Here is a 576,716-nt window from a genome sequence, read left to right as displayed (position 1 = left end):
TGGATACAAAGGAGTCAGAGAACTGGTCTGATATAGATATGAAATATACCTGAAAAAATAAGTAGCATGAGCCATGGTCCTTGCTTATGCAATTTTGTGTGTGTGTGTGTGTGTGTGTGTGTGTGTGACTCAGCTGAAAAGGACACTGAGAGGTTTTGAGTAGTAAGGTATAGGTTTTTCTTACCACCGTGAGATAAGCTAGCTGACCTGGGGGTAGAAATGAGTGCAGCCATTTGAAACTCCACTTCACTCAGTTATGTAATGCATGGGCTTCTTAAGAATCCAAACATTTAAAATACTAGAAAATTGATTTAAGCATTGTAGAGAGAGAAAACGTTTGTTCTTCTTCTTCCTTCCTCATCACATACCCAGGAAAAAAACAACCATTGTGAATCAATTACCATAAAGAACCGAGTTATCACCAGCCTGTTCACTGATTCAGCAAATAAAAATTCGCAAGCTTGCTGTTTAGCCTTGTCCCAAGCATGTTTCTCTAAATAAAGCGGACATTTAATAATCAAGTGCATCTTTCACTTCTAGTGGAGTATTGAATTTTGTGGATGCAGATGATAGCTCATCTTGAAAACCTCTGGTTCTTATATTGCTTTTCAATTACAGAAACAAAGACTCCCCTAGGCTATTTGGCCTGAGCCAGCAAAGTTAAGTTTTCAATGTGACTTACTAGGCTGTAGTGACCAAAGGAGGTTAAATAGATTAAATAGAAGACAAAGGCATTAAAGCTGTCCACAGTGGCCCTATTGTCCTGACCTCCTCTTTGTTACCAAAGAAGACCTACTCTGTTCTGCATGATAAGTGTATTCTCCATCATTCCCTTAACTTCAGGAGTTATCTATTCCCATCTTCCCACAAATTCTCTTCCCAGGACTGAGAAGCCCCATTGCTGCCTGCCTTGGGGCCTGTCTCCTCCATGCACCCAAAAATCCCACTGTCCTCCATAAACCTCTCCTCAGGCATTCTAACAACCATAGCTATTTTGACAAATAAATGAAATACGTTTATATCTATATTGAATTATGAAATATTTATATCCATATAAGCTGTTGCATGCTCAGTTGCTCAGTGGTGTCCGACTCAGTGCAACCCCACACACTGTAGCCCACCAGGCTCCTCTGTCCATGGGATTTTGCAGGCAAGAATACTGGAGTGGGTTGCAATTTCCCCCTCCAGGGGATCTTTCCAACCCAGGAATTGAACCCAAGTCTCCCGTGTCTCCTGTGTTGCAGGCAGATTCTTTAACACTGTGCCACCTGGAAAGCCCTAGGTCACAGATATGTTAAAGAGTAAAATGGGGGTTTGGTAAAATGGTTCATGGCAGCATTCATGTTCTTAATAATTAACCAATACTACCTCAGATAGGAGAGAGACCAGCTGCATAAAACTGTCGGGAAGACTTTGCAGTAAGCACAAAGGCAAGAGACAAAAATAAGCGTGCCTTATTATGCCAATACACACGCTCCTTTGAAAGAGTTTTACCCTTTCATTCCTAAGTAACTTCACAGTCATCCTGTGATAAGCATATGACAGGCAACCCACCACTGTCTTTGCCTTTACCCTCTGATTTCCTTTGCCTTGGGACCAACCTAATTTATCCTTTCATTTTCTAGGTTTGGCCTAGGCAATTGTTCTTTTTTTATTAATTTATTTATTTTAGTTGGAGGCTAATTACTTTACAATATTGTAGTGGCTTTTGCCATACATTGATATGAATCAGCCATGGGTTTACATGTGTTCCCCATCCTGAACCCTCCTCCCACCTCCCTCCCCATCCCATCCCTCTGGGTCATCCCATTGCCCCAGCCCTGAGCACTTGTCTCATGCATCGAACCTGGACTGGCGTTCTGTTTCCCATATGATAATATACATGTTTCAAACCCCAGGTCTCTGTTAGGTCCCAGCCTAGATAGACTATCTGACTTATAACAGAATACAATCCTCTTTTTCTCCAACAATATTCTAAGAACTTACCTTCCCTAGGAAACAGTAACAGCAGAGCTAGGAACAGTGTTCATTTGAAAGCAAAGCTTTAAGCCCCTCTGCCAGTCCCAAAAGCCCCATAACAAGGAACCTTATGGGAAGAGCTAGCCCTATTTGTCTTAGCCTTAGCCAAGATGACAGGCCAAAGTCCAGTCCTAACATTTCCTAAAAAAGCCTAGGCGATCTCTCTGTAATGCAGGTTGCAGAATTAATAGAGGTGGCTTGCTTTGATTGATATGGCAGTAGCTGCTGTAATCATTGAAAAGTAGTGAACACAAGACAAGAGGTAGGAGCAAGATAGTAAGGGAATGATTGATTCGGGCTTGATTCTCTAATGACCATGTCAGTGGAGACTGGAGGATGAATAGCCAGGTTACTTGGCGTATTGAAGGCTGCAAATATTGGTAGTCTAATAGTTCAGGGTATTCTATAATGAATTATATGGCTTAGGAACTTCAAGAGAATACCATCAACTATTTTTTTTTGTTTTTATTGGAGTATGATTGATTTATAATGCTGTGTTTCTGCTGTACAGCAAAGTGAATCAGCAATACATACATATATCACATCAGCTTTTCAAGATATTTTCCTTAGGATATTTTCTCCCATAGGGTATTTTACCAGTTAGGATTCGGTTTAAAAAAAGGGCAAAATATCTCTAGCTGTTCTAAGAATGAAGAGATCTTAGTTCAGAGGACTAAGTGCTCTTGTGCTCCAAAGTTGACTCCCAGAACATCCCAGAATTGGCCCAACAGGGAAATCGCTCTCTTCACGATTGTCAGAGAAGGGCAAAATTTTTAAGTCATTGTGCCAACAGCTGGTTCTAACATTACACCACTGAGATCACAACCTGGATGTCTAGAAGCTGCTGCCAGAACTGCTGACTCTCATGCTAGAACAATGACAGAAAAATAGATCTCTGTCTACCATTGCATCTCTCCCCACTTAGCTCAGTTCTGAATTCACAGTTTCACGTGTGCATCTTATTGATAGAAATTAAATCTTATTCAAAACCTTAGCCACAATGACATCTGAGGAATGATGGTTTTAGCCCTTCAACATGTGTACTCTGGAAGGGAATACTAGATGACCTTTGTGCCTATCTCAAGAATTTTCCTTAAGTCTAAAAGTTTTACTAGGACATGTCTCAGAGGTGACATTTATGGGCAGATTTCCAGGTACATAGTAGGCCCTTCCATCAAATAAATGTAAGTGTAGTTTTAAATTTCCACAATTTTTTTTACTGAATTAGAGTTTTAAATGTTCTGTTACTTTATTTGTACTTCCTTGGAGACCACAGTCACTTGTATGTTGGACTCTCTTTGCCTGTCTTCTACATCTAATCTTTTCTCATTTATTTACTTTTCTTATTTGGTTTTCCTACACTTGGCTATGACCATGCCTCACCGTCATATTTTCAGTCTAACCATTCTCCTTTGAGTAGGCTATAATTTTGTCTTTGTCTCTGAAATGATTATTAAAAATATTTTTCTCACCATTTTCCCCTGAGGTTATTTGATCAACTTTTGTCTCACATCTTCCTTTTTTTCTTTTCTTCTCCTTTTATGCTGTTGTTCTTCTCCATTCTAGGTTTTTGAATTTCTGATTCAAAGTGTTCTTTCACATGTAAAAAAACTTGTTTAATGGTATTTAATGAATGTTGAAATGTGTTTCAGTTGTCCTCTACTTCCTAGTTGTTTTTCTAGTGGTGTGGGAGGTAAGAAATGTTTTTACAGTGTGAAAAACTTTGATCTTTCACTTCTAATTTCCCTCTTAAATTAGCTTTGGGTAGGTGTTGCCTGTCATTTTCTGTTCAGTTTAAAATGTTTTGGACTTTCCTGAACCATAAATAACAGGTGTTTCTCCACGGGAAGAGATTAAAGTGAAGGTTTTAGGTGGATTGATGGCTTCTTAGTTTTTAGTTGATATTGAAAAATTGAGCTTTCTCAATAGATGTACCTTTGGTGGATGTTTCATACTTAGTAATATTCTTATTTAAGTAATGTTTATATTATCTTGCTTGTTCCTTTAATTTCCTTCACCAATCAGCCTTCAAAGAAAACTTCTTCCTTCCAAACTGCCTCCAATTCCCCAGAATAGATGCCTTCTCAAGTTGGTCACCTCTGGTCACATAAACTTTCAAGCCTCTTCCTTTCGATTCCCCAGTAACTGGTACCCTCCTACACTAGGATTCACATCGATTTTCAGCATTCACACTGAGAGTGGGATCCTTTGTTCAGAGTGATTTGATCTGTGCTTAACTCCTGCCAACACCTGCTTCCCCTCCTGTTTCTACATATCCTCTACTTGACTCTGTCCTCGATTGGGATCTAGAGGTGACTCTGATGGTTTTAAATATTTATTTTCCCAGTTACAAGTTCAACTCAGTTTGTAGATTTCTCTTTCTCCTAATTATGCCGTAGGTGTGAATTAAGAGTGCATTTTTTCTTTCTGTTTTTAACCTTGAATATTTTTAGAAGATAAGAGAGAAGTTAAGATTTAGGTAGTTAAATACCATAATCTTACAGGAATCTGGAATTCCCATTTGGTATTTTTAAAGCTACTTAAATGGCATCATTCTCTAACTATAATTACTAATGTATAGAAAAGTCATTATTTTTATCCATTAATTAGTATTCAGGAAACTTGCTAAACTATTACTGAAATAATATATTATCATGTCATCTATGAATAATGACAATTTTGTATCTTCCTTTCCAATCTTTTTTATCTTTTGTATCTTTTCCTCTGCTGCCTAATGCTTTCAATAAACTTCTGAAGAAAAGTTTTGATTAACGGCATCTTTTCTTACATGTAGCAACAAAAAGAAAACTCTCAATGTGTCACTATCAAGTAGGATGCCTGTCCTTCATGTTTTTATCTAGTGTATTTTTAATGTGATAAGATAATGTGTAATTCTTAGTGAAATATATCCTATTTTCCCAGAGTCAATCATTAAAACTCACAGCCAAGGATGAAAGATTCCAAATAGCACCAGTTGTTGGGGTTAACTACTGAAACTGAGCAATATCAATTCGTGTGGTATAAATATAAAACAACTTTAATTTTGCCAGTAATTGTAACCAACATGCTGTCTTGAGTTCCCCTTTTCTCTGGGCAATGAGTTTCATTATGACATACTAATCTGACTCTTTTTCAAAATTTTTAACATGCACTTTTTAAAGCAGTTCCATTTTCATTGTTAACACTCTATTCTGCTCATTTAAAATATTTAATCTCACAATTAGGAAAAATTAGGGAAAATTCTTTAAACACAGTAGGTGAGAATATTTTAAACCAGAACTACCCTAGTGTTCAGTCCCTGACCCTTTCAATGAGATTATCATTGAACTATCATAGGAAAAAGGGAGAAAGAAAGGTATTTTGCTAGGTGCTGCCTATGGCAAGGCTATTCCTCTTCTTGTTTTGTGTTTGGTTTAAGCAGTAGTCTTTTGGCACATGAGGTTTTGCTCCTAACTATAGCAGACCCCAGAAAACTTATAAGCCAAGGCCCATATACCACCATAACCCACAACTCAGAAGCCTAAAGATATCATAGATAAGTCCATTCTCCCTAACTCTGGGGACTGAGAACTTAAGGCACCACACCAGGATGCCAAGCATCTCAGAGCTCTGTGCCTGATTTCAGCAATATCAGGGCAAATCAACAAGCTTAGCTGCCTGGCAGAGATTCTACTGGACACTCGAGGTCATTTACCAGTCTAGTAAACTTGCCCAAACTCTGTGATTCCCTTCCCTTGCCTTGAGAGACAGCAACCAGTTAGATACCTTTCAGCTCCCACAGAAAGGAGAATGAAAACAATATCTTCTCCGGGACTTCTCTGGTGGTCCAGTGGTTAGGACTCAGCACTTTCACTGCTGAGGGCCTGGGTTCAATCCCTGGTTGCTGAAATAAGATCCCATAAGCCACACTGCATGGCCAGAAAAAAAAAAAAAAATAATGGCAGTATCACTCTCTGCAAAAGGTATAACCAGCTCACTTCCAGCCTTTGTTTTACATGAACTCATAAACTCAAACAGGCAGAGCCAGGCTAAAAGGGCCTACCTCTGATGAAGAGGCATTTCTTAGCCATCCTTGTAGGAAAGTGGATAGCCTGACAGCTGATGGGTATCCCAAAATTTAAATGTGGAGTAGAGAAACTTTGTTCCAGCTATAGGCTTTAGTTCTCAGTTTCTGAAAGCCATATATCCTCCTACTGGGTGCCTCCTAACTTCGCCATCTTAAGTGAGTTTTTTCATCTTTAACATCATGGACTCTGTCTCTGTCCCAGGCCTACTTCAGACCATGAAAATGACAGATGCCACTGAACTGACTTTTTTCATACCCACTTGACCATCTGACCAAAATCTGCAGCACCAAAAAACCATGTGTCAAATATCTGATAATGTTGAAGAAAGGCAAAGAAAAACTAGAGTTGTCACCATGAGGGCACATTTATAAATGTGTAAGATGTAAAATGTGAATGTGTGCAAATGTAAGATGAAACAGCTAAGCTGAAGCCATCACTCAGCTATCTCTGGGTTGGCATACACAATTTTGAGAAAGTGAGAGTTGCTAGACCATCTACTTGAAGTAACCTATAATATTTATATTTACAATAGTATGACTTCTTTCTAACTTAGTATTTTATTAATACAACCTAAGAGTGATGAGAAAATTTATGAGAAGATATATTCCCTGAGGACAGGAGCCAAGGAACTAATTCTATTCCTCCTTCTTTCCATCTTTTCTACCTTCATCCCCCATCCTCTTTTTCTTCTGGCCACACCATGAGGCCTGAGGGAGTTCCCCGACCAGGCATTGAACCCAGGCCACAGCGGTGAAGACACTGAATCCTAGCCACTAGACCACCAGGGGCCTCCCCGTTGTTCCCTTTCTGATTTATCGTTTCTTCCTTTGTTTCTTTCTTCTATCCTAAGTATATGGCATAGGCCTAGCCCATCATAGGTGTTCAGTACATGTTTGTCAAATTAAACAAAAATGCAATGTACTATTTTATTTACCAGAAATAAATATGATAGAATAGGCCCCATGAACACCGAATTGTCCTCAGCTTCCTAATGACAGTCTGGGCAGTTGCACCAAAACCTACAGAGGCCTTGCTGATTGATCAGTTCTGCCACCACAATCTCTTATCAGTTCTATAGGCATATTGGAGAGGACATAAATCTGCCCCACACAATATCATATTTCTCCCTTTCCTTCCTTTTAATCTTTCCTCTCTCACAGCCACAGAATGAGGCCTCTAAAGTCGTCTCAGCCCCTATAGTCCTCCAATTCTGTTACTTTCCCAGATGTAATTTTCATAATCGCATAACCCATTATCACACCTCTGTCCAGGGCTTCCTGCAATTCTCTCTCTCTAGTTTCCATGTACACATTATGAATTACTTACTGCTACCACAGTTGAACCTACAGCACTCCATCCATTGAGTTATTTTGTGGATTTTAGGGCTCTGTGGATTTGCAAGGAAGTAGTGCTCAAGGCACGAATTGGTCCAGAAGCAGAAACCTTGTAAAAACAAGATCAATCATGCTTCTAAAAATTCTACATAAAGAATGACTTACTGGTCCTTGAGGTTGAATAAGAAACTGAGATTCAATTCTGCAGAAATCAGGAGAGAAAGTGACAAACAACAGATGCATTCAATACCAGAGACAAAGCAAAAGAAGAGAAAGGATTAATTGGAACAGAAACCCAGGGACAAAAATAATTTTTTTTTCTCTATGTCTGCGTCTCTATTACTGCCCTGAAAATAGGTTCATCAGTACCATCTTTGTAGATTCTATATATATATATAGATGCACTAATGTATGATATTTTTTTCTTTCTGACTTACATCACTCCGTATAATAGGCTCTAGATTCATCCACCTCATAGACTTATAGACACGGGATAGGGGGAGAGGAAGGAGAGGCTGGGACAAATGGAGAGAGTAGCATGGAAACAAATACACTGGCATATGTAAAATCAATAATAACCAATGGGAATTTGCTATATGACTCAGGGAACTCAAACCAAGTCTCTGTAACCACCTAGAGGAGTGGGAAGGGGTGGGAGGGGGAGGGAGGTTCAAGAGGGAGGGGACATATGTGTACCTATGACTGATTCATGTTGATGCATGGCAGCAACCAATGGAATATTATAATTATCCTTCATTTAAAAAGACATTTTGTAAAGAAAATAAGAAGTGATTGAAATTGTTAAGATTCTTGGCCAACTGGGGTGTGGAATAGGACTGAACGAGAAAGTACGGAACATGAACAAGAGGATGAGGCAGGATGAGGCTTGGGAATTGAGACATGACACCTACCTCAGTGTTCTCAGGTGAGTCATAATACACCTGCTGCTGCTGAGCTCTGCCATCTCAGCCTGACTCCCTAACACCCCACATCAATTCTCCTATTCCACATGGAAACCTTCGGTTGCCACTCTGTCCTGCTCTGATCTTTCCTGTGGCCTTAGGAAACATCTTTGTAATGGCAGACTGGGATAATAGCTGTATTTTGTCCTCATGAGATTGATTGATCTCACCAGTATTTAATCAAATATGTGTACTCTGCTAAATGTATCCTGGACCACTCACAGGACGTAAGAAAATCAAAACCAAAAAAATAAAAATAAAGTTGTATACTCAAAAGTAAAGCTCAATTTAAAAAAATAAATAAAATTGGTGCTTTGAAAAGCTGAAAAGTGTTTGTACTTTGGTATTGATGTTTTGTGCACCAAGCCTTATTATTTTTTTTCATGGAAATGAATGATATAATTATAAATAACTGTCACTTGTCATTATGACAAATAGCTGCCATTGATGGTTACTTGCAATTGTGTTTCCTTAGTTGTAATGCTTTGGGGAAAAAAAGGAAATGGTTAGAACTCATAAAAGTAACATTTGGTTTTAAAGTTATAAAATTGTTGAGTCAAGATATTTTTAGTAAAATTAGCTCCATAACACCATAGGTGTAAACCCAAATTCTGGCACATAAGCAGATGTGTGTGGCTATGTTCCAAATAATTGGAGAAAAAATTTTTTCATACCTAAATAGCCAAGCTACTCATAACTCCCTACTTCTCTTTATTTTCATCTTGACTGAAGTTGAGGTCTGCATTTCAACTCTTGCTTACCATTTCATTTTTCTTATGGATTCCAAACAAGAAGTGATTTATTATAAAAATGACTAATTCTAAAATTTGATGAAATTGACTTGAGAATGTAGGTTTCTTTCTTAGTATCAATAGGGTTCTTGTACTTATTTTTTAAGATGCCATGAAAAAACAGAAACCATTTACTGAGTTTACAAATCAGAAACATAATGCATGATTTTTATCTTCAGAGAGCTTTAATCCAGTAGAAAATATCAGACAAGTACATGTGATAAAGTTATATTGTTAGACAATGACTTGCAGGTGGAGTGTGTGTACATTTTACATATTCACAAAAAAAGATAGTTAAGGTTTGTAGCAATGTTGGAAGCATTCATGTAGATATAGAACTTAAACTAGACCTCATAAGTTGTAGAATTTGTCCTGCATACATGTGGCTAGGTTTATCTTGTGTTTTACCAGAAAGGAAAAAAAAGAAAAAAAAAATGGTTCCCTTGATGAGAGAAAGAAACAATATAAAGACAATTTGTGTCATTATTAAACAAATCTAGGAGCCATGACAATTGGAATACATCGGGATACTATTTTCTTGCCTCTGTTTACAGTGACTTAGTTACAAAGGCTCTGTGAAATGATCTGCACAGCCTCACTCTCCGCTAGTCGAGAGATAACTGGTTGGAAAGGAAGATTATCCATAAAGCCCTTAAAGAAAAGAGATCATCACCCCGATATGATCAAATGCAGGGATACTGTGCCAGTCAAAAAATTTCAGAAAGCTCAAACAACAGAGTTCTAATTCCCAAGAAGTTACCTTCATTTCCTCTGCAAATCTAGTTCTTAAATTTTCTGTATACCTTGATGTATAGTCATTCCAAAGAAATCTGCCTAATTTGGCCCAATTCGGAAAGAAAGCCCCCATAACTTCAGCCAGGTGGAAAACCAAAATGATTATAAGATTAATTCAGTTGCAACTGTAAAGTGGTAAGTCACTTCAGGCAAGTCTGGGCAGTAACGAAAAAGAACTAGGCAGAAGTGTTCACTCTTTCCAAAGGAGATAATCAAGTTGTTAGAACATAATAAATTGCTTTTAGTATACATTAGGGCCTTATTATCTTTTAATTTCATGCAGAGGGTATTTTTATTCTGTACTTGATCCTATTATAAGTGCCTACACCAGAGCTCCCAATCAAATCTTTATTCTCATATGCACAGGAAGGAAGAGAAGAAGAAAACACAATCTGTCTTAGTTCCTAATCAATGTAAGGATGGTCTGTGTGCTGTGCTGTGTTTAGTTGCTCAGTTGTGTCCAACTCTTTGTGACCCCATGGACTATAGATCACCAGGCTCCTCTGTTCATGCAATTCTCCAGGCAAGAATACTGGAGTGAGTTGCCATGCCCTCCTCCAGGGGATCTTTGCAACCCAGGGATCGAACCCAGGTCTCCCACATTGTAGGTGGATTCTTAACAGCTGAGCCACCAGGGAAACCCAAGAATACTGGAGTAGGTAGCCTATCCCTTCTCCAGGGGATCTTTCTGACCTAGGAATGGAACTGGGCTCTCCTGCATTGCAGGAGGATTCTTTACCAGCTGAGCTACCAGAGAAGCCCAAGGATGGTCTAACCAAGAACAAAACCATTGGGAAACCTTTTTAAAAAGCAGCCTCAACACTTCTAAGAATTTCACATTAAGGCAATTCTTTGCAATTCTTTAGACAAATTTGAACTACCCAAAAGGGTGAAGATGGAGAGACAGACAAGTAAGAGAAGTTTAGGATAAAAGGTGTTAAGGAAAGGAAAGGAGACCTTCTGTCTAATCAAAAACACCTATGCCCCTTCCTCATCCTACTCACCTCCTCCGGCTGCATCCCATCAAATTCCTACTCTCCCTCCCTTTCACTGGCCCTTTCCAATCAACATAAAAATGGTAGCAAATAACTCTAAGCATTCATCTGCTTAATAAAGTTGTTCACTGAAACAGGATATAGAGAAAAGTGCACAAATCATAAAAGGAATTTTCAGAGTGAGTACACTTGTGTAAACACCATCAAGATCAATAAATAGAAGGTTACCGACACCCTAGAAACCTCCATTTTTGCCCCACTAGGGACTCCCTCTCCCAAAGATAACCACTGTGCTGACCCCTAACACAACTGATTAATTTTGCCTGTTTTACAATTCTCTCTCAATTGAATTAATCCATATATTCTCTCTTGTGTCTGGCTTCTTGGACCAATATTGTGCTTATGAAAAATACCCATGTTGCATGCATGTAGCTTTGCCCATTAATTCTCATTGCTGTATAGTATCCTCAGTTCAGTTCAGTTCAGTTGTTCAGTCATGTCCGACTCTGCAACCCCATGGACTGCAGCACGCCAGGCCTCCCTGTCCATCGCCAACTCCCAGAGCTTACTCAAACTCATGTCCATTGAGTCGGTGATGCCATCCAACCATCTCATCCTCTGTCATCCCCTTCTCCTCCTGCCTTCAATCTTTCCCAGCATCAGGGTCTTTTCAAATGAGTCAGTTTTTTCAAATGAGTCAGTATAGTATCCTACTATATGAATAATCTACAATGTATTCCATTAGTGACAGAGATTTATTTCTAGCAGGAATTGTAAAATAGGGCTACCAGGAACATTCTTAGCTGACATATATATCCATTTTGGGGGGATATATACCTGAGAGTAGCATTTCTGTATAATAGTGTGCACACATTCAGTTTTAGTGGATACTGTCAGTTTTCCAAAGTAAATGGATCTAGTTACTCTCCCATTAGCTATATACGAGAGATTCAGTTGTTCCATGTCCTCTCCAAAACTTGGTATTTTCAACTTTGTTTGGAATGGTGGTTATTCTGGCACAGGTGTAGAGATATCTAATTACGGTTTTAATTTACATTTACCTGACAAGTAATGAGATTGACCAACTTTTCCCAGGCTAATTGATCATTTAGATATGAAGGCTCTGTTCAAATATTTTGCCCATGTTTCTCTCTGGGATGCCTGCTTCCTATTTCTCTTTACATATTGTAGATATATTTCTCCCAATGTCCCTCTCTCTCCATCCCTTTCATATATATACACATATATGCATATATATAACAATTATATTTTATATATAAATTCTTATATAATTTATAATACATAATATATACATACATAGTATATATTATTATATTTAGTTCAGTTCAGTCACTCAGTCCTGACTGACTCTTTGCAACCCCATGGACTGCAGCACGCCAGGCCTCCCTGTCCATCACCAACTCCCAGAGCCTGCTCAAACTCATGTCCATTGAGTCAGTGATGCCATCCAACCATCTCATCCTCTGTCATCCCTTTTTCCTTCCACCTTCAATCTTTCCCCAAATCAGGGTCTTTTCAATTGAGTCAGTTCTTCACATCAGATGACCAAAGTGTTCTCGTTTCAGCTTCAGCATCAGTCCTTCCAATGAATATTCAGGACTGGTTTCCTTTAGGATGCACCGGTTGGATCTCCTTGCTGTCCAAGGTACTCTCAAGAGTCTTCTCCAACACCACAGTTCAAAAGCATGAATTCTTTGGTGCTCAGCTTTCTTTATAGTCCAACTCTCACATCCATACATGATTACTGGAAAAACCATAGCTTTGACTAGATGGACATTTGTTGGCAAAGTAATATCTCTGCTTTTTAATATGCTGTCTAGGTCAGTCATAACTTTTCTTCCAAGGAGCAAGCATCTTTTAATTTCATGGCTACAGTCACCATCTGCAGTGATTTTGTAGCCAAAAAATAAAGTCTGTCACTGTTTCCATTGTTTCCCCATCTATTTGCCATGAGGTGATGGGACCAGATGCCATGATCTTAGTTTTCCGAATTATATTATACCTATATAAAAGATCCGGAGAAGGCAATGGCACCCCACTCCAGTACTCTTGCCTGGAAAATCCCATGGGCAGAGGAGCCTGGTAGGCTACAGTCCATGGGGTCGCTGAGAGTCGGACACGACTGAGCGACTTCACTTTCACTTTTCCCTTTCATGCACTGGAGAAGGAAATGGCAACCCACTCCAGTATTCTTGCCTGGGGAATCCCAGGGATGGCGGAGCTTGGTGGGCTGCCGTCTATGGGGTCGCACAGAGTCGGACATAACTGAAGCGACTTAGCAGCAGCAGCAGTAGCATATAAAAGATCTTCTATACTGTAACTTTTCTTTAAATACTCTAAATAGTGTCCTTTGAGAAAGAGAAGTGTTTCATTTTAATGGAGTCCAAGTTATAATTTTCCTTCATGTTTAGTGATTTTATGTTCTATTTAAGACCTTTTTTACCTACTGTAGTGTCAAGAAAATATTGCCCTGTTTTATTCTAGAAACGTTGGTTTCATTTAAGTGGCTTAAATCTCCCTCTGGCTGTAACTCCTACTCCTTCCCTTCACAGTAAACTTCACAAAATACTTGTCTATATTTCCCACCTTCTTGTCTTTAAAAATAAGCTGACTCTTGATTGTCCCTCCCCACCCCACTACCCCAATAAAAGTATTCTTTCCAGACTAATCCATATCTCCCTAGTTTCCAAACAGGAATTTTTCCATTAAACTTTCTCCTTAAAAATTTCAGAATTCCATTTCATCCATATTCTACAACTTACTTCATTTCATTCCTTCTCAGTCTTCTTCATGGGCTCCTTCTCCTCTAATGTTTTAAACATACAAATTCAACAGGCACAAAGCTGTACTATATACTAGACACCATACTTCAAATATGGTGGTGAGCAAAAACACACAGTCCCTGATTTCATGGAGATTAGTATCTGGAGGTAGACACAAACATTAATCAAATAATTACCATGATGAATATTTAATTGCAATCCAGGATCAGAGCTGTGAAAACAATATAAGGGCTCATGAAACTGTGGCTTGTGGGCTAAATACGGCCACTGACGGTATTTGTAAATAAAATTTTATTGAAATACAGTTATGTCTCTTCATTTACATATTGTGTATGGTTGCTTTCAAACCACAGGAACAGAGCTGAGTAGTTGTGACAGTGACCACATGGCCTATAAAGCTTAAAATACTTATTATCTAGTCTTTTACAGAAAAGCAGACTTCCCCAATGGCTCAGCGGGTAAAGAATCTGCCTGCGATGCAGGAGCTGCAGAAGATGTGGATTCAATCCCTGGATTGGGAAGATCCTCTGGACAAGGAAATGGCAAACCACTCCAGTATTCCTGCCTAAAAAATCCCATGGACAGAGAAGGATGGTAGGTTACATTCCAAAGGGTTGCAAAGAGTTGGACACAGCTGAACACAAGCACCTACCTTACAGAAAAACATTTACCACTCCTGGTCTAAAATAAGAAAAGTGAAAGAGTTAGTCGCTCAGTCATGTCTGACTCTTTGCAACCCCATGGACTGTAACCTGCCAGGCTCCTCAAGAATACTGGAGTGAGTAGTCATTTCCTTCTCCAGGGGATTTTCCCAACCCAGGGATCAAACCCAAGTCTCCTGCATTGCAGGAAGATTCTTTACCATTTGAGCTACCAGAGAAGCCTGCAAATACTAAAAAAACCATAACCCCAACTGAACATATGCTGGTCAGGAGAGGCCTTCTTTCCTGGGGCACTGGCTCTCGGGTCTCTGGAATCGAGGGTACTTACTAGGCAAAAAGAGAACGATAAAGCTGTAAACAGAGAAACAGCATATGGAAAGGAACATGGCACATTACAAGGACATGAGAGAAAAATGAGACAGCTGGGGACAAGATGATGCAGCATCTTCTAACTCTCATTAACAATGTTTTCGATTTTTTCTAATGGAACTTAAGTACTTTTTAAGTACAGCAGGGTAGGGAGGTTTTTGTAATGACTATTCTTCTCCATCTCTAGCCTCCTCTGGATTCTTTGGTGTTGGTTTTATTTTCAGGCTATTCAACGTAGCCCCCAACAGCTCCTAGTTAACATCTTCCAGATTAAGTTCAGAAGAAAAGAGAAATTTCATCCCCCTACCAGATTAAATAGGGCTTCCCTAATGGCTCAGCAGTAAAGAATCTGCCTGTAATGTAGGAGACCCGGGTTCAATCCCTGGGTCAGGAAGATCCCCTGGAGAAAGGCAAGCAACAATTTTCCAGTATTCTTGCCTGGAGAATGCCATAGACAGAGGAGCCTAGCGGGCTACAGTCCACAGGGCCGCAAAGAGTCAGATACAACTGAAGTGACTGAGCACGCACGCACACAACAGCTCGAATACGTCCTGTTTCTTACTGTTAATAGCCTATTTTCAGTCACATGCCCACCAATGAACCAATTATTGAGGTCAGAAGAATGGAATATGCCAACTGACTGATGCCTACTTACACAGCGACCCACAGCCGATCACACTATCAGTGTCAATCAATAAAAGCTAGATAGAGGTAGCAACCCAAAGGAAACATGGGGTATTCTTTGAAAGGGTAAGATGAATGAATGCTGGATGGCAAAACCGAAATACTTCCAACACAAGAAAAATAGGGGATCATTTCCCTTCTCCCTGTGTGTGCTAAGAATATCATATTCATACCTCTGCTTTCAACTACTATCTTTATAATCATCCATTTGTCTGTTTGTACCCTAAATGCTTTCCTGGTCTCCAAATCCTTTAATCCAACTACTTATTTTACAATTCCACTTGGATATGCTACAGCTTTAGTTTAATGAGAAAAACCAATTAATTACCTACCTGTCAGACCTGCTCTTCCTTCTGTATTCTTTGTCTTGCTCAGATCAGAATCTAAAGGATTATTCTACACTCCTTCTTGAATCTTATCAAATTGTCCAATCAATCACCAATCACCACTCTCTATTTAAAATTCTTCAAATGATGTTTGCCACCTTCAGAATAAAATTCAACTATCCTATGAAGATATTCAAGATGCTTCCCAAGGTCCCTGCTACCCCTGAAGAAATATGTACCCTTGTCTTCAAAAGTCTTTCTTTCCTCTGTCCTTCTGTCCATACTTTTCCCTCTTTCTAAGCTGCCAGTTCTTCCCTCTTCACATGGTCAACTCTTGTTGCTTATTCAAGAATAAGCTTAAGTCTCATTTTCCTCGGGAAACATAACCAGAATCATTGTTAAGTCTAGGCCTCTTCCTCTGTGCCCTCATAACACCCACATGACACCCCTCTGTCTCAAAATCCCTCCTACTGCCATAGTTTATTCTTCAGGCTATTCAAGGTAGACCCCAACAGCTCCTAATTAACATCCTTCAGATTCAAATCCAGAGTAAAGAGAAATTTCCTCCCCACAACAGCTCTCAGAGTCTGCCATCTCTCTGAAGGGTAAGGATGTATCTTATCTTACTATCAGCATGACCTAATAAGTACCTGGCACATAATAAACACTCATTGAAGAATTCTACTCTGGTCAACTAGGGAAAGAAATTACACTTTTTGAAGAAAATTTCATTGATGGACATAAAAAATTCAACATGAAACTATATGGGACTGAAAGGGCAAGTAAATCAAAGTAAATAGTTCATTAGCATTTTTAAAAATCTTTTTTGACCTTCTCTGCTCACTTCTTTTCTAGCATATGGCATCCATTCCCAGAGAAGATGTTTAATAAAAGATTTCAACCATAAAATGAATCACAGAGAAACAACTTTATGCTAAAGGAGTGTCTACTCTTGTCTCCATAAAATGCCTCATCTAGGCAGGACACCCCAAATGGTCCCATTATTTAGTAATTAGTGATCAAAATCTTCAGGCAGATATAAGATGATAAAACTTATGGTAAGCACACTAACACTTACTGTTGCTAGTAATGTAAGTAAATAACAGAAAGCAGCTTATAGAACTATCTCCAGGTTTAAGAAAATTTCAGTGGAGGTGGTTCATGGAATTCCTTTTTGGGTCTCAGGACTTTTAGAAGCTAATTTCTGCCCATGACGAACACTCTTTCCTTGGGTTTTTTCTTACACAATTTGAATACAATTTCCTTTAACATATCATCTTACTTTGTTCAAGTATTATATTCCCTTATACAGTTATATTTCTAATATGTACTAGACATCCTTCCCCCTGCAGACACAATGGAGAACAAAATCAACACAAGTTCTGCTCTTATAATGCTTATAGTCTAAGCAGAAAACAAAGTCATTAAACAAATAATCACACACACACACACACATACAGAGAGATTGAAAAAGAGAATACTGTAACATGTTTTGAAAAAATTACAGATATTTATAGCAAGCATTTGAGTTACTAAGGGATATAAGTAAAGGCTTCCTTGAAGAAAAGATACTGGGCTTGGGACCTGAAAATGAAGGCATTTAATTAGCTAAAGGGAAATAAAGCTGGGAGAAAGCAGAGAACTTTTCAAGCGGGAAAATATCATGTGCAAAGGCTTTGAGACAACAAGGAGTAGGGTATATTCAAAGGATGAAATAAAAACAAAATTAATCCTAAATTCCCAATAAGTACAATTTTTCAAAGATGGAAAGCAACAGGATTTAGAGGAGATACTGAATTGGAAATATATAAATATGAACTGAATCCTAGTCCTTCCTTTCAATTTATTGTATGACTCTTAAAAAGAACAATCTTTATGTACTTGCCTTTCCAAATGTGTAAAGTGGACTAAACTACGTTTTTCACCATAACCCTGAGAGTATATTGTAATTCAGATTTAGTGGGAAACCACCCTGGGCCAATGTCAAGTATTATTATTGATGATATTTTGTTCTATTTGATTTTTAACTAAAAGTAGCTTTCCAGAATGTTAGCTTTCATATAACTTTCCTCATACCAACAATAAAGATTCATAAATCAATGTGAAAGATCTAAGGGATCTTTTTACAGACAGTAAATGTTTTCTTAATTTTATTTTAAACGGCCAGTTGCTAACCAGGTGACATGAATAATCAACTGTAGAACATAAGCATGAGTCATGAAAAACTTAATCTGTTTGTTAATGATCGAATCGTAATATGCTGAGAAGCAAGGCTGAACAGTGGGTAATACTGAATTAAGATTTTTCAGATTTTGTCATGCATAGAAACAGAAAATCAATTTATTTAAGTGAAATATAAACATAGAAACTAAGCTCTGGGAGGGGAAATACAGTGAGTCTACTTTAAGGCAAGTTTAACTGGAAATCAATGGAGATCCAAATAGAGTTTTCCAGTATAAAGTTAGAGAAGTAGCACGGGAACTGCTTGAGAGGCCTGGAATAAAGTTAAGAGGTGGGAATCATCAGTTCTTAGACAGAAGTTATAATTTCGGGAGTGAAGATTTGTCCATTCACTCATTTCAGATGAAGTACCCAAGAAAGTTCTAATGGCTCATATGCCACTCTGAGTTATAGTTTATGCAGGTGGAAAAATACGATTAAATTGCACTTCAAAAGTGAATACATAAAGAAAACTTTTAAAAGAGCCAAAGGAATAAATGTTAGAATGGATAAAATATCTTTGAACAAACCAGAACATTTCCAGTTTAAGTGAAACTGTTTTGTGTAAGTAAATGTCGTGTTGGTGGCAGCTGTCACTCTACAGTATATGGGATGGGGGCTGTTGTAGCAAAAGGAGTGTAAGTTCTGTCGTTCACTGTGACTGCAGTAATGTCTACAGTGTACAATCCTCACAACATTTCTGGGAAAGGAGATGAGAAAAAGTGGTCTCAACAGCAAATATGAGCCACAAGCACTTAAAAAACTTTGGCATTAGGGAAGCCACTACCCTAGACTTACTTATTTCAGGCTTTCTGAATAATAACTGAATCTGCAGACTCTGATACAGCTTCTCATTCTATGTAGTCTCTTCTGAATACAAGTTTTACTTGCTTAAACATAGCACATTACAGAATCATCCACAGACTGGCAAAACCAGGTTGCGTGTGCTAATTTCACTAGTATTTCCTGAATTCATCTTATCCTGATGCTGGGAAAGATTGAAGGCAGGAGGAGAAGAGGGTGACATAGGATGAGGTGCTTGTATAGCATCACCAGATCAACAGACACGAGCAAATTCCGGGAGATGGTGAAGGACTGGGAAGCCTGGTGTGCTGCAATCTGTAAGGTCGCAGAGTTTGCGACTGACAACTTAGCGACTGAACAACAACAATGAATTATTCTAGGTATTGGGAACCAGAGCTAATTTCATGGTAGCAGAGGTCTCTGCCTCCACGCAGCATATATTCTATGGAATTAGTTTTGCTTGTGAGTAAATTGAGTTTTAATATTCTGTATCTGAGGAGCATTTATCTCAAACTTCACCAGAGATGTTTAAAAGTACAATTAAAAAAAAAAATTAAGCATGTATTGATAATGGTTATGTAAAACAACAAATATTAAAATACTTTGCTCTTTAAGAGCTCTAGGGGGAAAAGCTATCCATTAATTTGATTTGGGGAAAGAGAGGAAATCTGAAATATTCTTAGGATGAGTAAGACTTAATAAAATGAAGTTTTCAGTCTTGACAACTACTCCTATTCCAAGAAACAACGTTACAACACTTTTTCTCTTAAGCTATAGCTCTACAACAGAGTTTTAAAGAGGCTGTTGTGTAGAATTACACTTACATTTCTTCCAGATAGTTATCTACTAAAGCTGACCCAAAATGCCTTGGGAGAATTTACACTTGAAGTTTGATCTATTAATGAAAACAAAACACTACAGTTATTTATTTTTTTCGTTTCTCCTTCATCATTCTACATTTTCCTCCCTGACAAGACATTAAATTAAAATTCATATAAAATCAATAATTTCTTATCTGGTTCCAAAAATCAAGGAAATATATTTTAAGATTCCTTGGTAATTTAAATGAACATATCTCAGCTACCCAGTTTATTTATCACAAAATTATATTGTGTATTGTCCTAAATGAAGATTTCTCAATCATGGCTCTGTTTACACCTCAGACTGAATAATGTTTTAGTGTGTTGTTGTTTGTATGTCTGTGTGTTGGGGTGAGAGAGGACTGGCTTGCGCGTTGGAGGATATTTAGCAGTAACTCTGGCATCCACTCACTAGATGCCAGTAGCATCTCCCAGTTACAACAACCAAAATGGTCTCTAGACATTGCCATTTACTCCCTGGGGAAGGGGGCCAAATTACCTCTGATTGAGAATGATTATCCTACATTAGAAGTCTCTATATTGTTGATAAAGGTGTAGTTTACAAAATCTGCCAGTGACTGAAGACTTAAGATTTTAGGCACATACAGAAAGTTTTGCCCCAATTTTAAAGCAGTTTGAGTATTAAAACTTATTTACTATTCTACTCATTTAAATTTATGTTGCATATTAATTATAGACAATAACATTGCAGAATAAGCTTGAAAAACTAATTCTAATTTATGGGAATTAATGTTCTATATGGTATTAGGCTGTGGAAATTGTACACAGACATGTGGAAGGCAGGTGTTTTTATAGCTTCTAACAAAGAAACATCAGAATGAAGATCTAAATATGAACAGCATGATTGGAGAATTAACATTAGGTGCATTTGCTAACTAGTTGATTCAATTTTAATGTGTTTTATTGTGAGTGGGAAGTAATATTGTATGAATATTAATAAAAACCATTTGTGTTCCTTCTTGCTTAAGAGCTTTCCTCTTGTTAAATGTATAAAACACAATGTGTAACTTTAGAAATCTGCCATTTCCATTATTGGAATTTTTCTCATAAAGAGCAAAACTGATTAAACTTTTATTCTCTGTAAAAATTTCTGAAAGCCTAGCAAAGAAACTAGCCTTCATAAAATTTGTTTTGCCAGCAAAGAGCAGATTTAAAGTAATAGGAAATTGGGGAAAAAGAGTGAGTTAGGCACATCATGTTGGAAATCTGAAATATCTATGTAAATATTTATTTAAATGTTGCTGATCCAAGGAGTCTCAGTGCACTGTCCCAATGCTGAGATTGCCAGCTCACACGACAGACGGTGGTGGCTAAAATCAAATGTTAGGGACTACGGCAGAGCTGTCACCAAAAAAAATTTAGCCAAACCCAGGCTCAGAACCTAAACCCAAACTTAACAAAGCCCAGGAGTCTGTTTCAATTGGAAATACAGCCCAAACTGAAACTGGAACATGTGATCCATAGAATACAAGGCCTCTCTTGCAGCATCCAAACCAACACCTTACTGGTTCTCTTAAAATTCTAAATTCATTTTTAATACTTAATTCCTCTATGTATACATTTGACTACAGCAAGGTTAACAATAGGCTTCCCAGGTGGCACTAGGCGGTCAAGAACCAACCTGCCATTGCAGGAGACATAAGAGATTCAGGTTAGACACCTGGGTCTGGAAGATCCCCTGGAGGAGGAAAAGGCTACTTACTCCAGTATTCTTGCCTGGAGAATCCCACGGACCGAGGAGCCTGGCAGGCTACAGTCCACAGGGTTGCAAAGAGTCGGACACGACTAAAGTGACAGCACACACACACAATGTTAACAATACTGAATAAAAACAATAATAATGATGTAATGTCAGAAGTAGAATTCATGCAGTAAATGTATGCGTGTATGTGTTTACCTTAATCCATTATAATGAAAAAAAAAACACTACAAATCAACAGCAAAACTATTTTCAAGCTGGCTAAACCCTATTTTGCTCAACAGGAACAAGAAAACATTTCGATGAAGTAAATTGGTGAGATTCCAGGCCTGGGGGCTGTGTGTGAGCTCTCTGTGTATGGAAAGATTATTTAATAATCCCCCAAAGTCAAGTGAGACCATTTTTATTTGACACCAAGACTGTGAGGCATTTGTGTAGACTGTGTAGTAGAACACAGGGGGAAAAGCAGAAATCTAAAACTGTCAGTTTGCTTGTAAATTCCCTGACACACTAGACAAAAACAGAGAGCCTGAACCACTTGCCCCACAATATTGTGGACATGACCTCATCCTAGGGCCAATTCTCTTATTTATTGCATTAAGCTTTTTGCCAAGTAATTAATTCTCCCATTATCTTGTTCCTTTTATGCATTAAATAACATGACATTTGTTTTGGAATTATGGAATGACCCATGCTCCTTTATTCTCCTCAAAAATGACTACAATTGCCATAAAAAAAGAAAAAAAAAATGCCATTTGAAGCAGCATGAACGGATCTAAAGATTGTCATACTGGGAAGTAAGACAAATCTCAGATGATATCACTTATATGTGCAGTCTAAAAAAAATGGTACAAATGAACTTATTTACAAAGCAGAAATAGGGTCATACGAGTAGAAAACACACTTATGGATGCCCAGAGGAAAGCAGGGATGGGGAGGTGGGATAAATTAGGAGACTGAGACTGACATATATACATTACTATATATAAAATAGATAACTAATAAGGTCCTACCGTATAACACAGGGAACCCAATATTCTGTAATGGCATATAATGGGAAAAGAATCTAAAAAAAGAGTAGATACATATATATGTGTAACTGATACACATTGCTGTACAGTAGAAATTAATACCACATTGTAAATCAACTATATTCCAATAAAATTTTTCTAAATAACTACATGTGGCTATTTCCCCTCTATCCATAAAAGAAAATGAAAGCCCTAAAGCATTTTTAAGTAATAAAAGGAGAGAGTCAGCAATTTCTTGCCATTAAAAGATCCAAAGTATTTTCATTAAAGGAGACATGCTGTTTTGGGTGTTTCGCCCTTTGAACTATTTTACTACTTTGCTATAGTTTGCCTAAGGAGTAAATAGTTTAAAAGTTTTGGTGATGAAGCAGAGACTTCCCCCTGTAATTCATTGGAGAAGCTCTTTATTAAGAATGCTAGAAGTGTCATGTTGTACTACCTACTTCAGTACCAAGAAGTAAAACAACTTCCTCGGGACATCAAGCTTTCCCCCTGCCCAGGTTAGTGTGATCTCCAAGATTCACACTGCAAATCAAAGCCACTCAAGTATTTTGCAAGTGCCCCTGAGAAATGTCTTTTTGCTGCCATCTTCAAAGGGAACAAGAAAGGATTTGTCCTAAATTATTGCATCAGTGGCTCCTTGGCGATACAAAGCACAATACTACTTTCTTCTCTCTTAAGAGAGATCTCAAATCACTGGATTCTCTGTTTCTTAGCAGTTCTATTGCAAAGTTTATCAATGTAGCAAAGTGAAATGAATGGTTATCTGTGGAAACAAACACTCTGGTCTCTTTCCCTTATACCTCAGATAGATGAAGGATCATCTCTAAGTGTTTTGTCAGTTAAGAGAACACCAAAGAATGTTCTTATTAAAACTTCATTGAGGTGTTCGCCGATGTTTCCAGAACGACATTTTTTAAATCTTATTTCAACAGAATTATTTTTTTAAAGCCACTTTATAGCTTTCAATATAATCTGGAAATATTTTCACCCAATATTTGGAAAATGAAGTCTTTGGGGAGAGGAGGAGAGTGCAAAATGTCCAATAATATTTTATATGATATCAGCATAGTATAGACCCACAGATGGGATTCAACTGAACCCAGAACAAGGGGCCCCAGAATAGAAGTGGGATGGAGAGATAAGAGTTTTTTTTTCAAGATCACATTTAAAGCATGACTCCAGGAAAACAGATTGCCAGTCCTTCCCCCTGGCCACCTAATTTCCCCAGGAGTACTTGGCAGGCTGCACACGGAGCCAGGAATGGGATAGTTGGGCCTTTGTATTTACCCTTTGATATTGTTTAGAGGGTGATAATTAAAGAAAGGTTGGTTTACATTTCTGAAGCAATCCAAGGGATGGGAATTTTTCAAGCCCTGGAAATACATACTTAAATATTCTGAACTTAATCACACTGGGATTAATGTTGGCAGCAGATAACATCAGTCCATACCACTTTCCTTGGATGGAATGAAAACATTGGCATTGCTAGTCAAACTAATATATCTTTGGTCCTGAGTCACTGATTTACTTGAAGTCTGGAATATTTACATTGGGTGTATGAACAATATAAATGAAAAAGCAGTTGCACATAGGGGCTAACAAACATCAATAATTTAGTTATTTTCCTCCACAGCAGATAGACAGAAATAACTTAAGGGGCCAGTGGGAACATTAAAGTAAGCTTTTCTCTCTTGGCTAATAAATCTGATGAAAATACCTCACCTTTGCCAGGGCAGTATTCCTAGAAAAGCTTTCCTAAGCCCAAGTAAGTTTAACACTCCTTCAAATTTCATGGTATAATCATGTGTAAAGACTTCTCTATAAATCCGTAATTCTCCAGTGAGGGACAGGGAAAAATACTTGCCTTTGGTCTGTAAAGAATGGAGGTTTAACCTAATATAGGGGTCAGTCCTAAAGGGTAATCTCCCAGCTCTTCCACTTAGCTTTTGTACACCACTCTACAAAGATTCTAATATCATCTCTGTCCTTGGGAACAGCTAAATGACTTTCCAAAGACCATAAATACCAGTTGGGGAAATTTGTATTCAGAGGAGTTAAAAAAAATGGAAATGGATTTGAGAGGCATAATAACATCTGCTAGGTTTGGAAAATATGATTTTCCTCAAGTCATTTTGTGTAATTCACATCCAAGCTTAGAATAATGTTCCAATTTAATAGGCTGTGTTGTGGTTCCAGCTATATTTTATTTTTAAACTGTAACTGGTTTTACATATAATTTTACTAATCTGTACAGAACTTTCTATCTATTTTAATAAAAATTAAATAAATTTACTTTGGCACTTTTTGATGGGAAAAAATTATGAATAATTTCTACTTGTAAAAGAGCAGAGAGTTATTAGCTAGCACACAGTTGAAATATGACTGAGGATCTCATGTAAGTTTGGAGCTAAATACTGGAGATCAGGTCTTGAGTTTCCCACCCAAAAATACTCAAGAATCTTAGACCATCACCAAAATATATACCACATACACATACGGTATAAATGGTTAATGTACAGTCTGGTCACAGGGTTTCTGCCTTCCCTAAGTGATTACATGCAGATAATGGAATATATTTTGCTTTCAATCTGTTCTGGGACCATGGAAAGAGGACATGGTGTCCACATTGCCGGGTTCCAGTTCTAGCTCACCCATCTAAGCAACCTGGACAAGTGCTGGTCTCTCTGAGCCCTTTAGTTTCCTCATCTGTGACATGGGAGTGGTGATAACTGACTTGTTTTTGGGAGAAGCAAGTATATAAGCTATTACTAAGCTGTAGTCCATCAAAACCAGTAAGTCAGGTCACCCATTCACTATTCAAGTAGATATTCAGAGTCAAGAAATAAGCATGAATCCAAAATACTAACAGATGTACAAGAACATTTCAGAACAGAAGAAGCCATACATAGTAGAAAATCAATTATTGCTCCTTCCCTTCTTTCTGTGCCTTTAGATATTTTTGCCTAATCCGCTGTCTACCAATGTAAGAGCTTTCCAAAATATAAAGAATTCTCAGAACTCATCATAAAGGAAACAATCTACCCAATTTAAAATGGGTAAAAAGCTGAACAGACACTTCAGCGAAAAAGATATACAGAAGGATGGCAAACACACAAAAAATTATGTTCAATATCATCAGTGATTAGAGAAATACAACTAAAAATCAGAATGAGATATCACTATACATCTATAAGAACAGCTAATTTTTCTATTGAAATATCAAGTTTGGGGAGAAGTCAGAGCAACTAGAACTCTGATACACCACTGGTAAGAATGCAAAACAGAAAGATATTCTGGAAAAAGCTTAGGCAGTTTCTTATAATTTTTTATAAATTATAAGACACTTTTTACAGACACGAGAAATCCCATTCCTTGATTTACCCTAGAGAAATTAAAATTTATGTTCACACAAAAATCTGTACACAAGAATGTGTATTGTAGCTCTATGTATAATCACCAAAACTGAAAATGCCAAATATTCTTCCATAGATGATGGATTACTAAACAGTGATATATCCATACAGTAGAATACTATTCAGCAATAATAAGAAACAAACTATTGATACACACAACAAAGGCATTATGTGGAGTGAAAGCAGCTAGACCCTACAAGTTACATGGTCTATGATTGCATTTATATGACAGTCTCAAAAAGAAAAACAAACTATAGTTGCCAGGGGTTAGGTATGGGTAACATTGTGACTCTAAGAGGAGTTTTAGGAGTGATGGGACAGTTCTGTAGCCTAATTATTGTAATAGTTACTTTAATCTATACATGTATTAAGATGAATAGAACTGTACACAAGAAAAATCCAATTAAGCTGTAGGAAATATTTAATAAAATGCTAAATGTATATTGTATAGCATTCTACTATTCAATTTAAAACTCTTCATTTTATACAAAATAAAATTCAAACTTCATCTTTTATCACCTTCTCTCAGCATATCATCATCAGCAGGAAGTTAATAAATATTTGTGGGATTTAAGTCTCTGATTTTACGTTTACATATAATGAAATATATCTAACATGAAAATTCAAATAAATGTCTTATCTATACAATTCCAAATACTAAAACATTTGCAAACATCTGAATGGGCATTTTTTCTTTTTTCTCTACATAAAGGTGGAACTTTACCAACATTGAGATCTTTGTATATTTCCAATTCCTAAAGGAAAAATAGTTTTTCATGTCAAATGAATAATTGTATTTATGCCTCTTAGGTGTCAACAAAGTTAGTCAATATTTTCAGTTCAATTTTCATGAATCACTTATTGTATTTGAACGTTCAACTCCAGAAAAGTCACACTATTAACTCATTTATATTGATAACATTGCCTCTCAATTTTGCTCTCCATCATCTTCCTTCCTTCTCTCCCACTCCCTCCCCCTTCCCCATGCCCCAGACACACCCTAAGCTTGAACTAAAATCCTATTTAGGCTAACATTTGGAGGGGTGTCTAACCTGGTCCTCCTCTTCCATGTGAACTGTCACTTCCACCCATAGGTTTCAATTCTAGCAGTTAACCATCTTATATCCTGTGATTTTTCAAGGGTCTCTTAAAAAGTTATAACTAAGACACAATGTATATATTGGACTCATGAGTGACTACCAAAGAATCTTGACCAGAAAAACTCACAACTGTTACTCTATAAATTCAATATATCAATAACACATTCACAATAATCTTGCTAAGAACAGAACTATATTTTTAAATTATATTGATTGGTTCAGTGATCAACAAGCAGTTAAGGAGAAATCTTGAAGTATACTAATAGGATCCAGCAGAGATATAAACGGTATGAGGAAGGAGGAAATTTTCCCATTTGAAATCACCCTCACCCACACAGGTTGCCATTTCCTTCTCCAAGGGATCTTCCCAACCCAGGGTTTGAACCTGTGTCTCTTGCATCTCCTGCATTGGCAGATGAGTTCTTTATCAGCTGAACCACCAGGGAAGCCTAACTAGGAAGATAGCCCTAAAATGTCCATCCCATCAACCTTCCAAAGCTTAAAATTCTACCAATTACTGGTCACTTTTAGTCTCAAGAAAATAACTACATAGAAAAGGCATGGACTTTGACTGTGATGTCTAAGTTAGGAAATGAAAACAATCAAAAGTTTTCAACAATTCATTAGCAGTAGCAAATTAGAGAGAAAAGTGGAAGAGTATTAAAGGGCTTTTTGGAGGAACTAGAACTTAGACTGAGCCCTAGTAACTACCACACAAAAAAGAAAAGAGTTCGTTCTAAGTTGGAAATATAGACTGAAGGAAAGATGCTGACAAGCCTGAGAGGAGAACTGTGAAGTGAAGCATGGAACCCAGAAAAAGAGCCAGGACACTGTTTGAAATAAATGACTAAATTATCCTTGTTTTCTTTATCTGAAGTACTAGAATATGATGTTAAATACAAAAGTACATTACCAATGAAGCATAAACAGCTGTCTCACATGAATTTTTTAATTTATTTTTTATTGAAGGATAATAGCTTTACAGAATTTTGTTGTTTTCTGTCAAACCTCAACATAAATCAGCCATAGTTATACATATATCCCCTCCCATCCCACCCCTCTAGGTTGATACAGAGCCCCGGTTTGAGTTTCCTGAGACATACAGCAAATTCCCATTGGCTATCTATTTTATATATGGTAATGTAAGTTTCCATGTTACTCTTTCCATACATCTCACCCTCTCCTCCCCTCTCCCCATGTCCATAAGTCTATTCTCTATGTCTGTTTCTCCATTGCTGCCCTGTAAATAAATTCTTTAGTACCATTTTTCTAGATTCCATATATATGCCTTAGAATACAATATTTATCTTTCTCTTTCTGACTTACCTCACTCTGTATAATAGGTTCTAGATTCATCCACCTCATCAGAACTGACTCAAAGGCATTCCTTTTTATAGCTGAGAAATATTCCATTGTGTGTACGTACCACAACTTCTTTATCCTTTCATCTGTCGATGGACATCTAGGTTGCTTCCATGTTCTAGCTATTGTAAATAGTGCTGCAATGAACACTGGGATACATGTGTCTTTTTCAATTTTGGTTTCCTCAGGGTATATGCCTAGTGGGCATTGCTGAGCCATGTGATGGTTTCATTCCTAGTTTTTTAAGGAATCTCCATACTATCTTCCATAGTGGCTGTATCAATTTACGTTCCACCAACAGTGCAAGAGCATTCCCATTTCTCTACATCCTCTCCAGCATTTATTGTTTGTAGACTTTTTGTTGATGGCCATTCTGACTGGTGTGAGGTGATATCTCGTTGTCGTTTTGATTTGCATTTCTCTAATAATGAGCGATGTTGAGCATCTTTTCATGTGTTTGCTAGTCATCTGTATGTCTTCTTTCTTGAAATGTCTGTTTAGGTCTTTTTCCCACTTTTTGATTGGGTTGTTTGTTTTTCTGGCATTGAGTTGTATGAGCTGCTTGTATATTTTGGAAATTAATTCTTTGTCAGTTGTTTCATTTGCTATTATTTTCTTCCATTCTGAGGGTTGTCTTTTCACCTTGCGTATAGTTTCCTTTGCTGTGCAAAAGCTTTTAAGTTTAATCAGGTCCCACTTGTTTACTTTTGTTTTTATTTCCATTACTCTAGGAGGTAGGTCATAGGGGATCTTGCTTTATGTCATCAAGTGTTCTGCCTATGTTTTCCTCTAAGAGTTTTATAGTTTCTGGTCTTACATTTAGGTCTTTAATCCATTTTGAGCTTATCTTTGTGTATGGTGTTAGGAAGTGTTCTAATTTCATTCTTTTACATGTAGCTGTCCAGTTTTCCTAGCACCATTTATTGAAGAAGCTGTCTTTGCCCCCATTGTATATTCTTGCCTCCTTTGTCAAAAATAAGGTAGCCATAGGTGCATGGGTTTATTTCTTGGCTTTCTATCTTGTTCCATTGGTCTATGTTTCTGTTTTTGTGCCATCACCATACTGTCTTGATGACTGTAGCTTTGTAGTATAATCTGAAGTCAGGAACATTGATTCCTCCAGCTCCATTCTTCTTTCTTCTCAAGACTGCTTTGTCTATTCAGGGCCTTTTGTGTTTCCATATGAATTGTGAAATTTTTTGTTCTAGTTCTGTGAAAAATGTCATTGGTAATTTGATAGGGATCACACTGAATCTGTAGATTGCATTTGGTAGTATAGTCATTTTCACAATATTGATTCTTCCTACCCAGGAACATGGAATATCTCTCCATCTGTTTATGTCATCTTTGATTTCTTTCATTAGTGTCTTATAATTTTCTGTGTACAGTTCTGCTGTCTCCTTAGGTAAGTTTATTCCTAGATATTTAATTCTTTTTGTTGCAATGATGAATGGGATTGACTCCTTAATTTCTCTTTCTGATTTTTCATTGTTAGTATGTAGAAATACAAGTGATTTCTGTGTATTGATTTTGTATCCTGCAACTTTACTAAATTCACTGATTAGCTCTAGTAATTTTCTGATACTATCTTTAGGGTTTTCTATGTACAGTATCATGTCATCTGCAAACAGTGAGAACTTTACTTCTTCTCTTCCGATATGGATTCCTTGTATTTCTTTTTCTGCTCTGATTGCTATAGCTAGGACTTCCAGAACTATGTTAAATAATAGTGGTGAAAGTGGACACCCTTGTCTTGTTCCTGATCTTAGGGTGAATGCTTTCAGTTTTTCACCATTGAGAATAATGTTTGCTGTAGGCTTATCATATATGGCCTTTACTATGTTGAGGTAGGTTCCTTCTATGCCCATTTTTTGATGAGTTTTAATCATAAATAGGTGCTGAGTTTTGTCAAAGGCTTTTTCTGCATCTATTGAGATTATCATATGGATCAAGGGACCATTCCAAGAGGAAGTCACATGAGTTATAAAACTGAAACTAAAGGGTTGCTTTCAGAAATACAGTATGAATCCCCTTGAATGGACAAGAAGACAGTTTTCCCTCAAGGGCTAGGATGTAAGGAGGATTGCTATGCTATCTTATGTACATATTACTGAATAAAACACACACAGAGAATAAAAGGAAAAGGAAAGACAGAACACTTATTTTTAAAAAAGAGAAGAAAAATATGTTGCCTGCCTGTTCTAAGCAATAGCAATTTAAAATATATATTCATGATATATGGAGCAAGAGAAATTTTCAGAACTGGAAAAATTCTCAAGAGACTCAATCTGCCAGGTTTTTTTTCAAGGACTATATTTCAGACACTTCAAGGAGAAAGGTCAGGTATGTGTATTTGGTTAGGGAAAGGGAAAATCTGCTTTCCTTCTCATCTTGCTCCTTTCTTGAACAGCATTAGAAAAAAGGGACTGAAAGTATTTCTTTAAAAAATTTTAATTAAAACTCTATATTATAATGGGCTATACTCAAAGCAGATATTGGGTTAAAGCCTGGTATTCCTAGTGAATCTATTGACCTTGAAAGAAAAATAGAGCTTCCAGTCAAACTTTTATCTAGCAACATATTAATACTTAGACTTGCCATCAAAAAACTCAGAAGTAAAATCACCTGACACCTTGTCTGGTCAGAAAGATAATTAAGATATTTGCCAGAAAAGGTAAGTGAGAAGAATAAACTTCAAATTTCCAAAAGAAATTTAAAAAAAAACTAAAAATAAGCTTTATTAAACCATATGTTATAGGATAATTGACAATTGCTGCTAAGTGCTGCTAAGTCGCTTCAGTCGTGTCCGACTCTGTGCGACCCCATAGATGGCAGCCCACCAGGCTCCGCCGCCCCTGGGATTCTCCAGGCAAGAACACTGGAGTGGGTTGCCATTTCCTTCACCAGTGCATGAAAGGGAAAAGTGAAAGTGAAGTCGCTCAGTCATGTACGACTCTTAGCGACCCCATGGACTGTAGCCTACCAGGCTCCTCCGTCCATGGGATTTTCCAGGCAAGAGTACTGGAGTGGGGTGCCATTGCCTTCTCCAAATTGATAATTAGATGAGTACAAATGAAATGCTTATATCTGTAGCTACTCCTTGCAATATCAATAAAGAAAATACAAAGAGAATTAGCAGTATGTAATAGTTACCTACTGCTGTGTAACAAATATCCCCAATATTTAATGGCTTAAAATGACACTTATTAAATCACAGGATAATAAATGAGTCAGAAATCCTAGTGCCACATAAGTATGTCATTTGTTTCAGAGTTACAGGCTGCAATCAAGATTTTGCTCAGAGCTTGACTGGGGAAAGATTCATTTCCTAGCTCACTTACATGGTTCTTGGTAGGAATTACTCCCTATAGCTGTTGGCCAGAGGCTGCCCTCAGCCCCTTGATATGTGGGCCTTTCTATAATGTAGCTCACATATGGCAGCTTGCTTCATTAATGCAAGTGAGTGAGAAGATTCAGAGAAAGAGTGCAAATAAGATGGAAGTGCCAGGATTTTATAATCTAATTTCCAGAGTCATATCACATCACCTTTGCCAGATGCTATGCACCTAGGAACAAAACTACCATGTGACCCAGCAATCCTACTACTGGGCATATACCCTAAGGAAATCATCATTGAAAAGACACATGTACCCCAATATTCACTGCAGCACTATTTACAATAGCTAGGACATGGAAACAACCTAGATGTCCATCAATAGATGAATGGATAAAGAAGCTGTAGTACATGCCATGGAATATTACTCAGTCATAAAAAGGGATGTGTTTGAGTCAGTTCTAATGAACTGAATGAACCTAGAGCCTATTATACAGAGTGAAGTAAGTCAGAACGGGAAAAACAAATATCATATATTAGTGCATATATATGGAATCTAGAAAGATAGTACTCTTGAACCTATTTGTAGGGTAGCAATGGAGACACAGACATGGAGAACAAACTTGTGGACACAGTGGGGGAAGGAGAGGGTGAGATGAATTGAGAGATTAGCATTGAAACATATACATTACCTCACATTAAATAGCCATTGGGAATTTTCTATATGACTCGGGGAGCTCAAATCAGTCCTCTGTGAAAACCTAGAGGGGTAGGAATGGGTGGGAGGTGATGGGGAGGTTCAAGAGGAAGGGGACATATGTATACTTATGGCTGATTCATGTTGATGTATGGTAGACATCAACATGATACTGTAAAGCAATATCCCTCCAATTAAAAATAAATTTTTAAAAAGAAGTGAGTTCCTAGATTCAGTTCACACACAAAGAGAAAGTACCTCAAAAGGAAACACATGAATAGCAGGAAGAATTGACTATTGCCAGCCATTTTGGAAACTGTCTATAATACAAAATATGGTAGGAAATTTGGCCTAAACCTGAGGACTAAGAGGCACTAAACGTATATGCCCACATACAAGGAGAACCACTAAAGGTTAGAGTCAGAAAGTTTCCATAGAATCACAAGGAGGCCACAGAAATGTTTTTCTTGCCACAAGCATCTATTCCTACCCACCTCCCCAGCCTCTAAGACTAAGGATGGATGGGGAACACGAGGAAGAGGCTACTCTTCCTACCTCCTATCCCCATCCACAGACAACTCCATGAACCAAGTAGGAGGGAAGATGCCAAGGGAATCACTGTAGAGATTGGGGATTCCTGTAAGAAAGTGTGATTACTATTTCATTCAGTAGTGGAATTGTGCTCAAGAAAGGGGAATTGCTGATCTTCCCCTGTGCCTTTGGAGGAGAAAAGGCAGCTGGAGAGAGATGACAGGCAGAGGGTCCGGGATGCTCTGCAGGTAGCAATCTCCACTTCTATCTGGGGTGCTCAAGGTAGGCAAGTTTCCCATAGGTTAAATGGACATCATGGATGGTAACTGGGCTATAGTCATTTGGCTAGTACAACCATAAAAAATGTCAATGGTGGAAGAAAACACACCACACACACATACATGCATGTGTATGCACGTATACATATATCAGTTCAGTTCCGTCGCTCAGTCGTGTCCGACTCTTTGCAACCCCATGAGCCGCAGCAAGCCAGGTCTCCCTGTCCATCACCAATTCCCAGAGAACCCCCAAACCCTTGTCCATTGAGTCGATGATGCCATCCAACCATCTATATATACACAGGTGCAAAAGACTGTGGGGTACATATCAGTGGCAGCAATTTAAGGCAAAAAATTGGGTAGAAGTGATGAATTTGACATTATAGCTGCCAAGGTAGGAATCTGTGCAGTGAGAAGACCCCATAGCTCCTCCAAGCCTCTGACCCGCTGTACATATATATATACATAAGACAGCCAACATGTGGGCACCAGCCATGCAGAGGATATAGATAACTAATACTTGTTAACCAGAGCAGCAGCAGCAAATCAAAGGAAGGAGACTAGCATAGTGATCTTTTGTGTAAAGAAACTTTCTCCTTTCTTCCCATCCTAACACTCTGGGGCCTGGTATATGGAAAAAGGAGAGACAGAACTTTGAATGAGATTTAAAATGGATAAAACCTCTAAATACTGAATGCCACTAGGAAACAACACAATCTGATCAAGTTCTGTTGAGGAACAGGAAAGGGAAAGTCAGGAGATCTAGTAGAAAATGATAGAAAAAAGCAGTAAGAAGAATAAAAATAAGAATGGCTTCATGTTTGTAATGGCAAAGAGTTGATACTATTCAATGAATCGATTCTAGTTTTTTAAGTGAACACTTTTTACCACAAATAATAACCCAGAGCATAATAATTAAAATACCATGCAAAAGACTCTATTTTTTAGTTCCTACTATATTTTTATTTAGGATTACTCTACAATTTTTTCTTAGTATCTTAACAATCAGAATGAAGAATCAGATGGGTGAAACGGTAAATTTACACTCTTAAAGGACCACAACCTTCGTGTTTCCTATTTACATAATCCTATGCCTAAAGATAAATTCTTTTTATTTCAAAATATTTAAAACCATGCAAAATATAATTATTCATCAACACCTACTATGTGCCTAGTACTGTGTTAGACACTATGAGTATAGAAAAAACAAAAGTAAACATACAAAATAGAGAAAAAAACAAAAATAATGTAATTCAATGATAAGAATAAGAAAAGAAAGTTTATTGGGGGTCATGCATTTAGGCATGCTTCACAGAGAAAATTGACTTGCTAGGTAGTTACTATTATCTTTAACTTTATTAAGTACATATACCTTTACCAATCATTTAAAAAGCTAACCTTAGTATATTATATAGGTCTGCTGTTTCTATTTTCCTAGACCTCAGCATCCCTGTAAATAATTAAAAATGCAATAGAATGGAGACTTAGCTTATACAACTGGGTGAGAATTTTATGGGGAAATTTCTACTGAAGTAAATCAGTTGGAATTCCAAGTCAGGGCATTTAATTACTTTATTACCAGCTAAACCCAACCAAGGAAAGCATTTTATTACACAGTGTATTTCATATCTATAAGGCTCTAGGTTTATATACCAAAAAAGATATGTAACTGATAAAACAAGAGTAGTTGTAGCTCTAGTACTAAAAGTATTCTTATTAAGTATATGAAGACAGATTACTATTGACTAATAATTGAGAACATTAAGATGTCCTTGAATGGATATGTCAGTTCAGTATATCTTGACTTGCTGCAAGTTGTTGATTGCTTATAAACATAAATCCTCATGAATGGGTTATTTCTTTTCTATTTATTATGCAGAAAGAGTCTTCCTATTTCTTTAATCAAACAATACATAGTATTGTTCTATGTACTTTTAAAATTTACATAGCTGTAAATGAACTGTAAGTATCTTTTGGCACTTTTTTTTACTCCACATCAGTTTATGATACACACCAGCTTCTGGGGAAGAAGAGGGACAAAGAAGGGAGAGGGATGGTGCTTTGGGTATATTTGTAATTTGTATTTCTTTGAGATGGAGGTGGGGACAGAAAGAAGAGGAGGAGGAGGCGCAAGTGGGGAGAGAGGATAGAGGGAGACAGAGGGCAGAGATTTGAAGCAAACATGGTAAAATATTTCTTCAAAGTGAGAGAGGGGTACTCAGATATCTGGGGAAAGAAATGGCCCCCGGCTCCAGTATTCTTGCCTGGAAAATCCCATGGACAGAGGAGCCTGGCAGGCTACAATCCATGGAGATGCAAAGAGTCGGACACGACTGAATGACTAACACTTTCACTTTCTTTTTCACATAGAAATAAAATCCATGAAATAACATACTAAGCTGAAAGATAGGTTTTTTAAAGTGAAATGCACCTCAAGCTGAAGCTTTGAGATGTTTCCTAAGACTTCTCACAAGGATGATAGCCAGTATTACTTGGTTGGCCAAAAAGTTCTTTTGGGTTCTCCATGCCATCTTAAGGAGAAACCCAAACGAATGTTTCTGTTACTAGTGAACAGATTATACATGTTGGTATATTTAAATGGATTAACAGACAAAAATTAGATCACTGCAATGGGAACCAAGGAAAGTATGGCTGCCCATTGCTCCAATCGCTGAGCACAGAAGTACCAATAACACTGAAGGGCCAGGTTCATTCTTCCTATTGACTCAAGAGCTGCCAGAGCTTCTGAAGCCCACAAACCAACAACAGGAAAAATAACATCTACTCCACACCCTTCCTTCAGATACCATGCATTGCATTCTTTATTCTTAAAAACATGTACACCCTCAGTCTGTTGACAGACTGTGGTTTTTAGTTCATTGTTGTTCTATAAATATTCCCTTGCCTTTCCTGTGACAGTCATAGGCCCCTCTGAATATCTCATGTCAGTTTGCAGTCTAACTTCGGGACAGCGGGCATAGGAAGAAATTACAGTATTCTGTCATCTGCTGTAAAAGGTAATATTCCAGAGGCGGCAGAAGAAACTCTGATATGGAGGCAGGGTCTACTTTCCTAACTTCCTTCTCTCTATGTTATCTTTACCACCACCGCATAGAGATGGATCAGAATTTTTATGAAGTTTAGAAATAACACCATAAGGTCAAACTGAACTTCATATGTTAACTGTGACTTTTCTCATAGTTTGTCACCTCATGGGAAGGTAGAGGGAAAGATCCAAGGAATTAAACCTCCTCAGGGAATTGCTTTAGGATGAGCTCTTTCTTCCCAGTCCTCCCTTTAAACTGTCTCAATTTTCCAGCCTTCCTCAGGAGAATTTCTATCCTCCTTTTAAGAATTCTGCTCCGTATCCAAAGACATTGATTTCACTTCAAGATCCATGCTTCTTTCCTCCAACAGCACAATTCCTTAGTGGAACGAGGTGTTTAGCTGGCCATCAGCAGTGTCTGTTAACACATTCCCAGGATATGGGGACAGTACACCTCTAAGATTACACACACACACACATAACTGACAAGCATTTATTCTGAACATCAATACTGTCTAAATTCATAAAGAAGACAAAAGATATTTCTATAGCTATCTCATCAGTTGTTATATTCCTTTCCCTCAAAATAGCCAGTATTCTGCTGCTGTTTCCTCATCATTCAAACTGTACCTGAGAAAGGAAGGCACTTTCACAAGTCACATGCCTACTAACAACTGCTCCCTTAAGGACGCAAAGAGAAACTTGAGAAGTATTCAGAAATGTTTTGTGAAATGTACTGCTACTTGTAAGTTGCACTAACTAGCTGTGGTCATTTATACACCATGAGGGCAGTAGACGCTTGCAGACAGGGGTGAGCTCTATGCAAAGCTGAGCATGAAGGAATTACAATTTATCTTCTGGGCTATCATTTCCTGCCCATGCTCCTCTACATCCAAATACATGAGCATATATTCTTCAGACATACCCTCCATGTATTGAATTCCAGCTGCTTCCCCCCAGTTCTGTGCCTCCTCCCTCACTGACTTTCATCCTAAGTTACCTGTATGGAATTGCTCTCTTCCTATCACTTCCCGAAAAAAGACAAATGTGTTTTCATATAAGGGTTATAACTATTTGAAGCTTAATTCTGTTATCCCTCTCCAAGAGTATTAGCTCAAAGCCATGCAATATTAACGATAGAATTTCATGTACCAGTGATATGCTGATGGGAAAGAAATGTGGATATCTCAAATCTCACTAAATAGAGGACACCTGCTAATTCCCAGTAGGTAGTAATAAATAATCCTGTCTGGTTCTCTAGGGTGGCAAATTATTTTCATAAGACATGAATAGAAGTTACCATCTGAAAATTTATGAAACTACTCTTGAAGATGTTTGTACAGTAACTGTCTATATATTCTCAATTGTCATTTACTTTTTTAATTTTTTTTAATCAAATTTGTTTATTTTAGTTGGAGGCTAATTACTTTACAATATTGTAGTGGTTTTTGCCATACATTGACATGAATCAGCCATGGGTTTACATGTGTTCCCCATCCTGAACCCCCTTCCCACCTCCCTCCCCATCCCATTGCCCCAGCCCTGAGCACTTGTCTCATGCATCGAGCCTGGAATGGTGTTCTCTTTCACATATGATAATATACATGTTTCAATGCTATTCTCTCAGAACGTCCCACCCTCACCTTCTCTCTCAGTGCCCATAAGACTGTTCTATGCATCTGTGTCTCTTATTCTGTCTCGCATATAGGGTTATCATTACCATCTTTCAAATTCCATATATATGCATTAGTATACTGTATTGGTGTTTTTCTTTCTGGCTTACTTCACTCTGTATAATGGGCTCCAGTTTCATCCATCTCAATAGAACTGATTCATGTCATTTACTTTTTAATCTAGCGGAGTGTGGAGCTTTTACAATCACTACTCTACTGAAACTATTCTCACCAAAATTATCAACTTCTTCATTTTCTGACTTCAGATTAGCTTCTCTATAGCTCTTGACTCTTTAAAGCCCATTTCCTCTTTCTTCAAACTCTTCTTTGGTTTCTGTGGCTCTCATCATGTTCCCCCTACTTCTCTGTTCCATCCTTCTCAGTATCTTTGTGGAATCTTCTCCTGTACCCTTCCTTTAAATAGAGTTGCCCACAGTTCTCTCTTTAGCTCTCATTGTACTCTAAAACTTCTCCGAGTATGACCCTACCCACTTCAATTACTTTAATTACTTTATACCATATATATACATATATATGGTATATATGCATACACGTATGTATATGCATACACACACATATATATGAATGAATATGCCAATAATTCTTAAATATATATCTCTAATCCAGATTTCAATCTCCACACATTTCTAACACTCTACTAAATGTTTCCACTAGGATATTCCACAGAGATCTCAAACTTACCATGCACAGAATTCACCTTTTTTTTTTTTAACAACAAACCAGCCCACTTCTTCAGATCCCAATTGCAGTGAAAGGAATTTCTGCTCACCCAACTGCCAAAGCCAAAAACTTAAAAGTCTCATGGCATTTTCCTTTCCATTAGCCTCCTAATCTAATCAAGCATCAAGTCCTGTTGATTTTAGCTCACTAGTATCTTTCCAAGAATCCTCTCATTACCAGCCCCAATGCCACTTCTTTCACATTATTAACCTCTCTTCTGGATAACTTCTGTGAGGCAGATGCATATGAAAATGGTTGAAAGCCTGGATTCTGGAGCCAGACTGACTGCATTTAAAACCTAACTCTGCCTCTTACCAACTGTACAACCTTGGAAAACTCTTAAAATCTCTATTCCCTTGTAAAGCAAGAATCAGGGTGGGAGGGGTGGAAGGAAAGCAACTCACTTCATAATATTGCTGTGAGGATTAAATAAATATATGTAAAGTGTTTTTAAAAAGTGTGCCTGGCACATAGTGAGCACTCATTCAGCGTGAGCTATTATTAGCAAGACAACAGCCACCTGACTGGTTTCCATTTCTCTAACCTCATTTCTTTTCGATCTGTTCCCCTTTTGGCAGTCAGAGACAACTTTCTAAATGAAAATCCGATCATGTCATCCCTGGCATTAAATATTCAGTGTCTCAATCATTTATACACCATCCCTGAACACTCCAAGACTAATATTCCCCTATGAATTCCAACAACACCATATTATAGGACTTAGAAGACTAAATTTTATTTTCCTGCTCATTTATTTATCTGTCCTATAAAACTATAAGTAACTCAAGATTTTCTTTTAATTATCAAGTCTACTTATCTACATTGCCAAGTACACAATATGTACTCAATGCATACTCAATGTATGAATGAACTACCTGCTATGAACTCCAATTAGAAGAAAGAAAAATTTGTATTCTTCTGAGTATATTCAATCAACTGAAATCCAGAAACTATGGGAAGCATATTTTTCTGCATTATCTATTCTACCACATCAGCTTTTTTTCTCGATTCAGAGGATCTGTGTGGGTAATACTTGCAAAAGTTTCATTCTCTTTTATATATTGTCTCAGGAATTCAAAATTAGAACTTTTGTGGATTTTTTAAATCAAAGATATTGCTTTTTCCTAAACTGACTTGAGATTCTCTGTTCAATGTGGCGCTAAAGAGGGAGAATTTTTTTATTGGTAAAAATCACAATATAAAACCTACTATTTTAACCATACTTAACTGCACAGTTCAGTGGCACTAAGTACATTCACATTGTTGTGCAACTCTCACCATCATCCATCTCCTGAATTTTCACCTTCCTAAACTGAAGCTCTGTCCTCAATAAACACTAATTCCCCATCCCCCTCCCCACCCCTTTGATGTAGACTTTGGACCTTAGATATCCCTTTCTTTTCCTTCCAACAAAACATATACCCAAATAAATTTAAAATAAAAAATAATACGAATTATGATGGTGGGCAAGATGGTAGAGCTCTGACCCTGAGCTCAGCCCCCACTATGTCGTTGCTCAGTCACTCAGTTGTGTCTGACTGTGACTGTTGTGACCCCGTGAACTGCAGTGTGCTAGGCTTCCTTGTCCTTCACTATCTTCCGCAGTTAGCTCAAATTCATTTCCATTGAGTTGATGATGTCGTCCAATCATCTCATCCTCTGTCGACCCCTTCTCCTCCCACCCTCAATCTCTCCCAGCATCAGGGTCTTTTCCAATGAGTCAGCATTCACACCACATGACCAAAGTATTGGAGCTGCAGCTTCAGCACCAGTGAGTCTAATGAATATTCAAGGTTGATTTCCTTTAGGATTGGCTGGTTTGATCTCCCTTCTGTCTGAGGGAATCTCAAGAGTCTCCTCCAGCATCGCAGTATGAAAGCATCAAAACTTCGGTGCTCAGCCTTCTGTATGGTCCAGCTCTCACATCTATACATGACTATGGAAAAACCATAGATTTGACTAGATGGACCTTTGTCAGCAAAGAGATGTCTCTGCTTTTTAATACATCTAGTTGTATCATAGCTTTTCTTCCAACGAGCATGCGTCTTTTAATTTCACGGCTGCAGTCACCATCCACAGTGATTTTGGAGCCCAAGAAAATAAAGTCTCTCACTGTTTCCATTGTTTCCCCATCTGTTTGCCATGAAGTGATGGGACTGGATGCCATGATCTTAGCTTTTTTAATGTTGAATTTTAAGCCAGCTTTTTCACTCTCCTCTTTCACCTTCATCAAAAGGCTCTTTAGTTCCGCTTCACTTTCTGCCACTAGGGTGGTGTCATCTGCATATCTGAGGCTATTGAAATTTCTCCCAGCAATCTTGATTCCAGTTTGTGCTTCATCCAGCCTGGAATTTTGCATGATGTCCTCTGCATATAAGTTAAATAAGCAAGATGACAATATACAGCCTTGACGTACTCCTTTTCCTATTTGGAACCAGTCTGTTGTTCCATGTCCAGTTCTAACTGTTGCTTTTTGACCTGCATACAGGTTTCTCAGGAGGCAGGTAAGGTAGTCTGGTATTCCTATCTCTTTCAGAATTTTCCACAGTTTACTGTGATCCGCACAGTCAAAGGCTTTAGCATAGTCAATGAAGCAGATATTTTTCTGGAACTCCCTTGCTTTTTCAATGATGCAATGGATGTTGGCAATTTGATCTCTGGTTCCTCTGCCTTTTCTAAATCCAGCTTGTATATCTGGATCTCTTGGTTCACATATTGTTGAAGCCTAGCTTGAAGGATTTTGAGTATTACCTTGGTAGCATGTGAAATGAGTGCAACTGTGTGGTAGTCTGAATATTCTTTGGCATTGCCCTTCTTTGGGATTGGAATGAAAACTGACCTTTTCCTGTCCTGTGGCCACTGCTGAGTTTTCCACATTTGCTGGCATATTGAGTGCAGCTCTTTCACAGCATCATCTTTTAGGATTTGAAATAGCTCAATTGGAATTCCATCACCTAGACTAGCTTTGCTCATAGTAATGCTTCCTAAGGCCCACTTGACTTCACACTCCAGGATGTCTCGGTCTAACCATGACACCATCATGGTTATCTTGGACATTAGACCTTTTTAATGCAGTTCTTCTGTGTATTCTTGCCACCTCTTCTTAATATCTTTTGCTTCTGCACTAATAGGCACACCAAAATATAATTATTTATAGAGCAACTATACATAAGAACTACCTGAGGAATAGCAGAAAAGATTTTCCACAACTAAAGATATAAAGAAATAACCCCAGCAAGATGTATAGCAGGGGCAAAGACACAACATAGTCAAGACCCACACCCCTAGTAGGCAACCCACAAACAGAAAGACAATCACAACTGCAGAGGTTCTCCCCAAGTAGTGAAGGGTACAAGTTGAACATCCAGTTTCCCCAGCTGGGGGTGCTCCACTGGGAATATGAACATCTAGAATATCTGGCTTTGAAGTCCAGTGAGGCTTACAAACAGGAGAGGCAGAAGGATGTAGGAAACAGAGTTTGCTTTTAAAGGGCACAGGCAAAATCTCACATGCTCTGAGACCTAGTGCAGAGACAGTCATTAGAAAAAAAGCCTGGGCCAGACCCACTTGCTAACCTTACAAAGCCTCCAGGAGATGCAAGAGGCAACTGGGACTCTTCCTGGGGGCACAGACACTGGTAGTAGCCATCTAGGGGAGCTTGTTCTACCATAAGGACAAAGGCACCAGCAAGTTCAATTTTGGAATCTTCCCAATAGCCTATTGGGTTGGTGGTCTTACCCACCAACCACACAGTTGGCAACAGTTCCAAGACCACTTCAGGCTAAGCAGCCAGACACATATGAACCCAGCCCCACTACCAGAAGATGAAGATGAACCCCAAATATGAGTAGGAATCTCCCTGGTAAAGAGAAGGAAATGGATTCACACATGTGTGAGGACCTAGAAGAATTCTTATAAAGCTTCAGCAGAAAGAACAAGGTAAAATAACAGATGAGGCACAAGACAAAGTTGGCCTCAAAAAATTTGAGGATTATGGCAAAGGCAATGAAAAGTCATTGCAAAGTGATCTGCAAAGGATCTTCTAATAACTACAGCATGGAGACTAGATCAAAGCAAGAAAAGGTAGCTTTGTTAATATAATCATCTAACTGAGTGTACTAATGAAGCTACTTTTTAAAGGAAACGGACTTAGGGCAGGGAGAATATTCATTTTTCTTCCTCTGATCATCTATTACCCATCAGAATACGATTTTCTGGGATTTGAAACAGAGATTATAGATGTCTTTATAGTAACTTTTACTTACTATAATCTCAACAATTTTAAACCATTTTAAATATACTATTGAACTCACTGGTAAATGTTAAGAGTATATTCATCTTCAAAATAAAAATATCTTAAAGATTCTATAAAGGTAAAATAGAAGGAGAAAAACTGAAATCTATAATTTTGTATACACAATAAAATATATACCAATAAAATATATACCTGGTCTTATATACCTTTTTGATAGACAAAGTTACTATTTCAATGATTCTCATCTATGAGGTCTTTATTACCTATATTTTAGTGATCACTGTCTACTATAAAAATAAATTCATTACATATTAATTGATTTCTTTCACTATTCTTATTCATCAAGAGTCTTTGTGGCTGCCAATCAGGAGCACTGACGAGCATGAATAATCACCCTGAGTTAATGTAACTCCAAGCAAAAGCAAAGAACCTGCTTGGCATTTTAGTCAGCTTGTGCAAATTAATAAATCTTCAGTTTCCATTAGGCTTCCTATGATGCTAAAAGTAATGTACAAATCTCCATTACTAACTTTAGAAACCCCAACTGGGACAACCCTGTCATAAGGTTGGTACAGACGTAGTCCAAGTGTGTTGTTGTACCCTGACTGTAAGTGGTGGTGAACTTCCCTAGAAGAAAATGGAGAAAAGAGTTTCTCTGCAGCTTCCCCAAATGACATGACAGTCTACAAGGACCAGAGAGAAAATCTGCACTATAACACACTAGGGTATCACTAAGCAATATGAGTTAAAATTTTTTAATCAGTAGTTTGAATAGTCACCAGAGAGAAGAAAATAGCACTTTCTTGAGGAATCGATGGTACTGTTCCATTATTTCAACTCTCTAAAAGAAGACTTTAAATATATATATATACACACATATATATTCATTTGTAAACTATTATTTTCTTCAGTGACTGTTATTATCAATATGTTAGGGTGGAAGGTTTTAAAAATCCTGTTTGAAGTTTGTCTGACAAATAATGATCCTGATAATTCAGAAAAATAGAAGCAAAGTTAGATGAAATATTCAGAAGGCTGCCTGAGGTTGTCATTATACATTTTCCCCTTCAATCTGTAAATTAATTTGTTCTTTATCTGAGATAACTATATGGTATCATGATAAGTAATAAGGAACCAAAATACTTGTTTCAAGTCCCAGTTCTACTGTCAAGTAGCAGTGTCACCTTAAATAACATAAAGTTTGTTGGTCTTTCTTTTCCTCATTCAATAAATGTAAGATTAACTGATCTCTAAATTCCTTTCAATTATAAACTACTAACTATGCTTATTTTAATAGGAAAAGTATTTAGTTTTATCAATCAAGCATGTTTAAAAGCAAATCAAATAACTGAACGTCCACTGAGTAACTTAAGTAATATGTTTTCCCATCACTCACTGCTTTCTGACCAAGCCTATATTTCTAACTTAAGAATTACATTCCATGAAGGCAGACTCACTGGATGTGTTGCTGATTAAAAAAACAAAAGTAATGGCAAGTACTTCAGGTCTGAAATTCAGTTAAACAACTGCATTTCCACTTGGAATACACATATTCCACAACTTCAGAACACATTATAACTTGTACCCACTACACATTTATCAACTGCAACCTTTTGAAAAATAATTTTAAAAATTTACTGTTGAAAAAAATTGGAATTGAACCTAGATTTTTTGAAAAGCACTTAAAAAAATTATTCCTGAAAAAGTCTTGGTACTCAGCACTGGTCACAGGACTGGAAAAGGTCAGTTTTTATTCCAGTCCCAAAGAAGGGCAATGCCACAGAATGTTCAAACTGCCATGCAGTTGTGCTCATTTCCCATGCTAGTAAGGTTATGCTCAAAATCCTTCAAGCTATGGCACATCACTCCAGTACTCTTGCCTGGAAAACCCCATGGACGGAGGAGCCTGGTAGGCTGCAGTCCGTGGGGTCACTAAGAGTCGGACACAACTGAGCGACTTCACTTCCACTTTTCCCTTTCATGCACTGGAAAAGGAAATGGCAACCCACTCCAGTGTTCTTGCCTGGAGAATCCCAGGGACAGCGGAGCCTGGTGGGCTGCCGTCTATGGGGTTGCATAGAGTTGGACACGACTGAAGCGACTTAGCAGCAGCAGCAGCAGGCTTCCGCAGTATGTGAACCAAGAACTTCCAGATGTACAAAGTGAATTGTGAAGAGGCAGAGGAACCAGAGAACAAATTGCCAACATCTGTTGGATCATGGAGAAAGCAAGGGAGTTCTGGAAGAACATCTACTTCTGCTTCATTGACTACAATAAACCCTTCGACTGTGTGAATCACAACAAATTATGGAAAATTCTTTAAGAGGTAGGAATGAGACCATGTTACCTGTCTCCTGAGAAACCTGTGTGCAGGTCAAGAAGCAACAGTTAGAACCTAGAACTGGACATGGAACAACGAACTGCTTCAAAATTGGGAAAGGAGTACATCAAGGCTGTATATTCTTACCCTGCTCATCTAACTTATATGCAGAGTTCATCATGCAAAATGCCAGGCTGGATGAAGCACAAGCTGGAATAAAGATTGCCTGGAGAAAAATCAACAACCTCAGATATGAAGATGATAATGGCAGGAACGGAAGAGGAACTAAAGAGCCTCTTGATAAGGGTAAAAGAGGAGAGTAAAAAAGCTGGCTTGAAACTCAACATTCAAAAAACAAAGATCACGTCATCCAGTCCCAAAACTTCACAGCAAGAAGATAGGGAAAAAGTGAAAGCAATAACAGACTTTATTTTCTTGGGCTCCAAAATCACTGTGGATGTTGACTTCAGCTACGAAATTAAAAGACACTTGCTCCTTGGAAGGAAAGCCAAGACAAATCTAGACAGCATATTCAAAAGCAGAGACTTCATTTTGCCAACAAAGGTCCATCTAGTCAAAGCTATGGTTTTTCCAGCAGTTATGTATGGATGTGAGAGCTGGACCACAAAGAAGGCTGAGCACCAAAGAACTGATGCTTTTGAACTGTGGTGTTGGAGAAGACTCTTGAGATTCCCTTGCACGCAAGGAGATCAAACTAGTCAATCCTAAAGGAAATCAACCCTGAGTATTCATTGGGGGGACTGGTGCTGAAGCTGAAACTCCAATACTTCAGCCACTTGATGCGAAGAGTTAACTCATTGGACAAGACCCTGATGCTGGGAAAGATTAAAGGCAAAAGAAGTGGGTGGCAGAGGATGAGATGGTTAGATAGCATCACCGACTTGAGGGACATGAATTTGAGCAAACTTTGGGGAATAGTGGAGGATAGAGGAGCCTGGTGTGCTGTAGTCCATGGGGTCACAAAGAGTCGGACTTAGCAACTGAACAGCAACCACCTAGAAGAAAGGGAACCATAGTTTTAAAGTCAATGCCCTCTCTAGGCCTGTTCATATTATAATCACAGTCTCTCTTGTCTCTGTTTCTCTCTAAAGTGATAAAAAGCAATTATCTCAGATGACTAAAAAGGACTGTGTGTGCATTGTGCCTCTTATTCTGAAGTCCCAAGGTTATCTATTATGATCTTTCCTAGCAGGCCTGACTGTCTTTGCTGGCTAGCAAAGTCTGGAGATCAGCTGCTGCTGCTGCTGCTGCTAAGTCGCTTCAGTTGTGTCCAACTCTGAGATCACCAGCTACTTTCATTGGAGTCAGGTCCTGGATAACAAAAAGTCTGGATCCCTAGTGAGAGGCTACTTCTGTTAAAAAGGAAGTAGTAAAAGAAGCTACTTCCTTTTATTTAGAATTTTCCCTCATTGTGACCTCAGGTACCTAGATCTTACCTGAGTTTTAAATGCCTGGACCCAAGACTTATTTTATACCCCTACTTCTTAAATGAGTGTACTTAACCAATCTTGTGTGTGTATGTGTGTGTGTGTGAGTGGGTTGTCATTTCCTCCTCCAGGGGATCTTCCCAACCCAGGGGTCGAACCTGTGTCTCCTGTGCATTACAGGCAGATTCTTTACCCACTGAACCATCAGGGAATCTCTCAGCCTGTGTACAAGAGTTAAATCAAAGTAAGTATTTATAACCATAGGATAAATAATGATGCAAATTCCTAAAGAATGAATTCTTGTCCTGACAGCAAAATGGAAAAATATTTTTGTTTAAGCAAACATTGACATACTATGAAGTATGAATGTTCAGTCACTCGGTAGTGTCCAACTCTTTGCAACCCCACAGACTATAGCCCACCAGGCTCCTCTGTCCATAGAATTTTCCCAGCAAGAATATCGGAGTGGGTTGCTATTTCCTCCACCAGGGGATCTTCCTGACCCAGGGGTCAAACCTATGTCTCTTGAATTTGCAGGTGGATTCTTTACCACTGAGCCATCTGGGAAGCCCACTATGAAGCATAGCGTACTGCAAAATAGAAATGACTTTTAAAAATTAAACTTGAGGCTTCCAAGTATTTTATTTTTGTATTAAGAAATTTTCTCAAGTTGTGTTTATTGAGTCACCTCACTCACTGGGGATACTTGACTAGAATCTTTTTTTTTCTGGGGAGAAGAATGACTTACTATATTAGAAACTCCTTCTATGCTTTTACAATTCTTTGGGGACATTACTCACATTGCATTTTGAGTATCCGATTGCATGCTGGGCCCCTTCACTTTGCTGGCTCAAGTCAAAATCCCTGACAGTAAATTCCGCTAGTGACAAAACGAATTGCTGATGTTTACAAATTCTAAGCTAATGACACTATGTAGGATTACGAAATGTAATTTACATATATTTCACAAGATTGCAGTGTCATCTTTTTAATGATCTGGTCCTATCAGGCCATGTATTAAAATTTCTTTAAATAATGTGATCTTAAGCAGTGTTGAGAATAGAATTTATGGAATTTAAAGGTATTTTAAAATGGAAAATTATTTCAGAAAAGCAAACACAAATGTAAAAGTAAAAATTTTAGTCAAGCATATGTAGTTGATGATGATCATGGTGACATGTTTTCTAGCTTAAATGATCACTCTGGGAAGAAACATAGAAATTTTTTAGTAAGAGTCAATAAAAAGGAAAATACCGGTTTCCATGGTACCACTTGGAGAAAAAAAAAAAAGAAATTTCCATTCTCAAAGTGACACTTAAAGAATATGAACCAGAGCATACAAATCACAGCTTGTTTTCATAGTAGAAAAGTAGTTGTTGTTGAGTCACTAAGTCATGTCCACTCTTTGTTACCCCATGGACTGCAGCAAGCCAGGCTTTCCTGTCCTTTACTATCTCCTGGAGTTTGCTCAAACTCATGTTCACTGAGTAGGTTATGCTATCCAAACATCTGATCCCCTTTGGCCCTCTTCTTCTCCTGCCCTCAATCTTTCCCAGCATCAAGGTCTTTTCCAATGAGTCAGCTCTTTGCATCAGGTGGTCAAATTATTGAAAAGAAGAAGAAAGCCAGTATTTTACCTTTTCAGTTGACTCTTGCAAGTAGATATAATCAACCCCTTGGTTATAGAAAGGACTGTCCTATTAGAGGGTCTGATCTGCTGCTACTTCATTCTTTCTGCTTAGTGCGTAACTCTGGGAAATACAATTTGGTGTAACACAGAATTTTTGTGAGAAAAACAACTACTGGGTACTAAAGCATATAACTAAGTGGCTTCTCCTGAAACTAGGGTTTCAAGTCTGATCTGGAGAGAGATGGGCTAGGCTACGTGGGGCTCAAGTAGACCAAGAGATGTGATTTAGTAATGTTTCACTTTTAAATGTATTAGCATTTTCTTAAACTTACAGATATTCTCAGCCCACAAGAGTGGGAAACTGATCAAATGCTCACAAGTTGTTTCCATAGTATCTTTCTTATGACAATGATGCTTTGGGAAAAGGGACCAATGGGTGTTTGTTGTTCAAATATCATGGGTTGCACTCTGACTACTACTGAATTTTTACTTTCTTGTATTTGGATTTCTTCAAGGTCCAAAGTAACTATATTTAGCTCGTGGTGGGAAAACTAAAAATTGCTTATTTTTTAGCTGCTTTTGGGGACTCCAGGAATCTCATTTGATATTTGCTACTTCAAAAAGTGACTTTAATGATGCCAAATCTATTCTGTGCATGTGTCAAAGTAAAAGTTAACAACTAAATAAGCCAGATTATTCTTACTTGAGAAGCTGCAACAGGTATAAGACTAATTCTAAATGTCGCATTCAAAAGAAATGAATTAAGATTATCCAAACTCAGATACAAAAAAACTCTTAATGTACACAAAAAAATGCTCTTAATGACCAAATGATGGTGTGGTCACTCACCTAGAGCCAGACATCCTGTAGTGTGAAGTCAAGTGGGCCTTAGGAAGCAATACTATGAACAAAGCTAGTGGAGGTGATGGAATTTCAGCTGAGCTATTTCAAATTCTAAAATATGATGCTGTGAAAGTGCTGCATTCAATATGCCAGCAAATTTGGTAAACTCAGCAGTGGCCACAAGACTGGAAAAGATCAGTTTTTATTCCAATTCCGAAGAAAAGCAATGCCAAAGAATGTTCAAATTACTGTATAATTGCACTCACTTCACATGCTAGCAAGACTATGCTCAAAATACTTCAAGTTAGGTTTCAGCAGTATGTAAACTGAGAACTTCCAGATGTATAAATTGGATTTAGAATATGCAGAGGAACCAGAGATCAAATTGCCAATATCTGCTACATCACAGAAAAAGCAAGGGAATTCCAAAAAAAGCATCTACTTGTTTCATCGACTATCCTAAAGACTTTGACTATGTGGATCACAACAAACTGTGGAATATTCTTAATGAAATGGGAATTCCAAACCACATTACCTGCCTCCTGAGAAACCTGTATGCAGGACCAGAAGCAACAGTTCATACTGAACATGGAACAATGGACTGGTTCAAAATTGGGAAAGGATTACGGTCAAGGCTGTATATTGTCACCCTGTTTATTTAACTTATATACAGAGTACATCATATGAAATGCTGAGCTGGATGACTCACAAGCTGGAATCAAGATTAAAAAGAGAAATATTAACAATGTCAGATATGCAGATAATACCACTTTAATGGCATAAAGGGAAGAGGAGCTGATGAAGGTGAAAGAGGAGAGTGAAAAACCTGCCTTAAAACTCAACATTCAAAAAACTAAAATCATGGCATCCAGTCCCATCACTTTGTGGTGAATAGATGGGGAAACAGTGTCAGATTTCATTTTCTTGGGCTCCAAAATCAATGCAGATGGTGACTGCAGCCTCAAAATTAAAAGACACTTGCTCCTTGGAAGAATAGCTATGACAAACCTAGGCAGTGTATTAAAAAACAGAGATATCCCTTTGCCGACAAAGGTCCATGTAGTCAAAGCTATGGTTTCTCCATTATTAATGTACAGATGTGAGAGCTGGACCATAAAGAAGGTTAAGCACCAAAGAACTGATGCTTTTGAACTGTGGTGTTGGAGAAGACTCTTGAGAGTCCCTTGGATAGCAAGGAAATCAAACCAGTCAATCCTAAAGGAAATCAGCCCCGAATATTCATTGGAGGGACCAGTGCTGAAGCTGAAGCTCCAATACTTTGGCCACCTCTTGCAAAGAGCCAACTCATTGGAAAAGACCCTGATGCTAGGAAAAATTAAGGGTAGGAGGAAAAGGAGGCAACAGAGGATGAGATGGTTAGATGGCATCACTGACTCAACGGACGTGAGTTTGAGCAAACTCAGAGATAGTGAAGGACAGGGAAGCCTGGCATGCTGACGTTCGTAGAATCACAAAGATTCGGACATGACTTAGTGACTGAACAAACTCAGAATCTCCAAAAGGTAAAAACTTGTATCAACAGAATTCTTTCTGCACCTATACTGAAAAGGTACAACTGGTACATCAAGTTCACCACTTTGATATTATGCACTGGGAGCATTCATTTCCCCTAGAAAGAACACAATGCAAACCTGTCAACTTGTTCACTAGCTTAATCAGAACACAGGGAGGTGGAAGTGAAGTGAGAAGGGGATGTGCTAATGTTCTCATGGAACAAAGACAGAGAACATGCAATTCTTTTCACACAGAAGTTCCCAAGTGCTAAAATTTCCAGTTCCTTCTTTCTAGTGGGTCCTATTTAAAAAAGAAACCCAGTGGTAGTAAAGCAGAAAAAAAAAATGGAAGTCAAATTGGCACCTGGAGAAAGTTTTGAAAGTAAAATGCTAATAACATCAGGAATCATTACATATACAGGCATAAAATGCTAACAGCAATTGGCATAAAGTATACTGAGCTTGGAATACCTTTGTGTGAAATTTCAAACTAAAAATGTACTCTTTTTAAGTTTCCATAGATATACTGAATCACTTAATAAGATATTTCTCAGATAGTCTACAAGGAATATTCCATAAAAGAAAAAAAGTGTGGGTGTATCTCTTTTTTCAAGTGACTTCATTATTTGAAGTAAACTTTTAATGCTAGAGATATCCCACTGTTTCCCATCAGAAAACAGTGATGCTGAGAACAGTTTACATCACTTATGTTATGAAGTATTTTGCTTCATTTCACAATGCATGTTGTAAGTAAACTAATATTAGTTAAGGCAAAGTTAGTAAGAATAATTAGGATTTCTACAACCTACAAACCTGGCCATTTTGAATAATCATGTCTTCCAATCCAGTTGGTTTGTTAAAAATTTATTTTTCCCCTGGTCAGGTCTTTCATATTTTGGCAAGTGTCAGTTTTTTCCTTTCATTACGTAGGTGGTGGCCACAGTTTTTACAAGCAGTGTACAACTGCCTCATTCTTCTGTTCACTAATGCAAAAAGATCTGTGGACCAGATATCTCTGCCTGGATGCCAAAGTTGTATGCTGGTCTTCAGAACAAGCCTAGTAAAATTAAGTTTAAGCAATAGAATCACCCAACAGGATACTTCCCCAAGTCATGGCGGGCTTTACCAGTGTAAAACACAAGTTAAATGCTTTCACAGTGCTTATAATGGGGTGAATAAACGGTAGTAGATTAGCATAGAAAAAAAATAACTGCAAATAGAACTGAAAAGGATAAAAAAATATATATCAAAATGATAAATTATAGAAATATATACAGATGTAAGAAATGAATAACACTGTCTTTGTTCTTAACATAGAGATTCTTCTAGTAGGTACTCAGCCTTAGCACCTTAGCAAGATATCTTCCACACTTATGTATTCAGGTGTTGAGCGGTACCTGAGTTCATGATGCTCATTTCTTAATACAGAAGCCAAAACAGACATATACTTCATAAGCAAGTGGATTTATTTAACCATTGTATTTTTGCCAACTGAAGCCTTTAGAATTAAAACGAATATGATTTCCATAGGACAGCTGCAAATCCATCTAGCAACTGGAACAAGAGCAAGAAATAAAAGGGAAAGTGATGGGAGGAGGAAGAGAGGCAATCAATTATTATTTCTAAGCTGAGCCTTGAAAATCCACCACCTGACCAAAGAGAAGCAGGACAAGCTATATAATTTGTGAAACCCAGTATAAAATAAGAATGCTGAGGCCTTTATTCAAAAATTAAGACCAGAAAACAGAAAAAGCAGAGCATTTAAAGTAAGCATTAAAGCAAGCTCTGTTCCCTTCTTGGTGCAGAACCCTCTGTGATCACACATGCATGGGGCCCTCAGAGAGGGCATCCTGGGTGGAGAAATGGTATATGTAAAGCCTCAGAATGTGAAAAGAATGAAAGGCCAAAAAGAAGCCCAGTGTCAGGGAAGAACTCCAGTCTCATATATGGCAAGGAGTAAAAGGATGGCAAGGAATAACAGGATTCCAAGGGAGATGATGAAGCACACAGCAGGTTGGCTTGCATAACCCCAGAGTTATCAAAAAGAAGACAATGAGAGATTGGATCAGAGAAAGACAGTTTGAAATTCACACACAGCCGACAAGCTGCAGTATTGGCATGGTAGCACCATCTCACTTGTCCCCGCCTCCCACAGAGTGACAGGAAGTCCTAGATTGCAGGTACCTTGTGGGCTGCACCACACTAGAGGAACCTGGGGCTAAGGGCTCAGAAACTTTTATAGCAAGTAGTAAATAAGCTGTCCCCCTCCCACACAGAGAGAGGTCAGATAGTCATGGCTTTGGGATTGCCTTCACTGCTTGCTCAATCAGCTACAGAAATGACTCAGGATTAGAGTATATCAGACCTTGTATTTTAGATCATTCAGGGGCCCTTGATGGACTGCCTCTCCCAACAAACAACAAGAAAAATGTATGTGACCCTGAAGCAGTATCTCTGTTGCAGGTTGTGTTTGTCAAGAAGATATTCAGAAGTCCTAACCTTTGGTATCTGCGAACTTTATTGAAAATAGGGCTTTTTCAGATGTAGTCAACAAGATGAGGTCATAGTGAATTTGGAAGAACCCTAACCCAATGACGGATATCCTTGTCTAAACAGAGACAGAAATACATGACATGATGGTAAAGGCAGGGACTGGAGTGATGTATCTACAAACCAATACCACCAAATGATTCTCAGCAAATGCCAAAGCAAGGAGAAAAGCAAGAAACAGAATCTCCCTATATTAGTCTCCTTGGAATGCCATTAAAAAAAAAAAAAAAAAAACACCAGGGACTGGATGGTTTAAACGACAGAATTTTCTCTCACAGTTCTGGAAGGTTGGGAAATCTAAGATGTTTTACTCTCTTTCTCTTCTTATAAAGCCAACAGTTCTACAGGATTGGGGCTCTACCCTGATGACTTCCTTTAATCCAAATTAAAAGTCCTATAACCTTCTAAAAAATTCTACCTTTAAAAAATCCTATAAACAAATATAGTCACATTAGGGATCAGGCCTCAATATTTGAATTAGGGGGTGGGGTACACAATGCAGTCCATTGCACTCTCTCAGTGTCTCCAAAAAGAACCAACCCTGCTAACAGCCATATTTCAGACTTCTAGCAACTGGAACTGCAAAACAATACATTTCTGATGTTTTAAGCCACCCAACATGTGGCACTTAGTTACAGCAGCCCTAGGAAATAAATACCATTTCCTTTGGTATGCTCAGAAGATAGTAATTACACCTCTAGTATACTGAGGCAGAAAATCTGGTATCAAGCTTTATAATTACTTATTTCTTATAGACCTGAGTGTTTATCATAATTTTGTTTGCATGTTTACTTTGGGACACCCTGGCCTTAACTGGAAGTGTTCTTGTACCCTGCAGATTGTATGTTTCAAGAGAAATTTGGAGCTGTTGCCAAGATCTCCTAATATCAAAAAGACAGGAGGGTGAGAACAACTTGGCAATCTTGACCAGTTAGGCATACTGTTTAAGGCAAAGGAAACTCACCAGATGTAGGCCTCTCTTTGAAATAAAAAAAATTAACAAGGATCATAACACTAAACTATAGTTAGAGTACACACTTCAAGCAGCAGGCCTGTTTATTCTACATTTTTTTTTTTTGGCAAACTGCTGTTCCCATTGATAGCCTCAGTTACTACAGTTGAACCCTGACACCATATTTCTATCACATTCTACCAATCCTGACCACACTGGATGAAACTGAGTTTCAGATCTCTGGTCTATGGGCCAAGATGTATTCTCTCTTCTCAGGATTTCAAATTAAGACGTGTAAGCGGAAATTAAGACGTAACAGTTGGAAACAGCCTCTGGATCTAGATGTTCTCATAAACTTAGAAGCTGGAGAAACCATGCTCAGACCGAGTGTACCGAATACCAGCAAGACTGCATCTGTAGCAAAGGACAGACAAGACACCTATGTAAGTGGAGAGGGTAAGGGAGAAAAGTTTCTTGGTTTTTGCTGGCACTCCTGCTCTCAGGCCTGATTTTTCTTGGTGTTCAGTTGTATATCCTACCTTCGCTTCTCTGAAATATCCCTCTTTCTTCATAATGAAACATCCTTACACTGTTTTAATGGAATTTCAATTTCTTCTAATCAGTTACGTTATTTCCTTGATATAGGGCTATGCTGGACTTCCATGGTGGCTCAGACAGTAAAGAATCTGCCTGCAATGCTGGAGACCCAGGTTCAATCCCTGGAGAAGATGCCTTGGAGAAGGGCTGTGCTTCCCTAGTACAATTCAAAAGCATTTGGAAATATTTCTTTTTTAAGGAAATGGTTCCTCAGAAGGGGGGCTACTATAAATAACCTTCTAGTAGGTAGGCTGGAGAGTCACTCTGAGCTGGCCAAGAGTAGAGGGAACACAGCACCAGTTTAGGAGGCCCTGGGAGAGCCACTGCCAAAGTAAACAGACTCCACTTAACTGCCAAGCCCTATGAGAACTATAGCCAATGAGAGATGCTGAGAGCCATACTGTTCTATTACAGCCAAGAACTTATCAGTAGGTACTTCATATGATTTGCAACTTCTCCACTCCAGGGTGAGAAACTATTAGGGGAAAATGAAGACATCCTCTTTTTCAATGAAAGAGGAAGTTAAGAGATTATTGTTCTTTTGTTACCTTTCACATTGAGGAGGGAGATATAAAACTGGTCTTCCAGGGAAACTGATGCAGTTTAAGGATGAAAAAAATTTGAGTCAGAACTTAAGCCACTGACCAAGATGAAGTTTCTATATGCAACAGGCTATAGACTGAACTGAATTTATGAGGTCCTTGATTTCTCCTTAAGTGCAAATTAAGAACAAAAACATTAATTCTCACATGTGATTGCTCCATTACACACATGCAAGGTGACTGTGCTATTGAACAGGTATCAAGGGTACTGTGTTGAATAGGGTATTATCAGGACTGTAAGTCAGACATCAAGATTAAGGGAATGTTCTAGTATTAGAACTTGCAAGACAGAACAGGTTACAAAGTAGAAATCTGAGACTCAAAAATTCCTAATTATATTGTCTACTAAAGTGGGGATAATTTGAAATAATTTGTGCTTTATCAGGATTTTCACTTTCTAGCAAGAATCCATTCATTTCTTGATGCAGATACCACAAATTGATATTATCTGAGTCCTGAGTATGAAACCCGTCTGCTATGTCACTGTTTCATCAAGAAGCAATGCTTACTTAGTGGCCTTTTTTCCCTCCTAATCAAAGCCATCATACAAATAAACAAACTAAATAGTCCATTTTAAGAAGAAAAGGAGGTTTTTGGAGGAACCTATAAGAGTCACATTAAGTATTTATAAACTAAAAGATAAAAAGTTGGAATACAAAGAAAATTGATTCTTTTGGATAAAAAGATAAATTATACAGGTAGTAACAATAGAATATCTTGTGTTCTACTTTTTTCCTAATGCATCAAATTAATGCATTCTTCAATTTTTTTTACTATTGTTCTGAAAACATAAATCCTGCTGAAATGGAATAAGAGTAGGTTAGAAAATTTCAGTTGCTCAGTGGTGAAGAAAAATAGCAATAGAATACAAATTAACCTCAACAATCCTTAACTCTTAATGTAGGATAACATTTGAAGTTTAACAAAGCCCCAAATAGCTTTCCGAGTCACCAGACCTAAATATACTGGAATGACAGCAACCGATCTTAAGTTAAAAGGCATTACTAAAATTCTGATATTTTAAGAAGACAGAAAAAAAGACTTGCTGTTTATTTCACACAATGCACACAAAACTAACACATAGGTATGCAAAATTAAAACATCCCTGAGGAATTAATCATCCTTTGTATTTTAGTTTAGAGTTCAGTGATCTTGACATACTTATGTATTATATATTAGTCAAAAGCAAATGTTATCCTCCCTCAAATGCTCATTCCAGATTCTTCATCTATTTTAAGAAGCTAATTTTTGGAAAAAAATTCAGTTTCATTTTTGTTAAATTAAACCCTCTAAAAAGGAATGGCAAGTCTCTATACATCTTCCATCTTCTTTATTCTGTATGAAGCCTGTAGAATAAAGTTAATTCCATTTCCATAGTGAGTAAACATCAAATGAGATAGTCTATTGTTCTCTTTTAATAAAGAATTTTAATCTTTCCTGCAGACATTTATCATGAAAGTGACTTTGTTAGGTTATTTTTGCAGAGTCAGAAGTAAAGAGACAGGGTAAGAAGGCTGAGAACTTGCGGTCTATTGCAGTGATATTGGGTTGGCCCAAAAGTTCATTCTGGTTTTACCGTAACAGAAAAAACTTGAACTAACATTTTGGTCAACCCAATATTTCCACTGGGGACCCAGCAACTATCTTCCTCTTCCCTTCACTGTCACCTCTCAAGGCTTAGTGACAGCAATCTTGGGAACCAGGCTATTATTTCTTTCACCCATTTGCAAAATTAATCATCATGCCAGAAACTTTTGCCTAGTATAGCTATTTTGACTGAAGTAATCTATGCTTTACCAAGGGTATATTACTGCTTAAATCTAGGCAGCTCTGGTTCATGCAATAGATTTAGAGCCCACCTTCAAAAAATAGTTCTTGTTAATATAATTTGACAATTTACAAAATCATTAGGTCCCAATCATATTTAAAAAGAACTGTGAGTTTTTATAGTAATAAAATCTTTATTGGAGGTCTCTTATTCAAGTTCATTTGCCTGGGATTTTCTGGAGCAGGTCTAGACCAACACGGTATAAATACCAAAAGTAAGCTCTAAACTACTTAGCAAGCGCATGGAGACATACATAATCTCATTTTATATCATTGGCCAGTGTTCCTATTCAGAGAAAGGGAAAACAAACTTGCAATCTTTTGATGACACAATTTGTAGATTGTTCCCATTTGCAAACCATTAATAATTGAAAAAAATGATGCACTGCATATCTATGAATATAAAGGCGATCAGTTCAAACCTCATTTCTGTTTTCCATTTCTCTATTGCTTATTTCCACAACTTATTTATTTAAATATGTATTGAGTGCCTGACTGTGGGTCAGGCACCAGTGTAGGCCATGGAGATGCAACAGTAAACAACACACACAAATCCTCTACAATCATGAAACTTACATTCTGCAGGAGGGATGTTGATAATAAACAAGTTAAAGGCTAGGTGGTATAATTTCAGAAAGTGTTCAATGCTGTGAAGAAAATAAAACAGAGGATGTGCTAGAGATTTAAGAGGTGATTGTAGCTTAGCTCAGGGGGTCAGAAACAGCTCTCAAGGGAAATGACATTGAAATGAGACTGAATAATATGAAGTAAGTGCTCATGGATCAATGTTCTAGGCAGGGAGAACAGGAAGTGCCATACTAAAGTAGGAGGAATTTGGCACACTCTAGAAACAGAAAGAATCTCAGAATGACTAGACCCCATGGGAGAAGAGGGGAAATGGTTGGAGATGAAATCAGAAAAATAAACAGGAACTGATTAGGGAGGGTCTCAAAAGCCATTGTAAGGAGTTGGATATTATTCTGAATACAATGAAAAGCCACTGGAGGAATTTAATTAAGGGAATTAATGTGATGTGATTTAAATTTTTTAATTTCTTTCCAGCTTCTGGGACGGGAAAGGTTGTTCCCACAAAGTTTTCTATTCCAGTGGATTGAGAGGTCAGGTAAACTGTGACTTCTCTGGACTAAGGTGACCTAAGGCTTCCTCACTCTCAAAGTACCATATTGAGGACACCCCATTCATTATCTATACATCATGGCTGAGGCTAGCTACAGCCCACTCTCTAGGCAAGAGGAGAGACATCATGTCACTTTCTGTCAGTTTAAGCCATGTCATTTCATGAAATAAAGTACCAATAATACAAGGAAACCCACCCACTGGACAGGCAGTACCTGGACAACAATTGAAGTTATGCTGTCATAAATGCATATAAAATGTTGAAGCAGCCCAATCTGTAAAGAGCGGGAAGATAATATATGCTGGTTTGCAGCATTCAATGATTGCACCAAGAAGTTGCAAGTCTACTTGTACTGAATGTAAATGCAAAACATTATGGATCGTTTCCTAGCACAGGGGAAAAATGCTTAGTCACATACAATATTTCTGATTGTTGTTTGTTTAGAACATGAAGTGATTGATATTTCCGAATGCCTACTGTTTAAAAGGCACACTTTTATGGGCTGTAGTCCTGTAAATGATCATTCCTAATGGTTATGAATTCTCAACAAGCCGAAGCAAACAAGGAAAAACAAATCCCCAAGGTGAAATAAGCCTACAGAGGTCAACCTCAGAAGAGGAAAAAGAAACTAGGAATGATCACATGTCAGGCACTTCTTAAAGCTCAGTCATTTCACTCATATAAAACCCTATCCATGAAGGATATCTCATTATTAGAGATATAGAAACTAAGGCTAACAGATGTTACAGAATTTGATCATTATCATAAAATAAGTGGGCATCAGAGCTGCCTCTGTAGTCACAGCTAGACCTGAATACGGAGCCTGAGTTCCTTCCATAGCATGAAGCACAGTCAAAGCCAAAAATAAAGAAACTGGATGTTACATTCCAAGGGAGTGAAGCAGATGAATATCTAGAGAACCTACATACAAAATGGGTCCCTCCAAGTGACCTCTCATTTCCAACACTGCTGACCTTTGCTGCTGCCAAAGTCACAGAACAGAACTACTGTGAAGGAGCAATGTGCCTGGCCCTCAGCCCCCTTTTTGGATCTTTCTCCTACCCAGCAATGCTTTCATGTTTCCTTTATTTTCCTGTTTTCTTGGCCCATACAGTTAACAGCCTCTGCTCTCAAATTCTTTGTTCATGTTAGAATGGAAATAATTCATACCAAGCACACAAATCTAAAAGAGATATTTACTGTATGCTGATGAGAGGTTGATTAAAGTATTAAAATTATCTGTATTTTTTCAGTTATCTGTCAGTAGTTAGGGGTAACCTTCAGAGAACCAGGACCCGTCTTGGGTCCTGAAATCAATCTGTACAGATGGTACATTTAGAATGCCAAAGGTAGACCACCAGTCCAGAAATTGCCCCAACATAGCTTATCTCCTGCTTCTCCTGCCTATCTCCTGCTTCTCTCCCCTCCATCCAGCCCTTCCTAACATCAGTTGTTCTTTTCTATTCTGTAATTTGGCTACTGCCACACATCCCACCTGAAATTCTCTCCTTCCTCTTCTTTATCCAAACCCTCACATCCTCATCCTTGTTCAGGACCAGCAATTTTTTAACTAATAAATTTGACTAGAATTCAATACATGTTCACTGTCAAAACTTTTAGAATACAAAAACATATAAATAAAGAATGTTAAATCAATAAGATTCTATCCCTGAGGTAACCTTTTCTTATAAGTGTTACCTGCCCTTAAGCCTTTTCTGATCATTTCAGCTCTCTCTCAATCATCAATCTCTCCCTTCCCTTCTCTGCATTCCCCTCCCTCTCCCTCTCTCCCTCCCTCCTTTGAACTCTTTCAGCTTACTGACCATAACAAGGAGTCTCTCATGTATTTATTCAGTTACTCCTTTAACAAATGTTTATGAAGCCCACCTATTCTGTATCAGACATCATGCTAGATTCCAGGGCAGTAAACAGGACAGAGTCTCTGCCTGCATGAAAATTACAGTCTATCACCTATAATTATGACTTATATCTAACTTACTAATTTAACAATCTGTATATTTTGTACTTGAATTTCCCAAGTGAACTGAAACTCCTTAGAGTCAGAAAGCTCATGTCATTATGATCAAACATTTAGCCAGTAGTCTTTATTACCATGCCCACAGGATAAAAAAAAGGCGTAAAACTGGCCTTTTCTTCGTATCAGAAACAGCTTCAATTACATGAGACAAAAGCTCTACTAATGAATGCATTGCTGATTTATGAACATTAAGTTACATTCTATTTCATTCTATAGTATACTGTGCTGTCCTTAGTCGCTCAGTCATAACCAACACTTTGTGACCCCGTGGACTGTAGCCTGCCAGGCTCCTCTGTCCATGGGGATTGTCTAGGCAAGAATACTGGAGTGGGTTGCCATGCCCTCCTCCAGGGGATCTTCCCAACCCAGGGATTGAACCCAGGTCTCCCATGTTGCAGGCGGATTATTTACCAGCTGAGCTACCAGGGAAGCCCCTCATTCTGTATTAGGTTATATTAATTAAAAATACATAACAAAGGGAGATTTTAACTTGAGGCTTACAATTTATAAGCTGACCAGGCAGAAATAAAATCAACTCCATATTAACATGATTGCTGAACAGGATAAAATAAAGAACTATCATCTGATCAGACAATAAAAAGATAGAAAATTACAGTAAAATAGGTGGCATGTGTTTAGAGTATAATAATAACTGATTCTAACAGTATCTGGCACAAAATGGATGCTCTAAAATATGTGCTAGATGCATAGATGAAGGAGCACTGGACTGTGGGCTAGGTGACTGGGTTCAAATTCTGGTCTTGCCTCTTCAGATAAATCCCTTAACCTTCATGGGCCTTAATTCACATTCAGAGAGGGGCTTGGATTATTCACAGGCAATTCTTGAGTACTAAGGACACAGCAACCACCACAAGTAATATATTTGTTGTGACATACTGTGCTAACCTTCTCCTAACAAACTAACACAGATAAATATGTATTCTTTATGTAAAAACAAAACTCTTAATTGCAATGGCATATACAAATCAACTGGATGTATCGAATACAAATTATGAACAAAGTAGAGTGTCTTTTGGGGAAAACAAATACCTAATGGTACCATTTTCCATTCTCAAAACTATCCTGATTTCTCTAATACATTATATGTAGATCCTATTATAAAAGATCACATGATGATTTACCAATATGTATCACCACATTGGCCAATATGCCCCACCTGTTTGGTTACAATGATTAAATTACCAGTGATTTCAGAACTTTTATGTAGTGTCAACAGAATCTTAATTATATAATTATGCTAATTATTACGTACATTTTTCCAGTTCTAATAACTTATTTCTCAATATCCTGTAGACACATTTAATTTCTTTCCCAATATCCTATGAACACATTTAACTATCTTTTGATAGAATCCACTTTATTATGTTTATTGCAAATGGTTTCTTTGGCAATTTTCTGAAATGTAGATATAAACTAAAACAAACAATAATCTCTCAGTGGTTTAGACTTACAATTTGCAAAAAGATAAAATGTTGAAATTAGGATTATTTACCAGGAGATAGTGCCTTTCTTTGCTAAATAGCCTAAACCTAGAATTTTTTAATGCATAAACTCCACTGAGGCTTTGGAAATATTTAGATATTATTTCTTGTATTTTAAGTTCTATATCTAAAATCTTCATAAATGTTTCTAGACATATAGCAATTCATATCTACAGAATATGGGATGAAGTCTACCACCATCCTCACCAGGCTAAGCTGGTCTAATTTTGGTTTTGTCTGTTTTTGATATGAGCAATCAATTAGGACATCTGTACTATCAATCAGATCAAACCAATGATCAGGCAAATTATCTAGAAACAATAGATTATACAACATAAAAAGTGTAGACTCAACATGGATACTATAGTAATAAGTCAAAAACATCTACAAGATACATACTAGTAAAAATAACTTCAATGAAAACAATTTTTATTTTCCTGTTGGACTTTCAATAGGAATTTCTTCTATTCATTCTTTGTTGGAATTTCCAGAATTGCTCCATCATTTCCAACCCATTTTTTATTAGCGGCCCACTTTAGTTTTATTCACCAAATTGCGTTTGGTGCTCTTAACCATGGTTTGTCTGGCTGCTTAATGTGTTTGCAGAACTGCTATTCAGGGAAACCCCTAAAAAAATATCAACTGCTAGGGTATCACATGGGAAACCATGGCTAAGTTGTTATAAGGCTAAAGCTGCAACAGATGGATAGATGACAAAACAAATTATCTTGTCACTGAATAAGTAAACAATCTATTTATTTGACAAAAAAAAAATCAGTCACACTAATCTGTGGTTGCATGATAGAAAAAAATAAATTTAACCCTGTCCTTTACAGATGGTTCTGATGATTAGGAAGCTTCTGCAAGGGACTTAATTATCAGACTTCAGGAGAACTCATTTTCAAATACCACCTGGAAGATTAGAAGCCAATGTTTACAATTGATAGACTAGCCCTTCTAATTTTCAGTGGAAAAGTAATTCTTATTTTGCCATAACACACATGATAGGATCTTGTATGTAGTAGATGCTCAACTGGATATTAACTGAGGGCCAGAATTAGTCTGGATAGAAACTAAATAGTGCCTGCTATGACCATTTTCCTCCATCTTACAAAATATTAACTAACTATTGTGCTTACCTGAATTTTGCTATATTAATCTCTTTCTGGACAATAACAGCAAAAATAAAATATGCCAGACAAAAACTTCTTTTGTATCTGATAATCTTAGGCCTTTCTACAATATCACATTTCAACAAGACTATCAGGTCATGCACATCTGTTTGAGTCACAAAGTACTCTAGAGTCTCAAGTTTACACCAGCAAAGGAAAAAAACAGTATTATGTGAATGTTGTAGAATGCAGAATCCTATATAACCACAAACTCTGATTAACAAAATGTCATTTGTATTTATATTTCTACAGGTAAATGCATTTATATATGTATATACATATATATGCATTTTTACTTGAGTTTAACATTAAACATATTGAACATGGACAATTTTTCTTTGATTATAAAATGTATCAAAAATCTTCCAAAATCCTGAGATTATCATGTTGAAGGTCAAAATGATATATTTTATTAATTGTGAAAGATGAATAGAGTCACAGAAATGAAGGTAACAGGTAATGGGAAAGCTGAAGACAGCTTTTACTATAAGTGGTGCTATAGCAGCCATAACAGAGTAGTCTAATGAGTACAGGGTTTCTTGTTAGATTAATGAAAATGCTCCAGAGTTAGACTGTGGTGACAGTTTAACAATCTTGTGGATGTACTAAAAACCACCAACTGTATACTTCCAACAGATAGATTTTATTTTATGTGAATTACAGCTCAATAAATAATCATTCTTCTCCCTAATAACCTATTTAACATATTATATTAATACACACCTGCAATAAAATTAATTCAGTGTTCCGACTATATAAACAATCACATATAAGCTTAAAAACTTCCTTCAGGGTTAACAGCAAGGAAGCCAGTAACAGGTAGTTTAATCTTGTTTATAGAAGTGGGCAAGGGAAATAGGGCTCCTAACAAGTTCAGGGACTGACTTCTTGGAAGTGGGTACCAGTAGGATGCTTCAGCTGAAGAACATATCTAAGGTCAACATCACTTTACATTTATTAACGAATTTCACTATGAAACTTCAGCAACAGTACAGTAAGACTACAGGAAATTACTCACAAGCAGGCTTTAAGAACAAAAAACTGATAAAATGCTTTTTATTATGGTAGCTGCAGAAGTAAATTTTTTTTGCTAATTTCAAAAATCTGACAGTCTTTGTAAGGCAAATCCATTTAGAATGGTGGCCCCACTGGATTTCCTTGAAGATGGTTGACCCCATATATGATTATCTCTAAATTATTTAGGAATAGAGAAATAAATATTACTTTATATCAATTTATCTGCCAATATAACTGGATATTCTCTCCTCATCTTTGTAACAGTAGAACTTGGACCAATTAGACTGATTTTGTCTGGCTATTTATTCATTTAGTTTTGCTTACTTTACTTACAGTGGAGATAAAATTGAAAAATTATGAAATACCTATGTTCTCTAAAAATAAAAAGCATTTAAACTTTTTCCATAGCTTTCCATTTGCTCTATTTATCAGCATATATAATTCTCCCCAACTGAATGACACATATAATAACCACAATTATGCATAATGACCTAGGAAAATAGCTTCTTTATTAATTATGATTTCCCAGATAATTTAGAATATTTAAGTTCCCAAAGCCTACAGTAAACATCTCTTTTTCAAAATTTATTCCTGCACTTGCCTGCTTTAAGACAGAGTGGCCATAATTTAACAGTTTTCTCATAATTAGAGATAATTAAAAGTACATACTTAATTAGAAATTAAGGTGAATTAACCAGTCCATCCTAAGGGAGATCAGTCCTGGGTGTTCATTGGAAGGACTGATGCTGAAGCTGAAACTCCAATACTTTGGCCACCTCATGCGGAGTTGACTCATCGGAAAAGACCCTGATGCTGGGAAGGATTGAGGGCAGGAGGAGAAGGGGATGACAGAGGATGAAATGGCTGGATGGCATCATCAACTCGATGGACATGAGTTTGGGTAAACTCCGGGAGTTGGTGATGGACAGGGGGGCCTGGCGTGCTGTGATTCATGGGGTCGTAAAGAGTCGTACACGACTGAGCTGAACTGAATTGAACAGGGCCCTAGTCATTTTATATAGCTATTAAACTTAAAATACATGAGGATGCTAAGATTTGGGGGAGATAGAGAGGACTAACAGACCATAATCAGCAATATTAGAACTATAAAGATCTAAAATGTACTTTTGGTTGTCTAAGACTCAATTTTCTGGGGTGTTTTCCATGCTTATATGCTTTATCCTTGAATAAAAAGGGGGCCACTCACTGTTGCATTGTCTTCCACTTCGCACAGTGTGCAGTGTTCTGATCCATGACTTATTTAATGTCTATGTCTTACTCTATGTAATGCTGTGACAACACACAGCAGCTAAATTCTAGGTGTCGTGTTGTTTCAGTTTTGAAAATGCCACTTTCAATTCTAGGCAAGAGAATGTTTCAAACTGTGACTACTTAGAATAATGGTAAACTTCCTTTTTTGGTGACAGATAATTTCTTACCTGTCTGAGTTTATATATTCTTGATTTGTCTTTTAGGTGAGATAAATGCTTACCTTTTGCCTCCTGGATGGGAAATAACTAAGTTGGGTGGCTTTTTAAAAACCCTGTAAGAATATAGAAGTCCATGTCTTAAAAAACTCAAATGAGCCAATTTAAAGAAAGAAGTATCAGAATATGAGAACATTGCAGAAAGAATGAAGAGTCAATTACTGGTGACCTTGTACTCTCTAATCACCCTTTCTCACCCATCTTCTTCTTCTCTCATTTTTTTTTTTTGTTCTTCTCTCCTTTAATATGTTTGTTTTCCTGAAATGTCTACTCTCAAAACTCCTCTATTCACATTCTACAAACTCTCCTTTGAAGGTATTGACTCCTTTCCCCACTGATAAATTTTCAAAAATATGCATCTAATTATTCTTGGTCCTAAGCTCCTGATATGTAATCCAAATAACTTTTAGATATCTCTAACTAGATGTCAAACATGACATGACCAGATATAAACTTGTCATTTCATCCAAACAAAATTCCTTTCCCTCTAGCCCTCTCTCAGTAAACAGCAAGCTGTGTGTCCACACATAGCTTAAGGAAGGAATTTGGGCATCATCACACAGGGCTGCACCTCCTCACTAACCACCCTCCATCAATCAATATATCTTGGCAATAAATTCTCTCCTTAGTATCCCTAAAACCTGACTGCTTCTCCCATCCTTCTTACTGCTGTTATCATCACTTCTCTCCTAGATTGCATTAACTATTTTATTAGCTATTAAGAAAAAGATCTAGTCACATCAATTCCTACATAAAATCTCTCCCAGGCCAATGATATTTTTTAAACAAGTAAACAGAATATGGCACATAAATATCTATATGGTCTGGCTCTTATCTCTCTCCATGTCATAATCATCTCAAGCATTAATTGCCCTCTCAGGAAGTTTCACCTAATGCCCCAATCTGGATGAAAAACCCTGTTTGTGCTCCTAGAATATATTATGCTTATAGGGACAGAGCATTCAGAGCGTGAATTGATTTGTCAGTTCAGTTCAGTCACTCAGTCGTGTCTGACTCTTTGCGACCCCATGGATCGCAGCATGCCAGGCCTCCCTGTCCATCACCAACTCCTGGGGTTTACCCAAACTCATGTCCATTGAGTCGGTAATACCATCCAACCATCTCATCCTCTGTCGTCCCCTTCTCCTCCCGCCTTCAATCTTTCCCAGCATCAGGGTCTTTTCCAGTGAGTCAGTTCTTTGCATCAGGTGGTCAAAGTATTGGAGTTTCAGCTTCAACATCAGTCCTTCCAATGAATACTCAGGACTGGTCTCCTTTAGGATGGACTGGTTGTATCTCCTTGCAGTCCCAGGGACTCTCAAAAGTCTTCACCAACACCACAGTTCAAAAGCATCAATTATTTGGCACTCAGAATTGATTTGTACTGTGTAATTAATGGTTCTTTTGACTATCCTGCCTTATAAAAAGTGAGTCTCTTGAGGGCAGAGGCAGTATCCACATTACATTTTAAATTTCCAGAATTTAAAATAGTAACTGGCAAAGAGTAAGCAAGGCTCATTGGAAAAGACTCCGATGTTGAAAAAGATTGAGGGCAAGAGGAGAAGGGGGCGACAAGAGGATGAGATGGTTGGATGGCATCACTAACTCAACAGACATGAGTTTGAGCAAACTTCGGGAGCTAGGGAAGGACAGAGAAACCTGGCATGCTGTAGTTCATGGGGTCGCAAAGAGTCAGATGCGACTTAGTGAATAAACAACAACAACAACTATAGCAACACTGGCAACTAATAGGAAGCCTTTCTATGCATACTCTATTTCGCCCTTGCTCCTGAACCTCATATAGTTGATCACAGAACAGAGTTCTCTTTAGATTCTGAGCTGGTGGCAGAATGAATTGAAAGGAACATGAAATCTTTTTCACTCTCCTTCAACACTAAAGATTGTTTGCATTATGCTAAGAAAGACAAAGCCATTTTGTAGCTCAGCTCTTCATAAATACGTGCCTTAGAGACTTGCTGAATACAGCAAAAATAAAACATTCCTCTTGCCCCAGATTTCTCCAGGGAAGAAAGAAAGCAAAATTTCAAAAGAATTTTTAATAGTTGCAAAAAGCTTTGGCTTAAGAAAACAATGTATCAGAAAGTATGCATGAAATTAAATCTAGTCCAAAAGCCCAAGATTAAAAACTTGTCAGAGGTACCCTTTACATGGGCATGTAAGTGATCAACTATGACATCTATGAAGTTGGAGCCAAGAGACCTTGATGTCAAGTCTTTGCCTTGGGCAAGTCATTCAAAGTCTCCTCATCCCAGTCTCCACTTTATAAACAGGGCTATCTGCCCAGCCTGCCTCACAAAATTATTTTAAGAAATCAAACTCATGCATTTGAACATTTATTTTAACAAATATTTTTTGAATGTCACTATTCTAGGCATCAGTGATACAGCTGTTCAAAAGCCAAGTCCCAGGCCTCCTGGAGCTTACATCTATTGAGAAAGAAAAATCAAATAAATGGGTGGATGGATGCCTTCAAGAAGTGATGAGAGCTCACAAGCAAAGTAAACCAGGGTTAGGGGATAAAGAATGACAAAGTGGTCTGTATTTTGTGGGGAAAGGGAGGCAGGTTCTCATCTGAAGAACTGCTTTCTGAGAGGAGATCTGAGTGCAGCAAGAAGGTAAACTGTATTGGCATTCTGTAATAATATTCCAGGCAGAAGAACTGCAAGGAAAAAGCCCTAAGGTGGGCACATGCTTAGTACTTTCCAGGAATAGTAAGGAGCCAGGGCTTTTGGAGCCAAATTACTGGAAGCAAGAGAAGGAGGAAGTGAGGTTAGAAAAAGGATAGAGCCAGACATGGTGTATCTGTGAAAGTATTTCGGAAACTATTATTGACAGCAAAGTTTTAAGGCTGAGTCACCCCTAAATGGCGTGGGAGACTGGCATCACTCTTCATTAATTTTAAATAGTTTCTATTAATATTTATCACACGGGACCCTTGGTATCATTCATGGTACTGGTATGGATTATATCATCAGATGAGCTAATTTCACTCACATATGAGCACACATATGCACATATGCACACACACACATACAGAGTTTGTCTCCACTGTGTTTTATACTGAAGTCTTGGATATTTTTTTTATTTTCTGCAGACAGTAACAGTAAAGCAGTAAGAGCAAATAGCACCACAGAGACCCCCAAAGTCACAGCTTTTGTTGATTTTAAAGCAACAGCCAGGCTCCTGTTATAACTGGAGCCTCACCTAGCTTTTATCACTGAGAACATTGAAAACCCGGAGTCATAATAAAATGATAGACAGCGAACAGTTTAGATAGGAGACCAAAAGAAACAAATAAATGAGCTAGGACAGTCATGGAGGTGATAAAGATAAGCCACAAAGAAAAAGAAGGCATACCAATTTTTATGTGTTAAATGATAGCTAAGGTTGAAACACCCCAGAAGATGGTGATATGATCCGATCCCTAGAGAAGATTTGGTTTTTTAGGGATGGCCAGTGTCTCAAAAATATTCAGCTCACAAGGTGCTTAAAAAATAACAGGAACTTCAATATAGGAGAATCCACAGCTACAGTTTTAAAATTCCTTCTCCCTGTCCCTCTAGTAGACTCCTTTCCACCTCCAACTTGCTCCCTCTACAGTCCTCTGCTCTACATTCTCCCCACTGCAGAAACTGACCCCAAATGCCTGCTCTCTCTCCTCTGTTTAATGCCAACATGTTTTGTTAAGAGACATCTCCCCCTGTCTGCCTTTATGTGCTACTTTCTCAGTGTATCAATGAACAAGCCAGTTTTCTTCCTTCTCTCTTAAATCAGTTTTCCTTTATGACTCCACAATTTCTTTTCTGAGCACCAAAATTCTTGGCTACTCCACCTCGAATCCTCCAAGTTATCTTTAATGCCTTCTCTCTCACACCCTCCTAAGTTCAATCAATGATTAAGCCCCATTAGCTCCTTTTGTTTCCTTTCACTCTTGTCTGTTTACTCCTCTACATTTGCTTAGACAATTGTAGTAGCTTCTTGGCATACCTCTCCCTCTAGGCTCTCACCTTTCAAATACGTTTAATAAAATGCCACTAGGGGATCTTCCAAAGTAGACCTCTCCTCAGGCCGCGGCCCTCCTTAGAAATTCTTTGAAGGCTCTCCACAGCTCAAAAAATAAAAGCCACACTCCCATGCCAAGTATTCAAGGTTCTCCATGGTGGGATCCAAGACCATCTTTCCAGCCTTTTTAATCTCCTACTCCTTGCCCCCCACCACAGACTCACTGCAGCCTGAAAAGTGACCCACCATTCTCTGAACAGATCACAGTACTTCCCTGCTGCTCTTCACTTGTGCTGTACCCTACACCCAGATTTCCCTCCATAGCCACCTTTTAATATCTTATTTCTATTTTAGAGATAAGTTCAAAATACCACCTCAGGAATTAATTCCCCAAAACAGATATGATGTCTCTGGCCTCTGATCCCCAGTGGCACACTAACCATGCATACATCTGGTCACTCTTCCAGCAAGTGCTTAGTAAGCAGCTCCCATGTATTTCACTAACATCATAGTTTTGTTCCTCTCAGTCCCATCACTTCTCACCTTCTTCATGCCCTCTTAAATTGTAAGTTCACTGAAGACATATGTTTTCACTTTTATGTCATTTTAGACCCAATCACAATGGCAGGCATCTAAAAGACTAAATACATATCCATCTGAATAGAGAAATGCTTGATTTTTGTACCCTAAATGAGAGGAGTATCTTGGCTTTCTTAAGAGAGAAATGGAGGGCAGCTGTCTCATATTCCTCCCTCACCCAGCGTAGAATTCTTCTTCCTCAAAATCGTACAACCTATACAAAGACAGTGGTCTCCCTCACCTTTGTTCTGGCATCCACTGGAGTGTAGTTAGGCAAGGGGCAGGGGTCTATAGTGCTCTTGCATCCCATCTGCAGGTCTTCTCTTAGAACCAAACGAAGGGGAGGCAGAATACACTCCAGTCATCTAGTAGATTTAGAAGTGACAAGGCAAACAGAAAGAAAACCTTTGAGCTCATTAGCAGTGGACGTTATCCACTTTGAGGTCCATGAGGTCCCAGGAATCCCATGGCTGGGGACCCAAGTTCTGGCTCTGACTCTCTAACTCCTGACCTCAGATACATAAAACTTGTGAGAACAAAGGAAGAGTACTGAGAGAGAAAGGCAGTGAAAAAATAGAAATATGTTCCCAAACATGTTCATTAGGGGTTCAAGAAGTTGTATGATCATCTTGAGAAAATATCCAATTATTTCAGTGAGTCTAAAAACTAGTGTCCAAGAGTGCTAGAGCTACAAAAATATCAAAAGGGAAACATGTAAAGAAATTTGGACAGAATTAGACATCAGAACTTGTATTAGTTAGCAGAGTGATCATACATCATTGTAATACCTTATTGAATTCTGAAAAAAATTCAAATTTGAATCATTCCTGGTCTCCAGATTTATAAACATTTGATCTTGAATACAGAATTGCCTTATCTCTACAATTCAACAAACATGCTACTTTGACAGTTTCTGGTATAATGGAAGGTTATTTCTGTTTTTTGTGATGATTCCCTGCCTCTAGGTAAGAACTAAGAGTTAAATATAAAGGCGTATTCATTTAGAGTTTTATGTGCATTCTGATAATGTCAGTAGATTGGCATTAATTATACTGGAAAAGAATATCTGATGTATTTGAAAAAGTCAGTCATGTGGAATGGTACACAGCCACAAGCTTTAGGTACGAATTCTGAATCTTAATTCAGAAAGGCTGATACTCATATAGCCCTCACTGTGTACACTTTATGACCTTCAGATGAAACATCAGTAATGTTGTACATTTATTCCAAAAAGCACTAGGACGAGAGGCCAGTGCACACTTGCTTCCCTTAGGCCTTCATCATTCTCCAGTGTTTTATGGAAAATTTTGTTTCAATTTTTGAGCCTCAGAGTTGAAATGGTATGACCAAAAGCTATGGATCGTATTTTCTTTATATTAGAGAAGATCTGGATTGATCATCTTTTTGTGTACAGTATATATCAGAGTGGCAGGGAATGTTTTCCCTTATATAAAACTTCCCCCAATAAACACCACAAGCAGTATATTTTTTTTAACACCTAATCCAAAAGCAACTCACACAACTTCTTTCAGAGTCTAACAAGCCATAAACTTAAAAGTGCTCCAAGGCTTTTCAGAATTTTAGTCCAAAACTTTACACTTGAACATGCACACAGCTGCACACACACACACACACACCATTAAATACTCTTTCAGTCATCTCACCAACAGATATCATGGGTAAGTTCTGAAAACCAAGAGACATAAGTGGGACAGGATAAATTTGTTTTTGTTAAATGAGGAGCGAAGGATATTCAGAGAGAATAATCTAGAAGAGCAATGACATGGTAGCCAAAGAAGTTATCTAAAGAGGCTATCCAAGACAAAGGGAACCAAGTGAAAAACCAAAAAGAAAGATTTTTGCCTGGGGAGGTTAAATAAGTCTGCGAGGGTAAATAGAAAACTCAGGCTTGAGTTCCCTGAAGTAGCAGTGTACACAGCAGAAATACCATCTGCAGAAGTTTGGGCTTTTCTTGTTGGTAAGAAGGGCACTCTTACAACAGGAGGCCCATAAAAGATATTCACATACAAGATTTTTATTATCACAGACTAAATGTTCACTCTGAAGAAAATGGTTAAGGAAACTGTCACACACTCAGAGGACTATTTTGTAGTTACTAAGCATGATGGTAATAAAATCTTCTGAGGGAATTCCATGATGGCACAGTGGTTAGGACCTGGTGCTTTCACTGAGAGGGGCCCGGGACCAATTCCTGATCAGGGAACTAAGATCTCACAAGCCACATGGCATGACAAACAACAAAAGCAAAATGGAAAAAGAGCCCTGTTGATAGTCCAGTCCAACCCTCTCATAAAAGAAAAAAAGAGAAAGCTTCTGATTACATGGGACAAAGCATGTGCTTTAATAATAAATAGAAAAAGTCAGGACTGTACAGAATATAACTCTGCTAAAGACTCTGCATTAAAAGGAGGGCTGAAAAAAAAATAAAAATAAAAGGAGGGCTGATAGCACTATTTGCAATAGCCAAGACATGCAAGCAACCTAAATGCCCATCAACAGATGAATGATAAAGAAGTGGAAGATAGACAGACAGACAAAGATACAACAGAATATTACTCAGCCATACAAATGAATGAAATAGTGCCATTTGCAGCAACATAGATAGGCCAAGAGATTATCATACTAAGTGAAGTTAAGGCAGATAAAGACAAACATCATATAGTGTCATTTACATGCAGAACCTAAAAAAAAAAATATATACAAATTAACTTATTTACAAAGCATAGATAGACTCACAGACATAGAAAACAAACTTATGGCTACCAAAGGGCAAAGGGGTAGGGAAGGAGGAATAAATTAGGAGTTTGGGATTAGCAGATACACACTAGTAATATAAAATAGATAAACAAGGACCTACTGTAAAGCAATGGAACTATATTCAATATCTTATAATATCCTATAATGCAAAAGAATTGAACCCAAATTTTCTGCATTTCAGGAGGATTCTTTACCATCTAAGCCACTAGAGAAGCCAAAAAAAAATACATATGAATATCATATATTAACCACTTTGCTGTATCCTGAAATTAATACATTGTAAATAACAAAAAAAATAAAAAATTAAAAGTTGACAGATCATATTTAAATTTCCATTAAGATGTTATGATTATAAAGTTTTTCTTTTTGTGTTGTTTTTGTTTTATTGTTATTTCATTTTCTGCAACTATGTGTTTTCCTGATTTTTTCTCACTATATCTGATTTTAATAATAGAAAAAGTAAACCTTGTTTATTTTATAGGTCATAACACCCAGAATCGCGTTGTCACACAAAGAGGTCAGAAGTAGGAGTTGAAAGATGGAGCTTGAGTACAAAGCTGTAGCTGTCTAATGGTGTGAATTTAAGCAAGTCACCTTACCTCTGTAATACGACCATCGTCTACTGACATAATGAACATGTGCTCTAGATCAGTCTCTTTCCCAAGTGTTTGGCCCAGGTTATCTTATTGAATACTCCCATCAAAAAAGTAGATATGTCTTGTTCTGCCATTACATAGATGAGAAAACTGAGACAAAGAAATGAAGATTACAGAGCCAGCAAATGGTAGAAGTATAGGACTATAACCAGGACTACAACTCAGAACTAACTTTGTGTTTCCTGATCCTTTCACCTACAAAATAAAGTTTACTTTGCAAACTTTTCTAGTTATGTTCCCATCAAGGCAGGACTCTTCATTCCTTTTACTAACTGATATATCTCAAGCACTTAGCACCAGTGCTTAGCACACAGCAGGTATTCAGCAAATATGTGTTGAATAAAAGTACCAGCAGAGGAAATTGAACTCATGGCTTTGATAGTTCTTGAAATAGCTCTCAAAAGTCACCTTCTGCAAGCTGAAATATTTTTGGAGTCTCATATTTTAACTTAAAATGTGATGTGGACTTTGTATTCTACTTCATAGTATCATATATGTGATTTAATAATTATATCAATATGTGGTTTCACCTGAAAATCATTTTTCAAACTACTCAACTCAAGCAACTTGGTCCCCTTTCTCTCACCGGATAGGTGATACGGGTGCTCCTGGAAGGTCTGACATATTTATCCTTAGGTTTCTCGTATGCCCGGCATACGTTGCACACCACCACGGATGGGAACACACACTCAGGATCTAAGTGACCTCTAATGTTCTCACCAGTTCAGAAAAAGCTTTTGGAACAGTACAATCTACCAGGTAAAACTGAACTAGTGAGACACGCAGTGGAACCTCTTATGTTCTGGACATAAAGCTTTTATGTCTTTCATCTTAGACTGCATTAGTTTTTATTTGACAGCTAAAATAAATTAGCTCATTTTCAGCTTGCAATGAACTAAAAGCCCTAGATCTTTCTTATAGTCACTATTGTAAACCAGAATACATCTCATCTTATTTGGGCATATTTTAATTTTTTTGAACCTGTGTGGAAGATTTTACATTTCCTCCCTCATAAAAATCAATCATGAGGTTCAGGTCATCATTCTAGTCTGTTGAGAGCTTTTATTGAACCCATTTATGTCACCTTTCATAGGAGCTATCTGATGGAAATTTTTCAGATATGCCTTCCATGTCTTCATTCAAAGCATTTAAAAACAAACAAAAAAAAACCCAAACAACAGTGCAGGAAAAGCTTTAGGGCATGCCACCAGACACCTTCATCTAGGTCAAAGATATTCATGACTGAGAAGAAAAGCTTGCCTTAGTGAAAGGACACATCAAAATCCCTGTGGGCATGAGATATTTTTATATTTTTCAAAATAAAAGGAATTAGCTTTAAAGGACTAAACACACTGACCCAGGATGACAAAGAATAAGTCATTAACAGGCTAGGTATGGCGATCAATTACCTGTGAATTTGCCCATCTGCACTTTCATCCATTTTTGTCTATAGGATATGGGGGAAAAATGTTTGATTGCATGAGCTTCTAAATCAAGACATCAGATGAACCATTCTAATATATTTTTTTGATAAGGCTTACTTGGCATTGTTTAGTTTCAGTGCTTTTTCTCTGAGAGTTCAAAAACAATAGGCAAGGTTTTTTTGTTTTTGTTTTTCTGGAAATTAACATCCATTTCACTGGTATAAAGATTTTGGAGTTTTCCTTTTATCCATAGCAGTTTAAGATTACTTTTATCTTTCTGTAGCATATGTCAAGAGAACCCCACTCATTACCACTTCAGTCTTCTTTGAAGGTCACTGCATACTTCCTTCATATCTGCCGGAGGGACAGAGACAAAGAAGACTTCTAGACCCCAGAGCAGAGTAGAATATGCCAGAGGGTTAATGCTCCAGGACATCCTAATGAGGGATAAAGTTTGATGGATAAAAAACCCCAATGTATGGCAAAACAAATACAACATTGTCAAGTTAAAAAATAGATAAATAAACTAATATAAAAAAATAAAAAATAAAATGTGCATATTAGTAAAGTAAAACAAAGATACAAATTGTAAAAAATAAAAAAATAAAAACCCCAGATGAATCCCCTTGGTAAGACAACAGAGGCATGTCTGGCAGTCTCTCACAATATAAGATGAGATGAGCTTAATTTCCAGCAGGAATAATTCACTAATTAATGTACCTTTGTTGGCTTTCCTTCTCCCTTCAGCTCACTTTCCTACTCCCATTCTGTGCTTCCTGGGATTATGTCCCTAAAATCTTCTTGCACCCACATCCTCATCTCTGGAAGAGAATCCAAACTAAGAGAGTATTTCCAATCTCCCAGATGACTCCATCTCTGTGATATTCCTAAACGTGCTGAAGGCATTTGCCCAATCACATCAATCATCATTTCACTACCTATAGATGCGATGCATTTGTGTATACAGACTGGAAATCACTGAAAACCTATTCAGAGGACCTTTCTGACCACTGCTCCACATTGATTTCATGGCCCTTAGTCAGGTTTATTCTAGTTTACAGTATAAAATTCCTTCTTGCTGGATAATAGGAAGACAAATCAGAAGTTAACTGGTATTATCTTTGTTCTCTCTCAAGATACCTTGTCACACTGAAAGTCTTCAAAAGAAGAACTCAAGGTTAAAAACATATACATAGTGCTAAGACTAGAAACATCCAAATATTCCACCGAAAAATTAAATAAGCATTTATAAGATAGTTAACCTAACAGAAGCAGAAGGTATTAAGAAGAGGTGGCAAGAATACACAGAAGAAATATCCAAAATGATCTTTACGACCCAGATAATCACAATGGTGTGATCACTCACCTAGAGCCAGAAATCCTGGAATGTGCAGTCAAGTGGGCCTTAGGAAACATCACTATGAACAAAGCTAGTGGAAGTGATGGAATTCCAGTTGAGCTATTTCAAATCTTAAAGATGATTCTGTGAAAGTGCTGCACTCACTATGCCAGCAAATTTGGAAGACTCAGTAGTGGTCACAGGACTGGAAAAGGTCAGTTTTCTTTCCAATCCCAAAGAAAGGCAATGCCAAAGAATGTTCAAACTACCACACAGTTGCACTCATCTCACACACTAGTAAGGTAATGCTCAAAATTCTCCAAGCCAGGCTTCAACAATACGTGAACCATGAACTTCCAGATGTTCAAGCTGGATTTAGAAAAGGCAGAGGAACTAGAGATCAAATTGCCAACATCTGTTGGATCATCAAAATAGCAAGAGAATTCCAAAAAAAAATTTACTTCTGCTTTATTGACTATGCTAAAGCCTTTGACTGTGTGGATCACAATAAACTGTGGAAAATTCTGAAAGAGATGGGAATACCAGACCACCTGACCTGCCTCCTGAGAAATCTGTATGCAGGTCAAGAAGCAACAGTTAGAACTGGACATGGAACAACAGACTGGTTCCAAGTCAGGAAAGGAGTACGTCAAGGCAGTATTTTGTAACCCTGCTTATTTAACTTATATGCAGAGTACATCATGAGAAACGCTGGGCTGGATGAAGCACAAGCTGGGATCAAGATTGCCAGGAGAAATATCAATAACCTCATATGCAGATGACACCACCCTTATGGCAGAAAGCGAAGAACTAATGAGCTTCTTGATGAAAGTGAAGGAGGAGAGTGAAAAAGTTGGCTTAAAACTCAACATTCAGAAAACTAAGATCATGGCTTCTGGTCCCATCACTTCATGGGAAATAGATGGGGAAACTATGGAAACAGAGAGAGACTTTATGTTTTGGGGCTCCAAAATCACTGTAGATGGGGCCTGCAGCCAAGAAATTAAAAGACGCTTGCTCCTTGCAAAGAAAGTTATGACCAACGTAGACAGCCTATTAAAAAGAAGAGACATTACTTTGCCAACAAAAGTCCATCTAGTCAAAGCTATGGTGTTTCCAGTAGTCATGTATGGATGTCGGAGTTGGAGTATAAAGAAAGCTGAGCACCGAGGAATTGATGCTTTTGAACTGTGGTGTTGGAGAAGACTCTTGAGAGTGCCTTGGACAGCAGGAGATCCAACCAGTCTATCCTAAAGGAGATCAATCCTGAATATTCATTGGAAGGACTGATGCTGAACCTGAAACTCCTATAGTTTGGCCACCTGATACAAAGAACTGACTCACTGGAAAAGACCCTGATGCTGGGAAAGATTAAAGGCAGGAGAAAAAGGGGACCACAGAGGATGAGATGGTTGAATGTCATCACTGACTCAATGTATATGAATTTGAGTAAGCTCCAGGAGTTAGTGATGGACAGGGAAGCCTGGCGTGCTGCAGTTCATGGGGTCGCAAAGAGTTAGACATGACTAAGCAACTAAACTGAACTGAACTGAATGTTTATCTATAAGATACTAAGAGACTAAGCAGTTCTTAAGTGGAAACATTGTGTCTTTATCATTCAATGGTCTGAATTCTAAACTAGGGTTCTATTATTCTTTCAACAAACAGTTTTGAAGTCCCCAGTATGTGCCAGGCACTGTGTTTAAAAAAAAAATGGAGCACTACATCTGAGAATAAGATTTGCCCCCAATTCTAAGGAATTTATGGTTGAGTGGACAATTGGGGGGTGGGGGTGGTAAGTATGGGCAGGAGTGATCCTTCTGACCACTCCACATCATTCCTCTAGTGCCATGCAAGCAAAATCTTGAATTTCTATATGTGTCATATTCCACAGGAAGTAAATTATTCTCTTACTAAATTGATACTTAATCATATCCTAAAGCTCCTAAAGCTTCTGAGTCTTTTAAATAAACTGGCACATTCCTCCCCCTGCACTTTGTACCCTGATGAGAACACTGAATATCCCCTACAGCTCCCAGAATTCTTTGTGATGTTCTGCATGCATGCCTGTGTGCTAAGTCGCTTCAGTCCTGTCTGACTCTGCAACCCTATGGACTGTAGCCTGCCAGGCTCCTCTGTACATGGGATTCTCTAGGCAAGAATACTGGAGTGGGTTATCCTGCCTTTCTCCAGGGTGTGATGTTCTACTCCTGCTTAATTCTCTTCCAGTGGGATGTTTCATTTGGCTGAAGGAGAAAGGCACCTTGTTAAAGACTCACAGGAAGGTTACACTGTAGGTAGAAGCACTGAGGAGAAAATGCTGTCTGTGTAAAATGGTTGGTCCTCATGGGAAGCCTGCCAGGTTAGCACATGATGCCAAAAGGGAACACCTTGTGGTCAAGAACATTAGCCTGAGGGAACAGAACCCCAAGGGCTCCTTGTCTGAAACTGCTACAAAGCAAATCTATTCCAAATGTGCCTGGCACTAAAGCACATTAGACTCCTGCTAAGAAACCAAGTTTCCACAACAGAGTTTCACATGGCAGTTCTCAGAACAGATTTAGGAATATGTCACTTCAGATACTGCTTGTCTTTGCAAGCCTTTTTTAGCTAAACACAAAAAAGTCACCTACAGACATATTACACATGATTTTGTACTCTGTTGATAATGACCTTTCTCAGGAAATGCACTGTTTACATGACTCATTCTTTTTTTAGAATAACGTAGCAATCACTTTTAGAAAACTCAGCTATTAAAATACTTGAGTTTCAAAGAAGAAAACTCACTTCCTATTATGTTTCTGTCATTAAAGTGAGTCAGATGCATCATGGCTTTCGAAATAGAAATGGTTAACAGATTTGTTCTGGAGGAAAACCGTCTCCGGAAACAGTAAAAGGTTTCCGAGTTTTTGCTATGGAACAAAAAGAATCTCTCTTTCAAATGTCCCTTTTCCCTTCCTCCAACTAAATAAGGCTGTGATAGTCACTATCTGATGAGATAGAGACACTCTGGTTTTCTGCTCCCTTCCTAGGTTTGTGGCCATAAGAGCGTCACAATCTTTCTGAGGCTCAGGTGTTTTTTTTTCAAAATGAACTCATTTAGGATGTAAAGGGATGCTATATTTACAGTGCCTGGCATAGAGCTGGTACCCAGTAGAGTAAGTGGTGGTAACAAGGTAATAACTGCAATAGCAGGAGCTGTGCCCCGAGAGCACTGGCAACCCAGACCACTGCTCTGGTGCTCTTTCAGTTTGTACTCCCGGGTTCTGGGGGTCCACAGGTTTGGGAGATTTCCTACTAACTTTCCCTTGTAAATGTATCTTGAATGACTAAAGCTTTCACGCACATGCAGTGGCTGAGTGTCAACACAATACTAGCCAAATCCAGTTTGCAAGGTTTTCATCCCAATGTCTCTAAGCATGCCTACATGGAATTTACTCTTCAGAGATTTTTCTCCCTTCATCATATAGGGTAAAGGTAAGGGATCCTTGTCCATCCTAAAAAGGCCTCTTCGGCAGAGGAACTGGGCCTGCAAATTTTATGTACATCAACCCTTACTTATTAAATAACTTATTAATTAAATCACTTATTTCTCATTAAAGGGAGAGTTATTTTGAACATCAACTCATCTGATATGTGTGTTTCCTAACAATATTAAATGGTGAATAAAAGCCTATCCTGACATACAAAATATATGATATACAGGTTAATGTCAAGATACATGACACTTCTAGACTAAGCACTCAGTGTCAGGTTGTTTTACTTGTCAACCACACTACTGTACAGGAAAATGTATCTTTACAAAGCTGTTCTTTGAAAGAGCCTATCTTCTGTTGGTTTGTCTGCTTTTTGCTATAAGACTAATTAGCCATGACAATTAGCATAGGTGGAAGTTCTAAAAGAAATAGGATAAACTGAAATGAAACCATGCTACAGGCAAGTCATTGTAATAAAAATGAAGCATGAGATATTACACAGGCAAAATGCTGTACTTCCCCAGGCTCATGGCCACCAAATATATCCTTTTTGACACTTCTCAGAATGATAAATCTTTCACAGGCTGGTAGGTTTGTTTTTTGTTTGTTTTTTTTTTAAAGAAAGCTTGCACTTAATGGCACTTCGACACTGAAGACAATCCAAATTTATAAATTGTATACATTTCAAAGAAAAAATTCAGACAATATAAAATAACTCAGAGTCAAAAAAAGTCAGTATGTAAAACTAAAAATTTACAAGAAAATCAATATGGAATCCTGGTTTGGGATCATTTGGGCACTACTGTAGGACCTTTAAAGCAAATCAATACTCTTCATTGATAGTTCAAAAATGTAAACTATAAATATACAGCAGAAGCATTTCCATACACTGGTTTCCATAATCTAGTCTATGCAGAAATGCTACACTAAATACATAAAGTACTTGTGAAAGAAGTAACCATTTATATTTGGTGGTACCTTGGACCTCTGCCATTCTTTAAAGGGCTTTCATTGTTTAATTGTTATATGGTGTGGGCACTCCTTGGGACCCACAGGATTATGGATTTATTTTCTGATCAATGAATACACATGGGCTTTTAAAGGGAATAAACAGCAAAGATGAGGCTTCGCTTGCTGCAAAGGTCATGATCACCATTGTGAGAATAAGTTTATTCTTTTTAGTCAAGAATTGGAATGAGTCATGATGACCTGGGGAGAGAATGTCACATCTCAAAAATGGGATTAAGCCAGAGACAGATGTTAGTGCTGGAGGTAGGGCCATTTTTCCAATTTTTCACAACCCACCTTGGTATTTTACACTCATAATAATTGTTTTCCTTTCAGTTAAAGAAATCTATTACTCTGGGTTCTGTGGGGTTTTTATAAAAGCCACATAAAAATAAGGAATTTAGCTTTGCTATTTGCCCCTGAAGCAGGACAGATGTTTAACAGATTACAGTTAACTTCAATACATGCAAATCTTATTTTTCCTAAAAATAATTTTTCCTAAAGGGAAAAAAAAATTGCTAGTGATGTTCTTGCAACTACAAACTTGTCTTCACTTGAGAAGGCCATTTTAAGAAGAATTACTTGTTTTTCAAAGTGAATACATAATTGATGTATTTTCAAAGTGAATACATAATTAATGCAGAATAAATTGCTTCTTGGCCATATTACTCTAGTGATAGGTAAATCTGAGGAGATTTCCTGAGCAGCACTCATTCCAGGGATTCCAATGATCAGTTTTCCTGAGTCATCAATGCCCTAATCATTCAATATACACACTTGCTACCCCCATCCCCATTTCTATTGGGAATAATCAGTTACCAATTTGGTGAATGGTTTCATTATTTTAATATATCTTAAAAATAGGAACATTTATAGAAACCACTACATTTCAGAGAGACTTTGGTCTGTTTCCACAAGATAGTTTCGGGGGAAAAAAAAAAACAACAAACAACTACCAGGATTTAGAGAACAGGCATGAATTCAAGAACACCAGTACCTTGCTTTCATTATCTGCATGTTTAAAAAAATCTTAATAATACCCTGAAACACAGGGTGTTTTGTTTTTTTTGTTTGGATGGTTGGTTGAGATAGCCTGAGTCCATGAAGTGAAGATGACCATCAAATCATGGTCGTGGTGGGCAGGAGACAGGGAGTGTTGTCATTAACTGCATGGATGACCCACAGCAACATTTAATCCCTCAGGGTCTCAGTGTCTGACATGACAAAGTGACAAGGTTGAACTAAATGATTCCCAATGTCAGTCTTTGAATTTATAGCTGGTAAATATTAGGAGACCTCTTCAGAAACTTCCTAACATGAAACTAATTTTTCTATGAACGTTCTTCAAGATAATTAGGGTAAGAAGATAGCCATTTGAATGTATATGAAAAACAAGCTCAGAATGATTCAGAACAGTCCATGGAAAGAGGTGTGTTAGGTAAGGGAGCGGCATATCTTCTCTTTATATTCTCCTGAAATGTACAAATGTTTATAGCATGAACATGTAACGTTTGCAATTAAAATAACTTATACTAAATTAATATATAGGAAAACTGCAGTGCACATATTGAATTTAACACTTTTTTCAACAATCACTATTTTTGAATTTCAAATATACAATTATTCCACAGCTATACTGACATTGTATAATTTTTATTAGAAAAGATTTAGAGTTATCTTAATGTTGTCTCCCTTTGTTTGCTTATCCAGTTTCTGCTTAACTTCCCATGTCCTGCTCATATCACCTTCTCCTCCTCCCTGGGCTTTTCACATGCAGCTCCACCCCAGCACTTGCACAGTAACATAACCTGTTCACACGTCTCTCTCCCCGCTTAGGCCCAAAGAGAGACTTTGTCTTATTCTTCTGTGACGTGAAAGCCACTCAATCATGTCTGATTATTTGCGACCCTATGGACTATACAGACCATGGAATTCTCCAGGCCAGAATACTGGACTGGGGAGCCGTTGCCTTTTCCAGGGGACCTTCCCAAACCAGGAATCGAATTAGAAACATAGAATTCAAGTTCCCTTCTTATCACTCACTCTCTGTGCCAATTTGTACAAGTCACTTCAGTTCTATGAATTTAATTTCCTTATCTATAAAACAATGTTTATCATCTCTGCCTATAAGGTTATTAAAATAACTAGATGCCTTTAGTGTATATAAAAACAACCTATAAACTATTTATTGTATGATATAAAATACAACTGTTTTTCATAGAGATTTCTTCAATAATTCCTCTTTCCTGGCCTCCATGGATTGGAAGTGCCATGGTGGCGAAGGAATGCAAAAATGCATGGGAATCACAAGACCCACTTTCCAGGCTCCCACCATTTACAACTGGGTAGCTTACAGCAACACCCTAACCTCTCTGCTTCAATTTCCCACTGGGGAGAAAACAACAACAACAAAAAATAACATTATATCTTTGTCTAGAGATATTTAAAACAATAAAATGGGAAAATGGTTGTGACATGCTTTGCAAAGCAAAGAGTTTTCAACTAAGATAAGCATATTTGGTCTTGAAAAGCGAGCGACAGAAAGATAAAGTGCCTTATACCTACATGTCCAGCATATTATTATATACTGGAAGAAACTAGGCTAGAAATTAATTTCAAGCCCCTTCTACCTCACTACCTATTTAAGTAAATTATGTACACAAAATATTGGTCGAAGAATATAGAATACTATGCAACTATAAATTCTATTTTCTAATATAAAGGAAGAAAGAAAATATTTATATGCATAACTAGATTAAAATAATATTTATATATACAGACATTACTGCTCAATTACATTTACTGTGAAACAGAGCACATTTGCTCTATGTATGTGACAATGACTCACTGACTAGTTCATAGCAATTACTGATTTCTAGTTTCTCATCCATTTTCCATCAAAACCAAAAACCATTTACTTCCAAGCCTAACATTTGGGTATAGCTGTTGCTTGCCCTGTTTAGGCAACCAAGACTTTATTTAAGAATTAATCTCTCAGTCTTGACCAAAATGTTCTTGAGCATTAACCAACCAAGAAAACTAGTCTATCATCAGAAAGTCTACAAATAATAAATGCTGGAGAGTATGTGGAGAAAAGGGAAACCTCCTACACTGTTGGTGGGAATGGAGATTGGTGTAGCCACTATGGAGAACCGTATGAAGTTTCCTTTAAAAATTAAAAAAAAAAAAAAAAAACTATAAATAAAGCTACATATGATCCAGCAATCCCACTCCTGGGCATATATCCAGAAAAGATGAAAACTGTAATTTGAAAAGATACAAGCACCCCATGTTTGGAGCAGCACTATTCACGATAGCCAAGACATGGAAACAACCCAAGTCCCATGAGGTGATTGGTTTAAGAAGATATGGTGTACATACACAATGGAATATTACTCGACCACAAAAAAAATTAAGTATTGCCATTTGCAGCCATATGAATGGACCTAGAGAATATTATACTTAGTGAAGTCAGATAGAGAAATATGAATACTATATGACACTACTTACATAATCTTAAAAATAATACAAATGAATCTACATACAAAACAGAGACAGATATAAAAAACAAACTTATGGTTACCAAAGGGTAAAAGGGGAAAGGAGAGGAGGGATAAATTAGGAGCATGAGATTAACAGAAACACACTACTATACATAAAATAGATAAATAACAAGGATTTACTATAAATCACAGTAAACTTTATACAATATCTTATAATAACCTATAATGGAAAATAATCTGAAATATATATATATATATAAATATATATATATATATAAATCATTTTGCTATATACATAAAACTAACACAATATTGTAAATCAACTCAAGTCATGTCTGACTCTTTGTGGCCCCATGGACTATAGCCTGCCAGCCTCCTCTGCCCACGGAATTTTCAGCCAAGAATATTGGAGTGGAGTGCCATTTCCTATTCCAGGGTATATTCCCGACCCAGGGATCAAACCTGCATCTGTGTCTCCTGCGTTAGCAGGTGGATTCTACCACTAGTACCATCAGGAGATCACCATAAATCAACTATACTTCAATTTTAAAAAGAAAAAAAAGAAGCTTGAGATTTTTGCAAAGTTTCTAATGAATCTTACTTATTAAGGTATGGTTTTATTTAGGATTTTGATGTATTTTTTTTTAAAAAAATGAACTCACCAAAGAACACATTTCCTGATGTTTTATAAGTTACTGAGTTCAGATTAAAGAAAGGTTTCATTAAAAAATTTAATGCTGTGGGAGAATCAGAGAATTATTTCACATGTTGATTAACTGAACAATGTTATATTGTGTCTCTTTTAAATTCATTTTTCTCTCCAGGATTAATCTTTATGCATTATCCAAATTTACTATCATGACACAGAAAGATGGTTCCAAACAAGATTCAGTTCAGTTCAGTTCAGTCACTCAGTCATGTCCAGCTCTTTGAGACCCCATGGACTGCAGCACGCCAGGCTTCCCTGTCCATCACCAACTCCTGGAGTTTACTCAAACTCATGTCCACTGAGTCGGTGATGCCATCCAACCATCTCAGCCTCTGTTTTCCCCTTCTCCTCCTGCCTTCAATCTTTCCCAGCATCAGGGTCTTTTGCAATGAGTCAGTTCTTCCCATCAGGTGGTCAAAGTATTGGAGTTTCAGCTTCAGCATCAGTCTTTCCAATGAATATTCAGGACTGATTTCCTGTAGGATGGACTGGTAGGATCTCCTTGATGTCCAAGGGACTCTCAAGAGTCTTCTCCAACACCACAGTTCAAAACCATCAATGCTTTGGCACTCAGCTTACTTTATAGTCCAACTCTCACATCCGTACATGACTACTGGAAAAACCATAGCCTTGACTAGACGGACCTTTCTGGCAAAATAATGTGTGTTTTTTAATATGCTGTCTAGGTTGGTCATAACTTTCCTTACAAGGAACAAGCGTCTTTTAGTTTCATGGCTGCAGTCACCATCTGCAGTGATTTTGGAGCCCAGAAATATTAAAGTCTGTCACTATTTCCACTGTTTGCCCATCTATTTCCCATGAAGTGATGGGACCAGAAGCCATGATCTTAGATTTTTGAATGTTGGATTTTAAGCCAACTTTTTCACTCTCCTCTTTCACTTTCATCAAGAAGCTCTTTAGTTCTTCTTCATTCTCTGCCATAAGGGTGGTGTCATCTGCATATCTGAGGTTATTGATATTTCTCCTGACAATCTTGATTCCAGCTTGTGCTTCTTCCAGCCCAGCGTTTCTCATGATGTACTCTGCATATAAGTTAAATAGGCAGGGTGACAATATACAGCCCTGACGTACTCCTTTTCCTGTTTGGAACCAGTCTGTTGTTCCATGTCTAGTTCTAACTATTGCTTCCTGACCTGCATACAGATTTCTCAAGAGGCAGGTCAAGTAGTCTGGTATTCCCATCTCTTTAAGAATTTTCCATAGTTTATTGTGATCCACACACTCAAAGGCTTTGGCATAGTCAATAAAGCAGAAGTAGATGTTTTTTTGGAACTTTCTTTTTTTTTTGATGATCCAGCAGATGTTGGCAATTTGATCTCTGGTTCCTCTGCCTTTTCTAAAACCAGCTTGAACATCTGGAAGTTCACGGTTCACATATTGCTGAAGCCTGGCTTAGAGAATTTTGGGCATTACTTTACTAGTCTTGTGAGATGACTGCAGTTGTGCAGTACTTTGAGCATTCTTTGGCATTGCCTTTCTTTGGTGTTGGAATGAAAACTGACCTTTTCCAGTCCTGTGGCCGCTGCTGAGTTTTCCAAATTTGCTGGCACACTGAGTGCAGCACTTTCAGAGCATCATCTTTCAGGATTTGAAATAGCTCAACTGGAATTCCATCACCTACACTAGCTTTGTTCGTGGTGATGCTTCCTAAGGCCCACTTGACTTTGCATTCCAGGATGTCTGGCTCTAAGTGTGTGATCACACCATCGTGATTATCTGTGTCATGAAAATCTCTTTTGTACAGTTCTGTGTATTCTTGCCACCTCTTTCTATTATCTTCTGCTTCTGTTAGGTCCATGCCATTTTTGTCCTTTATTGTACCCATCTTTGCATGAAATGTTCACTTCGTATCTCTGATTTTCTTGAAGTGATGTCTAGTCTTTCCTATTCTATTGTTTTCCTCTATTTCTTTGCATTTATCACTGAGGAAGGCTTTCTTATCTCTCCTTGCTATTCTTCAGAACTCTGCATGCAAATGGGTATATCTTTCCTTTTTCCCTTTGCCTTTCACTTTTCTTTTCACAACTATTTGTAAGGCTTCCCCAGACAACCATTTTGCCTTTTGTATTTCGTTTTCTTGGGAATGGTCTTGATCACTGCTCCTGTACAATGTCACAAACTTCTGTCCATAGTTCTTCAGGCACTCTGTCTATCAGATCTAATCCCTTGAATCTATTTGTCACTTCCACTGTATAATTGTAAGGGATTTGATTTAGGTCATACCTGAATGGTTTAGTGGTTTTCCCTACTTTCTTCAACTTAAGTCTGAATTTGGCAATAAGGAGTTGATGATCTGAGCCACAGTCAGCTCCTGGTCTTGTTTAGAGATCATTCTGTCATTTTTGAGATTGCATCCAAGCACTGCATTTCAGACTCTTTTTTTGACTATGATGGCTACTCCATTTCTTCTAAGGGATTCTTGCCCACAGTAGTAGATATAATGGTCATCTGATTTAAATTCACCCATTACAGTCCATTTTAGTTCGCTGATTCCTAAAATGTCGACGTTCACTCTTGCTATCTCCGATTTGACCACGTCCAATTTGCCCAGATTCATGGACCTAACATTCCAGGTTCCTATGCAATATTGCTCTTTATCGCATCAGACTTTACATCCATCACCAGTCACATCCACAACTGGGTGCTGTTTTTGCTTTGGCTCTGTCTCCTCAATCTTTCTGGAGTTATTTCTCCACTCATCTCCAGTAGCATATTGGGCATCTACTGATCTAGGGAGTTCATCTTCAGTGTCCTTTTTCCCTTTTCATACTGTTCATGGGGTTCTCGAGGCAAGAATACTGAAGTGGTTTGCCATTCCCTTCTCCAGTGGACCATGTTTTCTCAGAACCTTCCACCATGACCCGTCCGTCTTGGGTGGCCCTACACAGCATGGCTCATAGTTTCATTGAATTAGACAAGGCTATGGTCCATGTGATCATATTGGTTAGTTTTCTGTGATTGTGGTTTCCAGTCTGTCTGCCCTCTGATGGAGAAGGATTAGAGGCTTATGGAAGCTTCCTGATAGGAGACTGACTGAGGGGGAAACTGAGTCTTGTTCTGATGGGCAGGGCCATTCTTAGTAAATCTTTAATCCAATTTTCTGTTGATGGGTGGGGCTCTGTTCCCTCCCTGTTATTTGACCTGAGGCCAAACTATGGTGGAGGTAATGAAGATAATGGTGACCTCCTTCAAAAGATCCCATGCATACACTGCTACACTCAGTTCCCCCAACTCTGCTTCTGGCCAGTGCCAACCCACACCTCCACCCGAGACTCCTGGACATTCACGGGCAAGTCTGGGTCAGTGTCTTGTGGGGTCACTGCTCCTTTCCCCTGGGTCCTGGTGCACTGAAGGTTCTGTCTGTGCCCTCCAAGAGTCTGTTTCCCCAGTCCTGTGTAAGTTCTGGTGGCTCTATGGTGGGGTTAATGGCGATCTCCTCCAAGAAGGCCTATGCCATACCCAGGTCTCTTGCACCCAGAGCCCCTGCCCCTGCAGCAGTTCACTGCTGACCCATACCTCCTCAGGAGACACCCAAACACAGTTCTGTCTCAGTCTCTATGGGTTCTGTGGGTCCTGGTGCACACAAGGTATGTTTGAGCCCTCTGAGCATCTCTGGCAGGTATGGGGTTTGATTCTAAATGCAATTTCACCCCTCCTACCATCTTGCTGGGGCTTTTCCTTTGCCCTTGGATGTGGTTATCTCCTCAAAGTCTTGCAGCCACCAAACAAGATTACTGATCCTTGTTTACACAAACGATTCAAAATATAAACCTTCATATTAGTACAGTTTGTGAAACATCATCCCATTGTCCTAAAATTCCAGTTTAAGCTCTGAAATAAATCACCAAATTATAAGATACTGCAAAAGTACCCTTTTAAAATAGCTTGCCTTCTACTATTTTTGAGACAGAAACTCTGCCATGTTACTTTTTGTAAGATACTATAATACTATCATCCTACCGTAATGTCGGTATTTGTTCATCCTTCTCCAACATCGGATCATAAACTCCTTACAATAGGGTCCATGGATAATCAATCTACCTTTATGATCCAAAGAGTTTGGCCCCAAAAGTGCAACAAAAGTATTTGAGGAACTAAGTTTACAGAAGTGATGTATGCTATAATTATATAACTTTATCCTCTGTATTATTAACCTCCTGTGGAGATTTAGGTACTCCAGAGAGCATGACCTTCGGCAGCCATTAACAACTGCACAGTCTGCCTCCTTCTGGAGACCAAGACACACCTGGTACCCCTCATCCTCACTTCAGCACAACCACATACAGGCATTCCATGAAGAGCTGACACATTCAAGGAGCCAATAGCTACTGTGAACACAGATCCCAGTTTTCCAGGGACAGACGCTATTAACAGACATTATCCTGGCATCCTTGTTTGACTCGAGAAGCCCTTTTACGCTTAAAAGTATTGCCTTTTGGATTTAAGTTATATGATCCTCTATTAATAAATGCGCTTCAGTTGTGTCCTTTCATTCTCTACTTGGAGATAGGGTAAGTTCTGAAAAAACACAATGATAGGCAAAATTGCACAGAAAGAAAAGATAGTATAACAGAAAGCTAAGTGGGATATTTTCTGTTGCTCCCGAATCAGCACCTAAGACCCAAAGCTGAAAATCAAGAGGCACAGACCATGCCACATTTTAAACAGGATGGCCAACATCAAGAGTCCAGAAACCAGTGTCAGAATACACTAGGAAGAAGACAAACCTCTCCTAATACTCTCAAGTCACCCATTCAGCCTCATCCCAATCCCCAAATCCACCTCTCCTTTTCACTTATAAATGGGACAAAGTAACTGTGGGATCCCTGAGTTATTGACCTAGAGAATGGTGCAGAAACCTACGTGGAATGTAGACATTCCCCAAGTGAAGAGGGAGGCTCCCAGGGTCTCATTCAGAGATTTGGGGGCAATTTAAAAAAAGAACAGGCTTCCCTTGTGGCTCAGCTGGTAAAGAACCTGCCTGCAATGTGGGTGACCTGGGTTCGATTCCTGGTTTGGGAAGATCCATTGGAGAAGGGAAAAGCTACCCACTCCAGTATTCTGGCCTGGAGAACTCCATGGACTGTATAGTCCATGGGGTCGCAAAGAGTTTGACATGACTGAGCAACTTTCACTTAAGAAAACATGATCTCTTTCCCCCAAGGATGTCTGCTTATATAGAGGCTGTAGAGATCTCCCCCATTCCATGCCTTTAGAACCAGGGGGTGGGAAACTAGCAAGAGAAAGCAGGATAAAGAGAGGAGGAAACCAGGAAGGGCCTGAACATCCTCCACTTGAAGTAGTAGAAAGTGTGTTTTTTCAGGGTCATGTAGTCAGAGAGAGAAGTTAGACTTAAGCTGTACCAGACCAATGAAGGCTAGCTTCCAGGGAAGGTCAAAGAGATTCAGTCTAAACCAGAGCCAGGTTTCCTTCAAGGGCACCAGTGTGATAAGAAGACACCACAGTCCCACACAAAGGGGCCCTGCCACAAAAGATCATCCCAAACACATGTGCATTTCCAGAGAGCCAGCCTATGGACACCTGTCACTTGGAGATGATCAGTGGCTAGGTAGTGTTGTCCAGACAGTAGTAATAATGAATAAACCACATAGGAGCACCTTTCTCCTCCTGGCTTACCAGTATTAATTAATAGGAATGTAAGAGGAACTACAAAGAGGTGGAGGACAATGACAAAGAGTATCAAAGGTAACACAATGCTTGCCACTCCAGGTGGTAAGAAATACAAAAACTGAAGTTATATAGGAGGTTAGAATTTTACCCTGTATGGATTTTTTTAAGCTAGAAATTACTGGGAGATTTCAGATCCTGCCCAAAACATTTAAAATGCTACTCACAAGAAAAGCTAAAATCAGAGTTGAGGGCAATGATTACAACAAAGTAAATTCATTTTAAATTTGAACCTTACTAAGTTGAGCCTATTTACCAGAACTAAAAATCAAGCTTTATTTTCTAAATTTGACCTTTAGAAGTTAATTAAGTGTTATGAAACAAGTGCTCAAATTCTCATGAGCCTAGAAAGGTACCTGGCAGAGTGTCCAGCGAAGACTGACTTCTAGCTTGTATCCTATGTTTATGTCCAATGATTCAGTAGCTACTCGGGGATTCATCAATTCATGTCAATGGTTGAATTTAATAATGTTAAACCATTGGTTGGAACCTGGCTGTAGACCTCAAACCCTGGCCTATTTGTTTTCATTTTCCTAACCTGTTTCCAAATCCATTCCTAAGGCTTGAAAGCAAGGAGGGGGACCCAACCAAGGGACAGGTAACCTAACGCCCAAATAACAATCCTTTCTATCTTCATCTTCTGCATCCACTTTCCACACTCTCTGGGGGCACAAGATTTGAGAAAAGGAAAACCTTCCTCATAAAAATGTTGAGGACTCTTCTCAGAAAAGCCAGTCTAAGGACCATATTTGGACAACTTCTTGCTAGCGCTCTTCTGTCTTTCCCATCATTTCACCACACCACATAGTCAGACTCTCAAGAGAGTTCTCAGGAAGCCTGTACATTTCTTAGAAAATCACAGCATACATTTGATGTAAAGGGAACCATGCCTACACGAAAACGGGTTTTTTTTAAAAAATTATTTTAATTGGAAGATAATTATTTTATAATACTATGGTACTTTTTGCCATACATTGACACGTATCAGCCACGGGTGCACAAGTCCCCCCACCCTATCCCTCTGGGTTGTCCCAGAGCATGGGCTTTGAGTGCCCTGCTTCATGCATCGAACTTGTACTGGTCATCTGTTTTACATATGGTAATATACATGTTTCAATGCTATTCTTTCATATCATCCCACCCTTGCCTTCTCCCACATAGTCCAGGTTGTTTTGATACCTCCAAAAAAGCACGAGTTTGTAGTGAAGGCAGACCTAGGGTTAGCTTCTGGCTCCAGCTATGAAAATTTAGGCTTCTTACCTCTTTAGACCTCAGTTATTTTAACACCAAGATGGGGAAAGTTGAACCCGTCTGAGTATTATATTGACTATAAGTAATAAATGTGGAAGAGCAACAGTTTTTTGATAACACTCTGCATACAAATTCATAGTTCTTAAGCTGAGAAGCTTCTGTATATTTTAATTATGTAATGCTTAATATCATTGAAATGTGTTATATAAGTGCTTTGGTTAAGTAGGTCTCTTAAGATGACTAAATGAAACATCAGTTCTGTCCCCTCTTCTGGTTAATTTTCAATTATTTTCCCTTTTGATTTTGGGTAGTAACTTATAGTTATTTATTCTTTAAAAATCACCTGAGGAAACCAGAGGATTTGTTTGTATTTAGTTCCTAACATAATTAATATTCAGATAATCTGCTAAGCTGGCAACCCCAAGAGAACATAAAGAAAGAAAGGTGATGAATAAGGCATCTTTTCCCTATTTGATCACATTTGCAGCAAAACAGCAAAATTCAGCACTGCTTAGCAGCTTACAATTTTTAAGTTTATAATTGTAATAGAAACAGAAAACTATTTCCAAAACCTCTGTTTTTCTCTGTGTTGAAACCAAGTCTGTAATTCTAACCAGTTACATGTAAATAACATTTAGGGAAGCAACAGTTAACAAGATATAAAATAAGTGATTAAATCATTATTGCAGTGAGAGGGGTATAAGAAAAATATTTTTCAAACATTATACTGGTCTTCTCCTTGAATTTTCCCTTCTGTTGATAAACCTCTTTTAGGTCAGTTATAAAAATACTAGACAGATACAAGCCTGGTTAAAACAAAAGCCTTCGAGGGATGGGTATTATCTGTTTTTACCACCTGAATAATAATCGCAATAGATTTGCTGAGTTAGAAAGAGTGACCTTTAACGACTGTCCAGCTACCTACTCACTCCATACAGAAATTTCTTCTGTAACAAACCCCAACCACTCCAGTGAGGGAAACATATTAGCCTCCTTCCAAGCAACCCATCCCATTCTGATATAGTTCTTAAGCTCAGGTCAAGCTCAGGAAAACTAGTCTCTGAAAATGTTACTATAACTAGAAAGCTACTTCACTTCACAGGCAGGGTCTGGATAAAGGCCTACCTGAGGACGTATGGGGAAAAAGCCGACTTCTGGAGCTCCACTGATTCCCAGCGAGCTGCCTGTTGGCAAGGCCTTAGGCAATTCTACCACAAGCAGATGGTGGTTCCTCTGAATGCTCATCCTCAGAAGATAGGATGTGAGGGTCAAGGAAAGTGAGGACTTTCATCAGCTCTAAAGGGTGCGTTAGCACAGTGTTTGAGTCAGACTTTCAAAGGGAAAGAGAGCTCCCTGCCCCCTCTCTGTTATCCTGCTTAGTTTAGTCAGTATCCAATCACCTAGTTGGCACCTGAAGCTTATGGAGCCCAATCCTAGACCAATAGCACATGTGAGACCTGAAACAAGGTAGCCCTCCCCCACCCCACCCCCACCCCCCGGCATCATCATTTTACCCTTCGTGGAGGAAAGACCCACTCAGGTGACTTCTGTTTGACCAACAGAGAACAAACTGGGAAAACTTGTGCAGTGAAACCAGCTTCATTGCCTGCTGGCTTAATAATTAAGATAACTGGGTGTTAACTATTATGATGATCCTTTTGCAGCATACACAAATTTCAAATCGCTATGCTGTACACCTGGAATTAATATAATGTTTTATGTCAACTATACCCTAACTTGCTCACGTGAATTCTCTAATGAAAATTTACCTCTGATGTCTGAACCAGCAAGAAAACTGTTTTATCAACCAAATACAGCACCCATGTCTTATTCATCTTTGTACCCTCAATGTCCAGAGAAGCTTCTAGCACATACTTGGCAAACACTGGCTGACCTAAGTGAAAGATTAAAATGTATTCAAGGACTAACCTTCAAATGCATTCCTTCATATCAGGCATTATCAGAAGCACAGGTTCTCTGCACATTTTTTCCACATCTGCAATAACGTTTCTGTACCCAGTGATTTTGCAGAAAGCAAGCCTGAAGAGATTCCCAACCTAAGGTGTTCAAAAATAGAAGAAAAATGAGACTTGAGGAAAATGAGGAAAAATGAGACTTATTATTTGGCATTCATTCACTTCATGTATGTGCAATAGAACTCTTTGAATTTATATAATATTTAGGAAGTTGCTCAAACAGGATCTAGTTAAAAGCACAATTTCACACTGAAACCCCACATGGATAGTTGTGGAACTGGGCTAGAATTTACCTCTCATTCTGACCTTTCCTGAAGCCAAGTTGCAACAGTATGGCTTAAAAATCCAAGGAGAGCTTTACACTGGTAACTTGAAAGGTATATAGAAATTATAGGCAACAATAGGTTCTCAGGGATCATTTAGCCTAAGTGGTTATATCAGAAACACGTTAGAAGGGAGTGTGCGTGTAAGAGCTCTGAGAAAAGAAAGAAAAAAGGAGTAAGAGAAAGAAACAGTCCTCAGAAGTTTAGGCTTATGAGAAAGTTCAAAAAGCAAAAGAGGAGATTAGCAACTTTGTTATTGTCTAGTGTACATTCAACATACATATATTAATAGCTACATCATTGATTGGGTGAGGGTAAGGGGTTGTTGGTGAAAATGAAGAAAGGAATTCCTAACGCCAACCTTATTGCTGTTAACTTGATAAACACTGTCTGAAGGAGCTCTATATAATTCTTTAAGTAGATTTTGTGGTTTCCCCTTATTGGTATCATATGGTTAGTTTCTTATGAGTCAGTTTCACACAAGTGGATTCCAGCTTGTTTGGGGAAAAACTCTACCTCACAGATCATACTGATCTAAACATGATCCATTTGCAATAACTGCCACATAGTAGTTGCTCAACAGAAACATTTAAGTAACAAATGTTGCTGAAATAACATTTCTCTTCTCTAGGCATAATCGGGAAAGTTATTCTCATTACTTCTCAATTGAACTATAATTTTCTATCTTGTACATTTCCATCATAATAAACTGCATTCACTTTAGTGTCTTTTGCACATCTGAAGGCTCCTGTCCTTCAGATCTTGTCATCTTGAATCATCATAAGGAATATATACCTTAGAAACAGGGACTATATCTCCTTTTTCTTTTTATGACCCATTAGTTTGGATAATGGAGAACACAATGGCAACCCACTCCAGTACTCTTGCCTGGAAAATCCCGTGGATGGAGGAGCCTGGTAGGCTGCAGTCCATGGGGTCGCTAAGAGTCGGACACAACTGAGCGACTTCACTTTCACTTTTCCCTTTCATGCACTGGAGAAGGAAATGGCAACCCACTCCAGTATTCTTGCCTGGAGAATCCCAGGGATGGCGGAGCCTGGTGGGCTGCCGTCTATGGGGTTGCACAGAGTCGGACACGACTGAAGCGACTTAGCAGCAGCAGCAGTTTGGATAAGGCCCTTCTCTTCAAAGATGATGAAGTTTGCAGAGCAGGCAACTGGCAAAAGCCCATTTCCTCATTCCAACCATGCAGAGCCTGAGGCTTTCATGCTCTTAAATAATTCCACCTGCCATGACTGTTCTAATAGTAAGTGCTGAGTTCCACCTGAGTTAATCAGAAACTTTCTCCTTAGAGTTTGAATTCTAAAAGTAGAGACATTTTTAATGTAAAATATGTAAGATGTGGACACACATGTTCCGTATGACCAAGTTTCCAGTCACAAGGATGACCTGGTCTGAAAGAATAAGGCAAGACACAAAGAGGCAGATAATGGAAATGCTAAGAAAGATAATCCTCAAGACATTCAAATCCTTGGCTGCCATCATGTCTATGGTTCAGGCAAAACCCTGACATTCCTGTGGTTGGTTTATTTCATTCATTCAATAAATATTCAGTGTGCACTGACTATATGCCAAGCAGTTTGCTAGGCACTGAAGATGAAACTGTGAGCAAAACAGAGATGGTCTCTGCCCTGACAGAGCTGCTGAGCCACTAAATCTACATCAGCCCCCACCCCCACACCATCATCACACTTTTAGTTTGAATAACATCCAAAAGAGTGCTAATTTCAACTGTTATGAATTAAACTTCGGTGGATTTGTCTGTGACATTAAACAATTTTATGCAAAATTCATTTTTCAAACTAGGTAACCAACAAATTTGTCTTTTGATTTATGCCTGAATTGCCTAAAATTTCCCTAAAAACTAGAAAATCCTCTTCTGACTTACTCAGCACCTAAGAAATCTCAAACTTTTAATTCTTAAAAAATAAAATTCTAGTTTAAGTATAACAAGAAGCAACAGTTCTGCTTCAAGCAATATTATTTCATTTCCCTACCAACTATTCAAGAAACTGATATAGAATTTTACCTCTTGTTCTCAACCTGGGTTCTTTCAAAATAAAAAAACTCTACGCCTGTAGGTAGTGTTAGATCATATCTCCCAGGCCTTCCTAATTCTAACATTTGAAAATAATAATGATAATGACATCTATTTTTGACCTTAGGTAAAGAAAACTAGTACATCTTCTACAATGTGATCTTTGCAAACTCAGATATGAAGTTACTCACCAGCATGGGGTCTGGCAAGAGGAATGCAGATGTTTAGTCACAAAATTGTGTCTGACTCTTTTGTGACCCCATGGACTGTAGCCTTCCAGGCTCCTCTGTCCATGGGGTCTCTCCAGGAAAGAATGCAGGTGTGTGTTGCCATCTCTTTCTCCAGGTGATTTCCTGACCCAAGGATCGAACCTGTGTCCCTTGCACTGGCAGGCAGATTCCTTACCACTGAGCCACCAGGGAAGCGTGAGAAATGCAGAGGATGTGAAAAAAACATCCCTTCATCAGGACAGTGTTCTGGGATCCCCGACTGCCTGCCTCTGCCTTTCAGGCTGATGCTTCATGACGCACAACTCAGTGTGGGAGACTCCCACACCAAGCTCACCCTGAGCCCACCCTGGGACACTCAGTCTCTCACAGCCACCAAGCAGGTACCTCCAGGACTTCAATTTCACGGTCGGGGGCTGACAACCCGCTTCCTATCCCCAGCTGAGCTCTGCCTCCCCACCACCACACACAAACAAAATTAAAAACAGGACTTCTTACCAGCTGAGATCTATCACACATGGATCCTAAGCAGTGAAGGATAACTATACACTTTCCCATATTCTTTACATTCATTGCATTTCTCTCCTGTGTAATTTCTCTTGGGTGTAATATGGTTAGAATTTCTTCTGGTGGCTTTTCCACATAGATTATATTCATGGAGTTTCTCTCCAGGTTGAGTTGGTGCCTGCTGATTAAGGGGTAAGTGATAATTAAAGACTTAGCACTACCATGGAATATCACTGTAACCTTGGTGAAACCATTTAATTTCCCCAAACTTCAGTTCCCTCACCTATAAAAAGGGAGGTACCTATCTTGGTACCTATCATAGGGTCTTCGGTGATGACTAATGCAATAATATACATATTTAACACACTGACTAACATTTGGCCATAGATATTAACTATCATCATTATCATCAAAATCATCATTGTTAACAACTTAATTATCATCCTGATAGCTTACGGTGAATGGTGTCGGATTCTTAATATCCGAAGAAGATTTAGCTTCAGGATCAGGGACCAGGCTTGATCACTCAAGAGCTTTTGTTTTATTAAAGTATGAAAAGACACAGAGGAAGCTTCTGAGATAGACATCAGAAGGGGGATGGAGAGTGCCCCTCACTGCTAGTTTTAACAAGCTGTTTTATATCTGTTAGAAAGTTATTAATCAGATAAGAGAGACATCTCAAGGCTGACGGAGTTTCACCAGGTCCCTCTCCCACAATATGCATTTTTGAGATAGGATGGCACGAAGTGTATCACTTCCCAGCCATAAAACAATTAATATGAATACTGGTTTGTTGAACTATTGTCAGCCAAAAGTTAGTCTTAGGTGGAACCATTTTGAAGAAAGGCAAATTCCAAAGCACAGTCCAAAGAAAGGCAAATTCCAATACCTAGTTTCATTAACATAGCTTAAGAAAAACATTTCCATAAGAAAAACCGCATCTGTTAGCTCAAGGTTTGAGAAAAGCTCAGTTCAGGTGGAACCAGGTGTCGTCATAGCAACACAGAATTTTCAGAGACACTTGCAGCCTATTTCCTCCATTTGGAGACAGGGGTCTTTCCTGCCTGTTACCTTCAATCCTCACCTAAGACAGTCTCTCATTTTACAAATGAATAAATTAAGTTTTAGAGCAGCTTTTCTAAGCATTGTTACTAATAAACTGCAATCACTTAGAACATGAGTATTTTTAATAGTGAGTATTAGATTGATATCTAACCATTTTTATGCACATATGTATACATTTTTATATGATTCAATTTAATACTACTGTTAAGATGATTTACTTTAAAATATAAATTAGGGTACACTGAGGATTAAGTCTGTAGTAATATTCATTTTTCATTCGTATATTTGTTATGCTTGTGGTTCTCTACCCAGTGGCCCAGGCAACAGTATTTGTAAAGCTCCCCAAGTGATTAAAAGGTCGAGACTTCTTACACTTCCTTATGTTTAAGAGAATCACTGCTTTCTGCTTTCGCACCTGGGAGAGAAATGAAGGCCATCAACAGCCCTCCAGGAAACTTCACTGGTTTAACCCAGTGATCCTCAACCTTGGGACTGATTAGAATTACCTGGGGAGGACTTAAAGAACAGACCCCAACCAAGACCACGTAAATCATATGGACTATAAGTTATTAAGTTTGTCAGCTACCTCACTTCTAAAACAAACAAGCTGCATTATTCCCAACAGCCATGATATGAAGCAACTTTTTTCTTTCTTTTTTGCCACAAAGAGTAAGGTGAAGTACTTACTATGCTGACTTTAAGTTTAAATCATGATTTCTGTACATCCAAAAAGAATTTTTAGCATATCTTTTGAATCTGCTGTGGACAAGTGGATGGAGCATATTCAAAATAGATGCAAGGGAGCCCTTATGCAACTGTTTAGGAAAAATCTTTTTTTTCTTCTATGTACAAATAGGGGTTCATTATTAAAGGACTTATCTCTTAAGTATCGGATGACAATGACCCTGTAAAAAAAAGCAGAGGAAATATAACCCTATCATATTGATATGACTGTTCATGTGGCTTAAACCTTTCAAAAAACTAAGATCATGGCATCCAGTCCCACCACTTCATGGCAAATAGATGGGGAAACAATGGAAATAGTGACAAACTTTATTTTCTTGGGCTCCAAAATCATTGCAGATGGTGACTGTAGCCATGAAATTAAAAGACAAGCACATGCTCCTTGGAAGAAAAGCTATGACAAACCTAGACAGCACATTGAAAAGTAAAGACATTATTTGCCAACAAATGTCCACCTAGCCAAAGCCATGCTTTTTCCAGTAGTCAAGTATGGATGTGAGAGTTGGGCTATAAAGAAGGCTGAGCGCCGAAGAATTGATGCTTTTGAATGGTGGTGTTGGAGAAGACTCTTGAGACTCCCTTGGACTGCAAGGATATCAAACCAGTCAATTCTACAGGAAATCAGTGCTGAATATTCATTGGAAAGACTGATGCTGAAGCTGAAACTCCAATACTTCGGCCACCTGATGTGAAGAGCCGACTCATTGGAAAAGACCCTGATGCTGGGAAAGATTGAAGGCAGGAGGAGAAGGGGACGACAGAGGATGAGATGGTTGGATGGCATCACCAACTTGATGGACATGAGTTCGAGCAAGCTCTGAGAGTTGGTGATGGATGGGGAAGCCTGGCATGCTGCAGTCCATGGGGTTGCAAGAGCTGGACACGACTGAGTGACAGAACTGAACTGTCTTTAAAGATTCTGTTTTATCCATAATTGATTTTAGCATCAAGTTAAAAACTAAATGATTACTTCTAAGTCCTGGATACAGTTCATCTTTTCACCATTACATAGCAGTTTCAAAATTTGGTGTTAGGGCTTCCCTGATATCTCAGTTGGTAAAGAATCCACATGCAATGCGGGAGATCTGGGTTCTATCCCTGGGTTGGGAAGATCCCCTGGAGAAGGGAAAGGTTTCCCTACCCAACCCAGTACTCTCGCCTGGAGAATTCCATGGATAGTCCATGGGGTCACAAAGAGTAGGACACAACTGAGTGACTTTCACTTTACCCTCCTTACAACAGTTTCAAAATTTTGTGTCCTTGTTTGTTTTTTTGTTGTTGTTTGTTGCTTGTTTAAATTGGGGTTCATTAAGGAAAATGTTTTTGCTTTGGCTCCATCCCATCATTCCTTCTGGAGTTATTTCTCCGCTGATCTCCATTAGCATATTGGGCACCTACTGACCTGGGGAGTTCATCTTTCAGTGTCCTATCCTTTTGCCTTTTCATACTGTTCATGGGGTTCTCAAGGCAAGAATACTGAAGTGGTTTGCCATGCCCATCTCCAGTGGACCACAATCTGTCAGACCTCTCCACCATGACCATCCGTCTTGGGTGGCCCCACACGGCATGGCTTAGTTTCTTTGAGATAGACAAGGCTGTGGTCCGTGTGATCAGATTAGCTAGTTTTCTGTAGTTTTAGTTTTAGTGTGTCTGCCCTCTGATGCCCTCTCGCAACACTTACCGTCTTACTTGGGTTTCTCTTACCTTGGGCCTTGGGTAATTCCTCTTGCCGCCGCCACCGCCGCCGCCGGCCCCAGCCCCCGGCCTGGCCTAGCCCCTCTCGGCTGCCGCCCCCGGCCCCCGGCCCGGCCTAGCCACTGTCGGCCGCAGCCCCCAGCTCCCGGGCCCCGGCCCGATGGACAGAGAGGCCTGGCGTGCTGCAATTCATGGGGTCGCAGAGAGTCAGACACAACTGAGCGACTGAACTGAACTGAACTGAACTGAACTGAAGGAAAATGTGCATATGAAATACTTTTTAAAGCTCTCCAGAGATCAACTTTATCAAAATCAATGTTGATACTCCTTTAGAGCTAACCAAGCCTTCATGAACTTTTTATAGGAGAGAGAACCTCTGATATTGACAAGAGTGTAAACCACCATGAAGATTAGGCTCTAACAACAGTTTTCTGCTTTCTTTCTGCAAGACAACACTTTGCTCCATTTTTTTTTTTTAATAGTACTAAATGTTTCCTAATGTAATACTGGGTGTCCCAGGTGGAACAGTGGTAAAGAATCCGCCTGCCAACGCTGGAGACCCAGGAGACGTGGGTTCGATCCTTGAGTCAGAAAGATCCCCTGAAGTAGGAAATGGCAACCCACTTCAGTATTCTTGCCTCGGAAACCGCATGCACAGAGAAGCCTGCCAGGCTACAGTCCATGGGGTTGCAGAGTCGGATACAACTGAGCGCGTGAACACACACACAATGTACTATCAGGGGATGCAGAAGAGTCAGGGGAGGGAAAAGGCAGTAGATTCTGGCCTACAACATTTTTAGACAGCAGCAATTTATTTTCTCCATAGTTCTCATCCCACACTCTGATAAAGTTAGAATATTGTTATTAGACTTGTTATTGATCCAACAGGCATTGAATGACTTTGGAATGAACAAAATAGACATAACATTTTTTATGTAAGCCTAAATGATACTTAGTAATTGCTTTACTGACACATATTTATTTTTATGAGTCTTTAAATTCTGTGATATAAGTCATTTCACCAAAAGTTCTTAGGCACTAGAGGTAATCTCTGACTTTTTTTCTTTTTTCTTTTTGGCAGGGAAAGGAATGTGACTAAAATAGTTCTCCCCATCTCTGAGTGCAACAAGTATGCATACTCTATTTCACTTACTCATTTTTAAAAGGTGATCTATTTATTATCTTTCCTTGACTTGAGAGTTAGGAATCAATAGGCAAGTGATTGGAAAAACATCAGTGATATAGGGACTTGAACTGAAATGAGTGCTGTGAAGCAATCTAAAAATAATCAAACTAATGTCGGTTTTCTAATTCAAATGCAACCTTTACTCACTGCTTTATGATTAAAATGTTCCTTTGAAACTAATTTTTTTCATCTTTGCAGGATGATTGATGGTTAGGCTTTTATTTGTAGTCTGCCTAAATTACAAGTTTACATATCACTGACGACCCTCTGCAATAGTGACACTTTTATTGATGAAACTCAATGTCGTATTAAGAAATAGGATATAGATGGGAAACAGTGGAAACAGTGTCAGACTTTATTTTTTTGGGCTCCAAAATCACTGCTGATGGTGATTGCAGCCATGAAATTAAAAGACGCTTACTCCTTGGAAAGAAGGTTATGGCCAACCTAGATAGCATATTGAAAAGCAGAGATATTACTCTGCCAACAAAGGTCCGTCTAGTCAAGGCTATGGTTTTTCCAGTGGTCATGTATGGGTGTGAGAGTTGGACAGTGAAGAAAGCTGAGTGCCGAAGAATTGATGCTGTTGAACTGTGGTGTTGGAGAAGACTCTTGAGAGTCCCTTGGACTGCAAGGAGATGCAACCAGTCCATCCTAAAGGAGATCAGTCCTGGGTGTTCATTGGAAGGACTGATGTTGAAGCTGAAACTCCAATACTTTGGCCACCTCATGCGAAGAGTTGACTCATTGGAAAAGATCCTGATGCTGGGAAGGATTGGGGGCAGGAGGAGAAGGGGACGACAGAGGATGAGATGGTTGGATGGCATTACCGACTTGATGGACATGGGTTTGGGTCAGCTCCGGGAGTTGGTGATGGACAGGGAGGCCTGGAGTGCTGCGATTCACGGGGTCGCAAAGAGTCGGACACGACTGAGCGACTGAACTGAACTGATTATGTGTATATAAATTGGTAAATGAAAGAAACAAGTGACTTTGATGGAATAATCTAAAACAAACAATTTTTTCAAAGATGAAGCAGAAAGAGCATCCCTTTGTGACTGCTAAGTTTAATGAAACAGGTTCACACCCTCCAAACAGTACAGGGAGTAAATAAAAGCATTTGCCTTGTTCCCCAAATGTGTCCCTGTTTTACTACTTACTTGAAGCTTTCCTAGCACCTCAGTTTCCCCACAGTCTCCACCCACATACACACTTACAGATCACCCCTTTATTGACTTCATACCTTAGGCCTAATTTTCCACTCAACTTTTCTTCAGCTATCCAGATGAGACTCATTGTTTGGACTCTTACAGGAACCAAGTTCCATCTGTTCTGAGGACCAGACTGTTGCCACAAACAAAAGAGTGTTTTCCTAACTTCAGGGGAAACATGGGCTGAATCGTCCCATCCCACTCACTCAGGTTACAGGGGATCACAGTTGATTATTTGAGTTTGTAAGGAACATAACTAGAAAGGTCAGGAAGACACAAGAAAGAAGAAACATGAGCTAAAGAAAGGAACAAATAAATTATGAACATATATTTAGGACTAGTAAACCCATCATGGCAGGTTTAATTTTTACTGCAAACAAAAAGGACATGAAAGAATTTGGAGAAGATACAAAGGCTCACGATATTTCACTGTTTTTTCTGAAAACATTTTCTGAATGTAATCTTTCCAATTACATTTGGAAAAAGAGAAATTATCTCATTACATATCTACTTTTTAAGTTCAATACCTTCCAGACCCTTCCCAAGCAAAACCAGCTAAGGATTCTGAGAGTCATACTTCCCTTATTCAGTCTTCTGTGTGTGTGTGTGTGTGAGCGCAGTCATGTCCAACTCATGGACCCCATGGACTGTAGCCCGCCAGGCTCCTCTGTCCATGGAATTCTCCAGGCAAGAATACTGGAGCAGGTTGCCATTTCCTTCTCCATTATTCAATATTATTTACATTATTTCATATCATGTTATCTATACTGATTATTGAATAAGTGCAAAGGAACATTTATAATATATGCAATAAATATATGAATCTCCAAGCTGCTACCTGTTCGGGGCTTAAAAGCTAAACTATGGCCAGTATCTTGAGGTCCTGTGTGCTCACATGTGAGCTCCCACCTGCTGTATGTCTCACAGACTTGCTACCACAAATTTTGTGTTTATTAGTTCCATATGTCTCTTTGTGGTTTTATCACATATGGTTGTATAATAGAATAACACAATATTTATTTTGTATTATTTACACTTTATTTAAATGCCATAATTCTTCTGAAGATCGTCTATTTACTTTAAAATGATGATTCATACAGGTTGACTTATGTCACTGAAATTCATTAGTTATCAGTTCTGCATTGTTCTACCATAGAATAAGCCAACTGTCAGCTCAGTTGAACTTTTGGGTTGCTTAAAATTTTTGCAATTACAAACACTGCAGATACAAACATTCTTGGCTCACATGTGCAAGAGTTTCTCTTAGGCATGTGCCTGGAAGGGAAAACTCTGGGCCATGGGATTAGCGCACATCTTTAAGTTTACAAGGTAATATCGAGTGGTTTTCCAAAGAGGTTTTATCAACATATTCAGTATGTCAATTACTGAAAGACATGGGTTAAAATATTCCACTGTGACAGAGAATTTAACAAATTCTACTTGTATTTTTGTCATATGTGTGTGTGTCTTTGTTAAGGTCATAAACATTTCAAACTCTTACAACTTGCTAGAGACTTGAAACTATTAAGTTATAATTTTTTATGTCTCTCACAGTGTATCATTTGAACTTTGTGTCTTAAAGTTTACTTGGTGTGCTATTAATATAGCTTCTTTATAATTTATTTGGTATTACCCTCCTATATCACTTTTCCAAAATTTTACTTCCAATATCATGCCTTAATACGTCAGGTTTGTATCTTAAAAACTGGATTTTATATATAATCTGGATTTTATATATAATCTGAAATATTTGATTTTTAACTGAAATTTTTAATCAATGTACAATTACTATCATTTCCTCCTTTCCAATCTTATTCCTTTAATTTATTTTTAAATATTTTATTTATTTCTGTCTTCCCTCCTTTTTATCTCTTGCTCAGTTTTGCCAAATGTTTTTATTTTTAATTCAATTCTTTGTTGATTATCTCTACTGTGTCTTTGTTTTCTAGTTCATCAATCTTTTTTTATGTCACCTCCATTATTTTCTTCCTCCAACTTTCTTTAGATTAATGTTGCTGTTCTTTTGTGAATATCTTAAGTTGTATATTTAGTTCACTAATTTTCAACTTTTATTTTTCTCTAATATAAGCACTTAAAACTAAAAGTTCTTCTCACAAGATTATTTGTGCTGCTTTCCTCAATTTTTATATCAAATATTTTTATTTTCTTTCAGTTCTTAGCATTTATCTTTAATATCCATTATAATTTTTCTTGGTTTATGATTTAGAAATTTATTTTAATTCCCAAATATTAAGAACATTTTTATTTATCCTTCATTTTTAAGCTCTGACTTAATTACATTGTGGTCTGAGGTTTTAGCCAGAACAACAACTACAAAATTTGATGAAAAATTGCTTCATTGCCCAGTACATAATGATTTTTTATAAATGCCCCATTTATAAAACCTTGAGAAGAATGTGTATTCTTTAATGTTAGATACAGAATATTCTTTAATGTTGGATACAGACTCTGTATACATCCATTTAGTCAGGTTTGTACCTATCTAACCTTATAAAATTTTGCTTATCTTTTTGTCTATAGTCCTATCAATAATGGGCGAAATTATGGAATCTCTCACTATGATGATTTTATTAGTTGCACACTGGTGGCTCAGCTGGTAAAGAATCTGCCTGCAATGCGGGAGACCAGGGTCCACTCCCTGGGTTAGGAAGATCCCCTGGAAAAGGGAACAGCTACCCACTCCAGTATTCTGGCCTGGAGAATTCCATGGACTATACAGTCCATGGAGTTGCTAAGAACCAGACACGACTGAGTGACTTTCACTTCAGTTCTATTTAGAATTGTTGTATTTTCTTAGTTAAACAAAACCTTTCTCATTGGTTTGTGACCTTCTTTATACATAAGCTTTTCTGCCTTAAAATTCTTTTTTTTTTTTTGGTATTAATATATCCACACCGGAGAAGGCAATGGCACCCCACTCTAGTACTCTTGCCTGGAAAATCCCATGGATGGAGGAGTCTGGTAGGCTGCAGTCCATGGGGTCGCGAAGAGTGGAACCTGACTGAGCAACTTCACTTTCACTTTTCATTTTCATGCATTGGAGAAGGAAACAGCAACCCACTCCAGTGTTCTTGCCTGGAGAATCCCAGAGACACGGGAGCCTGGTGGGCTGCCATCTCTGGGGTTGCATAGAGTTGGACACGACTGAAGCGACTTAGCAGCAGCAGCAGCACATCCACACCAGATTTCTTTCATTAGTAGTTGCCTGATAAAATTTTCTCCACCCTTTTACTTTCAAACCTTATGTGTCCTTATACTATAGATGTGTTTTTTAGAAATAACATTTATCTTAATGATTTATAGATTTGCAATCTGTCATTCTACTGATGAGTTGTCTATTTACATTTATTATAACTGCTGACATATTTGAACTTCCTACTCCATTTTTTACTTTTTATTCATCTCACTTGTCCCCTTCCTTTTTCCCATCTTCTTCTATTCTATTGAGTTTCTGGCTTCTTTTTTTTTCTTTAATGGACGTTTTTCTCATATATTGATTTGGAATTTATACACTCTTTCTATTCTTTTAGTGATTACCTAACAAGGTCTAACAGTAAACTACAGATAAAAGGATTTACAATAAATTACTACAATAAAAGGATTTAAAACACATTAGCACTGATCATATCCTTTCCAATTTATATACTAGTAGACACTATTGTAGTATTTTTATTCAAACAATGTCTGTTTGCATTGTTCAACATTTTTTTTTTCTTTTACTTCTATGATTGTTTTTGCTTTCTCTTAAAATGGCCTTAAGATTTTTGGAGGTTTTAAGAGAACAAATTTTCTGGCAGTATGCATCATCTTTTTTTAAACTTCAAATGTCTTTTTTAGAATATATTTTACACCATGTTTAATTTCTCTCAGCAGAAGTATTATTTCGAGTAGCTGGTCCTTAATCCCTGCCAGAAATAGAAAAGCAAGTCACAAAAATCTTTACGTATTGATAAAATAGGACCTAAAGAAATAAATTGGGAAAATAGAATTTTTATAGTAATAATTGTCAATCTTTCATATAAAAAAAGATGATCCACCATTAGTAGAATTTGTGTTTTGAATAGAATGATGTGTACAGCTCTAGCCCTATTTCATGCCCTGTTTCCCAGGTGGTGGCTGGCACACATTCTTGAGCTGGCAGAGGAAAATTGAGCCCATGACCTTGAAACAGAGCCCAGGTAATTGGCTCCATATGAACACTAAAGCTATGGCTTTGGCTTCCTTAGCTGCATGTACTGACCAACTGTGCCAACCCACTAAGTTGACCACGCTGATGAATTATTCACACTGAAGGTGGATTTTTATCCTTAACTTCAACCATAGTAAGGATGCATATGCAGAAATATAGCTGATAAGTGTAGATAGAAGGACTAACTCAGAAAAATACCATTTTTATAATCAATGTAATAAGAGACAAGGATCATCGTTAGAGGCCAAAACCACTGGGTGAAAGGTTTGGAGGTTAACAAGATATTCACACAACCTCCCATCTAATTCTACAGATTACATATTAAATACAAGATTACTAATCAGGGGGAAATATTTTTGAAGCTCAGAATGTAGAACATTCTACAAGAGAATAGGTATACGCTCTTCAGAAAAAGATAACATCATTAAAAACAAACAAGACATATAATGGAATATTACTCAGCCATGAAAAGGAATGAATTTGAGGCAGTGGCAGTGAGGTGGATGAAGCTAGAGTTTGTTATACAGAGTGAAGTAAGTCTGAAAGAGAAAAACAAATATTGTATATTAACACATATATATGGAATCTAGAAAAATGGTTCTGATGAACCTATTTGCAGGGAAGAAATAGAGATGCAGACATACAGAATGGACTTGTGGACACAGTGAGGGAAAGAGAGGGTGGGACAAATTGAGAAAGTGGCATCGACATATATACACTATCATGTGTAAAATACATAGCTAGTGGGAAGCTGCTATATAACACAGGAAGCTGAGCCACTGTGTGATGACCTTAGGGGTGGAATGGGAGGAAGGGGTGGGGGGATCTAGTGGGAGGGGATATATATAATTATGATTGATTAGCATTGTTGTATGGCAGAAACCAACACAACAGTGCAAAGCAGTCTTTCTCCAGTTAAAAAAAAATTTTAAAAGAAAGGTATCCTCTTAATATAAAGGGTGCTTCAGTAGAAAAAAGTTTTTTATTAATTATCTATTCAATGTCCTATTTTGTCATTAAGAGTTTTCATGAAACAATTGAGAAAAATAAACAAGAAAAAGGCAATCAGAGTGTTCTGGGTTAAGAGACTAACATGACATAACGACCAAATGTAATGTAAGAAATTGGAACAGTTCTTGAATTTTTAAAGGTAGCTTTAAAAGACATTCTCCCAGTTGAACATGAATGATACACTAGGGAATATTATTGAGTGCTAATTTTAGGAGTGAGATTGGTATTGTAGGAGAATGTTCTTTTTCTTATGATTTACAAGCAGAAGTAGTTAAGTGTGAAGTGTAGTGATAGCTGCAACTTAAGAGTGACACAGATAGAGATGGATAGATAGGTAGATGATAGACAGTGATTGATTGACACATGAGTGGATGGGGTGGGAGGGCAGGGGAAAGCAAATGCGGTAAATGTTTGCAATTAAATGAAAGATCTATGTGTCCATTTTCTTTGCTCTTAAAATTTGTCAAAATAAAAAGTTGGGGGAAATAATGTAGAAAATCACCCATTCTCTTTCTTTCCTTCACTGAAATGTAGCCTAAGAGATTTAGGTGGAATCCATTGCATAGTGAAAGCTGATAAACACTGAAACAAATGTTTGAACAAGTTGTGGCATCTCCTTGTGGGAGAATGATTAAAAACATAGCGTGCAATTATCTGGCATGACTTGATGTTATTGTAATCACTAAACTAAATTTTTAGCTGAAAGCTAACACCTAAATGGTGAAGGCCCCTAAATGGAGCTAACACCTAAATGGAGAAGGCAATGGCACCCCACTCCAGTACTCTTGCCTGGAAAATCCCATGGATGGAGGAGCCTGGTAGGCTACAGTCCATGGGGTCGCTAAGAGTCGGACACGACTGAGCGGCTTCACTTTCACTTTTCCCTTTCATGCACTGGAGAAGGAAATGGCAACCCACTCCAGTATTCTTGCCTGGAGAATCCCAGGGATGGCGGAGCCTGGTGGGCTGCCGTCTATGGGGTCGCACAGAGTCGGACACGACTGAAGCGACTTAGCAGCAACACCTAAATATCCTCTCTGGATTAGGAATTTCTGATCATTAATTTACTTCAGGAACACTTATTATCTTATAATTATCTGAGAATTCAAAAAAAATTACAGCAAAATAACATTATTGAGGGTCTGTGAAACTACATTCAGAATTCAAAATGTGATTCAGCACACACTGATGCAATAGACTCCTGATAGTTAAATTGTTTTAAGATTTAAAATCTCTCGGAGTATTTTAAGCTAGTAGTCAATTGTGCTACCAATGGATTAGGGAAGTAATATTTTCCCCAAATCAAAAATCAGTTTCTGGCCAATCTGTATTGTTGAATCATTTCATGCTAAAGGCATTGTTAGCTTAGAAAGTGTGTTTTAGTATACACTTTATGCTGTTTTATACAAACTTGAAAACTTTAAGGTTGACTGTAAGATTAATTTTTACTCTGCATATTGGTAGCATGTTAGGGATCATAAAAGCTATTAGGGGAAATAAATATTGTACAAACATACAATATTGTGACACAAGGAGGTGGTTATAAAGGAAATTATGACACATAATACAAATTTAAATGAATGTTGATTTATAATTTTGTAAATTCTTTCTCATCTGCATTAAATATAAACATGTCATTCCTATAACCACTAAAAAAAAAGCTGTAATGATTAAAACACCTGATGCTTTAAATAATCTACAAAATATTCAGGCTTCCCTGGTAGCTCAGCTGGTAAAGAATCCACCTGCAATGCAGGAGACTCCAGTTCAATTCCTGGGTCAGAAAGATCCGCTATGTACCATTCAGGTAGTATACAACTTGAAATTATAAAGTCTTAAACAAGCAATCTTGCCTAAATATTGAATTATTTACATAATAAAGAAAAAAAACAATTATTTCACCAAGTGATAATTTGTTTGTGACACATTTTAAATGGTCTATGGAGACCGTTACTCAAGGTTCAAAAGGAACACTTTATCCATCAAATGCCTACATCACCTAAGGAACTTCTGATTTTCTCAAATATTTATAAGGTTGAAGATCTTTCTTGTTAACTAACACTTTTATAATCAAGAGCTTCTTTCTTCTGTTTATACACATTATCCTTCATTATATTTAATACCATTTTTCTTGTTTAAACTGAGTAGGTCAAAATATATACTGATATAATATATTGTCCAGTCACTCAATCATATCCGACTATTTGTGACCCCATGGACTGCAGCACGCCAGGCTTCCCTATCCATCACCAACTCCTGGACCTTGCTCAAACTCATCCATCAAGTCAGTGATGCCATCCAACCATCTCGTCCTCTGTCGTCCCCTTCTTCTGCCTTCAATCTTTCCTAGCAGCAGGGTCTTTTCTAATGAGTTTGCTCTTCACATCAGGTGGCCAAAGTACTGGAGTTTCAGCTTCAGCATCAGTCTTTCCAATGAATATTCAGGACTGAATTTCCTTTAGGATTGACTGACTTGATCCCCTTGCAGTCCAAGGGACTCTCAAGAGTCTTCTCCAACACCACAGTTCAAAAGCATCAATTCTTTGGTGCTCAGCCTTCTTTATGGTTCAACTCTCACATCCATACGTGACTACAGGAAAAACCATAGCTTTGACTATATGGATCTTTGTTGTCAAAGTAATATCTCTGCTTTCTAATATGCTATCTAGGCTTGTCATAGATTTTCTTCCAAGGAGCAAGTGTCTTTTAATTTCACGCAGTCACCATCTGCAATGATTTTGGAGCCCAAGAAACTATATAGTATAGTCAAGTCTTACCAATAAACCAAGTTATTTTAACTTCCTCTAAAATGACTCATCTTACATACGGTTTATTGCTTCTCTCTGTCTTTCTTGTAGTGGAATGACTGGTTGAGCTGGGAACAACTCTTATATATATAGTTCAGTGGTTTTCAATATGAACTCTGTGAAGTCTTCATGATTTTCACTGACATATCTTCTCTGCCTCCCAATCATCAATCCAGGAAGCTTCCCAGAAGGCTAACATTTATAAAAACTTGAGGTCTTCATTTCAGGCCCATGTATTTGGTTATTTCCTTTTGTGTAGTTCTTAATCTTTTCATTATCTTTTTTCCCTGTGACCATTAATGCCATAGTTTCTGAAAAAGCCATCAGATTTACAGACTGTAAAATTGGTCATATTGATAGTCCCCCTAAATTTGTAGTTTTCAAATGACATACCGACATAAAAGTAATTACAGCAAAATTTATTATGTAATTTATGTCCCAGATGTTGCAGTTTGGTTATTTAGAATGGCTTGGGTGAAATAAACAAGAGTAAAAAGTACCAAAAAAGAAAATTATAGCTCTGTTGCTTATAAGAAAAGTTTCACAAGAGTAATAACTCATTTTTAAAACATAAAATTTTCTATTTGTTTTTTTATTTTAATTCATTTTTGAGCAAATAATATAGTCACAAAGTTCAAAACTCAAAAAAGTATGAAAATGCCCATAGTGACAGCCACTCCCCCACTCTGGCCCTCTGTCTGTGCAGCCCCTTCCACAACTTCAAACAGGATGATTGGCTATTATAAGTAACTGTGTGCGTGAGTCCGACCAAAAAATGTTTAAATACACAAAAACCAAATACTAATATGAATTTACCTATCCCCTTCCATTTTGTACACATGTAAATATTCTATACATGCTAGTTACAAACTTGCTTTTTTTTTTTTGCCTAATATACCTTGGAATATTTATTAAACTTGTCACCTGGTATGTGCTGGACCGGAGAAGGCAATGGCACCCCACTCCAGTACTCTTGCCTGGAAAATCCCATGGATGGAGGAGCCTGGTAGGCTACAGCCCACGGGGTCGCTAAGAGTCGGACACGACTGAGCAACTTCACTTTCACTTTTCCCTTTCATGCACTGGAGAAGGAAATGGCAACCCACTCCAGTATTCTTGCCTGGAGAATCCCAGGGATGGCGGAGCCTGGTGGGCTGCCTTCTATGGGGTTGCACAGAGTCGGACACGACTGAAGCGACTTAGCAGTAGCAGTAGCATGTGCTGGACACCCTTACAGGGAGCATTAAGTTGAACTACACAAATATCCTACTTTTAATTGTCATCAAGGCATTCTTCTAGAAATTGTCGTAAACTAAGTCATTGATTGGACCACATTTCTCCATATTAACAATACTGTAACTGGAGGATTGCATCTCTGACTAATGACCAACATCAAATAAATTATAGCTATGACCAAAATATATTATTAAGTCAAAGACAGAAAAGAAACTTTTAAATTAGTATTAAATAGTTGATATTTCCCCAAATCATAAATTATACACATATAGATACAAATTTCAAACGATTATATAAGCCTCAGTGCATGTAAACAGCAATATATATGCTTTTACCATAAACTTTACCTATCTAAAAATATGCTCATGACAAATACATTTGATATTTTTCTTGTCTTCTTAGAATTTTTAAGGGTGATATATTTGGGGGGCATGATTTTGATGCCCAAATCCTCCTTTTCATGTAGTCACATGGTACATTTTCCCTTGTTAAATATCTTGTAATACACAGAAGAATTCAAAATCATTTCTCTGATACCATTCTTTTCAAGAATAATCATTGACTACTTGCCACATTTGTCTCAACTGGCTCTTTTTTAAAAATAAGATATCTCTAGCTCAGTGCTTCAGTTCAGTTCAGTCGCTCAGTTGTGTCCGACTCTTTGAGACACCATGGACTGTAGCCCACCAGATTTCTCTGTCCATGGGGCTCTCCAGGCAAGAATAATGAAGTGGGGTGCCATGCCCCCCTCCAGAGAATCTTCCCTCCCCAGGGATCAAACCCAGATCTCCCACATTGTGGGCAGATTCTTTACCATCTGAGCCACCAGGGAAGCCCCCTTCCATAGTTCTTCCCCTTCCCCTCACTTTCTTCCTAAAGATAACTATTATCCTTAAGACGATATGAGGATAACCATGTTTTTGGAATTTTTACTACATGGGAATATACTGATAAACAATATAAACTATTATTATGTGCTTCACAACTTTCACATAAATATCAGCTGTTTTCAAAAAATAATAATAATCACTGAAGCATATACATATTTAAAGTCTTTTCAATAAGTTATTTAGTTTACGAGTTATTGGAAAACTCCATTAAACTGATCCTTTGTTCTTCTTTTCCTTTGTCTTTATCCCCTAAATAATAGCAATGAGAGCTTTAGAAGGAAAATGGAGTCCCACGTAAGTCTTCTCGACAGAGGATGTGAAGGGGATGGGGCCAGGCTCCTGATTACCTGCTTTGGCTGAGAGTAGAGGGAGGGGAAAAAGTGGCGAGCAAGCTTTGTGACTTCTACTATAGAAGATGTCTTTCTATTTTTTAAGACTGCCTGAATCACTGGATAGCATCTTGACCTTGGAAGAAACCTTCAAGTAAATGGACAAATATGCTTGAGTCATAAATAAAAATCTTAGGCAAAAATAGAATAAAACAGATAACTATTGATAACAAAAACCTACTGTATAACACAAGGAAGTCTACTCAGTATTCTGTAATGACCTATATGGGAAAAGAATCTGAACAAGAATAAATATTTGTATCTGTATAACTGATTCACTTTGTTGTACAGAAGAAACTAATACAACATTGTAAATCAACTATACTCCAGTACAAATTAATTTTAAATACATAAATAAATATAGAATCAATGAAGTCGTAAAAAACTATCAGGAATTGCCTATTTTAAATCTGACTCTTGGCCCGAAGTTTCTTACAGTTTTTAGTTATTTTTGTCATTTCTGTTTAAAAAAAGGCAGTCTCTTATCCAAAGCCATGGCAACACTACCTTTCACTCAAGAATACCCATTTTGATTTAATGACTTTAAATGTGGCATGAGGTGACTGTTGGTGCTGGGTAGATGTTCCCCCACAACAAGGGTCTTAAGACAATTTTCTCTTTTGTTGTACTCCCATCTCCTTTTCCTCATATCCTACCTATCCACTTGCAGAACCCACTTCACAAAAGTCTCAGTATCTTCTCACTGCTCTGGCCCTCTCCAGCTCTTTACCTAGCACCACCTTCCCCTTGATAGTTAAGAGCTCAAAAACAGCCAGCCTACTTTTCAATATCCAATTATAACCCCTCTGCTCCTGGGAAACCTCATGATTTGGGAATGATGAGTATTGACTGGAGAACTCAGAGCTGTCAAGAATGTAGAAGGCAGAGCAATTGAATGAGTCAAAAGAAAGAATGCCAATAGGGTTTACATTTGTCTTATTTATACAGTTACATGCTACCATTGATTGTCAAACACACCAGTGCATTTGGTTGCAAGTTGAGTTCCTGCCACAAAAGTTGAATGGGTGCTGACGGTGGTAATAGTTGCAGGAAATTTGAGACCCAGGTACTTTATTCACTTTGGGACGCTGGCACAAAGATACTCTTTCTTTGTACCAGTTCTGCAGATGAGTGCTGGATGTTGTTCCTAGACACATAGCCTTGTGTCTGATTCTCAGACCTGTCTAAGAAGCTCTTTAACACTGTCTCTGTGGTTTTGGTACATTATCCAAGATGAATTCCATGGTGTGCAACTAAAACCTCTAATAAACTCTACTTCACAGGGTGGTAAAAGCCAAATGAGATACTACAAATCATTAATTAATGTAGGTTGGTATTATGATCAACTTTTAAACCTCTGTTCAAAAGTAATGGTAATATTTAGACTTCTGAGATTTCAGTCTTTGCTGTGACTGAACCCTGGAAGCAAGGTGGCGGGCTCTGGTCCGGTAACAGCAGAAGCAGCAATGTTTCACTTCCTCAGAAAGCCTCTGGAATCTAGAAAGCCGTCAGAACCAGAAACAGAAGCAGATGGATTTGTCCTTTCAGAGATCAAGCCCTGTGCCTTTGAAGTGCGAGCACTGACTCCAAGGACTTAGACTACCAGAGAACTAACCCTGGGGAGTATCAAATAGTGAGAACTCACACTAAGGAAACCACTTGAACACAAGACCTGGCATCACCCAACCACCAGTCACACCCTGTGCAGGATGACTCATCTAAACAACGAGGAAAACAAAAATACAAACCCAATCATCAGCAGGCAGGATTACCACCGCGCTCAGCCTTGCCCATCAGGGGAAAAACAAACAAACAAAAAACCTGAGCACAAATCTCACCCTTACTTACACAAACCATTGGATCAACCTTAGGAGGGCAGAAACCAAAAGGAAGAAATAATTCAAACTTGAAGTGTGGGAAAAGGAGACCTCAAACACAAAAAGTTAAAATATATACATATATATATATATATATGTAATGAAAAGGCAGAGAAATACTACATAAATGAAGGAACAAATTAGAAACACACAAGTCCAAATAAATGAAGAGGAAATAGGCAAACTACCTGAAAAAGAATTCAGAATAATGATAGTAAAGATGATCAAAAACCTTGAAAACAAAATGGAGAAAATGCAAGAATCAATTAACAAAGACCTAGAAGAATTAAAGAATAAACATACAGAGACAAACAACACAATTTCTGAAATTAAAAACACTCTGGAAGAAATCAATAGCAGAATATCTGAAGCACAGAACGAATTAGTGAGCTGGAAGATAAAATGGTGGAAATTACTTCTGAAGAGCTGCTGCTGCTGCTGCTGCTGCTGCTAAGTTGCTTCAGCCGTGTCTGACTCTGTGCGACCCCATAGACAGCAGCCCACCAGCCTCCACCATCCCTGGGATTCTCCAGGCAAGAACACTGGAGTGGGTTTCTGAAGAGCAGAATAAAGTAAAAAGAATGAAAAGAACTGAGGACAGTCTCAGAGACCTCTGGGACAATATCAAACACACCAACCTTCAAATTATAGGGGCCCCAGAAGAAGAGAAAAAAGAAAGGGTATGAGAAAATTTTTGAAGAGATTATAGTTGAAAATTTCCCCAACATGGACAAGGAAATAGACAATCAAGTCCAAGAGGCAAAGAGTCCCATACAGGATAAACCCAAAGAGAAACACCAAGACACATACTAATCAAACTAACAAAGACAAACACAAACAAAGAATATTAAAAGCAGCAAGGGAAAAGCAACAAGTAACATATAAGGGAAACCCCATACATTTAACGGCTGATCTTTCAGCAGAAACTCTGCAGGCCAGAAGGGAATGGCACAATATATTTAAAGTACTGAAAGGGAAAAATCTACATCCAAGATTACTGTACCCAGCAAGGATCTCATTCAAAACTGATGGAGAAATAAAAAGCTTTTCAGACAAGAAAAAGTTAGGAGAATTCAGTACCACGAAACCAGCTTTACAACAAATGTTAAAGGGACTTATATAATCAAGGAATACAACAGAAGGAAAAAGAGTTACAAAATCAACCCCAAACAATTAAGAAAATGGCAATAGGAACATATGTATCAATAATTACTTTAAATGTAAATGGATTAAATACTCCAACTAAAAGACACAGTTGGCTGGATGGATACCAAGACCCATATATATGCTGTCTATAAGAAACCCACTTCAGACTTAAAGACACATATAAACTGAAAGTGAGAGGATGGAAAAATATATTCCAAGCAAATGGGAAGCAAAAGAAAGCTGGAGTAGCAATCCTCATATCAGACAAATTAGACGTTAAAATAAAGAAGATTACAAGAGATAAGGAAGGACACTACATAATGACCAAGGGATCAATCCAAGAAGAAGACATAACAATTGTAAGTATCTATGCACACAACATAGGATCACCTCAGTACACAAGACAAACACTAACAGACATAAAAGCAGAAATTGATAGTAATGCAATAACAGTAGGAGACTTTAACACAACACTCACACTACTGGATAGATCATCAAAACAGAAAATTAATAAGGAAACACAAGTCTTAAATAATACATTAGACGAGATGGATCTCATTGATATCTTCAGGACATTCCATCCAAATGCAGAAGAATACACCTTCTTCTCAAGTGCACATGGAACATTCTCCAGGATAGACCACATCTTGGTTCACAAATCAAGTCTCAGTAAATTTAAGAAAGTTGAAATCATATCAAGCATCTTCTCTGACCACAACGCTATGAGACTAGGTATCAATTACAGGGAAAAAAAAACTGTAAGAAACACAAACACATGGAGATTAAACAACACGTTTCTAAATAACCAACAGTTTACTGAAGAAATAAAAAGGAAAATCAAAATATTTCTAGAAGCAAATGACAATGAAAACGTGACAAATCAAAACCTGTGGGATGCAGCAAAAGCAGTTCTAAGAGGGAAGTTTATAGCAATACAACACTATCTCAAGAAACAAGAAAAACATCAAATAGACAACCTAACTTTACACCTAAAACAACTGGAAAAAGAAGAACAAAAAAACCCAAAATTAGTAGAAGGAAAGAAATCGTAAAGATCCAAGCAGAAATAAATGAAAAAAAAATGAAAGAAACAATAATAAAATTAATAAAACTAAAAGCTGATTCTTTGAGAAGATAAACAAAATTGACAAACCTTTAGCCAGACTCATCAAGAAAAAAAGAGAGAAGAATCAAATCAACAAAATTAGAAATGAAAAAGGAGAGGTTACAACAGACAATGCAGAAATACAAAGGATTATAAGAGTCTATCATGAACAACTATATGGCAATAAAATAGATAACCTGGAAGAAACAGATTCTTAAAAAATTCAATCTTCCGAAACTGAACCAGGTAGAAATAGAAATTATGAACAACCCAATTACAAGCACTGAAATTGAAGCTGTGATCAAAAATCTCCTGGAGAACAAAAGCCTATGACGAGATGGCTTCACAGGAGAATTCTATCAAACATTTAGAGAAGAGCTAATGCCTATCCTCCTAAAACTCTCAAAAAATTGTAGAAGGAGGAAAACTTCCAAACTCATTCTACAAGGCCACCATCACCCTGATACCAAAATCAGGCAAAAATAACACAAAAAAAGAAAACTAAAGGCCAATGTCACTGGTGAACATAGATGCAAAAATCCTCAACAAAATTTTAGCAAACAGAATTCAGCAACACATCAAAAAGCTCATACACCATGAGCAAGCTGGGTTTATTCCAGGGATGCAAGTATTCTTCAATATGTGCAAATCAATCAATGTGATATACCATATTAACAAGTAGAAAGATAAAAATCATATGATAATCTCAATAGATGCAGAAAAAGCCTTTGACAAAATTCAGCACCTACTTATGATTAAAACTCATCAAAAAATGGGCATAGAAGGAACCTACCTCAACATAGTAAAGACATATAGGATAAACCTACAGCAAACATTATTCTCAATGGTGAAAAACTGAAAGCATTCACCCTAAGATCAGGAAAAGGACAAGGGTGTCCACTTTCACCACTATTATTCAACATAGTTCTGGAAGTCCTAGCTATAACAATCAGAGAAGAAAAAGAAACAAAAGGAATCCAGATCAGAAGAGAAGTAAAGCTCTCACTGTTTGCAGATGACATGATACTGTACATAGAAAACCCTAAAGATAGTATCAGAAAATTACTAGAGCTAATCAGTGAATTTAGTAAAGTTGCAGGATACAAAATCAATACACAGAAATCACTTGCATTTCTATATACTAACAATCAAAAATCAGAAAGAGAAATTAAGGAATCAATCCCATTCACCATTGCAACAAAAAGAATTAAATATCTAGGAATAAACCTACCTAAGGAGACAACAGAACTGTACACAGAAAATTATAAGACACTAATGAAAGAAATCAAAGATGACATAAACAGATGGAGAGATATTCCATGTTCCTGGGTAGGAAGAATCAATATTGTGAAAATGACTATACTACCAAATGCCATCTACAGATTCAGTGTGATCCCTATCAAATTACCAATGACATTTTTCACAGAACTAGAACAAAAAATTTCACAATTCATATGGAAATACAAAAGACCCCAAATAGCCAAAGCAGTGTTGAGAAAGAAGAATGGAGCTGGAGGAATCAAGCTTCCTGACTTCAGATTATACTACAAAGCTATAGTCATCAAGACAGTATGGTGATGGCACAAAAACAGAAACACAGACCAATGGAACAAGATAGAAAGCCGAGAAATAAACCCATGCACCTATGAGTACCTTATTTTTGACAAAGGAGGCAAGAATATACAATGGGGCAAAGACAGCCTCTTCAATAAATGGTGCTAGGAAAACTGGACAGCTACGTGTAAAAGAATGAAATTAGAACATTTCCTAACACCATACACAAAGATAAACTCAAAATGGATTAAAGACCTAAATGTAAGACCAGAAACTATAAAACTCTTAGAGGAAAACATAGGCAGAACACTCAATGACATAAATCAAAGCAAGATCCTCTATGACCCACCTCCTAGAGTAATGGAAATAAAAACAAAAGTAAACAAGTGGGACCTGATTAAACTTAAAAGCTTTTGCACAGCAAAGGAAACTATAGGCAAGGTGAAAAGACAACCCTTGGAATGGGAGAAAATAATAGCAAATGAAACAACTGACAAAGAATTAATTTCCAAAATATACAAGCAGCTCATACAACTCAATGCCGGAAAAACAAACAACCAATCAAAAAGTGGAAAAAAGACCTATACAGACATTTCTCCAAAGAAGACATACAGATGACTAGCAAACATGTGAAAAGATGCTCAATATTGCTCATTATCAGAGAAATGTAAATCAAAACTACAATGAGGTATCACCTCACACCAGTCAGAATGGCCATCATCAAAAAGTCTACAAACAATAAATGTTGGAGAGGGTGTAGAGAAAACGGAATGCTCTTGCACTGTTGGTGGGAATGTAAATTGATACAGCCACTATGGAAGAAAATGTGGAGATTTTTTAAAAACTAAGAATAAAACCACCATGTGACCAAGCAATCCCACTTCTGGGCATATACCCTGAGGAAACCAGGGTTGAAAAAGACACATGTATCCCATTGTTCATTGGAGCACTATTTACAATAGCTAGCACATGGAAGCAATCTAGATGTCCATCAACAGATGAATGGATAAAGTTGTGATACATATACACAGTGGAATATTACTCATAAAAGGGAACACCTTTGAGTCAGCTCTAATGAGGTGGATGAACCTACAACCTATTATACAGAGTGAAGTAAGTCAGAAAGAGAAAGATAAATATCATATTCTAACTCATACATACAGAATCTAGAAAAATAGTACTGAAGAATTTACTTACAGGGCAGCAGTGGAGAAACAGATATAAAGAATAAACTTGTGGACATGGCGAGGTGGAGGAGAAGGTGAGAGGTATGGAAAGAGTAACATGGAAACTTACATTACCATATGTAAAATAGATAGCCAACGGGAATTTGCTGTATGGCTAAGAAACACAACAGGGGCTCTGTATCATCCTAGGGGGGTGGGATGGGGAGGGAGAAGGGAGGGAGGATCAAAAGGGAGGGAATATATATATATCTATGGCTGATTCAGGCTGAGATTTGACAGAAAACAACAAAATTCTGTAAAGCAATTATCCGTCAATAGAAAAATAAATTTTTTTTAAAAAGGGTAATATTTAGTTGTAATTAAGCACAGTTGACTCTGTAATTTATTTCACTTTTATTGGCTAGCTTCTCTGAACAGCACCTTATATATCATTTATGGCCATTTGAGAAGAGTGAACGGTAGCTAGATATAGATTACATTACTGATTTTTACTGATTCTGACCTAAAAGGTATTCAAAACCCTCACTAAAGCAAATTTCTAATCAAAGTAATTTTACTCCTGGATTTATTAGTGCTCAGCAGTCCTTACAGTCTAACCCAGCTGAGTCTCTGAGACACAAGATTCTGAGGACCTTTAGGGCAGATGCCATGTCTCATTAATTATTATATTTACCAGTACTTGGCCTGACGTAGAGTAGATATTCAACAAATGTTCACCCAAATAGCCTGAATGATAACCAGGAGGCCTGTAACCTAAACGTGCAGTTTCAGGCTCTTCTAGTAGAGGCAGTCCATGTATATGTGAAAAAGCTTCTATCAGTCAACTGGTGTTTCACTTTCCTTGTAGACATTTTTAAAATTTCAAATTAATGAGTATCCTCTTTAACTGTATGTAATATAAAGACCTTGAATACAATAGCTCTGTTATTGTACCAAAAAAAAAAAAATTCTTTGAAACCAAACAATTCATAAAGGTATTCCTCTCCCTCAGGGGTAATTAAGAGATAATTATCCATGTGTAAAATGTGTAGTAGTTAAAGAAAACAAAATCTTTATGTGTGGACAATTATTGTTACAATCTGACTAAACATACCATCAAGAAGGCAGAAATGTCCTTGCAATCATTACTGAGAAATGAAGTTTATTTTGCCTGTATGATTACCACATGACTCAAGTGACAAGGCTAACAAACTAAAGAGAAAGAGAAATTCTGACTCATATGTGACATGACCATCTCTTACATAATAATTCTTTTCCAAGGGATCCTCTATTTCAAATCCTAAAAGATTTGAATCCTGTTAAAGTGTTGCACTCAATATGTCAGCAAAATTGGAAAATGCAGCAGTGGCCACAGGACTGGAAAACATCAGTTTTCAGTTCAATCCTAAAGAAAGGCAATGCCAAAGAATGTTTAATCTACCACACAATTACACTCATCTCACACACTAGCAAAGTAATGCTCAAAATTCTCCAAGATAGGCTTCAACAGTATGTGAACTGAGAACTTCCAAATGTTCAAGCTGGATTTAGAAAAGGCAGGGGAACCAGAGATCAAATTGCCAACATTCGTCAGATCATAGACAAAGCAAGAGAATTCCAGAAAAACATCTATTCCTGCTTTATTGACTGTGCCAAAGCCTTTGACTATGTGGATCACAACAAACTGGAAAATTATTGAAGAGATGGGAATACCAGACCACCTTATCTGCCTCCTGAGAAACCTGTATGCAGGTCAGGAAGCAACAGTTAGAACTGGACATAGAAAAACAGACTGGTTCCAAATTGGGAAAGGAGTACGTCAGGGCTGTATATTGTCACCCCACTTAGTTAACTTATATGCAGAGTACATCATGTGAAATGCCAGGCTGGATGAAGCACAAGCTGGAATCAAGATTGCCAGGAGAAATATCAATAACCTCATACATGCAGATGACAACACCCTTATAGCAGAAAGCAAACAGGAGTTAAAGAGCCTCTTGATGAAAGTGAAAGAGAAGAGTGAAAAAGTTGGCTTAAAACTCAGCATTCAAAAAATGAATATTATGACATCTAATCCCATCACTTCATGGCAAATAGATGGGGAAGCAATGGAGAATGAGAGACTTTATTTTGGGGGGCTCCAAAATCACTGCAGATGGTGACTGCAGCCATGAAATTAAAAGACGCTTGCTCCTTGGAAGAAAAGCTATGACAAACCTAGACAGCATATTAAAAAGCAGAGATACTACTTTACCAACAAAGATCCATATAGTTAAAGCTATGGTTTTTCCAGTAGTCATGTATGGATGAGAGAGTTGGACCATAAAGAAGGCTGAGTGCCAAAAAATGGATGCTTCTGAACTGTGGTGTTGGAGAAGACTCTTGAGAGTCCCTTGGACTTCAAGGAGATCAAACCAGTCAATCTGAAAGGAAATCAGTCTTGAATAGTCATTGGAAAGACTGATGCTGAAGCTGAAGCTCTAAAACTTTGGCCACCTGATGCAAAGAACTGACTCACTGGGAAAGACCCTGATGCTGGGAAAGATTGAAGGCAGGAGAAGGGGATGACAAAGGATGAAATGGTTGGATGGCATCACTGACTTAATGGTCATGAGTTTGAGCAAGCTCTGGGAGTTGGTGATGGACGGGACACCTGGCGTGTTGCAGTCCTTGGGGTCACGAAGAGTCAGACACAATTGAGTGACTGAACAGAACTGAAGGGATCTTCTGTGCAAATTTACACAAGTACATTTGGATAAAATTCTGACTAGATGCTCCTTGCTGAACTCAACCATGAAACCAACAAGCCATTGAATTAGGAAATGTTATGATTCTCTCTTCCCCAGTGTTCCCAACTAGTCAGAGAAACCCAACCAAAAGTAAGGGCAATCTTACATAGATTTTGGTTAAGCAACTTATTTAAAGATCATTTGATCTGATCATGATGAAGAAAGCTTAACTTCATTGCAATTTTAATCTTTAGAACTTTTTTCCAAGGAAGTGCAGTTCTTAGCATGCATCTAGGATATATAAACAGTCACTGTCTTTAACATCTCAAATAACAGGAGGCTTCTGGTATTTACGTTCACTAGGCATCCAGCTGGGTGCAAAATATTTCAGACTAAACTCATCAGAGAATGGAATACTTCTATATATAAGAAAAAGATTTTTTTTTCCCTTGGAAAACTTTCTCCTTTTAGATAAAGTCTAAAAGGAGATGAGTTTTTTTGCAATAAAATCATATAAGTGAATATAGATCTGGTCTCCAAATGAGATAGTACCAACTGCTACAGACAATGCATCCTCTCAAAATTCCCATGTTGAAATCTAATCTTCAAAGTGATGGTATCTGGAAGTGAGGTCTTTGGGATGTGATTAAGTCATGAAGGCAGGGCCCTTAGGAATGGAATTAGTGTGCTCTTATGGAAGAGGCCCCAGAGAGTTCCCTCTCTCCTTCCTTCTGCTATGGAGGACACAGGGAGAAGATGGCCATTTATGAAGCAGAAAGCAGGCCCTTAGCAGACATCAAACTGCCAGCATCTTGAGGTTGAACTTCCAAGCTCCAGAATTAGTAGACATAAATTTTTATTGTTTATAATCTACCCTGTCTATATACTGTTCTATTATAGCAGTCCAAACTGAATAAGATACCATCCTTATAAACTCAAAGCTTTCTTTTGGACAAATAAAGGGATGCATAATTTAACATAGTTGAGAGATGAACTAAAGGCTTGGGTGGGAACTCCCTCCTGAAAATTGATTGGCATTGGCAGGTTTCTTTTACAAACTAGATCCAATCCCAGGGAAGGATCAAAACTATTCAATATTCACAGTACAGTGCACATTACTGTATTTTGTTTGCTCTAAAAATGCTAATTTTTTACATTTTGAACTTTTAAAATCAGGGCACATTTATAGTTTATATACACTTTAATAAGTAGTGTTTATTTCTCTCCAACATTGCTTCTTCATGTGCCTCCCTACTAGCTAAGTAGAATTGAACATAAACTCTTTCTTCCCATTGCTCATAACTGAAGCGTAGATCTGCCTGGTACATTTTACTGGTGTAAACCCAGGTATATACTAGGTACAAGGGAGGTGCTGAGGATTTTAGTTCTGACTTGTAGAATAGTAAGACTATCCTCATAACTTAGGGATTTTTCTAAATATAGAAAGACTAAACAAAAGATGATAGGCAAAGACAAATATGGCAATAAATAGTGATAAGGCAGGACTCATTGTACTCATTGTTCAAATTGTTCAGAGAGATTAGTTTATGTGAAAGTGAAGTGGAAGTGGAAGTCACTCAGTAGTTCCCGACTCTCTGTGACCCCATGGACTATACAGTCCATGGAATTATCCAGGCCAGAATACTAGAGTGGGTAGCCTTTCCCTTCTCCAGGGGATCTTCCCAGCCCAGGGATTGAACCCAGGTCTCCCATATTGCAGGTGTTTTCTTTACCAGCTGAGCCACAAGGGAAGCCTAAGAATATTGGAGTGGGTAGCCTATCCCTTCTCCAGGGGATCTTCCTCATCCAGGAATCAAACCAGGGTTTCCTGCATTGTAGGCAGATTCTTTACCAACTGAGCTATCAGGGAAGCTCTAGATTATATGAAGGAACTAAAATCACAATCAGGGTATGGCAGACTTCCCAGGATACTCCTTTTCTGATTGAATGTCAAAATATCCCAACTTCATACTTCTAAAGTAAATATCCACACTGCTGCTGCTAAGTCGCTTCAGTCATGTCCGACTCTGCATGACCCCATAGACGGCAGCCCAACAGGCTCCCCCGTCCCTGGGATTCTCCAGGCAAGAACACTGGAGTGGGTTGCCATTTCCTTCTCCAATGCTTGAAAGTGAAAGTGAAGTCGCTCAGTCGTCTCAGACTCCTAGCGACCCCATGGACTGCAGCCTACCAGGCTCCTCCATCCATGGGATTTTCCAGGCAAGAGTACTGGAGTGGGGTGCCATTGCCTTCTCCGAATATCCACACACTTGATGGCCAAATGTTAACACTTTGTGTCTGCTGTGTTCTCATTTGCTCAGTCATGTCTGCTTCTTTGCAACCCCATGGACTGTAACCCAACAGGCTCCTCTGTCCATGGGATTCTCCAGGCAAGAATATTGGAGTGGGTTGCCATTTCCTACTCCAGGGGAACTTCCTGACCCAGAGATCAAACTTGTATCTCTTGTGTCTCCTATATTGGTAGGCAGATTCTTTACCACTGCATCACCTGGGATGTACACAAGCATATCCAAAGGCAGAGAAAAATCTCAATATCTGAGGATGTCACCACAATTACGTGTGACACCACTGTAACATCTCAGCCTCTCTGAATCCTCTGAAACAGGGGTATAAGGGGTTGGATAAGGGAAGGATTTTGAACTTCAGTCCATTGGATGTTTCTGATAGCTTGTGGCACATTTGATAATTATGGACAATCAGAACCTCAGTATCAATGTGTATAGGAATTTCAGGTGCTCTACTTAAAATGTGAATTGCAAATGGGCGGGAATCCCATGTTTACACCAATCCAACAGGCATGGGCTATAACTCTTCCTTGGCAGAGAAGAAAAAAATAAAGCCTCTCTCAACTGTCACTTATGCTACTTTCCATCCCTTTTGTTCCGTGTCCCAGTTTGCAGGTCTGTTTCTGAAGAACCATTTTTAAAACTGACAACAACAACAGCAAAGCATGCCAATGACTGATATGCTGTGAGAGGATTTCCTCTCACTGCTTCAGGCTTTGTTGATGTCCTGACTCATACAGGACAGGCACCTTTTGTGCATGAGCATTGAATCATAAGATCTCAGAGGCAGAACAGCCCTCAAAACAATAGAACTCAGCTACATTTTGTCAGACAAGTAAGGCTGAGAAAATATGAAAGTAGATTTGAGGTCTCTTCTGTTCATCAAATGTGGTTAGCATGGTTCTTCAAATGACTTAAATGGCAAATGTATTTTTCTACCATACCTGGGGCCTGGAATATAAAACACAAATTTTTTTGTTAATCTCTAATAAATATTGCTAAAACTAGAAAAGTGTTACTTTGGGGCATGTTAAGGAGGCACAGTGACTTTAAAGGGTTTTGATGCTGAGATTGTAAACTCAGACATATGGGTATCTAAATTCAAAACTCACTGCATAACACAATGAAGAGGATTGGTCTGTATTAGGCTGAATTACTATTTCATTTATCTCTACTGGCTATGCCTCAGTGCAGTACAATTAAACTAGAGTCTAGAAACAGTTGTTTAGATAACTATTCATAACGATCAGTGTCAAATCTGCTGCAAATTTACTCCTTGTTGTAACAGCAGATGCATCTAAAAGTATAAAAATTGTGGCGTGAGCAAAAACTAAAGATCCTAAAAAAGAAACGCATTCAATTATCTGTGATTTAAGGGACTAAAGGTTACATGGATTTCCTTTCAAATGAATAGATTTTTTTAAAACACAAAACTAATAGAAATAAAAATGTTTAATATAAATTTTTAAAATAAACCGAGCCGCATTCAGGCATTAAATGTGGCCTCTTTATTCTGACTCCATGAAAAATAGCTCTAGATTAAACTGGAATATTAAAATTGCCACCAAGAAGTTATTGTTCTTAGATATTGTTCTATATTTTATCTTGAAAAGTCTATTTCCTTTGTGCCCTCCACTTCTATCATTTTTTAACTGTAACCTAGATTTTTTATTTCATTATAGTCACCCCACAATGAAGAATAACCGCGGCAATGATTTATTGAAAAATTTATGAAGTTAAAAAGTGAGGTAAAACAGTAGATAAGAAGGGAAAGGACTATCTCTATTCCACCTATAGGTAATTTGATTTAACTTCAGTTTTGGTTTTTGTTGTTGTTTTCCCAACAGAAGTGGTATTAGATGCCTGGGCACAGTCCATAAAATGTCTTTAAAATCTATGAGTAGAATCATCTACAATTCATGCAGTCTTTCCATGACACCTAAAATTTGAGGCAACACAAACTGATCTTTTCCTGTTACCACCTTCTTTAAATTCACTGGCAAAGGGGTGAATTGTAAATGTCTTGAGGTTAGGGAAGCCTTTTTATTATCATTATTTTTCTTTGGGGTTAAAAAAAAAACCAACCTTCACAAAGAACTCAAGATGGAGACTAGGGCTGGAGAAAAAACATAGACTATGTCCATTACCACCTGCTTATTAAAATGGAATAACAGTGAGAGCTCAGCCAAAGAAGTGAAGAATTCCCAACCACCATTGATTTTCTTTTTCCTACAGTGTTTCTACTGTATTATATTTTATTTTTGTGTCCTTATTTTACCTTTTTGGGCATTAAAAATATTGGGTTAACCCCACTGGTAAACCACAGTCTAGGCTTTGTGCCACTCAAAGATTTAACAGAAAGAAAATATCTAACTCATAGAAGAAAAGAAAATAGTCTTTACCCTTATGTATTCTACAGAAATGATGTTAATAAGTTGCAAAGACTTTACAACCAATGAAGAATAAATCATTGAGCTAGATGAAATTCGGATCATGAATAGTGAAAGAATATACAACCAAGGAGAAAACAATGGTTATCTCTTAGTAGAGAGGGTAGTATTTTTACTCTTTATTAGAAGAAACTTCTAATTTTTCAACAAAAGGTATTTATTGCTTATGTAAAAAGAAAAAACAATAAATGTAACATTTAATTTTAAAAATATAAGGCCAGTTCAGTTCAGTTCAGTCGCTCAGTTGTGTCCAACTCATTGCAATCCCATGAACCACAGCACAACAGGCCTCCCTATCCATCACTAACTCCCTGAGTCCACCCAAACCCATGTCCATCGAGTCAGTGATGCCATCCAGCCATCTCATCCTCTGTCGTCTCCTTCTCCTCCTGCCCTCAATCTTTCCCAGCATCAGGGTCTTTTCCAATGAGTCAGCTCTTCCCATCAGGTGGCCAAAGTATTGGAGTTTCAGCTTCAACATCAGTCCTTCCAGTGAACACCCAGGACTGATCTCCTTCAGGATGCACTGGTTGGAACTCCTTGCAGCCCAAGGGACTCTCAAAAGTCTTTTCCAAACCACAGTTCAAAAGCATCAATTCTTCGGCGCTCAGCTTTGTTTATAGTCCAACTCTCACATCCATACATAACCACTGGAAAAACCATAGCCTTGACTAGAAGGACCCTTGTTGGCAAAGTAATGTCTCTGCTTTTTAATATGCTATCTAGGTTGGTCATAACTTTCCTTCCAAGGAGTAAGTGTCTTTTAATTTCATGGCTGCAGTCACCATCTGCAGTGATTTTGGAGCCAGAAAAATAAAGTCAGCCACTGTTTCCACTGTTTCCACATCTATCTGCCATGAAGTCATGGGACCGGATGCCATGATCTTAGTTTTCTGAATGTTGAGCTTTAAGCTAACAAAAGTTGGCTCTTTCACTTTTATCAGGAGGCTCTCTAGTTCTTCTTCACTGTCTGCCATAAGAGTGGTGTCATCTGCATATCTGAGGTTATTGATATTTCTCCTGGCAATCTTGATTCCAGCTTGTGCTTCCTCCAGCCCAGCGTTTCTCATGATGTACTTTGCATATAAGTTAAATAAGCAGGGTGACAATATACAGCCTTGACATATACTCCTTTTCCTATTTGGAACTAGTCTGTTGTTCCATGTCCAGTTCTAACTGTTGCTTCCTGACCTGCATACAGGTTTCTCAAGAGGCAGGTCAGGTGGTCTGGTATTCCCATCTCTTCCAGAATTTTTCACAGTTTATTGGGATCCACACAGTCAAAAGCTTTCACATAGTCAATAAAGCAGAAATAGATGTTTTTCTGGAACTCTCTTGCTTTTTCAATGATCCAGCAAATGTTGGCAATTTGATCTCTGGTTCCTCTGCCTTTTCTAAAACCAGCTTGAACATCTGGAAGTTCACAGTTCGTGTATTCCTGAAGCATGGCTTGAAGAATTTTGAGCATTGCTTTACTAACATGTGCTGCTGCTGCTGCTAAGTCACTTCAGTCGTGTCCGACTCTGTGCGACCCCATAGATGGCAGCCCACCAGGCTCCCCCGATCCCCGGGATTCCCCAGGCAATAACACTGGAGTGGGTTGCCATTTCCTTCTCCAATACAAGACAGTGAAAAGTGAAAGTGAAGCCGCTCAGTCGTGTCCAGCTCGTAGTGACCCCATGGACTGCAGCCTACCAGACTCCTCTGTCCATGGGATTTTCCAGGCAAGAGTACTAGCATGTGAGATGAGTGCAATTATGCAATAGTTTGAGCATTCTTTGGCATTGCCTTTTTTGGGATTGGATGAAAACTGACCTTTTCCAGTCCCATGGCCACTGCTGAATTTTCCAAATTTGCTGGCATATTAAGTGCAGCATTTTCACAGCATCATCTTTTATGATTTGAAATAGCTCAACTGGAATTCCATCACCTCCCCTTGCTTTGTTAGTAGTGATGCTTCCTAAGGCCCACTTGACTTCACGTTCCAGGATGTCTGGCTCTAGGTGAGTGATCACACCATTGTGATTATCTGGGTCGTGAATATCTTTTTTGTATAGTTCTTCTGTGTATTCTTGCCACCTCTTCTTAGTATCTTCTCTTTCCATTAGATCCATACCATTTCTGTCGTTTATTGTGCCCATTTTTGCATGAAATGTTCCCTTGGTATCTCTAATTTTCTAGAAGAGATCTCTAATCTTTCCCATTCTATTGTTTTCCTCTGTTTCTTTGCATTGATCACTGAAGAAGGCTTTCTTATCTCTCCTTGCTATTCTTTGGAACTCTGCATTCAAATGGGTATATCTTTCCTATTCTTGTCTTTTGCTTCGCTTCTTTTCACAGCTATTTGTAAAGCCTCCTCAGACAACCATTTTGCCTTTCTGCATTTCTTTTTCTTGGGATAATCTTGATCCCTGCCTCCTGTACAATGTCATGAACTTCCGTCCATACTTCTTCAGGCACTCTATCAGATCTAATCCCTTAAATCTACTTGTCACTTCTACTGTATAATCAGAAGAGATTTGATTTAGGTTATACCTGAATGGTCTAGTGGTTTTTCCTACTTTTTTCAATTTAAGTCTGAATTCATGGCAAATAGATGGGAAACAGTGGCTGACTTTATTTTGGGGGGCTCCAAAATCACTGCAGATGCTGATTTCAGCCATGAAATTAAAAGATGCTTACTCCTTGGAAGGAAAGTTGTGACCAACCTAGACAGCATATTAAAAAGCAGAGACATTACTTTGTCAACAAAGCTACGTCTAGTCAAGGCTATGGTTTTTCCAGTATGTATGGATGTGAGAGTTCATAGAAGGCAATGGCACCCCACTCCAGTACTCTTGCCTGGAAAATCCCATGGATGGAGGAGCCTGTAGGCTACAGTCCATGGGGTCGCTAAGAGTCGGACACGACTGAGCGACTTCACTTTCACTTTTCCCTTTCATGCACTGGAGAAGGAAATGGCAACTCACTCCAGTATTCTTGCCTGGAGAATCCCAGGGACGGCGGAGCCTGGTGGGCTGCCGTCTATGGGGTCGCACAGAGTCGGACACGACTGAAGCGACTTAGCAGCAGCAGCAGCATACGAAGTAAGTCACCGTATTTTCCCATTTTATACTTGAGGGAACTGTGACACAGAGTGATGCAAAGTCCCAAGTTCATGCCACCATGTTGCCTGGTGTCTCTTAAGAGTATTTTATTTTTTGGTAGTAGATACTAATAATTTATATTTATTGATTTGTTCATAGAGATTGTTTTGGATAATGTGTATAATGTTTTAGAAGCTGAGAAGTTTAGACTTTTTTTTATTATAAACTTTATGTTAATTGAAACATACCTCAAAGACTATCAGTGACTACATGTAAGAAAAAGGGAAGTTAATTGCAAAGTCTGTAGTTGTGGTTGATTCCCTGGAGCATATGTTGGCTTTTCATGTGAGAGCATTTGAGGTTGGGGTTTGTCCTAATTAATGAAAATAAGCATGTCAGGAACTACTCTATGGCTTCTCCCAGTGGTATGGCAGGAGACTAGCATTGTTTTAGCCTTAGTCCCTTTAGCTATTTTTCTTTTCTGATTCCCAGAATGTTTTAACAGACTTACTAGCAGTCCCTCTTATAAAAGACATGGTGAGGAAGATGGATAATATGCCTTCCAGATAAAATCTGTTTTTCTTGAGGACAAATGACAATGTTTTATTTTCTTTAGAATTTTCATGTTCCCTTTACTAAGAATAAATAACCCATCACATAATGTTCTAAGTCATCATCCATGAGCTTTCTTCTCAAATTCGTATGAAATATTAAAGAAAACAATCCTACTATCACACCAAAAAAAAAAACAAAAAAACTTAAGTGAGACACTTTTTACTGTGAATACACAGAACTAGTTTATTTTTCTTGGGTTGTGTGGTGACTACTCTCATCCTTTATATCAAGTGGGTGCATTTATCTGCCACTTCTCCTTATGATACAGAGCCAAAGTTCACATTTTCTGGAAATGATATAATTTATTTACAAGGACCTCAAGACAAATTGTATCCACACCAGAGAGCAGTATAATCGTGATGATCATTTACCACAAGAGGTTCTTTTATGAGCTGCAAAACATTAAAGTTGTTTTCATTTACTCCTCTCTGTCTCTTGGAATCTAGATTGTAATTGAATTCACAAGCTATTCCACCCTCTGGGCAAGCTCCATGTTGATTTATAAGGTGCGGAACTTTTAGTCAGTTCTGTTTTTTAGGATGTTATTAATCAAAATCTAGAAGGAGATGCCTTATAAGGCCAGAACTCTCATTGTTAAATCTGCCACTATCAGGGTTACTAACCTTGGATGAATTTATATCTCTGGGGCTCAAGTTTTTCAACTGCAAAATAAAAAACAAACAGATGACTTTCCATGGACCATTTCCAGTTCCAAAATTCTATGTTTTGATTTTTTTTTTTTTTTTTTTATGGTTGCTGGGGCAGGGGGAGGAGAAGGATGGAAAGGGGAGTTTGGGATGGATAGGTACACACTGCTCTATTTAAAATGGATAACCAACAAGGACCTACTGTATAGCACAGGGAACTCTGCTCAGTGTTATGCAGAAGCCTGGATGGGAGAGAATTTGGGGGAGAATGGATGTAATAAAATTCGACATTTTTTAAGAGACATTTAGTTTTATGTCTTTTAGTCCATAAAATGAGATGATTGGAAAAGACTCTCAAGATTCTTCTCCAGCACCACAGTTCAAAAGCATCAATTCTTCCTTATGGTTCAACTCTCCTATCTGTATATGACTACTGGAAAAACCATAGCTTTGATGAGGTAGACTTTGTCAGCAAAGTGATATCTCTGCTCTTTAATACGCTCTCTAGGTTTGTCATAGCATTTCTTCCAAGGAGCAAGGGTCTTTTAATTTCATGGCTGCAGTCACTGTCTGCAGTGATTTTGGAGCCCAAGAAAATTAAATCTGTCACTGTTTCTGCTTTTGCCCCATCTATTTGCCATGAAGTTATGGGACCGGATGCCATGATTTTAGTTTTCTGAATGTTGAGTTTTAAGCCAGTTTTTTCACTCTCCTCTTTCACCCTCATCAAAAGGCTCTTTAGTTCCTCTTCACTTTCTACCATTAGAGTGGTATCATATGCATATCTGAGGTTATTGATATTTCTCCCAGCAATCTTGATTTCAGTTTGTGATTCATCCAGCCCGGCATTTCATATGATATACTCTGCATATAAGTTAAATAAACAGAGTGACAATATACAGCCTTGACATACCCCTTTCCCAATTTGGAACCAGTCCATTGTTCCATGTCTGCCTCTAACTGTTGCTTCTTGACCTGCATACCGACTTCTCAGGAGGCAGGTTAGGTGGTCTGGTATTCCCATCTCTTTAAGAACTGTCCACAGTTTGTTGTGATCCACACAGTCATAGGTTTTAGTGTAGTCAATGAAGCAGAGGTAGATGTTTTTCTGGAATTCTCTTGCTTTTTCTTTGATCCAACGTATGTTGGCAATTTGATCTCTGCTTCCTCTGCCCTTCTAAATCTAGACTGTATCTGGAAGTTCTCAGTTCATGTATTGTTGAAGCCTAGCTTGAAGGAGTTTGAGCATTACCTTGCTAGCAAGGTAAAGCGAGGTAATCCGCAAGTACTGTAAAACACAAGGAACTAGACTCAATATTTTTAATAAGCTATGTGTGAAAAGAATCCGAAAATGAATAGATATATATGTATAACTAAATCACTTTGCTATACACCTGAAACTAACACAATGCTGTGAATCAACTATACTCCAATATAAAGTAAAAAAAATAATAATAATAATAAATTAAAAAAACATAAAAATGAAATCAGCAAAGATTTAGAACTCAAGGATGATCAAAATGCTATTTTGCCTCAATCTGTCCTGCATCAGTATGATATAAACAAACAAATCTAATCCACAGTAGGGCTGAATAAGAGGCCCACTATCCTCTCCCACAGTTAGAGGAAAATACTCTTGGCATGCTATTTTTTCAACTGCCCACACTTCAAGATAGAATATAGGATTAAGTTTGAAAGAGAATTACAATTTGGAGAAATTATGTCACATCACAAAAGCAGCACACTAACTTTTAATTTGTGTTTCCAGGAGTTTGACATTAACTCTAAATTTTTTGTTTCTTTGCCTTTTTTTTTTTTTTTTTGTCTCAGAATCACAAGCTGCAAAAAACATAGTGGGAGGAATTTCTACCCAACAGGCAGAATTCAAGGTGTTTTTACATCCTAGATGAGGAAGATACCTACAACCAACCTCCTTGCTTGAGTCAATTAGGAAATGAGTCAGGAGGTGCTAGAATTTCTTGGCCTGAAGCAAACAAGGGCTGATTAATCTAAATGCTGGTGCAGGAATGGAAAATACACGCTTAAGCATTGATAAAGAAGTCTCTAGACTATGCATCCCTAACTTGTGATCTTTTGATTTGAGATTGTAAGTCTCAGTTTCTGGGACTCTTTGGAATCACTGAAATATTTGAAAAAGCTTTTGCATAGAGACAGACTCCATGGCATTTATCAGAGACTTCAAGAGGCTTAAGAATCAAAGTTAACAGGGGGAAATGGGCCATATGTCTGTTTCATTGGCGAGATCAAGGCATACAGATCAGTAGACAGGATTACTTGGATATTATTCTTAGAATACTCATCAGGCAGCCCTCTAATTTTTGTTTTAATTTCCCACATAGCGGTTTGGAAAGACATATATCTTAATATCAATAACTGCTTTGGCTAAAACTCAGTTTCACAGATCTGAAATAGGTCCTTTATGTCCCTTTTCTCAAAGCTTAAATTTCCCTGAGTAAGTTATTAATTGCATTTCCAGACCTACTGGATTAGAGGAGTGAACCCAGAAATAATAACAAAATAAACCCATGATGTCTTTGAGATCTTTTTGGACAACCAAACATAACCCCACTACCACATAGCCTCTCACTAACACAGGATGAACCTGGAGATTTAATATGTCAATACTGAATATCAAAGAAGCCCACATATTCTAGCATATTTTTCCTTATATGTTTAGTACTGTTTTCTCACCAGGGAACCACCAGTGAGTGATTTAGTAACTACAAAATAAGCTTTTTTCACCTGAAAAATAAAGGTCCTGGGGACAGACTAAAGAATGATATTTGTTTAGAGGGAACAAGATATTAATAACAACTTCTCCTTTCTATCCAGATCAGTAGATTTCATTTTTTGGGCTATGTGATAGGTTGTAACAATATATTTGGTCAGTTTTATTCCCAAAGAGTTACTGACGTGATTTTTACGAAGTTATATTTTTCTATTATTATGTTCACACAAAACAATGCTCTCTTCAAAGGAAATGTTCTAGAAAGAAATCCATTATGATGCTGTGATGAATCTTCATTACCCCCTACAGGAAAAAGAGTTAAGGTTGTAACTCTAATTCTTTTATTCATGCTGGAAAAAATTCTGTATTTTTGGTTCCCACCACAAGATACTCATGAGACTTGCCTTTTAGCACCACTAATACCCGAAAGGGGTACTCCTTCTTACAGTCCCCTCTATAGGCTTCAAGTTCCTTTCACACTCTCTCAAACTCATCACCTATGACTTCAAAGGCATTGGTCCCTTGTTGGTCTTTATCATCCTTGAGCTGCCTCTACCACTGAACACTCTTCACTCCCTTCTCCAAATTCTCTCTCCTTGGTCACTGTTCAACTACTGACATTACCCCATCGTCATACCTCTCTGCTCCTTCTCCCTCATCTCCATCACTGACTACTCAGTGCCTCAGCCTCCTCTTAAATGTTGTGTTCTCCAAGGTTCCACCCTGGATAATCTTCTCGCTATGAAATCTCACTCACCACTTCAATGTGGCAACATCCAGGTCAGTATGCCACTCAGCTGAATATCTAGATCCAGTGCTTCTAAATACCAGCAAATCAGTCTTATACAGTTACATCAGACTTACCTACTCAAAATGGAATTCATTATCCTCATCCTCTTTCTGTGAGTCAAACTTGTTCCTTCTTCTATAGTCCTTTTTTAATTTTATTTATTTTTTTGCTGTGCCATGCAGCATACAGAACTTCCCTGACCAGGGCTTGAACCTGGGCTCCCTGCATTGAAGCATGGATTCTTAGGCACTGGACTGCCAGGGAAGTCCTCTATAATCCTTTTTAAGCTTAACAGTGATACCACCCACACAAGTATTCAAGTCAGAAGTGACTAAACTCTCTCTGAGACCTTTACACAAGTAATAATATTTGAGCTTCATTCATGAACAAATAGAAATGTATCAGTTTCAAAAAAGTAAGTCATTGAGTTGAGTATTTTTCTTTATTTTTTTCTTTAAGTTCATTTAAAAATTAAAGGAAAGAGGTGGGGGGAAAGTCACTGAGTCATAAAACAGTGTGATGTGCTGTTTAGAGACTGATAAGAAAGTATGTTTGGCCAGATTATACAGAATACAGTAGAAATTGGCAGGAGATGAAATAAAAATAAATTGGGGTCAGATTGTAAAAGATCTTATGTATCAAGCTAAGGCTTTGTACCTTATTTTATAAGCAATAGGAGGTCTCCTCTGATCCTCAGGGAAATATCTTTTTTTTAGCAACACCTTGTAGCTTTCACTTTGCCTCTGGTGGCTTTCAAATTCTCATCAAAGTCTGCCCTGAGCCATTCGGGAAACTTAAAGCTTTCAGAGAATCATTCAGTGTTTCATACTCAAAGTTCATGGAAGTTACAATAGCATAGTACTACCCTTATAATTTTCTTAATAAGAACATTGTAGTGAACATTTATTGTGTTAGATAACCGTCACCCATTTCCCCATCTTTTGGGAATACTCAATTTTCCTTTGAGCATCATCTCTCTTCCACTCAAGCCTGTGCTTCAAGTGGAGGTGACTCTTTGTCCAGCCCCTGCACTCCTTCTGCCACCAATTGGGTTATTTCATCACTCTGGACACGATAACCCTTCAAGGATACACATGACTCAATTAAAACAAATGATAGTCCAGATATTTTGTTTGCACTGCTTAGGGAGATGGGGCTTCCCTGATGGCTCAGTGGTAAAGAACCCACCTGCTAATGCAGGAGACAAAGGTTCGATCTCTGGGTCAGGAAGATTCCCTGGAGAAAGAAATAGCAACCCAATTCAGTATTCTCGCCTGGGAATCCCCATGAAAGAGGAGCCTGGTGCGCTATAGTCCATGGGGTTGCGAAAGAGTCAGACACAACTTAGTGACTAAACAACAACTTAGGGAAATGCTATCTTTTCTATTGAGTTTGAACTTGGAAAGCTGTTAAGAGCAGAACCAACTGGAAACCAGCTTATCCCCACCAAGAACCTGAGGATAAAATCAACACAGAATAAAACAAAAGCAAGAGATTTTCATAGCTAAATGTTGGTGCAGCAGGAGATACAGCATAGCAAATGCATGACCCCTACCTTCAATAAGCTTAAGATATATCTGAGAAAACAATAATAAGTGTAAGAATAATACTCCAGTAAAAGAAGGAAATTGGAAAACTACTCTTTCCTATTTACACTACAAGGAATCAAGAAAGGAAGACCAGAGTATTTGCTTCTTTTCTACTGAGATAAGCAAGAGAGCCTGCCAAGCTGCCTAAATTTGAGAAAGAGAGTTTGAAGGAGTATAAATTACACATTCAGGCATCATTTGTCTCTCAATTTTTTCACTTATCTTTTGCCATCACATTCTTAAATATTAATGGGTAAGAATACTCTTACCCCTCACCTTGCCCTGACTTTACTGCAAACTGTCTTATAACCATGTTTTTTCTGTAGAAAAGGAGAAACGTTGGCATACTTATTTTAAAACAGATTGACAGGCAACTGAAAGTTAGACTGAGAAATGCTCACATGATTGGAGTGCAATCCAGGGAAAGTGATATAAGAAAGATGCTTAAGAAAACTGAAAAACCAGGAGGTAGGCAGACTCAGTGAGACTGAAGAATAGAGATAGACCTTAAGGGAACTGGAGCAGACCAGAGTGAAAAACACCAGTATGTAAAATTATCCAGGCATACAGAGAGCAGCTACAGGAGAAATATTATATATATATACACACATATATATATATGTGTGTGTGTATATATTTATAATGCTAAACGAGGGGAGAATATAAAATGGAAGTTCCAAAGAGAATTGTTTTGAACTGAACCTAACTGCAGACCGGAGACCAAAGCACGGAGCTGAAGATCAGAAAGCCATAACTGTCTCATCCTGTAAAAGCCCCGGCACTGTTTCTGTCTGGCTCAGGCTGGATCTAGTAATGAGGCCATCTGCTCATAATGCTTGCTCCATGTGCAGCTTATGCCCAGAAATCTACACGCCTTCCAGCAAAGTCATTTTTACACTGTACTTGACAGACAGAGCATGTGTTTGTGCTAAGAACACTGCAGGAAAGGGGTACTGGGAGGATTCAGAAAAGCCTTGACCTTGGAAAAAGACAGTCATGAACCCTAAGGAGATAGTATTAAAAAGCCAGGGGCAGTGGAAAGTGGAAGAACCTACTAGAAGCAATTCTTTAGACTCATATCATTCCACAGTAGGCAGAAACACCTGTTTGGAGTTGCTTTGGGGGAGACAAAGCACAATGGCTTGTTCTTTGCTTTTTAAATGACTTTACTTTCTTCAGTATTTAGCTAAAAGACATACAGTCAAAAATGACCCCTTTGCCAACTGGATAAAGCCCAAATTATTTAACAAGACCTTTTACAATCTGACCATAAATTACTTTGCACCAACCCTACCTCAGGCCATTTATTACCATATATACTCAAATTTTTAACAATCCACAAATATGGCATATCCTTTAATGCCTCTACACCACTGGAAGTGTAGTTTGCACTAATCTAATATTTTTTTCACTCTTTCCAAAATGAATCCAAGAAAAGTAAACTTGCCCAAGATTAGACAAATGTTGAGTATATGACATGAGAATAAGATACCAGATATGAAAAAATAAAAAATCATCAAAATGAATGGTCATAAAATTTAAATGGAGATGCTTAGGCAAGAGATCATATGCCATAGTTCCCCACAGAATTTCCCACAAAGAGAGAACTGAACTTTGGTGTAGAGATATCGGCCTATATGAAGGGATATTTTAAGCAATACCTCCAGTGGAATATGTCCTTTATCATGTTTAGTGTGAGCATCTTACAAAGGACACTGTTACATTAGTTAAGGTTCTACTGATAAGGATCCTTCACAGACAGATCCTTTTGGTTTTTAGCACCAGAAATAATTGTATTCGACCTTTATTTTGTTCTATAGAAACTGAGGTCCTCATGAGTGGAGAAAGTTGGATCTCTGCATTAGCAACTAGAAAGGTTAGAACCAAGTTTGGGACCCATCCTTCATGAGCAAATGGGACTCATGGCAGGAACCAGCAAATGTTTTATAAAGGGCCAGATGGTAAACATTTCCATCTCTAAAGGCCATACTGACTCTGTCACAGCTAGTCAATTCCCATTGTAATGTGAAATCAGCAAAGACAAGGAACAAAGGAATGTGCGTGACTGTGTTCCAATAAAACTTTATTTACAAAAACAGGCATTGAGCTGGGTTTAACCCCCTGGGTGTAGTTAGATGACCCAGCTCTATGGCATGCTTTTGTAATAACAAAGTCTTAATCATGATTCTGTTTAATTACTTTAACTTACTTTTCTCTTTGTTCTTTCTTACTCTCTTATATTTATGTTATATGGCTATGGCTTATGTAATTGTGCAGCCATTCTGGTATTTTCTGAATCCAAGTGAGTAATAAATATTTAAATAAACGTTTTTAAATTAACTGGTTATAGGCTTGCTTTGTGGTTACATTCAAGTAAGAAAGGACATTTGCCAAAGTTAATAAGGCAATGAAGCATGTCAGATGGAATAAATTATATTAAGAATAACTTAGAAAGTAAGGTTTTATTTTTAAGTTTTTCCTCTGGGTATACCTCTAAGGAAAAAAGGCAGACAGTCCAAGTAGAGAAGGAGGTCAAAAAAGAAGTTATGAATAGGTAAGAAAGTAGGGAGGCAATGGAGGTTGACAGTAACCATTTTTCTTCTGAGTCCTTAATTCTCAGGTAGTGATATTTATAGCTTTCTAACTTTTACCAGTGTATTTTTATATTCCATAAAAGCCACGTACAACATGCTGCGCTCTACATGTTTATTTCCACTGTGTTATTGTTCACACATCTCTGTCCTCAACCCCTTAAAATTCATTCATTTAATACTTATTAAATATTAATAAACTAATATTATTAGATGCCAGGTATGGTTCCAGAACCATGTGTATAACTCTGAAGGAAAGAGACAAGGTCCCTACCCTTATGGCATTTGTTTCCTAATAGAGAGAAACAATGAAGAAATAAACAAATAAGTCCGGTGGGAAAAGAAGGTATTGGGTGATACCAGAGCAAGAGGATAGAGTGATGGAAAACTGCTATTCTGTATTGGGGAAGATACCTGATGAAGTATCGGAGCAAATCAGGCAGGTACATGAGGAAAGAGAATCCTAAGAGAGGGAACTGAAGGTGCAAAGTTTAAAGGCTCTGAGGTGGAAGGAAACCAGTCCCCTGTTCCTTTTTCGTAGGGAACAGACTCCAGCCCCCAGGACTTCCGTGAACCCCAAAGGGCAGGCTCAAACAATTGCTAATCAGGGAAGGGAATGCAGAAATACTGGAAGAACAGCCAGGAAACAACAGTGCAACCTTGGGGGAGGATTCTGGTTCTGCCTCAAGGGATATATGTAACAGTATTTTTAAAGCTCTGTATAGAACTAAAACCTCCAGTGGAATGGAGATCAAAGGAAGCAGAGAAGCTCTTCAAGAAGATCACCTGAGGGCAGAGTAAAGGAACCACAGAAATTCATCAGATTACCTAAAACCAGATTAAAGGAGTATAGGCCCTGCACATACCCTAATCTTATCAGCAACCTCACCCTTGAACTATGGCTGTAAAACTCTTCATCAAACACTCCTGGGTTGGGACATACAGTGTTTTAGGGCAGGGATCCACTGTGTCCCCCTTCATCTGACAAGACAATAAAGCTATCTTTTTTCTACTTCACCCGAAATGGTCTCCAAAATTCAATTCGGCACCCATTCACAGAGGTTGAGCATTCGGCATTAGGAGCTCCGTGAATGCTATGTAGAGAGTATGCCGTAGGGCTAAAGGTGAAAACAGAAAGACTGATAAAGAGATTTGAAGTTATTCAGGCAAAAGAGAATGGTGCCTGAACCAGAGTGATAATAGAAGAGGTCATTTGTATTTATTTGAAAGAAGTGTTCTGACAGAGTTTGCTGACTCATTGGATGTGGGTGTATGCAAAAAAGAAAGGAGTAAAAAATGACCCTAAAGTTTTTGGTCAGGGAAAGTAGGGGAATGAATTTTCCACTTATCAAGAAGCAGAATACTAGGAACTAATAGGGTTATGATAGCTTACGATGTCAGATTCATGATCTCCAAAGAAGATTTAGCTTCTGGACCAGGGACCAGGCTTGATCACTCAAGAGCTTTTGTGTAGCAGAGTTTTATTAAAGTATGAAAAGGGTCAGAGCAAGCTTCTGACATAGACGTCAGAAGGGGGATGGAGAGTGCTCCCCTCGCTAGTGTTAGCAAGGGAGTTATATAATTTTTAATTGGTTATTACAATACATCACAAGAATGTCTCAAGGTTGTAAAAATTTTACCAGACCCACTCCCACAGTTTACATTTTAAGATAACAGGATTAGAACTTAACAATAGAAGATTTTACCAGACCCACTCCCATAATATGCATTCTAAAATATCAGGATTAGTCAGAGGTTTTCAGGAAGACAAAACTGTCCTCAAGCAGGATACATGGTTGTTATATAATCCTTAGTACAGAGTTTAAACTGAGTTGTTTGTTGTGTAATCATCAGTTCCAGGCTTAAAGAAAACAAACGTTTTATGTGACTAAGACTGGGGAATGTAGAGGAAAAAAAAAAGTTGTTTGTCCTTTTCTCCTCCTTGAGAATTCCAGACCCCTAACTCCTCCTTGAGAGCCCCAGACCCCTTTTTCCTCCTCGAGGACCTCAGACTTCTTATCAACCTGCCTAGGAATTGACTCTCTCAGTTGGGAAGAAAAATCATGTATCTATTTTAAACTTATTAAGTTTGAAGTGGCTAATCAGACATCCAAGTAGTGATGTTTGTTACATAGTTAGCTGTCTGAGTCCAGGGTTGAGAGGAAAGGTGCACAGTAGAAATATAAATTTAAGCATAATCAGCATATAGATGATATTTAAAGCCATAGATGGGGGAAATCATCATGGGAGTGAGTACAGTTAGACAGAACTAACAGGGCAGTTTGAAAACTAAATTCTGGGGTCCTCCAGTTTTAGGAGGTTTGAGATGAATATATGAGGAATTTAATAAGGGAAGATAAAAGACAGAAGCCAGTAAAATAGGAGGAAAATGAGGAAAGAGTCTATTTCTGGAGATCAAATCTAAAAAATGTTCCAAAAATGAAGACATAATCACCTGTGTCAAATGATGCTGATAAGTCAAGGGAGATATGAACTGAGAGGTGACCTTTGATTTTGGCAACATAAAGACCACTGATGTATTTCATTAGACTGGTGAGGGATAAAAGTCTGCTTGAAGTCAATTCAAGAGTGGTAAAAGATAAATGGCATGGAAAAATTTTCCATGTCCAGAGAAATGGACAGTAGCTGGAAGTGGACAAAATCCATAGAACTCAATATAAAGGACAAGTTATACACAGTAAATACAAAGATAGGTCATGTGGGAAAAAGTGTTTGCCATCCTGTGTGCTCAATCTCCCCTTGCTTCATTCTTTTCTCTCTTTCTCTCCATGATATGAATCCTACCCTCCTCCAAATCTGCCTGCACATCCAGGGTCCTGAACAGCCGTCGTATGCTCTGCTGCGTCAGAGCTGTCAGGACTAGAAAGATGAATCCATTCTACAAAGTGGCTAGTACGATTACATGGGTCTGCACTGGCAGATGCTTTGTATTTTTGACACTGATCAAAATCAATCATCCTCAACTAAAATAACAGATTCAAAATAGATGAGATCTAAACTCATCACAGCTCTGCCACCACCTCTAGCTTCCCCTTCAATCTCACTGTAAAATCCTATAGTACATGAATGAAATCACTAATTTGGAAGCTAGACAAAAAATGAAGAGGTACTTTACATCTCTGACATTCTTTTCTTATGCCATTGAACATGTTGGGTTTTATTCTGAAAAGTGCATCAAAATTTGAAGCAACCAAGTTGCCCTTCAGTGAATGGATGAATAAATGGTGGTATATCCACAAGTGGAGTATTAGACAGCTCTCAAAAGAAAGGCGCTTTTAAGCCATGCAAAGACATGGAGGAACTTGAAATGCATATTATTAAGTGAAACAAGTCAATCTGAAAAAGCCATATATGCATGAATCCAACAATGTCACATTCTGAAAAAGGTAAAAAGTAAAAAGATCAGTAGTTACCAGGAGCAGCTGAGGAAGAAGACGGTGAGGAAGAGATCAATAGGCAGAGCACAGAGGACCTTTAGGAAGTGAAAATACTCTGTTCATTATTATCATGAATATGTCATTATACATTTCTCCAAACCCATAGAATGTACACCACCAAAAGCGAACCCTAAGGTAAACCGTGTTCACTGTAGGTTTATCTTTGGTAAAAATGTACTACTCTGGAGTGAGTGATGCTGATAAAACAGGGGTGGAGGAGAATGCATGGGTGGGGGCAGGGGACATATGAGAAACCTCTGTACCCACCTCTCAATTTTGTTCTAAACTGAAAACTGTTTTTTTTTTTTAAGTCTTTAAAAAATAAAAGGACAGCAATAATCAGTGACCCAAGAAAAGTGATGGTGACTTTAACATTTAACTTCACATGTATTTATTTACTGAATCTTTCTGGCACCTTTGATATTCAGCCATTGTGCTAAGCCTTTTGGGGTCAATAGAAGAGAAAACAAAGAATGAATGAGACAAGGATATCTGAATTCAAAAGAGATTATTTACTCTCCTTTATCCATGATTATAGTTAAGTTTAGAACTTTAGATATTCCTAGATCATAATCATTTGCATCAACTGTCTTTAAGACAAGCCACTTTACTAATCATATGAATTTGGAAAAACACAGGGAAAGTCTCCAGAGTTACTTTTGTATTAGTATAGACATGGTAACAAAGACTAGGTCTTCAGAGGTAAAGTTGAAATAATTTCTAAATACTGCTATTCTACCTGATTTTTTGGTAATATTTGAACTTGTATAGTGGTGTTCAAACATCAAACCTAATAAAAACTAATAATACAGAGGAAATTGAAGTGGACTATGTCTCTGTAATAACTGTCAATTAACAACAGACAGGTTCTCCTAAGGTCATATTAGCAACTTAAAATGAAGTGAAATGCTGAAAGTATAAAACACTATACTAACATCAAAACAGGTCACTATTTATATTTTTAGGTAGCAAGCATTCTATAATACAAAAAAAGCCCATCAGAATCATTTGCAAAATTTTTAATATGAGCTATTATTACTTTCTGCTCCTGATTATGGTACTACATCTGTTGTATTTTTATTTTTGAAAATCAAGACAATTTATATGCCTGATTTGAATTAGGTAATGTCAGGTTCATTCAAGGCTATCTTCCCTAGTCAGAACTGGAATGCTCCAACAAAGATCAAAATGTAAGAAATAAATGGAAAATGAAAAACTCTTGATGAATGAAGAAAAATTTAATCACAATCATACAGCACAGGCCTACTTCAAAGAGGAGTGTATGTCTTAACTATTTTTAAAAATTAATAGGATATACGGGGAAAAAAAAAAAGCATTGGGTAAGCTCTCCTTAATTTTGTGTCTGTTTTGCCCTTTCAGAGAAAGACTGTAAACAAAAATGGGAATGTTCATACAATTTCATAAGAGACAAAATTATTTCTAAGTAGACAATTTAAGAACGGCCTGACTCTCCATCAGCCAGTATTTACTGAGTGATTAGGATCTCGGTCCTCCTAGTAGACCCCTGAGAGCATATGGAAGAACCCTGCCTTCAAGGAGCTACTAGTCTAATCCAGATGACAAGTTTCCTATCCCGTGTGCCACTTCCAAATAACAGACATTGTGAGGAAATGACATTCATTACATCACTTTTCTGCTCAGTATCTTTCAGTAGCTATTTTCTTTCAAACCAAATTCAGATGTATTTTCTTGTCCATGTAAGATCTAATTGTTCTCTCACATTCATCTCACAATCCTGATTAATTTTAGTGCTGCTTTCTTAATTAAGCAAACCTTTTTAGTTTGACACAGCCACACACACACAAGTTTGGCCCCGGACCCCCTGACTGTCTTGGGTGGAGAATGCTGAGTAGTGGGGACTGGAAGAAAGCTGTAGGCATGAGTGAACCTAAGAAACAAACACTCAGTGTAGCTGACAGAGAGCAAGAACCAGACCCCTAAGCAATGACCAGCAACAGAGAATGGGAAGACTTGAAGAGGTAGGCTTAGAAAGGATAAAGCCTGTTAAGGTGTCCACTACACGCTCATTGTTAGGGAAGGAGCCATGAAGGTTACCCTGTTTTCAAAGAGAAACACTGCCTCTCCCACTGCCATCCCTCTAGACTCCTAGTTCTCATTTTTCCCTGCCATTGCATGTGATGCCCATAACTCACCTCCAGGAAACTCCCCAACTCCACTCTGATGTTCCACTATGTCCTCTGCCCTTGTATCTATTTCAAAGTATACACGTCTACCTGACAATGAGACTGCAGACAATCAGAGGGCAATGCATTACCCTACATAAAATTTCCACATTTGCTCTGACATCTAGGAACAGATGGTGTTAAAAGAATGACTGTTGAATGTATGAATTACAGACATTTTAGCCCCCAACAGCCATATTATAATTGTTAGGAATATGAATTGCATGGATAATATGTACTTATCTCTTTTGCTGTTGAGATGTGTTTCATTTTCTTACATTATAACATCACTGATGTTTTAGTAAAGTTGAATGAAGTTCCTCCTTGTGCAGCCTCTGAATGCATATTATAGCGAAGAACATTAGTCACTTTCCCTGGCTGGTAGTATTATATATTAGAGTTGAACAATTCATACTCTATGAGTAACTGCTTCTTGGCTATTTATCCATTTTCATCATGGTAATGATAATTTATAATGTGAGAAAGTTCTTTATAAAGCTTTCTGAAAGGACAAAACTCTTTCCTGGTCTTATATATTGTATATGTCCTGATTTTACATGCACTGTAAGATATTAATAGCACATTCAAATATAGCTTTCAAGGAATTTTTCCTTAATGAAAATTTAATTTGTTAATTCCAAATCCACAAAAAGTGGGTGATTATATTGGTAATAAAAAGCATGGGTTGAATTGTGACTTTATTTGGAAATCTCAGTCTTCATAAATTACATTTGTCCTCAGAGTTCCTAAAACCACCCACACTGCCATGGATGTGTAAAATGCTATACAAACAGTCCCTTGACACTTTCAAAGCCAGTCACTGTGCTTTCCTCCAAGAGTAAAAAAAAAATTAAACTTAAGGTTGTTTTTTTGTTGTTTAGTCTTAAGTCATGTCCAACTCTTTTGCAACTCCGTGGACTGTAACCTGCCAGGCTCCTCTGTCCATGGAATTTCCCAGGCAAGAATACTGGAGTGGAATGTCATTTCTTTCTTCAGGGGATCTTCCCAACCCAAGGACTGAATCCAAATCTCCTGTATTGGCAGGCAGATTCTTCATCACTGAGCCACGAGGGAAGTCCTAGGTTAAGATACTTTATGCCATCTAAAAGCAAAAGAATGTCAATTTCAAAATATCCTACAGTGCAGATTTTTTTTAACTAGGTCAGGTGCATATTTTTACCTATAAATCATCCTAAAGTAATAAGTTTTCACTGCACAGTTAAATGTCATTTCAGTTTAAGGTTTTGTTTTCTGGGTTTTCTACTTTACTTTCAGTAGATGCATTATTTCCAGTGTCTTTTTCAAAATCCAGTTTTTCTAACAAAGTTGGAGTCTCTAAGTCCTTTAGAAATCTCCTAATTGTTTATACTTCAATACATTGTTTACATAGAAATAAGAAAACGTTAGTTCTTCTCCCATCTTTACCTTATGTAGCTAGAAATTAAGTGATGATGGCCATTTTGCTTTTGCTTTCTCTTTTCCATTTGAAACCCCAAAACAGATGAGTTTTAATTGTGTGTTTTCCCTAATCTGAACAGGTTCATAAAACATCATTTTTCCTCTATTGTGTTTATTATATGGTACTGCCATCTATGGATTCTACTCACAGAATAATTTTGATTTGGGGTTTTAAAAACATTAGGATTTGGAACCAAAAAGACCATCTAGTCCTCATCTTTCATTTACAGATAAGAAATTCAAGACTCTAGGTGGCTAAATAACTACATTATAGGAACAAGGTTAGTCACTAATAAAAGCTGAATTATCACCTATACTTAATACTTTATACCCATACAAGTGGTTTTTATATTGGTTTTGTCTCTTGTACAACTTGAACAAGCAAAAATACCTCAGATGGATTGTTTTCATAAAACAAGGTAAACACAAGTTATTTTAAATATATAAACATGTAACCACAAATGGCAACCCACTCCAGTATTCTTGCCTGGAGAATTCCATGGACGGAGGAAACTGGCAGGCTACAGTCCACAGGGTCACAAAGAGTCAGACACGACCGAGTCACTAACAACAACAACAAACCACCTACCATCCCTATTTTAATTAATTTGCATATTTGTTTTGAGGATTTTTAAAGAACAGGCAAAACCTCTGCATTTAAGAAAGTTTTAAAACTCACTATGTTAAGAAGACATTTGCATACAAAATTTAGGTGTTATTTAGAGATCTAAGGAATAAATTTCAATGTCATTTTAATTTTTTTTGTAGTAATTGCCAAATACAAGGGGACTGAAGGAATTAAAAACAAAAGTAAGACTTTTATTTTTGACAGTAACTGCAAAAATATTTTGAAAGTTTAATAGCAAGAAACTCCAGTGGGAAATTGACAAATTTCATATTTATTCCAAAAAAGTTCAAATTTAATAAAACACATAGGAGTATAATGATTTTTTAATACTTTTTTGGTGTTCAGTTTAACATGCCAACATTTTATTAACAATTTTTGCAACAATACACATAAATGAGAACGGTCTCTGTTTTTCTTTTTATTCTGGCTTGGAAGGTTTTGCAGTCAAGGTTATGCTAGCATAAAATGAATTGGGAAACTTTTATCTTTTTCTGTGCTGTACACAGTTTAAATTGGATGTGTACAAAATGTTATTCCAAAGCCTGTTCTCATTTTAGGGCATCATACTGATTTTTCCTTCACTCATTTCTCAGGATTTCTGGAAACGGTTACTATATCCTGAATATGTTTCAGATTCTATTAAAGATGTTTTTGTTTTATTTTGCTTTAAGACTTTATTGAGTTATAATTGATATACAAAAAGCTACATGTATTTAATATAAACAATTTAATGAGCCTGGACATATGCACATACTCATGATATCACCATTGTCAAGGTAATAAACATATTCATCACCTCTAAAATTTTAGCTACATCCCTTTAGGATTTTTATTTTGTTTTCATTTTTTTGTCTTTTTGTTTCTATGGTAAAAACACTTAGCGTGAGATCTACCATCTCAACAAATTTTTAAGTGCACATTCACTTCTTTTTCTGACATCAATAACATTATATTTCCCAACTGTGTTAATGTAGTGTGATGACTCTGAGATATTAACATTTCCAAAAATTATATCATTTGACTACTATTTATAACAAACACTAGAAGTTAATGTCTGTATCTTAAAAACTGAAATTAAGAGTAGGTCAGCCCACACTCTCCCTACTGACCTATTTTTGAATAACTAAGTTCACTGTGAAACAAGGCAGTTATATAGAAGGTAACTATTCAGAAAGAATAATAACTAACATAAGTTGAACTGTTGAGCAAGTCATAGTAAAAGTACATTATTTCTTTTTATATTTATCTTCTAAGGAGATTCACAGTTATTTTAATGATCTTTTGCAAGATGCAGAGACAATTTACATCAAGAAATTTCTTTACTGCATAGGCTAATTTTAAACACCCAAAACAGAAATTAACTTAGCGCAAAGAATGGATCTTACCCCCTACTCCCAACAAAAAGGATTATAATGAAAGTCCATTGTAAATAAGAAAATAAACCATTTCTCAATTATCCCTATGTTAAATGTGCTTGTTCTCATTTATAATCACTTTATAAACAAGGTAGGAAATAATATAAAACTTTTTCAAATGTAACCATATTCTGTGAGCACTTAATGAAGATTTAATAACAAAAATAATTATAATTAATTTTTATAGTGCCAGAGAGTCAGTCTGCCTCCTGAGTTCAAGTTCTCAAATTATTAATTTTATTAATTTATTAATATTATAAATTTACTATATACAAAGTTCTGAGCTAGATGCTATAGGAATTACAAGTAATATCTACTTGCTCCCCATCCACCCCCAAAACAGTAGTCTCAATAAAGGAATAACTTTATAAGTCACTGGAACACATAGCAAATCTATGCACTGCAGCTGCTGCTGCTAAGTTGCTTCAGTGGTGCCCGACTCTGCGCGACCCCATAAACGGCAGCCCGGCAGGCTCCGCCTTCCCTGGGATTCTCCAGGCAAGAACACTGGAGTGGGTTGCCGTTTCCTTCTCCAGTGCATGAAAGTGAAAAGTGAAAGTGAAGTTGCTCAGTCGTGTCCGACTCTTCGCGACCCCATGAACTACAGTCTACCAGGCTCCTCCATCCATGGGAGTTTCCAGGCAAGAGTACTGGAGTGGCGTGCCACTGCCTTCTCCAAATCTATGCACTAGACAGATGAAAACCAAGTACTACTGAAAAAAGTTCTTAGAAGGAATCTTTTGATTGAGACTGAACTTTAAGAGCACATGCAGCACTTGAACCAAAATTGAAGCCAGGAGTATACACCAAAAAGAGAGAAAAAAAAACAGCAGATAAAAGATAAGTAAGATAAGTTTTTCCACTTATCTGGAAAAACTGGATGTGTTCAAGTAATACCAAGTTGCTTGTTTTTGAAGGAGCTTCAGTGAACATTAACTTTTAGAAGGTAACCCCAAAAAGTTGAGATAGAAACACACTGTGAAAATTCTTGTATATCAGAGTAAATTTGTAACTGATGTAGACATTGAGGGTAACTAGAAAGTTCTATGAGCTCTGATCTGGAAAACTTGGTGACAAATAAGAAGATAAAGGAAGTAGAACAAAGGAGAGTAGACTTATTTTGAAGTGGTTGGGCTGGAATGAAGAATGATGGTGTTGGAAAAGTAAGTGGATGGTTATGGGAAACATGTGATGATGAAATAGTTCATGATTTAGCATTTATTGACTGGATGATAGAAGAAGGGAGGATTCAAATATGACTCATAGGTTTGAGTCAGAATGACCTAGAAAATGGTGCTGCCATTAGAAATAGGGAAATCCAGAAGGACACATATAGATGGAAAGACGACAAGTTTCTAATGACAATATTGAATTCAAAGTGTCAAAAGCCATTCAGATAGAGATCCCAGAAGGTAGGTAGAAGTACAAAGTCAGAACTAGAGAAAGTCATTTGAGTTATTTCCACATGAAAGAGATCATTGAAATCATAGGGGGTTTTGGTGTTGAAATTGGTTAGCAATAAGAAAGATCAAGTGGTAAAGTCTTATTTCTAGAACCACAGGAAGAAAGATAATTAATGAAGACATACAGAGATCTTCAGATAGATAAGAGGAAAACCAAGAAAAATACTATAGAATCAAAAAGAGGAAAATGTTTCAAGGAGGAGATTATCAAATGCTTCAGGCAAGGGAAGACAATAAGGGTTCAGAATAAATTGCATTAATAGATTATACTACAGGAAATTATCAATGAACTTTGACAGACTTTTATTAGAGAAATTTCCACAAAATGTTAATTTTTACCAACAGTACCTTTTATCAACAGTGTTAGATTGTATTATCCGTTCTTAAATTACTCATTTCCTCCCTACATTTGCCATTCTCTACCGTAGGATGGATGTACTTCCAACCCCACTGACTTTCGACTTGGTTTTGTGTCTTGCTCTTGACAACAGAATGTGAGCAGGCTTAAGCCACTTTCCATCAGAGATACAGATTATGTTTGCATGGCTATGCTCTCTCTCTCTTGTGTTCTGCCTTCTGCTGTGAGAATAGCATAACCTGGTTAGGGGCTGCTCCTTCAGCTCAGGTCCTAGAATGAGAAGATATATGGAGGTAATCATCCCAGTTGAGCCCAGCCAAGACATCTCAGCTGACTTGCAGCCCTCCTGCAATACAAGTTAAAAATAAACATTTGTTCTTATAAGCCATTTAACTCTTGGGGTTGTTTGGTACCACAACAACTGATAGATTGTTAAAAGTTTTAGACTCTTTGGAAATGTTGCTGTGTGAAGTTCCTTGAGACATATGTAAGTTAGAAATAATATACCTTACCCATTATCATAAACCTGATAGTTTGTAGATATCTGTGAATCTTTGTAGGTACCTCTAATAATGTAATATACAAGATAAAAAGCGTGCTTTCAAGTTGTCTCCATGGGCTCTTTAATAGCCATACCACTCTACTCTTTTAGTACTTGGATTTACCATGGAAAGTATTTTTCCTCCCTATTATTGTTGGCAAAAACTGCATCATTCTGGTCTGTTCAGAACTCAACAATCTGTACTGCCAAATGTGCTATTACAATGTCTCTTAAGATTTCCTTTGCCGTCCCTTTATTCTTGGTACCTCTTTTGTGATTTATGAGATGTTTTATGGCATTGTAATGTGGCTCTTGACATATAGTGTAACCCACTAAATTACCCTGATTTAAATAAATAACTTACCATGTGAATATATTCAGGTATTTCAAAATGCAGTATTTTTTCCCTTGATTTGGCCTGAAAAATCAATGGCATAAAAATTAAAGCAGAATGCTTTAGCTTACAATGTGCATAGTTTTCCTTTGCCACTCCTGTTTGTGATATTACTAAAAACAAAAATTGTGTGTTTTTGAAGAAAAGTTGTGCATTGCCTTAGAACATGAGGGCTTTTTTCACTTATCAAAATATTTTCAAAATCATATGGATGCTGAGTTAACTATATAGGAATATTGATCATCCAGTTTATAAGTATGTTCCATATCAAATAACAAAGATGTACAAGATATGTAAATAATGAACAACTGTTCAGCTTTCTTTTCAAATATTAGGGCCATGCTGTCAGGTCAGAAGTATGTAGCTATCAAATCTGTTATATCTGGAAAAGAATGAGATTAAAGACATGCCCCCAAATACACTATTATCTTGAATGCAGAAGATATCTGTTAACATTGTTGACTCAAGTCAACAATGGAGGCAGCAGATGGTACAATAAGATAGTTGTAAAGTCCAGGAAGATACAAAGAGGCTGGTATAAAAACCTTAGTGAAAAGATGAGAGGGATTTTAAAGAAGAAAACTCAACAGCTTCCAAGACAAGGCAAACTAAGGAGGGAAATCTCTTAATGGGAAATAAATTAAGAGATTTGCTTTGAGAACTATTTTTAATAAAGAGAAACTTGGATTCTTAGAAAAGAGTATCTATCCAAAGGCTCTTTTCCCTGTTTTTATTACTTAAAATTTTTGATCCTCATTATTCATTAAATAATAGCACTACCTGCCTAATTATGTTCTCAAGAGTATATTTAATTACAGTTTCTACGTTCAGTGATTTGGTCGTTAAATCAATATACTTGACATTATGTTTCTACTGGAGCACACTCAAAAAATATAATGTACTCAGCCTTTGGATATTGCCTTTTTCCCCTTCGAACATTTCCTTCAGATATAAATTGGAAAATAGAGCATTTCAGTTCCACTATAATTTCTTCCTTCAGTAGTAAAGAACCTGTAAGTTTGCCCTTAACTATAAGCCTACTCACTCTGTCTGAGACTTCACAGAGGCAGCCCTGAATCCCACATGATTAAGTGGGACCTGTGCTTTTTGAGTATCTACTACAGTTATTAGTTTCACTGTGGAAGCTGAGGACAACAGGAAATTTTGAGCTTAGAAGGTCACTTTCCAAAATATTTCCAAATATCAGTAAAGCCATTAAAGCTAATGCTGTATTTCTCACAATTTTTTTTAATCCAGTAAACATTATAGTTTAGATATCCTAAGAAATCAAAAATTAAATTTCTTATTAGAAACTATCAAACATAACAATGGAATTTATTTTCTGGTATGCTGTGCTTTGATATGCTCAGTTGCTCAGTCGTGTCCAACTCTTTGCAGCCCCATGGACTGTAACCTGCCAGGTTCCTCTGCCGATAGAATTTTCCAGGCAAGAATATTGGAGTGGGGTGCCATTTTCTACACCAGTCATCTTCCAAACCAGGGATTGAACCTGAGTCTCTTGAGTCTCCTGCATTGGTAGACAGATTCTTTACCACTAGTGCTACCTGGGAAGTCCCATCTTTCTGGTGTATTTCTCCTATAGAATTTTGGAAACCATTAACAATACCAAAAGTATTAATCTCATGAGATTCTCCAAGGACCTACTTCAGGAAGTAGTAGGGTAAATAAGAGATCAAGCAAAGATGCCAACTCATTTTATGAGGTTAGATAAAATTTCATTCATTAATTTCAACACATCATCCTCTGTGAAAATGTGTACTAAAAGACAAAATATACATTTCCAAGTGAATGTCTTGAGTCTTTGTTTTGTGGTCATTAAAATCTTTCCTTGAGGCTTAGTGGTAAAGAATCAGCCTGCCATTGCAGAAGACCTGGATTTGATCCCTGGGTTGGGAAGATCCCCTGGAGAAAGAAATGGAAACTCACTCTAGTATTCTTTCCAGGAAAATCCCATGGACAGAGGAGCCCAGTGAGCTACAGTCCATGGGGTCACAAAAGAGTTGGACACAACTTAGTAATTAAACAGGAACAACAAATAGATCTTATCATTTTCTCTCTCCCATTGATCATTAGAAAGGTCAAAGCCAAATCAGTGACTCATCTTTAGCCAATACAAAGACCTTCACAGCTTGAACTTCATGTGCAATATAATTCTTGCCTTCATTTTACTTAGTTAGATTTCATTTCCTTTTGAGACAGGAGATAGATGGGTCCCAGGCTGAGAAGCTGAAGTCTGCCCCCTGTGGACAGATACTCCAAGATAAAGATAATGGCAGGGGCAGAGAGGACGTGAGTCCTGCCCAAATAAAAGATAAAGAGACCACATATTTCTCATTCTTAAGGTCAAAAAGATCTTCCCGACTATTCATGCACAGAAAGGTTCCTTGGGGGCTAAAACGTGAGGGGTGCCACCCCATAATGGGTGGTGACAAACCTTCCACAGGTCTCTGTGCTGGAATCCATCTTGGCTAAGAGATGCACACACACAGGAGAGGACGCTGAATTATACCAAATATGGACGGAGAGCCAGGCAGAGCAAGATGACTGGCCAGGGGAAATCCAGAAGAAATGCCCTATATAAGTGATTTAAACTACCATGAAGGCATGACTCTGTCTTTCTGAGCATGCCTGTGTGTGTCTATTCACAAGTACTCTTTTTTTTTCCTCCTCCTAAACACTTTCCTTGTTTTACTGCTTTCCATCTCTTTGTTGAAATTCATTTCTACAAAGCAGACAAACCAGGGCCTTGTCACTAGCCACTAGCCCTCATAGTCCCGTGGCTAGGTTCAATACACTCATCGCCATGGCCACCTAAGATCACTATGCTTCATTTTTTTTTTAAAAGAGCTTTAATTTACTTAATCTTTCATTGTAAGTTCATTTAAAGACACTGGGAAAAGGTAGGATATAAATGATTAAAGACGTAAGCACTTTTAATGAATAAATGAAGAAAGCATATAGAATAATTTTTTGTTTTTCTCTTTGACTGCACTGTACAGCATGCAGGATCTTAGTTTTCAGACCACAGATGGAACCTGTGCCCCTTGCAGTGGAAGTATGGGATCTTATCCACTGGACTGCCTGGTAAGTCTCTGATTCTTTTAAATTTATCTTTCTCAACTGATTGTTTCAATGTTTTGTTTGTTTATTTCTTTATTTTATCTTTCTGAATCCCTGAGCCCAATGTCTAAGTTACCTACCTTTTCTAAACTTTCCCTGAGAAATTTTAGCTTAGAGGTACATTCACTATGGGTTTACCCTCTATAATAGTTCCCTTTAATATTTATACTTCTTTTCAGTTTAAACTTAATTTTATCAAATTATAGAAGATAGAGGAAGTCACTTGAGAGTCTATCAGTTGAACACATAAATTATTTTTATATCTGGTGTATTTCCCTTTAGTCATAGTGTTTCATCAATCTCTAGCACATTTCAGTTTTATTCAGCAAACGTTTTCTGAGTGTTGACTATGTGCTAAACACTGTGTTCACTGTGTATGCAAAGATAAAGACAGTGACAGCCCCCAGGTAGCATTCCGTCCAGAAAATGATATCCATGTGTAAAGCAATGCAACACAGAGTGTAAGTATGTAGCGATCTATAGACCTCCATGAGTAGGTAATCCATTAGCTAGGATCTGAAAGATAAAAGAGGAGTTCTGCTGATAAGCACTGAAAGAAAGGCATCCCACACTACCACACTGTAGTGGTGTGAGGGGGGCAATTATGGAAAAAGACACCATTAATGGTGGACAGAGATCAGCATGCTGAAGGGTATTACTTGCCATGAAAAGGAATTTGGACTTTCATTCCACAGACAATGCAAAACCAGAAAAGAGTTCTAAGTATAAAAACAACATGATCAGATTACATTTCAAAAACCATGCTGTTTTACAGCATTAAGAGGGACAGATTGAGAGAGAGGCAGCCATGTAAGGAGATAAACCATTTGAAAGGCCATGGCAATTTTCACAAAAGACAGAGTTTCTAACTCAGCCATGGCAGTAAAAATGAAGAGTCGAAGGACAAAAGTGAGATCTGTTTTAAAATATTCAATTTGATTCAGTGACTCTACAATAGTGACTAAACAACAGGAAGCCAGGTGGGAGGGTGAGCAGGTGCCAGGAAAAAAAAAAAAAAAAAGCTGAATCTAGAGTAATTTAAAAGTTTCTGGTTTAGGAAGCTGGAATGGCAAAGTTGCCATTAACAGATATTTCTGCTTTATTGACTATGCCAAAGCCTTTGACTGTGTGGATCACAATAAACTGTGGAAAATTCTTCAAGAGATGGGAATACCAGACCATCTGACCTGTCTCTTGAGAAACCTGTATGCAGGTCAGGAAGCAACAGTTAGAACTGGACATGGAACAACAGACTGGTTCCAAATAGGAAAAGGAGTATGTCAAGGCTGTATATTGTCACCCTGCTTATTTAACTTATATGCAGAGTACATCATGAGAAACGCTGGGCTGGAAGAAGCACAAGCTGGAATCAAGATTGTCAGGAGAAATATCAATAACCTCAGATATGCAGATGACACCACCCTTATGGCAGAAAGTGAAGAAGAACTAAAGAGCCTCTTGATGAAAGTGAAAGAGGAGAGTGAAAAAGTTGGCTTAAAGCTCAACATTCAGAAAACTAAGATCATGGCATCTGGTCCCATCACTTCATGGGAAATAGATGGGGAAACAGTGGAAACAGTGTCAGACTTTATTTTTTTGGGCTCCAAAATCACTGCTGATGGTGGTTGCAGCCATGAAATTAAAAGACACTCCTTGGAAGGAAGGTTATGACCAACCTAGATAGCCTATTTAAAAGCAGGGACATTACTCTGCCAACAAAGGTCCGTCTAGTCAAGGCTATGGTTTTTCCAGTGGTCATGTATGGATGTGAGAGTTGGACGGTGAAGAAAGCTGAACGCCGAAGAATTGATGCTTTTGAACTGTGGTGTTGGAGAAGACTCTTGAGAGTCCCTTGGACTGCAAGGAGATCCAACCAGTCCATCCTAAAGGAGATCCGTCCTGGGTGTTCATTGGAAGGACTGATGTTGAAGCTGAAACTCCACTACTTTGGCCACCTCATGCGAAGAGTTGACTCATTGGAAAAGACCCTAATGCTGGGTAAGATTGGGGGCAGGAGGAGAAGGGGACGACAGAGGATGAGATGGTTGGATGGCATCACCGACTCAATGGACATGGGTTTGGGTAAACTCCGGGAGTTGGTGATGGACAGGGAGGCCTGGCGTGCTGCGATTCATGGGGTCACAAAGAGTCGGACATGATTGAGCAACTGAACTGAACTGAGATAGAAAAACCTGTTAAAAAGAGTGGGAAAAGGATGGGAAGAAGGGGAAAGAGAGTGAAGATTAGTGAGGAGGTAATAGTTGGGTTTGGAACATTGCTTTGTTTGAGGTGTTGGTGGGGCTCAGAAAAATAGCCTTTGTTGCCTCTGAGTATACAGAGTTGGAAGAGACCTAGAGATAGAGATTTGGGATCATTTCCTAAACAGCTAGTAGTTAAAACCATGTGAGTAGACCTTTGTAAGGGCTGATTTAATATATGCTGGGGGAAAGGGAAGGAGGCAGTAAAAACCTGATGGAAGTGGATGGAAATGTTAACATAGGACAAGAAGACAGAGAACTAGAACAGACTAGAGCCAAGATTTAGCTGTAACCGTTAAGGTTCACAGAGCCATGGGACAGACTTCTTTACTTCAAGATGAGAGGCTCAAATATGTTTTTAGTCTCCAGAATACACTCTTACAAAGCAAGCAAAGAGGAGAGAAAGCAGAGAGGGATCAATCAATGACCTAAAGGCTTGAGGGAAAACAAAAGGATAGGATCAAGAGACGAATGTAGAAATCAACCTGGAACCAGGGGGAAATGCTTCTTCTAGGAGGTGAGGGAAGAAAGAGAAGATGGGCAGTGATAGAAAATATTACAGGTATGGAGATGTAAGAACCTTCATGTCTATTAACTTCTTGATGTTCAGGGGATGATTTCAACTGCTGGTCATGGACAAGGCAGGCCAGGCTCTCAGGAGAATCAGGGAATGTGAGTGGACCTGCCAGGAGGAAGAGAAGAAAGCATCCCTGTAATGGCAAGGGAAGGACTGCCCAGCACCGTCAAGGCTCCACTGTGGATTTACAACAGCAATGAACTAGCTTATGATTTGCTTCCAGCTGCACTTGGCCAACTGAGTAAAGATGGAGAGAATTCATATTTAAGGACTGAGCCAGAGTTGGGAACAATTATTTTTTAAATTTTTTGGAAGGAGAGGAGGCACTACACAACAACCTTTCATGAGAAAGGCTAGTTTGCAGAACGAACTGAAATTGAGGCAGTAGAAACAGTGTGAGCCCCACCCCTCCTTCACCTCAAGGAGGAGCAGAGCAGAATGTAAGCTCTCTGTAGGCAGGCAGAGCTCAGAAACAACTATGTGTCCTCCTTCTCTGCAAGCAGGCAAATCCCAAAGAGTTTCGAGAAGGAGCTGAACTAAGCATGCTTAGAGCCTCTTCAAAATTCACCAGGCAGGTAAGTCATTCCTCCTCTCCTGAAAGGAGCAATGCAGGAACAGAAGTCAGGAATTTAATTCCAGTAAAGTCTAACCACAGGAAGAAGTGGGGGAAGTGTCCCATCTGCCTTAACAGACAGAAGAAAAACAGAGGGGACAGATCCTTAATGCACGAGCATTAAGGAGAGAGTGACGCTAGCGACTGTCCAGGCTAGAAAGGGAAACAAGTGTGGACAGGAAAGGCTGAAGGACATAAAGAAAAGCACTGGCAAAGGTGACTATATCTAAGAACAGGTTGGATGGGAGTGTAGTAGGTTTGGTGGGAAAGAAGGAATGTGACTGTCATACTTTTATCAGAGTAAGAGAGAACAGAGTATAAAGCTTCAGAAAGCAAGCAGTTCCAGTGTGATCATTGAAACAGGAGGATGAAATAGGCTGCAGTTTACACTGCAATTGAAGACATTAAAAAACTCAGAGGCTAGGTGCTGCCTAGACTGACCACATAGACACTCAAATAACTCCCGAGGTTTGTCAAGACTAAGCATGGGGAGGAAACAATGAACCAAATGCCAGGGTCCTTATAAGATGTCAAGCACTAAGCTGGACGACGTGAGCAGATGATACAAGTTGCTAGAATGCCCCTAGAAACCAGGGGAAAGAGAAGTGAGGTTAATAAGTTAATGTTGGATAAATACTGGGGAAGATTTTTGTTTCTGAGTGGGAAAAAAAAAAATGCCTGAGTAGCAGCAAGAGAGAGTATAGAAAATGCATGTATTGCCTCCCTTTCCCAGTATCACTGGAACATAAAAGAATGAACAACCCTGACTCAGGGCCGAGGAATGTGAAACCTCTGCTCTTCTGCACTGCTGTCTTGAGTGTTCAGAATAAACAGAATGATGCTGAAGTGGTAAAGGACGCTGGAGATCCTCCCATGTCACATTCCCTCTGAGAAATACTCGATCCTCACAGAAGACAGCCTGAAATTCAGAAACTGAGTCACTTGCATGAACCAGAAGCTTCCTAATGATTGAACTAAAGGGTTTGCTAAGGTTATCAGTGAGTAAGGAATACAATTCTGGTCTTCTGAATGTGCATCCAGGATCTTTCCAAGCACCTCGCAGAGTTTTACATGTGTTCCCTGGAAGAGGCTGTTGATGAGATGCCTCAAAAGCCACCAGATGACAAAAAGGAGACTGGGCACATGGGGTTCCAGGCGTATCCCACTATTCCAATCAAAACAGCTTCGCTTTTATGTTTTATATACTGGTGTTCCATTTAGGTACTGAATTTTTTAATATTTGAAATAGTCTACTAGGCATATGTCAGAAGTTTAAAGATAGACAATGGTATTATGATATAACTAGTAGTGGGTGGGGGGATTTTGTTTGGATCAAAAGCTCTAATCATCTAAATAAATTATAGGCTCCTTGAAAGTCAGAACTTTATCTCAAACCTCTTTAAATATCTTGCCTCCTAGCAGGTGCCCTACAAAAAATAGACCAAAAAATTTGCGGATGACTGATATGACCCCTGGCCACTTTACTATTCAGTGTCTTTTCCCCAAATGTCTCTAAGAACAAAAGAAAAAGTAGGGGGAAATCTGTACTAACCAAGTGGCATCACTTCCTCCAAAGTGTCAGCACAGGCTGGGGCCCTTGAGAACAGAACAAGTCTTATTTATCATCCAACATGTCTGACACTTGAGCAAAAGAAGAAGCACGAGATGGGAACTATGGTTGAAAGTCAGAGCTCAATCCCTTCTACCACCTAGCAACTAGACCTAGTGAATGAAACAGAGACAGAGTAGGTCAGAGTGGCTGAGGAATTTCTATTATTTTTTATGAAAATAAGTATTACATGATGGAAGGATTACTTCTTGGGAATTAGACAGACATCGATATAAACCCTGGTCCATGATGTAATAGCTAGATGACTTTGGTTAAGTTGCTTAAAATCTCTAATTCTCAGTTTTCTCATCTGTAAAATGGGGAGAACACTGCATGCCTCTCAGAAATGTTGAAGATTAAATGAAGTAATGTGTTTAACATGCACTGCCTTGTGCCTTGCAGGTAGCAATCTCTCATAAGTAGTAACAGTCATTATGAAGTATACAGCACAGGGTGGAGTAAAAAACGTTGGGCTTTGGAGTCAGAAAAAAAATACAAATTTCATCTCTGTCTTTGACTAACACTGATGAGTCACTTAACATTTCTGGGTCCAGTTTTCTTTATATCTATAAAGATATTCAGTGGTACTCAATGGCTGCATCAAGTAGAAGCTCCTTGAGAAGGACTAGAGTTTCAAGATCTTTTCTTCCATTTTGTTTCATCTTCTCATAACAATGTGATGCTCATAAATCCACAACGTATATGATCTAGGTCACAAATGACATAGCACTTAACAAAGGAATTCCCCCAAACTAATTTAAACCTTCATTTTCATCTTCCAAAAGCATTTACCAAAATTATCCATCATCTCATATTTTCTGGCACTGTGCCACCCCTGGGAGTCTCATGTTCTCTTCCCTGTGATCATTTTCTGCCTCTGGATCATCAGGTCCCTATCATCTTATTCCCTTCATCACATCTCCCCCTGTCCTCTCAACCCAGCCCATCTTCTATTGCCCACAGTCCTCCATGTGGATGGTTATGTCCTTTGGGTCTCCTCAAAGCTGGGAAGGAAGAAACCAAGTAGTAATGTCTAAGTGCTCTCTGTTCTTGTCATGTGAAGTACAGAAAACACAATTTACCTCCACATGGTAATCATTTTTGTCCCATCATCAAGAGGTGATACTAACTTATCTTCCCTGTCCAGTGACTAGGAATTTGGTATCTGTGTGACTGTGTGAATGCAAAGCTCAATAACACTTGGCCAAAGAGCCCATACCCTGTCCCCCAACTATATGCCATGGGACAAACTGAGGAATAGACATCATATGACTAATTCCTCCACATAATGGGGGATGTTTCATAATTCTCCAAGGCACTGCTTGTGTTGATAGCTCTGGCATTACTGAAGAGTTCATTCTAGGGCAGTGGTTCTCAAACTCTGATTCACACTAAATCACCCAAGGACCATTAAAAACCTTGAACATTCAGACTGAACCATATGCCAATCAAATCAGAATCTCTGGATATGAGATTCAGGCATCAGTACTTACAAAGTGAAAACTTGCCATGTGATTACACTGTACACCCAAGTCTGAGTAACAGTGTTCTAGGACAGTGCTTCTCAAACTTGAACTACTTAAGGATCCCTTGAGGAAGTTTTTTAAAATTATGATTCCTTGATCCTGTGCTGACTTATTATATCATAATTTGTGGGGATTAGTTCCAAGAAATCAGTATCTTTAAAATCCTCTAGATGACTCTATATGGCCCATTTAAAAAGCAGTGTTTTGTCAAGAGAACAAGAAGACTGGGAGAAAACATTTACCAAAGACACACAGGACAGTTATCCAAAATATACAAAGAATTCTGCCAACTGAAAATTATTACTTGCCATCTGTTTTTACAAGAATGAAATCACTCACCACTGCAGTTGCTGACAATGAACACACCCTGAAAGGAGTTCAGGATGGAGATCAGGAATGAGGCACTCGGTGCTCTGGGAAAAACTGGCAGGCTAGGCCTCCAGATAGTTATTTTCAGGAGAAGATTTTTATGAGCCCAATTTCTTGCACCATCTCATATCCAGAAAAATGCTCTCAAATAATTAATGGAGACATCTGCCCCTCGTGATTAGCAGCAATCTTATGCCAATATGTGTGCTTGACTGCATGGATCCTCCTCCACCAAAATCACATGTATACTGACCTCCCCCACTGCCTCTTTGGAACAGTTCCTCAGAGCTGTCTGAGAGGCTGTCTCCTAGATGATAGTCCTCATTTTGCCCCAAATAAAACTTAACTCACAGTTCTCACTTGGTGCATTTTTTTTTTTCAATCCACAATCTTATAACTCAAAAATAAGAAACTGAACAACGCAATTAAAAAGTGGGCAAAAGATTTTTACACCTCACCAAGGAAGAAATACAATAAGCACATGAAAAGATGCACCACATCACATATCATTTAGGGAAGTCCTAATGAAAACAACAGTGAGATACCACTATACACCATCAAAATGGCGAAGATGTGAAACACTGACAACACTAAATGCTGGTGAGGATATGAAACAATAGGAATTCTCATTCATCACTGGAAGGAATACTAAATATTAATAGTACAACCACTTTGAAAGGTAGTTTTGCAGTTTCTTAAAAACTTAAACTTAGTCTCATCATATAATCCAGCAATCACACTTCTTGATAATGACCCAGATGAGTTGAAAACATATGTCCACACAAAACCTGCACATAAATGTTTGCAACAGCTTCATTCATAACTGTCAAAACTTGGAAGTAATCAAGATGTTCTTCTTTAGGTGACTGATTAAACCAATTGTGGTACATTTAGACAACGGAATACTATTCAGCATTAAAAAGAAATGAGCTATCAAGCCATGAAAAGACATGGAGGAAATTTAAATGCATATTACTAACCAAAAACAATCCAACCTAAAAAACTACATACTGTATGATTCCAGCTATATGACCCTGGAAAACATAAAACTAAATAAATAGGAAAAAAGATCAGTGGTTGTCATTAAGGGGGAAAAGAGGATGAATAGGTGGAACACAGAGGATTTTTTAGTGGTAACTACTCTGTATGTGGGCTTCCCATGCAGCTCAGCTAGTAAAGAATCTGCCTGCACTGCAGGAAACCCTGGTTCAATTCCTGAGTAAGGAAGTTTCCCTGCAGAAAGCACAGGCTACCCACTCCAGTATTCTTGGGCTTCCCTGGTGGCTCAGATGGTAAAGAATCTGCCTGAAATGTGGGAGACCTGGGTTCAATCCTTGGGTTGGGAAGATCCTCTGGAGGGGGACATGGCAACCTACTCTAGTATTCTTGCCTGGAGAATCCCCATGAACAGAGGAGCCTGGCGGGCTACAGTCCATGGTGTTGCAAAGAGTCAGACACAACTGAGTCACTAAGCACAGCACAGCACAACATGTTCTGTATGTAAAACTATTCTGTATGAAATTACAATGGTGTGTGTGTGTATATATATATATACACACACACATATATATATCATAACACATTCGTCAAAACACAAAGAACATACAACACCAAGAGTGAACCATAACGTAAATCATGGACCTTAGGTGATGATGGGTCAATATAGGTTCACCAAATGTAACAAATTTATCGCTCTGGTAGGGCATGTTAATAATAAGCTATGGGGTGGCAGTGGTATATGGGAAATCTCTGTACTTTCTGCTCAATTTTGCTGTTCAAAACCTGCTTTAAATATAAAGTCTACCAAAAACAAAGAAGAAGAAACACTGTTTTTGACCTTTATTCAATGTATGAATAGCCATTATAAGCATTACTTGGAACTCATTAGTGCAAGTTCATGGGTCCCATCTCAGACCTTCTCAGAATCTCTGGAATCTGTCTTAAAAAGCATTCCACTCAGCAAGGGATTCTAACGCTCACAAAATTTTGAGCTATCCTAATACTTCACAAACTTTAATGTGCAAGAACCACTAGGTATCTCATTAAAATGAAGATTCTGATTCAGTAAATCTAGAATGAGGCAGAGATTCTGCCCTTTGGGCAAGCTCCAAGGTGATGTCTAGATGCTGCTGGTATAAAGAGCATAGACTGAGTAGCAAGGCTAGAACAAAACAGTGGAAAGAAGCCTTCTCTTCCTGCTCCAATCTCTCTCCTCCGGCCCCCTACTCCCAAACACAGATACCCTATAATAATGTCTCAAATGTAATGTACCATAGGAAGAGGAAAGAAAGCTGTCCACACTTGATATAGGCAATAAGGGAGTATCTGCAAAGAATTTAAAAACATTCAGAAATTTGACTAAAATTGGTCCCCTTTAAAAAAAAAAAAAATCATCTTGTGTTGACAAGTCTAAACATTATCAGGGACAAAATATTCCTCCTCACCAGGAGTCTGTGTATCACCTATACTACTCAACATTCTTCTTGTTTTCTTTTCCTTCTATAATGGCCATAAAGATTTGGAGAAACAGAGCCACAGAATGTAGGAAAGCTTGATCAGGAATTAAAAACTCCTAATCCCAGAGAAGTCAGGTTTCTCTTTATACCAAGTAAATCCCTTACTTTTCCGTTCCCCATTTTCTCAATAACACTGCAAAGAAGCTTCAAGAAAATCATGAATATTGTGCATTTGCCTGGGGTAAATCAGGAAATCTCAGCTCTAACCAGAGCTCTGTCCAGCTCTGAAATCAGCAATTATTTAAAATGTATGGAGCTAGAGGAGAAGAAGGAGAAAGATGGAAATGCAGAAAACAAGGAAGGGAAAGCTCCCATAAAGACTTCAATTGAAGCATGGATGTACCACACAAAAGATCAAGTGACCAATCCCCTTTCTGAGAAAAGATGATCTAGAATTTCTCAAAGTATGGCTCTTCACACCTGTGTCACATGCAGATTCTTGGGCCTCACATAGACTTTCTGAATCACCAATAAACATGAGATAGAGAAATCTGCCTTGTTAACAAGCACCCAGAAGATTCACATGCCCAAAGTAGGTTTGCAAAACACTGATTTATTGGAAAGCTGAGTTCCAGAAGTTTTACCATGCCAAGTTATAGCTCTCTTCTCAACCACCTGGAAAAACATAGTTTGAGTCCCTAATGACTAAACGAGAAAGAAGTTCTAGCTGCCCTTCATGGGACTCAACACACCAGTATCCTTCCCAGGACTGAAGGAGTAGGCTTCATATCACTCACAGAGAATTCTTACTGAATGGCACCCAGCTAAGACCCAATCAGCTTGCATGAGAAACAGTCCTAGGAATTTGTTACTGTGTCTCCCACAGTGAAGGCTTTGAAGATGTTGCTAATTTAGAAAATGTGCCCTCTTCATAAGACTCAGGAAACATTTCTTTCTTGTGTTGTATATAGTGGTCCATCTTCTGAACAATTAGATCACTTTTATCTTTGGAATAACTGAATTGTTTCGCTCATCAGATTTCCTTGTCTACACTGACCAGGAGAGCACTTAGAGTTTAGTCTGAGACTTATACGTCACCAAATGATCAGGATTTAATAGTATGCATTTCTGAATCAGTTTCAGTTTGACTACTCTTTTTATGATCCTTCTCTTTTTTCCCACTTGCCTTTTTCACCTATATCCAATTTCTTATCTTTCTGTCTTTTATGTATCCTTGTAAACCACTTTAAAATACTTTCTGAAACAAAGCATATTATAAGCAGATAGATGGGTAGATAGAAAGATAAATCCTTATGGACTGCATTTTCCTTGGTTATAAAATGAGGAATTCAGAGTTGGTGATCACTAACATATCTTCTAAGTTTAAAGCCAAAAATTCTATCATAAGTTTTGGTACAACAGTAAACTCTCCTTTTAAATATAACATATTTCTGATGTGTTATTGCAACATTTTTCTAAGAGCTTAGTCATAAAAGGGAAGAAATATAAATTTCAAAAAACATTCTGTATTACAAAATGTAATTGCTTTTCACTCCACCTGATTTGGGGATAGTGTTTTAAGATTTTATGAAACCAATATAAGAAAATAAAAATTACAATGTCAGTAAAAATAAAACAAACACCTTCATCTAAAATTGTAATCAACTTTGTTTATTCCTCAATCTCACACCCAATTTTTTAATCTTGTTTTTCCATCCTTTCCTTCTACCAGTAGATAGGAACACAAAATTTTGATTTGAAAGCAATTAGTTCCAAAGTTTTAATTTTCAAAATGTAACAACATCAAACACTGTGAATGTATTCACAGTGAATTGTACACTTACCATGGTTGAAACAGTACATATTCTGTTGTATATATTTTTACCACAATTTTTTAAAGGACAAAAGTTAACAATATCAGTCATGAGAGGTTGCTACCTTTAATCCTGACCCTGTGCATTAATACTTTTGTAGTATCCTTTTCTTTTTTACATATATGGATATTGTGTATACTCCAATAACTGTAAAATGGCAGAGGTGATTTATAATTTCTATCTCCTCCTAATAATGCTGCTACTTAAAGAAATATAAACAGCAGCTCACAGAATGCAGCTGCCACTGAAATATCAGAGATATTGTTTTCTCTATAAAGAATTTATTTTTTATCATCAACTGATTTGGATAATGGTTTAGAGTGTTTTCTGGGTATCCTTTCACCCCAAAACTCTTTGTGATATTTTCAATAGAGTTGTGTGTGTGCGTGTATGTTCAGTGGCTATGTTGGTATCTGACTCTTTGAGACCCCGTGATAGCCCGCCAGGCTTCTCTGTCCATGGGATTTCCCAGGCAACAATACTGGAATGGGGGTTGCCATTTTCTTCTCCAGGGGATGTTCCCAACCCTGGGATCAAACCCAAGTCTCCTGCATTGCAGGTGTGTTCTTTACTACTGAGCCATCTAGGAATCCCCAACAAAGCATCATCCGTGCCTAAATAACATACTAGGTCTATTTTCAGCGCATCTAAATGTAGCATATAACCACATTCCTTAAACAAAGGTCTTTGTTTTACCCTAAAAAAAATTTTAAGTCTTACGTATGTAGAGCTAAAGATGTAGCTCGAGATAGACACAGATATAGAGAAAACTGTTATTGCCAGATTGAAAACTGGCATTTCATATGGACAAGAAAAATGAAAAAAACTCAAAAAAAGGAGAGAAAGTAGAAGAAATTTAAACCAACCTTTATCAAAAAATTTTTGTGTTCTGCAAGGTGTTTTGAAATGGAAGAACTCATTGAATTCTGATCCTCCAGCCTAAAAAAGAACACTAGCATTTGAGACACAGATTGGCACATCTCGATTCCACCCTCTTCCTATTTTAATATCATCACCCTAGCCCTAACCCCTGTCTCCATAATGTTACTTCAAAATAATGATGCTTGGACCTCCCCTATAACATAGGTAAAGAGAAACCAGCACAACACAGCCTCATCGTCTCCTTCCTGCTACATCCAAAATAGTGAATGCACCCTTAGGTCCACCCACGATGCATGTCTCTGAGACCAACTTATTTCTTCATGTGTGTATGTTAGCAGAAAGTGCCACCCTGGCCCAGACAACAATCTCCCCTAAAGGCAGCACTTTGCTGCACCCACAACAAACCCTAGGGTGATGGAGTATTTTGGAAAACCATAGAACCAGGAGTAGCAATCACTGGTCTGCTATTTATTATGATGGGGATCACAATAAATTCAAGAATTATGTGGCATTTGCAGCTTTGACCTTGGTCCGGCACAAACTGGGTGCATGTAGGGGGCATTAAGTGGACAGACAATCCTTCTAGGGGATCAGTCATACAAGAAACCCTCTAAACACATTACCTACTCTTCCCTTGGTCTTCTGTCTCGAGTGGTTGGATCCTCATGCATTACCATCGATCAAAGTCCCCACCCCTCATTTTATCCTTTTATCCTATCTCTCACTAGCCCAGATTTAAGATGTACTCACTTTTTCATAGTCTCAGTCTACACTTTGAATAAATGTAACTGGCTGTCAAAATTTACTTAATCAAATTTCACTGTTAGAGCATTGGCTTCCCACAGCTCATGATTATTAACAAGACCTTATATTAAAGAAAACATCCTAAACAGGAAAAAGAAAGTGCAATAATTAACAGATTTTAAGAATATAGAGTCTGTAAGAATAGCCTCTTTTTGAAGTCTCCTATTGAAATAACCTTTAATCAATATAGTTTAATTCATCAGCATTGTGGCAATAAACTGTTACAAATATTAACAGGAAAAACGGAACAAGTCACATTGTTACAAATATTTTTGTTGCCCTTTTAAAGATATGTGAAATACAAGGTTGAACAGAGTGATTTAACGCCTTTTAAACTGTCACCTAAATGTCATGTTCTTTTTAAAATTACAATCTCTTAGTCCTAATGAGTCATAAATTCATTACTGTTAAACTCATGACTCTAATTCCAGGTTAAAGAGCACTATATAGTTGGTTTACATTTTATTATATCCATTAAATTGCTTTTGCTATGTTCTTTCAGATATTTACTTACTATTTAGTAATTTTATAGTTAGAACTCTGAGGCAGTTTTTTAAAACTAAAACCATAAATTTTATTTCAGAATGTACAGACTTGATCTTATTCACTTTTATAAAACTGGTGACTACTCTAGTGTCTGCCATATTGCTGGCATCTAATAAATACTGATTAAATTAGGAAAAAATAATTTTTTAGACAATCAAGTCCACCACAAATCTAAGCTGAAATATTATAGTCAAGACACTATTCTCTCGTCCTCCCTACACAGGACTTGAAAGTTCTAAAAGATTGTTTTTGTTTGTTGGCATTCTTCTGGCTTCTTTGCGTCTTTGTATTTTTAAGATGACATATTTCTTCAATTTTAAGGTTCCACGGATTATAAAGGAAACAGTTTACAAATAGCTTTATAAGAGAAAAACAAGGAAAAACAGAAACTACCAAAGTGAATGTATACATCAATTTTATGATGTATCCCAGTCATATATGTGTTAAAATATAAAATTTTACTGTCTTAGAACCAAGCAGACAGAGTATAATGGTAGTGACTTATCTTGTTATTATGACCTGTCTTTGTTTTATTTTCTAGCCCATCAAATGCACTTAGGACAGGATATGTACTTTGAGGAAGTGTGGTGGATTTCTGTACTCCTTGGGGGAAGTCTATGGGCAGTATTAGTCAGGGGCTATGTGTTCCCAGGGCCTTTTTGCTCAGCATCTGTTGTACCATGGATTCCCAACAAAGTGGGAATAGCAAGCATCTCATGTCACAAGGAAAAGTGTAATAATTCTTACCGAGCACAGGTACCGAGAGTACCTCAAAAGAAAGAACTTTGGAATATGTACATATCGAAATGTATGGAATGGAAGTGTTTTCATTTAAGTAAACAGTTATGAGGGACTTATTTAAAGTTTAAATTGTTCAGGTTTCTCCTTTCCTATAACCTAGTCTGAATGACTCTATTTTGGAAACTTGAAGGGTTCAAGCAATTATCAGGTTCACAAAGGCAGGTAAAAATTGCCTGCAAGAACAGTAAGAAATGGAGAGAAGAAAAGAAGGGAGAATCAAAAGTGAAACATAGGCAAAAATGTTCTTGGGAACTCTAGGACATTCTAATCCAAATTACCAACTGTTACTCATCCAGTGGAAAAATACTTGATCTGAATTTATTTCTGGAGTTTTTAAAGCACTGAAATGAACATCTTACTTAGTAAGGCACATAAACAAAGCACAAAAATTCTGTCACTGAGTCTCCTAAATAAGATGCTTGATTATCCCCAGATGATTTTTAACTCAACTCTTAATGTTTCCCTGTTGTTTAGCATGGTTCTGAGGGACTTTTTGTTTTTTGTTTGTTTGTTTGTTTTTGCCTAAGAAGAGTTCTCATGTATCCAGCAAATGCAAGCCAACCTTAATTCTCTTCTAAGCAAATCAAGGAGGAAGATAAGCAGAATCCTGCAAGTAAAATAACTTACAGTATTCCATCTTAGTAATATAAGGCTGTTACTATTCTTATTTGTGAATGTGAGTAAGCAAAAGTTAATTAAACAGCAGTTGGGAAGAACAGACATATTTTTAATTCCTACTATTTATTTATTTAATGCCATTCTCTTTATTTCAAAGTAATCGATTAGAATAGTTTGCATTAAAAATAATTCTCAAATGTTAACCTTCTCTAAATAGAGAGTAACTAGATTTGAATAATGATCATAGTCTTATTAGGACAATTCCTAATTTTTTATTCCAATTAGTGATATTTCAATACAAAGGTGATGGTTTTTATAAACAGAGCTCTGATTTAGAAAAATAAGTACTCAGGGTACCAATGGAGAAATTATATATTCATGGAGAAATTATATATTCATGTTAGCATAAACTGTTAGCTGGAGATCTTTTAATCATTCCCCAGGTTTCCATGCAAATGATGTAAAACATTATAGTTAGGGCTATTCCTAAAATTACCCAGTGGAGAGTTTACTTTCTTGAACAATAATTAGTTCTACTTTCTAAAAATTCTAAAAATAATTCCTCCCCCTGGCTAACCTAAAATCCCTTCTGAAATGTTAGTCCTGTTTTCTCCCTATTGGCAAAACTCTTTGAAAATATATTTGTCTTCTTCCAATATGCACCAAGAAAGACTGTGATATAAGTGGGGAAGGTAGAATTTTTTCCTAGCTTCTAAGTCATCTATAATTGTGTAATTATATTTTCTCTAATCCCCATGATCCTGTGTGTATGCAGATGTGCACATTTGTATACAATGCTTACATTTTGATTTTTTTCATGGATTCTTTACTGAGGAAAATCCTTTTCTGAGAGCCTGGAGTGTAGTTGTTGGGTAAACTGGAAAACAACTATTAACATTACACTCAGCTTCTGTCCTTCAAAGAAGTCAAACACAAGTTGGGGAGATTTAGAATCATTCTCAGAATTTCTGCTCCACCAGAATTACTCCCAGAATTTTTTTTAATTACATCTATAATTGGAAAAAGTTTGATTATGAAGATTTTTTACCCCCCCAAATTAAAATATATCACAATTTCTTTGGAATCAGTAAGGCAGACAATCCCCTAAGGTGAAAGAAAACAAATACCCAGAACTGAGCACTGAAGGGAAAACCAACCTGGGTTTGAGGCCAACTTAAGGTTAGTGAAGTATAAAGGAGACAACTGAGTTTCTGATCTTTATAGTAGAAATAAAGGAGGAAAAAAATGCCAAATGTGAAATGAAAAGAAAAAACAAACCTATACATATCAGAAACTCAACGGGTTGCTTTAAAATGCTTTAAAGTTTGGGTATTTATAAAAAATCTACTTAAGTTTTAACATATTAAGAAAGTTGGCATAATATTTTTTATTGTGAGTCATTGGTGGTTAATTTTTATTTCCAATTTCCTCCAATGAGAATAAGTGAGTTAAATACCCTGCCACCACCATGACTGATATTAAACATGCATCACAGTAATAACCCCAACAAAGAGAATGTTAATCACTAAAATACAGAAACTACAAGATAACTTGTAGCTGAGAGATGGTCATTCAGAACTACAATACATCTTAGAATTCTTTTTTCCCCATGTAACCAAGCAGGACCCTATGGGGCCTTCCTGGGACACTTGGGAAAAACTTTCAGAGGGCAGATTTCATGTTAAGTGTTCCTACCACAACTAATTTCAGAAAGAACTGTAATAAAATTCATTCACTATAAACCTATATATTATAAGGAGATATGAGTCTATATATACAGAGAGATACATATATGTGTATATAAGTATATACATATATATCTTTCCATCTATGTGTATATATACATATTATATAGAGAGCTAGACTTCTAAATGTCTGTTTCTTTCATAATGTCCCTTAGAAATGATTGTTGATGAGTATTTTCTGCAAAATCACAAGTGTAAAGCACTGGCTTTAGACATATTATTGGTAGCCCTTTACAAACATTTCTAAGAGACATTATAAAAAAAACAGACCTTCAGAACTCTAGCTCTAGAGTTCTGAATTTGAACATAACAATGATCAAATTAAGCCCAAAGTAGAAGTACTCTGATAAAATATGAGGTTAATTCATTTGTTAATATCTTGTCAGCCTCTTCCTCAACATTTTAATACATTTGCAATTCATTTTCATAGTGCACTTTTCAATTTTGATCTCTCTATCTTTTATCTATTTCTTCTTTTTAGATGCCATTTCTGCTAAAATTCTGAAATGATTTATGAGTCACACAGACCTAACTCTGCTAACTCAGCCATGCAAGGAGCAGGAACACACTGCTTCCATACCAATTAGTTGTCCTGAGTTGAGGCCCTAAGCCCTACTCAATTAACATTCTTCTCCCAGGCAGAGGAACATTGAGATGTACTTCTGTAAAAGAAATATCATGAAAGGCTGGGACCTGATCAGAAAGCAGGAGGCTGGAGAAAGAAAGCATTTTGTTGGGAAATGCTCTGACAATTAAGATTGAGTATTATTAATGTTCCATAGAATATTTCTTGTCGTCAAAATGAGATCTCCAGAGTAAGCACAATGAAATCCACCAACCCCTATCTCTGGCCTCTCAAATATGCAATTGCTTGACGTTTTGTCCATAACATCCAGAGCTAGAAAATGAGCTTGGTTTATTAACTTGAGAAACTTCAGTTGTTGAAGTCTGAAAACTATAAAAATTTACCTTACTTTGGAGAGTTGGAACACAGGACATGCCTAACACCCTATCAAATTTTATTTCATGGTTAGTAGTCACTGTGAACCACTTCCAAGTTAGAAACCCTTTGACTGGTAAAAGCATCTGTACTAAGATTTGGCATCTAAGCACATCCATTTTTCCCACCCCAATGCTCAGCTATAGCATCTTCAAGACGCCATCCAGGTACCTCTCCATCTTCTCCACTTATCAGTCAACCAATGAAACAGACTAGGAGATATGTACTAACATGTACTGCGAGGAACCAGCTCACACAATTATGGGTGCTGTCTAGGCAAGTCTGAAACCCATAGGGCAGGCTGTCAAGAAAGGCCAGCTAAAACTCTCAGGAAAGATAAGTTGCACAGGCAGAATTTTCCCTTATTCAGAGAAGCCTCAGATCTGCTCCTAGGTCTTTCAACTGATTGAATTAGGCTCATACAAATTATCTAGATTAATCTCACTTACTTAAAGACTAGTGATTATCGACTTTGTGCTGTGCTGTGCTTAGTTGCTCAGTTGTGTCCGACTCTTTGCGACACCATGGACTGTAGCCCACCAGGCTCCTCTGTCCATGGGGATTCTCCAGGCAAGAATATTAGAGTGGGTTGCCATGCCCTCCTCCAGGGGATCTTGCCAACCCAGGGATTGAATCCAGGTCTCCTGCATTGCAGGCGGATTCTTTACCGTCTGAGCCACCAGGGAAGCCCAAGAATACTGGAGAGGGTGGCCGATCCCTTCTCCAGGGGAACTTCCTCACCCAGGAATCGAACTGGGGTTTCCAGCATTGCAGGTGGATTTGTTATCAGCTGAGCTAGCAGGGAAGCCCAATTACCAACTTTATTCACATCTATAACGTACCTTCACAGTAATACCTAGCTTAGTGTTTGAATAACTGGTAAAGACTAACACACTGCACCTTCACATACTCTTAGGCAATAATGTACAAGGCCTAAGAGTTCAATCCCCACTAACAAATATTGACTTAAGGGATATTTAGAAAGTATACAGCATAACACCATCCCCAGTGAAACCTATGACAAGAGAAGGAAAGCTCTCCGTGTCCTAAATAACACTTTTCTAAGCTGTTATCCCAGGAGAAAATAGGAAAGGGAAGCTAAGCTGTGGCCTGGCTTCAGTGGAGCAAACTGGTTTGACTTTTCCCCAGGCAAAGATCATAGTCAGGTGAAGCAGTGCCTGTCCACTTTCCTTCTCCTTTTTCATCTTTTGTCATTTATCACACCAAAACACACGCAACTGTACCAGCTGTCCCTGGGGATTTTGCTCTGTTCTCTCTGCAGCATCAAAGCTTTTTTAGCCAAAATTGTTGTATTCTGGGCAAGGAACCCAAAACAAAGATGATTTTACTACAACTGAAAATTTACCATGACAGTAGTTTAGTGGTTGAGTTAGCTTTCCAGGGTTGCAGGAACAGTAGAGGAGAGGCTTTTAAAAAACATTAATATAGGATGTAGGGGTAGTGAAGTTTATCTCAAAGATATGGGCTTGGGTCTAATTTCTCTTTTTTTAATTGGAAGATAATTGCTTTACAACGTTTTAATAGCTTCTGCTGTTCAGTTTACCTCAGTCGCTCAGTCGTGTCCCACTCTTTGCGACCCCATGGACTGCAGCATGCCAGGCTTCCCTGTCCATCAGCAACTCCTGGAGTTTACTCAAACTCATGTCCATTGAGTCGGTGATGCCATCCAACCATCTCATCCTCTGTCAACCCCTTCTCCTGCTTTCAGTCTTTCCCAGCCTCAGAGTCTTTTCCAATGAGTCTGTTCTTTGCATCAAATGGCCAAAGTATTGGAATCTCAGATTCAATATCAGTCCTTCCAACGAATATTCAGCACTGATTTCTTTTAGGATGGACTGGTTAGATCTTCTTGCAGTCCCAGGGACTCTCAAGAGTCTTCTCCAACACCACAGTTCAAAAACATCAACTCTTCGGCATTCAGCTTTCTTTATAATCCAACTCTCACATCCATTCACGACTATTGGAAAAACCATAGCATTGACTAGACGGATCTTTGTTGGTAAAGTAACGTCTCTGCTTTTTAATATGCTGTCTAGGTTGACCACAATTTTTCTTCCAAGGAGGAAGCATCTTTTAATTTCATGGCTGCAATCACCATATGCAGTGATTTTGGAGCCCAAAAAAATAAAGTCTCTCACTTTTTCCATTGTTTCCCTATCTATTTGCCATGAAGTGATGGGACCGGATGCCATGATCTTAGTTTTCTGAATGTTGAGCTTTAAGCCAACATTTTCACTCTCCTCTTTCACTTTCATCAAGAGGCTCTTTAGTTTTTCTTCACTTTCTGCCATAAGGGTGGTGCCATCTGCATGTCTGAGGTTATTTATATTTCTCCTGGCAATCTTGATTCCAGCTTGTCCTTCATCCAGCCCAGCGTTTCTCATGAAATACTCTGTGTATAAGTTAAATAAGAAGGGTGACAATATACAGCCTTGATATACTCTTTTCCCAATATGGAACCAGTCTGTTGTTCCATGTCCAGTTCTAACTGTTGCTTCTTGACCTGCATACAGGTTTCTCAAGAGGCAGGTCAGGTGGTCTGGTATTCCCATTTCTTTCAGAATTTTCCACAGTTTGTTGTGATCTACACAGTCAACGGCTTTGGCATAACTGATAAAGCAGAAATAGATGTTTTTCTGGAATTCTCTTGCTTTTTCGATGCTCCAATGGATGTTGGCAATTTGATCTCTGGTTCCTCTGCCTTTTCTAAAACCAGCTTGAACATCTAGTAGTTCATAGTTCACATATTATTGAAGCCTGGCTTGGAGAACTTTAAGCATTACTTTGCTCGCGTATGGGTTGAGTGCAATTGTGCAATAGTTTGAACATTCTTTGGCATTGCCTTTCTTTGGGATTGGAATGAAAACTGACCTTTTCCAGTCCTGTGGCCACTGCTGAGTTTTCCACATTTGCTGGCATATTGAATGCATCAATTTAACAGCATCATCTTTTAGGATTTGAAATAGCTCAACTGGAATTCCACCATTCTAGCTTTGTTTGTGGTGAGGCTTCCTACGACCCACTTGACTTTGCATTCCAGGATGTCTGGCTCTAGGTGAGACATCATGGTTATCTGGGTCATGAACATCTTTTTCATATAGTTCTTCTGTGTATTCCTGCCACCTCTTTTTAATATCTTCTGCTTCTGTTAGGTCCATGCCATTTCTGTCCTTAATTGTGCCCATCTTTGCATGAAATGTTCCCTTAGTATCTGTAATTTTCTTGAAGAGATCTCTAGTCTTTCCCATTCTATTGTTTTCTCTATTTCTTCCCATGGATCACTGAGGAAGGTTTTCTTATCTCTCCTTGCTATTCTTTGGAATTCTGCATTCAAATGGGTATATCTTTCCTTTTCTCCTTTGCCTTTAGCTTCTCTTTTTTTACTCAGCTATTTGTAAGGCCTCCTCATGAAAGGTTGTTGCTGAACCACAAAAGAAGCCAGGTTTCCTGGCCTCGGAGGAGAAGAATTCAATCCTGGGCCAGAGATGAGGCTTGATCGCTCAGAGCTTTTGTGTAATAGAGTTTTATTAAAGTATAAAGGAGATAGAGAAAGCTTCTAACATACACATCAGAAGGGGGCAGAAGGAGTACCCCCTCACTAGTGTTAGCAATGAAGTTATATACTTTTTAATTACTTATTACAGTGAATCAAAAGAATGTCTGGAGATTGTAAAGACCTCACTAGACTCACTCCCACAATCTACATTTCAAGATAACAGGATTAGCCAGAAGGCCCTCATGAAGGAGAAACTGTCCTGAAGCAGAATACATCCCTGAAATATAATTCTTAGTACACAGTCCAAACCTAGTTATTACTTGTGTAATCATCAGTTCCAGGCTTAAAGATAAAAATGTTTTGTGTGACCAAGAATAAGGAATGTAGATGGAAAAAAAGTTTGTCCTTTTCTCCTCCTTGAGAATTCCAGACCCCTCTCTCCTTCTCAAGAAGCCCAGACTCCTTTCTTCTAGGGGACACCTGGACTTCTTATTAACCTCCCTAGGAATTGACTCTCTCACTCAGACAGCCATTTTGCCTTTTTGCATGTCTTTTTCTTGGGAGTGGTCTTGATCAGTGCCTCCTGTACAATGACATGAATCTCTGTCCATAGTTCTTCAGGCACCCTATCAGATCTAATCCCTTGAATCTATTTGTCACTTCCACTGTATAATCATAAGGGATTTGATTTAGGTCATACCTGAATGTGGTTTTCTCTACTTTCTTCAATTTAAGTCTGAATTTGGCAATAAGGAGTTCATGATCTGAGCCACAGTCAGCGCCCAGTCTTGTTTTTGCTGACTGTATAGAGCTTCTCCATCTTTGGCTGCAAAGTATATAATCAATCTGATTTCGGTGTTTACCATCTGGTGATGTCCATGTGTAGAGTCTTCTCTTTTGTTGTTGTTTTCTATGACCAGTGCATTCTCTTGGCAAAATTCTGTTAGCCTTTGCCCTGCTTCATTTTGTACCCCAAGGCCTAATTTGCCTGTTATTCCAGGTATCTCTTGACTTCCTACTTTTGCATTCCAGTCCCCTCTGATGAAAAGGACACCTTTTTTGGGTGTTAGTTCTAGAAGGTGTTGTAGGTCTTCATAGAACCATTCAACTTCAACTTCTTCAGCATTCCTGATTGGGGCATAGACTTGGATTACTGTGATATTGAATGGTTTGCCTTGGAAACAGAGATCATTCTGTTGTTTTTGAGATTGCACCCAAGTACTGCATTTTGGACTCTTTTGTTGACTATGAGGGCTACTCCATTTCTTCTAAGGGATTCTTGGCCAGAATAGTAGATATAATGGTCATCTGCATTAAATTCGCCCATTCCAGTCCATCTTAATTCACTGATTCCTAAAATGTCGATGTTCACTCTTGCCATCTCCTGTTTGACCACTTCCAATTTGACCACTTCCAATTCATGGATCTAACCTTCCAGGTTTCTATGCAATATTGCTCTTTACAGCATCAGACTTTACTTCCATCACCAGTCACATCCACAACTGGGCATTGTTTTCATTTTGGCTCCATCTCTTCATACTTTCTGGAGTTATTTTTCCACTCTTCTCCAGTAGCATATTGGGCACCTGATGACCTGGGGAGTCAGTGTCCTACCTTTTTGCCTTTTCATACTGTTCATGAGGTTCTCAAGGCAAAAATACTGAAGTGGTTTGCCATTCCCTTCACAGTGGACCACACTTTTTCAGAATTCTCCACCATGACCCATCTGTCTTGGGTGGCCCTACATGGCATGGCTTATAGTTTCATTGAGATAGACAAGGCTGTGGTTCATGTGATTGGTTTTTTTACTTTTCTGTAATTGTGGTTTTCATTCTGCCTGCCCTCAGATGCAAATCAGCCTTAAGTATATATATACTTACAGTTGAATATATATATGGGCTTCCCTCATAGCTCAGTTGGTAAAGAATCTGCCTGCAATGCAGGAGACCCCAGTTCAATTCCTGAGTCAGGAAGATCGTGGGTCAGGAAGAAGAAGGAATAGGCTACCCACTCCAGTATTTTTGGGCTTCCCTTGTGGCTCAGCTGGTAAAGAATACTCTTATGAGTTATTTACATTGCATTTCAGTTCAGTTCAGTCCCTCAGTCGTGTCCAACTCTTTGCAACCCCATGAATTGCAGCACGCCAGGCCTCTCTGTCCATCGCCAACTCCCGGAGTCTACCCAAACCCATGTCCATCGAGTCAGTGATGCCATCCAACCATCTCATCCTCTGTCATCCCCTTCTCCTCAGGCCCCTAATCCTACCCAGCATTAGGGTCTTTTCCAATGAGTCAACCCTTCGCATGAGGTGGCCAAAGTATTGGAGTTTCAGCTTCAACATCAGTCCTTCCAATGAACACCCAGGATTGATCTCCTTTAGGATGGATTGATTGGATCTCCTTGCAGTCCAAGGGACTCTCAAGAGTCTTCTCCAATACCACAGTTCAAAAGCATCAATTCTTCGGCGCTCAGCTTTCTTCACCGTCCAACTCTCACATCCATACATGACTACTGGAAAAACCATAGCCTTGACTAGACGAACTTTTGTTGGCAAAGTAATGTCTCTGCTTTTAAATATGCTATCGAGGTTGGCCATAACCTTCCTTCCAAGGAGTAAGCATCTTTTAATTTCATGGCTGCAATCACCATCAGCAGTGATCTTGGAGCCCAAAAAAATAAAGTCTGACACTGTTTCCACTGTTTCCCCATCTATTTCCCATGAAGTGATGGGACCAGATGCCATGATCTTAGTTTTCTGAATGTTGAGCTTTAAGCCAACTTTTTCACTCTCTTTCACTTTCATCAAGAGTCTCTTTAGTTTTTCTTCGCTTTCTGCCATAAGTATTGTCTCATCTGCATATCTGAGGTTATTGATATTTCTCCCAGCAATCTTGATTCCAGCTTATGTTTCTTCCAGCCCAGCGTTTCTCATGATGTACTCTGCATAGAAGTTAAATAAGCAGGGTGACAATATACAGCCTTGACATACTCCTTTTCCTATTTGGAACCAGTCTGTTGTTCCATGTCCAGTTCTAACTATTGCTTCCTGACCTGCATACAGGTTTCTCAAGAGACAGGTCAGATGGTCTGGTATTCCCATCTCTTTCAGAATTTTCCACACTTTATTGTGATCCACACAGTCAAAGGCTTTGGCATAGTCAATAAAGCAGAAATAGATGTTTTTCTGGAACTCTCTTGCTTTTTCGATGATCCAGTGGATATTGGCAATTTGATCTCTGGTTCCTCTGCCTTTTCTAAAACCAGCTTGAACATCTGGAAGTTCATAGTTCACGTATTGCTGAAGCCTGGCTTGGAGAATTTTGAGCATTACTTTACTAGCATGTGAGATGAGTGCAATTGTGCGGTAGTTTGAGCGTTCTTTGGCATTGCCTTTCTTTGGGATTGGAATGAAAACTGACCTTTTCCAGTCCTGATATCCCTTCCTCTTGAGCCTCCGTCCCACCCACCTCCTCATCCCACCCTTCTAGGTCATCATAGAGCACCAGCCTGGGCTCCCTGTGTTATACAGCAACTTCCCATCAGCTATCTATTTTACACATGGCAATGTATATATTTCAGTGCTACTCATTGAATTCATCCCATACTCTCTTTCCCCTGCTGTGTCCACAAGATGGTCCTCTATGTCTGACTCTCTATTCCTGCCCTGCAAATAGGTTCATCAGTATCATTTTTCTAGATTCCATATATATGCATTAACATATGATATTTATTTGTCTCTTTCTGACTGAACTTCACTCTTTATAACAGTCTCTAGGTTCATCCACCTCATTTTAACTGACCCAAATTCATTCTTTTTATGGCTGAGTAATATATATATATCACAACTCTTTTACCCATTCACCTGTCTTTCATTTATTAATTGTATGATCTTTGACAAGTCTCAGCCTTCTTGTATTCAGCTTTTTTGCCTATAATCAAAGAGAAAGACTGAAAAAAATTCTTTTAAAGTTCTACTACTTTTTGATCCTATAAACATAAGGCAGCATAATATGGAGATGAGCTGGCCAGAAAAAGAAGGCTAGATGAGTAACTTAAAGAATAAAGTAGAATTAAATAGTCACTTGGTAAGAAATCATCTAATTCCAGAGCCCAGAGATTATTATAAACAGCAAGTAGATGAAATATATTTATGAATTATGGAACATGTTGATGCAATGTACTTACATATATTTTATATTACTTGCAGATATTATTTTCACATTGATTTGTTGTGCAAAAGTTCAGTTTTTAAGAAATTTTTCTAGATCTATGCATCATTTATTTTTATTTATTTCCACAAGTATTTTCCAGTGTGGAAAATTATTTTCCATCTTGGGGCTAGATGCCTGACCTGGGTGGTCCAGGCTCTGGCTCTGTAATCATTAACCTCTTGCCCCAGCTAACACCAATAAAAGTGTCATTCCACGAGAACAGGCTGTGTGTTTGGGTCTCTGCCACAAATCTCTGAGCCCAGGGGCTGCACCTGAGCAGGACCCAAGCATCCCTGCCGATGTGCTAGGAGGAAGGCTTGGGCCCTCCCCTTCTCACCTTCGGTGGGGCTCCCTCACTGGCCAAAGCCTTATGTGGGCCCCTTTGTGGCTGCCTCATGGACCAGCCACAGGTTTTTCTTCAGCAGTTGATAAGTTTTAATACAAACCAGTCTGTATTCATCCCCAAAAGGCTCATTTTCAGTAAAAAAAAAAAAAAAAAACAAAACACTAGTAAGGAAGGAATGAATGAAGAAGGAGGAAAATAATCCGGGATCTGAGAAGAAAAAAACAGTGTACAGAGGTAAAGCATAGGAACACACTGGTACATACAAGAGGAAATGGGAGGACTGTGGCAAACTGGAGAGTTCATGACTTTCTACAGAAGGTCGCTACTATTTATCTCTATCCAACTGCTGTCATGAGAAACACAGATCTAGTGTTGCCAGGTTTTGGAGTCTTTCAAGAAAAGTCAGAAGTCTGCATTCTTACATGATCTCTCCTAATTTTTAAATGTGGACAAACCATTTCAAATTTTAAAGATTGATATGCAGAACAAACACACTATTTCTCCAGGTAGAGCATTACTGAAGAGCATTACTGTAGGGCCAAGACTAGGGTGAAGTAGGTAAGAAATGTTTAAGGATGCACTTTGGTTTTTAAATTTCAGTAATCAAGATAAGTGATATTTTAATGCGATATTTTTAAAATAAAATTTATTGCAAAAAATGCATTAAGAACAAAACAACAGATTTTCAATAAAGATAAAATCTGACCCTGCATTTGCATAGTTAACATATCTTGCCTCCCCCTCATCCCAACACTGCATCCTTCATAACATCTGGGTAAAAGGCTCACCAACAGGCAGCATGGTAGTGCCATACATGCATATAGGAAATAGGAAGAAAACAGGCTTGGGAGTGAAGGTAATGAATTCCACAGCAGGCAACTGATCTGAGATACTGTGTGGGCATCTAGGTGAAAAAAGGCTCTAAGTATTTGAGAATGAGAAAATGCTATTAGTAAGGAGAAGAGAAATGAATACTTACTCATTGTCTATTATGTACCAGATGGTCTACATATATAATCACATCTACCAACAATTCTCAACATGACTCTTTAACTATGAAGTTTCATCTCCATTTAAAAAAAAAAAATTAATGGATATTAAAGTTACTGACCCCAAACACAGAGCCAGTGCTGAAACCGACACTGTCTGGATTCTAGTAAACTGTAACTCCAAATTCTATTCTTTCCAGTAAACTGCATAGCCTGGAGCAAGGCATATACACTTGTGTGTCATCCATAAGCCTTGAGATTGGATGAGATTCTCAGAGAGTTTAAGGGACCCTTCCTGTCCAGCAAGCCTGTGTCCTTATCCTGATGACTCCCTCAGGGATACAACCCTTTCTTCCTGCCACTCTCAAGTCTTTCTTTGGATTATAGCTTTTGCCGCCACTAACAAAATTCCCCTGTAGCCACCTGGTCTTCAAGCAGTACAGCTTCTGAATTCTGTACTCTACTTACTTGTAAAGATACCTGGCTTCCTTCCATATTTACTCTTACCATTGAAGTCTTGATAAAACAAGAGCCAGTTGTTTGGAGCCTGGACCCTGACCACCAAGCTACCCTAGGACATGTGTGTGTGTTCATAGCAGCCACCTTACTGCACTGACAGAGTTTATTTCAGGTCACAACTGCTTCCAAGTGCCGTGTTTCAGTAAACTGTTAATAGGGGGAAATCAAGCCATGTCTCAAAACACGACATCTCAAAGTTTTTGTTCGGTCTTATCAAGTACTGTTTTCATAGATGATTGACTAAAAAAATTAGATTACTTGTTTCTCAAATGAGCTTTCTGTCTTCCTCCTCCATACATTTCTTATAGTCATGTCCTTTTCTTAGACCACCATCCTCCCTTTACTCTACCAATATGAGTCCTATCATATCTCTAAGATTAGTTTACATTTCACCCCCTCCTTCAATGAAATGTTCTTTCACCAGCTCAGCCAAAATCAATCACTTTGTCTATGTACTATGATAGTGTTGATTCATTAAGCATTCATTTGCCACCTTTAATCAATAGCACATCAGTCTTATCTCCATAACTACATGATAAGTGCCTTGAGGATAGGTTTCAATGTCCTGTGCTTTGTTACTATTCCCCAAACTTCAAGCACAGTATAGGGACTCCAATAAATATTCCTGGTTGGTGTGTTTCTACAGCAGTGAAAACAGGGTATAAGCTTGTATCTCACCTCCCTTAATTTCTCTCACTGGCTGTTTACTTCAAAAATAGGCATAGCATTCCATGAAATTTTAAGGATATTTTGGAGAATGTAATGAGCATTTTTTAAAAATATCTATTGATATATTTTCCCTTTTGATTTCTTTCCTTGCAATCCTTAACCATTTTCTGTCCCACTAAAAACAGCAAATCCACAGAAGAAAGTAGAAGGGTTTAACTAAAGGAAGTCCCAGCAAGACAAGAGGAGTAAGAATAAAGCCCTTCTGGCCAAAAGAAAAGGATCGAGTAGAGGGAGAAAGGAACGAGAGGTTATTCATGAGTGTCCTCTAGTCTCCTGCTCTGTTCCCAAGGTACCTTCTGCACTGGGGCCAACTCTAAGGGAAAATGGTAGGAAGATCCCAGAGAGGCCAGAGAAACCAAAAGCAGAGGGTTCTGTGTCGTCATTCCCATTTGAGACTCTATAAGGAGACCATGTTGAAGAAGGCCTTACATTAACATAGAGCAAACAGAATCAGGATGCTGTGTTTTGGCCTATGCCAGGTATGTAGCCGGAGAAGGCAATAGCACCCCACTCCAGTACTCTTGCCTGGCAAATCCCATGGACGGAGGAGCCTGGTAGGCTGCAGTCCATGGGGTTGCGAAGAGTCAGACATGACTGAGCGACCTCACTTTCACTTTTCACTTTCATGCATCGGAGAAGGAAATGGCAACCCACTCCAGTGTTCTTGCCTGGAGAATCCCAGGGACGGCGGAGCCTGGTGGGCTGCCGTCTTTGGGGTTGCACAGAGTCAGACACGACTGAAGCGACTTAGCAGCAGCAGCAGCAGGTATGTAGCGGATGAAAACTCCCAGCAGGTCCCAGGAAGAATGGGAAAAATAGCTGAGTATTCTAGCTAGTGAGCTCTCTAATAAGATTATTGCAGAAAGAAGATGAGGAAGTCTGTAGCAGAATGTTCATAAGAGAGTCTGTCTAAGAAAATGAGTAAATTGGAACCTTAGCCAAAATCAGGGAAACCACTGCCAACAAGAGCTGAAGCTAGGTCACAGTCATCAGGGGAATGACAGAGTCACACAAGAGAAAAGCTATCAGTGCATTTTAACCACACAAACAAACAAAACAAGAATCACACCCATCATGGACCATCATCACAACAGATAAAAGATAGCAATGACATAGACTGCTACCCAGAAACTATCAAGATAAATACGTCAACGGAAGAAAAACCATTGTGCGTGGGCTGTCATTCAACATCATGCATGGATGGACCCTTCTCTATTTCCCAAGATGAGAACCGTCTTGCGAAGGCCAAAAAAGGAGGGAGAAAAAACTTTGAAGTATTTGTCAATCTCCTTACTGAAAAACTGGTTTAAACTGAAGGAAGATGGGATTACTTGTAATAGAAAAATTAAGCTTCGCTTTCCCTTTGTGAGCAGAAGGGTTGAGAACAAATGACATCAGCTACAAAATAAAGGAAGATAGATGGTTTTCTTCACACTTCTGAGATACAGTGTGCCAATTTCAATGCATATCTCCCCTCACAATAAATTTACAATGCATATTTTGTACATAACTTAAGAGAGCAACTTATGCTACAAAACTAAGGATGCTGTGTCACTGGATATGCTTTAATCACTTGTTTTCCTGACTGCTTTAAAGTAGGTTAAGAACAAAATATTCCCCAGGTAAGAAAAGGAGAGAAATCATTGTGACATGAGACATTAGTGAAATTCTGTCCTATTAGATTTTGCTAAGAAGAAGAAAGTGCCAGACAAGAGGATTTCAGGAATGAGTTATATTGCAAATCAGTGTAATGAAAATTACCAAGGCAGTACCATTAATTTAAATGAGTTGTGTATTTTTCTTAAGTTTTAATATGAAATAATTGTTCATTTCATCCAAGAAATAGTTAAGGTTGCTGATTCTTTTGCATAAATCAATATGTTCTGAACAATAAAGCTAATAGCCCAGTTAAAGTCTATAAAATATAGCTGTGTAGCTGTTTGTTTCCAGGGCTTTATTCCAGGAGCTAAATAGCAGTTTCTATTTCTAGTCGACTACTGTCTTTATCAAATTACTTCTTTGACTCAGTGACAGCTTTTTAAGACATTTTCTAAAGGAAAGTTCTAATTTCTCATCTTTTGTTCTTTGAGTTTAGGAGTGTAATTTCTAAAGTAATAGAATTGACCAGGATTATATTTTTGAGGATTTTTAGCAATATTGAAAACAATCATGTACTTGTAAAACTAGTTGTAAAAAACACCACTCACACTGACTTTGTTATTGGTCACAGAACAAGACCTGGGTCTTACCAACTTCTGTAAGATTATGTTATCATATTGTTGCTGTTTCTCAGTCACTAAGTCGTGTCCCACTCTTTGCCCCATCTCATGACCCCATGAACTGCAGCACACCAGGCTTGCCTATTGTTCACTGTCTTCCGGAGTTTGCTCAAACTCATATCCAATGAGTCAATGATGCCATTCAGCCATTTCATCCTCTGTTACCCCCTTCTCCTCCTGCCCTCAATCATTCCCAGCATTAGGGACTTTTCCAATGAGACAGCTCTTCCCATCAGGTGGCCAAAGTACTACAGCTTCAGCTTCAGCATTCATTGGAACCAATGAATATTCAGGGTTGATTTCCTTTAGGATTGAGTGTTTTGATCTCCTTGCTGTCCAAGGGACTCTCAAGAGTCTTCTCCAGCAACACAATTTGAAAGCATCAGTTCTTTGGCACTCAGCCTTCCTTTTGGTCCAACTCTCACATCTGTACATGACTACTGGAAAACCATAGCTTTGACTACATGGACCTTACTTCATAGTTATCGAAAGTGTCAAGTTTTAACATAGGCAAAGAAAGTATTTTAGCCTAATAACAAATGTTCTTTTTTTACCCTTATGCTCTTTTCAAAAAGAGATCCAAAGAAAAAAAAGTATAAGAAATTATAATTAAAAATTTTAAAAGCTTCTACTAGGGAAAGTAAAAGGCAGAGGAACCAGAGATAAAATTGCCAACATCTGTTGGATCATCAAAAAAGCAAGAGAATTCCAGAAAAACATCTACTTTTGCTTTTTGACTATGCCAAAGCCTTTGACTGTGTGGATAACAATAAACTATGGAAAATTCTGAAAGAGATGGGAATGCCAGACCACCTGACCTGCCTCCTGAGAAATGTGTATGCCGGTCAAGAAGCAACAGTTAGAACTGGACATGGAACAACAGACTGGTTCCAAATTGGGAAAGGAGTATGGCAAGGCAGCATATTGTCACCCTGCTTATTTAACTTATATGCAGAGTATATCATGTGAAATGCTGGGCTGGATGAAACACAGGCTGGAATCAAGAATGCCAGGAGAAATATCAATAACCTCAGATATGCAGATGACACCACCCTTATGGCAGAAAGCGAAGAAGAACTAAAGAGCCTCTTGATGAAAGTGAAAGAGGAGAGTGAAAAAGTTGGCTTAAAACTCAACATTCAGAAAACTAAGATCATGGCATCTGGTCCCATCACTTCATGGAAAATAGATGGGGAAACAATGGAGAATGAGAGACTTTATTTTGGGGGGCTCCAAAATCACTGCAGATGGTGACTGCAGCCATGAAATTAAAAGACGCTTGCTCCTTGGAAGAAAAGCTATGACCAACCTAGACAGCAAATTAAAAAGCAGAGATATTACTTTGCCAATAAAGGTCCACCTAGTCAAAGCTATTGTTTTTCCAGTAGTCATGTATGGATGTGAGAGTTGGACTATAAAGAAAGCTGAGTGCCGAAGAATTGATGCTTTTGAAATGTGGTGTTGGAGAAAACTCTTGAGAGTCCCTTGGACTGTAAGGAGATCCAACCAGTCCATCCTAAAGGAAATCAGTGCTGAATATTCACTGGAAGGACTGATAATGAAGCTAAAACTCCAATACTTTGGCCACCTGATGCAAAGAACTGACTCATTAGAAAAGACCCTGATGCTGGGAAAGATAGAAGTCGTGAGGAGAAGAGGACGACAGAGGATGAGATGGTTGGATGGCATTAGTGTCTCGATGGACATGAGTTTCAGTAAGCTCCGGGAATTGGTGATGAACAGAGAAGCCTGGCATGCTGCAGTTCATGGGGTCGCAAAGGGTTGGACATGACTGAACGAATGAACTGAACTGAACTGAACTAGGGATTGCAGAATAACAATCATAATTTTAGATTATTACGTTAAATTTATCTTAAATATGATGGTAATGATCATGGATGTTTACCCCTAGACTTCTGCTGTGTAGCAAAATTACAAAATGTGTTTTAAATGAATACAGCATACTGGTTATGTTTATCTGACATCTATTTGAAATTAAAATGGCTTAAAATATTATGTAGAAAGCTTTAACTCTAATAATCCAAGACACTCTAATGAGAAACTGCTTTATATCTAATTAAAGTACATTGTTGCTTATTTTTATTCTGACTTTTAAAAAAGAGAAAACTGTTCATTATGTGTTTTGATGCTACCATAATTGAATGTCTTATAAAACTGAAACCAGATTTGTTTTACTATTCTGAAATAAGGAAACTGAACTAAATGATTTCCATGATTTCCAAGATTATCTAATATTTCATGCTAGAATTTAGTCATAAGGCATACCATTTATCTTGAAAATTTCTTAAAATACAGAACAAAACTAGCAGACACAGAGCTTGTATGAGCTCAGACTAATCTAAGACCTTACCCGCTGCTCTGGCATCACGTTTTCTCCCACTGTGAATATGAACAGTGTGATCATCCCTTCAGTTTCTGAGAGGTTTGATTTCATTTCCATCCTCGGGTATAGCCTCAGTGCAGTCTTAGAGAGCATTAGTCTTAATTCAGACTTCAGGATGTTCTGACCCATCTCCCAATCTGTCTGAGAATCGTGAGATACCTATCGAGAACTCATCAAAGCCCAACTCTGAGGTGTATTTATAGGGAACCATTGACCAAAACTGCCAGCCCTGGCCAGGCACAAAAATAACTGTTTGCTTGAGTTATGCCACAACAGGAGGTCCCAGAATTGAGAAGCTACCACCAGCCCAAAGAATTAGGGAGGGGCCAATAGGAGGGAGGAGACGCCAGCCCGTAAGAGGTCCTGCCAACCTCCCAGAAACCCTCATGCTGGAATCTATCTTGACTAAGTTATGTGCACACCACCAGGAAGGATTCCAAGGCAGACCAAATATGGTCACAGGCAAGATGATTGCCCAGAGACAACCATTGAAAAGCTAAGCTCATTGCCATCAAGCGTGAGACTGTGAGTCACATGACAGCAGTTTTCCTGGGCTTCCTTACCTTCTGCTCTCCACTCAAGTGCCCCTTTTCAATGAAGTCTTTTGTTTTGTCAGTACATGGGTCTTCTCAGTCAGTTCATTTCCAAGTGTTAGACAAGAGCCCTGGAAGGGATCTCCCACTGGGAGGTCCTCCAGTTAACAGTACAACTAACAATTTTAAAGGTTTAAGAAGTAATATGTGTGTAACATATACACATATATACAACTTAAAGCAAGTTGTCTATGCTGAGCATTCAATTTTTAGCTGTAAAATGAAAGGAATGCACTAAATGATCTCTAAAGCCCCTGTCAGTTGAAAAATTCTACGATTCCTGAAGTTAGATACTTTTAGTCCCTCCTCCCTTCAACATGATAATGGATGAGAAATAATTTTTTTCAATAAAAAGAGTATATTTTCAACTTGGAGGAGAGGTTAAAAATCTGTATGCATATTATAAAGAAAACATTATTTATAATATTCATATTAGACATAAAATTTAAAGGATTTAATAACACTAGCTGCTAAAATGGAAAAACCAATGTGAACCCAAGGCCTTAAGTAGAAATATTTTCTTTTGCATTTCTGTTAATAGGAGTGTAGGAGAACAGAACATATTCTGTTATGCCACAGAACCCCAAAAGATGTCTCTTTGGCATAAGGCTTAAGCTGTTTATTTTCTAAGAAACCACAGACATGGGAGCAACTCTGAAAATCAAGGAGGAATTATACTTTTATAAGAAACATTTACATTTATAAGAGAAAACTACATTTGTAAGAGTGTCTCACTCCCTGTACCAGGAAGAGAAGGATGATGAAATCTCTAGAAATTCTTACCAGTGGAGAAGGCAATGACTTAAATATGTATAACAATCTTACCCTTGCTTACTGTGCTTTTCCTGGTCACCTCCCATAACTGAGTCTCCCCATTCTCAACATCCTCTTTTGTTTTTAGCTGAGGATAATATTTAAGGTAAAGGGCTTTAGCCATTTTGGCAAATTACTCAGTTCTCCTGAGTCTCTCCTTGTTCTTAAACATGTGTTTGATTGTCTCTTGCTAATCAGTCTCATATCAATTTAATTCTTAGACCAGCCAGAAGAACCTAGAAGGGTAAGAGAAAATTTCTCCTACCTTGACAGAAGTAACCCAACTCAAAATGTTTCCTCATCATCAATTTTCATGTACACCTTCTTGTATCAAAAAGAACAAGGAAATTTGGAAGGTAACTAATCCCATTGGTCTTAGCAATATTTTCTTTTGGATCTGTCACCTCAGGCAAGGGAAACAAAACCAAAAATAAACAAATAGGACTGTATCAAACTAAATCACTTTTGCACAGCAAAGGAACTACCAACAAAATGAAAAGGCAGCCTACTGAATGGGAAACATATCTAATAAGGAGTTAATATCCAAAATATATAATGAGCTCATGTAACTCAACATCCAAAAAAAAACAAAACCCCAAAACAACCACCAACCTAATTGGGCAGAGACCCTGAATAGAGATTTTTCCAAAAAAGACATACAGATGGCCAATCGGTACATGAAAAGATGGTCAGCATCACTAATCATCAGAGAACTCCAAATCAAATCCATTAGATACTATCCCATCACTAAATATTCTAAAAGACAGCAAAAAACAAGGGGCTGGTGAGGAGCATAGAAAAGGCAAAACTTGTACACTGTTGGTGGATTGTAAACTGGTATAGCAATTATAGAAAATACTATGGAGGCACCTCAAAAAATTAAAAATAGAACTGCCATAAGACCCAGCAATTTCATTTCTGGGTATTTTCCATACAAAACAAAAACACTATTTTGAAAGGTATCTGTATCCCAATGATTCTTGCCATCTGGGATAACATGGATGGATCCAGAGGATCTTATGCTAAGTGAAATGTCAGACAAAGAAAAATATCATGTTATCTCACCTATATGTGGAATCTAAAAAACAAAACCAATCAACAAACAGAACAAAAAAGACTCATAGATACAAAGAACAAACGGGTGGTTTCTAGAAGAGAGGAAGGTGGAGGAGTAAGCAAAATTGGTCAAAGAGATTAAGAGGTACAAATCTCCAGGTCTAAAATAAGCCACCTGGATGTAATATACAAGATAAGAAATGTAGTCAATAATATCGTAGTAACTTTGTATGGGGACAGAGGATTATTAGACCTATTTTCACGATCATTTCATAATTTATCAAAATGTCAAATCACTATGCAATCCACCTGAAACAAACATGATATTGTATATCAAATGTACAGTTGACCTTAGAACAACTCAGGGGTTAGGGGCACTGGCTGTCCGTGAAGTCAAAAATTCATGCATAACTTTACAGTTAACTCTCTGACTTCTACTTACAGTCAGCTCTCCTCTACTCCTATAGGTTCAACTATCCCCAGATCATGTGGTACTGTAGTATGTTAATGAAAACAAAAATTATGTATAAGTGGACTCACACAATTCAAACCTGTGTTGTTCAAGGGTCCACTATTATTTCATGTAAAAAATATTTTTGTAAACAATGTTTTTGTCCCTGTAAAATTTTAACCTGATAAATGTTCAGATTTTCATTTATCAGTTATATGCATAATGTCTAAAATTTTAGAGTCATGTTGTCTGATATGGTACCCACTAGCTACGTGTGCTATCTAAATTTAAATGAATTAAAATTAAATACAGTAAAATGCAGGACAACCAAAGCCAGTGCTCTGTGACAACCTGGAGAGATAGGGTGGGGAGGGAGGTGAGAGAGGGTTCAGGACGGAGGGGACACATGTACACCTATAGCCAATTCATACCGATGTATGGTGAAAACCATCTCAATATTGTAATTATCCTCCAATTAAAATAAATAAATTTAAATTAATTAATTAATTTAATACAATAAAAGATTCAGTTCCTTAATCTCACTAGCCATCACCCTGTGCTCAACAGTCACAGAGTGATGGTGAACATATCCAGTTGGAAAGATATAGAAGCTGTATTAGCCTGTTTTTCAGATGTATTAGGATATAGACTAAACGTCTATACTTATAAGAGACTCAAAAAAAAAATCAGTGGCTCAATTGATGCAGTCAAGAGAGAAGTCCTTTATTACCTCTCTACCAGCCTAGAATTGGTAGGTGGTCTCAGTGCCGCACTAGATAGAAAGGCAAGTGCAGCCCCACGAGGTCTCCAAGAGCCCAGGTCCTTCTTTCTTGTCTTGCTGTCCCTTGGAGTGCTACCCTATTGTGCATGTTGAGAACTAGCTCTGTTCTGCAACATCGTATCTGCCTGGTCCAGACTGTCAAAGGAGGAAGAAGAGAAAATGAAGGGCAAGACGTTTCCTTTACAGAGAATATGACCAGAAGGCTGCACATATCACTTGCATACACACTTGTGGCAGAATTGTGTCTACAGCCCACATCTGATTGTCAGGAAAGCTGGGAAAAGTGATCAAGTTTTATGGCCATGTGCCCTGTTACAACTTTGGCCGACAGATGTTATTTCTATAAAGAAGAGTGGGAGAATGATTACTGGAGATTAATTAGTCCTCTGTCAATAGGAATATTGTTTAATGTATTTATTTTTTAAAGTAGAGTTTGCTGCTGCTGCTAAGTCGCTTCAGTCGTGTCCAACTCTGTGCGACCCCATAGATGGCAGCCCACCAGGCTCCCCCGTCCCTGGGATTCTCCAGGCAAGAACACCGGAGTGGGTTGCCATTTCCTTTTTAGATAACATTTAAACAGGAAGTTTTCTTCACACTTAATAATTTTTAGAATGTAAAATTCCTAACAATGTCCCTTCCACTGGTTATAAAAATTCTGCTGTTAATATACTCTGTCCTGGCTGAAGTAGTATAAACCAGTACTAAAAAAAATTTATAGCTTCATTTAAAACTCATTAAAGGAAATTTTGCTTTATTGGCTATTTTAAAATAAATACTAGCATTCGTTTTTAATTCACTTAACTTCTTAATATGGAAAAAATTCTTCAAAGGATAGTGCTACCCAGAAAATCTGTAAAATATTATACACAACTCAACACTGCAAAATTATTAAGTCATGGTATAATCCAGCCAAAAACAATAGTTAAAGTATACAGTAAATGTAACAATACTACAGGCATGTTTTATAAATTAAACTTAGGTTACAAAGTAAATGTTTTATTTAATATTTAATTTGTGGGTGAGTAACTAAAAAGGAAATTATTAAAATATACTAAAATTCATTTTTCTTATATAAAAGATGATATGCTGTTGAGCTTCAAGTCTAATCATTTTTAACCTGAAGTAGAGTGGTATTATATAATAAAAGTTTATACACTTGCCTTCCACTTATGAAAAATTGTTTCTTAAACAATCATATATATTTATACATTAAATATTTAAATTATACAATTTAGGTAATAGAAATCAGTAAAAGACAATTAAAATAACAATATCAGAATTACCTTTTAGCAATTGCATCTAGATTCAAAAATGTGCTTCATAATTATTAAAAATAATCTCTACTTATATACTTTTGTTTAGATGAAAACATGAAGAACTTTACTGTTTAATGGATTTATTTTTAAAAGTGGAACTTAAACAGCATTTAAACAGCCAGAAACATTCTTTTTAAAATAAGAATAAATTTCAACTGCTAGCTAAGAACAATTAAAAAATCAAAATTGGTCATTTTGCATCAATAATAAAAGTTCTCCAAACCAATAATTCCTATGTATTATTAAACTGTATAGATTAGGGACCCACTGTGCTGGCAAATAATGTTCACGTGTTAGTCAACAGTATCTGTAAGACAATTGTACATATTTTATTTGTTAAATGAGTCTTAAATAATATATTAAACACTGTTTCCAAAGAAAATAAACTCTATTCTAATTGCTTCCATCTTTAAATTTAAGCAGGCAGTTTATAAAATCATCTTCAACAGCAATCAAAATATTTTCCTTTCCTAGTTCCTCTTATCAACATCTAAGATGAAATAAGTGCAGTATGAAGGTAGCACCCTCTCAGCCAAATTCCTTCACTGTTTATTATTAATTTTCAAGTATTTTCCCCTCTGGCCCATATGGTCCACCCACATGGACATTTCTAATCTTAACCCAAATAATTTCCCTCCTAGTCAAGAAATAACAAAAAGCAAGGGAGAGTGACATTTTATAATGACTATCTAGAATCTACCTTACAGCTTATTTAAGAAAAAAATACTTCATTATTTTTACACAAAATGAAACATCAGATCTCATTTAAAATCCTCATGGGACTGAATGTTTTAAAAAACTGGATTCCTTGGGTAGGGGGAAGCAGAAAGAAAGAATAGAAAAGAAACCTCTACAACTGCATAGAAGAACTGACAAGAAATTGAGAGCAATCCTCAGAGGCTGAGACAGCGACAAGAAGCAGAATCCAAGAGGGAACAAAATGCTGATGTCAGTATCTGTCATGGGAACATTTGCTGATTCCTAGAGGTCCATAGCTTCATGCTTACCAGGCTGTGTGACTAAAGAACAGGGATAAATGTAGGGACTACATCAAGTGGGAAGTTGGATCAGAGACTCTCACAAAAACTAAAATCCCCTAAAGCTAACACCTTAGTGAAAGAATAAACTGGAATTTTTTTAAAGATACCACACAAGGAGGAAATATTAATAAAGATATCTGCCTATTTCTTTTCCATTAGCTCACCCATTAGAAATGAGGAGGAATGATCACTTCTCCTGAAAATTGTTAACCAGAAGTTTACTCTCAATTGGATTGGAGCTGAAATCATATTACTTGATTCCATAGATCCACACTAGCCTTAATCAATAATTTAAAGTGATCATGAATTAATAGTACAGTTTGGCACCAAGCAGAGGTAACTCAAGTGTTCTGGGAAAATAAAGAAAAATTTTAAAAAACACCTTAAAACCAAAACCTGAAAGAACCTCCACAGATAAAGTCCCAAGGAACATGAATTCTCAATCAAGACAAACAAACAAAAGAGCAACCAAAAAACAAACAAAAAACACACATGATGAATCAACCCACTATGAGTAAAAAATCAGTAGAATAACAATATGATCAGATCCACTTAGACAGCAGATATCAGAATATTCAGATAGAAACACTTAAGAAAATGTTTCCTCTAGTTAAAGGTTTAAATGAGATGATATGGGGCATGCATTTAGAAGGCATTTAAGAAAAATTTTTTTTAAACTGCTGCAATAAAAAAGACAGATCTACAGCTAAAAATATAAAGAACCACAATGAGATAAGTAGGAGGGATGGAGACATGGTATAGTCAAGACCCGTACCCACCTGGTAGACAACAGACAAACAGGAGGATATTTACAATTGCAGAGGTTCTCTGCAAACAGAGAGGGGTCCAAGTTCCACATCAGTTGTCGGGAGCCGCAACAGGCATTACTGACAAAATGGAGGCACGGCCGCAATCCCCTCTCCTCATCCTGCAGGCACGGTCCTGGGATGAAGGAGTTAGGTTTTGTGATTCTGACTTGTCCTTTCCTTCCTCCGGTTGAGTTGGCTGGAAAGAATGTTATAATCCATAAAGTTAACTATTGACATTTGTTCAAAGATCTTGACAAAGAATGCTCCAGGATGAGCACATAGGCTGCAGCTTGAGACCATGGGAAACATTGTTGTCTGAAACCTGCCTGTAAGGGGAATGTTTATGGCAAAAGAAGTTTGCTGAGTTTAGGGGTTAGGAATAAGTAAGAATAGTTAGGAGCTAAAAGTTTAAGGTATGTTGTAGTGTTGGCATATTTTACTATAGCTTATGGAAACTAGGTATTTTAGAGATACTAATAGCTAAAAGCCTTTTTAGGAGATGATGAGCTTAAGTTACTAGGGGATAGCAGGATTTAGAGAGGTAAGAAATAAACTGAGGAATGTGATACACAGCCCAGAGACAAACTTGAGTTACAATGTTATCACAAGGACACTTAAGAGGGAACCCTGAAGGACAACAATGATTTATGGAGACAGTAAATATGGGTGAGGGGAAACTGAAGATGTCATACCTCTGACCTAATGCTTTTGTAAAAGTATAAAAGAAAACCTGATGCTTAAAATAAACATGCAGCCCAGTGCTTTGAGCGAGACACTGCATCATTTTCTCCGCCGACGCCGTCCATCCTGAGGGAACCCCTGGACCAGCTGGAGCAAGACTCTGGCAATCAGGCTCCCCAGATAGGAGTCCTGCACTGGGAAGATGAACCCCCGATTGTTTGACTTCCAAGACTAGCATGGCTTACTTTCAGAAGACCTGGGAGGACTGTGGAAAATAGACTCCACTCTTAGAGAGTGCACACAGAATCTTCACACACTTTGGGATCCAGGGCAGAGGCAAGAATTTGAAAGGAGCCTGGGTCAGATGCACCTCTGGAGAGCCACCCAGAGAGGGAGGAGGCAATGGAAGCTCATTCCAGGGACACAAACACTAGCAGCGGCTGGAGGGAGCTTATTTTACGATGAGGACAGTGGTGCTGGCAAGTGTCATTTTGGAATGCCATTTTCCAGAACTGGCCCCACCCATCAGGAAAAATCTCAGTGGTAAAGACAAATATACAATAAAGGTAGTAAGACAGCCATATACAAAGCTAGTAGGAAGGCTAAAAGACAAAAGTAGTAAAAATCAACTCTTTCTGCAATAAGTAGTTAAGGGATACACAAAACAGAACAATGTAAAATATGATATCAAAAATAGTAAAAATAGACAGTGGGTAAAAATGCAGGATTATTAAAATACACCCTGCTTATTTAATTTATATGCAGAGTATACCATGTGAAATGCCAGGCTAGATGAAGCACAAGCTGGAATGAAGATTTCCAGGAGAAATGTCAATAACCTCAGATATGTTGATGACACCACACTAATGAGAAACAAAGAGAAACTAAAGAGCTTCTTGGTGAAGGTCAAAGAGGAGAGTGAAAAAGCTGGCTTAAAACTCAACATTCAAAAAACAAAGATCATGGCATCCGGTCCCATTGCTTCATGGCAAATAGAAGGGGAAACAATGGAATCAGTGAGAGACTTTATTTTCTTGGGCTCCAAAATCACTGCAGATGGTGACCACAACCATGATATTAAAATTAAAAGACACTTGCTCCTTGGAAGAAAAGCTATGACAATCTAGACAGCATATTACCAAGCAGAAACATCAATTTGCCGACAAAGGTCTGTACAGTCAAAGCTATGGTTTTTCTAGTAGTCATGTACAGATGAGACAGTTGGACCAAAAAGAAGGACTGAAGAATTGATGCTTTCAAACTGTGGTACTGGAGAAGATTCTTGAAAGCCTCTAGGACAGCAAGGAGATCAAACTAGTCAATCCTAAAGGAAATCAGTCCTGAATATTCATTGGAAGGACTGATGCTGAAACTGAAGCTCCAATATTTTGGCCACCTGACGTGAAGAGCTGACTCATTGGAAAAGTCCCTGATGCCAGGAAAGATTGAGGGCAGGAGAAGGGGGCAACAGAGGATGAGGTGGTTGGAAGGCATCACTGACTCAATGAACACGAGTTTGAGCAAACTCCAGGAGATAGTGAAGGACAGGGAAGCCTGGAGTGCTGCAGTCCATGGGGTCGCAAAGAGTGGGACACAACTGAGCAACTGAACAACACCACCAAAAATGCAGGATTATTAAAATATATTTGAACTTAAGAGATCAGTAATTTAAAATAATCACATATACATATATATATATGGCTATATGTAGTGTGGGGAATATAATCAATAACTATATAATATCTTTGCATGGTGACAGACAGTAACTAGACTTATCATTGGTGCTCTTTTAAAAATGTATAAAAATATAGAATCACTATTTTGTGTTAACAGGAAGTAGCATGGTGCTGTCACTTAATTATTCTTCAAAAACAAATAAACTCATTGAAAAAGAGATTAGATTTGTGGTTACCAGAGGCAAGGGATGGGGGAAGGAGAACTGGATAAAAGTGGTCAGAAGGAACAAACTACCAGTTACAAGATAAATTATTACTAGGGATGTAATGTACAACATGATAAATATAATTAACACTACTGACTGTTACATGTTGAGAGTAAATTCTAAGTTAACATAAGAAATAACCTTTTTCTATTTCTTTAACTTTACATCTATATAAGGTAATGAACATTCATTAAATTTATTGTGCTAAACATTTTGTGATGTATAAAAGTCAAATCTGTATACTCGAAACATACTCCATGCTATATAGCATTATATATCAATAAAGCTGGAAAAAAAAAAAAAAGACAACACAAACGGTCAATGAACACGTCAAAAAGTGTTCCATCCTACTGGTACTTCAGTTCAGTTCAGTTCAGTTCAGTCGCTCAGTCGTGTCTGACTCTTTGTGATCCCATGAACTGCAGCACGCTAGGCCTCCCTGTCCATCACCAACTCCCAGAGTCCACCCAAACCCATGTCCATCAAGTCGATGATGCCATCCAACCATCTCATCCTCTGTCATCCCCTTCTGCTCCTGCCCTCAATCTTTCCCAGCATTAGGGTCTTTTCAAATGAGTCAGCTCTTCACATCAGGTGGCCAAAGTATTGGAGTTTCAGCTTCAACATCAGTCCTTCCAATGAACACCCAGGACTGATCTCCTTTAGGATGGACTGGTTGGATCTCCTTGCAGTCCAAAGGACTCTCAAGAGTCTTCTTCAACACCACAGTTCAAAAGCATCAATTCTTCGGTGCTCAGCTTTCTTTATAGTCCAACTCTCACATCCATACATGACTACTGGAAAAACCATAGCCGTGACTAGATGGACCTTTGTTGGCAAACTAACGTCTCTGCTTTTTTAATATGCTGGTACTTAGTGAAGTAAAAAAGCAAAATCAGAATAATACCCTATTACATACCAAAACACATTGGCAAATTTTCAAAACTCTGACAATGTCAGTTTTGGCAAACATGTAGAACAGAGGACACTCATATATTCACATACAATTGGTAAAAGAATAAATTAATACACACACTTTTCAAAGTTTACCATTACCTATTAGAATAGAAAATACCTCTTACCTACAATCTAACATTTCACTGATGTATAAATACTCAAGAGGAACTCATGCTCATATATACCAGTATGCTATACAAGAATTTGCCTGTTACTCCAGGGGTTTCTTGACTTCCTACTTTTGCATTCCAGTCACCTATAATGAAAAGGACATCTTTTTTGGGTGTTAATTCTAGGAGGTCTTGTAGGTTTTCATAGAACCGTTGAACTTCAGCTTCTTCAGAATTACTGGTCAGGGCATAGGCTTGGATTACCATCATATTGAATGGTTTGCCATGGAAACAAACAGAGATCATTCTGTCATTTTTGAGACTGTATCCAAGTACTGCATTTCAGACTCTTTTGTTGACTATGATGGCTAATCCATTTCTTCTAAGGGATTCCGGCCCACAGTAGGAGATATAATGGTCATCTGAGTTAAATTCACCAATCCCAGTCCATTTTAGTTCACTGATTCCTAAAATGTCGACGTTCACTCTTGCCATCTCCTGTTTGACCACTTCCAATTTGCCTTGATTCATGGACCTATGAATCATTCCAGGTTCCTATGCAACATTTCTCTTTACAGCATCAGACTTTGCTTCCATCACCAGTCACCTCCAAAAGTGGAGATTGTTTTTGCTTTGTCGCCATCTCTTCATTCTTTCTGGGCTTATTTCTCCACTGACCTCCAGTAGCATATTGGACACCTACCAACCTGGGGAGTTCATCTTTCAATGTCCTATCTTTTTGCCTTTTCATACTGTTCATGAGGTTCTCAAGGCAAGAATACTGAAGTGGTTTGCCATTCCCTTATCCAGTGGATGACATTTTGTCAGAACTCTCCACCATGACCTGTCCATCTTGGGTGCTTCTACATGGCATGGCTCAGAGTTTCACTGAGTTAGACAAAGCTGAAGTCCATGTGATTAGATTGGTTAGTTTTCTGTGATTGTGGTTTTCAGTCGGCCTGCCCTCTGATGGAGAAGGATAAGAGGCTTATGAAAGCTTCCTGATGGGATAACCTAACTGAGGGGGAAACTGGGTCTTGTTCTGATGGGCGGGGCCATGCTCAGTAAATCTTTAATCCATTTTTCTGTTGATGGGTGGAGCTATGTTCCCTTCCTGCTATTTACCAGGGGCCAAACTATGGTGGCAAGAAGAATCTTCTAAGGCAAGAATCCCTTAGAAAAAATGGAGTAGCCGCCATAGTCAAAAAAAGAGTCCAAAATACAGTACTTGGATGCAATCTCAAAAATGACAGAATGATCTCTGTTTGTTTCCAAGGCAAACTATTTAATATCACAGTAATTCCAGTCTATGCCATGACCAGTAATTCTGAAGAAGCTGAAGCTGAACAGTTCTATGAACACCTACAAGACCTTCTAGAACTGACACCCAAAAAAGATGTCCTTGTCATTACAGGAACTGGAATACAAAAGTAGGAAGTCAAGAAACACCTGGAGTAACAGGTAAATTTGGCCTTGGAGTACAAAATGAAGCAGGGCAAAGGCTAATAGAGTTATGCCAAGAGAGTGCACTGATCAGAGCAAACACCCTCTTCTAACAACACAAGAGAAGACTCTACACATGGATATCACCAGATGGTCAACACCGAAATCAGATTGATTATATTCTTTGTGGCCAAAGATGGAGAAGCTCTATACAGTCAGGAAAAACAAGACTGGGAGCTGACTGTGGCTCAGATCATGAATTCCTTATTGCCAAATTCAGACTTAAATTGAAGAGAGTGGAAAAAACCACTAGACCATTCAGGTATAACTTAAATCAAATCCCTAATGATTATACAGTGGAAGTGAGAAATAGATTTAAGGGACTAGATCTGACAGACAGAGTGCCTAATGAACTATGGACAGAGGTTCATGACATTGTACAGGAGACAGGGATCAAGACCATCCCCATGGAAAAGAAATGCAAAAAAACAAAATGGCTGTCTGAAGAGGCCTTACAAATAGCTGTTAAAGAAGAGAAGTGAGAAGCAAAGGAGAAAAGGAAAGATATTCCCATTTGAATGCAGAGTTCCAAAACATAACAAGGAGAGATAAGAAAGCCTTCCCCAGTGATTAGTGCAAAGAAATAGAGGAAAACAACAGAATGGGAAAGACTAGAGATCTCTTCAAGAAAATTAGAGATACCAAGGGAACATTTCATGCAAAGATGGGCTCAATAAAGGACACAAATGGTATGGACCCAACAGAAGCAGAAGATATTAAGAAGAGGTGACAAGAAAACACAGAAGAACTATACAAAAAACATCTTCACTACACAGATAATCATGATGGCATGATCACTCACCTAGAGCCTGACATCCTGGAATGTGAAGTCAAGTGGGCCTTAGGAAGCATCACTATGAACAAAGCTAGTGGAGGTGATGGAATTCCAGTTGAGCTATTTCAAATGCTCAGAGATGACACTGTAAAAGTGCTGCACTCAGTATGCCAGCAACTGTGGAAAACTCAGCAGTGGCCACAGGACTGGAAAAGGTCAGTTTTCATTCCAATCCCAAAGAAAGGCAATGCCAAAGAATGCTCAAACTACCACACAATTGCACTCATCTCACACACTAGCAAAGTAATGCTGAAAATTCTCCAAGCCAGGCTTCAACAATACGTGAACTATGAACTACAGATGTTCAAGCTGGTTTTAGAAAAGGCAGAGGAACCAGAGATCAAATTGCCAATATCCACTGGATCATCGAAAAAGCAAGAGAGTTCCAGAAAAACATCTATCTCTGCTTTATTGACTATGCCAAAGCCTTTGACTGTGTGGATCACCATACACTGTGGAAAATTCTGAAAGAGATGAGAATACCAGACCACCTGACCTGCCTCTTGAGAAATCTGTATGAAGGTAAAGAAGCAACAGTTAGAACTGGACATGGAACAACAGACTGGTTCCAAATAGGAAAAGGAGTATGCCAAGGCTATATATTGTCACCGTGCTTATTTAACTTATATGCAGAGTAAATCATGAGAAATGCTGGGCTGGATAAGGCACAAACTGAAGTCAAGATTGCCGGGAGAAATATAAATAACCTCAGACATGCAGATGACACCACCCTTATGGCAGAAAGTGAAGAAGAACTAAAGGGCCTCTTGATGAAAGTGAAAGAGAAGAGTGAAAAAGTTGGCTTAAAGCTCAACATTAAGAGAACAAAGATCACGGCATCTGGTCCCATCACTCCATGGCAAATGGATGGAGAAACAGTGAAAAGAGTGGCAGATTTTATTTTTGGGGGCTCCAGAATCACTGCAGATGGTGACTGCAGCCATGAAATTAAAAGACACTTGCTCCTTGGAAGAAAAGTTATGACCAACCTAGACAGCATATTAAAAAGCAGAGACATTACTTTGCCAACAAAGGTCCGTCTAGTCAGGCTATGGTTTTTCCAGTAATCATGTATGTATGTGAGAGTTGGACGGTGAAGAAAGCTAAGCACCGAAGAATTGATGCTTTTGAACTGTGGTGTTGGAGAAGACTCTTGAGAGTCCCATGGACTGCAAGGAGATCCAACCAGTCCATACTAAAGGAGATCAGTCCTGAATGTTGGAAGGACTGATGCTGCAGCTGAAACTCCAATACTTTGGCCACCTGATGGGAAGAGCCGACTCATTTGAAAAGTCCCTGATTCTGGGAAAGATTGAGGGCAGGAGCAGAAGGGGATGACAGAGGATGAGATGGTTGGATGGCATCACCGACTTAATGGACATGAGTTTGGGTAGGCTCTGGGAGTTGCTGATGGACAGGGAGCCTGGCGTGCTCTAGTCCACAGGGTCTCAAAGAATCAGACACGACTGAGTGACTGAACTGAACTGTACTGAGGAACCAGAGATCAAATTGCCAACATCCTCTGGATTATTAAAAAAGCAAGAGAGTTCCAGGAAAAACTCTTTCTGCTTTATTGACTATGCCAAAGCCTTTCACTGTGTGGATCACAATAAACTATGGAAAATTCTGAAAGAAATGGGAATACCAGACCATGTGACCTGCCTCTTCAGAAATCTGTATGTAGGTCAAGAAGTAACAGTTAGAACTGGACATGGAACAACAGACTGGTTCCAAATAGGAAAAGGAGTACATCAAGGCTGTATATTGTTACTGTGCTTATTTAACTTATATGCAGAGTACATCATGAGAAATGCTGGGCTGAATGAAGCACAAGCTGGAATCAAGATTGCCAGGAGAAATATCAACAACCTCAGATATGCAGATGACACCACCCTTATGGCAGAAAGCAAAGAAGAACTAAAGAGCCTCTGTATGAAAGTGAAAGAAGAGACTGAAAAGGTTGGCTTAAAGCTCAACTTTCAGAAAACTAATATCATGGCCTCCAGTCCCATTACTTCATGGCAAATAGATGGGAAAACAGTGGAAACAGGGGCAGACTATTTTGGGGGGCTCCAAAATCACTGCAGATGGTGACTGCAGCCATGAAATTAGAAGACGCTTACTCCTTGGAAGGAAAGTTATGACCAACCTAGACAGCATATTAAAAAGCAGAGACGTTACTTTGCCAACAAAGGTCCATGTTGTCAGGCTATGGTTTTTCCAGTAGTCATGTATGGATGTGAGAGTTGGACTATAAAGAAAGCTGAGCATGGAGGAATTGATGCTTTTGAACTATGGTGTTGGAGAAGACTCTTGAGAGTCCCTTGGACTGCAAGGAGATCCAATCAATCCATCCTAAAAGAGATCAGTCCTGGGTGTTCATTGGAAGGACTGATGCTGCAGCTGAAACTCCAATACTTTGGCCACCTCATGCGAAGAGTTGACTCATTGGAAAAGACCCTAATGCTGGGTAGGATTGGGGGCGGGAGGAGAAGGGGACGACACACGATGAGATGGTTGGATGGCATCACCAACCCGATGGACATGGGTTTGGGTAGACTCCGGGAGTTGGTGATGGACAGAGAGGCCTGGCATGCTGCAATTCATGGGGTCGCAAAGAGTCGGACACGACTGAGCAACTGAACTGAACTGAACCTATATTATTTAGAGAGGAATTTATAAGTGGAATACTATAAAGAATAGTAAGGAAACAGTTATCATCAAAGTCAGGAAAGTGGTTGCTTTTGGAGGTGAGATGATTATGATAAGGAGAAGTAAATGCTGTATTTTAGAGTGCTAATAATGTTTTTAACCTGGGTGGAGTTACACAGAGAAATTTTTTATAATAATTTACTGTTGTTTTTGTTGTTTTCAGTCACTAAGTTGTGTGCGACTCTTTTGCAGCCCAATGGACTGTAGCCCGCTAGGCTCCTCTGTCCATGGGACTTCCCAGGCAAGAATACTGGAGTGGTTGCCACTTCCTCCTCCAGGGGAACTTCCCAACCCCGGGATCAAATCCTTGTCTCCTGCACTGGCAGGCAGATTCTTTACCACTGAGCCACTAGAGAAGCCTAAACATTTATTTAGGCTGTACATAAAACTTTGTATTGCTAATACATTTATATGGCAATTCAAATCATTAAGTTAATATAGAAATTTAAAACAAACGTTTTGCAGAGGTCACTATTATTATTCCATATGTTCCTCTAAATTTTACACCCCCCTTTTGAAATTAGTTTGTGGCCAATGTGATTATTTCTGGCTAACAGGATGTTAGCAGAAGTTGTATGTGTCCCTTCTAGTCTGAAGCAGGAACAGGCATAAGTTCCCCATATTCTCTGTTTCCTGCTGTGGCAAGACTTGAATCCCTATGTTGAAATGGTAAAGCCACAAAATGTAAGCAAATTAGATTCCTGGATCCTGGTATGAAAGGGAGCTGTTCTACAGAACTGCTAGACTCAGAGTAACTTGCATGAATGAAAAATAAACTTGATGTTTCAAGTCATTAAGAGTTTAGGATTTATATGTCTCTGCAACATAGCCTAGCTTAATTGACTAATATGAGTGGGTCAAGAGCAAATTACATAAAAATAAACAGAACTAAAAGTATTAAACAGTATGTTATCCTCAGAATTTTTTAAGTGAAATGTGAAATAGAGGTAAAGTGGCAAGGAAATAAAATGAGAAGGGCTAGCATATGTCTAATTACAACTCCAGAATAAAATTCTCCACAGAAAATAGGCAAAAAGGAAAACTGCTATATAGCATATCTGAAAGTTGTTATAAGACTAAATTCTAAGGATTCTCATCACAAGGGAAAAAACCATTTTTTTCTTTCTCTTTTCTTTTGTATCTATATGAGATGATGGATGTCAACTAGACATTAATCTTTACACAGTATATGTAAGTCAGATTATGCTGTACATCTTAAATTTATACAGTGTTGTATTTCAATTATATAAAACTGAGAAAAAATTCAATCTTCAGTTCTCATTTCTCATCTATTATAAGTAATCCATGGTATTGATATTTATTTCTTTACCTGGCTCCCAGGACACCATAATCTACCCCTCTAATCATTCCTTCTAAATCTACTTTGCAAATTCCTCCTCCCATCATCAATCTCTTCATATTGGAGTGACCAGTGGCTTAGATCTTTGACTTTTACTCTTGTTCCTTTCCACGCACAATCTCAGGGCTTTAAATATCTATATTATGACACCACAAAGTTACACATTTGAAGTTTTCTCCATCAATATTGCTCCATCCATAGCCTTGTACATCCTAAATTGGATTCATCCTTGACCCCTTTTTTCCTCTCACAACCCATAGATCAATCATTTGGAAATTCATTTGGCTCTACCTTCAAAATATTTACAGAGTAACCACCACCCAACATCTTTACTGCTCCTACTCTCAAGCAAACCACTTCATTAATCATCTGAAATATAACAATGGCCTCTAAACATATCTCCTTGAGCTACTCTTGGCCCTCTAGAGACTGTTCTCACCCCAGCAGTCCCAGTGCTCCTTTTAAAATTTACAGCCAATCATGTCATTTCTTTTCACAAAACCAAAATGGCTCACATCTCACTCAGAGTAAAAGCCAAAATGCATCTAATGGCCTAAAACACTTTACATGAACTGATTACACTATCTTCTTATCTGCCTTTCCTACCAGGTTTCATGTTGTTCATCAAGCATATTGAGGTCCTTACTGTTCCTCAGATACATCAAGCATAATCTTCAGACACCACATGGCCAAATTTGTCACTTCCTTAGTCTTGGCTTAAATGCTACTGTCTCAATGAAGCCTACCCACACCACCCAATATAAAATTGAAGAAAAAAAACAAAAACAGTAACTCAAAATGACATCTGCACCCCATGTTCATTGCAGTGCCATTTACAATAGCCAAGATGTGGAAACAACCTATGTAGCCATCAATAGATGAAACAGTAAAGAAGCTGTGATATATATATATATAATGGAATATTATTCAGCCATAAAAAATAGTCAAATCTTGCCTTTAGTAACAGCATGGATGGACTTTGAAGGCGTTATGCTAAGTGAAATAAGTCAGAGAAAGACATATACTATTATGATATCATTTCAGTCAGTCGGTCAGTTCAGTCACTAGTCGTGTCTGACTAGCATGTGGTGCCAGGTGAGGAAGAAGGTCTAGGAAATGACCGCAAGACAGGGGTAAGTAAACAAATAAATAAAATTGCAAAACATCTCCTATCCAAAGAACTCCTTAACCTGCTCTACTGTTTTCATGTAATATTTATCATCTTGTAAAATACTGTGTAATTTTCTTAATTATCACATCTATTGTTTCTTGTCTTCCCCATCAGAATGTAACTTTCATGAATATTTGTTATAAGCAGAATCTGAAATAAAAAGATGAATGTAAGTAGTTCATTTGAATGGAAACATCAGGAAGCACAGTGCAGGCTTGGGAAATGAGGGAGGAAAGGGAAGAAAGCCAGTGATCCTGAGCAGGTTACCACTCGAGAAACAGACTCCCTCCCACAGTTAGGAAAGACTAAGTGAGGTGTGGCTCAGAATTATCCCATACCCCTGCGCACTAATTCTGCAGTATTTTTAGACTTCCCACATGGTCAACCTTACTTCTGTAGCTAGAGAACATCCTCAGGCTGAGAGAGGCAGGAAAACATTAACATCTATAGAAACTCTGCAAGCGACTACCACAAGAAAGCCAAAGATATATGGGCAGGTACCAATCATCTCACTTCAGTTCAGTTCAGTCAATCAGTCATGTCCAACCCTTTGCAACCCCATGCACTGCAGCATGCCAGGCTTCCCTCTTCATCAACAACTCCCAGAGTTTACTCAAACTCATGTCCTTTGAGTCGGTGATGCCATCCAACCATCTCATCCTCTGTGGTCCCCTTCTCCTCCCACCCTCATCTTTCCCAGCATCAGGGTCTTTTCCAATGTGTCAGTTCTTCACATCAGGTGGCCAAAGTATTGGAGTTTCAGCTTCAGCATCACTCCTTCCAATAAATATTCAGGGCTGATTTCCTTTAGGATGGACTGGCTGGGTCTTCTTGCAGTCAGAGGGACTCTCAAGAGTCTTCTTCAACACCACAGTTCAAAAGCATCAATTCTTTGGCACTCAGCTTTCTTTATAGTACAACTCTCACATCCATACATGACTACTGAAAAAACCATTGTCTTGACTAGATGGACCTTTGTTAGCAAAGTAATGTCTCTGCTTTTTAATATACTGTCTAGGTTGGTCATAACTTTTCTTCCAAGGAGCAAGCATCGTTTATTTCATGGCTGCAGTCACCATCTGCAGTGATTGTGGAGCCCCAGAAAATAAAGTCTGTCACTGTTTCCACTTTTTCCCCATCTATTTGCCAATGAAGTGATGGGACCGGAGGCCATGTTCTCAGTTTTCTGAATGTTGAGCTTTAAGTCAACTTTTTCACTCTCCTCTCTCACTTTCATCAAGAGGCCCTTTAGTTCTTCTTCATCTTCTGCCATAAGCTTGGTGTCATCTGCATGTCTGAGGTTATTTATATTTCTCTGAGCAATCTTGATTTCAGCTTGTGCTTCATCCAGCCCAGTATTTCATATGATATACTCAGGATAAAAGTTAAATAAGCAGGGTGACAGTATATAGTCTTGACGTACTCCTTTCCCTATTTGGAACCAGTCTGTTGTTTCATGTACAGTTCTATTTCTAACTGTTGCTTCCTGACCTGCATACAGAATTCTCAAGAGGCAGGTCAGGTGATCTGGTATTACATCTCCTTCAGAATTTTCCACAGTTTATTGTGATCCACACAGTCAAAGGCTCTGACATAGTCAATAAAGCAGAAATAGATGTTTTTCTGGAACTCTCTTGCTTTTTCAATGATCCAGCGGATGTTGGCAATTTGATCTCTGGTTCCTCTGTCGTTTTTAAAATCAGCTTGAACATGTGGCAGTTCATGGTTCACATATTGGTGAATCCTGACTTGGAGAATTTTGAGCATTACTACTAGTGTGTGAGATGAGTGCAATTGTGCAGTAGTTTGAGCATTCTTTGGCATTGTCTTGCTTTGGGATTGGAATGAAAACTGTCCTTTTCCAGTCCTGTGGCCACTCCTGAGTTTTCCACATTTGCTGGCATATTGAGTGCAGCACTTTCACAGCATCATCTTTTAGGATTTGAAATAGCTCAACTGGAATTCCATCACCTCCACTAGCTTTGTTCATAGTGATGCTTCCTAAGCCCCATTTGACTTCGCAGTCTCGGATGTCTGGCTCTAGGTGAGTGATCACACCGTCATGATTATCTGGGTCATGAAGATCTTTTTTGTACAGTTCTTCTGTGTATTCTTGCCACCTCTTAATATCTTCTGCTTCTGTTAGGTCCATACCATTTCTGTTCTTTATTGAGCCCATCTTTGCCTGAAATGTTCCCTTGGTATCTCTAATTTTCTTGAAGATATCTCTAGTCTTTCCCTTTCTGTTGTTTTCCTCTATGTCTTTGCACTGATCACTGAGGAAGGCTTTCTTATCTCTCCTTGCTATTCTTTGGAACTCTGCATTCAAATGGGTATATCTTTCCTTTTCTCCTTTGCTTTTGGCTTCTCTTCTTTTCACAGCTATTTATAAGGCCTCCGCAGACAGCCATTTTGTTTTTTTGCATTTCTTTTTCTTGGGAATGATCTTGATCCCTGTCTCCTGTACAACGTCATGAACCAAAGTTCATCAAGCACTCTGTCTATCAGATCTAGTCCCTTAAATCTATTTCTCACTTCCACTGTGTAATCGTTAGGGATTTGATTTACGTCATACCTGAATGGTCTAGTGGTTTTCTCCACTTTCTTCAATTTAAGTCTGAATTTGGCAATAAGGAATTCATGGTCTGAGCCACAGTCACCTCCCACTCTTGTTTTTGCTGACTGTATAGAGCTTCTCCATCTTTGGCTGCAAAGAATATAATCAGTCTGATTTTGGTGTTGACCATCTGGTGATGTCCATGTGTAGAGTCTTCTCTTGTGTTGTTGGAAGAGGGTGTTTTCTATGACCAGTGCAATCTTGTGGCAGAACTCTATTAGCCTTTGCCCTACTTCATTCTGTTTGGTTCCAAGGCCAAATTTACCTGTTACTCCAGGTGTTTCTTGACTTCCTACTTTTGCATTCCAGTCCCCTATAATGAAAAGGGGACTTCCCCTTTTCAAAATCTTTTTGAGGTTTTAATTCTAGAAGCTCTTGTAGGTCTTCATAGAACCTTTCAGCTTCTTCAGCATTACTGGTCAGGGCATAGACTTGGATTACCATGATATTGAATGAAATGTCTTGGAAATGAACAGAGATCATTCTGTCATTTTTGAGACTGTATCCAAGTACTGCATTTCAGACTCTTTTGTTGACTATGACGGCTACTCCACTTCTTCTAAGGGATTCTTGGCCATAGTAGTAGATATAATGGTCATCTGGGTTAAATTCACCCATTTCAATCCATTTTAGTTCGCTGATTTTTATAATGTCGATGTTCACTCTTGCCATCTCCTGTTTGACCACTTCCAATTTGCCTTGATTTATGGATCTAACATTCCAGGTTCCTATGGAATATTGCTCTTTACAGCATCAGACCTTGCTTCCATCACCAGTCACATCTACAACTGGGTATTGATTTTGCTTTGTCTCCATCTCTTCATTCTTTCTGGACTTATTTCTCCACTGACCTCCAGTAGCATATTGGGCACCTACCGACCTAGGGAGTTCATCTTTCAATGTCCTATCTTTTTGCCTTTTCATACTGTTCATGAGGTTCTCAAGGCAGGAATACTGAAGTGGTTTGCCATTCCCTTCTCCAATGGACCACATTTTGTCAGAACTCTCCACCATGACCTGTCTGTCTTGGGTGGCCCTACACAGCATGGCTCATAATTTTATTGAGTTAGACAAGGCTGTAGTCCATGTGATCAGTTTGGTTAGTTTTCTGTGATTGTGGTTTTCAGTCTGTCTGCCCTCTGATGGAGAAGGATAAGAGGCTTATGGAAGCTTCCTGATGGGAGAGACTGACTGAGGGGGAAACTGGTTTTGTTCTGATGGGTGGGGCCATGCTCAGTAAATCTTTAATCCAATTTTCTGTTGATGGGTGGAGCTGTGTTCCCTCCCTGCTATTTACCTGGGGCCATACTATGGTGGAGGTAATAAAGATAATGGTGACCTCCTTCAAAAGATCCCATGCATGTACACTCAGTGCCCCCAACCCTGCAGCAAGCCACCACTGATCCATACTACCATAAAAAATCTCCAATTGTTTTAATTGGTATATCCCAAAGTTCTAGAAAAGACTGACATACGACTTATAGTAGGTACACACACACAAAAAAATCTATGTTGAATGTTGTTAAAGAAATAAAATGTCAAGAAAGAGATCACATGAAATTAGAAAATGCTTATAGCTAAACAAAAGAGAAAATTCTCACATAGCATAACTTCTAAGATATGGCTACAATGGTACTTTGAAATAAATGGATACCCAGATACGCTTCTATTACTTAATAAGAATGGCTAAAAACTAATAGTCTAGGCATTCAAGTCATTAGAAAAGAATAATATATAAATAAATTAGGAGTTTGGGATTAACACACACTACTATATATAAAATAGATAATTAACAAAGACCTACTGTATAGCACAGGAAACTATATTCAGTATCTTATAATAACCTATGAGTGAAAATGAAAAAAAGTTGTGCACATATATATTTATATATAACTGAACCACTTTGCTATACACCTGAAACATTATAAATCAACTATACTTCAATTTAAAAAAATAAAAAGATAATAAGCTTAAAGAAATCCATATAAAGACAATAAGGACAAAAACAAAAATTAACTTAAATAGGCAATAAAGGTATAAAGAAGAAAACTAAACAAGTCACAAGTTGGTTTTTGAAAAAGAATACTGAACTTACAGTCCTAGCAATATTAATCAAAGAAAAAAAGAAAAAGCACAATTAAACTAAAATGTGATTAAAATAAGAACACAACTACAGATGCAACAGAGAATGAAAATATAAAAGAATAGTAACACTATACCAGCATGAAAATTCCTCTAACAAAATGAATTTAATCAGTAATTGAGGATCTTCATACCCAGATGGCTCTACAGGCAAGTTTCTACCAAATGTTCAAAGAACAAACCCATTCTAATTTTGTGCAAACTTTTCCAAAGATTACAAAGGAGAGAATTGTTTAAAGAGGCTATTTAGTTAGTCATTGCTGCAATAATGCTTAGTTTTTTGTAACCAAATCTGACCATGTGATATTAGCATAGGAAAAGAAAAATAGACCAAAAGAACTCAGCAGAAAGTACAAGAACAAAATTGTACATGGTGGTTCAGACTGTAAAAAAATCCACCTGCAACTGTAGGAGACCAGGTTCAATCCCTGGGTTGGGAAAATCCCCTGGAGAAGGGAATAGCTACCCACTCCAGTATTCTTGTCCATGGAATCATGGACAGAGGATCCTGGTGAGCTACAGTCCATAAGATTGCAAAGAGTCAGACTCAACTGAGCAACTAACACATACATGAAAACATTATATGTGATAGAAATAGAGGAACAGAAAGAACCATAGAGTAAACTGTGCTGAAACAAATGGCTTTTCATATGGAAAAAAATAAAATGAAATTGAAGATTATCAATTAAAAGAAGAAAACTTGAAAATTTTCTGGAAGAAAGTATAATTGAATTTCTTAATGAACTCCAGACATGGAAGAATTTTTTTAACAGGACAAAGTAGTGCAAATTCCAAAGGAAAAAGCTGATTTATTTGATTGAGGCTCAGACGGTAAAGCATTTGCCTACAATGCAGGAGACCTGGGTTCGATCCCTGGGTCAGGAAGATCTCCTGGAGAAGGAAATGGCAACCCACTCCAGTATTCTTGCCTGGAAAATCCCATGGATGGAGGAGCCTGGTAGGCTACAGTCCATGGGGTCGCAAAGAGTCGGACACTTCTGAGAGAATATACTTCACTGGTTGAATTTATCTTTAAGATTAAGAACTGGGAGAAGTGATTTGCAACATATATAATCCACAAAGAGTTAAAAAAGGAAATCTACAAATAATAAGAGAAATTTATTAGAAAAATGGGCAATAAACAAGCAGACACTTCACAGAAGTAGAAACACAAATACAAAATTAGAAAAGGCACTCTATTCTCATTAGTAATCAGAAAAATGTAAATCAAACCATGAGGTTCCAGTTTAAATGTACCAAACTGACAAAATTTAAAAAGCAAACAATAAGAAGTGCTGACACAAAGGGAATTTTTAATACACTATCAGTTAGAGTTTAAATTAATATGACCACTTTGGAAAATAATTTGTCTGGCAGAAAACAACTTGTCTAGCAAAAAAAAAAAAAAAATCTAGGAAAATGGAAATCCACATGACCTATCAATTTCCACTCCAAAGACTACTCTAGAGAGAGTTTTGCACTTACATATTCACCAAGTGACATGTATAAACGTATTTAGAACATCATTTTTTTTGACAGCAAAGAAAAGGAAAACTAGAAATAATTCCAATTTTTACCAAGAGAAATGAATTACCAAATGTTCAAAAAAAAGAAATGAATGAATGAACTATAAACACATGCATCAATATGAATAAATCTAAAATTAAAAGTCAACAAAGCAAGTCTCAGAAAATATGATATGCTTTCTTTCATACAAATGTCAAAAATGTGCAAATGTAAGCTATATATTATATGAAAACATAGAAGGTAAAGCTATTAAAAAAAAAGTAAGGAAATGCTAAGCACAAAATTCAAGACTATAGATAGCCCTGGGAGCAGTGGAGGAAGAGGGATACAATTGGAAATAACCTCATTGGGTGATTCTTAGGTATTAAACATCCATATATTGCTATATACATCACTGCCGTAACTATTAATAATCTTTAAAAATTCCTACTTGACAAGTAACTTCAATATACCAATCCACAGAATAGCAGTGATGACCTTGGCACCTGTCTAAAATCATATGCAAAATATGAAGACAAATGTATATATATGTATAACTGAATCACTTTGCTGTACAACAGAAATTAGCATTGTAAACCAATAATACATCAATAAAATTTTAAAGTAAATAAATAAAATCACATTCCTAACTGCAATAAAAGAAAATTCTGTCCTCCCACAGTTCTCATTATGTACTGTGAGCCTAGTCTTCTCAACTCACCATTGATAACATCTCAATAGAGTTCTTGGTATATACGGAAACCTCTACTGGCTGGATCTTTCCCAACTATTATGGTCAAGATAAAGTGACCTAGAGAAGCATCCTGCAGAATCGTGTCTTAACCAGACATATGCCTTAGGGATGCAACATACTACATAGGCACATCAAAAAAACATTTACAGTATTTTACCCTGTATTTGAATTAAAACTTAAGTCTTATGTGATACTATGTCAATTAGATTCATTTTTAAAAATTCATAGAAGTTATTAAACTAAGAAAATTTGTTGCATTAAAATTCAGCTGTACAATGCAGCTGGCCAGCTCTCACATTACTACAGTAATAAAAAGGCATCAGTTTTGTGCTTCTTTTAATATTAAGCTTGGCAGTTACTTATACAGCTAAGAGCTCACCTACCCGGACACAGCAGTTCTACACCTACATATTTGCCTAAGAGAAATGAAAACATATGCTCACAAAAAAATACATCCACATGTCCACAAAAAGACTTCTTCAAGTAGCTCTTTACATAATAACCAAAAACTGCAAACAATTCAAATGCCCATCAACAGGATACAGAATAAACAAGTAGGGGTATATTTACAACTAAACACCACTTAAAATTTTTAAATTAACTACTAAAAGAGGAGAGTGAAAAAGCTGGCTTAAAGCTCAACATTCAGAAAACTAAGATCATGGCATTTGGTCCCATCACTTCATGGCAAATAGATGGGGAAACAGTGGAAACAGTGAGACTTTATTTTTTTGGGCTCCAAAATCATTGCAGATGGTGACTTTAGCCATGAAATTAAATGCTTGCTCCTTGGAAGAAAAGTTATGACCAACCTAGACAGTATATTAAAAAGCAGAGACATTACTTTGCCAACAAAGGTCCATCTAGTCAAAGCTATGGTTTTTCCAGTGGTCATGTATGGATGTGAGAGTTAGACTATAAAGAAAGCTGAGCGCCGAATAACTGATGCTTTTGAACTGTGGTGTTGGAGAAGACTCTTGAGAGTCCTTGGACTGCAAGGAGATCCAACCAGTCCATCCTAAAGGAGATCAGTCCTGGGTGTTCATTGGAAGGACTGATGTTGAAGCTGAAACTCCAATACTTAGGCCACCTGATGCGAAGAGCTGACTCATTGGAAAAGACCCTGATGCTGGGAAGGATTGGGGGCAGGAGGAGAAGGGGATGACAAAGGATGAGATGGCGGGATGGCAATACCAGCTCGATGGACGTGGGTTTGGGTGGTGGACTCAGGAAGTTGGTGATGGACAGGGAGGCTTGGCGTGCTGCGGTTCGTGGGGTCGCAAGAGTCGGACACGACTGAGTGACTGAACTGAACTGAACTGATAATTAACTCCAAGCTGTATCATTAAGACTAGAACAAAATCAGAAGTTAAGTATAAGATATTGGGTAGCTCTATATGACTCTGTGTTGTATGAAGTAAGCCACTCTAAAATTGGAATCTGGCCTAGCACAACACCTTCTTCTATCTCCAACTGTACACATAGAGAGATACACAGACACGTACACACAGTTTATTAAGCCTTTCCAGAGTTTCAAGATCCATGCAAGAAATTCAGTGACTGCCTACGGAGAAATGAAAATAGGTTTACATGGCTGCAGCTTTCTTAGCAAGAGAAATAAAATTAAGCCCTGTGGCATACTTTGAAGCTGATATTTTGATTTGCTGCTGACATAAAATGCTTTGGACAGTCATACTCTCTCTTCAAACACTGTGTTCCAGTGCTGTTTTAGTATTTATGCTTATGTTGGGGATTAAATCTTAGCAACATCTAATTTCACTTTTATCAAGGAAGGTTTCATTTCAGCTGAACTGATATGAGTAACTTGGTTGACTAGGAGTAAAGGTGGTATAACCAACGAAAAGGCACACATGAAATCCCATGCCCTCAAATTTAAGAATATTTTCATCACAGAGAGGGGAGAGTTTTAAAGAATTAAGCCTATGGAATCAGTTCATTCATTCATCCAATAAAGATTTATTGAGTCTACAGGGAGCTCAAACCGTGCTCTGTGACAACACAGAGGGGTGGGATAGGGTGGGAGGTGGGAAGAAGGGCCACAGGGGAGGGGATATATGTATACCTATGACTAATTCACGTTGATGTATGGCAGAAACCAACACAATATTGGAAAGCAATTATCCTTCAATTAAAAAAATAAATAATTATTTTTTAAAAAGAAAAAAACCACTATAATATTGTAAAGTAATTAGCCTCCAACTAAAATAAATAAATTAATAAAAAAGAAAAGAAAAGAAAAAAAGATTTGTTGAGTCTAAGTACTATCAAGCCAAGTGCTATTCCAGGCACTTAAGATACATTAGTGAACCAAACAAAGATACCTGCCCTCATATAGCTTATATTCTGGCCAAAGAATATAGATGCTAAATAACAAACATACCAAACAATTAAACCATATAGAATATAATGTAATAAAGTGCTTTGTGTCCATATGGGAAAAAGGAGAATAGGGTGACGGAAATTGGGACTGCCAGATTTGGGTAGGGATAAGAATGGTGGTCAGTTCACTCAGAAAGTGATGTGAAATACTTGATCAGAGTTTCAGTTTTTAGTAGTAAATCATTCATTGAATAGCCAAAAACAGGTGAACATTTAAGATAGGTGTTTTGTCATAAGAATTTTGTCTATAAACACATATCAAGGTATATTATTTTCTCTCAATAGAAACAAAGCTTCTGCTATAAACATTTTTATATAAATGCTCTTCAGGGGTTATATCTTTAATCTGATATTTTCAACCTGACCTTTTACTGACAGTGATTTGTTTCCTAATGGGTTGACTAGAAAATTTAAAACTTTAGTATCAGCATTAACTTTTGATTCTTAGAAAATGTACTACATAAATATTCAGCCTAAATACTGAATATCTACTGTATGTCATGTCAGATATTGTGGACATAGCAATTTTAAATAAACCAGTGACCTCAAAGATTTTGTAGCCCAGTACCATTAATTGCTGACATTTATTAATATGTCATATTTATTACTGTACCAGGAACTGATCCAAGTGCTTTATAGCCATTAACTCACCTAGGCTTCAAGACAAAATTATGAGGCATAATATTTTTTTTATTTAGATGAGGAAACTAAAGCTCAGAGTTGTTCAATGACTTGCTCAAAGCAACCATGTCAGTTAGCGGAAAAGCCGATATTTGAACCCAGGCAGTAAGACACTAGAGCTTGCCCTGCAAGAAGGTCTAAGAGGATATGAGTCAATAAAGAGATGTGTTCAATAGGATAATAGAAAACCACTTGCAGATGACACATCTGTCTAAGAGAGGATAAGTGTCAGCATCCTTTCAAGCTCATGTAACAGTTTTCAGTGGAAGCCTGCATCTCAGCATTTTATTTAGCACTAGTCATGCAGCAGAGGTGGTAAAAAATGGGGAAGATCTCAAACAATTTCAAGCAGGAGTCAGGAGCACAGCTCAAATGGCACTGAGAGCTAACGAGCCTGCTCTGTCACCACCCAACAGGTGTGATTCACACAGGCCAGAATCAAGTCCATTCTAGCTCTCTCCATTCCACTGTAGGCAAATTCCCCCAGAAATACCCTTCTGCCATCAATGGAATTTAAATTATGAAATTACATTTTGCTAAGTAATATGACATTTGCTTTCTTTTGCAAATTTACACGGTTTTTATTTTTTCTTTTTAACAGTGTTCTCAATCAAAATTCTCCTGGGCATGAGTACTTAATATAGTCAACGAACTAGCTCATACAAAATTAAGAAATTTCTCCTGGTAATATTGTTTCAATATTTTTAAATAAGAACTAATAAGGTGGCTGTAAAGTTCAAACAGCTTTAGAGGGGAAAAAATGCCCTAGAATTTGTATTCTAAGATTAACATGTAAATACTGTCAATCTATTTACCAAATAACAAATTAGTACTTTGTTTTTGGCAGAGTGGAAAATGATTAAAGAGTGGAACATGATTAAAGGTTATTAAGATTTGCATAAGGGATTCATAGGAATAAAAAATTAAAACACTCTACTAAGTTGACATTATTCTGTTCTATTTTGTAACCTTCTGTTTAAACTCTGTTACTTAGTTGCTGCTCCATAAAAGAAAATCTTATATGAGGACAGATTTCAAGGTGCCACGTTTGTCATATGCATTTGCATGTTATTCAACATTTGTCACCAGATTCCTATGAGATAATAACTGTAAGCAATATTTTAAAAATAAGCTCCATATAGGGACTCCCTGGTGGTCCAGTGGTTAAGAATCCACCTTCCAATGAGGGGATGTGGACTCGCTCCCGGGTCAGGGAACTAAGATCCCACATGCTGTGGAGCAACCAAGCCCACGCACCGCCGCAAGAGAAGCCTGAGAGCCACAACTAGAGAAGACCCAGGACAGCAAATAAATAAAGAAGCTCCATATAATATTCTTTTCAAGAGAGTGTTACTTATATTTTCATAGTAATATCCAATGTGAATGGTATTATAGTCAGACTTCTGATAACATGAGCCATCTAGGATATATCAGTAAGGGAGACTGTGACAAAGTTCATGCACCTTGCTCCACAGGTGAGACGTGTCCCTCAGGCAACTTTTCTTTGAGAAGAAAACAAGCAGGTGTTATTAATGGAAGCCAGTGTCCTAGGAAGGCAAAAACTATTGAGAAGAAAAGACAATAGAATAATAAAAGGCTGGCAGTGCAGAACCACACTGGATAGGCACTGACAACCCGAATGGTTTTTGAGGAACTCACAATACAATAATCAACATTGATAATAATACACCCTAACCAGCAAGAAGTGGTTAAACTGTACATATTATTCACTGTGTACCAAGGTTGTGGATGTTACAAATCTCTATTTGAATGGTTGGAAATATTTAAAAATTGGAGTTTCAGAGTGTCAGGGCCAACCTCATGTGGATCATTTCCACTAAGATACCAAACAAACAAGGTGAAGCTTTTTAGGATATCAAAGGGAATTGGTGAAGATGCTAATTAGGAATCTGACAACCTGGGTTCTAGTTTCTGCCACTTGCTTTGGGCAGATCTAGTAACTTTCCAGAGTCCCTTGCTTGTCATCTGCAGAGTATATGAACACCTGTTCTTCTTGCCAAACAAGATCTCTGTGAGGATTAAGAGTTCTTTGTGTGAGAAAACTGTCAAAATTAGAAAAAGCTTCCTCAATACTAGACATTATCATTATTGAATAAGTTCTAATGAAACATTTATCCCTTATATTTTTCATTAGATCAATCTAATGATGTCGTTTATAGTAAAAATGATGACATGTCATTTCTATTTGAAGACCATATGGCTAGTAGAATATTTGAGGAACACTGATCCAGCCAGTGGTGATACAGTACAAAGAACTTGGCTCCAGTACTGCCCACACATTTACAGAATGTATTAAAAGCAACTAGCTCAGCCCTATATTTGAATTTGGACAAACTAAACTATTGCCCTTTGCTATAATAAACCCAAAGTGAATTAATCATCAACTTTTCATCATTGAATACCAACAGCTATGAGATAATCCACTTGTCTTAACATTTTAAAATGAAAATTCAAAAGTGCAAGAAATTAGTTGCAGCCTCCCCCAACCTCAGTTCTTTTCTCATTTTCCTCAACTTAATTCTGTATGTCTTTTTGACAACAAAGATTTCAGATTGAGTGTTCCCTCGCTGCTAGGTATCTCTATTGAGAATCACTGAAAGAAGGTGCTGGAAATGCAGAATGGAAACCAGACACAGGGTAGACAGCAGAAGGAACAGAGAGTTCTGTGGGGAACCTGTGGGGCAGTGAGGGCAACTGAGGGAACTTGAATCCAGACCTCATGCCAGTGCTCTGAAGCGGTCTGTGATGAGGGAGGGGGTGAAGATGGGTTTAAGAGGCAACATGCTAATTCTACTTTTCTATTGCTCCCATAAGAAATCACCACAAATGCAGTGGCTTAAAAAACACAGGTTTATAATCATACAGTTCTGTAGGTTAACAAGCCCAACACAGACCATGCCAGGCCAAAATCAAAGTATCAAGTTGCTTTCCAAAAGCTCTAGGATCCTTGTATTTTCCAGCAGCTATAAATCCCCCACATCCATTGACTCATGGCCTCTTCTACCATCTTTAAAGCCAGAAATGGCAGGTGACACATCGTATCACCCTGACTTTCTCTTCTGCTGCTCCCTTCCACATTCAAGGACTCGTGTGATTAGACTGAGTCCACCCAAATAATCCAGGATACTCTCTGCATCTCAATTTTAATCACATCTGCAAAGTCCCCTTTGCCACGTAACATAACATATGCACAAGTTCCAAGGTCTAGGACTTGGACACCTTTGGTGGTGCAGGGAGACATTACCTGCCTACCACATTGCTATAGGTAAGAGGTGATTCGGCAAGAAGTTATCCTTGTTTTCTCTCACTCTTGCTCCCCTCAGTCAGCTTTCCACCCAGAAGTCAAAGAACTTCAATACATCAATCCCAGTGTGGCTCTCCTCTGCTTGGCAGACTCCTTCTGTGGCTTCTTGCCTTTCTGAATAAAACCTTTGCTCTTTATCACAGACCACAAGGGTCAACATAATTTAGTCCACTATATTTGAAACATCGCACTGGTACTTAAAGTAAGAAATTCATTTTTAAATCATAACATAGCACATACACACATGCATGTACATATATTTAATTCCACAAAGCAACACTTACCCTTACTATGCACTGCGATACCTTTAATCCTGACCCATCCTTTGTTTTTTTTATTTTTAATGCTGCTTGCAACCCACTGATGAACTGTGACTTTGGGTTTGGAACATACTGATCTGGCCCTGCCTGTGACTCCTGGCATTGTATCACATTCTCTCAGAACTAGAAACACTGACCTCCAACCTCATAAGAATCTCTGATGGAAATATTTTCCCTGGAACTTCTCAGGTTCTGCTCCCTCACCTTATCTGGGTGTCTGCTCAGTTGTCCCTTCCTCTAGGAGACCTGTCCTGACCGCTTGTCTAATAATCCTTCTCCTTACCCCAAGCATCATTTTCCATCCTTGATCTTGCTTTAGTTTTTCTTCCCAACACTTAACTATGGCTTTGCATATGACGTCTCTGCTTCTTCTCTCCTACTAGACTGAAAGGGCCACTAGACTGTCTTGTTTATGGACATAATCCTAGTGCTTGAACTAGCATCTCCTGAAACAGAGGAAAAACTCAAAAATTAGTTATAGAATGAATAAATAAAATATGAGTGGGTGAATAAATGGATTGGTAGATCTATGATTATATGGGTTATTAGAAGAAATGATTAGCAAGTATTATTACATTATAACATATAATAACAATAAATATAGGTAATTACCCTTTACTGAGTATCTATATTATGCCAGATACCATGAAGGGCATCTTAAATAAATTACTTCTAGTTGTCACACAGTTCTATGAGGTAGCAATTTTTACAAATGGGGAAACTGAAGCCAAGAGAAGTTAGGTTTCTGGTCCAGGGTTAATATGGTTTGTAACAATAATCAATTTTTATCACATTGTTGTTCAGTCACTCAGTCGTGTCTGACTCTTTGCGACCCCATGGACTGCAGCATGCCAGGCTTCCCTGTCCTTCACCATCTCCCAGAGCTCACTCAAACTCATGTCCATTGAGTCAATGATCGCATCCAATCATCTCATCCTCTGTCACCCCCTTCTCTTCATGCTCTCAATTTTTCCCAGCATCAGGGTCTTTTCCAATGAGTCAGCTCTTAGTATCAAGTGGCCAAAATATTAGAGCTTCAGCTTCAGCCTCAGTCTTTCCAATGAATAGTCAAGGTTAATTTCCTTTAGGATTGACTGGAATTTTTATCATACTTAACTTTTGTTGGCAGGCACTATTATTATTCTTGTTTTATAGATTATTGTTGAGAATAATAATCTATAGTCATTTTACAGATTTCTGTTGGGAATAATAATCTGTAAAACCTCAATTTTATAGACTGGAAAATCCAGGTACAGAATTTGACTTGCTCAAAGTCAAACAACTAGTAAGTAGTGGCCCCAGCAATCCAATGTAGGCCATCTGGAACCAGGTCAGTGTTCACAGCCTAAATTCCTTTGCTGCTCAAAGTAAGGTCCAAGTGGCAGCAGCACCAGCAACACTTGAGTGTGTGCGTGCATGCTAAGGCACTTCAGTCATGTCTGACTCTTTGTGATCTCATGGACTGTAGCCCGACAGACTCCCTCTGTCCATGGGATTCTCCAGGCAAGCATACTAGAATGGGTTGCCACGCCCTTCTCCAGAGCCTCTTTCCAACCCAGGGATTGAACCTGCATCTCATATGCCTCCTGCATTGGCAGGTGAGTTCTTTATCACCAGGGCCACCTGGGAAGCCAGCAACACTTGGGAACTTACTCAATATGCAGTTTCATGCCCTTCCCCCAAGCCTACACTCCAAGAAGAACCCCAGGTGATTCATAGAGACAATAAATTTGAGAAGCTCTGCTTTAAACATACTGCCATTCAGACAGGCGAGCAGAGTTGGACAGAAAGAATTTTATGACAATAGGACTAGAACACATATAACATTTTAACTGGGAGTATTAAGTGTGCTGCTAAGTCGCTTCAGTTGTGTCCAACTCTGTGTGATCCCATAGACGGCAGCCCACCAGGCTCCCCCATTCCTGGGATTCTCCAGGCAAGAACACTGGAGTAGGCTGCCATTTTTTACATTAATTTAACAGAAGTATAATTATCTGAAACAAAACTAAAGGAAACTGCTGAACTTCCGATAAATGACTATTTATTATATTTTCCTTATTCTTAACTTCATGTTTCAGCTTTAGTTCATATCAACCCTGTTATAGAGGATGAAATATTAAAATTGTTCCCTTCTTCCCTCCTTTCTCTTTTCCCTACATCCACATTTATCTTGGTGTTTTACTGTTTTTCTGCCCAAAAATATGTAACATTTCCATTCCATTCACAACAATAATCCCCTAGGTATTTAATCTTAGGTCCGTATTTCTTTGGATTCAATGATCCTATATGTGTCTTTGTCATATCTTCTCCATTTCTGAGTTCAATACTTGTGATTGACCCTTTGATTCTCTGGGTTTTTTGTTTGGTTTGGTTTGGTTTGGTTTTTGTCAAGGAGTGCTTTTTCAAAGGGATCATAGGGATCATATTCCATAAATTCTTCCATATTTAAGAATGTTTACTTGCTGCCTTATAAATGAATGAAAACTTGGCCAATTATAATATCTGGGGCCACATATTCCTTCCAAACTCTGTAGCGGCCGCTCTGTTGTCTCCTAGAATCATATTCGGGAAGAAGTCCGAAGCTATTCCAGGCACTGACCTCTTGGAGGTGCATTGCTTCTTCTCTCCAAAAGTACTTCCATTTTTTTAACTTCTGTTTTTTAATCTTTGATAATTTTGACACAATGTATAACTTAAGCAGAATATATTTTGATCTAGACAGCTATATTTCACCCCACCCCCAGTATAGTCTTTTCAACATGGTCATTCGGTTCTTTTTTTTATTTTAGGAGAATCTTTTTTAATTATTATTTAAAACACGGTCTTCCATGTGTTAGTTTCTCTCTTTTAGGGGCATAACTCCTGTTAGGATTCCTTTGTCTACCAGAGAGGACACCTCCTCTCTAATTGTTCTAGTTTCTCTTTTTCTTTATCCACACATTCATGAAATTAACTCAAGCTTCTCCTTCATGAGAGTGATTTGATCTGAAGCTTTGCCTATTCTGCTTTTGCTGTTTGGGGTTCACTGGTTATCTGTAATGGAACTGTGTTGGTGAGGGCTGGACATTTACAATGTTTCAAAGTTCTGCTGGATGAACAGGAGTTGAGGAGTGGGAGAATGAACCCAAGCTAAATGCAGTCTTTAATGAGGTACCAGCATTGAACTCTTCAGAATGTCTTTGTTAAAGTGGCTGAAGAATGAGTCTATGGGACTTTAGATATTTTCCTTGAACTTACCCATGGCCTAATGAAAGAGTTCCCAAGTCCCCACCTGACCCTCTGACCCTGCTTTGGTGGTTTCTGTACCATACTGTGTTATGTCACAGCCTGCTTCTCCTAGCTGCATTGGATCAGATTTGAGACCAGAGAACTAGAAATCCATTCATCTTTGAAATATTCTCAGAAAAAAACATCAATAGGCAGGCACAGGACAACTGTGCCTAACAAAATAACCCAATCCCACCATCTGTCTGCAGAAGTATAAAAAGCGGTTCCTTAATGCAAATCAAAACTAACAACAGGCACCATCTCACACCAGTCAGAGTGGCCATCTTTAAAAAGTCTACAAATAACAAATTCTGGAGAAGGTATGGAGAAAAAGAAACCCTCCTACAGTAATGATGGAGATGTAAACTGGTGTAGCTACTATGGAAAACATCAGAGATGTTCCTTAAAAAACTCAAAATAGAGTTACCATAAGATTCGCAATCCCACTCTTGTGCATATATCCAAACAAAACTCTAATTTGAAAAGAAACACGCATCCCTATGATCATAGTAGCACTGCTCACATTAGCGAAGACATGGAAGCCGTCAAAGTCTATTAACAGATGAATGGATAAAGAAGTGGTGCATATAAACAATGTAATAATACGTTGCCATAAAAAAGAATGAAATAATGCCATTTGCAGCAACATGGATGTGCTTAGTCACTCAGTCATGCCTGATTCTTTATGACCCCATGGACTGTAGCCTGCCAGGCTCCTCTGTCTGTGGGGATTCTCCGAGCAAGAATACTGGAGTGGGTTGCCATGCCCTCCTCCAGGGGATCTTCCCAACCCAGGGATCAAACCTAGATGTCCCGCATGACAGGCAGATTGTTTACCAACTGAGCTACCAGGGAAGCCCAGCAACATGGAGAGACCTAGAGATTACCATACTAGTGAAATAAGTCAGAAAGAGAAAGAAAAATACCATATGATGTCACTTATATGTGGAATCTAAAATATGACTCACATGAACCTATTTACAAAACATAAACAGACTCATAGATGTAGAGAACAGACTTGCAGACTTTCCAATGAGGGGCAAAGGGAGGGATGCGTTGGGAATTTGGTATTAGCAGATGTGAATTATTATATATAGAGTGGATAAACAAGGTCTTACTGTATGTATATATATAACTGAATCACTTTGCTGTACATCAGAAACTAACACAGCATTGTAAAGCAACTATATTTAATTAAAAAATGAGTTAAGATTTTTTAAAAGTCAGCATTTTAAGAAACCACATTCATTCAATGTCATTGAATTGTGAGAGAAAACTGGAGCAGGGGCAGGTATTGGCTATGCTCAGCTCTTTGACTTTTACCCTGTGCTGACCAGGAGCCACTGAGAGGTTTGGTTTTTTTTTCTTTTTTAGCAAAGAAGTAACACAGTTATACTTGTGCTTCAAACAGATTACTACTCTAGAAATAATGTGCAGGATAAATCTGAGATGGTCAAAGTCAGTAGTTAAAAAGGCTATTGGGAAGCTGGAGAAGAAAGGAAGAATTTAATAGTTATTTAGAGGTACAACAAGGAGGAGCAGGTAAGTGGAAGGCTCAGGGAATCAGGATCCTAGCTCTAAGAACCGCTATTTAGGCTCTACGCATGCATGTACATCTGTGCTGTCATGTCTAACTCTTTGCGACCCCGTGGACTATAGCCCACCAGGCTTCCCTGTCCATGGGATTTTCCTGGCAAGAATACTGGAGTGGGTTGGCATTTCCCCCTCCAGGGGATCTTCCTGATCCAGGGATTGAACCCATGTCTTCTGCATTTTAGGCAGATTCTTTACTGCTTCCCCACAGGACCTGGCAATACCCAAGAAAGGAAACGGGGGGCACACATAGACCGCAGGTGCTCATTCTATATGACTGACAGGAAAAAACATGAGGATCAAACAGTAATAAGTGAATCTTAAGACTGAAAGTCAAGGAAAATATAATTCTAAACTCTATCAGAAGACATATCAAAATGATTCATAGAAAACCTGCCCTCTAAATGGATAAATGTTTTTGTATGGCTGAGTCCCTTTGCTGTCTACCTGAAACCACATTGTTCACCACATTGTTCATTGGTTATATTTCAAAATAAATAAAAAGTTCAACAACAAAAACAACCCTATCCTCTAATTTTGTCTAGGGTTGGGGTAGGTCTGAGTTTGTTTCTAAGGACTACTATTTGATTTTGTTTCCATGGACTGGGAAAGGAAGAGATGGAGAGAAACCAGAAAAGAAAAAAAAAAAACAGAAAATAACAAAAAGCTTCCTTTAAGATCTTTTAAAAATGCATCTCTTAATTGGCATCTGATTTTTATATCACCATGACATCATCTTGCCATTTGCCTCAGTGACTCAATGGTAGATTTCATTCTTCTCCAAGATGTTCTCAAACTTTTTTCCTGGAAACACACTAATGGAATGAACATGGGCTCTGGAGCTCAGAAGATCTGGCTTTCAGTCCTGGCTCTGCCACAGGTCAGCAACATGATCTAGAGACCAAGTCATTTCTCCGCCTCTACATCTCTGTTCCCTCCCGAGGAAAATACAAACTCAGAGTTTCAGAGGAGTAACTGCAGTGATTACAGTAGGTTACAGTTCCTAGTATATAGCTTGGCAAGTAATAGGTGCTCTATTAAAGTTTGATTAACGTAGCTCAAACTTGTGATGCATGTGGAATAGAGAGGGATGGGAGATGAAGAAGAAAATAAATGTGCACGTCAGACTAACGCATTAGTGGGCAAACATTTAAGAACTTTAAGAAGGGAAGGAAAATAGATTTGTTTGCAGGAGCCAAGCTAGAACAAGTTACTCAGTTAGGTAATACGTAATAATCCAAGTAAGAAATAATGAACTCAGGCAAGATAGTGGTAGTAAGACTAAAAAGAAAGAATAATTTTCTTAGATATTTAGCAAGATTATTGATTACCAGTGGTAGTGTAAAAGAAAGAGGAGACTAGAATGGCTCCAATTTCTAGCCTGAAAGACAATGCATGGTCCTATTGAAAAGACAATGAACTGAGGAGGAAAAGTAAGTGTAAAGATGAAGACAAGTAGCTCACTTATTGAGTGAATCCTATGGGAATCATTGGGCTTCCCTGTGACTTAGTTGGTAAAGAATCCGCCTGCAATGCAGGAGACCCAGGTTCAATCCCTGCGTGGGGAAGAAGGAGAAGGAAATGGCAACCCACAGTATTCTTGCCTGGAAAATTATGTGGACAGAGGAGCCTGGTGGGATACAGTCCATGGGGTCACAAAGAGTCAGACACAACTTAGAGACTAAACCACATCATTCAACAAATACTGTGGAATGTCTAAAATATCAGAACATGTGGCACGCAGCAAGGAACCTACAAAGATGATCCCACCCCTCATGGAACTTAGATGCTAGCAAGAAAGTTAACTAGATAAAAGCATTTAAGAAAAGTGATCCAAGAAGTGTGAACCAGGAGAGCATTCAAGGAAAGTGATCCAGGAGAGAAGTATACGTGAAAGTCTTGAGGCTGAAAGAAATACCACCTTTACAGAAGTAAGGGAGTTCTCAGGCTTAAGTGAAGAGAAGAAGGCACCTGATGAGGATAGAGGTGTTTCCAGATTGTGCAGGTCCTGATGGACCATTTGAAGAATGTGGGCTTATAGACAAAGGAATGGATAAAGAAGATGTAGTATATATAACAATGGAATATTACTCAGCCATTAAAAAGAATGAAATAATGCTGTTTGCAGCAACATAGATGGACCTAGAGATTGTCATACTGAGTGAAGTAAGGCAGACAGAGAAGGAGAAATATTGTATGACATCCTTTATATGTGGAATCTAAAAAGAAATGATACAAATGAACTTATAAAACAGAAAGAGACTCACAGACTTAGAGAATGAACTTATGGTTGTCAGGGGGAAGGATGAGGAAAGGGATAATTACAGAGTTTGGGATGGACATGTACACACTGCTATATTTAAAATGGATAACCAACAAGGACAAACTGTATAGCACATGGAACTCTCTGCTCAATATTATGTGGCAGCCTGGGCGGAAGAGGAGTTTAGGGCAGAATGGATACATATTCCACTGGAAAATCATGTGGGCAGAGGAGTATGGTGGGCTCCTCTATATGTGTGGCTGAGTCCCTTCACTGTTCACCTGAAATAATCACAACACTGTTAATCAGCTACACCCTAATACAAAATTTAAAAGTTGAAAAAGAAAAGAAATAAATTAACCATCCTAGAAAAAAAGAAGAATATGGGCTTTATCTCTACAGTTATTGAGGTCATTGATGAGTTTTGAACAGTAAACTGAGATATGATCAGACTCATATTTGGAAATTTCACTCTAACTGCAGTAAGGAGAATGCTTTAAGGATATGCTTGTCAGACTAGAAGTTCTGAAAAGCCCACCTGCCACAGAAAATCTAGACACTGGATTAAAAAAATGCAAATGTAAGTTTAAATGCATTGCTCAGCTTACAAGAAAGAAACAGAAACCCCTAAAGCTCATAAAATTAATATGCTGAAACCAAAATGGTAGACAAACTCTACAGCCAGAAGTGCCCTGGGATTAAATGTTAACACCACAAAACTAGAGTTTTAGGGACCATGGCTGTCTGGGAGAACAGGAGCTTAAACTTTTGGCCCATTGAAAGGACAGCATTTTCAGGACATTTAAAAGACCTACACTCAATGAAAAAGACAGCTAGAAGAAAATCCATTTACTTCCAAAAGAAGAGGAGATAAGGATACCTATTTATCTCTAGGTGGGGTAAAATATAGTTTTCAAAAATGGTTATAAAAATTAAAAAAACATGATACTGTTATTTTACTTTAAATTTTGATGTGTTACAAAATAGAAATAGACTCACAGACATACAAAACAAACTTAGGATTACCAAAGGGGATCATGGTGATGGAGGTCAGGGGAGAGATAAATTAGAAGTTTGGGATTAACATACACACACTAGTATATATAAAATAGGCAGACCACAAGGACCTACTATATAGCACAGGGAAGTATATTCAATACCTTGTAATAATCTATAATAGAAAAGAATCTTAAAAAAGTATCTATATAAAACTGTGTATAACTGAATCACTTCGCTGCATACCTGAAACTAACACATACTATAAATTAACTATACTTCAATTTAAAAATGGTTACATAATTTAAAAAAAAGAATTACTTTAATCACAAACACACATGCACAAAGTTCACTGTGCGTCACTTTATTTTACCCTCTAGGCCAGGGAGATAGTGAAAATGTCCTAGTTAAGTTCTCATGCTACTCTTTGAGCATAAACTCTGTTATCTGGAATTTACCACTAAAATAATGCAGATTTTCCATAAAGCTTCCAGGAAGCACAAGGACTTCTGGGCAATGTATAACATGCATGATAATATCTAATATTTGTTACATGAGTTAAATTTTACAAAATGCTATTAAAACAAGAGATAGCACTATTCTCTCTTCTGGGAAAGCCTGATGACCCAGCATCAACTCCTTAAAGAGCTCACATGCCTTTACTTGTGAGCTCTACATATTGACTCCCTGAATAATTGCCCAACGAATGAATCAACTGCATTTCCTTCTCTTGGGTTTCTTGTACAGATTAGCCATTCCTTCTCTTCTCTTCACGGGCAGTTTCCAGTTGTATGTCTCTCTCTATGCCAGTGCTAAAGAAAATGGAGGTGAATTCTGTTTCCACAACTTATAAGTTATGTGACTCTGTGCAAGCTACTGACCTCCATTTTCTTCATCTGTAAAAGTGGAAACAGAAACACATACTTGAGATTGCTCTGAGGGCCAGATAACAGAGATTTGTATATGTATACATGGACTTTATTACATTTTGTGCCTTCCTGGGCATTCTTGAACTTAACTATTACTCAAAAACAGAAAAGTCCTTGCATAGGATCACTATTTTGGGTTTAGGTGTGTTGTTTAGTTTCCATATAAATGGGGTTGCTGATTTTGAGGGCTTTTTAGATACTATTTTGATATATTTTTATTAGTTAAAAAAAAGGATAATTATGGACAGAGAACATGATCTATATGACAGCCATTCTTTGGAACATACTAAGACTTCACTTTTGACCTAGTATGTGGTTAGTATTTTTCAATATTGGGTCTGTATTTGGAAGAACATGCATTCTCTATATTTTTAAGGGGCAGGGATATATATAAATCAATAAACTTATATCTGTCTAAATATTAAGTCAAGCTTGTTAAATGTGTTGATCCATTCTTCTGTATGTTTTTCTACTTACCTGTTGTGAAAGATCTTTTTTTTTTTTTGTACAGTTCTGTGTATTCTTGCCGCCTCTTCTTAATATCTTCAGCTTCTGTTAGGTCCATACCATTTCTGTCCTTTATCGAGCCCATCTTTGCATGAAATGTTCCCTTGGTATCTCTAATTTTCTTGAAGAGATCTCTACTCTTTCCCATTCTGTTGTTTTCTTCTATTTCTTTGCATTGATCGCTGAGGAAGGCTTTCTTATATCTCCTTGCTATTCTTTGGAACTCTGCATTCAGATGGGAATATCTTTCCTTTTTCTCCTTTGCTTTTCACTTCTCTTCTTTTCACAGCTATTTGTAAGGCCTCCTCAGAGAGCCATTTTGCTTTTTTGCAGTTTGTTTCCATGGGGATGGTCTTGATCCCTGTCTCCTGTACAATGTCATGAACCTCTGTCCATAGTTCATCAGGCACTCTGTCTATCAGATCTGGTCCCTTAAATATATTTCTCACTTCCACTGTCTAATCATAAGGGATTTGATTTAGGTCATACCTGAATGGACTAGTGGTTTTCCCTACTTTCTTCAATTTAAGTCTGAATTTGGCAATAAGCAGTTCATGATCTGAGCCACAGTCAGCTCTCGGTCTTGTTTTTGCTGACAGTATAGAGCTTCTCCATCTTTGGCTGCAAAGAATATAATCAATCTGATTTTGGTGTTGACCATCTAGTGATGTCCATGTGTAGAGCCTTCTCTTGTGTTGTTGGAAGAGAGTGTTTGCTGTGACCAGTGCGTTCTCTTGGCAGAACTCAATTAGCCTTAGCCCTGCTTCATTCCGTACTCCAAGGACAAATTTGCCTGTTACTCCAGGTGTTTCTTGACTTCCTACTTTTGCATTCCAGCCCCCTATAATGAAAAAGACATCTTTTTTGAGTATTAGTTCTAAAAGGTCTTGTAGGTCTTCATAGAACCGTTCAAGTTCAGCTTCTTCAGTGTTACTGGTTAGGACATAGGCTTGGATAACCGTGATATTGAATGGTTTGCCTTGGAAACGAACAGAGATCATTCTGTCGTTTTTGAGACTGCATCCAAGTACTGAATTTCAGACTCTTTTGTTGACCATGAGGGCTACTCCATTTCTTCTAAGGGATTCCTGCCCACAGTAGTAGATATAATGGTCATCTGAGTTAAATTCACCCATTCCAGTCCATCTTAGTTTGCTGATTCCTAGAATGTCGATGTTCACTCTTGCCATCTCCTGTTTGACCACTTCCAATTTGCCAAACTAAGATCATGGCATCTGGTCCCATCACTTCATGGCAAATAGATGGGGAAACAGTGGAAACGGTGTCAGACTTTATTTTTTGGGGCTGCATAATCACTGAAGATGGTGATTGCAGCCATGAAATTAAAAGATGCTTACTCCTTGGAAGGAAAGTTATGACCAACCTAGATAGCATATTGAAAAGCAGAGACATTACTTTGCCAATGAAGGTCCGTCTAGTCAAGGCTATGGTTTTTCCAGTAGTCATGTATGCATGTGAGAGTTGGACCATAAAGAAAGCCGAGCGCTGAAGAATTGATGGTTTTGAACTGTGGTGTTGGAGAAGACTCTTGAGAGTCCCCTGGACTGCAAGGAGATCCAACCAGTCCATCCTAAAGGAGATCAGTCCTGGGTGTTCATTGGAAGGACTGATGTTGAAGCTGAAATGCCAATATTTTGGCCACCTGATGCAAAGAATTGACTCATTGGAAAAGACCTTGATGCTGGGAAGGATTGGGGGCAGGAGGAGAAGGGGATGACAGAGGATGAGATGGCTGGATGGCATCACCAACTCGATGGACATGAGTTTGGGTAGACTCTGGGAGTTGGTGATGGACAGGGAGGCCTGGCGTGCTGCGATTCATGGGGTCACAAAGAGTCAGACACGACTGAGCGACTGAATTGAACTGATTGTGAAAGAAGTCTATTAAATCTCCCACTATGACTGTGGACTTTATCAATTTATACCTGCATTTCTGTGCACTTTTAGTTTCTATATTTTGAAACTACATTATAATATAGTGCATTTGTTGTACCACTCTTTTGGTATAGCCTACTGGTAAACTGTCTCTTTTATCCACAGTTATCTTTTACTCCTAATATTGTTCTGTGACTTTAAATCTATTTGAAAGTGAAAGTCGCTCAGTGGTGTCTGACTGTTTGAGACTCCATGGACTATACAGTCCATGGAATTCTTCAGGCCCGAATACTGGAGTGGGTAGCCTATCCCTTCTCCAGCAGATCTTCCCGACCCAGGAATCGAACTAGGGTCTCCTGCATTGCAGGCGGATTCTTTACCAACTGAGCTATCAGGGAAGCCTTAAATCTATTTAGTTTGATGTTAACGTTCTTATGCCAAGTTTTTTTCAGTTACTATTTGTCTGATATGTTCTTTTTCTATCTCTTTACTTTCATCTGACTTTCCTTTCTCCATAATAAATCAAGGACAAAGAGTTGAATTAATCACATTTTTCAGTAAATTATCACTAGTTTCACACTCTTAATTTTTGTTTTTTTCCCTATTTCCCTCTCTCATTTATCACCTATCTCATATGATTATAATCCTTAATATGCCTGATATGATTATAAAATATGTGTATGTGTTTTGAAAGTTCTGTAAAATTCATGTATATAACCATTTAACCTCTTCATTTTGTTTTCAATTTTTTTCTTCTTTCTTTCCTATTGTTGTCCGATAGAATTTCTTAATTCCTTTGTCTCCCACTACTGGCTTGCTGACTTGATTTCTTTCTACTCTTTTTACTTATTACTTCTACATTTTGAACATGAAAACATAACTTAGAGACTGAAATTAATGTATCCTCCTAAACAATAGACACTCCACTCTTTCTTTGCACCATTCCCTCATGCTCCATGATATTACTTTGGAAATGTTGCTTCCACTTTAACTGTCACTTAAGTGAATATTATATTTATAGTCAGCGCTTATTCAGATTTATCAACATGTTCAGCAATATTAGTTCTCCATTGCTTTTCCACTTCCAAGTTCTTCTGAGTTCAATTTCCTCTCTCCTGGAGTACATTCTTCTGTAGTTCTTAGAGTAAGAGTCTTTAAGTCATAAATGCCCTGCTCCTCTTCATCTGAAAATGTCTATATTTTATCTTAATTCTTATATTATAGTTTAACCTGGTTTAGAATTCTAAGTTAACAGTGATTTTCCCTTAAAATTTTCTACCTATTATTCTATTTTCTTTTGCAGTCTACTGTTGATAACTGTCAACAGGGCATTGGTTTTTCTCTCTGGCTGCTTTTACATTTTTGTCTATGCCTTAAATGGTTCTGCAGTTTTTACCATAGGATGTCTGTGTGTCAATCTATTTCATATTCTTTAGAACTTGTGTGCTTCTTCCACTTAGGCACTAATATATTTCTTTAATTCTGCAAAAAATCAGGCATTATAAAATGAAATTATTGCCTTTGTCCCATCTTTCTATTGGGCCTTCTCTTTCTGTCCTCCATGTTTCTTAGCCAGTACTTACTGTCTGTCTTTCTTTTTATCTTTAGGTTCAGCCCACTAGTACCTTCCTCAGATCCCTCTCCACTTGGTCAGTTATCTCCTTTTGGTACTTACTATGTTATTTAAGTGATGTATTGTTGATAATTTTAATAGCTTTTTTTATTTTAGAGGTTCTACTTGAATTTTTTCAAATCTACATATTCTTTTTCTATACATCAGTTCGTATTTATTACAGTTTCTATTCCTTCATTAAGCTCAAAAGTCCTTTAATTATACTTATTATATAGACTCTTGCAGATTGTTCTATTTTCTCTGCTTGGAGTACTAATTCTCCTCTACGTTGCACCAGCTAATTTTCTGTCCTGATGCATAATTTTCTCACATAATTTACCATTTTAATTATGAACTCATATTCGGTGAGGGTTGTATTGTCTGAGATGCCTTAAGGGCTCTGTTTTATGGAAGAATCCACATTTAGTGGCTTACTATTTGCTTCTCTGAGGACTTCAAAACAGTTTTGTTGATAATTTCTCAGCTTGTAGTTCTAATACTGTAATAGTAAAATAAGTTAAATTTGGGGACTTGATTTCTTGTAACTGACTTTTGTTTTTGCCTCACTTATAGCTCCAGGCAGCCAGAAAACTTGCTTGCTATTTCCTTAGTTTTCTCATCTCTTTTCTATGAATGTGGTAGCCATTTAATCTTCCATGCTTTATGCAAAAGCTCCCCTCTAACTCTCTATAGCCTAAGTGCATATATTCTGTTCTGTTGCTCTGGCTTTGAGTTCCCTCTCCATTTTTGTGCTTCGGTATTCACCTTTTAAGCTCAGGTTTCATTATTATTATGTTGTTATTGTTATTTTGCTTTTATCCAGCATGTGTCTGTGTTTGTAGCATTGAGGGTACTGATTACATTGGTTTGATTCACTTGGTTGTTAGAAATTTCACTGGGGTGCCTTGTTTTATGTAGGAGTTAAGATCCTTTTCTAATTCTCTTGTCCTAAACCTTAGTTCTCAAACCCAGTTTTGATTTGAAATATCCCACTCAGTCATTCCCAGTATTTACTCAACCAGCTTAAAGACATGCTTGGAGAAAATCAAAGTCAAGTAGTTCAGGTGTTCTTGAAACTATTTTAAATTATTTGAAACTGAACTTCTATGTACTCTTAAAACTATTTGAAATTATTTGAAACTGAACTTCTATGTACTCTTCGGAACTGAATCTTTTTTCATTCCTTTAAGAAACTAATGTCACACAAAGGGAATGATGGCTCTTTTTTGTCCAGATTTATATTTTCTTTGGTTCCCTCAGTAATGCCTTCATTAGATCTCATGCACAGTTATTGGCTATTTCCATTTCCCTTTAACAAGGTTGTCTGCCTAATTAAGAACACTTCAAGACCTAGACCACAAGTGATGTGCTTTAAAGAGGGGCAACTACATGACTTTTTTTCCTGCTGTTTCATTACAAACACCACCAGAAATAAAACTGAGGATCTAATCTCATATGCAAAAAAAAAAAGTTCAGTTGTTTTTTAATATTTTTCTAAAGCATGATACCTTTGGTCAATAGATGGTAACATTTCACGCAAATTAATATATTAAAAGTATTTGCAACTTAACATAGTCCCCCTTGGGGGAAAAAGGCCTTTGTTGGTATCCAATAAGTGAGAAAGAACATTATTACATACACTATATATTATATCTGCATACATGTATATAATAACCTCATTTTGAAAATTATATTCTATTCAAGGACAAAGGTTGAATTGTGATCTAAGCTACCTAAGAAAAGGATCACTAAGAAATAAATCACTCTACAAATCCTTGTCTATTTCTCCTCAGGATGGTAGGGAAAGACTGCATTTCAGTAAAATATTCAGTAGTTTCAGCAGTTATTTGAGTATTTGTTCATCTTCAGTCCTCCAGTTATTATAATGGAGACATTTTAACAAAAATTATGAATACTGTGGGTCATCTCCTCGAAATAATCACTATGCATTGTAGTAAGGCCAAATATTATGTTTATACATGAATGACCTCTTTTCTTTAAAAAAAATTCATATGTCTTTTTTGTTCTTTAAATATTCCTTACTCCTGACTTCACTGACCAGTGTAGAAAGTGCACATTTCACAGGGACTCTCAATCTTGCTTATATTGTAAGTAGCGCAAAGACTCCCCCCACTCACGTATCCTTCTACCTGCGCATCTTTTAATAAGAGCTAGTGCCTACATAAAGGCTTCTAACACCAGCCTTTGGTCCTCTGATCCAGTCTATTTTGCCTTGTCCTGGCCAAAATACAAAAGGGGAGGAATGTAAAGGCACAGGCAGACACTTCTCGATTCCCCCACTCTGCTTGCATTTCTATACATCGCCACTACATTTCTATACATCTCTGTGTTTCTCCCTTCTTTACTGGGACTGTAGGTCTGTTAACAGTGACTGGAAGGATTAAATATAGATTTATTTTTGGCTCTCTACATGGACCTCACTTACAAACTTTTCATGTTTACAAAGAAAAAGCTGATTCTTGAACTCAGTACAGCAGAAACTATATTGCTTCAATACAACCCTGTTTTTCGATTATTCAACCCTTACTATCTTTCCAAAAGAGTAACTCCTCATATATATTTTCTAGTGGCAAAGAAATTCTCACTGTTGATTTGTCAGGTGAAAAGAATGACAGCTATTATAAATAATATAGAAAGTGTATATGCTAGATCAACATACAAAGTAATAGAAACTGATCGTTTGAACAATGTGTCATAACTCAACATCCAAATGATTTTTTATCTCCTACAAGGTAGGCAGTGTAGAATGTGTCTTCACGGTTCTCACAGGCACTGTTGGCTTTGCTCAGAACATTTTTGGAACTTCTCTTTCAGAATGATCTTCAGGGCCTGGTCTACATTGCTTTGAACAGAGGCTATCCCAGCCTCTAGGATAGCAAATCACCATCAAGGAAGAGTTATTCTTACTTCATTTTGTCTCTAAGATGTAAACATTACATGGAGAGAACTGAAATAGATGTTCAAGGTGGATAATACATTTGGGTCTGCTCAAATACCAGTAGTGAGACTACCAGGTAATAGGAGTATTTTCCTAGTATACCTTATAAACTGATCCTGAAGCTAGGATGAATTTCAAAATAGTTACGAAAACAACAGCTTCAAAAACAAATCCTCTCATAGAAACTCCCTTCGAAGGGCAACACTCCTCTCCTTTAACAGTTTAAGTACTGTTGTATTTCTTATGTGAAATTACTTTTTGTTTATAATTCATAGTTTCATTGTCTTTAAAAATATTTAAAGAGGCTTACTGAAAATATTTTTATGTTCAAGTTGTATAGGATTAAAGATTTGCTTTCAAAATATGCTTGGACATATTTTGAAAAGTAAATGTTTTCTGGGGGAAAGGCTAGGATATGATCATTGAAGTTTTATTTACTTCAAAGTAAGTTTTCTTGGTTGCATAAAGCATGCAAATATTTGTACCAGGTTCCCTTTCCTGAGGCAGAGCTGGAGTGAAGCATCGGGAGATGCCATAGACTTGGAATGAAGGGGTGTTGACTCTAACCCTGGCTAATTTGTTGTCTCTTGACAACAAATATCAGATTGATTTTCCATCTGTGATGCTTATCAGCCTCTGAGGATTTGCAGAATTATGCGAAGTGACTTTTGAAAGCCCTACAGAATGTAATTGTAGCAGGAGACAGAGCCCTGGAGCACTGAATGGGGAAATCCAAAAATACTGTTTTGAACTGGTAATTAGAATTTAGCTATTTTTCAGCCTCTGACCCACTCATCCATTCAGCCTTTTGGAATATGCTGAAATGCTGGATGAGCACAAGGATCTCTGAAGCACAGGGCTCAAATGATCAAAACCAAAAACTCGCCAACACTAAATTTTCAGAATTGTGACTATAATCAGAAATCACAGTAAACATTGTCACAAGACACCAGCTACTATCTGAAGACACAGAGTATATATACAACATAGTACATAGCTTAATTTATCTACATGTGAATTTTTTAAAAGCCGAAAGTATGTAGATATATAGAGGATATATATGTTTGTGTATATGTGTATACACAAACACACACACACACATACACCCCATGAGGAAAAGAGGCTATCTGTGACATGGAATGATTTTTTCTTCTTTTTTCTTTATCTGTATTTTCTAATGTTTCTAAAAGGAACTCATAGGAATATGAATAACTTCAATTCTCATAAAAATAAAATACTCAGTGTAAGTGGGATCACGCTGCAGAAGTGACAATAGAACATAGGTATATTACCTCTGTCTACTTGCCCCATCTAATCTGTGTTGCTCAGATTGTAAAGAATCTGCCTGCAATGCAGGAGACCCAGGTTTGATCCCTGGGTCGGGAAGATCCCCTGGAGAAGGAAATGGCAACTCACTCCAGTATTCTTGCCTGGAGAATTCCATGGACAGAGGCGGGCAGCAGTCCCTGGGGTCGCAAAGAGCCAGACAACACTGAACGACTAACACTACATTACAACTTGCCCCATAATGGGCTGCACAAAGCTGTCAGACACATGCATCCTGAACAGCATGCTATGGATTATCTTGCTAAGCAAAATTTTCAAATCGATCATCCATATAAAAGTTGATTAAAGGGCTCATTCATTATACTGAATTCAAGGTCACTTATCCCTGTGCAACTATAAAAACAATGCAAATAAAATACAGAGTCTGCATTGCTCTCATCATTCATATCATCCCAAACTAATTAAAAATAGATTTTTTTCCCATTGTTTTGTACTCAGAAAAATTAAGCTTCTTGTTTGTTCTCTCTGTACTACCAAGAAATAGCATGTATATGAAGGTGTCAACCTTAAAATATGATGCATTTAAATCTTGGAAACTAGAACTACGTTTAGTTTTTCATTTTTTCCATCTTTACTGTCATTATTCAATGCCAACATGTTCTTTGGAGTGTACATAGAATAGAAGACCACATTCATTTCCGATAACTTAGAGAAGAGTGTGAATCTCAATAAACTTCTGCAAAGGGCATGGTGGAAGAGAAATACTTTAGAGTGAATTAGTATAAAAAAAATTGCAGTACATGAGAACTTCTCTTTTAACAGTTTTTGACTGAAAAATTATAAAGTATCCATGTTATTTCTCAAGGTATTCATTTTCTTCAAATTAGACACTGGTTCAAATACTCTTTTTAAATGGCGTTGCTTGGAGGTATGCTTTTTCTGGGTGGGGGGGGACACATTAAAGTGTAATCTGGCATTATCACTGTTTAATGGTCTATTAGCTTTACACTTCAGAATTTAATGAAAAGGATTTTTGAAAACTTTCAAATCAACTTGGTGACTGAGGAGGTGGGAGGGTAGGTGGAGGATGGGCAGGATAAATGATGCATTCTGCTTCTGGTATTATTTTAGAAGATTTTCCAAAAGAAATTATTTTAGCTCATTCTTAGCTTTCAAGTCATTATTTGGAAAATATATGCTGTCTTGTAATGGAACACAGAATTTCAGAATAATATATAACTCCTTCTGTTAGAGCAAAATATCTTGCTTTCTGTACATATCACATATCTATGAAAACTGGCATTTCTTTTAGGCCACTAAGTCCAAGAGATCTTGTCTGAGGTCACTGTGCCAGACAGAATTTTGGCCCCATGGCCTTTGCTCACTGAACATTGACTGTGTAATTTGCATTGTTATACAATTACATGGCAGATGTAATTGAGGTAACTAATCAGTTGACTAATCAGTTAGACTACTGATCATTTAAAGTAAAGAGATTATCCTGGAGTATTCAGTGAGCCTATCCTAATCAAATAAGACTTTGAAAGTAGAAATCTTTCTCTGCCTGGTAGCAGATGAAGTCACCAAAGATTCAAAGGATGAGAAAAACTTGATATGCCACTTTTTATTTGAAGATTAAAGAAGTCACTTATTAAGTAAATAAGAATTTCAATTCTATACTAGCAAGAAACTGAATTCAGCCAACAACCTGAATGAGTCTGAAGTGGAACTTTCTCCAGAACTCCCAGATAAGAGCCCAAACAAGCCAACTTCTGGATTTCAGTCTTGTGAGGCTCTAAGCAGAGGGCCACGCTTTACTTAAACTCCCAACCCACATGACTGAGAAAATAAGTGGGTGTTACTCTAAACTGCCAAGTTTATAGTAATCTGTTACAGCATCAATAGAAAATGGACACAGTCGGGCTGCTTGAGTGGTTCAGTGGTCAAGAATCCACCTGCCAATGCAGGAGACATGGGTTTGATCTCTGATCCAGGGAAGATCCCACATGCCGCAGAGTGACTAAATCCAAGCACCTTAACTATTGAACCTGTTCTCTAGAGCCTGGGAGCCACAACCACTGAAGCCCAGAGACTAGCCCCTACTCACCACAATTAGAGAAAAGCTCAAGCAGCAACAAAGACCTGGCATAGCTAAAAATAAATAAATACAATTTTTTAAAAAAGAAAATGGACACAGTCACACAGTGAACAAAGGCTCTTGGATACCACACCACACTGTTAATCATGCTCTCCAGCAGGTGGACTGGGACACAACACCACTCCTGCTACTGCCCCCGGGTACCTCTCTCACCCAGGGCCACACCCCCTCTCACGTGATCAAGGGCATCAGTGCAGCTAACTGCTCAGAGAGACCCACAGTGTTTCACACACAAGATCCAAACTCACACTGATGATATTCCACTTCACTGCCTTCCACACCACAGCAGTCTCAGGACCCTGGATACTGAACCAGAGTGTCTTTAAGGGGTTCCATTGCAGCTGGCAGAGTGTTCTAGGTTCTTCCCCTAACCCCCATGTTGAGCGGTGTAGCTTCTCCAGGATTAGACAATATTTCAGTCTGTATAAAATAGCAGGAAGCATATGGACTCCAGCATACTGCTGCCGAGGTTCAAATCTGGAGTTCATCCTCTACATGACTTGGGCAAGTTACTATGTGTTCCCTCTTGTAAAAGGGAGGTTAAAAAGGTTCCACCGCAAAGATCTGTGGGGAGCATTAAATGATCTAGTCATTAGATGCTTAGTGTAGTACCTGGTGAGCAATAACTGCATGATTACATTATTTCTGTTTTTTACTTCTTATCACTCATTGTTAGGAATATTATGGCCCTCCCTCTTTTCCCACCTATTCAATTAGTTTACCCAGTGAAAACTCACATTCCCTTATTACCTTAGAATGTGTTTCACATGTTCTTTGGTTCAGTGATACCCAAACTTGCTTGATGTTAAGAAACACCTAAAGTACTTGCTAAAAGTACAAATTCACAGGCTCTGTCTCTGTAATTTCTGTTGTAGGAAGTCAGGAAAGCTCCAGAAATCAGACATTTTTATCAAGGGCCTCAGATGATTCCTATGAATTGTCCTGGTTAAGGACTAGGATCTATGTAATCATGGTCGTTTTCAGCCACTGATACTGGTTGTAGGAGCCTGGTGTGGGGGAGAGGGGGCAGGGCATGTGCCAGGATATCCCAAAAAGCCAGGACCCTTCTAGTGCCACCGTGAGCACTGTCACAGGATACCAAGATCTTGTCAGGAAAAAATGCAAGCAACCCCCAGCTAATGCAAAGTCTGCAACAGCAAATTCATACATAGGCCCTTAAGAAAGTGTTCCTTCCACCCCAGTTTCTGTCATTCAAAGTAGCTGGTTAAACAAGCCACTGTATGGCACAGGCAATGCTTCTCAATATTCTGTAACATCCTGAATGGGAAAAGAATTTGAAAAAGAATAGATACATGTATACCTACAGCTGAATCACTTTGTCGTGTGCCTGAAACTAACACAACATTGTTAATCAACTATGCTCCAAAATAAAATAAAAATTGTTAAAAAGTGACTAGTTAATGCTAACATTATTTGGGGAAGGGATGAAATGAAAGCTACTTTGCCACACTATGCTAGAGTACGAAGCATCAAAGCACTGGCCTTGCTCACAGAGCCTGGCACAAAGGAAACATTCAAGAAATGGCTGCTGGTTTAGATACATCCTAACCCACCTGTACAACTGAGTGAGTGACAGGCCAGAGGTGCTGCTTTCCCTGCCTGCCATGGGTTTTCTTGGCTACACGAAGTTCACAAACATCTTCAAGACACTCTACACCTTTCAAGAGTGTAGAACCCAAGGGTCACAGATAAAAATGGATTTAAGTGAAATTAATTAAACTTAAGTCCTGGCAAGGTCATATACTTTTATAAACTCTGCAAAAGAAAATATATTTTTGTACTGTTTTCTTTCTGAGGGATCCCAAAACTCTATAAGCTTCAGGCTCCACCATAACTCTTCAAAGAGAGGTTTAGCACTGCTAAGAGGACAGGGAAATAAGATGCTTGAGACAGCCATGCCCTCCTTGCAGCCTGGAGCCCCCAACACCAACAGGTTATGCTCTGAGAAAGTGAACAAACTGTGGTCTCGGCCTTGGGCATAGCTGATCCCTCATCTCTATGCCCAGCCAGCAGTGCAGAGCACTTGCTCTTGCCTGATCCCAGAAGCTGCAAGAAGCCAAGGAAGACCTCCACTGGCCCTACCACTCAAATTCCTTTAAAAAAAAAAAATTATGTTGACCATTATTAAAGTCCTTATTGAATTTGTTACAATATTGCTTCTGTTTTATATTTTTTGACCCCACGGCATGTGGGATCTTAGCTTCCCAACCAGGGATCCAACCCGTACCCCCTGCATTGGAAGTTAAGTCTTAACTACTGGACCACCAGGGAATTCCCTTAAATTCGTTTTTATTGTCCCAGAGCCTCTGGTTTCTCACTCCTAGCCCCTCCCCTATGTGCCAATTTCATTTTGCCCCGCATCCCCTACTCAATGATCATGCTCTCTAACCATGGACGGCAAGATGGCAATTAAAAAAATGCTGATGCCTTATGCACAAACAGGGCTCTACAAACATTCTGTGATTTAATTTGAAATATTTGCTTTATATAATTTGTAGATTTTAGCTATTGGACTAAGATCATTCACAGAAATAGATTGCAATTTACTGCTGTTTTTCTGGGGTTTTTTTTATTACTGCATAATTAAAACCTACTGTCAGCTAGCACTGGGAGAAAATGTTGGTGTTACGCAGTGTGAATTTTAATCGGCTGTACAATTATCATCTCTTCTTTCAGCAAACCTGCATCTCTGCAGTAATGTGTGTGCATAACTCTCAAATCCCATAAGATGCCTATAACCCATAACCTCATGATAAACTTACAATCTGATTTTCCACTTGTCAGCCCTGCCGATGCTTTTACAGTGAAGGACCTCAAACTAAAGGCATGTGGACTTGGAGAAGTTAGCATCAGTGTGAGTAGGTTTGGAGGAAAGTCAGCACAGAACATGGGGTTTTCTCCTCTGATTGTATTCCCTTCAGCCATTAGGACTGACGACTTCAGTACAAAGATGGAAACATGGGCCAGCAGCTCTTCACGTGTGCTGTTTCTCACAGCACAAGACAAGGCACTCAAGTGGGCAATGAAAGAGGGCTTCAGATTCTTAATAGGAGAACTACCCTCTGTTCAATAGAGGTTTTTAAACTGAAGTAGAGTTGATTTACAATATCATGTTAGTTTCAGGTTTATAGAAAAGTGATTCAGCTATCTTTTTCAGATTTTTTTCCATTATAGGCTAGTACAGGATATTGCATATGATTCCTTGCACTATATACTGAATCCTTGTTGCTTATCTATTTTCTGTAAGTAGCTTGTATCTGCTAATCCCCTACTCCTAATTTATCCCCTACCTCCTTTTCCCCTTTGGTAATCATAAGTTTGTTTTCTGTGTCTGTGAGTCTGTTTCTGTTTTGTCTATAGAGTCATTTGTATTATTTTTTAGATGCCACATATAAGTGGTATAGTATTTTTCTTTGTCTGTCTGACTTACTTCACTAAGTACAATATTCTCTTGGTCCATCCATGTTGCTACAAATGGGGATTTTCCATTTTTATTTATGGCTGAGTAATAGTCCATTGTGTATATTCACCACATCTATATAGGTTCTTCTAGTCAAAATATACCTACTCTGTGCCACTTCCTGTGCTTGGCACTGGGGGTGCAGGAATGAATAATACACAGTCTCTGTTCTCAACAAGGGCTTCCCAGGTGGCGCTAGTGGTAAAGAAGCTGCCTCCCAATGCCAGAGACATAACAGACACAGGTTCGATCCCAGGGTCGGGAAGATCTGCTGGAGAAGGGCATGGCAACCCACTTCAGTATTCTTGCCTGGAGAATCCCATGAACAGAGGAGCCTGACAGGCTACAGTCCATGGGTTGCAAAGAGTTGGACGTGACTAACGTGACTTAGCATGCGTGCCCATTCTCAACAAGTGCAAATTCTAGTAGAGAAAGGAAACCATTCATATAAATAATTAATCACCACAGGTTTTGCTAGAGATATGAGGAACTGTTTGATATAATGGAAAGAACATGGTTTTTGGAATCAGAGAGATTAGGGTTCAAATCTCACTTCTTCAATGCATTCAGCTCTCCTGCCTTTAGAAAAGTTGCTACATCAAAGAACAGTGACTTCCTTATAGAAGCAGAATGCTACCCCATGCAGTGCTGAGAGGCTCCATGGCTGCTAGGAGAGGGTATCTGATCAGAGCATTCTCCTCCCCTGTGCTCCTCTTAGAGGACGTGTGGTGGGGAATTTTAGTGACAAAGATTAGAAATGACATATGTCAGGTACTTGGTACAATGGCTCGCATGTCATAAGGCATTTGATAAATGATAGTTATCACTGTTGACAACTACTGGGAAAACACCATATCTCCTGTCTCTGGGCTATTTCAATAACCACCAAGCTCCAATCTCCCCTCCCACTGAGTCTCCTTGGAGCACCCCAGGAGAGCTCTTTCTGCAAAGCAAAGCTGATCTGTTAATGATCTGCTTTAAATGCTTAGTACCTCCATCTCCCAGTTCTATCTTCTTGGCAGACTTGTGGGCACTACAGTGCTCAGCACTCTCACCACCACCCTCCCTCTGCTCCTTGCAGAGCAACTTCCCTACCATGCCTTGCTTCCTCCTGCTCCCTGATTTTGGACATTCCGTTCCCTTCCAGTCCAACCACCTCTGCTTGTTGAAATCCCCTTGAGGAGCCACACTCTAGCCATAGTATCCTACAAACTACTAGCAGACTCAAACCTCCGCCCAACTGTTCTCTCCACTTTCCTGTTTGTCCCTGTCTAATTCATTCTTCAAAATGCAACCAGCCTTGTTTGTATACAGTAATCCCATTATGGCACTCACTTCCTTAAAACCTTCAGTGATTGTGTTCCCATCATAGTTGAGTGAAATCTGTCCCCCGACCATGGCCTGCGAGGCCCTGCCTGATCTGACCCCTCACTTTGTCTCCCTTGGTCACTGCACTCCAGCCACACTGACCGTCTGTAGCTATTCCAACCTCAAGCCTTTCCTGGCTCATGTGAGCACCAGCTCCTGCTTCAAGAATCCTGGACACCTGTCCTTAGCGGGCCTCATACCCACTCCTTCTCCCCTGCTCAGCTCCAGGACCTCATCCTCTTGAGACCCTTTCCCATCTCCCCAGACTGAATCATGGCTCTGTGATTCTCTCTCATCCTACCCTGCTCTTTTCCTTCATAATATGAATTATAATCTGAAATTACTGAACAAACTTCTTTCCCTCTAGATTGTAAATTTCACAAGGATGGAACCTTAGCCCTGGGCAGGAAGTCCAGAGTCCCACACACAGGTCTGTGGAGCAGATGTCTCTATGAAGGTTTCCCAGAGCCCACCACCCTCCCCCTGCCCCCGTCCATATGACACACTGCTCCGTGGCATTTTGTTTGTATGTCAGTCTCTCCCCACAAGAATGTGAGCCTCTTGACACCAGGGCTATTCTTCTGCGTCTTCCTGCCAAAGCAAAGCACCACCCCCCTACTCTCCCACATCTGGCATAAAGATGAACTCATGAAGGCACAGTGTTCTGAAACCTGCAGATAAAAAAATGTAAAAATCCCTGCCTTCAGATAACAGTGTGACCAAATGCAAAAAAAACTAAATAAACTTACTAAATATACTTAAAATGTCTGCAGTCATTAAGAGCTCAAAGTGAAGTAATATTGGCACTAAATAGCCATAGCCTACCTTCCTCCTGAGAGATGGTCAGCTTAGTTTTCTACCGTGCTGATGCCTCCCATATCCTGAGAAAAGAAGATCTTGTTCACGGACCTAGAAGAAGAGAAGGAGAAAACAACATTAGGAGAAGAGAAGGAAAGGAGGTCAGGAAAAAAGGCAAGAAGAAGCAACATGGCAAGGTGCAGAATGCTGAGCTCTGACGTCAGACCATGTGGATGACACCCTGCCTCACTCCTGCCCTCAGGCAGGTCCCTGGGCCTCTTTAATCCTACGTTTTCTCAGCTGAAAGATGAAGACAGAGTTGTCTCATTAGCTTGTCCTAAGAACTAGATCACGTAAAGCGTGTCTGGCCTGGATGTGGAAGCACCGAGAAGTCCATGTCCATAGTTCCCATCCACGTGTATTTGCTCATCCAAGCATTTACTCAGCTCCTACTGTGTGCCACAAATGGCAAAGGCTGCCAGGAGAGCAAAAAGCAAACATGTTTTCATGGAGCCTACAGTCTCTTTGGGGACATAAATGTTCCAATAACCAAAGGCAAACCTGCACCTGCAGTTCGTGCCACAGAGGAGATGGCGCTGTGAGCCCCCGTCACCACGGAGCGAGGCCGAGACCCAGGGCAGGCTCTGCAGCCAGCTGGCCTTGGTTTGACTTCTAGCACTACCACTAATCAGGCAGGTAACCTTGAGCAAGTCGGTGTACTTACCTCGTTATGTTTCTGTTTGCTTATCTGTAAGACAGGGGTAACAGTAGCATATCTACTACATAGGGTTGTTATGAAGATTAAATAAGCTGAGTTAACATAGAGAGGACTGGTGCCTGATAACTACTATATAAGGATTTGCTGTTTCATTATTATTACTTTACCTAACTGGGGTGGTTAAGAAAAAAAAAAGAATTCCTAAGAAGTAATATCTGAACTGAGGAAAGGTTAATAGTGTTAACCAGATGAAATGGAGGAGAGAAAAGCACAGGCAAGTGTCCACAGGTGGAAAGGATAGTAGCAAACCCAAGGAACTAATGCCAGGATATTGGAACTGCAGCTGAGAAATGAAGACAGACCAGGCAGGACTGTGTAAGTAGTGGTCAAGAGTTTCACCCTGACCCTACAGGCAATGAGAGAGCAGGCAGACCACTCTAACTTCAGGGTAGAGAAGGGACTAGCGAAGGGACAGAGTGAATGCAGGTCCACCACTGGGAGTTCACTGTAGAGATCTCGAAGGAATTAGGATGTCGTGGACAAGAGGGATGGTAAATACAGATGATAAGACATGGAATGGATTTAAGAGATGTTTTGAAAATAAAACTGAACAAGACTGGGTGAACAGGTCAAAAAGCAGAGAGAGAGATACCCAGCATGGCTCCTAGGTACCTGGCTTAACAAAACTGCATGGATGGTGGAGCCATGCACTGAGACGGAGAACTGATCCCTACAAGAATAGCATGGATGTAACAGAGGTTACAGAGAAGGCAATGGCACCCCACTCCAGTACTCTTGCCTGGAGAATCCCATGGACGGAGGAGCCTGGTAGGCTGCAGTCCATGGGGTCGCAAAGAGTCGGACACGACTGAGTGACTTCACTTTCACTTTTCACTTTCATGCACTGGAGAAGGAAATGGCAACCCACTACAGTGTTCTTGCCTGGAAAATTCCAGGGACGGCGGAGCCTGGTAGGCTGCCGTCTATGGGGTCGCACAGAGTCGGACACGACTGAAGCGACTTAGCAGCAGTAGCAGCAGCAACAGAGGTTAGGAGTGCCAGCTAAGTAACAATGTGTGTGAGTGATCATAGGGCCAGGAATCTGGGTGCTCTTCCCTTGGAGAGGTCACCTGACCTAGGTATCTCATATTCCATTCAGAGTTCTGCAGACAGGGAGATCATCCAAAGGTCATCTATATTTGGCCATGGGACACAGCGATATGCTAACACTGTACACTTAACCTGCTCTTTCTAACCCAGACAGTCCTCCACCTCAGGCTCCTCTCAGTAGCCTGAGACCAGCAAGAGGAGAAAGGAGAAGTTTCTAAAGAGATGCTCCACTGAAGCTCAGAAATGACTGTATCTTCACAGGGCACCAGAACAAAACCAGGCTCTCCTTGGTATACAAAGAATGCAGGCACGTTGCCATGGGAACAGTCAATGGATTTTCACATCATTACTATTTCTAGCTGCTCTTGCTCAAGCACTTACAGTATGCCAGCGACTTCCTTTACATTGTCACCTTCACACAGCACTATGGCGACGGGAAGAGGATTGAGAGAGAGTAATTTACTGAGGTTACACAGCCACGTGTGACAGAGCAGGAATTTGGACCTATGTCTGCATGACTCTGAGGTCAATCATCTTTTTTTAACCCTAGTGAACTTCTTTGACTGAGCAACACTTACACACTGACTCCCATATGCAAAACAGACATTTTCAGGTGGTTCAACACATGTCAGATGAAACCCTTGGCCACATAATAGAACAAAGCTAGCTAGCCTCTACGGAGATCAAAACCACGACCTTGTCCTTATTTGATCATTCTGCTAACAAAGTGCTTGAGGCAAACAAACTTGCCATCACATGGCTATCAACCATTTTATTTCCCTTCACATTGTGTAGTTTGCTCATTTATTCAAAAAGCTCAGCCTTTCAAAATAAGCCACCAATGGAAGAGAGACAAGTGATGCTTCTACAAATTATCAGATGGAAAGACTTGTTAAGGATTTGTTAAGGACTTAAAAGGTAGTGGGTAAAGGGCTGGAAACCTACCTTCAGAGATGACCAGAACCCTCAGAGATGGACAGGTCCTGGCCCTCGGGAAAAGGGTACCTCTACGGGCCTTGCCATGTGCTCACACTGCCACCTGCTGGACATCACACGCATCTCCACTTCCCCATAAGTGTCCACCTGGAGACCCACACGGCCTACCCTGCAGATTGATTGCTCACACTTGATCGCCTCTTTTTTGCATTTTACGGTGTCATACGCAAGAGGAACTCTGATTTTCTGACCCAAAACTCTTTACAGCCTGATAACAAAAGAAAGGAAAAGAGGAACCCACGCATATTCTGTTGGTGGAGGGGAGCCAAGAGCACAAGGGAACATTCTGTGAGGAAGCCAGGGCAGGGGGAGGCGGTGACGGGGAGGCCATGTGAACTTGGGAGGGCACCTAGGAAAGACCTCTGCACCTGAAAATCCATTTGTCTACTCTTCAGAATCTCAAGGTTCTTTGGCCACAGAGCTAACAAAAAATCCCTTTTAAATATAGTGTGATGTATTCTTCCATGCATATTTTCTTTTCCTTTAAGCACAGCTTGCGGTGCTAAGGGCAGGGTGGGCTTCCAGCTTCAGAACACAATGCTATTATTTTCTGAGATGGCAAGCAGCAGTCTTTCTCTTTAAAAGAATTATAATCTTCCCCTTTCTTTCACTCACAGCATGAAAATAGATTACTGTGCTCGAGCATTTTAAAAATTAAAGGCTTAGATGGCACATGCTGATCAAAAGCTGATCTTCAAATACCTCTTTCCAGCAACTATTACATTTTTTTAAGTTGCCTTTTTCATTTTTCTTTGATTTACTTCATGTGGCATTGCATAAATGCAACAGACTGAAAGGCTTCTCTTATTCCAAATTAGGATGTTAAACCCCATTTTCTTTTAATGTTATAAGTTTGGAATACAAAGATGAGTTAGAGAGTTCAGTTCAGTCGCTCAGTCATGTCCGACTCTTTGGGACCCCATGGACACCAGGCTTCCCTGTCCATCATCAACTCCCAGAGCTTGCTCAAATTCATGTCCACTAAGTCGGTGATGCCATCCCACTATCTCATCCTCTGTCGTCCCCTTCTCCTTCTGCTTTCAATCCTTCCCAGCATCAGGGTCTTTTCCAATGAGTTCTTTACATCAGGTGACCAAAGTATTGGAGTTTCAGCCTCAGCATCAGTCCTTCCAATGAATATTCAGGACTGGTTTCCTTTAAGATGGACTGGTTGGATCTCCGTGCTGTCCAAGGAACTCTCAAGAGTCTTCTCCGACACCACAGTTCAAAAGCATCAATTCGTTGGTGCTCAGTTTTCTTTATAGTCCTGCTCTCACATCCATACATGACTACTGGAAAAACCATAGCTTTCACTAGATGGGCCTTTGGTGGTAAAGTAATGTCTCTGCTTTTTAATATGCTATCTAGGTTGGTCATAACTTTTCCTCCAAGGAGCAAGCATCTTTTAATTTTAAGGCTGCAGTCACCATCTGCAGTGATTTTGGAGACCAAAAATATAGTCTGTCACTGTTTCCAGTTCCCCATCTATCTGCCATGAAGTGATGGGACCAGATGCCATGATCTTAGTTTTCTGAATGTTGAGTTTTAAGACAATTTTTTCACTCTCCTCTTTCACTTTCATCAAGAGGCTCTTTAGTTCTTCTTTGCTTTCTGCCATAAGAGTGGTGTCATCTACATATCTGACATTATTGATATTTCTCCCGGCAACCTTGATTCCAGCTTGTGCTTCCTCCAGCCCAGCGTTTCACATGATGTACTCTGCATATAAGTTAAATAAGCACGGTGACAATATACAGCCTTGATGTACTCCTTTCCCGATTTGGAACCAGTCTGTTGTTCCATGTCCAGTTCTAACTGTTCCTTCTTGACCTGCATACAGATTTCTCAGGAGACAGGTCAGGTGGTCTGGTATTCCCATCTCTTTAAGAATTTTCCACAGTTGGCTGTGATCCACACAGTCAAGGCTTTGGCATAGTCAAAAAGCATAAATAGATGTTTTTCTGGAACTCTTTCGCTTTTTTGATGATCCAGCAGATGTTGGCAATTTGATCTCTGGTTCCTCTGCCTTTTGTAAAATCAGCTTGAATATCTGGAAGTTCACAGTTTCCGTATTGCTGAAACCTGGCTTGGAGAATTTTGAGCATTACTTTGTCAGCATGTGAGATGAGTGCAATTGTGCGGTAGTTTGAGCATTCTTTGGCATTGTCTTTCTTTGGGATTGGAATGAAAACTGATCTTTTCCAGTCCTGTGGCCACTGCTGAGTTTTCCAAATTTGCTGGCATATTGAGTGCAGCACTTTCACAGCACCATCTCTTAGGATTTGAAATAGCTCAACTGGAATTCCATCACCTCCACTAGCTTCGTTCATAGTGATGCTTCCTAAGGCCCACTTGACTTCACATTCCAGGATGTCTGGCTCTAGGTGAGTGATCACACCATAGTGATTATCTGGGTCGTGAAAATCTTTTTTGTACAGTTCTTCTGTGTATTCTTGTCACCTCTTCTTAATATCTTCTGCTTCTGTTAGGTCCATACTATTTCTGTCAGTCAGGGACCTATCTAGTGACATGTCCTTCATAGGTTTAAGGTTCAATGACTCAAATAAATTAGAATCATTCTCTGAATCCACTTTGCAAAGGAAGACACTGAACGATTCTTGCCTTTCCAGATTTCCAGAACCTTTTGATAACAGAAGAGAATCTGGAATTTCTCAACCAGTTTTCAGATTGTTTTCATGAATCACTGAAGCCCACTACTGCCTTCTGATTTAATGCACAGAATTAAAATCACAACGTCTCCCCAGGTGGTTTCACTTATTCCCATGGCCTCAAACACATCTGAATGTCACAACTTTCAAGCCCATGTCTTTAGTTTCCAACACTCACCTGAGGTCTAGACCAATCTTTCTAACCACCCACTAGATATTTCACCCTGGATGTCCCATGGGCACCTTAAATTCTTTGTGTCTAATCTCAGACTTGGTCATCCCAGCCCCTTCTCTCAAAGCTGCTCTTCCTTCATGTAATCATTCTAGGTAATGGCAAAGCTACCCACTCCATTATATAAACCCAAACCCCAAATGTCTCCTGATACCCTAGCCTTAATGTATGATTGCTTTCTAAATGCTATTACATCTATACCTAATAGAACTATTTACTCTCTTCTCTTCAGCTTTACTGACACTGCCTTTGCACCTTCTAATATTGAAACACCCTTGCAACTATCTACCTTTCACCACACTTAGTGCTGTGTTTTTCATCCTTTACATTCAGAAATACAAAAATGATCACATCACAACACATAAAAGAAAAATTTGATAAATTGGAATTTATCAAAATTTAAAACTTTTGCTCTGAAAAAGATCCTGTTAAAAGGATGATGAGACAAACTATAGACCAGAAGAAAGCATTCACAGTCACATACCCAACAAAGAACTTGCATCTGGAATATATAAAGAATCCTCAAAACTTAACAATAGAAAAACAAACAATTGAACTCAAAAATGGTCAAAAGGTATGCACAGACGAGCATATACAGATGGAAAATAAGCACATGAAAAGGTGTATATCATAAGTCATTAGAATAATGCAAATTAAGACTACAATAAGATATCATTACCTCTATCAGAATGACTAAAAATAAAAGAACTATGATAACACCAAATCTAGGGGAGGATGTGGAGAAATGGGATTACTAGTGAGAATGCAAAATGGTAGAGCCACTCTGGAAAACATTTTGACATTTCCTTTTAAAACTAAAATAGACTTACACCAACAGACCTCACAGTTGCACTCTTGGGCATATACAGCAGAGAAATTAATACTTGTTTTCACACAGAAATTTAGATACAAATGTCATAGTAGCTTCATTTTCAATAACCAAAAACTACCCAAATGCCCTTCAATAAGTGAATGCTTGATCAAATTGTAGTACAGACAGCCCATGGAATACTACTCAGTATTAAAAAAGAATGAACCTCAACAAAATTATGTTGAATATAAAAAGTTTGTCATATAAATTTTACATATATATATAAAATAGATAACTAATAGGAACCTGCTGTATATCCCACGGAACTCTACTCAATACTCTGTAATGCCCTATATGGGGAAGAACCTAAAAAAGAGTGGATATAAATATCTGTGTAACTGATTCACTTTGCTGCACGGTAGAATATATGAGCTTCCCATGTGGCACAGTGGTAAAGAATCTGCCTGCCAATGCAGGAGACACAAGAGATGCGGGTTCGATCTCTGGGTTGGGAAAGATTTCTGGAGCAGGAAGTGGCAACCCACTCCAGTATTCTCGCCTGGGAAATCCCATGGACAGAGGAGCCTGGCAGGCTACAGTCTATGGGGTTGCAAAAAGTCAGACATGACTGAGCGACTGAGCCTGCACACACAGAAACTAACACAACGCTGTAAATCAACTCTACTCCATAAAAATTAATTTTTAAAAAGTTTAGGTCACAGGACGTATTTTGCAAGATTCAATTTATGTGAAATTTATGAAATGGCAAAATGATACAAATGAAGAAGAGATTAATGGTTACCAGGGTTTAGAAATATGTGAGGGAGGAGATGGGCAAGGTTATAAAAGGCTAACATGAGAAAATCTTGCAGTAATGGTACAGTGAAAAATCTTGGTTGTAATGGTGGTTATGCTATGCTACAAGCATAATAAAATTGCATAGCAACACACACACACAAATAAGATGAATTAGTGCACATATTAGCTGGTGAAATTGAATAAGGAGATTATGCCAATGTTAATTTCCTGGTTTTCATTTTACACTATAGTTATGCCAGATGTTCACATTAAGAGAGGCTGGATAAAGGGCACACAGGACCTCCCTGGATATTTCTTTGCATCTTCCTATAAATCTGTATACTTATTTCAAAATAAATTTTTAAATAACTACCTGGGGATAAATGGAGGGGAGGGATAAATTGGGAGACTGGGATTGACATATACACACTACTATATATAAAACAGATAATAAGGATCTACTGTATAGCACAAGGAATTCCACTCAATACTCTGTAATGACTTACATGGGGAAAGAATTTTTAACAGAACATATATTACATGTATGTATAACTAATTCACTTTGCTGTATACCTGAAACTAACACAACATTGTAAATCAACTATTTTCCCACCTCATGGACTATAGCCCACCAGGCTCCTCTGCCCATGGGATTTCCCAGGCAAGAATACTGGAGCGGGTTGCCATTCCCTTCTCTAGAGGATTTTCCCCACCAAGGGATTGAACTCCACCCAGGGATCAAACTCAGGTCTCCTGCATTGCACGCAGATTCTTTATTCCAATTTTGTTTAAAAAATTAAGTTTTAAACAATTGATTATGTCACTCCCTTCAGAAGTTATTTGTAGCTCTCATTATTCATAGAATAAACATTTATCTATACATATAAAGTCCTCCATTCCAACTTTACTTTTCATTAATTGTAGTTTTGCTGTCTTTCATCTTTTTACTGAGTATGCTAAAATGTCCACCATTTTTTAGATGTTTGCCTTTTACTTCCAGGATTACAGGAAAAAAATGCATACAACCTGAAAATTCTCAAATTTTCTAGAGTTGGACATTCTGAACATATTCCAAGGCCACTTAGTAAGTCTTTGCACGTCTAAGACTCATTAATTTATGCAAAAGCCACCCATTCTAGATACTAAAGGCTTCAAGCAATTTCTCCAAAGAGAAAGAAAAGATGAGGTACTGTGATAAAGCTAATAAAAGAGTGAGAATTATGACAGCACATCAAGCATGGGAAATTGTGAAAGGAGTACACAGCACTAGGAAATATTTCTTCATTGTTTATTTTGCTCCTTTCACAAATGCAGTGTATTAGTTTCCCAGGGCTACAGTAAGTAACAAAGAACCACAAACTGGGTAGCTTAAACAGCAGGAATCTCTGTCTCAGTTATGGAGGCTAAAACCAGGATGTTGGCAGGGTTGGTTCCCTTTTAAGAGTTGGAAGGAAGAATCCATTCCATCCCCTCGGCTAGCTTTCAGTGGTTTGCTGGCAATCTATGGCTTATAGGAGTTATCACCCCAACTTTTGCCTTTACTTTCACATGAGAGTCTCCCTGTGTGTACATCTCTGTGTCCAAATGTCCTTTCTTTTTAATATATAACAATCATATTGAATTAAGGGCCAACCGTACTCCAATATGACTTCATCTTAACTAATTACATTCTATTTTCAAAAAGGATCACAACCTGAGGCCCTGGGGGCTGTCATGTCAACATATGAATTTGGGAGGAAAAACAATTCAGCCTATAACACCCAGAAAGCACTAGTAAGCAAGAAAACTGTTCCTTCTTCTGTTTGAATGAGTAGATAGTCCCAGCAGTCCCCAACCTTTTTGATACCAGGGACCAGTTTTGTGGAAGAAAATTTGTCCACAGACCAGGAGTCAGGGGGAGATGGTTTCAGGATGATTCACGAGCATTACATTTATTGTGCGCTTTTTTTCTATTATTATTATATCAATTCCAACTCAGATCATCAGGCATTAGATCCCAGTGGCTGGGGACCCCACATACACGTCAATAGTATGCCCGGTAGCAGAGGGCACACAGAATTTGCTGGGAAAACCAGGGCTTACTGTGAAGATTCGTATACTCATCACATAAGAAGAAATTTAACAAGCATATGAGTGTGCCTGACACTGTATTAGAAGATACTTGATGCCTGCCAAATATGCAGGTTGGATCATCCCGAAATCAAGCTGCTAGTCACACAGTAATAATATTCCAGTGTATGTTGCTGACTCACCTTGTAGCTGACTTAGAATCACAAATTATCTACAAAGATTTTAAATGTGAAAAAAAATGCTTACTTATTGGAAACAATCCATAATTGATAAATAATTCATTTAGCTTTTAAGAGCCAAATTGCTTAATCTAATCAATTGTGGCCAGGCATTGCAAGAAGACAGTGGATTGTTAATGTATATATTAAACAATACCAGATTATATTGCTTGCAAATACAAAGTAAATTTTTTTCCTTCACACAATAAAAGTAAATTTTTCTCCTTAACAGTCTTCCATTTTCCAAGGTTAGAGAGAGCAGCAATTTTTAAAAAGCATTTAATTGATTTAAATGGCCTACCACCTGGATTTCACAGCTTTTCTACTTTTGCTTATCACCACAGGGTGCCTTAAACCTAGTTGTAAGTCACAGTGACTGGACACAAGAAGGACAGGAAGGTACTTCACAAAGCCAAGCTTGTGAAGCAAACAAGCCTCTTATCTGTGGGGAATACAGAGCTCCTCTCAAATTTCATTCATCCTCAGATCGATCACTGAGTCCATGAAGGTCACTGGAGGGAAGTGGTACCACTGCTGTGGCCACGTTTCCCTCTGAGTAAGAAAGTAAAACAAGCAAAATGTCTTTAAGACTCTACAGCAGTTCTAAAGCACCAAAAGTCCCTGAGGGCTAATAACGAATAGATTAACCATGGGGAAAATTGGAGGTAATAAATCATAATGCGGTTAAATGGGAAAGCTAAAGGTAATGTAAACTTAAGGTTAAGAAAGTAAACGGAGAATTGTCAGGGAATCCCCAACTTTATGTTCCATATTAGCTCAGCAATTTGACAAGCCTGCAGGAATGGTTCAGCAATATAGGTCGCTTTACAAGCATAAATCATCTGAATTTAATTTTTCTGAGCTAGATTCCTTTTAACTTACCTGCTTGATTCTTACTCCTCACCATTCCAAACCATTCAATACATACTGATGTCACATTCCTCATCCAAAAGAATGAGTCCAATCACACTACTCCAGAGCTGCCTCTAACACTCATAGAATCCTTAAGCAATTTTTTAAATGGCACCCTCTCAAGTAAAGAGTAAAAATATATATATATACGTATGTATATATATATATATGCATAGTGTATGAAGGCATAACCTGAACAGATTGTCAAGCCATACTCCCATCTGCTCACATGTCCCCAGAATGCCAAGAAGCAAATGTCATGGGCAGTATGCATAGTAGATGCCCATGTGTATGTCCATACACACACTACAACCCCAAGGTAAGATGCTATGGCAGGGACAGAGGTTGGTAGGGTCGAAATCAGGCCCCCAAGATCAGCCAATGAAAGGAACATCAAGTGTTATAGTAGAAGTTTCAGTGTTAATTTCTTAAAGAGTAAATGTCAAAAGATACAATGAATACAAACAAAAGCTTTTTAGAATCCTCAATCATTTTAAGAGTGTAAAGAAGTCTTGAGACTCAAAAAGTTGTGAACCAGTGAGTGGGTAGATGTCTACAGTGTGACCTACATCCCATAAGAAGTAGCAGCCACAAGAAGTATCATGATCACTCCCCTGTGGTTCAAAACCTGCACTAGTTCAGGAGCCATGAGGCAGTGTGAAATGCACCCTGGTTTGGGAGACAAGTCTATTTCAAACTCTACTTTGAATATTGATTAGTTTATGTGACCTAGGCATGTTACCAGTAGTCATGTACAAATATGAGAGTTGGACCATAAAGAAGATCGAGCACCGAAAAATTGATGCTTTTGAAAGGTGGTGTTGGAGAAGACTCTTGAGAGTCCCTTGGACTGCAAGGAGACCAAATCAGTCAGTCCTAAAGGAAATCAACCCTGAATATTCATTGGAAGGACTGATGCTGAAGCTGAAGCTCCAATACTTTGGCCACCTGATGCAAAGAGCCAATTCATTGGAAAAGACCCTGATGCTGGGAAAGATTGAAGGCAAAAGGAGAAGAGGGCAGCAGAGGATGAGATGGTTAGATAGCATCACTGACTCAGTGGACATGAATTTGAGCAAACTCCGGGAAAAAGATGGGAGCCTGGCGTGCTATAGTCCATGGGATCACAAAGAGTAGGACACAACTTAGCAACTGCACAACAACAACAACAAAGCATGTTACTAAATCTTTCTGAATATGAGGACTCACAGGAATAGGGTTTTAAATCCTTCTGTTCTCCATCTATCACTCTGAGATCCTCAACCAAAAGAAACATACCCACAAGAACCAATAGCAAAATGAGAAACAAATACTAATTTTATCCAAGTTGAACAAGCGCCCAAAATCCCAACTCTGCTAGAAGATGGACTGGAGAAGAAGACGAGGAGCTCAAGCAAGGCTCTTTCTTCTCCCTGGTCTCTGAACTTGAGAACGACCAGCTGTCTGAGCAGAGTCTGAGTCTGTACCAAACTGCCTGAACAGTAGGCCCAGGCTGCCTTACTCACCCAGGGGGACACGGGAGAAGCCCATGGGTGCAGAGTGCAGAAAGGGAAGGTACGGAGAGGAGAAGAAAGCATTTCAGAGTCCTATATAACTCTACTCCCTGGGAAGGTGTGCCCCAGGGACTATTTCAGACAATGACCAGGGAGATTAGCTATTTTCTCTTCAATAAGAAGTAGTGATTAGTAGATTATAGGTAAACATACTAAGACAGCAATGGAAGGAACTTCTACTCCATAGAGACTATAACATCCCGTGACCTGGCACACATCAGTTACTCAAGAAGTTATAAATATTATATGCTGAGTTAATAGCGAAAGAGTTTGAAAAATAAGAGACCTAAAAATTTTATATCCTGTTTTTCACCCTTATTTATGAGAGAATAAAGGACAGTGGACGCTAAAAAGTCCCAACTTTCCCCAAAGCAGGTATCCCATGGCTGTGTTCCTCCAGCCCCTGATCATGCATTTGAAGTTCTAGGTGCTCACCCTTCTTTGAGGCTTCCAGTTCAGGGGAATGGCAGCTCTTGTGACTTGAAAGTTCTACTGCAAGGTCCAACACAATGGTCCCAGCATCCTCTGCCACTCTCTTCTCCTTTTGCCTTCAATCTTTCCCAGCACAATGGTCACTTCCATGATATACAAAGAAAATCATGACTTCCGAAGTATTTACCAAAAACAAACCACTATCTCCTGTACATTAGCATGGCCTTAGTCTGGTAACCGAAGAGCCAGGTAAAGATGTGAGATGTATAGAATCCACTTAAATTCCTATGTGTCTGAAAAGATGCTCAACATCACTCATTATCAGAGAAATATAAATCAAATCCACAATGAGGTACCATCTCATGCCAGTCAGAATGGCTGCTATCAAAAAGTTTACAAACAATAAATGCTGGAGAGGGTGTGGAGAAAAGGGAACCCTCTTACACTGTTGGTGGGAATACAAACTAGTACAGCCACTATGGAGAACAGTGTGGAGATTCCTTAAAAAACTGGAAATGGGACTGCCATAAGACCCAGCAATCCCACTGCTGGGCATACACACCAAGGAAACTGAAATGAAAGAGACATGTGAACCCCAATGTTCATCGCAGCACTGTTTACAATAGCCAGGACATGGAAGCAACCTAGATGTCCATCAGCAGACTAATGGATAAGGAAGCTGTGGTACATATACACAATGGAATATTACTCGGCTATTAAAAAGAACACATTTGAGTCAGTTCTAATGAGATGGGTGAAACTGGAACCTATTATACACAGTGAAGTAAGTCAGAAAGAAAAGCATCAATACAGTGTATTACCACATATATATGGAATTTAGAAAGATGGTAACGATGACTCTATATGTGAGACAGCAAAAGAGACACAGGTATAAAGAACAAACTTCTGGACTCTAATGGGAGAAGGTGAAGATGGGATGATTTGAGAGACTAGCATTGAAACATGTATATTACCATATGTGAAATAGGTGACCAGACCAAGTTCGATGCATGAAACAGGGCACTCAAAGCTGGTACACTGGCACAACCCAGAGGGATGGGATGGGGAGGAAGGTGGGGGGGGTAGGGACGGGGGGACACATGTACACCCGTGACTGATTCATGTCAATGTATGGCAAAAACCACCACAATATTGTAAAGTAATTAGCCTCCAATTAAAATAAATAAATAATTAAAAAAAAAAAATTCCTAGGTGTCCCGGCCCTGCCAGTTAGGAGAGATGAAGAAAAGAATTAAGGGTAGACTTGAACTTTGAATTGGTTAATTGATTCCCATCTAGTGATAAAGCAACCTGGGTAGGAATTATAGAATTTCATCTTCCTGCATCAAATAATAAGATTGAAATATGTCACACAAGAATCAAGAAGGTCTTAACCCAGACTCCAGGCACTTAGGCTGCAAAAAAAAACCCAAACAATAGCCCTGATGGATAAGGGTCTTGGGCAAGACTCAACATGGCCATGAGGAAAACCTCTCCGAATAACTGTAGCCCCAGCTCCTGCCCCAGCTCCAAATCTCTGGCCAATTACCCTTCCTAGCCTTCTTAGCCAGAAAAGTAACCCCAGTCTGCTCAGGATGGTGACCCTGTCCTCAGTGGCTAAGGATTTTTTAATGCCCAGAATATTGAGACAGGAAATAGAGATGATAGAGTAATCAAATCCATGGTCTCAATATTTTTAAATTGCTTAGAAAATCTGGCACATCAAAGCAATGGACAGATTAAAATATATAACCTAATAAAATATATAATTGAATAACTGAGCTTCAAACTTATAGTTTAAGTTAAAAGGTATAAATGAATTTTCCTATGTTTGTATATACTATTAAAATATACTAGAAAAACTTGAGAACTACAATATTTATAAATTGTATTTATTAAACTAACTGGAGAATTTTAAGTACCTTGAAATAATTTACTTTTTATAGACATTTAGTTCTAAAAAGAGCAAATCCATTAAAGTTTAAAATATTTAAAAGACTATAATTAATCAAGTTAATTAATAAACTCTTAAGAGTGACTGGTAACATTTACTAGATTTATAAATAGAGTAATAGTAAATAGAAGTTTCAGATCAGACTGTAATAGCTCAACTTTTAAATTTTTTATTTTATAATTTTAATACATCAAATTCTCATTTTAAACAAAAAAGTACCTGCAAAAACTCTTTTCTGTGAACATTAGCCCCCAATATTACTAAAACACACATGCCATTTCCGATTCTGTGTTTCCTTTGACTCTGGACATCTGGCATTTGGTCTTCTGCAGAACATAACTCTGACCCATAAAGAGCCAGCTGTCTTCAGAAGGAGGAAGAATCATTTACATGTCAAATGTGAATCTATTTCCTTACTATATTTAATCTCCAAGAATGGTCTCATAAAATAATAAAATTCCCAATTCAAACTTGCATTTGATACTTCATTCCATTATCAAAAACCATTACTACATAATTTATTGGCCTACAGAAAGGGAATGCCTTTTCAGCTCTCAGATGGTTGCCTATATCTCCATCAATATTAATCAAAATTACACAGAGACTCCCTCCCTGTCTATATAGTTTTCTAGTATTATTAAAACACCCAGTTGCAGAATCAGTTGTAAACATTTACACACTGGGCTCTACTGAAGAGTGGCTGACAAAAGATGGAGCCAAGCAAAAGGATAGAAATGTGCAGAATGTGGTAGAAATGGTAGCATCATAAGGTGAGGGGTCAAGAGACATAACTGAGATATTACGCTGAAGAATCAGAAATTTACATATATTACTTAAATTTATAAAAGTTAACCAATAAGAGACATGAAATTATAAGTATAAATTACAGACATATATACAGATACACATCTGTATGTTTGTGTGTGTGTGTTTATCTATAAATATTAGGAAGAGAACAGAAGAAACAAGTAGTGTTTAAGCAACTTTATCTTTCAAATCAAAGAGCAATTATATATATCATGAAAAATAAATATGTACTATATATTATAAATCAAAAAATACTATCTGGTATACATTATCTGGAGCATCAGTGTTCAATATAGCAGCCACCAACCATGTGTGGCTATTGAGCACTTGCGTGCATGCTAAATCACTTCAGTCGTGTCCAACTCTTTGCAACGCTATGGACCATAGTTCACCAGGCTCCTCTGTCCATGGGATTCTCCAGGCAAGAATATTGGAGTAGCTTACCATTTCCTTCTCCAGACTGAGCACTTAAAATGTGTCTAATGCAACTTGAGGTATAAGTTACACCACAACTTATGCTGCAGGTATAATTTACACCACAAATTTTGAAAATAATATAAAAATGTAAAATATCTCATTAATAAAATAATTACATGTTGAAGTGATAATACTTTGGATATACTAGGTTAAATAAGATATGTTCTTAAAATCAGCTTTATATGTGTGCTTTTGCTTTTTTAATGTGGCTACCAGATAATTTAGAATTTATAGATGTGGCTCACATTAGATTTCTGTTAAATAGGACTGCTCTAGAATTTTGACCTTAAACATCAGAAGGACTAAAAATATAAATAAAGGAGCTGGCCTCAAGGAAACAAGTGAGGGAAAGTGACACATGGGGTGGGAACCAGTTGCTCTTTATAGAAGAGAATCAGAACATCTTCTATATGATTTGAATTATCTTAGGCATACATTACTTTGCTGAGAATTTGAAATGTTTAAACAAGTTTAAAATGAAATAATAAAATATCATAAAAGAAGAAAATAACATGGTCACAGATAAAGGTTTTAGAAAAAAATAGGGATGGAAGTGCACAAGGGTAGAAGGAGGAAAGAATGTAGGCAGACAATGTCCACACACAGGAGAGGATCACAAGGTCACTCTATGGGTCAGCATGATGGCATTAGGGATCACTGCGGGCAGATCTGTCCACAGCTTTCACAAACAAAACATATTTACCGAGGGACTTCCCTGGTGGTCCAGTGGCAAAGACTCTATGCTTCCAATGCAGGGGGCCCAAGTTCGATCCCTGGTCAGGGAACTAGATCCCACACGCCACAACTGAGAATTCACATGCCACAACTGAAGATCCTGCATGCCACAAATAAGACCTGGTGGCAGCCAAATGAATGAATTAATTAATATTTTAAATATATATATTCACCATTTCTTACTATAGTTCATCCTAGTCTCCAGTATTCACTCTTAAAACAACTAGCAGGATTACTCTTCTCTTTGCTGCACAGCCTTTCACAGCATCCTTAGTTCTGTGGTAAAAATCATCATGACCTTTCCAATTTCCTGATGGCTCTTGGCACCCAAAGTGATCTTGAGTCCCAAGTCAACACCTCCCTCCTATAAGCCCATTCTCTTTACCAACAGGAAATTCAGTATTTCTAAAAGTATCTTCCTTCATCAAGCTCTCAATTGCAGCTAGTTAAGTGTTTCTACCCCTGAGTCTGTAAGATTTGAACCTTTTAATGCTTTAATAAGAAAGCATTAGAACACAGGATCCCAGTGCCTAAGATAATAATAGTAAGAAGGTCAATCCATACAGTAAATGCACTGATGCAACAAATACTTTTGAGGACCTGTTCTACTGAGCTCTGTTCTAGATACGAGGGATAGCAATGAGCAAAATAATATCCTCTGCACTCTCAGATGTTTATATTTCAGTGAGAGAGACAAATAATAAATAAGTAAAGAAATCTATGCTTCCCTGGTGGCTCAGTGGTAAAGAATCCACTTGTAATGCAGGAGATGCGGGTTCAGTCCCGGGTCGAGAAGATACCCTGGAGGAAGAAATGGCAACCCACTCCAGTATTCTTGCCTGGGAAATGCCATCAACAGAGGAGCCTGGTGGGTTGTAGTCCATGGGGTCGCAAAGCGTTGGACACACCTTAGTGACTAAACAACAAGAAATCTATACATAAGACAATGTTAGAAGATGATAAGTGCTGTCTGATATATTTATTACTGTATAAGAAAAATATGCAGATTCATGGGAGAGAGGGTAACGGGGTTGGTCGAGGAAGAGACTATCTTAGACTATCTTATTCTTACTGAGGAAGTGATACTAAAGGAATCACTGGGATGATGGAAATGATTCAGCTACACAAAAATCTGGGAAAAGGGGAAAAGATGTTCCATGCAGGGGATGGTAAAGGGCTTCAGATGGAAATGAGCGCAGTGGTCCAAATCAGCAAGACATGTGGAACTGGATTAGAGGAAGTAAGGAGGAGAGAGAGGAAGCTAACCCACCACCCATCTTACAGGGACTTGTAGTTCACAGTAAAGACTTTAGATTTTATTCCAAAGAGAATGAATTCTATCAGCAGGTTTGGAGCAGAAAATGACTTGGCAGGACTTCTGACTTCTGGGTTTCTTGTAATTATACTAATCAAAAGATCCTTTACTTCTTTCTTTCTCCACTCTTAATAACAGTGAAATGATAGAATTAAATCAGAATTCTTTATTTACCACAAATATGAATCACCCTGGATCAACAAAGAGATAACTATTCATAGGGTGGTCTATGTATAAGGTGATATCACTCTCCACATGGCTCTATGCCGTGTGCAGGATAATTTTTTATATCTAATTTCTCGAGTTAACAAATATTTATTGAGCTCTTTCTATAGACCACTTCTGTGCTAGGCAATTTATTTCATCCTCATAACAATCTTGTGACAGTGGTAAGATTATCCTATTTCATATTTGAAGAAATAGGCCTGGAGATTAAATAACTTGTATAAGATTTTAAACCAATAAATGATAGAACCTAGATTCACAGCCAGCTTTCCTGATGCAAAGCTCCACATCACATTGTCCTTTTATAGTCTTATCAGCCATAATCCTCTTTTCTACCATTTTAAAAGACAAATATCAAAATGAATAATCTACTTGGAGGTAAATAGTGGTAACTTCTGTCAGCCCCCGACAGTAAAATAGAGATTCAGCGAAGTAGAATAATTTGCTAGCAATTATGCAACTTCATAGTGGCCAAGCTGGGATAATTATTTGATTTTCCCAAATGCTCCCAATGTTATCTAAATGTGTGTCTCTAAAAATTCAAAAGCAGAAAGACATAAATTAAACTTAAGCATGAATACAGATTTCAAAGTAATAAAGGTTAATTAAGCTCTAGACATGCTCACCAAAAAACAACAACAACAACTGCAGAGTAGCTGCAAAAATGAGAATATTCAGGGGCTTCCCTGGTGCCTCAGTGGTAAAGAATTCTTCTGCCAATTCAGGAGACACGGGTTCAATCCCTGGTAGGGAAGATCCCACATGACGTGGAGCAACTAAGCCTGTGTGCCACAACTATTGAGCCTGTGCTCTAGAGCCCAAGAACCGAAAGTGCTGAGCCCACGTGCTATAACCACCAAAGCCCTAGAGTCTGTGCTCCCCAACGAGAGAGGCCACCACAACGAGAAGCCCACACACCACAACTAAAGAGCAGCCCCCACTTGCCACAGCTAGCTAGAGAAAAGTCCATACAGCAACGAAGACCCATCATGGTCAAAAACAAATAAAACTGTTTTTTAAGGAGACTATGTCAGACTTTATTTTGGGGGGCTCCAAAATCACTGCTGATGGTGATTGCAGCCGTGACATTAAAAGATGTTTACTCCTTGGAAGGAAGGTTATGGCCAACCTAGAGAGCATATTTAAAAGCAGAGACATTACTTTGCCAACAAAAGTCCGTCTAGTCAAGGCTATGGTTTTTCCAGTGGTCATGTATGGATGTGAGAGTTGGACGGTGAAGAAAGCTCAGCGCCGCAGAATTGATGCTTTTGAACTGTGGTGTTGGAGAAGACTCTTGAGAGTCCCTTGGACTGTAAGGAGATCCAATCAATCCATCCTAAAGGAGATCATTCCTGGGTGTTCATTGGAAGGACTGATGTTGAAGCTGAAACTCCAATACTTTGGGCCACCTCATGCGAAGAGTTGACTCATTGGAAAAGACCCTTGATGCTGGGTAGGATTGGGGGCGGGAGGAGAAGGGGACGACAGAGGATGAGATGGTTGGATGGCATCACTGACTCGATGGACATGGGTTTGGGCAGACTCCGGGAGTTGGTGATGGACAGAGAGGCCTGGCGTGCTGCAGTTCATGGGGTCGCAAAGAGTCGGACACAACTGAGTGACTGAACTGAACTGAACTGAATTCAAAGAATGCTTCCAAAGTGGAGAGGTGGAGGAGGATATTAGCATATTATGAAGTAGAGGCAGCAACGGAGTGGGCAGACAGACGTGGATGAGCAGGGAGCCTGGTACCATCCCAGGCTAGTACATGGATTCTATTGAGTAATTAAGGCTCCTACAGATTAGTCATTACAAACTGTTTACCAGGAGAAACTGTACTTTAAATTGAAAGTGTGTTTATCTTGTTTCTTGCCTGTGATTTCTCAATAAGATTTGTGTCATATTGATCGGGATACATCAATCTTGAAAAAAGCTGGTGAAAAAAATGTATGATATTTTTATTAAGATGTATAAAAATAATATATCATATATGGCTTTCGTACCACTCCATTCAAGCACTGCCACTGCAGTAAATGGAGGGGAAAATTCTATTACAGGAGTACATGCTTTACTGCACTAATATTTTCCTTTCAATTTTAAGCTAAACTGGAAAACAAACTGGACCCTTCAGGAATCATTTGCTTTAGAATTTAAAAAGGATTGATTTTAATACTGGAGCATATAATCAAGTTTTAGAAACATTCAAATTGAAATGATCTTTGAAAGGCAATTTGTCAGTATTTCATTTATCCAACCTTTGAACATTAAATTTTTTAGTTTTTTCCCCAATCCTCTATCTCAAATATAAGGTCATTTCCCTTAGAATTATGCCATTTTTTAAAAACTTGCCAACTTCCCATGTTTTTTATTTCGTGTTTCACTTACAAAATGAAAATACCTATGTAATAAGGTAAAGAAATAAGGAGGGTCTTTAAGTTTTAATTGCATAAATAAAATGATAATGGCTTTGATGTAATAAATAATTATGGAATAATTAAGAACTGAACTAAATGACTCAATTCAGCTACAACTAAATGACTTGTAGCTTTTGATATTATCATCTCCAACACATGGCCTTCCCAGAAAGGAAAAGACAAACGTGGAAGATTTTATGACTAGGCCTACAAATAACTCACATTACTCCCAACCATATTTCACTGAACAAAACTCAGGTACTTGACCCCAAACCAAATGCAAGGGATGATGGTAAATTCAGCTTTTCTGTGTGCCCAGGAAAAGGAAATGGGATTTATTAATACCTAGCAAGTCTCTAACACAAAGAAAAAAGGTTAAATTATGCAATGGTAAGGTACTAAGATTTCCTTTTGTAACTTCTAAAAGTTCAGAGAGCTACCCTAGAATCCATTTATACTTTCTTTTAGCCTTATGAAGAAATCTCATGAACAGTTGGCACTCCCCCCAAAAAAAGGGCTTTACTGCTGACATTTTGAGAGATAAATAAACCTCAGAATCTATAGCTTGCTCATCTCAGGAAACAGTTTTTTAAAAGCTGAAGAAAACAAAGTTCTGGATACACCAAACTTGCCTAGTACCATTTCAAGCCCAACCACAGACAGAGAACTCTACCTCACTTTCAACTCCTATTTGTGGTTAAATTCAGAGGACAGCACTCTATATGTCCAGCTATGCTGCTGAGTTTTAGGTTAATAGGAACATACCAGAAAAAAACTAAAATGTATGCTGACTCTATGATGTCCACTTAGCAGAAACGAGGAGGTACAAAGAGCAACAGGACTGTGGATGGTGGGCACAAACCAGCCTTGGATTTCTCCCCTTGGGCCTACTTTCAGATTTTGAATCAATTCTGTTCCTGTGTCCCAATTAGTAACAGTGCTTTGTAGAGAATGGAATTGAGTAGCTAATTACAACTTTTATAACAAAATGTGTGATGCTATAATGGATGCTGCCTCTTCAAGTAATGAGTCCCCCCCTCACTGGAAGGGTTCCAACAGTGAGAGCATGAATGTCTAATGAAATGCCAAAGGACTTCAATATTCAGTATAAAGCTGAAATGAGAGCCACATACCAACCAAGGATCAAGTCGCAAGATTTCATACACTTTTAAATCTTTCTGCTATTAAAAAAAAAAAAAAGTGATTATGTACCAAGTCATACTTCCAACTCATTGGTATCCTTTGTTTAACAATTATGTATGAAAGGCAAAAAACAAAAACAACCAAAAAAATCCTAAACTACAACCTAAATCAGTGCTTTACTTCTCTTTCTTCAAATAGATTGTTTTACTAGCCATCACTTTCTTAAATAAATCCACAATATTCTATTTAAGTCATTTTTAACTCAAAATAATATTCAGTTTTTCCACTGAAGGAGATTTCCAAGGAAATTTATATATAGAAATGGATGTAAACAATGAAAGTACGAGTGTAGTAAGCCATACATCCAGAGGTAGGGTTTTCAAAAGTTATGCTTAAAGATCCAAAATTACTGATTTTTTAAATCTGGGTATATAATTAGACCATAATTAGACGGTATACACACATACATACATAGGCACCCAGAATACCATAGGTTGAATCATCAGATTTTTAATCAGGTTAAATTTAGAAATGATAGAAAACCTTCATTTAAAATAAAATGACCAGCAACCTCAGAAGCCTAGAGATTAGTTCTTGTTAGCCTCATTGGAGTTAATAATTCCAAGAGGGAAAAATACAGCCATGACCATAAATTAAACTTGGTGTTTCTTGCTGACTAAACTCTGCATGTTGCTGTTAAAAAATGCTTGTTTCTTAGCTAGCAAAACATCTGCTTTTTGATGCTAAAATGGGGATCCCTCAGGGAAGTAGTGATCTTTCCCAAGGCAACTTGATTAATAGTAGGCTTCCAAATTTTAGCTAAAAGACATTCTGATGAAGCCAGCAGTACTGAATAATTGTTTCCACAAATAATCTTGATACATATTTCCTTTCTCTCCAGGATTTTAGACAAGGGACTCTGAGATGCACTGTTTTTCTGCCACACAGCTTTTGCTCCTATAGTTAACCCGCAAGTCAGTGGTGTTCACTGCCCACCTACAAACGTGGGCCATGTGCTGCACAGCATCTTCACTCGCTGGTTTCTAGAGGAGAAATCATCCGAATGTGGAGAAATAATAAACAAATAGACATAACATTTCAAACAAGGACAAAAATGTTTATTACAAGGAGTTAATTTTATTGCAATAAAGTGGAAATGCAAGAATAAAACTGTATTCTCAAATATACAGAGATGGGCTGTTGAGAGCTACGCAAAACATAAAAATTGTTGTTGAGAGTAAATAAGCTTTCTGCAAGGTGAGGAGAAGACACTTCAAGGACAAAGCAAGACTTTTAAAAATACGGTAGAGCTGATGGTGGCTTGGAAACATAAAATAAGTTCTTAGAACATATCAGAGGAGATGACAACAGGAAAGAGAAATACAGAGGAGAAAAGGAAAGGGAGGTTGGGGGCAAGAGGACAGACAGTTTGTTAAATTAGGAAATAAGAGACCTGAATTCATGTCCCTGACCCCTCCTAATATGTAATATTGAGTAGTTCTCATCACCATTATCATCATCATCATCATAACAAGCTATAACTTACAGAGAATTTACAACAAACTCACCCTTTACACAGATTATAGATTATCTTCTTTAATCCTCACTGCAACTTTATAAGCAAGATCCTGTTATTCCCACTTTAGAGATAAAGAAACAAATTGAGAAAACTTAAGTTAATCATCCCAAAGTTTTGCCAACTAGTAGATATCAGAACCAGGGATTCCCTGGTTTGAAAGCCTGTGTATACTTTGAACACCTCCACCCTTTCTACAATGGAGGGATATCTTCAAAATGTAACCTCTCAGAACCTCAGTCTCTTCATCTACAAAGGGATCATTATAATCCTTTCTACAGTCACATGAGGATGTGCATGTGTGTTATGTCACTTCAGTAGTCGCTTCAGTTGTATCTGATTCTTTGTGACCCCATGGACTATAGCTGGCCAGGCTCCTCTGTCCATGGGAATTCTCCAGGCAAGAATACTGGAGTGGGTTGCCATGCCCTCCTCCAGGGGATCTTCCCAACCAAGGGAGCGAACCCACATCTCTTACATCTGAGGATGTGTATCTGCTGTCTTTTTTTTAAAAATTAGGGTATAGATGCTTTACAATGTTGTGTTAGTTTCTGCTGCATAATGCCACAGTAACTTAATTTGTTATTTCTCCTGAGTCCATGAGAAGGCTAGGCATTCTTCTGATCTTGGCTGGACTTGATGGGACAGTTTTAATGGTCTGAGCATGTGCTTGGCACTGGTCATTGGTGATCTAGCATGGCATCACTGGGATAACTAGTCTGTTCCCTGTGGCCTCTCATCTCTAACAGGCAAGTCCAGATTTGTTCCCATTAGAGACAGAGAAAGCAAGAAAGTTCTCTTGTGTCCTAGGGACAGAACTGGCACATTACTTATACCACATTCTGTTAGCTAACTAAACCACAAGACCAGCCTGGATTCAAGGGTTGGGGGTAGACTCTAAAATCACATTTCACAGGGCACATATACACGAAAAACTGAAAAAATGGGGCCACTTTAAAATCAATCTATAACAGGATATATGTAAATATGCTTTGCAAACCACAAACTGCCACACCACTGGCTCCCTAACTAAAACCCACCCTTCCTGAAAAGCACCAGTCTCTGCCACCAATCCAAGGGCAATTTGTTTGCTTGTTTCCATAGCTATTATCTCTTCCAGCTGAGCTTGTGGAAAAGAGCTGAACAAAGCCATAAAATGAGAATCATATATCAGGTTTTTCTTAAGGTCTCTGAATTCACATCAGATTTTCCCCTATGCCCTTACACCAAGACTCCATCCACACTTACATTCTATTAAATTCAAAATTTCTTCCAGAATTAAAAATCAAGGAAAATTACTTCCAAGCTTGGTGTTGTTTATTCTTGACCTTTCTGAAATTGTACATTCCATCATTTTTATTGTTGGAGTATCATGCTTTCTTCTTAAGGTAAAATCCCAAATGTTAAATCCCAGGTTCACAATTAAAACCCTTTAAAATCACACTCTATAGGTCCCTAAGGGACACAGTTTGGGAGGGTGTCAAACCAGCAGTGCAATTCATGTTAAGCCGTAAAATTTGCTGCAATTTGGACAAAAAGCTGCTATAACCAGAAACTCCAAAGATATCTTTTTTCTGTCTCAGAAGTATATATATATATTTATTTATTTATTTATTATATTTATATATATATTGAGTAAATACATATATGTTTAAGTCCCTCATGAACCACATTCAAATGATGTCCACCTTATCATGTCATATAACACAGCCTCTCTAGGCCAGTGGCTCTCAATCCTAGTTAGCTTTACATTCAAATCACCTGGGTAGCTTTTATTTCCTCTCCAAAATACACAAACATCTCAAGAAACTACTAAACATAGAACTATCAAATGACCCAGCGATCCCACTAGGCAAATACCCAGAGAAAAATCATAATTCAAAAGGACACATGCTCCCCAGTGTTCATTGCAACACAATTTACAACAGCCGGACATGGAAACAACCTGAATATCTAATCACAGATGAATGGATACAGAAGTGGTAGTATGTATATATGATGGAATATTACTCAGCCACGAAAAGGAACAAAATAGCATCATTTGTAGAGACACGGATGAAACTAGACTCTGTCATGCAGAGTGAAGTAAGTCAGAGAGAGAAAAACAAATATTGTATATTAATGTATATATGCGGAATCCAAAAAAATGGTACAAATGAACTTATTTGCAGGGCAGGAATAGAAGCAAAGAACAGACATGTCGTTGTGAGGAGGGGGGCAGAGATGTGGGATGAATTTGGAAATTAGGATTGACATTTATATATTACCGTGTGTAAAACAGCTAGTGGGAATCATAGTAGAGCACAGGGAGCTCAGCTCACTACTCTGATGACCTAGATGGGTGGGATGGGGGGGCAGGTGAACGGAGGGTGGTCCAAGAGGGAGGGGATGTATGTATACATATAGCTGATTCACTTCATTGTACAGCAGAAACTAATATAACATTGTAATGCAATTACATTCCAATTTTTTTTTTTAAATCGCCATGCCAAAAAAATAAAAATAAAAATGCCCCATGCCCAAGTCACAACCCAGGACAATCAAATCAGAATCACTGGGAAGGAGACACAACTCCAGTAGTTTTTTCAAGTTCCCTAAATCCATCTCCAAGGTTGAGAACCACTCATGGGGCACTTTGCCTATGAATGGAAGGCACTGCACTAGATACCAATGTGTACTAGGAATGCAATTCTATTTCTCTCTTTGAACTGTTAGCAAAATAAGTTGGCTACTTCTGATCAAACCATTTTGAAATAGCATAGAGTAGAAAGAGGTTTTGGAGTCCAGGTGGTAGTTAAATCCGTGGTCAGTTAGTTATTAGGAACATGACTTGGAGGAAGTCATTTAACCTCCTTAGCTTCTCTGAGCCCTGATTTCCTCCTAAGGCAAATGGTATAATAATTCCTACCACATAAGGTATTTAAAGATTAAGTGAGATTCAGTACATAAAATGCCCTCATAGTAGACAATCAATAAATATCCATTTCGTTCCCTCTTTACCTAAGCCTTCTTGAACAAGCTGCTAAGCATCCTTGGGTAGCCTACTGTTGACCACTGGAGCCAAAGGAAAGGACAACACAATATATATTACATGGGTCTGTATATGATGAAGGGGTCTAACTATCTGCCTTTCACATGCATCTGAAAATCCTGCTGCTAATGCTCTTGGAGTGAAATATTATGTATCTGCTTGCTAGGGCTCTGTCCACAGAGGGTCTAAACGGCACTTGCTCTTTGTCCAGAGACATCACTGATAGGGTCATTTTTTTCTCCATCTGCCCAATAGGGCTGATGCAGACAAAGTTCAAGGGAAAGGCCACATAGAAAAGCATGGCCAAGGACACACTATCCTCCTTCTGCACCAGACCAACTTGCCACAAAGGCAAAGAACTAAAAATGACTGCAGAGTAAGTCAATATCACTATTATACTTCAAGGCAGCAAAATCATCTCTGGATAGTAGAATTGTTTTCTTTGCTAATCATAAGTCTCCTGGACAGGTCTGCAAATACACTTTTGCACACAGGAGTATTGTTAAATTTATGTTGTTTTTTAGGAAGCCTGGCACCACAAAGCAAATGAACCTTTTTTTTCTTTTTGTTCTCTGCATTGGTGACAAATAAGTGATGCCTTCCGAGTTGCCCAAAAGGTACTTTTAAATGATGAAACTTGTTTTCTTCATTCTGTGAATGAAGAAATTCTGTGAATTCTGACTCATTTTCCAATTACAGAAAGTTTTTATAAGTTAAGATTGATTGAACAGGAGCAAAGCAGAAATTGTAGGAATATTATTGATTAATTATATGTCACCAAATGCCATACATTTAATAGTCATTTCAAGGTGACCAATTTCTGTGCAAATCTGTACATCCTCAGCTGCCCGTCACCATGCAATTTAGGACAGGTCATGGGTGCCCCGATCCTCAACCTGATTCAGATAAACTGCCCTAAATTCTAGCCTGGCAAAGCCTGCACCCCCATTGTGGTGATTAATTATGTGCTGACACTCACTGCTTTCCTTGTTTTTTGTTTCTTATTAAAGTCAAAGTTTTTTTTAAAACTAGAATGTTTTAACTTCCATGGAACAGAAAACACCTAGCTTGCGCAAAATCTTCTATCTCAGAGAAATCTATTTGTTTACATATTTACTGAATACCTCTACCTTCTAAATCAAAAATCTACCAACTGGCCCACAGGACAAATCAAGCCCTTCATCCCATTTTTTAGTAAACAAAGAGATTATTTACAAAGTCACACCCTTCATTTGCATATTGCCAGAGGCTGCCTTCCCACTACAAAGGCAGAGTTGAATAGTTGTGACAGATGCTGGTCTGAAAAGCCAAAAATACTGATTTAGTTTTAGTCACTCAGTAGTGTCTGACTCGGTGACTCCATGGACTGTAGCCTGCCAAGCTTCTCTGTCCATGGAATTCTCCAGGCAAGAATACTGGAGTGGATTGCCATTCCCTTCTCCAGGGGATCTTCCCGACCCAGGGATAGAACCTGGGTCTCCTGCATTGCAGGCAGGTTCTTTACCATCTGAGCCACCAGGGTAGCCCCCAGAAATATTTACTACCTGGCCCTTCAGAGAAAAAGTTTGCCAAGCCCTCTTCTAGACTCATGAACAGAGATTTTGTTATAAACTCAGGGACCAGCACAAAGTAAGTGTTCAATAAACATTCACTGCATAAATTATGTTTAAGAAGTTTATCATTTCAGCCAGAAAGTTACTATTCAGGTGCAGATCCTCAGAAAGAGGAAAAGCAGATGTACCTTATTTACAGATTTTAAAACCTGGAGAGATTCTAAAGATGAACAAATCCCTAATTTTTCATCTGAGAAACCGAGGCCCAGAAAGCTGAAGTGAGTCTCCCAAAGTCAGCCCAAGGAGAAGTGAGAACTAATCTGGCAGCATATTTGTTTTTCCTTTAATTAATAGGAAGTCAGCCTATTCTGTGAAGGCAGCCCCTTCCCAGGAGGCCCAAAGTTTTGAACACAACATGCATGCAATAATAATTACACTTGTTTGGAACTTTCAATTCTGACTTATTCCCTAAAGTTTTTTAAATGCTTACCGCCCCAATATATTTTCATTAATTTGGTTCAGGAATGATATGCATATGCATTAAAGAAGCCAAAGTACAACTTTATAACACATTTTGGTAATTAAACTGATGCCCAGAGAAAGTCTCAATGCCCACTGAGTGATTATTCCATTCACTACCTACCTGTTTGGACAAAAATTTATCCAGCTCTGATATCCCAAAGTACTGGTTTGAATTTTAAGGCATCCACCTACTCCCTGAAGTGCAAGGGAAAGAATAATTTAATTCTGCCAAGTCACACTAAAAAGCAGATAAGGATTGCCCAGCACAACTCAATTTCTCTCTTTCTTGCACATATTGACTGAGAAAGAAATACTGGGTGGTTTGGTGTCTCCAATGCACTAAGGCAATTTTTCTTATATCATCACTTATGTTTTCCTTTCTAATTCAGCCCCATAAAGGAAGGATCAGAGACAGAAATAAATCAGGCAACAGAAACATGTTTGGTCTGCAAGACCTGGAAACCCCAGTCACAACTCACTTGGCAACCACTGATTAGACTCCTAGTCTGCCAGGCACTGTGATGGACACTCGGAGAAATGAAAAGGCATTAGACACAGTCCCTGGGTCCCAGAAAGAGGGACATTTCATATGGGAGAGAGAATAGGAGAGGATTATAGCATCATGAGGTGAGTCCTGTGAGTCCACAAGGTAAGCCCAGGGTGCGGTGGACGACACTGAGAGACACCAAAGCCAGACTGTCCCAAGGTCAAGTTAAGAGTTAGCTAGACAGGAACAGAACCACAGATGTAGAGAAAGGACTTATGGACACAGTAGGGGAAAGAGAGAGTGAGACGAATTGAGAGACTAGCATTGAAATATATACACTACCATGTGCAAAACAGATAGCTAGTGGGAAGCAGCTGTATAGCACAGGGAACTCTGCTCTGGGCTCTGTGACAACCCAGATGGGTGGGATGGTGGGGTTGGAGTGGGAGAGAGGCTCATGAGGGAGGGGATATATATATATGTGTGTGTGTGCTAAGTTGCTTCAGTCGTGTCCGACTCTTTGCGACCCTATGGACTATAGCCTGCCAGGCTCCTCTGTCCATGGGAATTCTCCAGGCAAGAATATTGGAGTGGGTTACCATGACCTCCTCCAGGGAATCTTCCCAACCCAGGGCTCAAACCCTCATCTCTTATATCTCCTGCACGGGCAGGCAGGTTCTTTACCACTAGCACCATCTGGGAAGCCCGGATATATGTAATATATGTATACTTACAGCTAATTCACATCGTTGTAAGGCAGAAACCAATACAACATTGTAAAGCAAATATTCTCTAATTAAAAATGAATTTTAAAAAGTGTCAGGTGTAAAGGGGAAGAGGGCAGGGGTAGAAGAGAGGTGACAAACTCCATGAACATGAAGTTATATGTTCAAAGACAAGGAAGTAAGAGAGAACATACATAGTTAAGGGAGTGGAAACAGTCTAGTACATCTGGAGCCTCAGATGGGAAGTGAGCCTGGAACAGAAGGCCTGGACAACATACACCCTACAACAAGCATCCACTCTAAGTCCAATCTGTCCTGGGTGCTGGGCTAGGCACTAAGACAAGTTTTAAAAGGGAAAAGGTATCCTCAAGGTTAATCTTCTGTAAAGCAGAGAACTCAGTGGCCTTCTGGCTCTCATCTCCCATCCAATCTTATTTCAATAACCTAAATAGAAGATCATCTGCTCTTGGTTTGAACACTTTCAGTTACATGGAATTTATAGCCTCAGAAAGCAGTAAGTTCCTGATTTCAAAAAGACAGAGACCAACTACTTTTCCCTGAAGAAAGGATCAAATCATAGTCAACAGAGCCCAAAGATCAGGTTTAGAACTTTGTATGGTCTTAAACTGATTAACACAGTGTTTAGTATACCACCTACCACACTCCAAGATTCAGTTTATTTCTATTTCCCCAAGAAACCTAGGCCATAACAGGACCAAAGTTCTGAATCAGGACACGCTTCCAAGGGGGACGAGGCATCTGAACCCTGAAATAAAGAACAACGAAGATCAGGGTAACAAAACAAACAACAACAAAACAGATCTTGAACCAAGCAAAATACAGAAGCCGAAGCATATACATCCATTGGTAGGACCTAATGCAGAGCACATCATGAGAAACGCTGGGCTGGAAGAAGCACAAGCTGGAATCAAGATTGCCGGGAGAAATATCAAAAACCTCAGATAGGCAGATGACACCACCCTTATGGCAAAAAGTGAAGAGGAATTAAAAAGCCTCTTGATGAAAGTGAAAGAGGAGAGTGAAAAAGTTGGCTTAAAGCTCAACATTCAGAAAACTAAGACCATGGCATCTGGTCCCATCACTTCATGGCAAATAGATGGGGAAACAGTGGAAACAGTGTCAGACTTTACGTTTTTGGGCTCCAAAATCACTGCAGATGGTGATTGCAGCCATGAAATTAAAAGACGCTTAGTCCTTGGAAGGAAAGTTATGACCAACCTAGATAGCATATTAAAAAGCAGAGACATTACTTTGCCAACAAAGGTCCGTCTAGTCAAGGCTATGGTTTTTCCAGTAGTCATGTACGGATGTGAGAGTTGGACAGTGAAGAAAGCTGAGCGCCGAAGAATTGATGCTTTTGAACTGTGGTGTTGGAGAAGACTCTTGAGAGTCCCTTGGACTGCAAGGAGATCCAACTAGTCTATCCTAAAAGAGATCAGTCCTGGGTGTTCATTGGAAGGACTGATGTTGAAGCTGAAACTCCAATACTTTGGCCACCTGATGCAAAGAGTTGACTCAATGGAAAAGACCCTGATGCTGGGAAGGATTGAGGGCAGGAGGAGAAGGGGACGACAGAGGATGAGATGGCTAGATGTCATCACTGACTCGATGGACATGAGTTTGGGTAAATTCCGGGAGTTGGTGATGGACAGGAAGGCCTGGCATGCTGCAATTCATGGGGTCGCAAAGAGTCAGACATGACTGAGCGACTGAAATGAACTGAACTGAACTGAAAGAGACAAAGCTAGAATCAGGCAGACAAGTCCTGGAGGAAGCACAGGCATGCTGCAGTGATTCAGCTGCATAGAGTATAAGAGAAGCCTGTACAGAACGACAGAGACAACCATAAATGCACTTTTAATTTATGTACAAGAAGGGAATAGGTGCAATCTCAGAGCCAGAAAATCTAATGGTACTCAGTCACAGGGAGAAGGCAGAATTACTCAAATCCTATTTTGCTTTCCTCTTTGCTGACTCTGCAGAGCAGAGCATACATCGTCAATAAAAAAGGAAAGCGGAGAATGGATGAGAAGATCTTGCAAGAGCAGCTTTGCATTTGTTCAAGGCCCAGATTAATTGATTCCAAGACACTGAAAGAACCTGCAGGTGTGATCAGACCCCAGAGCTGCAAATCTTTGCAAAACTATGGACAAGGATAGAAGAGTCAAACACTGAAGCTAAGCCAATGCCATCTTAGTTACCAAAAAGGAGAGTAGCTAGATTCTGTGAAAATGCAAAATTATAGACAGAGGGGCCACAGTAATAATAAATAAACAGGAGAAGCTTAGAAACAAGTAGTGAGGGAGAAAGGAGCAATTAATAGTGAGAGAGGCAAATGCAGAACTGATGACAGAAAATTGTGTTCACCAGGCCAGGCGCTGTTACAAACACTTAATCTTCAGACCAGTCCTAACAGTTCAGTTCAGTTCAGTAGCTCAGTCGTGTCTGACTCTCTGCGACCCCATGAATTGCAGCACGCCAGGCCTCTCTGTCCATCACCAACTCCCAGAGTCTACCCAAACCCATGTCCATCGAGTCAGTGATGCCATCCAACCATCTCATCCTCTGTCATCCCCTTCTCCTCCTACCCCCAATCCCTCCCAGCGTTAGGCTCTTTTCCAATGAGTCAACTCTTTGCATGAGGTGGCCAAAGTATTGGAGTTTCAGCTTCAACATCAGTCCCTCCAATGAACACCCAGGATTGATCTAGTTTATGTTGGATTGATTGAATCTCCTTACATTCCAAGGGACTCTCAAGAGTCTTCTCCAACACCACAGTTCAAAAGCATCAATTCTGCAGCACTCAGCTTTCTTCACCGTCCAACTCTCACATCCATACATGACTACTGGAAAAACCATAGCCTTAACTAGACGGACTTGTGTTGGCAAAGTAATGTCTCTGCTTTTCAATATGCTATCTAGGTTGGCCATAACCTTCCTTCCAAGGAGTAAGCGTCTTTTAATGTCATGGCTGCAATCACCATCAGCAGTGATTTTGGAGCACAAAAAAATAAAGTCTGACACTGTTTCCCCATCTATTTGCCATGAAGTGATGGGACCAGATGCCATGATCTTAGTTTTCTGAATGTTGAGTTTTAAGCCAACTTTTTCACTCTCCTCTTTCACTTTCATCAAGAGGCTCTTCAGTACTTCTTCACTTTCTGCCATAAGGGTGGCGTCATCTGCATATCTGAGGTTATTGATATTTCTCCCGGCAATCTTGATTCCAGCTTGTGTTTCTTCCAGCCCAGTGTTTCTCATGATGTACTCTGCATATAAGTTAAATAAGCAGGGTGACAATATACAGCCTTGACATACTCCTTTTCCTATTTGGAACCATTCTGTTGTCCCATGTCCAGTTCTAACTGTTGCTTCCTGACCTGCATACAGGTTTCTCAAGAGACAGGTCAGATGGTCTGGTATTCCCATCTCTTTCAGAATTTTCCACAGTTTCTTGTGATCCACACAGTCAAAGGCTTTGGCATAGTCAATAAAGCAGAAATAGATGTTTTTCTGGAACTCTCTTGCTTTATCGATGATCCAGCGGATACTGGCAATTTGATCGCTGGCTCCTCTGCCTTTTCTAAAACCAGCTTGAATATCTGGAAGTTCACGGTTCATGTATTGCTGAAGCCTGGCTTGGAGAATTTTGAGCATTACTTTACTAGCATGTGAGATGAGTGCAATTGTGAGGTAGTTTGAGCATTCTTTGGCATTGCCTTTCTTTGAGATTGGAATGAAAACTGACCTTTTCCAGTCCTGTGGCCACTGCTGAGTTTTCCAAATTTGCTGGCATATCGAGTGCAGCACTTTCACAGCATCATCTTTGAGGATTTGAAATAGCTCAACTGGAATTCCATCACCTCCACTAGCTTTGTTCATAGTGATGCTTTCTAAGGCCCACTTGACTTCACATTCCAGGATGTCTAGCTCTAGGTGAGTGATCACACCATCGTGATTATCTGGGTCGTGAAGATCTTTTTTGTACAGTTCTTCTGTGTATACTTGCCACCTCTTCTTAATATCTTCTGCTTCTGTTAGGTCCATACCATTTCTGTCCTTTATGGAACCTATCTTTGCATGAAATGTTCCTTTGGTATCTCTAATTTTCTTGAAGAGATCTCTAGTCTTTCCCAATCTGTTGTTTTCCTCTATTTCTTTGCACTGATTGCTGAGGAAGGCTTTCTTATCTCTCCTTGCTATTCTTTGGAACTCTGCATTCAGATGGGAATATCTTTCCTTTTCTCCTTTGCTTTTCGCTTCGCTTCTCTTCCCAGCTATCTGTAAGGCCTCCTCAGACAGCCATTTTGCTTTTTTGCATTTCTTTTCCATGGGGATTGTCTTGATCCCTGTCTCCTGTACAATGTCACAAACCTCTGTCCATAGTTCATCAGGCACTCTGTCTATCAGATCTAGTCCCTTAAATCTATTTCTCACTTCTACTGTATACTCATAAGGGATTTGATCTAGGTCATACCTGAATGGACTAGTGGTTTTCCCTACTTTCTTCAATTTAAGTCTGAATTTGGCAATAAGTGGTTCATGATCTGAGCCACAGTCTGCTCCCGGTCTTGTTTTTGCTGACTGTATAGAGCTTCTCCATCTTTGGCTGCAAAGAATATAATCAATCTGATTTCAGTGTTGACCATCTGGTGATGCCCACGTGTAGAGTCTTTTCTTGTGTTGTTGGAAGAGGGTGTTTGCTATGACCAGTGCGTTCTCTTGGCAAAACTCTATTAGCCTTTGCCCTGCTTCATTCTGTACTCCAAGGCCAAATTTGCCTGTTACTCCCGGTGTTTCTTGACTTCCTACTTTTGCATTCCAGTCCCCTATAATGAAAAGGACATCTTCTTTGGGTGTTAGTTCTAAAAGGTCTTGTAGGTCTTCATAGAACCGTTCAACTTCAGCTTCTTCAGCGTTACTGGTCGGGGCATAGACTTGGATTACTATGATATTGAATGGTTTGCCTTGGAAACGAACAGAGATCATTCTATCATTTTTGAGATTTCATCCAAGTACTGCCTTTCGGACTCTTTTGTTGACCATGATGGCTACTCCATTTCTTCTAAGGGATTCTTGCCCACAGTAGTAGATATAATGGTCTTCTGAGTTAAATTCACCCACTCCATTCCATCTTAGTTCGCTGATTCCTAGAATGTCGACGTTCACTCTTGCCATCTCCTGTTTGACCACTTCCAATTTGCCTTGATTCATGGACTTAACATTCCAGGTTCCTATGCAATATTGCTCTTTACAGCATCGGACTTTGCATCTATCACCAGTCACATCCACAGCTGGGTATCGTTTTTGTTTTGGCTCCATCCCATCATTCTTTCTGGAGTTATTTCTCCACTGATCTCCAGTAGCATATTGGGCACTTACTGACCTGGGGAGTTCATCTTTCAGTGTCCTATCTTTTTGCCTTTTCATACTGTTCATGGGGTTCTCAAGGCAAGAATACTGACGTGGTTTGCCATGCCCTTCTCCACAGGTAGATGCTATTATTACGCTGCCACCTCCCCCTCCGCCCCCCCCTCTGGCTTCACAGATGAGAAAACCAAGGCATATACTTTATGCAATTTGCCCAAAATTGCATAGCTAGTAACTGGCAGAAACAGGATTTGAAGCTACATCAGTGCCACCTCCCTGAGAAATTCAGAGTTTGGAGGTAACCTTTGAGGAGGAAGTAGAAATTGGACAAAGTAGAGGAATTAATATAAATTGGAGGATGAGACAGGTGGGAATTGGTGAGACATATGAAAACAATGAAGAGGAGCTCAGAGGGCATGATGAGGACACAGAAAAATATGGTGGCAAACACGAGGCTAGATTCAGAGCATCTTAAATGAGATCAAGAGGAGACTGGCTTTCATTTCCACTCTCAGGAGCTTTAGCCCTTCATGCAAGCCTTTCAAATTTTCTTCCTGCTCCCAAGATCTTCCTTCTTATCTTATTAAAGGCACTTTTGGTTTCAAGTAATATAAATCTCTTCAAATATACATATACAAAAAGAAAATGCTTGAAAAGGGGAAATTTAGTGGGAAAATTCAAGGTCAAGGGGCACATTTGGGCCTCTCAAGGGCCTTAAACCCTATATTCTATGTCAAAAGATGACAGAATTTTCAGTGGGCATTGCTGATGTAACCAATTACCCACAGAGGGTGAAATCTAGGAAAGCTCCAGTTACAGGTGTGTATATCTTCTCTCCCCATCTAGACAAGCATTGTCTAACTTCTTTGACCATGAAATACAGTACATTTGGCATCAAGACTTAGTCTATACACATATACAATCATAAGCAGTAAATCATCCCTCAGGACTTCTACTCAGAACACTTGTTGGCTGACTAGTTGATATGTTGTGTGGTGGCTATACTGCTTTCCAAGCATCTTAGAATAAAATAATCATAAAGATTCAGAGAAAGTAAACTGTAGAGGTTATCTTATTCAATGAGTTTCAGCCTTATTTTAGTAAGTGATTCTTTTTTCCAAATGCTTAATTGAAGGCCAATAATTCAGGTTTAGAGTCAAAAACTTACTTATACTATATTCATTGCATAGAAGACAGAACTTTTTTAACATTTTTTGTAATGGAACTGATTTTTAAAATACCTCAGATCACCAAAGCCACCCTCAAAGTCCTGACACCACAATGCTTAGACAGGGCAGAGAAATGAAAAAATGAACAAATGCATTTAAGTTTATGACCCAGATAATCATGATGATGTGATCACTCACCTAGAGCCAGACATCCTGGAATGTGAAGTCAAGTGGGCCTTAGGAAGCATCACTATGAATGAAGCTAGTGGAGGTGATGGAATTCCAGTTGAGCTATTTCAAACCCTAAAAGAGGATGCTGTGAAAGTGCTGCATTCAATATGCCAGCAAATTTGGAAAACTCACCAGTGACCACAGGACTGGAAAAGGTCAGTTTTTATTCCAATCCCAAAAAAGGGCAATGCGAAAGAATGCTCAAACTACTGCACAATTGCACTCATCTCACACGCTAGTAAAGTCATGTTCAAAATTCTCCAAGCCAGGCTTCATCAGTACTTGAACTGTGAAACTGCAGATGTTCCAGCTCGTTTTAGAAAAGGCAGAGGAACCAGAGATCAAATTGCCAATATCCATTGGATCACCAAAAAGCAAGAGAGTTCCAGAAAAACATCTATTTCTGCTTTATTGACTATGCTAAAGTCTTTGTGTGGATCACAATAAACTGTGGAAAATTCTGAAGGAGCTAGAAATACCAGGCCACCTGACCTGCCTCCTGAGAAATCTGTATGCAGGTCAGGAAGCAACAGTTAGACCTGGACATGGAACAACAGACTGGTTCCAAATAGGAAAAGGAGTACGTCAAGGCTGTATATTGTCACCCTGCTTATTTAACTTACATGCAGAGTACATCATGAGAAACGCTGGGCTGGAGGAAGCACAAGCTGGAATCAAGATTGCTGGAAGAAATATCAATAACCTCAGACATGCAGATGACACCACCCTTATGGCAGAAAGTGAAGAAGAACTAAAGAGCCTCTTGATGAAAGTGAAAGAGGAGAGTGAAAAAGTTGGCTTAAAACTCAACATTCAGAAAACTAAGATCATGGCATCTGGTCCCATCACTTCATGACAAATAGATGGGGAAACAGTGGAAACAGTGGCAGACTTTATTTTTTTGGGCTCCAAGGTCACTGCAGATGGTGACTGTAGCCATGAAATTAAAAGATGCATGCTCGCTGGAAGGAAAGTTATGACCGGCCTAGACAGCACATTAAAAAGCAGAGACATTACTTTGCCAACAAAGGTCCATCTAGTCAAGGCTATGGTTTTTCCAGTAGTCATGTATGGATGTGAGAGTTGGACTCTAAAGAAAGCTGTGCACCGAAGAGTTGATACTTTTGAACTGTGGTGTTGGAGAAGACTCTTGAGGGTCCCTTGGACTGCAAGGAGATCAAACCACTCAATCCTAAAGGAGATCAGTCCTGAATGTTCATTGGAGGGACTGATGTTGAAGCTGAAACTCCAATATTTTGGCCACCTGAGGCAAAGAATTGACTCATTTGAAAAGACCCTGATGCTGGGAAAGATTGAGGGCAGGAGGAGAAGGAGATGACAGAGGATGAGATGGTTGTATGGCATCACTGACTCAATGGACATGAGCTTGGGTAAACTCCGGGAGTTGGTGATAGACTGGGAGGCCTGGCATGCTGCAGTCCATGGGGGTCACAAAGAGTCAGACACGACTGAGTGACTGAACTGAACTGCACTAGACTGAATTAAAAATGGGACTACACTGATGATCATTTAACTAGAAACTTCATATTGGAGTCATTATTTTACTGTTATTTAAAAGTTGAATAACAGTTCAAAATGACAGAAGCCAAATTTCTCTGCTATCTCCCATTGCAGGGAGTAATTAGATTTTAAAAAGACAAATTTATAATGTGTGCACATACTGTTTTATCAGCTATTACGTTGAAAAGCTTAATGGAAGTAAGTTGGATGTGAGATTTCAGGAAAACTCAATGGAAACTCAAATCATTCTTATCATCTATTTTTTGCCTTGAACAGTAACAGTCATAATGTTGACATTGAATCCTATCCAAAGAAAAAAACCACAGAGCTTGAGAGCTTCAGGGCATCTTGGTCCCACCGTTTGGGCTATGGAGACACATGCATGAGCCAGCAGGCTGGGGATGGAGGTGCCACAGACATATGCAGAATAGTGGAATCAATTGCTTCCTCCTCACTCGCCCATATTATTCTGCTTATGCTTCCATTACAGGACTTGCCATATTGTATTTAATAAATAATTACTATTCCACATCCCTCACAAGACAGAGCACTTCTAGAGGACAGGGCCGAGTCTTATTTGTGTCTGGATCCCAAGCACGTGATAGGCAACTGGAAAATTATTTTCACATAAAGTGATCATTGGTCCACTGTGAACAGCACTCCCCGCTCTAAGTGCCCCAAAATCATCAGTGTTACCCCAGCTCTGTGCACATGGTTGACCTTGGTTTGGAAACATTTATTCCAATTTATAAATAGGCTTGGTTCCAGAGTTACAACCAAGGCTTCAACCTCACTAGTGGGGAATTACTGCATGTTAGCTAAAACAGAAAATTGCAGCCAATTTTCTCCCTGGTCATGAAATGTAGGGGTGTTTGGTTTATAACACTGACAAGAGCAGCACCTACTTACTCCAGGACCATAATATCATCAGCATCATCTACCTCCATACCTAAGATTTGATCCAGAAGTATACTGAACAAGTTTACCCAATTCGGAGTCTGAATTTATTTATAGGGCCTTTCAGAAAAAACTGGATATTGGTTTCTCAGAAGAAAGGAAAACCTTGAATAATAACACAAAGGGTAAATTCCAATAATAAGCTGCCTTTTAAGCCAAAGGGGCACTCCTAATAGGGACTTGTGGGGTTATATAATCCAATCCCTCAATTTTTTCAACAAAGTGACTTGGCCAATGTCACATGGCTATGTGGCAGCAGAGCAAGGACTAGAACTCAAATCTTTAGTTTTCCTAAGTTTCTCTGGACATGAAACTTCCACAGTCAGAAAGCCTGGGTAAAATGTCTCTGTTGGCCTAAGACTGAGAGGTTTCCTAGGATATAGGGTTTTCAGGGCAAAGACAGGGAAAGCCCCAGATAAACCAGTACCAGTTGGTCAATCCAAGTCTAATGCTCTCTTCTCTACATAAATCTGCCCCTGTGATCAGTTTGATAAAATGCACTACTGGTTCTGCCTCAAATATTTAAGCCCAGGAAGAACCCAGCGATAAGAAATAGAATTTGACAGCTGTTGCACAGTTGTGTCCCCTCTATGAGGAATAAAATTTTATCCATTAATGATAACACATAAATGTTCAAAACTAGAGCCTCAAGATTCTCTATGAATTTTTTAAAGGAATTTTCAGGTCTTTAAATAATTAAAAGTTCCAAAAAATTCAAGAGGAAGAAAATGAGAATCATGAAAATGAGCATTATGAAGCCAGTCCTGTTTAAGTACCAAACTATTATTCTATGTCCTAACTAATCAAGTTGTCACTGTTGAGAAAAGAAGGCCATGGAAGGCTCACTAAGTTATGCTGATTAATTATCCCAAGAGTCATTAGAGAATGCAGCCATTACTCATGAGGCACTCCTCTGACAGTGTAATTAGCCTACAATTCTTGTGATTCCAGGGAAAGCTTCAGAGCCTGTGTTTAAAACTCTTACAGCATTTCCCACAAAAGGGAGCTGAAGTTGATACTTCAGGTTCTTTGAGGGGACTTGGAATTCTGAGTTCATGATAGCTCCATTCATAATAGACTTATTTTTCTTCCCTCCAGCTTCAATCAGCAGTTTCACAAAATCAGGTCACTGGGGGCATTTAGCAGGACTTTTATTGTTGGATTGGGTCAATCCTACAGCCATGAAATCCCAGACTAATCAGTCAGATACTACACTGGGCACTTCATTAACGTACACGTCCAACCTCACAACCATTCTTCAAGGTTAGTGCCACTATCCCATGCATTTAAACTGAAGCTTCGAGTGCTCATGGGCTTTAAGACCACAGAGTGAGCGAGCAGCAGTGCCAGGTTGAGTCTGCGTCTCTCTGGCACCCAACTCCAGGCCCTTTCCCAGAGCAGGTCTCCTCCCTGATGTACCCTCACCACCAGAGAAACTGCTCAACTCTCATGGTTCGGAGAAGATCGAGTTCATAGAGTATGTATGACACTGTACCTACAGACAGTAATGACACAAAGGGCAAACTCCAATAATAAACTACCTGGGAAAGGGAAAATACCTACTAGCCCTACTAAATCCCCTGGTAGGCTACAGTCCATGGGGTCGCTAAGAGTCGGACGCGACTGAGCGACTTCACTTTCTCTTTTCCCTTTCAGGCACTGGAGAAGGAAATGGCAACCCACTCCCAGTATTCTTGCCTGGAGAATCCCAGGGACGGCGGAGCCTGGTGGGCTGCCGTCTAGGGGGTCGCACAGAGTCGGACACGACTGAAGCGACTTAGCAGCAGCAGCAGTAGCAGCCCTACTAAATGGCAAGAATAGTCCATACTACAATGAAAGAAGGAATAGGCAAACATATCTGCCAAAACCCCATATGTTACTTAAAAAAAAAAAAACCAATTAAGGCATTTTCCAATACAGTCACGGAGAAGGCAATGGCAGCCCACTCCAGTAATCTTGCCTGGAAAACCCCACGGATGGAGGAGCCTGGTAGGCTGTAGTCCATGGGGTCGCTAGGAGTCAGACATGACTGAGTGACTTCACTTTCACTTTTCACTTTCATGCACTGGAGAAGGAAATGGCAACCCACTCCAGTATTCTTGCCTGGAGAATCCCAGCAATGGGGGAGCCTGGTGGGCTGCCGTCTATGGGGTCACACAGAGTCGGACACAACTGAAGCGACTTAGCAGCAGCAGCAGCAGCAATACAGTCACAGTTAACTAGCTATGAAACACAATGATCTTATATTTGATCTGCCGTCTGGAAACCTCTTCTCTGATTACGGGATGGCTAATAGCCCTTTACGAATCCCCAGAGTCCACATGCCATACAGGGACAAAATCCCTTGTTCCATTGAAAGAGATTCTCTGGATCTTTATAACTTTAAGGCAAATATAAGAGACAAGAAGTTAATAACTCACCAAGTGTCAAGAACGGAAACCTGGAATACATGCTTTTCTGAAAAAAAAACAAACAAACAAAACCTCTTACCTTTGGCTTTCCTCCTTTTTTAATTCTCTCCCTTTAATAAATAAACAGAAAAGAAATTTCCAGTAACCTCAGCTGGAAAATTAACATTCCAGATTGCTCTCCTTCCTGAGGATGATGATAATCTGATTTACTGCTCTCTTGCCTGGTTTAAATCAGTAAAGAACATTAAGCACAAGTTCTAGATATTTTAAAAGACAAACCTTCTATTGTAAAGGTCACTGCTACAAGCAGCAGAGGTTTCAGTGCCCCAGCTATTAATAAACCCCCTTGAGTCTCTGAAACTCACAGTGAGATCATCTGAACAGCAAGTTCCCAGCCCCTCGGGACTGAGCACTGTGAGTTTCTAACCCAGGGTTGTTGCCCTATTTCTTTTTGTGCATTTGGCAGGTATTTCTGCTTCCTTTGCTCCTGGAGCATTCTGGGGATGGCCCTCTCTATCATCATGCAGCCCTCACTCTGTAGTGCATCCTCTGGTGAAGAAAGGCCTTTGGGGAAAGCCAGGAAACACAACCAGAATTTCTGCAAATTCTATCATGTTGTAGAGAAATTATAGGACTATTTTTAAGAACAAGGTTTGAGAATTACAAATTTGGAGCTATCAGAATTTCTTAGAGGACTAAATTGGAATCCGAGATGGAGGGCGATTTCATACGCTTGGAATAAATGGATATGCAGAGTTTTGCAAAAAGATGATTGAAAAGTGATTTCTCTCCTTCTAAAAGGAGCTCATAGAAAAGCTCTTAAGAGGCAATGCTCCCCAGCCCATTCCAAACACAAGTCACGCTGTGATGCAGTTAAAGCAGCACACTTTAGGAATTTGAGTGTTCCAATGGAACAATGTATTTCTACAATCCTCAAAAGGTTGACAAGAGGTACAAAAGTCCTATGTGTCTGGAAACCAAATAACCAAGGAGAAATTAGCCTTCGTATGTTTGGGGCCTGGAGGGAGGGGTATGAGCTGTCCTGGTACCTCTCTCCAGCACCCACTGCTCTTCCAGCTCAAACCCCAAGGCCCTGGTTAACTAGCTCCTCTCTCCTGCTTTGCTAGCTCATCTTTAAGATCATCCTCCAAAGTTTATTTGCAGCTTCCCTCAAGGTAGGCAGAAGAATGGAACAAGATAAAATCAACACAATCACTGTTGCTGCTTAGAATTATATGTAAATTTCAATTATCCATGTTAAACCTATCTCTAGCCTGACTGCTGTCAAGTCCCTCAAAAAGATAACCTTCTCCCTTCAGAGTCTTGATCTCTGACACTCTCACCCTTTCTCCTTCTGCTGACTTGAGAAAACTGCTGAGTCACTGGCTTGCTTGCCAGGCAAAGAGACAGTTTGGTTACAAATTTCTTAAGTCCTATGAGTTCATTCCTTCTATCCTAGCCCAATCAAATGGCGGTTCTTCCCTCTTTCTTTGTCCAGAGACAAAGGGTACTTTTTCTTCCAAGTACCTTATTAACTTTTCCATCACTCTTGGTCAATAAGAAGTCAGTTTTGACCCTGGCACTAGCTCTTCTCCAAAACACAGTCTGAGCCAAGGAAAACTGAGAATTCCTGGAGCCACAGAGAGCCAGTATTCTTCTGTTAAGAGGATGGACTGAGATCATCAATTATGTATGTCCTCCTCCTTGCAATAATAAACACCTCTTTATTTAGATCTAGCAGTTTACAATAGTCTGTCCAAGGAGTTGGTTCAGTCCCCATCGACCAACATGAAAAGTAAACTATGGAGAGACAGCCCAAAGAAACGGCAAGAGCACCAGGCTGGGAGTCAGAAACTGAAACTGACATTGGTTAAGCAGTCAGGCAAAAGTTAAAACACGAATCTGGCCCTAAACTCTGTGGACTTAACCACAGTTATCCCACTTCCTATACTAATAACATGCTAATAGTCACTGTTCATGAACTCTATACTGGGTGCTTAATTGGGTGTTGCTATACTCAATTGGGTATTGCTATACTCAACTAGAAAATAAGGTTTTTCCAGTAGTCATGTATGGATGTGAGAGTTGGACTATAAAGAAAGCTGAGTGCCAAAGAATTGATGCTTTTGAACTGTGGTGTCAGAGAAGACTCTTGAGAATCCGCTGAACTGCAAGGAGATCCAACCAGTCCATCCTAAAGGAAATCAGTCCTGAATATTCACTGGAAGGACTGATGCTGAAGCTGAAACTCCAACACTTTGGCCACCTGATGCAAAGAATTGACTCATTTGAAAAGATGCTGATGCTGGGAAAGATTGAAGGTGGAAGGAGAAGGGGATGACAGAGGATTAGATGGTTGGATGGCATCACCAACTCGATGGACATGAGTTTGAGCGGGCTCTGGGAGTTGGTGATGTACAGGGAGGCCTGGTGGGCTGCAGTCCATGGGGTCCCAAAGAGTCGGACACGACTGAGTGACTGAACTGAACTGAACTGATACTCAATTCTGGGGCTTCCCTGGTGGCTGTGTGATACAGAACCTGCCTGCCAATGCAAGAGATGCAAGTTCAATCTCTGGGTCAGGAAGATCCCTTGGAGAAGGAAATGGCAACCCACTCCAGTATTCTTGCCTGGGAAATCCCATGGACATATGACTTGGTAGGCTACAGTCCATGGGAACGCAAAAGGGTCCAACATGACTAAACGACTAAACAACATACTCAATTTTTATAGTTAGGAAAACCAACTTTGGTAAAATAATTGGTAGTACCAATAGTTGAGCCCAGTGCTGTCAGACACTAACATTTCTGTGACATCAATCAAGTGTCCATTGAAAAGAGACAGGTTAGAATGAGAAAAAGAGTTATCAAAAAGTCTACAAACAATAAATGCTACAGAGGGTATGGAGAAAAGGGAACCCTCCTACACTGGTTGGTGAGAATGTAAACTTGTACAACCACTACGGAGAATAGTATGGAGGTTTCTTAAGAAACTAAAAATAGAACTACCATATGATCCAGCAATCCCACTCCTGGGCATACATCTGGAGAAAATTCTAATTTGAAAAGATACATGCACCCCAATATTCATAGCAGCACTGGTTATAACAGCCAAGACACAGAAACAACCTAAAAATCCAATGACAGATGAACAGATACAGAAGTTGTAGTACATGTATACAATGGAATATTACTCAGTCATAAAAAAAGAATGAAATAATGCTATTTGTAGCAACATGGATGACTATGTTGAGATGGTTATTAGAGATTATCAAGACAAATATCATAAGATATCATTTACATGTGAAATTACAAAAAAATGATACAAATGAACTTATTTTAAAAAACAGAAAGAGACTCACAGATTTAGAAAACAAACTTATGGTTATCAAAGGGGAAAGGTGTGGGGGGAGGGGTAAATTAGGAGGTTGGGACTAATATAAACCCACTATTATATATAAATTAGATAGTCAACAAGGACCTACTGTATAACAGAAGGAACTCTACTCAGTACTCTGTAATGGCCTATATGGGAAAAGAATCTGAAAAAGAATACATATATGTATATGTATAATTGAATCACTTTGCTATACACCTGAAACTAACACAACACTGTAAATCAACTATGCTGTAACATAACAAAGAAATTTTTTTAATTAAAAAAAAAAAAAGAATGAGAAAGGGAGCAAGATGGTGAAGGGCCCCCATGACCATGGAGGCTTGTTATTGACTGAGCCAGGGTAGGACTGGCTCCACTGGCAGGAGGGGTGGAGGACAATGGCAGGATCAGGTGGTGGCAGCAAGGCTGGAAATGCAGCAGCAAGGCTTCTGTGCCCTGTGGTAGGGACTTTCCATATCCTCAAGGGGCAGCAGCAGCAAGAAGCTAGAGCGAAACCAGCTGGAGTCAACAAGAGGAGGCTCGGGCCTGGCAGCAGCCTGAGGCCCAGCAAAGGGTTGAAGGAAAGCCTGAGGTGCAGCTCTCTGGGAGCACCCAGGGCATGTGGGGTCGGGAAGAAGCTGGTGAGGCACACAACCGTGTACAAACCCCATAGTCAACAGGGAGTGACTCATAAATGCAATGGTATTTGAAGGTGGCCTCCAACAAAACTTGAACATGTGAATCAAGTTAAAAGCAGAGATGAGAGGAAAATAAATGTCAATACCTGGGAAATCTGAGTTAGAACACAAGCCAAGGAGGCTCTGAATAAGAACATTATCCCAAAGTCTCCCATGGTAACCACAGCCTGACAGAAGAGGGCTCTCTGGCCCCAGGGTCAGCCCCAGGTGGTCTCTAAGCAGATACGAATGCCCAAGAGGTGGGTCTAACTTAGATGTGTTGCCATGAAGCTCCCCAAAAGGACATGTTGTTACCCAGCCATTAATTCCCATAAAGGTCATTATCTTGGCCATAATTGAGAGGATTTAAATACCAAATTGTACATGACAGGCTGCCTGGGCTGCAAATGAGAATAGTGTGGAAGGTTAATCTCAATCTTCTTGCCAAAAATGATGTTATTTGCAGAGATATGCATAAACTATTATGATACATGATTTAGAGGCCAGGAAACCCACAAAATTTGAGAAGAAGCCATGAAGAAAACCTGTGCTTTCTTCTCCCTACTTCAGCCCTCAGACAGCTTCAGGCTAAGATACACCTCACCCTCCATTCTATTCCCTACTCCCCTCCAAGCCCCCTACCCAGCCCCCACAATCCTCAGGCTCTCCTCCTGCATCTAACCAGCCATCATCATCTGAGTGAACAGGTGTGCACAGCACACACTCTAGGAGTCCACAGGTGAGGAAACCAGGAACGAGAGAGAAGGCGATATCTGGTGTTTCAAGGCAATGATCTAGAAAGCCATGAAAGGAGGAGGATAAAGAGCCTCTTGATGAAAGTGAAAGAGGAGAGTGAAAAAGTTGGCTTAAAACTCAACATTCAAAAAATGAAGATCATGACATCCGGTCCCATCACTTCATGGCAAATAGATAGGGAAACAATGGAAACAGTGACAGACTTTATTTTCTTGGGCTCCAAAATCACAGCAGATGGTGACTTCAGTCATGAAATTAAAAGATGTTTGCTCCTTGGAAGAAAAACTATGACCAATGTAGACAGCATATTAAAAAGCAGAGACATTACTTTACCAACAAAGGTCCATCTAGTCAAAGCTATGGTTTTTCCAGTAGTCATGTATGGATATGAGAGTTGGACCATAAAGAAAGCTGAGTGCTGAAGAATTGATGCTTTTGAACTGTGATGTTGGAGAATACTTGAAGATCCACCCAGTCAATCTTAAAGGAAATCAGTCCTGAATATTCACTGGAAGGACTGATGCTGAAGCTGAAACTCCAGTACTTTGGCCACCTGATGCAAAGAAGTGACTCATTGGAAAAGACCCTAATACTGGGAAAGATTGAAGGCAGGAGGAGAAGGGAACGACAGAGGATGAGATGGTTGGATGGTATCACTGACTCGATGGACATGAATTTGAGCAAGCTCTAGGAGTTGGTGATGGACAGGGAGGCCTGGCATGCTGCAGTCCATGGGGTCACAAAGAGTCAGACACAACTGAGAGAATGAACTGAGAGAAAGGACTTAGCCTACATCTCACAATAGTAATTAGGTCACTATCTAGCACTGCTGCGATTATAGACCCAGTCATGGTCCCTCAGAATCATGGAAGGCCAAGCATTTGGAAAGAATAGCAATAATACCATACTATCATCAAATCCAGGATACCACCAGTTGTCAACTGCATTCTGATTTCAGAGGTAAAATTTGAAAGAATGGCTTCTGGTGATTATTAGATGATATTAATTGTTAAAAGCATCTCAATGTCAGAGATACTAAAATGAGGGGAGAAAAGGTACATCTTAGGACCAACAAAATTCCATAAAACCACCTATGCTTTTGGCATTACTAAAGTTCAAAAGGTTCTTATTGGATTACACAGCTGTCTCCTCTAAAGTTACATAAGACCATATTTTTTGCCAATGAAATGTGAGCAGAAGTGAATGGCACTTCCAGGCTATGTATGTAATTGCCAGTGTTTGACTCTCCAGGGTTCTCCTTCCCCGATGCACTATCGTGGAAGCACATGGTCACTGCACACGGAGACAGTAGCAACACAACAAAATGGAATCTTTATCAGCTTGCATCTCTGAGAACCTTCAATGAGAAGAGTCCCCCTGCCAACCACGCAACCCATTCCTGACATGAACTGTGAGAAAAAAAAAAAAAATTATTACTTTCAGCAACTGAAATTCCAAGAATGTTTGGTTATTTTACATAACCTAAACTCTCCTGACCAAAACACCATCTTACGTTTGAATAAGGCATTATCTCATTTGGTCTTGATAATTACACAATAGGGCAGTCAAGACAGGCACTATTGCCATTTTAAATACAAAAGAAATTGAGGCTTAAAAAGCTTAACTGAATCAGCCAAAGCCACATAGCTAGCATGGGGTGGGGAGAGGGTATTTGGGACTAGAACCCATGTACTCTAACTAAAGAATAAGCCCACAGACAGTGTCCCTATCTCTGTGTTGTCTCCAGGGTCTCCAAATCCTTACTGCCAATGTTCATATGAATACACATGCATACTTTGCTACCTTCTATGGGCAAATGGATTTTGAATTCCAATCTCTTTCCTTCAAGCAGCAGCAAAACATGCAAGAACCTGGCCAACAACAGAGCTCAAGACTCAGAAAACAGGTAGAGCTCAGGCCTGGCTGCGGTGTCACAGTAATCTATTTGTAGCTGAAACATGACAAGTCCTAGAAAGGCAAAGAGATACATGCTGAGATGACCATTATTACAATCAGTAGGTGAAGAGTGAAGGAAGAGGGACTTTCCTGGTGGTCCAGTGGCTATGCTCCCAATACAGAGGGCCAGGGTTCGATCCCTGGTCAGGGAACTAGATCTCACATGCTGCAAATAATAGTTTGCATGCTGCAACCAAGAGTTCCCATGCTGCAACTAAGAGCCGGCATGGCCAAATTTAAATTTAAAGAAGAGTGAAGGAAGAAGGGAGGAATATAAAGAAGATAGCCTCTTCATGTTTTCCTTTTCACTTCAGTTTCTTGAACATATTTCTACATCCTGAGTTGAAAACTTGACCCATTCACTATGTTGCCAGAAATCATGAGATGGCATCTAGGACATTCTAGTCTCAGTACAACACGCAGATGAGAGATTCAATAAGAATAGGCAACATCCTCAGGTTCCTCACCTCATCACTGCCACTCCGATTACATGCTGTGCTCAGAACTCCAAATTGTGCAAACCAAAATGGTTTCCCCAAATCAACACTGTGCTGAGAATTCAGTTACTTCACTTCCAAGCTATGAAAAGGAACTCCCCTAGAGTCAGCTCCTAGGACCAAAATACCAAACAACCAGCTGGTGCCAGCAACTGCCTTCAGGGTTTGCCCTTGGTGACCAAGCAAGCTTAATGTTTAATTTCAAGGCAAAAAAAAAGTGAAGTTTATAATGTCCCCAATTTTAGGACAACTCTAAGAGCTATTTCTCTTTTCCCTCACACTTTGTCCCTCAGTAGGCCCTGTGCCCTGATCACAGTACCCTCCCAGGGTGATGGTTTCATTCCTGGTCTATGCTTGGCTAAGCACCTTGTCCAGAAAAATGTATAAAATGTCCCTAGGACAGGCATGTTTATAGCCAGAGTTGTGAGCATGACCTTGTCAACCCCTCTGAAATTCTAAGCAAAGAAATGCTTGTAAAATAACAGCCTAAGTCCCTATTTCCTTTATCTGATGCGCTAGAAACTGTGACTTCCTTCAGTAACTTGGTAAGCCAGCCTTCCCTCTGTATAATCATCAGTGTACCAACTAAAAGCTTTCTGAGCCTCATACACCTTACCTAGGATGGATCTGCAGGATTTTGTTAATGCTAAGCATTTTCTTCTAAAAATGGCAAGCTTGTCTTTATTATTTTTTGGCAAAATAGTAAATCTGATCCTGTGGAGCCAAAGGAATTCTCTGGGATTATGGGGATGGGTACTCATATTGTTTTCTGCTGTAAAGTAAATATCCATAAGACAGATATAAATTCTGCCTGAGAAGATTCTATGGCCCTTTCATCTTATACAAAAGCACTATTTTCCCATAGCAAGGCTTTGGCTATCAATTGCGTCTGCAGAATGCAAGACAATTTTCAGCTACAGAACACCTGTACAGTGGTTCTTAACCACTTGAGGGTGTGTTGTCCCTTCAAAAGTTTGCCGAAGGCTATGGACTGTTTCTAATACAATGCAAACAGGCACACATAAAGGCTGTTTGTGATTTCAGGATGTTCACATCCCCCTAGAGCCCATCCATCTCATCCTGGCTTGACCCTAGTCCTATCCCTTTTCCCAGTGAAGGGAGATGTTCGTGCAGGTCATGCCAGTTCAGCATCATCTAATGATGCTGCCCTATTTCTTCCATAGCAGCTTGTTACCCACCCCCCAAAAAAGGGTGCTTTCCTTAATGCCTCTAAATCTCAGTTCCTCCCACAAACTGGGAACTATAATATGTGCCAAACCACCTGATGAGATATTGTAGAAAGCAAATAATGGGAAAGACATAAATATACTCTGAAATACGGATTACACAGGCTTCCCCGATAGCTCAGCAGGTAAAGAATCTGCCTGTCATGCAGAGATGCAGGAGACATGGGTTCCACCCCCGGGTGGGGAAAATCCCCAGAGGAGGAAATGGCAACCCACTCCAGTATTCTTGCTGGGCATCTCCCATGGATAGAGGAGACTGCCAGGCTATGGTCCATTGGGTCGCAAACAGTCAGACACAACTGAAGCAACTGAGCACACAAGGATTATCCATTACATGGATTATACATTGCATGTATGTGCAATATTGTTGTGAAGAATGCATGTATCAACTATAATGGGCATCATCCATTCTGCTCCCAACCTCCTCTATCTATGTTTGCTGAACACACCAGATTATCGATTTGATCTTTCACCAAAGGCGTCTAGGGTTCACAGTGCTTACACAGGCCTTTGCCAGTGAGGGTGCATGTGAGGGGAACTGCAAAGGGGTTGATTCTTTAAAGACAGTGTACTGGCACCCGGGGAATGCCCAAACATTGCTGCAATCCCAAGAATTCAGAGGCTTCCATAAATCACCCTGATGAGGAAGAAATGCTAAAACAGGGATATTGCTTCCTGCCTCCTCAAAGAGAAAATAAATGGTTTTAAGTGTATCCTTTAGGGGTGACCTAGTTATCCAGTAACCCATTCCTCAAACTGTCATGTGTAACCACGGACCTCAAAGATAGGATGCAGGAAAAATAAAGATGATAATGAAAATAGTATCCTTCATCTGTCTTAGCCTTTTTTGCATGTTAATTGCTTTAATAGGTGAAGACTATTTATTTGTACATATTTATTTGTTAGGGTAGACTACCTGTTGTCACAAATACACCCAATGATGTATAACAGGCTCACATGCAATCAGTCTAGTTTCTCCCTCATATAAACAGTTCAAAGCATTTCCTATTTGGTTCCATAAAACTGCACAGGGTCCCAGACTAATAGAGACTCTGCCAGTCTCAACACATGGCATTCCATGTTGTCCTGGAATCGATGTCACAGCCAGAAGGGTAAAGAGCAGAGAGAATAGGTTAGAGAGGTTTAATGGAGCAGACGTGGGAGGGAGGCCTGACTTCTCCACTCACGTTCCATTAATTAGCAACACAGAACAGCAGGGAAACAGAAGAAATACAATCTGGGAAAAAGAGAAAGTGAATTTTCTTAAAAATCTTTCATTCTAGAAATAATTTTAAAGAATAATAATTTTGAAATTAATTTCTAGCCAATATTTGACTGGATAAATGCAGTTGGTTGGTTGACTCACTCATTCATTCACTTCATAAGCATTTATTGACCATCTACTCTGTGCTACTCAGTCTTCAGGCACTGGGAATACAGCAGTTTTTAAAAATAGCAAACTCCTCATCAACATAAAATTCATTTTCTAGTGGAATCAGACAGACACCAAACAAGAAAAATAAGCAAAATACATAGGGGCTTCGGGGTGCATATTAAGAATCAAGCAGGAAAGGAGACGGGGAATGTTGGTGAAAGGCAGTATACAACTTTAGACAGGATGTCTGGGGAAGATGTCAGTGTTAATACCATCTGAGTTTGGTGTTTTTAAAAACAGGTTCAAACTTTGCTCCTTTTTTGAAAAATGTATTATAAAATAATTCAGACACAAAAATGTGAAATATAAGCTCTCTAAAGCTTTCAAGAAATATCTCTGCTTTGCCTGACAATGGTCAGATCAGGTCTGTACTATTGGAGTCAGGCCTGGGAATCATAATTTTAAAGACATAAACCAGCCAGAACATAATCCAAAGGAAGCAATCAGGATAATGAAGAAAGTCGAAACCACATTCATGTTCAATTATCCATCTATACATTCAACAACCAATGTCTTCTGAGTACTGTCTATGTGCCAGGCTCTCTTCTCAGAGCAGTGGAAGAACAGATAATACATAGGTCAACAAATACATCAGAGGCCTTAGCAGTGCAAGGCCGTAACATGGGATGGAATTTGGCAGATTCAAGAAACAGAAAGAAGAGCAGCACAATTTAAACACTATGGACAAGAGAAACCGGTAGGGCTCAGGCTGAAGGGTTTGTGGAATTGGGTACAGACTTGTAGGCCACACTGAGGAGCTTGGATTTTTCTTTCCTATGGGTAATTTAGAGTCTTTGCAGGGTTTGAGGAGGTGGTGATATGATGAGCGTGTTAGTTTCCTATGCTACTATAACAAATTACAAACAGTGGCTTAACCCAATACAAATGTACATTCTTCTACCATTCTGGAGAGCTGAAGTACAAACCGTTCAGTGGACTAAAGCAACAGTGTCAGCATGACTAGTACCTTTCAAAGTCTCTATGAGAGAATCCCTTTGTTTGTATTTTCTAGTTACTGGAGGCCTACTTCATTCCTTGGCTAGAGACATTTTCCTCATATCACTCCAATCTCTTGCTTCCATTGTGGAAATCTACCTAAATCTATCCTCAAATCTCCCTCTGCCTCCCTCTTATAAAGATGCTTATGATTACATCTAGGGTCCACCAAGATACTCCAGTATAATCTCCCTATATCAAGATCATTAAGCAGATCTGCAAGTCCCTTTTACCATATAGGTAACACTCGTGGATTAAGGAATTTGACCCTAGACAACCTTTGACCTTTGAACCTAGATAACTATTATTCAGCCTGCCACAGAGCAGCTGAAGAGGCTCCAGCTGACAACCATATTTCCCAAAATTCCTTCTCCAAATCTTGACGATGATACTAGTTGTTACATGAGTAGGAAAGTTTTCCTGAACAAATTAGGTTGGGAAAAAAATGGATTAAGCCAAATTAATGTTTTCCTTACTCCTCAGAACCTCAAATAAAGCTTCCAAAATCACACACAGTTGCAATTGATGTAGCAGCGAACCATTTGTTTCCACAAAACATTTTACAAAACTGATAATCCCTGACATAAATTCTAAGAGACACTGGCCTGGAAAACCCTCAGGGAGGGTTCAGTTCAGTTCAGTCGCTCAGTCGTGTCCGACTCTCTGCGACCCCATGAATTGCAGCACGCCAGGCCTCTCTTTCCATCACCAACTCCCGGAGCCCACCCAAACCCATGTCCATCGAGTCGGTTATGCCATCCAACCATCTCATCCTCTGTCGTCCCCTTCTCCTTCCGCTCCCAATCCTACCCAGCATTAGGGTCTTTTCCAATGAGTCAACCCTTCGCATGAGGTGGCCAAAGTATTGGAGTTTCAGCTTCAGCATCAGACCTTCCAATGAACACCCAGGATTGATCTCGTTTACGATGGATTGATTGGATCTCCTTGCAGTCCAAGGGACTCTCAAGAGTCATCTCCAACACCACAGTTCAAAAGCATCAATTCTTCGGTGCTCAGCTTTCTTCACCGTCCAACTCTCACATCCATACATGACCACTGGAAAAACCATAGCCTTGACTAGATGGACTTTTGTTGGCAAAGTAATGTCTCTGCTTTTAAATATGCTATCTAGGTTGGCCATAACCTTCCTTCCAAGGAGTAAGCGTCTTTTAATTTCAAGGCTGCAATCACCATCAGCAGTGATTTTGGAGCCCAAAAAAATAAAGTCTGACACTGTTTCCACTGTTTCCCCATCTATTTGCCATGAAGTGATGGGACCAGATGCCATGATCTTAGTTTTCTGAATGTTGAGCTTTAAGCCAACTTTTTCACTCTCCTCTTTCACCCTCATCAAGAGGCTCTTTAGTTCTTCTTCACTTTCTGCCATAAGGGTGGTATCATCTGCATATCTGAGGTTTTTGATATTTCTCCCGGCAATCTTGATTCCTGCTTGTGTTTCTTCCAGCCCAGTGTTTCTCATGATGTACTCTGCATATAAGTTAAATAAGCAGGGTGACAATATACAGCCTTGACGTACTCCTTTTCCTATTTGGAACCAGTCTGTTGTTCCATGTCCAGTTCTAACTGTTGCTTCCTGACCTGCATACAGGTTTCTCAAGAGACAGGTCAGATGGTCTGGTATTCCCATCTCTTTCAGAATTTTCCACAGTTTATTGTGATCCACACAGTCAAAGGCTTTGGCATAGTCAATAAAGCAGAAATAGATGTTTTTCTGGAACTCTCTTGCTTTTTCGATGATCCAGCGGATATTGGCAATTTGATCTCTGGTTCCTCTGCCTTTTCTAAAACCAGCTTGAACATCAGGGAGGGTAGGCTGCCTTGAAATCTTCAAAGAATTGTCATGGAAAAAAATGAAATGGACATATGGCCCTGGATGTGAAACCAGGAACAAACGGGAAGTAATTAAAAGTCAGGTTTTAGCTCAGTATCATTCTTCTAAGAATCTGCTAAGATGAAATGGGCTTGTCCAAAATGCAGTAACTTTAACCTCATCAAGAGTGTTCATCAAGGACCTCCCTGGCAGTCCAGTGGTTAAGACTTCAACTTCCAATGCAGGGGCTGCCAGTTTGGGAGAGCTAAGATCCCATATAAGATCATGGCCAAAAAACCAAAAAATAAACAACAGAAGCAATATTGTAACAAATTCAATAAAGACTTTAAAAATGGTCCTCATCAAAGAAAATCCTTTAAAAAAAAGTATTCATGATGGTCTCCAGCAATGCTTCTCAGATTCTACTGTAAATATGCATCATCTGAGGGTCTTGATAAAATGCAGATTCTGGAGTTGGGCTTGTGATTCTCTCTTAGCAAGCGGTGATACTGATGTTAGGGATGGTGAAGAGAAAATCAAACACTGAGTAAGTAGTTACCCCCAGAATCACGATATATCTTGAGGTCTTCACTGTTGGGATTAGCAGAAGCTTACTGATGTTGAGGGTTTATCCTCAACAATGAGCATGAAATAATAAGACAGTGAAAACTATAGATACTTGATATTGCAACATGGAAAATATAACCAAGTCAACAGGTTTTACATAGTAGGAAAGATTTCTTTCCAAGTTTGTATTAAATCTAGGAATTTCTCTTCCCACCCAATACCTGAAATATAGACATGGATATAGATATAAATATGTGATTTACATTTGAATCTGATTTTGATCAGTTGTGAATTTGGAAACCAGGCAAGCAAGCTTCTTAGACTTGTATAGGGAATAAGAATAAATTTATTATGAACTTCAGCATAAAACTGGCCTGATTTGGGGAGGTGGAGGTAGTTCAATTAAATGTGATTTCATTCAACAAATAATTTAGCACCTACTGCATATGAGATATTTTACTGTGTACTGAGGAACCAGCAGTGGATGAAACAGACATGATTGATTTCAGCCTTCCTGGACCTTCAGTGCTCAGTCATTCAGTAGTGTCTGATTCTTTGCAACCCCATGTAACTCACCAGTCTCCTATGTCCATGGGATTTTCCCAGCAAGAATACTGGAGAGGGTTGTATTTCCTTTTCCAGGGGATCTTCTCAAACCAGGGATCAAACCCACGTCTCCTGCATCTCCTACACTGGCAGGTGGATTCTTTACCACTTGAGCCACCTGTGAAGCCCTCATAGGCCTTAGCAGACCCTAAATAAATAATCTCTTGGCTAAACAATAAAAACATGACAAGTGCTATGATTGCCTTTAGTGGGGAGACCTAAGAGGACATTGGAAGTATGGGATAAAATATTAAACTAGGTCATATTAGACAAGTAGATGTCTGAGAACTGGCTTGAAATATCTCAGTTCTATCTGCCTTCCAGAAATTTCCCCAGAAAGAATGGCGAAATACAAATTCCTATTGTCCTTAGCGAGCAGCTGTTAACAGACTGGAGCAGGGGAGGGAGCTTCAGAAAATAAAATACAGAGCCTCTGCTCAGTAAGTAAATTCTTTCTACAACCATAAAAGAAGGGAAATCTCTGCTTATTACTTTCAAAATCTTTTGAGCACAAGGAGACATAAAAAAAAATAATAACGATGATGAAGAAGAAACCATTTCTGCTTTAAGTACTTTTAATTCCTATATAAAGGACCCAACCAGAGGGATGAAATTACAGTGAATAAAAGGCTTTGTTCTAGTTTCTTAGTGTTGTTGTCCAAAGAATATTTTTTGTCATGCTGTTGTTTGTGGGTATATATAATGTCTTCCAGTAAATTACTAATCCACTAATATTCAGTAGAGGTTTGAAAAACTATGGTCCTATTGCTTTTATGTAGTAAAGATGAAAAATTAATTCCTTACTTCTTATTAGTGCATAGTATTATATACCACAATTTATTTATTCATTCTACTATTGATGGATTTGAGAGTTGTTTTCTGCTTTGATTCTGATTAAGAATAGGGTTGCTATGAATATTCTTGAACATTCTATGCACATTTATACACATTTCAGTTGGGTATATATACCTGGGAGTGGAATTGCCAGGTCAGAAGGGTATGCATGTATATTGAGCTCTTACAGACACTGTCAATTTTCTAAGGTGTCTGCACCAATTTATATTTCCCACTAGCAGCATGTGAAAGTTTCAGTTGCTTCACAGTTTTGGTAAGAATTATCAATGGTCAGGGGCTTCCCTGGTAGCTCAGCTGGTAAAAAATCTGCCTGCAATGCAGGAAACCCTGGTTCTATTCCTAGGTCAGGAAGATCCCCTGGAGAAAGGATAGGCTACCTACTCCAGTATTCTTGCCTGGAGAATCCCCCATGGACAGCAGTCTGGAAGGCTACAGTCCATGGGGTCGCAAAAGAGTCAGACATGATTTAGTGACTAAACAACAACAATGACAAATTTCTGGTAGGTGTGTAAAAATATTGTATTATGCAATTTCTCAATTTCTAAGGGAAAAATGAATCAGTTGCATGAGTGATTTTATTTAAAAAGCTCTGAATAAATTATTAGTTGTTCACACAGAACCCATAGGACTTAAACCACCACCAAAAAAGATAAAAGATAAAAGAAATAACCCACTATGATTTAAATTCGCATTTCCTACTTGATTAATGAGGTTGAGCAACTTTTCTTCTTTACTAGATACTGGATATCCTTTTTTGAAAAAGTCCTATTCAAATCTTTGTCCAGTTTCTTTTGAATTGTTTTTTCTCTTTTTTCCTTTATTGATTTGTATTAATTATTTATTGTATTTTTATTTATTGATTTGTAGGAGTATTTTGTTTGTCAATATGAGTTATTTGTTAATAATATATGTTGCAAATATATTTTCCTACTCAATGGCTTGCCATTGCATTTTCCCTAATGGTTTATTTTAACAAGCAAAGAATCCTAATTTTATATGGTTAGCGCTCTTTTTGTTTTATAATTTTACACGGTTAGTGCTCTCATTTTTTGTTTCAAAGTCATATTCATACTCTATTATATCTTCTAGAAATTTTAATGTTTTACTTTTCACATTTAAAATATCATCCTTTTGGAATCTGTTTTCATTTACTTAACAATGGAATATTCCAAACATACACTAAATTAAAATAATGATATTTTAAATCTCAAGGTATCTTTCACCCAGTTCCAATATTGTCAGTTTTTAGCCAGTCTTGTTCTGTTTATATCTCTTACCTTGGGTTATTGTGAAGCAACTCTCAAGATACATCATTTTATCTATAAATATTTCAGTATTGATCTCTAATATACAACTACTTTTTCCCTAAAAAAGCTATAATCATCACAAATTAACATTTTTTAATCCTTACTATTAATAAATTAAGTATCCAGGAAATATTAAAATTTCTCCAACTGTCCCATAAGTGTTTTTTGTTGGTGGTGGCGTTATAGTTGATTTTTCTCAAATTAGGAACCAGATAAGGTGCACACATTTCATTTAGTTGTTCTGTTCTCTGCTCAGTCATGCCCGACCCTTTGCAACTCCATAGACTGTAGCCTGCCAGGTTCCTCTGTTCATGGAATTTTCCAGGCAAGAATACTGGAGTGGGTTGCCATTTCCTACTCTAGGGGATCTTCCTGACCCAGGAATCGAATCTGCATCTCTTGCATTTCTTACATTGGCAGGCATATTCTTTACTACTGTGCCACCTAGAAAGACTCTAAAATCTTTTACCCTATATGTTCTGCTTTCCTCTGTTATTTTCCTTTAAAAATGCATTTATTAAAGAAACAAGATCATTGGTCCTGTGGAATTCTCTTCTTTCCAGATTTTGCTAATCTGTTAATGTCATTTAATATGTCTCTCTGTCCCTTGTATTTTCTGCAAACTGATAGTTGAATCCAGAGGCTTGATTAGATTTGAGTCTGATCTGAGTTAGAGCAGCAAGTATATTTTATATGGGTTGCTGTGTGCTTTCTACTATGCAATATCCATAGGCACATGATGTCTACTTGTCTGTGTCATTATGATTGGCCAGTGGGTTTAGCAGTTTTCAATCTGATTCATCAGTGATGGCTTTCCCCATATATTATGGGTTTTCCCATATCTAACGGATATCCTATCAGCTTTCCATTTAATGGTTGAGCCATAATCATCTCTTCAATGGATTCATTATTTCATTAGGATTCAGTTCAGTTCAATTCAGTCGCTGAGTCGTGTCCGACTCTTTGCGACCCCATTAATTGAAGCACACCAGGCCGCCCTGTCCATCACTAACTCCCAGAGTTTACCCAAACTCATGTCCATCGAGTCACTGATGCCATCCAGCCAACGCATCCTCTGTCATCCCCTTCTCCTCCTGCCCCCAATCCTTCCCAGCATTAGGGTCTTTTCCAATGAGTCACCTCGTCTCATCAGATGGCCAAAGTATTGGAGTTTCAGCTTCAGCATCAGTCCTTCCAATGAACAACCAGGAATGATCTCCTTTAGGATGGACTGGTTGGATCTCCTTGCAGTCCAAGGGACTCTCAAGAGTCTTCTCCAACACCACAGTTCAAAAGCATCAATTCTTTGGTGCTCAGCTTTCTTCACAGTCCAACTCTCACATCCATACATGACTGCTGGAAAAACCATAGCCTTGACTAGACGGACCTTTGTTGGCAAAGCAATGTCTCTGCTTTTTAATATGCTATCTAGGTTGGTCATAACTTTCCTTCCAAGAAGTAAGTGTCTTTTAATTTCATGGCTGCAATCACCATCTACAGTGATTTTGGAGCCCCCAGAAATAAAGTCTGAAACTGTTTCCACTGTTTCCCCATCTATTTGTCATGAAGTGATGGGACCAGATGCCATGATCTTAGCTTTCTGAAAGTTGAGCTTTAAGCCAACTTTTTCACTCTCCTCTCTCACTTTCATCAAGAGGCTTTTTAGTTCCTCTTCATTTTCTGCCATAAGGGTGGTGTCATCTGCATATCTGAGGTTATTGATATTTCTCCTGGCAATCTTGATTCCAGCTTGTGTTCTTCCAGTCCAGCGTTTCTCATGATGTACTCTGCATATAAGTTAAATAAGCAGAGTGACAATAGACAGCCTTGACGTACTCCTCTTCCTATTTGGAACCAGTCTGTTGTTCCATGTCCAGTTCTAACTGTTGCTTCCTGACCTGCATACAGGTTTTTCAAGAGGCAGGTCGGGTGGTCTAGTATTCCCATCTCTCTAAGAATTTTCCACAGTTTATTGTGATCCACACAGTCAGTCAACGCCGAAATCAGATTGATTATATTCTTTGCAGCCAAAGATGGAGAAGCTCTATACAGTCAGCAAAAACAAGACCAGGAGCTGACTGTGGCTCAGATCATGAACTCCTTACTGCCAAATTCAAACTTAAATTGAAGAAAGTAGGGAAAACCCCTAGACCATTCAGGTATGACCTAAATCAAATCCCTTATGATTATACAGTGGAAGTGAGAAATAGATTTAAGGGACTAGATCTGATAGACAGAGTGCCTGATGAACTATGGACGGAAGTTCGTGACATTGTATAGGAGGCAGGGATCAAGACCATCCCCATGGAAAAGAAATGCAAAAAAACAAAATGGCTGTCTGAGGAGGCCTTACAAATAGCTGTGAAAAGAAGAGAAGCAAAACGCAAAGTAGAAAAGGAAAGATATTCCCATTTGAATGCAGCTGCTGCTGCTGTTAAGTCACTTCAGTCGTGTCCAACTCTGTGTGACCCCATAGATGGCAGCCCACCAAGCTCCGCCATCCCTGGGATTCTCCAGGCAAGAACACTGGAGTGGGTTGCCATTTCCTTCTCCAATGTATGAAAGTGAAAAGTGAAAGTGAAGTCGCTCAGTTGTGTCCGACTCTTAGCGATCCCATGGACTGCAGCCTGCCAGACTCCTCCGTCCCTGGGATTTTCTAGGCAAGAGTACTGGAGTGGGTTGCCATTGCCTTCCCCTTTGAATGCAGAGTTCCATAGAATACCAAGGAGAGATAAGAAAGCCTTCCTCAGTGATCAATGCAAAGAAATAGAGGAAAACAACAGAATGGGAAAGACTAGAGATCTCTTCAAGAAAATTAGAGATACCAAGGGAACTTTTCACATGCAAAGATGGGCTCAATAAAGGACAGAAGTGGTATGGACCTAACAGAAGCAGAAGATATTAAGAGGAGATGGCAAGAATACACAGAAGAACTGTACAAAAAAGATCTTCATGACCCAGATAATCACGATGGTGTGATCACTCACCTAGAGCCAGACATCCTAGCATGTGGAGTTAAGTGGGCCTTAGAAAGCATCACTACGAACAAAGCTAGTGGAGGTGATGGAATTCCAGTTGAGCTATTTCAAATCCTCAAAGATGATGCTGTGAAAGTGCTGCACTCAATATGCCAGCAAATTTGGAAAACTCAGCAGTGGCCACAGGACTGGAAAAAGTCAGTTTTCATCCCAATCCCAAAGAAAGACAATGCCAAAGAATGCTCAAACTACCGCACAATTGCACTCATTTCACACGCTAGTAAAATAATGCTCAAAATTCTCCAAGCCAGGCTTCAGCAATACGTGAACCGTGAATTTCCAGATATTCAAGCTGGTTTTAGAAAAGGCAGAGGAACCAGAGATCAAATTGCCAACATCCACTGGATCATTGAAAAAGCAAGAGAGTTCCAGAAAAACATCTATTTCTGCTTTATTGACTAGGCCAAAGCCTTTGACTGTGTGGATCACAATCAACTGTGGAAAATTCATTAGGATTGGAAAGTGGCAATATTCTCTTTCCTTCTCATTTGTTATCTGGAATTATTCTTAAAAGAAGAACTTTATCAACTATTTGGTTACCTGAATACATTTCTTCAGGGAAGGGCAGGACAAATGCTTGTTTCTTTCCCTTTATATACCAGGTGACTAATAATAGTTACTAATTTGTTGTTGTTGTTTAATCTTTATAAACTCAAGGTTTTTAACATTTTATATGTTTGAAACTAATCTCATTTTGGCTAGTGGAAGCCTGTTTAAGTGGATTCCTGAGTTCTTTTAGCACAAGCACAGTAAGTTTCATTAACTTCCTTGCTTTACATTCAAGTTGTTCCAAGTTCATACTGTATATCTCCTAACTTGAGGAGATGCTATTGGTGCCCCATCCAGATCTCTTTTATATGGCTATGAATTCAAGTGGGCATTAGGAAGCACTGTTGTCGATAAAACTAGTGGATACTATGGAATTCCAGTAGAGCTATTCAAAACCCTTAAAGACAATGCTATCAAACTGTTGCACTCAATATGTAAGCAAATCTGGAAAACCCAACAGTGGCCACAGGACTTGAAAAGATCAATCCTCATCCCAATTCCCAAGAAGGGCAGTACTAAAGAATGTTCAAACCATTGGACAATTGCACTCATCTCCCATGCTAGTAAGGTCATGCTTAAAATCTTGCACACTAGGCTTTAGCATTACGTGAACCAAGAACTTCCAGACATCCAAGCTGGATTTAGAAAAGGCAGAGGAACCAGAGATCAAATTGCCAACATTCACTGTATCATAGAGAAAGCAAGGGAATTCCAGTAAAACATCTACATTCGTTTCATCGACTACACTAAAGCCTTTGACTGTGTGGATCATAATAAACTGTGGAAAGCTCTCACAGAGATGGAAATAACAGACCATCTTACCTGTCTCCTGAGAAACCTGTTTGCGAGTCAAGAAGCAACAGTTAGAACCCTGTAAGAAACAAGATTGAGAAAGGAGTATGACAGGGCTGTCTGTTGTCACCCTGTTTATTTAACTTATATGCTGAGCACATCATGAGAAATGCCAGGGTGGATGAGTTACAAGCTGGTATTAAGAGATGCAGAAGAAACATCAACAGTCTTAGATATATGGATGATACCACTCTAACAGCATAAAGTGAAGAGGAAATAAAGAACCTCTTGATGAGGGTGAAGGAGGAGAGTGAAAGAGCCGGCTTAAGACTAAATATTAAAAATCTAAGATCATGGCATCCAGCCCCATCACTTCATGGCAAATAGAAGGGGAAAAGGTGGAAGCAGTGACAGGTTTCGTCTACTTGGGCTCTAAAATCACTGTGGACGGTGACTGCAGTCATATCAGAAGACGACTACTTCTTGGCAGGAAAGCTATGACAAATCTAGAGAATGTGTTGAAAAGAAGAGACATCACTCTGCCAAGATCCTTAGAGTCAAGGCTATGGTCTTCCCAGCGGTCACATAGGGTTGTGAGAGCTGGACTCTAAAGAAGGCAGAGCTCCAAAGAATTGATACCTTCAAACTGTGACGCTGGAGAAGACTCTTGAGAGTCCCGTGGACAGCAAAGAGATCAAACCAGTCAATCTTAAAGGAAATAAACCCTGAATACTCATTTGAAGGGGAGAAGGCGATGGCACCCCACTCCAATACTCTTGCCTGGAAAATCCCATGGACGGAGGAGACTGGCGGGCTGCAGTCCATGGGGTCACTGAGTCAGACACGACTGAGCAACTCCACTTTCACTTTTCACTTTCATGCCCTGGAGAAGGAAATGGCAACCCACTCCAGTACTCTTGCCTGGAGAATCCCAGGGACGGGGGAGCCTGGTGGGCTGACATCTATGGGGTCGCACAGAGTCGGACACGACTGACGCGACTTAGCAGCAGCAGCAGCAGCAACTCATTGGAAGGACTTATGCTGAAGCTGAAGCTCCAGTACTTTGGTCACCTGATGCGAACAGCCAACTCAGTGGAAAAGTCCCTCATGCTGGGAAAGATTGAGGGCAGAAGGAGAAGAGGACATCAGAGGATGAGATGGCTGGATGGCATCATTCATGCAATGGACATGAACTTGGGCAAACTTCGGGAGATGGTGAGGGAAAGGGAGGCCTGGCATGCTGCAGTCCATGGACTCACAAGGAGTCGGACACAACTGGGTGACTGAACAACAACAGCCATCCCACGGGCTTCCCAGGTAGCACTAGCTGTATAGCATCTGCCTGCCAATGCAGGAGACATAAGAGATGAGGGGTTTGATCCCTGAGGTGGGAAGGTCCCCTGGAGGAGGAAATGGCCAGTATTCTTGCTTGGGAAATCACATGGACAGAGGAATCTGGTACGCTACAATCCATGGGGTTGCAAGGAGTCTGACACAACTGAGTACACACTATTATATAATCATAGCATCACACAGCTGATGCGATGGCTGCTATTCGGAGCTGAAAGTTTTGTGCCCCCCTAATATTCATATGTTGAAATCCTATCCCATGTGTAATGATATTAAGAAGTGCAGTCTGCGGGGAGATATTAGGATTAGATGAGGTCATGAAAGTGGAGCTCTCAGGAATGGGATTAATGCCCTTATAAAAGGAATGTAACCCTGGAGGAGGTCATGGCAAACCGCTCCAGTATTTTTGCCTGAAAAATCTCATGGACAGAGGAGTCTGGTGGGCTATAGCCCATGGGGTCACTAAGAATCAGGTATGACTGAGCACGAAAGGAATGAGAGAGCTTGCTTTCTCTGCCTGCTCTCTACCGTGTAAGGAGACAGTGAGACATCAGCAGTCTGCAATCAGAAGAGGATTCTCAGCAGCATTCAATGATGCTGGCACTTTGATCTTGGACATCCAGCCTCCAGAACTACGAAATATAAATATCTGTTGTTTATCGGGAGCTCAGTCTACGGTACTCTGTTCTAGCATCCTGTGTTGATAAGGACAGCTATTAATGACTGACAGCTACCCTACTTCTGAGAGCTGTCCTTGGCTGATAGGACTCACCTAACATAGATTATGGCCCCTCCCACACACAGTAGATGTCAATCCATCGCCTGATTCAGGGGCATCCAAGGCTGGCTCTCGTCTCTAGACACTGAATGTGATCTGTGCTCCAGAGCTCTTCTCCCTCCACACACAGATGGATCAGACTTGACCTGAGACTTTTCAATTCTTCCCCTTCCTTATCCTAATTCACTTTCTCCCTCAGAGATTTTCCTAAAGGGCAATCTCTTGTTGAATCACAAGCACCAGAATCCCTTTCTCAGGCTCTGCTCCTAGAGAACCTAAGATGAGATGATGAGTTAAGGCTAATCACTTCCTTAAGAATTTGAGTTTCTTTTAATAAAAACTGGCATTTCAAGATTATAATTTGGGTTCTAGGAGGGTCCATGGCACCTGAGAACCGTAAGAACACCAAGATGAAAAAGAGATACAGGAAGCAATCTGAGTTGAAGAGAAAAGCTCAGCAATTCCAGGGTTCTCCTTTTCTCCAGGATTAAAATTTTCTCACTAGATAGTTTTGAATTCATAATATTTTCCCCAAAAAATAACTCTGAAATTGCCTTAAGGCACAGACCTGATTTCCTATGGACTAAAAACCTGAATCTACATTGAACAATCTTAATAAAGAATGTATGCCAGAGTTTATGTGAATGACTCACTGGTAAATGGGATTTGTACTATCTCTTTAAAACAAACTATTAAGCACTAACCCAGGCTAGGCCCTGGTCCAACTCCCTGAGGGCATTCCAGGATTGCCCAGGTATTTGGATATTGAAATCCACTCGATGAGAAAATGCTCATTTTCCACTTGAGAAGTTATTCAGGCTGTCTCACAGAATATGATTTCAATTTTCCCTCATCCTCTTTCATAGAGCTCACAAAACTATCAACTAGTGCCTAATAATTTTTAACTTTAAGGAGGTACTTCACATTCCCACAGAGGGGCCTAGTGAGAGTATTCATGTTCAAGTACAATATCAAGAGAGCTTGACTCTCTTCTTGAAGTTATAGAAGATGTCCTATTTCATTTTTACTGGCTCTAAATAGGATAAGTCCATCTCAGAAACAATGAATGTGACCAAGAATATGACGACCTGCTTGAATCCATCCTCACCCCAGTGCTGGCAGTTAGCAGTAGAGGTGATTCCTACCCAAAGTGCATAAACTGAGATTCAGGAAGAGAGTCATTCTTCCAGAGAAAAAGTGGATGTAGAGTGATTGATTGATTTGATTGCATGTGTGTTTGCAACCTCATGGACTGTAGCCTGCCAGGCTCCTCTGTTTGTGGGATTCTCCGGACAAGAATTCTTGAAGGGATTGCCATTTCCTCCTCCAGGGGATCTTCCCGACTCAGGGATCAAACCCATGTCTCTTGTGTCTCCTGCACTGGCAGGTGGATTTTTAGCATTGAGCCACCTGGGATGTAAAGTAGCAAAACAACAAAATAAAGCATGTTTAGTCTAGGAAAATTAACAATTACAGACCACCAAAAGACAAACATGAAGAATCATTCTCCTACTACCGTCACTCACAGAGTTAACCATTTTCTTAGGCCACATCCTTCTAGAAACCATCAACAGGCTTCAGTGCCATATCTGGGGTGGGTCTATGCATCCAGAGCCATTTTCTACTATTTCCACTTCACCCACACAATGTACTGCTCCCCTCTTCTCATCTGTTTCAACTCATACTTCTGTCTCCTTCATGCCATGTGCACTGAGGGGGAGTGAGAAGCAAGAACTTATGCTAGGAAAGTCAAAACCACAATGAGACAGCACCTTGCACTTACTAAGACAGCTATTATTAAGAAGTCAAAAAATAAGGGTTAGAGAGAATGCAGAGAAATGGAATCCTTGGGCATTGTTGGTGGGAATGTAAATTCCTACAGTCATTACAGAAAACAATGTGGAGATTCCTCAAAAAGTGAAACATCCATATGATCCAGCTATCTTATGTCTGGGTATATATCCAAAAGAAATGAAAACACTACTTCAAAGGGATTTCTGTACTCCCCTGTTCATTACAGCATTACTCACAGTAGCCAAGATATGGAAACAACTGAAGTTGTATTGATAGATGAATAAAGAAAATATGGTACACAGGTAAAACATTATTCAACCTTTAAAAAAGAAGGAAATTGTACCATTTGGGACAACATGGATGAGTTTGGAGGACATTGCAGTAAGTGAAATAGACAGAGAAAGACAAATATTGCAAATACTGCATAGTCTCACTTATACTAGGAATCTAAGAAAAAAAAAAAAGTTAATCTCATAGAAACAGAGATTAGAATGGAAGTTACCAGAGGTTAGATGTGGGTGAAAAGTGGAGATATTGATCAAAGGGTTCAAACTTTTCAGTTAAAAGATGAGCAAGTTTTAGAAACCTACTGTAAAGCATAGTGACTGTAGTTAATAATAATGCATTATATACTTGAATTTTGCTAAGAGAGTAGATCTCAAGTGTTCTCACTACACACACACACATAGAGAAAGGTAACTATGAGAGATGACAGATATTTTAATTGGTCGTGATAATCATTTCACTATGTGTGTGTGTGTGTGTATATATATATATGTATATCACATTGTATATCTTAAATATGTACAATATAATTTTATCAAAAATCAATTAAAATATTTCAAAAATAAAATAAATGAAACAAACTTAGCATTACCAATCCTTGACACCCCCACCTAAAGAAAGAAATTTTATGCTAAAGATATTTCTGTGATAAGTTAATTCTGGGGTTTTCACCTTCACAGAGACAAAGAGGAATTTCAAAAGACATAGCTAGAAAACATGGGTTCTAAATCCAGTTTTGCCTTGAGCCTGATCTCCCCTCTGAGCCTGTTTCTTGTTTGTAAAATAATAGAGACTAATTAACAGACTGCAAGCTCTAGCCAGAAATAATGCCAGTGATCAACTGTTAACTTTCCCAAGGCACTTCTTTTTCTATTAACAGGAAAAGGTATCAAGCACATGAGTCTAATGTAAGTTCCTTGAGGGCAATGTCTGGTTCCTATTAGAAGGATGTTCTTACCCCAAGAATGGCAGACATTCAAGAAGTTCTTTTTGAAGAATGAGATAATGATGGTAAGTGGAACCAAAGAGGAAAAGAATAATAATCAAAAAAATTACTTGTTTGAGTTCTATATGCCAACCCCTGGCTGACAGGTGTGCCTCCCCCCTGATGTTGGTGGCTGGCCCTGGGGTCGGGACTCTGGGGCTGGCACTGCAGCAGACACCCAAAGAATCATCCTCCCCTTGACTATCCGAGCCAACTCCCTCACAGACCACTCAAGGCTGGGCAAAGCTCTGGGCTTAGACGGGCTTCTGAAGAGTAAGGAGAAGACTGAACAGGGCCAGAACTTGATTCCTACCTTGGCCAGAAATGGGAGGGTTGGAAATTCATATTTCATCTCCCAGAGTAGGTGGATAGTATGAGCGCCATGCCTCCCCATCCCTGATCCAGAGTTACAGATCCAGAGGGCTGGGGCCTGTGATAGTTTTCTGTTTCACCAAGTTTCCCCTAACCTTTCCCACCATTGACTCAGAAGTGAAACGAATTAGTCATTTAACCACCACAGGTCCCTCGTCTGTCCATCTTCCAGATCATCCAGGGGCCCGAGTCACTTCAAAGCTAATCTAAGCTTGGCCTATTCCAGTCTTAGTCATTACATCTGATAAGTTGCCAAATTCTGCTGATTCTTCCTCAGCAACATCTCCTATATCTGCTTGCTCCCCTGCATCCAACCTCATCATTTGTCCCGTAGAGTATTGCAGTCTCCCTCCCTATCACTCCTCAGACGTACTAGAGCCAGAATCATCTTTCTAAAGCACAGAACCTCATCGTCACTCACCTGATAAGAACAACAAATAAAACACCTCAATGGCTCCCAATTTTTTAACGCAATAAAACCCAAACTATTCACCCAGCATTCAATCTCAACCTAACTGGACTCTAGACTTCTTTTCCAACACTCTTTCAGACATACTATTCCTGGAAAACCATACTAATAAGGTTCCCCTACATACCCTCTGTTCTCCAGACCCCAGGCACTGGTTTTTGCTTTCTCCTCCACCTAGAAAGTCCTTTTACCTCTCCTTCTATCTACCCATTCTACCTTCCCCAAAGCATCCAGATTTCTCCTAAGTGAAAATTCATTTCATTTCTTTGTTTTCCTAGTCATTTTGTTTTATAGCACTTTTAATCATTTGCATTACATTGATATCATTTGTCTACTTTCTTTCATGCTATACCTAGGGGGAAGGAATCACGTTATCATGGTCTTATATGCATCTCACCCCTCCATGGTCCTGAAAGCATGTAGGGTCAAAGAATCTAACTCCATTCCAACTTGTTTCACATATATTATCTCATTTAACCCTCACAACAACTCTACGAAGTATTATTATCCCATCATTCACTTTGCAGAAAAGGAAACTGAGGCACAGAGAAGTTCAACATCTCTCCCAAAGACACGCAGCTGGTGTGATGAAGCTAGAGTGTGGAGGTCACGCTTCTCCTACTATACTACATCACTACACATAATGCTTTCCAGAGTAACCAGGCCCCTCAAATAGATTACTAAGGTAAATTTCTGTCCTAATACCATATTTGTTGTTGTTGTTTGGTTGCAAAGTCATGTCCAACTCTTTTGCAACCCCATGGACTGTAGCCCACCAGGCTCTTCTGTCCATGGGATTCTCCAAGCAAGAATACTGGAGTGGGTTACCATTTCCTTCTTCAGGAGATCTTCCCAACCCAGGGATCGAACCTGCATTTTCTGCATTAGTAAGCAGATTCTTTACCACTGAGCCACTAGGGAAGTCAAATACAATATATACGGTAACAATTAATCAATTGGTAGATATAATAAGGATCAACTTTACCTTAAAGTATTTGATGGTGGTTCTGTTACCTCTGTTCATTGAACCAGATTTTTATTTTTGTTGTTCACACCCTAGACTTCTACTCAAATTTAAAATCAGTTCAGTTCAGTAGCTCAGTCATGTCCGGCTCTTTGCAACCCCATGGACTGCAGCACACCAGGCCTCCCTGTCCATCACCAACTCCCGAAGCTTGCTCAAACTCGTGTCCACTGAGTCGGTGATGCCATCCAACCATCTCATCCTCTATTGTGCCCTTCTCCTCCTGCCTTCAATCTTTCCCAGCATCAGGGTCTTTTCCAATGAGTCAGTTCTTCACATCAGGTGGCCAAAGTATTGGAGTTTCAGCTTCAACATCAGTCCTTCCAACGAATATTCAGGACTGATTTCCTTTAGGATGGACTGGTTGGATCTCCTTGTAATCTAAGGGACTCTCAAGAGTCTTCTCCAACACCACAGTTCAAAAGCATCAGTTCTTCGGTGCTCAGCTTTGTTTATAGTCCAACTCTCACATCCATACATGATTACTGGAAAAACCATAGCTTTGACTAGACAGACCTTTGTTGGCAAAGTAATGTCTCTGCTTTTTATATGCTATCTAAGTTGGTCATAACTTTTCTTCCAAGGAGCAAGCATCTTTTAATTTCGTGACTGCAGAGAACTAATAAGACGGTAGTCTGGGTGATCCCTCGGAGAAGGCAATGGCAACCCACTCCAGTACTCTTGCCTGGAAAATCCCATGGACAGAGGAGCCTCATAGGCTGCAGTCCATGGGGTCGTGAAGAGTTGGACACGACTGAGCGACTTCACTTTCGCTTTTCACTTTCATGCACTGGAGAAGGAAATGGCAACCCACTCCAGTGTTCTTGCCTGGAAAATCCCAGGGATGGTGGAGCCTGGTGGGCTGCTGTCTATGGGGTCGCATAGAGTCAGACACGACTGAAGTGACTTAGCAGCAGCAGCAGCTGGGTGATCCTTATAAATGGCTGAGTCTCACTTCTTTTCAGGACCTCTTCCCTCTTCCTCCCCTGACCTAAGGTGTCCAGCTCCAACAATACAGACAACCCTGATGGACAAAGATGCAGAGGTAGGATAAAGAGGAGTGGAGGTCTCATATAGGAACCACAGAGAGCATCTCAAGCAGATGAGTCAAAGGCCCAACCACAAAGTTCTAGGACAAAGTCTTTCATCTCCACAGACCCAACCATCTACTGAATTCAAATACCATACCACATTTTTCACAAGATGATCATATAATGACACATTTCCCTTTTGTGTCACAATTGGCACTGAGATGATTGTGCTCTAGGCCTATGAGTGAATGACTATTCTCTGTAAATCCAACAAGCTGATTTTGTTTCTTTTGTGTGGGAAGCATTTCAATTAAATGAGAGAAACAAGCCCCAGCAACTTCAGACACCAAGAAGAATACACAGTGAATGGCATTTCTATTCTGCTAGAACATTAATCAAACAGAATTGACAAGGACAAATGGTATCACAAGAAGGAGAAGCAAGGGTCTTTGCTGTTTTCTAAGTTGTCAAATCAAGTACCAATCTGCACAAGAGAAGTATTTAAACAGTTTCTTTGGGTGCTAATTCCCTTTTTGATGTTGCCAGAGCAACAGACATGGGTTTTTTGGAGGGGAGAGTTTCCCAGGTAAAACATTTGAAGGAAAAGCCCCTTGTTGTTATTAGTGCAGATACAAGAAAGGGGAACATTTTAAGTCCATGGGAACAGGATGATAATATCTTCTCTGTTTACAACCCCTTCTTCAGTAAGAGGACTTTTATGTCCATCTCTGTGAGCAAGGACAGAACTTAACTCCATTTTACAAATTTTACAAGGAAGAAAACTGAGAAGCAGAGAAGGGAGAACCATAAGAGATACAGTATGGGGAAAGACTAGGAAAAGATGTAAACAACCTTGTATTCCAAGCTAAGGGCACTAAACTTAATGTTATTTAATAATTATTAATAATGGTAATAATTATTTCCATTTTTTACTATTACATGTGTTATTTAATCCTAAGAACAATCCTATAAACTAAGAATTATGCTCATCTTCACTTTTCAGACGAGGAAACCATCACTTAGAAGAGTTTTGTAGCACAGTCAAGATTGTAGAAGTGATAGGAATCAGATCATGCAGGCCACTTAAAGGACATATATGTGAAATAGGTGGGAGTTTGGGGGATATTTTAAGAATGAGGTGACATAATCTCTCTAAAGTATCTATCTGGCTGTCATGTTGGAAACAGACTGTAGAGAAGCAGGGGTAGAAACAAGGAGCCCCATGCAAGAGATGAAAGCAGAGTGAAAGCAGAGGAGCTGGTGAAAGGTGGTCACCTACGGATAGATCCTAAAGATAAGGCCAATAGGCTCATACAACTCAATACCTGAAGAAGAAGAAACAAAGAATGGGCAGAATACCTAAATAGATATTTTTCTAAAGACATACAGATAATCAACAAGCACATGAAAAGATGCTCAACCTATCAGAGAACACAAGTCAAAGTCACTATGAGGTTTCGCCTCTCACCTGTCAGAATGGCCATCACGAAAAAAGTCTGAAAATAATAATGCTAGGTAGGGTGTGGGGAGAGGGGTACCCTCCCACACTTTTGGTGGAAATGTAAATTGGTGCACCATTAGCAGCATGGAGGTCCTTTAAAAAAACTAGAAATAGAGCTACCACATCACCCAGCAATCTCACTCCTGGGTACCTACCCAGACAAAATCATAATTTGAAAAAATGCATGCACCCTTTGTTCACTGCAGAGTTATTTACAACAGCCAAGACATGGAAACAACCTAAATGCCCATCAATAGACAATTGGCTTAAGATGTGGGGGGGGGGGGGGTTATATACACACAATGGAATACTAGTCAGTCATAAAAAAGAATGAAACACTACCATTTGCAGTTACATGAATGGACCTAGAAAATACTATACTTAATGAAGTCAGGCAGAGACAAATATTCTATGATATCACTTACATGCAAAATCTAAAAAAAAAATACAAATGAATCTATATACAAAACAGAAACAGACTCATAGGAAACAAACTTACAGTTACTAAAGGAGAAAGGGAGTGAAAAAGGGAAAAATTAGGAGTTTGGGATTAACAGATAGAAACTACATAAAATAGATAAACATTGCCTAGCACAGGGAATTATATTCAATACCTTATAATAACCTATAATGGAAAATAATCTAAAAATACATATGTAACTGGATCACTTTGCTGTACTCCTGAAACTAACACAATATTGTTAATCAACTATACTTCAATTCAAAAAAAGAAATAGATAACACCAACAGGATTCAGGATTTCCCTGACTCTTTAAAATGGAATGTGAGAGGAAGAAGAGTCAAATGCTAATTTGGGGGGCTTAAGTAATGGAATAATGGGTTGCTATCAGCTAAGATGGGTAAGGCTACAACTGTTACAGGTTTGGCAACAATCAGGGGAACAGAAACTCAGTTTTGAACAGATTCAGTTTAAGAAGACAATTAGGTATCCAAGTGTAGATGCCAAGTAGACAGATGGATATAAGAATCTGGAGTATAAAAGTCTGAACTGGACATATCAATTTTGGAATCATTGGCATATAGATGGCATTCATAGACAGGGGACTGGATGAGATCACCAAGGAAGTGAATATGGAGAGAAAAACCGGAGAGAATCAAGGACTGAGCCCTTAGAATACTCCCACATAATGAGATTTGAGAGAAGAAAAGGAACCAGCAAAGGAAGCCAAGGAAGAATGGCCAGGAGAGGCTGGTACACTGAAAGTCAAGCAGGAAAAGTCTATCAGAGAGCAAGGAGTGAACAAATGTGCCAAATGTTGTTAAGAGTTCAAGTAAAGATGAAGACTGATAACAGCCATGGGGTATAACAACATGGAAGTCATAGGTAACTTTGACAAGGGCCGCTTCTATGGAAGGATTTGAGAAAAAGCCACACTAAGTAGATTGAGGAGAAATCAGGAGGCAAGGAATTAGAGACAGTGAGTATGGACATCACTTTCTAGGATTTTTGTTATAGCAGGTGCACAGAAATGCGGTGGCAGCTGGTGGAGAAAGTGGACTCAAGAGAAGATTCCTTTTTTAAGATAAGAGATATCATAGCATGTTCATAAGAATGATACAATAGAAAACAAAACAAGTCAATGGTGTAAGAAAGAAGTGGGGAGTTGTTAGAAGCACATCGCTAGGTCCAGCCCACACTCCTGAATACCAGTAGGTGGAGATCACTGGGGGCCATTTTAAAGGCTGCCTACCACAATAGGGAACTTTAAAAACTAACCAACAGTAACTGCTAGGAGTCTTTCCTTCACACTGTTTGCCTCCATTCCCAGATCTGAGCAGAATAAAGCTCAGAAATGAAAGGAGGCGAGCTATTCATCTTCTAAAACACTGCCTTGCCTGAGCATAGCATAGCCCCAGGGGCACTGTTTTTGTTTTTTTAAGGCATACAAGCCTCTAACTGCAGCCTTTGGGCCTACATTTGTCTTCAGGCTCCTGGTTCCCATACTTCTTGTGCACGCAGCTCTCCTCGGCTCCTGTGGCCCCTCAGGACACATCCCTTCTGAGAACCTTCAGCTCATTCATTGTCAGATGCCACCACATTTTCCCTCTCTGAGGCCTTTTGTCACTGACAGGGACACAGTGCATAGCGCCTTCTGCAAGTGAATAACATGTCCTTCTCTTACTCAAATTCTAACCCATTCTGCTTCCACCAAGAGGCAAATAGAAGGTGGAATTAGGTAGACAAGAGACACTTCAGAACATTCTTAAACATGTTTAGACACAAACTGCCAAGCTTATGTGAAGAGCGCTGAAAAGCCAACTTGAAGAAGCATTCTCCAAAAAAATGAGTCATGAGGAATTTACACCATACCAGGAACAATCACTTCCCCGGTTACTGGGCCCACTTGACAGAAGGGTAGCTACACTCCTCTCCATGCTCACTGTGTTAGAGAATCTGCACCTTGATGAGCAGAGGACAGGATGGGTCTGGTGGTCCAAAACTTCTTCAGGAACAACCAGAGACTTCTCTTCCTGGAACCTTCGATAGTTTGAAGGAAGAGGATGGTGCGGGGGCAGTGACTGGTTCGTGCTCTTTGGTGCCCTAAAAAACTCAGCTGGAATCCTAGCTCATTTTCTTACTCCCAAACCAGACAACCTGGGGCGCGCATCTGAGTCTTCTGTGTTTAATTCACAGCCTCAGAGAAAGGATTACATGATGCAGTTCTTGACAGAGATTACAGGCCAAGGAGCTGCCCGCCCCATCTGGGAGAGTTCTGCAGTTCCAGGGTCCTCAGTGTGTCTGATTTTTAATACTATCCTAACCCTCTTAGCAGGGCTCTTCATTGTTCCTCATTCCTTCCCATGAAATCGCACCTTTGAAAGGTATCCTACCAGGAAGACCTTCTGGGAGAAGTTCTCAAGTGAAAGAGAGCTAGCGAGCTCATCTGTGCTGTACCATTCAAGATTCTGAGGCCTCTCTCAGTGACCCATCCTGGGGGATGTTTTTAAATACATTGGGTTGGCCCAAAAGTTCAGAAACATCTTGAAGTCCTCTTCCCAGATCTATTCCAAACTACAGTCTCTCTAATCTTGCCAATTCCTAGCCCTGGGCAAACCTAATCATCCATTTTATCCACTCCTGTTCCCAAGCTGTCAAAAATTGTAAAAGCCAGCTGACCAGCTCCATTATAAATCTCTGTTATTCCGCCTCAGCTGCTCACTAATCCTTTTATTCATCCTTATTAACTGTCTATCCTGCTCCATATGGCAGCAATTTCAATCCAGCCTACTCGAATCTTCAAATACCCCATCCCCTTGTTTCTGAGCCTCCTACTTCACTGAAAAACTTAACGTTCTCCCCTCACCTCCCCCTGCTTTCATCTCAAAGTAACTTCATTGCTTCATCTGCTCTTTGGACTCTCTCTAGTCTGCAGGGAGGCGGAATCCCAACTTCTCTTCTGTGCTAACAGCAATCCCAAGGCTTTGGTTTGAAACTGAGTAGAACCCTGTGGGGCTTCTGGGCACAAGTCTTTCTGTGTCTCCCACTCTCAACTCTTTCTTGTTTGCAGGAAAATAGGCTCCATTCTGGCTTCCCCGGTGGCTCAGATGGCAAAGAATCTGCAATGCAGGAGACCTGGGTTCAGCCCCTGAGTTAGGAAGATCCCCTGGAGAAGGAAATGGCTATCCACACCAGTATTCTTGCCTAGAGAATTTCATGAACAGAGGAGCCTGGTGGGCTACAGTCTATGGGATCACAAAGAGTTGGACACTACTGAGCGATTAACACACACACAGGTTTCATTCGGCCTCCAGGGCCTTCCCTGAATACCAAAGGACAGGTTCAAATCAAGGAAGGGAAGGCATGTGCAGACAAGGGCAGTCAAAAAACCAAAAACCAATAATGCAGCCTTGGGGCAGGGTCCTGGTTCCCCCTCAAGGGATATATATAGCAATATTTTTGAGCTGTTTTGCAGATTCTGAAACCTCCATCAGAAGAAAGAAGTTATCAGTACACTGTGCACAAGCAAGGAGACACCAGACTGGTTAGAACCAGAAAGATGCTGACTCCCACTCACCTTACCAACAACCAATCAGAAGAATGTCCACGAGCTGATCACTCCCTCCTCTTTGAACTATTACCTTAAAGCTCCTCACTACTCCCTCCTGGTCAGGATACAATCTTAGCATTAGCATGCTGTGGCCCCCTTTGCCTGGCAAAACAAAAGAGCTGTTCTTTTCTACTTCAGCCAAAACTCTGTCTCCAAGATTTAACTCAGTGCTGCTGTATACAGGCTAAATTTTGGTTACAGGTTCCCATTCTTCATGCCTCCTCCCAGATTTTGTCACATTAAGCAGCCCCTCACCCTCTCTGGAATGTTCACCTCTTCTCTTTATCCCTTAGGGTAAGAGGGCTTTGGGCTTCCCGTATGGTTCAGTGGTAAAGAATCTGCCTGCCAATGCAGGAGATTGAGGGTTCAGTCCCTGGGTCAGGAAGATCCCCTGGAGAAGGAAATGGCAACCCACTCCAGCATTCTTGCCTGGGAAACCCCATGAACAGAGGAGCCTGGCAGGCTATAGTCCATGGGGTCACAAAAGAGTCAGACACAACTTAGCAGACACATCAAAGATGCCTTTTCCATGCATCCTCACATCAAACAACTCTCCTTCCATCCATCAACATCATACACAAATACCATTTACCACTCACTGTTCTCTATCACTTGCTCACCTCTCAGTTCCCAACAATGATGCTTCCACATCAAGTACTTCACTGAAAAGATATCTTCAATATCTTTCTAGGTGGAAACACTATGGTCATCTTAGTCCTCCTCCTGTTTGACCCCTCTGCAATACTTAATTAGCTATCCTCTCCTTAAACTATTTCTTTTTTTTCCCTCTGTGTCCTCACATCCTTCTTTTTCTACTGTCCCTTCTCAGTCTCCAGGGCCCGGGCACCTTTCTCCTCCCAGTCCTCAAACGTAAATATTTCGTATTAATAGAGTCAATTCCTCGGCAGGTTGGTAAAAAGTCCAGGGTTGCCAGAGGAGGAGAAAGGGGTCTGAGGTTCTCGAGGAGGAAATAAGGGTCTGGAATTCTCAAGGAGGAGGAAAGGACAAACTTCTTTTTTTCTCTACATTCCTTAGTCTTAGTCACATAAAATGTTTTTTTCTTTAAGCCCAGAACTGATGATTATACAACAAACAACTCAGTTTAAACTCTGTATGTGTGTTAGTTGTTTAGTCGTGTCCAACTCTCCATGACCCCATGGACTGTAGCCCGCCAGGATCCTCTGTCCATGGGGATTCTTCAAGCAAGAACACTGGAGTGAGTTGCCATTTCCTTCTCCATTCAACTCTGTACTGGGGATTATATAACAACAATGTATGCTGCTTGAGGACAGCTTCTCCTTCCTGAAAACCTTCTGACTAATCCTGATATCTTAGAATGTATATTATGGGAGTGGATCTGGTAGGATTTTTACAACCTTGAGACATTCTTTTGGTTTATCGTAATAACTAATTTAAAAACTATACAACTCCCTCGCTAACAGTAGCGAGGGGGGCACTCTCCATCCCCCTTCTGATGTCTATGTCAGAAGTTTTCTCTGTCCCTTTTCATACTTTAATAAAACTGCTACACAAAAGCTCTTGAGTGATCAAGCTTGGTCCCTGGTCCCGAAGTTAAATCTTCTTCGGAGATCATGAATCCAACAGCATTCACTGTAAGCTATCATCTTGGGGGCTCATCCAGGATCTTCAGAACAAGGTAAGAACACTCAGAGCTCTAGCCTCTCTGCTTTCTCTGAACACATGTTTTCTGCTTTACTTTACTAACTCTACAGCGTGCTTGTGTGAATGAATGACATGCCCTGTGCGAAGCGAGCATTGAGCCCTGCTCTGTGCTTTCACGGTGCCTCTTAATGACTGAAGGCAATCCCAAAAAGGGGAGCCTTATCGGGGTTTTAACCGACCTGCCAACGCCAAGAGATACCCAACATCCCTGCAAGGGGAGCAGCCAGAAATGGGCGAAGCATGTGGACCGAACTTTCCTTTCTCAGTCAGCTTTTCCTGGTCTCTTTGACCACTTCATAATTGCATGGGGAATTAGAACTACTAACCTAATCTGTCAGATCATAGACTTTCAAGGGACTTGTGATCCATGCTGTTATTGTGTACTTTTACTTAGACCCCATGTACGGAAGTGCTTAGCCTTGCTAGACTAGGCAAGCCTTGCTAGAAAGTTACTAGGAGCATGTACGGAGCAAGGTGGAACTCCAGCTCCAGGAACATCTCTCAGGCTAGAGGTCACTCTCTTGGCTGCCTGCCTCAGGGGCCGGCGACCTGAAAGTGAGTCTTTGTCGTGGCTGTGCCTCCTATCTGTATGGAGAGAAGCACTGCTGGTGACCATGAGGTTTTGAGGACACAGAATGGGAATTGCAGGATCTGTTCAGATTGGAAGTACAGTGGGCTTCTTCCTTTGGTAGCACTAGCTCTTACTGGACCAGAGGAGGCTCTCTGATGGCTTTTGTCTCAACTCTTTAGATATTCTTTTGTGGGATCTGTGGAAATGAACTGGAAGGATTGGTCCTAGTAGCTCGAGGACAAAAATCACTTTTTTCTCGCTAGCCAACCCTCCACCACCTCTTTTGCTATACTGATGTGGCAATGACTCACCACTTCTACTGAGGTCAGGACTGTACTCAGGAATGGGCACAGGCACAGGTAAGATGGATGCTTCCCCTAGCAGTACTAGCTTGGGAAACATTCCGGGAAAGCTACTCTGTTACACTCTGGGTGGCATCAGGGAAAAGAGCAAATCAAACAAAGGTCTTGATGGTATGGAACTAAATCAATCTAGGATGCCATCAGGTCTACCCCTGGTGCATCTCCACCCCACCTCAGTGGTAGAATCAGGAGGGACAAGTAAGATGCCTGTGTCAGTAAGGGTCAGACTAAGTTCAACCAGGGAAGGAAAGCTTCGGTGGAGAGTCTGTCTACAACCCCATCTAGAGCAGGGAAGGATGCTTCCAGTGGAAAAAAGCCATGGCTGTGGATGCTGCTTTTTTCTCTCTTACAGATGGGAGCTAGCAGTTCCAGAACCACTCCTTTAAAATGTGTTTAAAAAACTGAGACAAGTTTGATCCCCAGAATTTTAAAAGACACTCCTGACCTTCTTCTGTGATACTAAATGGACACAGTATCCTTTGGAAGATGGGGAACGTTGGCCTGTTGAAGGGTCTCCTAATTACGATATAGTTTTACAACTAGACCAGTTCCGTAGAAAACAAGAGAAATGGCTAGAAGTGCCATATGTGTTGCTCTTTATCTCTCTGCAAGACATGTCAGACTTATGTCCTAAGGGTGCAGATTTGGGTGTGAAACCTTCAGCTCCCTCCTGTCCTCTTACTTTGCCGCTGTATCTGGGGTTCCAACTGAAAAGGCTGAGAATCAGGGCACCCTTCCAGAAGGAGTTGCCTCAGTCTCAGTAGAAATTCAAACAGTACCAATAGCAGTGGAGACTATCAAGAGGATCCAAAAAGTACATAGAAGCCTTTACGGGACTAACTTTACTTTATGACCTCATTTGGAGAGATGTAATGCATGTCTTGGGACAGATGCTGACTCCTGACTCGAGAACTCGAGTTGTGGGGGAAGCTACTACTTTTGGAGATGAATGGCTTGAACGTGAGACAAGGGGAACTAGCCCTCCTTCCTACTGGGAGCCAAGCAGTTCCTATAACAGAGCCACTTTGTCAGATGTATTCTTGAAGGACTCAAGCGAGCACATGCTAAGACTTTAAACTATGAAGTTTGCTGACATAGAACAGGGAAAGAAGGAAACTCCTGATAAACTCCCAGTACAGACTATGGGAGGCTCTCCACAAGTTTACTGATGTCGATCTTGAAAGTGCAGAAGGAGGAATGATTTTCAAAGATAGATTTCTCACTCAGTCAACTCCAGATACCTGCCGTAAGTTACGGAAACAGGCGTTTGGACCAAATCAATCTTTTGAAAAACTGTTAGAGCTGGCTCCGATGGTATATTATGGTAGAGAATATAAGGAGGAAAATAAAAGGCAAAAAAGAACCAGGCAAAAGACTGAAGCCCCAACAATGGCTGTTAGATCTCCTCTGAAACAGCCTGAGGGAAAATGCCCAGAGGAATCCTAGTGAAAGGGATGGACTTGTTATTACTGTAGAAAGGAGGGGTATCTCAAGTGGGATTGCCCTCAAGCATCTAAGCCACCCCTGGCTCCAGGTCTGATCTGCAAAGGACCATACTGGAGAAGAGACTGCCCTCCGAGGTGTAGACCCCAGGGGTCAGACTCTCAAGACAATCTGGACTGAAGGTGTCTGGGGGTCCCCACACAAGTTCCCGTCCTAATTATACCTGAGGAATCCTGGGTATAAATAACTGTGGAGGGTCAATCAGTCGATTTCTTTTGGACACTGGGGCAACCTTCTCTGTACTCACTGAAGCCCCTGGCCCGCTTTCCTCCCAATCCACTACCATAATGGGACTGTCTGGATGAGCCAAACATTATTATGTTAGTCATCCTTTAAGTGGCAACTGGGACTCTGCTGTTTTCTCACGAGTTTCTAATCATGCTAGAGTCTCCCTCACCCCTTCTGGGGAGGGATATACTGAACAAGGTCCAGGCCTCTGTTTTCATGAATACGGAACCAGCTCTTTTTAATGGAAAAAACTGTAAATCCTAGAGTGTGGACTGATGGAAAAACTGTGGGTCAAGTACAAAATGCTGCTCCTGTCTTTATCAAACTCAATGACCCTCACCTATTTTCACATCAAAAGCAGTATACACTAAAGCCAGAGGTTAATGAATGGGCAAAATCTTACTGTACTGACTTCTCATGATGTACATGGGATCTTAAACTCTAAAGTTCAGAGCAACAACACTCCACTTTTAAAGCTGCTGTAATTCAAGGGGTGTCAAAAGTTGTAGGAATAGAATATCATTTACACTGTTCCTGGAGACCCCAATCTTCGGGAAAGGTAGAAAAAAGCTAATGACATTATTAAGAGACATCTGCATAAGCTAACTCAGGAAACACAAGACAGTTGGTTGAAGTTTTACCCGTAGCTTTAATGAGGGTTCAAACTGCCCCTAAGAAGAAGGGACTGTCTCTATGACAGACTGTTTTTGTGCACAGATATTGTCACAGATCCTGAAGCATTAAAATTAACTACATGACTCAGCTTTTAGCTTTTCAACAGACATTCCCAGTAGATTAACTCCTGACCCGGCCTTTGAGTCAAACATGCCGCTGTTTGAGCCCGGATCCGAGACGGGCCTGAGAATCTAGATGGGCTTGCTTCTGCTGACTCCAAAAGTCCTGAGTCTGCCGTTTGGCCCTCAAGACAGCGCCTTCCTGTCCTGGACTCATTCCTATGCTGCATTCCATAATCGGTCTAATTGCTGGGTCTGTGGAGCACTCCTCCCACCCCCCTATCAATTGAAGACTTCCCATGGTGGGTTTCTCTGCTGAAGAAAGGAAAGGACTTTCTTCAACTCTGTGATGATGTCTAACAATCCTAAGATGGACTGGTATAACATATTGTACCTTAACCATGGACATAATGTGACTTTCAACTTTGATTATACATTGTCTTAGTTTAATGACTACTTTGCTGCACATAAGAAGGTAAATGGGTCTAGATCTGGTGGTTTTCTACCTGATGTTAATCAAATATGGGATGAGATCATATGGCTAACTGCTAAAAAGGGACGCCTACTATCTGATGATCCCATATGCAGGGAACAAATAGAGCCATCCCCAGAAGTTAGCCAACAACTTAATTATAATGATTAGAAACAACTGGGATTTTTGCCCCAAGAAATATGCAGTGTAATCATTCCTGTGTTTTCCAATCCCAGTTCAGTTCCTCCTTTTGCCTGGCCAGGCACTGACTGGGACTGGATTCCTCAGTCATGCTGGCTTGGACCAAACAGGACCTACTGGATATGTGGCTCTTATCTATGGGCATGGCTTCCCCCTGGCTGTATAGGGAGATGCACCCTAGGTCTAGCTTTTATTCTTGGCTTCATATTTTCAGAACTTCCAGAGAAGCCTACTAATCTGCCACACCTTAAAACTCATTGGGCAAGATATGTATTTCACTGGTATGATTATCTTGCTGCAATATTCGTTCCCTCTCTGGGAACTACAGATCAGATGTTATGCTATGAGTTGATGCTCTAACTTTCATCCCTTAATGCTTAACAAATGCAAATTAGAAAGGTGGTTTTACAAAACAGATTGGCCTTAGATATTCTAACAGCTGCACAAGGAGGAACTTGTGCCATTATTCATACCCAATATGAGTACTAATGTTACTCACTTTACTAAACACATGAACAAGATGATTCAGGCTATGGGTTCTCCTGAAGCCTCAGTCACCTCACTTTGGGAAACAGTAACTAGCTCCCCATAGTGGAAAACTATCTTAATGGTAATAATTCTAATTGTTCTGTTTTTACTGCTTGTTCACTGCATCTGTAACTGTGTAACTGAATTTGTTTCTAACCTTTTGAAAGCTTTTAAGTTACAAATGGTTGTTCAGCCTCCTACAAGTGCTACAGACTCCTCCAACTATTACTTGGGGCCCCTGGATCAGAGACCCTCAATATGAGGGTTAGGAGAATATGTTGCCTCAACAAGTTAGGGACAGTGCCCCATCACAGCAGGAAGTAGTAATGGAACAAAAACGATGGCCCTTTCCCTTGGCAACATAATTCTCCTAAAAAAAAAGGTGGGGGTGGAGGAGGTGTGAGGATGAGAGAGTCAATTCCTAGGCAGGTTGATAAGAAGTCCAGGGTTCCCTGAAGAGGAGAAACAGGTCTGGGGTTCTTGAGGAGGCGATAAAGGGTCTGGAATTCTCAAGGAGGAGGAAAGGATAAACTTTTTTTTTTCTCTATATTCCTTAGCCTTAGTCACATAAAATGTTTTTTCTTTAAGCCCAGAACTGATGATTACACAACAAACAACTCAGTTTAAACTCTGTACTGGGGATTATATAACAACAATGATCCTGCTTGAGGACAGCTTCTCCTTCCTGAAAACCTTCTGACTAATCCTGATATCTTAGAATGTATAATATGGGAGTGGATCTGGTAGGATTTTTACAACCTTGAGACATTCTTTTGGTTTATCGTAATAACTAATTTAAAAACTATATAACTCCCTTGCTAACACTAGCGAGAGGGGCACTCTCCGTCACCCTTCCGATGTCTATGTCAGAAGCTTTTTCTGTTCCTTTTCATACCTTAATAAAACTCTGCTACACAAAAGCTCTTGAGTGATCAAGCTTGGTCCCTGGTCCCAAGTTAAATCTTCTTCGGAAATCACGAATCCGACATCGTTCACCATAAGCTATCAATATGTCCTTTTCCATGCATACTTCTCTCTGTGCAATCATATCTACTCCCTTGGGCCTAACTATTACCATATCAACATGAAATACTTTTAAACCTATCTCACTGGTACTGACCTCACTTCTTAATCTCAGTTCCTTCTAAAATTTCCAACTGCCTACTAAACATGACCCCCAAAATTGACTGCCTTCATTGCCAACTCACCAATTCTACAACCATTTTAGATCAGAAATCACCTTTTCCACCGTGCCTCAAATAATCTCCTTCCCCTGAGTTTCCTCTTCTGACCTCCCCTTTCATTACTTTCTCTTCTTACCTTTTTTTACACAATTAGGCTCCCCCTTAGTTTGCCTACATAGAACTCCAGTTCCACAAATGACTGAAAACCATTCGGTCACCAAGTGTAGTGATTCTTTTCCATTTCCACTGGCATCTTTATATAATTTTGCCATTGGGACTTTACCGTTGGTGATTCATCTTGAATATCCTCAAACCACCACCCTCCACAAAGGATGCACAGTCCTCCCAAATACGGGGAATTGGTTCCAACAGCCCCCAAGGAGGCCAAAATCCATGGATGCTCAAGTCACTTGCATAAAATGGAGGAATACAATGAATATAGTTGGGCCTCCATATTCTTAAGTTGCACATCCACAGATTCAACCAACTGCAGTTGAAACTGAAGCTGACTGAATTTGCAGATGTGAAAACCGAGCATACAGAGGACCAGCTGCATATAACACAGCAGTAAATGAACCACAGCAGTAGCCACAAGGAGTGAGATCAACCCATTGGAGAACTACAGGGGAGGCAAGATGAGGTTCACAATGGCTGCTATAGATCACAAAGAGAAACTCCTCCACCACCCATAAGTCAGGTTACAAAAGGAAAGATCACTGGTCAGGATCACAGGTCACAAACATATATACTCTTTAATTATTGCCTCAGGTTATATCAATTCTAAAGGAAATCAACCCTGAATATTCACTGGAAAGACTGACGCTGAAGCTCTAATATTTTGCCCACCTGATGTGAAGAGCTGACTTATTGGGAAAGATCCTGATGCTGAGAAAGACTGAGGGCAGGAGGAGAAGGGATCAACAGAGGATGAAATGGTTGGATAGCATCACTGACTCAATGGACATGAGCTTGAGCAAACTCTGGGAAATAGTGAAGGACAGGGAAGGCTGGCATGCTACAGTTCATGGGATTGCAAAGAGTCAGACATGACCTAGCGACTGAACAACAACAACAACAAAACTGTAAGAGTAACAGTTATATTTAAAGACATAGAATAATGCCTTGTCAAAAGAACCAAGGACACAGACTTTCACACAGGGCCACCAAGAAAGAATTTTTCTGCCAAGTATTATGAGGGTTCCCAGAAATGAGTACAATTGTCGTTTGTTTTTCTAGGGCCACGGCTGTGGAAGTAGACATAGTACGCCAGGGGACCCTTCTCATTTGAAATTCAGAGCTGCATTCCCTGTTTCCCACCTTGTTGGGAAAGGACATTCCTGTCTTAGTCTAGCCAAGGTGGAGCCAGCTTTCCAGGGAACTCAGATGCAGGACAGAGGGCAGAAAAGAGATTTCTGCCAGTCACCTTCTGCTGATTCCAAGGTTCTTGTGATTTATCAAAGGTTTAGGCAAGACCGAAACAGGGTTCTAAGCTAAGCATGTTTCCCTACATGCAATGAACCTGTGAAACAGATGAGGAAGGGCAGAGGCCATCAGATGGCCATTAGCCAAGCGAGGCCAGCTTTGTTAACCAATGATTCAGACACATTTGTCATTCCCACCTTTTGCGTGCAGGTGCTACATCTTAAAAACTCAGGACTCCTGTCTCAGCAACCCTATGTAGAAATATGCAGCCTATTTCCCTTCCTTCCATGTCACTATCATTTTTCTTCCTCGTTTCATAATGATAAATAGGGATTGCAGGCAGTGAAGAGTCAGCCACGATTAACTGAAAGAGATACCTCTGAGTCACAGATCATTCACTTCCTCCTCTGGCAATCTGAAGAAGGAATCTCATTTCTTTGTGGTTATTTTAGTACCTTTGAATCTCAGTAATGAATGAGACTTCCAGAGCTCATCTCTCTGTCTGGTGAGTTTAAATCTTGGCAGTTGGTAGGAAAGGAGGGCAGAGAGAATTTTTGCAAAGTCCATTTCCTACCAGGAAGCCCAGGTGGCATTAGTGTTAAAGAATCCACCTGCCAATGCAGGAGATGCAGATTCAGTTCCTGGATTGGGAAGATCCCCTGGAGAAGGGCATGGCAACCCACTCCAGTATTCTTGCCTGGAGAATCCCATAGACAGTGGGGCCTGGCAGGCTATAGTCCATGTGGTCACAAAGAGTTGGACATGACTGAGAGACTTTCTCTGTTTTCTTTCTTTCCTACCAGGTCAGGCATCCCAGACAGCCTCTCCCTGCACCATGAAGAATCATCTCATTTTATGGGCCATCAAAAGTTCTATAGTACTTCTCAAGCAGTAGGTTCAAGATGACATATTCCACAACTTATGGAATAACTACTTGGGAATTCAAAACTCACCACATTTCTCTTTCCAGCTGAGGAAGAGAATAATCTGAATTTTTTTAAAGTTGTCAGGAAACTGTTCTCCAGGTCATTTTTCCGTCTCTTCCACCAGTTCTGGGGAACAGGTGAATCAAACTGATTCAGCCAGGTCTTCTTTCTCTGCCACAACAGTCCAGTTAGCAATGAAGTGACTGAGGGGGGAAAAAAACAACAATCATGTGGAAGAGAAAAAAGGAAAGATGCAAATAAAGTCAGTCCTCATTCATTAGAACATGAATGCTGTAGAGTTGACTGCAGGGCCACACCTTGAACCACTGGCAGAGAAGAAACACTAGAAGTCAACAACTTTGATCATTTAGTATATCCCCCTTCATCACTGGAGATCCACACCCAAGTCAAACTGTCTTAGTCTCTCTCTTTTTCTAAATATTTACTTACTTGGCTGCACAAAGTCTTAGTTGTGGCACTTGGGATCTTCAATCTTCATTGCTACATGCGGGCTCTTTAGTTGCACCACACACGATTTTGTTGTAGCATGTGAACTTTATGTTATGCATGTGGGATCTAGTTCCATGACCAGGGACTGAACCAGTCCCCCTGCACTGGGAACTCAGAGTCTTAGTCACTGGACCACCAGGTAAGTTCCAGTCCTATTCTCTTTGAAAGCTTTTAGAACATTATATCCTGGCTTGAATGGAGAGAGAATGTGTGTGTGTGACTTTGTACTGCAGAGTATCTCCACCTAAGGTTTAAACAAAGGCTAAAAATCCATAGAAAAACAAAACCACAAGGGTTCATTCTGATTATGAATGGATCCAGAAGGGCTGGTCTTTTTCATTCTTGTCTTCTGGTTGCAGAGCATTTAAACATAAGATCTCTGTTCCTGGGTTGTTATTATTTTGTTGTTGTTGTTCAGTCTCTAAGTCATGTCCGACTCTTTGTGACCCCATGAACTACAGCACACCAGGCTTCCCTGTCCTTCACTATCTCCCGGAGTTTGTCCAAACTCATGTCCATTGAGTCAGTGATGCCATCCTACCATCTGATCCTGTTGCCCCCCTCTCCTCCTACCCTCAGTCTTTCCCAGCATCAGTATCTTTTCCAATGAGCCAGCTCTTCAGATCAGGTGGCCAGAGTATTGGAGCTTCAGCATCAGTCCTTCCAATGAATATTCAGGGTTTATATCCTTTGGGATTGACTAGTTTGATCTCCTATTCTGCTAAAATGTTTCATTAAAAAAAATTTTATCAACAATCTCATTTCAGCACAATCTCTGATGAGACACCATAAAAGCCCTTCCATTCATATTTCACTAGCCAAAGCAAGTCACAAGGCCACACCCAACTTTAGAGGGAGTTGGAAAGTGCACTCCTGTCTGCCACAGAGAAGCACTCACCAACCATGCAGATTCTACTTCAGAGTATTTCTCAAATCAGTCCCTTACTAGCCACTGCTCCTGTTGAGTCATGAACTCAATGCTTTGTGCTTTTCCTCACAAAAATGTAACAAAAGCTCCCAGCACCATTTCCTACTGCCAGTCTGGCCTCTCTCCAACCCACTCTGCTGGCAGCTGCCAGAGGGCACTTTTGAAAGCACAATGTGAGCCCACAGTGGCTTTCAGGTCCACGTTCAAAGCCCTTAGTGTGGCACAAAGGTTCTTATTGACGTGGCTACTGCCCACATCCCTGGCTCATTCCCATCCCTCCCCCACACTCACATTGCTGAACCTCATAATTCTCTTTCACTTCCAAGGTTTCCTTTTCTGTACGCTGGAACATGCTATTCCATTGGGGTGAGTAATTTCTATCACTTCTTTTACTAGCTAACTAAATCTGAGCCTTTGAAAATCTACTCAAGAAACTTCTACTCCAGGAGACTTTCCCTAATCACTCCTCACCCAAGTCTGACCTAGAAGCCCCCAATCCCCACTGTGTACACTTTGGTCTGAGCACTTTCCATACTGTGAGGCCTTCATTTTACTTACCTGGTTCCTAGACATGATTTTAAGCCTTTGGAATTCAGGAACCAGGATCTAGGCAAAGCACTCATTAAAGACCAGTTGGACGGATGCATCGATAAAATCATGCCAGGCTCTGCAATGGGTACCAGTGTCTCAAAGGTCAATCACACACTCTATGCACATCACATACATAGTCTCTGAGACTGCCTCTAGAAGGAGCCAAAGCAGCAGGAGAACTGAAGGTGGAGAAAGAAGACAGGGGCAGTTTCCTACCAATTCAGTAAGCAAATGTTTCCATGTCCATTCCTTCCGAAGCCCCAGCCATAGAAGCCCTTCCTCTGTAGTAATCCCCGTTTCTTTTCTCTCCACTGAAATCCCCTGTCCTCTGTCCTTTCCTAAGAATCCTGAGGGATCTCTAGAACAAATGTAGAAACTTACTTTAGGTTAGCCCTTCCAGATAACACATCGGCACCTTAGGACACTTTATCGCTACAAGCTACTGATAGAAGAAATTCATATCCCTGGCCAGGGACTCGTGTCAGGATTGGAGACCACAGCGAAGAGGGGAAAAAACAAGAATTTTTATCTATTTCTTAAGTCACAAATGGCAGGGTTTCCCTGGCAGCTCTCATGAGCAAGTGCTGATCACTTGAACTTACCTACACAGGTAGCAGGTAATTTTTCTGCCATCTCCCACGAAAAGGGCACCACGGACAATGAGGAAAATGGATTGTGCCCTCTCTTCCCAGGCCTCTAGAGCCTCCCAGAGCCTTTGGTCTGACTTTTCTAAACAAACTCATCAGGAGAAAACTGAGTTACTTGCTAAGAATTTTTATATCTCTTCAGTATAAAATTGAAACTGAAAACAGCCCATTTTCATGCTGGTTCCAAGAACCAACCACACACAGTACTTCCTAGAGGCTACACACATTATAAAATCACTAAATAAACAAAGAAGCAAGACAGTACAGTGATTATCCAGTTTTCTAGCTCTGGAGGACCTTGGAGTAGTCACTTAGCTTCTGAGTTTCTCTGTTAAAGGGGTATGATACTAGCAGCTACTGTCCTAATAAAACGAGGTGTCTCAATGTCAACATTATTAACATTTGGGCCTAGATAATTCTTTTTTTTTTTTTTTTTTAAGATAGAAAGATTTTCTTTATTAATGACCCCAACCGTATTTCTTTAGATACAGGAGTTTTGAACTCAAATACTTAGAGAAAACAAGTTAAGATTGCATTATCCTGCAACTCATTACCAGTAACATATTGCAAAGCGAAACAGCTTGGAAAAGAGGGGGAGGGAAAGGGGAGTGAGGGAGGGAAGATAAAGAAAAGGAATTAAGTTGATCAAGTGGAATTCTTTTTTTTTTTAATTCTTGGGAACCATGAAGTCCTTGCAAGCACAGCTCGTTTTTGCAGATTATTTTCCAAACGTGTACAAAATGGAACCAAAACGGAGAATCCCCTAAGAACCTGAAGAGGTGCAACATTAAAAGCTACGATTATCCAGTAGCAAGTGTTCCAGCCTTCAGTTGCCAGCCGCTTCCTCTTCCTGTTCCCAAGAGTTAGCGGGATGAAAACGTCTTCCCCGTGATTGTTTTCATTTCCTTTTTCTCGGCATCTGGGCGTGCACGGTTCAGCACCTTGAGGAAGTCGGATGTTTTTGCCCGCATACGTGTGTGAATATAGGCCTTCGAGCACTTGATGTGGTAGTGCAGGTAGTCCCGGAACGTGTGGATCAGGTTGATGGTGTTGTCTCGAGCACTGGCATTGGTGTGGCGAGGGAACAGCACGAAGGTAATGTAGCCGATGTTGTCACCCACGGCGGCATCAGTATCTTTCAGCTCTAGGGGAGGTTCCCTGTGGCTGAAGAGGACTTGTGGGGCTGTGTGGCTGGCTCTGCGTCCTTCTTTGAACTCCTGCATGAACACCTTTCCAATGACCACATCGTCGTCATCCTTAAACACAGTGCTGAAGACTACTGTGACTCTGTCCTTTTTTGACTCAACATACATGGTCTCATCATCCCTATAATGGATAACTGCCCTGTTCTCTCCTTCCTTGCCCTCTTCTTGGAACTGGAAGTATTTCTCAAAGACAGAGGCAAAACAGTTTCGTTTCAACATGCCAGCCTGATGCACGATGGAATCCTTGGATGCAGGCAGATTTTCAAGGTCGTATAGCAAAGAGACATTGTATCCTGATTCTGGATTTACCAAGTAACTTCCATACACCCTCTTTAATAACTCATCAGCACCATGTGCCTGAAGTTCCTTGTAGAATTTCAAAGAAATACTGACCATCACTTTTGTTTTGTCTCCATTAGGATTTGAAATATGATAGAGGACTCCATCAAAATCTGCAAATGTTACTTCTACAGCTTCTGGTTTGTTTCCGGCGGCCGCGTTCTCGAACTTGAGCGCGAGCGTCTCCTCGATGATGCGGTTGTTCACCTCCAGCAGGATCATGGCGGCGGCGACAAGCCCGGTCCCCCGGGCCTAGATAATTCTATGTTGTGAAGAGCCATCCTGTGCATTGCAGAGTGTACAACACCATCCCTGGCCTCCAATCCCTGGATTCCAGCCCCCCTCCCTCAGTTATGAAGACCAGAACATTTCCAGATATTACCAAATGTCCCCTGTCAGGGCAAAATCATTGCTGGTTAAGAACTGCCACTGTAAGCAAGATAAACAAATCAACATACACAATGTGTGGACCTATTCTTGCCGCACAGCAAATGCTCCACAAGATGACCCAGAGGATAACAGACTGGAGAGACAGCTTGTTCTGTAACAGGAAGGACTTCACTATTCTTCTAGAACCCCTAATAAAGCTACACATTTCTGAATCGCCCTCCATCCTTGAAATGCCTTGGTAACGACTCCATGTGGCATTGACCACCTGGCAAATCTGCACGTACTTACGTTATTGTCTCTCCTTCTTCCCTATTGAATGATACAAGCAATTTGTTCAAAATAACGTTTATTATTCCCCTCAATACTTGAATGCCTGCTCAGCCAAAGACACTGTACACTACAGAGAATAATTTTATTGGATTTTACAAACAATAAAAATCACCCATCTGGCCTCACTCACTTTTATCTTTGTTTAAAGCCCATTTTGTCAGAATATCAAAAAATTTGGTTTCCCTCCTACAGAGGGAAATGTTAGTGCCTCCCAGTAACACTATGGTGCCTGGCACTTTCTATAGGCTTGGAAGTAACCAAAGTGGCCACTGCATTGACAGACAACTCTGGCTGCTGGAAAGTTTGTCTTTATCCCAGGCCTGATGGTCCCTTCTTGTAACCTCTCTGCACATTGTTCAGTCAAGTACTGATTGTGTGGCTGCTGGGTGCAAGCACCATGGCCCTTAAGCCAAATGCAAGTCCTCCTCCTTTCCTGACTAAAGACAACCAGTTCAGTTCACAATTCCACACAGACAATGATGTCCTGGTCCCTAATAATCTTGGTCCCCCTCTTCAGATCCACTTCCTTGGTGGTCCAATGGCTAAGACTCCTCACTCTCAGTGTAAGGGATTCCCCTGTTCAATTCCTGGTCAGGGAACTAGATCCCACATGCTACAACTACTTGTTCACATGCCACAACTAAAGATCCCCCATGCTGCAACTAAGACTCGGCTCAGTCAAATAAATAGTTTTCAAAGATAAAAAAAGATAACAGATGCGCTTTAATTTATCAATAGACCCTCAAAATGAGGAACCCAAATTGCAGCCCCACTCTAGGTGTGATATGACCCACAAACAACCCAGCAGGACTGGAATATCACGGATCTACACGCAGTCAACCTTCAATACAGCCCACGATGGTCATCTCTCTTAGCAGGCAAGGCCTCCCACTTTAAGGCAAAGTAGCAACTCAGGAATTTTTCATGCAAATTCCCTCCCAGCAAGTTGACTCCCACCCTATCTACTCAAGGTCATCTTTTGAACCTATCATATTTTATCTTGTTATCTTAAGCAGAGGCCAGAAAGTCAAGGCTTTAATCTTGGTCCTATAAACCATGGTTCAGCTACTTCAGTTCAGTTCAGTCACTCTGACTCTTTGCAACCCCATGGACTGCAGCATGCCAGGCTTCCCTGGCCATTCAGCCACTTCTTCCTTCCCTAACTTTTCTCAGCAGCTGTAAGTCCTCTTCAGTGTTCACTGAATAAATTGTTACCTTCATCTAAATCAGGGGTAGGCAATTATATAACCCATGGGCCACATCCGTCCCACCACTTGTTACAATAAAGTTTTATTGGAATACCCCCGTGTTCATTTGTTTACCCATTGTGTGTGGCTACTTTCCCACTACAACACCTAAGTTAAATAGGTACAACAGAGACCATATGGTCTCAAAAATATTTACTGTCTGGCCCTGAAAAAGTTTACTTATCCCCACAGCAAGGCCTTGAAATATACAGAATAGAATTAAGTCAAAGACAGGATGTTATGGGCCTACAGTTTATCACAAATGATTAATCAACACATTTAGGAACAATGATTCACAGTTTTGAAATCATGCAAAAATGTGTTCATCCCTAGGGTCTGTGTAGAGTTAAAGATATACTCTGCTCTTGGCAATGCCTGATCCTAATAATCTCGTTAAAGTAAGAACGGAATTAATCAATTAAGGGAGTGTTGATGAATTAATTCAATAATTGTTTTACTATGATACAGACAGACTAAGGGAAAAATGGGGGAAAGAACAGCCAAATTTTGAAGCAATGACAGGAGGCTGAGGAGACTATCAAGTAGAGAATATCAATTCTAAGAAGCAGCCACAAGCCCAGAACCAAGAGGGACCTCCATAGAAATGTATGGATTTGTACTGATGGTGGTGAAAGCTTCCCATTCAGTCTGGCCTGTGTTTGTTGAAGTCTGGTTTTGCTCCAGAGGCATATGATTTGGAATACTACCATGGTCCCTGCCTGAAATTGCTGTCACTGTTGCCCCCATAGACAAGTGATTACTTACTAAGCCCAACACTGTATTGGAATCCCACACCTTGCATAGCTGCAAATTCTCACAGCCTTAAATCCAGGCAACCCAAAGCCATTTGTCACTTTTTCTTTATTTTTTTTAATGTATCGAGACCCAAGTATGAATTTTTTTTTAAATTTTTATTGGAGTATAGTTGACTTACAATGTTGTGTTACTCTCTACCATGTTGCAAAGTGAATCATTCATACATATACATTTATTTAAACTCCATGCCCTTTTCTCACTTCCAACTAACAGTTCCCACAGCAGTTTCCTAAAGCCAGAGCAGTCTATGCAAGGTAGGTGCCACTGCTCAAAGAAGAAATAATAAAATATTTGCATTTGAAAATATATATACACTAACTAGAACCCAATTGCTAACAAATGTTAGGCCTGATACACTGAGCCTGTAAATCATCTGAGAATGCTCTTTCACCAGGGAGGGAGAGAATATTGCCAAGGTTAAGCTCATGGACTTTTAGTATCTGGCAAAACTGGAATGGAATCTGACCTGTTATTTGATCCCTTGCAAGAGACATGCATTTGATCCCTGGGTCGAGAAAATCCCCTGGAGTAGAGAATAGCAACCCACTCCAGTATTCTTGCCTGGAAAATTCCATGGACAGAGGAGGCTGGCAGGCTGCAGTACATAGGGCCACAAAGAGTTGAACATGACTGATCAACTAAGCACACACACACAGATAGCACAAGCCTCAATTTCATCTGCAAAATGGAGATTATAGTCATGCTTCCTCATAGGGTCACTGTAAGAATAAATGACATAATACATAGAGAGTACGTAGTACCCGATACCTAGTAAGCATTCAGTAAAGGTCATTATTATTGCTACCAATACTTTGGTCACCTGATGCGAAGAACCAACTCACTGGAAAAGACCCTGATGCTGGGAAAGATTGAAGGCAGGAAGAGAAGGGGACGACAGAGGATGAGATGATTGGATGGCATCACCGACTCGATGGACATGGGTTTGAGCAAGCTCCGGGAGTTGGTGATGGACAGGGAAGCCTGGCATGCTGCAGCCCATGGGGTCGCAAAGAGTCAGACATGACTGAGCGAATGAACTGAACTGAACCATTATTCCTATGTTCATGTTAACAAGTACATAAAAGGAAATGCTTGACTTTCCAGCGACTGCTAAGACAATGTAACCCTCTTCGAACAACAGCACTGAAATCGCATGCCCTACTTACATGAGAACAGAAGGGCATACAAAGGTTTAGATTTTTCCCAAGGCAAGAAAACAAGCAATGATGCAGATGTGGAAAGAACGTTTTCAGTCCACTGCCTACCTGTTATACTCTCATAAAAGAAGTCATTATGTCATTAAACAAGTAATTACCTTTGTTTTATTACTTTTCCAAATAAAAATCACCCATGTTGAACTTAAGAGCCAGGAGCCCAATATCCCCAAGTCCTCCAGCCATACAACATAACCCTTACCTGTAATATTTGTATTAAGATACAAGTTCTACTGCTTAAAAAAGGGAGAGATGCCAAAACACTGTGGCTCCAAAAAGGCAGAAGTTCTCTCCACTCTTATGGTAACAGTCCAGACATAACACAGTGGCTTAGGTGACTCTGCTCCACAAGAACATCAGGGACCCAGGCTCCTACTTTGTTGTTCTCCATCCTCTGTGGCCCCTGGACCAGCAATATCAGCATCACCCAAGAGCTGGTTAGAAATGTAAATCCTCATGCCCCCACCTCAATCCTACTGAATCAGAAACTCTAGAAAGGGAGGTCCTGCAATCATAGGCTATGACAAGACTCTTAGACACTGTCCTTATCTTTGTGGTCAAATGGACTTACTGCTACTTCCATGTTCTAGGTCATGGAAGGAGGAAAAGAGGAGATGAGAGATAAGTCATTTTCCATCAAGGGAGTAAGATAGAAATTACATGTTTGCACATTCTGTTTGTCTGCCATTGGCAAGAAGCCTGGTCAACGGGACTCATCCAGCTGCAAAACAAATGTAGTCTTGGGTAGGGTTGTCATGTGCCGTGATGACACTAAGGGAGTTCTAGGTTAAAAGCAACAACAGATGTTGGGGGACAACTGAAAGTTTCTGCCATGCTACTAGAAGAAATGGCTACACCCTCCTTGTCCCCACACAGTGGGAAACCATACACTCCTAATATCTCTCAAAGAAGTTTCATTATTTCCTGTAGGTTTGAATTTTTCCATCCCCCTGAATAATTATCTCAGTTGAGTCAGACCTCTCAAGGTTGTTCTTTTCTTTCCTCTCTAGTTTCTTTCCTTCATTTCCCCAAAGCCCTTATACAAGAGCAGTTACATGGAACAGTGATTGTGGGGGACACCGCTGCATAGCGGATAACTTCAAATCAGACACCCTCGTTCCAGGGACTTCCTTGGTGGTCCAAGGAAGACTCCGCACTCCTGCACGCAGGTTTGATCCCTGGTTGGGGAACTGGATCCCACATGCTGCAACTAAGAGCTCTCACGCCACAACTAAAGATTCCAAGTGCTGCAACAAAGATCAAAGATCCTGCATGCCACAACTACAGCCTGGTGCAAGCAAATAAGTATGTGTTTAAAAAAGAAAACACACCCTCATTCCAAAGTACCCCTTGACCATTCCTCCAAGAACCTCTCTCTGGTCAACTTTCTTGCTTTTCTCTATTCTGAGCACCTCACCTTCTCCTTTCTCAGCTGCCTGTGGGAATCTAACATGGTTCCAGCTTCTGAAAAAAAAAAGGAGTTTCCATCTCTCTTGGTTTCTGATTCAGCTAGTGGGTGCAGGAAGGCAGAGGGAAGCATCCCCTCATATCTAAGGAAGATAACAGTAAATTTTCCTAAAGGCCAATCCCACTCTGGCAGAAATTCTGTTATCAGGTTTGAAACAATACATTTTTTTCCTCCACCCAAAAATACATCATGGTGCTACCAGGCATGGCAGTTCACCTCTGAAACACATTAAGTATTTTCCCAGTGGTGATGCTGTTGGATCACTATGTAAATTTAAGTCAATCAAATCAAATGGACTTAAGAGAAGGGACTTGCAATAACTAGCATTTATTTCATATGTTTATTTTTCGTTTTTTAAAATGGCTCTTCACGACTAAATTTTACTCTGAAATGGCATAGATTTAATGAAGCCCTGTTTCTAGACCAGTATTTCTTCCCATACTATCAAGGGGCTATTTCACTTAATTTACCAAAAAACATAAAAATGTGTAGTTAATCAAAATCTTTAAATAAAAGAAGTAAAGGGTTAAAAAGTTGAAACAGTACAAGAAAGTACAAAATCAAAAGGCAGTATCTCCTTCCCTTCTCCGTTTCTCCCCAAAGATTATTTGGTAACAACGGCATGTGCTTCCTTTCAGGGGAAAAAAATAATGTGTCTATTGCAATGATTATACCTAAGCATCATTGGAAGTTTACTCTGTGCTGTACCCTGTACCAAGCATTTCACAAGTAAGCATGTAACCCTATGACAACCCTAGGATGGGCCCAGATTTTATAGGTGAGGAAACTGAGGCACGGGGAGCGATGTGGGCAACTCGTCCATGGTCACACATCAAGTAGTGGAGGGGAGAATCAGCCCAGGTAGGCAGACTCCTGAGTCCAGGCGCTACAGCACCTTGCTCAGTGGGATGTGGACCCCATGTTGCCCACACATTTCTCTAAGTAAAGCCAGCAAAATCCTCATTCCTCGAGTCCCAACACAGCCACTCAAAGGATGTTCTCTCTCACCAATGCGCACAGCATTTCTAATTTATTCCCCATCCAAGACTTACAAATTTTTTTGGCCACACCTCAAGGCTTGTGGGATTTTAGTTCCCCCACCAGAAATTAAACCCCATACCCTGGCAGTGGAAGCTCTGAGTCTTAACCACTGAGCTGCCAGCGAATTCCCTAAAAGAGGATTTTTTTTTTTTTTTTTTGGAAAATTACAAAACAGAGAGACCACTGTGGAAAACAAGAACAGACCCAAGGAGCAGCCAAGTGCTGGCTTTCTTTTTCTTTCCCCATGCCCTCTCTGGTAAGGAAATAGTGATGGGAGCACCTTTGGGATTACAGATGGCAACCAGCGGGACCGGAAGGAGGTTCTTCCAACCGGAAATGAAAGCGAGGGGCGAGGCATCTCCCAGGGCAGTTCCATCTGAGAAGAGGTTTCTCCACAGAGAGTGGCCCTGACTCCAGAATCTCAGAAAGAGGGTTTAGATTGAACAGTGCCAAAGAAAATTGCACTAGACAGAGTTAAACAGGCAAGGAAGATTTTATTCAAGACTCTTGCAACAAGAAGAGAGAGAGGCTGAATAAAAAGGCAAGCAGGAGAGTTGCTAAGTGCTGGGATGAGCTGGTGGAAAAGTACTAGAGGAAGTTAGCAGGGAGGTTGGTCAATGTGATCAGGCTATCCATCTGTGTTTGCTAATTGGTGCCCATGGAAGCTAAGATTCCTACCTGCCCACACAGACTGGGAGATAATCATGGCCAAGTTTCCTGATGATTCATTTCAAAGGGGTGACTCCCAGGTCCTTGAGAAAGACATTCCTGGGTTATAACCCTGGCAAGAGGCTGGGAGAAGATTTACCTCTCAAAGGGACAGAGAAAGAATTTACGATTGAAGGTTTTCTAAAGTAAGCTCTCTAAGAAAAGCAGGTCAGAGGTCTGGAGTCATAGGGAAGAAGCCCTGGTGCGGGACTGATAAGTTTAGCCAAGCTGAATGGACCTTGCAGAACATGTGGCTCCTTCCAAGTGCCAGGGTCCTCTGCACACTTCACACTCGATGACCTGAAGCCCAGGTCTGCGGCACCACTTTGTCCCCAGTGCAGCAATGCAAAACTGATCTTCCCTTTGTGAAAATAACCCCTGTTTTTGGAAAATTACTCGGTTCCCCGTCAGCTTCGGCTTTGTTCCTTCTCCTTTGGCATTGAAACTGTTAAGATTTTGAAAATCATTTCATTGAAAGACAGAATGGAAAAGCAAAGCTTTCTTAATCGGATCTCAGCACTGCACCAACTTAGCTGACTGTGCGTTTTGAAAAAGCTGCCCAGTTTCCTGAAGAGGCAAGATAGCAGCCATTGAAACACTGCTGTTGCAAGCGGGCTTTCTTCTGCTTAATGCTAGGCAGCTTGGGCCTGAACGGCTTAGGTATAGTTCTACTTAGACAATATTCTCCAGTGGGAGACCACTGGCAAGGAAGATGCTGAAAAATACCATCAATAGCAATTCATATAGTAATGAGAAGAAATGCTATTTAATTAAAATTAGTAGTAGCATAGCTCACAGCCTTGACTGTAGCCTGTGCCTGTCTCTAACTCAGGAAAAGAAACAGAAGCTTGTCAAGGGAGGCCAGCAAGCTTATTTCCCATCCCTTCAACTGGGCTATAAAGGAATTCTCCTATAGGTCTTCTTGTGTCATCAAAACACCTATCTCCTCTTCATTGAAAACTCAACCTTTACATCAGAACAGGAGACTTGTTTAAAACCCAAAGCCTGCAGCTGCTTCCCCCGCCTGCCTCACCTGCCTGGAATGAGAGAAAACCTGCAAACTGGCAACGGCCATTCCTGTTCACCCACGGCATGCTCATTCCAGAATTCACAGTAATGGAGTTGCTTTGCAGAGTGGTTGAAAGATTTGCTCTGAAGTCTATGTCTTCCTCCTTTCTCCTTAATTGCAGAACAGATCCTTCTGTATCTCAGAAGCACCATCCAGGAGTCCTACAATCAGGGACCCCGGGAGTCCCTGAGGTGGTCCCTTTGGGGAGCTCCAGGACCCTGCCCCAGGAACCTCACTAGATTCTTTGGTCAATTTAGGCAGGAAATGAACCAAGGAGAGAGACCTTTCCCAGTTTAGGGACAGGGGCAGAACAAGGGGCCACAACAACACAGATTTTGATCTCCAAAGTGGGTTCCACAGCCCCTCTCTCCTCCTGAGGAGAATCATGTGGTGGCCATAAGTGAGACTCATATTTGCAGGGGAAAGAGCTGTCACTTAGTGGGCAGCTCAGAACCAGACAGAGACAGGGAGCGTGTGGACCCATCTGATGGGGCTCAGTCTACCTGGGGATGAAACAAACCCATCACCCCAGAAAGTTGCCCTCAAGACCTGTGCTGCCTGATTGAGTTTCCTCTAAAGCCCACTTCATTTTTCAGGACTTTCTTAACTGAAACAGATACATTGTTATTCTAGGCTTTGTTTTTTAATGTTTTTAAGGTTGTGTTGTTTTTATAAAACACAGTTCAACTAATGTCCCTGTGTGCCTGATGCTTTGTGATCAAGTCTCAGACACTGTTGTGAGTTTCAAATAAGATCTGTGATCTTATTTATTTATTTAGTATTTATTTATTTGGCTATGTTGGATCTTAGTTGCAGCAGGTGAGATCTTCGATCATTGAGGCCTGCAGGATCTTTAGTTGTGGCATGTGGGACCTACTTCCCTAATCAGAGATCGAACCCAGGCCCCCTGCATTGGGAGCACAGAGTCTTAGTCACTGGACCACCAGGTAAGTCCCTGAGATCTTATTTTTAAATGACTATTTTCAAACTTATCTGAAAAGATTTTCTAAAATGGCCACATGAAATATCAGGAATTGTTATGAAAAACCAAGAATGAAATATTTTAAAAGGCGGTAAGAATCCCTGCCTGCCCATGGCATCGCAAGGGACAAAGCCTGAAGCCCCCACACGCCTGCATTAGCAGGAAGTCCAGCTCATCTCCTCGTCATTGCCTTTACTGATCCACAATTCACACATTAAGATAATAACCAACATAAAACAATGCAACAGAAGGTACTTACCCGGAAACCTGGAGGCAAGGAAAATGGTTTCAATTCACATTCGATCTGGCTCTGAGCTTTCTGGAAAACAAGGCAAAAAGGAAAGCATCATGGGCTATGTGGGTTATTTACTTCCTCACTAGTGTCAGCTCTAACAGGGTCCAAATTCATCTTTCTGGTTTTAAAGATAAAGAAACTTGGGCACAGAGAACATCAGGAGTTTTGCATGTTACAGACCTGAACTGAATCTGAACTTGAACCCCAGTCAATTGAGCCTTTCTGAATTCCTGTGCCATTCTGTACCCTTGGCGTTTCCCTCCAGCCCTCAAATACAGTTTTCCCCCAAACCTGGATAGAAGAGTGACACAGTGACCAGGGAAGGCTTTGGCAACAGCAGGATTCCTATGGATAGGTCATCAGGTCATTAAGCTGCAGATGCATGCTGCAGTCCATGAGGTCACAGAGTCAGACACAACTGAGCAACTGAACTGATGATTATACACATACCCATGTATTCACATCCTTCAAAGGATGGAGAAAACTGTGCTTCTCACTATTGAGTTGTGTGAACATGGCAAAGAGTGATAGGGAAGGAAACTAATACTCACATCGAGGCCAGCTGAGCTAGGAGCATTTGTGTGTATTCATCATTTTTAGTCCCCCTGAACAGCTTGAAAGATGAGGGCCTAAAGTGAGAGCTACATAGCTTGGCCAAGGTTGGTTAACTATTAAGAGTTGCAAGATCAAAATATAAAACCTAAGAAGTCTGTGTGACTTTAAAGCACAGACTCTTCCCACAAAACAATATTGGCTCCAAACCTACCCTGTGTCTTTCTTCATTTACAAAATCAGGATGTTGCATGAATGTTCATTAAGAAATGACTGCACATATACCTATGTGTATAGTACAAAAGAAGGACATAAAAGATATACCCCAAAGGGTTAACGATGAGTTTTCTCTGGGGCAGGGTATGAGCATACCTCCAGGAAGGAGCAGGGGAAGAGGGGCATATATCAATATAAAACTTAATTCTCTTACAGTTAAAATATATTTATATGCCACATAAATAAAATAAAAGAGTGCAATTAAAATAAAATAAAAGGGATTGAATTAGATAGTTCTTGAAGTCCTTCCTGGTTATGGCCACTGTATATTTCTCCTTAAGGAGCTGCAGGTTCAGCATCCTCCCTGAAAACCTGCTGCTGCTGCTGCGTCGCTGAAAACCTACTTCACCTAAAAAGGCAGAATCGTTTTTACTAACAATGTGGAACAATTGCGCCACCTAGTGGTCATACTAAAAAATTACAAACTACCTTTCCTATCCACAAGAATTAGTCAGATACTGTGTTCAGTCTTCAGGAAAACAATAGCTCCTTTTTCATTTAGCAATGGTAAGTAACTAAGTTAATTTAATAAATGCAAAATTTTATCTGTGGTAAAATCTCTTTATTATTCCCTCAAACCAACCAGCACTGTGTTCTCTCTTATCCTCATGTTCCCATTTTTCACTTTCAGCTTCATAGATTCAGTGTCATAGCCAGAATGAACCTTAGGCACCCATGGAACCTGACCACATCGTTTTACAGAAGAGGAAATCTGTCTCTAGATTGTGGCCAGATGCAGGAGACACAGGTTCAATCCCATGGTCAGGAAGATCCCCTGGAGAAGGGAATGGCAACCCACTCCAGTATTCTTGCCTCGAGAATCCCATGGACAGAGGAGCCTGGTGGACTATCGTCCATAAAGTCACAAAGAGTCGGACACGACTGAGGACACCCTATACAAGGGATGCAAGGCTTCTAATCATATTCTCATTAGAAATGAAGTCCTCTATTACTAACCAAAATGTTGAATTTGTTGTCACATCGGGGTTATTAATCTTTTTTGTACGGTGGGATGTCTACATCAGTCAGTAAAGTCTATAAGTGCACAAATAAACTACATTATATCACAAAGGAACCAATTATATTGGAACATGTTTCCATCCATAGACCCTCAAGCCTCCATGAATGCCAGGTACGATTCCATGAAAAAAGGACCAGGAAATAATTCACTTCCCAAAGACACTGTGATGAACGTGCTAACCATTGACAAGCACTCAATCGCCCTTTCCTCCAGTTCCCCTTTTTTGCAAGCAAGTTTTTATCACCCCTATGCTATCCCTCAATGCACAGAAGACATCTTCCTCGAGTAAGCCACCTCTTCCCTATTTTTTCATTATTCTCTGCTGTAGGACAGAATGTTCACAGAAGGCAGCAGAAGTCCTCCTTCCCTGTTTGGCTCCCCGAGCATATGTTACTAGGGTCATCATGGTGAAATGCACAGAATGGCTGTGAAATGAGATGGCACAGGTTTTGAATCCCACTTCTCCCCCCGAGGCATAGGAACAAGGAACGGTGTATCAATACTACAGGAATGGGATACGTAAACTGTCTGGCACTGAGCCTATCAGAAGGTTACTGCTCCATAGATGCTGATTTCCTTCCTCCATACAAGCGGCTGAAACAAGTAATGTGCCGATTATTTCCCATTTACCCTTCAAATCTACTCTCTACCTTTCTCCATCCGCCTCTTTGCAGCAACAGGTTAAGTATACGCTGTATCAGTGCATTCTCTTGCCCTTTGGCTGCAGTTAGATCCAGAGGTTAAGAAGCACCATTCGCAGCGGGATGACCCGGAGGGATGGGATGGGGAGGGAGGTGGGAGGGGGGTTCTGGAAGGGGAACACATGTACACCCATGGCGGATTCATGTCAATGTATAGCAAAACCAATACAATATTATAAAGTTAAAAAATAGATAAATAAACTAATTTTAAAAAATAAATAAAAATAAAAATTAATTCTTCATTAAAAAAAAAAAAGAAGCACCATTTGGGTATTAGAAGGAAAGAAGAAAAGAAAATCAGATTTTAAAATCACCTAGCTCCCTCCCTACCAAGTCAGCTGAGCTGGGTTTGCACAGCTAACAAAGGCAACCCTCTCCATAAAGTCACCCTCTCTGGGCTCCCACAACCACTGCCTCCCTTGCTCCTCAGGCCACACATAGAATGGCTCCTAGGCTCCCAGCCCTGGCGTGATGCCCCATCCCTTAGTGGTTTCCCTTAACCCTGCCCACACCACTACAAGTACTGCTTCTACTAAGGTCTTCTCGACTACCCCATTTGCAAGGCATCTGTTTCCTGCTGGAACCCCGAGTGACACAGACAACTGCTGACAAAATGAGGAAGGCAACTAGAGAGTCTGTACAGTGTGTGTCAAATCACTGAAACACACACACAGATATACACACACACTCTCTAGGTCGGCATATGTTGTGTTGGATGTACCCTGGATGACACACCCATCCTCTTCCTTGTCCTGTTAAGAGTGGCCCCTTTCCTATTATGCAGAGTGAAGGAAGTCAGAAAGACAGATATATTAATGCATGTATATGGAATCTAGAACAATAGTAATGATTTGCAGGGCAAATTTGCAGGCCAGATTTGCAGGGCAGCAAGGCAGACACAGACATAAAGAACATACTTTTGGACACAGTGGGGGAAGTGAGAGGGTGGGATGATTTGAGAGAATAGCACTGAAACTTATACATTACCATAAGTAAAACAGATAGCCAGTGGGAGTTTGATGTATGATGCAGGGAACCCAAAGCCCAAGGTTCTGTGACAACCTAGAGGGATGGGATGGGGAGGGAAGAGGAAGGCGGATTCAGGACGGGGGCGGGGTACGTATGTATACCTGTGGCCGATTCATGTTGACATATGACAGAAGCCATCACAATATTATGAAGTAATTATCCTCTAATTAAAATTTTTAAAAAACAGTGGCCTTTTTATATTAAAAAAAAGAATGGTGATCATTTTAAGATGTACAGAAATATCAAAACACTATATTGTGCACCAAGAACTAATATAGTGTTATAGGTAGATTATACTTTAAAACAAACAAACTCACACAAAAAGAGAACAGATTTGTGGTTCTAGAGGTAGGGAGTAGGGGGAGGGGGAATAGAATGAAGGTGGTCAAAGGGTACAAACTTTCAGGTATAAGATAAATAAGTACTAGAGATATAACATACAACATGATAAATATAATTAACATTGCTGCATGTTATATATGAAAATGGTTAAGTAAATTCTAAGAGTGCTCCTCATGAAGGAGAATAATGTTTTCTTTTTCTTTTGCAATTATATGAGATGAGGTACATTCACTAAACGTATTGTGGTGATCACTTCATAATGTATGTAAGTTAAATCATTATGCTGTACACCTTAAATGAATAAAGTGCTGTATGTCAATTATATCTCCATAAAACTGAAAGGGAAAAAATAATCAAAGAAGGAGGAGAAGGTGAAGAAAAGGAATATGAGGAGAAGGAAGGAAGGGAGGGAACGAAAGGAAGATCGAGAAAGAAACAAACTTACAGCTGAGGAGTAAAACAAACTTTTTCTTCACGGTTACTTAACCACAGTAGGTAAAAACCTAGGTGGAAGATATAGAATTAGCAGCTAGATTTCTGCAACTATATTTTGTTTTATACATTTGACTTCGAAACCATATAAATATTTTATACAATTATAAAACACATTAAAAATTAAAGCAAAGTTAAGATTCCAAAGCAAAATTAACCAAATGGATCTGAGTATGTACCAGCTTGATGACATAACCACACAGAAAGGAAGTGTTTCAAAGAGCTTTAAAATGCAGTCATTTGATAGCTAATCCCTAACACCGCAGGGCAGTGGTTCTCAACTAGTAGCAATTTTGACCCCAGAAGACATTTGGCAATGTCTGGAGCATTTCTGATTATCATGAGGGGTGACAGTTCCTACCAACATCTAGTAAATAGAGGCCAGGAATGCTCCTAAGGGCCTCCCCGGTGGCTCAGTGGTAAAGAAACCGCCTGCAATTCAGGAAACTCGGGTTCAAACCCTAGGTCGGGAAGATCCCCTGGAGAAGGGAATGGCAACCCATCCCTGTATTCTTGCCTGGGAAATCCTATGGACAGAGGAGTCTGGTGTGCTACAGTGTATGGAGAAGCAAAAGAGTCGGACACAACTTAGCAACTAAACAACAATAAAGCTGTTGTTGTTCAGCATCAGTCCTTCCAATGAATATTCAGGGTTGATTTCCTTTAGGATTGACTGATTTGATCTCCTTGCTAACCTTGCCATAGTAATCAATATAGTATGGTACTGAATAGGGACAGACAAATTGGTAAAATGGAGCAGAATAAGGAATACAGAAATAAGCACACACATAAACCAAATCAACTTCAACAAATGAATTTTACCAACCCAATTCAGAGGGTGAAGAGGTTCTTTTTTTTAAAATGGTGCTGGAAATAGGTATCTAGATAGAAAAAAAATGAACCTCAACTTAATCTCACCCCATATACAAAAATTAACTCAAAATGGATCAGAGACCCAAAAGTAAAGCACAAAATCGAATAGTTCTAGAATAAATCAGAAAAATACCTTCACGGTTTCAGGGTTGGCAAAATCTCCTTGGACCAGACATAAAAATCGCATATCATAAGAGAAAGAAATTGATAAATTAAAACCTCATGAAGATTTTTAAATGTCTGTTCATCAAAAGACATTACTAAGAAAACGAAGACAAGTCATTGACTGGGAAAAACCATTTTCAGCATACATATGTGATCAAATAACAACAAAAACAAAAATCTTGTATTTAGCACATGTAAATAATTTCTACAAATCAACAATAAAAAGACAAAGACCCAAAAACGTGCAAAAAACAAGCAATCATCTTTAAACATACACATTCAATGCATAAAATGGTACAACTAAAATGATACATCATACAGGCTATGATTTGATGACTGATGAATCTGGGTGATGGGTATATGCATATTAACTGCTCTCCTCCCCCTACTTTTGTGTAGGTATGAAATTTATATCATAAAAACTTGAAAAAGAGTGAACATCTATAACCAAGGAAATAATTCTGATTCTCAGGGAAAAGATATCGATTTCCCCAGCCCCAACAATTAATACCAACCAATGGTATTGGTTGATTCATACTCAGGCTGTACATGTTTTAAACATATTATTCCTAAGTTCTAAGCTGGACCATTAAATCTGAATCTCTAGGGATAGAACCCAAGCTCAGTGTTTTTTTAAACTTCCCTGGAGAGCCTAAAGTTCAGCCATAGTCGAGACACACAGATGAATAGTATCTTAATTCCTGGTCACTTTTCATGTACTCTTTGGATGTCATAACAGTTAGGGACTTGACAAGAAACAGAATTTACCTGACATGGGAGTATTTGTAGAAACCTGGGCAGGATTAAGAGAAGAAACGCACCCAGCAGGAAACCATCGCATGAATTAATCCCTGGAACCAAAGGGATCAGTAGTAGAACAGTGTTTCCAGAGCACAGTGAGGGCCAGAGTGTGGGAAGGCACAGTCCTGGACTAGACCAGCTGCCAAGGCCCTCGGGAGCACAAATAAGGACGCTGGCCTCCTTCCCCTCTGTCCTTCCAGGCTGGGAGGGAACAGACACAGAGTAGGACAGAGCTGGAAGAGCATTTGAAGAAGGTGGTGTTAGGCACATGTGCCAGCTACACAGATGCCAACAATTCCAATTCCTGGCCACCAGTCTGGCCTGCCCACTGATGCCCGGCTTCCCCTTCTTATCTGATGGTGACTGGGGAAATAATTGGATCACTTTCCTGAACCCACCAATGGAGTAGGAAATGCCAACCCGCTCCAGTATTCTTGCCTGGAAAATTGCATGGGCAGAGGAGCCTGGAGGGTTACAGACCATAGGGTCACAAAGAGTGGGATACAGCTGAGCATACACCAATGCAGAAAAGGCCAGAGGCCAGTCTGGGAGGATCAAGGCAAGGCTTTCAGTTGTGCAGAAATCATACATCAGTTTCAGACAAAGAATTTAAATCACCAATCTATAAAAACTATGGAGTCACACGGTATCTCACTAGCAGAGAACTAACCTCTGATTTTCCTTTCCTGGCCACTCTTTATTGAAAGAAAGAAAGAAAGGAAGGGGAATAAAAGGACAGAAACTGGAAAGTATTGTTTTCAATGACTATCTGAAAATGCTATGTGAAATTACATTATTTGATGTAGAAAGGGCTAGGTAAGTCATCCAGCCCATACTCCTCATTTTACAATTAAGGGAACTGAGATCAGAGAGGTGAAGTAATTTACCTAAAGTCTCCATCTGGTTAGGAACAAAGTCCAAATATTGTGACATCCAGCCCAGGGTGTCCATCCAACTCAGAACACCACAGGGCCTCTCAAGGGGTCTTCCTCTTTGCCAACCAAAACTGGATCAACTAGACCCCCAGAGTAGCAAGATCATGTAAACACCTGCCACTTAACATTTTATTTTCATTTCTATTCAGATGTGACTGCCCGGATCTATTTCATGGTGATTACTCAGTCCATTTCAGTGGGCAGAGTTTTCAAAGCTGAAAAAGGTAATAAATGCCAAAAAGCTTCCAGCTGGCTCCCTGGAGGGCAGCTCGTCCAGAAAGGCGGGGCTGAGTGGGCCACCTCAGATGGTGCCAAGTTGTCCCAGGGAGGCGAGCATGAACAGGAAGCAGACTTCATCAGCCTCCTGATTAAAAAAACTAGGCAGCTCCCAAAACGACTGTTTCTGGCATTGATTGACTCAGCCTGCAGGCCTGGGAGCTGGCATCCCAGAAGCTGGCCCGGTGGCTACAGAGGGTGGAGCTTAGGCAAGATGAGATACGAATCTTCCCTGGTGAGATAGGAGTCTCTCTCCTCTGTTGTGTGGGAGACACAGGTGGTGGGAACCACTGAGGTGGCAGATCCCAGGGAGGGGACAAGGTAGCAGCATGTCCTCATCCCCAGACAGCAGGCAATGGGACAATGGTTGTGCATGAGTGCTAAGTCGCTCCAGTTTTGTCCGACTCTGCAACCCTATGGACTGTAGCCCGCCAGGGTCCTCTGTCCATGGGATTCTCTAGGCAAGAATACTGGAGTAAGCTGCCATCCCCTCTCCAGGGGATCTTCCTGACCCAGGGCTCAAAACCGGGTTTCCTGCATTGCAGGCAGAATCTATACCATCTTGAGACAATAGGGAAGCCTGGTGTTGAGGGCAGCTCTTCTAAAACAAGATTAGCTCTCCCGAGTCTGGGATCCTTAAACAGTGGTCCAACCAAGGATGAGAGGAAAGACCAACGATGTCCAGGGTTCCTTCCAGCTCAGAGAACCACATCCTAGAAAGAGCCAGTAGAGCTCCCTTCATGCCACATCCCAGGGTCCTCAACCACAGCCCTGTCAGTTCCCTTCATAGCACATCACAATCTGGAATTACAAATCTACCTGTTCACTTGTTTGTTACCTGTCTCCCCCACGTGACCATGTTCCTCTAGGCCAGGGATTGTTGTACCTAGTGCCTCATGTTTACCCTACACTTCGTAGGTGCACAAAAAACTATCTGAGGGAAGTGTTAAATAAAGGGATGATTGTGAAACATCCATACTCCTGAAGAAGGGAAAACCACTTGCAGAAAGAAACAAGCTCTGGCATTTGTAAGTAGGATCAACTACAGTGTGTTCCTGTATCTCCACTTGCCTGGCCGGCTGGAACCCACTCTGCCCTGTAAGATGATAAAATTTGTATAGACCTTTGTGGATGCCGAAGCACTTTCATAGCATGGCTTACCCAAAATTACCGCACTAATAAGCAGGAAACACTTACTCTACCTCCAGATTCAATGTTCTTCCCTCCACCCCTAGCATGATCAGAGTCCTAGTTCCAAGCACACACTAGGGACGGGCTCTATTGCTCCATTTTCAAAGAAGAAAAACAGGAGCCCTGAGAAAATACTGGCTTTGCTAGCGAAGTTAGGCCTCTAGCAAAAGCCAGAACTCCTCAAAGGATTTGAGAGGAAGAGAAAAGGAAATTGGGGCTTAAAGGGACATGTACTCTTTCCCCGCTGGTAGAGGAGAAGCAAAGAGGATAAAAAGAAACAGAGAAAAGAGGAATGTTTCTGGCCCAGTGATTAAACAGTGAGATAACTAAGTAGCCGCTAATCCTCCATTTTGCCCCAGATAAAGGAGGTGCACTAATCACTAGGAAAGGGCGGGTTACCCCACTGGGAGCTCATGTTTCCAACACGTTGCCTTGTGCGCGTTAAATCCCAGTCTTTTGAAGGGCAAAGTGCGTGACATATATTAAAACTACTGTCGTTATTAATAATGCCCACTCTTCAGATTTGCATAGCTCCATTCCTCCTAAGCGTTTAAAGACTTTCATACATATTACCTACTTCTCTCTCAGAATTTTTAGTAGAAAAACATTCCTAGGTCACTATGTAAATATACATAAAAGTTCTTTAAGACATTAGAACACATTTCAGTCTTATTTATACCCTTTTTCCCTGTGCCTGGTTTAGCACATTTCCATTTTGACTATGTATCTCTAAAACACCAATTTTCAAGACAGAAACTTAAAAAAGCAACTGTAAACCTCCCATCTCTGGCCAAACTTACTTCCTTTCCATACCTCCATCACAAGGAGTGTAGAAGAAGCTTCTCTCACTTTAAAAACAGCTCAGGACTGCTAGGGAGGAGGGAGGGAGGGACGGAGTGGGAGTTTGGAATTAGCAGATGAAAACTATTATACATACAATGGATAAACAATGAAGTCCTACTGTATAGCACAGGGAACTATATTCAGTATCCTAGGATAAACCATAGCGGAAAAGAATAGGAAAAAGAATGCATACATATAACTGAGTCATTTGTTATATAGTAGAAATTAACACAATACCATAAATCAGCTTTACTTCAATAAAACAATTTTTTAACAGGTAGCACAGGGCTCACTTCCCACCCTCACCCCATCCTCCCTTTGATACTCTGTCTGCTCCTGATTTAACTAAGAGGTAAAAACTATAGTTCACACTGAGTGTCTACTCTGTACAAGCCACTGTGCTAATGGCTTTACAAACACTTACTTATTTAATCCTTGGGACAGAGACATCTAGTCATCCCCCAGTAGCCACAGTAGTTGAAATTTCAGTCTCCCCTGCAGTTAGGTGTGGCCATATAACCATTTTCTGGTCAATAATTAAAAGTATCTGTGCAGAATTCCAGGCACACAGCATTATCCTTAAACATGTCTTTCCTCTCCCCTGACTTCACTGATTTTTACAGCCTGAGAACCCAAAACAACCAATTGAAAACCTCTGCTTTGACTTTTTCCTGATTATGGTTCAAATTGCTCACCATTCCTTAGTCCAAAGATGAAACAACGTATGGGTTATATATTGCAGATATGGAGATGACCTGGCTCCTTGTTGATATTTCTAAGCCACTGAGTCACTCAACTCTGAAGCTTGTCCTTCTTACAGATTCACTGTTATATACTACAATAAATGTTCAATTGGTTTGAGCCAGGTTGAATCAGAATTTTCTCTATTTGTAGCCAAAATCCTTCTAATGAACAGTTTGTTTTTCATCCTCTGTCTTCACAAAAGATATGAAAATGATTCAAGTTAGGATCGGAGTGGTTAGTGGGGAAATGAGAGTCACTACTACCAGCCCTAATTCAGTGCTTTGAAACTCACCAGTGCTCATTGACACTCAGCACTGATGCAGCTCATGGACAGTGTCCCTGACCGCCTGCTGCTTATCCAGATGGCTTCCTGGTAACTCTGGGTCTGAGTATAAGTTCTCTGACTGGTGCCATACAACCACAGGGGCTCGGGATAGCCTACACTGGTTTTAATTAGACAGTTAGAGATTGAGAGGAAACTCTTGGTCAGGTTGGAAAATCCTCCCCAGCAACTTGGCTGAGCACAAAAGAAGCTTGTGAATGAGTGAGTGAGATGAGGGAGACCAAGTCCCCACCCCACCCACCTCCATTGCGTGGACTGGTGTTGCATGGAGGGGTGGGGTGGGGGGTTGTGATTCTCCATTTTAAAGGTGCAGAAATATCTGAGAACAGGTACAGGTGGGAAGAAAATATAATGGAAGGAAAGGAGCTGGGGTGGGCAGGCGATTGGAGAAAAGAGGAGGAAACCCAAGAACTAAAGGACCTGTCACACCCTGGGGTCTGTGAATAGCCTGAAGGATTTGGGACCTCCCTTGGGAGAAAACTATCCTCAGCAAAGTGGCAGAAAAACCAGGTCAGGGGGTTGATCATTTATTCAGACACTTGCAACAGTGGCAGTATGGAGGTATGTACTTCTGTAGGTAGTTTGCAGGCTGCAGGGCACTGCTTGAAAGTTAAGGAAGGAAAAAAAGAGAGAAAAGCAGAGGGTGAGGAGAGAGAGAGAGGAGCCCTCATTTCTCAATATATTAATCACTCTCTGAAGACTCCTAGAAAAATCTGGGAGACATTCAAGGGACTAATTTCTTGCAGTCATGATGTATGGACTCAGAGCTATCCATTTTTCAGGCATTGATGACTATGTGGTCATATGTTGGTTTGCAGGCTGCTAAATCCTGAGACACCAGGATTACAGTAGTGTTCCTAGGATGACCAACTCATTCGAATTTGCTTGGGACTTTCCTGACTTTAGCAATGAAAGCATCATGTTCTAGAAAACCCCTCAGTCCCAGGCAGACCAAAACATCTCCTCCAAAGCACCCTCTACGCACTCAAACCTTTGACTGAACATGTCCCACCCTGGTCATTTTCTTAGTCTACATCAAAATGATTCAACTAGACCCAGCAAAAACAAAAGTTGATGGCTTTCACTGCCCTAAGCCTCACTTGGGCTCCTGAAGTTGTGTTACTGGCCTAGATTAAAAATCAAGGAGCATCCCAAGAGGAACAAACCTTGGCCTAAAGAAGTAAAGGGAACAATGAGTAATATCAAAGAGATGGCAAAAATCTCCAGTGTACTAAGTACCACATACCAGATGTCAACCCCTGCTTACTTTGGGAAGCTGCCAACCACCTAATGAGCAAAAGAAAGGCTAGTTCAATGCTTCTTAAAAAATAAATTTGTCAGGGAACAATTAAAAGCCTTGAGTGAACAATTAGCCCAACTGGCAAAGACTTACAAATCCTACGTCGATCAAAACAGTTTATTGAAATTATTAGCCTTTAGAGGGGAATTAGTCTTTTTGAAATTAGTGAGTGTGTCATTAAGGTGATGAAGAGCTACAAGGAAAAGGTCAATAAAGCATTTATTCAGAAAGAACAAGGCCAAACTCTTTATTCAAAGCCACAGTAATTAAATCAACAATGTATGTAACCAACACAGATATCCTTGAACTGTTACGGTGAATACAGTGGGGTACACTCTGCTCTGAGTTATCCTGAACCAGACAGGTAATCTACAAAACCAAGCCAGGGAAAAGAGGACAATGGAAGTATATGTAAACAAAATAGTCTGCTATGGTCATGCCAATTCAGTCCTTGGATGAGCATGAAAATGGAGATCCCCAGATGCTGTCAAGTGTGTTCTATTTAGACATCATTGACTCTGAATTAAAGACATCTTTCCTTTCATGTTCATTGTAGAATAGATGTTCTACATTTTAACTGCACTATTTTGAATTTTCCAATAATTTAGACCAATGGTCCTCAAACAGAAGCAAATTTGTCCCCAAAGGGTGTTCAGCAATGCCTGCAGACATTTTTATTTGTCATTCCCGGGATGGGGGAAGTGATGGGCAGGAGTGGTTGATACTAGAATCTAATAGGTAGAGGACACTACTGAACACTCTGCATTGTACAGGGCAGCCCCCATGATAAAGAATCACCCAACCCAAAACGTCGATCATCCCACTGTTGAGAGGCTTTGATTCAAATATACTCTAATTTGAGGTTTGATTTTGCCCTAACTATAAAAAGAAAGGCTTTCTTGACAAACTAATGGCACTAACATGATAAATGAAAATATTACTTTGAGTAATAAAATAACAGTATTTGAGACACTTCCTTGCATGTCAACATTGAGCCTAACAATGACAATTCTCTTGTCTTTTCCTTAAAGCCAATGTGTCAGGATTTCTCATTGGTAGTCTTCAGTTCAGTTGAGTTCAGTCGCTCAGTTGTGTCCAACTCTATGTGACCCCATGGACTGCAGCATGTCAGGCCTCCCTGTCCATCACCAACTCCCAGAGTTTACTCAAACTCATGTACATTGAGTCAGTGATGCCATCCAACCATCTCATCCTCTGTCATCCGCTTCTCCTCCTGCCCTCAATCTTTCCCAGCATCAGGGTCTTTTCAAATGAGTCAGCTCTTCACATCAGGTGGCCAAAGTACTGGAGTTTCAGCTTCAACATCAGTCCTTCCAATGAATATTCAGGACTGATTTCCTTTAGGAAAATCAGTTGGATCTCCTTGCTGTCCAAAGGACTCTCAAAAGTCTTCTCCAACACCACAGTTCAAAAGCATCAATTCTTCAGCACTCAGCTTTCTTTATAGTCCAACTCTCACATCTATACATGACTACTGGAAAAACCATAGCCTTGACTAGACAGACCTTTGTTGGCAAAGTAAAGTCTATGCTTTTTAATATGCTGTCTAGGTTGCTAGTCTTAATCATTAATTATTAGTTCTTCAAAGTATAAACCCTGTTCATCCATTCATATCTTCCATACTTTAAACATTTTTAGTTATTAAGACAATTTCTATAAATATGTCCTAAAGATAAAATACTCATCATGGTGACTACAGTGAACAAGTCTGTATTATACAACTGAAATTTACTAAGAGTGTAGATGGCAAAAGTTCTTGCCACAAGGAATATATATTTTGAATATATACATATATCAAGTAATTATGTTGCACACCTAAAACTAATACAATGTTATATGTCAATTACATCTTGATAATAAATAAATGGATAAATACACTGGCTTTCTCTATTGTTTAGTCATTAAGTCGTGTCCAACTCTTTGCAACCCAATGGTCTGTAGACTGCCAGACTTCTCTGTCCATGGGATTTTCCAGGCAAGAATACTAGAGTGGGTTTCCATTTCCTTCTCCAGGGTTTCTCTATAGCACTGGGCCAATTATTCAAAAGAAGTGAGTTCACTTATTGAAATATATTTCAATGCATATATGATAACTACATATACATATATGATAACTACATATAATTATCCTAAGATGAACTAATATACTCATTTTTTATTCTTAAACTTCTCTTTAATGAGAATTCAATTAAAAGAGATCATAGCATTTTTATGTTTCTTGTATCTAGTTAGCAAATCATTCAGGGTTTTTAAAAGAAATAGCAAAAGACCACTTTGTCTCTTTGCCCAACGAGACAAGAGCTAAGTCTTTAGCTGGAGTTTATATTTCTGTTCCCAGCATTCAATATTTATTACCTGGGAGACTTCTTTGTCAACAGAGCACATATTAAACCAGTTACTGGAAGTATGTTTAGATTATATATGTTAATTTACATTTGACGAACTTGTCTCTCTGGCGCCTGCTGAGACACTAGCTAAGTGCGTAGCCTGGTTGTATTTATCCAAACTCCATAAACAGAAAGCCAAATCCCCACACAGCATATAAAAACATGAATCACATGAGAGAGTGAGATTCCAGTGAGAGTTCCTGAGGGAAATGGCAGCTTCCGAGGAAAAAGTTATTTCAGGTTCAGTCACTATCTTTGATGAGTTACGTGTTTTTCACCTTGTCTATCTCCAGAGGGGTGAAGAAATACCCTTTGAAAGAACATAGTAAGCAAAAATATAGGTAAATACAATCTCTTTCCTTCTACTTTTGAGTCCTCTAAGTTATATTTGATGGTTGAAGCAGAAATTATAATACTGCCTGATATGGTTCTAAATGTATACAGAGGAAATACTTAAGACATCTTTATTCTAAATAGGGCTTCCCTGGTGGCTTAGACAGCAAAGAATCCACCTGCAATGCAGGAGACCCAGGTTCATTCCCTGGGTCATGAAGATCCCCTGGAGAAGGAAATGGCAACCCACTCCAGTATTCTTGCCTGGAGAATCCCATGGACCAGGAGCCTGACAGGCTACAGTCCATGGGGTCGCAAAGAGTCAGACGTGACTGAGTGACTAAACTGAAACTTTCATTTCATTATAAATAGGGGGAGAAGGGGCATAAAGGAAGGGGCATAAAGGCATGATTTTTATACCTCATGCAAAACTGGCAAAATGATGACACCAGCAGACTATGATAAGATGTGTGTGTGTGTGTGTGTGTGTGTGACATCACACCTAAACAACACTAAAAACACTCTACAGAGAGAAACACTTAAGGACACTATAGGTAAATCAAAATGGAATTCTACAAAATGTTCAAATAACCCACAGGAAGGCAAGAAAAAATAACAAAGAAACAAAAAACTTTAAACACAGAGGTAGAACAGAAAGCAAAAGAAAAAATGACAGATTTAAACTTAGCATAATAATAATTACATTAAATGTAAACAGTATGATTGAAAGTAAAAGGCTGAAAGTCAAAGGATGGGAAAAATACATCATGCACGTAGTGGGAATTTCTAATAATGCACTTTCACAGCCTTGAGAAATATCACAGAAATAGCACCTAGAAAAACCGCATATATCAAGAAACTGTGTTGATGATTACTTTTCATGTTTTTCTTAGAATAATAGCCTTGTTACAGACCCTAAGGCCAGACCCAGAAGGGAGTATGACCGGGATCATGAACCTTGGAACCTTGGATCATGGACCTTGGAACACCGGGTTGGCGTCAGGTCTGAGCACTGCCTACACACTTGCTGATTGTTCCCAAGACTATCCCAGAAGGGAACGGCCTGGGGTAAAAACAAGGAGATTTGGACTATGTCAATGGAGTGTCTTGGGAAAGATAGATCAAAGAAAGCTTTGTGGTCTGCAATTAGGTATAAAAGCTGGACTCAGAGTGGACTCTGCACCTCAGTCCAATAGAGGCTGCAGGTCCCCTGACCCACTGCACCAGATTTAGTGTTCTGTTTTCATTCTCATCACTTGCTCCTGGACCTTTAAGGCAACACATGCAAGATACTAATCAAAAGAAAGATGGAGTGGCTCTTTTGATATCAGATAAAGCTGATTTCAAAGCAAAAAAATTACCAAAGTCAGACAGTGACATTATACAATGTTTAAAAGGATCAATCAACCAATAAAACACAGCAATCCTAAATGTAAACATACCAAACAACACAGCTGCCAAATACGTAAAGCAAAAACTGATTGAGTTTTTGCAGAAACAGACAATTCCTCAAGTATATCTAGAGACTTCAACACCCCTCAATGAACAATTGCTAGTACATCTAGACAAAAAAATCAGCAAGGATAAATAAGAACTCAACATTACCATTAACCAACAATATAATCAGCATTTATAGAGCACTCTACCTAACAGCAGCAGAATACACATCCTTTTCAAGTGTGCACAGAACATATGCCAAAATAGACCTTACCTGGCTCATAAAATGAACCTCAACAAATTTAAAAGAATTAAAATCATATAGAGTGTGTTCTGTGACCCAAATGGAATTAAACTAGAAATCAATAACCAATATAACAGGAAAATCTCAAAACACTTGGAAACTAAACAACACACTGGTAAATAATTTATAGATCAAAGAGGAAATCTCATGGAAAATGAAAAACTATTTGAGCAGAAATGAAAACATGATATGACATAATTTGTGGGACAGAACAAAGAATTTTATAGTACTAAATGCACGTATTAGAAAAAATAAACCCAAATAAAGCAGAAGAAGAAATAATAAAGAACAAATACAAACCTAGATGATTTCACTGGAAACTTCTACCAAATGCCTAAGAATTAACATCAATTTTATACATCCTCTTCCAGAAAACAGAAGAGAAAGGAACACTTTCCAATTCATTTTATGAAACTAGTATCACCCTGAAACCAAAACCAGACAAAGACAGTATTTAAAAAAAGAAAAAAAGAAGGAAAATTATAGATAAATATCTACAAACACAATATTAGCAATGGAATTCAGTAATATGAAAAACTTATCGACCATGATCAAGTGGGGTTTATCCCAGGGACAGAAGCTGGTTCAATATCCTAAAATCAATCAATGTAATCTACCATATCAACAGGCTAAAAAAGAAAAAATATATGATTACATCTGTGAACAAAGAAAAATACTGGACAAAAGTCAACACCCATTCATGACTTAAAAAAAAAAATACCCTCAGAAAAATAGGTATAGAGAAGGTCTTCCTAAGCTTGATAAAGAACACCTACAATACACTTACAGCTAATATACTTAAAGAAGTTCTAGCCAATGTATCATGGCAAGAAAATAAAGTGAAAGGTATATGGATCAGAAAGAAAGAAATAATACCATCCCTATTTTACAGTGACATAATTATCTATAGAGAAAATCCAAGAAAAACTGATAAACTATCTCCTCAAGCTCAGGAAGGTTATAGGATACAATATAAGCAAACAAAAATTGACTGTATTTCTACATACTAGCAATGGACATGTGAATACCAAAATTTAAAACACAATACCACTTAAAGTAACTCAAAAATGAAATACTTAGGTATAAATCTTCCAAAACATGTACCACACTTCTATGCTGGAACCTATATAATGTTGATAACAGAAACCAAAGAAGACCTGAATAAATAGGGAGACATACCATGGTCATGAATTGTAAGACTCAACATAGCTGTTCATTTCCCCCAAACTGACATACAGTTTTAATTACTATCAAAACCCTAGAAAGATGTTTTTGTGTCTATAGAAAACATTATTCTTAAAATGTATACAGAAAGACAAAGTATTAGAATAGACAAAACATTTTGAGAAAGAAAATAAAGTGGTAGGAATCCATCTACTCATCTTTGAGGCTTACTATATAGCTATCATAATCAAAACTGAATGGTACTCGTGGAGATAGAAACACACAGATCAATGGAATTGAGTAAAACATGCGCAAATAGACCCACACAAATATGCCCAACTGATTTTTGAAAAGGAGCAAAAATAACCCAACAAATAGTGCTGGAGAAATTGGACATCCATAGGTCAAAAAAAAGAACCCTGATCTAAGTCTTACATCTTACACAAATTGATTTAAAATGAATCACAGACTTAAACATAAATCATGAAACTATGAACATTAGAAAGAAAACTTAAGAGAAAATCTTCAGGATCTAGAATTAGGCAAAGAATGCTCCAACTTGATTCCAAAAGCAGAATCCATAAAAGGAAAAAAAGTCAATAAATTACACTTCATCAAAATTTTTAAGTTTACTCAACAAAAAACTCTTTAAGAGGAGGAAAAGACAAGCTACATTCTGGGAGAAAATATTTGCAAACCACATATCCAGTAAAGGACTAGTATCTAGAATATACAAAAAAAAACCTCTCAAATATAACCCTAAAGAAATAAATAATCCAACTAGAAAACAAAGAAAAGACTTGAATAGATATTTCACCATGGAAGACATACAGATGGCAAATAGGCACACAAAAAGATTTTCACATCACTAGCCACTAAGGAAATGTAAACACTACAGTTAGATATCTTTACACACCTATCAGAATGACTAAATTAAGAAATAGTAACAACATCCAATGCTGACAAGACTGTAGAGAAACTGGATCATTCATACACTGCTACTGAAAAAGTAAAATGATACAGACTCTCTGGAAAACATTTTCTTAAAAAAACTAAACATGCAACTGCCATTCAATCCAGAAAAATTCTCTGTGGATCATCAAATGCACATGAGATGCTCAAAATTCCTGAATCTCTCCACCTCACCAAAGACCACCATTTCCCCATTACTACAACAACTAAAATGTGTCCTGCTTACTCCAAAATTATTCCCAACGGACAAGATCAGCCACACTGAAAACCACTGCCTTGAACACCGACAATAATTCTACAAGACTGGTAGAAAAAGGCTACTTTAGAAGCAAGAAGCTCAATGGGAAGGGTTTCAGTGAGGTTCAGTTCAGTTCAGTTCAATCACTCAGTCATGTCCGACTCTTTGCAACCCCATGAACCGCAGCACACCAGGCCTCCCTGTCCATCACCAACTCCCGGAGTCCACCCAAACCCATGTCCATCGAGTTGGTGATGCCATCTAACCATCTCATCCTCTGTCGTCCCCTTCTCCTCCTGCCCTAAATCTTTCCCAGCATCAGGATCTTTTCAAATGAGTCAGCTCTTTGCATCAGGTGGCCAAAGTATTGGAGTTTCAGCTTCAATATCAGTCCTTCCAATGAACACCCAGGACTGATCTCCTTTAGGATGGACTGGTTGGATCTCCTTGCAGTCCAAGGGACTCTCAGTGAGGTTAAGGCAATCAAATAAAATCATACAACTAATTTCTATATAACTGTTTTCTACCACTTTATATTGCCTTACATAATCATCTAACTAAAGAGCCTCTTGATGAAGGTGAAAGAGGAGAGTGAGAAAGTTGGCTTAAAGCTCAATGTTCAGAAAACTAAGATCATGGCATCTGGTCCCATCACTTCATGGCAAATAGATGGGGAAACAGTGGAAACAGTGTCAGACTTTATTTTTTGGGGCTCCAGAATCACTGCTGATGGTGACTGCAGCCATGAAATTAAAAGACGCTTACTCCTTGGAAGGAAGGTTATGGCCAACCTAGAGAGCATATTTAAAAGCAGAGACATTACTTTGCCAACAAAAGTCCGTCTAGTCAAGGCTATGATTTTTCCAGTGGTCATGTATGGATGTGAGAGTTGGACAGTGAAGAAAGCTGAGCGCTAAAGAATTGATGCTTTTGAACTGTGGTGTTGGAGAAGACTCTTGAGAGTCCCTTGGACTGCAAGGAGATCCAATCAATCCATCCTAAAAGAGATCAATCCTGGGTGTTCATTGGAAGGTCTGATGTTGAAGCTGAAACTCCAATACTTTGGCCACCTCATGCGAAGGGTTGACTCATTGGAAAAGACCCTAATGCTGGGTAGGATTGGGGGCGGGAGGAGAAGGGGACGACAGAGGATGAGATGGTTGGATGGCATCACCGACTCGATGGACATGGGTTTGGGTAGACTCCAGGAGTTGGTGATGGACAGAGAGGCCTGGCGTGCTGCAATTCATGGGGTCACAAAGAGTCGGGCACGACTGAGCGACTGAACTGAACTGAATCATCTAATGCCATTATATTTCTAATTATCTACAATTTTCAAAGAGCTTTTAAAAGTATTGTCTTAATTGATCTTTAAGATGTTCTGGCTAAAGCTAAATGGTAGAAGGTTAGGAGAGTGTCAGTGGTTGCAGTCAACTTTAGCCCATATGATTGACATCCTGGCAGGTGTTAAACTAAGCTGGTAGCCAAAGGAGGGCCAGCCAGACTGGAAGGCCGTATATTAACTGCCATAATCCTGGGATTTGCCAAGACCCTTCTCTTTTTTCACTTAGAACTAAGAGGTTATTGCTTACAGAGTTCTCCCATCTCATTTTCTTCATCAGGAGAATCTGCTTCAACAGCAAAAGCAACAAAAGATAAGCATCATAAGAAAGCTCATTGATAGCATCTCTGACAATATTTCATGAAGTGCATGAAAAGAAATAAGGAAGTGTGTTCTTTAACATTAACCCACAAGTATAAGACTACCAAAGACTACCACTTCTCACTTGCATTTCACAACTTCTGGCTCCCACATCTTCAAAATGCTCACATCTGTATTCATATCTGCCTACTTCACACCCACTGTACAAAGGTTTGCCTTGCTACAGACCAGCCCCACCCCTTAGTTTCTGGATAGTATCCACCTTCACTTCATTTTATTGATTATCTCATCTCTTTCCTGCATCTTCAAGCTTTCTCATCTACTGGCTGCTTCCCATTAAGAGGTAAAATATGCTCCTTTAGCCCTGTGGCCTCTTCAGAATATAGTCCTTCTCCTCCTGAAGGAGTGTGCTTACACTCCCTGCCTCCATTTCCTCTCCTTTCCACTCATCCCAAAAGAATCTGACATCTGGCCCATCACTGCACTTTAACTGCTCTTACCAAAGATGCCGATGTCTACCTCTGTGCTGACTCTTACCGGCATTCTTCACTCCTTATTTTAGTTGAGTCATCCTTATCATTTGATACTATTAACCTCTCCCTTACTGCACACTCTTTACCGCAGCCCAGGCTCCTGTGGTTTTCCTCCTACACTCTGATCACAGGACCTTCCTCTTTTTCTGCCTGTCGTCCAAACGTTCATTCCTTAAACTTACTTCTCTTTTTCCCTTCATACACTCTCCCATTATTTTAGTTACCATTTATATCACCTGCCCACACCACTCTCTCCCATTATTTCAGTTACCATCTGTATCACCTGCCCACACCACTCTCTCAAGCTCCAGACCCATGAACCCACCTCCTACTCAACAATCCCACTTGCCCCACTAGGACCCAAATTCAGCAAGTCCAAAACTGAACTATCATCCTCCTGCCTCGAACTTGTTCTTGAATATGTATACAACACTTTCATACACCAGCCACCCTTGGCTATTCTCCTTCCTCATATCCACATTAAATTTCTCACCACATCTATTTCACCTTCTCAAAGTCCTTCAAACTATCTTCATTTCCAGTGACACTGCCTTAGTCCAGACCCCCAACATCTATCAATTGGAAATCTGCAGTCGCTTCCTAATTGGTTTCTCTGCCCCTAACTGTGCCTCTTCCAATCCATTCTTTCAAGACCTCTTATTGAGATTTTCTAAAATGTGACTCTCACCACACCATTTTCTATCTTAAAACCCTTCAGTAATTTTTCAGCATCTTTCAAATGAAGTCTAACATTACCACGGCCTCTGATGGGGCCATGGTATTGCTCCAGCCTTATCTCCTTCTCCCTTCCCTGTGTCACACCCAACAGCTACTTCCTCCTGACGACCACGTTCTCTTTTGCTCTTAGGACTTCAGACAAGAACTCACTGTATGGAACCCTCATCTCTCAACTCCTCCTTCAACTGGCAACTCTCTTCTCATTCATCAGACCTCGGATAATGCTACTTCCTGGCCTTCATTTGATGAGTCTTGAATCCCCCTGCTTTGTTCTCCCAATATCATAAACTTTCTGTATCATAACACTTAGCACCCCTTTTCATAACTGCTCGTTTATTAATAATTATCTATTTTCCCCATTAAACTGTAAATCACTTGAGGATACTTACCTTTATATCCATAATACTAGCAAAGTGTCTAGATCACACAATCAATATAGTTTTTTACAGAATATATTAAAGGAGTAAAGTATCAAGAAACTCAAGTCTGTATGGGCACTCTCCTGGGACTCAGTAGTCCCCTCTGCTTCATGTTCTGGCTCACGCAACCTTATGGCAACCCCGATGCACACCATCACTTATGTTCCCAACCTCTGCACATGGTCACCAGTGCTCTTTGTTCACAATGTTTAAGCTTTGAGAAAACAGTACTCATATTGCATGACCTGCTGGGCCAGCATCAGGAAGGACCTCTGGATATCATGATTTCAGAAACCATAAGAAAAGTCATTCCCTGTCCTGCCACAGAAAAATAATAATTTGGGTAATTATTTGGGTAATTCTCAAAACTCCTTTATGTGGAGATCAAAGTTATTGTTTCTCAACAAGAAGCAAGTAAAAATGTCTTTTAAATTTACACTATAGAAATAAATATTAAAGACTCTAAGTTCTTCAATTAACCACTGACTAAAATTAAAGCTCTGGGGCCTAAGGTACAACTTGGTGACTATAATTAACAATACTGTATTATGTATTTGAACGTTGCTAAAAGAGTAGATCTTAAATGTTCTCACCACAAAAAATGGTAATTATTTGAGATGATGGAGGGGTTGCTGCTGCTGCTGCGGCTGCTAAGTCGCTTCAGTCGTGTCCGACTCTGTGCGACCCCATAGACGGCAGCCCACCAGGCTCCACCGTCCCTGCGATTCTCCAGGCAAGCACACTGGAGTGGGTTGCCATTTCCTTCTCCAGTCATGAAAGGGAAAAGTGAAAGTGAAGTCACTCAGTCGTGTCCAACTCTTAGCGACCCCATGGACTGCGGCCTACCAGGCTCCTCCGTCCATGGGACTTTCCAGGCAAGAGTACTGGAGTGGGGTGCCATTGCCTTCTCCGGATGGAGGGGTTAACTAACCTTTATTGTGGTGATCATTTTATAATATATTAATATACATATATCAAATCATCATCTTGCACACCTTAAGCTTACACAAAATTATACATTAACTATATCTCAAAAAGCTGGGGAGAAAATAAAAATAAAATGTTTTTAAAGGCCACAAATTTTTTAATAGAAGAACTTTGGGAGGTTAAGAAGTTGACGTGAGACTTTGAGAATACTCTGTACAGAGCTAATAATTACACTTTCGTATTTACCAGTCACTTAACTTGAAGCCACTAAGAATACAAACATAAGATAGATTGGAGGGAGAGAATGCTTTTTTGTCAGATTTATACTTTTTCTATATTTTGTCACCATAAAATTCAGTAGTTTGTACACAAAGGTGTCTTGTGGGCTTTTGGTATTAACTATAATGGTTAATTATTATACAACCTCTAACCTTGAAACTCTAACTATAAAACTCACTGAACTGCCAATTGTAGGAAATTAAATTTACCAATCATTGTTCATTTGCTATAGGAAATTGAATTTTGTAATATTTAACCCACAATGACTTCACTGAGCTTATTATAGTTAAATCAACCAAGATGAAAGCTATTTAGCTCCTCTTGGGGTTACAAAAAAAATCACCTGTTTTTTTTTCTGTGACCAATTACTGTATGAGTAAATATAAACAGTGATGATAGCAGAAACATTTTAAAACAATACCAAAATATCTCAACTTTTTCCTCTGCAACTCTAAACTGCAAGCAACTGAAAACAATGCCTCCCACAGGGTTATAACTAGGGAGGAAAGAGTTGGAGTTTCACTAGAGCCCAGTGATCTTTCAGGGGTAAGGGAAAAAGTCCCACATATAGAGCAGGAGGGAGATGCGGGTGATTCAGAAGGGGGAGAAGAGGGCACCAAACATAGCAGTTCTAGAGAAATGCTCATGACAGCACCAAGCCTTTGGAGTTCCACTCACCTGGGCTCAGGTCTGGGACTGCCTCCCACTTATGCACTTTATCATCAAACAACCTGGTTTAATCTCCCTGAGCCTCTGTTTCCTCAATTTTAAAATAATGATATTAGCAATAAACTCAAGAAGGTATAAGAATTAAAAGAGAGACTGATAAGGTGTTTTGCTCAGTTCTTGGCATGTAATGATATTGGATAAACGTTAGGTGTTATTTTTGTCATTGTCACTGTTGTTATTATTTTCTTTCCATTTCACCACTTCACTTAAGTCCAGTCATGATGACAAAAATGCTCAGAAATGTAATTCAGTGGGGGCACTTCCTCCTGCCTCCTGCCCTGGAGCAGTGCCACAGAGCCTGCAGCATGGCCTCGCAGATGATGGCAAGGTTGTGCGGTGGCTTACCCTGGCTCATCTCTGTCACTGAGATCCTCAGCTCAGGGTTCTGACATAGTAGCTGCCTGGTGATGGCCACAACTTCTGAGCATCCAGTCACACATGGTGAAAAGGCCATTCTAAAGCACCTCTTGTTGTGCTGTGGTAGAGTAGAGAGAGCATAAGATCTGGGAGCAGACATATCTGAATATCAATGCTCACTGTCTGAGTCTGAGAAATCAACTTCTCTCCATATTCTTCATCTTAAACTGGGTGTACTGCCACCCACCCTTCAGACTCACTGTGAATGTCAAGTGCTCATCACAGCACCTGGCACAAGGTAAGTAACTCAACAAATGATAGTTATCTCTATTATTGTGATCATTATGAGGATTTCTTTGGATTGTCCTCACGTTCTGAGAAATACTGAAGATGAGAACCAGAACTGAGTTCAAAAATCATGTTTCCAACACATCCCCTTACATAGAAGCTGAATGTTTTAATCCACCTAAACTTAATCCCAAAGAAAGGCAATGCCAAAAACTATTCAAACTACCGCACAATTGCACTCATCTCACACGCTAGTAAAGTAATGCTCAAAATTCTCCAAGCCAGGCTTCAACAGTATGTGAACCATGAACTTCCAGATGTTCAAGCTGGATTTAGAAAAGGCAGAGGAACCAGAGATCAAATTGCCAATATCTGCTGGATCATCAAAAAAGCAAGAGAGTTACAGAAAAACATCTACTTTTGCTTTATTGACTACGCCAAAGCCTTTGACTGTGTGGATCACAATAAACTGTAGAAAATTCTTGAAGAAATGGGAATACTAGACCATCTGACCTGCCTCCTGAGAAATCTGTATGCAGGTCAAGAAGCAACAGTTAGAACTGGACATGGAACAATAGACTGGTTCCAAATCAGGAAGGGAGTATGCCAAAGCTGTATATTGTCACCTTGCTTATTTAACTTATATGCAGAGTACATCATGAGAAATGCTGGGTTGGATGAAGCAGAAGCTAGAATCAAGATTGCCAGGAGAAATATCAATAACCTCAGATACACAGATGATACCACCCTTGTGGCAGAAAGTGAAGAAGAACTAAAGAGCCTCTTGATGAAAGTGAAAGAGGAATGAAAAAGTTGGCTTAAAACTCAACATTCAGAAAACTAAGATCATGGCATCTGGTCCCATCACTTCATGGTAGGGAAACAATGGAAACAGTGAGAAGAAACTTTATTTTGGGGAGGCTCCAAAGTCACTGCAGATGGTGACTGCAGCCATGAAATTAAAAGATGCTTGCTCCTTGGAAGAAAAGCTATTACCAACCTAGACACCATATTAAAAAGCAGAGATATTACTTTGCCAACAAAGGCCCGTCTAGTCAAAGCTATGGTTTTTCCAGTAGTTGTGTACGGATGTGAGAGTTGGACTATAAAGAAAGCTGAGCACTGAAGTATTGATGTTTTTGAACTGTGGAGTCGGAGAAGACTCTTGAGAGTCCCTTGGGCTGCAAGGAGATCCAACCAGTCAATCTTAAAGGAAATCAGTCCTGAATATTCATTGGAAGGACGGATGTTGAAGCTGAAACTCTAGTACTTTGGCCACCTGAAGCGGAGAAGCAACTCTTTGGAAAAGACCCTGATGCTGGGAAAGGTTGAAGGCAGAAGGAGAAGGGGATGACAGAGGATGAGATGGTTGGATGGCATCACTGATGCAAAGGACATGAGTTTGAGTAGGCTCTGGGAGTTGGTGATGGACAGGGAAGCCTGGCGTGCTGCAGTCCATGGGGTCACATAGAGTTGGACACGACTGAGTGACTGAACTGAACTGAAACTTCAAAAACTTGAAGCCTCTTTCTGTTGACAGGAAGTCTCACCTTGTATAGGTTGCCCTCCTTCAAGATTTCCCTGTAATTCTCAGGATGCTTATATGTAATCATGACTTAGCTCTGTGGTCATGGCCACTGCCATGGTTCCCATCCTATGATGGTGCCATTGACTTGAGAGTTGGCCCTGCACCTTGGAAGAGCACACCCTTCTTCCAAAATGAGAAGGGTATTGTTCCTTCTGTGTCACACCTGGCTGTGGGAGGAAGCGTCCCCAGCAAGTGTTTATTGATACAGCACTTTATTGATTTATATATTTTTGGTTCCACTAGCTCTTCACTGCTGTCTGAAGGCTTTCTCTAGTTGCAGCGTGCAGGCCTCTCACTGTGGTGGCCTTTCTTGTTGCAGTGCATGGGCTCTAGGATGTGCAGGCTTCAGTAGTTGTGGCTCGTGGGCATAACTGCCCTGAGACATGTGGAATCCTAGTTCTCAGACCAGGGATCGAACCCTTGCCCCCTGTACTGACAGGCAGATTCGTAACCACTGAACCACCAGGGACGTCCCAATACAGCACTTAAAAATTCACAAACAAAACCCCTTTGTGGTAGGATGGCTGGGCCTAGATGAACTCAAGATTCTGCTGCCATATTGTCCCCAGACACTAATGTCTCATTTTAAAAGCAAGTGCTCCTTGCCCAGCCCCTTATGCTGAATCCCCTAGAATAGGACTTTAGTCAAACACATGTGCACACACATCAATCCATCAGACATGTCCATAAATGCTGGAATCCCAGCTATGGACAGAAGAGAAGCCTTTTTGTCTTAAGCCCTTTGCAAATAAGCGGTGGCAAACAGTTTACATGAGGTTAGCAAAGTCTCCTAATGGCTCAGCACCACCAAGACTCATGCTGTTCCAACAGGTGAAGAAAATACAAGGTTAAGGGATTGGCCAGGACATGTCAGCAGCTGGTGGCAGGGTGGTGAACTAGAACCCCAGTTCAGGGCTCTTCCTCCCCCCTACACTGCCACCTTTCCGTGCACAAGCTCCCTGCCCAGTGCTGAAGCCTTTGATTTAGCCAGATGGTTGACACATTTTCCCCCTTTTTGCCAAAAGGATGATTTGCTTTCCAAAAATCTCAAATTAAGCAGCTCATGACTGGTTCTGAAGATAAAGAGAACTGAATTCTAACAAAGCACTGAAGAAAGCAACCTGACAGCACAATGTCACTTCTGTTTCCTATCTCTGGATGCCAGATGCCTGCTTTCTCTTGTTCACCCACAGGGGATTTGTGATTGGGTTTGAATTCTTGAACACTGTTTCCTGGAAAAGGCCCCAGAGCCACTGATGTGTCTGCAAGAAAGGAGAAACACTTGGCCAATCCAGCATTGGCAGGCCCTAGGGCATTTTCAAGCCCTGAACTCAGCTCTGGGTGCTAAAAAAACATACATTGGCAATTGTTGAGTTTCAGAAGCAAGAGGGAACAAAGACTGGAGGCTATTCCTACTTAGGCAGAAAAAATAGGCAGTTCAAGGCTGCAGAATGACTGTACTGACCACAGTGCCACCTTAACTTTGAATCAGCTGGTTACATATTGCTAGCTGGGTACTGATGCTGAAGCTGAAGCTCTAATGCTTTGGCCACCTCATGCGAAGAACCAACTCATTGGAAAAGAGCCTGATGCTGGGAAAGATTGAGGGCAGGAGGAGAAGGGGGCGAGAGAGAATGAGATGGTTGGATGGCATCATCAACTCAATGGACATGAGTTTGAGCAAGCTCCGGGAGATGGTGAAGAAAAGGGAAGCCTTGTGTGCTACAGCCCGTGGGGTTGGAAAGAGGCAGACATGACTGAGCGACTGAACAACAAAAGCAAGAAGTTTTTGACTAATATTTATCCAGAATTTCTCTTTTTCATGTGTTAAAGCATTTTGTAGGAATCTTCCATTACTTGCATGTTACTTAAATCAGTCCATAGAAACACAAATGGAAATAACCACAAATTTATCTGAGCATGTTTTAGAGTCATTAACTCAGAGCTGACACCACCAGTTCACTATTCTGGAGACTATCTAACATATTACACTCTGGACTTCTCAAGGAAACATGGAATCCATTTACTCTCAGTTGTTAAGCTCTTTCACTCATCTTTGATTCCTTTGTAGCCAAGGATCCTTGCTCCCAAATCTCCTCCTAGCTGCCTATTGCACTTAAAAACACCGATCCATGTACAAAATGGGGGAATCCATGTACTGGTTTTCTCAGGTTGCCATAATAACATACCTCAGATCAGGTGGCTTTAAATCCTTTTTGTAAACGATTTTTAAATCATTCATTTATTTTTGGCTGTGCTGGGTCTTCACTGCTGCACAGCTTTTCTCTAGTTGCAGTACTTCAAATTTCAGTGGCTTCTCTTGTTGCAGAGTATGGGCTCTACAGCACACGGGCTTCCAAAGTGGCAGCCCATGGGCTCAGCAGTTGCAGTTCCCGGGTTCTAGAGCACAGGCTCTTAGTTGTGGCACACAGGCTTAGCTGCTCCTCGGCATATGGGATCTCCCTGGACAAAGGATCGAAATAGTGTCTCCTGCACTGGCAGGCGGATTCTTTATCACGGAGCCACCAGGGAAGCCCCCAGATTGGGTGGCTTTAAAACAACAGAAACTTATTTCTCACAGTTGTAGAGCCTGAAGTCCAAGATCAAGGTATTGGCCAGCTTGGATTCTTCTGAGCTCTGTCTCTCTGACTTGCGGGTGGCTGCCTACTTGCTGTGTCCTCATGTGGTATTCCCTTGGTGCACACCCCCTGTGGGCTCTCTGTGTGTCCCACTCTCCCCATTCTTACAAGGACACCAGTGAGATTGGATTAGAACCAGAACACCCCCTAGCACCCTCATTTTAATGTAATCACCTCTTAAGACCCTATCTCCAAACAGTCACATTTTGGATACCTGGAGTCAGAACTCCAACATATGCATTAAGGCAAGGGGGTGGGTACACAATTTAGCCCATCACAGCCTGTCTTTATGGAAAGTTTCCAAATTAAATGAAAGAATAAAGAAACCTATCTCAAGCTTCAGAGCCCTGTGGTTTTGGGGGGTTGTATAGAAAGACACGGTCAGATCTAACATATGGTTTAATTTTAGGGACTGCGTGCTTCTTGTTCCCCCAAAATACCTCACATGCCTTCAGATTCCCTTATTAGAGCCTCATATTTTTTTACTTATATCAAACAGAGGCTTTCTTCTGTTAAAATGCAAGCAGCCTTAGATGGAGCCTCGCCTGTCACTGAGACTTTAGTAGAACCATCACTTCCTTCCTAAGAGCAGTTTCAGATGAAGGACAGATGACTGGCCATCTACAGGGACTGGGAGGAAGTGAAAGGAGGATCATGGAGGGAGACAAGAGGAACAGAGACCAGAAGCTGGGGTCTGAGAAGACAGGCCTCACTGGCTTCACCCTTCACCCTGGATAACAGAAGAGACTAAACATTCATGCCCTAGTCCATATGGCTAGAGTTGTTTCAAGGAAGTGGTTGCTCAGAGACCATACTCTCTATCACACTCCCCTTTGCCTCTTAGTGAGGCCATGTGATGGATTTCTAGACCGTGGATTATGAGCTATGATATACTATAGTTCAAGAAAGCAAGCATGTATGCTCAGTCAAGTCCAACTCTTTGCAACCCCATGGACTATAGCCCGCCAGGCTCCTCTGTCCATGGAATTCTCCAGGCAAGAACACTGGAGTGAGTTACCATTTCCTTCTCCAGGGCATCTTCCCGACCCAGGGATCTAACCCTCTTGCATCTCCTGTACTGGCAGGCAGATTCTTAACCACTAGTGCCACCTGGGAGGCCTGGCCTATAAAAATATTCTACACAGCTTCTGCCCTGCCCTAATGGATTCTGAAACCCAAAGAAATAGCAGAACCGCAAAATGGAAAGAGCCTGGGTCCCTGAACCACTACACAGAATATCTGTACTGAAATGTGCTTATGTGAATAACTCCTGTTGACTCAACCACTGAGATTTCAGGGACTGTCCTTTTCAGCAACTGGCAATTGCTTAATTAAGAAGTTGACATAGTCGATGTACGGCCGTATTTGGCAAGAAATTAATCCCTTCAAAAGTGGATGGTTCATGCTAGATTATGCCAAGAGTAAATATGGAAAATAAGAAGAGTATTATGCATAGAAGGTACTCAATAAATATGTAACCAATGAATAACCAAAGGGACTCTGCCTGATAAAGCAATTCAAACTAAGACAGCAGACGGTGAACACAGATGCGAATTTACACCCCTACCCCCTTCCACCAAACTGAAAGAAGTGTCTATGTGTTCATGCGCATAAAGGATTCACCTCATTTCTGAACAGTGAGTACAGGGCAGAAATTTTCTCAGTGTTTCCAACTCTTTGTGACCCCATGGACTGTAGCCCACTAGACTCCTCTGTCCATGGGATTCTCCAGGCAAGAATACTGGAGTGGGTAGCCATTCCCTTCTCCAGGGGATCTCCCTGACCCAGGGATCAAACCTGTGTCTCTTGAGTCTGCTGTATTGGCAAGTGGATTCTTTACCACTAGCGCCACCTGAGAAGCCCCAAATATATCTAGGGATGACATATAATCAAAAAGAAAAGTCATCTGTGTAAGTCCTGCATATAAAATTTAAAGAAGAAAAAAAAAAACATGTCTTGCACTATTGAAGTAAAACCTGTCTGTTTAATTGAAAATAATGATGCAAAATTGACTTTTGTAAAAATGATATAAATGAACTTACAAAACAGAAAGAGACTCACAGGCTTAGAGAACAAACTCGTGGTTGCTGTGGGGAAAGATGGGGGGACGGGACAGTTAGGGAATTTGGGATGAACATGTACAGGTGCTATACTTTAAATGGATAACCAACAAGGACCTACTGTATAGCTTAGGGAACTCTGTGCAATGTCAAGTGGCAACCTGCTTGAAAGGGGACTTGGGGGGAGAATGGATACATGTTTATGTATGACTGAGTTTCTTTGTTGTCCACCTGAAGCTATCACAACATTATTAATCTTCTATACATCAATATAAAATAAAAAGTTTTTTTTTAAGTATAAAAACAATGGCCTTTTTTTATTGATTGGTTACTACTTACCAGCCACCATGCTCTACATGTCATCTCATTTGATCCTTCCGACAACATGGTAAAAAGTGGAGTCATCCTGTTATCCTGTTCACCAGAAACTATCACAACATTGTTTGTTAATCAGCTATACACCGATACAAAATAAAAAGTTTTTTTTTTTAAGATAGCTGCAAAAAAAAATATGGAAAAGGGGAAAAAATCGACTTCTGTTTAGTCACAGATAAAGAACTTTGTCTATCTAGCTATATAAGGGGTCTAGATGGTGCCTGGAATGTGACACATAAGCATCAGTCCGATGACAGCGTTAATAACCGAGCGCCTGTGGAGTGCGCAGTGTTGTCGGGAGCATGGTGAACTTCAAAAGGCTTGCATGCCAGTGAGAGAGAACCACATGGCACCAAGCCGCTTGAACGCCAGGGATAATGAAATACATGTTCAACAGAGGTAGGAAAAGCATGCTATTGGAAAAGGAACAGTGGACTCTGGCGGGGAGGAAGACATAGGGTATCAAAGAGCAGGTGGAATTGAGGCTGAGTCCTAGAGTAGAAGAATGGATGAGGGAATCACATGGCCAAAGTGATGGAGAAATGGCAACGGCTGGCTGGCCCGGGAAGTCTGGACATGTGTAAGGCCCTTTAGGAGGTGGGCCTTGGAGAAGAAGGGAGAGCTGCATACTAGGGTCTGCTTGTGACTAGGGAGTGAAATCTTAGCCTCAAAAGAAGTGGATTTCATTCCTTTTTCTCCCTCCAAACTTTGTAGAGCACTTACCTCCTTTAAATGATACATAATGGCATTTTATTAAGTCATTCTAAAGAGTGGGACAACTGAGTGACTGAACTGAACTGAATCTGTGTAAGATGACTACCATGCCCAAACTATTTTTATGCTTCAGAAGTTAAAATAATGTGAAGAAAATATGTTACAGAATAATGCATGGGTACATTTTAATTCTATCTTCTTAAATTATATTAACTTTTGGACAAAAAACCTCATTTTGTTTCGGTTCTTATCATTAGAAGGGACCCTCTTAAGGTCTGTATTAGCAATCCAGCTGCCCCTTCTGCTAACTGTGGTTCAGAAAAGGACATGAATTCAGTTTATAGAGTATTTATATGACTGAGTCTAAAGAGAGGGTCTGCTAAGAGCTCCTCCTCCCATGTCAACACAATTAGGTTGGTAATTCAAGGCCATTCAAATCATTTTAAGGAGACCAGAAAAAGGAAGAGACAGGTGGACAGAAGTTCTAACCTAAACCGAAGCTTAGAAAAATACCAAAGCCTTTTTTTCCATTCATTCAACAAATATTAATTAATTAATCATAGTAAATTGCTTGTTAGTCACTCAGTCATGTCTGACTCTTTGCAATCCCACAGACTGTAGACCTCTAGGCTTCTCTATCCATGGAATTCTCCAGGCAATAATACTGGAGTGGGTTGTCATTTCCTTCTCCAGGGGATCTTCCCAACACAGGGATTGAACCCAGGTCTCTTGCCTTGCAAGAGGTGCATTACCACCTTCCAATTTGAGCCAAATTGCTTAGGTAACAAATACTTGCTTCGCACAAGCAGTTTTAGGCTTCAACTAAACAAGATTGTCAAGGTCTTGGCTCTTAACGGAGATATTTTCTTGAGGGGAAGAGAGCTCATACACCACAAGATGTAGCAGAAAGTAGTGTTTTGAGACCTTCACTGAGGTTTCCACAGCCAACCCCATCTCAACTCCACCCTTTGCTTCCTTGTGCCCTTTAGGAAGCAGCAGTCCCTTTATACTGGCACTGATCTCAGTGGCTTTGAGTGTACATGTAGACTTTTTTTATACATAGAAGAGACAATAGTATTGAAAATCAAAGTGTTTGAAGAAAGCTTTGTATTATATTGTCTTGCTTTGTTTCATTTCAAAAAGCTTGGCTTTGCATGGCAAGAAGACAAAGCCTGGAAGAAGAGGGCATAGAGTTTATTTATAAACACTGTTTGGAAAGAGAAGAGTTGAGATGATCAGTCTTCTCGCCACACAGAGAGATCAAAAGCTTTTTGGAGTTGAAGGGAAGAGCTTCAAAATTGGTAGATAAGAGCTAGAGAGAAAATTGTTGGTGACGGTCCCTGAGATAGAGGCCCTTCCTCCTGACCCCTCTCAGAAAAGAAATTTCAGTTGGGTGTTGATGAAGCCCCCTAATTTAGGGTCAAGAATGAGAGCAGAGAATTTCTTAAAACTTCACAAAATGTCTCACATGGCGGGAGTGTCCTCAGCAGAACAGAATGGAGGCTGGCATGCTCATGCAGAAAAAAATCAGTACAGCTCTCCTCCACCCGCCGCCCCCCTACCATACCCACTAGGCTCCTTCAGCACAGAATGGTGCAGAAGAGCATCAGAAGGTTTTCCCTAATCTCAGGAAGGGTACAGAGCTGTTTGAGAGAGTGCTGATGGACCAGGAGAGGAGACTTGCCTTGAACAAAAAGGATGCTAGATGACTGGTATGGACAGCCTAGACGACAGGCAGCATGAGAAGCTCAGTGACTGATGGCAGCAGAGACAGAAGCCTTCAGCCACTCCAAAGAGATCAAAGTGGACAAGATCAGATAGCCCTTCTCCAACCCCCACTCCCATAATCTCCCACCCTACATGGGACTGTGCCATGCACAGGAATCAACTTTATTGGGTTAAGCCATTGAAATTGAAGGTTGTCTGTGACAGTAGTTAGCTTACTATGATTATTACTGTGCAGTGCTGTGCTTAATTGCTCAGTCATGTCTGATTCTTTGTGACCCCATGGACCACCAGGCTCCTCTGTCCATGGGATTCTCCAGGCAAGAATACTGGAGTGGGTTGCCATGTCCTCCTCCAGGGGATCTTCCCAACCCATGGATTGAACCCAGGTCTCGTGCGTTGCAGGCAAATTCTTTAGCATCTGAGCCACCAGGGAATCCAATAAGAGCCAGTAAATTACCAGTTTCTTGCTTATCTGAATATGTGACATAAAATTTGTACCCAGTACATGATAAACACCAAGAAAATTAAGCCAGGAGACCAGAGAGATAGTGACTGAAGGAAAAATAAGTGAATGATCTCTCTGTCATGAATAAACGATCTCTCTGTGAAAATAACATTGGAGCTGAAGCCTGGATATTGAGAAGGAGGCAGTCATGTACACTTCTTGAATATGAGTGTTCCAGGAAGAAAAAATAAGTGCCAAGGCTTTGAGGTAGGGATAAACTTGCTGTATTTAAGGAATTGCGAGGAGGTGATGTGGCTGGAGCAGAGGAAGCAAGACAGAATATAAGGAGGTGAGTTAGGGAAATGGACATGATGATATCATGTAGGGTTTTAAAGGCCATGGAAAGAAGGAAGTCTGAATTGTATACTAAATTCAATGAGAAGTCATTGGTGAGTATTAAGAAGGGAGATGATATGATTCAATTTATCATTTATTTTGGACGCTGCTTAGAGAAAGGATTAGAGTAAAACAAAAATGAAAGCTGAAGGGCTAGCTAAAAGACCATTGAAATGGCCCAGATGAGAGACATTGATTATTTAACCTGAAGGTGATAGTTGTAGAAAGAGAAAGAAGTGAATATACTGGAGATGTAGCTTGGAGATGGAACTGACTAACTGGATGTGACAAGTGAGGAAAAGAGTGGAATGACCCCCAGGTTTTTATCTTTAAAAACTGGGAAGAGGTGATACCATTTTTCAAGGAAGAAATTGGGAGAAGAACAGTTTAGGGAGAGGAAGAGATGAGAATAAAGAGTACAGTGTGGGTCCATTACATTTAAGATGCTATTAGATATCCAAGTCAGGGAGGCAGGATGACATCAAGTAGGCAGTTTGATTTATGAGCCTGCAGCTCAAGGAAAGGTCAAGACTGGAGACTAACATTTTGGAGTCATCTGCATGCAGGTGGTATTAACATAATGGAACTAAATGAAATCCACCAGGGAGACAGCATAGCTAGAGAAGAGGACCCAGGAAAAAACTGGAGGTCAAGCAAAGAAGACATAGCCAGTTAAGAGATTAAAAGGGAGCATCCAGTGAGACTGGAGGTAACAAATCAAACACGAGAGGCTGGTGTCACAGAAGCCAAGAAAAGAAACTATCTGGGTTATCTTTACTCCAAAATTAGCACAGATAGTTCAGAAGGTTTGCTGGGCTGCTAAGAGCCTTGAGTCAATAATTTCTATCTCATTACTCCTCAGAGAAAGAAAAACGTCAGAGTCATGGACACAAGCTGCCCCTTCAAATGTCCTTAGTCTCTGAGGATCTGATGAGCATCCTCATAGCTCTGCCTCCTCTCTCCCACTGGAGTAGCTCTCATCTCATTGGCACTGACTCAAGAGCATCTTTTCCATAGTCAGAAAAACAGCACCTTTCAGGACAGATGATTCAAATCAACTAGGCCTTTGAGAGAATGACTTTCTCTTTACATATGTTAGAATATTAAGCTACCACCTTAGCTACAGACTACCACCAAACAGGCCACAGATGATGAATGTGAGATGGTTTGCCAACTATTAAGGGTTAACTTTGGGGATGTATTTTAAGTGAAATTCTATTAATAGCTATCACCTTGTCTGTAAGAAATAGTTTGACCCACTGCAAATAATAGCCAACTCAGTATTCCAGAGCCACTGACTTGTATACGTGTAAAGCCATCAAGGATAAGAATATTTAAAGATCAAATAATATATAGGGAAAAAAGCCTTCTTAATCACCCAAACGACCTCATTTCCCACATTAATCTATAGTAAGATAGTATTTAAGTAATATGAAGTTTCCAGATTAGCCAAGATGAGATATATCCAACTCTGTACCAACTTTAACAGATCTCCATCACAACACTTGACAGTACTTCAAGTTACGACTTGAGATGTCAGAGTTGGGTGCCTTCAAGGATTGTTTGCATGTTTGTTTTTACTGAAGTTGTCACAGTTAATGTAATATAGATAGCTGCTAGTACTTGAACAACAAGGAAGAACTTAAAATTCTCTAGTCACCCACACAAATCTTAAGAGGTCTATCAAAGTACATAAATGGTATATAAAAGTACACAAATTAGTTGGTCCAGAATATTTCCATCCTCAAGTGGAGACAAAGTTAATTTCCCCATCCACTAAAATATTAATACATGTCCACAATCCTCCTCACAATTTTGCATACAAGCTCAAAAGAGTCTCAGATCCTCTGCAGGCTACATGTGCCCCCACTGCCCCAAAATTTTCAAGTTAAGGACTTGGAATACTTCTACTACCGGGTGTTCATTGGAAGGACTGATGTTGAAGCTGAAACTCCAATACTTTGGCCACCTCATGTGAAGAGTTGACTCATTGGAAAAGACCCTAATGCTGGGTAGGATTAGGGGCGGGAGGAGAAGGGGCCGACAGAGGATGAGATGGTTGGATGGCATCGCTGACTCGATGGACATGGGTTTGGGTGGACTCTGGGAGTTGGTGATGGACAGAGAGGCCTGGCATGCTGCAGTTCATGGGGTCGCAAAGAGTCGGACACGACTGAGCGACTGAACTGACCTGACCTGACCTGAACCACCGGGTACCATGTACCTCATCTCCTTATTTGCCACCAGGGGTCAAAACTTTTCATTGCCCAAAGTGCAGTCTTAAGAGACCCTGGATTTTTTAATTCTCTAGGAAAAAGGGCAAGCCCCATAGAGAACTGAAGTTCATCTCCCACTGCGTATGCGGCCAGAGATGCTAGGAGCTGTCCTATGTCCTGAAAATCTTGAGCTAGCATCACCAGGAGCTGTCCAAGGTCCCAAATGTTTTCTCAATTGCTTCACACAGAACAGTCTACAGCCTATCTGTATCAAAACCAACTGGGCATGCATAATAAAATACAAATTCCTAGCCCATCCTAGAGTTACCAAGTCAAAATCTTCATAGGTAAACCTCACAAATCTCCATTTTGACAAGTTTCGCAGGAGCTGCTTGTATACAATGCAAAGATTTATTTCCCAAAAGTTAATACCACTTTGTTAGGACTAGGAACAACTTATTCCCATCTAAATCACTGATCACCATTAATAAATCAGAAACCTTCAATATTATCTTATTAACAGTCATGATGAGTAATTATATTACTGAAAAGGACATTAACTACATTTCTTCCAGATGGTTCCTGTCACGATTTTTCACCAGATACAAAGGAAATGGCTACCCACTCCAATATTCTTGCCTGGAAAATCCTATGGACAGAGGAGCCTTGTGGGCTCTAGTCCATGGGGTCTCTAAGAATTGGACACGACTGAGCAACTGAGCACAAAACTCCAGCATCATCAAGGAGTCTCAGAAAAGGCAAACCTTTTTTGAAATTAACTTCGGTGATCTTCTAGCAAGTCTTTCCTGGCCATCCAATCCAGAAACAAAATAATAGTAATTACAACCAGTATTTACTGATCATTCATTATTAGCTATCCATCAAATTTGTAATAATGATTAATAATAGTTAACAAACAAAACAAATTGAATGTTTCTACATGCCCAGCACTGCTCAAAGTTCCTCTCATGATTGTCTCATTTAATACTTTATATATATATGTACATATATATATACAAATATATATATATATATATATATCCATGATCCCAAAAAAAGCAGGAAAAAATTGTAGCCTTTATTACTTAAAGTGTTGGTGCTCACTTATAGGCCTTTGTCATATAAACATATGATGCTAAAGCTAATGTTTTGTTATTGTTTTTTTTAATATGTGAAAATGAGGGAGAATAGAAAAGCCCTTTATTGATTGCTTGTGGTATTCTTGGCACTTTAGCATGCTTTTTTTCACTAAAATATCAAAACTATTTATGAATAGGCTTTACTATCCTCATTTTGATGTTTATTGAGGAACTGACATACAATAAACTGCACTTAAAGTGTGCAATTTAGGAGGTTTTGATACACATACACACATGTAAAACCCTCCTCCAAAAGTTTCCTTGCACCCTTTATTATCCTTGCTCCACTCCTTTCTAGTTCATTTTCCAAGACAACCACTGGTTTGCTTTCTGATGCTATAGACTAGTGTGCATTTTCTAGAATTTTATGCAAACAAGATCATACAGTGTATACTATTTTTGGCTACCATCTTATACTCAGCATGATTATTTTGAGATTCATCCATGTTATTCCATTTGTCAATATTTCATTCATTTTTGCTGCTGAGTAGTATTCTGATTATCCCTCACTGTATAAAAAAGAAAACTATGAAAATAAGCAACTCCTCTAAGATCATACAGTAAAGGACTAGATTCAAATGGAAGTCTGCCCAAAACAAAAATCCCCAGATTTTCCCACTATTCTCTTTTGTCTTTTTTAACTGAGAAACAGCTCTACATACATGTTCAGAATGGGAGAGATATAGCATCCCAGAGTAAACCAAAGATAGTAATCACACACAAAAAAGGATGTTGTATAGCTAGAAAGGATGTCACTGTCCTACCCACCCCTCCCATAGTCCCTGCTCCCAGAAGTACCACATTAACTCTTGGGCTTCCCTCATCCAAAGAGGAACTCCAGGGCTCTGGGGCTGCTGAGGTACATGGAGATCACCATGTACAAGCCCTAAGCTCTAGGTAAAGCCCCATCTTCTAGGCCAAAAGGGAAGGGAGTATCTGAGGCAGCTGATGGGAAGTGGTCAGTTTTATAGTAGGGGAGGGAGGCATCCAAGGAATTATGAAGACCTCATTAAACAGGGTTACCTATTTGACTTCCCCTGCTAGCTAGATTTTTTAATAGAGACAGAAGAAAAATAACAAGGAGGAAGTGGAAAAGGAAAGGTAAACAACCCTTGCTTGACTGGTGATCTCAGGTACCCCGATTCTTGGAAGACAAAAACTTAATAGGATTTCCCCAGTGGCTAAGACTCAGTACTTCCACTGTAGAGTACATGGGCTCAATACCTGGTCAGGCAACTAAGATCCCACATGCTCTGTGGCCCAGCCAATAATAACAATTATCATTAAAATTTAAAAAACTTAATATACCACATTCTCCCATAATCCTTAACATATTTTTGAAGATGAATTAATAACAATAAAAACAACAATAACTAGTGTTTATAGATTTCTTGTTATGTGCCAGGCACCAAGCAAGAGAATTCAATTTTATTTTACAAACTATAAAGCCAATCCTCAGAAAATATTAAGTGCCTTGTCAAAAGTCACACAACCAGAGAGATGAAGTTATACCCAGAGTTCAAATCTCTGAGTCTCAGCCCAGTGTTCTTCCCATGACTCACAAGGATTCCAGGCTGCCCTGAACCCAACCACCACCACACACTTCACATCAGTGGTCCATCACAGGCTCACCCTAGGGTATATGTTGACTTAGGTCCTTCACTTTCAGACCCATGACACCTTATCTTACCCCACCAGCACATGTCATTCTGTGTTCCCTGCCCTCAAAATACTGTTCAACACCTGAGTCAACTTTAAAGATAATCTGACAAACCAATTCTGTACCAAAGAGTTAATATTATAATGTTAATGATTTTAATGATTCTTCTCAGGTACCAGCTGGGGCTTAAGACGACTGTGCCTAAAAGAATGATGGAAATGATGGGCAGGACTGGGATGAAGAGATTTTCCAAGACTGGTCTTTACACATAAGAGTGTCACAGATTTAGAGACTCTAATTCCAGGCAAACTACTGTTCCTCTTTCAGAGGGGCCAACTCAGGCTGAAGTGACCTTTTGGGCAGAAGAAGAGAAAGAGTAATCATAATAGTTCAATAATAATAATAGGAGACAACATTTATAAACTACTATATGTTAGATACTTTTACCAGTATTATCTCAATTAATCCACAGTTTCATTAAGTAGGTGCTATTGTTTAGTCCCCCTTAACAGATGAGAAACAGAGACAGAGTAATCTGATCATCAATGGCAAGTCTTTCAAATGCCACAACACTCATTCTCAACTAGATCACAGACTTCCACCAGCTATCATTCATTATGCACCTATTATGTGCCTGGCACTGTGAGACCTATAAGCATATCAATTAACTGAAACTTCACAGTAACCCTCTGAGGTAGGTTACCATTATTACGCCCATTTTATAGATGAGACCCAGGCAGGAAAGAAAGGAAACGGGCTTGTGTGTAAAGCTGGAAACCAGCACAGGAAGTCAGCCCTTAGCGTCTGCACTCTCATCCAGCCCAGCTGGTATCTATTCCAGTCTAGGTCTTTCTCTTTCTAGGTTAAAAAGGCTCTGGGAACCAAGCAAGCCAAGAAAAGGACTTCGGGCGGCAACAGCTCCAAAAGACCACATGGGGGCGCCACCCGCCCTGGATTGGAGAGAGGGCGGGGAAGCCGGGCTTCTCCCCAGGCAGCCCTGGCTCCAGTCTAGCCCGCCCCATCCCACAGCAGCCAATCAGAAGCTCCGCTGACAGCACAGCGCTCACTGCAGTGGAGAATGGTTAATTCTCTTAAGGGACATCTGGTTTCCAAACAGGTAACATGACGCACACCTGACGGGAAGTCGCCGCTGGAGTCTGTAGCGGGAAGAGAAGGCTCCAGATGTTTTTACCTGAAAAATTCTCTAGACGAAGATTTTCTGCCCGGCTATCCTACAGCGGAGAAGGCGGCAACCAATCCGGATAGTCCCTTTACGTATTTATCATATCCGCCAATCACCGCTCTACCTTCCCCGACGGTCCCTTACCGTTTGAGCCTACTCCGCAGCGCAGTTTGCCCCTGCCGCTCACGTAGTCCAGGGTGAGGAGGGACTCTTTGTGGCCCGAGCCGGGGGCAGAAGCTGAGTCCTCGACCCCGCTGGGATGTGCGGTTCTGTAGGTTGGGAAATCTGCGGAAGAGCAACCACAGACAGCTGCCACCGCATATCCTTGCCGGCGCTGCAGTGGGCACCTGGCTTGGTTCTGACCCAGAATTTTAGATTCAGGCTTAGCTCACGCATTCCCAAGGGCTTCCACGTGCAGTCACCCCTGCTCTAATCTCGCTCACTTCCACCTTTCAGGATCCTACACAGAATGTCACATCCTCTCCTTGAAGGGACTGCACCTCTGTGAGCACCTTTGGAACTTTGTAAATATCACATTGCAGCATTTACTGCACTGTTTCATCATTTGTTACTCCCATGTTGGCCTGAGGGTAGAGACCAGATTTTAAGCGTCTTTGCACTGGGCAAGTTATTCAAACTCTGGGCTCGGCACGTTTCTAAATTGTTAAATAGTATAATAATGCCTCCTGCCTAAAGTATTTGCATTAAATTAATACTTGCAAAACAAAAGTGTCTTACACACAGCAAATGCTGAGAAAATGTTAACTCCTGTTATTCCTATGCCTGGTGTAAGCCTATAATAAGTACTCAGTAGGGGTTAGAATCAGTTTCACATACTCATTCTTGGAAGTTCAAATCTTGACTTCCTCAAAACTGCTGCAAGAAGGGAATGGTAAACTTCATTTCGATATAGATATAGTACTTCAATGGGTTCCCTGTAGCTCAGCAGTAAAGAATCCGCCTACCAATGCAGGAGAAATGGGTTTCATCCCAGGGTGGGGAAGATACCCTGGAGAACAAAATAGCAACCTAATCCAGTATGCCTGCCTGGGAAATCCTATGGACAGAGGAACCAGGTGGGCTACAGTCCATGGGGTTGCAAAGAGTCAGACATGGTTCCGCTGCTAAACAAAAACAACATAGTACTGCAACATGTTATCAAAGCTGACAACAGCGCTCTGGAGCCAGAACCTGGGCTGAAGTTAATGAGTGTAACTTGATAGCTGGATGACCATGGAAATTATCTTCAAAGTTCTTTAGATTCTCAACTGAAATGGGGATGATAATAATATCAATACCTACTTCATAGGGTTGTAGTGCCCGCAAGCAATGCATGAGAAGTGCTGAGAACAGTGTAACAAGTTCTCAATTTTCTCCTTTCCTATTCCAATTTCACTTTGGGAGCAACCGCAAGGATGCAATGGCACAGTATAGTTTTGTATCCTCTACCTTACACTTTAACTTTTGCAAAGTACATTGGTATATTATCTCATTTAACACTCAGAGCAACCCTGTAAGGTTCAAGGCACTTACTGGTTTGCTAGAAGTCCAAAGCACCTTTTGGTACAGTTTTACATATGTGCATTTGGAAGAAAGTTCTTTATTGTTGTAATTTAACATTTATTCTACAACTTATTTTCTTCACTTTACAGTACATCTCAGAGATCTTTGTATGCCTATTTCCCTGTTTCTTTTTAATTACTGCACAGTCCTTCATACCTGAATTCATTTAACCATTCCCCTGTTGGCACACATTCTAATTTTTAAAGCAAAATTCTGTTGAGTCTCCCTCAAGGCCCAAGGCTTTGATTGTTCAGACTCTGAGCAGTCTCCAGGCCCAAAGACTCAAGTCACCAGGAAATGAAATCCTTACAATCACGATTGTTCCAAATTTCTCCCACACCACTCTATCCAGCAAGCAGTGGGATGCGAGTCCTTCCTCCCAGTGAGGAAAGGATCAGGAGCGGGTATCCACATAGGGTTGGAAAGGGCTGATGATGACTTTAACCTTCAGTGGGACTGACAGAGGGGGTCTCTCAGAGGGCCCCTCCCCAAAGCTAAAGGTTTCTCGGCACCTCTGCCCTCATTGCTACCGCATCCAGGTCCCTCGCACACTTTGCACCCTAAAGTCCCTCACACCCTAAGAACTTGTTTAACTGCAACCTCTCCACCAGCACACCAGAAAAGACACAGTGTTCTATTGTCAGATGCACCATTATTCCAAGAAAGCTCTCCAGAAGTCCTGGCAGAGTTCCCAGCCCAGCTTTTTCTAAGGGATCAGGCTCAGTTAGGAGAAAAAAGGAGTGCAGGAAGGTACTCATCAGGCCACAGGAGACCCTGAGACATACAGTTCTAAAATGTAGCTCTGCAGCCAAGAAAGTTGCTTACCTTCCCTGAGCCTCAGTTTCTTCATTTGTCTGAAAGACATAGAGGAAGAAGAGGGAAGATCCAGGACACATAAATGGAAGAAGGGGGGCATGCAAGCATTGTGAACAAAGCTATCAGGGAATGACGAGAGGGAGTGGCCAGCCCCTGCACCAGCCCCTGCACTAGGAGATGGAGGGAGATGCTCCTGGAGCACAGCTCAGCACGGGAGTCTCCTCTCTCCCATCCTGCAAGAAGTTGAGAAACAGGACTATGTCTCAGGATATGTCAAGGCTGTGGCCAAGTCTCGGCCCATATAAAGTGCTCTCTCCTCAGCCTCTGGAAGATCCTGTACATCCATAGATGCAGTCTCACATGGGGCGCAGGCTATGAGCTGCTTACCTGACTATGCCGTCCACTTTCTTCCTTATGAATAGAACCATGATTTACAGTTGGGAATCATTGCCTTTGGGAACAAAACTGCATTTCCCAGATGCCTTTTCAACTATGTTTCTGCCAGTGAGATGTAAGAGGGAGTTCTGTGGGGGCTTCCTGGGAGGCACGGTGAAGGCTGCCCTGGACCCCTTTTGTTTTCCCCCTTCTTTCCCTCTGCCCCTTCTTTCCTCCTTCCTCTGTGGAATGAGATGACTGAGGATGGCTAATGATGGGCCTTGAACTGCTTACCACCAGACTTTGATGTGAGAAAATAGAAAAAACCCTTGTGTGTTTAAGTGACTGCCATTTTTGGCTTCCTGCTGTATGTAGCCTGGCCTAATTTCTAACTGACCAGTCTTTCTTCCCCAAGGTTTAAGAGTTGGTGGAAAGAAAGCAACTTATATCCCGCTGATTTTTTTTTTTTAAGAACAAAGCAGAGGAATTAAAGTCTATTACTGGTTCAACTACCATAACATTACGTACACTTAGAACATTCTTCTGACTGGGTCAGGTTGACCTGCACAAAATTAACCGTGGGCTCATGAAACACTTCAGGCCAAAACACACAACATACACTCTGCCAAAACCACACGCTGGCATGGCCTTGACATTCTAGTTCTGTGTAAAAAAAAAAAAAAAAAAAAAAAAAAACCCAAAATATTCTGCAGAAAAAGATTCTCAGCACAGGCACACTCCTGTACATTTTTGTCAGTGATAGTATTCAGCAAAGTCTCTAAACCAAACTCTTGGTAACAGCTTCTTTTGAACAGAATCCAGCCACGGTAGAGGTCTCTGAGGAATGTTCCAGCATTCACAGCTGACTTCTGGCTCAAAGCCTTTAAAATTTCCAACCCCTGTTTCTCCTTAAGAGGAATTCTGCCAGCCCCTTCCTTAGTAAACCTTTTGCAATCCTGCCCTCCAGGGGACACTGTGGGAGGGAACGCTTGTTCCAGAGCTATGGTTCGCCAACCTGAGAGGCCTCAGAATTACCTGGAGGGCTTGTTAAAATACAAATTGGGCTCTAAATCCAGAGTTTCTGATTCAGTAGATCTGGGTGGGGGCCCAAACATTCGAAGCTTTAATAAATTCTCCAGTAACGCTGATGCTGTCAATTCAGGGACCACGTTTTGAGAACCACTCTCCTAGAGAAAGGCAAAGTTCTCCAGGCTACTTCTTTCAGGCATTTGGGGAATTCCCACTAGACCTTGGTGGTGGCCTCTGCATAGCTGCCCTGAGAATCTGTCTGCCAGGACCTCTGTCTGCCTTCCCAGCCCTAGAGTCCCCCTCAGGCCTTTCAGAGAGAGTTCATTCCCACTAGGCCACTGAGCCAGGCACCCACCTCCACCGGCTTTTCCTCCTGTGGGTTCTCCCTTACAGTGTAGGGAGTTGGGCTTGGAGAGGGAGAGAGATGGAATCAGATAACTTGTCTTTCCTTAATGCCTAAATATATTATAAATGTGTGTGTTGTTTTTATAATGAAATGACTGAAAAAATGTAAAGGAATGCAGACTCATTTGGAAATATTCATTAATAACTAATATTTATTAAATAGTTACTCTGTTCCAGGTCTGATACTAATGCTCATTTAATAACAGTTGCCATATTTCAGCTCTAAAACAGGCTCAGAGAAGTTAAGTAACTCGCCCAATGTGACACAGCTAGTCAATGCCAGAGCAGGGATTCAATCTCAGGCCTACCCAGTTCCAAAGCTTGATCCTTTCACAATTAGGCAATGCTATGCCTTAAAAATGCTGCTTGGTGACTTCCCTGGTGGTCCAGTGGTTAAGAATCTGCCTTGAAATGCAGGAAACGTGGATTCCATCCCTGGTGGGAGAATTAAGATCCCACACACAACAGAGCAACTAAGCCTGCAAGCTCGGGGGCTCGCACGCCACAACTGGAGAATCCATGTGCCACAATGAAAGATCCCGCATGAGGCAACTAAGACTGAAGCAGCTAAACAAATCAATATTTTTTAAAAAATAAAAACTTAAAAATGCTGCTCATTTTCTAATGCCACTGGGACATGCACTATCTATGAAGGTGATCTGATCCCAAAGGGACCAAAAATTGGCTCATGAGGGCTTGAGGGGGACAAAAAAATTTTCACTCTTTTTGTGTATAAAGCACAGATTTACATATAGTACATAATAGATATGCAGTATATCTGTAGGATTGCATTATATGGTAGAGAAATAATTAGGAAAAAATACCTAAGAAGTCTCCTTACAAGGACAACAATGAAAGTTGAGAAACACTGTACAAGGACATGCTGGCAAAGAGCTTATTCACTGAGAAAGTTAGCTTTGTCTTAACACAACTTCCAAAGTTTTCTCATGGAGCAGAGGACAAACAGAACATCTGACATTTACTGTTTAAAGCTTTCTAATCGGTATGCCATATGGTCCTCCCAAGAACCTCTTGATGTAGTCATTAAGGAAGATATTTACTGTCTACATCTAATAGATGAAGGAAATAAACTTTGAAGATAATAACCATCAACCTAGATTTAATGCCAAACAAAACTCTCTTTTAAGAATAAAGTGATGTAAAGAAATTTGTAGACAAAGAAAAGCAGAGCTTGTTACCAATAAACCCTCAATAAGAAAACTTTAATGTCTGTGATGAAAGAAGAAATGAGGAAAGCAAGAAAAGTTGTTAACACATGACTAAATCTATACAAACACTGGTGTATAAAACAATGGTCATAATGTCTAATTGAGGGGCTTCCAAACGTAAGACAGAACAAAGATGTTGGACAACAGTGGCCTATAGGTCAGGAGGGAAGACGAGTTAAAACATGCTCAAGTCCTTGAGTTGTCTGGGCAGAAGAGAACAAATATTAGCCTGAGAATTTAAGTTACACATGTATGTTAAATTTCCAAGCTAAAGAATAGACACCAAGCATAAAACCACTCAATCAGAAGAATGGAAGGAACAAGTCCTGTGCTGTCTCATCACAAGTGTTATGAATCATTGAAAAACAAATATCAACGTCTTTAATTAAGATCATCTTTGAATATAGTCTTTTTAAATGTTACTTAAAACCAATTGCATGAGTCAAGTTTTTCATATCAACAATAAGAAAGTCTTTTTTTGCCTTTATCATTATGCCTTAAAAATTTCCAGGGTTTAAAGTGTTTCCTAAAAGGTGATCCATAAAATTCTGGCCTCCTAAAATTCTAGGCCCCAGGGAGAAGAATTCATGGTCCAGCAGTGTGATGGATGCTGAACACCAGGTCCACCTGGAGGCTCACAAGGTTCTAAGGCTCTAAGAAGACTCACATTTAGTAAGGAAACCTCCTTGTCTTGGTCAGTTTCAGAATTTTCCAAACATTCCCCACCCCAGTCCCTCCATGGAACACAATAACACCCCATGGAACCCACTCAGGGAACTTCTAGAAAAACCTTCCCATTTGAGCTAGATGGCTCAGAGAGGAAATACACCAAAAACAAAAAATGTGGACTCAATTCTTTCAGGTTGTTAACAAAATTCTTTTTAAAGTTGAAACTTTGACCTCAAGCAATTTGAAACAGCATGATCAGCCACTTGTGCAACCTCACAATTACACCCCTTGGTACCTAAATACTGCCCCCCCCACACACACACACACACACACAGGGACTTTCCCTTCTGTAGTCTCCTAACCACAGAGACAGCCTGCCCACACCCACGGTCTCATGCCTCCTACCATTACACTCTTCAAATGACCAGTGCTGGATTTCTCACCTCATGTGTTCCCATTATCCACCATCTTCCTCCCCAGTTTGGTTTTGGAGAAGTTTGAAATGGGATGAGACTAAAGAGATTTCTGAGCAGATAGTCTCCTAGCTCCTCGGGGCAGGGTCCATGACTAAAAGTGCCCCAGGATAAGTCACGTCCTTTCCCAGTCTAGTCCTCAGTTTACCCACTGGTCTAAGGAGCCCCTTCTGGTCTCTGATTGTGCATCTGTAAAAGGAATTGATGGACGATGATTCCTACCATTTCTTCCATCTCTGACATTCTCTGAGCTCAGAAACCACCTCACTTCACTCTCACAGAGAAGGCAGCTATAGCCCAGAGAGGCAAAGCAACTTGCCCGAGGTCACACAGCTAGTAAACAGCAGAGCAGGGACCGGACCTGCCTTGGCCCTTAGTCCTAACTCATATATGCACACGTTTGCCCATGTGTGCTGTGTGCGCACGGACGCTTGCACGCACTTAGTCGCTCAGTCGTGTCCGACTCTTGTGACCCTATAGACTGTAGCCTGCCAGGCTCCTCTGTCCATGGGATTCTCCAGGCAAGAATACTGGAGTGGGTTGCCATTTCCTTCTCCAGGGGATCTTCCCAACCCAGGGATCGAACCCAGGTCTCCTGTATTGCAGTCAGACTCTTTACTGACTGAGCTACACGGGAAGTTGTGTGTGCATGTGAATGCATATATGTGAATATGTGACAAGGTTGTATATTCTGAACTTTCTTCTTGGACTGCAATATTGCCCCTCGGGCAATCCATGCACCTGAGGGGTGCCGTGCAGCCAGCCTTGGATAAGAGACAGGAGGGGCAGATGTGGGGAGGTAGGAGCTACAGGAACGCTATAAAGAATCACAGCTTCCTCCTCCTCCTCAACCCCTCCATCAAAGGGCCTCACGCTCTTCGCCTAGCCAGATGTGGCTCCTCCAGCCAACTTGACCCCATGAGCTGCTTCCTGCTCCCAGTTCAGAAGCACCAGGCAGGTAGACTGTTGATTCTAAGGAGGCTTAGAAGTGGTTTCTCTCCCAGGATTCTCTGGGGTTCCAGCCAGCCAGTGCCCCCCACAGCCTCCAGGTGGAGACACAGCGATGCTCTAGGGATGAGGCTGAGCCTGGTCTGCTCTGCTGCCTCCAAGCTCACAGCTCCCTGGGACCACGGCTTCCTCCAGCTGCTCACACATTCACCTATTCACTGCAGCTTTGTGTGCTTCTAAGTGGTTACGGTACATGGTACCCCGGGAGGAACCTGACTGAGATACAGCCAGCCACAAAATTCTGCCTGACTTAGGCTACGCAGCCAAGCACAGCCATCGGCCTTTTGTTGCCACCATGGTTTAACCCTCGGTTGATCAGCTGGAGTTTTTTATACCTAGAGATCGCTGTCACACTTGCTGGATTCTGTCTTCATCCCCCTGCAGCTCCTCCCCTGCCATTCTGCTCTGCACTTCTTCATTGCGTATGGTGTGTGTGTGTGTGTGTGTGTGTGTGTGTGTGTGTGTGTGTGTGTGTGTGTGTGTGTGTACACACAAATCTTAGGGGAGTGAGAATAGTCACTAGCTAATCTGTTGCAATAGGAAGAGAGAATGTTGAGTATCTTCAAATTCCTAATCTCACAGTCAGTCTGATCTTTCCATAAATGTCATTCAAGGCATGGGAAGAAAATGCAGGGGCTCAGATCACATAAGCTCCCTCTTCTCACCCCAAGAGATAGGTTATGCATATGCCCAGGAAATGTTCCTTCCAGGGTTCTTGACACTGGCCCCAACCCCAATCAGACCCACCACCATCCATACCCAGAGTAAAGAGAAGATCCATCTCAGCCCTGGAGTCTGTGTCCTGAGACAAAAGGGCTGGAGTGAGTCATCTCCCGTGATGCCCCCTGGAGGTGCAGGAGGCTGGGATGATGAAAAGGCAGGAAATAGGTAGCCCCACTCCAGTTCTGTGGGTTTGGGAGGGAGGTTTTACACTGCGTGGATGGATGGACGGTGTCAATTCACAAAGGAGAGAGAAACCGGAAGGCTGTGCCCCCACGGGTTTGAACCTGGCCACCCCTCAGAACCCCTGTGAAGGTCTTCAATGATGCAAAGGTGCTAAGCAAGCCACAGACTGATGAAACTGAAACTCCAGGTGGGAAACCCAAGAGTCTGTATTAGAAGGAAGCTCCCTGGGTGATTCAGATGCACAAGCAGCATCCAAAGGCAGTGATATAACCGGACATCAGGAGCCTCTTGATGTGAGGCAAGAAGAAGTGATACAGCATCATCAGTGAAACATTCCTGCCAGAATGTCTAACCTGAATCCCATGAGCAAACAATCTGACAACGCCAGCTGTGGGACATTCTACCACACAACCAGTCTGGACTCTTCAAGAAAGTCGGCACCAGTATCAATGACTCAGGATTTAAGGCACGGAAGGTAGGCTGTTTTAGATGAAAAGATACTAAAAGGAAAAAACAACTCAATACATTGCATAAACCTTGACTAGAGCTCAGATTTAAAACACACATATAAATCTAAAAGACATTTTGAAGGCAATTGGAGAAATTTGAAACTTTGACTATAGAATGTAGGTTAGATGATGTTGTAAAATTGTTAATTTTTTGCTGTAATGAGGATATTCTGGCTGTGTAGAAGTTCTTTCCTGTTACAAAATACCTGCTAAACATTTGAAAGTGAAATGTTCCAATTTCTAGACACAAAAAATATAAAGAACAGGATCTGAAGGAAATGAAGTAAGTGGTAATAACTGTTAAATCTAGTGAAAGGAACATGGGTCTTCATTCTTTCCAATTTTCTACATTCTACATTTTCTACATTTCTCTACATTTTCTACATTTCTACATTCCAATTCTAACATTTCTTTAAATAAAACATAATTTTTGAATATTGACATCAATTATCTATGAGTGGGGAGATTTTATTTGGTTCTGAGTTTATTTTCCCACCCTTGGCTGTGTCAACATTTTGGCAATAAAACATAGAACACTTCCATAACTGTTGTTTAATCAACAGCTGGGATGCAGGGTGATGGGAGGCTTGCACCTGGAGGTCTCCTCCTCTGGGGAAAGCAGGCCTCAGTAGGCTCCCCCCACAAAGCGGGCTTCTGCTCTTCGGTCTCTGTCTCATTCCGCCAAGAGTATACACCAAGTGCTGGATGTCGGCTGTGAGGGCAGCAGGTAGGGCTTTAGAAGACAAAGCGTGATCCCTCCCGGGGTGACCTGGCAGCCGCAGGCCTGCTGACACCGCCTCTTGTCTGTGCTCAGTGGTGGGCTTCTAAGCAAATGCTTCCGCCCACAGCCTCGGTTCCTCTCCACATCTGTCCACCTCATCAGCCCTCCCACAGGGACGCTGACTGTAGCTTGTTGCTGCCCACTGCCAGGGGCTGAAGGGTGGAGGGAAAGAGGAGGGAAGGGGGCAGGCAGGCAGGGGAGAGCTGTCGGAGGCCAAGCATCTTCAGTAAGTGGGACTCAGAGGAAGGGATCCTTTCTCCTCACGCACAAAAGTGCACCCTTCCTGCTTTTGTCTGCAAGTTGGTCACTTCCCTTAGAGGCTTCAGTTCAGTTCAGTCACTCAGTCGTATCCGACTCTTTGCAACCCCATGAACCGCAGCACGCCAGGCCTCCCTGTCCATCACCAACTCCCAAACTCATGTCCATTGAGTCGGTGATGCCATCTAACCATCTCATCCTCTGTCTTCCCCTTCTCCTCCTGCCCTCAATCTTTCCCAGCATCAGGGTATTTTCAAATGAGTCAGCTCTTCTCATCAGATGACCAAAATATTGGAGTTTCAGCTTCAACATCAGTCCTTCCAATGAACACCCAGGACTGATCTTCAGGATGGACTGGTTGGATGTCTTTGCAGTCCAAAGGACTCTGAAGAGTCTTCTCCAACACCACAATTCAAAAGCATCAATTCTTCTTCATTTTGCTTGGAGGAGTCAGGATGTGAACCCAGACAACCCAACCCACACATCTAAGCACTTCATACGTCAAAATGCCTTCTGCAAAGGAATTTTCTAAAGACATTCCACTTGGACACCAGATCTCTAGTGGTTTAACAATGTCTCTCCCGAGGAGCTGAAGTTTTCTCCCACCCAGAATCAGGCTGAGTTTTGGCTGCCCGAACTTCTCCTCTTCTCTCCCTGAGAAGAAAACTGGGGGAATGTTCCACCCTCTTGTGTGAGTATGTCCACACTCACCCTGGGCTAGAAGTTAGGCCACAGACCAGCCAGTTGTAGCGGACACTTTCAGACATACTGCGGCCTCCAGCCCCCAAAGCAGCTCTGCAGCTCAGATACCAGGAGCTGGGAGCTCAGTCCTTACAGTGCGGGGGGGGGGGGGGGGGGGCGGCGGGGAGGAAGGCGGGGCTTGGTTCTGGGGGTCAAGAGCCGGAAAGCTGTAGCTTCTCTAGAGAGGCCCTGAGCTAAGCCCGCATATAATTTTCAGGAAAGCTTTTTGCAACATGATGATAATATCCACCAGGGGGCAGAAGACCCTCACGAAAAGAAATTCCTAAACAAAGGCAGAACCCTCAGGGGCCTTAAGCCAGGATTCTGACAGCCCATGGAGGACTCAGGTAGTTGAGGCAACAGTGGGTCAGAATATAATCATACTTTATATTCGGTTAGTGCTTCATGGACATCTAACTTTCCCATATATAACCTCAGCTGAACTATACAATTGTCCAGAAGCTATGAAGCATCAACATCTCTACATGACAGATGAGAAAATGAGGCTCAGAAAGGTGAGGTTTAGGTGACTTGGCCAAGTCAGAGGGCTAGTAATTTATCAGATTGGGAACCTGGGTCCCGGCCACCTGATTCCACATTCAGTGCTCTCCCCACGCCGGTTCACAGTCATCACAGCTGTGATTCCGCCATGGCTGACCACCTGTGCATTTCCTCTCATAATTTTCACAACAATCTGTGAGGCATGCTCTCTTATTATCCCCACTTTACAGACAAGGAAACGGAGGTGGAAGAAATTAACTTGCACAAGTAATAAAGACTGTAGCGAGGATCTGAACGTGGGTTTGTCTGACCCAATATTCCACTAACACGTGCTACTTCCCTATTGTCACTTGTAGTCAGCAGCATTTGTTGAGCTACAATTGTGGTTAAGTACTGCACTCGTCACCACTGATGCAGCATCCACCCTTACTGGGTGCCACAAGAAACCCAGCAAGGTAAGTCTATTAACCCTGTTTTATAGATGAGGTAACAGGGCCTAGAGAGGGTCATGAACTTGCCTGAGGCCACGAGACAGCACATGACGGATCAGGGATTTGCACCCAGGCCATTTGCTATGCCTGCTGCTTTCTTACACCTCCCAGGACCAAATTTGCAGAGCCAAAATATCAGAAATAGGAAATGTTCCAAAACACATGAGAAATTCGATTGTGGAAGACATCTCATCGGAACTCTGGGGCCCTCCATGCTCAGCCCACAGCCCAGACTTCTGCCAGGCAAGCCCCTTCTCATTCACAGAAGCTTCTTCCCTTTCCCATCACCAAGGCAGGCTTTTCTCCTTCTGGAATGGCCCAGAAAAACAAAGGCAGACCATTTTGCATACTGAGGATCCTTGATGCACTGCTATTATTGGGGGTCAAACAAGCTTCCCCATGACCCTCTTCTGTCTGCACTCTACCACCACCAACAGGCACAGAGTAACAGCAGCAACTGGCCAGATATGTGCCAGGGGCACACAGGCGTCCTCCTACTGGGGTTTTACCAAGCAAGGTCCACCCCCAGGGCATCCCTGTTGTTCTTCCAACAGATTCCAATCGTCAGCTGGCTAGAAAGCTCCCTCAACTTCAGGGCTACCATTTTCCACTCAGTACCCTTGGAGATTCTCAGCTTATGTCCCCTCAGAGCTCTTAGTAGAAAAATATTCCCCCTTCTGTACTGCCCCCTAAAGCAAGCTCACTTGCCTGCCGCAAGGGCAGGAGTACAGCATTTGAAAGGAATACTGGATTTGGAAAACTGAGTTCAAAGGTATGGGTGTAAAACCCAGTTTTTGCACTCATCAGTGGGGAAGAACAAATCCCTTAATTTCTCTGGGCTGAGCATCATCTTCCTTCACTTACCTTGGGAATGACAGCTTTAGAGTTATCATGGCATTAAACAAAGTAACGTATGATAGAAGGCACTTTGCAAACTGTTAGTTGCTATACAAACTTTGCTCTGCTTGCTGCATATCCATATAAAAAGGCAAGAGGAGGATTTAAAATGTGATTGAAGTGCAAATATTCAGGAAATCAATCCCCCACCTCCAAATAAAGAGCAAAGGCCTTAAATAGATAATTCACTAAAGAGATATATGGATGCCAAATAATCACATAAAAAGATCCTAAAAATCATTAGTCAATTGTTGTTCAGTTGACAAGTTGTGTCTGACTCTTTACAACACCATGGAGTGCAGCACGCCAGGCTTCTCTCTCCCTCACATCTCCTGGAGTTTGCCCAAGTTCATGTCCATTGAATCAGTGGTGCCATCCAGCTATCTCATCTCCTTAGTCAATACGTAAACACAAATTAAAGCCACAATGAATATACTACTACACACTGATTAAAATTAAAGTTTTAAAAGAATCTAGTGAGGATGCAGAATGGTACAGTCACTTGGAAAAACAGCTTGGCAGTTTCTTAAACTTATATATCCACTTTTCATGTAAATCAGCAATCCGTATACTTAGTATTTAACCAAGAGAAACAAACGAAAAAAAAAAAAAGACTGTGTCTGCAGAGGTTTACTCAGAATAACCCAAACTGGAAACAACTCTAATGAGTGAACAGATCATTAAGCTGGGTTTCGTCATACAACTGGATACCACTCAGCAATGAACAGAAACACACTCCTGACACACACTACAGCGTGATGAATCAACAGGGCATCATGCTAGCGAAAGAAGTAAGACCTAAAAGGATGTATATTCTGCTAGTTCATTTGTATGGCATCCTACAAAAGGTAAAACTGTAGTGACTCAGAACAGACTAGCAATTAAGTGAAGTAACCCAAAGACAAATATCATACAAATGGCTTTATATGCGGAATTTTTTTTTTAAATGATACAAATGAATTCATATACAAAACAGAAGTAGACTCACAGACAAAGAAAACAAATTTGTGGTTACTGCAAGGAGATCCAACCAGTCCATCCTAAAGGAGATCAGTCCTGGGTGTTCATTGGAAGGACTAATGTTGAAGCTGAAACTCCAATCCTTTGGCCACCTCATGCGAAGAGTTGACTCATTGGAAAAGACCCTGATGCTGGGTAGGATTGGGGGCAGGAGGAGAAGGGGATGACAGAGGATGAGATGGTTGGATGGCATCACTAACTCGATGGACATGGGTTTGGGTAAACTCCGAGAGTTGGTGATGGACAGGGAGGCCTGGCGTGCTGCGATTCATGGGGTCGCAAAGAGTCAGACACGACTGAGCGACTGAACTGAACTGAACTGAACTGAAAGGGGAAATGAGGGGAGAGATAAACCGAGAGTTTGGGATTAACATATGCACACTACTGTATATGGGCTTCCCAGGTGGCTCAGTGTAGAGAATCTGCCTGCCAGTGCAGGAGACACGGGTTTGATCTTGGGTCAGGAAGATCTTCTGGAGAAGGAAATGGCAATCTCTCCAGTATTCTTGCCTGGAAAAGCCCATGGACAGAGAAGCCTGGCAGGTGACAGTCCATGGGGTCACAATAGTCAGACACGACTTCACGACTAAAACAACAACTACTGTATATAAAATAGATAACCAACAAGAACCCATTATACAACACAAGAAACTCTACTCAATATTTTGTAATAACCTAGAAGAGAAAAGAATCTAAAAAATAAGATATATGTATAAGTGAATCACTTTCCTGCCTACCTAAAACTAACACAACATTGTAAATCAACTATACTTCAATTTTAAAAATGTAAGAAGAAACAAATCATATGTTTTAACAAAAACAATTAAATAAACATGGTCCCCATTTTCAAAAAAAAAAGGAACAAACTAGTAGTTGCCAGGGGTGGAAAGGTTAGCAAAAGTGCTATGTATAAAATGGCAAAGAATGGGTATGGTGGGGCATAGTGATGAGTTGGTTCTGTATTTTTATTGTGGTGGTATTAAGTGACTTTAAACACTTTCAACAAAACTCTTAAAATTGGACACCCAAAATAACTAATTTTACCAGATATAATTTTAAATAACTTTTTATAGCTTTAAAAAATTACATAAATAACTTAGTGTTTAAGAGACAGAAATTTTTTGTCCTTCCTTTTTCTGCTGGAACTTGTATTCCCATTATTTCCCCACAGAATTTTACTATGATGCAATATTTTTATGGTTGAAAGTCTTATTCATCAACGTATCATATTCCTCACAACAAATATATAATTTAAATTTAATTTAAAAAACAATTTCTTGGGACTTTAAGGCTAAGTGTTAAAGATATTTCTCAAATGAGTTGTTACTATGTTGTTATTCAGTACACAAATGATCCAAACATTAATACATTACATAAAAAGTAAATTTTCATTAGAAATGTGTTTCTTAAGAACTAGGTTTAGTTTTCCATACATCCGTTGCCACAAAAAATGGAATTTCAGAACCAATTCTGTTCTCTTTTTCATTTTAATAGAAGTAAGCACTGGGAAACTTGCCCACATTATGGGGTGGCTATTACCAGAAGGAGTTTTGCTATTAGAATGTCACTTCTTTGAACGACTCCTGAGTTATATGCCAAGAATCACAGCAATATTCTCCCAGACTCATTTTTCATGATCAGCAGCTGTCAAATCAAATAACGTCTTCCTCAATACAGCTGAAAGTAAAGAATTCGAAACCAGCTATCTTGCAACAGTCATTTGCTTTTTCATTTTTTGAAAAGTATAGAAAAAATGTTTTCCGAAGACTTATCAAATGCTAGCAGGTATACCTTTTATTCATTCACTTAGCACTGCCTTGCTTAAGTCAATATACTAAAAAAGATTTAGGAAAATAGAAATAGTGGTCATCTTAAAATATTTTTACCAACGTAATAGTTTCTAATGACACAATTTCAAGTCATTATGTTTCTTTTATGTTTGAGCCAAAGCTTTGGACCCATATATTGAGTTCAACTGATTTATGCTAAGTAACAGTCAAATACATGTGCTATTTCTGTTTTCTTAATTTGTAATAATGGAGCGTAATGGATAGCAAAAATTATGTTTTTTATGAGACAACATGTATGATCAAAACTAATAGTATTCCTTCAATATGTGTGTATGTGATCAAACTCTGGTGTTCAGTTTTGGGGAAAAAAATTAACTTCACAGTTAAAATTCAGAAATAATTTATTAAACCTTGTTCTCAAATTTTTTCCCGTCCATTTAATGACAGAGAAAGGTATATACCTCTCAAAAATAAAACTAACCAGTTTAGCAGCTAACATATAACTTGGTATTTTCAATAATAGTAACAGAAAATATTAAATATTTAATAAGGTGAAGCAAGCAATAAGTATAATCAGTTGGTGATTTGATAATATAGATTTTAAGTACTCTATTGACTAACTTATAATAATATGAAATAAATCACACAAGTTTTACTGACATATTTGTTTCAAATACATATATAATTTGGTAATACCAGAAAAGACCAGAAGAATCAGCATGACTAACTGCTTCCACTGGTTAAATGTCGACTATTTTCTCACGAGGCATAGAGTATGAAAATAAGTGAAAGGAACTGCTTTAGTTAAACATTTGAAATAGCCATTTCTTAGCATTTAGTCTATTTTTCATTCTCTGTTGGCTTCTCTCTTCTAGAAACCTCCTTCAAAAGGGACTCATTCTTTATATGTGTAACTGAATCACTTTTATATACATCCGAAACTAACACAACATTGTAAATCAACTATACTCTAAAATAAAATTTAGATTTAAAAAAAATAAAATAAAAAATAAAAATTTTTGAAAATGGAATTTATTCCTTGACAGTCGTCTGGGGTTGGAAGAAGCATGAGCGATCATTAAACAAATTTTGCCCTCACTCCAGCTTGCCCACTCTGCAACATATTAGAATTGAAACATAGCAAAATGGGTCAAAATACCCTCTTCTAACACTACAATTTACCTTCAAGAGAAATGTGTCTAAGATACAAAACCAGAACACAGGTTTATGGGTTTTAATTAATCATTAAAGGAAGGCCCTGGAATTGTTTCAAATAATCCCTTTATTTGGTGCCTTTGAGGTTACATCTAGGGCAGTAAGCACATCAGTGGGGAGATTCTGAAAGGGTGTGAAGTACTGTTTTCCTGTAGAAAGCGTGGAAGGTGACTGTGGGACAGGAGAAAGAACTGGAAGCTACTGAGAAGATGATTCAATCACCTGCTTTTTAGCAAAGAAATTTCAGAGAAAATACACATGAAGCTTAAGGTTCTAAAAATTGATACCCAAGCAAAAGAACTTAGCTCTAGTTGAGGAAAGAATAGTAATTTTCAATATATAACATATTTTGTATTGAGGATCTGACTGCTTCTGGCGAATTAATATATCTTTAAAAGTTGTTACACCTAGTTGCTTTTCTAAAATATAATTTTTTATATTTTGGCCAAGCTCTTGGCATGCACGATCTTAGTTCCCCAATCAGGGACAGAACCTGGGCCTCCTGCCTTGGGAAACACACACAGTCTTAACTACAAGGCTGGCAGGGGAGTCCCTCTAAAATACAATTTAGATAACTGATGACCAAGACTAATTTAAATATCTTCTCATTCTCAGTTGGCAAGAGAAATGATACAAGTTGTCCTGAACCATACATATCCAAGTGGGAAGACCTTGTAATGTGAGATATAATTTTAAACAGGCTTCCATTCCTAGGATCACTTTATATATTCTAATTGATATCTTTATTTTGGGGTATGTAAGTCATCCTGACTTTTCGCAATTAGACTGAACACACTTAAATTATGTTCACACTCCCACAAAAGAAACTCTCCATGTGGAAGTTGAGTAGAGGATTAGTGGAAAGAGATTTCCTCCCCATGCCATCAAACCTCTTGGAAAGTCCTCCAATAACCCCAGTTTGAAGACTCTCTAAGATACTGCTCAGAGAACACATCCAGTATCCATTAAAAGTGGTTCTGCAACAAAGAGAAGTGAGCTGCTCATCCTCACAATGCCTGCCCACATTCTTGTGTCCCCTATTCAATCTGTCCCCAAAGGCCTGTCCCTGCTCTCAACATACCTAGGATTCCAATCCTGCCCAGGTAGAGAAGTCTCCTTACAAGCTGCTGGTCGCCCACCCCAACAACCCGCCCATAACCCCACATCTTTCAAGACTCAGTTTAGACCCCACTCATCTAGCCTTCCTTCCTACATAGAACTGTACCCTGCTCTACCCCACATATACATTTACTATAATATTTGTAATATTTTATTGATTTTGTTTACGCATCTGTTCGCCATTTTGAAATTAATGTTTTATCCCTTTATGTATCCTCAGTTCCTAAAATATTGTGAAAGTGGAATAAACATCAATTGAATGAGTGAGCTTGAGACTCACTCACTGTGTCTCCATTCATGAGAGCCTCTTGTTTCAGCCCTACCCAGCCTTAGCTTGACCCAGGTCTGACATTTGTTGTTGTTTAATCGCTCAGTCACGTCCAACTTTCTGCGACCCCATGGACTGCAGCACACCAGGCTTCCCTCTCCTTCACCATCTCTCAGAGCTTGCTCAACTCATGTCCATTGAGTCACTGATGCCATCCAACCATCTCATCCTCTGTTGTCCCCCTTTCTCCTGCCATCAGTCAGTTCTGACATACGTAACCAAAATTTGGCCATAGCAAAGCTCTTTAAAGCCTGTCAGGACGTTGTTTGCTAGCCAAGCCACTGATAGCTATTCTCAACACTGACTACATGTTAGAATCACTTAAGGAGATTTTATTTTTAGGGAGATTTTTTTTTTAAATGCTGATGATGCCCAGGCCTCTACCTAAACCACTAAATGAGAAGCTCTCTTGAGAGAGGGGCCTAGGCCTCAGCATTTTTAAAGCTACCCAGATGATTCTAATGGGCAGCTGAGATTGAGAACTGCTCTCCTGTGACCTGCATATCTGCAGCCCAAGAAGCACTGAACTTACCTTCAGATGTGGAAGAATTCTCAGTTCAGCCCCAAATTATTTTCTTAATCTTCCCTCCAGGTGCGAGCTCCCAAACCTTTTACTCCAAGCTCCATGAACATCCACCTGGAAGTGAGCCCAGCACTCAAGCCCACCCAAGATACCATATGTCTAAACATTTAAAAGATATAAATCAAGCTAAAAACTGTTAAATACTGTCTGTCCTTTCCTCCTTCCTTGACAAATATAACTTTCATAACATCAAAACTGAAAAATGTGTGCAAAGCCATGGTTTGTGCCAAGCTAAAACTTGGCAAAATATCAAAGATAAGTCATTGCACATGTCTGTTTGCATGCCTTGATGAGCTGACAATGTTTAGGTGGGTAACATAAAAAAGATACACCATAATTAACTATTATAAATTTATTCCATAAAATCTCTATGTTTTGTCCTTTATTTCAGCAAATCACTAATTGTGTTACTATAATCAAATGTTTTATAGTGATAACAAATTTGGCAACTTTAATTTGGAGAAACATTCTGCTAAGGATTTGCAAATAAATTTCTTAAAGCAATACTTAGATTGGAAATGAATCATAAATTTTACAAACCAAGCTCAAACAACAGTAATGTGGTCATATATGATAAATTAGTGTTGTCATTGGAAATACTAAACATTTTCATTTCATTAAACAAATTGCTATCACTAATATAGTCATTTTAAGTTTCTCTTACAATATCTAGAAAATAGGATTTTATAGGTTCTACTTTTTTTAATTTTTCTGGCCTGGGTTATTATAAACAAAACTGAAAATAGCAATACGTTGGTTTAATTGCTCAAATACCACTCTGATCAAGATAGTACCTTAAATTACAGTGGCTGGAAAATAGCCTATGGAAACAAGTTTCCAGACTTGTATTTTATACAAATCTTCTCCTTCATGCAGATGTTTTTGTTTACATTGTTTGAATTCACTTATATTTTACTGGAATCGTACTTCTGTTTTGCAATGGGGATTCTAATGAAACACTGTTAAAGCAACTAGATTTAATTTAGACAGGATATGAACTATATTAGTAGAATTAAGCAGAACAATATAAGATCCTCAGATAAAGAGCAAATCTTGGTCTTTGGTGGGAAGTTAAGTTAATGTTGAATTTTCACCATTCAGTTATTTGTTATGAACTTTCATTTGCTTTAAATAGTGTTATCAAAGATTTGCAAAAACAAAAGCAGAGCCCTAAACCATTTAAAGTTTGGTTATTCCATTTTTAAAGGAATTCTAAAGAACTATTTAAAAGTTTAAAGAAAAGCATTTTCCCCAAAAAAGCTGTATGAAAAATATGCAACAAAATGAAAAGACAACCTACAGAAAATGGGAGAAAATCTTTGCAAATGATGCAACTGACAATGGCTTAGTTTCCAAAATATTCAAACAGTTCATACAGCTCAATAACAACAAAAAATAAACAAATAAACAATCCAATAAAATAAAAAGGTAGAAGACCTAAATAGACATTTCTCCGAAGAAGACATACAGATGGCCAATAGGCACATGAAAAAGATGCTCAACATTGCTTATTTTAAGAGAAATGCAAATCAAAACCTCAATGAGGGACCAGCACACCAGTACTCACACCAGTAAGAATGGCCATCATTTAAAAGTCTACAAATAAATGATAGAGAGAGTATGCAGAAGAGGGAACCCTCCTATACTGTTGGTGGGAATGTAAATTGATGCAGTCACTGTGGAAAATAGTATGATCTAGCAATTCTATTCCTGAGTATATATCCAGAGAAAACTATAATTTGAAAAGATACATGTACCCTAATGTTTATAGCAGCACTATTTACAATAGCCAAGACATGGAAGCAACCTGAATGCCTGTAGACAGATGAATGGATAAAGAAATGTGGTGTATATATATATATATATACATACACACACATTGGAATACTACTCAGCCATAAAAAAGAATGAAATAATTGCAGCAACATGGATGAACCTAGAGATTATCCTACTAAGTGAAATACAGCAGAAAAAAAACAACAAATACCATATATCACTTACACGTGGAATCCAAAATACGACACAAATGAACTTATTTACAAAGCAGTAACACAGTCCACGGGGTCGCTAAGAGTCAGACACGACTGAGCAACTTCACTTTCACTTTTCGCTTTCATGCATTGGAGAAGGAAATGGCAACCCACTCCAGTGTTCTTGCCTGGAGAATCCCAGGGACGGTGGAGCCTGGTGGGCTGCCGTCTATGGGGTCGCACAGAGTTGGACACAACTGAAGCGACTTAGCAGCAGCAACACAGTCACCAAGAACAAATTTGTGGTTATTATATGGAAAGATGTTGGGGGAAGGGATAAATTAGGAGTTTGGGATTAACGGATAAAAATTACTACATATAAAATAGGTAAACAAGATTCTTTTTAAATCTGTTTCGTATTTGATCATTCTAGTAGAAGAATTTTATATCATTTATATAAAACCCAGACAAGTTCCCACTGTTTTCTGTAAAAACTGTGCTGTTACCACAAAAAGCAACATTTTTGTTGGCTAAATATTGACACACAAATATTTTTCTTTTAAAAATATCATACCAATGTTCTGCATTGGTGTTTTCTTATCTTTGTTAAATACTATTAATTGTTTGCTGCTTAGTCACCATTTTTTCCCCTCGAACAATTGCTTATGTGATTTTTTGTGTGTGAACAAGTGATTTTCCTTTCCTGGCTATAAATACATCCTTTACCCAAAGCTAATTTTCAAGATTGTTTGTAATTTGTACAGAATGAACAAAATGTGATCTTAGAACTTAAGACATAAAAGCCGGTTTCTGCAATTTCTTTCTCCATATGAAAGAATGTTGGTATAAAATGAAATATTAAATTATCTTGCCATGTTCAGCCAACCAAAATTTACAGCCATTCATATGAATGGGACTGTGTTCTGAGGAAATAGTCTCCTGTGGTGAGGAAGACCTGATAGGCTATTTTCCAGAACCAGCATCCCACGTGGGCAGTAAAGCCCCCAAGATTTCCATTCATCATTCTCTTCCCATTGGGTTAATTCCATCAGTGTCTCCTAGGCAGATACAGCTGCATCTAAGGCTTCTGAGCTATAAATTTGATATGAATAATTCTCTTTTCTTTAATAATTCCCTTTTACATTCCTATTGTTTTGATCACTGATTAAATCCTCATTAGGTAAATAATTTGTAAGATTTTGTATAACAACTATATGGGATAGTCCAACAAAGGCCTGTTCACTTTTGTTGTTTCTGTAGTTTTTAAGGATATAAGCAGATCATCTCTTTGGCAATTTTCTGTTTCTTTTCAGTTTCCAAGTTTCACTCTCATATTTTATATTTTTATCACAATCTTGACTGGTATTCATTCTACTCATTCTCAATGATAAGAGTAATATAAAATGTGATTCTATTCAAATTTGCCTCATTTGAGTAAATCTCATCAAAAATGTAAAAAAATGAAAACGTAAAATTATATTCAGCTATACTTTAAATTTATTTTAATAATATTTCAATACTGATAATAGCCATTAAAAGTTAATGCTAAAATACAAATTATAATTCATGAATATAAAGTTTTAAATAATGATGACATTTTTATTTGATTTTCTGAAAATTTAATTTGATTATATTTAGCCTTTTTATAAAAAGAAAGCATTCTTTATTTTTAAAGTTCAATAAAGGATTATAATTCCAGCATTCAAAGTCTATCTGATTGATGCTTATGTAAAGATAAGATTTATGCCTCATATGTGTTATATCTAGATGTACATATAGACAAAACTAAGAGTAATATGATTTGTTTAGGTTGCAAATGTTCCTCGGACACTGAACATTTGCCATTGCTGCAAATATTAATATCAGGCTAATTCCTGAATATCTCTAGTACCAGAAACTGAAAATTAAAGAGAAGCAAGAAAATAGGTACTTAGTACTTCTGGGAAATGCTACTTTATAAAATAGCATTTATGCTATCTGAGATGAATGTTTTCACAAGTTAGCTTTTTCCCCACCAAAGGGCTTCTGCCACCAAAATCTTGCCTGCTCTTGGAAGCAGTGTTCTTTTCTGATATTGGTGGTAGGACAGCCCCCAAACCCTCCTCCTATCAAAACACAGCCACCTTCCATTCTGAGGACATAGAGTAAGGACAAATGGAGAAGCATTTGCTGCAGCCTGAATAGTGTTGGCAATGGCACCCCACTCCAGTACTCTTTGCCTGGAAAATCCCATGGATGGAGGAGCCTGGTAGGCTGTAGTCCATGGGGTCCCTAGGAGTCAGACACGACTGAGTGACTTCACTTTCACTTTTCACTTTCATGCATTGGAGAAGGAAATGGCAACCCACTCCAGTATTCTTGCCTGGAGAATCCCAGGGACGGCGGAGCCTGGTGGGCTGCCGTCTGTGGGGTCACACAGAGTTGGACACGACTGAAGCGACTTAGCAGCAGCAGCAGCAGAATAGTGTTGGAGAGCAAAGTCTGGAGCTGCAGCTCACACTGTGCCAAAGTTAAGTGCCCCACCTGAGTAAGGCTCTCTGTGTGGGGCCCTCCTTCCTGGGCCCAGCAGTCCTGAGTTCCACCCAAGCCCCTAGCCTCACCTTCCCCAGGAGAAAGGCACTTCCTTACCTTGCCCCAGGGAGCCCTGGCTTCATCCCTCCTCACCCTAACACAGCCTTCTTCAAGACATCCTTTCTGAGAGTCTGTGGATCCACCAGTAAACCCATCCTATCCCCAGCCAGACTCTCTGCCATGGTTTGCCTTGAGAACATTCACTCTTCAGTATCACTCAAGATATTATCACTTCACCAAGGTTCTGCATTTCCGCCTAATGGCATCAGCCCAAGGAATACATACAGACAGGCTAACAATGTAAGTACTCAACAAACCAACATTCTGGTTTTGTTTGTTTGTTTTAATGTTTGGAAGCAGTATAGCAGAGAGGTTAATTGGAACCCTATTTTGCTCTCCAACACCATTCAGGCTGCAGCAGATGCTGGATCCCTGTAGTCCTGCCTGTTTCCAGCTCAGACACTTAAATGCTGTAGGACCTGAAGTCAGGTTACTTATCCTTTCTGAAGCTTAACTTCCCCCTCTGTAGTATGGGAATAATAATGCCTACCTCTCAGCATTGCTGTGGGCCATTTATGAAATGACATACGGAAAATACCTGGGATATAGTAAGCACTGCAGTTATTCTTTTCGTTATTTGTTGAACATTTGGTTAGATGTTTATTTTACATTAATATAAAACATTATACCTCTTTCTTGAAGATTAAGACAAAATATATATCACAGGTAATGCTCCAAACCAAAAAACTGAGTGTGTGGGGGGCTGAAGATTAAAGTATTTTTAACTTGCAATAATAAAGTCAATCATTTGTAATTAGCAAACGTATTGGGCACTTGTCTCAGAATTATAACAACTGTAAAGGTCAGCATGAAGCAACTATCACTGCCTAGGCTCAGGGTTTAAAGTGACAGGCAGGACTTCCCTGGTGGCTCAGGGGTAAAAAATCCACCTGCCAATGCAGGAGACACGAATTTCATTCCTGGCCCAAGAAGATCCCACATGCCGTGGAACAACTAAACCTGTGCACCACAACAATTATTGAGCCTATGCCCTAGAGACTGGGAACCACAACTACGGAGCCCACACACCCTAGAGCCAGTGCTCGGCAAGAAGAGAAGCCACCACAATGAGAAGCCTGTGCGCTGCAACAAAGAGTGGCCCCCGCTCGCCACAACTAGAGAAAAGCCTGCACAGCAATGAAGACCCAGCACAGCCAAAAAATCCTTGGATAGAACTTCTAGACAATGTTCCTCTAAAAAATTAAAAAATAAAGGGCCAGGCAAAGAAAACATTACATTTGCCTATGTAGGAACCTGAGTGTGAAACTGTGATTTATAATAAGAAATAAATATCTGGTCTTGGTCCCAGTTCCTGGTACAGAGCTCCTAAAACTCTTGGAATTTCCTAAGTGTTAAGAGCAATAAAGGTGCTTCAATACTTATAAGAAACCCTGCTCAACCACACCAGAGTGTCTGTTAATGAGGTGATTTTTCAAAAGCACCTGAGGTTGGTACTGGTTGCCATGGGAACCAACCTTGGGATTTGAGGATTTGACCTTTCAGTTCTACTATCCTCACCTCTGGGGAGGGAAAGAGGGGCTGGAGATTGAGCTCAATCACCAATAGTTAATGGTTTAATCAATTGTGCCTCCTAATGAAGGCTCCATAAATACCCAAAGACAGGGTTCAGAGAGCTTCTGGGCAGGTGAACAGGTGAAGATTCAAGGACAGTGCCATACTCAAGGGGCTTCTCAGATGATACTAGTGGTAAAGAACAGGTCTGCCAATGCAAGAGACATAAAAGACTCAGTTTCAATCCCTGCATCAGGAAGATCCCCAGGAGGAGGGCATGGCAACCCACCCCAAGTATTCTTGCCTGGAGAATCCCACGGACAGAGGAGCCTGGCGGGCTCATAGGGGACATGGAAGCTCTGTGTCCCTTCCCCTATACCTGCTCTACGCATCTCTTCCATCTGGCTGTTCCTGAGTTATGTCCTTTTATAATCAATCAGTAATCTAGTAAGTAAAATGTTTCTCTGAATTCTGTAAGCTTTACTGACTAATTAATCAAACCTAAGGAGAGGGTTGGTGGGACCTGAGATCTATAGCTGGTAGTTCATAAGCACAGGTGACAACCTAGACTTTCAATTAGCATCTGAAAGGGGTTAGGATGCAGTCACATAGAACTGAGCCCTTAACCTGTGAGTAGTGTAGCCAAGTAGATAGTGTCAGAAATGAGTTGAATTGTAGGACACCTCACCCACTGGATTTGGGAGAACTATACTGAGTTGCTGCTGCTACTTCGCTTCAGTCGTGTCCAACTCTGTGTGACCCCATAGACGGCAGCCCACCAGGCTCTGCTGTCCCTGGGATTCTCCAGGCAAGAATACTGGAGTGGGTTGCCATTTCCTTCTCCAGTGCATGAAAGGGAAAAGTGAAAGTGAAGTTGTTCAGTCGTGTCCGACTGTTAGCGACCCCATGGACTGCAGCCTATCAGGCTCCTGCGTCCATGGAATTTTCCACGCAAGAGTACTGGAGTGGGGTGCCATTGCCTTCTCCAGGGGCACTAATGCTGATGTGGTCCACCAAAGTCTGGATGCCCCTAAAGAATGATGCTCAAGGTGGCCAAGACCACCAGCCCCTCTGCTCTAATACCTGGCTCCTCTCAGCCCCTGCCCTCTACAGTCACTGCTCTTGACCTGGTAGGCAAGGGACATGGATCACCTCAGCAAGCTCCAATAGTCCATGCCCTTCTGGAATCCATCACTAAACCTCCACTAAACATGCAGTACTACAGAAAGTCTGGGTTTGGTTCAGCTGATTGTTGTTTTTTCCAGACCTACTCTGAAACGACTAAGAATACATCCTTACAGGTCATCTATATTAAATACCTCATTCAGGAATACTCAAACGTGTCTCCAAGAAAAAAAAAATCTGTTCCCTCAGCAAGCCATGTGTCTCAGCACTGGGCTCTGTCTCCACAGGACACCAAATCGGTCAGAGGCATCTATTGAAACAAAACCCAGTCAAACCAGTTGTTTGGCATCATGTGAGGCAAGTACAAATAAACTAGAAAACAGATGGTGGCCAAAAGAAGGGGAGACAGCATGCTTGCATAAGCTGTGTGTCCTGGTCCATGCCTGTGAGAGGTGTGGGGCACCTTAAAAGCTCCAGGTAGTCTGGCCAGTTTCCCCATCAAGGTGATGATGACTGTCCACTAGATAGGTCCTTCAAAGTCTTCAGAGTGCTCCCACAGTAGGAAAAGAATCTCTCTGGGTGATTACCCGGGAAGTAACCATCAATATATTCATCTTTGTTCCAGATTTGGAGCCTAAAGCAGGGTCTTTTGTTTGATATTTTATGATGAAAGGACACTAGAGACTTCTCAGAGGTGCTAATATTCAAACCCTGGACAGTCAGGAGTATCTGTCACATCCAGCTAACCACTAAAAGGGAGCCCTAATGCACATGATCTAATTGTTCATTGGTGGCCTTTGACTTTTGTCTCTTTTCTCCTTCTCCCTTTTTCCCCCACTTAGTACCAGACATCACTCCTCCAAATGATCTATACAATTGATAAATTTGCATGCTGTTTCTTTGCAAAAGAATTATGTTTCTCCTTATGATAAACGTAAAAAAAAAAAAAAAGATTCATACCAGGTATCAATCTTTTCAGCAACTTACGTTCTTGAATACTGCTTTTCTTAATAGTTTTCATGTTCCAAGAGGCGATACTATTCTCCAATCATCAATTTAACTTACACTCAATTTACTCTTCCCAGGTTTACTTTAAAGGATTTCAAACAAGTGGCATAACATTTTGCCTGTTACTTTTTCTTTTTAAAGAAATTGTATCTAACTTGAATTTTGTCTTCTAAAGCTTCATATTCTGAACACACATCCAAATGCCTACAGTGAATATTACGTATACTCCTCCTGTTGTTTTGGGGTGCCTCTATCATAAAGAAAATCTTACTAAAAATGCAAAATAATATTTACTACCTTGTTTAAATCTACTGATTTGGAACTGGCATGAAATCATTATGCAAACAGACTGCACAGATTGAGCCTCAGTTTTCTCATATTGAAAGTGATTAGGTTCATTACAACTTAGAAACAGGCTCTAAGGTTCTTTCCTGCTCAAGCTTCCATTTATTCTTTGTCACTCTCACAGGGCAAAGGCAGCAGGAACCTACCAGAGACCAGAGAAATCATTAAACCAAGAAGGGGAAGTGTGGCAACAAGGAAGCAGTCACAGATCCAGGTTAAGAATGATGTCTGGTCCCAGGTAAGCACCAGCTAGGGAGAGATGCTATTCCCCTATCTGCTCCTTACAGCCACAAATGCCATGTCACATGCACAATACACACACACACACACTACAGCCTCCCAGTATACACATAATGAAGACAGACACAACATATACGGGCACTGCGTACACACTCCGCCCACCACCACCCACCACCCACACACACCCCCCTCAGAAACACCCACTCAAGAGTCGGCTGAGAACCCTCCTCCCTAGTCTCCATTTCTGAGTCTGGATTTGGAAACTGCTAAGGAGGTGGGGGTTGGGGGTGGCCAGTGAATAAGAAAACAGAAACAGGTTTTATATGGGGATCCCTCAGGAACTCATGAGATGTCTTTTTAGGCCTGAATGCTTTTCTGCTGTGTGTGGGGTAAGAGCTGGAGTGACGCCTGGGGGTGGAATCCTCAAGGAAGAAGCTGGTAGGAGGAGCAGAAACTAAGGGGATGAGTCAAGGTCGGGGGTCAGTAGAGGATAGAGCAGCAATTAGTGCGCTCAGGACTCCAGAGTGGGAAGGATCTGCGTCTCTGCTCTGGGACACCCTTTACCTCAATCAGAGCCATCCTGGACCCGAAGGGAAGCTGCTGCCTGGACTGGTCAGAGCTTACCATGGCTGAGCGGACGGGTGAGGGCTGAAGCCCACCCTGTGTGTGCAGGGGTAGAGGGGGTTCGCTCACCCCCAGCCGCACAGCCAACCTCACTTCTCTGCAGCCACAGCCACAAACATCCCACAAATGACCCATCTCAATGAGAGCTTTTTAACACTTGGGTTCTCAAACCTTAAGAAATTCTCCACCCTTCAATTTCTCCAAGTCAATCTCATTCGGGCATTTTATAGAAGGTCAGGAAGTTTTGCCACCTACATCAGAGACACGCAGCTTTGCTTCCCTCCTCTTCCTTTTGAAATGAAATCCAAGCCCCAGTGGTTTCACTGCCTGGGAGAAGGCTGTGCCACACACAACATCTGTAAGCAGTTAATTTTCCAAATGGGAGACGATCACCACAGATGCAGACCTTTTAAAAATAAACACCAGAAAAATATTACTCCAGCAAAAATGCAAGCCTAGAATCCATGTGAGTGGGTGGGAGGGAGTTGGTGCTAGGACAGGATCCAGTCTGGGGAGATCAAAGCTGCACCCTAGCCTGCCCGGCTGTGCAAAAGCAAGAGAATTGGAACCACAGAACTTCAGCACGAAAAGGGACCTTTAGGGAGTACTACAGCCTCAGTACAGATGGGGAAATTAAGGTCTGGCACAGGAAGTGGTTGCTTAATCATGTTGGGACTGAAACCCAGGCTGAGAGCTTCATGCTCTATAATAAGCATCATTTTTATTTGAATATTTCCAGCATTTCCTTTTTAGGGAAATAAAGGCGCTCTGACTTTTATTATCAATACCTTTAACCCCTTCTTGGGCTTCCTGTGGAGCTCAGCTGGTAAAGAATCCACCTGTAATTCAGGAGACCCCAGTTCGATTCCTGGGTTGGGAAGTTCCTCTGGAGAAGGGATAGGCTACCCAATCCAGTATTCTTGAGCTTCCCTGGTGGTTCAGACAGTAAAGAATCCGCCTGCAATGTGGGAGACCTGGGTTCAATCCCTGGGTCAGGAAGATCCCCTGGAGGAGGACATGGCAACTCACTCCCATATTCTTGTCTGGAGAATTCCATGGGCAGAGGAGCGTGGCAGGCTGCAGTCCATGGGGTCTCAAAAGAGTTGAACACTTCTGAGTGACTAAGCACAGCACAGCACAACTCCTTCTTGGGGCCCATTTGGGTTGGGAGAGGGGCCTCCTGTCTTGAGAATGGGCACATCCTCCCCTCCACACACACACCTCATTGTCCCTCCAGCTGCACTGGCCAGGGGTGAGAAGCCAGGACCCTACAGAGGCCAAGGTGACGTGAAGAGCTTCACTTGGCAGCTGCTTCTTATCCACCTTATGGAATGAGGCAGCCACACTTGGGGATTTCATGCCCGAAGACTGAAGCAAGTCAGATCATCATAACCAGCACGAGATGGGGGCGTCGGGGAAGGACAGGCTGGAGATCCAGCTGTTCCTGCTTCCTACCAAGGCCATCCCTCTCCTCCACTCACAGGAATACAGTGCCTCTGACGAGTAAAAATGAGGAGTGAAAACAAGGCACCAAGTCAATCCCCACAGAGGAGAACAACCACAGAGCAGCATGCAGGAAATCTGAGAGACAAATGGTACAATGAAAAACTATATTGTTCCTGTCCAGGTGACCCCCCCCCAAACCCTGCCCATAGTGCTAGCCCATCATACTATATCAGCTATTGAAGCCTTATTTTTAGTTCATTCATCTTATCCCTATAGGATGGTTTTCTGCAGCGAGGTTTCAAAAGGCAAAAGCTGCGTTCAAAAACAAACAAACAAACAAACAAAAAAAGAAGGGAATAGATGAAAGGACTGAAGGAAAGAACTGTGGACAGTGGGGGACTCCAAGCCATGGAGGTGGGGCCAGAGGAGAGTCCAGATATGGCGGCCACCAGGGGGCACTGCTGCCCCATCCATGGCCCTGGGGGTAGGCGAGACTCACGGGGGTTTCTGGAAACTCAATGGGCTTCTGTCCTTCCCCCACCCCACTTTAACCCCCAGACTTTCCCTTAAAGCTTTGAGGTCTCTCCTCCTGGGCCCCTGGGGTTGCCTCAGGCGACTCTGGAGGGCCTCTTCCCTGTGAGCCTTTTCCTGAGACAGGGCAACAGCAGCCTGGCCAGGGCATGTAACGTGAGGATGATGGAGGCACTGGGTGGGGAGTGAAGAGGCCTCCTGGATTTGCACACGGTTCTGTCCCCTTTGTTTGAGGCCAGGTCCCTGAGGGAGTGGGGGTAGGGAGCCACCCTTGCCCATAGGGTAGAGACAAGCAGAGGACTTGGCAGGCCACAGGGGTCCTCCTCCAACACTCTGAAGCTCTGTTTTCCCAACACATCCAGGAAAGGGCCACTCACCCTGGTTCTCTCAGTCAAGTAGCAGACTCAGGGGGAACTGGACTAGTAAGCCAGCCCGGCAGGTATCCACCCACTGTGAACTCTAAGGGGTGGGGGGAGCTCCCTGTGGCCAGCAGGGGTGGGACTCGCTCTTAGAAGCAGAGAATCTGAGGCCAGGCAATGCACGTTCCTAGAACCATTTGCAGCAACCCCTGTTCCCCTCTGTCTGGGGTCTGGCACCTGTTGTCTACAATCAACGTTCACTTGCCTCTGGGCAGACACCCTGACAAATTCTATACCCTCCCTGGCTTCTCCATTTCAGTTCTGCTCTTTAGACACCAAAAGCTCCCATCTCTACAACCTTTCTCATATTACCTTTGCCAAGATTGTGGCGTGGCAGATATTAGTTACACTGCAGGTCCATTGATATCTCTCGAGAATATTTCAGGGTGACCTGGGCCTCCCAAGTCTAAATCACATCTCAGGATGGTTCCTCCACAAACTTAGACATTGTGTCAAAAGGCTTTTATTAGTCTGCTCTTGGTTTTCTAGAAGCATGAAAGAGGCAGGCTTAAGGAACCAAGTATGCAGACTCTGGACTAATTTTTCCAAACTTGGAGTCACTCCTATGAAGATGCCAAGCCGTGCCAGGCAAGCTCAGGTGTGGTTCTTGCAGGTGACACTTGAGGATCTGGCCCCATTGAGACAAGAGGAGACACCAGCAGAGTCCAAGCACTGGGGGGCCCTGTGCTGTTCATCCCCAGTGGGACCCTAGGCAGCAGGCTGCTGTGCCTGGGAGAGATCCCCCAGCCTCAGGCTGAGTCTCAAGGAAGAGGGGGCGGGGTCTGGAATAGTAGACCAAACCACTGTGAATTTGGGAATGGCCGCTGATGCCATGGGGGATGGGGATGCGTAAGAAATTCTGGAAGTTGGGTGCTGTCCAGGCAGCCAGTCTGCCTCTGACAGACCCAGTCCTCATGTGGATTTGCGCAAAGGAGACTGGAGAGCAGGACGAAGGCACCCAGGAGCCTGCGAGTTGTGCCTAAGCCTTTGGATCCCACATCTGAGGAACACGACTTACTACCAGCTTTGAGCAGTGGTAGCACCGTCGCCTCTGAGGTTTAACCAAGGCACGATTGTTACTGATTGAAAACATGAGACCGAATTCCAACCCCCTCCTCCCCACAGTGGCAGGCTGAGGCTCCACATCCATTTCCTGCCTTGGTCAGAATTGGCTGCAGAATGGGACAGGCCTGCTGATGGTGGCTCCAGCCAGGAGAGGCTGAGGAGGATAAAGAGAGACGGATGGGGATGCCATGGGAAATGAAGCATGGACCTAAAGAACTGATGCCCCTCTCATCCCATCTGAGTCCTCCTGGAACCCCAGGCACATGCCAAGGGACAGCGCAGGAAGTCCCTGATGTAAGCCTACCTCGTGGCCACAATGCCATAGTGCCGTGATGCTGTGGGGATGGCCAGCTCCCCAGACACCTTCCCCACAGGAAGATGGGCTGTCCCTCCATAGCCACTTTCCCCAGTCCTGTAGATGGTCAGTTCCATAACTCAGAGAAAATCCAAGATACACGGGTTATTAGAGAGATCATAGCAAATGTCAGGTTTAACCAAAGCCCTCATGCTTTACAGTCAGGGTTCAGAGAAGTTAAGCAATCAAACAGTGCTAGATCTGGTCTGCAAGTTTGATCTCTGAGTCCTAACTGAGTTCTCCTTCTCTGACACCAGAAGCTCTCTGCAAGAGATCAAGAAATCAGCACCTCTGATCAAAGCACTAAAAAACTCAGCTTCCAGATTATCATCGGTGAGTTAGTCAGCGTGGGCATTTGCAAACAAACATAGCACCTCACCATCTCACTTAGCATGGTCCTGAGGGCCCTGCCTCACGGAGAGCCATATGCACACTGTTTTCCTCTCGATCCCCTCTGCTGGAAAATGAAGCCACATCCCTACCTCAGAGGGATGCCACTAGATGGCCATCATAAGACACACATGCACCAATGTCTCACCAATCCTGAAATCAGCTTGCAATCAAGAACACGGAGGTAGAATAGGCCCCCAATAGCCAGTGCAGAGCCAAAGTCCAGGTTCCAAAGGTCACGTCCTGTGCTCACCGAAAGTCCCCTCAAACTCATTCAGATCCTTTTAACTCTTGCTTCACAAACAGTGCTAACAAGCTTACCTCTCAAGTTTTCTTTTGTTTCGGTTTGGCTTTTATTATCATAATTACATTTTTTGATCCATGGAATGTTAGAAGGAGCCAACAAATTAGAAGAAAGATTCCAGACTGCTAGGGATGGGTAGATTGAAAATCACCAAAGTGATTGCACTAACACAGAGAAGCAGAACGCACACTTGCTCCTGTAAGTCCAGACATCATTTTTGGTCATTTTCAACCTCAAGAATGAGACTCCCCCTGCATTAGTGCTTCCTCTTTCAGATGCACTTACAACAGACAGATGCTCGCAGCCTCTCCACCACCTTAGCAGATAAGAATATGACTGTAAATTAACATAAAGATTCTCCAGAGATGGTGCACAGAAACTGTGCATGTGGGATATGGGAGGAATGTCTAAAACACTTGAGAAAAAACCATTTCCAAGCTCCCATAAGCAGTTTGGAAGCTTCTATTTATCTACAAATAATCGACATGCTCCAGATAATCTTTCTTCCTTGTTTATTAAAGGAGGCCCTAAAAGCCCCCCTAGGCCTCTGTTGAATGATTGGATGAATGGATGGATGGGTGGTAAATAAATAAACCTGGGGACAGGGCTGGAGTTATTTGAAAATAACAAATCACTTTTCTTTAAATACAGCCCAGTGCAGACTTTCCCTGATTCACACATTTCTCCCAATGAATCTGCATCAGTAAGACCAGACTGATTTCATGTTTCTATGTTTTGGATCATTTTTGCTGCTTATATTCTAGGATGGCATCCAACATTCAGATGAAAAGTCACAAATCCATCCATTCTGAAGTTTCTAAGTATCCAGGTGACTAGCATCAGTAGATACAGGTGTTGTGTATCCATTCACTCAACAAATATTACGTGTCTATGCCACGCCTGGCTTTCTGCTAGACCCTGAAAATCCCAAACTGAGTAAGATTGATTATTCAGTCAACTTTACAAAACCACATCAGCTTGAAGCAGGAGGAATAAAGCAACTATGTACATGACCTGCTCCATGCCTAGCCCTGTTTTAGACATCTTCATATGGTACTACTTTATGTTTAATGATCACCCTCAAAATTAGGTATAACTCTTCAATAGACAAAGACATTGCAACTCAGAGAGGTCAGGTAACTCGTTTAAGCCACACAGCCAGCAAGAGTCAGATTGAGAACTATAGCCCATTGCTCTGCACAGCCCAATATAAGGGCCTGTAATGGGAGGCAGAGACCAGACTGGACTGACTCTGCCACCCCCTGCTGCATCTCCTTCAGGGACATGACCAACTCTTCTGAGCCTCAGTTTCTTCATCTATCTAATGGGACCACAATGCCTCCCTCAGATGTCAGTTGTCAGAATAGAAGGAAATAGTACAGGTGGAGTGCCCTGGCTTTGCACCTCACATCCATTGGGTAAACGAATGTTTATTACATGGGGAGTACGGTCTCCAAACCCTCTTACCTCCCACCCCCAGATGCCCTCTATGCCACTGAACATTGACAGTAAGCATCCCCAAACACTTCCAGAACTGGGCAGCTCACGACTACCTGAAGCACTCTTTTCTAGGGTTGGAAGGCCACACTCACCTGCATCCCCATGTGCTCAGACCACACCAAGTTCTGGAGAAGACACAGGTCTCCCCAGAAGGTGACAATGTAGCTCTGGAGACAGGGTCTGTCCACAGGAAGTGTCGGAGAACTCCTAAGGTGCATCATTTCTGAAAAATGGGATTGGGAGGCCTGGAGGCTCTCTCTTCCTTCCTCAGCCTCAACTCCCTCCACCCAAAGAAGAAGCTGAGCTGACCTCAGGCCATCCTTCCTAGACAGAGGTGGCCAGGCCTCTGCCTGGATCCTAAGACTCACAGAACTGATTCTGGTTTTTCCATCTCCCTCTTTCTCCTGCTCAGTTACATTCTACACATCATCCTGTGTGACTCCTAAGCCAGCCAGGTATCTCCTGGCCTTATGAGAGACTAGTCACAGAAAGACAATGTGAGGGAGGCTCCATCACCCCAAACATCATCCTCTGGATGTAGCCTTATTGGAATACACAGTGGAAGGACCCCGGATGCAAGAAAATAATAATAAAAAGTCTCCAGATTTCTTTGTATCACAGAACATTGAAGGGAATGAGGGCCTTAGAAATCACCTGATCCAACTGCCCTGATTTTACTGATGATGAGGAATCTGGGCCCAAATGGAGTTAAGGGGCTCAGCTAAGAGCACCCAACTCTCTTTGACCACCACCATCTTGACATCTCTTTTGCATGTACTATTCTCAGCTGTTCTTCCTGATGTGAATGCTTCCTGTCTCTTTTTCTTTTTTCTCCTTTTCCCTTTAAAGAAAAAAAAAAAAACTTTTTCTTTTGTATTGAAGTATAGAGGAACCAGAGATCAAATTGGCAACAACTGCTGGATCATCGAAAAAGCAAGAGAGTTCCAGAAGAACATCTATTTCTGCTTTATTGACTATGCCAAAGACTTTGACTGTGCAGATCACAATAAACTGTGGAAAATTCTTAAAGAAATGGGAATACCAGACCACCTGATCTGTCTCTTGAGAAACCTGTATGCAGGTCAGGAAGCAACAGTTAGAACTGGACATGGAACAACAGACTGGTTCCAAATCGAGAAAGGAGTACGTCAAGGCTGTATATTGTCATCCTGCTTATTTAACTTATATGCAGAGTACATCATGAGAAACACTGGGCTGGATGAAGCACAAGCTGGAATCAAGATTGCCGGGAGAAATATCAATAACCTCAGATATGCAGATGACACCACCCTTATGGCAGAAAGTGAAGAGGAACTAAAAAGCCTCTTGATGAAAGTGAAAGAAGAGAGTGAAAAAGTTGGCTTAAAGCTCAACATTCAGAAAACTAAGATCATGGCATCTGGTTCCATCACTTCATGGGAAATGGATGGGGAAACAGTGGAAACAGTGTCAGGCTTTATTTTGGGGGGCTCCAAAATCACTGCAGATGGTGACTGCAGCCATGAAATTAAAAGATGCTTACTCCTTGGAAGGAAAGTTATGACCAACCTAGACAGCATATTAAAAAGCAGAGATGTTACTTTGCCAACAAAGGTCCATCTTGTCAAGGCTATGGTTTTTCCAGTAGTCATGTATGGATGTGAAAGTTGGACGGTGAAGAAAGCTGAGCGCCGAAGAATTAATGCTTTTGAACTGTGGTGCTGGAGAAGGCTCTTGAGAGTCCCTTGGACTGCAAGGAGATCCAACCAGTCTATCCTAAAGGAGATCAGTCCTAGGTGTTCACTGGAAGGACTGACGTTGAAGTCGAAACTCCAATACTTTGGCCACCTCATGCAAAGAGTTGACTCATTGGAAAAGACCCCGATGCTAGGAAGGATTGGGGGCAGGAGGAGAAGGGGACGACAGAGGATGAGATGGCTGGATGGCATCACCGACTCGATGGACATGAGTTTGGGTAAACGCCAGAAGTTGGTGATGGACAGGGAGGCCTGGCGTACTGTGATTCATGGGGTCACAAACAGTCGGACACGACTGAGCAACTGAACTGAACTGAACTGATGGCTGGTTAACAAACAATGTTGTGATAGTTTCAGGTGAACAGCAAAGGGACACAGCCGTAAGTATACATACATCCATTCTCCCCTAAACTCCCCTCACATCCAGGCTGCCACATAACATTGAACAGAATTCCTTGTGCTATACAGTAGGTCCTTGTTGGTCATCCCTTTTAAATATACCTGTGTGTACATGTCCATCCCAAACTCCCTAATCCCTTCCTCCCATCCTTCCCCATAGCAACCACAAGTTTGTTCTCCAAGTCTGTGAGTCTCTTTCTGTTTTGTAAATAAGTTCATTTGTATCATTTCTTTTTAGATTCCACATGTAAGGGATGTCATACAATATTCCTCCTCCTCTGTCTGACATTTCACTCGATATGACAATCTCTAGGTTCCTTATATGTGGAGTCCTTTATATAGTATGACATCCCCTTCCCTTTGATTTTAAATCTTTCATTCAAATGACATGTCCTGATTGTCATGTGATATGATCTTGAAAAACAGTATATGTGGAGATCCTAGTTTATTAGATGTTAATAATGTTGAAAGCTGGGAGAAGATATTTGCAAACAAAGCAACCAACAGGAGATTAATCTCCAAAATATACAAACAGCTCATGAAGCTCAATGTCAATAAAACAGGGCTTCCCTGGTGACTCCATGGTCAAAGAATCCACTTGCCAATGCAGGAGACACAGGTACGATCCCTGGTCCGGGAGGATCCCATATGCCTCAGAGCAACTAAGCCTGTGCACCACAACTATTGAACCTATGCTCTTAGAGCCCAGGACCCGCAACTACTGAACCCATGTGCTGCATCTACTGAGGCCCAAGTGCCTAGCCCCTATGCTCTACCACAAGAGAAGCCTCCACAATGAGAAGCCCGAACACCATAGCTAGACAGTAGCCCCCCACTCGCTGCAACTAGAGAAAAGCCAGTGTAGCAACAAAGACCCAGCACAGCCAAAATAAATAAATAAATAAAATTTAATATCAATAAACCCAATCAAAAACTGGGTGCAAGATCTAAACAGACACTTCTCCAAAGAAGACATACAGATGGTTTAAAAGCACATGAAAAGACATTCAACGTCACTAATCATTAGAGAAATGCAAACCAAAACTACAATGAAGTATCACCTCATATGGGTCAGAATGGCCATCATCAAAAAATCTACAAACAATATATGCTGGAGAGGGTTTGGAGAAAAGGGAAACCTCCTTCACTGTTGGTGGGAATGCAAACTGGTAAAGCCACTGGTATGGTGAACACTATGGAGGTTCCATAAAAAAACAGAAAATAGAGCTACCATATGACCCAGCAATCCCACTCCTGGGCATATATCTGGAGAAAAACATAATTTGAAATGATACATGCATCCTACTGTTCATTGCTGCACTATTTACAACAGCCAAGACATGGAAGCAACCTAAATGTCCATCAACAGAGGAACGAATAAAGAAGATGTGGTGTGTGTGTGTGTGTGTGTGTGTGTGTGTGTATATAATGGAATATTACTCAGCCATAAAAAGAACAAGGTAATGCCATTTGCAGCAACATGGATGGACCTAGAGATTGTCATACTTAGTGAAATAAGTCAAAAAGATAAATATCACATGATATCACTTTTATATGGAATCTTAAAAAATGCTATAAACAACCTTACTACAAAACAGAAATAGAGTTAAGCACAGTTACAGATATAGAAAATAAACTTATGATTACTAGGGAGGGGAGGGATAAACTGGAAGATTGGGATTGACACATACACACTATTATATATAGAATACATAACTATTAAGGACCTACTGTATAGTACAGGGAACTCTACTCAAGGAAGCTAAAAAGAGTGGATATGTGTGTGTGTGTATCTGTGCACATATATACATGTAAAACAGATTCATTTAATATATATATAACAGATTCACTTTGCTATACACCTGAAACTAACACAGTACTGTAAATTATACCCCAACTTAAAAAAAACTTGAAAGCAAATCAAATCCATTTTAAAATTTGTTTCATTTTCTTTCATTTTATTGAGGTATAATTGACATGGAACATTATATTAGTTTCAGTTGTACAACATAATGATTCGATATTTGTATATATTGTGAAATGCTCATGACAATAAGTCTGTTAGTATTTGGCACCATATAGTTATAAAATGTTTTCTTGTGATGAGAACTTTATGATTTATTGTCTTAGGAAATTTCAGACATGCAGTATGTATTATTAACTACAGTCACCATGCCATACCTGACATTCCTGTGACTTATTTATTTTAAAACCTTTTATTTATTTTGCACCTTTGGACCTTCTTCATCCATTTCACCCACCCCTCTCCTGCCTCAAATCCGTTTTTGAAACAAAGGAGCTTCTACTCTGCCCCAGCCTTGACATCCGTTGCCAAACAAATGCAGGCTCTTTAATGTCTCTGATCAGTATCTGCTCACGTTTAGACAACCTCCTCACAGGATCCTTGCACTGGTCTCACACAGACACTTAGAACAGGTGGGAAAAACGAGAAGGTGCTGACCAGAGCAGTGACTCTACCCTCACAGCTTGCCCTTCATACAGCAGGACAGAAAAGGCATTCACTTTCCTCCTCCATGTCATGATACCAACCGAAATTACCTTTAAATGAGGAAGAATGTCATTATTTAATCAATAGGATTGCGTCAATTGAGGGAAATTTGTCTCCAGTGTAAACAAGCGGAACGTCTTTGCGTTCTGTGAAAACAAGGTTAAATTACTTGCAGATCCTGCGATGGAGAGAGATGTAGGAAGTGAACCTGAAGCCTGACACATTCAAGGTCTGGGAACCGAAAGTAATAGGGATTGTTCCGATTTTTCCAGCAGAATCGAGCACAGAGATGGGCACGCCTTTTCGTAGAATCAAGGATGCCTGTGCCCTGCAAAAGACGGGCAGCTGATCCCTGTGGAGCTGGCCACTGTCGTGGACATTGCAGGGGGCTAGGATTGGGCAGAGGGTGGCCTTTAAAGGAGGAGTTATCAAGTTTCAGAAGTCCAGCGCTTCCTGTTCACAGCCCTTCATCTGCTCCATCAATTTCACCCAGCAGATCACAATGACAATAAGTTATTACAACTGTAGCTGATGTGGATTGAGTGTCCACTCCATGTCAAGCATGGTGAGTACTGTTCAACATTCACAGTAGCCTTAGAAGGTAGCCACTGTGGTCACGCCCATTCCACAGATGAGGACGTGGGCAGTGACAGCTGGAGAATGGTGGGGCAGGTCTGCCTGGTTCTAAAGCCCATCAACTTAATTGCCCGGTCTCAGGACCCCAGGTGCTCATCCTGGTCCCCGCCCAGGGGTCAATACCAGCCAGACCTGCCCTTTGGACATTCCCACAGCCACAGGGGAAAAGGACAGAGTATCTTCTCTTGTTTAGGGAAGGGTTTGGCTGGTCCCAGGAATCCTTGGCGGGGCAACCTTCATGCCTGCTTCTCTCCATCCCGTCTCCATCCAGGTTGATTTCTTCAGCCTCCCAAGGAGCTTCACAGTTCTGAATGTGAGTTCTGTCAAGGCTAAAGGCAGTTGGTGGGGTCTAAGGTCCCCCCGTCCTGACAGAACCCCTTGGTGGGAGTATGACCGCCCATTTCTTTTCACCTACTCTGGGAACTGTGCTGGCAGCCAAATGAGTCACTGACCCTCTCCCTTTAGAACACAGGGAATCAGAACCAAAGAAGTTTTAGTTCTGGACTTTTGGAAAGCCAGATTTCATCGGTTTTATTCTGGTACATCAGTACATTCTGGCTAATATCCATTCCCTGCTCTCTCCTCCTCCCATCCCCCACCCAGCCCTCAGCTCCAATTCTGAAGTGTCTAAATGTGTCATCGTGGACCTTCCTTCCATGACTCTCTCTCTTCCATATTCACCGGGAAAATACAATCTCCACACTGAGTCCCTGGGTCACCCTAGCAGGGACCTGACGTGGCCAAGACCCAGGGGCCCTTGGCCTCGTCGGGGAGAGGCTGTGATGGTCTGGCCGGGTTGCCTGATGCCACAGCCTGGCGCACAGAGCAAAAGCCTGACCTGCTGAGAAGTTCCACATTTAAAGAAAGAAAAGCGAAATGAAACCTGTTTGACCTGGGAAGAAACAGAAGACTTCTCAAGTTGCCAAAGTGACAAATGAGACAGGGAGGCAGGGCAAATGTGAACTCCGGGGGGCGGGGGTGGGGGGCAGTCCGGCAGAAGGAGCCGGATGGACTAGAACAGGCTGCGGGTGATGGGAGGACCGGAGACAGGACGATTTATCCCGGCTGGGTAGGGAGAGCAGGCAGAATGCTCCGCGGAGCTAGACACAGTCCACCCTTTGTGCCCGTATTTATCTAACTCGTCAATTTTATAGCCACATTACCTTCCGAGTGGGCAGGAAAGCAGATATTGGGGCCGTCAGGGGGCCCGGCTGTGGTTTGCACGGCGTAATGACAGATGCCAAAAACAAAGAGGAGGGGAGAGGGCACTTCAGAGACCACAAAAGAGCCTTTATAATTACGGGGCGGCCTCCCTCGGGAGCCCGCCCGCCTCCCCCTCCTGCGGAGGTGCCCGCTGGCTTCAGGGGTGCTGCCTGCCCGCCTGCGCAGGGCAGCTGCCTAGCACGCGTCTATTAATAACCGTGCATGGACTTGGGACCTCTTACGTCGCCGCCTCGCTTCTCCAGGCTAAATAGCGGCAGTCCCTTTAACCTTTCTTCATGGGCCTGATTTTCCATCCCTTTAATCATCCCTGTCACTTTCTGCTGGATGGGCTCCACTCTCACCACATCCCTCCCCCAGGGTGGAGACTCCGAGCCAACTGGAAGAATGGGCCCCACGACCTAAAGAGCAGCTCCTTTCCGCCGCCCTCCCTCCTCGCAGACTTGCCCTGCCGCCCCTGGTCCTGGGAAGCCCACAGTCAGGGCAGTGCCCGGGCACAGTTACTGTCATTCATGACCCAGTTGGAGCTCTTCCCTTCTCTCACTTGGATGAACGCCATGATCAAAAAGTCTCTGAACTCCAGGCATCTCCTCCTCCTCTGGTTCTCACCGTTTTCTCTCCCCATCCACTTCTATTTCACTGCCCCACCCCCACTTGGGCCTGAGACCCCCAGTCTATGGGACCATGAGAACAGGCCTCCAGCCAGCTTTCCTGCTGGCCGTCTTATCCAGGCAAAACCCTTAAAAGCCAGCTTTGGAAATAATTTTTTAAATCAAATGTCATTTTTATCACATCCTTCCCTTTCTTAAGAGCCCTGAGTAGCTCCCTGTTGCTATACAGTACAGCAAATGTAAACACTCGCCAGATTCTGGGTCCAGAGTGCACTTTGCCTGCCTACTCCACTCTGCCTTTGTCCAGATCCTCCGTCAGAAAGCTGTCCCTAGTTAATCTCTTCATCAGCCTTCAACTTTACCAGCCACCCATCCTCACAGCAGTTTGGTTGGAAATTGTCTGGAGTGTGTATATCTATGTATATAGGTTAGGGCTCTTTGATTGCAGACAACAGAAACCAATTCTGGTTTAAGAAACAGAAAGGGATACATTAAAAGAAGGGCTAAACCACCCGTACGAAACAAAGCAACTCTGAAGGGCTTTCTAGAATATTGCCATCAGATGATCAGCTCTGACAATCTTCTATCCTTATTCATCTCTGCTAAAGATTCAGTTTTCTAGAACCTGAGCAATATTTATGACTAGGGAGCAAAGCTCTATGATCAGCTGCCCCGCCAGAACTACACGGGGTGGGGGGACTGGTTGCCAGATATAGAAAGGAAAAACACAGGACGTCCAGCTAGATTTGAATTTCAGATAAACAATGTATAATCATTAGTATCAATCTACTCCATGCACTATTACCTGGACTTGTCCTTTTATTCTTCCCTTCCCAAAGTCCCACTCTGCCGTTCCCACTGGTGGCCACAACACGCTGTTGTACTTCACACTGAAAAGATTTCTTCAATTTATCATCAAGGTGGCTGTGGTTTTTACTTCTTTCTCCATAACTTTAATAATCTAGCTTAGATTGTTTCAGAACTACACAGTAACTGACACAAATAAAAAGGCTCATGTGCGCTTTGCAATCACTTATTATTTATTGTTCTTTACCTCTGTTTAGGAAAAAACTTTCTTTGACTCCTCTCTTTTGCCGGATACTCCTAAAACAACCCTAATGATATTTAGTATGTGTATAATTCTTTACAACTTAGCATGCATTTTCACATTCACTATTTTATTCAGCATCATAAATGATCATAATTACTGAGTTAAGTGGTTAGTTGGCACTATATCATATAGTCCCCCATTTCACAGATGAGAAATTAAACTCTGAAAATTAGATAATAAAAGCTAGTGTGGATTCAAAGTGGTGGACCCAGAACTTAGAACAATGTGTTCTTTCTACTACATCATGAGTCAACAAATGTTTTCTGTGAAAGACTAGATAGTAAATATGTCAGGCTTTGTACACCATACAATCCCTGTCGAAAATGTTCAGCTCTGCCACTGTGACACAAAAGCCACCCTAGTCAATAGCCAATAAACTGTATTTGCAGAAAAGGTCAACAGGCCATATTCGGCCCACAGGCTGTAGTTGATGTACCTCCTCTGTACCACACAATAAACTCTTCTCAATCTTAATCAAAGTTGGCCTCTGATTGCAATGCCATGGTTTTGACTTATATCAATATTAGATCTTTCCACTACTCTTTCCTTTCCTTCTTACCTCTTCTATGTCAGTTTTGTTTGGACAATAACTGATGTGCCTTCCCACTCCCCCCTTGGTCACTCCTTGTTTGTTTGCTAATCATGTCCAACTCTTTTGTGAACCCAAGGACTGTAGCCCACCAGGCTCCTCTGTCCATGGGATTTCCCAGGCAAGAACACTGGGGTGAGTAGTCCTTTCCTCCTCCAGATTATCTTCCCAACCCAGGGATCAAACCCACATTTCCTGTATTGCCAGGCGGATTCTTTACCCCTGAGCCACCTGGGAAGCCCTTGGTCACTCCTACATTGTGGCAGATTTTCTCTCATACTGTGAACCTGCCCAGATAAGCTGAGGCTTCCTCCCCTGGATCCTTCTTTACTACATGTGAGATCACTACTGCTGAGCTTTGTGAGGAGGCACCTTTCTGGGACAGGTCATTCTCAGGATTAACCCAGTTAAATCATCCTTCCAGCTTCCCCTCAGTCTGGGTTTCATGTGCCTCCTCCCTTGAACCTTCCTCATGGCAACCTGGTCCCAGAGAAATTCACAGAATGGTAACTCCAGTAGCAGACCTTCCAGTGCACCTTTCAGCTTTGGTTCATGGAAGATGGTTTAGTTCCATCTTCTGCCTGCAGAGAAGAAGACTGATTCAAATACTTCTCCTAGGGAGGTGAGCACTCCCTCAAGCAAACCAGCTGGTTTGCTTTATATCCTTCACTGTTTTTAGATCCTGAGACAGTGAGAGTTGGGGACTGTGTATAAACAACATCTTCCTGGGCCACGAGGCCAGTTGCTTAGATGACTGCAGTTGCAAATCCTCAAGAGTAGTGATTTGCCACTGGAACCAGAATGCTACATTATAGGAGCCAGTGGGACATAATTGACACCTCATGTAAGGGATTCCAAGTCTTTAAATAGGCTTCTAGATACATGTGTGTATATATACACCCAAGCATAGAGTCAAAAGAGATTATAAAGATCAAGTTGTCCATGTCATTTACAAATAAGGAAACCAAAGCCCAGAGAAATCACCTTAGGTTATCATGATCCCAAGTGGTAAAGATCCATACTGTCTTTATAAATAGTATCCATAAAGATGATGAGGAACGTGATCAATGAAACTGATATTTATAACTATAAGGCCTTTCTTGAATATCTATATATTTTATTTTAAATAGGAGGCAGGGAACATGCTTAACGTGGCATAGCTCAAAAGCCATGCATGAGATCAACTTTTTCAGAAATATTTACATCTGGCTTTCTCAAGGTTTACATGTGTCCCAAAGGTGGAGGTCTTTGGGAACACCAACAACCCCCTTCATATGTCTTCACAAAGTCTCCAGAAGGGTCAAGAGAGGCAACAAAGGGGAGAAGGTACAAGTAACACTTGGTCTCTGAATTCCCAGACTACTGTTTAGAAGTTGTGTGACCTTGAGCAAATAATTTTTTTTGGTGGGGGAGGGAATGCCATGTGGTATGTGGGATCTGACCAGGGATTGAACTCATGCCCTATGTATTGCGGGCTCAGAATATTGATCACTGGACTCCAGGGAAGTCAATAACTTATTTTTTTTTAAGCCCAGTTTTCTCATCCGTAAATGGAGTACAATAATAGTGCTTATCTCATGGAGGCGAGGTAATAATTAAATGAGATAATATGTACAGAGCATCTAACATAAGGCTAACTCAGTAGCAACTACTCAATAAATACCACTATTATTGCAATTGTTGTTGGCATTTTAGGCTTTTTGCCTCAAGTCCAACTCTAATTTTGGGTTGACCACTCTGCCTACCTTTCTGACTGTGAAACAGGGATAATGATTCAGCAGGAGAGATGGATAAATAGAAGGTAGTTATGACCTGGGGAAACAATTCTACCTCCTAGCCCAGATCTGGCCCACATGACCTCCAGGCTAAGAGACAAGGTGTGTGTTCTGAGCTGGGTCTCCTCTGAGAGGGTGGCCTCCAGGCCAGGGCTTAGGATTTCTGAAAGAGGTTAGGGGCAGTCGCAATTCAGAGAATTAGTGGAACAGACCGAGAAATGTAGAAAATGCTCACACACAGTTTTCTTTGTGGATACTCCTTCTGGTATGATGATTTTTCACCCTTTGAGAGTCCTCCAGGTTGAGGGCAAGAGAAATCAGAGAAGTCCTACAACAAAAAGATGAAAGGGTCAGGATGGACCCTGGATAAGGGTCATGCTTTGGGGGGTACCTCAACCGACCAGGCTGTAGTATTTGCAACATCTTCATACCATTAAAACAAATTACAAAGGAAAAAGGCAGACTGGCTAGAACTTCATTTTCCTGATGATAGAAGAAATGTGTTAGACAAAACAACCCTTTCCCCTTCTCCCTCGGTTACTTGGCAGCCACAGAAAACACATGACAAAAAGTTCCAGAAGAACTTCACATTGAGTTTGAAAAGTACAATTCCCACAACGAGTGACTAAAGTAGCAATATTTTAGCCCTTCGCAGGAATCTGGTTATTATTACCATTAATGCCAAGGATCTTGTTCCTATTCTTTTTGATTTAAGGTAATTTTCTTCATAAAAGGCCTGCTTTGTTAAGCTCTACACAGTTACACTGGTTTGGGTGGAAAGAGGACTGGACCTGCTAGGAAGGTATCAGGTTGTACTGAAACTCTAGAGGACCTACTTATAGAGAACGCCCTTTGTTTCTACTCTGCATCTGATGTAGTTCTTCAGTCTTCCAGTGCCCTAATTTAAGCATTGTCCACTCTGCTGATAATCTCTCTACTGGAACATGACAATTTCCAAAGACAGTCTCTGGGAGGCAGCACCTACCTCATCAAGCTTGGCTATGACCTGATCAAAGAGACTCAGTCATATATAGAAAGTGACCCCATGATTCAGGGGGCCCATCTTATCAGCAATGAGGAGGGACAGATACCGAAAAGAGAGACACCTAACCCAGGGTGTCTCAACTAGGGCCAGTTTTGCCCTCCAGGGGGCATTTGGCAATTTCTGGAGACATTTTTGATTATCACAGTTTGGGCACGGGTGAGGGTTCTATTGGCATCTAGTGGGTAGAGGTCAAGGGTGCTGCTAAACATCCTACAAAGCACAGGAAGTTCCCACAACAAAGATTGATGCAGCCCCAATTGTCAATAGTGACTTCCCAGGTGGCTCAGTGGTGAAGAATCTGCCTGCTAATGCAAGAGGCGCTGGAGATGTGGGTTTGATCCCTGGGTCAGGAAGATCCCCTGAAGAAGGAAATGGCAACCCACTCCAGTATACTTGCCTGGAGAATCCCATGGACAGAGGAGCCTGGTAGGCTACCGTCTATGGGGTTGCAAAGAGTTGGATGCAACTGAGCACACAGGCAAATGTCAATAGCGCTGAGCCAGAGAAACCCTGAAACAGAGACACAGGAGCCCTCTGGTCTGGCCCCACTCACCTCCCGTGGGCCATAGTTTGCCCCCTTTCTCCTCACTCCCTGAACTGCAGGCACACAGACAGTTTGACCACACTGTATTCCCTCAGCGTATTCGGATCCCTCTGCCTGCCAGGCTCTTCCCTCTCCTTTCATCTCATCCTCCTTGGCATCTCATCTTCAGTAGATGCCAAGCCTTTCCACCAAGACTAAGTCAAATCCTCCAGTCCATGCTCTCTGTCCTTTATTCTTTCTTTTTTTCAAGGATTTTGAATGTGTCTTTCTGGCTTTCTCAGAACTCCTTAAGCTCGCTGCCTCTTAGCTCTTACAAGTGTGGGCTAACAGCACTAACTCTGGAGCGGGGTGGCTGGTGTTTGAATCCCTGCTCAAGCATGTTCTAGTTGTGTGACCTTGGGCAAGTTATCTGACTTCTCCATATCTCTTTGATTACTTCGAGCATGAAGATAATAACTGTAACAAGCTCATAGGGATGCTGTGAGGATTAAATGAGAGCTGCTTGTAAAGCGTTTAGAACAGCATCAGGACCATCATGTGTGCGTGCGTGCTCAGTCCCTTCACTTGTGTCCAACTCTTCGCAACCGTATGGACCATAGCCTGCCAGGCTCCTCTGTCCATGGGATTTTTCAAGCAAGAATACTAGAGTGGGTTGCCATGCCCTCCTCCAGGGGATCTTCCCCACCCAGGGAACAAACCTGCGTCTCCAGCGCCTCCTGCGTTGCAGGTGAATTCTTGACTGCTGAGCCATGAGGGATGCCCCAGGACTATCATGAGCACCATATAAATACTTGCTATGATTATTATTTCAGGAATTAAAAACTGCCCTTCTGAGACATGGAACTACACAGGAAAGATATGCAGCATCTTCTCTTCCCAGTAGCATGACCTTATATCCTTGTCTTTTCTCCATCAGGGGAACCAGGGCTCAGATCATTTGAGACAAGGGAATCAAAGTCAACACTTTCTATTTACAGATAAAGTAGTTGAGACCCAGAGAGGTTATGGAATTTAGAAAAGTCACATGGTATGCTTCTTTCTACCAGATCAATCTTTCTCTCTCTCCCCCCTACCTTCCCCTATCTCCTCTACTCCCATCCCCACTTTGAGGCGATAACTAGTAGGATTCCTGATCTCCACTAAATGAATATTCCATAGCAACTATCTCCATCTGACTAGAGGTCCCAGCTCCCCAGCCTTTCTACAAAAGACCTGGGAGTTATAAAATCCTTGCTTATCAGAACAAAGCACACCAAACAGAACACAGTAAGGTTACTAATGAGAGATTTAAGGTGCTTACACAACAGCCTAGAAAAAAAAAAAAAAACTAGGCCTGAAAAAAAGAGCAGACCAAGGGCAAATAATAACCTAAATAAATTTAAAAAACACTGAGGCAGTCCCCCTGAAGTTTTCTGCTATTACATCACTGATCCTGAGACAGAGCTGTGGAATGTCTCTGCAGGGATACATGGGCAGAGCCATATCGCATTTGTTTTAACTCCCTCATATCCTATTTCACTCTTTAGCACCCTCCCAGCCTCTCATGGCTGTTCTTACTTTTTTTCCACCCCATACAGGTTTTTGTAAGCCTATTCTTTGCCAACACTGTAGTGCTGTAGTTAGCCCAAAGAATCCCTGGGACTTCAGACCTCATGGAGAGGACTGTGTTTAGACTACGGAGTGGCAACATCTCTGACCTCTTGGTCTGGCCACAGCTAGGAAGCCCATGCCTGTATAGGGTCCTACTGTTTAGAAAGACATGAATAAACTGTAATAGCATAAGTATAATCAGGAAAAGACATTTCATCATGTGAGGACAACAGGGTAGAAAAAACCCGGGGGTGGAACATAAGAGCTGTCTTCAACAACTTGAAGGGCTATTGGGTTTCCAGGTTGCAGCAACATTACAGAATGAGATAACATAAACGTCCAATTCTGCTACAAGCCCATAAAAATGCTAGTAAAATATAGCAAAAAAAAAAAAAAGTTTTAAAATAAATATAGCTTAACTCATAAAAATAAAGTAAGATTTCTAGATGCCAGGGAAAAAACGAGGGAACTTCTGGTCAGAGTGGCAACCTTTGCTGATGCCTAATGGTCCAGAGAGATACTGACACAAAGGTTTAGAGGCTGGGGTTTTAACACGTGCAGAACAGCAAAAGATGGAGCTTTGGATCCTGTCCTAGAGAATCTAGAAGCATTAAGTGGATGATTGTTTCAATTTAAACCCCATTCACAGGCCCAGGAAAACCCCAGTGGCATGTGTCTTGTTCCAGAGTTGTACATAAAAAAACAAAGACTACCCCCCCCCAAAAAAAACCCTCAAATCACCTCTAAATACAACAATATTCTCCAAATTTGCACTCCTTAACTGGGATATTTGTCAGGGTTCTTCAGAGTAACAGAAACAATACAACGTGTTTATAGAGAGAGACAGAAATTTATTTTAAGGAATTGGCTCAGGCAGTTGTGGGGATTGGCAAGTTTGAAATCTGCAGTGGAAGAGTTTTTGATGGACTAAAAAAAGCTCAGTCAATATAACAGAAGACAGAAAAGAAGCAAAGAAGCTAAGAGATTAAAACCAAAACATTAAGATATCAGTATATATCAGTAACAACTGCATTCCAATAATAAATATCATTGAAAAGGGTTCAAATTACCTGCTAAATGATAGAAATACTAAGATCAAATAAGAAATACAGCTCTTAAAATAACACAGAAAGATTGAAAGTAATGAGACTGGAAAAAATATCAATCATTATCCAAAAGAATAAGTGATGAAGCAACAATACAATCAGAAAAAGTTTACAAAATGATGAAAAGAAGAGTTCTGTAAGAAAATACAATGATCCTAAACTTGGGTACCTCTAAAAATATAGCCTAAAAGTAAGAATAAAGGAAGGAAGGAGAGAAGGATAGAGGGAAGGAGGGACAGAAAGAGGCAAACAAATTCACCATCAAAGTGAGAGAATTTATCTGAAAGCAGACTCAGAGAAACGAGTAAAATTACAGAAGAAAAGGGCATTGACTACGTCAATAGAGGAAAATTTTGGTTTTCAGAGCCAACTAAAATTGAAGTGGGCTGCCTTGGGAAAGAGAACTGCAAAACGATGGGGGTTCCACAGAATCTGTATGACCCTCAATGAGGCTGTTACTGTCACATGCAAGCATCAGACACTTGGTTTCATAAGGGTAGGAACCATGTCTGCTTTGTTCACTCCTATTTACCCAGTGCCTAGAGCAAAGCCTGGCACAGAACAGTCATCATTAAGTGCTGATCAAATGAATGAATGAATGATCCAAACACGAAAATGGATAAAATCACCTCCAGAGTGGCTTCCAACTCTAAGAGTCTGTGATTCTTACATGCCCACTCCTCTGCTCTTTGCCCTTACTTTATTCTGAGGTCCAGGGTCAACCACAAACCCAGGAGTCTTGAGGCTGGCACTGACAAGCAAGGGCAAGGTCAGGATTGGATGGAAGAGTAACATAGAAACCCAGAGGCTAGAAGCCAGTCCTGCAGAGAGCTTCCAAGTATCTTCCTGCCACAGAAATTCCTCTTGGCCACAGTAATTGCCCTGGCCTTGGGCCTGGAGGGAGGTGGTAGCCAGCCAGCAAATGGCAAAGTCTTTCAGTCAGTACATCTTGTCTGTGGTGCTTTCAAGAGTGGAAAGAAGCAGGACTGTGAGTGGGTCACCAGGTCAGTTGGGTCCATAAACCAAGCTTCTCCCATGTACCAGGTTCTGGGACATATGAAAAGTAGAGGATGAGGTTCCTAGCTCCAGAGATTCCTTAGATCAAGAAGGAACATTGTCCCTTCACTTGGGACCCTTCAGTCTGATGGAGAGACATAGCCTGACCCTCATAGAGCCTCAGTTCAGTTCAGTTGCTCAGTCATGTACAACTCTTTTCGACCCCATGGACTGCAGCACACCAGGCTTCCTTGTCCATCACCAACTCCTGGAGCCTGCTCAAACTCATTTCCATCACGTCAGTGATGCCATCCAACCTTCTCATCCTCTGTCATCCCCTTCTCCCCCCACTTTAAATCTTTCCCAGCATCAGGGTCTTTTCCAATGAGTTGGTTCTTCCCGTCAGGTGGCCAAAGTGTTGGAGTTTCAGCTTCAGCATCAGTCCTTCAAATGAACATTCAGGACTGATTTCCTTTAGGATTGACAGGTTGGATCTCCTTGCAGTCCAAAGGACTCTCAAGAGTCTTCTCCAACACCACAGTTCAAAAAGCATCAATTCTTCAGTGCTCAGCTTTCTTTATAGTCCAACTCTGACATCCATACATGACTACTGGAAAAACCATAGCTTTCACTGGATGGACCTTTGTTGGTAAAGTAATGTCTCTACTTTTTAACATACTGTCTAGGTTGATCATAGCTTTTCTTCCAAGGAGCAAGTGTCTTTTAATTTCATGACTGCAGTCACCATCTGCAGTGATTTTGGAGCCAAAAAAAATAGTCTTTTACTGTTTCCCTTGTTTCCCCATCTATTTGCCATGAAGTGATGGGACCAGATGCCATGATCTTAGTTTTCTGAATGTTGAGTTTTAAGCCAACTTTTTCACTCCTGTCTTTCACTTGCATCAAGAGGCTCTTTAGTTCTTCTTCGCTTTCTGCCATAAGGATGGTGTCATCTGCGTATCTGAGGCTATTGATATTTCTCCGGGCAATCTTGATTCCACCTTGTGCTTCATCCAGCCTGGCATTTCACATGATGTACTGTGCATATAAGTTAAATAAGCAGGGTAACAATATACAGCCTTGACATACTCCTTTCTCAATTTGGAACCAGTCTGTTGTTCCATGTCCAGTTCTAACTGTTGTTTCTTGATCTGCATATAGATTTCTCAGGAGGCAGGTCAGGTGGTCTGGTATTCCCATCTCTTTAAGAATTTTCCACAGTTTGTTGTGATCCACACAGTCCCTCGTGGCTCAGCTGGTAAAGAATCTGCCTGCAATGCAGGAGACCCGGGTTCAATCCCTGGGTTGGGAAGATCCCCTGGAGAAGGGAAAGGCTACCCACTCCAGTATCCTGGCCAGGAGAATTCCATGGACTGTATAGTCCATGGGGTCACAAAGAGTCAGGAACTACTGAGCGACTTCCACTTTCACTTTCACACAGTCAAAAGCTTTGGCGTAGTCAATAAAGCAAAAGTAGATGTAGTAGATCATGGAGCCTGTTACGGACTAAATGTCTGTATCCCGCTAAATTTCATATGTAGCAATCCTAACCCCAAAGTGATGGTGTTAGGAGGCAATTAAATCATGAGGGTGGTGCCGTCATGGATGGGACTTGTACTCTTCTGAGATTCCAGAGAGCTCCCTCACCTTTCCACCAGGTGAGGACATTGCAAGAAGGCAGTCATCTATAAACCAGCAAGCAGGCTCTTGTCAGACATCACCAGAATCTGCTGGCATCTTGATCTAGGACTTCTCAGCCTCCAGGAACAGTGAGAAATAAATTTCTTTGATTTAGATGAAACCTCATCTATGGTACTTTCTTATAGCAGCCCAAAAGGACAAAGAGTCTCTAGAATGAATGCCACTACAGCCCCTCTCTTCAGGAAGAAAATCAAATCTAATGGAAGACACCAGCCCCTGCCCTCAGGGAGCCCTAAACAGAGTCTGCTGTATCTTCTGCCCTCCCACCCTTGCAAGATCAGGAAGGAGGGAGATGGCAGGCCCATTTCTGTGATGAATGGAGACTGAGTACTGCCGCCAACAGGCTCTCGGGGGACATTCCCACAGCCCTGCCATGGGGGTCAGAGCTTTCCCTCCCCCGCCTCCTCCCCACCACGATGCCTGACCCGTTGGAACAATTTCTGAGCCTTGGGCCTGTTTCTAACACAGGAATGTTGGCCCCTTGGTCACGTCCTGCATTCTCTCTCTCTTTTTGTTCTTTTTCCCACCCTGTCTCCCCCTTCCCCACCCCCATTTCCCAAGCTCACTCCTGGGAGACCAGACCCAACAGCTCACTGGTGATCTTGTTTTACATGAGACATTTCCAAAAAAGACCAGAAAGTCCTTTCCAGGAAAATGCCATTTTTAAAATTCAGCTCTAGACACTGCGGCAACATTAGGAAAACAGAAGACTTGGCAGAAAGGTTTTCTGAATCGGGACTTTCTCTCTTAAATATCTTTTGCAAATTGCCTCCAGCGGGAACAACCCTGGTGATCCATTCTGGAGCACCCAGGCAACTTAAGATAGACACTGACCTCTGGTTTTTATATCACCCCAAACCTTTCTTACCTGGGATCCCCACCTCAAAGAGAGAGTTCCTCCCAAGAGTTGCCAAAGGAGCACCTGGAGGGTCAGGAAATGCTTCTGTTTCCTCCCTTCAGAGAAGACTGATCACCCCTCTCTTCCAACCATCACTAAGATGGGGGGCCAGGCTGGAAATCTGGGCAACAAACGGCACTGACTAGGAAGCTGGCTCCTCTTAACATCCAACTGAGAAGAAAATACAATTTCTTCTGCACACATGATAGCGTTACTCCTTTTGCATGTATTAGATATAATCATATTGCTGTCATGTGTATATAACATATATAACAGTAATGGCCATTATTTACTAAGCATTTACCATGTGTTCACCAAAAACCTATTCTTTAGGGTTATGGACTGATTTGTGCTCCCCGACCTCCAAAGTCATATGTTGAAATCCTAAACCCTAGCACCTCCGAATATAACCATATTGCAGAAAGGGTCTTTAAAGAAGTCATCATGTTAAAGTGAGGCTTTCAGCATGGGCCCTAACCCACTTATGTCTGGTGTCCCTATAAACAGAGCAAATGTAGACACAAATAGGCTTGTTCACAGAGAAAAGACCCTGTGAGGACAGTGAGAAGGCAGCCATCTACCAAGGAGAGAGGCCTCCAGAGAAACCAAACACCTTGCTGACACCTTGATCTTGGAACCTCCAGAACTATGAGAAAATTAATTTCTGTTTTTTTAAGTCACCCAGCCTGTGGCAGTTTGTTATGGCAACCTGAGCAAACTAATACAACAACACAGAAAATTAATACGATTATTATCACCATCTTAGAGAGGATAAGATGTTATGAAACCGGCCTGGTGCAAATAACAGAGCTGAAATTAGACAGTCAATTGTCTGATCCCAGAATAGAAACTCTTCAGCCCTGTGTCCAACTGCTTCACTTCCAGGCTCCACTATATACGTGCATATTTATTACTGCAGTGCAAGCCAGCCCACAACTTCATGGCTTAAAACAGAGACATTTTCTTTGCTGAATCATCAGTAATTTGGACAGGACCTGGTGAGGACAGCTCTTCCCTGCTCTACTTGGTGTCAGCTGGCATGGCTCCAACACTAAACTAAACCGACTGAGATCTAGTCACTCACTTGCTTGGTGACTGATGCTGGCTGGTACTTACGACCTTAACTGGGGCTGTTGGTCCAGACACTTCATGTGGCCTCTCTATATGGCTGAGCTTCCTCCTAACATGGTGACTAATTCCAGGGGCAAGCATCCTAAGAGGCAGAGTTGGACAGTAGCTGCATCGCCTTCTCTAACCCAGCCTTGGAAGACACAGCATCACTTTCACCACATTCTCTTCATTAAAGCCAGCTGGTAAAGGCAGCCCGTATTCAAGGGAAGAAGAATTTGGTGCTCCCTTTTGATGGGAGGAGTATCAGGGAACAAACTTGCACACATGTTTTAAAAGCACTACAGTGGAGGTGCCATTAACATGGCTGTCCATATTTTAAGTCAGGTGTTTATTTACCAGCAGCATCATAATCACTGCAAGTACACTGAGCTGGGGGTCTAAAGCCCAGAGCAAGAGGCTTTCAGCTATAAGGGGCCAGGATTCCAAAACCATGTATGGAAAGAGCAGGACCTGCTTCAGATTCAGCCACCCTCCTCTGTATGGGACCGAGGTCACTGAACTCCATGTGAGTGTCAGTCACTCAGTTGTGTCCCACTCTTTGTGACCCCATGGACTGTAGTCCACCAGGCTCCTCTGTCCATGGAATTCTCCACACAAGAATACTGGAGTGGGTTGCCAGTTTCTCCTCCAGGGGATCTTCCTGACCCAGGGATCAAATCTGGGTCTCTGGCACTGCAGGCAGATTCTTTACTGTCTGAGCCACTAAGGAATCAGGCAATGAACTCCATGCCAACCTCTAAAACAAACACTAATCTCCATCAAAAGAATCTTAGTACTGCTCTTCTGATGCTTCATGTGGCTCTCAGTTATGATCAGATGAGTCCTGCCTCGTCCTGTGCCCAAGTCACTGCCTGGGAAATGTAGCGTGCCATATAGTATTGAGCTCTTCCTTGGTGCCAGGCACTACCATTGGCACTTTATATTTCACTTAGTTATCTTATTAACCCTATGAAGAAGGTAATACTATACTTCCTATTTCACAGATGAAGAAACTGAAGCTTAGAGGAAGTAAAGAACTTGCCCCAAATTTAATAAAGGGCAGAGTCAGAATTACAGGCTGGGTGCTGACCAGCCCCATTTTCTCCAGGGCCTGGTGTCAGGCTCCTGGACTCCTGCCCAACATACAGGATCTGCTTCCTGTTGACAGGCTTCCTGCATAGCCCAGCTGCCTGCCTTCACATCCGATGGCTTCCAGAGTGTCCCTCTCTGCTCTACTCACCTTTCAGGGGCTTGCCATGCGTCCTTTTGGATTTTATCTGCCCTCATTGTGAACTACTCACTGGACACTTACCTAGGGACTCTTACCCATTCTGTGTTCACCCTCCTGATCTATGACAGGACAGTGCCCTGGCATCTTGACTAGAGAGCAACAACAAGCAAAAGAGCATCCCATGAATGAAAAATAAAAAGGCAGAGGCCCCAGAGTCAGGCCAATCTAGATCCTAGTCCTGATTCCACCATTTATTATTTGTATGCAAAAATAATGAGGCCCCCGTTGCCTTACCATGAGGATTCTCAATGCATTAATACACGTATAGGGCTTGGCATGGTGCCTAGCACATAGTAAATGCTTAATAAATATTAGTCATCTTCACTGTTGTTATTGTCAGTAATATTTGTAAAAGATCCACTAGAGAGCCTAGCATATGGTAGGCATTCAAAAAATGATAACTGTTAATCTCACAGTTTAAGTCCTGGAAAAGCTACAGGAATTCAGCAAGGGCCAGATAACAAGGTAGCGAAGACAGAAAGCAGGCTGCCCGAGCAAGTGTGCAGATCTGCAGATCTCTGCTTAATCCCTGAGCTTGGGTATGACTGGCCTTGATTAAGTGGAAACGCCTCCCTCCAGGACGCCCATCTTCATCTGCCTCAATTAGGAGATGACAAGAGCTTCCTGAGCCTGCAAGCCCCAGGGAAAAGAAATTTCAAGAAAGAAAATCAGAAACACCCTCCATCTGTGCTCCTGCCTGGCAACCCTGGCAGGCCACTGGCCACCACATTCTGCTCTGCTCATCCAGTTGTCCTGCTGACCTATGGTGTCACAGGCTTTATCTGAAGCTTCAGGTTCTCAGAAAGCTGGTGAATGCAGTCAGAATACATAACAGCCTCCCAGTCTCAAACCCACTCCAGGCTGAGCTGTTAACAAGAGCAGCAAACAGGTGGACAGTAAGCAATCATGAGGTTTGTAATAGATGAGCCATCTCACACACACATACACACACACACACACGCACCTTTGAGCATTTGGGAGCTACAGTACTGGGGTATCCTATTCCATCATATTTTTCCTATTGCTCTTTTCCCAGGCAGAATCCTCTGAGCTAGATCCATGGATGTTCACAGATCCTGAGCCAATGCTGACCAAGCTGGGAGGGGATGGGGGAGTGGAGTATAAAGTTTGAACACACCTGATAGCTTCAGATAATGTCACCAGCTTGGTTACAATTGCTTGGCTCCTGTGTTCCTCTTGATTTACCTTCAAGCCAGATGACCAATGAGGTGACAGATATTTTCCCCAGACCGCTCTCATTTCCCTCTTCCAATCAGACATGTATCTGGTGCCCTCTGGAATGACCTGGAAGAGCTCCCATTACTGCTCAGGTTGCCTCTGAGTCTGAGCTCTCCCTTCCCTGCTCCAGGCTTTGCCCACTCTAGTATACCAGACCCCTTCTGCCTTGACTCTTAGTCCTTAATTTTGCTTAGAATTCAGCTCTCCTGTATAAATCAGCTATTGCTATGATAATACTATGTAATAAACGATCCTAAAATCTTACTGGTTTATAAAAACAGTTATTTTTCTCACTTACAGTCTGTGGATTGGTAGAGTGCTCCAATTCAGGCTGTGGCTCAGATTCAGGCTGTGGCTCAGATACAGATCAATTCCACATGTCACTCATTGGGGGGCCACCAGCTCCCTGAGGCAGGCTCATCTCATTATGGATGGAATAAGCATAAGAAAAAGCTAGTGGAAATTTCCCATGACCCTTAAGGCCTTCACTCAAAACTGGACACTGTCAGGTCTACCCATGTCCATTGTCCAAGGCAAGTCAACTGGCCAAGCCCAAAGTCAAATAAATGGGGATGCATGCTCCACTGATTCTAGTAGGGTATGTGCAAAGTCATATGGCAAATGGCATGGACAGATAATTCTATTACAGGGAAGGTGCAAAGAATTGAGAATAATAACCCAATCTCCAATATTTCGTAAACAAGAATGCTGTAATGAGCTTACCTGAGTAAGTTTCTAACTCCCACTTGCCTGCCAGGCCTCCTCACTCCTCACCCCAGCTCAGGCTTAGGGGCTGGCTCTGTGTGGACAGAACTTCACCATGGAGACCCCTCCCCACTTGACTGCCAGCCATCAGCTGTCACTTATATCTCCAGCTGTCATTCACCACCTACTTGATCCTCCTGAACACTTAGAGAAGCCTACAGCCTAGCTAGTGCCTTAGAACCTTGTCTATCCTGGCTTCCAAAGAAGGATCTAGGACCAAGAATTGGCAAGTTGGAAAACTCCTGGGGAACCAATGCAGCTTCTCTCACTCTCCTTTGCTATATGATTTCTTCCTTTGCTCTCTCTGCACATCTGCACATTACCTTTTCTCTCTGGGAGTCAGCTTTCTCTGCTCCTCCACTGACATGGTGAAGTAGGGCCTGCTCCAGCCCTGGAGCTACAGAAGCTCCCACTTTCAGCAACATGACCCAGCTAGTGCCCCACTGCCAAAAATCCCAGGGAGAGACCCCCATCAATCATGGCCAGGATCACGTAGCACAAATGTGGCTACCTACCCACTCTAGATGGAAGAAAAGAGTTGTGTGGGCTGCCAGACACTGAAGAAGCAAGCAAGACTCTAAACTGGAGTCCTCTGGGCTGACTCCGGTCAAAAGATGTGTCTAGCTTGGCCCACAGGGTTTGAAAATATTTTGAATTACTTGACAAAATTTAGAAATGGAGAGTCCACATATGAATCCAGATTTTTTTTCTTAAAAGGTAGATCTTGACAGGAAGGTAGTATGAGGGCCCCTTGTGGGGCCTAATACCTCAGTTCTGTTTCTTGATCCAACTGGGAGTTATACTACTTGTTCCATTTGTGAAAAATTCACCAAGCTGTACTTTAAAATACATCCACTTTATAACTATGTATATTATTCTTTTTTATTTTAAAAATGTAGATCTGTCCATACTGGAGCCACCTGCTAGTAAGGAACAAGTCAACTGGAGCTGAGTGGTTTTCCATTTTGTCATACTCTCTACCACTCCCCATTCTCCTCCCATCACTAAGGCAGATGGTCAGTAGTCATTTATCTTCAATTTAGACCCTATTTGTCTTCTAATAGCACTAAGAAGAAAGTAACTCTTTTGTTTTATATCCAGAATTCCATCAAAAGATGGGAAACAGGGACTTCCCTGGTGGTCCAATAATTAAGACTCTGCTCTTTCACTTCAGGGGGCACAGGTTCAATCCCTCAAACTGAAATCCTGCAAGCTTCAAGGCCAAAAAAATAGGGGGAAAAAAAGGGGAGGGGGAGCAAAAGAATACCAGAGAGTGTTATGTGTTTACACAAAAATGGAAAAGACCTTTTCCTTTTTGCCAGAAGTTAAAAATATTCTTCCAAGTTTGACATGCAAATAAAATGTGTTAATATCAAAAGAATCAAGCCAAAGAGGCTGTAACTAATATATTGATTAATTATTGATTAGATATATTGATACTTAATGATCTAAAAATGAAGAACATTTCAACACATTTTTTTCAATGCAAATAAAACAAGTGATGCAACTGTGAAATAAAATTATGGAGTAAAATAGGTAAGAATACTGCTCAGGCTTTGAAACCTTTCATGAATGCTGAGTTTGTAAAAGGGTATCTACTGAGGACAGAGGAAATTCATGCCTTGAATAAAAACAAGTTTATTTGCAAATGGAAGACTAAACAGAAATGCTGTTCTCAGCAAAATGACGACATGGCTGAGAACTTACAGGACAGGTTGTGTGAAAAAGTTCAGTCATTTGTGGCATTTCCTAGGGAAGCTTATGAGAGCCCAGTTAAAATAATACCACCCAGTCAGCTATATTTATTTATGGTTCCAAAGAGACTCCGATGTGATTGGAGAACTTTGGGCATGGTGTCCATCACAGGCACAACTTCAGGAAACAGCCCAGCTTTGTGTGTTGAGAAGTCTTGAAAAATTTAAAGCAGACAGGTCAAATTTAGTAAGGCTGGCTATGAAACAGAGCTTCTGAGATGGTCAGCATTAACAGTGACCTTGTTATCGAACTTAAATCCAAGGTGCCAAAGTTTGCACTATCATAAAACCTAAATAATACACCAAGAATTGCCCTTAGACTAAGTTAAAATAGAACCTATCATGGGCTTACTGAATTGGATTCGCTCCCATGGCTGAAAGTATAGAGATTTCAATGCTTTGCCTAATGCATTGGATACACAATAGTAATAACATTCATCTGTTCTAATAATTAAGGATAGTTGATATGTAATGTTGAAGTCTTATTTGCAAATCAGAGGAACAGCTGAAAGATTATTAACTTGTTTATATCATCCAACAACTCTCTAGCAACTTTCTGATAAATATCCCAAGCCATCTAAGGCTTTTGGGTACTTCTCTGCAAGAATCTTTGCACAAGTACGCAAACAGGCTATTGAATTTGTTCATTCTTAGTGAAATTCTGACTTCAGAAAACTCATTTGGCAAAGATTAATCTGGTCCACTTTTCTATGCTAAAATCTATTTTCAAAAATGAAAGAGATCACTTTAACTGCTCTCCCAAAATTGTGGGATTGAAGATAGGATTCCAAAAAAGGTTCTAATTTTATAAAAATCAACACTATTATTCAACTCACCTTTCCTAATTAATAGTGTGCCATAAATGGAATCTTTTGAACAACAATTTAGTCCCCCAAATTAAATATTGTAACATTAGAATGTCAGAATTCTACAAATATCTCAAGAGCAGTTACCCTAAGTATAAAAGCCATCATACAAAGATTCTATCCATGTTCAGCCATGAACAGCTGTTTTCCATTATGAAACTAAATAAAACTATTGCTCTCAGTAAAAGGATTCAAGGCTGAATTCTATACAGCACATCACAACATGAAATGCAAGACCCAACACTGACATGTTGGGGCCAGAGAAAAAGTGTCACATTTCTGGTTATAAAGCAAAGAAGTAATGAGTTATGAAAGAAAAAAATTAATAATTAAATATCACTGTTTTTTTTAAACGTTATGTTTTCCAATTTTGAACTTAGTATATAATCTCCAATATCATACATGTTTGTACTACATTATGTGCTTATGCCACGGTCAAGTAAAAATGAAAGAAAGTTTGATTACATTTCTGGCAGCCCACTTTACTCATTTTTGTTGCATTTCTGGATTCTGTGGGAATCTGAATTTGCAACCTCTGGTTACACCATGCTTTTTTTCCCCACATATTCACCATTGGGCCAGTGAGCATGGATTGGTTTTCAATGAAATATTTTATTCTAATAAATTCTGGGACTAGTACATTGAACTAGCAATTTTAGGATAAAATAAATCATTGAGAAACAATACGTGCTCACTTTCTCAATGGTAAAAACATAGAAAATCTAGAATAGATTAAAAACAAAACCTCCACTTATCTCACCACCTTGAGGTTGCCTCCAAAACCCAAAACTAAATAAATGCATTTCGAGTAAGTATATATGTATTTTAAATGTATTTTTAATTTAAAAAGGCAATTATGCCACACAAAGTTTTAGAAATTTTCCATATCATTTAGTGTTCCACAAGTCAAGATATTTTAAGAACTTCATATTATTCTATATTTGTAAAACAACTATCTTATTTGCTATTTTTGCATATTTAAGTTACTTCTCATTTGTAAAGTGTTAGTCTTGATAACAGTCCTGGCTCCATCTTTTTCTTAACCATAGCCATATTTTTACTCATAATATCTTATACTCAGTATCTTTCCACTTGTAGCTTCCAGTAAAGGCTGGAATTGGCTCAAGTTAGAGTGTGATAATCCTCTGAGGCAGCTAAAAGAATACCTCAAACTTGTGGGCCCTTCTTGAGCCCAGCAACTTTTGGCACTTCCATTGACCCTGAGCTGTATTTTTCTGGACCCTTGGTTTTTATTACTATTATTTCTCAGAGGGTGACAGGTTTGTTGTGTGTGACACGGGGCCTCTGATTGGTTCATTTGCCTACATAGGCCTTCTTGAAGAGAGCCAGAGCTATCCTGCAAAGATAAAGTCCAAACTATCCAAGTCAGGGATGCCTAAATATGGTTAGAGAGAGCACCTCTCTGAGGTTAGGACCAACAGCCAACCGCCACCTAGCCAGCCCAGATACCACAGCTATTTTTACCTTGGGCTTGTGTCACTTGACCACCCTGCTCCCAACCCCACTCTCACAGCTATTTGTGTTCATCACATATGTTCATAAATCTTAGACCTCTTACTACTAGAAGAGATATAGGAGTAAATAGGATGCCTCCAGTCTGCTGCGGGAGGCAGTTCTGTCAATGAAGAAGACCTGTTTAATTAGAAAGTCATTCTTCACAACCTTGGGAATCCCCCAGTTTGACAAGGAGGTGACTCAACCATCAGGAAACCTCTGGCTTGATGAAAGAAACCCAGTTTGCTGCTGTGATCAAAGGCTCCCAGAAAATGTGCTGAGAGCATCAAGTGGGCAGTGAAAATAAGCATCTAAAAATAAGCAAGAACTTGCAAAGTGGAGGAAAAGACCTTTAGACAACCTGCTTAAGCTGGAGGTCCAGGACTGCCGAGTAGAGAGTGAAGAAAAATGTATCTTGTTGCAGATGGACAAAGGACATCAGGAGCTGACCAGAAGGAAAAAAAATCCATAGAGTACTTGTCTTTAAAAGAAATGATAAAGATCTAAATTGAACAGCATAAGAGAAAGTTTTTAAGTAAAAGAAGAATCAAGATATTCTGACTAAAGACACAAATGAGCACATGTCTTCACCTTCTCTCCTTTATGAGATCCCAATAAATTCATGTTTACGGTATTAACTCTTGATAAGGAAGAAAAAGGGAAGGGGTCCTTCAGCAAAGGAAGAATTCCAGCCCAATTCTGGGAAACTTAAAGTCCACAGAAGATAATTCACTGACGAAGCAAAGTAGATGGCAGAGGAGGAATCTCGACCTCCTAGAACTTTCTTGGCCATACCTGGAAAGGGTCATGACTTTGAGACAGCAGATGGGGAATGATGAAAGTGAGAAGTCAGAGATTAATTCAAATTCTGCATGCTGTGCTGGGCTTAGTCACTCAGTCATGTCCAAATCTTTGTGACCCCATGAACTATAGACCGCCAGGCTCCTCTGTCCATGGGGATTCTCCAGGCAAGAATACTGGAGTGGGTTGCCTTGCCCTCCTCCAGAGGATCTTCCCAACCCAGGGATCAAACCTAGGTCTCCTGCATTGCAGGTGGATTCTTTACCATCTGAGCCACCAGGGAAGCCCATGAATACTGGAATGGTTAGCCTATCTGTTCTCCAGGAGGTCTTACCAACCCAAGAATTGAACCAGGGTCTCCTGCATTGCAGGCAGATTCTTTTCCACTGAGTTACCAGGGAAGCCCCAAATTCTGTGTACAGAATATTAAATGACACCCTGATTCCCTTCCCTATCTCGGTAGACAGAATAGCCTACAACCAGGCTCTGAATCCTGGGCTAGAAAGAAAGAGAGAGGAGAGAGGGGTGGAGGGGAAGGGTCCAGAGGAGATGAGAAGGAGTTGAGAAGTGTGCTTCTCTAGGGAAATTTCTAGGAACTGCAGGGCTTATTGGTGGCTCCCCAGTAGAGAAAGCTTCAGCATTCTGGCATTTCAGAAACCCACAACAAGATGGCCAGCTGCCACCCCCAGCCTTTGCTCTCACTCCAACCAAAGCTTCCAGTGACCACCCATAAACACAGAGCCCCCACACGTACACATCTTTGTCCTTCCTTCTCACATGTGAACAACAACGAAGGTTCCCCAGATACTGGGGAAAGCCTGCAACATGAAAGAGAGCCCTAGAGAGCTAGATCCTTATCCATCACAGCCAGAAGTCAGAAGATAATGTCTGAAGCTGATAAATCAAGACAGAACGGTATAAGCACATTATATAGATATGCTTTTTAGAACTAAAAACAGAAACAGATAAAAGTGAACATCTCTCAGTAGCAGAACAGAAGGTAGGGGAGTGGGGTGGGAAGGGCAGACAACTGTTGTTTTTCATCATAAGCTCTTCGGTACTATTTGGTTTGATTTTTTTAACTTTTAAAATATTTTGAAGAAAAGATCACACTGTAAAGCCATTGCCATAAAAGGAATCATCAAGATAATTCATTGCTATGTCATCTTAACATTTTGTTCCTCGAGTTTTAGTTTTTGTTCCTGATTTTTTTAAAAAGCAACCAATGCAAATGGAGATTCTCTAGCAGTTAGTTCCTCTGTGTCCATATTAAGTAGTATGTTACCCTGTGTTATAAGGAATTGTTATAGAGAAGGAATGAGATTACATTATCCCTATGTAATTTAATGGAGGGTGTCCTTTTTTGTTTTCCAATTAAACCAAGGAGAAATAAGAAATTAAGTCCTAAAGGATCAGGTCAGTCTCCTATCATCCCCAATACCTCTTGAGCAGATGGCATGTGCCAGTTAATGTTTTAGATGCTGAAGATGCAGTAGCGAACAGGACAAACAAGGTTATTATCCAGGAACTAACATTCTAGTGGGAGATGGAGGACAAACTATAGACAAATAAATAAATAAATAAATGGGGACAGCATTAGACAGTGTGAAGAGCTACACAGAAGATTGAAATAGCGTGGTGAGAGAGGGATTGATATCTTAGCGTAGCTGACTAGGGATTTGAAAGAGATGATGTTTAAATGAAAAGAAGGAGCCAACCTATAAAGACTGGGGAGTAAGGTGGGGATGAGGGGAGCAATCCAAGTAGAAAAGCTCTAAGTGGGAGGGGAAACTTTAATATGACATATATGTATGTTCTAAGGACAAAAAGAAGGCCAATTGCTGACCTTGATAGGTAAGAGGGGATGAGAAGAAATAATGGGATGAGGTAGGAAATGGAAGGACCAGATCATGTTGGGTTTTTAAGCCATAGTAAGGAATTTAGATTTTATTATACGCATTAATAGGAAGACTTTGAAGAAAGAGAGAGACTTGATTTGATCTAGGTTTTCGAACTTTCTGCCTGGGATGGTTGGAGGGTGGTTATTTTTTATCTTTAGTTATCAAGAAAATAAGGTTACAGTGAACTCAAAGTTGGCATGACCTCTCTTAGGAAGACAAGTTTTCATTCATTCAAAACTATTTATTGAGCATTTATTATCTTCCCAGCACTATGCCAGAAGTCAGAGATACACAAATCTTTGTCAAAAGGAGACTCTGTGGGGGACTTCCTTGGTAGTTCAGTGGCTAAGACTCTGTGCTCCCAATTCAAGGGGCCCGGGTTCAATGCCTGGTCAGGGAACTAGATCCCACAAGTCACAACTAAGATTTCGCATGCCACAACGAAAGATCCCACATGCTGCAACTAAGATACAGTGCAGCCAAATAAATAAATATTTTTTAACTCTATTTTTAAAATAGGAGACTGTGTGGAATACTAACATGGAAGAACAGTATTGAATTCAGTTAGGATGAGATTTAAAATGAGAAACCACAACACATTCTTTCTATGAGAATATTGTCAGGTTATCTGAATTTTATAGGAACCAAGAAAGGACATCTTCCTTCTCCGATCTTAAGAGGAAGTGTGATAAGCTTACAGAGATGGCCTCACTTTATTCATGCCCTTTGATATCCCTCATGCCCTGACTCTGGGCTGGTCTTGTGACTTGCTTTGGCTGATGGGACAATAGCAAGCATAACCTAGACAGAGGCTTGAAATACACCCTGTAAATCAGGACTTGCTTGCTTTCTTTTTCTCCTCTTGGAAACCTTAAAGACCACTACCACGTGAACAAGCCCAGATCAGCCTGTTGGACTATAATAAACATGAGTTTCCAAGTGTTTTTTTATTGCTCCAGATGACTCAAGCTAACCACCAAACATGAGTGTGAGGTCTTCCTAGGCTACCTATCCCCAGCCAAGCTGAGAGTGAAAGTGTTAGTCACTCAGTCATGTCCAACTCTTTGTGATCCCATGGACTATAGCCCACCAGGCTCCTCTGTCCATGGAATTTTCCAGGCAAGAATACTGGAGTGGGTGGCCATTTCCTTCTCCAAGGGATCTTCCTGACCCAGGGATTGGACCCAGGTCTCCCGCATTACAGGCGGATTCTTTACCAACTAAGCCACCAGGGAAGCCTGAATGAAGTCTAGTCCAGTCCAGATAATTAACCTAATCTACCCACAGAACAGTGAGAAAGAATACTGTCATTTTTAAGGCAGTATGCTTTAGGAGAACTTTGTTACTCAGCAAAAGCTAACTGATACAAGAATATAGAAAAATTTTCCTTTCTCAGAAAGGAAAACTTTAGGTGCCATACTTCAGGCTAAGGACTCGGTTCTTCTTATCAATGACCTCTGAATAGTGTCCATATTTTTTTGCCTACCATCTCATACATCTATTGATTCTCCCTTTAAACACTTACTTAGGAGAAAAACATGGTCCTGATCAAGATGACAGCAGATCCTATCAGAGGTGTACACAAAGGGATCTGAACAGGTGACAATGAAACCCAAGTTAAGCATGTGGTGACAGTCAAGGTAGCAGCTCTGCAAATACGAGGTGGGATTGGCGAGAGCGAAACAAGGGAGACCCCAGGGGGAGAAACACTCTAAGAAGCTTTGCTCTGAACTCTGCCCTATCCAAGAACTCTTCACCCAGCCAAGGGATCTAAAACTCAATGGAGAGTCCATGAGCTCAGTAAGAAAGAGTTTACAGCTTCCTTCCTCAAAAAGCTCCAAGATAAACAGAATAAACACCAGTTGGTCTCAGCTGGTCGCACGTTGGCCTGCCTGGAGGAGGGGGATGCCAGAGATAGCTTCTTGAGGTTGCTCCCAGCCATGCATTTCTAGGAAATAGACAATTATGAACAACATGGATTTTATTATCGTGACATCGCTAAGGTCTCTGCATAAAGCCTATATTTAAAAATATAAACATGTAAGTGAAAAAAAATGTCAGGGGAATAAATATTTGTCTTAAAAGAGACCATCTGTTTCAAATTTTTATTTAAAAAAAAACCCAACATGTGTTTTATTTTAAATTTGTATGTGTGTTGTTATCCTTGGGTTAAGTATTAGGTAAATAGACAGAAGCATTGAGAATCCATTTTCCAGCAAATTTTGGTTAGAAATCCTTGTACACGTGACACAGGAGATAATTTGGGGGCTAATTGGAGCTTTGTGGGCAGCCGACTCCTTGCAGCCCTCTCCCCGACTCAGTCCCTGTGTGACGCGGTTGAGGGTTTCCCTGGCACTGGTGTTTGTTTTGGACAAGATGGTGTTTACACCTCAGCCAACACGATATATCACGGGCTGCTCCCCAGCCAGCCAGCTCCAAATTGCAGGTGTGACCAGCATGGCAGAACCACAAGTCCACTTTTGTTTGGGCCTGAGATGCAGCCTCAAAGCTCTATTTTTTTTTTTTAAACACATTACTTGTTTATTTTAAAAGAAGAATACAAATGCAAGCCTCAGAATATGAAGAAATGGGTGCACCAAATATAAGGGCCAAAGAAATAGTATTTGGAACATCTAAAGAATTCCTACATATCAATGAGAAAGATGTAAAATCCAATAGAAAATAGGCAAAACCTTGAACAAGAAATTCATTCACAGCAACACGGATAGACCTAGAGACTATCATACTAAGTGAAGTGAGTTAGACAGACAAAGACAAATATCATATGATATCACTTATATGAGGAATCTAAAAAAAAAAAGAACTTATTTACAAAACAGAAACAGACTCACAGACTTCGAAAACAAACTTAGCGTTACCCAAGGGAAAAGGTCGAGGGAGGGATAAATTAGGAGTTTGGGATGAATATACACACACTACATGTATAAAGTAGATAATCCATAAGAACCACCTGTATATAGCACAGAGAACTCTACTCAAAGCTCAGTCATTTTGAATGCAAACCTTGTTTAGTAGCTGTAACCAGACTAGCTGGAGTAAGACTAGGGTGTCAAAAATAGCTTTGCAAAGATGACTGTTATCTGGTCCTAATGGATGAATAGAGGAGAGGCGTGGGAGAGGTCATTTCAGAAAGAGGGTACAACAGGGAATTGCTAAAGGGTTCTGATATATTTTGAGAAATGGCATCAATATGGGGCAGCTGCAAAGGAGGAACAGCTGGAGATAAAGCTGGAGAGGTGCTGGGAACTGTGAACAACTTTTACTTTTTGTCTGTTCATCCTCCCCTGCATTCATTCCAGGTGATTCTGGTGGGGCTGTCAAGCTCTCCATTCAGAACACGTCACCGCCCTGGACCCAGCCATTGGCCCAAGAGTGGTCACGTCACCCAGTTAAAGCAAAACAGAGTTTGTGCCATGCTTAGTTGCTCAGTCGTGTCCAACTCTTTGCGACCCCGTGGACTGTAGCTGGCCAAGCACCTCTGTCCATGGAGGTTCTCCAGGCAAGAAAACTGGAATGGGTTGCCATGCGCTCCTCCAGGGGATCTTCCTGACCCAGGGATTGAACCCAAGTCTTCTGCATTGCAGGCAGATTCTTTACCAGCTGAGCCACCAAGGAAGCCCAAGAATACTGGAGTAGGTGGCCTATCCCTTCCTCAGGGCATCTTCCCAACCCAGGAATTGAACTGGGGTCTCCTGCATTACAGACGGATTCTTTACCAGCTGAGCTAACAGGGAAGCCCAGAGAACCAAAAAAAGTTTGGTTTGGTTTAATATGGTCTGATTTGGTTTGGAAGGGCGGGGGTGGTAATAGGGATCTGTGAAAAAGAGCTTTCTCCTTCCTCCTAAGATCATGAACTGAAAGGATCCAGTAAGGCATCCTTCTCTTTCCCATCTTATAGAGAGTTCTTGTTTGTGAATTAAGACCAGTGCAGTGAAAAGCAGAGAGGAAAGAAAGATGACTGACATTATTTGAGCTCATGGGTCCAACTACACCTAACCAGGGTCTTTCCATTTTTACTATAACTGATCAGAGTTGGGTTTCCATCTCTTGAAACTAAGAAATTATTGACTAGCACAGTTAGAGTTGGAAACCAAAATTAAAGTCACAGCAAGAAGCAAACAGCCCAACTTGATACAGGCAAGAGTTCAGTGGTTCCCTGAGCTAAAGAGCTTAAGAAAAGTGAGTGTTAGTCACTCAGTCGTATTACTTTTGCGACCCCATGGACTGTAGCTCACCAGATTCCTCTGTCCGTAGAATTCTCCAGACAAGAATACTGGAGTGGATCGCCATTCCCTTCTCCAGGGAATCTTTCTGACCCAGGGATCAAACCCACATCTACTGAGGCTCCTGCATGGCAGGTGGATTCTTTACCATCTGAGCCACCAGCTAACTGCCCACCAAAATCCATGCTCCCACTCCATCTCATAGCGTTGTTACTGGGAAATGGACCTTCTAGTAACGATTACATTTCCTGGCCCTCACTCCCTGGTATAAATCTAGATGTGGTGTCAGATGAATTCTCACCAGTGGAATATGAGCAGAAATGATATGAATCATTTGCAGAACAAGACCTTAAAAGTGAGCCCTTCTTCTACACACTATTTACTGTTCTGCCTGGATGGGGAGGGAGATGCGATGGAGGAGATGGCACCAAAACATAGGAAGAGCCTGTATCCCTGAAACACCGTACTGAGAACTGTCACCATTGAAAAGGAACACTGGGTCTGAACAGCTAATGCTGGCAAGAAATGAACTTCTGAGTTTGTGCCATGATGCAGTTTGGACATCTAGTTGTTATATCAGCTGAAGTTACCCTAATTATTACATCCCCTTCAACATTCTGAAAGTTGCTTGCAACCCCAAAGTCTGCCACCTCTGGTTTTGCTAATGCCAGAATTACTCAGATCAATGACTCCTGCTGGTGAAATCCACCATTACAAAATCTGTTAGTTGCATGAATTTATGGAGAACCTACTACATGCCAGCTGATGTACTAGCTGTTTAAGGTTACCGTAGTAAATTAGATATGCTATAGTTCATTGTTATCACCAATTATGAGACATACCATTACCATTTTATGTACCACTAAAAAATACATATTGCTTATGACATGCCATCAAAAGCCACCCTAACTTCAGCAATGCGAAAATGGAGGGGAGGGTGCTTAAAACTGATGAAATACAGTATTTCTAACCTTCAAGAAGCTGAAGATCTTATGGAAGAGCAGATAAGTAAATAAATATGTTCTGTACAACACACATGTATGAACAGCTAGATAGACTGTTCAGCCAGAATCCAGAAAAAGAATTGACTTAGCCATAGAAATGGGCAAATCTTCACAGAGGTAATATTTGAGCTGAATCTCGAAGGAGGAAAAGAGGAAGAATTTGCCAGATTTGCCAGGAGAGAGTCTCCCTGGGACCAGCGGGTCCAGCATGTCTTTTAGATGCCTTCTCCAAATGCTCAGAGGGGATTTCATGAATCTCCAGGGACTAGCATGGCTTAGTAAAATGTCAAAATACTATAGCGGTAAATTCCAATCAGGCAGCTTCATTTTCTGGATAAACGAAGGCTAATCTTTCAGGTGCCAAGGCACAATTTTAACTAGATTTTTTTAGTGGAAAACCTTCCAAACTATACCATAGTAAACCCTTGGCATCTATAAGAAGTACATCAGGGGTTCTTGGTGAATCTCCAAGTCCATAAATACAGCTAAGTTTGGACAGACTTCTGGCTTGCTCAGGGATCACATTTAGATGGAAAACCATAGGTATCCTGTGTACAGCCTGGAAATACACATCACCCTCCCCTCCCACTGACTCTACAGTTTTTCCTCTTGCTTGATGAGCAATTACATGTAACCAGTATATTGACTACGCATGACTTATGATGTAATCAAAGCACAATTTTATTTTCGTCTCTCATTATCCCTTTAAATCTGACTCCACATGGGCAGTCTTTCTTTACCATGAAATAAAAACTTGTAGATTCATGACTTTTTAGTTCAGTCTTGGGTGGCTGACACACTAAGTCACTAGAAGCGACAGACATAGTCCTGATTTAGCACGTTGAATGCCTGTTTCTGTATAAAGATTTAACTTGATTGAAGAGCATATCTTCCTCCCATCCCCCTGCTCCAGTTTGCTTTAGGCTGAAAGCCTTTGGTGGGAAGAGAGGGAGTGGTTAGTCTAGCTGTCTTGTGTGTCTTTCATCAACACACACACATACACACACACACACTGAGGGCAGGGAGTCAGAGCACTGCAACAGCTCCCTCCAGAGAAATCTCTTTGCTCATCTATTCTCCCTCTCCACTGCTTCAACCATTTTATATTCTCAAGGGGGATAAGGTAGTGTTGACAATTCCATTTCCTTCATACATGCTGCAAGTGGTAATCTACCTCTGTAATTTCACATCTGTTATACCTTCAAGTCTCTGTCAAATTTTTATTTTTAAGATGCTACAGAATATATCATCGTTATGGACTATGTCCCCACTGCCAGTTGAAGCCTTAATCCCCAATGCGATGGTATTTGGAGGTGGGGCCTTTGGGAGATAATTAGGGTTAGATGAGGTCATGAGAGTGGGGCCACCATGGTGGGATTCTTCTCATTAGAAGAAGAGTTCTCTTAATCTCTCTCTCTCTCTGTCTCTCTCTCCACTATGTAAGGACACAGCAGGAAGGTAGCCACCTGCAAGTCAGGAAGAAAGTTCTCACCAGAACCCAACCATGCTGGCATTTTGATCTTGGACTTCCATCCTCCAGAGGTGTGAGAAAATTGATTTACGTGGCTTAAGCCACCAGGCCAGTGGTATTTTGTTATGACAGCCTGAGCTGACTGATACAATTGACAACCAGAGCACTTACTGAAACAGTTTTACAGATAGCTCTCTCTAGCTTTTCCCTAGTTTCTGTGTTGGGCACATAAGAGGCAGTCAAAAAAATATTTTTTAAATGAATAAATGAGTGCTTGTATAGCCAGAAAGATAGGATCACTCACTTTAAGTGACTAAGCCACTACAGAATGCAACATTTCATTCTGTGTGCGTGTAATGTTAAACAACATACAAATAGGCAGAGAAAAGAGCAAAGTTCCGTTTCACCATTTTCCTCCCTAACTCATCAGTTCAGTTCAGTCGCTCAGTCATGTCCGACTCTTTGCGACCCCATGAATTGCAGCACGCCAGGCCTCTCTGTCCATCACCAGCTCCCGGAGTCTACCCAAACCCATGTCCATCGAGTCGGTGATGCCATCCAGCCATCTCATCCTCTGTCGTCCCCTTCTCCTCCTGCCCCTAATCCTGCCCAGCATTAGGGTCTTTTCCAATGAGTCAACCCTTCGCATGAGGTGCCCAAAGTATTGGAGTTTCAGCTTCAACATCAGACCTTCCAATGAACACCCAGGATTGATCTCTTTTAGGATGGATTAATTGGATCTCCTTGCAGTCCAAGGGACTCTCAAGAGTCTTCTCCAACACCACAGTTCAAAAGCATCAATTCTTCGGCGCTCAGCTTTCTTCACAGTCCAACTCTCACATCCATACATGACCACTGGAAAAACCATAGCCTTGACTAGACGTACTTTTGTTGGCAAAGTAATGTCTCTGCTTTTAAATATGCTATCTAGGTTGGCCATAACCTTCCTTCCAAGGAGTAAGCGTTTTTTAATTTCATGGCTGCAATCACCATCAGCAGTGATTTTGGAGCCCCAAAAAATAAAGTCTGACACTGTTTCCACTGTTTTCCCATCTATTTCCCATGAAGTGATGGGACCAGATGCCATGATCTTAGTTTTCTGAACATTGAGCTTTAAGCCAACTTTTTCACTCTCCTCTTTCACCTTCATCAGGAGGCTCTTTAGTTCTTCACTTTCTGCCATAAGGGTGGTGTCATCCGCATATCTGAGGTTTATTGATATTTCTCCCGGCAATCTTGATTCCTTCCCTACTCAGAGAGCATGCACATACACACAAACAGTGTGACATATTCCTTACAGACCCTGTGCCTTGGTCTGTGTTACATGGTACTGTGTCAGACATGCGGTGCTATAACTTGCACTTCCTTTTTTAAAAAAATTTTTATTTATTTAATTATTTTTGTCTGTGCTGGGTCTTTGTCACTACACGCAGGCTTTCTCTAGTTGCAGTGACTGGGACTTACTCTCTAGTTGCAGAACATGGGCTTCCATTGGGATGGCTTCTCTTGTTGCAGAGCACAGGTTCTAGGGTGTGCAGGCTTCAGCAGTTGTAGCGCACGAGCTTAGTTGCTCTGCGGCATGTGGAATCTTCAGAGACAAGGATCAAACTCATATCCCCTGCATTGGCAGGCGGACTCTTAACCACCGGACCACCAGGGAAATCCTGCACTTTCTCTTAAATCTAGCAGATCTCTCTATGCCAGTACATTCCTTATCCTTTTAAATGCTCTTTATATTTCACAGCAGAGACCTACCTATGCATGGGCATTTCAGGTGTTTCTAAATTTCCCCTCATATAATGTGGCAAAACATTTCTTTCCACATGCCTTTTTGGGGAGATGCGCAAGTGTTGACCTGGGTTAGATGATTTATGCATTGAAAACTTTGCTTGCCTCTGCCACACTGATGTCCTAAGGCTGAGGTTTACATTCCACTTCACTCAAAATTTTCTGCATCCTGCCAATACGGAAACTTTAAACCTTCTCAAATTTGTATTAATTTGATATTAGGAAAACACCTCACTGATAACTAGGTCTCTGATAACTAGTCAACTGTGTGGTTTTTTCTTATTTTTGCTATACATTGCCTATTCTCATTTCGTATCTATTTTTCTGTTGGGTCATTTGACTTTTAACTGAATTTTACAGAAACTCTATTTTTGTGGTTTTTAACCCTCTGTCTCTTACATATGTTATAAATACTGTCTCCCAGAGTATCATTTGTCTTGATTTTGTTTACAGTATCTTTTTTGGTATGAAAGTTTTTATGTTAATGCAAATATAATAAATGTCTCCTTTGTGGCATCCTTTGTTACTCCTAAGGTTAATAAAATATTCATTTATATTTTCTTCAGATGTTTTAAAGGTTTTTGGTGTTTTTTTGCAGGGTAATTTAGCTTTCTATTCCATCTAGAATAAATTTTTAATATAGGAGGGAAAAAGGGAGCCAATTTTTTTCCCTAAATTTTTGATGACCTCAATCTCGTTTATTGAGTAATCTATCCTTTCTCCCACTTATTGGCAATGCAAAATTTATCCCGTATTAAATTACCATCTGTGTGAGTATGTGTGTGTTTTTGTATGAGTGATATTTCACTTTTTCCCTAAATTTTTGATGACCTCAATCTCATTTATTGAGTAATCTATCTTTTCTCTCACTTATTGGCAATGCAACATTTACCCTGTATTAAATTACCATCGGTGTGTCTATGTGTATGTGTGTGTGTGTGAGTGACATTTCACTCTAACTTATCCAAAATGTCTCTTTTCTTAAACTTCAATTCTTTCACTAGCAACAAGAACTGGCTTGGGAGAGGAGCTATTTCTCAGGTACACATATACATAGGAAATTCTTTTCACTTCCATGATGGAAAACAGAATGCAAATGCTGTTTAATAAGAGGCTCTTTCCCTACCCCAGATGTTCACTGTCAGCAGATCAAATGCACATTTCAGCAAATATCAAATTCTTATACTTTAGGGATCATGCAAGCATCAGAAATAGCTATTCCATCCACTGGACTACTCGGTCACCATTATACTCAATCCCTAGAGCATATTAGATAATGTGCAACTCTTGTTGACCTGGAGTGGACCCTGGCCTGGACTGCTACTTAGAGCTCGGCCTGGTGATGTCTACCTAGAATAGTTCCGGAAGAGGGGGTCTCTGTCAGTGGGATTCAGTGTCTGCTGTGTAAAGTGTTCAGACAAGCACCCAGGAGGGGTATGTTCTGGAATCATTTCTTTCTAGCTTGTTTCCTAGTGACCCTTTGGGCATCCTAGATGCCAATCCCAATGTCCTCTGTCCCCACCCAGGGACAAAAGACAGGCATTCTTGTACACAGAGATGACGTTTTACTATCTCAAATTAGAGGTGACCCAAAAATAAATTTGCCATGCCAGCCAATTATTTCCAGAAAGAAAGTCCACAAATCAACGGTCCTAAAACTAAATATGTTATCTCTCAGAGGCACTCCACATTTGAACCGATTTATAAATAACGATCCCGATCCAGTACAAGTTACTTCATTTAGTTACCTTGGCACTCAAGGAGAGTTTTTCTTGGATAGAGTCCTGACAGTAGCACTGCCCAAAGCCAGGCACTCTCTGGTGCTTTGCCAAGATTTTATTTGGCAGTGGCAAGGGTCTGGTTATACCGATCTTAAACATTCTTAGCCATGGGCACTGCATCAGCCATGTTAATTGAAGTAGGCTTTGGGTTTGTTCATTCCCTGATGCTGTGAAATGGGCTCCAGGCAACTTTAGCAGAGAGTTCTGATCTTGCTTGTGGGCAGTGATGGGAGGGCTCAGCTTTCCAAAGGGATGCCAATCTCACCCAAGCTCAATCATCAGTCAAAATGTGGATAGGAACTCACAGGGAATGAAGAACACTGCCCTTCAAGCCCAGCGAGGAAGGACAGTTTGAACCCTCTGCCACTAAATATTTACTTAAAAGCCCCGTTGAGAAATAACACTGTTCAGAGAGGATTGCTTGAAGGATAAGCAGTCCATCCACCCTTCCCAGATTTCCTAACACCAATCCCTGGATCCTGCCAGAGCGTCTGAAACACGGATGCCTGGAGTGCATCACATTGGCCCCAGCAGAATTGCTTTTACTGAACTGTTTTTGGTGTGATGCCATCAGCATTTTTAAATGTAATTACAAGAAACAGTCCCATGAAAAGCATTATTATGTTTCGGGTAAGAAGGCTGTTGAAGACATTGTTCCTTACATCACACAGTGTTTTCATTATTAAGTATCCTCAGGGGTAACTCTCTGAATTTAGTACTAAAAATATTAGTGCTTCTCCTGGGCAACTAGTTTCCTTATCCATGGTATGATTTTTCTAGAGGATACTGTGAGGAACACTAGGGCAAAAGGCAATTAATTGGTTTTCCATGAAAAGGGGGTTCCATAGTTTAAAAAAAAAAAATGGTAAAAGTCTACAGGGCAAATTTGTTTTTGCTTTTAAAGCAGGACGTCTAGTCACTAATATGCTAATATGAATTACACATATATTGTTATGATATAACATTTATATCCCTGGTGACCCAGAGGATCATAACTAGCCAGTACTTGTGTTGGGTCCTAACATAGAGCTGATGTGGATATTTACTTGCCTAAATTGCCTTCTCTTCCCTACTCTGAGACTTCTGATTGTACTGCCCAGCTCCCCTGCAGCCAGGTATGGAGATCTTAGAAGTACTAAAATGTGACGTGATGACTATTATTGAGTCTCCTCTCTTGCTCCCTCTCCCCTCCACCCCCACCTCCTGGCTCTGCCTCCACATAGATGCCCAGATAGAGCAACGTGTATATCTTCAGCTGTTCCACTCTGACACATGGGCTGCTGTTTCTCTCCATTCTTGCAAACTGGTTTCGCTCCTATCTTGTAAAAGTTCTGCTCCTGCCCCAGCCTCCAGTGCTCTGACTTCTCAGAGTGTCTCCATTTCTTTCTTTTCTCTTTTGTCACCTGGCTATTCCTGGCAAATCTTGCAAGACTGAGGAAAAATGCTCCCATTTGTAGACATTATGAGATACTCAAAGTTCTGCTTTCTCCTCATGCAAGGAATAAACTAATCAGAGAGTATAATTTCCTTTTGAAATACCTATCTTTAAAAAAAAACACAAAAAACTGTGTTCATTGGTTATTGGAACTCCAAGACTGACATTTTACAAACAAGGTTGTTTTTTCCATCATCATCACCACCACCACCCCACCAATCTTCTGGGTCCAAAGCTAAAGGAATGCCGTAAAATTCTAGAAAACTGCATTCTATATTCATGGCAGAAACTATTGCATATCAATTCCCCTCTTTGTTAGCAATAGATGCTTCAATTTTTAGCTGGCACCCAGAATAAACACTACATTTCCTAGCCCCCTTTGCAATTAGAAGTAAACATGTGACTAAATGCCTATCAATGAGACATAAATGAAATTGGCATTTGTAACTGCTGGGAAGTGTCCTTAAAGGTTTGCCTTTCTTAATCTATCTCTTTCTGCTAGTGGGAGTGTGATGTGATGCCTGGAGCTCTTGTAGCTATCTTAAATTATGAGGCAGCACACCAAGAATGGTAGAGCAGCAAAATGCAAGAAGTCTAAGTCCCTGATAATTGTAATATACCCACCATACACTCCTACACTTCCTAACTCTGGATCCTCTCATGTGAGTGAGAAATATTCACCTATTTTAATTAGGGAGGTGTTGCTTGTGACTCAAAGCCATATTTTGTCCTAATTAAAACACTTGCTACCTAGAGTTTTTCTGAAAGAGGAAAGAGCCTGTGTCTCATAGTTTAAGCCTAGATGTCATAGTCTAAGGTTGAGGGGACCCTCAAGAGGGAAATATCAAACTGTCAAAAAAAGAGAATGCAGAACAGAGAGTGAGAAGTAAACCCGACAGGTCCACAGGGGTAATTGACAAGAGATGTACATGTTGGCGGACTCTGCTCCTCCAAGCAGTTTTGAATCAGTATCATGAGGATTACCTGAGAGTTTGTTATGCACAACCTCAGGCCTACCCCAGACACACTGAATCAGAAGATTCATTTTAGCAAGTACCCAAAGTGATTCATATGCACTTTGAAAAGTGAGAAGCATGGCCTTACAGAGGGCTTTGATATCACACACAGACAGAAATCAAAGCCACAGTTCCAGTTTGTCACAGGAGCTAAAACTAGGACAAAATTATTTTGGAAGGTACAATGCCATCAGAAAAACTGCTAATCAGCAGAGAAACTGGCTGGCCACCCCAGGGTGTGGGTAAGAAAAAAAAAAGGAAAGTTAATGAAAGTAATTGGAGCATTTAGCCTGTGTGTGCTAGTATAAAACTCAAATTCTCACCCTTACCAGGGGAAAAAAAAAGCCCAAAGCCAATAAAATGAAGTAAAACTGATCCTAGAAAAGAATCCTATAATGAAGAAACTACACCAGAGGGATGTCTCCAAATACTAGAGAATATATAAGATTTAGTGGAAGAAAATCCTACTGAAGATGAGACAAAACTTACAAAGCACACAAAGAAATGCAAAACCACGAGTGTCAGCAAAAATTACAAGTGAGAGAAATCATTCCCAAGGAATTGCCAACTACACCTTCAAAAAAGGAATTTTAAATAACTTTGTCTAAAATGTTTTAAAACTAGAAGAATATAACCTATATAGCAAGTGCAGACATTATGAAAAAAGAAGAATTGCTTTGAAAAAGAACTGAAATAGGATTTCCTTGGAGGTCCAGTGGTTAAGACTCCACGCTTCCAATGCAATAGGTATGGGTTTGATCTCTTGTTGGGAAACTAAGATCCCATATATCATGCAGCCAAAAAAAAGGACTAAAATAAAGTTGAAAAAATGAAAAACATAATCTTTCAAATTGAAAAACACAACAACTTCCATAGGCTGGTTCAACAGTCCATTGACAGAGCTGTGGAGGAAACTGGTGACTTGAAAAACAGATCCACAAAAAATCATCTAAAACACACCATAAAGAAAAGGACATTTTGTTAAATATGTGAAAGAAAGAATATACGAGAAAGAAATTAAGAGCCATGGAGAATATGTTTTAATAGTTTTGTATCTATCTGGCAATAAGTGCTACAGAAAGTGAGACAACAGAGAAGAGGGTGAGAGGTAATATTTGCAGAGATGGTGGCGAAGGGATTTCCAGATTTGAAAAAAAAAGTTCTAAGCCTCGGGTTGGAAAACATGTAGAATAAGTAAAAGCAAATACATACTTAGCCACATGATTGTGAAACCACAGAACATCAAGGGAAAAGATAATATTTTCAAAGATACTAGAGAATACAGGAAGATTATCTTCAAAGACATGTCTACCAGATTGATATCACTCTTCTTATTGGCAACAATAGCTGCCAGAAGATGAGGGAATAATATCTTAAAAGTGCTAAGCAGGGAGAGAAAGTCCATCTGCAATTCTGTATTCAGTTGACTCACATCTGAGACGGAGGACAAAGGAAAAGATATTTCAGAAAAAGACTGAGTTAACTAAACACAGATCTTCTTTGAATAACTACTAAAAGATTACTTCAGAAAAAGGAAGAGAGATGGGATTACAAAAAATGGTTGTGGGTATATATATATATATATATATATATATATGTATGTTAAGTTATTTCAGTTGTGTCCAACTCTTTACAACCCTATGGACTGTAGCCCACCAGGCTCCTCTGTCCATGGGATTTTCCAGGCTAGAATACTGGAGTGGGTTGCCATTTCCTCCTCCAGGGATATGCACGTGTGCATGTGTGCATGTGTGTGTGTGTGTGTGTGTGTGTGTGTGTTTAAACAAATTGCCAACATCTGTTGGATCATAGAAAAAGCAAGAGAGTTCCAGAAAAAAACATCTACCTCTGCTTCATGGACTACACTAAACCCTTTGACTGTGTGGATCACAAACAAACTGTGAAATTCTTAAAGAGATGGGAAAACCATACCATCTCCCCTATCTCCTGAGAAACCTGTATGCAAGTCACAAAACAACAGTTAGAACTGGACATAGAATAAAGACTGATTCAAAATTGGGAAAGAAGTATGTCAAGGCTGTATATTGTCACCCTGCTTATTTAACTTAAATGTAGAGTACATCATGTGAAATGCCGGGCTGGATGAATCACAAGCTGGAATCAAGATTGCCAGGAGAAATAGCAAAACCCTCAAATATGCAGATGATACCACCCTACAGGCAGAAAATGAAGAGAAACAAAAGAGTCTCTTGATGAAGGTGGAAGAGGAGAGTGAAAAAGCTGGTTTAAAACTCAACATTCAAAAAACTAAGATCAGGGCATCTGATCCTATCACTTCATGGCAAATAGATGGGGAAACAATAGAAACGGTGACAGACTTCATTTTCTTGGTCTCCATAATCACTATGGATGGTTACTGCAGCCATGAAATTAAAAAACACTTACTCCTTGGGGAGAAAGCCATGACAAGCCTAGGTAGTGTATTAAAAAGCAGAGAATCACTTCGCCAACAAAGATCCATAGAGTCAAAGTTATGGTTTTTCCAGTAGTCATGTATGGATGTGAGATTTGGACTATAAATAAAGCTGAGCGCTGAAGAATTGATGCTTTTGAACTGTGGAGCTGGAGAAGACTTTTGAGAGCCCCTTGGACAGCAAGGAGGTAAAACTAGTGAATCTTAGAGAAAATCAACTCTACATATTCATTGGAAGGACTGATGCTGAAGCCAAAGGTCCAATACTTGGGCCACCTGATATGAATAGCTGACTCATTGGAAAAGACACTGATGCTGGGAAAGACTGAAGGCAGGAGGAGAAGGGGACAACAGACGATATGATGGTTGGATGGCAACACTGACTCAATGGACATGAGTTTGAGCAAACTCTGGGAGATAGCGAAGGACAGGGAAGCCTGGTGTGCTGCAGTCCATGGGTCACAAAGAGTTGGACACGATTTAGAGACTGAACAGCTACAACAAACATGGTGGTGAATCTAGACAGGTATAGATTTTAAAAATAATAATATTGACAAATAGCAAAAATATGGCAGAACCAAATACTAGTCCATGGTAGCATGAAAGATGGGAATTACTTAAAGCATTCTGAGTTTTGTGTCTTTTCTAGATAGAGAATAAAGATATAATCAATTTAAAATTTGTCCCCAAAACATGAAATATAGATACTAGGGGAAAAAAAAAAACAATGAACCCAATCAAAATATGGGCCAAAGATCTAAATAGATATTTCTCCAAAGAAGACTTACAGATGACCAAAAAGCACATGAAAAGATGCTTAAGATAGCTAATTATTAGAAAAACGCAAATCAAAACTACAGTGAGATATCACTTCACACTGGTCAAAATGGCCATCTTCAAAAAGTCTACAAACAACAAATGCTGAAGAGGGCGTGGAGAAAAGGGAATGGAGAGCAGGGGTCTGTTCCATTGCCCATCCTGGGAGGGAAGGATAGTGCCCAGTGGGAAGCATGCAGATGCTGCATGGAGTCAGGGGTTGGGGGTTTGCAGCGCAGGGCTGCTGCTATAGGACTCCCAGGTCCTGCTTCTATACCCAACTTTTCACAACAACTTGTGTTCACCCCACATGAAGCTGTCCAGTCCCAGAGCCTTATCTCAGGTGCAAACAGATGGTACTCAGGACCCCCAGGGGCACCTTCAGGTGTAACAAACCCAATAAGAGGCAAGAATGGGTTGGTGTGAATGGAAGATGGGGTCAGAGCAAGCGGCCCACATTATGTGCCACACACACCTTTATATAAATTATTTCATTTAGTCAGAGCCTCGTAAACAGCTCTTTAAGATGAGTGTTACTGTTTTCGTAGAGATTACTATTTTGCCTGTTGCCTCTCACCCTGAAAATTGCGGAGTTGGATCTGAAAAATTAAAAGCAGTATGTTTTAAAGAGGGAAGAGGAGAGACCTCCCTCTCCCACTTTTTCTCACTAAGGCCCCGAACACTGCTGTTAAACCTTGCCCATCTTCTCTCTGTCCCCCGAATCCTCCAGTCCTCTACCCTTGACCCCAAGAGACTTCCTGCCATCCACACCCATCCAGCTCACCAGCTTAAGTCTTCACAGTGAGGTTGCATAACTCTATCCTGGCTGGGCCACTGGCCCTTCACCAGCTGGATTCACATACAGCCGCTGAGCAGCCACTGCCAATTTACACTGTACTCAGGCTAGGAATAGTACAGGAGAGGGGAGGGGCCCTGTGTTACAGAGTAAAAGCAAGTATCAAGAGGACAAAGAGATGGGAACTAACATTTGTGACATGCCTGCTCTATGCATTGCACTGACTGCTTTACACATATTTTCTCATTAAGCTTCCTAAGAAGCCTACGATTACTATTAACTCTGCTTTAGATGTGGAAGGGGAAGCTCATAGGGTATAAGTAACTTTCCTGAATTTACAAGTTGTTTCTCTTATGGAAAGAGATTAAGAGATACAGACTCCAGGATCCTGAACACATGACTCAGCCTCCTATAGCCACCCCCAGGAAGTTCTCCAAGGATTATAGATGCCCCAGGATGATGATGATGATAGAAATAAGAACAATGTAACAGAAACATTTATTGAATACTGAAGACATACCAGGCACTTTATATACATTATATCATATTAACATGTATAATAACTCTAAGAGAACCATACATTAATGACCCTCATTTCACAGTCAAAAAAAGAAAAAAACTGAAGGCTTATAAAGGTTATGAGATTCCCCACATTGAAGTCTATAAGATAATGGAGGTAGGATTTTAACCTGGGTAATCTGACTAGGGAAACAAAATGCAACCACTGGATTTGTCATGGTCAGGTCCTATGTGACAGAAAAGTCCAATATAACAGTGACTTAAACAACTTATTTCTTTCTGAATTAAAAGAATGCTAGAAGGTGACAATGCAAGACTATTTGGCATTTCCTCAATCCTACGGATCCAGTTTATCACTCTGCCATGCCAGCCCTCATTCTCATGTTCTAAAGTAGCTGCTAGAGTTCCAGCCATCACATCTGCATTAGTAAGATAGAGGGAAAAAAGCACAAATCAAATATGATCTGTCTTTTAAGGATGTTTCCTAAAACCCAACCTATGCTAAGCATAGGAAAACTTTATTCTGGCCAAAGGCCCGGCACTCACGTTGGTGAGCTAGGCTAGACAAAGTATGAGTCCAGTGCAGGCAGGCTTAATGCCTAGATTAGGATATAACAGGCCAGAGGCCCCCCTGTGGCCCTTTCCACAAGGCCTATCTTGCCACAGCTGCTACACAGGAAACAGTGAGAGGAAATGCCCCTGTCTCAGGGGCCCAGTAAACATTCTCAGTTGTGTCCTGCCCTTGGGGAAAGAGTGAGGAAGAACAGTGTTTAAATGTGACTTTTGGATTTGAGCGAGGGTTTACCAACTCAAAATCCCATTTTGTTTGCAATGTACCACAATCCCCCTTCTTTTTTTTTTAACCAACACTGTCCTCCAGTAGTTATTCAAATGAACAAACAGGGCCCATAAGGTTTAGTGGCACAGAAGAATAAGAAAAAGAACAAGAAGAAAAAGAAACTGATTAATGAGCCAGCTCTTTCTGTAATATTTACACAAAATTAAATTGATCCAGGTAGAAATAATATCAGTAAAAATTAAAATGAAATAAATTAGAAATGCTTTAATGATGTCATGCAGAGAAAATCAATTACAAGAGGAGAAAATATACCACCAGTTCTTCCAGAGGAAGCAAGACTCGTCCTAGCACTTAATTCCTCACATGGATGCCCCATGTTCACCTCCAGGGTTTCTTAGACCTTACTGACTTCTGGGCAACTGACTTTGTGAATCTGACTACATCCGTGAACACACTTCCCAGAAAAAAAAAAAAAAGCATATACACCCATGCAATCATATTTTTCATTCAATTTCTAGCAATTCTCAGGCTCCAGAAGCTTAACCATGAATTTCAGTTTAGGAACCCCAATCTAGGTTACAGGCATGGCAGGGACATTTGCCTCAAACCCTTCCCAGGTAAGATGGAGGGGGTAGCGGGGGCAGTGAGGGATAATTTCCTACTGCCTGATAGGGAGCCACACTGGGGGATCCCCAACAAGTGGCTGGGTTGAAATATGACACCATGTGACTACAAGCGTTACCATTCAGAATTCAAAACTTATAGACTCTTCCAATGGTTTCTTTCTGAACTTCTCTCCCTTCCCCCACCTTTTTAAATTAAAGACTGTTTTGATATATTAACTAAAGCTCAAGGGTGATGATGGAGGATTTTGTCTTGATTTAGATCTGGATAGCAGCAAGGGCATTCCTGCAGGCTTAGAGTTGGGGAGTGTAGGACTAGGAAAGCTAGGCCAGTAGTATTGGGCTGGGGACAGGGCAACAAATATTCAGAAGCAAGCCCCTCTAATCCCTGCTCTTCCTGAATACATGAACCCCTGGTGTAGAGAATGATAAAACACTTTGACATCAGACAGACACACATTTATATGTCACTTTTTCACAATGTCACTTACCTCCTGTATGGCTTGGGCAAGTCTTTATATCTAAGCCACATGTTCAGTGTCTGGCACATTGTAGATACCAGGAAAATTTGCCTGAGAGAACTGGATTTTAGGGGTGTGGCTTAGTCCACTCAATAATATGAGGCTTCCCACGTAGCTCAATGGTAAAGAATCTGCCTGCCAATGCAGGAGATGTAGGAGACACAAGTTTGATCCCTGGGTTGGAAAGATCTTCTGGAAGAGGAAATGGCAACCTACTCCAATATTCTTGCCACGTCTTGCCAAAAAAAGAAAATACTACAGACTACATGGCTTGGAACTATTTATTTCTCACCATTCTGAAGGCCAGAATTCCAAAATCAAGGCTCTGGCAGATTTGGTGTCTGGTGAGAGTCCACTTCCTGGTGCATAGATGGCCATCTTCTTGCTCTGTCCTCACATGGTAGGAGGGGAGGAGGCTCTCTGGGGCACTAATCTCATTTATGAGGACTCTACCCCATGACCTAATCAGCCCCTAAAGCCCCACCTCCTAATACCATCACACTAGGGGTTAGGTTTCAATATACACATTTGAGGGGTGGGGGAACAAAATATTTGGTGTATATCATGGTAAAAAGCCCTCGGAGTCCCAGGGCAATAAGGGGACAGAATGCCCATCTCTGGGATCCTGGGGAATGTGCTCTGAGATTCATTCAGGATGCCAAGGCCAGACTAGAAATCTTGCTCACAAAGACCCAGAACCCAGCAGCACAGCCCAGAACCATTCCCTGAGGAGAGAGTAGAGGCTGAAATGGAGGCCACACTATTGTGGAAAAAGGTAAAAATATCTCTAAATAACAGTAAAAGGATGGAGCAGAGAACACCAAAGACAACGCATAGTGCTTGGGGGAGAAAGGAGTGATGCTGCTATTGGCATTTTGACCAGAACAGTTGACGAGTCCCCTCTCTGCTGCCAGGAGTCAAACTGAGTCCTGCCTTGGGGTGCTGAAGACCCTTCCCACCTGCCTTTCCCATGCCCCATCTGACCATCCAGGAGAAGGCTTGGCCGAGTCTCCACCTCCAACAAGATTAACAACTACCACCCAAGGTGAAATAGACCAGCCCAGACTTTTCCCCAGATGAGATTATTTCCAGAAAAGAAATCTGCCAAGAGACAAGCGTTACCAAGAGAGGGGAGGGGGAAACAGCATATTGGGGCCATGTGGGAAAAGTTGGTTTCTAGCATTTCCCACACACCAAGATAGCAGAGAAATCAGATGCAAGAGGAAGGGGCACCCTTCCTTCACAGCCCCCACCTCCGGGCATTTATTCAGAGAGAGCGTGTCTATGTTTTCCAGAACCCAAAGCTTCTGGACTGGTCAGCGCTGGTCTCCCATGAGGACCCATCCAGAGACAAGGCTCTCCCTGGTCCCACCCCCACCTCCTTCGGGCATCCTTCTCCCAGCACATCAAATTAGCCTGAACGTCCAACCCAAAACCCAAGGAGACGAAACCCAAGTGAGGACTCCGACAGCCTCTCCAGGCTGATTCCGTCCCCCGCTTTCCCCAGCCCTCACCTCAGGCTTGCCCTCTCCTTGGCAGAGCTCAAGGCAGGCTTATTTCCCCCAAGGTTGTCACAGACCAATTTTCTAAACTGCGTGAAAACAGAAAACAAACAGAAAACCAAATCCACCAAAGCTCGAGTCTCAAGAACAGCTTGGCAGGCAGGAGCAACGTGCTAACAATTTCATGCTGTTTTAAGAGTTTCTAACTAAGCAATATGTACCAACAACCAGATGTGCCCTGATACCGGCAGAGGAGAACATGGGCTTCTAGAGACAGACAAGGATTTTTGTAAAACAGGAAAACACTCATCAGGAAATTTCCAAGCTTCCAAGCATGCTGGGCCAGGGGTCGGGGTGGGGGGTGGGGTGTCTCGTTCTGCCTGCCCTGCAAACTCATCTCACACAACTCTTTCTTCAGTTCTGCCACAGAATTTTGCTTACTCTACTGTGCTGGGTACTCAGGATACCAAGCAAAAGCTCATAGCCTGAGCAAGACAAAAGCAAGGAAACAAACAATAACATGATATGTTACTGTTCTAAAATTGGAGGAAAGCAGTCCAGGAAAAAAGGTCTGACTCAGTCCATGTGGGAATCAGAGTGCTTCTCAGAGAAGATTTGAATCAATGTATTTCAACATTGGGCTTTCCCGGTGGCTCAGACGGCAAAGAATCTGCCTGCAATGCAGGAGACCCAGGTTTGTTCCCTGGGGTGGGAAGATCCTTTGGAGAAGGGAGTGGCTACCCCACTCCAGTATTCTTGCCTGGAGAATTCCATGGACAGAGAAGCATGGCAAGCTACAGCCCATGGGATGGCAGAGTCAGACACGATCAGTGACTAACATTTATTTCAGCATTAATCTATGGAGCACCTACACATGCTGAGGATGCAAGTAAGGAAAAAGTCAGATGTACTTCCTATCTCCGTGGTATTTCCCACAATTAGGGGAAGCAGCAGTCATCCCAGAACTAAATGAAAGCACGTTGGCTGAGCCTGCAGCAGGTGATTCTAGAGTACTTGCTCCCCACCACTTACAGGATGCTGGTGCCAGAACAGCAGAGATGCAAACCAGCCACAAGCAGCACAGCCTTTAAAGGAAGCCAGTGCCACCTCTTGTTTAGGGGTCTGTGGATTGTGAGTGGGCTTAATTTTCCCAGTGAGATGAGGTCATCTTCGAGTCTGTCACCTAGGCACCATCCAGATCTGAAAGGAACAGGGTCCGGCAGAGGCCAGGGCCTTGGGCTCCAAGGTGCCCCAATATGACTGTCCCCGTGGAATGGGGTGGGGACCGACCCAGGACAGATAGACGTCCATCATGCTACCTTCAACCCCTGTCCCATTAGCTTATTACCACCTGCTTGTTTGCCACATGCAACAATTAATACTCTCTTAGTCCTGAAATTACTGTGAAATAGTTATTTTGGATAAACATAAACATGTAAGTTATAACATGACTTTTATAATACTCTATTTTGAAACTTCATTTTTACTAAAAAAAAAATCTTCCTTTTTCTCAAAAAGTTAACTGCTGCTGGGTGGGGAGGAATAAATTGAAAGACTGAGATTGACATATATACACTACTATATGTAAAATAGATAACTTATGTATAGCACAGGGAACTCTACTCAATATTGTATAATGGCCTGTATGGGAAAAGAATCTGAAAGAGTGGAGATATACATGTGTGTGTATTATATAAAAAATCTGTCTGCAATGTAGGAGACCTGGGTTCGATCCCTGGGTCAGGAAGATCCCCTGGAGAAGGGAATAGCTACCCACTCCAATATTCTTGCCTGGAAAATCCCAAGGACAGAGGAGCCTGGTGGGCTACAGTCTGTAGGATTGCAAAGAGTCAGACACGACTGAGTGACTAACACTTTCACTTGTTTTTCATATATGTATACATATATAACTGATTTACTTTGCTGTATACCTGAAACTAACACAACATTCCAAATCACCTATCTATACGCCAATAAAAATTTTTCTTAAAAAAGATTGCCAACTTTTGCATGCTTTGAGGGAAAAAAAATCAGTAGTTAATTGTGACCTTTGATTTTTTTTAATTTTTTTTAAATACATGCAACTTAGAAAAAAAGAAAAAAAAGTAGCTGCTAGCCTGGGCCTTCCCTGACCTGAGAGGTCACTCCAGGTCAGAAGTCCTCCTGTGCCCCAGGGAGTCCTTGCTCCCTGCAAAGTCCATTAGCTCAAGCTTAATGCCAGTCCTAAAGCCTGTGGCCCTCTTTATTAGGGTTGTGTTTGTCACCTGGTAACTTGTTTATTGCCTCAGCTCTGGGGTGGGAAGGGGAGGATGGGCGTGAAGGTCACAAGTAGGTGGGAATTGCACACCTCAGGCCAGAGCCTCCCCTTGGTCATTATTTTCCCAGAATGACCTCTGGGGGTGGGGAGTACCAGGCCCTCCTTGAGCTAACACACGACAAGCCGACAAGCCGGCACAAAAGAACTGCAAACAGGCCCCTAATTAATGGGTTTGCTTAGAGCTGTTCCCCTGTTTAGGAACTTCATCCCAATAATTGCAGGCTCCATAATCATTAATCAGTCATTACTACTTTTCTGGGTGCTGACCACAAGCCCAGCTCCATTCCAACCACCGTGAGGACAGAAGAACAGAAAACAGGAACTCAGACCTATGCCAAGGGCTTCATCACAGGAGCCCACGAATCCTCATGACAGTCCAGAGAGGAGGGCATTATTATGCCTCTTTTCAGATGAGGAAACCAAGTCTCAATAAAACTAACTAGCTCAAGGTGATCAGCTCATCAGCAAGAAAATCAGAATTTTCACCTGAGTCTGATCGATTCCAAAGCGGGGGCTCTGGGAGGCAACAGACTAACTGTTCAAAACTGGTTCAGACCACACTGACTGGGTTGTGCCAGGCACATCCTCTAGACTCTAGGAGCCAAGAGAAGGAAGCACACAGGGAAGGGGTCCTGAGAGAAGACAACTTTCTAAAGGACTGGCAGTGTGGGCTGGGCCCCGAAGGGTGGAGAGAATCATACGTGTTTAATAAGTTGCACTCGGGCACTTTCTCCAACCACTAAGTCCAGGATTGGAAAGGATTGTGGAATCTGTGCCTCACTCGGGGCCAATAAAGGATTAGTCAAATGTCCGAGGAGGACGGGTAGACACACTCACATACAGGCACACACACGCAGACCCACCTCGGCAGCTCCAAACAGTGCCTGGAATGAGCACAAGAAAAGAGGACCTCAGCAGGCAGTGAGATGTTGGCAACAGGCACCGGCAGGGATTAGGGCGAGGGCCAAACGCAGAGAAGACGTGGAGCCAGCGAGTCCTGTGACCACCCTGGGCCCGGGAGGTTGGCAGCTCCCGGAATGTCTCAATTTAGACCTTATCCCAGAACATGAGAAACGCCAGGGGCGGAGGAGAGGGGCCAGGAGAGGATGAAGAGCAGGGACTGACTGAGGACTGGGCTCTCTCTCCTCTTAATCAGCCACCTCCCCACCTCTGAGCTCTCCCCCCTTGACCCTCAAAACACACATGGGCCAGGTGTTCAGACCCCCCAGCTCCATGGCAAGAAATACAGATCACAATCCCATACAGATTCACCCACCAGTCTCTCCAGGGCCCTGGCTCTTTCCTTACTGATGTCTCTACCAGGCAGAGACTCAGGACCTGCAAGCCAAGCCTGGGTCTGGTTGAAGGCAGAAAAATGAGAGCCAGCCAGGCCCGCCCCAGCCCATCCTCTGAATGGGGTATGTGTGTCAGCCCTGGAGGAATTCTGTGCAGGCGAGCTGTTCTTTTCTAGAGCCGGAGTAAGAGTGTGAGCCTGGGCCCTGAGGTCATCCAAGCCCATCTTCCATGGCTCCAGGACCTGACACACTGTCCCACCATCCATGACACGCATGATGTCACCAACGGGCTGTGTTTCTGAATTAGATTCCAGAAAGAGCTGCTGCTCCATAGGAACAGGCCAATTCTTCCCCCAGTTGCCAAAGCTTCTTAGTCTCCAAGACAAGTACACTCTAGTCCTGGAGAACAGGGTTGGAGCCAGTAGCCACCAGCCAAGATTCGATAAACCAAACTCTAAATAGCCAGCAAGGCGGAGGCTCAGCTCTATCTATCAGTCAACACAGTTCACCTGGAAACCCACCTCTCACTCAGCTGCCTGGCCCTCCACAACTGAACTAGGACCAACTCTGACTAGGGTCTCCACAACTGAACTAGGACCAACTCTGAGTAGGATCCCCACAAGTGTGAGCTGAAGAGGCCGGTCCCATTCTGAAGCAACTCCCTCCCGCGCCTGGCTGCTCTCCCAATCTTCCACAGAGCCTCTGGCTATTCCTGACCTCAACTAATGGGTCAGGGAGGCCAAAATCCCATTTATCATTTTAATTTGCCACCAGCTACTGAGCTTTCTCTGGAGAGTCTTCCCCACACCATGTCTAAGGTGTCTGTGCAAAAAGATGTGCTGGAAACCCCAGATCTCCACGCTGCAGGGAAGGAAGCGAGAGAGAACAGGAAACAGAGAGGGAAACACTGAGAAGAGCCTGGATCTCCTGATTCTCCCAGTAGAAACACAAAACATAGTTCATAGGAAGGTGATGATAAACTGTGATGATCTGTTATTCGGAGAAGACAGCGGTGTCAGGAGGGAGATGGGGAGAACTTCCAACAGCAGACACCATAAGCGAGCGTTCCTCCTAGGGCACATGCCATTGCTCCAGCCTCAATCATGGCTGCGGGGTCGGACCAGTCCCTGAGCCTTACAGTTGGGGTGCTCACCTTGGAGCAGCAAGGAAAATGAGTCATGGCCTCAGAACTGGGCTCAGCCGGTTTTCCAGCCTGCACAAGCCCTTGTGGGCTTTTTTCGAGGCCAGCTGAGAGACTTTGCTTCAGAGAGGAGACCAGCACCATCTTAGGTCTTTAATGGGACAGGCTGGAGGGATGAACCAAGGTTACATCCTGATGATCCTGCATCTTGCTGAACATCCCTGGCTAACTAACCAGCTCTCTCCCTCCCACCTCCATCTACCCTCTTCCTTTTCCTCTTCCCATCCTCCATCACTCTCTCATCCTGCACAGATTGTGGGTCTCTTCCTGGCAGCTGGCTCTGTCCCACTCTCTGCCCCCTCCTCCCTCCCTCAAGCCCCCATATACTCTGAAGCCAGCAGGGGATGAGCTGTTCAGAGCTGACTGGAACAGGAAACAGCACTTTTGACTCTGAACATGTCGCAGTAGAACAGACTCTGCTGAAAGCCAGACTCACTGGGCTCAGACATCGAACAGCAGCTTCAGAGATGCACTCTGGCTGCAACTGTGAACCACATTTTTTCCTACATGTGTCTGAGTCACCATCCACTCAACACTGTCACTTCCAGCCCAGCAGGGTTTCAGCTCCCTTTGGGCATATGCAGCCTAAATTGGGCAGGTGACAAGAGGGGGCGGAGTGGGGAAGAGGGTACCTTGGAGGAACTCCCAGGAACCACCTCAATACGAAAGACTGTAGATAAGACCAGAGAAGTGAAGTTCAAGGATAGTGTCCATAGGAAACATCCCCACATCCCCCTACCAGGCTGGTCTGGGGGCGTTGAGCCAAGCCCTATAGAACACAGGATGGTGGACTTCCTAGGACAGAGTTCAAACAAGTACACATGGACCTCACCTCAGATAGCAAGAGCCCACTCAGGACCTAGAGAAAGCCTTACTCACAGCACAGGTTTTCCAACACTGAGAATATAAGGTTGTCTGCACAGTAGGGTTGTCAGATAAAATACAAGATACTTGGTTAAAACTGAATTTCGGATAAACAAATAATTTTCTAATTTCAGTTCAGTTCAGTTGCTCAGTCATGTCTGACTCTTTGCGACCCCATGGACTGCAGCCCCCCAAGCTTCCCTGTCCATCACCAAATCCCAGAGATTGCTCAAATTCATGTTCATTGAGTCAGTGATGCCATCCAACCATGTCATCCTCTGTCGTCCCCTTCTCCTCCTGTCTTCAATCTTTCCCAGCATCAGGGTTTTTTCAAATGAGTCAGCTCTTCATATCAGGTGGCCAAAGTATTGGAGGTTCACCTTCAGGATCAGTCCTTCCAATGAATATTCAGGACTGATTTCCTTTAGGATGGATTGGTTGGATCTCCTTGCTGTCCAAGGGACTCTCAAGATTCTCCAACACCACAGTTTAAAAGCATCAATTCTTCAGCGCTCAGCTTTATTTACAGTCCAACTCTCACATCCATACATGACTACTGGAAAAACCATAGCCTTGACTAGACGGACCTTTGTTGGCAAAGTAATGTCTCTGCTTTTTAATATGCTATCTAGGTTGGCCATAATTTTTCTTCCAAGGAGCAAGCATCTTTTAATTTCATGGCTGCAATCACCATCTGCAGTGATTTTGGAGCCCAGAAAAATAAAGTCAGCCACTGTTTCCACTGTTGCCCCATCTATTTGCCATGACGTGATGGGACCAGATGCCATGATCTTAGTTTTCTGAATGTTGAGTTTTAAGCCAGCTTTTTCACTCTTGTCTTTCACTTTCATCAAAAGGCTCTTTAGTTCTTCTTCACTTTCTGCCATAAGGGTGGTGTCGTCTGCGTATCTGAGGTTATTGATATTTCTCCGGGCAATCTTGATTCCACCTTGTGCTTCATCCAGTCCGGCATTTCTCATGATGTACTCTGCATATAAGTTAAATAAGCAGGGTGACAATATACAGCCTTGACATACTTCTTTCCCGATCTGGAACCAGTCTGTTGTTCCATGTCCAGTTCTAACTGTTGCTTCTTGACCTGCATACAGATTTCTCAGGAGCCAGGTCAGGTGGTCTGGTATTCCCATCTCTTTCAGAATTTTCCACAGTTTGTTGTGATCCTCACAGTCAAAGGCTTTTGCATAATCAAGATGTTTTTCTGGAACTCTCTGGCTTTTTCGATGACCAGTGGATGTTGACAATTTGATCTCTAGTTCCTCTGCCTTTTCTAATTTAGGTATTCCTAAATATTGCATGAGACATATTAAAAAATAATTCATTGTGTATCTGAAATTCAAATTTAACTGGGTGCCTGTGCTTTTATTCGCTCAATTTAGCAACCCTACTGCAGAACTATCTGCCATGTTGGAAATAGTGAGAGTACCATTCAATAAAAGGGACAAGAAATCCCAATCCACTCACTTCTTTCTCATCCTCCAGGTCCTTCTTCATCCCTCATCTCTACCCTTCTCACCCTAGTTCTCACCTTGACCTCTCTGGCCTCCCTCTCACCTGATCCTTTAATTGTTCCCAGCTCCTGTGGCCCAGGTGTATTCCAGTGCTTTGGTCCCTTAATTCAGCTGAAGTGAGGTCAAATTTTTTCAAACGGAACTTTATAGAAATATTTGAATTCATTTAAAAAAGTATAGTAGTTGTCATATGTGAAAAGATCCAATATCAGAAACAGTCCTGAGAACAGATAAACCTAGACATGGTCTGATCATTCTTTTCCATCAGTGGTTCTTGGATTCATTGACTTGTAGCAAGGTTGTCCACTCACTGAAGCTGGACCAACATTCTGGAACAGAGGCTCTCACTGCCTATATATTAAAATCACCTAGGAAGCTTTTTGTAGCCGATTCCAGACCAATTAAATCAGAATTTCTGAGTAGGGCTCAAGTATCTGGAGATGTAAAAGCTCCCCAGACAATTCTGATATGTAGTCAGGGTTGCTAACTCATATACATCGTAGTCACCTGAAAACCCATAAAAAGCTACTGATGTTTGCATCCCACCCTCAAAAATTCTGATTTAATTGGCACGAGGTGCAGCCTGAGCACTGGGATTTTTAAACACTCCCTGGGAGATTTTAATGTGCAGCCAAGCTGGAGAACCACAGTTCCTCGGGCTTTAATAGACTTCAGATCTTCCAGGGACCTCACTAAAATGCAGATGCTGACTCAGTAAGTCTGGGATGGAGCCTGGGATGCTGCAAGTCTTACAAGTCTCAGGTGATACCAAGGCTGTTGGTCCTCAGGCCAGTCTTGGATTAGCCAGGTCCTAGACCAGTGGGCCTCGAGCCTAGAGACATATTGTAATCACCTTGGAGCTTTGACAACTTCCCTCAGCCTGGATCCCACCCCAGAGATTCTGATCTAATGGGTCTGCAGCAAGGCCTGGCCATCCAGGTTGTAAAAGCCTCCCAGGTGATTCCGTGTGCAGCCAAGGTTGAGAATTTTGGCTGGAGACCAGCATCTAGGCATCATTTTACAAGTGGCCCTGTGACCCCAGGGGGGAATACCACTCTCCACCAGCCATTTCTGACTCACCTCTGGTCCCTGCCCCAGGGAAGATACTTTTTTTCTCTTGCCTCAGAAGGCCAAGCTCTCTTGTTAAAATTTCCTTTCTCCCACTTCGGACTGAATAAACCCTCTTTATTCCCAGCTCAGTTGCAAAAGAAAAATGATTGACACAATACCCTGAAACCAATGACTGGTGGGAACCCGCTCACCCAGCCTGGCTCTGTTACCAATTGCTCCTTTTGCTCAAGTGGCCTTCTCTAAGGGTGCCTCATGAGTGTGCTTCACCCTCACCATCACACCCAAAGAGGAGAAACTGTGCTTTAACAGGATGCAATCAATCCAAGGTGCTGAGCAGTTTTCATTACTTGGTAGTTCCCAAGCCAGCTTAACACACAACCTTTCCCCTCTCTTCCCTCATCTTTTTGAAATGAAGTTGTGATGACCTGTGGGATAAGAAGAGGACTACAGAGAACCAAAATAGACAACATAGAATTGAGGAAATGATGACTCCCTTTTCTACATGAAATTATTCATGAATCTTTTTTTTTCCCCTAGGGGAAAACCAACAATATCATCTGGAATGCATCTTCATTAGCAACTTCCATTTTCTGACAGAGCCTGTGTCTTTGGTTGGAAGTTGGGTGCTGCTGGGAGAAACATTTAAGTCCATGTCTTGAGTGTACGGTGTTTGTGTAAATTCTGAACTCTAATGTGTAGAATTTGCAGGTCGCTGAAGTGTCCCAGTCTACTGAAATGGGTCTGGAATCAATAAGGTACACATCAAACTCAATTGTGTTTAATTTTCATTGCTACCTAGAGGAAAGCCTCGCACAGCCCTACTCGAATGAAATTAAACATGAAAGGCCATCTGAAGTGTAGAAGCAATACTTAACATGACCTGTAAATAGGGTAAAACATGGCAGCCTGGCCCATCACACCATCATGGTTCATTTTTCTTTCCATAGTGGAGGTGACGGGCGCCACAAGAAAATCAGAAGAGACAGGGGCCCATTGCGGATCTAAAGGAGAACAAAGTGTTTTCAGTTACACACCAGCAAGACTTCCCTCTTTGCTCACCCCTGGAGTCTCTTCCAAGTGGAAAAATCAGAGAAGGAAGGCGAGTAAAACAAGGCCCTTCTGAACTTGGCCAGCCCCCCGCCTCCACGCCGCCCCAGCTAAGTTCCCGGAGCCAGTGAGATAATGTAAGGCTCAGCCCTTGCAGCTGACATGGGCGGGGGGCAGACACCCACTCTGGGCACTTCCAGCCAACACTGACCTTTCAGTCATGGAAACATTCCCCAGACCGACACTAATCGAGGGCACATCTGGTGTTTGGATCGCATCCAGATGGGGGTTGTATTCGCAGAGTCAGCGTGATAACCCGCTGGGGAGGCAGGGCAGGGGAGAGTGCCGCGCTGCTGAGAGCAGTCAGCATCTCTGGCTGTGTGTGAGAGACGTGCTCACGCTGGGGCCAGTGGGTCAGAGACTGGAGACCACCTAATCCCTGTCCACCAACTCTCCCTGCCACCACCAACAGAGGAGAAAACTAGAGAGATGCAGAGAGCCCCAGTGGTGACCTGAGAGTTCCACAACTGACCAGAGGCAGTCTAAAACCCCAGTGTTCCTGCTCCCTCTAATATGCACTTCCCAGGTTTCTACACTCTCTCAAAGTGTAATGTAGTACATATTATCTCAAGATAATATGCAGGCTAAGGTGATGAAAAGAATCCAGCTGTTTCTTCTCTGCTGACTTCCTGCAACTTGCAGGTACAAAGGACAATTTTCCAATGCAATGACAAATTCCCTCGATCTCCATCTCCTGTGCCCATCCTTCTACCCCAATTCTTCCACTGGAACTTCTTTTTTTGGCTTCAAAAGGAGAAACTGCCTTTCCAGACTTTTTTTCAGAAATGAACATGATACCTTATATCTAATCCCCAGGACAAGAGACCACAGTTGGGTACGAGACCTCATGGTACTGAAGATCTTTACAGGTCAGGAATGACCAAAGATGTTGGCTAGCTCTTGTCATCTGTGTTACAAAGCTGACACCTGTCGCAGCCATGAACAGCACTGCTAAAGAGGTAATTAAGCAAACCAAAGCCAGGATAAAAGGGATTATTTCCCCTCCCACCCACACAGAGGGCTGTATCCAGCTGTCAGAAGGAAGTTCTTTCCATGGCCCTGGGAGTACATTCCCTACTCCTAGGCACTCGGTGTTTCCAGTCTTCCCCAGCGATCCTCTCCTGTATATACCTCCAGGCACAGATAATTACAGAAACCGGGAATCTCATCCACCTATTCAAATCACAAAGAAATTAACAGGATCTTCTAGTGTAAATACAACAGAGACCTGTTTATTCTCCTTTTATGTATTAAAAACACAAAAAGAAACAAGGAAATGATGCAGGTAAAAATTAGACCCATATCGGTGGTCAGCTTCCCAAAGTAAGTTTCAGCTCCTCCACTAACTAATCAGCTTGCAGAGCTCACCATGCACGCAAGCTAAGTCACTTCAGTCATGTCCAACTCTTTGTGACTCTGTGGACTATTAGCCCGCCAGTCTCCTCTGTCCATGGGATTCTCCAGGCACCAGGAGAATAATGGAGTGGGTTGCTATGCCCTCCTCCAGGGGATCTTCCCGACCCAGGGTTTGAACCTGCATCTCTGTGTCTCCTGCATTGGTGGGTGGGTTCTTTACCACCAGCGCCACCTGGGAAACCCATGTACCAGCACTGTTCTTTTCCTTCCACACCAGTCTCCATACAAACTATCATCCACCGTGCAGGCAATTTTGTCCTCTTCTGGGATGATCAGAAAGGAAAAATATCTTCACTCCAACTTCCCCACCAACCTAAAGATCACTCTCCCGTCCCCAGACCCTCACTTCTGTTGTCTGTTCTGAGAAACAGGATTTATCCACCCTTGATGGGCAGGACTGTGGTCATGAGACAGATGGATGATCCTCCTCCTCCCTTTAGGAGACAGCTTATGAGTTTCATCCTCCTCAGAAGGATTGTGTAACACAAGCTGTCCAGATCTCTGAGAGGGAGCCCACAGACACTCCACCTAAGTCAGTTGAGGTCCCTGCTGGTGCCAGCCCTTCCCACCCCCATCCCCATCCTGCCCCCCGTGATTTGGTACAAAGCCACTTCGTGTTCCATGCCAAACCAGTAATTCACAACACTCATCAAAATCTGCCTACATCAACTGACTCAGCATTCCTGTTTTCCTGAGCAGAGCCAAGCTCCCTAACACCCTGACATCCTAGCCTTCACTTCACTGTTTACATCACATGAGAGCTTTGGGCTTTAAAAAGCCCAATTCCCTCTGGATCAAGTATGGAGATGATTCATCCTCTCCGAAAAGACTACCCACCCCTTGATATCGGTGCCAAAAAGCTTCTGAGATGGGGCTCAGAGAGGACAGAGCTGGAGAGTCCTGTTGCTATGGAAACCAGTGAACCAGTTTCCAAAGGAAACAGACTAGTTTAGGGGAAGCACTGCTTTGCAGGGTTCCTGTAGAAATGGAGGAGGCCTCCGGCCTGGAGCGGCTGTGGCCACAGCCTGGGATCACGGTGGAGCCTTGGGCCACATGGACACTTTCCCGTCCCCCATATCTAAACTCTTCTCACACTGAGAGATCCCACCCACCACAGACATCCCATCTGGCCTCCTGGGTGGTTTCTTCAGCACAGCTCCCCCAGCCATGTGAAAGGTTTGCTCTGTGTCTACAGACAAAAAGGGTTTTGACTCAATTTTGTGTTTTAGGAAGTGCGTTAAATTCCGTTAACTTTCAGCGGGGTGGGGGTGGGGTGCTGAGCAGGATGACAACTAACAACTTGTCTGAACTTTTCACATTTCTCCTCAGTGCCTCAGTACTGAGGCACGTGAGCCTAAAAGGCTCATAATGAGGTCATCAGTGATAAGGAGGGAGACCACCCAGCTGGATGGTCCCTCATCCTGGAGGGGACACTCCATAGGAATAAGCTGACAGGACTCGGAGGCTGCTTCACACACCAGAAGTAGCACAGGGTGTGAGCTGCAGGGAGGGGAGTCAAAGTCCCAGAGACAGAATGTCAGGAGAGAGACTGATGTAAGAGTCATCAGATGCTCAACATTCAAGGGAGGGGGTGGCGAAAGAGACAATTCCCATCAAGGAAGATGTATAACAGAGCCACTGAGTTCCAAAAATAGAGGCTTCAACTGTTGGAAAGTCCTAGGGGCTGAGATAATAAAACTAATAATAACCTTCGAGGTCTTTCTATATGCCAAGCATTCAAGGCTATATATTCTCTCACATGTGTTACAGAATATAATCCTCATAATGACCCTGTGAGACTAGAAACCATCACGTGCCCATTTTACAGATGAGAAAACTAAGACTTTGAGAGACAATCAAGGTCCAATAGGTCATAAGTAAAGGAACTGGGATTCAAACCAAAACCAGTCTAACCAGAATGCACACTCTTGACCATGAGACAACAGGTCCTAGAAATGGTGACCGTGTCCACTAACCAGTTAGAAATTAGAATGTGAATGATGTCAGGAGAAGTTTTAAGATCCCAGAAAACAATCATTGGCTTCGTCCTGATTAGGATATTAGTTATACACTCCATGCAGCACCATTTTCAGGGGAAGTGTATTATGACATTTACCATAAGTATTTGTATCCTACGGTCAGATAGCTCCCTGCCTTTCCAATGCTCCTTCCAACAAAAAATACAACAGATAATAATGGGCTGGGTTAAAACTCCTGAACAGAAGCCCTTGATGTCCCATCTGTTGATGGGATCCCAACTCATGATTTCCCCATTTTCTATGAGTCCTGGGGGAGATGGTGGGCTCTTAAGACATGAGATGCAAAATCAAAGCAGGATGAGGCTCCAACCACCTCACTATTGCCCAGGAACTTCCTCTATCTTCCAACATACTGCTCTCCCCAAATCATCCACCCGAATTAGGTCAAAAGCCTGAGAAAACCATCAAGAGACAAGACGGGGACAGGGGTCAGATTTTCTCTTTCATTGACTATTTTCTGATGACTTTAGGTCTGATCTAGTTAAGCCGAATCCATCACTCTTAGGGAGAGGTTTTAAACATCCTAGGTTTAAACCTAGGATGTTTAAAACCTCAGCGCAAAAAGAAAGGCATGAGAAGTTAACCTGAAGGAGATGCAGTTGCATATAGTAAGGGGATCTAAAGAGCCTCCTAGATGCCAGAAAGACTAACATAGTAAGAATTTTAAGAGGTGATGAAGGTAACTTGCTGTCAAAGGATGCAGATATGGCTAAAGAAACAGGGGAACTTAATTCCTTTCTCAAGCTGTCATATAGGTGAATGGCTACCAGATGGTCAGACAGATATACCTCTCTACAGGCTGCTAGAGAAAAATAAATAAATAAATGCAGGAAGAAATCAGATCCTCTACTGAGCAGGTGAGCCGGAAATTAAAATATCTGTACACTGACCACAGTGCAAGACCACACATATTCTTAAAGAGGCAGTTAGGAAGACAGTGTGAATATGAGTTAGCATCTATCCTCTGTCGGCCAGCCAACACCCACAGAGGGCAGTCACAAACCCCACAGCACTGGAAGGAACACGTCCATGAAAACCAGTTCCAGTAGGAAAGATGGGACAGCAGAGGCCAGGGCCCCTGGGGGAAAACTAGCGTGTCTCCCAGATCACACTAGACCAAGTAACAACCTCTTTTCCTGAGCACTGACTAGGAACCAGGCACTTTACTGGTCTAAGGGTCCTATGCAGCTTCTGAAATGGCTCTCACGGATTCTGGCCTCCTGTGTAATCCCTTCCCCTTCAGTTCAAACTGGACCTAGGGATTTGCTTCCAACTAATGGGACACAGCAAAAGTGATAAGACGTTACTTACTCCCGTCAAAAAAAATCTCCCTGAGTTATGGTGCCTTAATCCTCATCCTCTCTTTCAACCATCCTTTCTGTGCCCTTGTTGCTACATTCCTTCTAGAAGACACACACACAGTTCCTCCTGAAGTAGGAGAGAGCTCGGCCTCCTCTTGCCATTGTTCAGCTCCTTCCCAATCAATCTCCTGCCAACCACAAATTAGCATTACACAGGCATTTACAGTGCAGCCCCCAGGGACAGATAGAAGCTGCTAATCCTTCCGAAGGGCCACTGGTACAATAGCACCCCTGGCGGCTCCTTTGCGGCACTTCCTGCTCCTTTGTGAGCTGTCCAAGTCCACCACAGATGGCGAGGTTGCTGCCCCGCCCCTCCCCAAGCAAACAGGAGACGGTAGGAGCCGGAGGAGCACCAAGCCTCCCAAACTTTGCTCCATGACTACATCCCTGAGCCTCCATTCCCAGCAGAAGACTCCCTTGGGTTGGATTCCATCTCGGAGCCTCCAACCTGGTCCTCGGCGCACACTTCCATTTCCCATTTTTCTGGTTAGTGTCACAAGTGGTCCCCAGTGGGACCAACCTGGAACGTGAAATGCCCTGGGGCCAGGACAGACTGAGACCTACTCCTGCTCCCAGGAAGTTTGGGAGGGGAGGGGCGTTTGTTTCCACTTTTCTTTTTCTTAAGGAAAAAGAATTGGCCTTATTGATTTGGCCTTATTGAAGTCTGGTTAAGTCTCCTGATCCCAAAGGCAGGCAGCCCTGTCTGGGTTTCCAGGTTCAGTTTTATCCCCAGGCACAGCCTTTCTTCGGCCCTAGGGGCCCCCACGAATGCCGCCCCTCCCGCCTCAGTCCCCAAGGCTGGCATTCTGTAGCCCCCTGACCTTACCCTACAGCCCAGTCTAGACTGGAGGGGAGTTTGCTGGAGGGGAAGGCTCTTATCACAAACATTTCCTGCCTCCTGACCCTGCTGCATACCACAGCCCTTCCCTGGCCAGTGGGGCCACCAAAGGCAGTCTGCGCAATGTCTTCATCAAGGATCTGCAAGGCAGGGTCCCCCACACCTGTCTCTACTCCAGATTCTGCTCCATCAAGCTCATAGATTCTTACAAGCCACCCAAACTGGCTCAGTCCCTGAAAAAAATGGAAGGAAGTCAGGTGGAACCAGAAAGAAAGAGGTAAGGATTTTGAGTTCAAATAGAAACTGTGACTCACAGCTGGAGTTCTGCCACCTCCTGGAGGACCCTGCTGTCTATCTCTGACAAACAGAGAAGCAGAGAGGAAGGTGAGAGAAAGACTGCACACCTGTGAGTGTCCCCGTGTGAGGCTACGCCATCTGCATCTCCCTACCGAGCGTTTTCGGCTGTGTGTGGAGCTGAAGCCTTTGGGACTATTCGGGGTTTGTGTGCCAAAGGACTGGGAGTTGAGAGCCAGCGGGTCTTGGACCAGTCGAGCCCAGCTGTGCTCCGCGGGTCGCCAAGCTCCTAGGTCCCTCTCCCCTCCCACACCTGGGGCACCCTAGTCCCACCCCTCCCCACGGCCTACTCCGGCCTTCTCTGGCCTTCTCTCTGCCTCCTGCCCCCGGCTTGCTGTGTGGTCCCAGGCCTCTGCCAGGAGGAGAGGGAGGGAGGGAGGGGTGGGCCGGCATGTTTACAGTCAAGCATAACTGAACCTTTATTTTAAATAAATAAAACTTTTAGCCAGTTTTATTTCCCTTTTCTTTCAAAACGCTGTTTTCTCCCACCTTCTCCTTCTCCTCCTCCTTTTCACTCCTCCCTCTCCCTCCTCCCCTTCCCGTCATGGCTCAGCCTTCATCTGTGGGGCCACCCAGGGAGGGGTTGTGGGAGGGGGAGGCACAGAGGCCCCAGCTGACCCTGGGACTTAGTGTCTTCTCAGGTCACGTGATACCCCCCTCACCTCTCAAATGCCCACAGAGCCCCTGGGGTGCTTCTGAATTCAGGGATATCCAGCCCTGAGGAAGAGACTAAACAGGAAGCCCAAGCCCCACCATCAGCATGTTGTCCATCTGTTCTCCCCAGTCATTGGGTTGCCCATGCCCACCCCCATTCCGCCATGAAATTGCCATCCGTCTTCCACTTTGGCCTGTCATCTGTCTCCCCTGTTGGACCTCATCCATCTGTCCCTCCCACAGGACCACCGTTTCTCAGCATCTCCTTTGAGTTGTCATAAATTTACCTTCCCCATGAGATGTCCCATCTGTCCATCATCCCACTGGTCTGTCCTTCCACCCAATCCCCTTGATCATGCTTTTTTGTCCATCTGTCTCCCCCGCCCCCGTTGGGTATACTTCTGCCCATCTGTCTCCCTGAATGGAACTAGCGAAGGCAGGTCTCTGAGATCAAGGGACACTTGAAATTCTGTTCTGATTTTGATCCCGACAACAATAATCATAGCTACCATCAATTAAGTATCTACTATGTGCCATACACTGTACACACATTACTCCCTTTAATCCTCCAAGAGCCCTATGAGGGTTTATTTAGTGCCCCACCCCCACCGCCATGTTATGAGTAAGGAAACTGAGGCCCAGAAGCGTAGAGCGTCTTGCCTAAGGTCACACAGCTCCTAGCGGCAGACGCAGGGTCCAGAAACAGTTCTGCCCCTACTGAGTAGGGGTGAGGAGACAGTCTCCTTACTCCTCCACCCCGAGGATATAAGACTCCCCTGCCCCTGGCCCCTCTGCACATTTAATTTACACTTTGCTGCTGGATGTTTTCGGGCTGATGAAGTTTCCTCCCTGCCCTGGGTCTGCACAAAAAGTGGAGGAAGAAAAGCAGCCAGATGTGAGAAGGATTGAAGGTCTTTTGGGGGGGATGGAAAGTGATGTTAAATAAACATCCAATGATATTCTTTCTGCAAAGCGATCCATTTTCATGGCACCCAGGAGTTCGTCCAAGGGTCTCTGGGTCACTGGGGAAAAAGTGTTCCGTGTGTTTTGGCTCCATGTTCTTCCATTGGCCACAAAGAACTAATTCTTTCAATTAATGAAATCAGCACTGCTGATGGAGATGTACTGACGAATTATTTTCAAGACAAATACATTCACACCGATGGTGGGGCTGATAGACCTGAAGGATTTGGAGGGTACAGAGTGAAGGCTCCCCCACCAGTCAGAGACACTGAGGTCATTCACGATGGCCGGGTTGTTGACCACTGCCTCCAGGGACACTTTTCTCCGCCTGGAGCCATGGAGGCTGGGCTGGGTTGTCTGTGTTGAGGGGCTGACTATCAATGGGCTTCTGTATGGACCCAGCAGGTCCCCGGCACCCCTCCCCTCTCCCCTAGTGCCCCAGCCAAGTCCCCTCCAGGGCCTGGTCTGAAGGGCCCATTCAGCACGTAGGATTCCCTAACGGGAAATGAAAAGGAGACGGACAGATGCTTCCCTGGAGCTGAGGAAAAGCTGGAGGCCTGGAGACCGGAAGGGAAGCCTGAAGCCACAAAGGAGAAGCCCAGTGAGAAGAAAGAAGGGAGGCTGGAGGTCCTGAGGGACGAGAAAGAAAGGAAGGAAAGCAGGAGAGGAGTCTGGGGGAGGGGATGGAGGGGGGGAGGACTTGATAGGGAGGGAGGAGGCCGGGAGGAGGCCGGAAGGAGGCCCCCAGGCCCAGGGAGCAAACCCTGTTGGGTGAGGGAGCACAGCCAGAAAGCAGTGTGGGATTTTTTAAAGCCACAGATTTAATTTCCTGATGATGTTTTTTTCAGGCTGATATTAGCAGCATTTTTCCTTCCCTAAGCAGATCTGTCGGTTGTGGAAAAGTGATCCAGAATGTGCTGGGTGACAAGGCCCAGCCTTTACCGGGATGGGCCCACAAGGATGACCCAAGGTGGAGCCAACATTTCAGCTCCTTTTTGAACTCTAGAGAATAGGACAGATTTTGCTACTGGCCAGTGCTGGAGGAGGGGAGAAATGGTTTCTAGGCAGCTCTGGTGAAGAAATGACAACTAGAAGCCAAAGGTGAGCTGAGTCCTGTCAAACTGGCCAGGAACCCTGGGTTTTCCTGCCCAAACCTCAATTGAGTCAGTGTTCTGAGCTTTGAGGGTTGCAAGTTAGGAGCTAAAGAAACCAAAGCCCAAAGGCCTCCAGAGCACTCTACGCTACCACCAAACATCTTTCTAAAACCTGACTTTCCTGCGTAGAATCCATCTGTGCAGCCCTGGGTTTACCAAATAAATTCCACACCCTGAGCCAAGAAAGCAAGGCCCTCAAGAGCCCAGACACCCAGTGTGATCCAAGACTGGCTGCCTGGCCATCCCTGGGGGCTGGTACCACAGACTACTGGAGCAGAAAGTGGCGTTTAACAAGAACCAACCCCCCACCCCCAACCCATACCCCTGTCACCCATGCGCACTCAACAGTAGGAGAAACCCTGCTCCTGCTGGCTTCCAACTCACTCCAGCTAACCTGCTGCCACCCTGGACAACTGCTGTCCCCACACACTGGAATCATAAACTTCTCCAAACACATCTTTCACTTTACAATTCCAAGCACTGGTTCATGTCAGCCCCTCCATCTTGAATATGCTTCCTCCTCTGCTCACTTAGAATATCTCGCCCACAATGAAGACCCCACTCAAACACTACCCCTCAAGGGAGCTCCCTCCTACCATTCCCTTCCCTTGCCAGAGGTTAGAACTTTGATTGCAGTTGGTTTCATCACCCATGAAGTGCTTTCCACTCTGTCTTGCATTTTGGTTGCTCACATATTTATTAAGGGATGGCATTATGCAATGGTTTACAGGACTTCCTAGGTTCAAATCCACACCTCACTGCTTCCTAATTGTGGCACTCAGCAAGTGCTTAATCCACTTGGACCTCACTTTCCTCGCCTATAAAATGGGAGTGATAATTATACCTACTCATAGAGTTGTAAGGATTTTTTAAATGTATTTATTGCATATGGATATGCCAAGCAATGGCATATAGTATCTGCTCAATAAATGGTTGTCAACTGAATGAAACAATCCAAAAAAGTGCTTTTTAGTCACAGAAGAAATAAGAGGTACCATTCATGAATCTCATGGCTTACCCAACCTAGTACGGCTGACAAATTATTTTGTGTCCCTTTTCCTAGAATCATAATTGGTTTTTTAAAAGAATCACTGTTGTTGTTTTCCTAATAATCATTAGTTAAAAAGTCTTGCTTCCTCAATTTGGTTTCCCTGCTGTCCCTCTTTGGGTTCTCTCTGCCCCACTCCCTGGTTCCCCTCTGAAAACTTAATATTTTCTTTCAGTATCTTTTAAAATATTTTAACTGGTCATAAGTATTTATTTTATTTTCAACTTCTTTAATAGTTTAATCATTAACATTCTTTTGACTCCCCAAAAAATGTTTCTTAAAACTCTTATTCTGTGTTTTTATCTCCAAGTAAATACTTTGGCAGGGTTTTTGACCAGGAATGACACATTCTTTCCACAGCTACGCAGAGGGGGAAACTGAAAACCAATAGAGTCACATCGCCTTGATCCTATACCCAAAGAATTCCTCACATGCACGAGTCTCCAACTCTCCCACTGGCCATATTTCTCAATGCTGTCTCTACCAAAAATGTCCTTTCTGGTTAAATCCATTTGGAAAGTGAAATGAATGCCATGAAAAGAAGCTCATTCAAGATGGGGGTCGTTCCCGAGTGCAGTTGCCTGGGATTACAATGGTCCCTGATACATAATAACAGACCCAATTATGGCATTTTTTAATTTCAATCAATAAGCATTTTTAATTTCCTTTCAGAGTCCCCTAGCGTGACCTGGTTGGGTTTAGGTGCAATGCAAATATCAAGTGTCTCCCATGGTGTGTCTAGGTTTACGTCTCAATCTTCTTTTTATTATCTAGGGGCAACATATTGATCAGTGCAACTGAGCTCCTTTCACTCCGATAGAAAAATAATTTCTCTCTTCTTGCCACTCTCACCCTGGCTTAAAGAAGGGAGAAAGGGCCAAATAAAGCCACTCTTTTGAGATTTCAAGGAACTGGGGAGAAATGGAACCTCAGGCAACTGGGAATGTGATCTACATGGGAAATCTCTGCGAAGACACCTGCTTCTCCACAGGTCTTTATGTCCCAGGCTCTGGAGGTGCAGCCCCACGGGAGTGGCTTCTTATTGGAAAATGGGGCAAACAAACATACACCAGAAGAGACAGAGGGCTCCATCTGTGGGAAAAGGACAATCGGTGAACTTTCAAGCCCAGGGGGTGGGAGCAAGGCTTACAATTTGAGCTACATGTCTGGAAACTCAATATTGCCCGGAGTATCAATTACCTCACAGACTCAGCTCCTTTGCTGCTGGGAGGGCAGGAGGAGCCGGGCAGGTCTCTGACATGAAACTCTCTGTGCACCGTCTAATTAACTCTAAGAAATGTGCATGAGATCTTCTGGAAAGGGAGATTGTTCTGCCTGGTTGAAGGACACAGGAGTCATCAAGATAGGAATTTGAGTATGACAAAAATATCAAGAGGTTCCCTTGTCTGCTCTAGCCTGGGGAACTAAACAGCAGAGGGTTCACTCTTTACATCATGGGACTGAGATTATTGCTCCACGCCAAAATTCCTGATCAGGGCCTCTTTTCCAAAGAGAATTAAGAACTTCGCCTGTCCTGTCTGCTGTTAAGGTAACAAACTCAAGCATCAAAATGTGAGGAACCATCACATCTTGATTCTATACAGGTTGGTAATTCCAGGTACATGGCTGTTACAGAATTCTACTGAACATCTGAGTGTGAACTCTCCCCAGTCACTCTGAGCCTGCCACTAGACCACTAGACTAACTCTGTCCGAGCCTTCGTTCATGTATTCTCCACCAACATTTAGTATGGATCTACCAATACACTTCCCTGGTGGCTCAGAGGTTAAAGCGTCTGCCTCCAATGCGGGAGACCTGGGTTCGATCCCTGGGTCAGGGAAGATCCCCTGGAGAAGGAAATGGCAAACCACTCCAGTATTCTTGCCTAGAGAATCCCATGGACGGAGGAGCCTGGTAGGCTACAGTCCACAGGGTCACAAAGAGTCGGACACACGACTGAGCGACTTCCCTTTCCTTTCCTTTCCCTTTACCAATACACTTGGCACTATTCTAAGAACTTGGGATACAAATAGTCAAGACACGATGACCACACTCGAGGGGTTTATTTTCTAGTAGATAATGCAGATTTATGAATTAATAATAATGGCAGCTACTATTAATTGGACCCTTATATAGACTTTTAAAAAATATTTTTTAAAATTTATTTTTGACAAAAATTATCTACATTTAATGTATATAATGTGATATTTTGATATACATATATGTTGACCACAAACTAGCTAATGTATCCATCACCTCCCATAGTTAAACATTTTGTGTATAGTGAGAACACTTGAGATTTACTCTCCTAGCAAATTTCAAGTCTACAATGCATTACTATTAACTACAGTCACCATGTTTTATATTAGGTTTCTAGAACTTACTCATAACTGAAAGTTTGTATGCTTCAATCAATATCTCTAACTTTCCCCCACTCCCCAGCCTCTGGTAATCACCATTCTGTTCTCTGTTCTTTTTTTTCTCTTTTTTTAGATTCTACATATAAGTGAGACCATGCAGTATTTGTCTGTGTTGGCTTATTTTACTTACCAGAATGTCCCCCAGGTTCACCCATGCTGTTGCAAATGGCAGGATTTCCTTTCAAGACTGAATAATATTCCACTATGTGTATGTAATATATATTTGAGCCTGAGTAATATTCCATTATATATATATATATACAAATAGATCTCATATTTCTTTATCCATCAATCTGTCAATGGAGACTTTGTTTTCACCTTATAATATGATATGCTTTCAATAACAAAGAGATTGTGAAAAAGTGGAAACAGTGACAGATTTCATTTTCTTGGGCTCCAAAATCACTGCAGATATTAACTGCAGCCATGAAATCAGAAGATGCTTGCTCCTTGGAAGAAAATCTATGACAAACCTAGGTAGCGTATTAAAAAGCAGAGACATCACTTTGCCAACAAAGGCCCATATAGTTAAAGCTATAGTTTTTCCAGTAGTCATGTACGGATGTGAGAGTTGGACCATAAAGAAGGCTGAACACCAAAAAATTGATGCTTTTGAATTGTGCTGGAAAAGACTCTTGAGAGTCCCTTGGATAGCAAGGAGATCAAGTCAGTCAATCCTAAAGGAAATCAACCCCGAATATTCATTGGAAGGACTGATGCTGAAGCTCCAATACTTTGGCCACCTGATGTGAAGAGCTGACTCATTAGAAAAGTCCCTGATGCTGGGAAAGATTGAAGGCAGAAGGAGAAGAGGGCGACAGAGGATGAGATAGCTGGATGGCATCACCAACTCAATGGACATGAATTTGAGCAAACCCTGGGAGATAGTGAAGGACATAGGAAGATAGGAAGCCTGGCATGCTACAGTCCATGGGTTTGCAAAGAGTCAGACACAACTTAGCAACTGAACAACAATAAACAACAGGCTGGGTATGGACCCCAAAGACGCTCACATCCTGGTTTTCATGTAATTCTGTAGTCCTCTTCTATACTGAGCAGGACTGACATATGTAACTAATAGAATTTATGGGAAAAAACTGTGTGTGCCTTCAGAGACTGGGCCATAAGTGCTATGCAGCTTCCATCTCAGAACAGGCACCCTAGAAGAAATCTGACTACCATGTGGTGATGACATCAAGAAGCCCTATGGGGAGGCCACATGGAGAAAAACTGAGGCCTCCCAGCAACAACCAGGGAGGAACTAAGACCTTCTGCTAACAGCCATGTGACTCAACCATCTTGAAAGCAAAGCCTCTAACTTCAAACAAGCCTTCAGATGACTGCAACGTCATTGGCAACATCAGGTCAGAACCACTCAGCCAACTCGTTCCCAAATTCCTGACCCACAGAAAGTGTGTGAGAGAGTGTTCGTTATTGGTTTAAGCCACTAAATTTGGGGTAATTTGTTCTGCAGCAGTAGATAACTAATACAGTGCTCTGTGCTCACTATCTGTTGAATCCTCTTGCCAGTCCTGTTGAGTATTTATTCCTGTCCCAACTTTACAGATAAGGAAAATGAGATTTAGAGAGGTTAAAATAAGACACAAAGTCAGAGCTGAAATCTAACTCCACTGGGCTTCAAAGCCTGTGTTCTTGCCTCTGTACAATCTAGTGTTCTCAGTGTAAATGTATATTGGGAACACCTGTACAGGGAAGAAGAAGTCACAGCAGGAGAAGTAGTTCTACCTGGGAAAGTCTGGAATCAGAGGTAGGAGGAGGCAGGCAAGACTTGGAATGGAAACGAAGGATGAGATGTTCACCATGAGGCAGCAAGTAGAGGGCTACCAAGGTGAACAGCCTTAGCAGAGGCATGGAGGGTCAGCCTGGGGTATTCAGAACCTGCCTGGAGTTTCTAGATCTAGAAGAATCGATGTCATGTGGCTGGTTTTCCAGGAGAGGGGTAGAAATCTTAATCCAAAAACTACTCCTGCAGTCACAGGAACCCCCAAATCACTGAAACTGGTGCCTTTCCAACAAACTGCTGCCCCAGTCCCTGCTTTTGATGTGCTCAAATCCTCTTTAGATCCCTATTTCTTCTGTTGATCAATTCTCTCTTACAGACCCAGCTCCTTGGCTTATCTGAAATATGTACCACTTCTTGGCAAGAAACACTTGCCCCTTACAAAACTGTAGTTATGATATTTACATTTGAATTCATATCATATCTCTTGTCTACTGCAAAGTATCACATGAACCTTACTGCCTTCTTCAACAGTTACTAGAATGGCAAATCAGGAAGATACAGGGAACTAAGTGTACTGGATTTCAGAGAGGGGCCCATCTTTTCTCATGGTAACCTTCTAACATTGGTGGATTATATTAACAAATCAGAGGACCACAATATGGGAGACTAGTAGCTGGATTAATAACCAGGTTCATAGGACACTGATCCTAGATTGATGTCAAGTTCTAGAAGACAATCTATATTGGTGTGACTGATGGCTCAACCCTCAGCCCTCTCCCAGTCAACATCTTTTAAATCAATAACTTGAATGAAGATATAAAAAACAGACATCAAGTTTTCTAATGGCTGAAACGAGGACAGTTAGTATTGATAGCAGAAATGAAAACCGCATACCTCTCCAAAGACCAGCCTAGGGCCAATCTACCAAGAGGAATTTCACCCAAAATGAAAGGGTCTTTACTGGAGTTCCAAAAGCCAGTGCACAAGAACACAACGGAGATCCCTGATTCAGTGGAAACTGTAAAAGGGAAAAACATTGAAGGGTGTTAGCCAATGGTGAGTTAACTAAGGAGTGAAGATGCAGCTGCATGAATCTGGCTTTCTGTTATGGAGGTTGGGGGCGGGGGCGGGGAGGGAGGAGGGGCAGTTTAACTCTGAAAGTTTACTCCTGAGATTCTTCAGCCCCCCACTACCCCAGGGCTGTATTTAGTAACTCCCACTCTATTCCATTAAATGTATTTGGGTTCCCAGACCCTACCCGCCTCCCTGCCCCCAGCCAGAGCCACGAGCCCTTAGAAGGTAAAGAGAAACGCTGAGAGCTTGGAGTCTGGGAAGAGCTTGGAAACCAAAGCTCTCTGAGCCTCTCCCCGCATGGCCCTATCCCTGCTGATAAGGATGAGAGCGAAGCTGGCTGACAAGTGATTGGAAACAGGAGTTCCCAAACTCTTTAACCCTTCCCTAGCCTGCCTGCCTGCCTGGAGTCTCTGAACACTGAGGCATGTCTCCCTGGGGCTTCCTCTCTGTACCAGGGCTCTTTGACTCTCCCCACCAACCTTTCCATCTTCCTCTCCCTTTGCCTGGCAGGTAAACGAATGCTGCCAACCTACCTGGAAAACAGTTACTACGACCACCGAACGCCAAGATAAAGCCCCTCCACCTTTGGACCACCCTGATAAGTCAGCCAGGGACTCCCCCTCTACTCCTGACTACCCACTCCCCCAAACCACTGCCACCCAGCACTCTTAGCCACCACACCCCGCTAGTCAGTTCAGAAGCAGGAAACTATGAGGTGAATGTCAGTGGTTAGCATTCACGGGCTCTGGGAGCAGAGACCGCAGGCTCAGGGCCAGCAGCCTAACCCCAGCGCCATTCTCTGCAGCACTGGATGGCTGTGGAGCCCCCTGGGGACCTTCAGGGGTTACCCTGAACCAGACCTGACCTCACTGAGTCATCTTAAGGGCCCTCCACCCACCTCGGTATTGCCTGCCACGTGGACAGGCCTCCTTGGATTGCAACAGATGACTAGAGGGTCTGTCCTTGGCAGTGGTCACCAGAACTGAAGCTGAAAGGGAAACCGCCTCCAAACCCCCACCCCTGGGGAGAGGGTGTTAAGGATAAAACAGGTTTACTGGTCACAGTAATTAAGTGTAAAAGAGTTTCCTTCAGGAGAATGGAATTCAGATAAACTGCCATTATCATGCAAAGCAGCTTTGCACCTAAAAGCCCTTACCCAAACAAGCAGTTTAATTAAATCCCTAATCTTCACTGGCCTGTTGTGACCCCTTTCCTACCCCACTCCCTACCCCCCACCCCACCCATGCACTGTCTTAGGAACTTCAATATTCCATTTAAAACACTTAACTTGTAAGCATGCAAAACATACCCCCAAATGGTGCTTCTGGGTCTGGGTCCTCTGAGGCTCGGGTAGTCCTGATTGGGGTGCCAATGGCAAGGGTGTGCATGTTGGTGACAGTGAAGAGATGGAAGCGGGCATGGCCTTGAACAGGAGGATGTGTGCATCTCACAGCCCTGACAGCTCCTGTTCGTCCCCAGGAGGCTGGTGCCCATGTTAAGATCCACCCCACTCAAATGTAACATTCACAGTCTCACCACTCATAGAAAGTGGATAGCAGCTCTTACAGACTTGGCTGTGTTAAACCAGAAGAAGCAGGGATGGACTAATTGACCTGTCCATCATGTCCCCATTTGTGAGGCCACACTGACCGCTACTATGAACCACAGGAGGGATGCCAAGCCTGTTAGTGAGAACCAAGTTCTCTGGAGAAAGGCTGAAGCAGCGATTTGAAGTTGAGGCAACGTGCTATAGGTAGAGGGAGCGGGCAAGCTCAGTCACCAAGTTGTGTCCAACTCTTTTGCGACCCATTGGACTATAGCCCACCAGGTTCCTCTGTCCATGGGATTCTCCAGGCAAGAATACTGGAGTGGGTTGCCATTTCCTCCTCCAGGGGATCTTCCCAACCCAGGGATCAAACCCACATCTCCTGCATCTCCTGCATTGGCAGGCGAATTCTTTACCACTGAGCCACCAGGGAAGTCCCAGGTAGAAGGAGAAACTAGGATAAAGAACAGAATGGAATGGTTGAGGGGGGAAAGCTGGGGAGAAGTCAGGTCCAAGGGTGCTAATAGAGAACAACCCAGCAGAACCTTCTAACATCTCATAATGCTAGAGGAATTATGCCTTCATGTAGGAAAGAGGAAAAGAAAAAGTGTTAGTTGCTCAGTTGTGTCCAACTCTTTGTGACCCTGTGGACTATATAGCCTGCTAGGCTCCTCTGTCCATGGAATTCTGGAAACCATATATCAAATGCTGGGGGTCAGGGCATGTTATCTTTTCAGTTGCAACTATTGTAAGGCAGGGGTCCCCCAACCTCCAGGATCTAATGCCTGATGATCTGAAATGGAGCTGATGTAATAATAATAGAAATAAAGTGCACAGTAAATGGAATGCACTTGAATCATTCTGAAACCATCCCCCAACCCCATCAGTGGAAAAATTGTCTTCCACAAAACCAGTCCCTGGTGCCAAAAAGATTGGGAACTGCTGCTGTAAGACAGATCTCATTCTGTTACCCTCACCCCCACCCCCACAGGGAGAAACTAAGATGCAGGCTGGTGAGAGGACAGGCCCAATGTCACAGAGCCTGTGTTCAACAGAAGCACGATTCAAACGCTGGCCTGCCACACTGAAAAGTCCACACTGTCTGCTAAACCACAGATCAGCCACAAGGATTATAATGTTGGAGAGGGGATTAACCACCCAAGAGTACTCATCGCCCTCACTTCTGCAGTAAGAACGTTTCCATCCTGAAACAACCCATTGCCTCTGAGGGAGAGCGGGAAGGTCTCAGCAGGCATGAGGGACTCAGCTGTCAGCCCTTAGGAGGTGGCCAAGGGAGCTGGGCTGGTGGCAGGTGGGGGAGGGCTTGTTTGGGCTCAATTTCGAGAGGGAGGAGAGCCCCAGGGGAGAGTTAATTCTTTGCAGGAAAGAAGCATCAGGTGCTGGAAGCTGTGGGATGGAGCAGGGTGCATCTGTAAGTCATAGAGCAAACACCAGACCTCTCCACTTGAGACCTCATTCCTTTGCTAGGGGTGAGCAGAGGCGGCACCTCTATTTGGGAACCAGTGAAACTTAAATCACCCTGAACCCTGCACTTTTTCTGTTACTTGTATGGACTGCATGGTGCCTGGAGAAGCTGTGGGCCTTCTGTAGAGGAAGTTATATTTCTGGAAATGAGACTCTCTGGATTCGTGAAATTTGCCTGTTTCTTGAGGGATTCCCTCCTTTTCTGTACAGTGGCTTTTCTTTGCAAAGAGAAGGCGCCTTTCAGGGAGGTTCCGATAAATCTTATGAGCAAATGAGTGAAGTGGCGGTGTTTGAGACAGCACGAGGCCCTAAGGGAGCTCCCCAAGTGCTTCATTCCTTTAGTCCTGAGCAGGGGTTCCACGCAGCCAGCCCAGTGTCCGCCCTCCACCCCTGCTCCAAAGCCAGGTGTTTCCAAAGGTCATCCACTTGGAATGACAGGTGCTGCTATTTTGACTTCAGAAAGACAGCCTGGGAGGGAGGAAGACTTCTTGGCTCCAGGGTTGATGTGGGTGGGTTAAGAAAGTGGGATTTTGGACAAGATCTGTTGCAGAGTCCTTTGTCTCTCTTACAGCAAAGACAACAGAGAAGAATTTTAAAAGGCTGTCCTGGTCTCCAGAACCCACTCTGGAAGCAGATGGCATGTCAACAGGTTCCAGGGCAGGCCCCAGAGGCCCCAAACCTGGGAGCCTTATTGGAATGCAATTACCCTAAGTGCTGGCTGCTGGGATGAAAAGGCAGGAATGCAATTATGGAAGGAGCATGCTGCAAGCTTTCATTGATTAACCTGTCCTGTCTGATTCCATTCCCCACTGGGATGATTTTGGGGCCTGGAGGGTTGCCCTGTGCCCTAAGGTTATGAGAAAGAAAAACAGTCACTGTAGAAAGCAAATGCCAGAAGCAGGGTTCGAGAGCTTCAGGAGGGCCTGTGGGCCCCTGAAATTGCATTGCAGATGTACTTGTGCAAATGCAAAGTGTGCATTTAGGAAGAGATGTTACGCTCATCACATGCTTAGAGGGCCCTGCAGCCCCCAAAGGGTCAAGAAGCACCGGGTCGGGGGAATGAAGAGAGATCAGCTGGGTTGTTGGAAGACGCCTCCGGGAAGTCCCTTCAGTTTTCAACTCCAAGTGGCTGTGACCCATCTGGGTGCAATTCTGGCTCCACCACTCGCCAGCAAGTCACTTAGCCTGTTGGTGCCTCAGTTTGGTCTGTAAAATGAAAGTAAAAATACCTACGTCCTGGGGTTGCTGAGGGAATTAAATGATATAAAAATGCAAATTTCTTAGCCCAACATCTAGCCCTTAATAAGCTTGCCAATAGGAGCCATTTTGATTTTGATTTTCTGTTCAAGTTCAGAAAATAAAGTGGCATATTGACACATACTTTTCTGAGCAGTCTTTTGAACCTCCAACTCACAGTCTAGATTCTGTGGAAATCCCCTGACAAGACCTTCCTCCAAAATTGAGAGGGACCCTGAGATCCAGCATCTCCAGACACTGCCTCCTCTAACCCTGCCCCACAGGGCACTTCTCCCCCGTGAGACACCAGGGTCTGGTCACACCAGGGAACAAGAGCTTCTGGAAGTGGGGGCTTATCTAGTCTCTGGGTGGTGCCAGCGCAGTGGAGGGGTTATCACCAGCCTGCCCCATCAAGAGAAGTTTCTAGAAATTTCAGTCACCAAAATTTTCCTGCCTGTTGAAATGATGCAATCACACACTCAGTTAAAATGCACTTCTCTATCCTAACAAGGTCTAGAATGAGATTAATCCAAGACCCTGTATCTATAGAATGTCTAGAGTGGGACTAGGAAAGGAAAAACCAAGTCTCTCCTCTTTCCCTCTGTATTGTGTTGTGTTAGTCGTTCAGTCATGTCCGACTCTTTGCAACCCCATGGACTGCAGCCCACCAGGCTCCTCTGTCCATGGGATTCTCCAGGCAAGAATACTGGAGTGGGTTGCCATGCCCTTCTACAGGGAATCTGCCCGACCCAGGGATTGAACCCAGGTCTCCTGCATTGTAGTCAGATTCTTTACCATCTGAGCCACCAGGGACCTGGGTCCCTTGGTATTAAGAGTGTATTTTTAAATTTTCTGTAATTTTGATGCTTTGCTCTGTGGCTTTGCTAACACGGGAAGGATTGCCCCTCTCCGGGGTTAGCCAGTTCCTAGAGATAAACACCGGAGAAGGCAATGGCACCCCACTCCAGTACTCTTGCCTGGAAAATCCCATGGACAGAGGAGCCTGGTAGGCTACAATCCATGGGGTCGCTAAGAGTCGGACACGACTGAGCGACTTCACTTTCACTTTTCCCTTTCATGCACTGGAGAAAGAAATGGCAACCCACTCCAGTGTTCTTGCCTGGAGAATCCTAGGGACGGCAGAGCCTGGTGAGCTGCTGTCTATGGGGTCGCACAGAGTCGGACACGACTGAAGCGACTTAGCATAGCATAGCATAGAGATAAACACTCACCTGCCAGTACAGCTTTCATATGCAAACCAACCAACCCAGAGTCCAAGCCCTCAGCCACCTCCTTTCTAGATTTCTTTACACTCCACAACAATATCCTCGGCTCTAATCTCCCCAGGACCAGGGTACAGACAGTAGGGACAGCCCCTATGCATTAGAACCCACTGAAATGTTTCAAACTAGCCAATCTGCTTACCCTGCCTGCCCTGTGGAAACCACAGGGCACACATTTCCGTCACTCCCTCTGCCCCCTGACTGACCATGGTGCTTCCCCGTGTCCACCACCATGGTGTGGCTTGCGCCCTTTTTTGGGCCCTATAACAAACTATCTGTTCAATGGCAATTGTCTCCCGAGCCTCTGACCCACTGACCTTACCATACCTGAGTAATAACAATACCTGAGTAATAATAAAACCTACATTTAACACACCCTCTTGGGACTTCCCTGGTGGTCCAGTGGTTATGACTCCGCACTGCCAATGCAGAGGGTGCGGGTTCGATCCCTCATCAGGGAACTAAGGTCCTACATGTCTTGTATGTATGGCCAAAAGATTTTTTAAAACTTCTTTAAAACATTCTCTTTTCCTCACACTTTTCCCACCTGTGAGAGCCTCAGAGTTCTCCTCCCTCAGAACCCAATCTGCCCAGGCATCTTCCTTCCCAGTTCCAGTGGCTCTGGTCCCCTTCCTTCCACCTGCCCCTGCAGCCCCAGGCAGGAACCAAAGCCTCCACCCCCTCTGGGGACAGAAGCAGTGCAATCCCAACTCCAGCAGGAATTCTAGAGGTGATAGCCTTGAGGATCTTTATTCTTCGGTTCCCAGGAGAGACTGTACCCAAGGAGCAGAGAGCTGGAGTGGGCTCTGAGCTGTAGATTCATCAATCATTCATTTATTCATTAATCATTCATCCCCCCTCCCATCAATCATTCATCTGCTTATTTATGCATTCAGCTTGTTTGTACCTCTTCTTTGCTTTGGTTGCAGCAGATGTTGGTCCTCTTCTGCTTTGATCTGTCCCCAGCTTCTGTGGCAGCTGCCCAGCAGAGGCCATCTGATGTCACTTTGTTCGTTACCTGGATGAAAGGGCACCTCCCTCTCAGAGGAGCCTGAGACAAACAAAGGGACAGTGCAGAGCCGTCCCTGCCTGGAAGCCCCCTTCCATTGCAGGCTCTGGCCTCCCGGTTCACAGGTCAGTGGGAGGGGTGGGGAGGGGCTGCAGGGGGATCATCAGCGCTAAACAAAGAATAATGGTTGTACACTTGCTTCACAGCTGCTTGAAAGACGCTTTTCTGGGAGGCAGGGGGCTACAGGAGACTCAGTCTCCAGGCCTGGCTGTGAAGCCTGGGCCCAGCATTTTGCTGCAGTCCAATGTGTTAGGCACTCTTTGCGACCCCTTGGACTGTAACCCACCAGGCTCCTCTGTCCATGAAATTTCTCAGGCAAGAATACTGGAGTGGGTTGCCATTTCACCCTCCGGGGGATCTTCCCTAGCCAGGGATCAAACCCAGATCTCCTGCACTTCAGGCAGATTCTTTACCGTCTGAGCCACCAGGGAAGGCCATTTTCACTGTCCAGAGAGCATGGTAAATGGCAACCTGAGGCTAGAGTTTTAGAGGCCTAAGCTGCTAGCCTCCTGACAAGTCTGGCAGCTTCGACCCACCCCACCACCCTACTTCACCCCAGAAAGTCTCAGTCAAAAGCCAAAGACCCTTTCACATGAGTCAGATTGTGTCCCCTCTGCTCAAGTCCCTGCCATGACCTCCCATTCACTCAGCACAGAACCCGGGGCCCCAGAGGATTTGGTCTCACTCACACCCCACTTACTTGCTCCTTTCAGGCCCCACTGGCCGTGCCCACCCTCAACTCACCAGCCACACTCCAACCTTAACGCTTTTACCCTACGTTGTTTCCAGCCTTTCCCTGTGGAGTACTCTTGATCCCTGGGTGCTCCTGAAAGTGACTCACTTCTCATGTCTTTCAAGTCTTTGCTCAGTTGACAGCTTTCCACAAGCCTACCCTGACCCACCATATTTAAAACTGCAAACCACACACACATACCACTCTCAATCTCCTCACTCCTTAGCACTCATCACCTTATAATATACTTCAGAATTGTCTTATTATTTCTACTGTTTATTGTCTGTCTCCGAGTGCTAGAACACAGCCTCCAGAAGGGCAAGGGGCCTTTGTCTATCTTCTTCACTGATGTATTCCAAGGGGGTACCCATGGATGCCCGGTCCATAAGAGAAGCTCAGTAAAGCATCCTTTGGAGGAAAGAATGAACAAATGACCAGGCTCTGGGAGGCTCTTAGGGTAAAGCCTGTGATGGCACAGGCTGTGGACTTTGGGGTTTCCTGTGGTAGAATCTAGGAGGTCCACAGTGACCTCGGTCAGCTGTGCTGAGGAGAAGGAAGCCAGACAGCTCACCCGCTGCCAGCCTTCTCAAGAAGCGAAGGTAGGCAGCAGCATCAGTGAGGGCTGCGCTAACTCGAGATGCCAGCTCCGTGCCGCTCTGGGGCTGGCCAGCGCTCTGGATATCATTAGCTGATTTGTTCTGCTCTGCAGAATGTACTTTTCATATTTAGGCAGAAAAAAACAGCTTTCGGTCCTCGTGCCCTTTCTTCTGTGAGCTGTAGCACATGGCCTGCTTATTATGAATTAATCCTCTAAAGAGCATGTTCATTATTCTAATTTAATTGTGCTTCGTTTCAGAAAATAACTCAACCCAGCGCGGAATAAACTCCAACACTGATCGGTTTTCAAGAAGTTAACCTAAGACAAAATACTGCTAGAGGGCAGCAGCAATTTGGAATCATTAAAGGGAACCCATGTAAATAATAAAAACAAAACTAAAATGCAGAATTAAATTAAGGAATAGGAAATTAAATTTGTGAATCTGATCTGAAATTGAGGCCCTATATGCACAGGCTTTACCCTGGCTTGGCTCTATGCTCAGGAGGGCTGGGGCAGGAAGGTTCTGCAGAGGTTCCCAGCCCAGGGAAGCAGCGGACAGGAGTGCGCACACCAGCCTCATCTCCTGGATGACAGTGTGCCGTCCTGGGAAGAGGGGTGTGGGCTCACAGGGAGTAAAGGGACTTCCCTCCCACGAGGCCCTCTCAGAGGAAGATGAAAGCCGCATCATCCCAGGTACTTCTGGATGACATGTATCGAGTGCCAGTGACTAGAGAAGGAGAACCAACAGCCGGCAGCCAAGAGGCTACACTGCCGCCACTGGAGGCTGCACAGGAAATGAGGCAGATGGATGCAGGCTGGCTGCACCGAGATGCTGAGAGCAGACACAGGCAGAGTGGCCTCTCCAGTCCCGCTCCACCCCGGTGCTCCGGTCACCCTCCTACAGGTAACCCAGCTTGGGACAGGGACTGGGGTCCTGCCGCCTGCCCTAGCAGCAGCCCCTAAGTCCTGAAGACTATTTAATGTACAGATGCGGAGATGCAGATTCCATCACTGGACAAATAGTCATCTTGGCAGGTAAAGAGGGAGACAGGGAAGAGAGATAAGTGGGGGGGGTGAGAGAGAGCAGACTTGCAGACTGCATGGTATCTGAGGGCTAGGGGTACCAGGGGCAGGCTTAACACCATGGCTCAGACTTCATTCTGTAGCTTACCAGGATTTTTAGACTGTGTTCCTAGTGTGTCTTCTCTCCTTCCTCCTGCCCCCAGCCCCATGCAGCTCTCTTCTCTTTCCCTCTCCTCCATTCTCCAAGGGGAAGGAGTCCGGCTTGCAGAGTCAAACAGACTGGTTTGAGTCACAGTTCTTTCTCTTACTTAGTACTGGAGCTGAGGGTACTATCTCGCCTTTCTTCCCCTCAGTTTCCTCATGTGTTGTTGTTCAGTTGCTCAGTCGTGTCCGACTCTTTGTGACCCCATGGACTGCAGCATGCCAGGCCTCCCTGTCCTTCACTATCTCCCAGAGTTTGCCCAAACTCACCGCCATTGAGTTGACAGTGCCATCCAATCATCTCATCCTTTGTTGTTCCCTTCTCCTCCTGCCCTCAATCTTTCCCAGCATCGGGGCCTTTTTCAATGAGGTGGCTCTTCGTATCAGGTGGCCAAAGTATTGGAGCTTCAGCTTCAGCATCAGTCCTTCCGATGAATATTCAGGGTTGATTTCCTTTAGGATTGACTGGTTGGATCTCCTTACAGTCCAAGGGACTCTCAAGAGTCTTCTGCACCACAATTTAAAAGCATCAATTCTTCGGCACTCAGCGTTCTTTATGGTCCAACTCTCACATCCATTCATGACTACTGGAAAAACCATAGCTTTGACTATACAGACCTTTGTCAGCAAAGTTATGTCTCTGCTTTTTAATAAGTGTCTAGGTTTGTCATAGTTTTTCTTCCAAGGAGCAAGTGTCTTTTAATTTCATGGTTGCAGTCACCGTCCACAGTGATTCTGGAGCCCAAGAAAATAAAATCTGTCACTGTTTCCATTGTTTCCCCATCTATTTGCCATGAAGTGATGGGACTAGATGCCATGATCCTCATTTTTTGAATGTTGAATTTTATGCCAGATTTTTCTCTCTCCTCTTTTACCCTCATCAAGAGGCTCTTTAGTTCCTCTTCACTTTCTGCCATTAGAGTGGTATCATCTGCATATCTGAGGTTGCTGATATTTCTCCTGGCAATCTTGGTTACAGTTTAGGATTCATCCAGCCCAGCATTTCGCATGATGTTCTCTGTATACAAGTTAAATAAGCAAGGTGACAATATTCAGCCTTGATGTACTCCTTTCCCAATTTGGAACCAGTCTGTTGTTCTATGTCCAGTTCTACCTGTTGCTTCTTGACCTGAATACAGGTTTCTCAGGAGACAGGTAAGGTGGTTTGGTATTCCTATCTCTTGAAGAATTTTCCACAGTTTGTTGTGATCCACACAGCCAAAGGTTTTAGCATAGTCAATTAAATAGATGTTTTTCTGGAATTCCCTTGCTTTTTCTATGATCCAATGGATGTTGGCAATTTGATCTCTGGTTCCTCTGCCTTTTCTAAATCCAGCTTGTACATCTGGAAGTTCTCAGTTCACATACTGCTGAAGCCTAGCTTGAAGGATTTTGAGCATTACCTTGGTAGCATGTGAAATGAGTGCAATTGTACAGCAGTATGAACATTCTCTGGCATTGCCTCTCTTTGGGATTGGAATGAAAACTGACCTTTTCCAGTTCTATGTTGCTGACATATTGAGTGCAGCACTTTAACAGCATTGTCTTTTAGGATTTGAAATAGCTTGGCTGGAATTCCATCACCTCCCTAGCTTTGTTTGTAGTAATGCTTCCTAAGGCCCACTTGACTTCACACTCCAGGATGTCTGGCTCTAGGTGGGTGACCATACCATTGTAGTTATCTGGGTCATTAAGGCCTTTTTTGTATAGTTCTGTATATTCTTGCCACCTCTTAATCTCTTGTGCTTCTGTTAGGTCCTTGCTGTTTCTGTCCTTTACTGGGCCCATCTTTGCATGAAATGTTCCCTTAGTATCTCCAATTTTCTTGAAGAGATCTCTAGTCTTTCCCATTCTATTGTTTTCCTCTATATCTTTGCATCATTCACTATTCTCCGGAACTCTGCATTCAGTGGGTATCTCACCTTTCTTCACCTCAGTTTCCTTGTGTGTAGTAATAATAATACCTACCACCTAGGTTAGTTACAAGGAATAAATGAAATAAAGCACCTGGTCCCAGCAGGCACACAGGCATTTCTGCCATTTCATTTTCTGCTTTATCAGCATGGGCCCCTACACTCTACACGAAAATACACATGCATGCACACATGTGCATACACAGGCTCTATCCTCATCAAAAGCCTTAGGCTGTGTTTCCAGAACACCACAACTAGTTTTTTTTGTTGTTGTTGTTTTTAAATCCAGTCACTTGACTGCTTGCCTTGATTCACAAAGGCAAACATTTAAACATACCTCCATATTCCAGTATCTGAGTGGTTTTCCATTTCTATCTTCATTTTGCAGTCTACACAAACAAATTAGTCACCTTACACCCTTTTTTGAAACAAAAGGAGAGCGTAAGCAAGCAAAAAGCTTATGTGCATAATTTAAGGGACAGTGGTATTGGTTGCTCAGTCCATTAAACAGTGATTGCACCTAAAAATATCAAACAAGGAGATAACAAGGGCAGAAAAGGCTAACAGTCCTGCTGAACTCCATGGCTGCTTCCCCTGGTGTCCCTTTACTAACTGCTTGTGAGAGGCGGTGCTAGATCTCTTGCCCATCCCATGATCTGTATCTGTAAGTTAGGGTACCATGATCTATAACCGATCTTGGCTCCCCCAGAACAAACCCAGTAACCTCTATCAAAGAAAAATTATTCATGACATTAGTTAAAGGTGGTTTAAACAGATTTTATTCCAAACAAGAGGGGTGCTGCTGAAGTGGGTTTGTGTTAGTGGAAAAAGATAGGGCTCAACTCCAGGCTGCTATTGTTTTTGTTGCTGTTTAGTCGCTAAGTCATGTCCGACTCATTTGCGACCCCAAGTCATTTGGTGGACTATAGCCCACCAACTCCTCTGTCTATGGGATTTCCCAGGCAAGAATGCTGGAGTGAGTTGCCATTTCCTAGTCCAGGGGATCTTCCTGACCCAGGGATCGAACCCAGGTCTCCTGCATTGGCAGGTAGATTCTTTACCACTGAGCCACCAGGGTAAGCCTGCAACCCCAGGGATGAAAAGGAAAAGCGAGAATTTATAGCCAAGGAGCAGGGTGGGATCCATGCATGGAAAATTACTAAGAGGACGCATCAGAGCTTAGGAGGGATTCTGGCTTAACAGACCTAACAGGACTCTTGCTAAAGGCAGGCTACAAGGATCAGACACCAGTTACGGGGAGGGAGTGGATGAGGACCCCAATCAGATAACAAGTGTGATCAGATACCAAGAGCAGGGGATTCTGACTAAACTGACTCTGCAGGACTCATGATGAACCTGGACAATGCATAAATTAACACTGAAGCCCCAAACTTAGGGCCTGGTTGAGAAGAGAGTTCAAAAGAGCCTGAGTAGGGACTCCCCTGGTGGTCCAGTGGTTAAGACTTTGCCTTCCAATGCAGGGAGTGCCTGGTTCGATCCCTGGTCGGGGAGCTAAGATCCCATATGTCTTTCGGCCCAAAAACATAAAAAAAAAAACAGAAACAATATTGTAACAAATTCAATAAAGTTTAAAAAAAAAAAACCAAAAAGCAAAAGAGCCTGAGTAGAGTCGGGTCAAGAAGAGGACCTTTGCTACCCTAGAGCGGCTCTGTGGCCAGATTCAAGACCAGCTGGAGATTCACCATCAGTGTTAAGGAAGCTGGAGAGCCAAGCTCAGCCTGAGGCTTCCAGGAACCAGGTTGAGTTACCTGAAGTTAAGGATAAGGGCAGAAGGTCACAGTGGTGGACTGCACTTAGATGGAGGGGCAAAGGCTGCAAAATAACCCTTAGGCCCTTAAGAAAAGGCCACCCAAATCTCTTAGATACACAAAACACATGGGAAAAGAGAGCTTCCAAAGGGGCCTTGCCCACAGGGTGCACCTGAAGGAGGTTAATTTCTAGAAGGCTGGAGTGAGCCTGGCTAGTTAAATGGTTTCTGTATTTTTGAACCTGGATGAAAACCTCTGCATCTGGAGGACAAACCTGTCTGCCCAGGTGGGCATCTGTGTGGGGATAGCCTCACCATTTGACCATGAAGTTCAAGTCATGTCTACCCAAAAGAAGAGCTTCTAAGGTGGCTGCATTTTCAAGGACCAAACTGGCTTCTCTCAATCAACCAAACTCCCTTCTATATAAAATCATGTTGCTCGGCTTATGTGACCCACCCACACATAATCCATGGATTCCTTTCCTTGTGTGTGAGTCTGAAAGTCAACTCAGTCATGTCCAACTCTTTGCAACCCCATGGACTATATGGTACATGGAATTCTCCAGGCCAGAATACTGGAGTGGGTAGCCTTTCTCTTCTCCAGGGGATCTTCCCAAACCCAGGGATCAGATCAAACCCAGGTCTCCCACATTTCAGGCAAATTCTTTACCAGCTGAGCCACAAGGGAAGCCCATTCCTTTCCTTACTAGATAATAATATTGCTGATAAAAGTAGCAAAAATAGTCAATACTCATCAGGAGCTGGCTTCTTGTCAAACATTTGTTCTAAGATCTTCGTAAGAATCAGCTCATTTAATATTTACAAGGTGTGAAATAGGCATTATTGTGTCCATTCTAAAGATGAGGAAACTGAGGGCCAGGAAAATCCAGCAACTTGCCCATTATAACAATAGAACATAGCAGCGCTAGGGTTTGAATCCATTTAAGAATTTTTGGAAACTTAGCCATTTTTACTTATTAAAATAACCTTTTTACACACATACACACAAAGATTCTGGAGCCTCCTAACCACAATACAGAGCTTCCTGTTGGTCGGCAGGTCCCTGTCCACAAATCTATCCACAGTGACCCTAAATCTAGGCCACACAGTAAAGAGATTACACTGGACCTTCAGCGATTCACATCCGGAATGTTTTCAAAAATGCCTTCACACCACTTGTTCCCCTGGTCCTCATGCCTGCGTCTTCATGGTCATCCTTGCCCTTTGGCAAGTGCTGTGGACTGGGCTCTGTGAGATGCATGGTTTATAGACAAGATCAGGCTTTATTCTGTTTCAAGGGTCGGCTCCTTACAGCCTGTGAGGGCAACACAGGTTTGGCATCTGGGAGAATGTTCCTAGAGGAAACAGGCTTGTCAGTGTGCAGGTACTCGTTTAAATTCCAGACCCTGGTTTTTAAGACACACATTTGCAGTGGGCCTATGTACTGCGATAGATAAAAACAGAAATGGTTTTCTGTAGTATCTGTATTATTAGATTTGACCTACCATCGAAACAGCAAAGAAAGAGTGGAAAATTAAAGGTGATTTGATATTAGCCTCCTATTCATATTAGAAAAAGTAACTACTCTTGTGGTTTTCCTCACAGAGGTGTCTTTATTCATTTGACATGCCTTTAATAACTAATTCTAGTTGTCTGGTTGCCAAGAAAGATTTCCTACGGGCAGACTTGAAAGTGACTCGGAACTCTTTGCATGCCCGGCCTCAAATGATCCCAGAACAGCAAACATTCTCCTTCCCTCCAGACTTCTGAAGTGTGGGAATAACATGAAAGAATGAACAAGAATCATTCTGCAGCCTGCCTATCCTCGGACTGAAGCTGGTTGGCAGAGGCTGTGGCTGGGTCTACACGGACCAGGCATAGTGAGATCTGAAATAATCTCATGAATTTAATCTATGGAGTTCACCAAACCAAGTGATTTCTTTCAAGAAAAGAAATCTACTTTGGGGCCAGAATGATCCAGATCAGTCATAGGCAGACTGAGTTTTCCTCTGCCTGTGTAGACCTGGAGTGAGCAAAGAAAGACAGGGAAAACCACAGCATCCCAACCAAGGAGCACATACTATGAATATGTATGAATATTCACTATCGTGGTTATTTATCCATCTACATATGCCATCCTAAGTGGGTGATGTACATAAGCTCATCTAATCCTCAAAAGATCAACAATCCTACCTATGAAGTGATTATTCCCATTTTACAGATGTGAACACTGAGCCTATGAGAGGTTATATGACTTGCCCAGGACACACAGTTTGGGAGGCAGAGGTTGGTTAGTTGTTCATCAAGCATTTCCCTGTTCCTTTGGACTCTCCGCTAGATGCCATTCCCAGGCCCCCTTGCAGGCAGGTGCAGCCATACGACTCAATTCTAACCAATAGGAACTGAGTAGAAGCGACATAAGTCATTTCCAGGTCTGGCACATAAAACCTGCCTGTACAACAGTTCTCTCTTCTCCCACTCAATGGCTGAATGAGAGAATGAGGAGGACCTAGAGAAGGGCAGAATCTGAATATGTAAGAATCTAAGATTCTCCATAATTGCTTTGAGCAGAGTACCTTCCTCATCACTGCTCCTGCAGGAGAGGGTGATGTGAGCTGGAAATAATCTATTGTGTTAAGGCACTGAGGTTTAGTGATTGTTGATTCCAGCAGAAAGCCGGAACTCCAAGACTCCAAAGTCCATGCTCTTAGCCCTTCCTTGTCTGGAACTGCACTAGGTCTGATCAACCCTCCCCAGGAGACATTAGGACCCTCTAACTTTTTTTGAGTCTCATTCTTCCTGCACTATCTCTACCAGGCCTGAGATGGTGATTTCTTAGCTTTCCACTTTCATGTCTATGCAGACACATTCCTGGTTTTAGAGACTCTGATCAAAGCCACTCCTTCTGTTTCTCGGTTAATCCCTCCCCATGTGGGGCTCTGGACCTCTGATTGTCTGTGATTTCTCCTCTCTCCCCGGGACTCATCAAACTGGTCACTAGTGTCTCTTCTACCCTTGCCCTGCCCCCCTTCTCTCAGCCACTGCTCTGTTCTGGCCTTCATCACATCTCACCTGATGTAATCATAACAACCTCCAAACTTGTCTCTTCCCCTCCTTCCCATCGTCCTGTTTCCTCCAAAATGGATCTTCCTAAAATGGATCTGTTCCAGCATCCTTTGAATTACATTTCCCCAAGTGCAGTCTAACAGTAATAAAAATGCAAATACCTTCGACCAAGCAATTCCACGTCTGTGAATTTACAAATACACACACAAAGTGATTAACATATGCACATATTAACTGCATCATTGTTTGAAGTAGTAAAAGACTGGAAACATCAAATGTCCATCAGTGAAGTCTTGTTAAATAAACTATGGAGCACACTGACTCTTGCCTAAAAATCTCCAGGATTCATGGTTAAGTGATGATGAGCAAGGTACAGGTTAAATGTATACAACATGTTAATATTTGTGTTTTTAAAGTACTGGGGAAATATATCTCCATATGTTTACAAAGACATGGAATGTCTCTGAAAGAATGCACAAGAAACTAGTAACAGCATTTGCTTCCAGGAAGGGAATGGAGCAATTGGAAATCGGGTGGGACGGAGACTTACTTTTCACTGAATATACTTTTGTATCATTTGAAGTTTATTCTGAACATGGATTATTTTTGAACATTAAAATACAACATGACCTGCTGGTACTTATTCGATGAAGTCCAAATCCTTTAGTCTGAAACGAAAGACTCTCCAAGTTCTAGCTCCAATGAGTTTCTCCTGCTGGCCTTCTCATTCTACTGCATGGTTCTCAGAACATTCCTTGTACACCCCCATCTCTGTGCCTTTGTTTAGAGCTCTCCCTCTCCTGGAAAGTCCTGACCCTGATCAGCAAGAACACATCTCTTCTGTTATCATCTTCATTTTCTTTATAACTTTGTACTATGGCCCTTGATCCCAGTTTGCTGTATGTTTGAGGTAGGTGTCTTTCCTACAAGATGGTGTAATACTTTATACATAGAAAGTGTTCAAAATATGCCAGTGCCTTGAATCAAATTTATAATTTAACATGTCTCAGCCACAGCTTCTAAGAACAGCTGAGATCACCCTTCCCCTAGGTAAGGAAGGAGCAGGATCTGGAATTTACCCCATCAGGGAGGGCGCTGGACTAGGCCAGTAATACATCTCAGCCTGGGATGTTCTGCAAGAATGCATCTCATCCTCTGGTTTACTCCCAAGGTCACTCAGCTCTTTATCTCGTTGTCCAAAGACCCCCCCAAAGTCAATGGTGCTGCTATGCTCAGAACTGAGCACTGACTCTGTGGAATCGGACAGGGGAGAGAGAGGGAGAGAGAGAGACACAGAGAGAGACGTCCATTGCCCTGGACCACAGTCTAGGGTTTAAACTCAGTTGTCACTATTATTTGAAGCCTATTAAGTTTATTTATGTTCCAAAGCAGGTCCACTAGAGAAGGACCATCATAGTCGTAAATATCAGCACTGCTGTTCTCCAGACACAGCTGGGCCTGTGGGCCCCTCCCCTTCTCAGCTCTGCAGACCCCACTTATAGGCAGGAGCCACACGCTCAGATGCAGGACAGCACCCGCATCCTATCTGACCAATCCTGTCCACTCAGCCAGTACAACACATGTTCCTTCTGCATATATGGGGTAGCTGGAGTATGTCTGAAGAAGACTCCGCTATCTGGGGGAGGGATGGTGTCTTCTAGTCCTACTCAAGTCATATGCACAAGGATCAGGAGCCCAGGGGTCCAGGCTTTCTCCTCAAAGAACCATGGGGACACAAGGATGGGCACTGAACCTGGGCACATCTGGAAGGACCGCTGGATATGATGTCCTCTGAGTTCTTGACTGCATGAGGGTTTCATTTCATGTACCAGTGTGGGTTGGAGGAGACCTTTTAGTCCTAAAAGCCAATGTTTTGAAAGCATATCCCACTGTACACTGGCCTTGGGAAAGTCTCCATGGAAAAGCAAAGGAGATCTTGTGGTCAGAAAAATTTATGAAACACTAAATATCCATTAAATCCTCCTCGGGGAGAGTCACAATGTATATTTGCATATTAAAGGCCCCAAGAAGTCCTGCAGTAGAATGTACTTTCAGGGTGCTCTAAACATATTTGACAAAAGAATCCTTTTTTGGTAATCCTTACGAACATCCCTTGATAGGAGTGTTACATGGAGCACATTTTGGGAAGAGCTGCTTTTAGAGCTGTGCAAACCCTTCCCTCTCTTCCTTTAGCAGAGCCTAGGAGGAGAAACTTGTCTAACTTTCCCTTCACCTGATCAGTCAGAGCATGCTCTGTTGGTTTAGAGCAGTGGATGTCAAAATGCGATTCCTGGATTAGCAGCACATTTATATTTGCTACCATTGCAAATTTTCAGACACTAATTGAACCAGATGCTCTGAGGGTGAGATTCAACAATTTGTGTTTTAACATGCCCTTCAGATAATCTGGATGCAAGCTGTTAGTCTAGAGTTTTGGAAATCTCTTTCTCTGAATAGGTCTTATTTTACCTTCTTCATTTTCTGTATATGGTTTTATTTATCCCATACCTAATTCCCAAAAGGAAAGGATATAAACAACCAGCACTAAAATACTAAAATATTCACATACTAGCACAATTAAAACATGCGTGCACACACAGAGAAACACTCCTTCCAATAATTCCACTCACCTACTTCAGATCTGTAAGGCCCTCCTTGACCATTTCCAAAATGTCAATGTCCTCCCACTGGGCCTCCCTACTACCCTTCCTCCTCTACTTTATTTTTCTCCAGCATGTACAGAAGACAAAGGAGCCTGGTGGGCCACAGTCCATGGGGTCACCAAGAGTGGGATAAGACTGAGCATGGGTGCATGCACACACACACACACACACACACACACACACACTATGCAATATACTCTAAATTTTTATATCAATTTTCTTGCTCCCATCTAAAATCTAAATTCCATGGAAGCAGGGCTTTTTATCTGTTTCATCTCCTGCTTTTCCCTAGAACCAGAATGCCTCCAGCCTTAATCATTGTTTAGTCGTTCAGTTTGTGTCCGAATCTTTGCAACCCCATGAACTGTAGCCAGCCAGGATCCTCTGTCCATGGGATTTCCCAGGCTAGAATACTGGAGTGGGTTGCCATTTCCTTCTCTAGGGGATCCTCCCGACTCAGGGATCGAACCCACTGCAGGAGGATTCTTTACCCCTGAGCCAGCAGGGAAGCCCCTCTGCCTTAGTACATATTTGTTTAATGAGTGAGCCTTATCATAAAGAGTTAGGTGAGGACCACTGCCTTGACAAAACAATTTCACTTGGAGTTTCCGGGCGTGCACAGAGTTACAGAGATCTCTAACTAATAACAGGAAATCAGACACTCCTGAAAGGACAGAATTAGTGACACCCTTTTTAGCCTGGAGGGCTCCTTGGGTGGGTAACAGAGCTATTCCTGGAGGCTCTGCCCCTGATGGCTGGTATCAGAGCCACAAGACTAAAATAGCTTCCCCGGACTTTTCTCTCTCCAGTGAGAAATGGACAGACTTCTGCCCACAGATGTCTGTGCTGAACTTACTTACCTCCTGGCAGGGAGAAGCCGAAAGGGCGTGAAAGACAGGAAACTCTGCTCATTTCATCAGTTTTGTAGGTTAAAAGTGGCAGGGCCTGGGGGCGAAGACGGGAAGAGGGGGCGGCGGCAGAGCAGTCGACCATACTGAGTTCTTTTTCAGCAGCCTGCCAGGGCAGCAGCCCTCACCTCGGAAGAACGTATCTAGCACTGATAAATTTATAAAGTATTTGACCTTTAATCAATCCTAATATTTTCAATCCACAGAGCCTTCTTAAACGCCTGCAGCCCTGCCCCTGGGCCCCTATTCATCACAATTACTGCTCCAACTGTCGGAGGCAGTGCATGAAACGGCGCACGCTGACGTCCAATATTTTATCACTAATAAAGAGAAACATCCCAAGTATTTGCACAGTTCTGATACTTTCCAGCCCCGAGCCCAGGAAAAGGGGGAGCGTGGTAGATTTATGCTCACTGCCCGGCATTGTTAATTGGCCTTCTCGGCTGGAGCCTCTGGGACCGCTGGTCTCTGGCGCTTCACACCCCCAGACTCCGGCAAGCGTGCGGGAAGCTGGCGGGGCGCGCGGCAGGCGGCCTGGGAGGGGCCCGCCGAGCACACAGTAGGCCCTTCCTCCGGCATCTGGAAAGTGGTGCGAAACACTATAACGGGTGATTTTTAAAAATCATGATTTGGCAAGGGCTCGCCTGCACCGGTGGCTTTGTAAACAGATCAGTTGTTTATGAGGAATCTTGCTCCGGTAGTTGCCGCGTCTCGCCTTCCGTACCGCCCCCCTCCCCGCCCCCCACCATCCCCAGGCTGTGTCTGCCGCCCAGCCCGGTCCCTTCTCAGCCCCAGGACACTCCCTCTTTGGCCTCCCAGCTCCAAGCAGAGGGAAGCTCAGTTTCCAGCCAGTGTTCAGACGGCTGCGTCTACATGGCACCCAAACATCTGGATGAAATGTAAATAAAACAAGCAGATGTTTCTTCTTTCTTATAGCAGGTGCCTTGGCAGAGCCCTCTGCTGTAGGCTATACGGGAAGGGCTTTCTGGAGTCCGGGGCCCAGAGGTGGTTGGGGAGGGCGACACTCTCCTTATCAAGGAGCTGGTCACTCTCCAGTCTCACAGAGAGGAATGAATGAACAAAGACAGCCAGACACCCCTGGGGAGAAGGTGCTGGCAACTGGATAGTGGTGCTTGTGTGGACAGGATGGAGGGTTTGGGAACTAGGGGGAAGAGGAAGGAGAAGGGTAGAGACTTCCTGATGCAAATCAGTGGGGAGAAGAGTTGATATCAAATCCCTCTGGAATTTCATTGTAAACAAGAATTTTCTGAGCCTCCGCATTCTACACCACTGCCATCCAGTAGTTCAGTTCAGTTCAGTCCCTCAGTGTCCAACTCTTTGCGACCCCAGGCTTCCCTGTCCATCACCAACTCCTAGAGCTTGCTCCAATTCATGTCCATTGAGTCTGTGATGCCATCCAACCACCTCATCCTTTGTCGTTCCCTTCTCCTCCTGCCTTCAATCTCTCCCAGCATCAGGATCTTTTCCAAGATCCAAGTCAGTTCTTCGCGTCGGGTGGCCAAAGTATTGGAGTTTCAGCTTCAGCATCAGTGCTTACGATGAATATTCAGAACTGATCTCTTTTAGGATGGACTGGTTGGATCTCCTTGCAGTCCAAGGGACTCTCAAGAGTCTTCTCCAACACCACAGTTCGAAAGCATCAATTCTTTGGCATGCAGTAGGGGGGAGAAGAAATGGCCTCCTCTGTACCCCAGGGGCCACATTGCACAGAAGTTGGGCTTAGAAAGGGGCACAAATTTCCCCGTCTCACCCCATGTTCTAACAGGAGACCAAGCACAATCACTTCAGACTAATAAAGGGGAGTTAAGATATCTATGAAAGGGATCACTGAAGAAGGAGGGGGGACAGAGAAACAGAGGCAGAGGAGATTCACTGGTTACCAATCATCTTCCTTCACTCCTTCCATCCTCTCCACCCTGACCCTGCGTGTCACACTGTCACACTCCCCCAGACCTGTAACACTGGACACACTCCCCCAGCTCTCTCCCCCAAGCCCCCAGTGAGTGTGACACTAAAAACAGTCCCCCAGTCCTCTGCCCCACTCTACCCCTCGAGCACTGGGTGTGACTGGGACACAGTCTCCCTTCCTCCCCCTACTCCCTTAGTTCCTGTGTGTAGCACTGAATACACTCCCCAGTCCTGGCCCCAGATTTCTAGCCCAGGTGGAACACTGACACCCCTAAGTCCCCAGCCCTGTGTGTGACACTAACACTCCCTCCAGTCCTGTCCTCTACTCGCCCATCCCTTGGGTGAAGCACAGCGGGCACTCTCTTGGCACCCCCATAGATAGCCCTTATGTGTCAAATCAAACACATTCCTCAGGGCCGCCTTCCTCGAAAGCAACTCTTTTACCCACTATCTCCAGAGACACTTTGAGGACCCTGCAGTGATACTTTGCCTGCCACCCGCCCCCCGGCCTATCACAAACAAACAAGCATTGTTGTGTGAGTGTGTATCTGTGTGGCGGACATGGCAGTAATCGGAGGGTTGCCGTTCCCATCTCCCCCACTCATTCGCTGACTGTTGGGTTTTGTGCCAAAGGCAAATATTTTTCATTGACCTCAGTGTTCATATCTGTAAAACTGAGCTGCAGTTCAACATCCAGCTCTCCAGTACCCGTGGGAAAGCATCTGATTTCCACATCAAGAAACCAGCTACTGGACTGTGGTTGGGACCAGGTGAGGCACAGTTGGGGGAAGGAGATTATACTTTGGTAGAGAAGTCATTTTTTGGCTGTTTTTCTTGCTTTTTTTCTTTTTTTTTAATGAAACAGGAAGAGCCAAGCCATGCCCCAAGGCTGTGGGTTTTTCAAGCAAAGACTTTCCCCCCTGATAACCACAGCGACCCCTAAAAGAAGCAGAAGGCTTCCTCTCACTTTGGGGAGGGTGGGTAAGGAATCAGACACAAAGAAAACTGGAGTATGGGTGAGCCAAACCCCCTTCCCCCAAGTAGACTTGCTCTTCTGTATCATGGGTTAGAAGTTTATAGGAATTCTGGATCCATGGTTTCCTACGGTCCCTTTTACAGATCTTGTTAATTTATTACCCGTGGTTACACTTTTAATGGAAATCATGAAGAAATGGTAAAGGAAACATGAGCTAATTTTTTTCCAGTGACACATTTCACTGCTATTTAAATAGCCGTTCTGCCAAACCAAACACAGCGCTTACAGCCAGCGGTGACACATGAAGGAGATGGCTGTGGCCGATCCTGCCCGCGGCATGCAGAACAGGCGAGACTTTCTCTCAGCTTCCCCAAGGGCTGGATGCCAAGGGGGGTGGGGGTGGATGAGGGGGGTGGCAGGAGCTGGAGCCTGGGGCACAGCTGGAGCCCCAATGCCTGGCGATCGCCGCTCCCACCCTCTCCCAGGCAGGGCTATTTCTCTCTGCCTGGAGCCCACTCCTCGCTCCCCATGAGGGGCTCTGGGGTGACGGTTTCCCCAGCATCCCCAGGGCACCCCCCCCCCCAAGGGCAGTCCACAACCAGGCCATGACGAACTAAGGCTGCCTGGCACTCACTGCTGGATGATCTGCTCAGGCCTCTAAATGGGAACATTATCAGGTTGTATAAAACCAGGGATAGACTTTGGGGAAAGCCTGGCCAGCTTTGTTTCAGTTCTGTGGTGGCGGTGGCCGTGACCATGACCACGCCTGCACAGGGCGCCTTTGTTGGGCAAACCCAGAGCCTCTGACTTCTCCTCACAAACATTCGCCTCTGACACTTTCTTGCTCCTCGGCTGTGGGGCTGTGATGTCACCCAGCACTTATTCACTTTTCAAGAAGCCAATTGATAGCGCATAGTGGAAAGGTGCCAACAGGGTACCTCTTAAAAAGCTCTCTTCACAAGAAAAAAAAAAACATGTAATTCTATGTGGTGATGGGTAGTAACTAGACTTCTTACAATGATCATTTCACGATGTATACAAATAGCAAGTTATTTGCATTGCTTACCTGAAACTATCATACTGTAGTATGTCAATTATATCCCAATGTTTTAAAAAGAAGAAGCTGAACAAGAGCTGTGGCATTTGGTGAGACAGAAGCTAGGGTCTGGAGTGTCAGGGAAGGGGGAACAAGCCACAGAGGCTCTGGCCATAGCTGGTGCAGGGCAGGAGCGGAGAGGGGAGCCCTTGCTGTCCAATCCTCCCCAGGATTTAAAAACGCAGTGGGACTGAGGAAAAGGAAGTGTGTAGGGGCTGACATCTGGCCCTTGGAGACCTGGGATCAGCTGTCAAACTCAGGGGCCCCGTGAGAGCCCTGTGACACTGACATCCTCACGTTGATCTCCTCTGATGAATAGCAGGAGAGGGGGTGGGGGGTGATTCAAGGAGGGTGAGATGGAAACAGAGTGTTCCAGAGGGAGAAGCCTGCAGGAGCTGAGGCTTTTGCCCCACCCAAGCCTCGCTGGAGCTTGAACAAGCATGGCTATATCTTTATCCCTGCCACGGGATGCTCCGTGGCCCCCAGAGCCCCCTGTGAGTGTCAAGGTGGGCAGAGCAGAGGGGCTGTGACAGAATTTGGGCAGCAGGCCTGCTGGCATCCTGGGAGAAATCACACTCTCCCCTCTGCTTTCCAGAGAGAAAACCCACTTTAGTGAGGCTTCGGAGAGAAGTTAACTGTCATCTTTCCTTTGCCAAAAAGTATATTAAATTCACTGACCACATTTTTCCAAACTCAAGTGCAGAGGACATTAGCTGCAACGCACCCTGGCTATGGGCTCTGGTGTGCTGGGCACCCCACACATTTCATTTTGCATTATTAATACTTAAAGCAAAGCAGCTGTTCTCTGCACACATAGAGCCCAGAGCTTGTCCACAATTCCTATGAAGACATCTCCCTGGGACAAGATGCACCAGCTAGAAAGCCACTGATCATCTGGGGTTGGGCCTCCTGGGGCAAAGTTCCCCAGGCAGACATTTGTTCATCTCCAGTGACATTCTGGGCCATTCCTGGGCCAGGGGCTTGGTGGTTTATTGGGAAGAGCAGATTCTGTTGATCTGGCTTAGCTAAGATTTGGTGAGTCCACTCTGAACAGATTTTTGAGAGGAGTGAGAAGATGTCTCTGATACACCAGCCTCTTCTTTTAAGCCCTGGGCCCCAGGGTGAGGTCCCCTGGACTTTCATGTGCTCTCCCCAACCCTTTTCTCCTTCAAAACTAGAACAACTCTCATACCAAGATTTTGCATCTTGGAACCTGGCATCCTCCTGCCAAGTATTTGCACCTTAAAGCCTCATCACTCAGCCTGGTGAGGAGGCTCTTGCCTGGGTCTGTGGGACAGCCTGTCACCCAAAGCCCCCTCCCCAACCTGCCTTAGTTCGATCACCTCTAAGTCCCTGTGCACCAGCAACCCAGGGCTGCTCTGGCTCCAGACACACTAAACATAGTCCTTCCTTCAACCATCTGCTTCTTCCACTTGCCTTTGAAGTCTCAGGACAAAAGTCACCTCCTCTCAGCCAGCACCCCTTCTACTGTAGGATGAGCTAATTACTTACTCCTCTCACCTCCCCTAACACTTTATGTTCCATTCTATTTCGGCAGATATCTCATTCTATTAACAACCTTTCTTTCTAAACTTTTAAAAAATAATATTTATTGAGCACTTTCTAGGTACATGATTCTTTAAGTAGAATTATATTAATACATCATATAATTCTCACAATAACCTTATGAAATGAGTTCTGTAATTATCCCCATTTCACAGATGACAAAACGGAGGCTTAGAGATGGTGAGTAGTTTGCCCAAGGTTACATAATTAAGAAGTCTCTGTTTCCGCCCAGAGCTGCTTAAGGAAAAAGGTGTGTAACTTGTGCTTCCAGGGCCTACCTAACACACTGTCTCTTTATAGGAGTTCGATACATGCTTGTTGATACGATAACAAAAATAAACAGAGCAAGCAGAAGGACTTTCTCAGGCCAGGATCTACTGAGGTACTCTAGAGTCACCATTTTCTTTAGGCAACTGCCCCAGCTCGAGCTCCTGGAGAAAGAGGAGTAAAACATTGGCATGAACACACATGTAGTTTCAAATTCCTGTTCCATGTGAAGTTAAACTAGCTGTGTCTCTGTTTTCCCATTTACAAACTGGTGAAAAAAAGAATACGAACCTAATTTAATCCTTACTACAACCAACCCAATCAATCCTGCCTGACCTGGATGAAAGAGAGCAGGAGGTTGACACATGGCAAAAATGTAAGGATTAAGTGAAGTGATATGTGGGGAGAATGAATACATGTATATGTATGGCTGAGTCCCTTTGATATTCACCTGAAACTACCACAGCATTGTCAGCTATACCCCAATACAAAATGTTTTTGGTGTTAAAAAAATAAAATAAAGAATGCAGCCAGATGGCAAAAATAAATAAATAAGTAAATGAAGTGATATGTGGAGAGCACCTAACCCAGTTATTGCCGCAGTATAGACATGCACGTCCATGTCTTATACATGCACACTGAAGTGCTCTGACAGCATGGGTGACAACAATGTATTATATTTACATAGGGCTCCACAAGGCTCTGCTACAGCATCTCTTGATTTAACCCTCACAACTTCTGCAAGCCAAATACTACTACAGTCCTGTTGTAGACATTGAGTGCTATACAGCAAATCACTCCCAAACTCAGTTGACTTAATAACACCCCTTTTGCTCACAAACCTGGAATTTGTACAGGGCTGGGTGGGGAAGCTCTTCTTCTCTGCTCCATCTGGCACCAGCCGGAGCAACTTGAAAACTCGGGGTCAGAGAATCAGAAGGCTCTCACTCACCACAGATGCTGGCTGTTGTCTGAGGCCTTGGCTGGAACACTCAGCTAGCACCTACACACGCTCCCTCCAAGTGGTCTGAGCTTTCTCACAGACCAGGGGCCAAGTTCCAGTGAGAGAGAGAGATTGAGGGGCAGTCAGTGAAAGCCATATGCTTGTTACGACCTAGCCCATAAGTGACACCCGGTGTCACTTCTGACACACTTTATTTGTTGAGGCAGTCACAGAGACCTGCCCAGGTTCAAGGGGAGGGGACATAGACTCCACCTCCTAATGAGAATAATAAGGTTTCTGGAAGAGAGCGTAGGACTGGAAATACTGTTATGGCCTTTTTGGGAAACACAGAGTCCCAGTTTGCAGAGAACATTGAGGGGAGGAGCTATGTGGTGACCTGAGCACAACATCCATGAGTGACAAAGCCAGAACTGGAACCCAGGTCTTCTGACTCCAAATCCCAAGCTTTTTACACAGAAATATGTGTCTTCCAATCCCATTTATCCAGGTTTCAGGAAGATCCAGTCCCTTGTCTACATAATGAGTCTTTCAGAGCCAGCCTCCTCGCAGGCACACGCGTGCGTGCATACACACACACACACACACAGAGCCACAGCCTAACTTCCTTCCAGCGGCACCTTTAGCCCCATGGACCTGGTGATGGAAAGAGTTCCTGATGGGTCAGACCCCACTTGGCTGCATCCCTGCCAGGCCAAGCCGAGTTGAGGGACCCAGGGCAACCAGGAACCAGAGCTGGGGAGTCCTGATGCTCAGGACTGATGGTGGGAAGGAATGACAGGAGACAGCATCTGTAATTCCAGACAACAGCAGGAGCTAGAAGACTGTGGGTAATTTGGGTAATTTTTGGAAAATGTGAGTGTGGTGTCGGCCTCAGTGAAAAGAGAGAAGAAAGTGGAGAGGAGTGGGGGATGGTCCTGGGGGAGGGGCCAGTGGGAAAAGGCAAGGGCAGTGGAGTTGTAACGTGAGAAACAGTTTATTAGTCTAGCAAAGTTCCACTTGAAGCTCCCAGCCTGCCCCCACACCTATGCCCAGCATGGGCAAATAACACGGATGTGATTATAAGCTGTGCTGGTGGGTCCTGGTTGAGTCCAGGGTAGGAGGTGGGAATGCATTGATTTCTTCACGGATTATTGAGCATGAGCACAAAGCCAGCCCTTTGCCAGCCCAGGGACATCAAGAATCAGCAAGGAGCCCTGAGAAATCCCTGTCCGGGTCAGGTGGGAGGAGGCTGCAGAGGTCAGAGTTGGGGCAATTCAACCCTTTGGGGAATTTGGCTGGTGCATCTAGCAGTGCTCTGATTGGCTGGCTAAGGCAGAACCGGGTGCTCCCTGGGCAACCTGTCCCATGAGCAGAGCCAGGTATCAGCCAGCACACAGTGGGGCAGCCTGGACTCTGACAGTGATGCTCAAATATCCACAACCAGGCACAGCTGGAATCACAGCTGGGTGACCTGGGGCAAGTCACTGAACCTCATGCAGACTCAGTGCAATGGGAGCAACAATTCCTACTCCAAAGAGGTGTCGTGAGCCTTAAATAAGGATGGTTGGGTTAAAAATAAGGATGTATGCCCTGAGTGCTCACCCTGGAGTCTGGCACCTACAATGCAACAATTGGTCATTCCCGTCCCTTTCTCTTTCCTATTCTTTCACATAAAACCCAAACCATGATTCATCCTAAGCCTTATCCAGTCCAGACCAGCAGAGCCAAAGAGAGGCAAAGCTGATGAAGACTTGGGGTGAGGGTTGTAGACGGAGGGTCTAACAGGCACTTTCTGCCTTTAGAGTCCATGGTGCAGGTGGCCTCGCAGGACACTGAGCTGAGGTTCACTGGGAGGAGGGGCACCAGGAGCGACTCCTGTCACCTTGGGCTGCTTGTCCTTAAGATGCAATCAGTCCCAAAGGCTATGCCTCAAACCTGCCATTCCATTAAGCCCCGGGGATTGGGGAGCAAGAACAAACGGAAGTGCCGGTGCCAGGGAAGGTTGCTTCATCTCCAGTTTGGAGACACGGTCCTGGGCTTCTCTGTGCCTCTCTTTTCTCACCCAGAGAACAGGAGAGTTGGCCCTATGGTGTCCTATTAGTTCCCTCTGTTTTCCTCCTCTCTCTCCTTTCGATCCTTCATGCCCTTTCCCACAGGCCATCTGAGACAAACCATGCTTATCAAGAGGGATACCTTGGGTTGTGGTCTGTGAGGATTTCTCTAGAGTCCTCTCTGTGGCTCCAACTTCTGAGGCCCCCTGGCTCCCTTGTCTGAGCCAGGGCTGGGGTTCGGGTAGGGGCATTGCAGCCCCAAGCTTTCCCAGAGGACTCCGATGTTATTCTCACCTTTGACCCTCTGAAATTCTTAGACAGTCTTAGACCCCCTCCCAAAGTTGCTGGATGAAAAATAGAAACTTAGGGATGAGGGTGAAAACTAACCAGGCACAAACCTTGTCTGTGCCTTTCTGTTGAGACTAACAACCCAAAACAATCCTCCTTTCTCTTCTTCCCCATCTCCTGGCAGCTCCAGAATCCTCCAATCGAGTCCTGCCAGGGCCAGATTAGGGAAAGGAGGAGGTTATGGTCCATGCAAGAGTCATACCCTGAATTTTATGAGGTTTGCAGCCCAGGTGCAGAGCTGGGTCCCACCCTTTCTCAACAACAGCCAGAGAAATGAAATTCAGGCTCCATGGGGCAAGGAGGAAGCAAGGGGGCTGGGAAGACAAACTGCAGGGAGAAGATAAAAGGGTGTTTGTGTAGGGGTGCAGAGGGCAGCCACCAGGTGAGGAATAAGAAGAGCTTGTGAGGGAGTTGCTTGTGCCATAACCAGTAAGTGATAGGAGACAGGAAGTTGCCAGGGGTTGCCAGAAGGTTACTGACCAGGGAAGCAGGTTTCAGGCAAGCGTGGAGAGCTGGGTTGCCTTTCAGAAGAGCCCAGGACCACCTTCCAGGGGCCACAGCTCACAGTCCCCAGAGGACCCGCAGCCACTATATTCTCTCAGAACCACTCCTGTCTTCCTCAACCTCAGACCTTTAGCTCCACGGAGGAGCCTTAGGGCAGCTGGAGTCCAACATTCCCTGGGCCCTTCCAGCCCCAACATTTATCTTTGGGTTATTTCCATTCCCAAGAACAAAGAAGCTTTCTATTCAGCAAGTGGTGAGAACCACACCTCTGACAAGCCATAGATCACCCTCAGGGAGAGCAGGCGGGAGGGGCTGGTGGCCAGCACGTGGGGCTGCTTCAACCCTCCCACCCAGACCCATGGAGGGGGCATCTGGCTCCTGGCCTGCTGGAGGGTCCCAGCAGAAGGCAGAAAGTGTACGGGACAAACTGGTTCTGGAGCCAGAGACCAAGCAGAGGTAGGAAGAAGGGAATTTGGACTCTCAGGGAGGATGAAGCTCTGGGCAAACCCTGCTTGAAGCCAAACTCTATGGGCTCAGTCTCCTCATGTGAGATACGTGTTGGTCTCCCAATTCACCTGGGGAGCTCTAAAAAAAAGAAGGGTAGTAAAAGCTCATGGTTTATAAAGACCAACAGTACAGAAAAGGTACATAGTGGATTCAATATCCCCAGTGGCTGCCATTGTAGCTGAATTCCTTGTTTCCTTCAATAAATATATTTGAATACACTAGCATGTATAAGTATAGATACACACACATATAGACATGCATATACATACATGCAGGGCTTCCTTGGTGGCTCAGCAGTAAAGAAACTTCCTGCCAATGCAGGAGACAAGAGTTTGATCCTGGGTTGGGAAGATCCTCTGGAGAAGGAAATGGCAACCCACTCCAGTGTTCTTGTCTGGGAAATCCCACATATCGAGGAGCCTGGAGGGCTACAGTCCATGGGGTCACAAGAGTCAGACATGACTTAGCGACTAAACTACCACCACCATCTCATTCATGCATAAAAATTTTCCATTTGTATATATTTGCTAAGAAATTAAACACACTGTTCTACAAGGTCCTTTCTACACTTAGCCATATAATTTGTAAGTCACTCCATATTTTGTACATATAGAACTGTCTCCCGTTACCAATTTCTTAGTATTCTATAGTATTGGTGGACAGTGTGGTAATTCTCCATCTTTCTCTATTACAAATAGTACTGCAGTAAATATTCATGTAACATACTTCTTTGTGAACACTTCCAAGTACCAGTAGGACATATTCCTAGAAGAACTGCCAGGCAGATCAAAGGGCATGTGGATGTATTTTTGTTTTAATGGATGTTGCTAAATTGCTCTTCATAAAGGTTGAACTTATTTACACAGACATCAACGACGTATGAGAGTGCCTCACATCTCAGGCCAACACAGTGTGTTTTTTACAACTTTTTGATCCACATTAATTTAATTTGATAGATGAGAAAAATAGCATTTCATTGTGGTTATAACTTGCATTTCACTCATTACAAATAAGGTTGAGAAACTTTTTAATGTGTTTCAAAGCCATCTGCACTTAAGAGAGCTGTAAAATACACTGAACTCTGGATCCCACACTCAAAACTTTGATTCAGTAAACTCAAAAATCAGTTTTTTTTTTTAAATACTCAAGCCATTGAGGTAGATAAAGATTTTTTAATATTTATTTTTATTTATTTATGTGTCAGCACCAGGTCTTAGTTGCAGCACATGAGATCTTTGATCTTTCCTGTGGCATGCAGGATCTTTTAGTTGTAGCATGAAAACTCTTAGCTGCACCATGTGGGATCTAGTTCCCTGATCAGGAATCAAACCCGGGCCCCCTGCATTGGGAGCATGGAGTCTTAGCCACCAGACCACCAGGGAAGTCCAGGGTAGATAAAGATTTCTTAAGGAGAACATAAAAAACATTATCCATGAGAGAAAAGATGGATATATTACTTCAGCTAAATTAAATTATAAATGCCTATCCATTAAAAGAGAATGAAAAGTCAAGCAACAGACTAGGTTTGCAATATATATTCTACAAAGAACTTAGGCCATAGTATATAAAGAACTCCTCCAAATCAATAAGAAAAAAAAAAATCAACAACCAAACATTTTTTTTTAATCTGTATTTATCTGGCTGCGCTGGGTCTTAGTTGTGGCATGCTCAATCTTTGTTGTGGCATGTGAGATCCAGTTCCCTGACCAAGGATTGAACCCAGGCCCCCTGCATTGGGAGCTCAGAGTCTTATCCACTAGACCACCAGGGAAATACCAACAACTCAAATTTTTTGGTAGAAAAAAGATATAAAAAGGTGAAAAGATGTTTACCCATAACTCATCGGGGTAAAGTAAATTAAAACCACAATGAGATATCACTACCAGTAGTATATTGACAAATATTTAACAACCAAGTTTCCAGAAATTAAAACATTTGTTTGGTGTAAACACCACCACTATGGCTGATTTCAACCTACCAGTGTGACATCACTGATTGCAGAATTGGGAAGAGGTATGTACAACTGACTCTCACAAGCCACAGAAGCCAGCTCCAGCATATCTCTGAGGCCTCGGCACATCCATCGTAAAGGTAAAATGAAAAAGACTGATCCTACCAAGTGCTGGTAAGGATGCAGAGCAAGTAGAGCTCTAAACACACTGCTACAATGAGTGTGGATTGGTACAATCACCCTGGGAAACTGGTAGTAATTACTAAAGCTGAATGTTGTCTGATTCAATGATATGTGTACCCCACAAAAATGCATATCCCACAGAAGTGAATGCATATGTGATGGCTAATTTTGAGTGTCAACTTAATGGGGCCAGGAGGTGCTCAGGCATTTGGTCAAATGTTATTCTGGGTGGGTCTGTAAGGATGTTTTTGTCTCTTTTTTAAACCTTGGCACATCTTTAAAAATGTACTTATCTATTTTTTATTTTGGCCGTGCTCGGTCTTCGTTGTAACATGTGGGGGCTTCTCTTGTTGCAGAGCACAGGCTCTAGAGCACATGGGCTCAGTAACTGCACTGTGCAGGCTTCTCTAGCTGTGGTGTTCAGGCTTAGTTGCTCCATGGCATGTGGAATATTTGTTCCCCATCGGAGATCAAACCCACATCCCTGCACTGGAAGGAGGATTCTTAACTACTGAGAAGTAGTTAAGAGAAGAGAAGTCCCTGCGAAGGTGTTTTTGGATAAGATTAACATTTGAATCAGTAAACCGAGTAATGCAGATTGCCCTCCCCATTGTGAGTGGGCACCACCTAATCAGCTGAAGACCTGAATAAAACAAAATGGCTGAGTAAGAGGTAGTTCCTCCTGCCTGACTGCCCTCAAGGGGGCATCGGTTCTTTGATTCCTGTGGACTCAAAACTGAAACATCAGTTCTTTGTCGGTCTTGAGCCTGCTAGTCTGCTAGCACTGGAACTTACACCATCAGCTCTCCTGGTTCTCAGGCCTTTGGATTCAGACTGGAATTCACCATCAGCTCTGGTGTGGGTCAGCGAATACAGATCCTGGGATTTGTCAACCTCTATGATCACATGGGCCAATTCCACGAGCCCATGTGCTGCAACTACCGAAGTCTGTGCACTCCAGGGCCTGTGGTCCGCAACAAGAGAAGCCACTACAATGAGAAGCCTGTGCACAACAACAGAGTAGCCCCCACTCACCGAAACTAGAGAAAGCCCATCCACAGCAGGAAAGACCCAGCACAGCCAAAAATAAGTAAATAAATAAAGACTATGCATATGAACTTTTAAAACAGGCAAAACTAATCTGTTTTAAAAGGAATACATCAAGGCTGTATATTGTCACCCTGCTTATTTAACTTATATGCAGAGCACATCATGAGAAACACTGGGCTGGAGGAAGCACAAGCTGGAATCAAGATTGCTGGGAGAAATGTCAATAACCTCAGATATGCAGATGATACCATCCTTATGGCAGAAAGTGAAGAAGAACTGTAGAGCCTTTTGATGAAAGTGAAAAAGGAGAGTGAAAAAGTTGGCTTAATGCTCAGCATTCAGAAAACTAAGATCATGGCATCTGGTCCCATCACTTCATGGCAAATAGATGGAGAAACAGTGGAAACAGTGTCAGACTTTATTTTTGGGGGCTCCAAAATCACTGCAGGTGGTGATTGCAGCCATGAAATTAAAAGACGCTTGCTCCTTGGAAGGAAAGTCATGACCAACCTAGATAGCATATTAAAAAGCAGAGACATTACTTTGCCAACAAAGGTCTGTCTAAGCAAGGCTATGGTTTTTCCAGTAGTCATGTATGGATGTGAGAGTTGGACTAGAAAGAAAGCTGAGCGCCAAAGAATTGGTGCTTTTGAACTGTGGTGTTGGAGAAGACTCTTGAGAATCCCTTGGACTGCAAGGAGATCCAACCTGTCAATCCTAAAGGAAATCAGTCCTGAATATTCATTGGAAGGACTGATGCTGAAGCTGAAACTCCAATACTTTGGCCACCTGATGTGAAGAACTGACTCATTGGAAAAGACCCTGATGCTGGGCTTTCCCAGTATCAGGGAAAGGAGGAGGAGGGGACGACAGAGGATGAGATGGTTGGATGGCATCATCAACGTGATGGACATGAGTTTGAGTAAACTCTGGGAGTTGGTGATGAACAGGGAGGCCTGGCGTGCTGCAGTCCATGGGGTCGCAAAGAGTCAGACACGACTGAGCAACTGAACTGACCTGAATATGTTTTAAGCTAAATCAGAATGGCAATTACCTTTAAAAAAGTTGGTTTCAACTTGAAGCAAGTGTGAGGAAACGTACTGCAATTTGAGAGTTCTATATTTCTATAGAAATGTTCTGTATTTAGTTATGGATGGTAGTTACAAGGGTAAAAATCCACCCAACCGTACCCAACTTAAGATTCGTATCCTTCACTGTTTACATGATGGACCCTAGTATAATTTTTACAGTGAAAATCCTTTTTCAAAACTACCAGCTGTTTCTGATGATCAGTCTAGTATAGAAAACCTTGGGCTTGGAATCTGAAAGTTCCCTTAGAGCTAGCATCCTGTGAATGTGGGAACGACCCAAGGATAAAGACAAGGAGAAAGGAGCAGAGTGTAGAGGCAAGGGCTGAAAAACAGAAAGAAAGGGAGACCTTTGGGCAGAGACAGAACTGCCACTCAAGGAGTTACCGAAAAGATGGAAACATCCTCGGGCTGGGAGCCACCTGAACACGTATGTGGGCCAGGGAAGAAGACAAGATGGAATATGCAAGAACAAAAAAAGACTATATGGTAGAGAAAGACACTCAAATTGATGAGCTCAAACCCAGGGGTGATCCAGATTTCATGACATAGACTCAGTCCATGTCATGACTGGTATAACTTGAGGAGGGGGGACTCCAACAAAAAGAAGGCAAATTTATGAAAGTAAAGTCAGATACAAAAGTGCATGTTTATTATGGTTACCAAAGGGAAAAGCAGGGATGTGGGGAGAATAAATTAGGAGTTTGGAGTTAACAGATATACACTCAGTTCAGTTCAGTCGCTCAGTCGTGTCCGACTCTTTGCAACCCCATGAATTGCAGCACACCAGGCCTCCCTGTCCATCACCAACTCCCGGAGTTTACCCAAACGCATGTCCATCGAGTCGGTGATGCCATCCAGCCATCTCATCCTCTGTCGTCCCCTTCTCCGCCTGCCCCCAATCCTTCCCAGCTTCAGGGTCTTTTCCAATGAGTCAACTCTTCGCATGAGGTGGCCAAAGGATTGGAGTTTCAGCTTCAACACTAGTCCTTCCAATGAACACCCAGGACTGATCTCCTTTAGGATGGACTGGTTGGATCTCCTTGCAGTCCAAGGGACTCTCAAGAGTCTTCTCCAACACCACAGTTTAAAAGCATCAATTCTTCAGCACTCAGCTTTCTTCACAGTCAAACTCTCACATCCATACATGACTACTGGAAAAACCATAGCCTTGACTAGACGGACTTTTGTTGGCAAAGTAATGTCTCTGCTTTTTAATATGCTATCTAGGTTGGTCATAACTTTCCTTCCAAAGAGCAAGCATCTTTTAATTTCATGGCTGCAATCACCATCTGCAGTGATTTTGGAGGTCAAAAAAATAAAGTCTGACACTGTTTCCACTGTTTCCCCATCTATTTCCCATGAAGTGATGGGACCAGATGCCATGATCTTAGTTTTCTGAATGTTGAGCTTTACTATGTATAAAATAGATGAATCTATTTGCAGGGCAGAAATAGAGATACAGACATAGAGAAATGACATATATATGGACACAGAGGGGAAGGGTATGATGGCACAAATTGGAAGACCCCTTAAGATTGACATATATACACTGCTGCTGCTGCTAAGTTGCTTCAGTCATGTCCGACTTTGTGCAACCCCATAGACAGCAGCCCACCAGGCTCCTCTGTCCCTGGGATAGTACAGGCAAGAATACTGGAGTGGGTTGCCATTTCCTTCTCCACATATATACACTACCATGTGTAAAATGGAAGTCACCCTGGGCTTCCCTTGTGGCACAGCTGGTAAAAAATCCACCTGCATTGCGGGACACCTGGGTTCAATCTCTGGGTTGGGAAGATCTCCTGGAGAAGGGAAAGGCTACCCACTCCAGTATTCTGGCCTGGGGAATTCTATGGACTGTATAGTCCATGGGGTCGCAAAGCGTTGGACATGACTGAGCAACTTTCACTCACTCACTCATGTATAAAATAGCTAGAAACTCAGGCATATGAAGTCAGAGGCAGAGACTTGAGTGATGCTGCCACAAGCCAAGGAACGCCAGGGGCTTAAAAAGGCAAGAAAGGTTTAAAACATTCTTCCCTAGAGCCTTTGAAGGGAGGGCCAGCCTTCTGGACTCCAGCACGGTGAGAAAAATATATTTCTGTTGTTTAAGTCTCCCTGTTTCTGGTAATTTGTTACAGCAGCTCTAGGCAGCTAACACAGATTTCATTCCAAACTTTGTTTCTCCTCCATTACCCAAACATTTTTTGTGGGATTGTGATACAACACATTCACAATCTGAAACGCCCTCCAGCCACATACCTCAAGGGACAGGTAGGGCAGCAGAGTAAACTGCAGAGAAGTCCCCCCGGAAGCCCCTCCCACCACAGACGGCCAGCAGCAGTTTAACTACAACACCAAAGTGAATGGAAGCCTCATAAATACAACTCAGTGAACCCAGACTAAACACATCCTGAACTTAGCTTCCCCTTAGCTGGGTCCCAACAAATCCTCTCACCTTCTCCAAGGCCTCTCAATGCAGCAGAAATGTACAGCCAAGGAAATCAAAGCAGAGAGACAGAGACAGACATCTTAACAATCATGGTTAAAGGATCTGACTTTTGTAATTTTACCAAACATATCACCTCATGGATGTAATGCTATGGTTCCCACCCTCAGATCCTTGGAAAGAGTTATACAAGTTTCACTGGGAGCTAAAACTTCTTTTGCTTCCTGGTAATGCCCTCTGAGTCAACCTCCAGCATGAAGGGCCATATTTCCCCTGAGATATCCCAGGGGAACCAGAGTATTTTCTTGCACCGCCAACCAGAATGCTTTCCAGTGAACCCACTCTCCACTCTCGAGGATATACTGGGGGCAGAGAAGTGATGTCAGTGCCATGGAAGGAAAGTGAGTATGGCAAATCCAATTTGGTTTCCATATTCCAGGCAAGGTTTTCAAATCAGAAAGAATAAATATTTGGAAGTCAGTTTAGAAGCTGGAATTAACTGAAGAGAACTGAGGCTTCTCTAAGAGCCTCTAAATTCATATTTTCTATTGCGGGGACTCACAAGAACTTGTAGATGAAATAGTGCTGTAACTCCAGTGCATCATGAAGGCTGGAAGAGATACTGGATTTTGGTATCTGAGCAGATATAGTTAGAACTTTTTAAAAACAGAAGAGGCTGGTACTGATAACTGTAGGCTATCAATCTCACGGAAAATTCTGAAATAGATTTTGAGTGTGTATGCATGTGTGCCAGTATATGTCTGTGTCCATTTGGGGGCCAAGGTTGCAGAGTATTAGCAGGTTCCCAGAAAAGTTTATGACTTTTAAAATGATCTAAAAGCATTGAGGAAAGACTTCCTCTGGGAAAAAAATTTTTCTCCCTTCTTCTCCCTGGTGGTTAAGTGAGAACACAGCAGGGAAAGAGCTCACTCACGGTCACACAGCAAAGTGCTCGAAGAATCAGGACTGACACCCAGGGCTTCTGACTCCAAGTTCAAGGTTTGTTCCTTCTTCAACTTCTCACAGCTCCACCCTCATCCCATCATACCTTTACATGGAAACCATCACTTTTTCCAAAATGCTTTTTTTTTTCACCTCTCCATCAGATTGTATCAGGAGATGCCCAGAGCTCAGCTACAGGAGCAGGGCGTGGTTTATGAACTGTGTGTGTAAACTGTCTCACTCCTGAGAGGAGACTGACAGAGCCTGAGCCTAACACTCAATCCAAAGGAATCCTTTTGGATTTGGAAATCCCCAGACATGCCTTGGGAAATGAGGGCCTGGGTATAATGGGAAAACTGTGAGAGGCTGACTGGAGATATATGTCCTTTAAAGAGTATTTGGAGTTCCTTTCCAGGGAGTCAGAAAGGAATTCTCTGGGAGTATAGTGGGTTCACTAAGCTCCTCTATCATGCCAAGTTAATTTCACTTTTTTCACAAATCCTCTACTCTGCCAGTAGAGAAGGCAATGGCACCCCACTCCAGTACTCTTGCTTGGAAAATCCCATGGACTGAGGGGCCTGGTGGGCTGCAGTCCAGGGGGTCGCTAAGAGTCAGACACGACTGAGCGACTTCACTTTCACTTTTCACTTTCATGCATTAGAGAAGGAAATGGCAACCCACTCCAGTGTTCTTGCCTGGAGAATCCCAGGGACGGGGGAGCCTGGTGGGCTGCCGTCTATGGGATCGCACAGAGTCAGACACGACTGAAGCAACTTAGCAGCAGCAGCAGCTACTCTGCCAGATTAGGGGAAGGAAGTAGACATATCTCTTCAAATTCTTGATAAAATTGCTTATAATGGGCAAGAAGAAATGTTGGATGAAAATGTTGTTGGAAGGTACATACATGTTTTAGGATTCACCCTTGTCTTACTCTGTTTAAACTTTTTATGCATGATGTAAATAATGATGTAAATAAGGATATTGTTGACATGCTTCCTAAACTGCATACAATATCTAACTAGAATCACTGGCTTTCCAATCAATAAACCTTTATCAAAAGCTTCTAAATAAAGAAGCCAAGGAGATGAAAGACATTTCTTCCTGCAAGAGCTCAGAGAAATAGCCCAGAATGGCACTGGAATGCTCCCTGCCTTTCTCCTCCTGGGGCAAAGAAATAGAATCAGTCTATTGTTGAAATGGAATCAGGTATTACTTCATTGATTGCTATGGGAGAAAACGGGTCCACTGAACACCAGGTGGGGTTCATTTCTGGCCAGAGGTAGCCCCAGAACCCAGCTGGCTGACCCTGTACCTCAGATCCTGAGACTGAGTCCGGTCCCCACTGCCCAGCAGTGCAGGACGGATGAATAGCAGGGCCTAGGGCCTCTACCTGCCCTCCTGCCTCAGAAGAGGGAGATGCCCATCCTGGGTCTTTCCGGCTCTGCTAGAGGCTGCGCGGTGTTCCTATGTGTGGCCCTTCAACTCCCAGACACTCCCAGAGGGAGAACAACGCATCCTTATCTTAGTCAACCCAAAATTGCACGCCAGGACCGTGGGTCTGATTCCAGTGGGCATGAAAATTGAGTCACGGCACAACCCTCAGATGGAGGGTCCCCACCAGTGTGCTTCCCAGAGTTCAGCAAAGCACCTGACCCAGCCCTAATCTCGACACCAATAGCAAACCACGTGCTTACCCAAATTCCACCTGCCCCTCCCCCTCTTTGCTAACACACAACCATCTGAACCTCAGCCCAGGCCTCATGTAACCCAACGCTAACACTAAATAAAATAACTAAAATAACTCCCACACCATCTTCCACTCCAAACAGTTTTATCCTGCCCTAAATTTAACTCCAATTCAAACTTCACCTTATGTCAAAAAAAAAAGACAGATTCTCTTCACTGCCCCACAATCTGGTGGCCTTGACCAACAGCTGTCTGCAATTTGTACCTTGAAACATGCCCTACACAATTGTCCTTTGGGTTTAAAAATCTGATAGGAGACTCTTACCATTATTAAAGGATTTAATACACAGAAATCTCTTTGGAAAGAACCAGATCTCAGAAGTCGACAACTGAGAAATAGAGACGTTTTAGTTATTTCCTCTACAAACAGCAGACTGGGATGAAAGTTCTCAAGAAACTCTCCCACCCCAACCCTTGGTCTGCCAGGAGTCATCAGGAAATGGATTATCTTCAATTTATAAAGGATGAATAACTGCTAGCTTCTAAGAAAAGCTAGAAGACTCCAAAGGGAGATGCTAGCTTTTTACAGAGAAGATAGCTTTGTAAAGACACACCAGCATTTTTCATTCCAATTTAACTCCAGCCTCCACCTGACCCTGAAAGGGTGTAGGGGTCCCCAGCCCATGACCCATGGGCTGCAAAGCTAAATGGTGCAGGGAAGGTGGGATTTCAGAGCATGAGGCCTTAGGTAAGCTGCAGAGCTGTGCTCTGTTGGGAAAGGCAGAGGTCAGTCTAGAAATGTGACTCCAAAATAGGCTGTCAATCAAGGGGGAACAAGACAAATAACCAAGGCTGAGACACAAAGCCCAGAGGCTGGACGGCAGGAGCGGGGGAGGCCGACAGGAAACTTCAGGTTGGGGCAGGCAGACAGGGGGCGAGTGGTCTGAAGTAATCCTGGGGTCCAGGTGCCAGCACCCCAAGCAGCTTTCATATCCTTTCAGCATAAGTTCATGGAAAAGCCAGATCCCTTTTTAATAAACATTTTTACTGATTCAAAAAAATTGAAGAATATTTAGAAAGAATAAAAAGTTTGTAGAAGCAAATTAAAATTAACTACAACCTATTGACTTATGGTCACTTAAAGGCAAGATGTTACTAGCATTTAATTATTTCAAGAATTTATCCTTTTACCCTCTAGGTTCAGTTACTAACATCTAGATGGAAAAACAAAACTCCTGATCCCTTTGTTTGTCTAGGAGGACAAAACCTCCTGAAAAGACACCAAGGCCACAGCTGATGCTAGCATACCGGATTCTATTTCCTGCCCTGCTGGGAAGACAGGTCTTCAGTCAGTAAATGTGTATTGATCATCTCCTGTATGCTCAGCACACACAGATACCATCCCTTCTCAGGGCACTTCTACCTTTTGCAACAGTTACCAGTGTTCCCCCAGGCCAGTCCTACAACATATCACTGACCCAAGTTTGTGCACTCACACTTATATACTCCCATACCACAGCATCATATACACAGTTGCACACTCACACATACATTCAATCACAATCACACACACTCACATGCTCACATCACATCAACATACACTTATACACTCACAGACGACACACTCATATAGATATACTCACACTCTCACACACACACTGCATCCTCCTTAGCCCCCAGTGTAAAGTCAGCTTTAGCATTTATCACTTATAATGTCATTAATTATATTGGGTTGGCCAAAAAGTTTGGGTTTTTCCATAGGATGTTAGAGAAAAATCCAAACAAACTTCCTGGCCAAACCAGTATAATGTCTCTTGCTTATCTCTGTCTCAGCCTGGAAACTTTCTAAGTTCACTTCTGTAAGCTCATCTTCCTGCACAGTGTCTGGCACATAGTAGGTGCTCAGTGATGTTCACTGTATGAACTTTGAAGCCATGACTAAGGTCTTTGGTCCAAGGGACAAATCATCCTCTTCCAGACCTCTCTTTCTCCCTCAGGTTGAAGTTGAAATTGGAGGACATAAATCTAAGGGAACCCTTCAGACAATACTAGGATCTAGGGCAAAGTCCTCCCTGCAGTGCTCAGCTCCTCAGGTGGGAGAGGGAGAGATGAATTGGGGTGGGGGCAGGGCATCTCTGTTGGGGTTTGGCTGATGCTTTGCTGTGACTTCCCACTCCTCCCAGGTGCCCACCCCTCCCCTGCACCAGCACATCCCTGGAGAGCTGGCTCCGGAAAACAACACCTGGGACTCCTGGAAGTGGGAGATGGGGATCTGCCCTCCTCCCCGACCCCCACCACAATACACAAACACTGAGTCCCCTCACTTCCTTCCACAAGGCCAGCTGCAGGCAAGACCTTCTGCTGGACGCTTTGGCTGCTCTCCACCTAGGGACCCATTAGCATTTTAAGGTTCTTATTCCCACACACATCCTGTCCTGGGATTGTCCTCTTCCTTGAGGCATTAGCACCTTCACCACGCCTTTTATCACCCCAGCCCCACCTACCTGGGGTCAGCCTTCAATCCACAAGTGTCTGGGGGAAGAGCCAGGAAACCTGGTCACACTTCCCAGGTGTGTTTCACAGTCCATCCCTTTCTGTCCAAGGCATGTCCTGAAGTCCTGAGCCCCCTCCCATCTTTGCCCCCTCCCCCCACAAGAGGTGTTCCCATAATCAGTAGGCATCAGTGGGCTCTAATCAACCCCCTGTTTTGACTATTTTAGCAGCAATAAAAGGGCCATAAAAAGAACGTCAGTGGGCCCTTTAGGAACAGGGATCTCCTTCGCTGTGATATAATGAAAAACACCAAGTGCTTCCTCAGAGCCCTAAGTGACAGCCCTGGCAGCGGAGCTATTGGAGGAAGCCTAATTATGCTATAAATTAAAGGGCTTTTTTTTTTTTAACCCAACATTATGACCTTTAATAAGATTGTTTTTACAACCGGCTGTCAATAAATCATGCAGGAGCCCCAGTAAGAAGCATTCTCCGAGAACTTCTGCGAATTTCATTAGCTGCAGTTTATTTGGTTTTGGCAAGCTATGATGTTTTTTAAATCTCAAATTAAAGGCTCTGAACCATAAAAGCTAATTCAGAAAAGTTCCTGTTTCAGCCCCTGAAAACAAGCTTTCCTAATTGCAGAAATTAGCTAAGATGTGGCCAGGCCAGGAGGTCATTAGCTGGGAAGCAGTGACAAGCGGCCAGGGCTTCACCAGCTTGGCGGCCCCGGACCAGGTAGAACCTGAAGGTGACAGTCCAAGGGGACAGCTGGCCCAACAATGGCCAGCCCTGGGAGGTCCACATCCTGGGGGACTGCTGATCTCAACATGGACAGGCCAGCTCACCAAGCAGGGCCGAAAGGGGCTAGCTCTGCCACTGCAGCCAATGTCCTTAGGCCAGGACACTGGGAATCCCACAGAACTGTTTAACCCAAAGCCCAGAATTTCTCCCCACCTCAGCTTCTTTGAGTTCAGTTCTTGTCCTCCTTGACAGTGTTAGTGTAGAACACTAACACCAACTGTTGCAATCTTCCTAAACTACACGTGAGAAGATAAATGAAGAATAGGATACACACGTGGTATATACAGAGGCATGGCTATGGCAAAGAAGCACATGGAGTCAGCAGAAGCACGGCCAACAGAAGCAGAGACGACAGGAGGTGTATCCACCTCCTAAGAAAGGAGGTGGACCTAGTATATACCATGAACAGTTAGCGTTCTAGTTCAGACTGTATATCAGGAGTCATGGGTTTAAATTCCAGCCCTGCTGTTAATTATGGAACCTTGAAAGAGTAGAGGGTCCAGCTAAGACTGTGGAATCAGACCTTGTTCGAATATTGGCTTTGACACTTGCTAGCCCAGTGACCTTAGGCAAGTTACTTCACTTGTCTAGGTCTCAGTTTCCTCATCTGTAAATGGGGATATTACTAGTACCCCTCCTCCCCCCAGAGGGTTGTTGTGAAGATGAGGGAGCAGAGGCATTTAGCACAGGGCTTGTATCTATAAGCTCTCAATAAATGCCAACTGATAGCAACAGTTGTAAGAGGAGTAATGATATTTCCCTCTCCAGACCTCAACTTCATCATCTAAAAAAACAGAGTGGGACTAAACAAGCTCTAAGACCACTTCCGTCACTGTAGGGAAATGATTCAAAGAGATGTAAACTCTCCTGCTTAAACCCTTCAAACAATTCCCATTTCCCACAGAATGAAACCTAAGCTCCTTGGAAGGAGCCTGAATGGTTGAGTTCCTGATACCCACTCAGGTCCATCTCCTGCCAGTTGCAGTCCCACCACACAACAGAGTTTACATACCAAAATCCTCTGCCCCTGGGCCAGTCATACAGTCTCCCTGTTACTGACCTGGGTCCTTGAACTCTTTAATTAATAGAAATTGATACACAGCCAGACACAGGGAATTCAGGCAGGAGGGAAAACGAGTAACACATTCCCTTGCTTGCTCAATGAGGAGGTCGTAGGCTGGTTCTTTAAATGGAGTGAGAGTGGGGGCAGATCTGTAGGTCTGGCCAGGAGGAGTGGCTTATGTGGCCTGCCCACCCCCTTGGTGATGCTGTGTGCAAGGATTATGCATGGTATCATGCTTTTGTTCCTGGCACCTCAGCAAAAGCGGTTTGCAGCCTTTTTGTATTTATCTTGCTGTTCATAAATACCTGGACTGTGCACACATGCAGTTGTCTTTAGTCCCTTATAGTTTCTTTGTATTCTGTGGCTGGAAGAGATGTCTGAGATGTTTGTCGGGTGCAAGCACTGCTGCGAAGGGTCCCAGATCCCAACCTATCTCATCCCCTCTGTCGAGAATCCCCTCCAGAGCCTTTTTGCCTGGCTAAGTCCTACTTCTTTTCAGGCACCTAACGTCAGTTCCTCCAGGAAGCATTCTAGTCCCTCAGTCCTACCCCTCCACTGCCACAGGATCTATTAGAATACCTGGTACTTCTGCCATCAGAAGTCTTGTCACCCTAAGCTGATGGTTTTGTCCAACCCGCTGCCCCTCACCAAAGTAGGCAACAAAGACCACATCTGTTTTGGTCTCCTTGGATCTCCAAAGGAACGTTAATGAAATAGCATTCAGAGACATAATACCTAGGGAAGAAAATCTACACAAAAATAGGATAAGTTATTTCGGAAACTGACATCTGATGTGTAACTAGATGTTAGGTTTCTTTCTTTTCTAAAAAAATGAAGTGGTTAATGAAAACTGTTCAAAAATAAAACTTTAATACATCTTACCTTGATCTTACCAACTGACATTCATCTCCTTTTTTTTTCTTTTTAACATTTTTTTTTTATATAATTTATTTATTTTGTTGCTCTGGGTCTTGCATGCAAGTGGGGACTATTCTTGGTTGTGGTGCACAGGCGTCTCATAGCAGTGGCTTCTCTTATTTCGGAGCACGGTGACTCCAGGCACGTGGGTTTCAGTAGTTGCAGCATGTGGGCTCAGTAGTTGTGGTGAACATGCTCCGCCGCTGAGCGGCATGTGGAATCTTCCCAGACCAGGGATCAAACTCGTGTGCCCTGCATGGCAGGCAGATTATTATCCACTGTACCACCCGGGAGGTCCTTAATTATTTATTTTACATTGGAGTATAGTCGATTAACAACACTGTGATAGTTTCAGGTGAGCAGCAAAGGGACTCAGCCATACGTATACATGTATCCATTCTCCCCTAGACTCCCCTCCCATCCAAGCTGCTGCATAACATTGAGCAGAGTTCTCTGTGTGACCTTTGTCTCCTTTTGCTCAGAGAACAAGGTGAGGGACTAAAGAAGGCACTGACTAGAATGAGGCTATGTCAGAAAAGATTGCCTTTGAGAACCAAGACATACAGAAGCCAGGACCGAGGAAGTTCCCATTCTGCATGCTCCCAACTCCTTTCCTCCACTCCCCCACCTGCCCAACGTCCACAGCTCAGGAATCTTTCCTCCTAGGGCAGAAACATCGGTGGTTATAAAATTCCTGAATGAAAACCATTCGTGAAGTCGTGCGTGGGAAATGAAATGCCAGCACATGGGCGTCGGTGACTGTGAGGAAATCGTGGCACCCACACTCACCTGGACTGCCTTTGGTTTGCCTCATTAATCAGCTCCCCAGGTCATCGGGGTGTCTCGCCTCAGGCTCATGGGTCTGGTTTTTGTATAATACACATTTTCCCCCAGTTTTTATTTCATCTGCTTTTTTCGAGCAGCCTTTCCATTATTTCTGAACATTTGAGTTTTTTAAAAAAATGTAAATTACAGACGCCTGTGGATTGACGTCATGTGAAAAGAAGGCAGCTGTTCCCCTCCCTCCAAACAGGGAACATGGTTTTTAAAACTAATAAACCCCTTAAACCTCATGAAGTCCATTTCAGCCTTTTAAAATGGCTATTTTCAGAAGGGAAAAGGATAAAGACGAAGCAAAGAAACGCGTTTGGGCCAATGTCTTGGCAGGACGGGGAATGGTCCCAGCCTCTGCAGATGCAAACTGTTCCTTTTCTCAGATCCAAGGTACAGCCCAGGGAGGGGAAGGGTCAGCATGCAGGGATGAGCCTCGGAAGTCCTGGCGGGGGAGAGAGATTGAACAGAGGCAGAAGACAGGAATTTCATGGTTCAGGGGGTTGTGGAGAAGGTAGGAGCAAAGGGATGAAAAGGGAAATAGGAAGGATCCCCTTTGACACCCATCTGGGAGAGTGAGTGGGTGGGCTTGGTAGAAGCAGAGCGTGCGGAAATGAGACAGGAAGCTTAGTCAACACTGTCTGCCTTCTCTAGAAACAGGAATTAAATGTGGAGAAGACCCAGGAGCTGGGCATGATAAATTGCGGAGATATCTGAAATAGCACCACAAGGAGCTTCAGGGAGTCCACAAAAGCCTGATTCAATCTCTAATGTATGCAAGGCTCTCCGGGTTTTGAATACCCACAGAGGAGGGTCTCACTCAGAATCCTTAGAGACAGAGTCAAGGTCACTTTCTTCTTCCCAGAGGGCTCTTCTCAGGCATTGGGTTCTCTTCTGTCTGTAGCTCTGAACCAAACACCTGGCAGAGACTCACAGAAGGCAGCTGGCAAGATTTTTGAAATGAATGAAAGAGTTAATACATGAATGGATCAATAAATGAATGAGATGAGTATCTTCTAAGTGGGAGAAAGTATGGTTACTTCTCCTTCATCGGCACCAAGATTACACTCGCCCAAACAAGGCTGCCAGGAACAGTTGCACGGGTAGAGGAATCAAAAAAAAAAAAAAAAAGAAAGCTTCCTTCCAAAGTGGCTTGTCATTCAGAAAGCAAAATATTCTAATAATAGTTAAGAAATTTCTCTCTAGCTCTCTCACTCTTCTGGGTTTAACAGGCTGGGATTTGAAAATCAGAGAAGGCAGAAGGGACAGCAGAGTTGATTTGAAAATGCCCCAGGAGGAGGCGGGTGTGTGACCCCTACTTTCCATGTGGGTTGCCGATCCTTGATATTTAGAAGCCTTGGAAGGCAGGCCACCTACCTTCCAGGGCCCTAAGGGGTGGTGTCAGCTCTTCTCATTTCTGAGGTGGAAACAGTCTTGGGAGTTCCTGAATTGATTTGCCTCTCAGACACAAGAGAGATTCCCAGCAAGTCAGCCAGTGCTTCCCCTCTGCTCCCATCTGGTTTGAAAATAATTTCTCCAGTGCCTCCAGTTCCCATTCCGTGGAGAAAGATTTAAAACATATAGAGCATAGCCCTTCCCCATCCCACCCACATCAAAAGACACTGCTGGGAAGGACACCTCCAGGGAAAGTGCTTCTGCACCCCTGGTGCCTGGAATTCACTCTTCCTTCTAGGCAACTGCAATGGAATAGAGTGGAATTAGTTAGTGTTCCCCACAATTTGAACTGGCTGGAGAAAAGCACATCCTTCACCATTGTCTTTTCACTCTGCCTTATAACTTAGGGAGCAGAGGATACGGCCTCATGAAGCTAAAACTCTTCCGGCTAAAAGTAAAATCACTTTGAAAGAAATACAACTGCTGACCAACTTTATTCACCTCCTATTTGGATGTGAAAAAATGCTCCAGAGGGAAGTTATGTGAGCAAAGGCAAGGATTTACTATGTATTTCCCACAAACAGGGCTCCCTGGTTTGTTCTGAGAGAAAGAAAACCCAGAGGACCCACCCAGCAAGCCTCTTGGGCGAAAAGGAGTCGAAGCCAGATTTAAAAAATCCACTTCAGGACTTTTTTACTGCTGGGGTGGGTTGCAGAACTGTCAATGGGCAGGAAAATAGCACATCTGGAATGTGGCTCTGTCCCCTCGTTGGCTGGTATAACTCAACATGTAAGTCAGATTTTTTGTTTGTTTTTTTTTTTTTTAATGGCCAAGATTTATCTGGCCTCTATTCATTTTTTAAGTCCAGGGTGAATATGATTGTTAAGCTCTGTATGATTACATTTGTGTAAATTAAAAGCCATATTTCACTACTGGACACATCTCCTGCTCGCCTGAAAGGTAAAAATGGCCAGACTAAGCACTATGATCCAAGACACTGGTTATCCAACTCACCCAGAAGATACTAAAAGAGAAAGATCCTGTGATTTTCTTCACTAAAGCTATATCCCCTTTGTGCCTTTATAAAAATTGGTTCTGGAAAAGTTGGCGCCAAGATGCTCAAACTGAAAGTAGACTTTTGGATTAATTTAGTCAGTCATGTTCTGACCGTGGCAACAAGAGGCTCTTATAGGCCTTTTTTGCAGCAAGCAAATTGGTTTGTAAAATTGACATAGCCGTTTTAACTGCTAAAGGGATTTGAGAGGTAAGTGAGTGGACCCTTCTGGAGACAGTGATCTCTTGCTTTTTTGGTTGGGGGCTGAGATCAGTTTTGACCATAAGGAAAAGTCTTTTGCATGGAAGTCCACACTTGGCATTTGCTTTTAAGTTAAAAGCAAAAGCAATGTAATAAACGTTTGGTAACAACCCCCCCCGCATGCTTAGATTTATTGGCTAGTTAAATCTTTAATGGTTAAAGTTAAAAACCTTTTATTTCAATGGCCTGGGGATTTGCACAGCTGGAAGGTTGCATTTTAATATATTCAAATTGGAATGGAAAAGCTAAAATGACCAGGACATTGACTTTCGTTCTTAGATACTCCCAAGCTGGTAGTGAGCTGACAACACGCATAGCCCTGTGGCTTCCCTCCTCACCTAAGCCAAGCCCAAAAGGGAAAGAGGAGAGAAGGAGAAGGAAGTCTGCTACAGGGGCCAACTGCGATGAATCCCTTTCTACCTGCACTCACTTGCTCTTGTTCTCCACCCAAATAGTTGAGACATCAAGGAGCATCAATATTCTGGTTCTGCCATTCAAGTGACCCATCTTGGCTGGGTCATATTCTACCAGTTTCATCTTTGTGGAAACTGCCTAGTTTGGTGGCCTGGATTAGAAAAGTGGTATACAACAGCAGAGGCAAAAGGGCTGCAGTAACTGGGGTGATGGAAGTTGATAACATAATGAAGGGAGATGGGACAGAATGGAAGGCCATCAAGACATAATGGAAGTACAGAATTTGGATTAAAAAGTGGGAGTGATGGACATGACCAGGGGTGATCCTGATGACATCCAACCAAATGCAGGGAGTTTCAAATTGCTTTACCGGAATGATTTTCTGCATTTTCCTTTTACAGACAAGGAAACTGAAGCATGCAGAGGTTACACAACCTGCCCAAGTTCATGTGGCCAGAAAGAGATGGAGCCAGGATTCAAACCCAGGTAGCCTGACTCAAAAGCCTACCATCTTAGTTGGACTTTCAAAGTGTTGGGGATGGAAACAGCCAATGTCTTGGATATTAAGGGGCACAAGTGTTAGAGACAGTGGTAAAGCAGAACCAACAAGGTCATCTCCACCACCTTCAGGAAGCAGGAGAATAAGGAAATTCTCATTCTTACACACATCCACAAAAGCACACAGCCACTTCATCCCAGCAGTTCCTCATGCACCTTAACATACAGAAACATGTTCTGACAAAGATATGTTGTGTACTCTTCCACTCACTCCACAGGCACATGCTTCAGAAACACACAGACGTCACTTTACCCTTAAGCTTTCACACAGATGTACCAACATTCAACTCACATTCTGGCACCACACATGCATGTGCACACACACACATTTGTGCACACCAGATATATGTGTATAACCAGATGCAATTATCTTCTGGTGATCCCTTGGGACTCAACAATGCCATTGTTTCTCAAGCACTGACTGCTACCTGTTCCTGCTGACCTGGAGCCACATGGCCAAGAATGGACCCTGAAGGATGAAGGATAAAGCATGTGGATCAGACTGCCAAGAATATAAGATGACCCAAAGGCCCCCAGGATAAAGTAGAGATAACTAGAATCATGTACCGACCACTTCCAATCCCCCATCCTAAGAGCTGTCACCTTGAGAAGGGTCAACCTAGCCTTTGCTAGTGAACTTGGCCAGGTTGAGTTTAAAGGTCAACCCTGGGTCTCTGGTCACTAATAGCTATCTCAATATCCAGGATAAAGGCTGCAGGCACAGAGGTTGGATCTTGTTAAAGAAACTTGATTGCTGGATCCCAAGAAAAGAAGACTCTTGACAGAAAATGCCAGGCTCCCAGTGAATTTTCTAGTTCTGAAACGCTAATATTTCTCATATGGAGGCTCACAGACATTCATGGGGTTTTCAATTTCAAGGCCATTTTGGTTTTTTATGGGGTTTGATGTTCTCTGCACAAACATAGGTTCAATAATTGACAGAGTGCCAGGCTGCCCACTCTGGCACTCACAAGCCTGTCATGCAGGACAGCAAAGCCACTCAGTTCCTACAGCCCCCAAAGCCACGCCGTCTGTTCCCTGGCACAGAGACCTTGCCAATTGCAGGAAGTTGGGAAATAAAAGAAACGTTTCAAATAAAAAGATGTCAATTTAACAGCCAGGGACCTGGAAACAGATGTTCCTCGCATAGCCCCAGAGACGCCCACTGGCCCGCCCATCCGTCCTCCGGGTTTTCAAAGTCACTTCTTGTCAGGTGCCCTGGTTAAGAGGGAGAATTAATGAGCTGTGCTCCATTTTACGGCTGTCGTCTGATGTGGGAGCCATGCACGGAGCTGCTCCGTGGACAGGCCAGCCCGACTCCCAGCAGCTCAGCCTGGATCAAAGCAGAGAGCAACTCGACTTTTATAGCAAAATGATTAAAACCTCGTGGGGCTTGTTTCCTCCCACGTGACCTCTGACAAAGTGCAGAGGAGGGAGCAGAGGAAGGGTGAACCCAGGGGTCTCCAGCCTCAGGGAGGAGAGGGACCCGAGATGCAGGCATCACAGAAGATAAGCCTGGATATACTCATGGGCACACACACAAGCAATGCCTTTTCTCCTGCGAGTTGAAACCCACCCTCAGAATGAGAGGCCAGAGGGCCTAATTAGCCAGATTAGGAGGACCACGGAGCACCATGTAGATGATAGCAGGCTAGCTAGCTAGGTTCCTACTTATTCAATTACTCCTAGTTCTTGAAGGAAGTAGTGTTGCTGGATTTAACTGACAAAGTATTAATTCTCAAATGTCCCTGTTGCATCTGGACAAAGAGCTTCTCATTCGTCTGCAGTCTTTGGCAATTCTGCCACTGCTGACCATCATAGTTCCCAGTGGCAGGCAACCTCACCTCTGACCTCCCACCTGTTCCCCTCCCCTGGCATTCCCGTGTAGTGTAATCTCCTATTTCTACCGGATAGACTGAAGCAGAAGTCATGAGATGCCACTTCCAAGTTTATGTGTTTGCAAGACTGTGGTTTCCTTTTTGGGCATGCTCTGGCTCTGAAGGAAGCCAGTGGCCAGCCTGAGGCTGAACTAAAAGAAACCCATGTGGCAGAGAGCTGAGAGAGACCTCTCGTCAGCAGCCTGGAAGGAACTGAACTCTGTCCCCAGCCACGGGAGTGAGGGTAGAAACAGACTCCCTCTCAGGTAACAAGTCTTCAGATTACTACAGCCTGGCCACCTTGACTGTAGACATCGGAGAGACCTAAGCGGTGCCTGAATTTCTGACATGCAGAAAAGTCTGAGATAATAAATGATGGTCCTTTTAAGCTGCTAAGTTCGGGTGCAATTTGTTAGCTGGCCATAGAAAAATAGTACACCTACGTTGGCTCCTCCCCCATACCTGAAAATCACAGCTCTTTCCATCTTTCCTCCTCCCCTGAGATGTCCCTGTGCAGCCAGGTATAATTTATAGCATCTTTAAGTGGGGCTTCTACCATCAACATTATTGAGGCCTTTAGTCTCTGAGCTCATCCCCACTCCTACCCCCATTTACCCATCCCCCCACCCACCCACCTCACCTCCTTGCTGTGCCTTGAACATATTAGATGTGCATGCTCAAGGCCTTTGCACTTCCCCAGGGCTTACTTTCTCTCTTTCCACAAGTCTCTGTTCAAACCATCACCTTCTCACCTAGGGTTTTCCCAAGCACTCAAAGTAAAAAGGAAATGCCTTCCACCAATCCCCTGCTGCTCCCTAATTTCCCTTTCCGGCTTAGTTTTTGCCACTGGCTTTGGTATCAACTTGCACACTACCTGTCTTATTAATTTTGTTTCTTGTTTGACCCCTCTCCTCTAGACCAAAGGAAAGGGATTTGGGGGATTTTGTCTGTTTTGTTCACTTCTCCATTCCCAGTGTCTAGAACCTCACCTGGCCCATTGTAGGCATTCAACAAGAATTCACTGAATAGATTAATGAATGGAGATATAGACCTCCCATTTTCTAAGTACCTATTATTAAATACCAAATATATATTGTCATTCATCCTCTTAACAACTCTATGAGGTTGACATTCTTGCTTCTCATTTTATGGAATTTAAAACCTGAGATGAGGGGATGCTGCCTTATTCAGGGTCCCACAGCTAATATGCTGAAGTGCTAGGATTTAAGCCTCCTACATTCTTTTCTCTACCCTTTTTCCTTTGCACAGATAACTCCTTTGAGTTAATGAAGTGCTTTCCAAAGCAACGATCTCATCTAAGCCTCACAATAACCCTGTGAGGTTGAAATTACTTATTATCTCCATTTTGACAGAAATGGGAATCAAAACTCAGAGGTGAAGGTATGTGTCCTGGCTGACACAGTTGGTATACAGCAGAGCTAGAATTTCTTTGGTTCATTTAAAAGACTTTGACTGAGCAACTCCCAGGTGCCAGATACCGTGACTAGTAGGACAGGGTCCCCCCTCTAGTCTTCCTGTTTCCCACAATCCCCTGTCCCACGGGACCACGTGTTGGCCACCGCAGTGTGCTGAGTCCTTGTTCAGAGTAAATGTGGATGTTTGTAAACATTAACTAATAAGTTAAGAGACATGGCCTCAGAGGAGCTGATCCAAAGGGAGATTGACTAGTGAGATCTGAGACCTCTGGGAAAGGAAAAAGAAGAAATTATGAAGAATGCCATTTTTAAAGATGGATCCAGAAGATGCATTAGGCAAAAGAAGGTGAGGTATCAGATTTTTTTAAATCCCCTTTTATTTCTATTCCTCACCTCCATCCCCCTAACAGGCAACCTTCTTCTAATGTGCATATGAATCTCTTAGTTCATTTTTGCTTTTGCAAAATGCTTATATTTCTCTTGTGCATATTTTTAACTTACACAAATGATATCACACTGTATATCTCTTTCTGTTTTTTCTACCCAGCACTATGTTTCAAAGATCCATGCATGCTCCCGAGTGTACATCAATCTGTTGCTTCCCACTATTATGTAATACTCCATGGTGTGTAGCTACCACATGCTATCCATCCATTTCCCCAAGGATGACACCCAGATACTCCCCATCACCAGTGCTATACTGTGACATACACCTCTACCATGCCCCTCCTGAGCCTGTAGGAGGAGGTCTGCCGTACACAGGTGTCAATAGTTTTAACTCAGTAATCCTGTTTGCCACCCTGATTTGTTCCTCCAAGTGAGAGCACTCACATTTGTAGAGCCTCATATCCCAGCCAGCACTTGGTATTACACAGCTCTTTAATTTCTGCCAGTCCAATAGTTGTAAAGCGATATCTAATTATTTCCTTAATTTGCATCTCTCTGATCATTAATGATTGGAACAACTCTTCATTTGCTTGTTGGCCTTTTAGGTTCTCTTGAGTGAGTGAGTCAGATTTAAATGACAGAAGGAAGATTTGTCCACAAAACTAACTTGGATTCTTGGAAAAGGGGGAAGGCTTGGAAGGTGCCTGGGCATGGGAACCAGTAATTCTCAGGCAGCACTTCCAAGTGAAAAGAGGCTTCAAGGTGAACAGTTTGGACCTGAACAATTGGGTTTTCCTGGAAAACCATCTTTTTATTTCCCCCAAAACACCACACAGGACATGGGAAACAGGATGACTCAGAAGGAAAGAATGAAGTCAGCCAGGAAGATAGAAGCTAGATTCAGCCAGTCAAAGCACATTTCCCAGAAACTTAAATCAATTGGATTCTATTAAGAGGAAGAATTTCTGTTCTTCAAGAGACAGAATTAAGAGATTGGAGAAGCAATCCACGGTGTGAGAGAAAATTTCATAGAAATATATGAAATGTACATGTAAGACAAGGAACTCAGATCCAGACTATATATATAACTTCTATAAATCAACTTAAAAAAGACAAAACGTACTCAGCAGAAATAATATAGGCAAAAGACTTGAACAAGCACTTCACAAAAAATGATATACACATGATCAATAACCATATGAAAATGTGTTTCCACTTCCTTAGTTATCAGAAATACAGACAGAACCATCAGACAGACACCACTACGCACCCACCTGAGTGGCCGAAATGCAAAAAACAGACAATACCAAAGGTTGAGTGGAACATAAATTGGCAAATCCTCTTTTGAAAACTGTTCAGCAATATCTTTCAAAGCTGCCCTTTGGGTATGCATACCCTTTAACCCAATAATTCCATCCTAGGTATACATCCAACCGAAATGCATTCACCAAAATATATGTACAAGAGTGTTCATGGCATCACAGTTCATAATATACATGAACTAGAAACTACCTAAAGGCCAATAAACAACAAAATAGATAAATAATTGTGGTTTATTCACAGAATGAAATATGACACAGCAAAGAAAATGAAGGAACTACTACTGCACACAACAGTACAGATGAATTTCACAAACATGATGTTGAGCAGAAAGTAGCCAGATACAAAATAGTGCACGTTATCTTTATTTCTATACGTCCATATAAAGTACAAAAACAAGTGCGATTGATCTATGGTGAAGTCAAGGCAATGATTATCCTTGAGCAGGTATCAAGCGGGAAGAGTCGCTGGGAGGGATTTGGGGAGTGGGGGAAATGTTCCATTTCTTGATCAGGGTGTTGATTACATGAATGTGTACAGTCTGAGAAATGGCATCATGCTGTGTTCTTAAGATTTGTATTCTTTTCTGTCAATATGTCATGCTTCAATAAAAAGTTCAAAAAATATATTTTGTGGATACCTACCACCTCACTGCAGCCCTATGCTGACAAATCAGGGGTAGGAGACAGCCCAACAAGGAGCTACTGGCAACAGGCAGTAGTGTTGGAATCATCCCACACAGAGAAGGACAGATGCTCATCTTTACTTGCTTTGCGAGCCCAGTATGAGTTGAATGCACAGCCAAGACATGCCTCACAAGATTTCAGAGGAGAACCAGATAGGAGGGTCTTACATGTGGGTGGGGCTTTATCAAGAACCAAGCCCTTTTCTGTATTTTATCCTGCTCATGCCCCTTTGCAGCTAAGTGAACCAAGATCCCTACAAGCAACAGGACTTGCCTGCAGCTACACTGCTAAAAAAAAATCCCAGAGTCAACATCTAGTCCTCAGTTCTCCTAGTTCAAGGATCTTTCTCTCAGGCCACACTGCCAGCTCTATTTGAGCTGGAGCAATCAGGGTAGACTTCCTGGAGGAGGAACACATTACACCAGATACTGAAGGATGAAAACAGCTCGCAAGGGCAGACAACAGAGGAAGCCCAAGCATATGCTGTGCCTGGTCTGGGTGCTTACCAGTATAACAGGAACTCAGCTTTCCACAGAGTGGAGGTGCTCCTGGGAGACAGGCAGACAGAATGGCCAGGAGGGTGCAGCGAGCTCCCCAGCCTCGCTCTCTTGCCCCTTCTGCAAAGCCCTAGGAGTCTCTCCTCCCAACAGCTCTCCATGCCCCCAGATTTATTTTGCTTTCTTTCGCTAAATCAAACTTTATCAGACAGTTTTACTGTCAGCCGTTAAACCAAAATGTGTTTGTGCAACAGTAAACACCCTGTTACTGCAGGGAAGAATTACATAAACAACAGCAGAGACAGGCCTGACTCACCATACCCAGGAACCCTTGGCGCTCACGGGGGCTGGAGTAGGGTGGGCAGGAGGGCACTACAGGGGCATCCCCGGGCCTGAGGGCCAGTAGGACGGCCCATACTCTGGCCCGGAGCATCCGCTCTCACTAGAATGGAATGGCTGGCAAACACTCCTCCAGCCAGAGGCGTGCGTGGTCCTCCAGAGATCTGGGTAGGGGAGACCCTCTCCAGAGCCCAGGGGGTGAGGGCAGATGGGGGGGGAGGAGAAGACATGCTAGGCAGGGGTGGAGGGGGTTGGATTTGGGTTAGAACTTGGTGAGATAGGGCAGGCGGAGGGCTAAATGGGCTGGGAAAAAAGATGAAGGCTGGAAGGAGGAAAGAGAGGATTAGGGTCAGCTGAGGAGACAGGAGAGTAAGGAAGAACGTGGCGGCGAAGCTGACTGCTAGAGTCTAAATTGTTGGCCAAGGAACAAAGAGATTGAAGTCCATGGGGGCATGGAGGTTTATAGCAGCCTGGGTGAGTGGCAGATTATTGGGATATCTGAGCAGAAAGAGACGGGCACCAGTGGGCAGAGTAAGCCAGCTGGGCTGTGCCTCTCACTGGATACGCCCAAGGTCATCAGGCCTTCAGGCCCCCTCTCCCCATGTGTTCACAAGACCCTCTCATGGTTGCCTGCTGAGCCAGAGAGCCATGTGCCATGATCTGTCTAGGGGAACTTGATAACGAGATCGAAGGAAGCCCCAAGTGCTGGATGGACACGGGGACAGCTGGTGAGAAGATGAACAAATGGTTTACATTTTTGCCCCTACTGGGCACCAGGCTCTGTGGTGGGAGTTCTGGCCCACATTTTGAGTCTCATATCTACACTTTGAAATAGAAGTTATTATCCTTATACACCACGCTGTCTGTTCATATTAATCATCTTATTCCTCCTACTGATTACTAACGGTTATCCTTTTATGGAGCACTTACTATGTAGGAATGAAAATAAGAAAACGAAATAATCAGAGATCCAGGGAGCTCATCCCCAGGGGTCCTGGAGCCACAGCAGAATGGGCAGCTGTTGGCACAGAGTCAGAGGCAGCCTATCGGAGAAGTCAGGCACTTGGAGTTCAGGTCCTCTCTGCCACTCAGTAGGTGTGATCTTGCTCCATGCGAGCTGTTTCCTCATTTGTAAAATAAAAATACCTACTGTGCAGGTGGAAAATTAGAGATAATGTAAGGAACGACTCCTCAAATGCGTTTTACCTCTTAGGGAGTGTCCTGGGACAATAAATATCTCTTTCGAGACCTTATTTAGTTCTCAGTGTCAACCTGCTAGGTGGATATTGAGGCTTAGAGAGCAGACCCTGCTCAGGGTCCCAGGTGAGGTGAGAAGCAGTGCTCAAGTCTGAAGCCAGTTTTGTGATACTCCAAGCCTGCTGGCTGTCACCGCCCCTCCCTATCAGGCAGTGTGATGCTGAGCTAGGGATGTGTGTGTGGGTGTAGTCACACAGATTTGTCAGTGAGAAAAGTATTCCAAGGGTAAGATGACATCAAGGAGGTTCTTCCATGAGCTATCATTTAAAATCCTTCTTTTGGAAAAAGACAAAAAATTCCTTTTTCTAAAAAGAAAAGTATAATTAGAGACCATCTATGCTGTCTCCATGGAGCCTGCCCCACCTCCCCACTATCCGCCACCCTGTCTGAGACAGAATTGAATGGAGGCCGCCATCATGTCTGGAGTGAAGGATGCTGGGGTGCCTGCCAGCGACCCAGGCTCTACCGTAATCCCATTGTACTTACTGACTCTTTTTTTCCTAACACTTTATGGGATTGTACACAGTGAAAGTGAAAAAATTGTTAAGTATGTAGCTTGCTCAATTTTCACAAATCAAACACACCAGGTAACCAACATCAAGAAACAGGACATTCCCGGCACCCCAGGTTTCTCTCTTGCTGTTCAGTCACTTAGTTGTATCTGACTCCTTGTGACCTCAGGGACTGCAGCACACCAGGCTTCCCCATCCTTCACCATCTCCCAGAGCTTGCTCAAACTCATGTCCATTGAGTCGGTGATGCCATCCAACTGTCTCATCCTCTATCTCCCTTTTCTCCTGTTGCCCTCAATCTTTCCCAGCATCAGGGTCTTTTCCAATGAGTCAGCTCTTTGTATCAGGTAGCCAAAGTATTGAAGCTTCAGCCTTCTTTCTATTACTCTCCTAGTCCCTTGATACCTACCCCCATGCTACACACCAACAGTTGACTTTCAACAATGCTAATCAGTTTTACCTGTTTTAAAACTTTATGTAAATGTAATCAACCCATACGTACTATTTTGCATCTGGTCTTTTTGTTCAGTATTATATTTGTGAGGCATCTATAACTTTTCAAGTACACAATTGCATTCAATTGCATTCACATTGCTGTATAATATTCCTTTTATGAATAAGCCACAATTTACCTATTCTGGGCATTTGGGTAGTTACCAATCACTTAGAGGTTTTTAAATATCTTGTGATTTTAAGGAACTATATGTCAAACTCTCCAAAAATCTCTGTAAAAAGTAAGGTTATGTTTTATTACCGATGGATTTTTTTCAACAAGCATTTAAGATTTCTCTTCTGTGAAATTATGAAGTATCACAATCAATTTGTGATAGTTTCACCTCTAATAGGAGTCCTTAGAATTTACATGGGTAAATTCTTCTCTTAGAATCAATTACAAGTTTCAAGAAAATTTTGAGATTTCAAGTTAGCAAATTATTTTATGAGAGAGATGGACAAAAGAGCGTGATAAGAAAAACTTTGCATAAAATGTCCCTTATCCCAAAGAAGGGCTCGCAAATGCTTTGCCATTTTTTTTTCCAGAAATATAGGAAACCCAAATGTGACTTAAAAGGCTAAAATAAATTCCCTCTCCTCAATTGCATTTCAGCTGCCAAATGCTTGTCATTTCTTTCCAAAAATATGGGAGACACAAATGTGACTTAAATGGCTAAAATAATTTTCTCCTCTTCTATTGCATTCATCAGAGAGCAGCGCAGAGGAAGTAAGTGACGCATATGAACACAATAAATTAGTAATTTCCCTTCTCATGAATTTCTCCATGAATTTCTTAGTTGCCATAGATGAAAGTTATTTATATTACTGAAAATACCTGCAAATTCATTTGGTCCCAAATCACTGAAATTTTAATGATTACTTCAGAGTTTTTTTTAAACAAACTTTTTGTTACAGGAGCTGACATTTTCTAATTGCTAAAGTAATGCATTGAGAACGCTGAAAACAATGGAGGAAGAGTTGGAAATGAGGCTGGAGCAGTGGTCCGGGCTCAGATTACACATGGCTATAAGTAAGAGGAGCCTGGATGTCCACTTACCTGTGTCTATGGACCAATTTCTACATTTTTAAAAGAAAAGAAATAAAATGTCCAAATGCATTTTAAACTTCCTCAAATTAGTTTACCAGGCCAAAAAAAATAGTTTTCCTTCCTTTGTTGAAATCAATGTGACCTTTCAAGTGTAAATTCAGTCTTCTGAAAGCTTGCCACAGAAGGGTTTGAGCCACTTTTTAATTTTCTCTATTTAATTAAAAGTAATATCCAAGATTCATCTCTGGGGAAACTGGGTAAAAGACACATGAGCCTTTGTACATGTTTCTGCAACTTCCTGTGACTCTATAATTATTTCAAAACTTAAAAGTTGGGACTTCCCTGTCTAGTGGTTAAGACTCCAAGCTTCCATTGCAGGAGTCATGGATTCAAAAAAGGAAAAGAAAAAGAAAAAAAAGCCTTAAAAGTTGAATAATAATAATAATATTAAAATAGTAAAAAAAAAACTCTGTATGATTTAGGAGTGTTTAATGCTGCCTTCAGGCATCACCCGAGTGCTCACATGGCATTTTGGAGACACTGAAGCTGGGAACCTTTCTTTTCCACAAGTTTATCATTCCAGATGGCAGTATAGAAACATAGCCTCCAAAAAAATGACTCCAAATTACAGACATTTGTAGCCATTCAAGACTTAGAGTCGTATAACATCTACTTTCCTTCCATTTGAAAGCTTCGGTGGGGGAGGGGGAGGGTAGCGGTGGGAAAGAAGGCTTTTGGAAACTTTTCTCCCCAAAACTGATTACACTAAAGGGCCTGGCCTTGCTCTACATTTTGTGTGCATTTTTGGTTCGATTTACATCTGGAAGTCGATTTTTTTTTCTTCCATAGCTATGTTTCAAACACAAGTATGGAGTTGTATTAATAAATGTTAGCCAGTCTGAGCTTGAAATTGATAGGAAAAGAGATTCTCAGTATTAAAAATTTGCTGAAGATTGTCAAAAATAGTATCACCTTTTTGTTTAGGTGCCATTAGCCAAGGTGTTGCCTGGAGATCTCTCAGAGTCCCTCAGGCAATGCCCCCACTCCATTCAATTCCTCAACAAAAGATTCTCCATCCACATGTTAGGCACTGGATGAGCTGCCAGAAACAGCTATTAGGTTAGAGACCACATTCCAGCTCTGGCCCATGCCTTTCAGGACAGAAACTAGTTGTTCTACTGGTCCCTCAGTAGCAAACTCAGATTAGCAAAATTCACAGAAGCAGCTATGAAAACTAGAGCTTTGATTTATTCAGTTAATATGGGATTGACCCCCTCACTCCCTCACCAGGAATCAAATACTTAAATCCCCAACCAAAATTACCAACTAGGTATTTAAGGGCAAGGAAGTGGTTCAGAGTCGGGAACCTCAGGGTCCAACGGCCTAGGTTCCTATCCCAGCTCTCATTTACTACCTATGTGATGTTGGGGGAATGAATTAGCCTCTCTACCTCCACTCTATCCTCTGTAATATCCAGATAATAATAGTGACCAAAAGCATCAGTTATTGTAAAGATCAAATGAGAAAATGTATTAAAGGGCTTAGACCAATGTTCTCTACTGTGCTCAGAAAAGTGTTCTTTATTTAAGTAGAAGTATGCACCAGAAGACTGCTCTGCCAGCCCAGAATCAAAACAAAGGGCAGGGACTTGCCTGGTGGTCCAGTGGCTAAGACAGCAATCCCACCACTTTAGGAGGTCCCAGTTCGATCCCTGGTCAGGGAACTAGATTCCGCATATTGCAATTAAGATCTAAGATCCCATGTACTGCAACTAAGACCCAGCACAGCCAAATAAATATTTAAAAAACAAAGGGCAGTTAAGGTGATAGTTCCCTTTAGCTTAGGAGACATCTGTGAAATATCCCTTACCCTGCAAAACAATGAACATCCTCTGGTCACTAGGCCGCTCCCAATCTTCACATTTTTTATTTCCCTCCCCTGGGCCCATGCTGGAGAAGCCTGACACATATTGCTTTTCTAAACTCCTTTTTCCTGTGTGAACCACTTTTTGTCTGTTGACCCGTTTTTTCCTTCTGTTTAACTCCATTGAGATTGTTCTTCCCACAGTCCTGGTAGACGTGGTTTCTCTGCCCCACCCCCACCCAGCCAGTGTTGATTCAATTAGAACCACTCTCTGCACTCCAGCTGGGGCGCCCAAGGTCAGAGCCCATCTGCAGAAATCACATTACCTTCCCTATGAATCACAACCCATCATTTCATATTGGTGTCAGCAAGATTTAAATCTTTCACTAAGAGCTACACATGCATTTCACAGTTGTATAGTTCCTGCCTTTTTTTTTTTAACCTAGCATAATTAAGTTTAGGGCACAAATAATTCTATTTTTGGTTCCATTACTTTATTTTCTCTCACAATGGAAACTATATATATGTTTGCATATTTTTTTAACTTGGCAGGTAAACATGCTGAGGTAGTGCACATAAACTCCTTTGATCTCAGTTTTCTTTCTTAGCTGAAAGCTGACTACTTCCATCCTGAACATAATGTTTTCAGATGACTGGCTTTGGAAATCCCCTGGCCTAGGCAAATAACTGCTGACTTGACATTTCCTCCCTCATTGCCAAAAGCACCTTACGTTCAATACATGTAAGACTAAACTTATAATCTTATCCCCAAACTAAGTCTTATTCCAGGGTCCCTCATCTGAATGATGGCACCTTCATCATGCACCTGCAACACAGAGCCCATTCTTGACACGTCCTCTTCTTCATCTGCCATATGCAATTCATCTCAGGATTTCAGCTCCTGAACATCCCCTGAATCCATCCACTTCTCCCCATCTCTAATAATGCTTTCAACCCTATTCAAAAGGACTTTTGTCCCTGAGCTAGGCTATAACTACAGCCTCCTAACTGGTCTCTCTGCATTCGTTTCTGATACTTCAGCCTTCTATTGATGAAGGAGGCATGTTCTATGTATTCCAGATTGCCTAGATGTGGTTTCTAACTATAGTGCTCATCAAGTCACCAAACATCCTTGCTAAAATGCAGCATCCACCTGTGAAAATTCTAATGCATTAGGTTTTGAATGGGATTCCAAAATCTGCAGCAAGTACCTGAAAATGATGATTAGACTTCAGCTCACCCTTCTGGGGGTCATTGGCTGCGGCTCACCAGCACCATACTGGGCACATTTAGAGAGAGTCAAATACATCTCATGCATGAATCAAGGAAAGAGGACCCTCCCCAAGCTGTTCAGGCACTAGGGATACAGGAGTGAATAAAAAGGACAAAAATCCCTGTCTCCGAAAAAGAGAATAGACCTGTGGTTGCCGAGAGGGAGAGGTGAGGGGGAATGGTTAGATTGGGAGTCTGGGACTAGCAGATGTAAAATATTATATATAGAATGGATAAACAACAAGGTCCTACTGTATAGCATAGGGAACTATATTCACTATCTTATAATAAACCATAATGGAAAAGAATATGAAAAATAATATGTATATGTATGTATAACTGAACACTTTGTACACCAACACTGTAAAAATCAACTATGCTTCAAATTGTTTTTAAAAAATCCCTGTCTTCATGGAGCTTGCATTCTTGTAGCAGGAGAAAAGTAAAACAAAAATTAAGATAAACAAGATCCTACTGCATAGCACAGGGAACTATAGTCAATATCCTTGGGTAAACCGTAGTGGAAAAGAATATGAAAAAGAATATATATATGTGTGTGTGTGTGTGTGTATAACTGAGTCACTTTGCTACATAGCAGAAATTAACAAAATATTGTAAATCAACTCCAATAAAATATGTTAAAAGTAAAAGTAATAAAATATATGGAATGTTAGATGGAAACAGTGCTATGGAAAAATGAAGCAAGTTGAAGGATAGGGGGATAGAACTGTAAAGGCAGGGAAGGCCAAGTCACCGTTCAGAATAGGATGGCCTCCCTGGAAAAGTGGCAGTTGAGTAAACACTTGAAGGAAACGAGAATGAGACATTAAGATTGCTGCAGGAAGTGCTTTCCTAGATGAACTCTAGAAGGAGCAACCGAAGTGTTCTCCTAGCATCCTCCACAAGAAAGATATTCTCTGCAGACCCCGTGTTCATGCTCCCGGTCCTCAACTCCAGCCTGGAGAAAGCATTCCTAAATAAAATACTGCGCTTCTCACCTCTGTGTCACTCATTGCTAAATTGTTCCCTCTGCCTGAAAGCCACAGGTGCTCAGGACCCCTCAGCCTTGAAGCTTCACTGACTCAGCCTTGTATGCTCCACCACATCTGGACATGCTTCTACCACAGCAATGAAGATACAGTGTTGTTTTTCTGGTTTATATGCTTATCTCCCCCACTTTCTAAGACCATACTCCAGGCTGTTTGTCTTTTATCTATTATGGTATTATGATATTCTTAGTACATAGCAAAGTATTGGTCCAGAGGAGATTCTTGATAAGTATTAAGATCAGAAAAGAGAGAAGGAGGTAGGAGGGGAAGGGGATGGAAGGAAAGACCTAACTTGGTGTTAAATGCCAGGACAGGTGTTACACAGTGGTCAGCAAACCAGGACTCCGACCAGTCTGACGGAGAGTAACACCTTCATTCTTTTACCATCCTTCAAGTCATGTCTCTGGAATTGCCTTCAGGTGCAGGTGAGTGATCAAAAGTCAAGGTATAATAATAACAGCTGTCACCTACCAGATGTATGCCATGTGCCAGGCTCTATATCAAGTCCTTTACATGCATTACTGCTTGACCTCATTTACTCCTCACAACAGCTCTAGGAGGTAGATGGTTACCATCCCTACTTCACAAGGAAGGTGGCCAGTGTCTTGTCCAAGGTGAGTAATGGAGCGAATATTCAAATCTAAGGAGTGCAACCCCAGAGCCCATCTGTTGAATTTCTGTTTCTGAATCAATTGTGCAATAATTTCAAGGGGACCCAAGCTCTGGATTGGAAAGCTGGGGAGAGTAGGTGAAAAAGAGAAGAGGAAGAATGGTCTGGGCCAGAGGAGAATCCTCCTTATGGAGAGAGACGGTCAGTCAGAGGGGCAGGGAGAAGTCCAGGGCGTCAGAACCCCCAGGTCCCCCTTAGGAACTGAGAGGCTCTTCAACAAAGCTCTATCCAGAGCAGAGGAAAAGAAGCTGAGATGCCTCCGGGGGAATCTGGGGAGAGTAGCTGTACTATGAAGGGATTCCCTCACAGCTCAGTCAGTAAAGAACCTGACTACAATGCAGATTCTATCCCTGGGTCAGAAAGATCCCTTGGAGAAGAAAATGGCAACCCACTCCAGGATTCTCGCCTGGGAAATCCCATGGACAGAGGAGCCCGGCGGGCCGCAGTCTGCGGGATTGCAAGAGTCGGACACAACCTAGCGACTAAACCACCACAGCTGGACTTAAAACTGGATTGAGCAGGGATCTGAAATTCAGGAGATGCTGAGGACGACGTGTCTCCTCAGTTGTCCACAAATGGACCTGGGGGTGTTGACCCTCTGGAGAAGGATAGCGTGGCTGCCCACTGGCCAAGGCCCCCTCCCTACACAGCTTCAGGGGCATCATTCATACTGGGCTGCAGGAGGAGCTTTTCTCCAGTCGGTCAATATACTAAAAGGAAATGTATTCAATTCCTGTGTCCAGAGGACTGTCTCACCCAATCCACAGTGTCCCCAGCAGCTCTGTCCTCCTTGACCCTGCTCTTATGCCACATACCCCCCCACACCCTCAAGAAACTTGCCTTCCACTAGATTTTCTACTAGCTAAAGAAGAAAATTTAACTATGGGAGACTGGTATACAGGACCCTGGGTTGAGGGAGGAAAAAACACTGAAGAGGTGAAATGGGGAAAGGTGAGGGGTCCAGCCTGAGCCCAGGCAGGGCCCCTGCTTCTGGAAGCTCTGGAGAAACTTGATACCAAGGCCAGGTCCTGAGCCAGGGTGGGGGAGGGAGTAAACCATCTTCTTGGAGCAGGAAGTCAGGGAGAGAGAGAGTGAGAGTGAGCTGGAGAAGCTCTGTTTTCTTTGGCCTCTGCCAGCCCCGAGAGGGAGAGGGAGAAAGGCCAGAGTGAGGAGAATGGGGCTGGTGGAAAGATCCGTCTTTGTGTCTTACCCTCCCCCAGAAGGTGGAAGCTCAGGGGGAAAGGGGGGGAATGGAGAGCACCCAGGCCAGGCCACAGTTTCTCCCTGCCTGCTCCCTTGTGAGATGTGCAAGGGAGCTGGGGCCACAGAGTCCTGGGAATCAGAGGCCAGCCAGGTGAGAATGTGGGCTACGGTGAGGAGTGGGAGGGCTGGAAGAAGGAGGACGGGGCGATGCTGTGTAGGAGGGATGGGACTGGCCCAAAAGCACAACCCGGATCCTCTGGCCCTAAATTCTCTCCAGCCTGGACCTCCTAGGGCTCCCTACAAAAGGCCTTGACCTTGTGCACTGCTCTCTCCACCAAACAAGGCCTGAGGCGTGGGGGTCATCCTGGGAAAATCTCCAGGCTTAAGCAGGCCAGGGTACCTCCCCGCCCAGAAGCCAGACTTGCAGAGCCCCAATGTGACTCCAGAGCATATGCTGGGATGTAGACAGAGGTAGTCATTCTACCCCTAACAGAAAGGCATCCTCAAGGGCAACTCCATCCCAGACTGTAATTCTCCTAACAACTTCCCTCCCAAATGTCATCTGAATTCCAAACTCAATGCTAACACCCAGCCCTCAGGAACCCCATGCCAGTCTCAATTCAAACACTATTCAAAACTGCTGAATTTAACCCCATCTCTTAATCTTCACCAAAATCTCATTGCAGCCCCAACTCTGGACTCTCATCCTGATCTTTGTAAATCATAAGCCTGGCCCAGAGGTGTCTGTTGTGGGGTGGGAATTAGCAAACAGTAAGAGTTAACATGCATGGATCATTTACGAGGTGTTAGGCACTGAAACAGGCTTTTTCTAGTTCTTGTTGAGTTTAATTAATACCAACCCTATGCCTTAGGCATTACTATGACTACCGATTTTTTTTTTTTTTTTTAACAGATGAGAAAACCAAGGCTCAGAAGGATTAGGCTAGTTACTCAGGTAGAGTGCCAACAGCCTGGATGTGACTGGAATCACTGCTCCCACCAAGAATATCTCACAGGGCAAGTGTGGGGCCTCAACTGGGATATCTTCTTTCTGCATGAGGAAGGTTATGGCTGTTTCAGAAGCTAACCAACTTCCATCAGATGAGATCCAGATGGGGTTTCTGCTCAGCTACGGAGTGAGAGTTGGTTCTGAGGTCACAGAGTCTGGAAACCCACTGCAGAGTGACATAAGGATCACAGCATAGGTGGGAAGGTCTGATCTAGGAAAGCAACTCCAGACCTGGTTAATTCCCAGCTCCACAGAGCCACTGAGACCCCACGACCACCACCCCATCACTTCAAGGGTGCTCTTCCCAATCAATCAGCTCTAACTCGGGCTTGGCTAATATTCTGATTCATCCTGCGAAGCACACCAAGCAAAACCCTGCTCTAAATCACAAGGTTCTTCCAGAATACAATGAGCAAAGTCCTGGATCAGGACAGGGGTGATGGACTTCTAAGCAAAGAGTTTGATGCCTGACATAGACACTCACAGATGGGCTCATTCATGTTCTCACACACTGTCCCATTCAGGACCTCTCTGATGTCTTTTCCCTGCCCCAAACCTATGATTTTCTCTAGTCCAGTGAGGGAAGCCAATAGGGGGTCCACCTCCCTCATCCTACAGGACCTTGCTCAGGTAGACACTAGCCTGCAAAGTTCCCAGGACATCAGCAGGTCTGGGCCAGACCAAACTGAAGGGACCGGCTCTCTGGAGTCCTCTGTTCCTTCTTAGGTTAGGCTTTGTGTCCAGGGTTTTGCTGTTGTTATTGTTTTGGCCACACCAAGCAGCATGCAGAATCTTTGTTCCCCAACCAGGATCAAACCCCATGCCCCCTGAGGCAGCAGCGTGGCATCCTAACCACTGGACAGCCAGAGAAATCCCAGTGTCCAGGTTTTTATGGCCAGGGTGTCTGTCTAACCATGAAGGACCACAGAAAGAAATGTTCCATGTGCTCCCCGCTCCCCACCACTCTCCATTAGTCTTGAGAACTAATGGGAATTCTGGCCACAAAATAGCCAGATCAAAGGCCAGTTGGGACACCCAGTCTATGGCCCAAGGTACTCTGGCTTAAAAGCCAGATGTCCTCCCTGGACACTCCTGGCCTATCAGCTTGGAACATCTTGATCACACAACTCTTGCCCCTAGTGTTGCCTGTTGCCATTACTTAGAGCCTTTCCAAACCAGTCCAGGGACCCCTGAGATAGCCAGGAAACCCCTGAAGACACCTTTGCCCAGTTCAATCTTGTTCTCCCTCCCTCCCCTACATTCCTCTCCCTCTCAAATGCAGCAAGCACGGTCTCTTTCTCTTGCCATAATCTCCAGTGTCACTTGGGAATCGTAACCTGGACTCGGGACCAATACTAAGCATAATTAGCTTCTGGAGGACGAGGGGCCAGTGGTATAGGCCAAGTCAGACCAGGGGAGGGAGGGGACCAGGGAGGGAGGGGACCAGGGAGGGAGAGGGGAGGCTCTGGTGCTATTGCTCCCCACCTGTCCCTGCCTGGAATCCATGACTGCCGAGAGGTGGGAGCCACTGCCTCCGACCGAAGCCCACCAAGGTAACTCCTCTGGGCCTGGCGACAGGGGAGTCCTCCACTACCACCCCCTCCCCTCCAAAACTGACAGCTCCTGGGGCTGGGAGCCCACCGTGCACAGATCCCCTCCAGACTGCACAGATGCAGATAAAAGTCAGAAGAGAAATAACTGGCTCTGTGACAGGCGGATACAGACGTGGTCATCAGAGCCCCAGATGTGGCTCAGCCACGGCCGCCGCCAGGACTGCTGTGACTGTGAACAGGAATGTAGACCCAGATGGGGATGGGGGCTGGGGGTTTTGGGGGACGGCGATGCACAGAGCAGCTCCAGGAGGGCTGCAGCTCTGAGAGCGAGAGGGGTCTATTGGCTGCCGTCACAAAAAGACGCAGCCTGGTCCCAAGGAAAATATATTCTGCAAATGAATACTCCACCCTCATCACCCGAAGTCTCATTCCCCTCATTTTACACTCTGCTCTGACTCCTGCTGCCCTTCCCCGCCTCAGCATCAAGCCACAGCATTAGCTTCATGGGGACCCTTCTCCACTGGTGGCCCTGGAGTTCTCCTTGGGCACCTCCTGCCCCAGAGCAGAGGGCAGCAACGCTGCCTCTGGGAAGTGGAGGGCAATGTCAATGTCAGCCCGGCAGGTCAGCCTCTGTCCTAAGCCCTGCTAATACCCAGCATTCCAGGCACCATAAAGAGAAGAGGCCCACAGCCCTGCTCAAGGGTCCCTGCACATAAACACCCCCAATGATAAAGCTCCCTACGCCATCACTCACGAGGCCCATTTACTTCCCACTTTGTTATGAATGTTCATCTCAAGAGAGGTTTGAAAATCGCTAGCAGCAGGAATTTTCCAGAAGTTGCAGAATATAATCAGTGCCTTCTAGGCCTTGCCACGCTGACAGAGCACCTTCAGGGAGCCACCAACCAGTGAACAGAAGATTCGGGAGGCCGAAGGCAGCTGGTGGAGTCCGGGTGGGAAGAGGCCACGGAAAACCACCTTACCCAGCCCCCACCTCTCGGTGAGCTTGACCTGCACCCCTGCCAAACCCCATCCGGGTCCTGTTTGTGAAAATTAAGAGATCAGCCCACACTCAGCTATTCTGGGAAGATTAGCTATCTCAACACAGAACATCTCTCCTAGGCAGGAAGTTTTCTTTAAATAGACCCTCCGGTGGCAGGATGAGCCATTGCCTGGGTCAGGCCTCCCGGGAGGGTAGGTGGAGGAAGACAGCTGTCACTCTCCGTTCTTAAGGAGCCAGAGCCACAACACAGCAATTCCCAAGTCGTCCCAATGCTGCATTTCTCTTTGGCTTCCCGATCATCTGCAATTACAGGATCCACTGGCTTCCAAGTGGAAATTTTGGGAGTGGGTCCCTCAGCACCCTGTCCCTTCAGTGATCTCTTGGGACACCCTAGCACACTCGCCAAAGGAAGCAGAATCTCTTTTAGAAAAATCCACCCCCTTTTTCCAGTCTCCTCAGAAGAGCCAAACTAGTCATTCCTGAGCACATACTATGTGCTTCACATGCTTGAACACATCCAATTTCATTTCTACAACGCCTCACATATAGACATACCACCATCCTCTTAAACACGAGGGAACAGCCTCAGAAAGGATAAGATAATTCACCAGAGGTCACATAGCCGCTAGACAACGGGTCAGGGCCAGGACTCCAACCCAGGTCTGAGTCCTCGACCTGTGCTTTCTCCTCCACCTCACGCTCCACCTGAGATGGCAAGAGGCTGAAAAGTGACAGAGGAGACTCATAACAGTGCTTCCCTCACAGCCACGATCCAGCTGTGACTCACCAGGATGCCTTCCTGATAGGTAAGCATCCACTTCGCACCTGGGCACACATCTTCCCACAGCCCAGCAAGGCCAGAATCACCGCTTCCCCCTCTTCCACCAGAGGAGGCTAAATAGCTTTTAGAATTCCACCCAAAATTATAGACTGATAAGGATTCTCAATGTCAGACAAGTTAAATTAAGGCAGATTGCCAGGTAGAGGGGAGATTGTGGCCTGTTGACAAAGAAGTGAGATTCTCGGTGCAAAAAAAAAAAGGAGGAAGAAGAAACCCAGAAGACTGAAGGGATGCATCCAAGTTTGAAGAACTGGACTCACCACAGTGGGGAGGGTGGCAGGGGGTTGGGGGGAGGCACCAGGAAGGACAGACACTCGCGGGGCTCAGCGGCCATCTGCAGAGCTCCCATCCAGAGCTCAGGATCCCGGATCCCGAGGGGGCCGCTGCTGCAGCCCTCCTCAAGCGGTCTCCTCTGCATTCCTCACATTCTTTACGCTCAATTAAAGAGAAATAATCAGGGGAGCAAGCAAGGCCGCAGCAGGGCAGCCATGCCCCATACTGGCGTCCTCACGTGTGTGGAAACAGCCCCGCCCTGGTCAATCCAAACTGGTGCAGGGACCCAGGGGTCTTTGGGGGATGAGGACAAGGCAAGTGATAAGGCCAAGGGTGTCTTTCTGTGTCCCACAGAAACAAAGGAGGATGAAGGAAGGGGTGGGGCATGAAAACAGGAAAGGAAAGGAGACAGAAGGCCAGGTCAGAGCAGAAAGGTGAGTACAGCCAGAAGAGCTTAGCCATCTATTTAACTGTGGCCTTGTTTTACCACCATCACAGCACTGTGCCACCATCACCATCCACCACGAGCATCAGATGCCCTTTGAGACATTCCTGGATGCTCAGAGTGTTCTTGCCTTCATCAGTTATTGGTGAGTCATGAGAATAGTACCTTCCTATAATCTTTAAAACATTCTGCCTGTAGTCTACAGGGGGATGCCATTCTTGACCCCAGACTTTTCCTCCACTTGGACCCAACAGGCTTGGTCAGCCAAGCAAACTTTCACTCCCACAAGTCTCTATCCAAGGGCTACATCCACCCCCACTCCCAAGTCCCACCCCACAAAAGCCTCCCTGACATCCCCAGCAGACCCACGGTCTCCTCCTGGTTCCTCCTTCATCTGGTACATGGAACTAGGACAGATCTTCTGCTTTTCTACAATTTTAGGTGTGTTTGTCTACCTTTCCACTAGAATGAACAACAATAAATGGTCATTATTATTTATTGAGCATGTTCTATGTGCCACGCACTGTGTTCGCACTTGATAGATCACGTCATTTAATCCTTTTACTGTCCCTGGAGGTCATTATTATTATTATCCCTAATTACCCGTTAGGAAGTTGAGACTTAGAAAGGTTAAGTAACTTGTCCAAAGTGACCCAGCTAATAAATCAAGAAGGGGAAACTTGAATACAGGATCGTAAAATGCCCAGACCCACGCTATTTATCTAACACTGAGACATTTGAACATAGGATCTATGTATTTAGCCTTGTTCATCACTAAATGGCAAAGACTAGGTGCTCCATGTAGGATGGAGGGATGGAGGGATAATGTGGGCTTTACAGAGTTTCAGCAGTAGAACTGAGTCAAAAGTTCCCTTCCCATCTCTCTTATCAGGGAGATGTGATATTTGTGAGAAGATTTGCTAGACCAAAGACCCACTCTATGCTCTTGACTGGGTCTGCTGTTAGGACACACTCTGTGGGCACTTTGGAGCTTCAGTCTCTGACCATGTCCATGTCAGTTTGCGGCCACTTTGGGGTCTCAGTCTGTGATCAGAGTTAGGAGCCAGCTTATAATCAGGGGGTGGGAATCAGCCCGGGACCAGCAAAGAGGACCAGACTGTGGCCGCTGGATGTCAGAGGAAGAGAACACCTCTCTGCCAAACTGACTTGCAGCTGAATAGAGACTGAACGGTCAACCAGAGTGTCTTGCTTCTGAGCATTGGAGAGATGATATGTATAAGGGGAGCTGGTATGCGGGATTGTCCAGGCCAGAGTGCCCTGCGAATGGGGGTAAGAGGAGGCATCCACTCAGGAAGCGCCATGTTGCAAGTCCTACATGCACGTGAGTGTGTGGTGTGGCACATGTGTGTGCGCTGTGTGTGTGGTGGGGCAACAGGACTGGGGAGGCTGTGGGAGAGACAAGCACACACCTGTAACAACATTGGCTTTAGACGCTAGGAGAGAAGAAATTCCCCCAACTGTTTTATCAGAGCCCAAGTTACCAAATTACGTTGTTGTTTTAAATTTGAGCTTCTCTGCCTGCAAACGGGGGGGGGGGGATCTCAGGTTCAGGAGCTTAATGCTTGGCTGGGCCTGGGGAGATCCACTTCCCCACCCAACCCAGGCTCCGGAGCTCCCAGGCCCTGTGAACAAAAGTCTTCTCTCTCAGGGCTTTGAAGTGGAAACACTAACTGCTCCCTTTAATTAGAAAGAAACCCCCTATTGTTCCTGCTTTATTACTGATGGATGAAGACATAGGAGGGGGTGGATTCTGAAAAGCTTGAGTGGGGTGGGGGAGGAGTGAAGCGAACTGGAAATCTCTATTTAAAATAGAAATTCTCCATACCGTCTCCACTCACCAAACCAGATCTCTTCGTTCATCCAATCAACCAAGATTTCACAAGGCATCCAGACTTTGATTAGATGTTATAGTAAAGATAGAGGACAGGGTTCCAGCCCTCAAAGAGCAAGGGGACAAGAAACGAAAGATTGTTGACATGAAGTGAGTACTGCCAATATAAGCAAGAAGCGTTTAGGATAGAGAGAAGGGAGATGGTCGCGTAAGACAACCTCCTTAGAAAAATTTGGGGTGGGGGCTGGGGAGAGAACTAGGGACTTCAACTGAATACTGAAGATTGGAGAGAACTGACAAAGAGGCTAGGAGAGGGCATTCCCACTCCAGGCAAAGTAAATGTGCAAAGACACAGAAGTAGGAAGACTACCTCGTCTTTGGAGGACTATAAGCAAATGGACCTGATTATAGAGAAGGGTATGTGCAGAGGAACTACCGGTAATCAAGCTGCCTAGAGCCAATGCAGCAGAGCAGCGGAAGACTTTGAGAGCACACAGAGGGCAATGGCCTTGAGGAGATAACTGGGGAGTCACTGGGTTTTCTTCAGCAGGGGGGTCACCTAAAAAGCAGTGGCCCATGAGGAGATGAAGCTGGTAGCCCTGTGCAGGAAAGCATGGAGGCAAAACCCATTGAGGAGCTCCTGAGGAAACCCAGGCAATGATGGCTTAGACTACAGTGATGGCAATGGGACTAGGAAAGAAAAGGTGAGTCAGGGATGGATCTCAAAGGAAGAAATAAGATGTGCTGATGTAATAGATACAAGGGGATAAAAATGTATAAAAAGTCAAAGGTATCTCCAAGACCTCCAGTCTGGGAGACTAGGGGGTGCTGGAGGAAGGAAGAGGGTAGAGGCCCTTAGGTGAAGTGAGGGACCAGATGAGTTAATAAACAAGGCCCCCAAAGCTTTATTCTCCCAGATGCCGAAGATGCCCTGAACTCAGTACTCAGAGGATGGCAACTCCAGGACAGGAAAGCTTTGTGTCCTGAGACAGGGAATGCCATTAATGAAACCAACATCATTTATACCATCTTTTTTTCATGCACTTCAAAGCCATTCACACCTGTGCCCAATTTGATCCTCAAAACAACCATAGCAGGTATCATTATCCCATCTTGCAGATGAAAAAACAGTCCCAGAAAGACTGAATAACTTGCTCTAAGTTACACAACTAGTTAAAGGCCGGGCTGGGAGCAGAAGTCTTCTGCCTTTCAGCTCAGAACCCCTCCCAATGCCTACTGGCAGCCCAGGGAGTAGGGGAGCTGGAGCCGAATGTGCCTGTATCACTGGGGGCAAGGAGGCTGAGGCTCAGGGAGAGGGTCCACCCCAGACTTCAACCACACCTCCAGCCTGCTCCTCACACTCCCATGGGGCGTAAGTTGGGAGCCCAGGGTGGGAAATGCCAAGTCTAATCAGACCTCACAAGCCCACAGATGGTTTGAATCAATGTGCTACCTTGATAGGAATAATGAGGAGTCCTGAAGACAGTCTTATGCCAGCTCCATCCGTCTGGACAGAGAACCTCATCTTCCACAAGAATCATGCTGTCCAGGATCCCAGCACCTTCCAAGCTAGGCAAATCCCTCATCTAAAAGTCCCCTGGTCCCACATCACACCTGCTTCCCAGCCCCCACCAGCACTTCCCACTGATTTCCCCAAATCTCTGGCCTCAGATTCTGCTTTGACAGACTCTGAGTTCCCAGGCTTTTCTGGGGGCTGAAAATGGTCCTTAGGGAGAAACAGGAGACCAAGGGTTACACAGCCGGGGCAAGGGTTGTGAGGCAACACGGTGAGGTGGATGGGCCTGGATCCAGACAAATGCAGAAGGAGACACATGTCCCACCCATTTCCTGGCAGAATGAGTGTCTCTAGTTTCATTGTTCCATTCATTCAGCATTGCAAATGTCATCATGACATTTCCTTTGATGGGACACCTGAGCTAGGGCACTCAAATCTCATGAAGCATAGGGCTAGTCAATCAATGAGGTCAAAGAGTCCTAGGACTGGAACCAGACCTATGTTTTAGAATAACCTTGCCTCTTGCGGTAGGGAACCCTTTGGGGCCAGGCCCTCAAAACAGTAGCAGTGGCCCTTCCATAGGAAAAGCTCAGGCTTGGGATCTTGACTTCCTCCCTCCCAAACGGGTGGCCCTGTGGGCAAGGACCGGCTTTAATGAAAATTTGGCCCTGCCCCACCCCCTTGCCTAGCAAAGTTTAATTTGAAACTTAAAAAACAATGAAGCCAATTTTTAAAAACCTTTCATTGAGTTCCATGAGACCCCTATTAATTTTATTGTTTCAATAAAGCATTTATTTAATTGTCTCCAGAAGGGCCCTGTTAAAATGAACAGATGTTACCTGAGTCAGAAGGGAGGGAGCTGGGAGCCTTTTTTTTCCCACCCTCTCCCCATTAGCACATTAGCAGGATTCTGTTATTGGATTAGCTGATTGTCACCTTAAAAGTCGCAATATAGAGCCCTGAGGGAGAGACACAAGGCAGGTAAATTCCTGGGAAGTAGTTCAGGTCACAGTTGTTGGAAGCAGGAAGCCAGGCTTCTGATAAAGAGACTGAGTTTGGTTAAGACAGAAGGAGAAAATTTCTTTCTGCTGATGAGACATTGGTTATTTAGCTTTTGGCACGAGGCTGATATCCCTGAAAATAAAACATCAGAGGATAAGCACATTACAAGAGGTATGATGTCCAGACCATAGGAGGGGAAGGGCTCAGCTTGAGTTGGCAGCTCACTGGAATGTCAAGTTCAATCTACCCACAATTATTTAGTCCTGGGTACGTGCAAGATGCTACCACTACTAGGCGATTCGAGCAAACAGCAGTGCACAAAACATAGACCCTGATCTCATGGTGCTTACAGTCTAAAGAAGGGAGAGACTGACAACAAAAAAAGGGGAAAATATGATAGACATATCAAGATAATTTTACATGACAAATGTTCTGCCAACAGAACAGTATAATATGGTAGAGAGAGGTCAGGGGAGATCTTTCCAATGAAATGACATTCGAGCCAAGATCTGAATATACAGAGAAGCAGCCACAGGAAGGTCTGATAGAAGACCCTTCCAGGCAGAGGGAACAGCAGGTGCAAAGGGCCCCATTTTAAGAGGAGCACTATCAAACAACAATGGAACCAGAGGAGCATGATCTGGGATAGGCCCTGCTTTGGAGCTTACAAAATACTTTGCATACATTCACTGTTTCTAACAGCCTTGTGAAATAAATAATAACGATATTAATCAATATTTAACGAATTGCCTATGGCCCGAAGCACTGTACTAGGTATGGGCATATACCAGAAGAAGAAATCAAACAAGGTCCTGCTTTCACAGTGTATGTAGTTCAGAACAGATTGATTTCAACCGAATGACACAAATGAGAAAAATTACAACTGTGATGAGGGTAGCAATGGATAGGTACACAGGGGTACAAGAATCCATACTGGGATGGTCAGGGAAAGCTTCTTTGAGGAGGTGTTTTCAGAGCTGAGCTCTATGGATGAGTAGAGTAACTAGGCAAACAGGGGAGATAAAAGCATTTCAAGCAGAGGGCACAGTAAGTAGGGGAGAGGAGCAGAGGAGGGTAAATGGATCTCAGCAGAGACAGGGAGGCAGGGCACTGAAGGGGGAAGTGGGAGAGGTGGGCAAGGCGATAGCATATGGGGCCTCAGAAAACACAAAAGAAAGTTTGTCTTTGGCCTATAAAAAACTGGAAGCCAATGAAGGTTTTAAGTGATCTTCAAAATTTGAAGGGTTGTCCTGGGGGAGATGGTTTAGATTTACTATGATCAAATAATGTCTTGGCTCCCTATAAGAAAGTGAGCTTGTTCATCATGAGGGGGTGCCTAGGCTAATCCAGTATCAGCGGGAAGACCTACCTTGGTCAGGAGATGGGCAGGATCAGTAACCAATTTTTCACCATCAAGGATCCCTTTTATTCATCCTGTTGCCACGCAAACCCTAGATTTTTTTTTTTAAAGTCTCTTCAAGAAAATCAGAGATACCAAGAGAACATTTCATACAAAGATGGGCACAATAAAGGACAGAAATGGTATGGACCTAAAAGAAGCAGAAGATATTAAGAGGTGGCAAGAATACACAGAAGAACTATACAAAAAAGATCTTCATGACCCAGATAACCACAATGGTGTGATCAGGGCCTGTTTCAGTTCAGTTCAGTTCAGTCGCTCAGTTGTGTCCAACTCTTTGCGACCTCATGAATCGCAGCACACCAGGCCTCCCTGTCCATCACCAACTCCTGGAGTCCACCCAAACCCATGTCCATCGAGTCGGTGATGCCATCCAGCCATCTCATCCTCTGTCGTCCCCTTCTCCTCCTGCCCCCAATCCTTTCCAGCATCAGGGTCTTTTCCAATGAGTCAACTCTTCGCATGAGGTGGCTAAAGTATTGGAGTTTCAGCTTCAACATCAGCCCTTCCACTGAACACCCAGGACTGATCTCCTTTAGGATGGACTGGTTGGATCTCCTTGCAGTCCAAGGGACTCTCAAGAGTCTTCTCCAATACCACAGTTCAAAAGCATCAATTCTTCAGTGCTCAGCTTTCTTCACAGTCCAACTCTCACATCCATACATGACTACTGGTAAAACCATAGCCTTGACTAGATGGACCTTTGCTGGTAAAGTAATATCTCTGCTTTTTAATATGCTGTCTAGGTTGGTCATAACTTTCCTCCCAAGGAGTAAGCATCTTTTAGTTTCATGGCTGCAATCACCATCTGCAGTGATTTTGGAGCCAAAAAAAATTAAGTCTGACACTGTTTCCACTGTTTCCCCATCTATTTCCCATGAAGTGATGGGACCAGATGCCATGATCTTAGTTTTCTGAATGTTGAGCTTGAAGCCAACTTTTTCACTCTCCTCTTCCACTTTCATCAAGAGGCTCGTTAGTTCCTCTTCACTTTCTGCCATAAGGGTGGTGTCATCTGCATATCTGAGGTTATTGATGTTTCTCCCGGCAATCTTGATTCCAGCTTGTGCTTCTTCCAGCCCAGCGTTTCTCATGATGTACTCTGCGTGTAAGTTAAATAAGCAGGGTGACAATATACAGCCTTGATGAACTCCTTTTCCTATTTGGAACCAGTCTGTCATTCCATGTCCAGTTCTAACTGTTGCTTCCTGACCTGCATACAGGTTTCTCAAGAGGCACGTCAGGTGGTCTGGTATTCCCATCTCTTTCAGAATTTTCCACAGTTTGTTGTGATCCACACAGTCAAAGGCTTTGGCATAGTCAATAAAGCAGAAATAGATGTTTTTCTGGAACTTTCTTGCTTTTTCAATGATCCAGCGGATGTTGGCAATTTGATCTCTGGTTCCTCTGCCTTTTCTAAAACCAGCTTGAACATCTGGAATTTCACGGTTCAACATATTGCTGAAGCCTGGCTTGGAGAATTTTGAGCATTACTTTACTACAGTGTGAGATGAGGGCAACTGTGCAGTAGTTTGAGCATTCTTCGGCGTTGCCTTTCTTTGGGATTGGAATGAAAACTGACCTTTTCCAGTCCTATGGCCACTGCCGATTTTCCAAATTTGCTGGCATATTGAGTGCAACACTTTCACAGCATCATCTTTCAGGATTTGAAATAGCTCAACTGGCATTCCATCACTTCCACTAGCTTTGTTCGTAGTGATGCTTTCTAAGGCCCACTTGACTTCACATCCCAAGATGTCTGCCTCTAGGTGAGTGATCACACCATCGTGATTATCTGGGTCATGAAGATATTTTTTGTACAGCTCTTCTGTGTATTCTTGCCACCTCTTCTTAATATCTTCTGCTCCTGTTAGGTCCATACCATTTCTGTCCTTTATCGAGCCCATCCTTGCATGAAATGTTCCCTTGGTATCTCTAATTTTCTTGAAGAGATCTCTAGTCTTTCCCATTCTGTTGTTTTCCTCTATTTCTTTGCATTGATCACTGACAAAGGCTTTCTTATCTCTCCTTGCTATTCTTTGGAACTCTGCATTCAAATGGGTATATCTTTCCTTTCCTCCTTTGCTTTTCACTTCTCTTCTTTTCACAGCTATTTGTAGGCCTCCTCAGACAGCCATTTTGCTTTTTTGCATTTCTTTTCCATGGGGATGGTCTTGATCCCTGTCTCCTGCACAATGTCACGAACCTCCATCCATAGTTCATCAGGCACTCTGTACCTAATTTTACTCCCACTTTTCTTAATAAACAACCAGTATCACTCATCAGTACAAGAGACTCAAGGCATAATATAATTCTAGGTACAAGCAAAAAAAGTCCATGTTTCCCTTGACTAGACAAACTTATCATGAAACATTGACAATAGTTTCCCCCTCCCCAATATTTTTACAGACTCCTGAAGATCTGTAGGGTCCAGGCTGAGAACTACTATTTGATGGTCATCCCCAAGGTCTCTTCCAAGCAGGGCATTCTAACCATGATGCACAGCCTCCTTGTGGTCAGGCATGGGGGAAATGAGCAGTAGATGTGAACTAAAGCAGTCAGGGAAAGCTTTCTGGAAAAAGAAAATATTGAAATGAGCCTTGAAGGATGGGCAAGCTTTAGATAGGTGGGGAAAGGATCTCATCAGGCAGGAAAAGCAGAGAAAGCTCTAAGATGAGTGAAGCAACCAGCCAAGCGGCAGCACATCATTGGGAAGTACTTGTGGAAACAAGACTAGAAGATGTTGGTTGCGACTGACTCTAAATGCCAAGCTGAATTATCCTTCAAATGCTGGGGAATCATCAACGATTTTAGAGCATGAAAATGATGGGCTGGAAGCAGTGTTCTTGGCAGATGTATCTGGTGCCTGTACATGCTTTGAGGTGGGAGGAGAGCGTTGAGGGGACCCAGACAACAGCCCAGATGTGTGAGGAGGAGGATTGGACTGGGGAGGATGTCGGTGAGGAAATAAAGGGGCAAATCTAAGAGATTTTTTTTTTAAGCACAAGATTAAGCTTGAGTTTGGAAGCATGGAAGAGACTGAGATGTCTTGGAGCCTGCTGGTGCAGAAATGAGACAGCCACCAAGGGAGGCGTGTGGGAGGAAGGAGATGATGAACTCATGGGGCATCTTGGGGAGTCTGCACAGAGCATTTCAGAAGGGTTACTTCTGCAGGTGAGGTTAGAGGGGCGGGCAAGATGGCTTTCACATCTTATGATATATAATCTCTTTTAATGGAGGGATTTTGTGTAATTTTTACTTCCTTTTTGTGCTTTTTGGAATTTTTCAACTAATTATTTTAATTCCATACAGACTCCAAGAGCCTCATTAACCCTTTATAAACCATATTCCCCAGAAGGAAAGAGGAGAGAGTGGTTTACAGCAGCGATCCCCAATCCCTTTGACACCAGGGACCAGTTTCATGGAAGACAATTTTTCCAGGGATGGGGATGGGGTAGGGTGATGCTTTTGGGATGATTCAAGTGCATTACATTCATTGTGCACTTTATTTCTAGTATTATTACATCAGTTCCACTTCAGATCATTAGTCATCAGATCTTGGAGGGTGGGGACCCCTGATTTACAGAGTCTGCTGGGGTCTCTGAAAAACACTTCATAGGGGTTTTCTCTTGGCTCCTGAGTCTGTGGTTTTTCTTATGGGTGGGTAGGGGATCCCCCTCCTTCTCTCCTCTCTGCCCTCTGCCTCAGCTGAACCTGCTTCTGTCCTTTAAAGCCTCAAACATCATCAGATGACCATCTTTGAAGCAATTTGCAGCACCAAGCTTGGAAAGGCTGACCTTGAGATTTTTAGAGCTGAAATAAGCCCAGCCCAGACTGTGAACTAAACAACGGGCACAGGACGGAAGATGCAAGTGAACACCTCTGCTGTCAGAGGCATCTGTGTCCAAATCCTCGCTCTGCCACAAGTTATCTAACTGCTCTATACATCAATTTTCTCATCTCGAAAATTGGAGATAATAATAGTATTTATCTCCGAGAGGTATTAAGTGGATTAAATGATGATGAAAGGTATTTAATGAGTGTACTCTATCATTAGAATTAATAAGAACAATAAAATAATAAATCTTTATGACCAAACATTGTTGCTTGCAGGCAGAAATCATCTTAATGCATTTCCATCTTGGTTCCCACTGGTGGCATTTGTTTGCCTCTCTGCTGTTCCCTTTGACAAGATTTTTTTTTTCTTCCCCAACCAGCAAAGAACAGAGAGAAGATCTGAAACAGGGTCCCAGTTGCTGCTTCCTGATTTCACAGTGGTCCACTCTGCCATTTGCAATTTATGTGACATTTGACAGATTCTTTCGTCTCTTGAGCCTCGATTCCCCCATCTATAAAATGGGTGTGGTAACACGGACCTCACAGTATGTGTTAAGAGGTTAGATGGTTCCTGGCACACAACAGGCATTCAGAACATGATAACTCTCCATCAGGGCTCCCGCTGGGGGTCAGCTCTTCCCTGCCCAAAGCCTCCACAGGCCCCCGTGTCTCTGATGGCCTGATGTGAATCTTTGCAATTACATGGTAAAGTCCTCAGGGCAGAGGCAGGGCCAAGGCCTCTTTAACTGTAAGGAACAGTCTTCTTCCTGGGACTGGGTCCAGGCCAGCCTCTGGGAGCAGCTGGGAAAGACAGAGAGAGTTGTCAGCCTTCAGGAGGTCCAGAACGAGATGCACAAACTCAACAGCCCCTCTTTCTTCTTTTTTCTCTACTCTCCAAACCACAGCCCTGAGGCTGCTTGAAAAGAACTGGCTCTTTCTATTTGACATGGTCTGGGAGAAGAGCTGCCCCATTGGCTAGGGTTCATTCAGCTTGGTCAGAGAAGGTGTTATTTGTTAGATTGGATCACCTGGCCGCTATGCTCCCATTCGCATCCCTCTACCCTGCAAAGGCCTCTGGACAAAGACAAAGGCCTCCCCTCTACAACCCCTCCCACCATAGTCCACCCATGACCCATTGATCCAGCGGCCAGCTCTTCATTCCTCTCCCTGCCTCTGTATCTGCCCAGGGAACAGAGACCCTAGGGTTCAGCCCTCACTGTTCTCCCTCTCCCAGTGAGTCTACGACACAATCTTTTTTTTTACTGTATATCAATAAAATTTTATTTATTTATATACATTGCTATTTGAATTTCCCATAATTTTCTTTCACACAATATGTTTTTAATTGGAGGATGATTACTTTACGGATGACTACTTTACTTTATGATTACTTTACAACACAAACCAACGTTGTGTTGGTTTCTGCTGTACAACAATGTGAAAATAAGCATACATACATCCCTTTCCTCTTGAGCCCCCATCCCACCCCTCTACATTGTCACAGAGCACTAGGCTCAGCTCCCTGTGCAGCTTCCCTATAGCAGCTCCCTATAGCAGCTTCCCATTAGCTGTCTATTTTACACAGGGTCATGTATATACATCAGTGCTACTGTCTCAATTCATCCCACTCTCTCTTCCCCTCACTGTGTCCATAAGTCCATTCTCTATGTAAGACACAATCTTGATTTCGTCCTGGCTCCAAGGCTAAGGCAGCCCTCTCCCACCTTTCCCCAGGTAATGGCTCTAAAACAGGTATCTCTCAATCTTGTCTGTCCTCAGCTCCACCGAGCCCCAGATCCTCCAATCAAAGGAACCAGTGAAGGAAGAGAACACATGGTCCAGACATCCAGGAAAAAGAGAGAAAGAGAAGCTGTCATAGAGCATCTCTCTGGGCTGACAGGTGAGGCTAAGCAGGAGGGAGGAGGGAGGAAGGGAGAGGCTGGCTCAGGGACCACAGATCTGGAGGTCCAGAAACTGGCCCAGGCAAGCAGAGCTCTGAACCCAGAGGGCCTTTTCATTTCTGGAGTTCTGGAGGGCCTCATCCTCCGACAGGGTCATGGAGCCAAAGGGGTTCATGTTCCCATCTTGAGACCCACAGAGAGGAACTAAGCTCTTTTCCAGAAATGGGTGGAACGATCTCTCCTGAACCATGGCTTTCTGTCTCTTGTCTCTGTCTTTGTCTGACTATCCTCAGGATTCAGGAGGGGTTTTGTCGTTGTCTCTGTTTTTCTGCTTCCTTATCTATCTTCTCTCCTCTCCAATCTTTTTCTCTCTCTGACCCCCATCTCTGTCTCACATCATTTCCTGGGGACTCTGCCTTGAGGCTCCCGCTCTCCAGTGTGTAGGAAACCTGACCCTCATCATCTGTTTTTTATATTTTGGAAACGTCAGCTTCACTTCCTACCTGAGGGAAGTGGGGGTGGGGGAGCAGGCTGCCTGACTCCACCCCTTTCCTTCCCCCTCCTCATTTTCTGAGCCGTCCTCTCCCCCAGCTCCTGCCCCAGGGAGGACAGACCCAGGCTTTCCCTGTGCTTGGTCACTGTGGCACCAAGAATTAGGGCTTGATTCTTGTTTCTCCCTCTGCAGCTCACCGCAGGGTGGTAGTAGGGGCAATGAGGCCTCTTCTGATCGACCGCTGGTTTGCTGATTTGGGAAAAAGTGAAAATTCCAGACACAGAGAGAGCCCAGGAGGCTGAGAGATTTCACCAGTGGAAACCAGGATGGAAAGTAGTTAAAGTCATTTCTGCCTCTAGGTAGAGTTATGGTTAGTTGTCTAACATGTTGTCCCAGATATTTATTTGTTCAATATTACCATTAATACTAGCTATAGATTACTCATATTGAGGGCTTAGCCTGTGCCAGGCACTTCATATGTCTCTGCATTTCATCACTTGACAACTTTACATGGTAGGTACTAGTATTGTCTCCCATTTTCTTCATGAGAAAATTAATACACAGAGAGATTAACTAATTCACCCGAAGTAACTCGTTAATGAAATTTGAACCCAGGTTTCTTGGTTTCTTGTAGCCCCAAGCTCTTTGGTCTACATCAAGGTTTCCAAGACCCGAGAAATGTGTTTTGTACATTTCCTTTTAAAGAAAATAAATCCACAGAACTCTAAGAATAGGGTTTCAAGGTCCCAGGACCCAGGTATCCCAAGTGAAGAAGCACTGTCTGTGACTCACTATTTTCTGGGAGACCTTGATGAACCAGATAGCAGCTAACAAAGATGATGTGGAAAGGCTGAGTACTGAGGATTAAAGTCGCTTCAGTCGTGTCCGAATCTTTGTGACCCTAAGAACTGTAGCCCTCCAGGCTCTTCCATCCATGGGATTCTCCACACAAGAATACTGGAGTGGGTTGCCATGCCCTCCTGCAGGGGATCTTCTTGACCCAGGGATCAAACCTGTGTCTCCTGAGTCTCCTGCATTGCAGGTAGATTCTTTACCACTGAGCCACCGGGGAAGCCAGTGGGTAAGGCTACAAGTGGGCATTTCAGGAAAAGAAACTGGGAGGGCCACAGAGGAAAACACCAATGACGGCTCCAGGTTTGGAGCCAGTGCAGGCAACAGGTCAGGGGAGTCTGGTTCTGTGCATGGAAATGAAAAGAGGGGAACTGGGCCAGGTGGAGGGCTGGAGCCAGCTCCCAAAGGCCTGAAGGTCCAGTTCAGTTTCTCCTCCAGGTTTCTAACCTGGAGAGTGACATTCCAAAAGAAGTATTTGAGACCTGGGCTGGAGGGAGAAGGCAGACAATAAAGAGGACTGAGGAGAGGAGGATATTCCTATCCTGGTAGCCTAAGAAAGTCTGACAAAAC

General features: G+C 41.2%; 1 protein-coding gene, 1 long non-coding RNA gene, 1 other non-coding gene and 1 pseudogene across 3 annotated transcripts; 2 read left to right on the top strand and 2 right to left on the bottom strand.

The window, feature by feature from the left end:
• Positions 1–95,086: 95,086 nt before the first annotated feature.
• Positions 95,087–384,432, bottom strand: LOC145503533 (uncharacterized). Its single transcript, XR_014051546.1, has 6 exons — positions 384,354–384,432; positions 343,493–343,552; positions 329,776–329,951; positions 274,767–274,874; positions 244,653–244,736; positions 95,087–97,241 (listed from the first exon to the last, which is right to left on the bottom strand). It is a non-coding gene; the product is annotated as an uncharacterized LOC145503533 (long non-coding RNA).
• LOC145544515 (actin-related protein 2/3 complex subunit 2) lies at positions 333,133–334,216 on the bottom strand. Its single transcript, XM_081587431.1, has one exon. The coding sequence runs from the start codon at positions 334,188–334,190 to the stop codon at positions 333,288–333,290; it is 903 nt and encodes a 300-aa protein (XP_081443557.1). The 5' UTR covers positions 334,191–334,216; the 3' UTR covers positions 333,133–333,287.
• A 31,491-nt stretch (positions 384,433–415,923) lies between the features above and the next one.
• Positions 415,924–416,007, top strand: LOC145504157 (U4 spliceosomal RNA; annotated as a pseudogene).
• A 73,945-nt stretch (positions 416,008–489,952) lies between these two features.
• On the top strand, positions 489,953–490,025 carry TRNAW-CCA (transfer RNA tryptophan (anticodon CCA)). Its single transcript has one exon. It is a non-coding gene; the product is annotated as a tRNA-Trp (tRNA).
• The last annotated feature ends 86,691 nt before the right edge of the window (positions 490,026–576,716 follow it).

This window comes from Giraffa tippelskirchi, chromosome 4 (genome assembly GCF_054371585.1).
Source record: "Giraffa tippelskirchi isolate mGirTip1 chromosome 4, T2T-mGirTip1v1.2.pri, whole genome shotgun sequence".
Classification (NCBI taxonomy): Eukaryota; Metazoa; Chordata; class Mammalia; order Artiodactyla; family Giraffidae; genus Giraffa; species Giraffa tippelskirchi.
Note: the sequence above shows the minus strand (reverse complement) of the source record. Positions and strands in the feature narration are given on the sequence as shown.

Coding starts and splice junctions, on each gene's coding strand:
- LOC145544515 (XM_081587431.1), bottom strand. CDS start 334,190: ATGATCCTGCTGGAGGTGAACAACCGCATCATCGAGGAGACGCTCGCG.